Source organism: Strix uralensis, chromosome 6, assembly GCF_047716275.1.
Source record: "Strix uralensis isolate ZFMK-TIS-50842 chromosome 6, bStrUra1, whole genome shotgun sequence".
Lineage (NCBI taxonomy): Eukaryota > Metazoa > Chordata > Aves > Strigiformes > Strigidae > Strix > Strix uralensis.
Window position 1 is genome coordinate 37,051,084 of NC_133977.1, and position 576,716 is coordinate 37,627,799.

The 576,716-nt window shown below is 39.7% G+C and overlaps 3 protein-coding genes across 4 annotated transcripts; 1 reads left to right on the top strand and 2 right to left on the bottom strand.

The window, feature by feature from the left end:
• Window positions 1-1,686: 1,686 nt before the first annotated feature.
• Window positions 1,687-84,359, top strand: GPR39 (G protein-coupled receptor 39). The gene is made up of 2 exons (XM_074873974.1): window positions 1,687-2,689; window positions 83,836-84,359. Exons 1-2 carry the CDS (start codon window positions 1,822-1,824, stop codon window positions 84,357-84,359), a joined length of 1,392 nt encoding a protein of 463 aa, XP_074730075.1. The 5' UTR covers window positions 1,687-1,821.
• Window positions 82,224-105,165, bottom strand: LYPD1 (LY6/PLAUR domain containing 1). Of its 2 annotated transcripts, XR_012629525.1 has the most exons (4): window positions 104,920-105,165; window positions 103,655-103,792; window positions 82,869-84,945; window positions 82,224-82,765 (listed from the first exon to the last, which is right to left on the bottom strand). XR_012629525.1 is itself a non-coding variant. In XM_074873708.1 (3 exons), exons 1-3 carry the CDS (start codon window positions 104,969-104,971, stop codon window positions 84,710-84,712), a joined length of 426 nt encoding a protein of 141 aa, XP_074729809.1. In that variant the 5' UTR covers window positions 104,972-105,165; the 3' UTR covers window positions 82,224-84,709. The 2 variants fall into 2 exon arrangements, 1 of the variants encoding a protein (XP_074729809.1); XM_074873708.1 differs by having other exon boundaries at window positions 82,224-84,945.
• Window positions 105,166-106,468: 1,303 nt separating this feature from the next.
• Window positions 106,469-485,976, bottom strand: NCKAP5 (NCK associated protein 5). The gene is made up of 19 exons (XM_074873715.1): window positions 485,633-485,976; window positions 375,929-376,006; window positions 334,077-334,136; window positions 306,985-307,118; window positions 256,357-256,447; window positions 240,131-240,280; window positions 213,968-214,036; window positions 207,778-207,816; window positions 199,149-199,268; window positions 173,686-173,790; window positions 170,344-170,535; window positions 165,991-169,841; window positions 165,122-165,299; window positions 160,749-160,827; window positions 140,714-141,028; window positions 138,312-138,448; window positions 136,125-136,254; window positions 133,229-133,416; window positions 106,469-108,099 (listed from the first exon to the last, which is right to left on the bottom strand). The coding sequence occupies exons 1-19, from the start codon at window positions 485,699-485,701 to the stop codon at window positions 107,818-107,820; spliced, it is 6,267 nt and encodes a 2,088-aa protein (XP_074729816.1). The 5' UTR covers window positions 485,702-485,976; the 3' UTR covers window positions 106,469-107,817.
• Between the last annotated feature and the right edge of the window lie 90,740 nt (window positions 485,977-576,716).

Here is a 576,716-nt window from a genome sequence, read left to right on the forward strand (position 1 = left end):
AGATAATATTGAAAACTGCAAAATTGTGTTCTGCATTTTATAATTGGTGTGGAAAAAAGGGGGAGATCTAATCCTATTGGGCCTTCTCTCTCGTTTGCTCTCTCTCTCCCTTTTTCCCTTTTGATGGTAAGCAGGAAATTTTAATTAGCTTCATTTCCACAATTCAGTCATGCATATGTAATCTTTGTTCACACTTTTATAAAGTAAAATTAAGTGAAAGAAATTGGGTAATAATAGAAAGCTTGTCTGAGCAGAACAAATGTGAATTATCAAACATAAGGAAAGATGACTGGGACTACAGGGCTTGAAGTTGTGCAAGGTTTGAGGTGATTTTTCTGAAACAGGAATGCATAAATAATGTATAGAAACAGGTGCTTATTATCCTGTTTTGGGCATCTTTTGTTCATTATATACTTGGGCTGCTGAGGTACAGTGATAACCACTGAATGTGAGGAGACTGCCTAATAACAGCTTTCTAATGTTTCTCTTTTATCATGAGCTGAAAGTGTCACATGAGCTTGTCTAGTTAATAAAAATCACTTTGTGAACCCACTGTTCTTAGATTTGGTATTGGAGCAGATCACTGTACCGGGCCTCTCTCCTGATTATAGCTGCAAAAGCTGTTCAGCCATTTTGCATTGTAATTTAAAGGTTTCCTAATCCATATACACACCCTCTAATTAAATGTTTCCAGGGGTTACCTTGGGAGCCTTCAGCGCTATGGTTTGAAACTAAAACTAAAGAGTGCATTAAATTCATTCACCCTGGGGTGAGACACAGGAGGGGGAAGTACATTTTCATCTCCTGCTATTCTGGATTATTTGAAAGCATGAGTATAATTGGGATTACTAACTTCATTATTTTTGTTATGTAACATGAGAATATGGAAATTTAAAGGGAGACAATCGATGTGTCTAAATCTAGAGTTCAGCTTTTTTATAACTTCTGAGAAGACTCTTTAAAGTTTAAACAGTTATTTTAAGAAGCTACCAGTTCATCAGCAGTAACTAAAACCAGAACATCCTGTTGATGTAAATCGGTCCGTGGCTGCACAAGCTGCGTAACAAACACTGCTGCGGCAGATGCCAAGGTCTTCATTAAAGGAAATGTAGTGTAGCATGTTGGCATTAGCGCATATAGAAGGAATGTCTGAAGCCCAGTTAATGTTAAACTCACCAGCAGATATGTTCTCTTCAGCGCCTGTTCACACATACAACCTGACGCCATCAACCTAACAGCTTTAGAGAAACACGTCTTTTTGTTCTGGAGAAGGAGCTCCTATTACAGGAAGTGCATTTCAGACATGGGTGGCTTGCCTTTTTTTTTTTTTTTTTTCCTAAACCTGCTTTGCTGCCAGTGACTAGGGATAGCCAAGATTTAGGTTAATGGTTAACGAGCAGCTATGACCACACAGAAACTCTGACTTCCTCCTGCTGGGGCTGGGACCAAAAGCTGCCTTAGCTTGCAGAGGAAGAGGCAAGCGTTGAAAGGAGAGCAGTTCACTCTGCAAAAGGGCTAGAGAAGGGCTACTTCACTCAGTAGAGAAAGGAGGAGGAAAATCCAAAAGGAGCAAGAGGTATTTGCCATGAAGATAGGTAAGAGCTGAAACATTTTCCTGCTCAGCCTATTGACTCAGTGGCTTTTGCTAACAAAACCCACAGGTGTGGCTAGTTGAGACACGTTCGTTGTACCTAACTGCTCTGACCTGTGCGTCTTGGTGAGAGGGGCAAAGCGAGAAAGTATCTATTTGCTGTGAATTTGAACATCAGAGAGGGCAGGAAGGATCTTCCTCCCTCCTCCTTGTCCCCCCAGGGGCTGCTCATGGCAGGACAGACATCCCCTTCAGACTGTTCTCATCTTATTGACCACAGCCACATCCCTGAGTTTGAGGTGTCTCCTTGGATCAAGATCACTTTGGCCTCAGCATATGTCTTAATCTTTGTCGCGGGCATCTTGGGCAACAGTATCACCATCAAGGCCACCAGGATCCTTCAGAAGAAAGGCTACCTGCAGAAGGAGGTCACAGACCACATGGTGAGCCTGGCCTGCTCCGACCTGCTGGTCATTCTGCTGGGCATGCCCATGGAGTTCTTCAGTGCCATCTGGAGCCCATTCTCCACCCCCAACGGCAACATAGCTTGCAAGCTCTACTACTTCCTCTTTGAAGCCTGCAGTTATGCGACTGTGCTGCATGTTGCCACCCTCAGCTTTGAGAGGTATGTGGCTATCTGCCACCCCTTCAAGTTCAAGGCTCTCTCTGGACCTCGCACAGTGAAGCTGCTCATCGCCTTTGTCTGGGGGACATCTGTGATAGTGGCTCTGCCCCTGCTCTTTGCCATGGGCACAGAATATCCCCTGGAAATCATCGAGGGCTACCAAGGTACAACTGCCTGCGTCAAGCCTACGCCCAGGCACCACCTCCCTGAGCTGAAGCACAATATGACCATCTGTACCAGCCTCTCCTCCAGGTGGTCTGTCTTTCAGGCCAGCATCTTCAGTGCCTTTGCTGTGTACATCATAGTGCTGGGATCTGTCAGCTTCATGTGCCGCAGCATGATGAAAACCCTGATGATTCACAAGGAAGGAACTGTGGCAGTGAAGGGTGGGCTAAGACGCCAGGAGCAATACCTAAGAAAAAGTGAGAGCTCGGAGGGCAAGAGCTCCAGGAGACATATCATTTTATTCCTGGGTAAGAGTCCTGTCCTACTCTGCCTCCTCTTCCCTGCCCCCCTTCCACATGGGAAGGAAGCCCAGAAGCATCCATTTTATCTCACGTAGTTTCCCCAAATGGGGGATGTACGGTTTCAAACTGGTGCAAAATGAGGGAGAGGGATACTTTTGGTTGTGATATTTTAAGAAACCCAATTCCCCTGCATGTTTTTGACTCACTCTTTTTGTTGTTAGAATAGGTGGGAGGGAAGAAGAAGGAAAAATCCATTTACTGTCTGCTCTTTACATTATTTGATTATACTGCATGCCTACATGCAGCAATATGGGTAACAGGGTGTTGCTGCTTGACCTTTGGGGTAGCCATAGGCAACACTGCCTGGATATGAAGTAGCTCTGCTTGCATGTTTTCCCATTAAATTACAAATATGTGCATATTTAATAAGACTCTTGATGGGAGGGAAGACTGTCTTGCAAGATCTGAAGCTTGTCCCACTCTAAAGGCAAGTCCCTGTTAATTCAGGAAGCTCCCTGGAGCGTAGTTATTTAGCCTCAGCAGTTGTGGCTGTGTTGTGTCTGAGCACTAAGAAACTGGGCTGGAGAGTTGATTTGGTCTTGCAAATTGATGTTGCCCTCTGAATTTTTTTTTTCCTGGTTTTATTTGAAGGCCTATAACCTAGGAATTATGTTTGATTCTGATCTCTCTCGCCACATTTGTCAGACAAAAACTAATCAAGCTGTCATTTCACCAACTTGGAATCTTTCCGGGCTGTGATCCATGTAGTCTCCACGTTTGTTGATGCTCTTAGAGACACCCTTAATCATGTCCTGGCTGCATTACTGCTGGTTCTTGTTTTGTTGGGTTGCTTAATATGATACTGGATATAATAAATGAACCATCTAGAGTATGAATGCACAGTAGACCTAGTATTTCTATGTTGCTTTTTGGTGCTCTGCTTGATATTGCAGAGAGGGAATTGAAACTCATGTGTCTGTCCACTTCTACAGCTTTAAGTAGATTAGCTTTTTTATGACTTCTTTTTTTTTTTTCTTTTTCTGAGCATTCTCTGCTTCCTCATCTAGTTGTGCTTTTGCCATGGTCTATAGCTGGGACGTGAAGCTGCAGGGTAAGGAGCCCAGGGTGTACCCAGCTCCTTTCCTGCTGCACCTGTGTTATGAGTTGGGAAGATGGTGAAAACCTGTCATACAGACAAGGCATATGACTTAAAGGTTTGGGGAAAGGGTGGAGCTGCACACTGTACAAGCAGAGAGGGTGACAAAAGCTTCAAATGGGAGATGTGACACTCCAGGCTGTACAGAGCTCTTCCTCACACTCAGAGTGGACATCTAATGGAGAAATCATCTCCTCGCGCAACGTGTCTTAGTCTGGGACAAGAGGCCCCATATCTGGGTGATAAAAGGGCTCTCGGTATCCTTACTCCACTGAAAGTACTGATTTCTGGGGTAGAGACTTAGCAGCTAATGCTAAATACAGCATGTTGCACAAAGCAGAAAAAGAGATAAGGCTCTGCTCTTTAAGTTAAGTGCTACTGAGGGATCCTTAAATGTCTGTGGATCTCTCCCCTTGTAAATTCATCCACTGGTACATTAAATCCCAGTCTAAGATCCAAGTCCTGTAGCAAGTTCTAGTTAGGTTGAGAGGTGAAGGTAAATTGCCGCAGCTTTTCTTCCCTTTCTTGATTATTGTTTCTGCTTGGTGATGGTCTAGCATGGAATAGGGCAGACCTAGTGCTGCTTGCAGAAGTGTTAAAAAAGAAGCTAAATGAAAGCAATTGGCTTGTCCTTTATCTTGCCACCGATATCTAACAATTCCTCTGTGCTCTCAGCTTTCTGGAGCCAGTAGATACTTCCATGAATTCCCCAAAATTACTTCAGTGGCAAGACTCTTAATACAAGTCTTGCTAATTTACTTGGGTTGGGAAATAAATTAATAAACTGAGGAGAAGGAAACTGTGGCCTGCATCCCTGAGAATAATGCAAAGCAATTTAATTTGGAGATTTCATAAGAGTGATGCTTTAGGGAAGTTTTAACCCAGAAGAAATGAACATATAAATTGTTTACAAATCGCTGAATTTAAATATAGTGATTTAGAAGTCCTCTTTGTTTTTCATTTAACAGATGGGTCAAATTAAAACAAATACTTGCGCATTCCCAACATATTTCACTTTTAATGTGAAATGTAAATGACAGTATATAGCATGATGTCTTTGAACATCTAACAGCAATAAAAACAATTTAGCATTTTCTTCTTCTAGTTGTTAAAAGTGATAAGTTCCATAAAATGGAGATTAAATTCATAAATCTCCTGACGATAAGAAAAAGCTAAGTAGAAGAAGACACAAGAAAGAACTGATGCTTTTTTAGTGTCATGTTATTGAGTGACACTCGAGAAAATTCATGAAAATGAATTATAAATGTTGAAAGTGAAAGACTACTTGCCATAGGTAGTATTGATGCTTGCAGGATGGGGTCCACATGGGGTGACATGGGAGGAAGATGACAAGGGGCCAAGCAAGGAGAGCACCACTGTGCTGGGCAGGCTGAGCTCATGCAGGGAAAAACTTTTGTCCAGTGAAGGTGGCTGCAAGGTTCAAATCTTTCATCTTAAAGCCCAGATGGTCTGGTTGGGGATTTGAAGTCCTTCATGTAGAGATGTCAGTTCTTTCTGTTTCTGGCTACCTTGCTACACTCATGGTGGAGAGGAGGGACTGGCCCAACAGCTGCAATAACAACTCTATGCCTGGTATTGGGGAGGGGGTACTTCCAGGGGCTGTTCAGCTCGAATTTTGGTAGATTTGCCCCAGTGGAGGAATGCAAATTTGTACCAGTAATTTGTAGCAAATCAATTCTGTTTTTATAAAGTAGACTGTGCAGTGCTATTTCTTCCAACTTCCTTTCCATTACTGTTGTTGGCTTCAAGAAAAACATGATAGCACATGTAAGTCTCTGCTTAATGCTCCTCCTCCTGTAAGTAGGCATTTTGTACTTTTGGATAGACTGGGGCATACTTCCCGCAATCTCTCTGTGTGTGATTTATTTAATCATCTTCTGAGTCATGTGGTAAAATTCCACTGCCTCCAGTGGGTCAGCCCATCCATATGAGCAGTGTAGATCAGACTGGTTGACACTGTGTTCGTGGTTGTTAAAGCAGCTTTGGTCACGTTGGGACAGCAGATCTTTCTTCTAGTGAAGGTCTACATGGGTCTATTTGAGTGTTGCCTGTCATGAATAGCAGGGAAAATATAGCTGAACTTTAATTTTTTGAGTGGTTCATAGCAGCATTGGTTAAGAAAAGTTTCTCCACCCCCAGCAGCAGAAACTGGATAGTTGTAGTGCTTATGAAAATACTTGGCTGATGGCACTTTGATGAAACACAAGCTTTTAACAGCATTTGAAACCTAATGCTCAACCCATTCTGACAGGGATTTATTCAGTCTTTGTGGCTTCTCAATCTCATCTTTCTCCTGTGGCTGTAAAGGGCAGGGCAGTGATCAGAGGGCTATCTAAATGGTCACGAGGTGCTGCTGGGGACCTCTTGCTGCTCTAACACCTGAGCTGAGGCCCCCTGCCACCATACCAGTGAGCTCTTAAGAAAGGGTGAGTTTGGAGACTTACATGTATTATTATATATAACTGGGTTATAGTAAAGAAAGAAGGAGAATGTAATGGAAGGATCTTGTAAACAAGAGATAGAGCTAGTGCAATAATTATAAATGTTACAAAATAAGGCACTTTCATAGCTGAAACTATGTAAGTTAAAAATTTTTAGAAAATGTTAACGGGTGGCCTGCTCACTGGGAAAGGGGAGCAGTACGGGAGAAGCCTCCACACAAGCTGCTGATGGGGTGGGCCTTGGCACGAGCGGTTCCATGCCAGTAGTGCCTGCTCTCTGGCCATGGCTACATCCTTCTATATATCAATATATATCTATATTGATATATATCTATATATCTATATATATTGATATATATCTAAATATCAATAATATAAAGCCACATTTATACAAAGGCAGGTGTATGGTTTGTCATCAGACTAGATCTGACTGACCTGAACTTGTACTCTACAATGAAGTGAGTTTGGACTATCCCAGATGAAAAACCCATCGCTTCTAAAGCTTCTGTGATATTTCCCTTGGCAGCTTCAGTTTTGTGCTTCTGCTTAAAAGCCTTAATTATTTTGTATAAAACAGCCTCAAGCCTACCACAGTAAATAACGTTGAAATAAAAAAGTCCTTTAGTATTGCTATATTCTCTGCTTTTCTCTGTATACACTTCCAATTTGCCCTTTGGAGCAATACTCCTCTGTTTGCACAGCAGAGGGGTCCCACTGCATGGGGCTGCTAGGCACTGGGGGTGCTGTGCTGTTTGGCAGCCAGCATCTGGGCAGCAGTTTTCTCTCTCCTGACCTTGAAGAAACGTGCATCCATCCCGAGCTCTTCCTTCCAGAAAAGAGAAGTATCAAATTAATCTGAAAGTGTTGAGGTGGATCCATTAAAGTGCTGCTGTAGGTGCAGCAGTTGGCAAGAGCCAAAGCTGCAGCTGGACCAACCTAACTGGAGACCCTGCTGGTACCAGCCTGGCACCACCAGCTCCCCCATGCCAAGCAGGGCAGGTAATTCTGCTGTCTCTTTCCGATCACTACAGAACTGCAGCTTTTCTGCTTTGGGACTCTCTGATGAAAGATAAACTTTGCCTACATGCCTGGACAGCAAATATCTAACAGCTTCTTTAATGAGCAGGGAAGGGAATTGCTTAACATAATCTATGGCTGTGCCTCCATCTGAGAAAGGCAATGTGGTGGTGGGTTTTTTTATTTTTCTTTGGTCTAATGCTTAGGTATGTCAAATACACTGAGTGTCAACCTGAAGACACAGTAGCAGTGGTGGTTTTAATGTGATGTGCTATGGTACAGGTAGCTTCAGGTCTGGTCTGTTTTATAGAGCAATAGCAGCTAGAGGCTTTACTGAGACTCTGGTAAGTGCCACAGAAGGAAAGAGAGTCCCTGTCTCTAAATCCACATAAAATGGGCAAAAGGGTCTGGAAAAGCTAGACAGAAAGAGGTCAGTGACCTGACCAAGGCCACAAATGCTATGGAGAATCATAAATGCATCTGCTGAATCTTGTGCTAGTGCCTTATCTGCTGGGCTGTGTGGCCTCCCTCCTGCCACTTTCTTAGTGACACCTATTAAAACAATGCCACGCTATTTTATAACAATACCACTGTAAGCACCATGAACACAGCTGTACCTCGCCATAAGCTAAAGCTAGATAAAACTTTGAGTCAGAAATTAAAAAGACCTCTAGAACTTAAGATGGAGCACCATTTTTTTCTCCATCCACTAGTGCTGGCAGATTAATGTTTTGCTCAGAATAAAGGTATTGTGTGTAGAAATAGCCTTTCCAAAGATCACTAAGGAAATGTATTTCATAAGGCACTTGGCAAATGGGTTTTCAGGAGGCAGATTACTTCAAGTAGTTGTGAAAAATACGTGGTTGTCATCTAGCGATGACTCAGGCACAGTATAACTTGACAATGGTAGGACTTCTGTTACAGGAAAATTAGATGCTTCTTCATAGGCTGGAAATTGGCTGGGTTTTTTCCATACTGAAAAAGGTAAAGCTTAGGTGTAGAACAAAAATTGAAAGAATAACCTAATTGATTAGATTCCAGAACACAGTTCCAGCCCATGTTCTTTAAACTCAGCTTCACTGACTCCTCTTGGTTAATTTCTTTAATTATTCCACTCAGCTGCCTTTCTTCGGAGACTTTGTTGGAGAGGTGCCTGAAGACAAATACTTCGTAGGCTGGATATGATTTTCACCTCTGTGTTTTATACAGTGTCTCCATCCACATATTTCCCTGAGCAGGTCTTCGAATTACACAAGACAAGGAGGAGACTGAATGCACTGAAATGGGTGGCGGGGGCTGAGCAGGGAACGTGAAACACTTAGGCCAACAGTCTGGGGTCTGGCCATTCAACTGAATGGGACACCCACCCTCTGTCACTAGTAAGATTTGTTTTTTTAGGTGCTGCTCTCTGGAAAAGAGATAAAAGCAAAGGATTTACCTAATGGTGTTCAGTAAAATTTGCTTTCCTCTTCTCTGCAAAAGTATTAACCTGGTGTCAACAGCAAAACCGATCAATGCTACTGAATGCTGGTAGCACAAAACCAAAGCTCAGCTATTCAACAGATGACAATGGAAAGGCTGCGTTCAGGGCTCATGGCTTCTCGGGGCAATTGTGTGCAAACAACCTCATCTGAGGAGCTGTGGGTCTTCTTTTGCTTTTAAAAATATACATAGCCACAGTAAAATAGACTCAAGGCAAACTTCCAAAATCCAGATATCTGTATGTTCAGTTTTCCCACACTGTAATTTAAAGATGAACATAAGCAGAAACCAGCATAATTTTCCTCCCTATTGTACAGAAAGCAATTTATCTACTCCTGCTTTTAACTGGACTCACGTAATAGAAGAGTGTGTTTTTGGCTTAAGTAGACAGTCCTCCTTTCCTCCTACGCCAAGGGATGGCAAAATGGTACAGAGAGAAAAAGAATGGAAGAATAGGGACTAATTGAGGCCAGCACCCCCAGGGTATTTAAGACTTTTGTAGTTTTAATGGAAAAATCAATGTGAGATTACACTTTGCATTAGAGTACTTAAAAATTGCTTCAACATGAAAAGTCTGCAGCTTTAAAAACAACCTAACCCTGCAAGTGCTGTAGTCAGAGAACCAAATTCACCACTAGCCTAATCCACATAATTCTCCATATGTCATATCCTGGCAGATAGGGTTTCTGTGGACATGTGACTACTGTCTTTGCTTCTGTGCATGAGAATCCCATGAGGACAATGAGTCCTTTACTGGTGCTTAGTGAAAATTGCAGCCCTGCTTCTCTTTCACCTGCCTACAAGGAAATTGGTATTTCACTTGGTCTGATAGTGAGCTATAGGTGTGGGTGTACTGCTTCAGCCTAGCTCATCCTGTGGCACATGCAGCACAAGTATCTTTCCACTTCTTTATACTCTACCATCTGTGTTGTCCAGAGACTAAGTGGACAGCTGAGATTTCTGAAGTACTTCTGCCCTATGCTTGCCTCTGCCCAAAGTCTTTAAGCCTCATTAAAGACTGTTACCAGTGCTGGCCTTAAACTTAGTATTATTTATATCTCTCTCTCTTGCAAGTTGTCGGTAATAAACCTATTGTTCCTTGGTTCTTCTGGCAGCCCTAGGCATATGCTAAGAGAAAGAAGGAGGGAAAGTGCAGGCATCATCCCTTGCTGTGGCAGTGTGAGCCAAGAAACAGGCAGGGGGCTGCTGCCTTTGGGGAGCTGAAGTCTGGCTGTGTCATCTCAGCTTCTGAAAAAGGCACTCTGTATCATAATAAACCCTCCCTAGGACATGTTTTTTTACAAGTAGAAGCCTTAGAAGCCGTCTCTTCCTTCAAAGATTTGGATAAGAAAGCTGGAAGATTTATTTCCTTCAAAGCGGAGAAATACAGATGTTGCTCTAGGTATTAAATGAATTGAGGGAGATAACCCTCAGAATACAGCAGTTCTACATTAAATAACCCTGTCCCACCAATTTTGGTCTGCTGCCCTCATTCTTTGGTCAAGAGACTATTGTCTTAAGCATTAATTTTCCAATTTCTCTCTGTTTTCTTGCTATCTCTGCCGAGCCAGACACCATCTCAAATGTAGATTGCTCTTGCAGCTCCTCAGTTTCAGTAGATAGGACTCATTTGTGGCATGTTCACAGATGATTTATTGAAGTCTTCACCTGTGAAAACTAAATGCATTATCTATTCCTCTATTGTTTCATATTCCAATTACACCACATTTCACAAAATTAAATCTTTTGTTTTCCTAGCTGATGTTAAGACCATTATCTTTAAACAATGATGCTAGCCTATGAATTTTAATGGAAGAGCTTTAATATCTGAGCATTTATTAGTAATGTGAAGCTTTCAATTTTATCCTACATAACTTCTTGGTTTCCTAAAGGCAACATTTCTGTTAGAAACCGAGAACCAACCAACAGGTTATTTTCTTCCCTTTCACTGTTGCGAGTTCCTAAATCTACAATTTTACTGGGTAAGTAGTACAGTTGAAAAATTAGTAAGAAGGAATTTTAAAATTATGTTTTCCACGGAAGATAAACAGTTAAGATTTCAACTTACGTTTGACACAATGTGCTGTAGCACTTTTTTAGCCTTTTTGGAGGGCATCATTTGCATGTTTATGCTGCTAGATGCCAGCCCTATACTTAAGTGAGAAAGCAGTTGTCCTTCTGATCTCTGTTGTGGATGCATGAGTAATATCAAGGTCAAAATATTACGCATTAAATGAGTCTGTCAAGAACCTCTTAATAATATAAATAGTGACTTACAAGGAAAGGTGAAACTAAGAGGTCTGGTATTGTTCTGAGTTAACTTTTCCTTGTTTCCCCTTAAGCTCCTTCTAGGCTTCTGGTTGTTGTGTTTTTCTCTCTTAAAAGCACTTACTATGTTTGTTCTTATGAATTTTTAAAAGACGGTATTTAAGTTGAAATGGCAGCTTATGGGGTTATGGTGGGGGAATCTCTCTGACAGCAAGTGTATGCTTGTTACGGAAACACGTAGAGAGAGTTCTGTGAGCACTCAAAAAACACTTGACATCCACCTGCAATCAGATGCACATAGGTAGTAATTTCAGGAAACTAAACTTTACTCATGAGTATAAAGAAACCCAGACAGTGAGGTGCATCAGAGAAGATAACATTGCTTAGCTATCCATCCTTGTCCTCACTCAGTGTAAATGGCTTTCTTTTCTCCTGTTTTATTAGGTAGCATCTGCAAGAAGCTGTTCTGCTCCAATCTCTAGTTCACCCCTGCAGAAGAGCTCAGATACAGCCCCTTTCAGAAGGGCTAAACATTTTGTCCCTGTTCATATATCATTTCTGGAAATCCACCTTGCTTTGCTCCTCCATATAATACTGCCAGTTTGCTTTTTGTTGAATGTAATGATTGTCTTACATAGCTAAAAGAGAGGCCGCCTCACGCTCTTTTGTTTTAGTGGTATATCTAGCGTGGTGCTGCCGAAGGTGATTTTGATTTGAAGAAATATTAAAAGACTGTCCTGATTGCTCCTTCCTAGAAAAATCCCTGGAGTTCAGTATATATGTACCCCTTCTATTAAATTGCAATAGCTACAATTATTCTAGCACTTTTTCCATAAAGTTTAAAATGTAAATTGTGGAACTTACTGTTGTGGAGGCCAAATGTAAAAGTGGGCTCCAAAAGACATTAAATGTAACCTTGAAGGATAGTGCTGTCAAGAACAAGATATAATCTCCACTTTAGAAAGTTCTGATATTGCTGAGTGCCAAGAACTCAGTGTGAATAGTACAGGAAAATCCCTCTATGCTTGTTCCTTCTCCCACAGATGTCTATGTGGGATCATCACAGAGAGAAATGAATGGGCAGGTGAGTCCTAGGTCTATCCCAGTGTGTCTGCTCTTAATCTGAAACTTTCTGTATATGCTGAAATAGGGAAGTAATCAGAGTCTGCCTACAGCCAGCTACAGACATATGAGCTTTTTAAGATGGTAGAACAAAAAGTTTAATGGGACAAGGAGAAAATCAGTTAAAACGCTCTCCCTCAAACTGTGCTTATTTTTTTCCTACTCACGTCTGCCCCCCCAAATATAAACTTTTCAAGAAAGAATTTATTCATTACTGGGTGTGGTTTTTATCTGTGTGTGTGTACCAAAATATGCCTTGTTTGATAAGCTCCAGTATTTGTTGATTTTTAAATTCCTGTGCCTCGCATTCTATCTCTCCAATAAAGACAACTATTGAGGTCCCTGATTTTGAAAATAAAACTGAACTTAAATTTGTCCCTTAAAGGCATTAAGAATGAAGGTCCTCACCAACTGAATCTCTTAGTAATGCTTAAGGATATCTATAGAATAGAGTTCTTGAAACTGATATGACTGAGCCAACAATCAGAAACTTTTAAGGTAACTAAAGATAGCAGTACCTCAGCAATAAGGTACGCACAGACTTTAACACGTCAGGTTTTTAACCATTAGATAAGAACTAACATGGTATGGTGAAGGACAAAAGGAAGTCAAAAGCAAGAGTGCTGGTCAAGTTTGCCCTTGCTCTTCAGACAGTGAAATAGCTAAAAGCCTTCCAACTTTCTGTCACAAATTTATTGAATAGATCTTTCTGATCAGTTGAAAGAAATGCAGGTCTAAAATGGATGGAATGGGTTTGTCACAGGTGTTCAAAAGATGGTATTTAAGTCATGTTTTTGTCTTGAAAGCCAAAATACCTAAATTCTAGTGGTAGTAATGATGACATCAACTCCTGCCAAAATGTGTAAAATCATCTGTTGGTATTTGCAGATGAACACATACATTTGAAAATCTTGGACAATGATTCTAGGGGGGTAACTTAGCTACTGAAGTATAATGGGTTAAAATACATCTTTTTTAAACTTGAACTTTTGAAAAAATGCTATGTCTAACTACCCGTGTTGAGGCTGGAGAAAAGGGCTACTAAGATGACTGGAGAATGGGGAGATAAACCTTTAACAGAAGCTAAACTGAGGATGTATTCTTTAATGTAGCAAAATGAAGAATACGTCTGGCTTTGACTAGTCTACAAGTGCACTGGGGCAGTGAGTACCAAGGAAAGAGGAAGATCTGGTTTGTACCATGGTTTGAAAATCTTGCAAAACTGATTCAGTAACAGCCACATGTAGAGTGACTCCAGGTACAGTCAATCTGATGTCATTCTGCAATGAGTTAAGCTTAGCAGTCTTGTTGTGCATCTTTAGAAACTACCCAGGGAGCCCAGCCTGTTTAAGTCAGGCTTTATGTCAAGGAGTTTGAAATTGCCTTTGTTTCAGTTGTAGCGCCAAGGACCTTCCCTCTAGCATGCACAAATCTTCCTCTTCAGTTTAGAGACTTGAGTCTGAAAGTTGTAGTACCCTTCATTAACTCTGAATCTACAGAGCTTTAAATCTATGCTGAGTATGGGTTTGCCAATCTGGTCTATAAAAAAAAACCAGCAATAGAAGAGCAAAATGAGAGAGTTCTTCTGAAACTGCTGTCTGCTGGTCTGGTGGGTATGGAGGGCCATCACCTCTCAGCTGGAGCCGTCTGAGCAAAGCCAGAGCAAATCTGATCTCTCTGTGCCTGTGGAGTTTTGTGAGTGTATACCTCTTCTCTCTTTCAGTGCTTCTCTTCTGCCCTTTATAAAAGATTTTCCCCACCTAGTGTACTTGGAGGCACCCTTGGGAGTTCACTGTTAAAAGTTAATGTCTGGAGATTGAAACTTTCCATTGTCTTGATTCCCTTCCCTTTTCCTATTCCTTCTCATATTCACGTCTACTGAATTCTAAAAAGCTTTTTGATAGTGACTTGAAATTCAAATGTCCCCTTTCTATTTGTCTTCTGGTCCAAGCCAATATTTAAATGCATTCTTTTCTATTATAAAGAGCATATTGACAATTTAGAAAACGTTGTCCTGCAGTGCAAATGCTCTGATATTACAAAATATTGCCATGTTCTCTGCATTGATCTAAATGATGGCATTGGCACAAGAAGTAATAGGTCTACAGGGGCCATGAATGAGTGCAGACAGAAATGAGAAAATTTCTAATCATGAGAAGGACATGTTCAGGGACAGCCTTCCAAGTGGAGAGCTTGACCAAACTAGTTCAGTTTCTGGAGTAGAGAGTGTGATCATTTCTGCAAGTCCATGATGTGGTTGCCCGTGCTGGGAGTGGAGACATCTCTTGTCATAGAGCCCAGGCCTCCACTGGGTTGGAAGGAAGAGATTATTGCTTCTTGGTGTGGCACTGTGTGACTCTGTATCCTCCTTTGGGAGGGTGCTGAACTTGCAAAGAAGGTCCAGCAAGCTTACGCAAGCTGAACATTTTCTTGGCAAATACCTGTTGCCAAAGGAGACTTTCAGAAAGCTGGCTGGGACCTCAGAGCTTGGTGCACACATGGGTCCCTGCCTGTAAGTGAAGGATCCATTTCCTGCATGTTTTGGTCTCTGAACCAGGGGCAAGATAGCACCTGTGCTGCTCCTCCTCTTGCTGCCGGATATCCATGCTGCCAGCCTGCCTTGACACCCTCCTTCACAACTGACGTGGCCGTCAGTCTCCCTGTGCCCAAGGACTAGCGTTCAAAAGCCTGCCTCTGAGTCTCTATCTCCAAGAGAGAATTGCTTTAACCTTATCAAATGGAAGTGAAATTTAAAGTGACTTAATGTTTCTTTGCTGACAGGCAGGAATGTCCTCTAAATTGACCGTCACAGCTCAAACGCAATGCTGTAGGACCAAATCATAGGCTCTTGTTGGCCTTCAATGAAACAATGTTAAGTTTGGGGAGTGGGAATATTATTTTTGCCTCCCTGGATGTATGGATAGCATTCTCATTTTGAAGTTTTATACAATGAAGTTATATTTGATATTTGCATAATTCAAATAGATGAAATCCTCAAACAGGCACAGAGGACTTGATTTCATTAACTTGGGATGCAGCCATTCCCATCTCTCATGCAAATGGCAAATATCTTTCCTGTAAGTATACTTTAAAGATTCATTTCTTTCTCTAATCAAGTGGTGAAATCCTACCCACGGGAACCAGAATTGATTTCTTTTCCCTTCAGACTGAATATCATAGCCTTATATGGGTTAACTTCAGTCATGAAATGTGAGGTTAACCCTTCGGTGTGCTGCGAATCAGCTAAATGTGTTGCTGTTTGCCGCTCCAACACACTGGAAATGTACATGGTGTAGTTGTCCCACAAATGTAGCCCTCAGCTCAGAGAAGGTCTGCCTATTGTCAATAAGGATCTATTTTCACTGAAACCCTGTCCTTGAGAGCTCATTTTTAAATTTTCTCCTGGGCCTTGAACGCTATAATTGATTCTGGTTGTTTTGGTTTTAGTCTTTAACAATCAAGGTGAAGGATTGCTCCCAAATTTGTTAAGATGGCAGGAGAAAGGCAGCTTCCCCACACCATATGGACAGTGACAAGGAGACACAATGGGCTCTCACAAGCCTTCCATGAAGCACTGATGTTTCTGGTTGGAAATGGAAATCGGACAACAAAGCTCCTCTCTTGGAGCTGGCACCTGTGCCATGCTCTCTACGGGGGACCTCTTGGGGCACGAGAGAGCTACATTAATGCAATTTAACAGGCATCAGTGGAGAATTAAAGGTATCTGATGTTGGGCCAAGTAGTCTTAGAGGATAGTCCCTCACACTAAGTAGTCTGAGCCCATGGCTGGGACTCCTGTCCATAGCAGTGCTTAGATGAATTTCCCCCTCTCCCTACTACTGAATTGTCCACCTATCTTTGTGCATGCTATTTTCTGGTTCATCTTCTTGGTAATAAAGCTCTGCATTTTATTTTCTGTCTTTCAGATATATCACTTTTCACTTCAATTGTCTTATATTAGTTGAAACTGATAGCCTGACCCCTTGGCCACTGTGCTTTTCTCAAACATTTCCCAGTGCTTTCATCAAAAGCAGGATGCTCTGCTACATTATAATGAAGAGCTGCTTTAAAAACCACAACAAAAAAAAAAAAAAAAAAAGAGGAAAAGTATTTTTCTTGGTAATTTGGGATGCTTAGTTTTCTGGTTCTCTTTGTCTTAGAACACAAAGTAGTCATTGGGGAGGGTTTTCTTCTCTGCACTGAAAGTGAATTTATGCTGTGCTCTCTGCCTCTCCTGCCCACTAGCCTGCCCTGTAGAAGAAAGCAGTAGGAGGTCAGTTCCATTGAACAGCTCAAGAAAAGCCAAGATGTCCTGGGTTTTCCTCCTTGTATCAAAGGAGTATTTTACTCTGTAATTGGCACTAATTAGTAAACCCTCCCTTAAGTGTATACACATTGTTGTATTTGATCTCTAAAATGACTGCTGTTGGGATGCACAATGGGTAGCAAGCACTGAGCTTGCTCTGGTTCTTTGGTTCCTACATCAGATGTCAGCTGCCTTTCATAAATGAGTTTAAAAGTTCAGCACTGTGGTTCCCAAGACCTTTTGATCAGTCTGACTTTACTGCTTCATTTAGTTAAACTTTGCACTGCCCCTTCAAACCTCTGAGTTGCCCGCACCGCTGGGGCATGCAAGGCCCAATACCTGATATCAGTTAAACAAAGGAAGCAGTAGACTGAGCGATACCCTGTCGCTGCTTTTCTGGGGGTTCATGTGACACCAAAAAATGTGGCTTTTTGACACCAGGGAATGCTAAAACGGTCTGTATCTATATACACCCACAGACGTGTGTATATATACATACATATATAGGAGTATTGACTAATTAGGAGTAGCCATTCTCACCAAACCATTTGTCATATGTCAGCATCTCAGAGCCTTCTTCGTTGGCAATATGTTGCATTTTACAAGAAAAGGAGCCCAAAATAACAGGACCTGAAACAATTGCTTCCTCTTTGTGTATCTGGAACTTTTGGAGATTTCTTTTCAGATTTGGGGTGGGTTTTTGGTTTGTTGGCTTGTTTGTTTTAGTTTTTACGGAGACTCAGCTCAGGGGGCCCCAGCTCCCATCCTGAGCAGCCACGTTTTGTAAAAAGCCACATTCAGCAAAAGCCCCAAGAGCCTAGGGAGTGAGGCAAATGCCATGCTTGTGGGGCTGCACTGGAGATCGATGCACTGAATTCAGTAGGAGCTAGAAGCATTTCAGACTTCTGGTGACAAACATCTTGTTGACTGAACTCTACTGAACTCTACTTTCAAGTCAGGAATAATTGCCATCTTTACATCACCATTTTCAAATTCTTTATCCCTTGAAGCAACACTGAGAAAGTCAGTGTCCCTAAGGTTCAAAACTTCTTTATTTAGTTTTCCTACTATTTTAATGTATCAATGGTTCTGATAATTTTTGCTCAATATAGTTTTGAGAGAAAATTCTGAGGCGTGAAAAAAATCTGTTTAAAGTGAAACATCATGCTTTTGATCCAAGGACTGATGTTCTATAGGAGGAATAGAAACAAAAACCTCATGATAACCCCTCTGCTTTCCTAAAATAGAAAACCTGCCTAGTTAATGAATATAAATGAATGTACATTCACTTCCTTTTTTTGAGGTTACTAAAGCTGATTAACATTAGGTACCACAATTTATTTAAAGCACTTGAGTAATTATTCTGCTTCCTATCCCGTGAACATGTAACTTATTTATTACTGAGGATTTGGGGTTTTTTTAAAGTGTATCCTTGAAATCACATTGAGGACATACCTTTGTCATCCGAGTTTTAAAATAAGTATTTTACAATAAATAATTCTGGTATGCAAGCAAAGAAGAAAAATTGGGCAATGCTATAGAAATTCAATAAACTGTGATGCATCGTCTTACAGGAAAGGACCTGAAATCCTTAGGAGCGAAATAATGTATTGACAATTTGGAGTTACACAAGTAGAATTCAATATTCAGCATAATTAAATTAGAAATAGATAGCTTCAGCAAAATAAACACTTTTTCATATAAAAAATAAAATGGGTGAAGCTACTTTGCTTTACTGTGACATTGGGTGGATCAAGGTGCTTTGGCTGAGAGCTATTTTCCAGCAGATCATCATAAAGTGACTTGTATGTGTTGGCCTTTCCTGTTATGTTAGTCTAATGAGAATTTATTCTCTGCTTGCTAGTAGAGGCTGCTGTAGCTTCTGCCATGTTGTTAGTTATGCCAAGCAGGTTAAGTTACCCTGTCTAGGTCCATCTTTGCTAAGATTGCATCTTCCCTTCTCTCCAACCATCCATCCTCAGGACCGAGAAAGACAGACTGAGAAGTGAGCAGATACTGGCTGCAGCTGGAGGTGGCCAGGAGCTGTGCAGTTGTGGGGATTTTGAAGGCTTGTTCCTTGCTGTCCCTTTTGTTAATTTTAATAAGCTGGCTGTTGAACACAAATCCCTTTAACCTGATTAAAAGTTGTTCTCTAAGTTTGCATAGTTTGAGATATTATTGGAGGAGTCTTTAGGCTGGGAGCACTTTCACTCCCCATTCTTGGTAATTGTAAGGGCACGTAAACTTGTGTGTGAAGGAAAAGAAACACTGAGATTCTTAAACGCAATATTATTTTAAATGTAATAACACCATTTTATATTAACTACCACTTCAGTATGAAAATTCTATTTCAGGATTAATGACTAAATCATAGGCACCTCTAGCCAAAATAAATGAAACTGTTGACGTGAGCACTGTAACAGAGCAATGTTTCGGTATTAGGTCTGCCTTCCCACAGGAACACATGCATAGCTCTCATTAGTATTTGCAAATTCTGTGTATGTACCCGTAGAGGAACATACACCACTTAAAAGCTGGGGGAAAATAAAAAAGAATCTGCTCTGGATGTTTCCTCGCCAAAGCACTTGAACCTCATCTAAGGTGTATTATGGGACAGAAAAAAGATCTGCAGCTGGTGAACTTTATGGCAAAGTTGCATTTCTTCCTCAGACCAGTTGTAAAAAGACAAGTTAAATAAAATCGTCTACATTCTGCAGATCTGCAGACAATTCATGAATAAAATGTAATTCTGGAAGCAACCTATTATGTCCATTATAACAAATTAAAAAAATTCAAAGCAGCTGGATGCTGCTCATTTAGAATCACCAACTTCTGAAAACAGTGATATCCGGTAGCCTATCCTGACTTAGCAGAAGCAGTACTGATTTATACAAATGTAGGTACTTCAGTGACGTATCTTGTAATTTATCTATTACATGGTAGTATTTTGGAGCCCAGTCTGAGACCAAGGGCCCACTGTATATGCACTACAGACAAAAAGAAAGAATTGTTATGTTGAAACATACACAATCTACAAATTAGAACCAGAAAGGATGGTAAAAAGGAAATTCAATGTATACAGTTGATCTTCTCTAGCTTTTATTAACACGGCTGTTGCATATTAAGTGCATGTATTAAATATTTTGAAACTAGGTAAGAAATGTTTATTTACTAAAGAAAAGTGGCCCAGCTACCTCTGAGAACTACAGGCTATGTGACAACTGTGTAGCACGTTTTAGGTAATTCACATTTGCGTTTCCTGAAAATGCACATGCAAGAATCTTCATTGTGAAAACCATTATTGTTCTTTGAAGAGATCATGGTTAGCAGGAGCTCCAACATGTGTTTCATTTTTTAAGATACTCATCATGGTTTGGTAGATGAAAATGAACTGCAGTCAGCTGTCATGGGGAGATGGATTTGAGTAGCAAGAAATGCTTCTAGGAGACTTTCATTGTCAGCCACCTCTGATGCTGGTGTTGGAAGATGAAAAGGATTATTTGCACCAGCTTGTAGCTGCTCAGAGGAAAAATAACTTCTGTGTATTTGCAGATTAGGCTAGACATAGGTTTTGCTTCTCTGAAGAAAACTCCTTAATAAAACTTGCATTGAGGCTCTGAAATGCAGCCTGTTTGTATTTCTCCCTTGGCAGTGTTAGAAAACCTTATCTCTCCCTCATCTGCATTTGAACAGTCTTCATTTTTATCTCTTTTAGATAAGGGACTTCTTTGCTTTAAACAGTTCTTCTCTTTCTCTCTCATTTGAGCATGGACATGTTGGGAGGGTTTTTTTTTTTCATCTTGAGCCTGTGCAGTAGTCCAGCTATTTGCTTTACAGTGTCTCTGGTTTGTCATTGATGGGCAGTCGTATTTCCAAATGGACAGACTGCAGTTCTCCTGGGTGAGTCTGTTTTGTCTGATTGTGTCTTGGAGTAACACAGGGACAGCCTGCAGGCTTGTTTGTTCATAGTCCTGCACATTCAGACACATTGGTGCATTAAATGCCTGTGCTTTATGCATTTAGGAGGCAGGCTTCCTGTGACACGTAGGGTGTAGGCTTATAATTTCTAATATGCAGTTTCATGTGCAAAAGAATTATATGGAGTGTAGGAAAATTAAGAGAGCAATGAAACTGTAAAGTTTAATTCAGGCACACATCACTCCACCGGAATAGCCATTTGTGTGAGTGATGTGGGTGTCACTTTAATACTTGCTGCACAACCAAATATTTTTGACTTTTGAAAAGACCAGCATCTGATGCTAATTGTGCAGGTTTTCTGAGCCCATGATACCAAGATGTGAAGAAATGAAGCTGACACCTCTCCTTCCTTTCCCCTTCTTCCTCTACATCTTCCTCTAATATGCCAGTTCTAGGTCAATCAACAATGGACAAAAATGCAGGGATCTCTAGATGGGATAAATGCGTAGTTTAGTACTGGCACTTGGTTTGAGACCAAACATGAGTAATTAACCAGTTTTTGGAGATGATCTCCCTTTTTGCCCTACCTGCAATCTCTTTCTTCTCAGCAGCCTGTGAGTAGGTACCTGCAGATAATACAAGAAATTGCTGTGAAGCCTTCTCTCCCTGAGTATCTTCACTGCCTTTAATTTGGTAGTTTATATGTGGAAAATATGATTATATAGGCTGTGATTTGACAGAGAGTGTTTTCCCCTTGAATGCCCATAAGACCAAAAGTGATCGCAAAGTGTCCACCACTTTATGCTTCAAAGACAACTTCCTCTTTGTAGCTTATAAAATCCTATGAGCCTGATGTTCATAAAATCTATGGCTCCCTCTTACATCCTAGCCATAATATTTTTTTTTACGGCCCTTGTGCTCTCCCTCAAGCAGGCAGGACAGTCGCCTGAAAACAAGCACCAAATCTGTTGACCAGAGGTATATGCATGTATATGCATAGTCTGACTGAAGAGGCGCTAATACTGTCTGCTTTCTTGTTTTGGAGCCTAGCCTAAGAGGCCTTTTTAATTCTCTGGTTGGAGAAAGAGGTGGCAGCTTCATAAAGCCGTATTACTTGTTAGCTGTTACAGATGAAGATAATCTGAAACACAGGAACCATTAATAACAGAAAGCACTGGACAGAAGAAGATTTTCTATATGGGAAATTGCCCATCCACAGCATACTAAAGACTTTATTCCTTTCATAAGTCAGGATTCTGACTTCAACTAAAGCTTTTACAACTTCAAATTTTTATCCTACTGTCCAGCTGCCTCTGTTTCTTTTGGAGAACCAGTTAAGACTCATCTTTTTAAAACTTTTCCATGCCACAGGACCATACACCAAAGAATATACATATATTTGTTTACAGTCTGGCCAGAGTTATTTATTATTTAACTTGCTTGCAATTAGGATTTTAAAATGTAAACTAGTTTTACCCCTTCACAGTTATGGAGCAAAAGCATTTTTCTCAGTGCTCAACTGTAGCAAACTCTCTCCCTCGTTCGCCCCTTCTTCCCCCAAATCAAAAGTAAACAGGATTTAATTTCATTCCCTCAGCCCCTACCTTAAGTTGTTCTGTCTCAACGGCACCATCACCATGATTTTATTTAACAAGTTTCATTCTTTGCACCTTTTGAAATAAACATGTTTACTAGCAATAACTGTGCTAAATTTGTAACCTTTACAGGGACTATGCCCTCAGGTCCTCTGTGTTTTTGCTATAGAAAGATTGGACAAGAACTTCAAATGGTGTAGCTGAAAGAAGAAGAACCTTCCTAGTATCTTTTTTTTTTTTCTTTTAAAAAGCAGCAGAAATTATTTCAATGACACACAAAAACATTTGTGTTACAGAACAGCTGGAAAGAGGGTTTGCCGCCATTTGTATTCATGACAGCTTCTACATATCCAGCTATCAAAACCTCTTATGAAGAGCTGTGTTGTAGTGTAGATAGATTTTTATACTTGTCATAATACAGATCTATAGGTAAATTTGTCAATGATATATCCACTGTGATATTGCCACATTTCTTATAGAAAATATTCTTAATGATAACTACCAAGTTAAATATCCTTACTGTGTAAGTCTGAGTTTATTTGATTGCTTGGTTTTAAGAAGAATGTTTTAAATTATCAGGGTTTTTTCAGTTTGGAGGAAATTTAGAAACACAACATTTAAACCAAAAGTAATTTACTGGGTTAGTTATTTTCTACATCCTGTTTTTTAATAAGGTATGCACGGTCCAACAAGCTTCTTTCTATGACTTCCAGTGCTAGTTTTTTCCTTCTTCCCATTTATACGTGACTTGTCCAGCCCATGTTAGTGGCTTATTCTGGAATGAATTTTGAAGGGTTGATGAAAAATTAACCTTCCTTGATTCCCATTTTGAAGCTAGGGTTCGTTTGAGCTCTAGGACTGTCTTTAAAACCTAAAAAAGAAAAATCCCCTATGTGCTTTTGATAGAAAATCTCCCAACTAAAGGAGTAACTTCCTCCATTTCTTCAGTGTTTTAGTTTTCATCCTGTCCTCCCTCCCGTGTTTCTCCATTCCCTGTTATTAGCCGAAATAGGGCTGAGGGTGGGGTGACCATACAGTTATAGGGAGTGAGCAGGAAGGAAGGAAGGTGGGGGGGAAGGGGGGAATGGGTGAAAAAAGGTCACCCATTTGTTTCAGAACTGAATCTCAGGTTTCTTTTTCTCATCAAACTAGAGACACTTAGAACAACAAATTTGTTGTTTAAAAATCTTGGTTTTTCGCACAAAGGTTAAAATAAAAGTTCTTGGTCTCTTTAGCTTAGCATTTAGGAATATGAAGGCCCTAATATATAAAGATAAGCCAAAAGGGATTGATGTGATGGTTTGGTCTGATCTGCAAAATCAACAGTTGAGGGGTACCCTGTTCCTCCCACCCCATAAATAACAAACCATCTGGGGCTGGGAAGAAGGAAGAACTGAGGGCACAGCTTGGTTCTGGGGCTCTCCAGGTTGTGTCACACCCATGGTGACACCTCCTAACACCCACTAATACACACTAATGTCACTTCTCACATGTGCAAGCCCAGAGGCGTACACCTGCTGTGGTACCAGAAGTTACTGCTGTTATCCTTGAGCTCTGACTAATTTCCTGTCCAAACATAAAAATTACATCAACCATTGACTGAAAGACAAACTAGTGTGATGCCAAGAGGAAAAAGAAATCTAAGTTAAAAGATGCACACCCCCGCCCCCCGAGGAATAGTCCAGGAGAGTGCTGGGAGTGCCCCATTACAGGTACCCTGGGAGGTGACAGGGCCCAGTCACACCAGGAAAACACAGGAATGAGACAGCTCAGCCAGCACAAGTCAGTTACTGTGTGTTGTCCTGTCCCGTGGGTGGTTGCGGAGCCGCCCAAAAAGTGCCTCTGTGTGAGGTGTGACACAAAGGACAACTGCTATTCCCCTCACATGGTGCTTTCCCAGAGTCAGGAGACAAACAGTGTGACCTTTCTCTGCAGTGATTTGCAAGGCCTGGTTTTCAAATTTGTCTGCTTGAAACCAAAGCTTATGTATGGGCACTGCACATTACACATACGAACAGCCAGAGGCACCTACGCAATGTGGTTTGGCAGTATTGAGTTGGATCTGCCCACAACTGTAAGCCTGCTGCATGTGAGATTTCTGTTAGATCTCTGCATCTGTTTCTGGGTTCATTCACCTCTCCCAGTCACTTTGCAGGCTCTGTCATAGCTTATAGTTTGTGTTGTAAGCACATGCAAAAACCTGCAAATTAGCTAATTTCTGAGACACAATGCATAGTTTCCCTGCTGAAGGCCTTGCACTCTGAAGAAAAAGGTATAAATCTAGTCAGAGGAGCGTTTCAGACTCTGTTTTACTGGTATTCTTACATGTTTCTTTTCCCAAATTGCCCTGCAGGTTAAACTACTACTCCATGTTCCCTGTTACTCAGTCCGAAGTATAGTACATACTATGGCAACAGTGTTCAGGATGAACCCAAATTAGGTCTGTGTCTGCAAGGGAGACAAAATAAAAAGAGCAAACTAGTTTAATTACTCCCCATTCAGATGTAATTCAGTTGCATTGCACTAAGAAAAATAAATGCTGCTGGGATGTTATGAGACAATTAGTAAGATAATGGAAAATAGTTAATACCCCTCGTGTCTGTGAAAGAATGCTCTCCCATCAGCTTCAGAGTAGTCTTGAAAGGGTTTTCTGAGTTCTATTGCCAAGCAAGAGTATCTTTTCCCTTTGGAAATATAACAAAATCCTGTCACAGTCCAAAATGGTTATTTACAGTTTGGAAATCATACAGTTCAAAGAAATCACCTTGGTCCTGAGCAGCCACAGGGCACAGGTCCAGGCACTGTGAGAATACTCCTCCTTTGGGAACGAGGAGTGATAGGTACACTTTCTCACCTGGCGGTCTTGATTGCACCCTGTGTTTCCTATCCCGCACATCTAAGTGCATCCTCGGGCCTTTCACAGTAGCCATTCTAAACATTTCACAAATATCTCACGCACTCAAAATGTGTCACAAGTATCTTCCTTTATTATGTTAAAGATGGAGGACTTTTTCCTCTTCCACTGTGACAGCAAAGTTAGAACAGCAAATTTTCAGTAACTTCTCAGCTTATCTTCCCAGCACCCGTCAGCTGTAAATGCACTTGCCCCTTGACTATTCTGAGTCTCAGGCTGACCCCAGCTCCTCTATGGTCCTGCTAAGTGACCTTGTTCAAGCTGTACATTCTCCCTGTGCCTTGGACACTTCTGCACTGTAGGGATAATGATTTCTGACTCCTTTGTAAGTGTGTTTTATTGGCTACAGTAGAGTCCAATTATCCTGGCTTTTGCCACTGCATGAATTACCAGCTACCATCACCCATGGGCACAGCAGGGTGAGTTTGAGCACGTGTGGGCATTAATGCAGATTTCCTCACTTCTCTTGTTTAGAAGTTCCTCCCTTGGGGTAAGGAGTTTGGGGATTTTTTTATGTGTGTAAGTCTCCAGCTGTGCAACTCCCATTAAAAGTCAACCTCCCTGTGCAACTTGATCGAAAAAAAAATTCCTGTTTAATGTGAGATTAGTTTAGGCTTTTGTACTTGGTTTCCTTGGGACTCTAATGGCTGTCTGAAAAAGAAAATCACCTCGGAGAACGTCTAGCACTTTGGGTTTCACATAAATGTAATCCAATTACCCCAGTCTAGGCCATGCAGAACTATTTGGTCTGAGGTATACATCAATCTAGGAGAAGTACAATATACTGAACTGAAAAGAAGGCAGATTGGGCATATTTCTTAATAGCATAACACAATGCAATTGCCAAAGGAAAGGCATATGCTTCTGTCCTGCATTACGCAGTGCCTGAACTGAGTAATTGGGGGGGGAAGAGGGAGTGAAGTCCTTGCAGGAAGGGATTTTAGAGGTATCTTCCCTGGAGGCCAGTTTTGTAAAGGCATACCATCTGGTGCATTCAAAATGCAAAAAGATTTGTTCTTCAGAAGTCTGAGCCAGGGATAAAAGTCCATCCCTGCCAGGGATGGCTTAGCAGTATCCAGAGAGAGGGATGAGTTTTATCACAAACAGTGAAATTCTCCTTTTCCTCCGCCCTTAACCTCTAATTCAAACATCAAATAGACTGATCTTACTGTAGCTGCTGGTTTCTGTAATGAAAGTTTCTCATGTCCTTGCTTACTGTGAACTGAGCAATGAACTGTTTCATTACTATTTCTGCTTTGCTTCCAGGCACCTTCATTTTACACAGAGGTCAGAAAGGGGTTAAACACAAATGCTGATATTATCCAAAGCAAAGCCTGTACTGGGACTCAAACTGTCTCCCTCCCATGCCTTCAGCAGCAGTCAGAGGACTACTGTGGTGCAGAAGCTTAGGGCTGCTCTCAGTATCAGCCTCAATACTGGCACCTCTCAAGCCTGAGCTGTAATGATTGAGTCTCTTTGCAGAATTAAGCATTTTTTGCCCCATGCCTTGCAGGGTAGATTTTGAATTGCCTTTTAGAGGAACAGCTGGACATTTAGCTTGCCTTGGAGACACCGCTGGCTCTGGTGATGGAAGCCCTCAGTGCATCACTGTCACAACTGAAGCTCTCTGCAGAGGCTGGAGGCCTGCAGGAGGCAGCTGCTGGCTCCTGCCTTCTCCAAGCACAAGCTATTTGGGGCTTACAGTGTGCTTAATGCTCCTATCAGATGAGCTCAGGCTATTCACAAACTGACCAACAGAATACGCTAAGTAGAAGTTAAGATTTTACCACAAAAGATGGTGTAACCACTGAATAAGAAGACATCATTGCATTGTGCCTGAATACTGAGGAATGTGATCACTACCCTGCGGCTCCTAGCTGGGTCTGGGAGCCATAAAACAGGAATGTTGAAATACTGAGAAATTATGCTAATCTCTAGCTATTAGTGCTGTGTATATCTGTGCCGGCACAAAAGCAGCAAGACAAATGCTGTGGGCTGTGCCTGCTTTAACTCAGCAGAGCATAACGCTCCCGTGGCTCCCCAGGTCTCAGGTATGCTGCGCGCACAGTGATGTGGTCCCCATGGACTATTCTCCCATAACTGGTGTCCTGGCAGCCCTGCTCCTCACTGTTCATGTCCACAGAGCTTCAAACTTGTCTTTATTTTGTTAACTTGAACTTCTCTTTAACATGCAGCAAATCGATGTGCTAATGATATCTGAGTACTGTTGAACCTCTTTCAGATGTGGCTTTTTGGTCTAATCAGATATAAAGAAAAGCTAACCTTAATCCATTACTTTATTTAAAAAAAAATCTTACCCTGGCTTTCCTCATACTAGGAAAAAAAATCCTGTCTGCCAGGTAGAAGCAACCTGTACAACCTCATCTTCCACAGGTACTTTTGCTAGTGAGAAACTCATAGAAAGTAACTTCTGGTCTATTTCTTTTAATTGCTTCTGCTCTTCCTCCAGATTTGTGGATAGAGTTTCCTGTGTCTTTGAATCTTGATAGCTTTAATCTCATTCCAGACTTTCTTCAATTTGGGCACCTAATGTGTAATATCATGGACCTCAGAAGGTAGTAACTCACTGAAAAGTTACTGGGCATCTTCCTGACGCCCTGTAACTAACGGATGCTTTAGCCTTGAGGAAGCAAGCTGGGTCCTTATGGTGATGCTTTGCTTTGTGTTCCCTTTATTTGTTCCTTATTGATCTCTGAAATCCATCTGCTGCAATATTACTGAGCTCTAACAACTCCCACATGAAATCTGTTTTTTTGTCACTAATTTTGTGATGTTTGCTTGGTTAAGTGCTTACCTGGGTACAACTACACCCTTTTAACATTGGCCACAGCTTCTGGCCTGCTCATCTTATTCCTGTCAATTGAAGAAGAGGCAGCACAAGAGCAAAATCTGTTTTCTTATTATGATAACTTATGTGATCAGGCAAATTAATGCAAAACAAATGTGTTATGGAGGAGCAGCGATAACAGAGCCCTTTCATTGTCCTTTGTGTGCCCATGGTAGGGCTGGCTGTTAGGAATAAATCAAATTATTTAAACTGGCACTTTTTCCTCATAAGTTTTCCCTTCCTACATTCTCTGTCTGTCCTTTCTCTTGCTTGGAGGATCTTTGCGGACTTGACAGAGCTTGAGAGCTGAGGAAAGCTTATTCAAGTGTAACTTGTACAGTAGGGTTAAACACTGCTCTTTGCTTTCCCTGTGTAAATGTTCCCCTTCGCACCTACCTCAACTGATAGAGCACCATGTCAGTGAGGCCGAAGGAGCACAGTCACTATCAAACTTGGGAGAATGTACTAAAGCCCTCTGAAAACCTATTAAAGGTCAAGTTAGAAGCAGTGTTATTCTTTACCCGCCTACTCCTTTTAAGCTTTTTTCTAACCATCCATGTTGTAAATATCTCTGACCCAGAAGAGTGTTTCAGGTGGAAGCCAAAGCAAAACAAAAAATGTGGTTTAATTTAAAAGTCTTCCTGGGAAGAAAAAAGTCTTGACTGTTACAGCAAAATGCCAAAGCATCATTAAGTGCTGTAAATAGCCTATTAATAAAACACAGTTATTTAGAGTGGTTAGCCCTAATTTGCCATGCTGTGCAAAGGACATGTGATTTAAAACTTCTTCTCCCTCTGTCATCTTGAGTAAGGAGGACCTTGCGGATTAATGGTAAGATGGTGAAGGGGAGAACTGGTGAGAGAGGCTCTTGCTAGAATAAATTACCCTGAACTTCCCACTTTAAAAGTCAGTACTGCTGCTCTTCACCTTCCTTTTGTGGCACCCTTTCCTCCACAGCAGTAAGAAACCCTCCAGAGGCTCGTTGAGAGCTCAGCCAGAAGGGTAAGGTGCTTTTTGCTTTTTATGTGCTTGGGCTCTTTTTGTGCGATGTGGGGCCTTGAGTCATTTCAGCTGTGAGGGTCAAATTTCCCTTCTGTCTCTGGGGGTATAACACTTCTAGAAGTCACTGAACTATTGTTGGCAATGAGCAGGAAAGGTGTATGATGTTGATGTGAGTAAATGCCAAGGCTATAATGATAGAGCTTTCCTTCTGTCTTGTTCCTCCCTGGAAATGCTCAAGACAGGCAGGACATTTCAAGTGTCTGAAATTGAAGACATTAAGGTTTTACTCAGCTCTGCTTAAATTGGTGGTCTCAGGCATATAGTCCACCGCAATTATATATTGCTCCATGCTTGATTTTATGGTTCTGCTCACATAAACTTCTGCTGGAGCTTTTTCAGGCATAAGTAAATCTGAAATGTACAGATCATTAGAGGAAGTATTGAACCATTTACTTGTAGAATAGACATAGATTAACTGGGAATGGATCAGTGCGCTTTTATCACATAGCATCAATAGTAAGACTGAAAATTTCTTTGGGATAAAAAAAGATAATTGTTTGCAGTTACAAGGAGATGAGGGACAGCTTGAGAGAGCATGGTGTGAGATGCATGGCAGCCTGCATCCTCTAAATGGAAGTAAATATTTGTAAGCAGACTTCAGTCCTAGTTTAAGTGAAATTTCAGAAGTAAAAAAAAAGATACTGAGGGGGTACTCGGGGAAAAAAGACTGGCCCTGGGCCATGCTTTCTCCTGTCACCTGCCCAGGTTCTGGTAGCTTGCTCTCTGTCACTGAGTCTCTAGGCCAGTGTGGTGTGGGGAAGGAGTTGCTCTCCCCTCCCTCCATGCTGCAATGGCAGCAGGGATCAATTCAGAGGCACAGTCCTATGGCCCATGTTTATTGAGCAGGTCAGACTAGGAGATTATAGTGGTTCATTCTGCCCTTCTAATCTAATAACCTGCTTTTATCCAGTTACCCTCTGGACCTTAATTTGAGCTACTATTCAATCAGAGCACAAACAAATGATAGAAACCCTCAATGACAGCATGCCAGAGGAAATGCTACCAAAACAGAATTAATTGAGAATATATATATTCCAAGTCTTAGATATGGACCCTTTTTTTCTAATAGACTTAGACTTGGATATTATTACTGAAATACCGGCAAATTCACACATCAATGTAAATTGTCTTGCTGCATCTGTCAACAGGCACCTAAAGCAGTAATAAAGGCAGAATAGCTCCTCATAAATATCCAATATCCTAATTATCAGAGCTTGACTTAACCAATGGCAGGGTAATAAAAAATGAGCTTTTTTTGATCTTTTGCCATGAAAAATGCATACTTTATTCTTTGAAGACTGACTGCAGTGTCACAACTTTTGTGGCAAACAGAGCATGAAGCATATTGTCAAAAATATGGTTAGGGAATATGAAGCCACTAAATATTTTATCTTCCTGGCAATGTACTAGGAGAAAAGTATAAACCTTAAATCTATCAGGTTCCTCCTCCCACCTCCCAAACTGTTTTAATAATATAGAAATTCAAGTTCCTGAGAGAAAAGAAACACATCCATTTTCCAGTGTGCTTTGATATAGTGAGTATCATGAATTATGTAGTGTTTGCATTGGGGTTTAAAATGTCATCAGTGTATATCTCTAAGAATTGTTTAGCAGTCGCGCATTATGAACGTCCAATTTTCCTTTTTACTGATCAATCAAGATGCGCTGGTTGGATGCACACGTCCTCTGACTGGGTGTCCCGGGGGTGGTGGAAAATGAGGGGACAGGAGGGATCCCAGGGAGGGACAGGCAGTCACATCTGCTGTCAGAAAGTGTTGTCCTTCCTGGCAAGGTGAGGCCTCTGCACACAGCCGCTGCCAGACGCTTTGTCACTGAATCTCCTTTCTGAAAACCTGGCAGGATGTCCTGCCTGCTGGCTGTGGCAGAGCCAGCACTGGCCCAGTGGGACGGATGCCCCAGCTCCACAGCACGCTGGCCTGCAGGGCAGGCAACCCTATATGGTATGACATTGGCTTGCAATGCTCCTCCTGGGTTTTTTGCATGGTGCTTACCTGGGCCCCAAGTTGAATTACAGCCATGAAATGAACTCTATGGCAAGGAAGAAGCCACATTCTTTGTGACCTGCATGTCTCAAAGAGTAAGTGTGGCTAAATTAGCCTTCCCTGTTCCTCATCACTCTGTTATGAAAATCAAAGCTCTACAGTGTATTACTCCTGTTGGCTTTGTGGCATGGTGTGAGACTTTACTCTTAAGAGACCCTGTCTTCACCCTGTCTTTGATTGCCAGCATGGCCTTTGACTTTGCATGAGCAAGGAGATGATCTGCTCTGCCTCATTCCTCATTAATAACCCTGCCTTAACTTGTGCTGACGCCTGATTTTGTCATTGTCCTGGTTTAGCCAGGATAGGGTTAAGTTTCCCCAGCAGTGGGGGGAAGCTCTAGCCGGGTTATTCATATACCATGCTGACATCACGTCTGGGCACCAGAGCGCGGGAAGAATCGGTGATCGCGTGGGTTGGCACAGCCGGTTCTCTCACTGCTGTATTGGTAGGTATCTTGCTCTGTCCATTGTTATTACTGTTACTGTTATTGTTATTGTTGTTGTTTGTTGTGTTGCTGTTGCACTGTTGTATTAAACCTCTCTTTATCTCAGCCCCGGGTCTTTGTATCTCACTCCCTTTGTGGGGGAGGGGCAGCGGCCGCATGGTGTTGGGTCCCGGCAGGGCCTAAACCACCACAGTCATTAATGAGTATTTGTCTCCAGGTGTTACTAGGGAGAGGGTAGGAACCGTGACACTGGTGGAAGCAGTAGTTCCCTGGATGTCTGCTCAAATATTCCTCCAGCAAAACAGCTGGATAAGTAGATTTACACTTTGAAGGGAGATGGATGGAGAGGCTCGAGGAATAACAGGATCCATCCCATTTTTTTCCTCCTGTGGTCATTGCTGTGGTCGGGAACACATGACTTGCTCAGTGACTTGGTGAAAATCAGTACTAAAATTATGAATCTATACTGAGCACCTGGATATATGCTGTAGTTCACATTTTAATTTGTTAAAACAAAGCATCTTTATACAGTGTAATCAGGACATTACCTACGTGGCAAGGATATGTAAGGCCCTTGACTGAAATGCTGACGTTGGCCTTGTGAAAAAGATATGCTGATGAGAAAGTGTCTGGATCATAAAATAGTTTTCTGCTGTTCATTACTATGTAAAGGGAAAAGGGAATGTGTATACAGAGTTGGGTGATGTGAGGGCTCCAGTTACACAGCTAAAACCCCCAGATTTCTGCTTTCCAAGAGACTGGGTTTTCTGTTATACCGGTGATGGGACAAATGATTTCAGGGTGAGAAGTCAATTCCTGCTTTATAAGTAGGAATCTCTAGACTTAAATGCTGCCTCTTCTCTCCTTGATTTCCTTGAAAGAGCCAAATGGAGGTTTCCCACACTTGCCCCACACGTGGCTGTGGTCACAGACTGTATCAGCATGATGGGGAGGAGAGCTGGCCTTCCTCCCAGGGAGGACATGTGGCTCTCACATCCCCCTCGCAGTCTCAGTGAAACCTGGTGTTCGCTCAAAGTGTCAAAATCCTGTGCATCAATTATTTCTTGAGGAGACCTGGAAACAGGAATACATTATATACAGATCTTATTGGTGAACTCTGCTCTTCTGGTGTAGGAATTTAAGTGCTTTCTACAATGGTGCTGGCATAAAAATGCTGCATTTACTACACTCCACATGGTTTGAAATAAATAGGAATTTGAGCATATAGTAATGTTTTGACAACAGTGCTTTTTGGGAGGCTTTAAAACAGGAACTGTTGCTTTTTTGATGACAAAAGCTTACAAATGAATGTGCGTAAAGCAGAGGAGTCCAATTTTTCACAACCCAGGAAAAAAAAGCTTCTTTTCTTAACACATCGCTCATGCTCCAAGTGTGTTCACCTCTCTATTTTAAAGCACGAGAATGTGTAACAGCCGGGACAGCGCTGAGAGTACATCCTTTAGAAAGGATAGTCTATCATCTTGTCTCCGGCTTTATACTCCCTGTTGAACAAATCTGCCAACATGACACTGGATACTGATGAGCAATTTGTATGGTTATAAAAATATTGGCAGAACTCCATTGTTTTGCTATTTAATTCTTAATTTACATTTTTAATGTGCTGTGTCCTCATTCATATTACAGGTTTTACTCTTCTGTGTACATCTATAATAGAATGGTTTTTTTCCTAAAAAATAATTATGAATACTAAAGAGCTGTTACAATTGCACTGTGTTTGAATGAAGGAGGGTGCCTGTCTTTTAAGATATGCTTTCTTAGGAAGGGAATATATTTGCAAGGGACGGGGGAAAATAAAGTAGGTATATGGTACAGAATACATATAGGTTTAAGTGTTCTGCCTAAGCTACAGATTGCCTTCCAGTAATCAAACTGGCAAAAAAAATTAATAAATGATGGAGACTGGAGACCCAACCTCTGAACGGCCTGTCTCAATATATTTATTAGTCTTGCCTCCCTCTCTCCTTCTCAACCCACCATTTTTGATGAGAAGGGTGACATGGTTTTTGCCAGCCCAAGGAAATAAGGGCTTAGCAACAGTACCTGCACTCTTGGTATCCAAGCTGTGTTTTTAAATTGCTGTGTCCAGTAAAACTTTTTTACTGGACTATGATTTGCACTAGAACTAAACTGCTGGTAATTGGTTTGGTTTTCACTTCCAGAACAACTCACCCACAGAAAGCATCCTAATATGAGTGTATTTTTTGTGCTGTATTCACACAACGCTTGAGCTGTGAGGGGGAGGTAGAGAAATACCACGTCCACTGGCTGAAACAGGGGCTGGGCAGCAGGAGCAACCTGCAGCCACCCGGGTCCTGCTCTGTCCTGCCTGCCCATGTGGGAGCTGGGAGTGAGCAGCCCTGCTGCGGGCTCGCTGCAGCCGTGAGCTGCAACAGGTACCACCTGCATGGAAACACCAGAGGTGTAAGCTGCCATAGAGAGAACTGTCTGCGAGCATTTTATTCCATTAAACACACCATCATTCCCAGTGATTAATGACTTATGGAATAGCAATACAGTGAAAACATTGACAGTAGGTTTAAAGCATAGTTTAAGGACTCTGAACCCAGAGAAATAACAGCAAACAATTTTATGTGGCACAGGCTTATAAACTGGCTGCTGTGAGAAGCTAGTACAAAACACAGGAAGAGAAAATGGATGTGTTCCTGAGAGCAGCATACGTGCAGGATACCTTGGTGCTCCCGTACTAGTGCTGTGGTTCCTGTATCCTGCAGATGCACTGGGGAAGCCTTCTTATTTACAATGCTTTGCGCCGGCAGAGAGCTTTAAAGTTGCCATGAAACCTGGCAACTTTAGGGGCCCTTTCATTAGTGGACGCTTTCCCCCAGTGGGGATCATGTGTGTGCCCATGCCGAGAGCAGGCAGCAGCCTGTGAGGGTGCAGCAGAAGCAAGTTTTGCTGTGTCATCACAGAGGGCCTTGCAGGAAGACTGGGAGCAATTCACTGAGAGTAGAAATTAGACTGGAAACAAGTTTTTACATACACATGCCAACCCATGCATTTTTATGAGGACTCATTAAGTCATGGTTGAGAGAAAAGGGCTATGGGGAATGGGAACCAAGTTTTTCAATGGAAGAAATAGGATATTGATTTGATTTGGGGCATATAATGAACAGTGTTGAACCAACCAACTCCTCTTTCGGAGGTGCTCCTGAGAGAGCTTTCTTGTTTTGTTGAGGGAACCCGGAAAATACAGAAATATTTTTAGTGAGGCCTCTCACTGTGCTGCTGAGGAGCTGGAGACCCACAGGGCACAAGCAGAGGAAGGCGAGAGGGTGAGCAGAGCAGGATCATTAGGAGAGAAGCCCACAGCCCTGCAGTCTAGCTCAGCTCTCACTGAATCCCAGGGTTACCTGTTTCCTCTCCTCCCTTTGAAATCTCTTAAAATCTCTCTCTGCAGATCACAGGGTCTGTGGGCCTGTGAGAGCAGTTGGAGCTGGGAGCAGAAGCCCACTGAGGTGTGGGGGGAGCAGAGGCAAACAGGCCCTGGGGTGGGTCTCACTCGCCCATGCCCCAGTGGAAGAAGGATGACACGAAGGGGTGCTTTGGGACAGGATTGAAAGGGGACACAGGTGCCCAACCAGTCCCCAGGGCTTTTGTTGTTGCTATCAAAGTGCAACTCCCAGGGCACACTGAGCACGTGCAAGTACTGGAGACAGAAATGCTCAGTGAAGCTTGGACATCTTGGGAAATAAGACAAATCTGGTTGATCCAGTCCCCTCATTCGGCATTTACACTCCAAAGTTAGATTAAGCCTTGCAGCGTAGGGGAGACGCACAGATGTGTGTTTAAAATGAAATAAAGGCATTCAGGAGAGCTCTATTGTGAACACTGTGACTAATTTGTGCAGTCAACAAAGCACACCTGCACCCAGTACATTAACATATCTCTGATTGAGCTTTCAAGGCAGAAAAATGTCTGCAGAAACTTGTTTGACCCCTGCCTTATTCTGTATTTGAATGTAATATTTTATGGTCACGAAAATCTGTGATTGTTTCATAAGTGGGCTTGTTTCATAAGTCTTCTTTTCAAATATGCTGAAGTTTGGAAGAAAGTGTTACTCTGTTGTTTGGGGGCATTTTGCTGCTACATGTTGCGTATGTGAGAATTGTAAAGCAAAACTCTTGGTAAGTCTATTGTTCTGAAAAAATACTAAAAGCTGAATTATAATTTAGGAGCCCAGGCAACAGGTTTATTTTACTGAAAGATACTGATGCTCAGTGTTTGCAAACTGGAATAATGCTTGCTCTTGCGTGTAGTCCTGCTGGTTGCTTAGTAGGAAGCTCTTTGTGGAGCACTAAACTTTTTCTAGGATGAGTGGCTTACCAAGCAGCTCTTTGAAATGAGACTGCTGTCTTTAGGTCTGTCTCCAAGATACCCACACTGTTTTTAAGCTGATGTGTTTACCTAAGAGACATGTAAAAAAATCAATTAATCTACTTTGCTTTGAATTCTGGGGATCCTGGACAACTTTGCTTGGATCACTGGAGATCTGTGGTTTGTATCTTGGACCCTAAATGCTCCTTGTATGGATTTATATTCCTAATTGTTTAAAGCTTTATTTTCTTTTACAATGAGTAGTCACAATACTGCTAAATTAAATGGGGTGGGGGTGTGTATGTCCAGATTTGGACTTCTCTTGAATCTTCCAGCCTTTCAAAGACATTGGTGGGGAAAGAATTGGGGCATTCTCTAGCTCACAAGTAAGAGGAGTTTGCCATCTCGGTGGCACTTTATTTTTGGGTTTTTGTTTTACGCATATGAGATGTTTATGAAAAGAAAAACCATTATGCAAAAGAAATTACACACACCCCAATGAAAGTGTGTTCTCTCCTATGGGATTCCATATAGTCATACTTTCTTCAGAAACACTGATTGGGAATTTTTAAAAAGTGTCTCTTGCAATGGCATTCCTCTTAAAAGCAGTGTAAGAACGCACGGTAGTGCTTGTGGGAATTGCGAGTGAGACACTGGAGACGAGCTCTGCAGACCTGCTGGTCTGGAGCATCCCCAGCACTGCTGGGGGGGTCCTCGCCTGGAGCGCGGACACGTCCACCCCTGGCGCGTGCCGCGTCTCGCCCTTCTTCCCGGCATGAGAGTTTCTAAAACGTGCGCAGAAAGCACAGCCCCTGCGAGGGACGGTGCGGCTCTGTTCCGCCGGGGGAGGCCCGGCAAGGGCACCAGAGCCCGTGGCCGGACAGGGGCGGGCGGCCGGTGGAGTCCGGCCATGACGGGCAGGAGGAGGCGGCAGCGCTCGGCAGGTGCTCGGTACCGCTCGGCAGGTGCTCGGTACCGCTCGGCAGGTGCTCGGTACCGCTCGGCAGCGCTCGGCACCGCTCGGCAGGTGCTCGGCAGCGCTCGGCACCGCTCGGCAGCGCTCGGCACCGCTCGGCAGCGCGCAGAGGGAGCGGGTGCTCCGCAAGCGGCCGCCTGGAAGGCGTCCAGAGCGGGAGGGGCGTGCACTGGGAAGGGTTTATACCTGCTGCGTGTGTCTTCTCCAAGGAAATATATTGGAAATGCCACCCTCGGCTCCCTGGACAAACGCTCCTTTAGTTCCTCAGAGCCGCATAGGGTGCAATAAACTGTTACTGCAGGGAGTCTACCGAGCGCTTTAGTTTTAATTCAAAAGATGTCTTTAATCTTCCTGTTGCTTTGTGTAAGTTGTAAATTACACAACCCTGCAGAAAATTATATGTAAAGTAGGATTATGATTCTCATTTTTATGATGAAACTGGCTCTGCATGGTAAAAACCGATTCTCACGATCACTTAATTTTTCATTTACTCTCTGATTTGCATTTCACGTATTAAAGTCCTTAAAATCTGGGTGGATTATTGTAATTTGGATATTCCAAATTTATTTATAAGCAAACTAGCTGAACAGATGCTGTAGACATCAGCTATAAACGGCCATAACAGTTGGGGCTGCCATGTACATACAGCAGCCTCAGGGGGCCCGAGGCTGTTCCTGTGCCCGCAGCGAGAGCTGCGGGGCACGAGGGTGCTTGGCCCTACAGCCAGACCACAGCAAGTGGCAACCCCACCGTACCCGCTGCCTAGCTCCTGGGGAGCTGGAACGGGGTTCAAGGAAGGTTAGAAGTCAGGTTTTGAAGCAGCTCTGCAGATTTTTGTGGGAAGGCTGTACTGGGAGTGAAGAGGGCACAGCAACAGAGGGAGCATCTCAGAAACTTGGAAGTGGCTGTAACACCTGCCGGTAGTGACAGTGCTGGGATAGGGCAGTGGCTTGATAACGTTTAGACTTTTTTTGAGTTCTTACTGAGTTCTGCATTTCTCTGCATCCTCAGCAATTACTGCTTTGGGGTTTTCAGTGGCTCTGACAGGGGAAGGAGGGTGCGATGGGTGAACTGAGGGGCAGAGAGCTTTCCTGAGTGGTGGACGTGAGGTGGGAGTGGGAACAGAATATCAAAAGGAGGGGAGGGAAAATTTAAAAACCTGTCAGGACTTTCTGTCCCTGATATTCCAGATCCCTGCAGGCAGCAGCGGGTGGTTTAGGTGTCAGAGACGCTGCACTGGCCAGTAGACACTTCCCTCTGGGAAGTTCAGCCTCTCCCTGCTGTTGCTTTCCAGCTAGCATTGGAGTTATGGCACTTATTTGAATCTCTGGTTTAAAATTAGAGTAAAACACCGCCTCCAGGTACCATGCAGTGCTGTTTGATTGCCTGCTTTGTGGGACTGCTGACCAGGTGCCATGGTGCTGCAAGGGAAGGGGAAGCGCTCGGTGAGGACATAGGGATAACTCCGGGCAGCACAGCGGAGGGTGAGGGATGCTCCTCCCTGTGGGATGCCCTGGGTGAGACCCCACGCTGCACCCACGGCTGCCTGCAGCACTGCCCTGCACCCAGCCCGTGCTGGGGCCGGGCTGCACAGGACTCCCCATCGTTTCTCCCTTGCACAGCGTGCTTTCCCTGCTCCTTTCTGTTCCCTGTCCTATATTGTAACACCCTCTCCTGTGCCCCAAGGCTTACAGCTCCTGCCTCTGAAAAGCACAGAAAGGAAGAACAGGTTTAGGTGATGGAGGAAGTGTAGCTGCAAATCATGAGCAATGGTGAAGTCCTTGGCAGTCTCTGAATCAGAGGGTCCCAAATGGCACCTGCAATATCTGCCAGAGATCATTCTTGTGATGGGATGGTTGAGACTACATCTGCCTCAAGTGGCAGGGGCAGACCTGACTTGTGTATCTGTGTCCCGGGAAAACATAGTTGTATGAATGGCAAGAAGGAACGGGGGAGCTAGAGAGAAGTAAGGAGGTTCAGTAGGACAGGAGAGGAAGTGGGGGAAATGAAGAGCGAATAACTAAATGCAAGAATAGGAGAAGATTTAGTACAGCACTAAGGCACTAGCTCAAGTAATGTGAGGGTCTTCAATGACTTTCTGAGATTTTTATCCTAAAAAAAAGTAATATAAAGTAGTGCATTATTTCACTGCTAATGCTGAGTGCACCTTGATTGTTTCCTGATTGTTAGGGATTTTTTTTTTTTTCCGCATAGGTTGAAGTTTTTGTATCTAGCCTTTACCTTCTTTCCTTTCCGCTTCTTCCTTCTTTTCTTCCTCACCCCTCCTTCATTCCCCTCTCTCTCTCTAATTTAAGCAAAATTGGTTCAGCTGGTTTTGATTTATGCAAGCATGGGGAAAATATGTTTTTCCCATATCTTCAGAATAAAATATGTGCACACTCATAAGTCTAAGCTGGCTGGAACTAGCAATGTCAAATTAGCTTGTTTATAGCCCTCACTGGGGAGTTCCAAGTTTTGGAGAAAATTGGTTCCATGTTTTTAAGTTCTGAATGCGCTAGAAGTCAGCGTTTTCATGTACACACATTAGGTGGGGTTTGTTTGGTTTTTTCTCCTCCCCCTAATGCTTTTAACCTGAATCAGCTTTGAGCATTTAAGGATGCATTGCTAGGAGACTCTTAGATTCTGTTCAAGCTGTCTTGCTAAAGCACTTTGGTCACACATGGGTGCAGAAAGTAGCACACTTTCCTTCCTTCTAAATAAATGTATATGAGAACCGAAATGCAGTGGGGAATCTTGAATAATGCAAGCCTAGTGTTTCTAATGCAATGTTAACCATGGGAAATACTTAGTTTTCAGAATGATTGGATTTGTTTCAAAGACCTCTACCACAACATTTACGGCAGCTGCTGAATGATACGCTCTGTAGCACACGGTATCAAACAGGTGTACAGTAATCTATAAGTGCTTTAAGTGCACCGATGCGTACCACCCTGCTGTGCCTGCATGCTCCTGGGGAAGCCCCATGGGTACCAGCCTCGTACCTCTCTCTGGGGTTGAATTTGTCCCTGCGGTCCCAGCCGTGGCCTCAGCAGCCCGGACAGAGTTCAGACCATGCTACTTACTCTGCTTCAAGACTTGGACTCACTGTTAATACAGATCCTGCTTTAGACAAGTATTGGCTGATGTTACTCTGGGAATAGAGTGCTAAGAGCTGAGGGCTAAAAATAACAAGCGAATTAACCTAACCATAAAGTCCTTACCCAGCCTTTTAGCAGTTCCTGGCCTACTTGCTTGGAAAGAGCTTTGCTGGGTGAAGACCTGGCTTTCTCCCGTGGCCATGCTGCCAGCATGCAAATGCTGCTGCCCCCTCCCAGCCAGCACTGCCTCTCTCCAGCTGGGGGGCTTGGCCTTCAGGACCACAACCTTTTGAATGTTAGCATTTCCTTATTTTTGTCTGTACACTTTATTATTTTCCTCTCCTGTTTAAGCTGATCTCTGTCTGCCTTCAAGTGCAAGCAGGTGGTAGTACAATATTTAACAGGGACCCCTATTTGCACAAAACAATTCGCACCTCAGAGCTGTTTTCACTGGAGAGGAGGAAAGAAAAGGAGGTGGAGGCTCTCTCTCTTCCTCACCTCACTACTCTTCTCTAGCCATTGAGTGGGGCTCCTGATGCCTGCCCCTGACTCTTCCCTCCCTGCTCTCACCCAGGAGAGATGAGGAGAGTGCGGAAGATTGCAGCTGGCACAGGAAAGGAAATGTCAGGCTTGAGGCACCTCATGAAAACCCCTGTAAAAACAAAGACAAATCCTGGGAAGGGGGATGGGGTTCAGGATTTGAGGGGCACAAGAGGGCATGCAGTGAATGCTGGGCAGCACATCATCTCCCCGTCTACACACACTTTGGCGCCTGCTCTCAAGCCCTGGGGAAACACCTTTATGCTGCAGCGTTTAACCCAAGTGACTGCATTTGCGTGTCTGACAGAGTGATCCAATTTTGTGCTGTATTAATATACCACATCTCTAATGTAAAATCTGAGAGTTAAACTGTGGCTTGGAAAGGCAGTTCTTTAAGTCCTGGTGGATGTATTTGACTCTTATACATAACAGCGGTTATTGGTAGCCCTTCAGCATAACCCGCTTATGTGCAAATGTATCCAAAATCCCTCACTATCATCGTTAACATTTATCATTGTTAATGAAATTACTTACTTAATCATCTTAACCTTGATGCTACCCTGGATAAAAGACCTATGATATATCTGTAAAGGAATAACTACATATTTGATACAGTTGAAAAGATAGCACTAATTTATTTTAGTCTGATTTATGATTAGTACTGCACAGCGTGAAGCACTCTGTGCTGCTCTGTACATCACTTAGGGTCCATAGGGTAAATAATTGCTGTACTCCTCATCCCAGAGCTGCACGTGTGGCACTGTGTGTGGTGGCGTGATTTTAATTTCCTAAAAATATGGGTGTGTTTGAGCAATAAAAAGGCAGCTACGTTTGCAGCAACAGATATTTGTGTTATTGCCCCTCCAGTATGTGTGTGCATAATACCTGCCATGGGTATTGGCGTGCTCCCACCGTGGGGAGACGCTGAGCCAAGATTGGTCTGAGAGGGTGTGCAGCAGGGTGGGAGGAGAGACCAAAGGGCTTCTGGTGTGCCAGGTATTAACTCCATCAGAATGACAGAAAAGGCTTAATCAGGACTTTACACGCTTCTTTTAAGAGAAGTCACCTCCACAATCTTTCCCCTTTGGCCAACAGAATGACGTTAAGGGCTCAGATTTCCCCAGTAAAGATGCCCAGATTTAAAAGCTGCCTTTGTAATTGTGCTGGGCAGTCTGACAGTGAAGGAAGATACCCTGTATTATTTTTGGTTCTTAATTTTAATTTAAGATGACTTTTTCAGCCATACCTTAATCACGTAGTGCATCTCCAATCTACAGAGAGGACTGTATCATTAGGATAATTAGAAGCCATTAAGAGTATAGGATAATATCACTATAAAGCTGTACAGATGTTCAGTATTCTTCAGGTCTCTGTCAAAGGAGGAAATTTAACATATGTCAAGTCCTATCGCTGATGTCTACTTTATTCCTGTAGTGTATAGAAAGCTTGGAGGGATTCATCATGCTAGATTCAGAATACTTTTTCCTTCCTTGTTTTCCAGTAAAAAAAAAGTGTTTTCTGCTTAAAATCAGTAAAGATACTTTTCTCTCACTCCATTACCCCCTCCCAGTATTTGGACTCAGCGGTAGAAAACCAGGAGCTCTTGCCAGTTGTTATTTCTCTCTGAATTCCAACCTGCCTTTTTGTCTCTTGCATTTATTCAGCCTGTGATCATCAGTTCTGCATTACATGAACCTGTCTAACCTGTCATATTTTACTCCAGTAAATGGAAGGGATGGCTGTGTGTAACTGTTCCCATCTGTGATAGCTATGGCATTGGGACTGGACCTTGTACAGCCACATGTCCGGACTGAGACAACTGTCCCCACAATATGGTCACACTTTGAATGAGACTTATACCTGGGTGACTGCTGATACATCTGTGAATAAATCTGGGTCTTGGTGATTTTATACACCATTTTAAATTGAATTTATTATTGGTGTTTTTTGTTTGGTTTTTTTTTTTTTTTTAGAGAAACATGGTTGCTTTGTCATGTCACAATACATAATTTTAGACTGCACTGTTTAGATTTTGCCTCCTTCTCTCAAACGTATATTTTAAGGTTGTTGTCATTTTAGATAGCATCTCTGAAATAGATTTCCAGATGATTTGAATGGATACCAAAAGGTATTTTAAGTCTTAATGTTAGATTTGGTTCATATCTTTCACTCACTCTCTCTTGCTTGAAAGATGCTTTCAAAATGCAGAGATCTGGTCCTATATCTGAATGACTGGCACAAAGATTTAATAATCTCTTTTGTCTTTATGGCAGTTCCATTTGTAGCAATTTAAGCATCAGTCTCCGGTGAGCCTGAGTCAAAAACCTTATTTAATATGAGCCAGCTAAATATAATTTCCCATTTCTTTGATCTCTTCTATTTTAATTTGCTTCTTATCAGGTACCTGTAGGGCTAATAGATACAATTGATGGTTTGCTGCTTACAGAAAGATCTCATTTAAGCTGCATGGATTATTGTTGGTGAGATATTGCAGTATTCTTCTCATTATGGATGTGGTAGTATAAGTTAGAGATGTTGTTACTAACAAACACCCTGCAGCTGTTGCGGGTGAGGGTTTTGCTTCTGAATCTCCTTCCAGAAACTTCTGTAAAATATAGGGAAAAGATTTGAGGAGCAGCACCTGAAGTAAGTGCCTGTTGGTTAACACCAGGGTTCCTACCTCAGTCACCTTAATGTGGCCATGGATGGATGATGAGTAACCAGAGCATGCCAAGCTGTCCCAGTGATTAGGAAGATGCGAACAGAAATGTTGTGACATTTGCCTTTTGCCCCACAGCAGCAGTTGGGATCGCTGGGTCAGGATCGGGCCTCTCGGGCTCCCGTGCCCTTTGCTTGTCCCAAGGTGTTGGCGTGTCACTCCATGGTGCAGCTTGATGCCCCCAGTGCTCTGGGGGCATTCATGGTACATAGACTTAGCTGTGAAGTTGCAGAGAGAGAGCACCCTTTCTTGAATAGTGTCAGATTTGGATGTAAGCAAGGCAAGAATGAAAGAAATGCAAAGAAGAACTGAGTGTGACCATTGGGTGTCCCAGCTGCCTGCACTCACCTGCGTTTCTCTTCAGTCAGGGCCACCTTTTGCAAGCAAATTGCATCCTGAAATGCCTTTCGGGAGAAGAGAGGAACATCTAAGCCCCCAATTTTTCTTTTGTTGCATCACTTGTTACTCGGAGCAGCAAGAGGCAAATAGTGCTTCAAAATCCCTGGAGGAAAGCATCTTGGGAACAAGTGTGAAATGCAGGAAGAATGAGCCAGGCTCAACTGATGTTTTGTGCTATTGCCTGCACCCACTGGAGATTTAACCTGCTGTTTACATTTCCCTTTGCCTGAAGATGAGTGTTGAGAATTGGTGAGGGTAGCTCAGTCCCTCTGTCCTCCTCACCTGTGGAGAGCACCTGAGCATGTATTTGTAGAAGAAAAAAGTAGCCAGTCTTTCATGTTGTGGATTTTGTGCTTCTGTTCAGTAGTCTGATAAGGACCTTGGTGCTTGTGAAGTAGAGATCAGGTGTGCGCATGCACGCACAAGTACATTATACTAATTAGAGGCAATTTAAAAACCAAACTCTTCTGCACTATTTAAAACACAATAAACAGCTTTGCTCCTAAGTGTTAATCATCTCCTGCTGTTCACTCTCTGAAGCTAAAACCCTCTATTCACTTCAAAACACTCTCTCAGTAACCAAGTGTGACATCGCAAAAAGGATTTTGAGGACTTCAGTCTGGGAAAAAGCAGATGCGTTTAGGAGAATAAAATCACCAAGGTCTTTGGATCTACAAAGAAACTCCAGGCAAGAGAAGGAGAAGAAATGAAAAAAGCCCTAGTCAGCATAAGTGGAAGCGCTCTAAAATTAGGTTTCTCAAGCCTCCCTGGAAGGTGGTGCAGACGCTGTGTGGGTGCCTGCATGCCCAGGAGTAGTGCAGTGGAGGAAGGAGAGGAGGTGTTGGTCTGTGTGTGCTTCGAGGAGCCCCAGCCATGTGCCACACGCACTTGGGGATGGACTCAGGCAGGGCATGGCTGTCGCTTTTCCTTGATGTCCCAACATCAGAGCGGCACATCATGCTGTAGGTCAATCATGTGAAAGCTGCACACTCATCACTGGGAGGCAGTGAAATATCTGCTGTACGGATGCATGTACCCATCTCAGAGAAGTCATGTAGCTGGGGGTGTGGGGTGCTACCGAGGGCCTTGAACCCGCTGTGGGGTGAGGCTGGCAGGTGGGCTTCTGCCAGGCAGAGGGAGACAGTCCCTCCCAGCCTGGTGCCGTCGTCTCCTGCTTTCTCAACCACTCTGAAGATCAGATCCTGCCACACCATCAGTGCTGTGAGATGGAGTGTGTTATTAAGCTGAACCCAGAAATAAAGAAAGGGTTGAGAAATTGCTACAATCGCTGACCCATGCATTTATTATAATTGAGTCCATTAGCCTTAATTTTATAATTTCGAAATTAACTTTGCACATTTACAAATGGCCTTAATTGCTTCATGGAGGAAGTTAGGCTTTCACAAAGCTAAATGCATAAAAACTGTATCAGTTACATCAGTATCAGTGGGTTCATTTGTAATACAGTGCTGCCAATGTAGATCAAGCAAATTGTTTAGAAAACGCATTGTTGAAGCATCATAGTTACTTTAAGTCATTCTAGCTGGTAAGAAAAAAAACAAACCTCAACTGGATGTTTCCACATGCAGGTTCCTCTCCATGCTGAAGCCTTTGTACATGTTAAGCACCTCTTTTAAGCACTATTTTAGTGCTTACAAAACGTATTAGCATGCAAACATTAAACCTGAAATTACCTCTCTTGACTAACAGTAGCCTCTCTATATCAAAGTCCCCATCCAGAATTTGGGGTCATTCTCTGGAATTTTTATGCCAATCTGTGAAGGAAGTTCAATATTTATATTGCAATCTTCAACAAGGTTTTCTTTTGGACCTGCTGGAAGGACGTTCCTGTTTCTAGTAACACAGCCTGGTGGGGGAAGGACATCTAGATAGAGCTGTTTAATCTACAGATGCATATTATGGGTTTTGGAAACCATGTTCTTAGGGGACAGTGTTGGAGAGTAACCAAATCCCTAATCTTTATTTATTTGTAGCAAATCTAGTGAATAGAAGAAGGTTCTTCCAGTCCATTAAAAGATGTGAAACAACCAATGGTTTCAGAGAGCTTATGGACCCTGCCTTTTGGAGATAGCTGTAAAGAAGTAGATGATAAAAAATCAGTTGCCTTTCAACTTATTGTGTTGCTTTTTTTTTTAATTCACATAAATGCAAAAAACCTCCACCCCTCTTAGAAACCTTACTTTCCTTTTGAGTATGATGCTGAGACTTGAACTCAGTCCAACTGGCACATTACCCCGAACAGCTGTTGCTGGTGTCCATCTCGTGACATGAATCTTTTCAGATTGTTTTCCTTATTATTGAGAAACGCCAGACTCTAATGCTGAAATGCCTTTATTGTCAATGACTGCAAGGTGAATTTTTTTTTCCCTGAAACTTGGATGTTCGGCCTTCTTCATAGGTAGCATTTCCTGAAGGCCCTGTGAAGTGTAACCAACTGTATGAGGGATCAGCTACTATGGCCACAAAACTGCTGCTGTACTTCTTAGAGCAAGATGTTAAGGCTGAAATTTTACTTTTGAATACTTTTATTCAAAGTAAGAAGGGATATGAATTAGAAGTTGTACTCTCATCTTTATTTAGAGGAAGTAAATTGGGGGGGAGTAGAAAAACGAGTGTTGGAAAGTAATTTATTCAAAAGAAAAGAGAATTTTATATATTTGGGGTTATTAATATGCAGCAGTGGCATCTGTGCTTGAGAAGAAAGTGAACATAGAGACTTCAGCAGACAGCTCTGGTACAACATGTGATATTGTAGTATGTTTGATTGTCAGTAGTACTCTTGTGACTGACATCAAATTGGGACAGGCAAGACCAATTTACACATGTTTTTATTTGAAGATGGCAAATGTTTCTTTGCAGATGTGGATGCTTTGATTGAAACTTAGAAACCGAAGACTCTTGATAAAGTAGGCAGCAACAAGAGGTGTAGCTAGATTAAATACCTTTTTCCCTTCCACCTTCCATTTCAAAATATCAGTGCTTTTCACCTCTTCTGCACTAGGATGAACTCCCTCCACCTTTCCTCCCCTTACTCCCTCTAAAGAAAACCTTCTCTACAAGTAATTTGATGACAGGGGTATTGTTGAAGGTAAACAGCAGAGCCAGGGCTATGACCTAGTCTGAACTTCCAGATTACTGGTTATTTTGAGGTTGAGTCTCTGTGGCTATGTCAGAAATTTCCCCTGTGACTGGATGATCTTTTCCTGGGGAAAGTTTTATTTAAAACTGTACATATATTTCTGTAAAAACTTAGGTTTAATACATATTTTTTCCAAGGTCGGGAGTGGAGAAAACAAACCCCACATAGAGAATCCTCTGGAGTTCTGGTCCCAGTGGGACCTAGGTTATTTTCAGAAAATATGGACCTGTTTAATGCAATTTTTATTATCATACTTGAAACAATTTCTTTTGTTGCTTACTCAGTTGGTTATGAATCTGAAATACCTCTGAGAGAAGGTGGAAAATAAAAAAAAAAAAAAACTCAAAGAACCAGTGTATGGGGAACAAGTAATATTTCACATGGTGGTGATTTTAAAGATGTTACCCATGAATTGTAGCATTCAGGTGCAGGTGAGCTCTGGTGCCCTTCACATTTATGGTGCTACATTACTAATAACAGGAGTCAGAGAGGGAGTTGAGGAAATCTTTACAGAAGTAGCTCGTTCTGCTGTCACTGTACCAATTTCCACTGTCTAATCTTTCACCTCCACAGCCTCTACTAGATGCTACAGTCCCCTTAAGTGCAGAATAGCAAATGTTTCCCAGTGTGCAAGGATGTATTCCAAACCCATTAAATCTTTCAGCTCATTTTTTTTGTTGGAGTACCTGGCCTGGAGGTTATAGCATTAATTTTTTGTAAGGTCACTGAAGGCCTCTTCAGTTACAAGTACTGGAAGGAGTCTAAGAGTCCATTTAAACTGTGCATGACTCTTTTGTCTTGATCACTGTCTGACTTAATTTGATTTGGGTTTTCCTTTATTTTTCTTAAAGCTTGCAATGTTAAAGGCTACAAATATTAAAAGTTTAGAGAAAAGGAAAAGTAACAGGATGCAAAGGGTCTTGTTGATGATCTGTAAAATCCAGAAAGGCAGTTTCTTCCTTTTTTTTTTTTTTTTGCTCAGAGGTAAATAAGCAATAAGAGATAAATTAGAAGTTTTATTGTACTCCTCCACTGAGTAAAAAGCATGTGCAGTTTCAGGAATGTGAGCTCTCTGAACAAGACCTATGGAGAGCTGTCGCGTGAAGACGGTGTAGAAACAAATATAGGTGGTACTCATGACCTAACTGAAAAGTACCTTTTTGATTTGGAAGAGGTTGCAGTACAGATGATAATGTTCAGGTTGGAGGCTTTAATGGGATGGTTTGTACTGCATCCTTTGATGTTTGATAACAATCAACATCCTTTTATGTTTAATAATATAGAAACAGCAGCAACAAGCTGTGATTGAATCCTGGTGAGGCCTGAGCCATAGGGCTAAGCCCATCCTCCTCCTCCCTGCAGCTGTCCTGCCCTACTGAATCTCATCTGCCTGATGCCTGGTTCGTGCAGAGGCTTGTTAGCTCAGAAAAGCCCATAGGTGAGTAACTTTTAACAGGTTTGGGGAGGAGTGGCTGGAAAGCTGCCAGTCAGAGAGGTACCTGGGGGTGTTGATTGATAGCTTGCTGAACATGAGCCAGCAGTGTGCCCAGGTGGCCAAGAAGGCCAGTGGTATCCTGGCTTGTATCAGAAATATTGTGGCCAGCAGGGACAGGGAAGTGATCTTACCCTGTACTCGGCACTGGTGAGGCCGCACCTCGATTACTGTGTTCAGTTTTGGGCCCCTCACTACAAAAAGGACATCGAATGACTCGAGCGTGTCCAGAGAAGGGCAACGAAGCTGGTGAAGGGTCTGGAGCACATGTCGTACGAGGAGTGGCTGAGGGAACTGGGGGTGTTTAGTCTGGAGAAGAGGAGGCTGGGGGGAGACCTCATTGCCCTCTACAGCTACCTGAGCGGAGGGTGCAGAGAGCTGGGGATGAGTCTCTTTAACCAAGTAACAAGCGATAGGCCAAGAGGGAATGGCCTCAAGTTACACCAGGGAAGGTTTAGACTGGATATTAGGAAGCATTTCTTTACAGAAAGGGTTGTTAGGCGTTGGAATGGGCTGTCCAGGGCAGTGGTGGAGTCCCCATCCCTGGAGGTGTTTAAGAGTCGGGTTGACATAGCGCTGAGGGATATGGTGTAGTTGAGAATGGTCAGTGTGAGGGTAATGGTTGGACTGGATGATCTTCAAGGTCTTTTCCAACCTGGATGATTCTGTGATTCTGTGAAGTTTGGTCTGCCCATGGCAGTGATGTGAGCTGGAAACCCCACAATTAAATGAGGGAATTTTGTAACCCAGCCAGTCCTAGAACCACTGCACTACCATACAGAGAAGAAATGCCTTTCTCTTCAGTGAGGCATGGAAAAAGCTGGCACTATGTTTTGTGAGGCACCGGAGGTGAGGTGCTCTCTGGAATTCACCTCCTTAGGGGATTTTTGGGGAAAAGGAAAAGCCCCTTCCTGGATCTCCAAGGGACTGAGACCATGGATATGACCCCAGTTAATTTCAGACTGGGGAGTCAAGGTAACCCTTGTGTACTCCCATGCCCGTGATGTCCCACAGTGGCCCACCACACTATGGTTGGGCATCTGAGTTTGGAGGGGCTTTGCAGCTCCCGTGTAACACAGGCATTGAGTGTTCCAGGCTTGAGAGGACTTCATAACTTTCACCTATCCCGGGCCTTTTCAGATAAGAGTCTGCCAACCATAATCTCTGGGGTTTAAAATTTTGGATTTAAATAGAGCACTTGGTTCTCATACTGAGAAAATAGAGGGGTTGACAAGTATGTCTGCTGTAAGCTTGTAGAGGGCAGAACTGCAGATGAGCTACCTACAGCTACACGGGTTTCCTTCAGGCTCCCGAGCAATGAGGAAAACATGATCCAAGAAGAGCGTTCCCTATTATTGGGAAAATGGATACTTTTTGTGACAGTGAGGTTTCCTCTGGAATATGGTGGGGACTTTGGGGGCATTCAAGAAGGGGACTCCAATGCAAATGATGTCAGGATGAACACAGGGATGGTGTGGTTTGGTTGCACGGGGGTTTCAGAATAGCCTCCTTATTTATCCCAGCATAATGAAACTGGAGAGGAGATGTGAATTGCTGTCTATAAATACATCGGAGAAGTAAACACCAGGGAGAGAAAGGAGCTAGTTCAGCTAGAGGACAGTGCTGGCACAAGAACAAATTGGTAATAAACTGGCCGTGAATAAATTTCAGATGGAAATTAGAAGCAGCTTTTTAATCAGTAAAACGGTGAGGTTCTGGAAAAGCCTTTCACTGGGCTTTTGGGGGCAAAAACCTAACTAGTTTGCAGATGGTCTTAATCAGTTTATTAAAGGGATTGTGTGATGTGGTTGTCTCCAATATCAAGGGACTGGGCTCCTTCACCTGTACATCCCTTTAGTGCTATGTTCCTACATATTATATTTAGTAATTCTCTCTGAATTGCCAAAGTGCACTGAGGACAGAGAAATGCTGTATTCTTCTGATGCAGTGTTGTTTTTCAAAAAGCATATCAAACTGTAAATGCACAGGGATAAGGATAGTGCTGGGCTCCTTTTTATTTACCCTACTTTAAAATGAAACCTGGGGACTAAATGGCTTTAGTCACTCAGAGGACATTGGCCATATCTCTCCCCACTCCATAACTAATTTCATTTCTGAAACTTGTGCTTCCAAAAAATATTGACTGCTTAGAACTGGAAGTGTTAGAGGATACATAATATTCAAGGTTACTGTATGATTAAGGACAACAAGCTGCCATCACATACACTAGGTGTTAGCACAGCCTTGTCCACAAAAGGACCAGAAACTAATCATTACTGCTTGCTACTTCCCATAGTGGTAGATGCTTCAAGCAGTAGAGAAAGCAATTTCTTACTTATAAATTGTTTTACCCTTTTTCCTATAAACATCTAGAACCGTCACTCTTAGGTCCCTCCCTTCTGATCGATTGATTGACATTTGCAATGGAAAAAGCAGTTGGCTGCTAAAAAAAGCCCAAACCCCTCTCTCTAGTTTTGTGCTTGGGAATGTGAGTTTTAAAATGAATCCTGTGAGACTAATTGAATGTGATTGGCATCTGCCACTGGTACAGTGAGGAGAGGAAAGACCTCCAATCCCGCCTGGGAGAAAACCGACACCTTGCAAAAGCTATTCTTTTTCCTTCATTCATCATCTCTCAGAGTTCACAACAATAGCTAAATAACAGAAGACAAATTCTAGATTCTGAGTCTGCTTTTTGAAATGCTAAAAAGCAAATCAACAGCCTGGTTCTTCCTAGACTAAGAGGTCTCAGAAATTAAGTCAAACTATGATGAATGTACCATAATGCTGAAATTCCAGCAATGATTACTGTGTAAACATTATAAACAACTAGTCTGAGGGAATAATTTGTTTTGTGTTGAACACAGTGCTCTGGTTGTGACTGTCAGCAGAATCTAATACTGGTCCCAAAACTCATTTTTATTTTAAAAAAGGTGTAATAAGCAGATCAAAGAATGTGGGAGAAGAAAGAAATCTAAATACAACCGCATGTAAGCTCAGAAAATATCTTCTGCATGAAGAATGTGCAATCATGAAATACAATTTGTTTATGTAGGTTTTAAAAGATTTTGTGCATCTTATTGACTGTGGTGTGTAACAAAGCTTTTTGCATTTGAGCACTGAATTCTGCTTTGCACCCTGGTGAGGAGGGAAACACGGTGTAGCACAGGGCTGTTCGTGTTGGCAGGTGTAAAAGTGGAGGGTCTCGTTCATGCAGTTTGGATCTACTTTGTGTCCCCAGTCAGTAACTGCCTCAAGTTTTGACAGAGCTCTGATAGATCAGATTTGCAACATGTCTGCCAATTGCCTCTGCAACGTGTACAGTGCAACTGCACTGCACGGCGGGAAGGGTGCTGCTTTGGGGCTGTGTCTGCAGTAAATGCTTGCTCAGAGCACTATGAATGAGCAGTTCAATTACTAGGAAGAAAATGGTAATCTACTGTCAAAGTACATTGAATCAGTAGGTCTCCTGCAATGACTGGAGATTAGCCCCAGATTTCCATATGTTCTTGTCCCTTCAACTAAGTTATTATTTATTGATGTTGGAGTCTGTTTTTCTTTTAGTCAAGGGGGAAGTGTTAGGAAGGAAAACCCCGATTAAATGGTGTTTTGCAGGACTTGACATTTGGAGTGCTTTTCTATCTGATAGTCTTATTCTCTGAACTGGATGACCAACTTCTCCTTCAAATTTAGTTTGTTGAGCATGATAAGCAAATAAGGAATAAAAGACTTACTTTTTTTAAAATCTCCATTTTTCCAGGGGAAGAAAGGAATTATGGCCTGATGTATGCTCAGGACTCAAACTGGAAAGTAATCTCTCAAACCTTTAACAGTTGTTTATTGTACGTACAACTCATTTCATTACCTACCAGACCAAATTAATGCATTTTGAGCATTTCTGTTTGGTGATGCTAGTAACGCTCTTGGGTCCTTTACTATCTACTCTGTGCCCTTTGCAGCCTGACCATGCAGCAACTGTAAACTGAGCTTGTGTAAGAGCCCAGCTGAGGGATTTTGACACAAGAAGTTATTTCTGAAAAACATGATGTTGGACTAATCTACCATGGAGCAATCTCCTGGTGTAATGGATTTTCCCTGTCCCCTGGCAGAGGCTTGTTAGGAAAAGGGAGTGAGTAGGTTTCAAAGCGTTGCTTTGAGGGTGCTATGGGAGAGGTGCTGCTGCAGGAGGGGATGGAGAAAGGGTAGGTACCACAGGGACCACAGCTCCTACCACATGAGCTGCTCTGCCCCACGTGTGTAAATTCCCAAGTCAGGAGTTCATCCTGGAAAATAGTGAATAACGGTTGAGGCTTTATTGGGCTTTTGATTTTCAGAGTGAGAAGGCACAGAGAGGAGCTGAGATTTCACCTGGGCACAGGCCCCTGGAAATGAATGCTTGAGGATGATCAGCAAATGCTGTGAAGCTCACTGCCCTTGGAGGCATTGTCCTCTGTGTTGCTGTTGCTCTAGTTAAACTCCACTTCCTTAAAGTATATTTATTTTGTTTTCATTTCAATGGTAATGAGTGGCAGTATTACAAACGTGTAGCACTGAAGCTCATAGCAGCCCTGGTCATGTAACCAGGTGCTATGTTGTAGGTACAACAATGAATTTTAAAAAGGAGTGTAAGCAACCAAATACTGCAGAAGTTTCTATAGTGATTTGAAGGGTTTCTGAAGCTGAGTTCAGTTTTGCAGGTGTTCACAGTGTGAGGAGATGCCTGGGACAGAGCATGAATTGCTAATTAAAACCAAGAAGATTTTAAGAAAGCCTGATGCTATGGGCAGAGGAGCTGTGGACCCCAATGTCTTATCTGCTAGCGAGTAGTCAATGTTGAGTAGGAACTATGTTCCAACTGCACATCCCCTCTCTTATTTGGTGTAAGGGAGAAGCAGGAGGGAGAGGGGTGAGGTCTTCATCTCAGCAGCCTGGGAAAAAGGTCTGTTGAGCACTTTGAATGGATGCAAGCAAAGCAGAGCAACGTTTGCTTAGGCTGAAGAAGAAATGAGCACACTGTGTGCTGTATACTGAGAGCTGAGGTCAGTCCTAGGCATTCAGTGAGAATGAAGCACAGGTTGGCCAGCCCTGCTGGAGGCAGGACAGGAGGCTGAGCTGTGGGCCAGGGAGATGGGCAGTGAGGCGGCAGGGTCTGGAAAAGATCAAGAAAAGAGGTGCTGATGAGAGGGGGACCTCAATTTTCACTTTAGCCAAACCGCTCACAAGCTGACAGCTGGACATCCGGGGATACGTCAGGGAGACAGGCTGAGCCTCTGGCTGGGACACATTGAGACAGGTCTGTAATGGAGAGGCAGATCTGAATTGTCAGCATGGAAATGGCAGCTGAAATTGTGCTGGCAGCAGAGGGGGGACCCAGCATCAATCTGTGTGATCCTACAGGAAGAAGAGTGAGGAATTAATTGTTCTGGTGATTAAATGAAGCAGGAAAAAAAAATCAAAAAGGCTGAGGTACTTGGGAGTGTGGAATATTTTCCATTTAGTTCTGTGAGATTGAAAATATTAATTTTGCATCTTAAAAGATTTTTTTGGAAATGCATGCTCCAGATAACCAACAGCCTCACACTCGCTAGAGGACACAGCATCCAAAAGGAGTGTCCTAACCTGAAAATCTACTCTGCAACCAAAGAGCTCTTTCTCATCATCAGCAAAACCAATATGGGACAGCTAGAAGTGCTGTGGACAAAACTTCAAAACGGAACTGCAGAACAAATGTTTTCAACACGCTGATTTGTTGGGACCAGCTCTGATGATCGTGTATCTTCAGCTCACTTGTGCAAGGGTGCCTGCAGCAAGCTTGGTGGGCTGTTTATGCCCTTGCAATAATGAAGATTTTATTTTCATATAGAAGGAGCTAGAAAAGTGGAGAAAAGAAAAATAGTGTGGTTGGTAAAACACCCAGCCATCTCTGTACTGACTACTGTAGTCAAACATCAAAGCCTACAGATGTATTAACGGAGAGGCAAAGATCAAGGAGTACTGGCAGAGCAAATAGCATGGTGGCAGCTGTACGCAAACAGGCAGGCTGCTCCTCTCAAAGCTGTAATGTAAAAATGAGAGAAATGCCTCTGCATTGACACGGGGTATATTGGTCACCATTCAGTGGCGTGACATGGCTTATAGCAGTGGTGTGTTGTGCTGGCAGCTCTTCAAAGTCCCACGCCTTGTATTGCCTTAGGTTATCTCTGCCATGCCCGTACCTGCAGATCCCTGTTATGTTTGGCACGTGGAACGATGGCCAGGAGCTGGTGCGTGCTGAGCTTCTGTATAAGCCAGCTGGGTGCTAAACCCCGAGCTTGACTTCCACAATGGCTGTCAGACTTGTGCACTGTAGAGATCCACGGTGAACCAATGCACACAATAAGGAGAGGGAGTGCTCCGGTGTCTGTGCAAGGTCCTGCCAGTGCACCAAAATTCCCAGATAAAGAGGGCAAATGGGTGGCCAGACACCCTGGGCCGAGCAGGGCTGTGGGTAGGATTCCTTGCTGAGCTGTAGCTTCCTGATGATGTGGGGAAATTTGCTTCATATGTATCATCTTGTACCACTTTGCTTTGGATTTTTTTAAACTTTTTGAGTAACCTATGATGGTATTATTAAAGCCAACTAATGCAGAGGACTTGCTGGCAAGAAGGCAGCATGGTGCTGTCCTTTGGAAGATGCATGAGTCTGGCAGTAGCCCTGGTGAGTTCACTAGCCATGGCCAGGGAGGTATGTGGTGACAGTGACGTAGTAAGAGATTAAATGCGTGCTGCTGCCTCCCTCTTTTTGGCACTAAGAACTGCCTTTGGCTTCAATATCTTGGTGTGCAACAAACCACAGAGGAAGGGATACTGAGCTGAGTGCAACCTGTCCCCCAAACCTGCTGCGTGGGAAACTCCATCAACAGTGGGGCAATGGAGACCAAGAGCAGCCAGAGGCTGCAAATGAGTTTTAAGGCCAAATCCTATGACTTTAGGAGCATCATTATCTTTTCAAAGCTATTTCTTAGAAGAAGGAATTCACAGAAACCCAGATCTTTGCATGCAAATGAGTCTGTCAGAGGAAATCAACAGAAAATAAAAGACTTGTTCAGCATTTTCCCCTCTGACCCTGTTCTCTCCTGGCATGATCGCTTGGAAAGGCTGCGGAGTGCTTAGGTCTCCCTTGCCACAAAACCCAGCACAGCTGCCATATAAGCAAACAGAAGTGCAGCAAAAATGTTGCCAAACTACCTTGTGATCATTTGGTTTACTGGGGAGGGAGCAGAGTAAAACCTGTAAAAAGCAATCACTTCAGCAGTGGCAAGAACTGTGCCTACAGAAAAGGGATGAAACTGTCATTATTAACCTAATGGTTGCATTGCTGCAAGATTGCAGAGTTTTTTTCTGTAGCGATGCCAACTGTTGGTTTTATTTACACTATCTTAATTTTTTTATACCTCTTGTTATGTTCTCTTTTATAAAGACACATATGAGGCTCCCAGCAGCATTAGCTCAGGGACTGTCTTTTTATATTTCCCATATGCAGTTGCAGACTGCCATGGAAACAATTCCTGGTCCAATTGGAAGACTTTTGTTTGTTATTTTTTTTTAAATAACTTTCTCCTGGGTCCTCAGTTATTTTTATTTTTAAATATTTTGATGTGTGGGAGAAATTTTTATAAAAAGTAGCAGCAATTGACTTATGGAATGTAGTTTTAATTAAATTGCAGAAACAATATCTGCTACAGTACTAACAAACTATGTTATTAAAGTAATAAAAGTGAAAGAAACAATTTATTGAGGACAAAATAGAGGAAAGTGCAAGCAGAGAGATAGCTAATGAAAGGCAACTAAGGGTTTGGCAGCCCTCTACAGGGCAGAGCGGAGCTGGCAAAAGTCCAGCTGGAATATGTTTCCTAATTAACTTTAATTCTACACTTTTAAATTCAGACTGGATTGCAATATTGTCATTTCTCTGTCATGTGCGTTTCTCCTGCTGAATTCTTCTCCTGAGCAGGAATTTTTCACTGAATGGCGAGTGAGTAAATAAATAAATAAAATCAATTGCCATGAACCATTTCAGTTTTCAAGACTACAGGATATGCTTTTAATACCCCTCTCGGAGCTCGGCGTTCAACTGCGGGAACTTCATTAACACGCTCATTAGCGCTATCTGATTCACTGCTGCAGCCTCTCACTGGGAGCTGCGAGCAGCAGCTGGGAGAGCGGATCAGCTTGAGCTAATGCATATGTTAATAACACTAATGTAGCATTTGGTGTTGCTGAAAGAGAGAGACAGTAAAATATCTTTGCTGTCTCCTGCCACACTTAAAAAGAAAAAACAGACCAATGCAACATAAAATAAAGCTATCTGCTAGCAATGTTTATAGTCAGTATTTATAGATTAGTGCAGTATGTTGGAAAATCAAACACTACAATGCACACATGAAGACCCATTCAATGAATTATTCAGGAACATCTATTGTAAAGTGCTCCACTGACAAGGAAAGCAAACTAACGTTTCAGCAAGTTGAACTGAATCTGCCACCTCTGACCCAGCAGCCTCATACCATCAATAGACCTCTGCTAGCATAAACTCGGTTGTCCATCTGCTCTCTGGGCATTGCTGGTGGTGGCACAGAGGTGCAGCTGCACCTTGGGGTTCACGCTGGAGGTCCTGCAAGGAGTCAGACAAATTTTCAACTTCTCTGTGGCAGTGGGGAAACGAGCCAGGTTGTGCTGCTCCAAAACACACCTGTGTGGCTCCATATTTGTAGATTTGACAAGGATTTGGTCTAGCCCTGTGTGATTGCTGTGGTGAGTAAAATGACCAAAGTAGGCAGAAAAAGCAACCTGTTCATATTTCAGCAGCGTTGTAGGCTTTCCAGATTTGTGGAGGTCTCTTGGCCCATTTGAATCCAGTTTGCTGTGAATTTCAGTGTTTCCACCATGAAAGGTGAAACTGGGATCCCAAGTGATGGGGTTTTTTTGATTTACACCTGCTAGGCTTCTTTGCTTGTGTCCTTTCCTTATGGTCTTAGGAAGTCGACACGTGGGTCAATGACTGGTGTCTGGTGTCACTCACTAAAATCATATCAATGTTGCATTAACAAATTGTGCCTTTGGACAGTGTGGGAGAGCTCTGTCGACAGTAAATGCTTATGAAGGGGACAGGATTAACCGTGATGAATAGTTCAAAAGTGTGGGTTGACTTTTTAATAAAAAGGTCTTGTACATGCTGCCCTATAAATGTAACTTAATTCTGGTGTAAAAGATTCTGGTGTGAAAGGTGGTCTCAGTGCCTCTGGACACTCACCAGGGCTGAGATACTGTGTAATGTGTGCCTCTCAACTCATAAATAAGTGAAACATTAATTTTGCATGTACTGCTTAAAGCTAAAATAGGTCTTTACCCCTCTTCACCTGATTGCAGTATTGCCACCTGGTTGCTCTTATTCACGTGGGATAAATCTTCACTTCTGGCCTTCAGTGTATGCTTGAACTTGTGGATTTGTCATGCTATTTACTGTGGTTTTGTTTTCCTGCACATAGTCTCTGTTAAATCCTGATACATTTTCAATTATTTTTTAATCTGATAAAGCTTTCAGCTAATTTTATTTGAGCTAATAAGCAATTCACCCTTTCAAACCGTGTTTTCAGATCTTTTATCTGGAATCCCCATCTCCATTGCAAAGGCTGCTTTCTGCTCACCCGCTGAGGCTTTGCACACTGAGATGATGTACAGCACACTTGAGTGACTCCATGACTATAGACTTGAAAAGTATTTGGTCCAGCACTGGGCATTTTTTTCCCCTTCGTATCTCTATATTTCACATTTGAATGGATTGCAGTGCTGTATTGATATTACAGTGATACTGCCTGTGTACCCACAATGTCTTTTATTGCTGTAAACAAAAGATGTCCTTCAAGTTGCGGTGTGGTGACAAAATCTGAGATACTCTGTAGAGCTGCAGTATGTGAGGAGGACTAGAGTGAGAGGGATGTGGAAAGCTTCAGCTCTTTCCTTCTAATAAATTCACAGTTGGTCTGAGCATCATTTTGGTTATAACCTGTCAGGAGAAGGCTTAGCCAGCAGCAGCTCTGATTGAGTCAACAGCAAATTCCCCAGTGACCTGGATACGCTTTTATTGGTACAGGGTGAATGAGTTGTGTTTAATTAAAATTATGGGGACTTTCCTATTTACTTTACAAAGTAAAGTGCTCTGATCTTCCTCATCAGTCTTGCGTGTACGGCTTGCCTTGTGCCATAACTGCAAGCCACATTTGCTCTGCCACATGGGTGAGATCTCTCTCTTACAAACTATTGATATTTTCAATTTTCTTTTCAGTGCTCTGTAATCACCAAGTTAAAATAAAGGCCAGGACCCCCCATTCTGCCCTGGGGCAGTGGGAACATTTATGGCACGAGGGTGTATATTGTGTGCTCTGACCTTTCCTATCGAGAGGACCTGTATGGGAGGTCAGGGTTGCAAAGCCAGGCGCAGCATCTCCCATCCATCAGAAAGTCACTGCAGCGCCTGCTGCGAGCCGTGCGTCCAATCCGCCGAGCTGCCAGTGCTTCTCTGGGGTTTTTGTTATGCCCCATCCTACACATATAGCACTGCTATTAGAGCCAGTGTGGTTGTAGCATGTTATGAATTACCTACTGTTTCTGACACGTATGGGGACCTTGCATACAAAGTATTATCACAGAGCCAATTTTTACTGTTGAATCAAATCCCTTAGAAACTACTTTCTAATGGAAATGATAATGAAACTTTAATTATAACTGTGCTACTTGGTTCCCTGAGCGTACACATCCCATTAGATGGTTTCTGCTAAGATAGTGACATCTTTCAAGCTCATTTCCAAGCATATTAAAAAAAAATAAAAATTATATTTTACCTGCGACATGTTACAACTGTTGGTATTTTTTCTGGGTTCATCAAAATCTCATTAGCATTAATCAGAGATATGACCAGAGAATAATATTGTTCCTTGGGTTATAGACTGAACAGAAATATTTGCATGAGCCAGAAACATATTTTTTTGATGAAGTTTTAGATTTTTTATTTTTAAAGAAATTTTCAGTACAGCAGAAGGGCTTGTACAGATAGTTGTTTGGACAGTGTGCAATACAGGTTTTATTCAGGTTCTTAAGCATATTGTTCCCATGTGATTAGTAAAAGAAAAATATGATGTAGTCTTTCTGTTCCTAACTTATATCTGTATCATCATTCTAGGCAATAATTTTGCAAAAAGGAATATTTAACTTACTTTTAACAAATGAGCCATTCCATTAGCTTTAGTTGCAGGATCTGTGGGTAGGACTAGCCATTATTGCAATTCAGAAATGTGCAGCTGGAACTAGACCACATTAACCTGTTTATTAATGAGATTATTTGTAGAGTAACTACAAAACCCCAGATCTTTCTGCATGAGAAACACCAGGCAGTTTAATGGTTTGTGGATTAAATGCAGATCACCATGTGTCTCTGGTAAGAAATGATCCAGGATTATCCCAGGTGTTAGAATGTGTTGGAATCCAATCCTTCCTGGCATGAACAACTTGTGCGTGGCTGGGGGGTCCCCTCGTGCCACCCTCTCCTTGGTGGCTTGGCATATTAAAGGGCTGTGTGCGTGGAGGCAAGAGCTGGCAAAGATGTAAACAGGTCTTGAAAGGGATTCATCTCTTCAGCCTCAGCACTTTGGGGTGTAGTCAGCTGATGTGATAACCCCAGCAACAATAAGCAGCTTTTAGAAAGGCACCTCTGGCTACTGATGCTGGGAGGCAAACTGGCCAGTTAGCCCAAGGCACTCTCTGCTCTCAGGTGTTATGTGACTTAACTTGTCAGTCCAGGGTGGTGGATGGCTGAGTCCAGGTTTTAGAACCCAAGTCTTTGTTCTCTTCTATGTGGACTCAAAAAAGAAGAAAAAAAGGTGGTGCAATCTCTCTGATACTGCTGGCTAACAGGGACAAGGAGAGGCCTTTGCAGCATTACAGCACTGGAAAGTTAGGAGAGATTTTTCACTGTTGATTTTTGAAAAGGGGCAGAAAAAAGGCAGTCACTCCAGTGCAGGAGAGTGTAAGAAAGGCCAATGTTCTTGTTTAAAATAGCCCCAGAAAGCAATAACCCTTCTTGTGGGAAGTGGAGGATTCCTGGGTACTTCTTAAGCCTGTCCTGCAGGTACAAATGTGCCTTTTAAAGTTTAACCTGCTCTGTGAATCCTGCTGGGAACTCTGTTTTCTCTCCTTGGCTTTGTTACTGTATCTCCAGCTTGTCTGTGCGAGCAATGCCAGAGTGCAGTAAAGAAAAGTTGACATTACAACTTGGAATAAAGCTTTTTTCCCTTTGCGACGCAAGGGGCTTGCTTTTTAGAGATAAGGTTAGCACCTTCGGCTTCAGCAGTACCCTCGAGTTAATGATTATCATATCCCAAACGCAGAACTAGGGGAATGAGGACTGTGTTGGTAAAGGGAAAAATACTGGAGGGACACGCTGCCTTTGACATGACAGCATATATCAGCTGTGAGCTGAGGGCCTGATATGTTACTTAGTGCCTACAGTAACCTCGGTGTTACTCTGAGTGCTTTCCCTCTGCTTTCATTTTAGCTTTGTATTCCATCTATTAATTTATATAAGATGCTGGGATTGGGAGAAGCAAGGGAAGATAATTCAGCCCAAATGCCTCACTATGGTGTCAGGCCTTTGCTCCTTGCTAAGCGAAGTGACAGAGGAGTTAACACATGAGCTGCTGGACAGGGTAGATGCAGTGTTTGCAGGTGTGTATTGACTGTTCTGTGTGTACCAAACCCAGCCAGCAATCAGTCCAATATTTCTGTATTTGAAAAACAGAAAAGAAGAAAAAAGAGAAAGAGAAAGCCCATATATGCCGCTCAGGAGACTATTTTAACATCTGGAATAACCAACCTGTGTAGATCCGGTTCATCATCTTCCTAATAGGCACTTTCCTTAATGAACTAATTGGTTTCAACACGAAGTGGCTATATGAAATTGGTATAGCAGATTGCTGCACAGTGGCTGCATGAACATCACGGCTGTGACAGCTTGAATCTTCTCACTTTGCAGTGGTGCCTCTTCTCGCAGTCTCAGAGCCCCTTGTTCACTCCCTGTCTGTCATCGTGTGTCCCCCCCCAGCTCTATGGGGGCTCCTCTCCCCCAAAAGAGTGCACAGGGCAGCACTGTGTCCTCACTTCTCACTGCTCCAGGTCTGGAAACAGGCAGCTGTCTCCCCTCAGTGCTTCTCGTTTGCACAGGCAAGGTACAAGTCTATGTATTGTCCTTCTAGACAGAAAAAAAAAAATACATCTGTGCCTGACAGTGCATGCACAATGGATTTTATGTCTAAACCATCTCAGAAGCGTGGGTTTTTGTCATCTCTGCTGTTGCTCTGTCACAGGGAGGTCAGCATGCAAAGACCAGGAGTTCAGGGAGAAGGGGCAGCTATGGGTTCACACTGGGGTGCAGGGAAAGGTGGGGAGGTGCAAAGCAGCTTCACGCACACTATGTTCCTTCTTGAATCAGGGTGAATCAGAAAGGAAGAGGTACAAATCCCCGCTGCCTGCACGCTGGGGAGTTGGGTGCAGCACAGCACTGCCCAGCGCGGTGTGCGCCCAGGGCAGCGTGCACCCAGCACTGTGAGCCTGCTGTGCCAGGTGGGGAAGGGGCAGAAGCTGGAGCGCTCCCAGGAGAATCAGCGACCTACTGTGTGAGCTTTCAGGGCCCTTGGTCCTCCCCTGCCACATGTTACTGGGACAGACTTTCACCCATGGCGAGGTGGCACGTTGCAGTGGGGATGTCCCTGTGCAATGCAGTACTCAGTACAAGAGCCTGTCCTCTGCTCCACTGCCACAGAGACTTTCCTCTAGGAATGAAAGTGCTTTGTTATTTTATATATATTGGAGGATTTATAATTTAATAATTTTGTCCTTAACATGGTACTGTTCATCTCTACTTCATGATCTCCCGATTTCAAATGAACACACCCTATGGAGCACCAATTTGCATGGAAATCCTTACAAATCTGGGGGGAAGTGCTCTTTGTGTCTGCAGTTTGACTTTCTACTTCAAACATAAATCTGTACAATTCCAGGAAAAAAAAAATCTATGACACATGAATTTTGTTTTAAATTAGACTCTAAGGCCCAAGCTTTAGAACTGAGTCAGGCCAAGATCTTTAAGGGCTCAGTACCTGATGCAATGAGCCTAAATCCATGTTTACAGATTTACCCCTCCAAACTTCGCCCCCCCTCCCATGCCCCTTCCAGGCACCAGCATCTGAAAAGCCCTGACAGCAGCAGCCTCCCTCCTCTTCAGGGAACAGCTTAGAATACAGAAAATCTCTGCAAAACAAAATACACATTTTATTATACAACCTCTAAATTGGAATTTAGAAAACAAAGTGAAGGCCAGCTTCTTTTCTGGCTCCCTAAAGCTACTGTGAAGAGAGATAATACTTTGTCTTACCAAAACATCTAATCTTATCTTCAGTGTCCCTGTTTTGAATTGCTCTGATAATATGGGAATAACAGAGAAGAATACCAACCTGTAGGTTAGGGATGAATCAGGGCAAACCCACCCAACCTTACAGGGAGGCTCTACAGAGGTTGCAGGAGCTGGTTTCAGAAGTACTGTGAAAATGAAACCTGATGAACTGGAAGGACAACCAGATTACAATGCAGGCAGGACCAAGATTTTGAATTAAAAGAAAAGTGTGTATTGGTGCACAAGCAGGTACAAATAACCAAAGCCTCTTCATTTGAGGACTTGCAGAGGAATATCTTTCTAGGGTACGCTTTTATAAGCACTAAACAGTTTTTGGCACTCGTGTTAATCACAAGGTCCAAAAAACCGAAGGTAGAAAATTGCCTTTTTCTGGGAAAGAGCACTGTTAATATTGAAATCATTAAAGCAGCCAAACTGTGTGAAGGGCATCTTTATTCCCCTTTGGCACATCATGACTACACTTCGATCAATGCAAGCTACGTCTCCACGGTTTTCTTTGTCTAAACCAGCTTTGATCAACTCAATTGCACAAATTTCTTCAGGAGGCTGCCTCTGTAGTAAAGATGTGTGTGCTGGGCTGGTCACTGGTGACCTGTCCTTACTCATATGACCCTTAAGATGAAGAAATAAGATTTAGAAATGAGATTTTTAGATGAAGAAATAACATTTAGATCTCAGCGGATTCAGTGAAAGGACACAATTGTGAAATGCTGCCTGTCACTGGAGCCACTGGGGTTTATTCCAGCCAGCGGCATGGGGTACCTGCTCCTTCGCGTGGCCACTGGCAAAATGTGAAAACTTTGTCCCTTTTCAAGAGGAGAGCCATAAACAAGAGACTGACTGTTAAATGGAAGTGCCTCCTGTGGTGGTGGGCTGAGCAGGCTGGGTGCAGCCAGGTTTGGCAGCTCTGGGTGGGAGGGGAGGTTTCAGGGGCTGCCAGTTTGGTGGGAGCAGGGGGTCCCTGTGGCACCAGGAAAGGGAGTGAGGAGTCTGTAACAGGGTGGGGGAGGAGGATTCAACAGGCAGAAAAAGCACCTGCTTTTAAGGGGTGGGTAGAGAGGAGGTTCAGCTGATAAAATGCTTTTGTTTTTAATCTCCTGCTTGGATTGGTGACCTGTCTTTTCTGTTCCTTGTCACCTTCCCCAGCGGGAACAGGGTGCTTGCAGCTGGGCGGCCTGGCCTTTGCCTCTCACCTGCCCCAGGCAAAGCAGAGAAGCAGCGGGGAAGGACACAGGAGACATACAAAACTCTGGCATGCACGGAGAGTAAATCAGGGTGTTAAACAAAACCTCTGCTCTCAGCTGGCTAATGTTTCAAAGGAAAACATTTCAAACGCTGAGAAAGATTGTGCAGTTAGCCGGTGATGCAATTACATGGCTGTAAGCTGTAGAAACTCTTTCAATGTGGCACATATTAAACCTTTCAGAGGTAGTGCTTTGATTTTTAATTTTACGCTGTTGGCAGGCAATCAGGGTCTTTAATAGTATGGGGGCCAGAGGGAAAATGTTTCAAAACAGCAAGGATCTTATCATAGTGTGCAATTAATGAATAATTATTAAAAACCAGAAATAGCTGGAAGAGCAGGCAAGAGCTGGCAATGCAATTCTCTGGTTTCAGGCCTATAATGAAATCTCAAGAGAGAGAAGTATGATATGCAGCTTCGTGCAATTAAAGCTGGGATTTTTTCCCCCAGTTGAAAGATCAGTGATCTTGAAAAAATATACCTGTCACTTGGTTTTGTTTTGAAGTCATTTAATTGTTGTAGTAAAGCATTTAACATCTAACAAGCATGGAGACATTCTTCAGCAAATTATGGAATTTTGTTGGGTTTTTTTAAAACAGATTTTGATTCTGGTTTTTTTTTAAAAACATGTTTGAAAAGAAGTCTGTCAGCATAGTCTGAACGTGTTAACTATGGGAAAGTGCTGCACTAATGCCTTCCCATTGCTCTGACTGGTAAGTTTGTCCAGGAAGACATGAGAGCTGAGAAGGAAAGGCTTCATGTGGACATCCAGGTCAGTTTGATGCTCTGCCACAGGGTGGTGCTTTCTCTGTGATGTTGGGGAAATTTCTTAACACCTGTGGTATCTTCCTATGTCCAATCTATTAAAAAACGAGCAAGAAAAAATACGCATTATATTCTCTTATGTAGGCCTCTACAGTTTACCTGGGCATTTACCTGTTTCACCTGTTTTCCTGTGTTCAGGCCGGAATTACCTTTCTGCCTTGGGTCTGTATTGTACCTAGCGCAGTACAGCTGTGACCTTACTGAAATAAAGCAGCTTGTTGCCCTTACTGCCACTGCTAGGAAGTTCTAACTGTACATGTTTGGATGTGAGACACTTGTTCATGTGGGGGCAGGTGCAGTTCCCAGCCTGGTGCAATGTCCTGGTCCTGACAACTCAAACTGTGTGTGAGGTAGGAGGCAAGAACCGGTGTCTCAAAGGGCCTTGGTGCTCCACCATGCCAGAGAGTGCTGACGTGCATTGAGCTTAGTTTCAGCATGATGAAGGAGCCCTTTAAACCCCAAACTAGTTTATGTCCTAACCAAAATAAGAAGGAATGTTAAACTCCTCCACCAAAAAAGCCTTTGGACAGAACAACCATGACCTTCAAATTCAAGGCTTTATGTTTTGGGTTTGGTTTTTTTTTTTTTTTTTTTTTTTTTTTTCCTAAAGTGCTGTGTGTTATCACTGGTCTTGTTTCTCTAATCAAAAGTGAGTTTATGGTTTGCATTTTCCCTTGGAGAGAACAGGACCTTCCTGCTTGGAAGTGGCAACAACTGATTTGCTTTTAAAGCTGCATAACAAATCTAACAGTTAAGGTACAACACTTGTGTTTTGTCACTGAAATCCATTAGTCTGTGGCACAGTGAGAGTGGCTCTGGCATACAGGCTTGAAGATGCATTTGCTTGAGCAGCCTCTTCTTGTGAGTGCTGAACCACATTTGCTCGCTGCTGTTTCATTATATATGAACTAAACACAGAAAAAGTTATTTACAACTATCAGGCATTTCTACATGCAATATTAAGAGAGGTTTTCCATTAGCTTCACAATAGAACAGCTTAATTTGTCTGTGTGTGTACGTGTGTGTGTTTCTTGGCTGCTAGTATCTTGCGTTCATGTCCCTGGTGTTAATCCTGTTGTATCAGCGCACTGCAAGCGTGTAAGATGTTGCACCCTTCTGTACCGGTACGTGTGCTCTAGTGCATGACTGCTATTGACAGAACAAACTGTGAACTGCTTGGATCCGCAATGAATGGGGAAAAAACTCTCTTGGTTCCTTGGAAGGCTTTCTGGCTTGAGCACACTTTTGCATATTTATTTAGACACTTTGATTGTCACAAAGCATGGCAGCTCTAAAGAACTTCATGAGCTAGAAAGTGGTTCTTGAAACAATTAGATTTCCCAGACACATTACACTGAAAACAATGGCACGCCATCGGGGAAGATGCCAAATTGGCTGGTGGGGGCAAGCAAAACCCAGAGTGGATCAGCATAAACTAGCTGTGACGTTTTCTTGAAACTGTTTCTAGGAGACAGAAGTCAATCTTCACCACTGCGCCTGGTTTCTTTGTGCCGGTGTTTTATTTTCTGGCCTCAGGGTTTTTTCTGTTTTTCTTTTCTCTCAACTCTGATGCCCCCTCTTTGCTCCAGAGCCCTGGTAATACAGCGTGAATTTTTGCTGGTTTGCAAGAGAGGAGAGAGGCTCCCCAGAGCCCCGCCTGGCTGGGGGACGGGGACTTCCCAAGGAGATGTGGGAGTGGGGATCCTTGCAGAGCTTTGCCAGCCAGCGGTGAGAGGAAGCCGCTCCTTTAAATGGACAGCTGCAGACATTAGAAGATGGGCAGAGATTTTGGCAGAGGTTTTGCTGTCCCTGACCCTATTCCCAGGCAGGGCAAGTGGGTGCAGCAGTGTTCCAGCCGGCGTTGTGTGCCCGTGGGTGCTGTGGTACCAAACGGGAGCTGTGTGTGCTCCTCTCTGCACATCACACTGGTTTTGGGGACAGTCCTCACAGTGTTTGGCTGCTGGTTTGGCCCAGCAGCCTGTCATCTGGGGGAAGTGCTTTGAGCCTTGCCTCCAGTTCTCACCAGGCCATGAGGGTGGAGGCCAGTGCCCTTCTACAGGGATTTGCTTCAAGTCTGAGAGGTACCTGCAGCTGTTGGGCTCACAGGAAGTTTTCTTTACTGCAAGGCATGCTTAGTGCTCATGAAAAGCAGGTTGCTAATGTTCATTTGTTCCTGAAACACCTTCTGAAGGCAGTAGCTTTTTTCATTCTTCTCCCTTAAAAACATCAAGGCAGAGTGTGCACCAATGGAGCTTGTTGCAGTGTTGTAACTGGCTTCAGCTCCTGTCATTAATTGATAATCTTGCCGGATCTGCTATAATGCAGTGCCAGCTCAGCAAGCTCCAAGGAACTCTTGGGTAAAGTGCTCTCCATTTTGGGACCATCGTCGGCAGCTTATCACTTGATTTATCTTCTATTTCCAGGTGTGGAACTAAAAGTAAACTGTCATTGTAAATCACTAATTCAAGCAGAGTGAGAGAACAGCGCACAGTTTGCATATTTCAATACCACTTAATTAGAAGAAAAAAAAAATCCCTTGTTCCATACAAATGTACAATGCAAATCCTTTCTCTTAATGCTTCGGATGGGTAAAATGTCCTTTTGAGTCCCACATGTCTAACGCTGCTGCTCATCTTGTTACAACAGACTTTTAATTTTGCCCCTGGGACCAGATGGGGAAGTAGCTTTCTTTAAAGCCCAACCCAGTATGTGTCTCAATCTGGGAACATGTCCCTGCCTGCTGCTGGCACATACACCAGCATTGACACCTCTTAACCCAGCCTTGACCCTGCTGGCCTTATTTATTTATCTATTATTAAAAAAACCTTTTGTGCTTGCTAATTGTGTAACTGCCATTTTACATCCTAGTAGTCCTAGATGAGGTTGAGCTATGTGCCTTCCCTAAAGGTGTTCTCATCTGAGTCTTGCTCAAAATCAGCCTCCAACTGCAAATTGTGCTTTTGCATGATTAGACCTTCTTCTCTACTAGCCCCTTATTTCGCTGGTGCCACCTCCATGGAAAACAGAATCATTTACTGGATCAGTGGGAATAACATTTTCTTGTGGCATGCTGCTTCAGAAAAATAAGTGATTCTTGATACGATCACTGCCTTCAACCCTTCTCTCTGACCATCCCCCTCTCCCCTTTGTCCATTACCCTTTATGCTCCTGCTGCGCTGCTGGATGACTGCACCTCCAGCATTTGCATCTTGTCCCTCCCCCTGCTCTTCGTCTTGATAGTATAAATTGCTCCAGCAACCTCATAATTTTGATCTGCAATCATTTTGCTCCACTAGTTTATGGCAGTGCACAAACCAAACGCTTTCTTTTAGACCGGGCTGACTACTGATGCACTGATCTCAGAGCAACTTTGGAGCTGAGAGGTTTGTAAGGTGCCAGGTGCACCAAAATGTGGATTAAAAATTAAAGGCAGAAGGGAGAACATCCCTCTTAAGAAAACATCCAACAGTTCAATTCCTGGTTTTTTTCTTTCAGCATTTGCCAGTTGCTATTTAAACACAAACTTATAAACCCACTACAAACTGAAATACCCTGCTTTAGAAAAATGAGCAAACAAACAATAACACCATCCTTTGATTTATTGGTGTGGGGTTTTTTTTTTCAAAGGTGATCTCTAACAGGCTTTTCTGTTGTGGCTAAAAACATTGCATTGTACATAAAATATTCTTGTTCAGATCAATTTGCTAAATTTTCATTCAGTTTCCAAGTGGTTCATTTTGTTGAGGCTTCATTTTGTTCAGACTAGCAACTTGAGAGGTTTCCTGTAGCTTAGAGAGATTGCTTTTGAATTGGTACATTATTCAGTCATGAATTGTTTCTTTAGTATATGAGCAGCTGAGTGGGGTTTTTATTACAAATATGAGTTTGAGTGCAAAACAACTACTATTTTGGCCAAATAAAGAACGTAAAATTAAGCACAAGTCTTCATAGTGTGCTGTGATGCTTTTCTACACTCTGTGCGTTGGGTTTTTTTTTAAGTACTTAGCAAAAACCTCCTGTAGGGCATGGCTTTATGATTGACTGCGCACAGAATTTAAAAAACAATACAGTATATTGTAGAACGATGGCTACACTAGTAAGAACTGAAACCATTTTCCTATTATCAGAAGATACAAGTGAGCAAATTTTGGTCTTTGTGATCAGCTACTAATTAAATAGGTCTTCAGCTGCATTCAGCATCTGATCTTATTGCAATGATCCGAGTGAGTGTAACAGGATTTCTGCAATCACTGAGGTAATGAGGTAGCGTAGGGTAGCAGAACAAGCGCGATCCCGGTGTTATGCACCAGCCTTTTAAAGTACAGTTTTCTGTTGTGTTGTTTCTTGTTGCTTACCAGTGTACATGATTGCTTTTACCTACCTTGAATTAGTTTCCATCTCTGCAGGATTTTTTTGTCCAATAAAGTTAACTTGGGTAAATGGAAAGCAATAGGAGAGAAATGTTTGTTTTCTGAACATGCTGTCTCTGGATTTAGGGAGATTCTGTAGATGGAAGATTCTTGTAGGAAATCAGGTGACATTATTTGCTTAGTGTATGACAGCAAATTAGAGGACCTTGCATGTTCCAGCTGCCTTAGTAAAGAGATCAAGGATCCCATCAGTGCCCCAAAGCAGATCTCCTGCCGTGTCTTGCTGTAATAGGCTTTACTGGTGCAGCCACCAAAAACTCTCTTTCCCTGACTTTGGAGGCGGGAGGCAGGGGTTGTAAGGGCAGCCTCCTGCCCACAGCACAGCTGCCCAGGGTTCACTGTCTCACCAAGTCTCGGCCCTTGGCTCTCTGACTTCAAGGAGATAAGAGTCCATTTTTGCTCTGATATTTTAGGAGAGAGCTGCTTGTCTTTTCTATGTGACTTACTAGTTAAAGATGTTTATTGCCACACGAAAAGATGATTTAGACCTTTTGTTTTAATCTCTTAATCTTGAATATTTTAAGAAAAATTAGTTCTAGTAGCTCTTGGGAGTTAAGAGTTTCACTCATTAGTAGGTGAAAACCTTACAAAGTTAAAGAAGGTATCTAAAACTTTCTCTTCACAAGACATCTTAGTCGATAGGTCTGAATAGAAAAACTTATTTCAAAGTAAGAGGCCATTCTGGAAAGAGGATAAGAATGAAAGTCTAGTGGATATAGCTATGTTAATGGGGGCAGAGCAACTACTTAATTATGTAGCAATGTTGGAAGCAATAGGATTATCTATTTCTGTCATGGTACAGGTCAAACCAAAGACCAGCCGTTGAACTTAAGGTGCTATATAAATGCATAGGAAAGTTCCCAAATGCTTATAATTGCCCTCTCAGTTGCTGTGAATACTGATATTTAGTGATCTTCTTTCTCTCTTTTATATTAATCTATTTATTATATGTGAAAGGGTTATTGTAAAAGTCTTTTCTCCATCACTGTGGTCCTGTGTGCCCAAAGCTGGAGCCAGCTGCATGAGGATGGAAGAAGAAATGTGTTTTGTAATTTATAGCAGGGTAGATTTAGTCTTTGCTAAAATCCCCTGCATCTTCACTGTGGTCCAGAAAACACCGTATTTATCACCAGATTTCAGAATTCACATTAAAAAATGGCATAATTGAATCAAATACAGCATAATTGATTAAAAGCATTGCCACACCTTGATTCCTCTTCTTTGTTTATAGGATTTCCTCTAAAAAGCACTGTCTTGTTCCTGTATTTTCTAGGAGAGAGGAAGAGCAAGCCGTCGGGTAGTTGGAGCTCTGGCTTAATTAGTTTTCTCAGGTCTGCAATAATATCTTATAGTTCTTGTGTTTCTTGGAAAGGTGCTACAAAAGATAGAGTGAGCTGCATGCTCCAATTCCACCTGGAATACTCTCGTTAGCTGTGGATTCACCTCAAGGAAATAAAAGAGAGTTAAAAGGCCAGCAAAAATGTACCCTGTATGGCTTGGATAAAGAAAGGAACATGCACTGTTTTTTTCTGAAGTTAAAAATCATTATAAGGGGGTTTTCTTCAAATAAATTTTATATAACAAAATAAGCTGACATCTTTTACTAATACTGAGAAAAAAGACTGAGATTGCACTTGTGGAGGAGAGGAAGAAACGCTGTCTGACGTTTGCTTTGAGCTATTGCTGCATGCTGGCTAGCTGAGACATTTTGGAAGTCCCCAGCAGCTATCTGAAAACAAAGTGCAAATATCACAGCACAGACACAAGGCTCCCAAACCAAACGGTGCCGCGTGCTCGGCGAATCCATGTTCAGGTGTTTATTTGAATGCCATTTCACAGAGCACATTCGCCTTCTCACCTGATATGGGGAGACTTTGAGTCTCACAGACTTTGAATTAGGCTGCTGCCAAGGTTGTGGCGAGGGGGAGGAATACTCTTTATCTTTTATATACATTCCTTGAAAAGGTTTGAGAAAGGAGGTTTTGACATGTTTGCACTCATTACGATTCTCTGGACAGCTCTGAAATGTAAATATAAGGAGATTCGTGTGTTAGCAGAAAAGAGACTTTGCTGCAATGGAAATACTACTACTCCCCGAATAGCCTTCTCAGAGGGAAGCTGCAAACAAGCAGTGTTTGGCCAGGACATTTTTCTTAGCGCAATTTTGAGTAGCTTCACCACTACCCAAGGCTTTGATCCAAACTATCAAAGCTTAGGCCTAATTTAAAAAATAAAACTGCCTTGTTGTATAATAGTTACTTATGTTTCCCACATTAATGTGATAGCCAGGTCACGCATGCTTCAAGGAGTCAGACTGGAATTTGGTCTTCACCCGTGGTGTTGGAATTGCCACTGTGGCTGCATTGGGGGTGGCTGAATCAGAGATTCCCCCTCTCCCACCCTTTCAAAAAGATAGCCGTCTGCCACCCCGAAATACCTCATTTCATTTCTCACAACACTGTTTCCAGGCAAGAAAGTCTTCCTCGCTCTCCTCCCGATTATGTTCTTCCTTAAACCTTAAAACAAACTGGTTCTGAAGATGTGTGAAACTTCGGCTTTCATTTTGACTGCATTTCTTTATTGTTTTCCCTCCAAAAAGGAGAGGAATCTGTTCAGCGCAGGAAAAGGCTTGCTGTTGTCAGAAAGAGCAGGCTGTCGGTGTGTTTAGAAGTGTGAGAGTCCTTCAGGCAGCCTTTCACCTGCCCATGCCAGATTCGTAATGGGTAAAAAGAAATATTAGGACTGTGTAGGTGCTTTCCTGGATGATTTTACCTGAGGATTAGCTCCTGGGGACTAGCAGCTCCCATGTGCTGGTTTGGGGTGGGACCTGTTTGTACCCACAGTTTGCTGCAACAGCCCCATCCCCCTCACTGCCCTCTTACACCACACTGCACCCCTGCTCTGCAGCATCTACCCGCCTTTCCTTCGGCAGAAACATACCTTCTGATCGAGACAGACAGCCTCACCCACATCAATAAACATATAAAATATATTATGTTATGATAGAAGAGTTGCGAAGACAAGCCCTACACAGTGGAGGTTAGCTCCAGAAACAGTTTGGGTGGTACATGTAACTGTTGTGGCCAGATTGTAAATCAGGGTGGAGGAAGAAACGGGAGTGTTGATCCAATGCAGCACTCTTAACCTTTTCCTCCCATCAAGGGAAACTGAGATACCAGTATCTTACTGGACTGACACAGCTTCCTTCCTCGGGGACAGAGGACAATAAATTGGCCTTCAATCCCAAAGCTCAGTCACGGAGCTGTCAGCCTTCGTGCCACGGGTGCCACATCTGCCTTGGTGCATTTCTGCTCATCCACTCCCTGGATCCTGCTTCCTGTTGTGGGTTTTGGTGTAGAATTTGGATACTGGCATGTAATTTTTATGCCAATTTGCTTTAGTTTCTCTTCTCACTTAGGCTGCCGAACATAAACTCCAATTGCATCTGTTTTTTAAAGCAGTTGGCAAGCATGATCTTGCTACCATTTATGCATCAATAATTCCATTTTCATCTCACTTGCTACGAAACAGCAAATTTTCTTCAGTTGAGGGTTTTTGGTACAAAAATCTGACTTGGAGATGGATAATATCTCTCTCATTTAGGACGAGCTTTGCTGATTCCCCCATGATGATCAGTTCCATATAACATGTAGCTCAAGCTTGTCTTTCCGGCAGAGCTCGTGAGTATCTTATGTATCTGCCGAGCTAATATATTGTCTTTCTGTATTTGTATTCTGCAGTTGATTGTTCAATGATTTCTCCTGCTGAATTGCAATAGATGAGCTGTTTAATGTTGCAACGGCTGATTTTGTAATGTAAAAACAAAAACCCTCTCAATTCCAGATTGTGTTTGCAAGTTAGAACGCAGAATTTAAATGAGATTTATATGGAAGATGTATTTTTCCCATTGTTTCGCCAATGCAGAAAGAAAACAAGTCTTCACTCTTTCTAAAAGAAAATCAAAGAAACCATGGCAAGAATTTGTTTTGCAAGGAAGAAGCATAAATAAAAACTAAACCTGTTCCCTTCTACACATTTGTGTTCATATTAGTATGTTTTAAAAATACTTCCTCAATGCAAAAATAACAATTTCCAATAAGTATGTCTTTTCTGATAGCTGCAATGTTAACAATTCTAAAAACGAGCAGTTTAAAATATATTTATTTTGCCTTGGTATGTCTTCCGGTGCTGAGTCTATGTATATTTCCACAATATTCTTGATCTTCTTTTTGTCAAAGTAGCCCAGATATAAAATTTCTTTTATGTTTTTACTGGGGAATTGTTGTAGTGAATGGAAATGAATGACTCAAAAGTAGATGCTGGATTTTGTAGCTTTTATCGACAAACTGCTTGAGATGGGCACCTGAATGAAACAGTTGACGGTCGCTTCAAATGCCAAGTTGGTATTTACTGTGAGGCATAACGATTTCATGACTCTTTACCCACCTATGTGAGGAAAAGCACCAAAGAGGACAAGGGAATAGATGAAATTCTCCTGTTAGCTTTTGTGTTTCATGGCAGCCTTGGCTGTGCAGTGACCAGCTTGCTTTGTTCACAGAGTTGGGGTCCCCAGAAAAGTGCTGCGGTGTGTTGATGTAGTGACCTGAGAGCCTAACCCGCACACGGGGGGCTCACCACGCTGCGGGGACGCTGCTCCAGCACGCCACTTCAAAAACGAATTATCCAGTTACAGTGTCATAGAGTAAACCATCATTAAAGTTGTGCACATTTAAGACTGAATTATGTCTGATAAGGAGCACTAAGATGAAGTTTGAGATCAGAAGATTAAAGCTGAAGAGCAAGATAAACTCATATTTGAAGTACAATTTTTAACATAATGAACAGAATAAATAAATGACCATTAAAAGTAGGAACTTGGGTGGGGAAGATTTTCAAAGGTGCTATTGTCACTGCATAACAGTGGCTATAAATGTGTTACTGTCTCCATAATAATTTTTAAGTATGTGGTGAGTTGACCCTGGCTGGACGTGAGGTGCCCACCAAAGCTGCTCTATCACTCCCCTCCTCAGCTGGACAGGGGAGAGAGAATATAACAAAAGGCTCGTGGGTCGAGAGGACAGGGAGATCACTCAGCAATTACTGTCGTGAGCCAAACAGACTCGACTTGGGGAAAATGAATTTAATCTATTACCAATCAGAGCAGGATAATGAGAAATAAAAACTAAATCTTAAAACACCTTCCCCCCACCCCTCCCTTCTTCCCAGGCTCAGCTTTGCTCCCAATTTCTCTCCCTCCTCCCCTGCAGGGGGACGGGGAATGGGGGTTGTGGTCAGTTCATCACCCGCTGTCTCTGCCGCTCCTTCCTCCTCAGGGGCAGGACTCCTCACACTCCTCCCCCGCTCAACGCGGGCTTCCCACAGGGTCACAGCCTCCTTCGGGCACATCCCCCTGCTCCGGCGTGGGGTCCTCCCCGGGCTGCAGGTGGGTCTCTGCTCCCCCGTGGGCCTCCCTGGGTGCGGGGCACAGCTGCCTCACCATGGGCTGCCCCACGGCTGCGGGGGAATCTCTGCTCCGGGCCTGGAGCACCTCCTGCCCCTCCTGCTTCACTGCCCCTGGGCTCTGCACAGTTGTTGCTCTCACAGATTCTCACTCCTCTCTCCAGCTGCAGTTGCTGTTGTGCAGCAGCTTTTCCCCTTCTTAAACCCGTTATCCCAGAGGCGCTACCACCGTCACTGATGGGCTCGGCCTTGGCCAGCGGCGGGTCCCTCTTGGAGCCAGCTGGCCTTGGCTCCACCAGACATGGGGGAGCTTCTAGCAGCTTCTCACAGAAGTCACCCCTGTCATCCCCCCCCCAGCTACCAAAACCTTGCTGTGCAAACCCAGTATAAAGTATTAAAACTAACATGATTTCCTCTGGTAATGTATATGCATATATGGCTTTTAAAAGCATATCATGACTTTAATCACTGTTTTGTAAAAAGGCTGCTTATGTTCAGGAATGATGCTTCTGTCATGAAACTTTCTTGAGTATTTTTAGCTTTTTCTAGTGTTTGCACTGTGAAATGGCAGTATTTAAAAATATTTGAGAAGCAAAACTTGACCCTGCTAAGAACTGAAGATAATTGTCAGATATTTTAAATTGCTAAGAAGTAAAACTGTTAACACTTGTGTCCTCACTAATTATATTCTGCATATCTTCATTCCCCTGACAACTTCTGATGCATCCGGTATCACTCTACCTAATGGCTGAGGGCTGTTAAGTGACAGTGCAAAGCAAAAATAGCTTATGCCTCTGAAGAGCTCTGTTTGCCATTGCTTGTGGAGAAGTGTGGGATGGGATCCCTGGAAGCTGTTATGTTTTAATGCTGCAGAGTTAGAAAAGATTTTACTGTAGTGCCCTGTAAATCCCAGCTGGATGGATCAGTGATACACAGATTTGAAACTTGGGTTCAGATCCATGTAAGTCTTTTGTAATCTTCTCCTTGTTTGACGGGAATGTTCATGTTTCTCAACCCGATGTGTTGTTTATCAGTTGTAGAGGACTGAAGTACAATGGAGACTGAGACATCATCACTCTCCAAGAAAAGCGCAGGGTATTCTTATGGGCAGGTTCCTTCAGCATTAATTTCTATTAGAGATCAGGTTGATGGAAACACAAAATTCACCTCGCCCTTTGCCACTGAGTAGCTGGTGTGATACTGCTGTGCTGCATCCAGCCCAGAGCAGCTCTTTGTCGTCAGTCAGGGAGAACAAGGGAGGACCTGAACTGAGCAAACCATTGGGTGATGCAGAGATTGTAACTGGAGAGAGGAGGTGTGGGCACGCTGTTGTTCTGTTGGGTCATCGACCTGACCCAATGGCACAAAGCTGGACCAAAACCTCTGACAAGCCAATTTGGTCTCAATGATCTTGTAGCAGCCTTAAGGGTATTTGTGGCGGGGAGAGAGTAGTCCAGTCCAAGTGAGAAGACATACACTTGAGATTCTGCTAACATCTCCTGGGTCTCAGTGATGATTTACATTAGCATGTAGTCACCTGTGAAATGAAGTATCAAAAGCAGCTGCAGGTGGTTTTCTAATGCCAAGGGTGACAAATACTTGTGTGAAATTCTTCTCAATACGCCTGACAACTCAGGTTATCTATGGCAGCTTTTAATAAGGAAAAAAATCAATTGCCTGTGTTGTCGCTGCCCCACACTTGAAGACATTGCTGTTTACAGGAAGGATGCATGCATCGCTTTAGCATTTATGACTTAGCAAGACCAATAATGGTGTCTTCAGTTGGAAGAAAGATGACTTTATGTGCAACAGAACAGCAACATATTTGTTAAAACCTCGCAGGTTTGGTTAATTTATTGCACCAAGAGGCAGCTTGGTTCTTCTCAGTGCCTTTCATTTATTGCACCGTGCTGTGGGACAGCACTGTCCTATCGCCCGACTGTGCTTGCTAATGAGACGCGGCCTCGTTGTGCGGCTCCCTTGAGGCCAGGAGGAGCATACTGAACACTGGATGGACCCCAGTGCCTCTGAAGGCTACGGGAATCGCTGGGCCATTGCTCTTTTGCTGGAAGCTGTTGATAGGATCAGAGGTGCATGGAGCTGGTTTTCAACTGTTTGTCCTAGGCCTTATGCTTAATCCTTCCAGCGGTATTTATAAAGATAACTAGTTCGTTACTGGCTTCTGTTCAATATAAACCCATTCTGAGAAGGGCTGTGGGGTGTTTGCCAGAGCCCCTCTGTGAGTGCTTGGAGATTTGCCTGCTTGTGCTGGTGACAAAAATGTCATCTTGCTACCTCCTTTGCCCTTGTTATCCCTGCAGTGCCAGCAGAGGCAGGAGCAGGGGCTGGATTTTATTTCAGTTCTGCTTTGCCAGTGGACCCCTGTGTATGTGACCTGTGCGCGTGGCGGCTCCACAGCAAAGGCAGCAAGTCGCTGATGTGCAGCCATGAGGAAACTCCTGTTCTCTGAGGAGGCTGCACACTGAGCAGCCAGCCCAGATCCAGTGTCAGATCCCAAAGCGAGCCTGTGGATCTTCTGGTGGTTAGAAAAACTCTGATGGGGATATCACTGGGAGATACACACTGGCCATATCTTCTCTTCTCCCTGTAGTTACTGAGTAGGGATAGTTTATTTAGTGCTGCCTTCACTTCCAGAGAAGCATTTTTGAAAGGCAAATCTGTGATTCTGAAAGTTGAGGATAAAAGGAACAGAGTTGCTGAATAATTTGAGCTTATACAAAATGTATGTGGCAATGCACGTATTGACTTGTTTCAGTGAATATGAAAATTTATTGTCCCTTGAACTAAATATTGACACAGACAAAGCAGTATCAATATTTATCTCTCAGGTTAATACATTTTTATATTCACCTCAACATACATCAATATGTGCTTATTATTATTATAATGTTTGTCCTTCAGCAGAAGAAACTTGCGTGTGGTTGAGAGGGAAAAGGGAGGTTTATATTAGTATTCTTTTCCCGTTCTAAACTTCATCAGATGCTTTATCCTGCACATGGAGCACACTGCAGCTCTCATTCAAGCAAAACCCTTATTGATGGCTGTGACACTCTATGCACTGAATACAGGATTGAGTGACTGATTTTTGGGGAAATGTGAAGTTAACTGTCACTAGTGGAAGGGGCGGCAAAACCACCACTTCTGGTTTATAGACTAGTTGCTCGGTGGCGCTGCCTGTGGTAACTCTGTAACCAAGAGCTACTCACAGCTCACAGAAATGAGGCGTAGAGCAGTGCAGGGCACAAATTGACAAGACTTTGATTCTGAGATCCGGCTGTGAATCGCTGCCTATGAAATGATGCTGTTAAATGTTGAACAGGGGGACACCCGCAGATCTGTGAGGGACCTTGTGGTAAGCTTATCTCACGCCTGTGTTACGTTTGGCCCTCTGAGTCTGCACACCAGCGGGAACTTTATTTATGGGCATGCTAATGCTGTAGAGAACACTGTGGCCTATTTGGTCCTCCTGCGTTTGTTCCAAGACGCAAGTGTGTGTGGGTAAGAGTGTGGCCACTTCACTGTGCCTGAACAATTGTAATTCTGATCTGTCCCTGTGCCCTTTTATCCTGAGTCTAGATCTTAGAAAAGATGACAGAGGTTTCCTAGCTAGATGATGAGGGCAGGCTGCACAAAAAGGCATGACAGCACTGAATGTCACAAGACTTGCTTGGGATCTACAAAGGCCTTTTAACACATGACTTATGCTATAGGGACCCATTTATGTGGCGATACCAGCTCTGGCAGTTACACAGAAGCATTGTAGGTTCCACAGAAGCACTGAAGAAATGCTGCTGCTCCTCTCTGGATCTTGCTGAAGGGGTAGGTAATAACCAGGCTGGGAGCAGTAGTAAAAGGTGTGTTCCTCTCTCCAACCCTGCGCACCCTTCTGCTCCTCAACAGCTAGTTGCTGTTGTCAGAGAGGGGTCTGAGTCACATGTGGAGCTGGATAGCGGCTGAACACCAGATATTCACCAGAAACTGTTAAGAGCTGAAAGTTTGGATCTGAAATTCTACCCAGCTGCTGATAGACCAGAGAAACTTCTCCAAACTCTCACCTGCCAGAAGAAGCACTGGTAGGAAATCCCTGAGGCCAGAAAGCAGAGAAGACAGTCCCCTCCTTGAGATGCTCCAGTGTTCCTCAGTTTAACACTGCTGAGGAAGCGCAGCCTGCATCGCTCCTGCTGCCGACAGCGGTGCCGAGCCAACAGCCATTCGGTATCATTCCGGCTGGTTTCTTTGCCGCACTTACAAGTCAGGCTCGCAGCAATGAAAGTAACAGCTGTTTGTAAACTGACATTTAAAAGACAATCGTCAGTAGACAATAAGCATATGGTAAGTGACTTCGCCCATGCAGACAACTGCAGCAGCGGAGGCACACAGCAGCTGCAGATGCTGGAAGACAGCACTGCATTGATCTGCAGTTGGGAAGGTCATCTCTGTGATCCAAGACTGTGTTTCGTGGCTTGACGGTTTTCTTAAAAGCTGTCAAGACAATAAACTAAGGACTTATGTCCCCTATTTGAAAAGCAAGATTTTTTTTAGTCCTGGTTAAAATAATAAACATAACACAAATACATGCTAAAACCCCACCTCCTGAAAGTAACCTTCTTAATTAGTACTGGGGGCTTTGCTTTTTTCCTTCTCCTGAATTAATGGTGACTGATATTATGACCATCAAGAACCTGATTAGTGAGAAGGTCGATTTGCTTGTGTTTGCAAAGCCACTGGTGGCAGAATCAAATGGGGACCAAGTGCTTTCCTCATGATTAGTACTGCTGTTTGATGGTAAACTTAATAATGAGGGCTGGTCTCAGTGTTTTCCTCTTTTGGGAGCCAATACCTCTGCTTCATGGTTGGAAGATTTGGTGACTAAGGCATAGGACAATAATGTCACATTATACCTTTGCATATAGTCAGGCCAAATATGCAAATGTGAAATGAGTGCTAAAAAAAGTCTCCCTCTGAACCAACTGCATCGCTGCCTGCACTTGACTCATAACTCAGTAACCATATGCTTATATTCCACTGACAATTGCCATTTAAATGTCAGTTTACAAGCAGATGTTGAGAACATGCCTTTGTGCCATTAATTAAATCGCAGAAAAGCGAAGTTTGAGGTGTGACACTGGTTGGGCTAACTACGATGAGCCGAGTCCTGCAGACTGTGACACACCAGGGTGCTCAGGGTTAAGTGACACGGGCAAAGGAGCACGTATGTGAGGTCACTGCAACAGCCTCGGTTAATGGGCTATGGCAGCCAAATAAAGCATGTTGTTGGCATTTCCTAGCAGCAATTATAATTTTATAGACAATTCCAAGTTTTGTGGACGGCTGGCAGTGGCCAGGATCGAGGGGAAATGTTGGACTATGAAGGGAGACAGATTTAAGTGTTCAGGTGCAGAAAAAAAGACAAAAATCTATTAAATAGAACTAGCAAAATCTGGAAGGGTGGAGAAGGAAGCCCTCCCTACTCTACCAGACATTTGCATGTATTTAAAATCCTTCCCAATAAAGTTCATAATGAATTTAATTCAGTCCCCTATGGCCCAGAGGAATGTTCTGAGTAATAAAAAAGTATTGCTAAGGGACAGATGACTGCCAAACTCCTATTCTGTGCCAGCAATGCATATTTATATTATTAGCACTTAAACACTAGGTTTATTTTACTACATAAATGATTCTTTTTCACATATTAAGAATTAATACTGTAAGATCCACTTTTGAGAAGTTACAATAGCAATTAACAAATTGTTAAATTTGTATGCTTTATTTCTAAAGAGGTTTGGGGTGGGGTTTTCTTTCAGATTTAAACAGTAGTTGAATGTGGCAATTCCTATTTTGGGTAAACTATTTTGTGGCTGGTTTATGGCTTAGCTTTTTACAATGGTTTTAGTCAAGGATCTTTTCATGTCTTTTTTTTGTGTGTGTTACCTTGAAATATCTACATCAATGTTAAATGAATTGTAAGCTGAAACACTTACTTAAAGGTTGAGATGTATTCACTTACACATAGTCAACTAGATAACACAAGGGCTCCTGGCTTCCATTGCCATGGTCTAATGCACTTTTGATGATGAAAGCGAGTGATTCAAACGTGTGTTGGAAATTTCAAGCACCAGTGATGGAGGTCACTGGACCACAGCATTACTTTGTTTATAAACATCGTTATTCCATGGAAGATAAATCTCTGCTCTCATCTAGTGTGTCACTTCAGTGCAGTAGTCAGGAAAATGGAAAAAAAAAAAACCAAACAAACAGAGCTACTAATTTTTTTCACTTTAATGAGTGGAAGGGAAGGTTGGATATGAGATGAAATGTGAAGGAGTCCAATTCCTAGCAGGCAGCAAGCTGAAGGGAAAAATGCATCAGCACTGGTATAAGATGCAGTTTGGTTTGCATTCAAGCTGATTGATACGATGTTGTTTAAGCACCTTCTGCACATCACAGTACAACACAAACTTCTACAGGCTGTGTGCAAGTTTAAATTGATGACAGCAGTGATTCAGTGAAGATATTTTAATATGCTAAGGTCTGAACATAAAGCTTTTCTTCTGATGCACTTCAGTTTACTTCATACCTCCGGTGTGAATGGTTGGAAAAAACCTTGTGAATTTGTCAGCGTGTTTATTTACATGGTGCATCCCCTTTGAATCAACAAGCATTTTTTTCAAGTATAAAAATGAACAATTACTCATCCCTGGAAAACAACAAAGTTTTACAACCGTCTCCTCCCACCCCCCAAAAGACTAACTCACCGCACTGTGCAAGGGCACAAGCAGCTCATTTTTCACTTGCTGTACACACAACGAAATATTCAGTTCCCCAGAACAAAAGTGTCTGAAGAATATAAGGGGGAATCTTAAGCATTTGGCAGTTTGAACTAAAAAGAAAGGTCAACAGCAAAGAATTCAGATACAAGCAAAAATTCAGACATCTCAGAACACTGCATTTGAGCATTAAAACTGAATGCACACATTGTTTGCTCAGTTTTTTTCACAGCAGCATTCATAATTTAGGAAACTATTAATCAGCATGACGAAGTATCCTGTTTCTAACTAAGAACAAAAAAATTACACTATAGAGCTTATTTTCTTTTCCCTTGAAAAAAAATTGTCTGGTAAAAGACAAGAATTCTGCTGACCTGGGTTTGTGGGCTTTGCATTTAAGTCGCACAGGAGAAAAAGCCACAGCGGAGCAGCAGCATCCTTTCGCTCCCTTTTTATAAGACCTGTCACAAGTCACTGCTCAGGGCTTCTTATTTTCTGCTGGTCCGTGCCAGGCCCGCTATCCCTGTATTTGTTATGCTGACAGCAGAGGAAAAAGCACTGAAGGCTAGAAAATTTGCAGGGCTACTACAAAATTCAGATCAGCTTTTGACAGAGACAAAACAGGTACTGAAAAACGAGGCAAGAAGGCAGGGGAAGAGTAGGGCAGCCAAGCAAAGGGGCAGGGGATTGTGTAGGAATGGGAATCAGAATAAAGAGACTGTGGCTGAGGAGAGTTATGGTTGTTAAAGAACAGAAAATGGCAAAGGTAAATGCGTTTATTGCTTGCCTGCTAAGAACAGCCTTCCAGGGCTCTTAATCCAGTGCTTTAAGTTTAAGATACGCTACTCCCCCCTCCAAAATTACTGTGACATTAAGTGATTACAGAAGCGAGTGATCAAAAAGACAACTTTTATTTGGTAGCTCATTCAGTGAGATCATAAATTTGTTAAAGTAATTATAGCTTTCATTAACAAAATTAATTAATTTAAAAAAAAAAAAAAAGACATTTCATACCTTCTCTTTGCTTGGGGGTGGTAAAGAACTTGGACATACCCTGTTTAAGCCCTGGCAGTTTCAAATTTATGAAAAATCTTTCTTCTCTTTTCTGCCTCCTGTCCCCGCTACATTCATGTCTTCCCACTAGTGAAGTATCATTTTCCTGGCTTGAAAAATCAGCGTGCACTATTTCAGAATTGTGTTCCTACAGTGATCTGTTCAATGGGGGCACTCTTAGTCTAGACGGGTAAGAATTAAAAAGCTTCTGTGCTTCTGTCAAGAAAGGAGGCGAGACGTTGGAGATTAACAATATAACAGAAGTCTACTGGGAGGGAAAACTCTGCACCATCAGGATGCTCGCTACTGTTTTGTGCCTCTGCAGCAGGGAAGCCAGCCTGCAACTTCTGCTCCCTCAAAGTGTTCATATAAGGCACGTTTCCTGCAAAGAGAAGAACAAAGTGGGAACAGTGAACTGGTGGCTGTATTGTGTTGCAGAAGTAACGCTTGGTGGGGGGAGCACTGAGAGGAATTGTTTTGTGTACCTGGTATTTCATGCAAGATGCCAGGATTTCCAGTGCTTACATGCACCAGAAGCCGTGGGATGCCAACGAGGACTCGAGGGTCCTTCCCCTGCTCCGGCTCCTGCCTGGGAACAGGGACTGCTCCCCTTCACCCGTTTCTTCAGGGCTGCATCACCGCTGCAACCCTCGTGAACACCCGTCCACAGAGGCAGAGTTTTCAGACATCCAACACTTAAGTCACCCCCTTTTTAATGCCATTAGTGATGCAGCAACATGTATTTATATTTACATATAAATACAAAATGGTCAGATACCACATTTTTAAGCATAATTTATAATCTGAAACTGCTTACACTTTCATGACTAGGCTTGGGTTTTTCTCATTTACATTCATAATTTAATTCCACTGGAATTTGATTTTTAAGAAAGCCCAACATATCTTAATTACCATAAAAAGATCATACATATTTTACTTAAAAATATCTTCTGTAAGAGGAAATTTACCAAAAATAACACGAAATATATTATTATGCATACATTTTCTTTTTTGTAAAGTACAAACAAGAATCTGATCTCTTCTGGGTATTGCCTGATCTAATATGGCTATAGGTTCTATTTATTTTGTTTGTTTTTCAAAGTAAAGGGAAAGACATAAGAAATGTAAGAACACAAACCAAAATAAAAATGCATTCTTTCTGAAGATACAAATATCAGTGAAAGAACACTCTGAGAACTAATAAATGACAATAGGTACAAAGAAACACTATCCAAGCACTATGCAGTCTTTTGTCAGAGCATGTGCTGCAATGACCTTGTACAGTTATTAAAAACAACAAACAAAATATGCTACTGGCAGAAAAAGCTGTCAAGCAAAACTTTGAAATATTGGTACTATTTCCTAACAAGTAAGTGCAGAACTGATACTAAGTATTTCATGGTTTTTTTCCCCCATGTATGCACACCTCTTTCTTCCTCTTTCTGTTCGCAGGACTGATTGTTGCAACTCTGGCAATATGCTGGATGCCAAACCAGGTTAGGAGGATCATGGCTGCTGCTAAACCAAAGCAGGACTGGACTGTCCCCTACTTCAGAGCGTACATCACTCTTCTTCCCATTGCCGACATCTTCTTCTACCTCAGCTCGGTGGTGAACCCCCTCCTGTACAACATCTCTTCTCAGCAGTTCCGCAGTGTGTTTCTGCAGGTCCTCCGCTGCCGCCTGACAATCCAACATGCCAACAAGGAGAAGTTTCTCAGAGCCAACCTGAGCTCCAGAGTGAGGAGCAGCCGGTCTCTACGCCCACTGCTCTTCAGCTCCTCTAGGCGCAGTTCTTCTATACGGGGCAATAAGAAAGTTTTCTTGAGCACTTTTCAGAATGAGACCCAGCCCGACTGCCGTCCCCAGAAACCAGGTCTTGAACCACCAGAGCCCGACTTGGAAGTAGTGCCACTAGAGACTAGCTCAGAGCCCAGTCCAGACGCACAAAACGGCCGTTGTGAACATCAAGCATGACTTCGTAAGGCAAGGTTAGTGATTAGCAATGAACTTAAAACCATGGAAATTAAACTGACTGAGGAATTGACTACATCTGAAAAGGAATAACACAGGTGGATTTGTTTCCAGTTATGCAAAAAGAGCAGGAGTTCTGTATCCTGCTGCTGGGATTTTGAAGTGCACACTGGAAATTCAATCTGCTAACTGAATTCATTAGCTGCCAAAAATATTAGCCCCTCTCTCCCCACAACCACTGAACTTCCCTCGCTGTTGACAAGGATTTGGAAACAAATGGAAAATAATTGCAGTGTCTTGAAGGAAGGAGGAGACAGAACAAACTGTGTCAGGGCAAAAAACTTGCTTGAAGTTTAGCAATACAAAAACAACAGAGCCAATTTAGGGAGCAGGACAGTGGTTATCACATGTGCCCTCGGCACCACGCCAGAATTCCCCCTCTTCTTCGGCCGGGGTCCATTGCAGAGCGGAGTGTTGCAGCAGCTGATACAAACAGAGTTCACCTTCCCCGGAGAACAAAAGGACTGGTACCCAGCGGAGGCTATCAGACACGCTGCCGAAGAGGCGCAGGATTTGCGATACATGATTCCTGTGACACAGAGCAAAGGTTACTTAGTTTCCTGTGAACACGGTTTTGCTTTACAACGCGATTCACGCTTGAAAACTGTGGCAAAACCAGTTTAGGTTTCCAAAGCAATGCTGGGAATCAAGGCAGACCCCTCAGCTGTGACAGGAGTAACAGCTCTGCACTGCAGGAGAAGCACAGTCACTCTGGTTGGGATTTTTCTGTTAGTTGATTTGGGTTGGAACCAAAAATATTACAAACTTGATTTACATAATGTATATCAAATGATGCATTTTATGACCAGAATTCTTCATCTTTTGGAATAAGCTGTTTGAATAGCTGTAACTGAAAGGCAGTTAGTTTGAAAATGACTTTGGTTCCTGTTGCTGAACATGTCTGAGTTGTTTAAGGTGTCTAAGTAACTACAATCTTCTATGCTGTTAATTTGTTTTGAGCATTTTTTCTCCTCTTCTTGTTCCTTTGCCACACAGAGACAAGTAACCAAGAGTAAAAGGAGAATGACAATCAGCAAAACTTTCATTCCACCCCCCACCCCCCCTTTTATTTTTTTAAAGAAAAACTAGAAGCACTTTTCCAGGTAATCTCAGTTCTTGCTGTCTTTGAAGCTTAATATCCTCAACAACAAAAATTTCTATTTGTACAGAAAAGGCTTTTCCAAGTCGTGAGTCTTCCCTTTTAAAATGTAATTTAAAATTAACCTAATTTTAATAATCTAATTAAATTTATAATGTCTCAAATAGTTTTTACCTGAGAAAAAGAACATTCTGATGCACATAGCTGTTATTTTAAAGTGGTTTAGAAAGGCTTTAAAATACATAGTTGCATTTTTCCCTGTCACAGTGGAAAATGGTTGTGGCAGTTCCACCTCTCATTACTCTAAAATTTTCCTGCAAGTGATACAGTAGAAATTGTGTGTTGGAAAAACATATGCATAACCCATAAATAGGTAATGGAGGTTTGCCTTGCGGTTACCTAAAGAGGTAAATATTTCTAAGGCTAATAAAATTATTATTCCTTTTGAATATGGGATTCTCAAAAGATTTTTTTCTTCTGAAGGGCATGGGAACAGGATTCCCTTGGAGAACAGTTCCTCTGCATCCTGCAGCATGGTCCCAGCATGTTTTTAAATACACTGTGATCGAGACTTTTTTTGGAGGGAGTGAAGCAGGAATATGACCTGTAGGTACTGAATTTACAGTACCTGCAGATACTTGTTCAGTCCCCGGGGACTTCGGAAATAAGCACCACAGCACCTACGCAGTCCAGTAGATGCCTCTGCAGCGACTGCCGCTGCGCTGCTAAGTGCTCTGTATGGCAGCAAAACACCGTTTGTTTGGGTTATGCTCAGAAAGAAGGATTTCCTGTCTTCAGAGAATTTTAATTAAAGCAATTCTTTTATACTGTCACAACATTGCTGCCACCCCAACAATGAAGGGGTTTCCCTGTTTTGTGTTCTCCCTCTGCAAATCTAAACTCTGAAACGTGTTTTAAGGCTATCTATCTAGTTAAACTTATGAGGAGAAGCCCTCGAGTCAGTGTTAAATCTTCCTCTGTCTCCAGTGAGCTTCAATCAATCAACACAGCAGGTAGAGCCTTTTCTCAAGAAGGAAGAGGAGCTACAGGCTGTTCTAGCTGTAACAGCAAAGGCACACTGATCAAGAGGAACAATCTTTATTACTATAGTTTGCAAAAAGAAGGGAGCTCTGTCTCTGTTGGCAAAACCACTGCTGTCAAGGAGCCTCAACTGTGCTGCCACCAATTGGCTTACAACACTGAAATCTCAGCTGATGTTTCCCACAAAGACCTGGTGCTTTGTCTGTGTTCCTCCTGCAGTCCTCCAGGAGCAGAGGCAGACATGACCCTTCCCATGGCTACAACGAACTTTTTTTCTTCCCCTTCCCTCTTGAGAAAGAAATCCTCTATTCAATGGAACTAGGCACAGTGATTGTTCTCCATCTCTCATCCCGCATCTCCGCATCACATATTCCTTCCCTGCAGCTACAGCCACCCACCAAACTCAGCCGTTCCTCAGTCTTCCATATGAACAGCAGTGAATCTCGCCTTTCCCCTCAAAGACCAAGCCTCTAAAAAGCTTTTGACATTGGCAGATTTCCTATCCCTGTTGTTTTATAGATCAATCTCTTCCTGCCATTTCCTTTTCACAGGATTCCTGCAAAGCCCTGTTTACAGTTTGAACTAGTAAGTGATTTATTAGTTTAGGTTGCTGAAATATCATATACTTTGCGCTTTTCCCATAGACTAGGAGACTAGAATTGTTCGGTGCTGTGAACAATTAGATAATGCCCTCTGAGGCATGGGTTTCACCAGGCAACTCTAGGAGCCATCTCCTGCAAAAAATCAAAGTCCTGCAGCTTAACTCTCTGTGTTTACAACAGCTCTGTTCTCCAGGATAAATTCCACAGAATAATCCCGAGTCAAAACACAGTATTCCTGCACAGACCAGAATTTCACGACTCAAAAGTTTCACACACAGACAGACCATGTTCATGCCTAAACAGAATAATCTAACTACTAGTAAAATCCCATTGTAACACTTCTCCTGTGGCTTTTCTGTAAGTATGTTTTACAGTAGGAAATTCCACTCCCAAATAATTGTTTATTCCCATTCCCAGCTCTCGTAATCTGAATTGTAACGAGATTCTTTACATAATCAAAGTCAGCACTTCTATCAGGTTTTCAATAGCTACTTGGCTAAAGAGGTGCCCTTCACATCCACCTTTTTTTTTCTTTAACTGCTGATAGATTCTTTTGAGCTCGCAAATCAGCTGCTATCATACATTAACTGTGCTTTTTACAAAGTACCAGGTATGAACTAAACTTGATCAGCATAGAAAGGCTGTGCTTCTTCTCTAATTCTGCAGTATCCTTATAGCAAGATACAATGAAAACAGGCATAGAAGATTGATGGAAAAAAGAGAGAATGTTAGCACTACAGGAGTGACATTTTTAAAACACTTCAGCCATGACTTCACTTTTTTTGTTTTTTTTTTAACCATGAGTGTGAAAAAGCAATGACACTTCAAATAGTGTGAATTAAAGAAAGGCAGGAGAAATACTCTTAAACCTTCTTCCCATCATACTGTGATTCCAGTTTAATTGTGGTAGGGAATAAATTAGTACAGCTGATGTCCATGGTTTGATGCCAGGGACACTACTCTCCTTGCTCCAGCAAACAGGTTAATGTACCCCAGGCACTGTAGTTCACCCAGAGTTCTGACAGGACAGCAGAATCCCTTCTGGATGATCTCTAGAGATTTTCTCTCAGACTCCTCTCTTGCAGTGGTTTATTGTACTGTTGAGCCAGTTCTGAAACTATTTCTGAGATCTTACTGAATCATTTGCCACCAGCAGGCTGAACTGCAGACAGGTCTTCAAAGTGGTTATCTGCCTCATAAGGCTCATACCACAGACATAACTGCTAATTACCGGCTATTCTTGCTTGAGCAATCAGCTCGATACATTCATTAACACGTCACCTAGAAATATAATTGCAAACCTTTCTGGGAGCTTTTCTTCTACCTCAGATTATTCTGAGCTGCTGGCTAGGCAAGGAGACTACATATTTTACACTCTGCTTTTACTGGGATGAGTCATTCCCAGCTACCTACCCTCAACAGTTTACACAAGTGCTCAGTTAAGTTTATTTACTAATCTACAATTAGTATTTTTACTGCCCAGTCTCTTGATGGATGAGTACCTAAATAGTTCATCCTTTTCAGGGATTCAGCAGCCCCCCAACATCAGTGTGGGTTATGCATATGTGTAGGTACTATAATGATGTTTTACTATGAAGTACCTACTACTGACCGATTGATTTTCCTTCAGTTTGGCTTCAAAGTTTGTGGGGTTGGGTGAGGATGTAGTTCAAGTACAAGTACTTTTAAGAAGAAAGAGGCTAGACTATCTGTGTGGTAATGCAGTAGTATTCCACATCCTCTCCCTCCACATACACCTACAACTACTTTCTTATTTTTATCTTTGTTTGGTTTTTTTTTTTTTTTTAAAATAAAAAAAGCTTTGGGCTTAAATCAGTCATTGAAAATTTACTTCTAGACTGAGCAACTTGCCCCTCGTTACACCTCTCTCTCCCCATGTGTGATCATACCTTTAGACAGTGTCAAGGCCTAAACTACTATTTCTGCAGGATTTCCGCCTTATTCCATGCAGTGAAGTGATGGTGTAAATCTCAAGGCTTTTCTATAGTTCCTGCTTGTAACACTGATTTTCTCACCTGGATCCCATGCCCACACATGCCGCCCACAACTGCCAGGCTCACCCCCCCGTCCCCCGTTCAGCTGCAGTCCAGTCCTGTGCATCCGCCCCCCAGCACTGCTTTGGCCACATGCAGATGCATTCAGTCCTGAGAGCAACAAACAGTTCATGCCACAATTTATTCAAATCCCAAAGTGAGAGTTCTTCCACCTACCCTGTCTGCAGAGCCCAGTACATGTTCTCTTGAATAACAGCTTAACTTGTTACTAAGACAACCAAAAAAGGTGACATCACACCTACTTCTTACACTGTGTGTATGCAGAAGGCACCAGAAGATCCAAGCTTTTTCTCCTACTGCTTGAAAAGAATCTTACCAGGCACCTCTGATTCTTCTGTTATAGCAGGTACAGACAAAAAAGAGCAAGTGTAAGCATGACTCTCCAACTTAAGAGCAACCGTAATCCACGCAGTGTGTAACTTTAGTTTGCACCTGTACTCTCAAGACTCTCCTTCAGCAAAATACACAGAGTCTCTGAAGCCAAAATAGGCAACTAGGATATCACCTCCGAGATCAGTGACCTAATTTCTAAAAAAAACAGTCACCTTCCCACTCTATGACCCAACTGCTCTGAAACTGCTTTCTGCAATGGCACACCTCAGCAGGAAATCGCAGCCCTCTGCTTCACCCCAGAACAGTTGGTGGCCTCGACCACAAAACTCTTAGCTGTAAGTTTGATTCCAGTCAAGTAGATGATGTCATTTTGCCCTACACTAGCTTTTCCAAGCCAAACGCTCTATCTCATGGGCTGTGACTGACACGCCTAATTTTTAAAGAAAGCTTTTGCTACAGTGTTTTGTACATAGCCAGTTCCATAGGCATGCATGAAGTCAGATTTGTCTTCCGCAACTCATTCCACAACTACTGCTTTAGCAAAATCTTCTACACAGTATTCTGAGTATACCTCTTGCATCAAATCTTTCAGAACATCATAAAACAGTCTATGCCCAACTAGGGCCCAGGAAGGAGGCATTCTTGAGCAGTCACAAAACCACCTTTTCAAGACTGGACCAGGAGTTGGAGGCATACACAGAGCCATAGCTTCAGGCATGTAGAAAAGTTTTGTATCTTAAGATAAGTAACTCAGAAAGTTATTAGGCAGATCAAGACAAGCTTTGAGGTGTGGGGTTACAATCACCTTTGTAGTATCTCAGGGATAGCCTTGGCTCCAGTGATCACAATATTGTGGAGTTTGGGATCCTGCTGAGCACGCTGAAGGTTAGTACAAAGACAAAGGTTTTAGATTTTAGAAGAGCAAACTTCAGCTCACTCAGAGCTCAGTTGGGAGGGATTCCGTGGGAAGCATCCATGGAGGATAAAGGAGCCAGCAAGTGCTGGGAGTTTTTGAAAAACACTCTCCCGGAAGCACAAAACCAGTTCATCCCCTTTAAAGGTAAGGGAAGTAGGTGGAGCAAGAGCCCCTCTGGCTTAACTGTGAGCTTCTGAGTCTGCTCAAAACCAAAAGAGAAGCATACTAGAGATGGAAAAACAGACGAGTACCCATTAAGAACTACAAGGGTATTGCCAGGGCATGCAGAGATGCCATTATAAAAGCAGAAGCTCAGCTCAAATTGAAATTGGCCAGAGATGTCAAAAACTACAAGAAAGGGTTCTTCAGGTACATAAAAAACAAGCAGAAACAGAAGGAAAATACCGGCCCGCTGTTAAACAGGAGAGGTGAATCAGTCACCAGCAATGCTGAAAAGGCAGAGATTCTCAACACTTTCTTTACCTTTGTCTTTATCAGCACTGTTGGGCCCCCAGCCTGGGGAACAAAAATCCAGGTTGATGCAAACACAGACCCACCAGCAGTGAAGAACGAGTTGGTATGCAAACTATTACAGGAGCTTGAGCCCTACAAATCGATGAGCCCTGACGTTATCCACCCGAGGGTGTTAAAAAAGCTGGCTGGTGTTGTCGAGAGGCTGCACGCCATAATCTTTGAGAAGTCATGGAGATCAGGGACATCCCAGAAGACTGGAAGAAGGCTAATGTCACCCCCATCTACAAGAAGGGCTTAAAGGAGGATCCAGGAAATTATAGACCATCAGTTTTACTTCAATCCCTGGGAAAGTTATGGAACAAAACCTCCTGGGGGCTACCACAAGTCACATGAAGCACGTGACTGGGAAAAGCCAGCATGGATTCACTGAGGGCAAATCGTGCTTGACAAACCTGATGTCTTCTGCACAAAGTAACCTGCTTGGTTGACTCGTGGGGCGAGCGGTGGACACCATCTGCTTGGATTTCTCCAAGGCTTTCAATACAGTTCCCCACAGCTTCCTCCTAGAGAAGCTGATGCGTTACGGTCTAGACGAGGGGTCTGTGCGGTGGGTGGGGAACTGGTGGACAGGCCACACCCAGAGGGTGGTGGGAAATAGCTCCTTTTCCAACCGGCAACCTGTCACACGTGGGGTCCCTCAGGGATTGGTATTGGGCCCAGTGCTGTTTGATATCTTCATAAGTGACCTGGATGATGGGATCACGTGTACCCTGATGAAGTTTGCTGATGATACCAAACTGAGTGGGGAGGTGGACACTGCGGAAGGGAGAGGCACCCTGCAGGAAGACCAGGATAGGCTGGAAGAGGGGGATAACAAGAACCTTATGAAGTTCAACAAGGAGAAGTGTAAGGTCTTGCACCTGGGAAAACATAACCCAGGAACGCAGCACAGGCTGGGATCTACCCGGCTGGGGAGCAGCTCTGTGAAAGGGACCTGGGGGTCCTGGTGAACAACAAGCTCAATATGAGCTGCTGCTGCTGCGGCAAAGAAAGCCAACAGAGTGCTGGGCTGCATCAACAAGGGCATCCCCAGCAGAGATAAAGAAGTCACTGTCCCACTCTACTCAGCGCTTGTCAGGCCACACCTGGAATCCTGTGTTCAGTGTTGGTCCCGCTATACAAGAAAGATGTGGATGGGCTGGAGAGGGCCCAGAGAAGGGCCACAAAGATGATCAAGGGACTGGGCAGCCATGGGAGGAAAGGCTGAGAGAACTGGGTTTGTTCAGCCTTGAGAGGAGAAGGCTTAGGGAGACCTTATCACCGGGTTCCAGTATTTAAAGGGTGGCTACAAAGAAGATGGAGACTCCCTTTGTACAGGGAGTCACATGGAAAAGATGAGGGGTAATGGGTGCAAGTTACTCCTGGGGAGATTCTGACTAGACACAAGAGGGAAATTTTTCACAATGAGAACAATCGGCCACTGGAATAATCTCCCCAGCGAAGTGGTGGATTCCCCAACACCGGACACTTTCCAGATTCAGCTGGACAGGGACTTGGGCCACCTTGTCTAGGCCGTGCTTTTACCAAGGAAGGTTGAACCGGGTGATCCTTGAGGTCCCTTCCAACCTCGTATTCTATGATAACTTTGACAGAATTTCTCCACTCAGCTCTTTTAGGTTTGGTGCTTAATCTTGCCCATCTCCTCCAAGCAGAAGGCAGCAAACTGGCCAAGAATGGACAATTCATATTGTGGCACAGACAACCCACGAGAAGCCCCCAGAAGGTGTCCTAGCTCTAGCGTTAGCATGCTTTCATTATTTGTATGCGATTTGTTTTGGGTGTTCTCTTAATGTTGTTATTCATAAAGACAAGCCTGAGGACCATGTTTATGAACTAATACTCCCTCTTTTAATATCCTGAATAGTTCCAATTATCTTATTTCACTAAAACTTTCCATTTTCTGGTCTTGGTGAATCTGCAAGTTTTCCTTCTTGTGCTTATTGTCTGCCTATCTGTGCTTGCTTTGTGATTTCGATTGTGTATTTCATCCTTTATTTCTTGCCCTAAACTGTCATTTGCTTACCCTCCACTTGAGTGAAATTCAGTACCCAGTAGGAGTTATAAAAGCTCTTTTGTGATGTCTGCTGAAATCTAAAATGAGAACTTATACTAGTGCAAGAACAACATGTAAACATTTAATATCCCTTTCTGAGGAACATAAAATATACATGTGACTATTTCTGGATTTGACTGTATCAGTAATGTTCAATATTGGGTTTAGACTACACACAAGTTTCTAAATTATGTTTTTTAGTTTCCATATTAGGTTTTATGCCCATCTTTTATGGCTTCAGTGGTTTTGCTATGATAATTGTCTATTCCTTAGCTAGTACCTGTTCACATACATCATACAGTGACAGACTGCAAAAGGTCCTATGGTGATTTGCTCTGTTTTCTAGAGAAAGTGATTATAAATATTTTATCGAACAAGGTCCTAAATATCTTAGAAGGTGAATGAATGTTGAAAAGCAATCATTCTTCTGACATTGTGCTTCCCCAAACAGTTGTTTTAGCCGGATCATGTTTTTTTATTGTTTAAAATATGAATTAAGCTTCCTCAACACAAATCCTTTCATCTATAATTGTAAATGCACTGTTAAAAAAAACAGTTTAAGCCAGTGTAAAGTATAACCATATCGAACCATGTCCTCTCTGCTTCATTTTACACTAACTCTTCCTATCCTTGTCTTCTCAACTTTCTCTCTGGAGCTCACGAGTGGTTTAAATAATTTGCACCTTGCCAGAAATTTTATCATGAAATGTACTAATTGCCTTATAAACAGCTAATTAAATACCGTAGGCAACCATGATCAGTGTTTTCCAGATGAAAAAACCGAGGCACTGAAATTAAGTGACTTGAAATCCATTGCAAAGCTATGTCATACACGTCCTGATTTTTAATCCTATGTTTTAGCACTGCAGCTATTTCATCCCAACCCCTTCCTTTAATGCATTCAGTAGACAAGATAAAAGCATGTTCATGCCATTAGGCTCCTATAGAGTATACAATTCTGTAAAAAAAACCCCCAAAACAACCAAAATAAAACACCTCCCCACCAAACCCTACCCGGTTGCATTAGCACATTTTCATAATAATTTTCTATGAAAACTTACTCAATATCATCACAACTCCTCCACACATCAGGCACTTTTCGAAAGTTGCCCTTTTTTGCAGAAACTAATAGGAGACTTTTGACAATGAAAGACTGGCTTCCTCATCCTCCTTCTGACCCTAACTTCTGACCTAACAAGACATGACATCTTGCAGAAATTAAACCATCTCAGAAGAAAACTGGACAATTGTTGACCAACAGAGGACAAGGGTTTGGATTAGCATGATATCTCTAAATCATGCCTTCTAATTCTGGTACTGGAAATATGACTCAAAACTTCATTGTTAATAACATAAATAACCACACAAATAAGTCTGTCACTGCTTGCAGCATCACAAAGCAGAAGCAAGGCATTAAACTGCTTAAAAATGCATAGGCTGAGAAAGTTAAGTACAGCTGCTAACAGTGGTATTATCAAATGTAGTTTTTAAAGCCACAGGAGGCTACAAACCAGAAGTCAAAGCTCAACTTTCACCTGCATAGCTAATTCTTTTGTTTTCTACCGTCCTTATTAATTTTCTACTGTCCTTATTCATTTCTCTGCTCACTAATGTGGATTTACAGTCAAGCACTAAAACATACAATCTTTCCAACAAAGCTGGCTCACAGTTCTTCTATCATCTGTGCTTTCCTGATACAAAGGTATCAAGATCTAAATGGCCTTGGATAGCAAGATCTAAATATATTTGATCCAGCACAAGAGGTGAACTTAGACTTAATTTTCAGAATCCTGTATGAGCATTTTTCTTGACAATCCTTATCCATTGAAATGAACTGGGAAGCCGCAGTCCTTATGCCTTTACAAATGTTAAAATGTCATACCCTTGTAATAAGTCCCATAAATAATTTTACATGTGAATAGTCTTGTTGCATCCTAATTAATGTCCTTACCAATTTCAATGGAATGGCTCACATGTTTACACTTGCATGCAAGTACCTTTGAAATCCATTCAGCTTTTATATCGTTAGCTATTTTCATGCTTACAGTTTTACAGCTTGTTCAAGTTCAGAGTAGGGTTTGCTTGGTTTTTATATTATTTTTTCCGTATTCAAAGACTCAAAGGTTATTTAGCAAAATAGGTTATATCAAGTTTTCCAAAAAAATATCCAAAGGACAAATGTGAATGAAAACAGTTTGGATTAATTAGAACACGCTTGCCAATGTTTTGATAAGGTCAGTGGGAGCTATGACAAGTGATAGAGTCAGGCCCCAAGAAGGTTTTGGAAACACAGACTCATTTGTGTGTGAAATGCAATAGGAAACTCTTAAAGGAGGTCTAAGAGACACCAGGCTGTGGGCACTGTATCATCACAAAATTCATTTGTATACCTTTCATAGAAGTCTGAGAAATAAAATAACATAAAAAGCTATTGTCCATGTCCTGTGAAAAATGAAATTCACTGGACCAGATACCACAAATTCCTTAAAATAATACAGCCCTTCATCACTTCTGCACTTGGATCTTTGATATGACTTTCAAGTCATAAACTGCTTGAACTGTTAACTCCATTGTTGCTTTTCTATATTTAAAGGCAGTCAGAACAGCAATCTACTACATACTGTCTGTAATTTCTCCTTAACTGATGCACTTAGCTCAGTTCATCCCATATGTGGTTGGAAGTTTTCTGAGCAACCCAAAGACTGCAAAGAATTTACTAGTAAGAAAACAGCTTTGGCATCTAAGAAAGTGTTTCTGAATGGTAATATACCCACAGCTCCAAGTTTTCAGCATAAAATACAAATTAACAACATAAATTGTAAGTCTTTTATTCCTTTTATCAAAAAGGAACAGCATGTTTCCAATATTGATTATCATAGAATGGTTTGGGTTGGAAAGGACCTTATAGATCACCTAGTTCCAACCCCCTGCCATGGGCAGGGACACCTTCCACTAGCCCAGGTTGCTCAAAGCCCTGTCCCACCTGGCCTTGAACCCTTCCAGGGAGGGGGCAGCCACAGCTTCTCTGGGAAACCTGTGGCAGTGCCTCACCAACCTCACAGTTGTGTTGGTTTGTGTGTGGAGGGTTTTGGTAGCATGGGAGGGGCTACATGGGTGGCTCCTGTGAGGAGTTGCTCGAAGCTGTCCCGGCTCCAAATCGACCCACTGCTGGCCAAGGCCAAGCCAACTAGCGATGGTGGCTGCGCCTCTGCGATTACGTATTTCAGAAGGGGAACCTGAGAGGAGGAGGAGTGGTAAGGGAAATACCTATGCAAACACCAAGGTCAGCAGAAGAAAGGAGGTGGCAGGGAGGTGCACCAGAGCAGAGACACCCCCCACAGCCCATGGTAAGAGGGCCAGCTGTGCCCCTGCACCCATGGGGGTCACCAGAGGAGCAGATGCCCACCTGCAGCCCATGGGGGACCCCATGCCGGAGCAGGGGGCTGTGCCCAAAGAAGGCCGGGACTCTGTGGGAAACCCGTGCTGGAGCAATTTGTCACTGGAAGGGCTGCACCCCATGGGAGGGACCCACGCTGGAGCAGTTTGCGAAGAGCTGCAGCCCGTGGGAAGGACTCACATTGAAGAAAGGCATGGAGGACTGTCTGCCATGGGAGGGACCCCATGCTGGAGCAAAAGAAGAGTGTGAGGAGTTCCCCCCGAGGAGGAAGGAGCCGCAGAGACAACGGGTGATGAACTGACCACAACCCCCATTCCCTGTCCCCCTGCACTGCTGGCAAGGAGGAGGGAGAGACATCGGGAGTGAACCTGAGCACAGGAAGAATGGAAGGGTGGGGGGAAGGTGTTTTACAATGTGGTTGTATTTCCCATTGACCTACTCTGATTTGATTGATACATTAGTGGTAGCGGTGGTCTCGAAATTAAATTGATGTTCTTTCTTCCCAAACTGAGTCTGTCTTTTGCCCGTGACTGTAATTGGTGAGTCATCCGTCCCTGTCCTTGTCTTGATCCCTTTTGTTTTATTTTCTCCTCTCCATCCCACCGGGGGGGGGGGGGGGGGGGGGGGCGGGGCGGGGGTGAGTGAGAGAGCTCAGCTGCCCTCTGAGCTTAAACCATGACATAAGTAAAGAATTTCTTCCTTATATCTAATCTAAATCTACCCTCTGCCAGTTTAAAACTGTTACCCCTTGTCCTATCCCTATACCCCCGATAAAGAGTCCCTCCCCAGCTTTCCTGTAGCCCTCTTGAAGTACTGGAAGGCCACTCTAAGGTCTAAGGTCTCCCTGGAGCCTTCTCTTCTCCAGGCTGAACACCCCCAACTCTCTCAGCCTGTCCTCACAGGGGAGGTGCTCCAGCCCCCTGAGCATCTTCATGGCCTCCTCTGGACCTGCTCGAGCAGGTCCATGTCCTTCTGATGTTGGTGCCCCCAGAGCTGGACACAGCACTGCAGGTGGGGTCTCACAAGAGCTGAGCAGAGGGGGAGAATCCCCTCCCTCAACCTGCTGGCCACACTTCTCTTGATGCAGCCCAGGACACGGTTGGCTTTCTGGGCTACAAGTGCACATTGCTAGCTCACAGTCAGTTCTCCATCCACTAATACCCCCAAGTCCTTCTCCGCAGGGCTGCTCTCAATCTACTCATCGCCCAGCCTGGATTTGTGCTTGGGATTGCTCTGACCCATGGGCAGGACCTTTCCCTTGGCCTTGTTGAACTCCATGAGGTTTGCACGGTCCCACCTCTCCAGCCTGTCCAGGTCCCTCTGGATGGCACATCCCTTCCCTCCAGCATGTCAACGGCACCACACAGCTCAGTGTCATCAGCAAACTTGCGGAGGGTGCCTCGATCCCACTGTCCATGTCGCCAACAAAGATGTTAAACAGCGCCGGTCTCAACACCAACCCCTGAGGAACGTCACTCGTCACTGCTCTCCACTTGGACATCAAGGTGTCAACCACAACTCCTTGAGTGCGACCATCCAGCCAATTCCTTATCCCCAGTTTAGAGACAAGGATGTCATGTGCAACTGTGTCACATGCTTTGCACAAGTCCAGGTAGATGATGTAGGTTGCTCTTCCCTTATCCACCAGTGCTGTGACCTTGTTGGTTACAGCATTGTTACTTTGTCTTCACTTCTTGTTACTATTTCTTGATTTCATTGGGCACCTGGTAGCACCAGATACCATGTTATAGGTAATAACTGTCACATGCCAAGTTTCTATTTTATTCATTTTCTGTCAGTAAAGAATTATTATATTATGCTTTACTTTGATTTAAAAAAAAAATCAAAAGTTCTTTTATGTTGATATGCTTTGACTAAAAAAAAAGACACCGTAGAAGAAAATAAAAATAAAAAAAATCCACTGCCAGCTCAGTGGATGTTTCTTACTGTTTCTAAATGGACAGTGGGGTTGCAGCTATTACCTATAAAACTTTAATGCCTACAGTGATTCAGAAGACATTAAACTTTGTTTGCTGTTTTAATCATTTTGTCAATAAATGTACACCAGAGTATAATTTCCCCTTGATACAAGTATGCAATTAGTATTAGTACTAATGGATGCTATACGTGAGAGCAGAAGAATGTATGTGCTTCTGTAATCCTTAGAGCCATACACAAAGCAACTTAATCATGGCAGCAACACAATAAGATAAAAAAAAGTAATAATCACAGGTAAAAAATTTACTGTAGGGCAACTCAGACACAACTTAGACACTCTTTTCCTCTGCCTGATAAAATGAATGACTGGGAAACCAATACTGAGAAGAGCTAAATAAATAAATAAAACCGTAATTCAACAGTGAGGTGATGATCTTGTTCATGATGTTCCCACGCACTACTGTTAAGCACACAATTACAGCAATTGCTTTAATTACACTGCAGGATTATATACTATGTAAATACATTAAAAGGACCATTGTAAACCAAACAAATAACAGAAGTTTCTTATTGCAGATTAATAGAAAAAATGAGGTTGCTTTCCAATTCACTTGTAAAGGAAAATTCATAAACAATCTTGTTTTTATATAGAGAGACATTTAACAATATCAGTCTTGCTACTGTGGGTTTTTTTTTCCCTTGCAAAAGTAAGAGTTTGTCAAAGTACGCTCACAACTACGTTAGAGCACAAGGTATATTGTTCAAAACATACACATGGACAGGTTTATTTACAGAGAGTTCTGAGAAATTTAGCCTGGCTACCTTTCTGGGCTGATTGTCTCATCCTTCATGCTTTATTCCTTTCTGATCTATTCACATTTAATGAGGTTTTAGATCAGCCTTTACACTCAGATATCTCTTGCCTTCAGTAAAAGGTAAACTTCATTATCAGTACGTTTTCTATGATCTATGTATAAAAGCATATACAAATTATATTCTCATCTACATATCACCAAGGCGTTTCATCTGATCCCAATATACTATGGGATTTCTTTGTTCCTACATATATTCTAAAACCAAAGGAGCACTGATGTTTTTAAGTTAAAAGTTCAGATTGGAAGGAGAGAGATAAGTGGGAGAGGGGAATCTGCCATGAGTATTTCCAGAAAGTATCTGCAAGTGGAATTATTATAAGCAAGAACTTTGGTCCTTTGTGAAACATTTCATTTACAGAGTTTTCAAACAACGGCTTATCCAGTTGAAGAATGCACTAGAAAGGTATCCTTTACGTTAATTTATGTGGGACAAAAATTGCTTGGTATAGTCTTCAGTGTCACTTCCCATTCTCACCATTCTTCCCTCTAAAGGAAAAAAGCACTGATTTTTTTTAAAGATTAAATTAACAAACTAGTTGGTAAGATTTTGCATTGCAGGCAAAATACTGTCTTGTCCTGTATCTCCCACTGGAACAGAATGTTAACATAACTGTATAAAACTTCTTCTAGCAAAATTTTTAAATACAACTCCACTTCAAGCGAGAAAAATATTTTGTCATTTACTTGACAAAGTCTCCAGTAATTCTGTGCATTGACAGATCCCCAAAGTGCAACTGAAATGTAAACTGCCATAGCAAAGTGCATGTTCACAGGGGAGGCAGAATTATACTATAATCACTTAACCAGACACACGCTTACGTACCGCTCAATTCTCAACTCATTTAAAGTTGTGCAACCGAGCAAATTTTTACCTGATACTACAAACAGCTGAGATAACATGCCTGCTGATCTAATTCAAAATATTAGTGACTATTACCTGCATTCTTAGCTACTCACATCAGAGGCTGTCACAGTAACAGCCACCTTTTAAGCTGTGGGTTAGGAACATGCCTATGCTGCTGTTATTTCTCACCTGAAGCCAAAAAGTACCTCCTAAGATTGGTTCTCCAGAAATTGACATAATGTTTTGAGAGAACACAGTGATATTTAAAGCACTAACCCTAATTTTATAGCAGCTGGAGTGGTTTGTTTAACTATAATCAGGCATAAGTAACCTAAATGAAAAAAACTGCACAGAGTTGTCATTCTCCACTGTGTTGTTTAAAGCAAGTTTAATACAGAAATGAAGCTGAAGCATAGAGCTGTCATCCCCCAACTCAATGCACACTAACAAATATGTAAGAGAAAAGTCTCATGGGCTACATGCTGGGGACTACATTGTAGGCACACCACAGATAGCCAAACGAACACACAGATTAATGCATACTGCAAAGGAAGGGTGACTACATCAATAGGTTACTGATTCAGACCATGAACTTTATCTCAAAATATTGCATTTAACTTTTAAATAAGGTTCGGGAGAACTTGTAACATTTGGCTTACTGACACAGCTATATTTTATTAAGGACAAAAATGGGTTAGTCTACAAAAATTAAATTATACTCCTTTGACTGTATCTAGTCAGGAGTAAAAACTCTAATTATGAGATTGTGCTGTCAAATAAATGCAAATTCACATCTTTCATATTCTGGGTTAAAAATTCTAACTCAAGTCTATTATAAATTAAAATCAATATTTGAAACATTTCAGCTTCCAGTGATAAGCAACAACCAAAAGAATCAAGTTATGAAATATACTGGTAGAAGTAGAATGAATTATTAAATAAAACTTGGGAGAATAAGGCATTTATATTGCACACATTTAAATATCAATTAGGAAAAAAACAATAAAGGATGATGAACTGAATCATCTGTTTTACAACCAATCCTCTCTAGAATTGACTGAGGATAACAGAGAAACTAAGCTTGCAATGTAAATTTCACTCAATTTGAAATAGTTAGGTTAAAAATTTAAATTTATTCACTAGCTGAAATTTACAATCTCTAAGCTTAAAATGAGTAAGAACTGCATTTATGGAAGTAAATTAAATAAAATAGAACAGTGGTACCTGCTATGCACAGCATGCTAGTTACCTCCTAAAGGGAAAATCCAAGGATCTGCTCAGAGACAATATAAAATTGCACACACACACAAAAAAAATCAACTACACAGAAGTTTCTTTTAAGAGCTCCTTATTTGCTATATTGCAAACAATTTCTTCATGGAAGTAAAGACAAGTTACACATCAGTGTATGTCTAAAATCTATTAAACCAGTTCCAATTTGCATTTTCAGTGTGCCACAGTCACCCTGTGACTGTGGTCTTGCCTGGTAGTCTGGGAGGAGATGTGTGACTGACCGTCCCACCCTGCACAGGCAGCACGCAAGCAGCTGTCTCTTGCCAGACCCATGGGAGTGTGTATGCCCATGTGCGAGCCCACTGACCCGGAGGACCTGCACTTTAATCTGTGAGGGGGCTACTTGGCTGAAAACACTTTTCTAACACTCACCTGAAGGGAAGATTACAGACATGTTTCTGGAAGGCTGGTACAGTCTGAGGTTGTAATTGAGATGAAAAAGTGAAGGAACCAGGGAAGATATTTTAAAAAAACAACAACAAATGCCAAACAATTGTTAAGAATTAAATGAGAACTGACTTTTTTTGTCTATGTCTACATACCACGCTTACAGCCCTTCAAATTGCCACAGCATCAACTCAAACCTATTAAAAGTACTATAGCAGCTGTGGTGTGCAGATAGCAAAGCCTTCAAATACTCATTTAGGGATACTTGGACTTTAGAAGTACCTTGCAAGCTCTAACTATCTCCCATCCCAACCACCCGTTCCAAGTAAACTTGAAATAAAATACTCCAATAACATATAGCTTGAAAGAGACTAATCTTCCTTTAAGCACAGAGCTTTTTCTCTATGCTGGAGAGCTTCTAAATATTTTACAGAAATCTAGTCACTGTGGATGGTGTTGCCCAGGATGAAACATAGTACCAGCAGTTCAGCTCCTGTTGATAGGTAACAATTCTTAGTATTTTTCTACGATTCCTAATGTAGTGATCTGAAACTACCAGCACAAGCAGAACTAGTCCATTGACAAGCACTTTGAAAAATGTATAGTTTCCTAATGCAAAGAACCAATGTTACTATTCAGGACAGATGGCTGCACACATTTGCTAGGTAGAGGGATCCTGCTGTTACTGAAGGACTCACTGAGAAAGGACAGACTACACCTTGGTTTGTATTAACAGCATAACAGTCCTTCACACCTGTAAACTCCAAGCTCTGAAGCACCGCCCTCAGTTGCAAGATGGGCAGTCCCAGAGAGCAGCTTCCCCTTAAATCAGGGTTCTGAAGCCCCAACGTGCCCTCTGCTCCTTCAGCCTAGGGCTTGGTACAGAGCTCAGCTCTGCGGTGAGGCACAGCGGGGAGTTCCTGATGGCTGGCCCTTTGCGATGCTTGGTGTCGTAGCCTGGCGCCTTCGCGGCAGCCTGCAGCAAGGGCAGGATGCTGCACGGACTCAACTCCCACAGACACGCTGCCTCGCCACCCCACCCAGCCCTGAAGTCCCTAACAAAGCTGTAGTCTTCTACTCATGGCTACCGAGCAATGTGGTGGTTGGAAAACCAAGAAATCTCAAATGCCCTCAACAATGCTGAATAAAAAACCCAACAATTTATAGCACAGCTCAAAAGACAATAGAGGCGAGACACAGAATCACAGCTAGTTTCCTCTTCAACACACTTATCTCAAAATATACTAACTTAATATTAATTACAGTAAGGGAAAAGTCCCTTTAGACTTAGAAAATGAGTATGGCAAATATATCCATTCGTGCCCTTCTCTCCCCCCTCCAGACTCTCCCAAATGTTCTTTTTATCTCTCTCCCTCTTGCTTAACGTTTTCTTTTATGGATGAAAGCAAAGATGAATACACTTTCCTTCCCTCAAGATGAACCTTCAGAGTATATGAATTGCTAGAGTAAATAAAAGAAAGGAGGGAGTTACTAATTTAATGCTCTTCCATCTCTTGGGGAAAAAGCCCATGTAATTAACTGTAATAAGATTAAACTAACTTGTTGTTATTAATTTCCCAGTGCTGGGAAACTAAATCTGAGACCCATAAGACTGTGTATTAACAGCTTTATCAACATTTCACTTGCATCCCTCAGTTTTCACAAGTTTTAAAGGGAAATGATTAACTTTATTGAGTTGCAAAGTCACTCAGAAGTGTAAGAAATTGAATCTCATCCCTGTAGGTTGGAATGCCAGATTCATCTGTAGCTGGAGACTGTGAATGGGTGGAGCCAAAAGCAACAAATGCTATCCAACACAAATAAACAGAAGAATAATTATTAAATTCTTACCAAAACTTTTTTCCATTACTTCTTTCTGACACATATCTTGAACATTCACTGTACAATTCACGATGAACTCTGGAGCAGAGCAGTCGTTATTTAGCTGGAACTCCTCACACTGGTAGCACTGTATTTGCAAACCCAAACCTGGAACAGATAGAATTTTGCTCAGAATAATAACCATATTTAAAAAGAAACCCAAACAATCAACACGTGCCAGAAATCTCCCTTATCCTTCCCTCCTCGCATTCTGCTGTTCCCAACTACTCTACAGCTCAGCAAAAGTACGTCGTTGACAAAAATAACGTAAAATAAACGTGTCGCCCACTCAGCCGAGGCGACGCCTCAGGTGCTCAGCCCCTGCTGAGGACGCGGGCTCCCTTCCGCGGGGACTCCGTGGCGGGCAGACGGCGGCACCACCGCTCCCGCCCGCCTCCCCGGCGCGGCGCTGGGTACGCTGCTGCCAGCAGGCGGCACCGCACCGGCCCCACCACCGGCACCGGCCCCAACACCGCGGCCCCGCCGCCGCCGCCCCTCGCCCGCCCGGCCCCGGGGCTGCCCCCAGCGCAGCGGGCGAAAAACTATCCGCGCTCCGCAGGGAGCAACCCGGCTAATAGATACGCTTCGGCTCTTATCTGTGCCGACGGGTTTACTTAGCTACTAATTAATTACAAATTATTTAATTACTATTTTGCCATGCACAATTAGAGCTGCGGAGCATCCCTCACCTCCCTCCTTTATCATGCAAACCAGGCGCTCCGCGCGGCTCGCCAGAAGCGGCTCCTCCCGGCCCTCCGCCGGGCCCCGCGCCGCAGCGCGGCGGCTGCCGGACCCCGTCGGGGAGCAGCAAGCGCCTCGTCCCGCAGCGCGGACCCCCAGCCCCCGTCTCCCCTGCGCCGGGACCGAGCCGGCTCTCCGCAGGGGCTGAGCGGCGGCCCCCCGCCCCGCGGAGCTGTGCGCGGCGCGGCGGTCAGCAGGCGGCATCCACCGAGTCCGGTGCCGGGGGCTGCGTGCGGAGCCGCTCCTCGCCCGGCCTCGCCCCGCGGGTGGCCGCCGCCGGGGACACCGGGCCGGGCTGCGCCCCTCGCCGGCGGCGGGGAAGCTCTACGGGCAGGGCGGCGGGCTCCACTGCCCCGTTGCCGCCGAGCGCCCCGGCGCCAGCTCCGTCGAGGGGGCTGCGAGGGGTTGAAGCCTCCCCGCGGCCGCTGCGGGCAGCGCCGGGCAGCCCGGGCTCGCCGGAGGCGCCTCCGGGGCAGCGGCGCGGAGCCCCTTACCTGGAGTCAGGCACAATCCCCAGAAAGTTGCAGCGAGGAGGAAGAGCCGCATCCTCCCGGCGCCGCGGCCGCCGGGCTGGCGAGCAGTCGCGAAGGGGCATCAGAAGGGGAGAGGCAGCGGAGGCGCCGCGCACTTGTGCCTCTTCCCCGCCGCCTCCGCTGCGGAGAGGCACCCCGGGAGCAGGTGGCGGAGCCCGCCCGGCTCCCGCCCTGCCCAGCCCCGCGCCGCGCTCCAGCCTCGCCGGAGTTGAGCGCTGAGACTGGAAGAAACTGTACGAGAAGCGAGAGCTGGGGGGCGGCTCCCCGCTCCCTCCTCCAGCACCATGTGATGCCGGCGGAGCGGGGCGGGGATCCCCGCCAGCCGCCCCGCACCTTGCCTCGCCGGGCGCGCTTCGGAGACGGGGGAAAGTTCAGCGAGGGCGAAGCCGCCCCGCTCCTGCCCCCCGCACGCCGCCGGGAGCGCGGTTCGAGCCGCCAGCTCGGCGGCCGGCTGGCAGGGCGCTGCGGCGGGCTCCCGCTGCCCGCCGGGGCGGCTCGCCCAGCCCAGCCCTCCTCCTCCGCGCCCCGGGGGGCGGCTGCCGGCCGCGGGCACCCGGCTCGCCCTGGCCCCCTCCGTTCCCCGCCCGCCAGGAGCCCACAGGTGGCTGCCGGAGCGCGGCTGTGGGGGAGGTACAGGCCGGGCCCCGCTGCGAGGCGTCGCCGTCCCCCACAGCCGCCCCGCAAAGCCCGGGGGGGGGCTGAGGGGAGGCGCGGCCCCGCGCGTGGCCCCTCACTCTGGCAGCCGCCGTCCCCTCTCCCCTCGGCCCCCTGAGAGGGAATTCAAGCGTAAAAAAAAAAACCCAAAAAACCGGGGGGGGGGGGGGGGAGGGAAGGGGCGCGGTGGCCGCGTACGTGCCGGTGCGGCAATCCCCTGCCTCCCCCGCCACACCCGCCCGGGCTGGGGGTCGGTACCTCGCTGCCGGCGGGCGGACGGCGGCTCCGGAGCGGCCGCGGCAGCCCCCGCCCGGGCCGCCCTGACGCCTGTCCGCCGGCGGCGCGCGCTGAGGCGGCGGGAGCCGTTGGCGGGCCGGGGCTGAGGCGCGAGCGCGAGCGGCGGGGCGGGCGGGAGCCGCTGGCGGGCCGCGGCCGGGGCTGAGGCGGCGGGAGCGCGCGGGAGCCGTCGACGGGCCGGGGAAGCGGCAGCGCCCGCCCGGGCTGAGGAGCGGAGAGGGGCGAGGCGGGCTGGGGGCTGCGGGCCCGGGCGTCCGTGCCGGAACGGTCTTTTTCACCCCCTTTTCCGCCCGGTTTTCACTCAGCCTGAGGGGGTGACTCCTCCCCGCGCCCCCCGGATAACCGCGTATTTCTCCTGGACGGTTTCACAGCCTCACCTGCAAGGGCAGAGTCTGAATTAAGCTTAAATCGCTGTTCAGTCGTCGTGTCGCGAATTCACCCCGCTGACGGAGGCGCATCCCCCGCCTGTGCCGCTCCTTCGGCCGGACTGACGGCGCCCACCCTCACCCCCCGGGTGTTACACCGACCCCTTCCAAAAACCCCTCTTCAGGCACACACGTGCAAGAGATGTTTTATTTACGAAAGAGGTTTCGATGAAAATTTCTTAAAAGTCAAAAAAGACGATGCCAGTTTACGGCGGAAATGACTTAAAATATAACAAATTGCACAAAGTATTAACACTGATCATACAATATTTCAAAGATTAACAGGCATGTGCTAAAGAAACTGTAGAGTCTAGAAATATCCCAAATATATCTAGTTTACAGGTTGCTGTACAAAAAGCAGATATAAATACTTCACATCTAGAAAAAATACACAGAACCTTTGAAATAGACTTTCCCTTACATATAAACAACCTTTGTAGAAAAAACAAAAACGCCCAGTACAGGCCAATCCCCCTGCTCTTAGATATGTTTGAACTAGTACTGGTTAGCACCAACATCTTCTTTAAGTGTGTCACAAACAGGAGTTGAGTTTTGATTTTTAAAAATAATTTTAGCGTTTACAATTTCATTAAGACCACATGGGGACTACAAAAGATAACACAATATGCTACATTCATAATTTGATAGGAAATGAGTACAGACGAGGTGGAAGCACAGGAACTATGCTGCAATCAGAAGTACAGGGCGGTTTGTGTAGTTCTCGTTCATACACGACTCCCGTTTGTGTCAGCAGTGAATTACTTTGACCCTGATCTTTCAAACAGTTATGCGCATGATTGATGAAGTCAATACCAGCAGTATCAGGCCTTTTAATCTATTCATTTTCTTGCCACGTCAAAAGTCAAAACCTTTGCGAAATAAGACACCTGTTGTGAAGCTGTAAGAACTGAAATGCACATTTCCCTAGAACACCTGTATGGAATTGCACTAAAAATTAAAATTAAAATACGTTTTGTAAAAGGGAGTCCAAGGAAGTTTATTACAGACAATTTGGCAGGCTCAGGTTTATGGTAACGCAGTGTTTCTACATACAGTTTTAAGACTAGAACAATTATAAATCTTTTTAAAAAATCTAACTTTTCTTGTTAATATTAACATCAATCTGTTTAAGTTAGTAATCTGCCATTACAGGAGCATAGCACCGATTTAATATTTATTGCTGTCATTTATCCCTACAAATATACTTTCCCAAGATATTTACAACTGTACAAATATTCACAAAAGTGCAAAATTAAGACTTTATTCTGTGTAACCATTCATTGTGTTCAGTGTTGAGTCTCACGCATCACGATGACTGCCGTCTCGCCTTTCTTATTGCTGTGTGGTGAAAAGTCAGAACACCCTGCTGTCAGTACAGCGATTGGGAGTGAGAATTTCCAACAACTGTCTCTTCTCCCCCCTCACTCCTCACTCGCCTTCAGCTCCGTTACGTGCCGCAGTCACAGCCCACTGGAAAGTGTCTCTATACATCGTTTGAGCCTTGGCTGGCGCAAGAGGAGAAGCTATCGTATAGAGAATCGCTCAAGGATTCTAAATTGTCCATGTCGTGCCTGCCCGAGCTATTTAAGGAAGCTGCTTCTTTCTTTCCATTTTCTTCCTTTTGTCCTTCAACCTTGTTCAGACAGTTCTTCTCTTTTTCAAATGAAAGTACGTTATTGCTGTTAAATTTATTGAGAGACTCCAGGGAAATTTTAGATAATCTATTCTGGGAATCTTCTTTTGTTTCTTCAGTTTGCTTCAATTTCTGTAATGAGTGAGAGAAATATTAGAAACATGTTTCTTATGAAAATAAGGTTATCCTACTGTGCACCACTAATTACCGTCTTTCCAAAGTTCACAGGGTTAAAGGAAATAGATTGTTAGATGCTTGAATATCTGTTATAATTAAATAGAACATTAACATTCATTTTAGGATAAATCATAACTTTAGTGATTCTGCTGAGACAAATAGGACTCCATTTACAAAACAGTTAAGTGCTATTAACGTCTTCAGCAGCAGATCCTGGGTATGCATGGGTTCAGCATCTCCAGCATCTTCACAGGAATTTTCATCTTCTCCTTTAAGAATACTTTGGGGGGTATGTTTAAACAGGTATTTGTTTGGAGTCTGCTAAAAAAAGGTGCATAGACATGTTCAGAGAATAAAATAGCATTTTCCATAAATTACAGATGCAAATTAAACTTGCTGGAGAATAACCTCACGTTTTGCATGTGTAAGCCTATTGATTTCCACGGACCCAAACCCTCTCTAATAGACAAGAAAGCAACAAGACAGGAAATTATACTGAACTGGGCCAATCCCCACAGAGCAGAATCAATCAGATATTGGCCAGGGCTACTCGGAGAAGTGTTGTAATTCTGTGGGAACACCGGACGATGTATTAGCACATTATATTAAAAACGCACAGTAGGATTATACAAGAGTGATTTTATCCCTTTGTTAGCTACTGGTATTTTTCAATCAGAGATCTGACCAAGGAATGGTTAGGGAACTGCATAGGGAGCAGTTCAATAAAAATAACCTGCCGTTCATATACAGGGTGTTTCAAAATCTGTGTAACTAACTCCTCTTACAGATAATATTATCACAGAAATATGAGATAACGTTCAACATTTTACATTCAACATTCAACAACCTCTTGGAGAGGTAAGATGCAAGAATTCTGAGATACACTGTCAGAGTGCAAGCCATTCCTCATTTTTGGTATTACCATCAGATAGCGAAGACTGAATCTGTAAATTACTGTCAAGCCAAGACATTAGTATTTTGGTTTCGATAGAAAATGAAATGATATTTTAAGCGCACTGAAAATACAGCATGGCCAGATGTATGGATGATGTGGGTCATTACATACGCAGTTGTAAAGGGTCATTAGAATTTCTTGAAGAATTCAAGTTTCAAGTAAGTCAAATGTTGTGCTGCTTAGCCCTGGAAATCTTTGGCAAGAGGAAGACAAATTGTTACGTAGATTGATTGCTTGTTTTTATGGCTAGTTAGATAAAAATCAAAATGCCAGTCCAATGACTTTATGTTGTGATCTTGTCATATGTCATAAGCTAACAATGCCAGGATTACGTTAGTATTTTCACGAAGTGGTTCAAACAAACTTAAGGAAAGCAACAGGAGATGTGAAAGTCTTAGTAAATGAAAATTTTCTGTTTGGTTCAATAATTAATCTTCAGTCTAAACGGTTTTAGGGGATGTTACACTAGGATCTGATTTTAGATGACAGCTAAAACTAAGGTCTTCAATATCTGCAATTACAATGGTTTCTGAAATAGAGGAATATAACCCTTGGTAACGAGAACAAACACAAATTTAGGAGCCTTCAATAAAAATTCTCCACAACTTCAGCTTAAAGTGTTCTTCCCTTTGCCCTCATTTAAAATATTATACACTATTACTGAAACAGTAGTTTTACTTCTCTGTAGACCAGATGAGAAAATTCTCAGACATGGCATCAATAACGTACATACTAGCACTTTTTGCTCTTTAGAGTACTAAACCTAAAATACTTTATTATATGACAGACTAAATGATTTTTCTTTGTGTATACTTTTCCCACTTCACAGCTTTTCTTTAGATAAATTGAATGTGGCTACTTAGCACAGACTTGGGTCTGCAAGAAGTCAATACTGGTGTTAGGAAGGTCTATGATAAAACTTTTATTGATTCAAATGGAGCCAATTTCAACTTTTGGGCAGGGGGAGCAGAGACACCTAGAGTATTTGCTGCACAGAGCAGTCCAGATGAAGTATCTAAGAGTGGGATCTCCGGCTGGCTGATTTAAACCACATGACAGACTAGAATGTATTCAGTGGTATATTCTGCATATATGTAGCATCAATAATTTATTATACCCTACAAGCACAACCTAGACTAGTCCTGCTTTAATCACACCCTAGTTTCTCATTTAATATAAGGCTAACAGCTTATAAAATGTATTAGAGAAAGTGTAGGGAACAAAATATTCTCTACAAATTTTATGCAAGATCATTGAATCAAATGAAATTGAAGTGAAATGAAGTGAAGCCCATCAGTGAAACCCATTGGCAAAAGATACACAGAGTAGTGAAGACTACCTCTACGATACATCAAGAATTAAAGGGAAAACTATTTCTAAAAGTTGTTGTAGCAAATTTTATTACTAAAATAGAGCCAGAATTCAGAACTAAGTTATGGATTTTTTTTGACATACAGTTGTCCTTTTTGAATGTCTTAATGCCCAGTTACATGCTTTTGTAAAAAAAAAATAAGTATCTTTTCCTTTCTTTAACACGTTACTGCAATAGTATGCAAGTACGCAAAGGTAATGCTCGTGTCATGTGGAAAGTAGTACTTTGTGTTTTCTCATTTGATGTCGGTGTAATCTGTTTGGCTACAACACACTGTTTCAGGCCACCTATTGCTAATTTTATAATCAGGTAAGAATGTGGGGTCATCTGGATGGGACTTTTGGTAGGGAATTAATATTCTAGAACTGTACTCAGATACCAGATGTACAATATGTACAATATGTACAATATGATCTTATCTCAAGGTTTTATTAGAACAGCTGCACTTAAATCTGTTAAATTTTCTGTGAAATCATATATGGAATAAAAATATATTTGTAGTTAGAAAGCTAAAATATGATATTCTAGTCCTTGGCACATAGAAGAAAACTCATTCACAGCCTGAGCTCCATGAGCAAAAATAAAGAAAACTTTAAGCAGATATATTAATGTAAGAATCTGCATAAACAACAAATCCTTTCCTCCCACAGTAACAAAATTATGTACATTCCTAGAGTTGAAAAGTCACTGATAATTTCTTTAAAGTTGGTGTTTCAGAACACATGTTACCCCAAGTTCCATAAGATTTTTTTCTCTAGTTACTATGGATACAATTTGGAAAAATTACCAAAGAGTATTTATTTAGATTCATCCTTAATTAAGTTTCTTATTTTTCATGGCAGTCACAACAGCTGCTAGATGAATCAAAAGGCAAAAACCAAAGCAGCTATTATTAGAATTTGTTTGATAAATTGTGTATGCAGTTAAGTAGTGTCTTTAGTTTTGTTCATGTAGATTTGTTACTAACTTCAGCAGAGTCACAGATGTAACAAACAACAAGTGTTAGCCTGGAGATGTTAGTATTGTGCATTTTAAAGTAATTAGTTCATTAATGCATTTGAGAGTCACGCTAATGTGAATCGGTAGCTCTTCCTGCAGATAGGAACATTTGCCAGCAGATCAGATGTGGTTTGTATCCACGAGAACTGGGTGAGATTTGGTAACAGTGTAGAGAGCACCTAACCTCTAAGTCATGGGTTCCAGTCAAATCTTTTCTTTATTAGGAGTGACTTCCTGCATAGTGAACAGGTGGTTTTATCACCACAGGGAAAAAAAAGGTTTGCTCTCAGACAGGGTTCTTCTCAGAAATAATACTTAAAGCTGTTTCAGCCTGAAGGTGCTGACTTTGCTCCTGACTATCCTGCATCTGTTCTATGAATAACGAAAGTGTCTGCTGCATTCGGAGTGGTCACTATGCATTTTCCTAAGTATTAATTTAAGGGAAAAGATAAAAACATGTAGTCACAGATTTTGGTCTAGGCAAAAAAAAAAAAAAGGCTCAGTGCAGAAAAGGACTGATTTTCACAGTGCCTCTGTAAAAGCATTGGCCCATCATCCTGAAGCAGATCAATGGATAGCTTGTTTTACTTACTCTATATTGTGTATAGAAAATCCGTACCGTTATAGCCTTAGGGTATGGGGAGCATTTGTTGTTCTACTCTGTGTAAGTGGGGAGCTTCCCACCACTGGACTTTCTTCGCTAGTCAGTATGGGGTGCTTTATACCACCTGAGAGCAGTGACTAGTTGTCAGAAGAGGACAAACTCTATCTGACATGATACAGATGTTCTTCACAAGCCACATCACTTTGAAATAAACTCACGAGTCGTGAATCAGAATAACATTTCCTTGTTGGCAACATCCTAAAGGGAATAACTAAAACCTGTTAGTGATATAATAGGATCTGGCACGTCACTTCAAGCACAGCAAATCAGGAAAACAAAACTAGCCTGCAGTTACACTGATACATTATAAATAGGTGTTATTTTTACATTAATACATCAAATTAGGTTTTTTTTAAACTTTAAAAATGAGAGGTTACATTTGGGTCGAATGCATTTTCAGGACCAGTCACAACCGTAGCTGTTCTGAATGGCACAAAGACTCTGCAAGTCTAAGAGGAAGGAGCAGGGAAGGACAGGCTGGTTCATAGGGACAAAGGACCCCACAGTTGGCATGCAGAGAGGAACGCAACAGCAAGTCCGCTTCTTCTATATGGTAACATGCAGAAGCTCCAACTGCCTGGAAGTCAGGCGATGCTTGTAAGGAGTGCCAGAGCCCAGAATTAGCAATGAACCATTCTGCAGGATAAATGTATTTTCCAGCTGTCTAAGTTTAGTTAACCAGCACTTTAAAGGGTTCAGAATCAGTTACACACAAGAATAAAATGAACTTTATTTATGTCTCTCATGCACTGGTCAATTTAGTTTTTAGATTAACACAAAAGCAAGAAGGGCATTGCTTCAAGTGAAGTATAACTGCAAAACACTACTGGGTAAAAACAACTAAATTGCTATGAGAATTAAATATAGATCAACAAAATCAATACTTAATTGTATAACTCAAGGTCTTTCATTTCAGATCTGATCTCTAATCGGAGATACAAAGTATGTTCGCTTTTTATTTTTTTTGTTATTATTTAAAACTTTATTGTGAAGGAAAACAATTTTCTAGATTTTTACCTTTTTAAAAATTGTCACTTTGTCCGCATATGTTCAAGGTAAATTTGATCCCACAATGTTTCTTATTTTAAATTCAGAGTTTTACCAATTTAGATATCCTCTAGCCCTGTAATTGCTCTGTATTTATGACACAATGGGTCTAAGTGGGGTATGTAGTTGCAGCATTACATAGGTTGCTCATATATAACCTGTTTAGTAGGACATTTTGAATATGCTCATAGCTTCTTTTAAAATGGTGTATTGAGATACAGAGCAGTATTCTGATCAGAGATACACTGGTGTAATCGGAAGTAACTTCCCACTGAATTCAGTGGCGTTACATGACCAGTTTGCGGGAGAAAGGTGCAACACGAAAAGGATTGGTTTCGAATTACCAGGTACTAGCTTTCTATCAGCCAGCCAGGACAGAATGCAATGGTAGACTGTGGAAAGTGAACCATCTCCAGATCTCATTTAACATTAGGAGGACAGGTAGCACTCTGCAGTGAAAATAGTTGTACAGTCACATCCAGGAAACTACAAAGGTGAAAGCTGTAACTGCATGACCTGTGCTGTATTACAGCTGAGCTAAAAATGTGATGTTTGAACTTCTTTCTCTTTAAAGCATAACCTTAAATAATAAGATAAGCCTTGCTCTCCCTTGTATATTGTCTGAAGCTTTCATCTATCTTCTGGACTGACAGTAAAATAATTTTTGAAATAATGAATCACTTTTCTTTTTTCTACTTGAGTAAAAATCCCATGATTATTTTTCTGTAGCAGACAATGACATTCTCAAAGACACACCATCAGATTTTCAAGATAAACAATAAGTGCCAGTTTCTTTTCTTGAGGAAAAAAATGCACTGATATGAAGTATTTTTAAGTTCATTAGTCTGTCCAGCAGTTTGTAGGAAAGCCATATATACACAGGTACTTATCATCCACTTACAGCATCATGGGTAATACAACAACAACAACAGAACCAAAACTTGCCTACTGTATTTAAGAGTATAACAGTCTACAAATATATTTTAGTATCACAAGGACAGTATTTCTGATGATCCTGAATTGTAAGTAAATTACCTTAGAGGAAATAAAGCTGATTAGCATGAATTGTGTATGATTCATAACTGCAGATCTGGACAAAACAGCTATCGCTTAATGAATAGGTGACTGAGGAGTTTTGACGTTGTCTAGAGCTTGAATTCTTGCGTGGTTTAGGAGATAAAAGATAGTTTAGTGAATTGAGCCTTACGCTTGCAAAATCATAATTTTCATAACATGATGACTAGGTACATTCAGCATTCTAATGCCAAGAATACCATCCTCATAGTTTACAAAGTATATGATTATTTTGTTGATATGACAAGACTGTTTGACCTCATTAGGTATATACCAACCCTCTTTGAACTTTTGCATTATTTAATAAACCAGGATTTTCACATCCCAGATTCAGGGGCAGGTAAATCTATTTTTTTTACCTTCTGCTCAGTTATAAACTGAATGCCACAAATATGGTTGTTTTCTCGCAGTGCCTCAGAATGGCCACTGGCTGCATCAGCTGTGCATGGACAAAGTTTATTTAAAACGGAATAAGAAAATATAATTCTAAGTGGCAATATCTTGGAAAATGGTCACAATGCAGGTGCTCAGTCAAGTGTGTTGAGGGGATTTATTAAAAAGAAAAGCAATTAAATGCCAGTACTTTCTCCAGAAGGTAAAGCAGGGCCTCACTCTGTTCGCATTGGTGGAATAACCAATTTTGCTTCTCACAGAGGGAGTCTACCCACTAAAAGCAATGCTTACTGCAATCAGAGGCTCAGCACAAGGCATTAAGAAAGAAATAACCATGGTGAGAAAGGAAGCTGATACTCAGTTTTTAGAACCTGATAGGCTGAAAATGAACAATACATGCATAGGATACACTTTATTTTTTAAGAGATCCTTTTAGCTTTACTTATAGAGGGAGTTAAATAACAAAATTGTTCTGATCTTCTAGTGATGGGAAAAAAATCACAGTGAAAAAAAATTCATACTGAAAGATAAGATTGCTGACAAAGTTACTGAACTCGACTTAACCATTTGAAGTTCAATACTATTTCTTTGACAGATTTATGCTGAGGGTTATGTTGCCAGTGCTGACCTACTGAATGGTATTGGAACTATGCAGTCCTAAGTAACGTCACCGTTTCAGTATTCAGCACTGTATTTCACCCCACAGCATTTAAGTATACAGAGGTTTGTCCTACTGAATGAAAGTAGTTGTCCTTACCTTCATGGAAGTATGGCTGTTTGTTTCAGTAAAAGAAGGGACTTTATAAAAAGAGAGGCTACAATTTTATCCCAGATTAGAGGTTTGAAAGTTTTTGTCTTTTTTTTTAAATTGGGATACTTACTCAGAACCGAATCAAGAAGGGGAAAAAGTAGAGTTCAAGAAAGATTTTTTAAATCTAATACAAAATGAGGTTCTTAAAGAGACAGATTCTATCCCACATTTGACTGTAGCAAAAAATTCCTCTCAGACTGAGTAAATGCAGGATCATACTCATACAACATACAATCTCACTGACATTTTCAGTAATCGGGGTCATTTTTCTGTATGGCTGAACTATTCTCAGAGTACCGTTTCTAAGTATTAGCTGTGTTCTTACCTGTCTTCATCTTCCACCTTTGGCTTTTTTGAACAAGACTATTTATTTTGGTAATTACAAAGACACTTATCCTCTCATTCTCTAGTGATGTCTGAATTCCTGGCCTGTAATGTTTGTATGTCAGTCACCTAGCATACTGATGGAAAACGGAATTGCACTTCAAGACTGTACTGCAAATGGTAATTGGTAGTGGGTAATGATTTTTCATGCTAGTAATCCTCTCTTTTGAGTACTGGACTACATTCACTTCAGGTTAGCCTGTGACTATCCAAGGTACATCAGCTGACCTAAGGGCAAAAAGACAGAAGCAGCAGATAGAGAAGAAGCAATGTTACGTGGCAGCATCAAGAGCAAATCAGCAGTATGAAGAAACCGTGTAGAAATAATTCTCCCAGCTATAAAAACTGGCTGCTTGTATGCACTAAGAGGGCTGCGCTGTCTGCAGGGGGGTTCAAAGAGTACGAATCTCTGCTGGAAGACCTACAGCGGAAAGAAAGGGAATGTCCCTTCTTACAAGTTTTAAAGATGATGCATAGAGGTAATTTAAACAAAGGCATGAGCTCCACAGCAAATAGTTTTCTCATTTTTAGCCTCCAAGGAGGACAGTTGGGAAGAGACAAACCATCTTTCTAGACCCGCCTGCGTGGCTGCACATTTAGCCGCTGCGGAGGGAGCCTCCATGTTTGCATACATAGTGCACACACATCAGAACGATACCTCTTCCAAGCTCTCACCAAGCAGAAATACAGAGGTGGTAATTTTCACATTTGGAAGCAGGATCTTCTTTATTGTTAAAAAATTCTGAATTGGCATGCTTAAACTCCATCTCTCCAGAACAGTTTATTTTAGGAGCCTGAAGTTGTAATTTTCCTTTCTACTCCAGATTTTAATCAACTCTATACATATTAGAGGTTTTTTACCTCTAATGAATCTAACTAAAACCCACTGCCCTTTAGGTGTGCCCTCCTCTATAAGGATGTGGATACCACCTTCCCGAAGTAAGGGTTAGGGAATGTGGCCGGGCAATCATGCCACGTGTTGCACCTGGTAAGTGTTCCTGGAGGCAGCAGATGAAGAGGCTGTAGCCCAGGTTGCCTTCCCAGTAAACCTGCTGCAGCCTGAGCTATGTGCAATACTGTTTTCTGACCCTGTGCGATGAGACTACAGAAGTTCCTTTGCAATCAGAGAAAACTAGGACAGATAGATGCAAATAATGATGCTAGTTACATGACTGCACTTGCCACCTCTTCAGCTGACATTACAATCTGCACAATTTTCAGTACTGATTCAAGCAAAGCATGAATTGCAGAATGGAAACCTATGTTTATGTTCATCTGCCATCAAATCCTATATAACAGTACAGTTATTTACACATACTTTCTAAATGTATGCAAACAATTTATCTTTGCTGTAGGGCCGAGTATTCTGAGGGACAGAGGCACAAAAATCTGAGCAAGAGTTTCAGATACAGGCTACAGAACCAAATAAAAGTAGAAGGATAAATCCTCTCTTGCAATTTTTAGTTCATTGCAGCACACCAAGTTGTATCAATAAAGAGCCCATAGTATAAGTCAGCTAGAAAATAAATGCTATGAAGGATGTTCCATTTTATGTTGTTTGAATTTGATTAGTGATTAGTCTTGGCGGTTAAACCACATGGGAACAGTTTCTCTACTGCAGTTCTGTAACAACTGGAAAACAACTGTTGGCTCATGTCCTATACCATGATGGGATATTAACCTAAAATCTAATTAATCTATGAATGAATTATGGTTCTAGAAACATACTATATTATAATCAATTTTAAGTGAGTTCCTAACAGAAGATAAGATGAAGAAAAAGCTGTAAAATTACCAGAGGTTGATAAATTCTGTTTACTATGACTGATGATTTTTATGGAGGATAATTTTACAATCCATCAAACTTTTGTCAGTTCAAGAATCATGCTGCCAAACGTATGCAGTAAATTAATTCTTAAATTTACATATTTATTAAAAATCTTATTGAAAACAGCAGGAAGTAAGCCTTGTTTGAATAATAAAATAACTTGTTATTCTACTGGAAAGAAAACAAAAAAAACCCAATCAACCTTCTATTAAGATGATTTTATAGTAAGGCAATAATTATAAACAGCTACATGAATTAGTTAACCAAACAATGTATTAAATAGCCAACCCAAAATTAATCAAGAATTTAAAAAAAAGTTGGAAGATAATCAAGTAAAAGCTGAGAAATTCATGGCTGTTTCAGATGTGCTTGAGGACATGTTTGTTAACTCGGGCCCATTGGCAGGAGCTCCTGGATTCCCTGTGAAAGCATGGGGAGCTGCAGGTGTCTGCCTGCGTGGCTTCCCCACTCAAGGTGCTGAAGAGGAAAGGATTGTTAGCAATCTTCTCATGCACGTGGCCACAGGAGTGTGCCCAGTGTGATGTGTTGCTGGCTCAGAACATCATTGTGACCCAAGCCTATGTTTATTCTCACAGAACAGAAGAGTTCACTGCAAGAAGGTGTTACAGCTGCACCCTTGGCATGTCCTGCCAAAAGCTGAAAGAGAACCACAGAAGCATCCACTGAACAAGGGGATAAACAGAGATGACAAAGAAGCAAAGACCATGGCACGTGGTAGGATGTGGCATAACCCACAAGGAGAGCAAGAACTACTTCCCTACCATTTATACAAGGAAGGATGAAGAAGTGTGCCAAAATGGTGAAACTGGGAAGCATGGTGATACCATCTGAGCCAAGTAAGGCACCTCAGAGACTAGCGGAGCAAAGTTCTTGGCTGCAAGAACTTGTCTACCTGCAAGGCCTCATTGAACTTGTCTACTTACAAGGCCTCATTTCAGTGTTACCCATCAGTTACGTTACAAAGATTTTCTGCCTTCACCTTTGACGTATTACTCCACTGCTGTGATTCCTGTGCCATCCATATCCCACAGACGTGCTCCTGGTGTCAAAAGAGCATCTGAGCCAGGTCTCATATCCTCTTTGTTCTTTTGCCTGGCCTCACTTCCACAATGGCTGCAGTTTTCTCTGACCACCACTCTCTTAAAACGCCTACTCTGAGTATACAAAATACATAATCCATCCTGCCTGCATCCATCAGAAACAAGACTTGGGTTAAGGAAGCCATTGAGCTTCCTCGCTCAGCCCTCTAACTTGTCTCATGAGAGACTGGGGTCAAGGAACAGGCTTTTTTGTTTGATATATGGATTATGGAGCACCTGGTATATGTTCAAATATTGCACCATGCCCAGTACCTGAGAGAATCCGGATCTGCCACAGCTACCAGGAGAAAGCACTATGCCTGTGCTCGTGGTGACAACACCAAGAACAGAAACAGGCTAAGATTAGATTAATAATTTAGCCAGTAGACTAAAATATATCATGATGGAAAAAATATAGATTGTAACTAATATCATGTTTACCAGACAACTCAAGGATACAGTCCTTGGCGGTGACTCTGTAACCATCTGGGTTAATCCAAAAGGAAATGAGAGACAGGGCTACATGCAGGGAATATGTAATTCATGTCATAAATGCAGACTGTAGATGATTTTCCTCTGTCCACCTCTAAAGGATGATCAAAAAGAAACATTGTGAATTAAGCAGAGTAATGCTGGGCACCAAGATGGCCACTGGTGGAGATGCAGATGGAAGTTCCTACAGCCAGGAGATTTATGAAGCGTTCTACTTGCCTCCTCACAAAATTAAAGCAGTAATACACTGCTTTACACAGTGATACATATTTTGATTAATATACATACCATTTGGCTGTGATCCGAGGGGAATTTTAGTTAATTTATGGGTTTAGATTTGTTTGCTTCATCTTTTAGATACAAGTACATCTGTTTCTGGTCATGAGAACCTCTATCCCACTTTGTGGTTCAGCCAGGCATACAAAATGTCTCTCACTTGGATCTGGTAGGAGGCATTAGTGGGTGTAAACTCTCTGTGAGGGGCACAGCCTCGCAACAGAAAGGAGTCAAGGACAAGTGTGCTGGACAGACCTTTGCCTTCCACCTTTGCCTTCCCTGAGTACCAGCAAGGTTCAGGTTAAGCAGCTAACAGGATCTAAAAGGCTGGTAAACATTTGTGCTGAGTCCATCTGGGCTATAAAAGTCCCCTCTTAGAATGGGAGGTGTTATTTTGACAAGGCTTTGGAGGCTTTTTCAGAGAAAGGAAGCACAGTGGAAATATGTATTGGGAACCCCAGTTCTGTGGGGTCTGACCCCTCTATGTGGCTGTGAGAAAACCTATGTTGGGAATGATCAAAGAAGGAATTTGGTGTGAGGAACCAGGACAGGTTCCTCTTCCCACAGTGGGCTTCCTGCAGTGACAGAATAATGTAGTATTTTTTGTATTGATTTTGCTACAATTTGTGTATAAATAAAGAAATGTGTACGTGAAGTGATAGCCAGCCACATGAATGGATTTGTTGGACAAATGCTTTAGAAGATTTATTGTCCTTAGCAATACAGAAGTGTTACTGCAGCATTAACTCTGCAAACTGCTGTGAGATACTGGTAATAGAACATGTTCCTATGCCTCAAATACAGATTATAATATTGTTAATATAATAGGCCACTAGGAGGACTAAAATACAACTGGAATTCATGCAGACACACTGTAGAGCTAATATGCACTGATTTTTTGAATGACCAAAGATGATACAAACAGGAAATTTGAATAAAAATACAGAATAAAGCAGTTCCCAGGCCCTACTAGTGAACAAATAATTTGAAAAGTGTTGCTGCAAATGAACAAGCATTTGATATTTGTTGGAATACAAAAAAAAGTCTTTAAAGTGTTGATTTCTTTGATATTTTAGATTATTCGGGATTCAAATACTTGTAAGAATGGAATTAAAATTTCCTCCACGCGCAGACATTGTTAGGAGCCCTGTATGGATAGCAGGACTGCTGAAGGCAGTATAGTTCTGCTCCTGCAAAACTCTTTGCAGGATCAGGGTGTGAATTTGCTTCTGACATTCTGAAAATTCCTCAGCAAAGTGGCGATGTGTTTGTGGTTAGCCCTTGTAATGCAAGACCCCACCTTGAGTAAGAATGCTTGATGAGAATATTAAGTGATAATGATTATTAGCTTAGCACCGCTATGGGACATTCAAAGACCTCAAAGCAGCCTGCTAACAGTACAGGATTAAATTCCAAATGCTTCTGGAAGGTATTATTTATATTCTTTATTTAAAAATGGGGAATTTAATAGTGAGAGGTTTAGCAATTGGACAGTCAGCCAGAACATCACCCTGATCTCCACAGTCCTGCACTCTTAACTGCTAAGCTTTTTATCACTATTTGAATATTTTTTTTCTTTGCAGGCAAAAAAGTTTCCATTGAAAGACAGAGGCCTGTATTGTTCTCACTAGAGAGCATCTGAAATGTTCTTCAACATACAGGACCTGGCATTTTATCCAGTGTATGTGGTAGTTAATCAAATGTTTTGCACTGACTTCAGTAGACTTTGGATCAGACTCTTGATGCATTAGAGAGATAAATTATTTAACTTACTGAGTTCCCCTAGAAACAAAATATTGAGCTGCAAACAAAGCTAACAAACACCAAATGGGATACCATCTGCTGCAATGAACAGAACATGACCAGTTTCCCCCATGCTTGAGATTCTTCCAAAATACAATCTGAAATAGGTTTGTTAAACTCCCAACTGTCTCACAAAATTGGCTTAGCACAGGTTAGCAAATGCGAATGCCACCAGCAAACAGCAAGCCAGACTCTGATATATCAATTGGAGTTGTCTATGATTTTATTTTTATTGGAATGCCCTGCGTAAAAGCTCAGGGGTTTTCTACTATCCAGAGGCTATGGAGCCTATAGAGATGTTTCTGTTCCTGCCCTGTGTCCTAGGGCCTATGGACACTGAGCAGTTTCTGCCCCTGAGTGAATGGTAATTATCTATACAAATGGTAATTATCTATATAATGATGCATTCATAAATTTGTATTCTTCTATCCTTTGATATCCAGACTCCATGCCTTACAACCTTCTGGCGGAACAGGGTATGGAGGCAAAAGAAGCTCGTATCTCCCACAGAAATGACAGAAGATACCTGAAATCCCAAGTCCAGAGCATTCCCTACTTGGTATTGAAGTTTTTGGCTGTGGTGGAGAACGTGTGGGTTCCCAAACACTTTCACAGGAACAGAAGGACACTGCTGAGCTAAATGCAGCTCATGTGACACCAGTGGGTGCCATCAACATTGCCCCCCTTGCATTTAGAAAACATACTAATTGAGCAACCAAGCAGTTTTTATGTAATGTGAGGAAAAAACCCAACAGTATTTGTCCTGTAGAACAAGACAAGAAGATAAATGTCTTCATACCTAAATTTTCTACATAGCCAGACACTTCACCTTCCACTATCACCATTGCAAGTGATGGAACTACCATGAGCGAACAGAACCTCCAAAGACTATTCAGTCTTTAGCAGTTAACCAGAGAGGCTACAGCTCTCCACATTATGCAGCACTTTTAGATGGTGACTGCTGTTCTGTGGCTTGCTCTGCTATCTGTTTTCATCACTGTGCTACTAATGATGTCATAATACAGATTCCATGTTTTTACAATGGATTTTATTTATAGAAATGCTGTATTATAAATGTTGAACTCTCTGGTACCCTGGCTTGTTATAGTGGTTCTCAGAAACATGAAAAGAAAGGATGATGTTCCAGTAATAGTAATAATAAAAATATTCTGTGAAATGATACAGATGAGAGTTTTAGAATTTTCCAGTTGCTTATACAGTAACATTATGGAAAATGCAATAAAGAAATGGGTTTAAAAATACAAAGAGTTTCATTATATGATCTTAACTGTAACATTGTAGGACCGGATTAAAAATACACAGTATGTGGCCTTTCTTTTATCTCAGGAGAAAATGTTTGCTGACATTCCATGACGTTGCCCACAGAGCCAATGTACCCAAGTAGGATGCTACAGATCAAAATTCTGTCAGATAGGGAGTATCTAAACCAATTTTTGAGCACCTATATAAACACCATGATTTTCACAGGATCCAAATATGTGAATCTGTCAGAGACATCAGCAAAAGCTGCAGATTTCTATCACCTTTTTGAAAACCGGGCAGCTGAAGTGTCTAAATATGAATTTAGGCACAGTCATTAGGAAATGAAGCTTGAAAAAACTGGCCTGTATTTTTACTGATTAGGGGCCACAAACAAGACTCTCCAGTTAGCTATGCAGGGCAAAACAATTCTTGCAACAGTGATCAGGAAGCATGTACCGGCTGCTTAGCTACTCCATTTCAGGCATTGTCTGAAAAGCTCTTACATTTCAAAGCTGCTTTGCATCTTAGTACATGTTTCCCAACAGGTTTCCCAATCTGGTAACTTTTCTGGGGACACAGTGTCTTGGTGAAGTTTAGACACTCCTGTTATAAGAAATATCACAGACTATTACTGCATGATTAACATTTTAATTTTATAATGCTCAGCAATATAATACATTCATATTTAATTTCTTCATTCCCACCCACTTCTGCTTTACCTTTCATCCACCCAAATCTATCTCAGGTCTTGTTTTACAGTATACTTTACATACCTTCAATAACCCATAGGATATGTGCATATATAATAGGATGTCAGAAAAATCCCTTTTAAATGTTTGACTGGCAATTATTCAGATAATTCTTCAAATAATCACTTGGGGTTTTATTTGCTGAGAATTACACTAGAGTAGCTAAGAGAAGTTCTTAAGGCTACAGCTTTTTATAGTATGTAGAAGTTTTAGTGACCTCTATTAATGATCAGGCAAAGAATGGAGTAATCCAGAGAAGGCGGCACTAATGGGATGTGTCTCAGTCATTGATGGATTGATTGATGGGCAGTTCAGGCTGGGAGGACTCTGACATGTGCTATGAAAACTTATATCACTCAGCCTTTGTGAAAGATAATTAAGACATTTAAATAACATAGGTATATCTTACAAACTTCCCAAATTTCCCTGAGTCACTTATTACTAATACATCTGCTAAATCCCATGCTTGTTTCTCCTGCCAAATACAAATATTTCTTTTCCATTAAAATAATACGGATGCTGCACAAGGCCTGGAATTCATGTACCAAGGCCTAAAATACAATAAGAAATAAAATATTTCACTTTGGGAGTTGCTATAGAGCATTTGCAAAAATTTAACCAATATTTTTCTTAATGATTTAGACAATTTGTGTGTCATATTGCACAAAATCCAGTATAACTTGTCATTTAAATAAAAGGTGAATCACTTCTGGGAGATGAAAACAGCTTGTGGAACAAATTATAAACACCTGCAAATTATTTTAATATGATTTTTGCTGATATTTGACAGAAAATTTGCCTTCTTTTCAGAGTATGTTGATTAGGATATCACTGTCTGTGTACATATGAAAAGAAAAAGCATCCTCTTAAAGAAAGAGTTTCCTAACATATTTTCAGTATAGCAGTTCCTGCTACCGTCAGCTGTGTAACTTACTCCTCATGTATTCTGCTCAGAACGAAACTCTCATGCTAAAAGATCAGTCATTTCCTACCCTTCCCTGCATGATGTTTGAGTGCTTTATGCAAAACATATCACCGTTATAGATGAGGAAGGCAAGTTTCAGCTGGAAAAACAATTCACAAAAATATTACAGCATTATTCATCTCATTTAACTCTGCTAATCAGATGCTCCTCTTGGAGTCAAAATATTTTCCAGCTTCGGAAAACAAACAGCTCACTGAATACCTCTCTGCCCTACTGCTCTTATCTTGATTGAGTCAATCCCATGTTTATTGTATCCAATTTATTTTTTAGCTTTTTCTTTTATTACTAATATAATTTCTACCATTACAACAATTACACTATCTCACAAGCTTACTAATATTTATCATTTGTTGCTGTTAATGTGCCATGAATTCCATTTTGGCCTGGAGTATTATTATAATATTCCAATTCAACACAGAGAGAAATGAAACCTAAAGCTTTATTTCCAAAGATGGAGGACTGAAGAGTGTCTGGTTACAAATGGCAGAAACATTAGTGCACTTTGGGCCATGCCGCAAATCACAGCAGCTCCATCTGTCAAACCTTTGAAAAACAGCTCAGAACATTTTCAACGCAGAAAAATCACTAGCAAATGATACTTTTATTCAATATGTACTTTTGGTTCTTATTAGACCAAAGGATATACCTACTTACACCTAAGAGCCACAGTGTCTATTAAATACTTATGTAATCTTCAGTTATACAGGCAAATAGACTTTACAGCGCTCAGGGAGTATCTGCAAGGCACAGTGTAGTGTGATGCAAAGATACTGGTAAGCAAGCTGGGCATGGGACCAAATGTGGTGGGGTCTTATCAACACCCTGCTTCTTTCAGCTACTCAGCCCTGCTGAGAAATGGCCTGGAGTAGCCAGGCCATAAGGAGCTGTGCTAACACTGTGCCCAAGCAGGCTCACTGTAAATTAGCTCTGTACAGCTCTGCGTTGCTCTGGGCATTCGTACACAAGCAGTTTTGGACCGTTCCTCCAGGGACTCCAGCAAACGAGCTGCAGGACTTTTTGTGACATCTGGGCCACTGTGTAATGTGGTTACACAGCTCCTACATGCTGAAAAGACAAGGTTCTCTCTGTAATTTGAAAATACTTGCTGAGATGGTGGGATATGGGGTTTCTGCTCCGGTGATCAAGTTTTTCAAAAAGGGCAAAGTTCTTCCCTCCTTACAGTGCCAAAGGGGTTATATTAAGTGATCACAGCACTCCAGCTGTGGCCACAGGACAGCTCAGTGTGTTGCCTTAAATCAGCCAAGCCCACACATCTGCACCTGGCACCCGACAAACTGCACAGGCACACTTCACTCGGTGCTGTGAGTTATTTGGGGATTTAGCGTAACATGACACAGTGCCATAGGCACTAGAATTGCACCTACATGCCAGTTATGCTTCAAGTCCTTAACTTTCCTCCTGTAGCTACAGCTTTTCACTTCCTCCGCGTCTTCTCTGAGACTCACATCCAAACTATCCTCCTGCTAGCCTTGCACACCATGTGTTTTAAATGCCACACAGCCTGCTGTACTATGCCAAAGACTTTCTGTCCCTCACCAATATCCAAATACTCTTTTAAAACTCTCTGCTAAAAGATCTTTGAGTTAAAATGTCGCCACCTACCCGTCCCCATAAATACGCTAACCAAACATAAAACAGAGAGAACTTTTACACCAGCTGGAGGGCTAGTCAGAATGGGGTTTGGTGGCACAGTTCTAAAGCTATTGAGTCCATTAGTGCTAGAAGCAGAACTGTATCAGCAGATAACAGCTTCCAGGTTTTTTAGGGTATGTTTTTCCTAAAAATATCCCTTGCATACCATTAAAAAAGTTATTTTCTCTGGCGGACTCTGACTTCCAAATGTTGTTTTGCTTTGCCAAAGCCTTTTAAAAACTTAAAAAAGTTATGGAGAATGTTATCATCCTCCTTGCTGAGCCACTCTCCATTGCATGATTTTTTACTAAAACTCTCAGCAGTGTAAGAAGCCTCAGTTGTTTCACCTAGAAGGCACAGGGAGAGAAATGAGTCTGTGTAACTGCAGCTTTTTATTGTTGCCAAGCTAGTTCCTCAGGCTAACTGTAAGAATGTTCTTCCACACTACACAACATTTCTTTTAAGTGATACACGTCAAGTGAGACTTTGGTCCCAGGAGACTGCCTAGCAGTCTTCAAATTGCTTGTTTTGCTGTCTCTTCACTTTACTTTTTGGAGGCAACTTTGATGGCAAGACACTAGAAACAATAAGACCTGATTAGGAATATAAGGCTCGGTGGAAGATCTTGGAATGTGAACTTGCCCTATGGAGGGGAAAGAAAGATGCAGAGACGTGGGATTTGTTGATGTCTGGAGACATCCTAGCCTATTTCTAATTTCACATTTCCCCACGAGTTGAATCAGACTTGAGGCTAGAAAACATATTTTTAATTCTGTGCTACTCCCATGGGTGGTATGGTAAAATCTGTTTTCTTATCAGATCATGCTCCTGTGGTTTTTGTCACTTATGCTGTCAAATACTCCTATAAAATTCCCCTGACAATAGATCTTACATCAACTTGGGTAATTACTCAGACACTCTCGGCTTTGACGGAACAAGTATTGCATCATTCATATGAGAATCAAAAACCTTTGATTAAATAGAAAGGAAGTCTTGCAGTCCCAAGCCTGGCAGCGGGTAAATTCTATTGAGACAATTTTGACAAATGGAAACAGGCATAGCTTAAAGGCCACCACACATACCATGTTTAGGGAATGCGGTGGGCTGTGGCGCAGAGTGGCCATTTCAGTAGCGCAGGCCGTGCCCAGTAAGGCCTCATGCAAGTGCTCTCAGTGACCTCCCCGTGGCGGCAGCAGACAGATGTGACCTTGCCTGACAGCACCAGCTCTGGAGGCAGAGGCCCAGGGCAGCTCCGAGCAAGCACGCACCAGGCAAGCGAGCTCAGGGGCAGCCAAGCGCCAGCTGGGCTGCTTCAGGGCTGCCATGATTGGACTGCGCGCCGACCCAAGAGGGTACATCTGCGTGGCTTTACACCACCGCGAGACTTCTGGCTTGGGTCCCAGCCAGTTTGAGCACAGTGCTCAGAACACCCTCCCTTTTTTTGGGTGAGGTAGTTCGCTCTCCTTTCAAAACAGAGGTGCTGAGTCCTAGATGGGCATACAAGTCTGCTGGGTAGTTTACCTTCCCTTTGTAACACTGCCCTTTATAAAACTGTTGCTGGATCTTCTATATACACCCTGTGCTAACATGATGCGAATTTTGAAGATCTAATACAAAAGCATAAATACAGTAAACGTTATTTTCAGGTTTTGTGACAGGGAGGATGAAAAGACATCTGATCCTGACTGAATTAGAACTTCTGGTTCTAGGCTGCCACTACCTAATATCTACACTCATAGACCACCTCCCTAAACATACGCAATGATTTGATATACTAATTCGTTGCATGAAAGAAAACCATTATCTTAAAACACAAAAGACAGGTGAATGAGTCTGCAGACTTATTCCCCATCTACAAATTGTACAATGGCAGTATCTTCCTTAACATCTTAGGTTCATCAGGGCTAGGAAAGGAAACATAACTGATTCCCTCCTCACCTCATCATCTTCCTCTCTTAAGCCTGGCAAGAAAACAGCAAAGAGGAGGTGAGGTTTCTGTGCTTGATACACAGTAAACTGAATTATACAGTCAGTACACAGAAATCCATAATCAACTAATCCCTGGATTTGATCCAGCCCATCTAGATACTTTCCTTACTGACAAGGGACTCCTTCTATCTTCTGTTACTTTCTAGTAAAATAATTTGTAAGAGCTGCTTCAAATTCTGTATTTGCAGAAACACATATGTACAAAACAAGCTAAGACCTAGATGCTCATGTCGAGCATTTGCTGTTTTCTTTCTGGTTGTAACACGAGACAGGTATTGCTGTCCCAAATTTACAGACAGTGAAACTGAGAGCCTGAGATCAAGCAACTAGCCAAATATCACCCAGTGCTGCCCCAACTGCAGGAACTCTTGTTATTATGAAAGTGTAAGCAAGGTAATTATTTAGGGTTCACCTGAGGGTGCACTGAGATGCAGTTTTATTCTCTAAAATACAAATGGTAGCTACAATAGCTGCTTTTTAGTAGTTCCTCACTGAGGAAAGCTTGGGGCAACATTCGTCTTGCTAACGTTGGGTTGCTAGTTTGGTACTCAGCATAAGCTAGCTGTGTAGGCTCCCTTTCTCTGGTCAAGGCAAGGGAGCAACTAGTTCCACAGGTCAATACCTCCTTCCCACTTTAAACTCTCAGGATGCAGCTCTTTCCAACTGCTAATTGGACCCAAATCATTATTTCAGTCCTTTTCACATGTGATAAGCAGAATCCCTCCCTAAGCATATCTACTAATGTGCAAAAAATTAGTTCTCACTGAGAGCAGAGTGCACACAGTCTCCCCAGAACTACTTCAGACACTTAAATACAGAGAGTCTCTGTTTAAGAGGGGCTCCGTTTAAGAGCCTAAGAGCTTCTCTCTTTCAGAAAGAATAAGGCACCTTCAGAAAGTTACTCCAAGAACCCAAATTAGGCACATAAACATTCTCCAGAGCTGCCTAAATAGGTGAACAGTGCAAAGTGCCCAATGTGCTGCCAATTCATACCCTAGCTCAAGACTTACTGATCTCTGTAGGAGATGAGATGCAAGCAGAAGCCGCTCCTGCCTTTCTGTTTTCCCCTTACTCTTGTTTAGTATAGCCTGCAGAAGTGTCTACACTGCTTTAACGATTGCTGTAATTCAGGAATGCTGGAACATCCTCTACAGTATCAGCTTAATGCCCTGGGATCCTTGAGGATGGCAAGTGTTGTGCAATTACCAAACTTTCTTATTCTTGTTTCTAATCCTTTTGTGGATATTCCTCTCTGTTAATACGATGTATTAGAAGGCTTGTGAGCACAATGAGTCAATCATATCGCATTAACTCCCAATCAGCTTACTCAGCTGTAAAAAACCTTGAGTTTATCTGGGAATGCCGCCACGTCAGTCCCATTTGTAAATGCAGCCAAAACAGCAGCAAATTCTCTAATTTTTGCTTTGCCTGTATTTCCCAGCAAGCTCTAATATCTACTTGAATTGCAAGATATGATGATTTGAGCATTTGATCTCCCTCATGAATCATCTGTACAACACATACAATCTCTGCTGTGTTGAATAAGACCATAACTTCACATTGTGCATACAAGCCTCCTTCGTTAAGTGAGCCCCCTAGTTAAATTGCTGATGTAGTTAACATTGTAACTGTGCCAGAATGTCAGATTTCTCATGTATGTCATCACAACTGAGGGAAAACAACAGGATTTAGAAACCTGTGATGGGTATCAACCCCTTCCATAAAGGATCTTTTCTTTAAAGTGCTCAAAACATGCCTTGAAATACAAGCAAGCCTTGATGGTGACCCAAATTGAGTAATACATAGGGACAAAAGAAAGCAAGAAGAGCTGTATTACAGAAAAGAAGTATGTGATGGTTGGTTAAGGACAAAGAAGAAAACACATTTTTCATGATGCTTTGGGATCATAAGGATGATTAAGAAATAAAATCTTTGACCAACTCAGTTACTTCTCCAAGGGAACAAAGTCAATAAAAAGTCTTGTGCCAGTTCTCATTTGATCATAAAATAAGTTAATAATTAGTGGGCCCGGGTGAGGGAAATTTATCTTGTTTTCTGAATTCTTGTAAGAAAAAATAAATCACTGAGCCTTTGAAGTCTAAACCAAATGAATTGAAATTTGAAATAATTTTTTCATTGCAAAAATATGGCAGCAATCATGACATCAGCAAACTGCTCAAGGCACTACCAGTTACTGCTACAACGAAGGGTAGCAGCTGTTTAATGCAGGCCTCACTGAAGTTTCCCTGAGTAGGTGTCTCCCATGGGGTGACTGCAGTGGACTTTGGATCAGGTGCTGCATATGTTTTATTAAATCAGAAGAGTTTCTGTTTAATTAAAATTAATTCTACTGATACATATAAAAATTGTTGTTTCTAGTTTTCAAAATCCTACATGAGAAAAATATACTATGGATGTTAATTTAAGTGGAAGTTTTATGTCCATGATTCAATGCATTTTATTCCTTTCTTTGAAATTGTGATTTGTTTTTCTTGTCCAAAATTCTGCAGTGTACAAAAGGATGACATTGCTCCAGAATAGGTTTCCCAGGTCAAAATAAATGTAACATCAAATTGGTCTTAGAGCCAAGAGAATTTAACCAGGATGCTCTTTAAGACTTGGGAGATCAGAAACTGGAACAATAAATATTTCTTCTTTCAAAGTGTAAAAGCTTTTTTTGGTTCCTCAAACTGTCCGTTCAGTGCCCCTTTATCATAATAATTTCCCATTGGTTGTTTCCCTTCTGAAACTCCTTCTGTGCAATACTTTTTTGCTGATAAAAATTGTGTATGTACTTTGGGGGTAATGCTGGTGAGTATATTCAGTGAGAATGAGACAATTCAAATGAAGGTTAACAGAGCTTCCTGCCAGAATGTCTCATTAGAGCACCCAGTCTGAAGCCACTATCGTACTGGTGCTGTACAGTCCAAGTTAATTGGGCTGAGGGACTGATACAGCACGCTGCTCTTACGACAAGCAGTGTAAACTCATTCTGCCCATCATAACACTTGGTTGGGTTTTTTTTTAAAGGCTTCACACACACCATTTGGGAATGAAATTCAAAGCACGTAGCATTTCCTTTTTCAAAATGAGAAATATTCTGCATGAAAGCTGCATTTTTCCCCCCTCAAAATTTATCTGGGGTTTTTTTTAGAGTTTTTGGCCATAAGTGCCTCAGTTTTTGGTGTCCCCCTCTTTTTGTGGGTAATGTTCCAGATCACACAGGTCTAATATAACATATATAATATAACATACTGTGGATCTTCTTGGGTTGGACAAATTACAGCTCAGAAAAATTTGCCATGCTGGTTCAAACAAGGAGTTCAGGGCAACCTGCTTTTCATGGTTACTGCTTCTCATTTGTCATTCTGAAAAGTTTAATACTAATAGGCAAATCTCTAGTGCTTTACTGAGCTTTCACTAAGAGGCAATGCTGTTTGGAGAGCTATTTCAGCCCCCCCAAAAGAATGCATGAAAAGTGCTAGTGCTGAGTTATACCTGTTGAATTCTAGTTTAATGATGGATTTTTACAAGGATGCTGAAGCTATTTCAATGAGTTCTGCTTAAGTTTTGGCACATTGCAGAGATGTCATATACAAGAAATGCATGAGAAGGATGAGTTAAAAGTAGATACAACTCTAAGCCACTTTTCTCTAGTGGAAGCAAATCTAATTGGTCTGTTAATAGCAAAAGACGTGGTCTTCAGAAGGCAGAACTGATTTTTATATATATTTATATATATACACACATACATAAATATATAATTAATCTCATCTGCAGAATTATGCTATGAATTTCTAGACGTTCAAGATGAGGAATTAAGTGATGTTCAAATTATTTTTCTTCATCTATCCTTTTGAATACTCTTCTTACTCTTCTGCTACCTGTTTTTTTTTTTCCCTTTTCTTCTTCTCAACTACAAAGTCAGATTCTTTAAAAGTGTTCTTTCTAATACGAGCCAAATATATTCAAATTGAATCATATTCTGGGTACTGGTGAAATTTGGTTGATTGGGAAATGAGGCAGATACATTTCAGGATTTTTCTTTTGAAGTTTGTGAGTCAATTTAATATTCAGTTAAGCAGGGCTTTCATGCCAGCAGAGTTGAAATAAACAGGGGCATTGCCAGTTTGTTCCACACATTCCTTCTGCACATTTGGCCCAGATTCCTGAAAGCTGTAAGACTCTAACTTTGGTTGGAGTTAATCACCTCTGAAGTTAGAATGCACAGTGATTTTCTGAAGCTGAAAACTGGGGTCTGGGAAGAGATAAAAACTCTTTTCCACTTATGAACTACACCAGTATGCTACAAAACAGCAGCTCATTCATTATTTTCTGCTACCACCTTTGTTTATACTGTAACATACCCAAAATGTGCTGAGTGCTACACACAGAAACAAAAGAGCTTGTATTTTAAAAGAAGAAGAGCTGGGGACAGTGACTGAACACGAAGGCAAAATGATTACAGTGGATCATGGCTGGGTGGCTCTATTTTCAAACAAATAGGCTTGTTAAAGCAAAGGAGAGAAAAAGCGAGAAAGAAGTGTGAGGATGAGAGGAGAAGGCATGAGAAAAGAGGAGGAAAAGAACAGGTTGAGAAGTTGCTTTTTAGGGTTGTTGAGACTGCATGGTGTCAGGCTCAAAGTTTTTAGAGACAGAAATAGCAAGTGGATTCATATGAAGTAAGCGGAGAAAACAAATTTCTTTCAGTTCAGCGTCAAGATCCACCAATCAGATCAGAACTGGTCTTCATCAAAATAATGTTTAAAACCATCAGATCAGGAGCTCCAGAGCTAACACCAAGACTTATTTCAAAAGAGACCAGAAGATAGCTGACTTCCATAGCATATTTTAATTTGAATTTTCAGGAATATTACTCAGATGTTTAAATCATTTACTACATGTTGTGCTATACATATTACCTAACTATATGTGAAGGAGCAGCCTTAAAAGAAAAATCCTGTGTTTTCTTGCTAGCCTTAAATTTCAACTCCTCTCTAATGGTAGACTGCTAGTGCTAGCCTGTCTCTACTTGTCAATTTTGGAAGTCTAATTCTATGACAGGTGAGTATCAGAATGTAACATTCTGTTCTAAAAATCTTTAGATCCTTACCTTCTGCAGGTTCATGCTGTTTTTCTCATGTCTGCCTGGTTTTTGTAATCAATCAACACAGAGGAAAAAACAAAAGGCAAATAAAAATAATCATGAAGAAAATGAGAAGTAATATAAAAATCACAGTAACTCACACTTGGGCTCTCCTTGCCCTTGCTGTCTTTACTGGAAGCTCCACTCAGCTGCTCAATTAAACTGTAATGTGTTAATTGTTCAGGTCCATCATCTCCAAAACGGCCATAGAGACTGTGTTGGTATAAATCCAAGATTGACATAGGGTTCCCAAGAAATGACTTTCTCTGATTTTGTTTTTCCTGCTCAGCTGTAAGAGAAGTTAAAAATAGTATCACTATGGCATATTTAATTGATGAAATGCAGTCTACATACATTGTAATGTAATTTTACAATTTTTAAATGTATTTCAAATGTTTTAAGGTATCTGTAATTCAATGTAATAAAAGCATTAAAACACTAGGTCCTAACTCTCCAATCAATGCATATACAGGGGACTGTTCATACTTACTATTTAAGGTGAAGGAGATGGTATGGGACAGCCAGAATTAATTTCCTTTCTTTTTTAATTATAGATGAGATTGTTAATTTGGGGAATCGTTCTACTTGTTTATTTGCTCTAAGTTTTCATTCTTCTCTCTTAATAGCCTTACATCGCAGATGTGCTAAGTTTCTTTAGCATGTCTTTCAGTTTAACTATATTTGACAATTCTTTCCTTTTCACTACATTTTTAGCTAATGAATACAACAGTATAAAAAATACACTAGTAAGGTAAGAAAAAAGTCCTGCCCATTTGTTATAGATCCTACTGTAATACAAGAACATTAGGAATAAAACCTCAGTTTCCAAAGTCCAAGGCTGCAAAATCATTCAGAAGATCAAAACAAAACCAAACAAATTTTCTGCAGCTTCATGAAAATGCACAGGAGACAGAGGCTTACATTAGCTTCTTTCCTCACACTTCTTGTTACACAAACTTCAACCCTACCTTATAACCTACAGCATTAGAAGAGCCTCTGCTTCCAGTGCCTCCAACAGAATCGCATCAGGATAAAACCTTCATGGAACTGGAATCAAAACATTTTCATGACTGAAATGGAAGAACCTGGAATATTTGGCTTATTCCCTGCTATTCTACTGACTTTCTCTGTAACATTGGGCAATGTACTGGGAGTCTCATCCAAAGCCCACTAGATCAATGAAGGTCTTATCACTGACTTTTAATAGCTTTTGCACTGGGCACTCAAGTCTCTCAGTCTTTCTGTTCCCTGCTCATAAATGGAAAATGAAAATCACTCCAACATTATAACTGTGCAACCAGTGAAAGTTCATTAATGTTTTGGGGACTTATCTAATAAATATAATCATCTATACATATAAATATATTCTCTATGAATTGGTTTGCTGCAGCCCCTGCCTCAGTCTCATGTGGATGTTTTGAGGTTATATCGCTTGTGTGCATAAAGAAGCTAAGATCTTTGAACACAGAATGGAATAAAGTATTGTTAATAAGATGTGAGAACTGCATTTGTAGAGCATGGAACAGAAATCCTGACCATAAGGAATGACCACAGCAGAAATACTTTTGCAGTAATGCTTTATAATTTTCTTTTCTATTTGTCTCAATCACAATTATGAATTTTAGTTCTGTTACTAGTCCAGAAGTTAGGCATATGCACAAAATTAATGATTTTCTATGCAAACCAGTGATTTCAAGCCATGCTTAGGTATCATTAAACTTGGAATCTGCTGCCATTTAATGCAACTGCTTACACACAATAAAATCCTTTTTTTTTTTGCAAATTGTGTTCAATACAGAAAAAAATGCTTATCTATCTCTTTAACAAAACACATCTTTCTTGTATTAGAACATGATTTGTAAAAAGCAAAATCTGTAAAAAAAGTAGTGTTTATGGGACAAGTTAAATGACTTGCAACATTTCATACAGACTAAAAATACAAAGTTACAGGAGTAATGTAAATAAACGGTCCTAGCTTCCTACTCTGCTCACTCTCTGGTGGAATCACAAAAAATGGATTAGCTCTGAAAATGCCAAATGTTTAAGTCCAACTCCCAGCAGACACTGAAGAGCACACTATGTCGACAGTATCTAGCCGTCCATGGCATTTTTAATGCATTCATCAGTGCGGTATCTACTGTAGGTGCTAATCTCTGCTAGGTCAAGCTCACTGCTGTGCAGAGGGTCAGCACAAATACTATGAATCACTGAAGTACTGCTTAAGCTCTCAGGGCTTCAGTGGTGCTGAGACCTTGCACTCGCCTTTGCACTCGCCAGAATTTATCTCCTGCAGGGAAGCCATCGGCTGCATAGGCAAGGATGTGAGCCACACTCTCCTCTCCCTCCCACAGGGCACACATCTGCACTGAGAGGTGGCTTGCAGCACAGCAAGATGGTGGTCAAGACAAGACAGCAATTTCCTGGGTTATTAAACACACAGAAAACTATTATCTCAAGAACTTCACTTAATGTGTTTTTATCTACCGGAATTCAGTAAATTCCAAACTGCCATCAATTCTTGCAAAACGGTTTGATACTTGAAAATGGCAATATATACACAGAGGACAATGAGAGAGACTTTACTACAGCACCATAGCCAACATCACTTTGATACAGAGGCTGGAAAACTATGGCCTTGATCATTGCACTATTTCAACTGGCTAATATAATTAAAAAGAAAAAAAAGGGAAGCTATCTTTATAGTCAACTTTGTAATAATGTAACAGAAGACTTCTTTTTACTTACACTGCAGGGATTTCTGCATAAAAACCTGTAAGTTAAACCACTGCTAGCAAAAACTGTGGAAGAGAGGGAAAAAAGATACACACATAGAATAAAAAGCAAAAAGTAATAAAAAGCTAATGGAAAATTAGACTGAAGTAAGATCTGGAGTTAGAAAGTGAAAACCAGACAGAAAGTTCAATGAAGGACACTATCTGCTGCCAAGTCAGAAGGGAGATGAGGGACATACATTTTAATGTACAAATTTTCAATTACCTTGTTTGTTGTTCTTTGTTAACTCTACAAAAGTCTCCTCTGCAGTTCGAAAATATTTTGTTTCATACTCTGGCTCCAGCTCAGTGTCACTGCTGCTCGCAGAATATGTACACACTCTCAGAGCTCTGTCCTGTACAAATAAGGGTATTGCAATCATTCAGATGATGCATATATATCAAAATAATGCCAAAAATGGTATCAGGAGTGGAACATTTTATATTCATCATGCAGTATAAATGGATAGTTCAACTGGAAAAAAGTCTGCATTACCAGTTTAACTAACCAGTTCTACTTCAAGTAAGTAATCATCAGTCTGACATGGCGGAAATAACACATTCTTGTCCTGGTAAGTCCCCTCAATTAGTCTGGCAGAAACAGTCCAGATTTTACAAATTTTTTCACTGTAATATCGTTTTCAAATGTACCAACATTTTCAGATAATTTCACCCACCAAGTTAAATTTTAAAACTTCTCAAGTATGTTTAATAGTGTATTTGTAACATGCAAAATTATCACACAACAAATGGTTTGCTGCAAGCAATTCTAGAGACAATTAGGATAACCAGTAGACAATACTCATGCTTTCTATACCAGTAAATCCTAAATTCTTCCTAAATTCATGTTGCTTGTCCTGGCATTTACATTACAGTACTGGAGAGCCCTTAATTCCTAGCTGATTCCTACCCCAATTCTCTTCAGGAAGCAACACTAAGGATTTTCTTCTGGGAGTAAAAGGAATGCTAACAGCTCTGGACAGCTTCTAATCATGGAAGGCCTGAAGGCTTAAACGTTTCAGAAGCAGCAGCTCAGTACAATAAAACCCTCAAAACAGGTATGGGGAAGCTAAGGCTGATACTGCTCAGTTAATGGCATCGACAGGTACAAACACCACCTACTATCCTAACCCCAACTGCCTATCAGTGGCTCAAAAGAGCTTTTAATTCTGTTTTTTGAAGAGTGAGATTAATTTCCACATCTTCCCACTCATGTTGTAGTTTTTAACTGATGCAGAAGGACATCCATTTGACAGGACCCACATACTTGCGGAGAGGGGACCAGACCTGAGGATACCTGCATGTAGCCAGGTAGTCCCAATGTCACTCGTAAAATTGGGAGATTGCAAGTCAGCTGTAGTCCCAAAGCCATTTAGACACATTCACATGCCAGCTACACCCACACTGACCTTCTGACTCTTAGGCAGACTAATTATCATTAACAAATGTATCGTGTTAAGATGGTTTTGGGACTGGAGGTGGTCAGTCATGACTGTCTCAGGGTGAACACCACACTGATGTGGTTGTTACTTGGAAGCCAACACTATTGCACTACAGAGGATTCACCACCAGTTTGTCAATGACATACAAGGCAAATAATTTTATCTCTCTGTTTCTGTTCTAAATATCCAGAGCATGGGCCACATAAAAATGCGAGATACCCCAGTCAGTAAATGCACAGATAAAGCAGACATGCAAAAAAGTTACACAACAAAATGTCTTTAGTCTCAGGCTTATTAGCTAGCAGTGTCTGACCATTTCCTTGCATAACGCCCACTTTCTTGATAACGTTTTTTTCTCTCTTTGCTAACCCGCTGACCCTGTACTTCTCGTGGCTTGACAGCCTAGCATTCCTGAATATGAATAACTTGACAACCATCAGCAGTAGCTTTTACACAGGTATATGCATTTTCCTCTTTGTTCTTCCTGCAGTTTTCATTAAAAGATTGAAGGACTGACAGATCATTCCAGGGATTAACCAAAACCATACAGAAACATGCAAGAAGAGCATTTTCCCTTTCACAATACTTTCATAGCACATCTGCTCAAACGATCATGCTACACAGCTATACAGACGAGGAAATCTAGGCCTGGGGAAAAAAAAGATATCCAAATCTCATGGAAAGCAAACAAGTAAGATCAAATTTCTTGAAGAGAAAAACAGGGTAAAATGTCTCCATTTCCTCGTCTATAAAACGCCTGTGAGGATTTTAATTAAAACATGTTTGTAAACCATGAGACAAAGTACCTTTGTGTGCTGTATTATTATTAATGAGATTGAAAACGAAGGGCAAGAAAGTAAACGTAGTGGTTAGATTGCTAGCTACTCTTCCCACTATACTAAAAATATTCACCATTTCTGATTCACCACAATACATATCTCATTTAATAGATGACACTTCTTAACTTATACCTTTGTTTTAATAGTTTTCTTGGTGGTCCACTCTGGAAGAACTTTTCTATTTTCCACAGTTTCTTCAGCATGCTCTAATGAGGCAGAGGTCACAGAACTTGGTACTTGTTCACTTTGCTTTGCAAGGTTAATTATTCCTGAATTAAGAAAGACATTATTTAAATAGACCGTGCTTTTGCCAAGAAAGGTTGGACCAGATGATCCTTGAGGTCCCATCTGACCTGGTATTCTATGATTCTGATTCTATGATAAATTGTAGGTCTCATCAGCATCTTCATGACAGTGTTTCAATTATAATTCAGTAAAAAATGGGGGCAAGTCATGGTACTTTAATTATCTCAAAAAATATCTTACTACTCAAAGGAACAACTTACTAAATTACTGGAATAATTCTAACAACTACAGTGGCAGAATTTGATCCAAAGCCTTTTCCAGTTAACAAGAGAAGAGGAAGGCATGGATTTAAATCCCTCTAATAGTTTTAAAATACATACCTTTTCACATAAGAAACAACATTCAATAACTACTTCTAGGCATTGTAAGATCTGCTTTGCTATTTTATGTTCTCAGAGAGAGAACAGTCTGTTAACATAAATATAATTACCTTTCTAGCAGAAATTCTCAATCAGCTAGCCTTTTTATTTGCTATATTTGCACTATGCAAAATCAGAACATCAAAGAAGATATAAGGTGCATACGAAATAAAGTGATAATTGTAATTTGGATGAGAAAGTGAGGGAGAGAAGAATCAAATGAAAATATTCTAGTAAAGAATGAGTTGACCTCACCATCTGATGTATACTACTTTTTTTAACATCTCTTCATGACAATTTAATTAAGATACAAACCTTACAAGGTTGGTGCAGTGAATATTAGCATTAAGATCAGAACAATCTTACTGCTACTGACTTCTTATGAAGCAATTCAATGCTTGCAGTTTCTGTTCAATTTGTTATAATGACAGTGTTTAATCATGGACTCGACTCTATAGCACACTGCTGAATTGAGGTCACACATGTGGCTATTCAAGCATGTAGCATATAATCTATAACTAAGATTTCTCGTCTGAATCCTTCTTAGCTGTACCATTAATTAACAGTACATTTATTTAAAAAGATACTAAGTATTAAAATATCTTTTATTTAGCTTTGATTTGAAACGAGCAGGGGAATCTGCAATGAAGCATACAATGTGTGTTTGCAGTCTATTATACCATTACAATACTGCACTGGGAATATTGCTAAATCAACTAAGTTCTAAGATGTTTAATTAGAATTTTTCTGTTATGCATCTTATGAACATACAAAAGAGGCTTCTTTTGTCCTAGACTCAATATACATCAGCTCATTAGTAGAACACATATTTGATAGCCTTGAACTAACCTTAAACTTGCTATTGAACCTTACATGCTAATTACATGAGATCTCTTAGTGATACAGATTTATGCAAGTTAAACACAACTTTTATAGGAGCAATAAATATTTACACTGACAAAGTGCTAATAACCATAACCCTAATAAATACATGACATTGCATTTGTCACGATAAAACAATACTCTTCTCCATTAAACCAATTATTTTTACTGTGTTTTGTACTATATCTATCGTGTTGACTATGAAAAATTCCCTGTTATAAATGCTGTATGTAATGATTTCCAATGTTATTGACATACATATCAATAACTCAAAAACCTTCAAAAATGCATATAAATGGTCAGTGTGCATTTATAAAAAATTGCATAGAGTTCAGTGGAACTACTTACTAATACAAAGTTCTTTGTTGGTGATTTGCTGGACTGCTAGTCCTTTTATTCCTTTGTCAGTTTCTGTTTTATAGTTTAAACACACACTTAGCTGATAAGTAAGGTATTTTATGTTCATATATAGAAATGTATTTGTATAATGTAGTAAAGTAATGAGAGTCTTGTTTGAGGTCAAGGCCATATATTCATTGGGACAAGATTTATGCATTGAGGCTAAATGAGTCTTTAGTCCAAATCTGGTTTCAAAAGCAAGTCTTTATGACTGTATCTTTTCTATGTCACAACATGGCTAGGCTTTATACTTTGCTGTAAAGTCTGATACTGAATATTGCTGAACATCCGCATTCTTATTCAAGTCCAATTCCATGGCTGGCATACGTTTTTTCTTCAAGTAATGTTTCTTGAGAAAAGGATTTAAGTACTTAACACATTTTTCTTTCTCAGATAAGCATTATGTGTAGCAAAATTTCCGTATGGCTTAGGTCACCAACTTGTTAACCTTATGCATTCATAAAAAAAATATCTTTTGCTCTGCATTTAACATTTCTGTTATCAATTGTCATTATTATAGGACTTCTGCTAATCAAAACAGACGTCAGGGCAGAAATAATGTAATTTTCAGTGTAATTGACATTTTACCTGAGGAAGCTGGTTTTGGAAGGCGACTTTGAAAAGGTCGTATACCTTTGGCAGTCATGGCTGGATCAGATGTTGAGTGACTAATTATGCTTTCCACAGACTCCTGGCTCTTAGCTGTCAAAGGCACTTCTCGCTCAAGAGTTTTGGCTTTTACTGAAGGAGCTGAAAGAAGAACTTGCTCAGACGATGCAAGGACTTCTGTTTCCAAGGTTGATTCTTGCTTAGAAATGTGTCGCCCTGTAGATCGGTTCCCTGAGTCGGGGAGGGGGAAGGTTCCAATCCCACTGTCCAGCGTCCTCATCTGGCAGCAAGACTCTAAGATACAGGAAAATTGTGTGATGGGGTGGAGCTAAAGGTGTCGCTGGTATTTAAAGACAGTGGAAGGGTCTACGGGAAAAAAGGGCATCTTCAAGGGAAGGTTTCAAGGAAAGAAAAACATTTTGCATTTTGTGAGTATGCTGTTACCTGTCATTTGTATGCTTTTGACACAATACATCTATCTAACTGAATACAATTAAACTAACAGATGTCAAAACATTGAAATTGTCCTGCTTCAGAGTTACAGAGTGATAATGAAAAAGAAGGACATGTCCTAGAAAGTATTACAGCTGGAATTTTTAAATGATTTCATTTGAAGGCCCACAGAAAGTCTGGCGAGTATCAATGTAAGGGATTGAGCAGCATAATGTATTTCTTCCTACATAAACCCACACTCCACAAAAGCTTGGCCTCTCCATACCTCTGCTTCTTAATTGTTTCTCTTACAAGAAGGTGTTAATCAAAATGTATCATTTATTCTTACACAAAATTAAGATGTACAGAATTTCCCAGAGATACCCATCTTTCAGAGCATCCTGAAAAACTTGGATAGCAACAGTTTACCTTGTTACATTTTGTGTAAGTGTACACTTTCCAACACAATGCCAGGCAGGGATAGCTTAAGCGCTAGGTTTGGAAGCAGTGTGGTCTCACACAGCCCTCCAGCTTATTCATCCTACTGGAAAGGTGCACTGCTAAGCATGGGGCAGAGAAAGATGCAAGTGTAGATATGTGCATGTTGCTATTCCTGCAACTAGGATGTAACTGCACCACCCTGTTTGTATAATGAGCAAACAGTATCGAAGGGACTGTGATGGCAAGGTCCTTCTGAGAAGTATAAACACCAAAGAGGGAACTTCAGCACTAATGGCTGGAAAATGAGCATAATTTAGGCTAAATGTCTGGAAACATCCCTTGACAGCGAGATCTTCAGTCTGTGGCAGACATTCCCAAAGGAAGTAGAGGAATTTCCTTTGCTTTGAACAATTTAAGGCTACACTGGATAAAAGATATACTGTAGTGAACAATTGTACTCTAGCAGGAGATGCAGAATATGACCCGATATATCTTTTCCATCTCTATTTTCTGTGTTCCTGAGTATTGATTTTTTTTACGATATGCCCATTTGTTATTTAAGTCTGTTGTCGTTAGCAGTCCTCTGTCAAGTCATTTTCATGATTTTTTCCTCTGTAGTGTTTTTAATACTCTCAGAAATTTGGAAATATTTCTCCTCTACCAGCTTTGCCTATTTGTTTTTGGAATAAGAATTTTAACATGGTCATTTTCTGTTAATATCTTAATCTCAATAGGTCTTATTTGATAAAAAGTAAGAAACTACTCACAGATGAATTAAATGTCTATTTATATTTCCTGGTTCTTGTCAAAAGAGAAGCAGTCTATATTTACATGGTCCTCATTACTTATCCTCATCATTCAGGATCAAAGAAAGATTGAAAGTTATACAGAGCACATTAACCTTACAGGGCCCAGATGAGCTGCTACAGCAAAAAGAACTACGCACTATCTTTTAAAAGGGCAACAAGTGACTCTGATTTCTCTCACACAATTACTGCATCCCAATTAATTCTTTCCATAGGTAAAAGGAGATAAAGTGTGGAAGCCACAACTAGCTGGCAGCTATGTTTTCCATCACATTTTTGAGCTAATGTGTCATAATGATTTTCGAAGTTGCTGAAGGTTATCCAGGAAATGTGAAAAAGAGGAGAATTATATTTGGTTCTGCTGCATCAAAGGGAGGTACCCCAGCCACTGAACCCTCTTACTCTAGTTATCCTTCCCCTAAGATATTTTGTTTTGTTTTTGATAGTAAAATACCTAGCTAGAAGTGGGTGAACTGTTCCTCTCAGGATGTAACAGAGTGCAGAAAAATAAGTTAAAATGCTAGGTGTCTCCCCTTGTCATTTACTCTGCAGATAATCAAGCTGAAGCAGTGTGTTAGCTCATGGACAGGCAATGCTTCAACTAATGACTATCAGTGATAGAGTTAGTAAATAAAGGAAATACAGAACAAGAAAGGACTTCCATTAGTTGCCTCTTGACTAGAAGAAAGACATTTATGCAACACTGGTTGTGTTGGAGAGGCAGAGCTCTTCAGCAGAGACATGGAGCAAACTGGAAGCATCGTAGAAAAGAACATCCTGAAAACAAAAATCTGAACAATCTCCCCTCTGCTGTCCGTATAGTTAATGCTGGACCTAATTTTGCAACCCAGTTCCACAGGGATTCTGAATGATTTTGTAGCGTTGTTTCTTTTTGAACATTCTATAAGAAACAAAAAAGTTATTCTCTCCTAATTATTACAGGACAATTAAGTAGACTCAAAATATATGCCGAACGGTAAAGCTACATCTTTTGCTCAGGGCAAGCTGGAAGAAGAACACTATTTATCTTCTAAGGTCATGTTTCTTAAAATGACATAAGGATTTGTCTTGCCCACTGTTACCTTGTGTCTGTCTAGGAATGGACCATGAAAGCAATGGCATAAAATCAAGAGAAATGAATACCGAGGGCCATACTTCCAAGAAAATACAGTCTCCTGCTGTTGCCAAAATAATTGGGAGAGTGATGGAGGAGCACACCAGCAGTGTCACATTTAATTAAAAGCAAAAATAGTTTTAATCGATTATAGTCTTCCTTCATAGAGACTTTATCCATGATAAAGGAAATACACCAGGTGGAAAACAGATTTTTAAAACAGCTCACTAATTTTTAATTCTGAACAACCACAAAAGAGTCTGGCTTTCAAAGTGCTCAAAGCTCAGCAGCTCCCACTGTGCCACTTAAAGACAGATTTTTTCAAAAGTCCTGTGACTCAACTATGGTGAGCAATCCTCAAAAACCTAGTCCTAAATCCACAGAGTACACCACAAAATTCTTTACGGATGTTAGTTTTTCACTAATAAAAGTAAGTAATTCACCCCTAAAGCTGTATTATACAAATAAAAAAGTATCTCTCAACAATTTGTTTTACTGAATGAATGAATATACATTATCTTGCGCTGTTTTTAAACTTTTATGAAGCAACTGCAAAATCAAAAAATACGTTATACATCTCAGTGACAGCTTTCAAACCGAACCGTTCATGGCCCATCTGATTTCATCAGTTGCACTGACACTTCAAATGACTGTTATCAGCGAGAGCTGCACAAGACTACATAATGAAAATATGTAAAAGTTAAATCTCTGATGCTGCGACAGTACTACTCAATAGATGAAAAATGATTCTGCAAAACATTAAAGTCTGGGAAGAGTTATATATGAGCTTAATTGCTTTTGCTTGTGAATGCTTCCTGGCATACAAGCCAAATTCTTTGCCTGATTCTGGGGTTTTTTCGCCTCTTTTCCTGCCAGGGAAGAAAGAAGCTCACACAGTGGTGTTAGTTTTTATAGTGGACACAGATAGACTCACCATCTGCCATTTCACTGAACAATCAGACTAGAATCAAAAGTCTGAAATATTGAAATATCCCTTTTCCTCTCTCCCATCATGTAGATTTAAGTCTGGGCAGAATACTCCCTGGAAGTCCTACTGGAGAGAAATATTTCTCAAAACTAGAAACAGAAATAAGGAAGAATTTAGAGAAATTTCTTGGAGATCAAGAAACTCCTGACTGCGTGGGCATCTTTTGATGACAGGGTGTTGTAAGAGCTTTGTGGACAATTTGAGGAAGACCTTTAATGTTGAGAAGCTTCTCAGTCACTAAACAAAAGGAATTAACACTGCATAGAAAGTTTTCTGAAAATTTTCTGAACTCCCTACTTCTCAATAATTTTCAGGTTTAGTATTTTCATGGATAAGATGATCATGCTGTTCATGTCCTACATCAGCTGGACACCATGGTAATCTGTACAGATAGACAGGCTTTGGCATATATCAACATCACTGGTGTTTTACCAGAGTTTCCTGGTATCAGTAGACCACCAAGACCTCTTCAACATGGAGTCAGCACCCAGACTACATGGAATAAAAAGGATCTTTGAAAATTGTGCACCATCTTGAGGGTACAGACAAGAGAGAATAGAAAAGGGACATACACTCAGGCTGGTAGGTATCAGGAATTCTAAAAATGAGATCGTCACTGTGGAAAATTACAATAGGAGCTCCTTCTGTGTTTTTTTTTACATCTTCCTCTGAAATGCAAAAATTAGAAAGTTAGAAGTAAACATAGCCCACTGACAAGAACTGACAACCAGAATTCATTAAAGTATTTTAGGGCATCCTCCTGAGCATAGATCATTTAAAAATGCATCTTAAATACCAGCAACAGATCATTAAAGCCTAGTTATTTTTTAACTTTTGTTATTTCTTCTGAAATATTTGCCATAAAGATACCACAAATGCACCACCTCTAGCTCAGAAACTACCCTTTGTACAAATCATTGGAGACTGGGAAAGAATACCCAGGGAAGCTGACCACTGACCTTACTTTTGTGTTCCTTCAGAGGCACTGGTATCGGTCACTGAGAGTGAGAGGAGCTCTGTCTGAGCTGGTGCCACACTGTTTTACATTGTTATATAGCACCCTTCTCTGTTCCTCTTTTGTACAATGCATGTGAAAGGAAAATCAGTTTGGGGGGGAAAAAATAAAACAAAACAGAGAACAGCTACTGTGAAGGGAATTGCTTCCAGCACAACACAAGAAACATGGGTCCAGACTCACTCAGGCTAAGTTCTACACTGATGGTTGCAAAACAGGGTATTACTAAAAATAAGCAATGGAGCAAATTCTGTCCCACTTTTAGATTATGTACATGTCAGTCTTTCTAATGTTGAACCTCTGTAAACCTATGTTGAGTCCTAGCACATACCCAAGAGATTTCATGAATTTCATACAATAGAAAACATAAGGTGATGATATAGCTTTTAAACACAACTTCTGATACACATTTCTTCAATAATGTGAAAAGATACTTTTACTAAGGGGGATATAATGCCACATGTTATTGTAAACAAACTGGAGAGTGTTTCAAAACGTTTCCTCAGGTAAAGTAAAGATTCACATTCTAATAAAGTCTTTTTATGTTGTATCTTAAGAACAGTTTCACAGATGCTTAGTCTATTCACAAATCACATACGAGTCCTTCCTTACATAGGGACTGTTATACTTTCAAGAAGTCTATATATTCACTCATGGTTATTTTGACCATCTAGTTAAAACAATACGTGAGTTTTATTATGATGCTTAGATCATCCATAAAATTTTTTATGGAGATTGCAAGATCCAAAGTTTTACCCAAGGAGCTAAAATAAGGTGTCAATCAGAAATTCTATTAATCAGGTATATTGTCTTATGTGCACACATGTCATTCAAAATGGTCAGGCAATTCACCCACTTTGAATTAAACATAGTAAGAGGAGACATTTCTGGATGCTGGCATACAGGGACGGACTTACAGGTCCTGAGGGGAAATAATTATAGTCCCTACCATGTTGTAAGTAAAGTTTTGCCTCTCTAGCAACTTATGCCATGACTGACAGAAGGCAGCTGTCTCTCAGTGCTGCTTCAGGGGGTCAAAATTTACAGAAGCAGCTCAATAACCTCAGCCATTCCCTGTCAGGTAGAACCATGGTGTTACTAATGAAACATACCGATGGATACCAGATGCAATTACTGCAAACAGACATTATCTCTACTTCAAATGACTGACACAAACTAACAGTTTCTATTTGGAGGTGGTAAAGTTACAGAAGTGTGTATGTTACTTATTTTCGATGGCCAATCTATTTTAAAATTAAAAATAAACAGCAACAGAGGACAACTGTATTTTAGGTCAAAAAGATCACAGGTAGTTCTGCTTACGTCAGGCTTTCTATGTATAATGCTAGTAGCACAGGGACATATTTTCTTTCAAAGAAGCATCCCATCTCATGAAGAATGTGGAATTCTCCCCTGTGCTCACCACTACAGCTGGTTTGAGATCTTCCTCACATAAATTTTCAAGTTTTGGCCTACAAAACTGCACATGATTGACACAAATTTCAGCTGAAACCTTTGAGTAACCACCAGAATTTTCCACAGAAAGCAAACATTTTCAGGGAAAAAGTATCAGTCAAAAATAGCTATGTATCAAGAACAGTTTCACTGGGAAATTTCCAGCAAGCTGTTTTCAGTACAGACTCAAGCCTTGAAAGAAGGTTTTGAGAGATATGTAACACTTCAAGACTTTCTTCAAGGAGTATCTATGACACTAAAAATGAAAGGGTATAATTCCCATCAGTAACAGAATATACAAATTCTAACAAATTACCTTTCTTTGCATTAGAAAGTTCAAGACTTTCTACTAAGCTGACACAGGGACCGGAGAATATGTAGCAGTTTTCTTCTGAAACACAAAGGGAGTATAATTTCTCTAGTATTTTGAAACATGCCAAATTATTAATTAATACTTTTTCTTTTTTTTCAGAATAATATTTCAAATGTAAATAGGTCTCTGAAAAATTGCTTTATCAGTTAATAAACATCTTTAAGCTACATGTGGCATTGGCAGGAAGAACTTAAACTACAGATGGCAAAACAGATCTCTTTATTTGCACATCCTTCTCTTCATCTGCAATGCTAAAGCAACCACAAAAAAATGAATGTATTTCTGCCAAATCAACGTCAATTTTAAGTAGATTATTCCTTCTGGGTTTACACCATAATTTGATCCAATTAGTCAAAGACGAATGCATTATTGGTTTCTATCTAGACCTGAAGTATAACCAGTATGCAAAATTAAAAAACCCTGAAGGCTATCCTAGGTAAAACTAAAAAAGACACAAGTTTTCACAGCCCTGATACTCCCATGGGTACTGCATTGGTAAAATGGAATTATTTTTAATGTATACTAAGAAAGGGTAAATGGGAGGAGGACTGTGCAGTGTATTTTCAAATGATGGATCTACAAGTGAACTTCATTCACGGCTGCTTCAATCTGGGATGACAATGTATGCTTATTTATAATAACAATAATAATAAAAACCACAATAAATACAGACTTTACTGACTTACTCAGTGTTCTTTCTATTGCTGCTTCTTAGTCAAGCTTTTTTTTTGCAAAATCCACCAACTTCAATATGTCACTTGTCCAATAGTTTGACAGTTGTCTTCACAGCTTTCCATGACCACAATCCCATCTTTGAAATGTATTTTCTGACTTGAAACAGATCATTGCTGCCTCATTTTAATTCCAGTCCCACCTTAAAATACAATTCTACCAGTAAGTCAAAAGATTAGTTTTAATTATTAGTGAGTACTGATAATCTTGTACTCCAATCTAGCAGTTATCTCTGGACTTTTTTTTTTTTTTTTCTTCAATAAGTGCTCCCCATCCCTCTCCAGGTATTTAGATCCCTTCTTTGCATGTTTAGAAAGAATTGGTGGCAAGCTACTTGGAACAGGGTTGTTACAGAGAACAAAACTTGAAATGAGTTGGAAAAAAAACCTGTTAAATCTTGGAATTCTCTACTCCACATCTCTCAGTGTCTATTAAAAACAAAGGTTTACATTCAGCTTCCAGTTGGGGAAGTCCCACAACCGATCACATCTGGAATGATCTCTCTGTATTACACTGTTATACTTTCTAAAAATCTACTCACTTTTCTCAGGAGACAGGATATTAGAAATAGATACAGTTTTAGTCCTACCAGAAAAAAAATACTGAGACTTGTAATTCATATGAAGAGCAACTTTAAGCTCTATGTAAAAAGTAATTAAATGCAGTCCAGCTGCAGCCTGGCTGTCAATGAGGCCAGCCTAGAAATACTTTGGGGAGTTATCCCTCTTCTTTTTTGTCTGTATGTACCCCTTTGGTTTTACCTCTGCACTTGCCAATCAGCCTTACAGATTTGCAACTATCTTTAAGAAATCCTTATAGATGAGCAATAGCTGAGAAGAGAGTCTCGCATCTGATGCTAGGTGTGGATCCAAGGTAAGCAACAGGTCTGCCGCAATGCAGAAATGTGGCTTTTCCAGGCTTTTTCACTGAGAATAGCCTTCTGTTTCCCTTATAACCCTGAAATGTAAAGGTTGGGAGCCAACAGTTGCATACTGTCTGAGGAACATCTTTCTGGGCATTGCTCATTCAAGGCATGGATGGATGCTTTCCTTCCTTTGCCATTCTCTAACAGAAAAGACATAACCCAGCTCTCAGAAATTGTACCTGTAAGTAGCAAAGCCCAAGAAAGGACAGTTTACTATTTAACCAGGTGCTAGCTAAGGGCTGCCTCAGCCATGCCTTTTCCATGTAACCACAGGCCTATCTCTTTCTCTCTTTATGCCTCAGTTCTTCATATTAAAACAACAGAGCTAATCACACCTCCCCATTACATTGTGGGGATAAAGAACCAAGGAGTTTGGCAACCAGTACATAACCAACCCGCAATCACTTGAATGAATAATGCTTTTGTAGAAATACCTTTACTCTAGCTTTTTTGATGGCCGTTCAGAAATTAATAGCAAGCTGCAAAACACCTGAAGAGGCATTAAGGTTGCTATTTTTGCTAATATTATTAGAGGCACCTGGCTTAACTTTAGTTTGGGAATAACTGCATTAGACTGCAGCTACAAAAGAGAAGAGGTCACACTTAACGCCTCAGATACACGGGCTGCACACAGTGCCCAAGGGAGCATTTGCTGCTGGTATTTGAATGTTCCACTGAGGGTTTCTGTTCGCTGACGAGTGCATTTAAGGATAATGGGATGGAACCACTGATTTACCTGCTCTTAAACAACTTTCTTATAAATTGGAGTTTGGTTTCACTCACATTGAGATACTCTCTTTGATTTTCTATTTCCAACTAGGACTAGTGATAGTGCTTTAAGCATAAATGCAGTCTCTGGTAAACACAGACCAATTTATAAGTGCATAGGAAGCTCTGGGTTTTACAAATGCACAGGAGAACATACTGTATTTATTTTAGTAATATCACTGCTTTTTGTTTATCAGTACAAAAAAATACTGAAATTAAAGCCACGTGAATATTAAAAGAAGCTTTAAATAATTTAATTTTAGTTCTGCCCTGCAGATGGCTTTACTTAAGGGTACTACTAATAAAGTTACAAATATACATACACACCTGAAACAGACTGATCTTATTTCTTAATTAACAAAGCGAAAACTCATTAACAGAGTGAACACAGAGAGCTTTGAGTAACTTCTAGGTGCACTGTAATCTTTCCATTTTGGTACTCAAGTTCAGCTCCTCCAAACCAGCTGAATCACTATGAAACTAACTGCATGCAAGCAGGAGCTGGTAAGAAACCATCATGATTTATAGCCAGAAGAATAACAGAGATTTTTTTTCAGGAAGTCTATTTTAAAAAAAAAAAAGTATGCAATGTTACATCGTGTTACAAAACCACCATTAGAATGACCACTTTGAAACAACATATTGGACCTCTTTGCCTGTGAAAGACAGGAAGTAGGGAAATTATTCACTATAAATATATTTGTTCATTTATTTTTCTTTTCCTAACAGTGGATTGTCCAAACACAGATATTCTCCAGTTCACCTAGTATTAAAAAGAGTGCACTAATTGTATAGGTATTATTTATCTATTACAGTGATATTTTTGGAAGAGCCTATTTTTCTATGATCTGCTATGATGGCTAATTGCATAATCAAATGTCAACAAGTCAGGTCTCTGACTGAAGACATGAATCAAAACTCCTCAAACTCAATTAAAAATGGCAAAGACAACAACAAAATTAGGAATAGGCATCCTTTCCTCAGAGTGAGAATTTGGAAAGGCATATGCCAATACAGCTCAAATATAATTGGTAAATCAGGTGAAAATGTATTTTTCATAAAAATTCTACTAGATAGCATTATAGAAAAGGAGGACAAAGACCATGTGAGCACAGTTGAAACAAATGTTTAAAATAACACATCCTCATTCAAAATGCTTTTCAGTTTGCTCAGTTGTACTTCAGGTATATGAATTAGAGTTAATAGGAAATGCATGACTGAAGCTCCATACACACATCTACAGATGGTCCTAGCCAGAAGCAAAAAACATGTGAAGTAGAAAAGTTTCAAATAGAAGGGCTCATACTGTTATGGAGAATACTGGCATGTACTATCCTGTAATAAGTATGATAATCAGGCACAGTCCTGATTTGAGTGATAAAAATGAGTATAGGGCCAGACTACAGTGTAAATCAGCATAGCAGCATTAACTTCAGAGCTGAAGAATCCAGTCATCCTGTTTAACTGGCATTTTAAGCCTGAATGAGACCAGCATATTCTCAGTATCTTGAATAATAAATAATTACACTGTATCCTATATATAATGTATAAAGAGCCACACTTCTTGTTCTAGTGATAAAATTTGGTATTTCTGGGTGAATAAACGTAATGACAAAGAAGGAAATTAACAGCAAATCATTGTGGCTAATAAGGAAGTGTTGATCCAAAATATTAATTCTCTCCAGAGAAGGAAGACAAGCTAGACAGTAGGCTGCAGCAATGCTGCAGAAGAATTGGCAATTAGACAAGTGCTATGTGTACTATCTTTTAAAGTACAAAGAAATGATTTGTCTTTGCCAGACTGTGAAGAAGGTAAGCTGACATAAATTAGAAGACACTAATGGATGTTATTTCTTATTCACATTGGCAAGGTTCTCCATCATCTTCATGGAACGTAAGTAACAACTAGAAAAATACACAGAAAGTTTCACTCTATTATCACAGGCTCCTTCAGACCATCATTTCAAAATTAGTATCTGCAGAAATACCCAAATGCCAAACGAGAGTCAAGAACACAGTACAGCAGACACTAATCATCCCACTTCTCATCGCCCAAACCCACATAATACTGTTCCTCTCACAGCTCTCTTCATTCTGCAGAGTAGCCTGTTCACCTTTTCAACCATACAAAAAAACACACGCTGATAAAATTCCACTGAAAAGATACAGAGCAACTCAGTAGAAGGAGAGGATATTCAATCAGCTTTATGCACCAGTGTGAATCGTTCCTCATGAGCAAGTCCTGGGATGGTAAATGCTGAACGTTGCTCCACACTGCCCTGGAAGGCCACTCAACAGCATGACCACATCAAATCTTTAGTAACATGAATATTGCAGCACAAGAACACAGAACTGCTAAATGTTGTGTAAAGCCTCCCAAAGAAATGGCACACTGGCTGTAGACAGATTTAGAACAATGTCCCTGAAGATATTCAAAACTCAGCTGATGAAGTCCCTGAGCAGGACTTCCAACCTATGTGTTTCTAGGGGTATGTTTCTACACACAAGATCATCAGTTCTTGCAATGCCTACTGGTTATTAAACAAGATTTCCCCTCAGTGATGCCTCATTTTAGCTACTCTGATTCAGAAAAGTAAGTAAACCACAGACACAGGTCATTTCAATGGTGCTGAAGGATCAGAAAATGAAGATTTTGCAGTACAAAAGGGGAAAAACAGTGCTTGATAATTGCATTAAAATGTAAATGCTTTGGGGATATTAGATAGAGGCATGAAATTGTATAAACTTTGAGGAACTGACAGAGGTATTTAGGTGAGTGAAAGTACAAATGTAACTGCTTTTTACTCAGCCGAGCTCAGTTCTGTTTGTGCACTTTCACACATGCCTCATGTCTGAAGTATTCTGAGGACAGTGAGACCACAATAGATAAACAGCTTGTAAGGGTCTCTCCCATATCTTCCAGGCCCCTTACAGCACTAGGTTTGGATCCTGATGTTACTAGAGGCAAGCAGCTTATTTTAGTATTTATTAATTCATCATTGTTTGAGCAATTGGGAACCTAGTCCCTTGGATTAACATCCAAGCTGGTTAGATATAGCAAGTGATCATACTGTTAAGCTGCCTGCTACACTGAAGTCCCATTTCAAAGCTTCAGCCCAGGAAACATGCTTACTAAAGCAATACAGTCAGCACCTACAGATTTAACACCTACCTCTCAGCTTCCATATGCACACAGGGCTTTAGAAAATGGCTTTGTTACCGAAGTACTAATAAATGCATGCATAATTGTACCATTGTACCATGAAACATCTAATACCTAATCACAACTTGTAGCAAAACATAACATTTCTGAGCATGCAGATTTAAAATAGGAACCGACGCAGGCTGGAAATGGATTCAGCGAAAACTGGTTTTGTTTGACTGCTTTTACAGACAGCAGTCTCACATGTAGAGACTTCTAGGTATTCTACAGCTTTACTGGATGGTGATGGGGAAGATAAAACAAACATTTTTCCTTTATCTGATCATGTGTAAATGAATGATTCAACTGCTATATCAGTGATAAGATGATCATTAAATAGTTCTTCTCAACTTCTATCAGTGGCCTGGTGAAAGGAATTAACACTGACAGTGATAAGTTGTTTTCTCAGGCATTGAGACTTCATGACAAGAGAGGATTTCTTTTGTGGTCAAAAGACATTTTATCAGTTGAATATTGTTCTTCATTAAATGCATTAGAGGCATCCATGGATTTGCCTGACATTTAAGCAACTTCTGGATTATCCTTTTGCCTCTCCACAGTTATGCAGATCACCTCTCTTTACTGAATGCACAGGCTGTAATACAGATCAATTTGTTCACCATCTTTCCTCTGTCACGTTTTCAGTTACATTTATCTCAGTAATTCATTACAGACCTCACCTAATCTGTCTCCAGGTTTTGAGGGTTCTTTAATGTAAATGTGTTTGCTCAAATATGTCAGGCTTAATGGACATGTTTTAGGATGATGCATGTCAGACTTAATGTATTTACCACATTAATCAGGTTTGTTTCCTTCCCATCTATTTCCATTCCCTGAGAATAAGGAAACATGAATTCAACAGCTGTTTACTTAGTACTCCAGTAAAAACACCCAGAGTTTTAGTAGTTTACATAATGGTGGATAAAACCAAGTATTTTGTTTGGCATATGTGGGTGTCCAGTATTTTTTCTTCCCTTACTGGAAGCTTGGTGCAAGCTTATTAAACAAGCACACGAACAGCTATTGTTTTCACTAAGCTTTGGAATAGGCCACTGAATAACTTATATAATTGAGCACTATCAGTATGTACATTAAATGGCTCATTCAGAAATAAAATTTGAAACATACTCTTTCAGTTCTGGTGTTCATCAGATCTAGATTTCAGAAAGAAAGCAAGAGAAAAAAGGCAGATGCCACTGGAGCAAGGATCTGTTGATTAGAAATGGTATTGGTATGGAAACAAAAAGGGCAGGCTCTGTGTTGTGGTCTAGATTTGTGGGGAGTCAGTTAATGAGCAATACTGGGGCACCACACAAGCAGTAAAGAGCGACCACCAGTTTTAAACAATGCAGGTGAACAAACATAAGGGGAAAGGTGAGACAATAGTGTCTTGGCCGTAAATGGGTATATTTGTGCAAAAACCACACAGAACTAGAAAGAAAAGAAGGGTCAGAGACAAACAAATTTACCCGGGGTACTAGAAAGAATGCAGATCTTTCTCCTCATAGAAAAGTCTGCTTATGAAGTATGTTTTTTAATTATCATATATATAGTTTCATAGTATGGCTACTGGGTGCTGAATAAAACAGTATCAGAATACACAGAAAAGGCTATTATCTTTAGTATTTGAAACCTCAATACAAATAATTATAATGCTGACATTTCATTTAAAGTCAAACTCACTTACATCTAAAATATGTTTTATGTCCTACGTTTGCTATCATTATATCTGTAAAATTGCTCTAAAGTTGATAGCAACTTATCTGTAAAACTTGCTGTGAAGGACATTTCTGGTTTCTATTGAAAATGTAGTTTGATCACTTTTCTTTGCTGCATATAAAGCTTAAAGGGGTAGGCTTTAAAACACAATGCAACATATAAAATAGCAACACCACCTCCTTTCTGGAACATTAGGCATCTAAAGGATTCAACCAAATGTTTTCTAAAGAAGACAAATCTCCAAAAAGTTGCTTAAAAGACAGACCTTCCTTTTTTCTGACCAGATTGCCTTTAAATTAAACTGCAAAACCCTTCCGCAAGGTTGTTCTTGGAAAGTAGAAAAAACGATGATAACACCTGCTATAAGGCAGATGATTATCAAGAACTTTAATGGAATTGAGTGCTGGGCTACAGCAGAGCTACAAAAGAATCCCTTGACCTCAGTGTGTGTTTTTGTTCTAGGACAAAGCAGCAAAGTCTACAATGCACTTTTAATGCTGCTTTGATAGTGTGGAAGCCCAACCCTCTATCCAGCTAGACACTTTCAAACCCCTTTTAAGTATCTGCAGGCATTTTCTCTGTATTATAAAAATGCCAGTATCTACAAGGTTCACATTTAATGTTGGATGAATCGATTTTGAGCAACTGACCTGGACCTCTAATGAAAATTTGACAAAAATTAGACCCAAGTCTTTCTTCAAAGTTTCAAAAATTCTGACTATATTTATCTTCATAATCTTTGTCTGGCTCTGAATTTCACCTGAAATACTCCAAACAAACAATAGGGGTCAATGCCACAGTTAGATAATTTCTTTTCAAGAACTGTGAATCTTTCTACTGTGGATTCTAACCCCAGCCTGCCTCAGGGAATTAATTCCCCATGCAACTTCAGTAGGTAGTATCTTGTGCTTCCAGTGGGGTAGGTAATACCAACAACATAGAGATACATTTTGGCTTGCAATTACCAATTCTTGTGTTCTCAAGTATTTGCTCTCTAGAGTACCCACAATGCTCAAGCAAACTGCAGGTCTATTCAGATTTTTAAAATTTATTTTATTTTTACCAGTGATGTCATTTCAAGGACAAAACCTACCTGCAGTGATGTCCCTGATGTCAAAGCTCAACATGCTTTTATTAATGAATCTTGTCTTTTAGTTCAATCAATGACATATTAAAGATAACATTTCAAAACAAAAACTTTCCAGTTCAATAAAGTAATTCCTTTAGGTGAACTGTCCATGCTTTCATGTACTCCCTAAACTTCAGTGCTTTAGACCAGAAGTGCTTGTTTGACTCATTTAGAAATTGCTAAGGATAGAATGACCACTGGAAATCCACTATGGTGAATAAACATATTTGCACATAGAAATATCTGTGTCAAAACCAAAATCCTTTTTCTTTGTATTGAAACTTGAGTATAAATTTAAGGATAGACTTGAAACCTTCTTAGACACCTCTCAGCAGCCTATTTAGGTGAATATATGCTGAGATTGTGTTTTGTGTGAAGCTTGAGTATATCATTAGCAAAAACCATATTGAATGTTGACTCGTTTCTCTAGTAAATTTGTCACCCATTTGGGGTGACAAAGAGAAAAGGAAACTGGACCCAGAGAAATTATTATCATGCAGCTTTTAAACACAGTGTCTGGTAAATCACCAGTTGATGTCTGAGAAAATGGCATACTTCATCTCTCCTCCTTCAGCTTCAGCATAGGTTTATATCAACACTGAAGGAAGATACGATTAATTACGAGCAACTTTTCTCTTAATTACAGATAGATGTTCCTAAAAGGAAAACAAGGTCAGGAACACTTTATTTTGTGTAGGGACCACTTTTGCTCCTTCAAGGTGCCTGTATTTTAGCCATAACAAATGAATATTAGAATCAAGGAAAGTGTCTTTGGTATGACTGTTACTGTATACCATAGTATTCTCATGTGAAGTTGTGTGCAAGAACGAATTCTTCAGTAATTAGCATTTGTTTGCTTATGCCATGGATTTTTGGCTTTTCCCTTGAAGCTGTTTATCAATGAAAACCCTTAATACATTATAATTAATACAATCACACTTTTCCAGGAGTGGCTGCTAATTTGAAACAGTACTTGAAATATGAAACATTAAACTTTCTCACAAATGCTTTTTTCTTCTCAAGATGTCCAAGTATTAACTTCTCAATGTAAAGGTGTCATTTGTAACTGTCTTGTAATTTTTTGGCCACTGTGACAATGGGCAAATTCAAGACAAACACTGACACTTCTACTCCCTTGGGGGAAACAGAATTCTTTTTCTTTGTAAAATGAAGGCTTTTTTATGTTTACATGGGAGCAATACTGCCAAGAGCTTGACACATCGTCTTTGCATTCAATAAAATAATTTTATTTATAGGAATATTTGGAGACCCCTCTGTACCTGTCTGAGCTGGGGAGTCTCTCATGACATGAGGGGAGAGTCAACCTTTTTATCATGTCCTTCCTCTTACTAAGTACTTTAGCATTTCCCACGTCATCATTCTTTCAAAACCCAACTGCTTTATTGCAAAGGGCTTGAGGAAGGAGGTCTGAAGATGACTGGACCTGAAAAGTGATACCCATGGATTCTTAAGGTCTCCTGTCTGTGGGAAGTGGAAGCACAGATAGCATCGTGCTGCCAGGGCCACATTTGGCATCCTCACTGACAGTACAGCAAAAGCATCCAGGGTATAACATTTTTGTTTTAAAATTTTAAAAAAAGTTTAAAATATATACTTAAGTAAAATATAGCACAATATAAATGACTGCTTCATATGGAAACACAACAATCATGTGTTCCTGAGATACAGGTATACTAGAAGGGAAATTTTATTACTGTGCATTCTTATATTCTTTCAATTTAGCAAACCCAAAGAGTCAGCAAAATACTTAAATTTGTTTAGATCAACAACTGGCAATAAATTAAAAACCTAGCAACTGGCATTTTACACTTTTTTTGTTTAACACACCCAGGAGTATCTCATTATTAGAAAGTGATGAACCAGCATTGTCTTACATGATACCAACCTTGAAGACTGTTCAGTTACATGTATCTTGTTTATTAGCTAACTGGGCAGCTGATGTCAATTTAGGCATTTTACAGCAACATGTGCTTTTCCTATTATGTAAAGAACATCTTTCCTGCTTAATCATAGCCCTTCTACATCTTCTATACATTCAGCTCTATTTTGTTAACAGTTTAGATCAAAACCAGTTGAAAAAACTCATTAAAGTACAGCTACAAAACCACAGTGAACTTTGTATTCTTAAAACAACTGTTTATGATGGTGAAGAATGCAGTAAGAAATTAATTTACAGACTACTGAAAGTTTCAAGATTTCAAAGATGTTCCTGTTCTGGAAGAATCCCCAACACTGTGAAACTGTTCATGAAAACAACAGACCAAAAGCCTCCACCAGAAACATAAACTGCCCTCTTTGATCAGACTAAGGATCTGGCTCACTGTCATGTGCTTGACAGCACCGAGGCACAGCATTTACAGAGCTGTCCTTCACGTATTATTCCCTTCTGATTCTGAAAATCAGAAGCGTAGGAGCTGATAACAAAGAAAGCCAAATTTGGCGCTCTCACATCTCAGGTAATTCTCCATACCAACAAGTTCTTTATAATTTTCAAAAGTTCTTCCTTGTGTATAGTTTTGAATAAAAATCACAAGCTGACGTGGGAAATGTTCCAAACGAGTGTTTCTTAAAGCTGCATAGAGTTTCCTTTGTATCAGAAAAATGTCAGAACCTCTATCAAGGAATTTGGTAAAAGAATGTGAACAAGACCTAGGAAAGCTTGTTATCCACAAAGAGCAACGCAGACATGCAGCAGCAAAAATACCAATGTAAGATAAACCATAGCCTGATGAGAGTGGAATAAAACACAACATGATACTGATTTAGGAGTATTCAGGAAGTGCACTTAGATCCATGCTTCTAATTTCCCAGGCTTGGGCTTGTCCTGCTGAAATAAGTAATGACTGGTACATTCTGCATTAGGACTCACTGTGCTAATGTTAACAAATTTGCTTAGACTTCTATTATTTTTGCTGTGCCAGTACTACCTATTGCATATAATCCCATCATCAAAGTTTCCTGACGTTAACAACTAGGTCCTCAGAGCAAACTCCTTGAGTTATTCTAGATGGTCTGACACAGGTGACTAGGGATAGGTGGCATCCTGGGTTGAGCCTTTAAGAGATAGCACTGTCTAGGGAAAAGAAGATGCTTTTGGCAATTGGTATAATTCGTATGATGGAAAGGTCTTTGTACAAGCTATAGGAAATTCCCAAGGGCAGCACTGCCTGGCATCTCTGTAGCACTACTGTGGACTTGTATAGACCTGGGCCACAGACCTACCTGTCACTTTATTCACGTCATCAGCCCTGAAAAAAGTGAAGAAAAAGGTCTTTGCAAAAAAGGACTTTGGTGCACAGGAGTGCTGGACCCACAGTGATGACCTCTGCCAGCTAACTGAACCCAAGGCACAACTGAAATCTGACTTTGGGGAATGCCAACCAACCTGCTCCATAACCACTATGACCTGTCAGAGACTCAGACTTGGTGCCTGTGGGAGAAACAAAATAGTAACACCCACCTGCATGACATATTACAGGACCTAGTAACAAAATAACGTATCAAAATACATAGCAATTAGGTCCCAGCCACAACCACCAATTACACTGATGAACACCAAGGAAGCACCGGTATCTTTTCAGAAAAAAGGTCTGCAAATAGTTGTTTTCTCTTGTTCACTATCTGGATTAAAAAATTAAACCCAAATATTTCACATCAATTCAAAGTAAAAGTTTTAAGAATTTTGGGGCACAGGCAAAATAATTATTTCAGTTTAAGGAAAAAGAATTCTGAACAATCTTAAGTGAGTTATTCTCTTCTGGGGAATTTCTAGTAACAGAAAGTAAGTCCTTTATTCACAGAGTGAGGAACATGAATTTCTCTTTTCAGGGCTAGTGCCTACCCACTCACAGAATCCTCTGAGTCTTACACTGCATTGTTGAATGTTTTTGTTATTTAGTTGCTGTAAGGAAGCCAAGTTATGGCTGGGATCTTAGAGACAGAAGAGTTTAGGGATCTTTTCTGCAAGTAAGACAGCCAGAGTTTATTTGGCTGAATTTGGGACTGAAAAGGATGTACAAGTCAATAAAGCATGCAAACATTTTCCTACTACCCCAAAGAGAAACGTGTTTTGACACAATACCTCTGTTCAGCCCCACTTGCTCGGTTGACAGTGTTAGTGAAACGAAAGAGCTTCTGGCTAGCAAAATCACTTACAGTGTCCTGAAAACACTGAATCGGATTTTAACTCTTCTTGCAGTCTTTGACTGCAGAGGGAACTTGCTAAAGGAGAATCTTCTACATTCAGAGTCAGTTCCTTATATTGGTAACATACTGATCTAATACAGATCCCCAACAGACTTCTGTTTTGTCCTCCATTGCCTATTAGATATTTCAACATGTACTGCGGTTAAAAATTAGTACATGTCAATCAAGAAGCAGGGTGGATGGTGCTACCCTCCTGAGAAACATAGAGCAAAGGGAACTTTATTTTCAGTAACATCTTTAAGGTCTTCTGAACAGACACCTGGTTCGCTACTCCTGGTTTAGTTTATTACAGTAATTATTCCGCTACTCAGAATTTTATTCTGAATTTTACTAATTCAAGGCCAGATGACAGAGTTACAGTATATCGGTATTATTCCCACTGAACATATCATGCACAACAACCCTCAAGTTAAACCACTATCTGTAACCCACTAGTTTTGGAGACTGAAATGATCTTTTGTAGCCAGATTCCAAAGCCCTTCTGTCAAGCATTGCATTGATCCACAATTGGTAATGGTATGTACTCATCTTTTACATAGTTGGTGAAATCTGGCTATCCAGGAACAGAGCTAAATGAACGCTAAAGCTGACATGAGGTGGGCAAACAAATAAAGGAATGAGAATTAAACACGTTTTTTCCCAAGAACTGAGAAAGCAATAAAATCCAGTGTAAAATATAATTTTGTACCTATCACATGACTCTGACATGTAGTCCTTGTCATGGAGTCCTCCTCTTCTTCTTGCAGATTTTCTGTGACTACTTTAGCCTGTGCATAGTACAACAACAAAAGTGAAGAACATCTGTGACTCTGTTTATGTTGCTTCATGATAACTACAGCATATCTTTTCAGAAATAAACCAGAGTAAAGTTACAGGGCTGCTAGAAGTGGCAGTATATAGCCTGTCTCATTCTATGAATGATACCTGAGGATACCAACTTTAACTTAATGCAAATATGCAGCAGTCAAAAAATACTCTTGGAAGATGCAATTCCAAAAAAGAAGAAGTATTTTTCTGCATTAAAAAAAAAGAAAATTTTGCTCAGTTTTCCTGACCTCTTGTTTGTTTTTCTCTAGAAATACCATGCTTCACATTCTATGCTAGAAACAAAGTGAACTTAAGATGTGATGTGGTATCTCTCTAGTTCAGTTTGCAGACACTGAACTTTGGCATCTTTGTTTCCACCTCTGTTTAAAAGCATTCATCAGCTAACAGAGAGAAAACTTCATTTAAGAATGCAGTGCACACTAAGAGCTTGTATGTGTTATTCAAGTATGTGTTATGCAAATCCCCATGATATTCTATTTTTCTGATGAAAGCATATTTTTGCTCTGTTCTGCATTCCTGTTTTCCAAGTGTATATATAATCTGAGTATCTTCCTAGCATACAGTGAAAACCCCCTCCATTACATGCCATCAGTGGCCATAATTTAGATCCAGGGACATATTTTTCTGCCATGCTATATAAATCAAACAGGAATGAAGATCCTTTCAGGGTGATGAGAGGAGGAAAGCCAGCACTGCAGAAAAAATTACTTTCAATATCTCAGAGATCTTAAATTATTTGTTAATCACTCTCTGCTGTTTTAAACTACTTACAGCACATTCACAATAACATTAAATGTGTTCTGTTATCTAAACCAGTAGAATTTATCATAATTTGCATGACATATCTTTGATCATAGTATATATTCTGCTTGTCTGACTTACACAAGTAGCCCTATTGACCTCTTGTGACTAGCCTCAGTAAGACGTGAAAGACTCACTCTCTATATTTATAAAAGTGCATTTATAATCTCTTAATCCCAGAGATTTGATTACACCTTTTTTTCTTCTGAAATGACGCTCTTCAGGCTAAGGAAAATGAAGAGGAGAGTATGTGATCATTTGGCATCAAATTACGGGTAGCACAATTTCTCACATTTGCAGACTGCATGGCGGTCTGCGGCTTGCTGCTGATGTGACATTTCACAATATTAGGATAGATCTCTGGGTATTCCCCAAACACACAGACTGCAGACAGACAGTGCTATACAAAACTCCTGGTGTCTTGATTTTGGTGCCACACTTCTACCTCACAAAGTGAAGCCCGTGCCTTTTCTAAATTACACTGGGCTGTAATAAAATCACAAAGATGAAATGAAGCAGCGCAGCACAAAAATTATTGTGTCTCACCTTAAGCTCTAGCCAAGGACATGAAAAAGTATTGGAGAATGTGGAATATCCTTGGTGTGGGCTAAAGGATTATGTATTTCTGTTGGCTGGCCTTTAGAGCAAAGTGCTTTTTTGATGAACACTAACGGGAAGCGTATCCCTCTGAAGGTGAATGCACAAGGCTGCCATTGGTGGAACATTGCTTTTTCCATAAATTCAGTGGCAGTCAAGCAATAACGTTCTTTCCATGAACAGAATTCAGAGGTAATTGGTGCATATGTTATGGCATAATAGCGCCCCAAGTCTTTACCTGGCACATCATAAGAGAAGAGACGTAAGCGTCAAAAATTAAATAGGCTTTAAAGGGAAAACTTGCTAGGAAATTAATGTTAAAAAATGTTATGGCCAGGTTTAAAGAAGCAGTTTATATATGATATGCAGTTCTGAAATACAGCAGATTCAGCACTGAACCTGTACGACCGAATGCACTTTCCATTGTTCAACAAAGAAAAGAAATCTTCTCAGTTTAGGGCTTTTCAAAATATTTATGCTGCTTTCTCCAAAAGCATTAAATTTGTCTTTTTATAAGCAAAAAAATGCACAACAGGCCATTCTACTGCATGTGACTGTTTTCAGTCGCAACTATTACCCAGTCTTTTGCAAACTGCTTCAAAGTAAGCAGACACCAAAGAATAACTGGAAATGATGGCAATAAGATGCATGAACTCTGAATTTAAAGACTTTCCATTGTTTTTCTTGTAGAAGTTTGGAGGACAAGATGAAATATCACATACTGTGGAATCTTAAGGTATATCTCTTTCATAAATTAGCATTAAGAACTGTAAGCACGGTTTTAATCTCGTTATTCTAGATGTCCTCAGTCTTTTGGCAGTAGATATTTCTTTCAGGAATTAAGTGCCACAAAAAACCACAACATGAAACTCAAAAAGATGAAGCATATAATGTAATTAATCTTCAAAAGCAATACAAAAAATACCCTGATTCCCAGTGAACAAAAGTGTGTATGTTATAGGACAGGTAATGCCTTTTCCCCATGACTAACATGTCCTTAAAAACTAAATAGCGTAATTGCATTTCTCCATTATTTACGTATATTAAGGATAATCTTTGTAGTTCTCTGATAAAATGAAGTGTGTTTCTTGAAGATATACCTAAAGTCCTAAATGACTATTATTGCTACATTTAGAAAGACTTCACAAAATGACAGACAAAAAGCACAGCAAATTATTGCAGCATTAGAAAATAATAAGTTAGAAAGAAATTGTAGAAGCAATGTGTAGAGTTTTTTGTACTTCTGTACAGTGAAGATATACCCTAAGCTGTCAGGACCATATTAAATGGGGCATAGTTAAACTGAGTGGCTCTGATAAGGGGCTCTGCTTTGCTATCAAAGTTCTAGATCAGTTGGATTGAATTTCCTGCATATTGCACATTTCCAGACTTTCATTCTCTCTGTTTCCTTTCAGTGACACTACAAGGACAGCCTTAGATATGCTTATAATTTGTGGTTTTATAATGCAGGAGACATCTACATTTTCAAAGAAGAGATGATACCACAGGAGTCAGGAAGAAAAAGTTTTCAAACACATTCATTCTGCATATGTTCCCCATAAGTTTTAAAAAATGACCTTGCAGATGTTCTTAGGAAAGACGTCTGCATTGAAGTAGAAAAACATTTGCCTGAAGTTGAAACCATGTGTGGGATACTTTAACCTTAAGCATCCTAAACGTCAGTTGTAAGCTAAGAGTTTTTCCAGTTCCCATTATGAAGCTTTTTGAAATTTGTTTTACCCTTGAAACACATCCCAAAGAATTTGTATTTCAAATTCTCTCAGATGAAGTAGTTGCATGTGCTGTACTTCGATAACTCAGTTTTATCAGAACAACAAAAGTAATAGCCTCAACTCCATGTTCAGTATTATATTTGGCAGAAGTTTTCAGACTATTCTGTGAAAAGTGTGATTACTGTTAATAATCATAATAATATGGTTAAAACAGCTATCAGGAATGAGAAAAGAATGCTCACTGAGTTAAAACATCTCTGTTCTCCTGGTACTTGGACTTTAAAACAACATAGGAAAGGCCCTTGCTAGGCAAGAAATTGCTCACTAAATTCTAAGGTTAATTATTAGAAGCTTCACAAGGAAGTGCACCCACTCAGTCTGACTTCAGGCTACAATCCTAGACTGCGTATGCCTCTCGATGCAGAAAATCTAGCCACTCACATAACCTTTCAAGAACCAGAATCGAGCCGCTAACAGAAAATAAAACGATTTTTCTTCTAAATTGCAACATTCCTACTCTCTGGGTAAATTAAAGTATCAGGTATAGTTAGTACCTCATTGAGGCATAAAACTAACTACAGGGCATTAACAGGGAGATTTTCCATGGTAGAAAGAGAGACATGGGTCAAATGTACGTTTTTGCTTTTGAAAGACTCTCTCTTAAGTGACAAATATTCCCAAATGTGGTCAAATACTTTGCTTTTTCCCCGTCAGCAGTGTACTTCTTAGGCTTAATGATTTCTATAATGTTCAGAGGAATGTTCAACACTGGCATGCAATTTTCAGGGAAAGGGGAAAAAATGAAAAAAAAGAAAATAGTCCTATTATTTCACTCTACTACAGTATGATTATAGCATCGTTGTGCATATATCTCCACTGGAATTGAATTGCCAGCAGAAGCAGTAGGATCTTCATGACTAGCTGTATAATCTGGCCTACAGTCAAGCTGCCAACTTTTGTATTAATTCACAATTCTCTAGCTACACAAAATCTTTCTATCATATATAAACAGTTATTATCCTGTTTGTCTGTACTGGCAATAAGGAACACATCCAGAAGTTAAAAAGAAGGTAATAACGTTTTCATATACTAAAGCACTTACCAGGGTCTGATTCTGCATTTCCATATCAGCTTTTGTGTTGCTGTTTTTCTTGTGGTTTCCTTGAGAGCTGATGGAGTTGCCGTGAAGAGAGGAGCCCTGGGAGCTGCCCTTCGACACACTCCTGTAGGAAACATTATTTGATCCACTTTCTGTCTGCTGAGCTGCTTTCTTATCAACTCTGCAGGTAGAGAGTGATTCCTCTGATAAATTACATTGCCCTTCTTCAATCACTCTACTTTTCCATTCCTTTAATGTTTAAAGTAACCTCTCTGTATCTTTCTGTCTCTAGACCTTTGAGTGATAAATGTTCCTAACTAGCCTTGATCAAATCTGTCACTTGCAATTTCAGGTAGTATATCAATTTAGTCTTTCACATATAATGATTTATATTATATTTGGGACTGCTGTGGGGCAAACGTGAAAACACAGTATAACAATCGGTAAGTTCTTCAGTGGCCAAAGGTTCTGGTAGCTAGGAATGTAATTAATTCTGACTAGTTACCAAATATATGTTTGCTGGCTACAATACATGAAGATGGAGTACATTAAAACACGTACCTAATTATCTTCTATCTTTACACACCATCTGCCTAGATTCTTGATTTCTGGAATGATCTGAATTTCTATCAACTTGGATGTAACTTGCTATTCTTTAATTTCAAAGGCCATTGGTTTGGTTAACAAAGTAACATGAACAAAATTATCACCTCATTATCAATGCTTTTTCCTGTAAAGTCCTGATAGTGTACTCACTGATTGCTACTACGCATTCTTAGTCTAACAGGAACATACATTGAATTTAGCATCTGAGCATTCTGTAAAGCTGCAGTGTAAAACAACACATCCTAAATTGTGTTCCAGAGTTTTACCTGTTTAAAAGCTCTTTCATAAAACTGTCTTTTGGTGAGTATGCAGCTGTGGTGGAACCTTTGACTTGTTCACATTCAATCTCACTAGGCGTGTCTTGTGGCGGTTTCATAATTTTGCTTTCCATGACATCAGCTAAAAAGTCACCGTTGTCTGTTTTCCTGTTAATTTCATTTTCCATTTCACAGTGTTGTTCAGTTTTCTTTTTTTCTTTTCTTCTCTCTAATTTTGCCTGCTTAATTCCAAATCCTGAAACTTTCACATCTTTTTTTTCTACCTTTGTTTTAGGAACATCAGTTTTCCTGTTACTCAGTGCTGGGAGCTTACTCTTTCGAAAGCCAAACCAGCTAGCTATAGAGGGGCCAGTCTTTTGTTTGGTCTCTGCAGTGGGAGATTTGGTTAGTCCCTGACCCTTTTGCACATTTTCTTGGATGCACAACATGACTTTCTCCTCTATTGTAGGTTGTAGAGCTGGTGAACTCAAAACATCGGTAACCTTTTCAGAGGCTTCTGCTAACTTTAAAGACATTTGCTGTCTTCGTGACTTTGTTGCTTCCAATTTATGAGGACACTTTATTCCATCTGAGCTCTGAAATGATGAAATTTGTTTGGAAGATACAGTAGCTGATGCATCTAACTCCAATTCTGCTGGCAGAACACTTTTTTTACTCAGAGCTTCGTGTTTAAAACTTTCAGTGCTTTTCTCACTCTGGACAGATAGACTGCGTGCGTCTTTCTGAGAAAATGGTTTGTTTCCATCACTTTTTGAAGTGTTGTGAAACAAGTCCACTTTTGAAGACGATCTGAAGGGCAGTTTGCTTGGGCTTCCATGCTGGCTATTGCAATTACTTGTATTTCCAAGAGGACCTTGTCTAGAGTAAGAATTTTCTGTGGTTTTAGGAGTATATGAAAGAGTCTCTGGTGTCGCTGCTGACCCAGGAATGGCCTTGATTTGAAGTCCTTCCACGGCTGAGTTCTGCCTTGTTAGAGAATTTCCTCTTTCAGAAGTGTTTGTAATAATCTGAGTCCGTACTTTTCCGAGACCTTCTGTCACAGGGACAGATGGCTTTTCCCCAGTATGAATGCTAAAACTCTGACTACGAGCTTTTGCCCCATTCATGCCCAGAGCTGGCTTCAAGTGCGACTTGTTGCTAGAAGAAACAGATCTCTTCACTAATTTGTTTTCTAATCCATCTACTCTGTCTACCACCAAGTTGCAGTCTTGATGTGAATGAGGTGATGCTGTATCCATACCAAGTCCCCCAGTCAAATTATTTTTCACTTCAGTATCAGACTTAGAGTCTTTTAATTCAACATCTGTTGCACCTCTAGTGGTTACACATACAGATTCATTCTGCTTGTACTTACTTGAACTCACGTTACTTTTGGAAGCTGCATTTATACTGTCTTTTTCCTGCTTCCCTGGTACAGTAGAGCTCTTTCGGAGAAGCTGGGGAGATTTGACAAATAATTTCAGTCCTACAGGGAGACGGGTTTTCATTCCTTTCTCATTACAGTTTTGGGTACCATGTGCAGTGTCACTACCATGAAACAGTGTTGACAACGGGGAATTGTTTACCTGAGATAGTAGAGGCTCACTTGTGCTTGTTGTATGACATTGAGGAGTTGCAGGGAGAATGTTTGGCATCTTTTGTGGCTGATCCACCCCACTGTCACTGGAAATATCTTTTTTGCTGGAATATGTGTCTTGTGACAAAGTTGTTTCCAGTGACGGATAACCTAGAGAAGAGGATCTGGCTGTTTGAAAATCTGTGTTGGAAAATTCACAATTCCTGTGGAGACCCAGCTGATTAGGGTTTTTTGGGCAGACTTGCTTTGTGGAAACTTTGGAAAGTCCTTGGCATGCACTATGGGGTTGCTGAGATATGCACTTATTTTGCATAATTGCTTCTGCATTTTCTTGAAGGTAAGATAATTCAATTTTGGCCCCAGAAGATACATTTTTTGCTTGCATTTCATGACTAGATTGATTATGAAAGCCAGAGTTCACAGTTCCTTTTAATGGTGATGATTTCAGTATATTTTTTGCTGTTTCACTGGGAGCAGCTCCTCCTAACTTTACTGCTACAGGTGGTGAATGAGCATAACTAGGCCGAATCAACAGGGATGTTGACCTGCCTGGAGGAAGGGGTGGGGATGGTGATCGGGCTTCTACAGTTGCTAGATCACAATGAAAGTCTCTGGTTGGAGGTTCTCCATAGTCACTGGGCTCTGTAAGGTGCTGAGGCAACAGTGGTGATGCTGGACTCTGACTCTTTGGATACTTTGACCCATTGCCTCTGCTTGGACGTTTCAAGCTGGGCAGAAGGTGGGCAGGGGACTTTGGGACCTGGAAGTCGACTTTGGAGTCAAAATTACGAGGTGGACTTTGTGCCTTTTTGAATCTTGAAAGCTTTACAGGTGGCAGAGCAGGTGATTTTTCAAGGGTCGCAGGGCCCACTGGTTGAGCTACAGATGTCTCCTCGCTCTCCATCATAGCAGATTTTTGTGGAGAAAATTTACCTCTGCTAGGTATTTTAGTCATTGGCTTTTGATTGATTCCTGCATGCACAGTGGAGCTTGAATTGGCCTTGTATGAGACATCATACACTGGTTTCACTAGTTTTTGTCGTGGAGTATTTTGCAGTGTCACTCTTCCACAGTGTGAAGATTCACTGCAGGTCATGGGGACAACTGTATTTTTATTCCCTGTATTATCTGCAACAGTCTGTTTCTTGGTTTCATCTTCAGGTCTCTCTAAAGCAGTGTAGTTTCTAGCATTGGTTCCTGTCTGCAAATCAGTCATTCCCTGAGGTATAAGTTCAGTATATTCTGTACTGGACCTAGTTTGTGCCTGGTTGATTGAAATTTCATTTCTTGTTACAGTGACAACTCCAGTTTGATGTGAGCTGAATTCAATAGGCTCACCATCCTCAGCATCAAATATTATGGTAATGCACTCTTCAGAGGAGGTCTTTTTTATAACTTTTTGTTGTTTAATGAAATTACATGTCTTTGGCCTAATGTCTGAGTGAGCAGATATTCTTTTTTCCTCTTTATCAGTAGATACAAACTGAGAATTCTCCGTAACTTTGAGCATGTCAGAGGTCTTTGTATACTTCTCAGTAAAAGGAGTTGCTAATAAATCTGATGGACTTTTCTCATCACTGCTTTCTATATGCAATTCATCCAAGACTTCATTGTCATCAGTATCTGAAAGCTGAAAATTAAGGTCCTTCCAGCCTTTATTAGCATGGCTTTGATTTAACTGTAACTCAGGCAGCTTTGCTCTGGTGCACGATTTTACTTCTGCCTGAAATCCACTGACAAAACTAGTCAATTTTTCAGGTCTTTCCTTTGAATTAAAATATGGACTTCTTTCTGGTAAATGTTTCTTATTAGGATCCCAATCAAAGAGACTGTCAGAAATGCTGTGAGTTAATTTGTTACCATAGGTCCTGCAGTCTTTGCTTGGTACTTCCTGCAGCAACAGTAAGGATGAAGAGTCATCATCTGCATCATCATGCGAATCTGAATCATAAGTGAAAGTTTTGTTATGTTCAATGCAAATACTTCCTATTTCCATTGGCTTACAATGAGTCTGTTCATTATGGCTGCCACATTTAACTCCAGGGGAATATATTCCTTCATTGGAATTCATGCAATCTTTGTAACCCCATTTTGATATTACTGAAGGTGATTCAAGTAATATTTTTTGCTTCTGTAATTTCTTCAGCCCTTCTAAGATATGGTTTTCCTTGATACGAGTTGGAGGTAGATCATCTGCAGGACTTGAGAGGTTGCTTGGGAGCGAAGACCCAATGCTTATTCTTGCATCCCAGCTCACAGATGACTGTTAAACAAAATAAAACTCATATATTACTCACAAGTGCTGTTATAAAATGGTTACCATTTTAATAAAGAGATTTAGGAGTTGCATAGGGCATTACATTTCATCTATTACTATTAATAGCAATGTTCTTTTTTAATAAAGGATTTCATAGTGGTGTGAAGGCTGCAGTGAAAGCACCTGAAGGAAGAACAATATGAATGGAAGGATTAAGATAAAGAAGAAGAACAATTTGCATTGTGAAAGACAGAATAAATGTCAGAATAAATGAGGAAACTGTGAGCAAACTGGAGTGATAAAGGAATTGTTAAAAAAAAATTAAAAGAGGAGAGAGTGAGAGGGAGGAAGATGTTGGGGAGAGAAGCCTTACCGAGTTTAGTGACAACTGTTTTAAACATAAAAGAGAGAAGAAAGTGAAAAAAAAAATCTGAGATAGACAGCTTTTCAATTCATCTTGTTTCAGATGAATTTAAGATAATATATGAAGAAAATTAATTTGATTTACCCTTTTGCTGCATGTCTTTCCATCATTCCAAGTGTAGGAGGAACCACTGGAATATTCACTGCAAGCACTTGAGAGGGAGAGTTCACTGCTACTGCAGCTGCTCCGGGGATACAGGCGGCTAGGACCTGTCGTGTTTAATTGACTCTGGCATTTCAAGACAGGTATACTGGATTTCACGTTCTTCTGGCATTCCTAAAATATGAGAAGAAATAGAAATATCTTATGGGTGGAAAAAGAGCATTTAACTTCCCCTTGATTAAGAAGGACAAAGAAAAAGCAAGTAAGCTACTTGCACCTTCCTGTTGTGCCATTAATACCTGGTGAATTTAATACAGAGAACTAAATTAAAAATTGTTAACATTTTCATTTGGCGGTGGAAAAATCCACAATCCTCCATGTTTTCTTCTTTATTCTTGAGCCAGTATTCTGCTCTTCTTTTGCTAAAGATTATTCTGAGTCTATTTGAATTATGCTTTGTACATAGGCAGCGTGCTCCAGTAAGATACAGACAACAAAGTTATAAGAATACAAGTACATCTTGACAACTGCATTATAGCCCTACAATGTAACAGATGAGGCTGTACACCCTGGACAAGGTAAATTAATTTAGTATCCCAACCAGAATGTCCACTGAGAATGGAATCTCTCCATTACAGTCTAATTTTGGTCTCCTATCTAGTTCAAAGCTTTGTCTAAGAAACTCTCTGACGTAGGACAATCCATCTTTGTGTCGCTCGCAGACAGTTGAAGCCTCTTGCTTATGCAATTTATTGACACTTTATGGCTGCCTTTAGTACTTGTGTAGTTATCGCCCCTCTCCAAATGCAATTTCAGCTGACTGTGACTAAGTGCCAGCTTTGAGGAAAAGAGTAATGAAGAGCAGATAGCACTTTAGGTAAAATATTAAACCTCTGTAGGAGTATCTAGGATGCCTTTAATTTGTTTTCAAACTAATACTCTTGTGCCTAACAGTGTTAGAGCTTCTTTAATGTTAAGTGCCTGCACCATTCTGTTATACTATTCTCCAGTTTCCTTACAGCATCAGAGATATTCTTAATTACCAGGAACACCAGACAGAGTGACATGACTCTCTTTCATAAAACTTTGCTTCAGATTTCATTAAGGCAAGCTCAAACAATATTTACTGATTTTTGTATGTAGATATATCCCAAATTAATTTTGCTTAGATGAAAATTTTACCTTTATATTCAGGAAGACACAAGCAATATAAAGTTAATGAATCCACAACACAATTATCAAAACTGTATATGCAGTAGACACAGCTTCTTCATGCAAATCTCTGGAAAAATGCTCAGTTTGTAGGCACTTTTCATACACTAACATGTTTGTTGGCCTTCTGCTAATTTCTTCCACTTATTCCCCCATGTCCTCCCATTTATTACTACTAGGGTTGAACCTTTTTTCAGTTAAATGGGAGAGAGCAGAATTTTTACTGCTGAGGAGCTCATCAGTACAGCTGTTCATTGCTCAACTGACATAATAATGTTCTGGTTTTGACAAACGTAACTACAGGGCAAATCATTATTCTCTGTCACAGGCAAAACCTATGAATGGGAAAATCATTTAGAGGTAGCAAGAGCACATTTCACCTCTGGGAGTTATTGGTACATGTTCTCCTAGGAAGTCAAATGGATGCAGGAGGAATAGCCTTTAAATACACTGGATACCCTGGCTCTGGGAAGAATACATCTTTCAGCATCAGAGGCAGGCTGATGTCTGTGTTTTTGGCTCTGAAACAGACTTTCTCGCTTTGTTGAGACAAATTACTCTTTATTTCTGACATCATGGTTCCCATGGGAGACCCTCTCTCATCAGCTTTCTCAGCTATGACGGTGTCACTCCCTGTAAGGTTGACTGTATAGAGGCCAATGGCAGCATCCGCTTGTTCTGGCTATTTCGTTGCCTTTCTGCTGTGGCATTGGGAAAACATGTCATGTCAAATTTCTGCCCTTTATACTAGGCTACGTCCCAGTCATCATAGTGTTTAAGGGAAGGATGCCTGTAAAATCCTTTCCTATAAAGAGTCTCCTGTAGGAGAAAAGAGGAGATCACAGCATACAGACAATACTGCCTTCCCTCCCTGTCATCTTCAGCTAATCTAAGAGCTTTTCCATCCCCTCACTTCGTTTCCTTTGCACCTAAAGAGAGGAGAGAGGCATTTGGTCCTACGGTTTTAGCAATGGGAGAAATGGAGATATCTAAGCAAAGCAAAAGGACAGTATATTACTGTAATCATCTTTATTGTTTAAGAGATGAGAAAATGTGCAAAAAATATCATGCCATTACAGATTCTGAAGTAGGATATCTACCCCATTTCTAGATTGCATTCAGACCACTAAAGAGAGAGTGGAATTTTCTCCTGCAATTTGCCTTTATTCTCTAAATTATCTGAGAAAGTACTTTGAATAGTATGTTTATGATGCATTAATTAAATATATTTAACTGGCATATGGGTCTATTAACTGACATGGCAAAGTTTTAGTTTTTTGCAATCATGACTCTTAAGTTATTACTTTTAATGAAATTAGAGTAAAAAGGCCCGAATGTAGTATTACAATTGAAATACATAATTTTTGCTAGAAATCACAAAAAGTTGAAAGAATCACACTATTAAAGACATAAAACTCTATATTAGAAAACCCTAACCTGAAGGCTTAATTACATATAATGCAAAGGGTCGTTAGCATTTTTGTGAGCCTTTGAAACAATGCCTTTTCATTAAAGTACGTATTACAAAGGAGATTACATTTTTGTTGACACTACTATACTTCAAGATCAAAGCCACACACAGGTTCAATGTTCTGTTCTTGCCCTCTTTGTTTCCCTCTATCTTTATGTGACTTTTGTTTTTTAAGCTACTTTTCTCTTTGACAATGAAACATGAAAGCCACACTGGCTAACATTTTGCCAAATAAGCACAAAGCTAACGCCATCTAAAAAAAATTGCAGAGCCCATGAATTTTTAAAAGTTCATACATAATATATCATAAAAGTAGGATGAATAATACTGTGTATGGGCTTTAATAAAAAGCTCCTTGACCATTTCTCAGAGACCCTGAGATGTAATCAATACCCAAAAAGGTATACTGGGGACATTGCTAAGATTTACGCTTTTTGGCACAGAGTGACACTATCTGCTTACTATATCAACTGAGGACACAATATTGAATTTCAGAGAACAGAAGGAAGAAGAAGTATTGTTATCTGCCTCAACAGTGTTTCAATTCAGAGATCAGCTTTATGTCTCATCCCTGACATCAGACTTCAGAGGCGAAAAGGAGGGTTCCAAATGAGGGGTACAAGGACGGCACAAAAACTCACGTGAATCTGAACATCAGCAGTTCGAGACTGCATCGGGCTTCTGTTTCGTTCTACTTCTGAAAGTAAATCTCCAGGTGAGAGGTCTAAGATGCGTGAATGGAGTTTCTGGGGGGGCAGAAGGGAATGAGCAAAGCATAAGCATTTGTCAAATATGAAGCAGATCAGCATTTTTAAAATTCCAAACTCTGTTGTTAAATTTCAAGGGAAATGAAGACCCCGAGGTACAAGAGGATTTGTTCTAATTTGAAATGTTGCTCTCTGTGCTTACTTTGTCCAGGACTTCCTGTCTGCAGAACAGATCATTCTTCATCCAAAACAAACTCTACTTTTTCTTCTAGTCACTGTTTTGCAACTTATCATTACTTCACAAGCAACAATGACAAATGAACACAAGCCTCACCATTATCCACAGAGTTTGACAGGTTTCAGGAAAAAAGCATAAAAATGAACTACAAAATTAACATTTATAAATCAATCAACATGTTAATGTTGTTTTATTTACGAGCTGTTACACTTTGAGTGAATGATTGCAAAAGTGACCCTATTTTTCAACAGCATTGATCTGCTGAAGGCCTCCTTTGCACACATTTTAACTCAAAGTCATTAATGTCATCTGTTAGGAACAATTAATGTGAATAGAAAATAATTGCATCAGGGAACTAGGGACTCAGAGGAATTTGTGCATTAATATTCACATGCTGTTCGATTATATATACAGTTCTTTTTTCAGTTTTGCATGGAAGGATGGCTAAGCTTGTGTTTTTTCCTCCATGTTCACCTGTATACTAATTACTAAGGCTTTCAGTGTGCATTAAGCCTGATTTGTTTTAATTGCAGTTTCAATAAAATCCATGATTTATGTGAATGTCTTGGCCGATGACTTCAAAAGAAAAAATATCTGCAGTCTTGTCAGTCATTGGACCAACATATCATGTAACAGGCAGTATGGATCTGACTCACAGTCCATTGAAATCAATGAAAAAGGACTTAAAAAAAAAACCAAAACAAAACAGAAGGACTTTGGATCAGGCTCTTTTTATTTTCCCATTAATTCTCCAGGCTTGCAACCTGAGAGACCACATCTGTCCCCTCCTCAGAACAGGGTGCTCAGCTTAAAGGAACAAATAGTGCAGACGCTGCCAGCACCCTTTGCCAGGGGGACCCTGTGAAGGATGCAAACCATGGAGACTTGACCTGGCTGCATGAGTGGCCCATCACCCTGTCCATCCAAAAAGCCCGGTCAAAGAAGGAAAAAGAATCTGTAGCCACAAAAGCCCTTCCACACTGTGCAGTAATGGCAAGACAGTTCTTTGCAGGGCCCTGAAACATCAGCCACACAGTATCTTATGTCCAGCTACTCCCCAGCCTGCTCTCTTGGTACCCACTTGTCCTGGTTTAACCAGGATAGGGTTAAGTTTCCCCAGCAGTGGGGGGGAGCTCTAGCCGGGTTATTCAGATACCATGCGGACGTCACATCCTGGCAGGTCACATTTTCCTGGCGCGGAGCGCGGTGCACTCGTGGTTTTGTACATCGTGCTTCAAACTGCTGTATTTGGTAGCTATTTTGCTATGTTCACTGCTGTCACTATTACTGTTATTGTTATTGTTGTGGTTTGTTGTGTTGCTATTGCACTGTTGTATTAATCCTTTCCTTATTTCAGTCTTGGGGCTTTGTATTTTTACTCCCTTTGTGGGGGAGGGGCAGCGGCCGTGTGGTCTCAGACCCCGGCAGGGGCTAAACCATCACACCACTGCAGAAATTAATCTGCTAGAGAACAGAGCAGGTGGCCATTCCTACAGCCTCTGTTAATCTGCATCCTGTGCTTCAGGCATCTATTCCAGACAATCTAGCAATTTTTTTAAAAAACTACTAATTATAAATTTGGGAGTAATTTCTGAAGAGTTACAAACTTATCCAGGTTACTATCTGTTGCAGACAGATTATGGAAAATATTTTCAATGATCAATATTGGTATAAACATATTTTGTCCAATATATTGTTGAACAGATTAAAATGCTACAAGCACTCAGTATCCAAGATACTTTACATTATAAAGTACATCCAGGCTATGTGTTTTTTAACATCAGTGATGCCTATCACCTAGTTATTCAGCATGCACCTTTTAAAGTGTTATTACTAGAGTTACTGTCAGGTGTTTGTTCAAGATTTAAGCTCCAGGTAAAATGCCTTCCCAAACTCACAGACTTACTGACCGTACATGTGTTATTCTTGACAATAATTCCAACTGCACTGTTGAACCACCAGAGAATTCCACTGTTTTCAGAACCAGGAGTGACTGATGTTATAGTAGTGTACTTGCTCTTTACAGAGGAATTAATTACTTTCTTCAGTGAAACCAGTCACCTAATTTTTGTTCCAGAGATATTTCAGTGGAAGTTACTATAGCTAGATCTGTGCATTAGAGATGATGACTTGGGATATCTGAGATGGATGAACATTTATACCTGAACATTTATTTTCACAGCAAAAAGTATCCGAGAAATAGTACTACAGGAGTTCTACAGTTGTAAAACTGTCTTCCATTCTTCCAACAAGATCTTTTAAATACTTCATTACATAATGGGAACATATATGCATCTCAATAAGGGAAACTAAATGTACCCCTATAATGTCATTTAACAGAATTTAGTGTGCTGCTCTTATTATCCATATCAGACACAAGACCAGAGATCAGCCCAATTGGAACAGGCAGAAAATAATCAATTTTTTGCCAGTGATAAGATGTAGTCCAGCAGAGCACGCTGTGAATGGCTTAGAGTTATGGGGCTCCCGCCACACTGGCTCAGTGACCAGAAGGGCTGGGCTGCACATGGGTCATGCTGTGTTTGAATCACCTTTGGCAGTGTTGAAGCTTATAGAACTATAATAACAAAGGTGAATCAACAGACAAATGATTAACAAAGAAGGGAAGTGTGTTCTCAAGATGTATAATGTGATTATATTTCTGTATCAAACGAGATCATCATATTGGGAGTATTTCCCCCCACACATATGCAAATAAACTATCAGACACATGGTCAGCACAATGACTAGCATTAACAAACAGCATAACAAAGTTTGAAATCATTAATTAAATATAGCCACACAGCACTGAAGCAAGTCATCCAATTACAAAAGAAAAACGATAAGAAAATTGTTTTCCTTTCATTTATTTTTTTCTTTTTCCTTCTCCATTTTCTAATTAAAAAATGGGAAAAACTCTACTATTGTTAAAAAACCTCATTAATGATCCACTTAAAATCAAGTAACAGATTTCACCAGGTGCATTGGTGAAAAAAGGAAGACTGGGGAAAATGTGGGCCCTCTCCGGAAGGAAATGGGAGACCTGGTTACCCGGGATATGGAGAAGGCTGAGGTACTCAATGACTTTTTTGCCTCAGTCTTCACCAACAAGTGCTCCGGCCCCAGCGCCCAAGACACAAAAGGCAAAGGCAGGGACTGGGAGAATGAAGAACCACCCTCTGTAGGGGAAGATCAGGTTTGAGGACATCTAAGGAACCTGAAGGTGCACAAGTCCATGGGACCTGAGGAGATGCATCCGCGAGTCCAGAGGGAACTGATGAAGTGTCTAAGCCACTATCTATCATATTTGAGAAGTTGTGGCAGTCCGGTGAAGTTCCCACTGGATGGAAAAGGGGAAACAAAGAAGACCCAGGGAACTACAGGCCAGTCAGTCTTACCTCTGTGCCCAGCAAAATCATGGAGCGGATCCTCCTGGAAACTATGCTAGGGCACATGGAAAGAAGGAAGAGATTGGTGACAGCCAACATGGCTTCACTAAGGTCAAATCCTGCCTGGCAAATCTGGTGGCCTTCTACGGCAGGGTTACAGCATTTGTGGGTAAGGAAAGAGCAACTGATGTTATCTGCCTGGACTCGTGCAAAGCATGTGACACTGTTGCACATGACATACTTATCTCTAAAGTGAAGAGACATGGATTTGACAGATGGACCACTCGGTATATAAGGAATTGGCTGGGTGGTCGCACTCAAAGAATTGTGGTCAACGGCTCAATGTCCGAGTGGAGAGCAGTGATGAGTGGCATTCCTCAGGGGTCGGTATTGGGACCGGTGCTGTTTAACATCTTTGTCAGCGACATGGACAGTGGGATTGAGTGCATATAGCAGGTTGAAGGAGGTGATTCTCCCCCTCTACTCCACTCTTGTGAGACCCCACCTGCAGTGCTGGGTCTAGCTTTGGGGCCCCCAACAGAAGAAGGACACAGACCTGCTCAAGTGGGTGCAGAGGAGGCCACGAAGATGCTCAGGGGGCTGGAGCACCTCCCCTGTGAGGACAGGCTGAGAGAGGTGGGGGTGTTCAGCCTGGAGAAGAGAAGGCTCCAGGGAAACCTTAGAGCGGCCTTCCAGTACTTAAGGGGGCCTACAGGAAAGATGGGGAGGGACTCTTTATCAGGGGGTGTAGGGATAGGACAAGGGGTAATGGTTTTAAACTGAAAGAGAGTAGATTCATATTAGACCTAAGGAAGAAATTCTTCACTGTGAGGGTAGTGAGACACTGGCACAGGTTGCCCAGAGAAGCTGTGGCTGCCCCCTCCCTGGAAGGGTTCAAGGCCAGGTTGGACGGGGCTTTGAGCAACCTGGTCTAGTGGAAGGTGCCCCTGTCCATGGCAGGGGGGTTGGAACTAGATGATAAAGGTCCCTTCCAACCCAAACCACTCTATGATTCTATTCTATGATGACTATGCTAACTATGTATTTTGATTCTAATTTCTTCTCAGATACACAAAATGTACTTGCTCCTTTACGGTTATTTTCAGATGACAGCCATGTCATGCAATGCAACAAAAGGTAGACCACAGCACAGAATGACTTCCACAGAGAAGATCACATCGGTTTAAAAGAATACTTAAATATGAAACTGAGGAGTTACAACTATAAATCCATGTCACATGCCCCATTTGTTGGTGCCCTATATAATGATAGGGGGAAACTCGGCAATATTTGTACATGGTGGGGAATGTCTGGGCCCCTTTGAGCACAGGAAACCATCAGGAGTGCAGAAAGAGTGCAGAACAGAAAACCCTTATGGAAGTGAATACAACATTGGCTGGGCCAACTTGCTTGGAAATTACCCTGTACTGAGTACTGCCGGGGCAGGTGCGGACTGAAAAGGCCATAGCGTCTCAGCTAGACTGGACCCATGTCTCTACAGAAAGCAGGTGCTGAGACGTACATAGGCCAGGGCAGAGCAGAAAGGGCCTTTCTGTGGCTGCCTGTGACCAGTAGCAGGGAAGTTCCACCTTCACCTGTGAAGACTGATGCAGAAAAGGCTGTGCCCTTTGTGGCTCAATGTCAAGATTAACTCCCGTAACCCACATAAAAAATAAAAACAAAGTAATTGATAATTTAGGTGGAAACCTATTATATCAAGTGCAATAGGAAATACAATTATCTGGCAGGCAGATAACCAATCCATCAAACAGTAGGCCAGTTCCCCCTCCCCCCAGCAGCATCCTTATTAAGGCTTTCTAGGAAGATAAAAGGCGGCTACTACGTGCTGGCCTGAGGCACTATTACAGAGAGACTCCCCTAACTATTGTGCAGAATATCTATCAGTTTCCATCTCCTTTTTGAAACATCTAATGGCCTGCAGCATTGCCAGAACAATTTTCAATGAATTATGCCAAACTGTACACGGCTCTCCAATACTGGATAAGTTAATTGCTATTAAATCAATTGGCTTTGCTTTTCTCACATGAGCCAAAGTCCATCATTCACAAGAAAGAAATTCTCTCTCTAGGTTCTAAGGAGACATCTTCACCCTGGTGCTCCATGCCAGAGCTGTAAATGTTTGTTTGGTGCCTGTGGCCTTCTCCCATCTTTGCTGTTATCTATCTGGGGCATCACAAACCTGAACAGGCATACTCTGAACTGCTCTCCTATATAACCTGACCATTGTAATTGGACTGGCAGGGAATACCTTTTCTGCAGTCCTCACACTGCTCATTTTTAATAATTCTTTGCACGAAGAAGATTCCCCTCAAGTCCACAGTCAGCAACACCACCGCTCCAATTCTACCCATTGTACTAAATGAGTTAAGTCTTAGTAACTCCACCAAAAACATGCAAAAAAATGTGCAACACAAGAAGACTGCTGATATGGTGATCTCTTTATAGGTGTGATGGAGGGTCATGAAAGACAAGAGCTCTTTCTAGCTGACTTTTTTTCACAATCATCTGACCTGTCTCACTTTCCTGATCCCTTGTTCATCTTTAACTGTCATATCCATCAGAAGCAGAGTGCAGCTATGAATTAATCACATCCAGGATGAGCTTTAGTTTCAAAGGTCTTGCAGAAATCATACTCTATACTATATTTCCATTGCACCATAAAAGATAGCAGACCAAAGAAAGAAAAACATACGATTAGTTATGCCATTTATGCAGTATTAGCTTATGCAGAAATATAATCTTTAATGAAACTAAATCTTGATTTTTTTAGTCCTTAGATACATTGCAGAGGGGATCTTCAGCTGGAGATGAGAGAACATCCTTCACTCATTCCATCAGAAGTTACCTAGATTAAGAACACGCACTACTCAAAGTATGAAGTGTGAACATCACATACACTAAATACTCTGAAATAAAGGAGAAAATTACATATAGTTAAGGTAAAAATAATAAAGCCTCTGAAAGTAGAAACAGATTTTGCCTTTAGACAAATCAGAGTTTGTAATACATATGCTTTTGACATATGGCAATTCTGCTTTCTAAAGAGAGCATAACAAGTGGTTGTCAACAGAAAACAGCCGAATATGAAGCAAAAGTGAAAGCTGCAAAAAGATGCCTCCATTTTATTTAATTCTAATAATCACTAACATAGGAAATGTACTTGCAGCTGTCGACTGTGCACATACAGCAATGCCTGATGTTTTATTATATATAATTGATGCCATGAAAATAAAATTATAATAATTTTTTCAGCTCTTGGAAGTTATATATTTAATAGAAAATTCAGAATTATGTCCTACTTTCCTACTATTCACTTCCTATAAACAGAATTTCATGGCCACCACTGTTTAACTTTGTAGTAAAAGAAAATTATTCTTTCCATTTTCACAGTTTATAATGGCAATACCAATTGTCATACCGAGCACTTTGCACTAGTTAACCAGCTTGGTTAGGAACTTGCCTTCATTCTTTCAGCTGCTTACTGCATGTGAAGAAAGGCAGCTTCCCAGTAGAGTTCTTGTGCGTGGTATATGGCATCTCAGATTCCTTTTTATACCTATCCTTTAGGGTAATTTCAGGGACATTTCACTGTGGAAATAGCTGTGCTTTTTTCCTTCTAATTCTCTAATAATTTGCTTTGCAATCATCATTTATCCAGACAGTGTGAAGTTAGTTCTGACTGTGGCTATTTCTTATAAATATTTTAGACTAACATGAACACCAGCATTATGGTAGTTCAGCTGCAGAAATCAGTGTGTCTTTAAGAAGCATTCCTGTCCTTTTTACCACTTTTCAACAGTGCCTTTACATGAAATAATGTCCCCTATGCAAAATCATATTTTTGTATTTCTGCCCAGAAGTCAACAGTTAATAATGTGATTTTTTTGGTCTCAGTTCCAGGAATAAAACATGTTTTTATCTTATAAGCTACATAGGAACATCCATGTAGGTGTATGTCTCTCTAAATTTTCACAAGTGTGTTAAAAAGAGACCAAGATTTAAAGGATGAGGAAATAAGAAAACAACTGTTATTCCTGGGGGGAGGCAGGGAAGAAGTTCAGTATTTTCAAAGGAAGAAACACTAGGTTCAGTACTAACTTTCTATGCTCTCAGCATTAGGGTAGTGTTCTGAGTCCATGCTCATATTCCCTGGTAGTAACATGACAGCTCAATAATTCTTCTGGATTTAAATCTTTTGTTTATAAAATTTGCTACATGTTTACATGTTTGACTATGTGAGATTATTTTGCAATGAATATTTAGACTTATGTTTTCACTTGTACATATAGCAACCATGACCAAGCAATTGGTACCTGTGCATTTCCTTAAGGACCAAAATTTTGCATCAAGAAGCCAGGGAAAAGAAAATGGCAAATTATCAGCAAAGCATAGGAACAGAGGTTCACCACCACAGCCTTCTTCTGCCCCTGTTCTTCTGCTGCAGAACATCCCCTAAAGAAAGTGAATAAAGCTATGTAATATGGGTAACAGGAGTTAGTGACAGGAGACATCTAGGAGAACACGTGATATGCAGTCAACGTGTCAAGTTGACCTTTCTCCTACTGTTGGGCAATGCTTAACCATGTACAGGATTGGGGCTAATATGTTGCTGCTAGGGTTTTCAACAGCTGTATCGCAGGAGGCTTACCACTATAGCTGGTTGTATTTACTTTTGGAGGGAGGAGGGCATTAATACACAGTAAGTGAACCCCAGGATAACTCTTACAGTGGTACGTCCAAGCAATTGGAGACTGTTATTTACTGGTCTTACCTACAGCTGTGTAAAATACAGGAAACAGAAACATGCAGTATTGCTCAGTGGTAACAGGAGGAAGAGTTATACATAACATAAATATTAAAGGATTAACTGTAAAATACATTTCAGTAAGCTAAATCAGTTCTTAGCACAAAAAAGTAAGTTTTCAGCTATTCCAGAAATTTCAAGTCAAGTGGATTTGAGTTTTCCATTAATCTAATAAAAACACTTCCATGAAAGTTCTAATTTGATATTTTCCATTTGTTTCTGTTGTTCTTCCCTCCTACTAGGCTGACTTTGCTAAAAAACCTAAAAGCCTGATGATACAGAATATGCTAGACTTTAAATTCAAACTCAGTATTAATAGTGGTTTGTCAGTTTTGCTGGCAAATCCTCCAGGCGAGTTTACTGAGACTTAACTGACAACATCCAAGACAGAGTACAAGGGTATGATATTACAAACATTTGTATGGAAGATTAGGGTGCTAAAACTACATCAGAAAATCCTGCTAACAAGGCAAATCCAGCACAAAAATATAAAACAAAGGTTTCATTTGCATCTGCTTCAGATTTTCCAGGCTTGCTGCTCTCTGTTATTATCGAGCCATCCAGAGATGGCAAAAACCAGTGAATTAGATTCCAAAGTAGCTCAGAAGGTTGGAAACTTGTATCTTAGGGTATAAATTGGGAGGTATTAAGCAGACATTTGATGCATAAACATAAATAACATAATCTCTCTGTATTCTTCAGAGAGTTGACACCATTAATGCAAGCCTAAAATTACTCCTGTTCCAAATCCCTTAGTTTTATTAATTTTTATAAACTGCTTTAAGTAAAAGTTACAGTGAAAGACACAAAGTAATCCTCTCTGATCCTAGTTTTCATTTTATAACTCTATCAGTGTTTTCAAGCTCTGAGACTCCAAAGTAGTCTCATTTTAATAGCACTACGGTAGGAGTCTGTAAATATTATAGTAATAATAAAATGAGCTAGTTTAATTTCTTAGGAAAACGCATGTATAAAGTTCCCTGTGGTTTATAATTACTGTAAAGTCAACAGTGTACATCAATGACCCGCTAATCAGCTAGTCAGAATGTAAATAATTAATGAAATAAATGTTTTCAGTGAGCTTCCTCATGGAAAACTCCTTGGAGAATGGTAAAACAGCAGTTTTGTGAGAATAGTATTCTAGAAAAGCCTCTTATTAAGTACATATTTGTATTTAGTTTGTTATTTATTTGGTACAAAACAGTAAATGTTTTTTGTAAATACCTTCCTATTGATCTAATATTAATTAATAAGTTAGTTTCACTTTGCTAAATATCATGTTGGTGCTGTGAATTATGAGAACATCAAAGAGTGAACGGCAGACTCCTGCACATCCTGACACCTTCTCTTGTTACATTTCTCATAAACGAAACCATTTTTTTCTTAACATTTCAACATGGTCAGAATCAGTCTAGGAAGCAACTTTATACTGAACTGTGACAAGGAAGAACTATACCATTAATCTTTTATGGCATGCCCTACACATGCTATCTATGCTTTAGCAGTAAAAAGGTGGGCTGTTTTTTATTATTTCACTGTATTTAAGAAATGCTTTAACAGGAAAACACAGATGAAAAGTACTGGTGTTTCAGTCTCCAATAGGCATTGCATTATCAATCATTATCTGACTAAATGCTACTCACTAATTTCAACACGCTGCTAAATTGCTGATACTATGACAGTCAGTGATACTCCTGGTAGCATAACATAATTTTGGACTTTCTCTTTGTGATTCCTACAGTTTAAAATTCATTTTCACATTCACTTTCTGACTATGCCCCAAAATCATCTAAAGGAATTAGGCAGACCTCAGTACCATCTTGTTATTGACATTTATGTTGATCGATGTTGGCTCTTACAGAATTGGAATCTACAGATCAATTCCCTTATTAGATTCGTTCTCAGTGCTGCCATGATCATTTTATCACTGAAGCTGCTGCCATCAAATGCTGCTTTATCACTTTATAATGGGATAAGCTGAAGCTTTCCTCTAGCACATAGTTGGAAATGAAAACTGCCTGAACTCTGAATATTTCTTTCACAGCTTTTCAAAAATATTGTTATAACTGCATATGTCTATTTTAAAAGCTATTTTAAACTCAATTTACCTAACCAGTAATAATTTTTGCCCACAAGAAAATTCCAGTTCTCATGGTGGTAAAAAAAAAGGCTAATACTGGAGACTGCCCTGGATTTATTAATCACTTTCTTTCTGCTAAGTGTACGAGTCAGATGATAGAAAAAATAAGGCTAAGAATGAAGATATGACAGACAAAACAAAATGGTCTCAGGAATATTAAGTAGCATTATGTGAACACACAAACACACATGCAAACACTCAAAAAGCACACAGAACAACAAATACATACACAAGGTTTGTTGCAAGTATTTTATCTTGTTTTGAACATATGCAGGGCCATGGTATTTTTGTAAGAGTGGTGTTACAGCTCCTGTTGAGAGAGGAGTTCATCACATTAATTTAAATCTCCGATAAAATAAATTAGCTTTTTTATTGCCAGGTTGAACTACGGGGCTATGATTGTTATGTATTGCTACAATCTAAGTCTTAATGGCATTTTAGCCCTGTGGTGGTCAAACAGAAACCATTTCAAACCTTCTAAAGGCTATTAAAACATGTGCAGATGTCTGGAAAATTAATACTATTATCTAACTCTAACCTTTTGCCTGTAGGAGGAAAAGGAGAGAGAAGGCTCAGGGAAGATGTTTTAGATCAATACATGGCAACCGAGGAGTGTAAGCACTGTTTCACATGGAAGTTCATTGGCTGTGAACAGGTGATTCAAGTGAGCAGATTCATCCTTATTTGGATTTCGTTGAAATCATTCATTTACTCAGAAAAATAATTTTGAGAGATGAGCATCATTTTTACAATCCTTCCTCACTGCTGTTTCCCAAGGTCCAGCAAGCTAGACACTGGAAAGGTTCATTCATTTAAATGACAAGAGCACGAATTTGTCAAGGTTAATGTTGAACAAGCCATATTTTCCTTGCCTCAGTATTATGCATTTAAAAGTTTCCTCCATCCCTCCACCCTCTTCTTTCTTTTTTTTTTTTTTTTTTGGTGTAATACTGTTGAAATGTCAGATGGACTGAAAGCAGTTTAAAAGTAGGAGGATTTTAAGACATACTTTTATCATTAGTTTAAGGCTTTTACATACATATTTTCTCTCTAACTCTAATGCATTGTTTTTGGCTCTGACAGAATAATTTCAAATAAGGAGAGAGTTTTTAAGAAGGTTTTCTTGAATACCTGGATACAAGGTACTTTATCCTTTTTCCTCAAAGCACTTACTTGAGCTATAGTTTAGAAAGAGTAAGTGGGCAGATTCCCAGCTATTAAGAATTACTGGCTCCACTTCTTGTATTGAAATTAAAAGAATTTCTGCCAGGTCAGGAGTTGTCCCATAGACTTCCCAAACTTTTGCTGCTTTTCAGAATTAAAGCTTCTAGAAGGTCACAGTGTGCATGTGTATTTCATTCCTGAAAGACTCAAATCTGACCACAAGATCTCCAAATGCAGTTCAAGTTTTGCAACATTTATTCTGATAGACAAAAATCACAGGGCTTGTGTGCAGGACAGAGTACAGTTCTGTAGACCTGATGATCTGAATAAGGATCTCAAATCCTGGCTTCAGACCTCTGTAATTCCACTGACCTGCTCCAGAGCAGTGAGAAAACGTGCAAGGATCTCACAAATCAGCCTGACCATGCAAGTCAAGAAATTTTAGTACGGCTGAAACACAGGTGAGGTGGGAGAGCCAGTGCTGGTACCAACAAGGAGGGTGCACCATACTGGACGATAGAGGATACAGACCTGCAGTGCCCACATTCATCTGCACCTCGCTCCTATTGCTGTAGTCAGGAGGAATACCAGGATATGGAAAATGAGAACTGTCAGTCATTGCTCCTGGGCCAAACTGTGCTCTTGCCAGGGAAGGTACAGTGCCCTCTAAGTACTATTTAGGACCTGGACCAACCTTGGGAGTGCTAGGACCTGGCATACGATGGCACTGAAGAGAGTCCCCTCTCCCGCCCTGCAACCAGTACCAGGGGCAGCCTGACCCCAGGCTCGAAGCAGCTGTGAGCTTTAGCTCTAGCATAGATGGCTGATAGCTGCAAACCCTTTCAGCAGCTGTCTGTGCTCAGGAGAAGTGGTGCCAACATTTGATTAGGAATCTGTGCCCTTGCGAATTGATTGTTTTTTCACTGTAGATAAAAGCACTGCTTAGGAGGTATTATACAGGAATTTCAAGAGGGGTCAGCTCCCTGTTTGGCACCAAGTAAGTAGCCAGATTATTAGAAGTGCTCAGCACAATGCCCGAACACCTGAAAGTCTGGTCCCATGTGCATGAAGAACCTAAAGACCTAAATTAAAGGTTAATTCCATTTGTTATTCCCCCATGAACTGGTGAAGACTGGTAACAGAGCTGAGTACCCATATTTCTAATTATTGTCAAGATCTCCTAAGGACCATTTAGTGGAATAAATTTAAGTGAGGCTCTAAAATACAGTGCTAATCTCTGATTCATGTTCACATTTGCAGTATCAAAAATCCATAATAATTGTGCCTAGACCTGTGCCCGTATCAACTGTACAGGAAAAGTACATAAGGTTTCTTTAGAGAAGAAACCGGAGTTAATAGTAATAGGAAACCTAAAAAAATAAATAAATAGATGTAGCAGTTCTGCTTTTAAAATATGACTGAATATAAAAATTTAGGATCAAAACACTACACAATCAAGTAGTTCATCTCTGAAACTGTATACCAGAAAGATGAACTGAAAAGTATGTGCATATTTGAGATTTTTAAAGCACTGATATTAATTCAAGATGCCATTACTTTGGCAGTCTAGTTTCCATACTCCTAATGCCATAAGATGGAGTTTAATTCATAAGGTTGAAGATGCCCTTGTAATGCACACAGGACGCAGACACATCATTGCTCCTCCCTGCACCCAGACATCAGTTAGTGACTAATGAAAAATGGCTTGCTCACATCCAGAGGAAAATGAGCATGAAAGCAATCTAAAAATGCTAAAAATACAGAAAGACTCAAGTCTGTCAATATCACACTGTTAAAGATTTAATGACAAAGGTAACTTTTCCTTTTAGCTTGTCCTTATCAAGAGAGATACCCAGATGGTAATTTAAGAGTTAAGGCACTAATGGACTCTTCAGTTTCACTGAGCACCGACGTGCTGATTTTATCTTGCAATACAGTATTTCACATTCTCAGCGAAGTCAACAGAGATTTAGTCAATAGTGTCACGGCCTTTGGATGAAAATTTGAATCTTACCAGTATCCAAACCATCATTAAAGAAGATAGGCCATTTGGGAAACAAAGGACAGCATTAGTAAAATTCAATACTAAAAGATGGGGTTGGTTCAGTAGATGTTTTATGATTCATTATGAATAACATTTTATTCTAATTAACACCCCTTTCTTCTATGCACGGTATGCATAAAAGTATACAAAACATATGAAGTATATCACAGGAAAATGAATTTTTTCATAAGAGACGGCAACAGAAAATACCCATTGAGTAATCTTATGTGCCAAAAGCCACATAGCATAATGTTACTTTGATTCATTTGATGGAATGTTGGTTGTTCTCACTAACAAGAAGGGGCTGGTGGGGAATGTGTAGCTCAATGACAACGTGGGCTGCAGTGACCATGAAACGGTGGAGTTCAAGATCCTTAGGGCAGCAAGGAGGGCGCATAGCAAGCTCGCTACCCTGGACTTCAGGAGAGCAGACTTTGGCCTCTTCAGGGATCCACTTAGCAGAGTAGCACGAGATGAATCCCTGGAGGAGCGGCCCAAGAAAGATGGGTGGTACTCAAGGATCACCTCTTCCAAGCGCAGGGGTGATGCATCCTGACAAAGAGAAAGTCAGGTAAGAACACCGGGAGGCCTGCAGGGATGAACAAGAAGCTCCTGGACAATCTCAAACACAAAAAGGGAGCCTAGAGAGGGTGGAAGCAAGGACAGATAGCCTGGGAGGAATATGGAGAAACTGGCTGAGTAGCCAGGGATCAGGTTAGGAAGGCCAAAGCCCTGAGAGAATTCAATCTGGCCAGGGACATCAAGGGCAACAAGAAAAGCTTCTATAGGTACATCAGTGATAAAAGGAATACCAGGGAAAATGTGGGCCCTCTCTGGAAGGAAACGGGAGACCTGGTTACCCGGGATATGGAGAAGGCTGAGGTACTCAATGACTTTTTTGCCTCAGTCTTCACCAACAAGTGCTCCAGCCACTCTGCCCAAGTCGCAGAAGGCAAAGGCAGGGACTGGGAGAATGAAGAACCACCCTCTGTAGGGGAAGATCAGGGTCGAGACCATCTAAGGAACCTGAAGGTGCACAAGTCCATGGGACCTGAGGAGATGCATCTGCAGGTCCTGAGGGAACTGACGGATGAAGTGTCTAAGCAACTATCCATCATATTTGAGAAGTTGTGGCAGTCCGGTGAAGTTCCCGTCAGCTGGAAAAGGGGAAACGTAACCCCCATCTTTAAAAAGGTAAAAAAAGAAGACCTGGGGAACTACAGGCCAGTCAGTCTCACCTCTGTGCCGAGCAAGACCATGGAGTGGATCCCCCTGGAAACAATGATAGGGCATGTGGAAATAAGGAGGTGATTGGTGACAGCCAACATGGCTTCACTAAGGTCAAATCCTGCCTGGCAAATCTGGTGGCCTTCTACGGCAGGGTTACAGCATTTGTGGTTAAGGAAAGAGCAACTGATGTCATGTACCTGGACTTGTGCAAAGCATGTGACACTGTTGCACATGACATCCTTGTCTCTAAATTGAAGAGACGTGGATTTGATGGATGGACCACTCAGGGGAGAAGGAATTGGCTGGGTGGTTGCACTCAAGGAGTTGCGGTCAACGGCTCAATGTCCGAGTGGAGAGCAGTGAGGTGTTCCTCAGGGGTTGGTGTTGAGACCGGCGCTGTATAACATCTTTGTTGGTGACATGGACAGTGGGATCGATTGCACCCTCAGCAAGTTTGCTGATGACACCGAGCTGTGTGGTGCAGTTGACACGCTGGAAGGAAGGGATGTGCCATCCAGAGGGACCTGGACAGGCTGGAGAGGTGGGACCGTGCAAACCTCATGGAGTTCAACAAGGCCAAGGGCAAGGTCCTGCCCATGGGTCAGGGCAATGCCAAGCACAAATACAGGCTGGGCGATGAGTAGATTGAGAGCAGCCCTGCGGAGAAGGACTTGGGGGTATTAGTGGATGGAAAACTGACTATAAGCCAGAAATGTGCACTTGTAGCCCAGAAAGCCAACCGTGTACTGGGCTGCATCAAGAGAAGTGTGGTCAGCAGGTCGAGGGAGGGGATTCTCCCCCTCTATTCTGCTCTCGTGAGACCCCACCTGCAGTGCTGTGTCCAGCTCTGGGGCCCCCAACAGAAGAAGGACACAGACCTGCTCAAGTGGGTGCAGAGGAGGCCACAAGGATGCTCAGGGGGCTGGAGCACCTCCCCTGTGAGGACAAGCTGAGAGAGTTGGGGGTGTTCAGCCTGGAGAAGAGAAGGCTCCAGGGAGACCTTATAGCAGCCTTCCAGTACTTCAAAGGGGGCTACAGGAAAGATGGGGGAAGAACTCTCTATAAGGGAGTGTAGTGATAGGACGAGGGATAACGGTGTTAAATTGAAAGAAGGTAGATTCATGTTACATCTAAGGAGGAAATTCTTCACTGTGAGGGTGGTGAGACACTGGCACAGGTTGCCCAGAGAAGCTGTGGCTGCCCCCTCCCTGGAAGGGTTCAAGGCCAGGTTGGACGGGGCTTTGAGCAACCTGGTCTAGTGGAAGGTGTCCCTGTTCACGGCAGGGGGTTGGAACTAGATGATCTTTAAAAGGTCCCTTCCAACTCAAACCATTCTATGATTCTATAATGTGAAATTTAAAATTACCAGCATATTATCAGCAATTACCTGATATAATCTGAACACCTTCGATGTTTAGTTCATTTTAAGTAAGAGGCATAATTCTGTATTGCTTCATGTCTGCAAAGTGCCACTATATTTAAATAATAGTAACAAAGCCAGTTATTAAATATAATTTAAATGAAGTTTTCTGTTTTGAGTGTAATAACAGATGAAATTAATCCTTTTTCTGCTGTTATTTGTTTCATATACACATACTTTTGCATAGTTATCTTTAAGTTTCAATGTCTTCAGAAAACAAAAATGAACTACGTATTTAGCTCGATTAATGCAATAAGAAGAAAATGATACATCTGTAATAATAATGTTTATATTTCTATACTGCTTTAGAATTTCAATAGATTCCTACTTTACCACAACAAGAAGCCTTCTAAATCTTTGAGTCATTTAATTTTATGCATTCTTTTGGTATTTCATTTGGGAGTTACAAAGTGTGAAATATGCACCTTGATGAGAAAGCAATTACCTAGCACACCTGTTGTTTGTACATACTGTATTTAAGTAGGGCTTGCAGTGCCTATTATTTTATTCCACTGTGAAATCCAAAATGGGGAGGCCTTAAAATTTGACCTGATGACATGAACTTGCACTTTTATATGTAACACATGGCTTGTACTTACCACATCACATGCTATGATAACATTAGAACAAATCCATGCTAATTTTTGCTATCAGAATGTCAGTGAGAAAGATTTTTCCACTTAGAAAGGAAACCTGAATGACTCTTGACTTAAATACACCAAATATATTAAAAAAAAAAATTGTAAACTTCAAAGCTAGAAACATACCAGACAAAAAAATTGATCTGTTGGTCACACTAAACATAAACACATAAGTAATTCATAGAGTTTTCATGAAGTTCACAATCTAGAAAAAAGGCTGCTTCTAACCAGTCTCCATACTTACACATGACCATTTATGAAGGGATTTACATGGTAAGTTGCTAATACATCCTGCTAATATGTTCAGCAAACAGAGCAGGCTGAAATAGCTTCCAACAGGTTAAGCTTTGTTATACATTAAATATAACTGCATGGAATAAAAAAATAATACCTTTTTAATGCTTATTAGAAGTTTTAAGCACAGGGCAAGTTTGGAAAGCAATATAGCAATACCATTTTGTATTGTGGAACTCCTTCCTTTTTTCTTAAAATTACTCCCATACTGAATGTACACAGTAATAGGAAAAACCATGAAAAACATTCTTGTACTTAATGAGTCTGCCCACATACTTGCTTAGGGTTTCAAATACCATATTGGATTCCTGCCATCATGTGTATCATCACTGGTAATAAAAATCTATGCATAAAATAAAGAGAAATCTGTGGTTCACGCAGTGTCAGTTGCATATTTTATTTTGTCTAAAAAATAGGCAGTAAAATCTTACTTTTATTGTTAAGGCCTGTCACATCAGTACAGCCCCACAGTTTTCTTGACAGGTGCTTACTCTGAAAAACTGTCTTTGCTCTTCAGAACAATGCCTATATATTTCTTCAAAACTTAAGAAATATTGCTCTCCTCAGTCAAAATCATTCATAAATACTTCACTAAAGATCACTTGTGGCTTTCCTAAAGATTATTTGCTAATTTGATTTACTGTTTTTGGTATCGCTTTAGCAATTTATTATCATTAAGATAATGGAAAAAGCTCATTTTTAGATCTGATATCTGAAAATTATATATTTAAAACTGTATCACAAAATGTCATGTTTGTGTAGATACGGAAAGCCTTTCAGTCCCTTTCTTTGGAACCTTTCAAGACTAGTTAAAGTACTTGGACATAAGAAATTCTAGCAGTTGGGGGTAAATTTTTCTGAAAAACATTATTATTCTCATCAGAACTACATGCCTAGTGAGCTACTTCATATTTTCTTTTTGTTTGAGAGCAAACTGGTAAGAATTCAAGTGCTGAAATAAGGGACAACAGTCTGACAAGAAGGGAGATCACCAAAACACAAATTACAGATGGAGCAGACCTATTAGGTCAGTTGATTTAACTCCCTCATAATAAATTACTGTTCTCCACTGAACCTCTAGCTGTGCTTTGTTTGCTTTAGTTTTAAGTGTTGTGAAGAATACTGCCCTACCTCTCCTCTCATACATCATGCCACAGTCCAAAACAAAAATATTCTTTTATCAGCCTGAATTAGATTTAGATCCAGTAAATAATTTTGGCAAATGTTTTATTTTAAGAATGGAAGTTTTATAGTTTCTCTATTCAGAAAAGAGCACGTCAGGATTTCACTGTGTTACAGACTGGTCTTCCTGAAGGACAAGAAAAGCCACCTCAGCCATTTCACTGACAGAATCTCACAAAGCTTCTTGGAGGTCTACACACTGTGGCCATGATTTACATATGTACAAGCATAAGTCCCTGTGACTAGAGATGGCCTGTAGAAAGCCACTGCTGCAGATGACATCCAGTGATTCTCAGTGCTCTGCCAAACTTCTGCTTATCTCAAAGCCTCCTTCCAGAGCCTAATTCTTTCAGGTATTATGCTGCTGCTGTTCATTTAAAACTAGAAGTCATATGGCTTAGGGAGATAAGATGGAGTTTCTTCAGAGGGGGAGGTTTCCTTCCCTAATCACTGACTTTGGTCACCCATTCTCTAACCAGTAGGCTCTCATAAATACTTCATTTCTGTAACGTTTCTTCAGCATACATTTGGAGCTGCAAACAGGGCAAGTGAGAAATATGGTTTATAATGTATTATTACATGTTGATGATTTAAGCTGAGATGAAATACAGAGATTCGAAGCTTTGTATTTCTGTCTTCTCTGATGTTACTGGTGAGTGAGGACATGACAGAAATAGAAAGTAGGTACCAGTTTACTGAGATAATTGAAGACTGGAAATAATGACATCAGCATCCTCACATAAGGAAATGTTCCTTTAATTTGTTCTTGAAAGTCTCAAAAAACTTTGAGTGTTCCTTCCTAGATCACTATCTTGATTCTTGATACACAGAAGCATCCTCATAATATCTCACTGCTATAAGACTGGATGCTCTTTCTTGGGACAAGGTCTTTGTGACAGTAATTGTGCACCTTTGGTAGCCCTGATCTGGAGAAAGCACTCCAGCAGGGTTATGGCCTGAAATCTTTGGAGAACTGCAAATGGTGTCAAAACCACCACCTTACTTCTTAGTAGGTGCTCTACTGGCAATGTAATTCTCGGATAAAGTTTAATGTACTAGTTTAAACTTAATATACCTCAAACATACTTTAAATTTATGTGATTACCCTTTTGTCTGTTGATATAGCCCTTGAGATTGTCGTAACTTTTAAGCAGTTTTCCACTACTGCTGAATTAGCAGATTAGCAATTAGCAGATCTGAAATTAATTTCTCCTTCAAGCCACCAGTCCTGATTCCTGTGTAAGTAAATATCACTACAGATACTGTGACACCTGATTTATATTTATATGTTTACTTAGAAGAAAAGGACAGAATTTGTTCTGGAGCTGGAATTTTTCAGAAGATTTGCAGATAAATTCCCTGGCAATCTGAGAGATACAAAGGAGCAAATGTGAAGCAAGAAAATAAGCAGGTCAACTGCAGAAGTTTCAAAACTTCAAACACAATTTGCCGATCTTGGTGTCAAGTCTGCCTGCTTTCTGAAGAGCCTGGAGGCACAAGGCAAGGACTAGTAGCTGGCTTCTGTGAGATCAGAATTATACTGCTGCTCAGCATATAAGGATGCAGTTATTTACATATACTTTGGACTGCTGACAAGCTGTTTTTTAACAGTGTGTGATGATCTTTAGCTTTAATTTCAAACCCTCAAATACCTACTTTCTAAAACACTTAAATATTTCATACATCTGATTGCTGTAAAGCAATGCAACTTCACTTTTAACCTTCTGCATTCAGACATCATCTTGTCTAACGATGTCTGAACCAGAGGTCAGACTCTGAGGGCAGATATTCCATCTCCTTTTGTCAGGTGTTAGGGCAATTAATTGCCCTCTTTTTCTTCTCATATATAATAATGTCGCTGGTGCAATTTACCCCTTCCTGCTAAGTTGTACAACTGTTTCCATCTAAGTATGTACAGCTACACTCTATCTCATATGTCAGGGCACAGTTGTCAGGTTATTAAAAGAGCTAATATCAATGCAGTTATAACAAAGTAGTTATTATTTAAATTGACCTTCTGAGAATTCAGCAGACTCTGCTGTAGCATTCTAGACAAAATTTTAGACATAAAATTAAACAGTGTGGATGGTCCATGAGTAATAAATGAAACTAATTCTAGCCAGAGAAACACAAGGAGAAAATAGATGCTTCAAGAGCCCTTCCTGCTTTGTTCTGGGCTTGATAAAGTAGAATTTTTATGATGGAAATAAAATGGCAATGAAAATATAGTTCAGGATCAGAGATGTTGTAAATCTTATGATTAGAAATATTATTTTATACTTTCCCAAGTATGAAAATTTTATTACTTATTTAATCAAATAAATCAACTCAATAAATGTTGCTACTTGCCCCTTTTTAACAACTTTCCCTGCGTGCTTTATAAAAAAAATGTGACAGCAAATTTCTGGGTGAAAAGTGAAAGGAAGATTTCAATCCACTGGAACAATTCAGCTAACAAACATGGCATTTATGCAAACAGAGATACATAATATAAACTAATTATGGTGATATCTATCAGAAGGCAAACCCTGATCCCTGTTATCCTCAGTAACTTTATACAAGTCATCATTGTTGTAAAAGAAGCATATGTAATATCAGAATCAGGTTCAATGTCATTAGTTACATTTTCAAGTATGAGTGGAAAAAGAGGGCTAACTAGAAGAAAAAGGTATGTGAGAAGATCTGTGTCTCAAGACTGAGCAGTCTATACCAAATAAAGTCCAAACAAGTCTGTGAGACAGCATAGCTAAGAAGTGTAAAAACACTGTAATTTAGTGATTTTAGTACTTTAAAGTTTTTCTGAAGAAAACATTGTGTCATTTAGAAAAAATAAGGCAAAGATAGAAATATAGAGATATTGACATTTACATTTAAAAATATTTCATAGATGCTATACATGGCCATGGGCAAAGCAGAAGTGCTAGTTTCATCTAAGACTTCTTATTCATACTCTTGTATCCTCTTTATATTTGTCTTATCCCTTCAGCAACCTTTTGTATATCACCTCCACAGAATTCGCTCTTCACTTCCAATCAGTTTTGCTCTACTCAATTTTAAATCTTATTCTGTCTATTATTCCCAACTATTTCTCCCACTTGCAGATGAAACACAAGGTGGCTCACTAAAATGGAGTTCCTGGTTTTCTTTCCCAAACCCCTCTTGCTATGACAGGCAGAATTTAATCTCTTTTTAGCAATCACATTAACTGAGGAAAATGAAGGTTGTTTGGGCAGAAGCTAGTCTTCTGTGCTAGGTTTTAACCAAAACTATTGCTCATCCTCAGATGATGCTGAGACAGAAACACTTTTCCAAGGCTTTGTCATTTTAAGAAAGTTGTTTCAGAGAGAAGATTGCCTGAATAAAATATTTTTTTTTTTTTTTAAAAGGTGATCAGGCTCCTCCTTATTTATCTATCCTAATACTGGTTCTGTAAATCACACACTTCAGCTAGAAAGAATGTCCCCAGAAAGATAGGGTAGCTCTTAAAATCGTCTACAATATCAAAGAGGTGACAAAAAAAAAAAAAAGCCTGAGTTATCTCTTTCTCGTCCTTACATTTTGCATCAGAGAGTGCATTACTTAATCTTCTCATGACAGGAGTGACATATCCTCTGTGTCACTCCCTACAAGCAGTAAGCACACAGAAATTTCTAGTAGCAAAGAACTTACATGGAAATATACACAATCACATGTCTCAATAAAACACACACATTTCTTTTAAAATATTATTAGGCCCTTCAATTTCATAAGTACTTACATTTCTCGTAAATGCATGAAAGTATAATACTTTTAATAATACTTTTACAGTGAAGGTTTCTTGAAGCAGTCATGAAAACCTTACCATATGATTTTTTTTTAAATTGGTAGAAATCAGGGTTTTTTTGAACTGTGTGAGAAGCATGAGGAAAAACAACACAGTGCAATCAGTACGGTATACAGGCCATTACTCTGCAGTCAAATTCAAACTACTTGTATCAATCTTTTCACTGAAAAAGATGTGAATGATCTGATTGCTAAGAAGGCACATGAATCACGTATTATTTGCTTGAAATCAAATATACAAAAAACTTAGGGTAATGGTTAATTTTTTAAAAAAATATTCTAAAAGAAATCTATATTTCTGTTGAAATCTGAGATGTCAAGAATGTTTATGGTTTAAAAATAAACTTTCTCTTTAATACAATAGTCTTCTAACACCAATCACAGAATAATTTGATGGTAATATACAACCAAATCACAGAAGCTGATATGCAGAAAGAGTAACTAGTATTATTTATTTTTAGCTTATACCCTCTTCTGCATCATTCTTCAAAATGTATAGTTGTACAGAGTGTGAATACTCCTAGGATGAGATCAGCATTACATAAATGGAACTGTATTGTGTCAGACAGTACAGGAAAGTTGAAACGAACACCATGCGCCCCCTGCCCCTCCCCACTTAGCAGTATTTGCCGAATCACTTTGATTAGGGTGATATTTTAACAGGCATGTCCTTAAACACATATTTAGTACTCTTCTGTAGAGTGACAGATTTAAACAAATATTTAGCTACTGCTCTAAATCTGGGATGTATGTATTTCCAAGAAGACATAATCCAAACTGTGCTTCAATTCTATGCAGGCACAACAGTATTTGCTTAATTTCAGTCCTAAGGAAACAAACAGCCTTCTTCAGATTTTACATGTCAGACTGCAATATCACAGACTACACACTATTTATTCAAGTCTGGAGTACACTTAGAGGATAAATACACTTCTGGATATATATATAAATACACATATTTACTGGGTCTTTTTTGTTGGTAAAAAAAGACATATGAAGTGTTTTAACAGAAGTTCTTCATTTTCTGATGTACACTGCAACTTGTTGTCTGTTTTTTTTCCCCAGGGGTGTAAAATAAATTTGTTGATAGCAAGAGTAGGGACATAACAGCAAATTTTGCTGCTGTCTGGGAGACCTGGACATTGTGAATGTTCCTAATTTTCTTTCTTTCTCAGCCAGTAAAGACCAAGCAAGTGAAAAGGGGGTTGGGGGGGGGGGGGGGGGGGTGGTGGGGTGGGGTGGGAAATCTATACACATTAGTTCCTGCCAAACTGTGCAGGAACAATGATGTGAAATAGTTTGAATCCCTCAGGAAAACGTGACAGATCATTTGGTTCTTTCTTCCACTTGATGCAGGTTCATCTCTTTCAACTTCTTTCACAGCAGTGACACAATCTAGTTTCAAGGAAAGCATTGATTCCACTTTCCAGATGCTATCTAACACTTCTACATTTCCAGAATAACCTGGCTTTATTGTTGCCACACAAGGAATTGGTAAAAAGAGCCATAACTGTAATAAAGAATGTGCAACGTATGACTTCTGTGCAGTCTAACCCAATACTAACATAGAGTCGAGTCAGACACTTTGGAAACAGAAAGAAAGAAAAAGAAAGAAGAAAAGGAAAGAAGGAAGGAAAGGAAGGAGAGGAAGGAGAGGAAGGAAAGGAAGGAAAGAGACCCCAAACCAGGAAAAAGGAGCAGGTGATGTGACTGTCAAAAGCAGGACAAGTGAGCAATAAAGGTCCATGCTGTGGTGGATGTGTCAGAAACTCTGCATGGATAAAGAGAAATCAGTCCTACACAGGAGTCTGTGAAGGATGAACAAACAGGGAAGTAAGCAAGGGGCAAGAGGGAAGAAATCAGAAGAGAGAGGGTCCTTACCTAGCACTACCTAAATCAACACAAAATCAAGAGACAGAACAAGAACCTGAGGATAACGCAAGAATGCAGATCCCTGTGATGGTGACCTGCCACCACTCTGCCTGTGCTTGAGCTTCACAGTAAATAAATACAACTATTTGCCCTCACCATGGGGATTCCCTTGCCTTTAAGCACCAGTTGGTGAGCAGCGCTCCATAAAAACTGAATTTTTCCTCCATAAACAGCCCAAGCTGATGAGAGTTAGCAGCCCTCAGCTGTTCAGCAACAGTGCAAGGGCCAGAGATACAGATGCACAGCATCAGAGGATTTAAATAAGATATTCATTTAATACCACTAACCTAGCTGACATGAACCAAATTTCTCCTCCAAAATGAATAAATCTTTCTCTAATAAGAAATAACATATATTGCTAAAACCAGAATTTGCCCTATTGTTAGAAACCTGTGAAGTTTTAATTAGTCCTCATTTACTGTTCTCCTAGCTCACGGTCAGATTTGTTGGAACTTCTGCAAAGCAATTCTACTTCTACAAAAGCATGACAAAGAGATGGATTCATTCACAATAATGGACTGTGCCAAATGAAAAGGGATACTGAAACATCTCTTATTATTCCAGAACTGTAAAGGAGTAGGAGATGGGTCAGCTGGTTTCTCAGCTATATCCTCCCATAAAACATTGGAAAAAACAATCACTCTAAGCCTGTGAAGATGTACTTAAGTCCTTGTAACACATATGGCAAAAGTTAAATAAATGGGCTGTCTTCTCACAGGAAATTACACTGTTCACCATCAAGCAGAATGTTAAGGAATCCGAGTTTCTCCCCTGCAGAGGGATAATGAACCCATATAATTCCATTTATCATAGTGAAGAAGCACCTAAAAAAGTAAGTTACTCTGCAGGTGTGTTCCTCTCCCCATATTTGCACATAATATGTAGTCATAGCTCATTGGCATACACTTTCAGTTTCAATGGTATCAGACTATAGAGAACAAATATTCTTCTTATACATTAAATCTATCAACTGTCATTTCACACTTACTGACATCACCTCAAAAAGAAGAAAAATATTTTATAATTATAAGAAGTATAAAGCTCATAGCTTGCTTTCTGCAAAGGCCATTTCCTACCTGAAGAAGGAGGTCAGAAGCTGGTTTGACTTTCTGTTGGAAAAGTACACTTAATGTTCGATTTTGTTGTTCCAAATCAAAAACTCTTGTTTTCAGCTTTATACATTCCTCCCTCAGATCCTGAAGCACAAGGGAAAATAGGAAGATTAGAAAGCAGGTAACAGAAGCACTTAAAAAGCTCTAAGTAATGTCAGATACTAAGAAGGAATACATATACAACTTAAAACAGTACAAATAAGAAAAATGTGCTACTTCATTTTCTCTGGTTGTTTGATCATCACAAGATAACATTAAAAAAATCTTGTAATGAGAAAGAGTAGTTACTTGACACATCTTTTTGGAGTTTTCTGTTAGTATAAAAAGTGTCTTTGCTAGTAATGTGTTTCATTCTGCTGCCAACACAAAGCAGAAAGCAGCAATTAAGATATGAATATTGTAATAAGCTAAGGAAGAAGCATAAGCTATACCAAACCAGGAAGAAGTTCAAAGTGGTACTGTGCCTTCAAGGTACTCCTCTGAAGTCTAATACCCTCCTTGCTTTTTCTGGAATAACCAAGTCAGCATTGCAGCATATTGTGGATGGTTTGTATTTTCCCTACTGTAACTTGTCACTGTAGAGCTGGATAGGCCATAGTGAGATGTTGGTGCATCAGACATGTGTGGCAATATGATCCTGCCTGAGATTTCCAACATGAGGTACCAAAAAGCCTTAAAATAGGCCGTTAGAAACAGGTGGAGTGTAAAACCTCTGCATCTTAAGGCACAAGACATTACTGTCAAAACCAAAAGATGCAAGTCTTGTAGCCAAGGCTGAGTCAGGTTCATCATGAACAAACCATTAATGGTTTTCAGATACAGCAAATTATCTATCTATCTATCTATCTATCTATCTATCTATCTATCTATCTATCTATCTATCTATCTTCAATGTAAGACCAGCTTTTCCTGGCCACTTGGAGGAATACAGGTTTCTATCAAAAAGAGGATTTTGGAGAGAGAGCAGAATCTGACACTCAGATTTTCAGCATAATTTGTGCAGTTGTCCATTTTGAGGTGTGAGAGCTTCACAAATCAGGAATAGCAGTCTCCTAATAAAGATTACATAAAAAAATAGTAGCTGCAGCCATATCTATCTTTCTTTCAAAAAAAAAAAGAGATATCTCCAAAATACTTTCCCATATTCCTCTGAAATTAGGACAGTTGCTGCCCTGTGGTATTGCCTAGCTGATACTACTTTTCCCATATGAAGGTGGAGAAACAGGCCTCTGGATTCCTATTTGCTGTCCTGTCAATACCGTTATCAACATGATGACCTGGCTTTATGAGAAAACAACTCAGAGGAGGAAACTGTAGTTAGATGTAGCCTAAATTCTTGCCTACAGTTGATCTAGCCTCTGCTGTAACCGAAACTGAGGTTGTAAGAGGTGAACACATAATAAAATGAGCTCATCTTGAGACTTTCAGAAAATTATAAACATCATTTTATGCATATAGTATGTATTTGATTTTATGATACTACTGGATGAATGCAGCTATTTTCTCTTGAGAGTTTCTTAATATTTGCTTTGTTCACGTAACATTGCTGGAGCCTTCCAACATGACCCCCCCAAAATCTTGAGTTTGATGTTTTGCAAAGCCCCAAAGCTTTGATTTCTGTCACTGAGACCTCTTATCTCTGGTCTTGCATCAGGCAATCTCTATTAGGAAACTGCAAGCATCAAGACCCATCATTATCTGCCTTTCACTAATAATCAGAGAATTTAAAACAGAGCCTTAGCTGTTACAACAGTGTTTAACATGTCCACACTACTAAGTGCACTGAAAAGGAAAAATGATTCACAGAAACTAACAATGTAGAAAAAAATTAAATCTTAGCAATGCCTCTGCTCAAATCCTTCCTGTCTTACAGTTTTAAAACCATAAGATTTACGTTTCAAACTTTAGACTTTCTGTAAAAAGTGAAATATAAGATAGTAGATTACCCACCCAGATGCTATAAACCATGCCAATGGTAATACCACACATAACCCAGAGGAGAAATGAGGCACATAAAGGTAGCAGTATTCTGGTAAAATAAAGTCTGAGTTTAGGAAGTTGAAGTCCTAAAATTACCAATTAATACAACTACCAAATATCTGAAGCATGTAATTCCTCTCCTGTGGGGAAAATGGCCAGCTATTAAGACTGTAATCTCCAAAATTTCTAAGGTATTCCTACGGTCTCACTATAGCAATATCTTAGCATCTCTCTATTCTTACTTTTTCTCTTCAGCATCAGATTCACTCTTCTCCACAATGGGATGCAATGCCCTCATTAGAGGTTCCAGAAATACGCTGCTCTTTCTCTGAAGATGCTTCTTCTGTTTTAACACTTAATTAACTTATTTTTTATTTCATTGACAAAAACAAAGAAGAAATCACTTTCATACAGAACCCAGAATAAAAAAGTATTCTCCTGAATACACTCCTGTGGAGGAGGCTAATATGCGAAGAGCAGATACACAGACAACAAAACAATTTCATTAAGTGGTGTAACTCAAATTTCAAAATGCTGATCCAGATCTATCATGGGAAAAAAAAAGAAAAATTCTAGTTCCCAGCACTCCTATCATCTCATGTGATATGAGAAGTCTTTGGGTGGAAGGAGAAAGAATGGATGCTTACAGTAAGTATCAGAGCATACAGGTTTGTCTCAAATAATTTTGTTGTTTTTCTGACTTCTTAAATTTCCCAGAGGTAAAATTTTCTATTAGCAAGTTGTAGAAAATCCATATAATTTTGCTACATAGAATTGTGAGATTTTGCTGTGTGGCTAATTCAGCACAGATCTCAATTTAATATAGTTTCTCCATAGTCACAGTAAAAAAAAAGCCACTCGTATTAGAGAAATTCTATATGTATTGTAACAAATTATATACTTGAAAAGTGCACATTTAAGACTGTAATTCCATTTCAAGGTTTCAGTGACATTGATAAATCACTCAAGCTTTGCTCACTCAATTTGTGTCACCAGAATCTCTCGGTGGAATCACAGTCTTTTCAACATACTGGCAAGTACACAGTGCTTTATTCGTTACATTACAGCATGTACTTAATTTAAACAAAAATTAGTCCTTGAGGGACAATTTCAAATTCACAGCAAAGCCTACGCAGTGTGCGTTACTGTACAAAATCACTCTTCTCCATTTTCTGAAAGCGCTCAGCTTTTCTTCATGTCTCACTATGCCCCAGAGGTGTGTTATCTCACTGTGGCATGACTGGCTCTGTCTTACTGCTTAGCTGCACGATGGTAGATTTATCTGTTTACTAGTTACTATTTGGATTCCAATATCTACCTATTTGGGACTGGTGTGAGGAGTCCAATTTCCTCTTTATTGTATGCTATTGTGTTTCTGTCTTTTCTTATAAAAGGACTTGTATGAATGGTGTCAGGAGCACTGTAACAGTTAATATTCATTAACATTTAGAAGAGTACCCTCATTCCTCTTTCTATGGATATTAAATTAGCTGTTATTATGCAGTAATAGGTAAGCAGCTGTTAAATCCCATCAATACTAAGTAAATCACTTTATTAAATGTATTCAAATCTGTTTTTATTGTATCCATATGAACTCCTTGGCTCCTATGGGTTTGGGAGGATTCATTATTGAGAAAGTATGCAGTCATCAAAATGTCTGACGCCTTTGCAAAGGGACTCAGGAAGCTCCTCTCTTCATTTGGGAAACAACCATAGTATTCCCAAACTAGAGATTAATATACTGAGATTAAATCTCTGGTAAATATTTAATCACATATGGTATTATATTACAAAATGTGCATGAGTTTTTTGTGTATATTAATATGAGAAAATGCCTCCATTTCCATTTAAGCTGTATTGAAACACAGATTTGGGATTTTTTTAAAAATAGCTGAAGTTATGTTTCTAAAGGGTGTTACAGCAATAGCTCTGCAGATTGCAGTGCTCTGATGAGACACAGACCATACAGCATATGTGTACACAGAGTACAGGAAGAGTAATACAGCACAGATAGCAACAGTGCAAGCTTCCCCATATGTTGTGGTTTGCAAAAATCACCTCCAAGCTACAATACTTCCAATTGCTGTAAGGCAATATCCCTGTTCTAGAGTAAAAGGATTTGCTGTGCATCAAAAAACCAGGATTGAACAATGATTCTTTCAACCCTAACCTGTGGTATCAGCTGTGTGGCTGTTTTGTGGCCACAGCTGTCGGGTGAAGGGATTTAGGGAATGATATTACTTCTGGATTCCTGATGTGAGCTTGGGCCACAGGAATGCGTCATCTATATAACAGGCAACTGCACCCTCCGGAGTCTTGCATCACTCACCTACAGGTCACCTGGACATCTCTGTCTTCAGGGCAGGATACCTAAGAGCAGACTTAATGGGGTCAGAACATCTCCCTGCGCATCTTCTAATCTAACCAGAATGTCATAAAATTGATTCACAAAAAATCTGCTCAGTAAGGAGCCGAGAAGGGTATCCAGACTTCTCCCTGATGTGCAGATGGCCAAACACAACATTCCGCACTTATTTACCACTCACTTAGGCGCAGATGGTTATGGATGCGGATGTTTGTCTACCCTGCTGCCAGGGCACAATCCCCACTTTTAGGAGTTTAGTTGGCAGTGTTCAATGTCATCTTGTTCATGTCTGAGCCACGCAGCAGCCACCTTGCAGCTACGCCTGCACCCAACGTCCTTGATCCTGAGCTGTGTCAGGACCCCCTGGCTTCGCTTGGACCTGCCTCCTCCCCATGGACTTGCCCAGCAAACGCAGGACTGAGGCTGACCCTGATCACTGCCTCCAGACCTGACCCTGACATTTGGTGCTCAGCACCCTGCCTGTCCCCCTTGGTCCCTGCTCACCCCCTTTTTGGGGGGCATTCTGAATGACGTTCTGCTGTTCTGAATGATGTCCATAATAGAGGCTTTGGAGGCAGACCTCAAAATCTATTCCAATACTTCACTATATTTGCATCTAGAAAGCTTTTGGGCATGTGGCAGAGGTTTTTGATTATCTTAACGTGGTGTTTCTTGCTGCACTTTAAGAACATTATTTCTTCTCCTGTCATTCAGTGTAGACAAAACAGTTTATATTCTTTGCACTATCTGCACTAAAAGACTGTATTTATGTCTCTTTCAGACTCCTCTTTTTAAAGCTAAATGATCCAAAGCATTTTAATAATGCCACATTCATCAAGTGGTCTAGACCTCACAAAGGATCATTTCATGAATATTGAAGGGTTCATAGCTTATTATTATAGATTTCTTATTTTTCTTGTCTTTTCCCCCAACATACTCAACAAAATAACATCATGGAGTCATGTTCAACTAAAAGACCACTTTTTTGTAGAAATGGCCTACTAGTTATTCCCTATGTTCTCCGGGCAGCTGATTATTTCATAGAATAACAGAATCATAGAATGGTTTGGGTTGGAAGGAACCTTAAAGATCATCCAGTCCCAACCCCACTGCCATGGGCAGGGACACCTTCCACTAGACCAGGTTGCTCAAAGCCCCGTCCAACCTGGCCTTGAACCCTTCCAGGGAGGGGGCAGCCACAGCTTCTCTGGGCAACCTGCTCCAGTGTCTCACCACCCTCAGTGAAGAACATCTTCCTTAGATCTAATCTAAATGTACCCACTTTCAGTTTAAAAACATTATCTCTCGTCCTATCCCTACACCCTCTGATAAAGAGTTCTTCCCCTATCTTCCCTGTGGCTCCCTTGAAGTACTGGAAGGCCGCTATAAGGTCTCCCTGGAGCCTTCTCTTCTCCAGGCTGAACACCCCCAACTCTCTCAGCCTGTCCTCACAGGGGAGGTGCTCCAGCCCCCTGAGCATCCTTGTGGCCTCCTCTGGACCTGCTCGAGCAGGTCCGTGTCCTTCTTCTGTTGGGGGTTCCAGAGCTGGACCCAGCACTGCAGGGGGGGTCTCACAAGAGTGGAGTAGAGGGGGAGAATCCCCTCTCTCAACCTGCTGACCACACTTCTCCTGATGCAGCTCAGGATATGGTTGGCCTTCTGGGCTACAAGTGCACATTGCTGGCTCACAGTCAGTTCTCCATCCACTAGTAACCCCAAGTCCTTCTCCGCAGGGCTGCTCTCAGTCCACTCATTGCCCACCCTGTATTTGTGCTTGGGATTGCCCTGACCCATGGGCAGGACCTTGCCCTTGGCCTTGTTGAACTCCATGAGGTTTGCACGGTCCCACCTCTCCAGCCTGTCCAGGTCCCTCTGGATGGCACATCCCTTCCTTCCAGCGTGTCAACTGCACCACACAGCTCGGTGTCATCAGCAAACTTGCTGAGGGTGCACTCGATCCCACTGTCCATGTCACCAACAAAGATGTTATACAGCGCCGGTCTCAACACCAACCCCTGAGGAACACCACTCGTCACTGCTCTCCACTCGGACATTGAGCCGTTGACCGCAACTCCTTGAGTGCAACCACCCAGCCAATTCCTTCTCCCCTGAGTGGTCCATCCATCAAATCCACGTCTCTTCAATTTAGAGACAAGGATGTCATGTGCAACAGTGTCACATGCTTTGCACAAGTCCAGGTACATGACATCAGTTGCTCTTTCCTTAACCACAAATGCTGTAACCCTGCCGTAGAAGGCCACCAGATTTGCCAGGCAGGATTTGACCTTAGTGAAGCCATGTTGGCTGTCACCAATCACCTCCTTATTTCCACATGCCCTATCATTGTTTCCAGGAGGATCCACTCCATGGTCTTGCTCGGCACAGAGGTGAGACTGACTGGCCTGTAGTTCCCCAGGTCTTCTTTTTTTACCTTTTTAAAAATGGGGGTTACGTTTCCCCTTTTCCAGCTGACGGGAACTTCACTGGACTGCCACAACTTCTCAAATATGATGGATAGTTGCTTAGACACTTCATCCGTCAGTTCCCTCAGGACCTGCAGATGCATCTCCTCAGGTCCCATGGACTTGTGCACCTTCAGGTTCCTTAGATGGTCTTGACCCTGATCTTCCCCTACAGAGGGTGGTTCTTCATTCTCCCAGTCCCTGCCTTTGCCTTCTGCGACTTGGGCAGAGTGGCTGGAGCACTTGTTGGTGAAGACTGAGGCAAAAAAGTCATTGAGTACCTCAGCCTTCTCCATATCCCGGGTAACCAGGTCTCCCGTTTCCTTCCAGAGAGGGCCCACATTTTCCCTAGTCTTCCTTTTATCACTGATGTACCTATAGAAGCTTTTCTTGTTGCCCTTGACGTCTCTGGGTAGAGGCTTTTAGAAGGCTTTGGCCTTCCTAACCTGATCCCTGGCTACTCAGCCAGTTTCTCCATATTCCTCCCAGGCTATCTGTCCTTGCTTCCACCCTCTCTAGGCTCCCTTTTTGTGTTTGAGATTGTCCAGGGGCTCCTTGTAGGTGCTCCTTGTTCATCCCTGCAGGCCTCATGGCGTTCTTACCTGACTTTCTCTTTGTCAGGATGCATCACCCCTGCGCTTGGAAGAGGTGATCCTTGAGTATCACCCAGCTTTCTTGGGCCGCTCCTCCAGGGATTCATCTCGTGCTACTCTGCTAAGTGGATCCCTGAAGAGGCCAAAGTCTGCTTTCCTGACGTCCAGGGTAGCGAGCTTGCTGTGCACCCTTCTCGCTGCCCTAAGGATCTTGAACTCCACCATTTCATGGTCACTGCAGCCCACGTTGCCATTGAGCTTCACATTCTCCACCAGCCACTCCTTGTTGGTGAGAACAAGGTCCAGCAGAGCACCTCTCCTCGTTGGCTCATTTCTATTTATATGTATTACCTTGCTTTCCTCACTGTTTAATTTCATCTTACTGTTTTTCCAGGTCATTTCTTCATTTCAGCAAAGTAATTTCTAATTTTACTCCTCCCACTAGGTTCTATTTGAAACAACCATACTTCATATCCAACCATTTGGATTGTGAACGGTAATTGCAGACGTGACTTGATCCAGAACAGACCTTTATAGATGCCATAGTGAATCTTTTCATTCTGCCAGGTTTGCCATCACCCTACAAGAATTTTGCCTCTGTAGTACTTCCCTTGCTTACCCAGGAGAATGGAGCAGGAGGGCATCAAAAGAGTTTTTAAGACAAAATACGAATTCTCTACTGTTGGTCCCCAGCCCACAAGCAGAGTAGTTGAATCCCCAGGCTACACACAGAGCCTTCTCTTTTACTCAGGGAAGCACAGGCCCACACCAGGAAGTCTCTCCTTCCACTGACTGTGAATGAGCATGCCAGCTATTGACACACACTGTAATTTATCTGTTTTACGTTCCACAGGAATGGACTGTGGGAGTCACATAACTTGTTATGGATAAGGAGTGGAAATATCACCATCTGGAGGAAGGATTTTCAGATGCTATTTGCTCAATATAGGTAAACAATGAAAACTGGATATGGGTCCAATATGATCAAGCCTTAAAGATGTACAGTCTCCTTGATTTTTATTCACTTGGACTACAAAATACTTGACTTTAGACCTGACATGCAGCAGCCTTGGTAATTAAACGTGTGAATATCATTTAAAAAATGTATACTATGTAAGAATATATATCCCTCAAATGAACAATGAACATCTGCAAGCTGCAAGTTATACCACAATACCAAAACCACAACTTACCTTTTGAGTAAGTAGAGCCTGAACAACCTGATTAGCTACCTGAAATAAATAAATAGAATAGTTTAAGTATGTTATCATGTGTGTTAATGCATAACAATACCTTCTTTTGTGGCTTTACACTCCACTTTCCATCTACAACCACCACCAATTCTAGTATTTTTATTATTTACTAGTATTTTCATCAGATAATAGTAATAAGAATACATGAAATGCAAGTTAACTACTTCTGTGCTAGTCCTCATTATAAACAAATGTGTATTGCATCAATTGCAGTATAACATGATGGACATTTGGTTAAATTCTGTCATCTCTTCTTTGGACTAAACTTTCACAGTAGCCAGTGTGCATCAGCATGGATTGATTGCATTTACTAGCACTGATTTTTACCAGCCAAGGATGGAATCCTGAATGTTTTCATTAAGTTTAATTGTTTCTTGATTCAATATTGACAAAATGGTACATCTATCATGACAAGCAGAAACCATAAAGTGCCACGGAAAATTAAAGTACCTACTGTCATCAGAGTGTGGTTGGAAGGCATTCACACTACACAGCATAATTGACTTGAATGAGATTACACACCATTGATCAGTAGAACTATATATTCAACAGGGAATTTTTGAAGTTATTTATTTTATACATCCTTTCTAATTTATGTTTACCAGCAGGCATAGGGGCAGGGAAGGGGAAGAAGGAGGGACAAAAAAGCAGGACTGTGATAAGATTTTCTGTTGATAATGTCTGACTTCTGTATTACGTTTCTAATGCAATTTAAAACTATATATGCCTATGTTATCACACAATATGTTTGCCTATATTTTTGCTCTTGCATTTAGGCAGAGCAACTAGAGATCTCACTCTGTGCAAAAAGAGACAGTAGTTATGATTTCTGGTTTGGTTTTGGCTTTCAGAAGTTACAGTAAAGCATATGCAAGTATCACCAAATCTTCATTGATTCTTACTCTTGGCAAACCAAAGGGAAAAAACCACACCACTGATGTGAACTGAGCTGCGAGGAAAGAGCTGAAGCTAATTCATTTCTGTAAATAATTCAATTCTGTTAGATCCAAAAGTTACATGTGATTCATACTCTCATAAAATTGCCTAGTATCAATTTTTTTCTCCAAACTGGTCCCTAACTTAGGGCAGCCCATGGAACAATGCTCCTATAAAACAGCTCTATACATGATTTAACAGACGACACAGACTAATATTAGAACAGTAATAACCAACAGAAGTAAATATATTACAGTTTTGAAAAACCATGTGCTTTGCCCTATAGGCTTTCAGGATCTACATCCAACAGTGTTCCTTCTGGCATGTACTTTTAACGTCTGTGTGCTCTACCTGAAAATTGAACAAACCATATCAAATACATTATTTCTTTACTTTCTGACATGGAGTTACTTTACCAAGGAAGAACTAAGAGGTTCTTTGGAGTGTGTACTAGTCACAACACAATAACCTACAAAATTACTCCAATAGCTTTTATGTATTGCACAGAGTGTAAATGGCATAATCTTCCAAATGGGAAAAAAATGAACTTGCCAATGCATATGTGACAAATTTTCTAGCTTTGAGCATATGAAGTTAGGTATCTAAGTGAAAGTACCTGCCAGTGAACCATAGCTCCCATAGATCTTAATAAGAGAGATATGTAACTAGTTTTTCTACAAAATGAGGTTATTTTATTCTAGTATCTAGCAACTTGGCAAACTGTGTTGCTATTACCATTCAAAGATTTTCAGGTCTGTATTCTTGGTTTTCAGCAGGAACAGAGGTGGGAAGCCTTCAGTGAAATGTTCTGCAGTTACTAAAATTAATTTAGCAGTCAATAAGCGGAATCATATCCAAACTTCTACATTTCAAATGAGGTTGCCATTCCACTCCTACAGCAGTGCTATGTCCAGACAGAAATAAACTGCTAAGATAGCAGATCTACTTCATTTTTACTTACAGGTATCAAGAGGCACCATGGATATGAATGAACAACATAAGCCAGCACTACAAAACTGGTAGTCATAATTACCAAAAACCGAGCAAACTGAGACCACTGAAGGCAGAGGGACTGACTTCTGAGATGCAGAATATGTGAAATTCCCACTGATATGAGGCAGAACTGTGGCTCAATCCCAGTAAAAAGCAGTCTGTAAAATGACTTGACCTGTGATTCATGCAGTTAATCAAGGTGAGACATGGAATAGAACAGAGATGGTCGGTTCCTTAGTCTGTTATTATGTAGGAGATGACACTGCCTACCTTCATACTGACTGCCTTGCCTTTGAACTTAGGCAAGATCTTTAGGTGAGGTTTCCTTTTGTGGATTGCAATAAAAGAGATAAAAGCTTCACTTTTTCCTTACACAATTATGTTTACATACACTTTATAAAGTGGTCTTAATAGAAAAGGTAAAAAGAATGAATCAAAGAAAAGAGATCCTAGTGTAATAACTATTATACCTTTTACAAATACTAAGATTTTACACAGCTGCCTTTAATGTATGATTTCATATGCACAAAGACATCTCAAGTGTACTAAAATGAAAGCTCTTATATTTTATGGAAATCTTGAAAATAGAAAGCCTTTTCAACTTTGTATTTTTGATTAGCTAATTCTTAAAACATCAGCAAAAATATAATCTAGCCTAAATTGCATAATTTCCTGTATGTAATTATGGTGAAGCTTGACAGAAATCTCAGCTGGTACAGTGTTGTGAATAAACATGACATTACCAATAAACTGACAGCTGAATTCCAGGATAGGAAATTAGGATTAAGCATGTTAACTTCAAACCCCAAAGGTACAAGAAGACAATCCTGGGTTTTGCACTAAATTTTTCAGAGACAGAAAGATACATTTATGGAGTATGTCTGAAATTAAATGTGCTCTTTTCATATTTATTAAGTACTAGAACATTTCAATGACACCTTCTTCCAAATACTGTTCTAAAGTTGTTTATATGTACACTTCAGAGATGAACAATTACTTTAAAAATCAGTGAATATTTATTAAAAATTCATAAAGGACTCACTTCAGCTTGACCCATATTCTTTTCAGATTTCACCTCTATGAACATTTGAGTTTCACTGAATTTTACCACGAAAATAATTACAGAGCATGCATTTTTAAGTCACAGGTGCAAGCATTCATATAATATTAAATGTGGGACATTATATCAATTAAAAGAACTATGTAAAATAATTGATTAAAAAAAAGAAAAATGAGAGAAGATAATGGCAGGCATAGCTTTAAAAACTCAGCTCTGGTATCTTTTTGTCACACACAAACAGAAGAATCACAGTGGTTATTTTTACTTCCTTCATATGCAGCTAAATGGCCACCAACACCTCAGCAGAAAGCACACTGTGCATAGCAAGTGCCCTTATCACATTGCTGTAGAGGCCTGAGGGAACAAGCAGGGACACTATTGGCAGGGTGGCCAGATTAAATGATGCTTGAGTGCCCTGAGCAGAGTTTGCCTGCGCCCAGGGGAGAGAAGCTGCAGTTTGAGGATGCTCAATGAAGAGTGAAAAATGGCAGCATTCTCCCAATAGTTATCAAACAATGCTCCCAACCTTCATTACCTGAAAGGCCTGTCAAGCATCCCAAACATGTGACTAGCCAAAATGGCTAGGTATTAGCTTTGGAGGTAAGCGTTCCTTGTGCACCAGCCCAGGAGAAGTTCAATACACTCATAACTAATTGGACTGCAGAGGCAAAATTAAAATAATGGTTGTAGCAGGCACTCAGATTTTTTGGTGGCAGGCTTAGCTGTCTCAGATTTGGGTGTGATCACAGCCTTGTGTTCTCAGGAACATTTGTGTTCCTTCCTTTAAACCCATCAGGTCTCCCTGGGGCAAAATGGAGCTGCAGCACAGACAGATACATAGTTGTAGTGGATACATCTGCTCCTAAAAATTGCTGAGGAAGTCCGGAAGCCCAAACTAGGGAAGGTCTGAAGAGATTTTCATCTTCAAGAAGTGGGGATGGTGTAAGATGAGTTATGAACAGAGGAAGCATCAGACTTAAAATCTTAAAGGAATGAAACTTTTTTTTTTCATAAAAATATTTACGGAAAGCGTTTTATTTTCTTAAGAACTCCAGTAAGAATCCCTGTTTGGAAATGACTTTGTCACATACAACACATCCTCAGAAGACTCTGGTTGGAAGTGAAGGTTCTCACAATCATTGATTGGGTTATTCACTATCTACATTTATATCTCATCTCCTATTCTCTTTATTGTTACTATAATGAAGCAGGGCGAGAACGTCCAATTTCTTGTGAAGCTCCACCATGGGAATGTGCTCAGGTAGGGGCTAGCCTGGGACTCCTGCAAAACTTGCAATTATTTAATACGTTTTTGTTGCCTGAGTCACTGGCAACAACTTCTTCACCTCAGTGATCAGAAACGATTAGGTCCAAGTTTGTGTCAGCTAAAACAATGCTGGTTGCGGTGCCACTGCCAAAGTATTGTGGGGGCTGAAAAGGGAAGGAGAAGAAAAAAGTGATACCAAGCCATGGGGAAGGACGAGAGAGGTCACTGGACACAAAACAGAAGACAAAAAAAGGAAGAATATAAGCAAACAAAAAATAAAGCAGGGAAGCAAAAAACCACAGGTGATGAGAAGCACTTTCTCCTGAAAAAGTTGACACAGTGGGAGAAGATTGATACAGCTGTGATAATATGGAAGAACTGAAAACAGCCAACATAATGTTGAAGATAACAAAGTTCAGAGGATAGTTTGATACAATTATTCGCTCTTTAAACTGCAACAGCATGTAAAACCACAACACAGGATCAGAAATCCATCATGTTACTGCAAACACAACAAAAACATATCTTCTGTTCATATAATCTGTCTGAAGTGTTTTGCTGGAACGGACAGTTATGGTGCTTTACTCATTTCCAAAAATAATTATGTAGGCAGATTTTGTCCTAGACAATCAGAAAATAATTTTAAATTAAGCTCTGTAATTTAAACGAAAGTTAGTAACTATATGGTCATTTCACTCTTATCACCAAAATATCCAAATATCATTCAAGTGTGCACTGAATGCAGTGACTCAGGCCAATGCAGACCAAGGCTCTGCTGGCAACCCAGTGCCACAGAACAGGCAGAGCATAACCTAGTGAGAAAGTGTATCTGCAAGTCTTTTACTCCAGCTTCCTGATAAAAATATGCTACAGTGGCAAAAGTGTGGATTTATTGATGAAACTCTGCACTAAACCGGAGGCTTCTTGTACCAGAGCTGGATTGCTCATGCCAGTAACACTTCAGCAAATGCTGATTAAAAATTTAAAATGCTGGTATGAGGACATGAATTGTCATCTGCTACAAGTGGTTTGCACACTCATGCACTCTTTTCTCAAAGGTACAGCTGAGAAGCCAGTGGAGTTCTGTTTTGTTTTGTTTGCATGTTAGCTAACTACTTATGCTGCTATGTATTCTTATTATGGAACAGGTGAATGATTTCTACTAAGCAATTCTTTGAGCTACTAAAAGTCTTAAAACTATTTTAAGCTCTTGTGTATGCTGAAGAGCCTTATTTCAGGATAAACGGGAGGAAGAAATAAGCATCAGTATATACATGGAGAAAGCTGCATGCAATAGGAGATACTAGACCTTTCTGGAACGGTAAGCATGGCTGGAGTGCTCAGAGAGTAACTGATGGGTGAATGGTATTGTAGCTGTAACTGGAAGGTCTGATCAGAAGCTGAGCAGTGTAGCAGAAGTAAGCCAACAGCTAGAAAAAACTCAGCATGAAAAGCTGTATATGTAACCCTAAGGGGAAGCTGAGAGGCTGAATTCCCTGGCTACAGAGTACATTGCATAGGAAAGCTGGGGAACTTCTGATGGAAGAAGCCACTGCCACCTGTGTTCCACTCTACAGAAAAGGAGTACACCACACCTAACAAGTACATTATAATTTTCTCCTTCTAATGAAACAAACCAAATACTGGTCACAGGGATATCAACTTTTTGGTGAAGAGGTGTCGTCAAAACAGGATTTACAGCAGAGGTCATGGAGAAAAATATCTACGACTGCCAGACACATGTTCTTGGAATTAATTAGAATGAGGTAATACTATAAAATTGCAGAACAGTGTCAACCTTCTGAGAGGGAGAGATTCATTTCTATTCATTTAATTATAGTACCAGGTAAGAACAACCTTTTTATCTACCTTACCTCATCAAGACATCTTTCATACTGTTCTCTCTGATTTTCATTTTCCAGAGCCAGTGCTGAATTCTCTGCCTACAGTAAAATAGAATAAATAAATAAATATGTAAATTAATCAAAGCGTATCTTGTACTACATGACAATTCATAAAAATTCTCAAGGTGCTTACTTTGTGTGCTTCTTCAAGATCCAGAATAAAAAGCACCATGCAATTTATTTTGCTACAAGTTGGTATTTTGAGTAAAAACAGAAGTGACATTCATTTATAAGATTATTCACACCATGCATTACAATTTAGAACAATATCAGAGCAGATATTCCAAGTATGTCCACAATCTCATCTTGTCAGGTGCAATAGAGTTGGCAATGAAACATAATGAAAGACATTGGTATATCTTTTCTTCCTCCCCCTTTTCTGTTTCGAGCGAATTTGCTATCTGAGAAAGCCACTTGGAAGCAAGCAGAGGCAGCTACTATCTAAAGGAAACAAAAGGCAATCTTATGTAAACTTTTAACAATGGCAGCTCTTCATAAGTCTCGTTCTGCAGTGGGTAACTCCAGAGGCACTGGTCAGACTACATCTAATTGGTGAATGACACCCTTTAAGTGAACCAGATGAATTTATAGCCTTTACTTAAAAAACAATTCCTATCATTTCAAGAGAGAGGTATTTTACTACATCTAAACGCAATTTTAAAGTCAGAAATCTTTTCTCAAACATATGTCAGTTTAAATATGATAAAGTTTCCTGTATAGTAGTGCCTTTCGTCTATTTTTAATTTCCATTACACTCATATTTTTGCATAGTGCAAACTTCAAAATGGCACAATCTGGTATGTAAATTACATTAAATCAATGCATTTTTGTATATATTATGACTTGACTTTAGGAATTCTTACAGTGTTGGAAAAGGAAAATCTCTAAAGTGTGCTGTACACAGTTGCATCAGAGCAACTTTGAACTAGTCTTCTCTTAAAGACTGAGAAACTAAAATGATATATAAAAATCTATGAGTTAAAACTGGCTCTAGAAACCTCTTTGCCTCCCATGCATAACTTCACATCATGTAACCATAACACCAAAATCAATGCATTCACATAATTACAACTATTATACAATTTACATTACTTGCTTCACTTTAACCTTCTGACAACCTATAAAAGTTAAACAAATGCTGCTTCAAAAGAACTGTGGTTATACAAAACAACAGTCATAAATATAGTTAACATTTGTAATTTTAGAGAAAAATTTAATGTAATGTACTGTATGGAGCGATTCTATGGAAAGATGCAGTTCTCTCTTCCTTGTTCAGAAAAGTCAATGATTCAACAAAATGATTCATTAACAACAATTTCAAAGTCAGCTAAATCCTAAAAATAAGATTAGGAAGAAAAAGTAAACATACATAATTATCCAGCATATTGAAAAAGAGTAAAGAATAAAAGGGTAGGAAGTTACAAGGGCATATAGAGTTTACTTATTTACAAGTCTAAATAAACAACAATAGAATCAGTGCTCTATCTTGAGGGTACAATCAAAGCCAGCAAAGGTGGTAAAATGCAGTGCACCATATTTTCACAATGTCACCTACCAATGGATTCAACATATGGCTATAAAAAGTATATGGGTGATCCTGCAGAGAGCACTGAGAGACGAGACAGCAAAAAGTACAGATGCAGAAGTAAGTAACAAAGTAGAGCAGAAGATGAAAAGCAGCAGTAAGAAATCAGAAGCTGGAGGGTAAATAGTCCTCCATACTGAAGAGGCTATCATATACAGTTATCAGTTTGCTTTTACAGACACATTCTTGCAGATTGATTGACAAAAATAAAGAGATGATTGCTACATAAAAATGTATTTGAGTTAAAGTTTTTCAAATGTTTTCTCTATGAATATCACCCTAAAACGCCATCCAAAAAAAATTCTTCTTACTGTTTTGAAGCAATCATCAAAGGATTAGTCTGCACAGTCTTTAACTCATTCATATTGAGATACCTATGTGGTTTTTTTTTTAATTATCATTTTCACTAACATAAAAATATATTGTATGATTTTATCCTAAATAGTTAGGGCAGACTGCTCCCATATAGAGATGTCTAAAAGAACTACAACACATAGTTGTACTATACAAAATAGCCAGAGAGCTTTCCATATTTCTCTTACTCTTTTTTTTTTTTTTTTTTTTTGAATGCCTTAAGGCTGTAAAATGGAAGCTAAGTCTTCTTGGGTCTGTTAGCTGAATCTCTGATTTCAGTGAGCTATTCCCTTACAAATAGGCTACCAAAATTAGGAAGTCTGAACTTGACAGCATTATAAATAAATGTTACATTTCCCCTCTTATCAAGCCACAGTGGAAACATCTGTATAATAAAACCCTTTTTCACGCCACTGCCTTCGAAAGTGTAGTGAAAGGATGTAATGCACTCAATGTTAGCTTGACTTTTGTGCTTCTTGATTGCTGAGCAAATCATGCCTATTTATTTGGCATTTTTGTAATGAGGACTGGACTAGAAGGGAACACTTGACTGACTTTGCTTAAGATCCTGTGCCAGTTCCCACAACATGGGAAAACCAGTACTTGATATACTAAATCACTCTACATTGCAACTGAATACTTGATAATAATCCTCATTCCCCCAAAAGTATTCATTTGGAAAATTTGTAATAGCACTTGTGGTCTCAAAACCCTGCCTCCTAATCCAAACCTTCATTTATTTAACAGAAACCACTGGGTTTTGGTGTTATTGTAAGTCTGCTCAATTTTTGCTCAGAGGGATCTGCCTACCTCAGTATTGCATATTTTAGGCATCTTTTGCCAGTTAAGCAAAGTAGGTCTCTTTGGAGGAAACCACTATTACATTTTATTTTCATTTTCAGGCCATACTTACACTAGGCTAAGCTGCAATAAGAAGCCCGCACTTCTCACAGCTTGAAAGCTATTGCACACTTGCAAGCACCCAGAGGCAGTGGTAGAGACGTACTGACCCCTAATGCAGCCACTTCTCCTATACATAACCTGGCAGGGGACTACGCAGGAAAAAAACTAGCTTACTGAGAACAGTACTCTCTTAGGTATCAACTGATTTCTATAGCAATTTCTAGTTTCAGGTATAGCTGTCCTCTAGGAATTTATGTATATTTTACGTTACACATAGAAATAAACCATCTCTGCCCCTCAGCCTCATAAACACTGAAGGTGATGCTGCCCAGCAAACTGCTCCAGACAAGGGACATTCAACACCTGCCACCAGCGCCTACAGGCAAGCATGTCTTTTCTTGGGGTGGGGGGGGGGGGGGGGGGAATGTGTCAGCTCTCAAAGCACAGTATCATTCAGTCAGCCAAAAGTAACTGTGGCCTAATTTACCATTAAATAAAACATTATATGTTGCTTTTGGATCATTATAGATTCAAGAATCCTAAAATGTCAAAACAGCTACTTCCTAGTTCCGATTTGGAAGGAAGTATTTTGCACAAGAGTCTCTGCAAACATTGGAAAATGTAAAGATTTCAATCATGGCTTGGCTAATGCTAAACAGCCTTCAACTGCCTAAATTAGAGACAACTTTGTTCTGAATTGTGAGACTGAATTTATAGAAAATCAATTTGAAAGTGAAAACTTCAGACTATTTTATATAAAACAGAGGCTGCCTTGTATTGATACCATTGCTAAGATACAGTCATTACGAGAGACTTTGTCAACTCCGATTTTAATCCCTTTCTCAGGATGGAAAACATAGCCCTAGTAATGATGAAAATTATCTTTAGGTCAGCTAAGAGCTTTCTCTCGCCTTCACAGATGTTGAAGAAGACTCTGTATTTTCTCTTGTGGGGCAGCTGTTTGCACAGTTTCATTCAAGTCTAGTAACAGACTACAGATCTGATGCACTGAGGTCTGGTCCTGTTCCTCCTGAAGTCAGTAAGAACCTGCCATTTATTTCCCATGAATGTAGATATTTCCCAAGAATGTAGACGTGTAATCCACGAAATAAACTGTGTTTGTTTCACAATACACAATGTTTCCTTAAAACTTCTCTGGGTCAAGAGGAAGTTCCTTGGTTCACAATTTGTTGTTCATTATGCTACAGGAGAAACAAGGAGACAGACAGCAGCCTTAGCCTTTTTTATGTTTCTATAAACAGGTTATATACCAGGTCAGTAAAGGCAGACCAACTAATTACAAGTCTTAAAAAAGATTCTAAAATGATCATGATAATTAACTTTCTCATACCCTTAACAACAAAACACAGGAAGCATCCATTCAGGCAGTACAGCCAGCTAAACTTTAAATTCTTGTGAAAATGCATCTTCATCTGAAGTCTAAAATGCATCTCAAATATATCCTTAATGTGGTCATACTTACTTTTTTGGTAATGAACAACAAAAGACACTACAGCTTTTAACATCATAGGAAAAAAACAAATACAAGCACTGCATCCCCCATCCCACAACAGAGAGAAATTTTTTCTCCCAAAAAGTATTCATTATCACTAGGCTCTGAGCCAAAAAGTGCTCTGCTCCTTTCCAGCTCACAATCTTTTTTTCTAGGTTTACATGGTCAAAGCACAAGATCTCCCATCACCCTCACTGTGTCAAATCTGAGATTTTTTGGGGGTTCAGTCCTTACCTACAGTCATAGATCATGGCACCTTTCAGTCGAATAACAGCACCAGACCACAAATAGCTGAAATAAATATGCACATAATATATTCTTACACTGATACAGACATTTAGGATGATTTCTCCATTCTCTCCTCTTTCTTTCTAATGATTTTTGAGAGATTATGACAACAGGTTAAGGATTGTCTACTAACTATACTTCGTTCAACATTTACCGGTGTTTGGTAGAATTGGCAGATGCATACTCATGTCTGAGAATGTCATGAGACATCCATGTCTCCTCTAGATTTGCCTCTCTAAGTGGCACTTGAGAGGACAACTTTCACTTAACATCCTGCAAAAGCCATTCCTGTGTACCTCTTGAAAGAGAGAATTGAAGTGCTTAAATGATGTTTGAAATAAGATTTGGATTTAAGTCCCTGAAGTGTTTTTCAAAAAGTTTAAACTTTACCTTCCTGTGCCTTGATTTTTTAAGTCAAGAGAACAGGAACAACAACCTTTTGTTACCTAGCTAGCCTGTTCCAACGATTCATGATTTAGGACATATTTGGTGCACTGGGGTCTTTAAGCAAAGAACTATTTCATTTACCTATTAGGAAGTCTTCAACAGACAATCCTCTACACTTTTATAACCACAATGAAATGAATTAAACCACTGAATTTTCTATTAGAAGGCATGAATAAAAGAAGCACGTACAAGACAGTTTTGCTTACTCAACCATTATAGAGTTGAGACAAAACAAGAGGATGGGAGGAGGAAGAGAGAAGAAAGCGGAGAGCAGTATGTATTTTGCACTAAAGGAAAAGGAGGTCATAGAATCATAGAATGGTTTGGATCAGAAGGGACCTTTAAAGATCATCCAGTCCACCCCCCCTGCCATGGTCAGGAGATGAAGGTCTAAAGGTTGTACGTCAAGTTAGCAGCTCAACATGCTTTGAAGGAATCATCAACAAAGGTCAAGAGGAACAAAGTTATGACAGTGAACTTTAAAATCCCTGACAGAATGCTACAACACCGGTTACCATGTGAACTCCTTTGTTATTCATACTAAACCATTTGTCCATTTATAGAAAGCTTTATTGATTTACACAGACACTCACGCCCTATGCAGTATATTAACAGCTGTCCAAGCACTTCAAATGTGCTCAATTTTTTCCTGCTTTCAGCCTCTGATTTTGTATATTTTTGTAGTCACAGCTTCACACAGCGCACATGAGAGGTCAAAACCTAGGTCAAAGTCTGCTGTTGGTAAAGTAAGAAGTAATGTTGTTGCAGTCTTTCCTTAAGTCCTTATGGCATCTTTTTGGTAAGCTGCTGTTCTAGGAAGAGTTTACCACTTGAAGAATCTTCACATCTTTGGTCACAGGAAACTCTTTGTATTATTCTGTCCATGTTACACAGAGAATTTGTCCTTTGAAAGACTGACACAATGACTTGTCAGAGAAAAGTTTAACAGCATAGTTATGGTGGTTAGAAGTACTGAAAATTACATCTGTTTTTAAATCAACATAGTAATAGCAACAAAAACCTTAATTTAATTCTAGCACTATGAAAGCATTTCCACTGGCCACTTTCCAGTGCCTTTTATATTGCTATAGACAGCTCTTTGCTAGGAGTAAAATGGGAACTGCACCTCATGACCTGCCTGTCAACATTTGGATGTTTCCACCTTCTGCTTTATGCTTTCCACAATAAAGCAACACTGGAGCGACTATGGAGCATCTCCCTGCTGAACAGCAGCCCATGTGCTACAGCTCTGCTCCCTGGCCTCTATCCCCAGGACAGTAACTGAGACTGGAGAATGGTAGCTACTGACGAAATAAGCAGTGAATTTAGCAGACTAATACTTAAAAAAATATTACTATATGCTTTTTCAAATGTCCTGGTCTTAACTACTTCTTCCAGCTCATGGAGACAGGGGAAATAAAACCCAAACGGGACAAATTAGTGGTATAATGACAGCCAGGCTTCTCACCCTTGCTTCAAAACACATGGGCCCTTAGCTTTCTTAGTTGCATCATTTTGTGATTTTTTTTTAGCATGATAAAATAGCCCATTCTCTTTAGCCACGCTTAAAACATTTGACACATTTTATCTGAAATACTTAGCCACTGTTCAATTCACATTTAGGTAAAACATGGCATGAAAGTAACACATATATGATGTTAAATAATAAAGTACAGAACCATACAAGCATTAATTATAACTCTGTCTATAAAAAGGCCACATTAAACCTTACTGGGCAGTACTGGTAGGGATCATTCTTGCAATTCAAAATTGTAATAATACATTTTTTAATTCTTTACTAACACAAAAACATAGTGTTAGAACAAGCTACCAAGAAATCTCAAAAGCAAATCTCAATAGCAATCTCATAGGCCATGCTATGCTATAGCTGTGCTACCAGTAAAATGGGTTTGTAGCCTCATAGAAAGCAGTGTAACCTTCTTCTAATTACACTAGAAATCAGATGATGTTTATTCAACATCAGAAAGCTAACCACGTAAGATTACATGAAAACTTGGGTTTACATGATCCTAACAAAAAGCAGCCCAAGGTCTGTGCAGCTGCATATGATGTTTTACCAATTACTGATGAGCTGATGCATGTATTTAAACATAAATTTACACCGGAAATTATGTTAACAGCTTTAAAAATTGTATGGATTTCATGCTGCCAGAGATCAGAAAACAGATCTTGCTTGTTTATCTGCAGATCTGCAGCAGATTGCAGGGAGACACTCCCACCCGGGGTCCTGTACAGAGCTCATAACCACGGAGCTCTTTTCCTGTCTGTCAAGTGTTTCCCAGCTCCCACGAGAAGAAACAACGGGTGTTCGACCTAAATGATGAAGCCTTCTTTTTGGAAGAAGGGATTAACTAGAATTTAATCCTTCAAACCTACTTATATTGGATAAACATATGAACTTCAGGAGCTGAATCAAACAAACCAAAACCAAATGAGATTCATACACTGCTGATGAGACCGTCTCCTAAAAATGACTAAAAGTAAACCTTGTATTCCTGGGAATTCTTCTGGGAAATACCTTTACTTTTTTGGGGGCCTGGAAATTTTTAACTGGTTTAAGAATGGTAATATGTGTCTATTTTATTTTGGTTAACTCTAAAGTAGTTGAAAATGACAAGCTTTTAAAACCTTCATTTTACCTTCTGACACCACAGAAATCTCTGGAGTTGACATTTTAAAGAGAAGATTAGGAATAGATCTAGCAATACAGATCTAGTAAAGACTAGTTGAAAACCACTGACTATCTATACATCCAACAATGAAGCTTGATAAAAAACTTTCAGTGCAGCCATTTTCAAAGAATATACTTGCTTTGATTTGAAATGAAACATTTTGCTGAAGATTTTAATCAAATTTAAAAGTGACACTGAAACCATGCAATGTAAGTCCAGGCTTCCAGCAAATAAATATCTAGGCTACTAACAGATATATCAATAATATCTTTGTATGTTTGCCTGCATGCAAATTGTAGAAAACAGCAAATTCTACCATTATTTACAGCAAATATAATGGACTTACAGACAGGCAGCATAAAGCTGTGCATATTTCTGAAGTTAAAGACATACATACTACACATAACAGTCTAGATAATGCATATACACTTGATAAGGCATAGAAGTACAAGCATGGAAAACCAGAAGTCCCAGCAAGACTCCTATTTTTTATCATTTATTCTCTGAATGAAGTGCTGAGCTGTGTGCCCCAGTGCGGTGCATTGCTCTGCACAGAGACCAAGGCATTCCCCTTCCATAAACAATATTCCTAGGCTGCCTGAACAGAAGCACCTGCTATTAATGAGGGGTAAAATGACAGACAAGAGAAAGCCCTCTCACTCACAGTCAGGCAGACCCGTGGAGCTACGTGATGCCAGTCCTGTCATACAGCAACACTGATTTGGGCAGTCAGAATGGAGAAATGCTGAAACTCATTCACCTTTCCCAAAACTGTCACCGGTCTGACAGCACAGGGTGTCTCCCTAGAACCAGGGACAACATTACAGGCCACGATGCCATCACACAAAAGTAAGACGTAAGACTGAATTTCTATGCAAGGAACAGCGTGTATATGTTGTGAAATTTGTTTATTTTGTGATTTTTCAATTTACACTCAATGATCCTTCCTCTTGCTGTTCCCAACTGTGAACCAGAGGCAGTTGTTCCATCTCGTTCCTTTTGTTCCTCTTAAGTGATTTGTTCCGTTATGGAACAGTTCTTCCTTAAGAACTGAGAGCATTTCACTCTGACAGACTTACTGTGCTTCCCCATGTAATATTAACAGGCAGTTATTTCCTCTATCAAAGAACTAAAAATAAAATCCTTGGTCCATGAAAAAAGTATGAGATCCTGAAATTCTAAGTGAAACTAAGATTCTTACAATTAACACAGGCAGATAAAGACAAGCGGTGTGGAGTCCTGATTAATCTTAAAAGGCATTTTGTGTTTAATATCAACACATGTATAAACTTCTTCACATTGAAAACTCTTACATAAATTAATCATATCACATTTGGTCAGTTGCATTTGTTTCAATTTTTCTTGAAAAAAGACCAGACTCTGCAGGCAAAATTCTAATTCTTTGAAATTAGTAAAGACTAGTTGAAAACCACTGACTATCTATACATCCAACAATGAAGCTTGATAAAAAACTTTCAGTGCAGTCATTTTCAAAGAAAACACTTGCTTTGATTTGAAATGAAACATTTTGCCGAAGATTTTAATCAAATTTAAAAGTGACACTGAAACCAGTACAAGTATTTGCAGGGCTCTGGGCCCTTCTGAAATGATGCATAGGGCAACCATTTTTTAAAAAATTCACTTGCCTAATCACAAAACAGAGGGGTTTTTTGTTTTTTAAATTCAGATCTTGAGGAAAACTCATACTTCCAGGGCAGTTTTTCAAGCAATAAGAAAGGCAACTTGAGAATTTACTTTAAATGAGTTATCCTTCAAACCTTTGCAATTTTGATCACGAGGTTACTGACACAGTGACAGTTTTCTACTTTTTGTGATTCCATTATTCACACTTTCCTGAGTAGCAGACTCGACTTCAAGGTTAAACTAATGTAGGGTTTGAAAAGAATAGGGCATTTCAGATCTATGTATGAAAATTAATCTTTGGGCAACTTTATTCCAACAGAACTCATCTGTTATTTTTCCCCACTTGTCTAGTAAGTAGATACATAGTAAATACAGGCAGTACTACTATCGATTCATGGTGCTGGGAAGCAGGTATGGAAAAAGGAGCCCAAGAGACACAGTTTGCCTTTAGAGCACACACCTCAATATCTAATTATAGGAGCAAGACACAAAGGCCTTAAGCTCATTGTCTTCAAAAGTTGAAATTCAAGAATTCAGCCATTCCTTTTAGCAAATTTAATTTATCTTTTCAAATGTTGGCAGGTCACACTAAAATATTCAGTTCAGGAATAGAATGTAATTTTAGAATCTAATTAATTTTAAAAAATTGTAACTTATTTTTCTTTAAAAACTAAGATAAATTAAAAATTATAGTCAATGGAATTAAGTAGAAAACCTTGAAATAAAGTACCAGGAAGCCAAGGATTACACGTATGTATATACAGGATTTTTTTTTTTTAAATTCTAGAAATTCTACCTATCAAGAGCAGCTCTCCTCCTTTAAAGTGGCTTTTACATATTTTTTCTAATATCATTGGAATGAACATGAAATATCATTTCATAGATCAGTGCAAAAAATGGTCCTAATGCCATAACTGGTACTTCTAGGGTGCTCCATGCACCTGAACTGAAGGGCTGTTACTAAATGATAGTAAACAGTTCAAATTTGGAGCTAAATTTGGCAGTATTGTCAAGGAACACCAACCTCCCTCCCATTCACCCACTCTACTCCCTCAGGAAACTAAGCAATTGAGTATGCTTGGAGTTGATGATTGAAAGAGAAGATTCAAAACTTTAATGCATTCCTGCTTTTTCCACCAGTGTATCTTTTAAGGTATAATCAACAATGCTACTAATTGTCTCCCATAACCAGTTATTTTGGCTCTCACTGGAAGGTGAAGCAACAGATGTTTTGCTCTGTCTTCAGAGAAAGCGGATGCTGAATTTTTATCAAGAAATACTTTTTTCCAATTATTTATCCTAAGTTTCTTCATTTAGATCAAACAAAAATAATTAAGAAATAAAGTGATTTAAACTGACAGCCTGGAAAACACTGGCCCCATATGCTTAAATGTCACATTCTCTGGCTGTGTGATGGGAAACTCATATCAGTTCCCTGTTATCCAACGATTAAGTAGGAAAACCTCATTTTTAATTTTTGAAATGCAAAAAAAATATACAACTAGTTTTCCTTTTTAAAAATATCCATTGAGCTTATTTTAATTTTAATTCTGAGAAAAAAAAAAGACTTTTCTTTGCTATACTACGCAATAGATTTGAAGCATGGCGTGATGTTATAATTGATATTGCCACAAAATATATTTAAACAGAATAAAATATAAAATACATTATTTTCCTTCTCCTATGATGAATCATTTTACTATTTTCCTTTAAAGACTTTGAGCTAAAAGGTTTCCACCATAATAAGCTATTAATGTCAACTGTTTCACAATTCATTACATAAATTTAAAACAAGTTTCTCTGTTTTTAACTACATGGGAGCACTGAGTTATTTCTGAAGGCAATGTTTCCTGCAATTTCACTTTCTTCATCAGAAGTCACCCATAAGTCAATGGCCCCAGGTATTTCAAAATGAACTTCTTTTGATGGCTTCAGTTATTTCTCTCCCTTCCAGCTAAGGAGGTGTGAAGCAAAGCGAAGCAGAACAGGTATTGTTGCACTGTATTACAAATAGGATCAAATGCCATATAACATGCAGCAATTGTTTTGTAGCCAATAGCTAACTTCTAATAACTGAATCACAAAATTACTGTTCATTTCTTGCTAACTGAAATAAAACTCTATTTGCAAACATCACCTTGCTTTTCCTGAAAGCTTTGAACATTTTTCTCTTGTTTTTATAGGCACAGTAAGTAGCAAACAATGCCTCTTACTCCACACAGCAATATGAGGTAGGTTGATTTCTGCACTGACATTTGTCAAATTAAAAGTTCTGATTCATTTCATTTTTAATCTTTTAGAGTGGAACAGTGAATTTACAGAGTAATTGTATTTTGCTCAAAAGAACAACAACCCAGACCCCAAATTCTGTCTCTTAAAAGCTTCAACAGTTTGGAGTTGCATCCATTTTTTCTGCCCTGCAGACTGTGCTCACTTGGAGAAGATGGATGTAGAGGGAGGGGATCTCTTAGAAACTGTCTGATGTGGCAGCAGCACCTGAATGTTATTGTAACTAGTCATACTAAACTTCTTCTGTTGTGCTGGCTGACATCAGGTGCATCTACAGTGGCTTTTTGACTTGGATGAGCAGTGAGTGTCCTTCTCAAGTGATTTTTCGGATCATCGTGCTGACCAGGCTACAATTCATACCGCAGTGTGGCCTTGGAGCCAACGGACTGGGTTTCTTTTACATGAAATTGGAAGAGGAACTCCAACCACTGCCCGGCTTCGCTGGAGCTCAGCCAAAGTGAAGTTCTAGAAATGTATACAATGTGGATGTCAGGTCCCCAGCACAAACAGCTTGGCTCTGAGGATCTGCTCCTGTTATGCTGCACTGCTTGCTAAGGTAGACATACAATTGTAACAGGCTATCTTCAGATCCTAAATTTATAGTGATAGGCCTAAGGAAGTCATCTGCCAGGACAAGAATGTATCCCGTAACACCAAAGTAAAAGATAGGCCCGTTGGGAAGGCTTTTTCCTGCATACAACAGAGATGTGCCCGACACTTACTTGGATAATTTTACAGCTTTGTACTTTATGAAAATAGAAAATATTAAAGTGTACAGAAACATATACATTAAAGCCAGCTACATGGAAAGTAAATCCTATTTTAATTATATATTATTAAGTGCAATACTAAATAGTAAATACTTTCCAATTATTTACTTAATCTTGCTCTTCAGCTTATAAAATTTATCTCAGATTTTGTTCTTTGTACCTATATTTGTTGGTAAACTACATCCCTAGGAGGTCCAAGAAAAGCCTTAGACTTCACACTTTGGGAGAATGTAGAAAACTCTAGAAGTTCTTAAAAAAACAAGCTTTGGATGACAATAACAGTCTCATATGGAACACACATTAAGTCAAAGCTGATGGGATTCGGTGGTGCTCTGGTAAGAAGCTCAGGCATGAAAAGCAAATTAGCATCACGTGTAAGTAAGCACAACTCATGTGCAGCCACTGGAACTGCACCTACCTTCACATGTCCAAATTTGATAGCCAAATACACTAACACTAGTATCAAACATAAGGAAATGTGACTGTTATCTTATGCCAAGCTGCCGTTCAAGAGCACTATGTGATTAATCGATTGGCCTGAAGGGAAAATGTGGAGAAAAGAACAAAAATAAATCAATGTATGAAATACTATGCAATGTAATATATACCTAGGATCGATCACATTACTGCTTTGTCAGATTGGCCTGAAATTGGGAAATATTCCTGCCTGGCAGAGGTCACTAGCAGGGCAAATCAGTTGCTTAAAAACATGAGAAGTTCTCATCTTATTTCTATTCAATTTCTCTGTGAAAAATACAGCTTTTTCCCTAACTTTTGCAAGTTCTTTTTTACAGTGAACTAGGAATACCTGTTTTTACCCATCTAATTGGGTAAAATTTTGAATAGTTACTCTAGGGTCACTGTGAAGGACAAAATATTTGATAAAAGGAGTACAAAGAAGACCACCACTGGAATGAAAAAAAAAATATTCTGCCACACCAAGAGGAGCCAAGAGGAAGACACAACCTGTTTCCTTAGCAGTGAAGTTATGTCAACACTACACCAAGCAGCTCTGCGAAGATCCACTAAGGCTGGCTCAGGTTGCTAATGCATTGATCTAGTGGGACTAATACCCTGGTTTTCAAGAAGAATTAATTAGTTCAAATGAAAACTATGCCATGCAGCTACACTGCTTCTGCTACCTGAACTACCTTGCATGACAGGGCACTATATAAAAAGCCTATATTGTTTATAAAGTTTGTAACATGGTCTCTTTCTTTCCTCACTCCTCCTACCTTAATTTAATCAAATTAATGTATGTATGTACGGAACAGCTTTCTCTGCATGGCACTGGGGAGACACTACAATGTCTAACAAAATTGTTTTTGTGATGACACAGATCAAATTTAAGGTTACAGAAAGAACATTCATTGCTTATTTAAGAAAAAGAATATTACAACTGTCATTATTGGTAATAGCAGTTAAAGTATAATGACATCAAATGTAATATAGGACTGAAGAAAATTATCAAGGAGGAGGCAACAGGCTTTTCTCTGGCACATGTCTAAGGTCTAAAGAAGCAAACTCCATAAGGTTTAAAAGAAGAAAAAAAAGGAGCTATTACAAGGCAAGTAAGGAGAAACTTCAGCTGTTTAAGACGTATGACCTCTTCACTGAAAAGCTTGTCTCTGCCCATTTCCAGCTTACCATAAACTGTTAAGAGAAATGCTAAGTATTTCAGCAGAAGAGATGCAATACAATAAATGAAGATTTTAGCTTCTTCTGTCTAAACACACAACAGTCTCACATAATGTGCAACCCTCAGATCCATCTCTTCAGCTAACCTGAAACTGTTGCTGCCATAACTTTACAGAGGACTTTGTCCAGCAAAGTAACCGATTTGTAAGTACTCTTTTTCTTACAGTTTACCAACAAGCTGAACGACAAACCTAGGTCTTACTTCCTTCCTCTTTTTAAAAGAACTTTTTCCTGAAGAACTTCAGCATTAAGACTCAGAGGATTTAAAATCAGGATTATTCTGAAGGAACAGACCATTTGACTGATTGAAGACAGGGAAACCTGCAGGCTTACTAAAGGGAACGAGTTGTAATTACTAACTGAGTGTTTCTCTTCTCCTAAGTAATTTCCAAGCCTTGGCCTTGTATGAGTACATACTAACCAGAAGAGGAATAGGAAAATGCATGAATGAGAAAGATGAATGAGCACTGTCACCAGATGTGATGGAAGGCCAGCAGTTATCACAGGTATTCCTGGGGGAAGGGAGGAATCTCTGCCCTCTAGATGGCATTATGCACCTCCAGATCCCAGATGCAACTGGGGAGCCCTGCCAGGCAATCTGATCATTTTCACCTGCCCAGGAAACATGGGCTCGTCTGTCAAAAAGATCAGATGGCAGTTCTTGCTCTCAATGGGAAGGCCACAGCTGCACACTGCTAAACAGCAGAACAGAGGCTATCCTGGGGCAGAGACCCTGTTTTAGCTGTTTGATGTGGGAAGCAGAGGAAAGGTGCTCGGCCTGAGTCAAAACAGAATGGAGGATCTCCCTGACCCTATATGGGGAAAAGCAACCTACAGCTGGCAGGGATGGGCAATATGTGAAAACACGTAATTAAAAAAAAACAGGAAAAAAATGATCACTATGAAAAACCAAAACTCTCCTACTTGGCATTTAATAGTACTGCAGAGCTTAACCAGACAAAGGTACATTGAAACATGTATGTTTGCATACAGGTATACATGTCCACACATATAAGGTTATATTGTACCTACTGTATATATGTATAGCTGTTTTGATGATACACTGAAATTGAATAATTAGTGAGTGAGTAGGTATCTACAGAAGTATCAGCAAAAATCAGAGTCAAGCATAATGGTCTGAAGTCACACTATTCCACGTTTGATTTATCTATTCTCTTTATATATTTATAACTAATCTTAAAATCTCTGCTTGTCACCATGACGGATGAAGCAGACTTAAAAATAATTGTTTGAGTATTTTCTGCTGTGGACTATTAAAGTGGCTGCATAAAAAAGCGACTGAATATTGAATTTCATGAATATGTTAATCATATAGATTTCGCACGTGTAGTTAAACATATGGCCACCACAGGAGACAAGACTCTTATATTCCAGAAGCCAGCACAGCTCCAGTAATTCTAGCAATATGAGTGCAACTGTACCTGCCCAGAATCCCAGCTATAATCTCTAATTCTGTATTTCTACAAGATGAACAAAAAAGGAATTCACTATCAAATTAAGAAAAAGTGCATCATCATGCAGATCTCATTATTGTTTCATCATTTTCCAAGGCCAGGAAAGAGAAATGAAAAGAGAGAAATTATTTTGCTATGTAAGAGTTGTAAGGGATTCAGCTGTAACAGCTGAGGCAAATTAATTGGGATTTCCTATGCAGCCAGTGGAGAATGTCCACAGAATACTGGGATTTTCTTAATAACGTTAGTTTGACAGAAACTGCAGCTATTTATTTAGTTTATGAACTACACAACTGTCATTACTGTCAGCCAAATTGCATGCATTAGTATGCAAATTAAAAATATAAGGCATGATTCGAAAATCTTGTCACACAGAATCCTCCCTCTGAAAGAAGTGCCACCGTGAGGAATGAGAAGGCTCACCGAAAGTGCTTGTGTAGAATCCGTCCCAGAATGCATACCTGATAGAAACTATTTAAAAAAACTACTGAGTCTCACTCTCTGAAATGATAGATGTGTTGGGATAAACACAGTCACCTAGATCTATAACACAGTGTTGGGAAATCTCATTTCATTCAGGGGAGAGTGAATTTTCAATTGTACCACATGCCTGATTGCTAAAAAAGGTAAGTTACATTATCTACTGATTACATGCAAGAAGGCACTATACATGGAGAGAAGGGCACTGAAAAACTATCATTATTTAAATTATAAAAGTCAGACTGAAATATCAGATTCCTTCACTGCAGCCTAGCAAGGACTCTTTGCAGAACACGGTTAACATTTATTTCAATAGAGAAAATCTGACAGGTTTAATAAAACCGAGACGATTTTCCTTGACTTCTGTGACTTACCTTTTCTTCACTGACTACACCTATTTCTTAGACCTTCTGGCACAGAATCATTATTCTTGTAGCCATATTCGATACTTTGAACTATTTAAAGAGCATTTGTTATGTCAGCCAAAGCAAGTAACACAGAGCTTTCTCTGTGGTATATAGCTGTAAGAAAAGAGCCATTGTACTGGAATTTGAAATATCATAGAAAAAACTGCATTTATAATCTGCTTTTACAATAAATGTATGCAATTACAATTGGTTGTGCTGAAATGAACATTAAATGCTTATCTATGTTCTCATTCTTTGTAAAAATTTCAGAGGTCCTGAGGATCCTATAGTTTACCTATAATGCTCACAACTGCATGCACCATAATTCAGGCAAAAAAAACCCCTCTGTAGGTAAACTAAAGGATCTTCTAAACAGTAACCCGACTAAAATATTAATGTGAATTAAAAATTGCATATAAGAAATGTTTCTTCCATGTGGAGATGTTGGATTCCCTTTCCCTGCCCTGGAAAAGGATATTCTATGTCATTCTATCTTGAGAAGGTACAAATCAGGAACAGTGTAAGTTACTCTGCCTTTCCAATGTTCCTTGTACCTCACTTGGACAGACTGATGTGTGGCATAAGAGCACTGAAATATCTAATGCTAGAAAGCTAATAACATTTATTAAAACCTAAACTGACTGCATGAGCAGGCTAAAGAAGAAAAATTCTGATATGCAGCAAAATTCCCTTTATACAACTAGTTGATGGGGTATGACATGATGTCACACTAAAAACAATTAAATGCAGTTTTAAAATTTAGCAGAATAGGAACATCAGTCAGAGCATATTCTGTTGAGCCCTTCACTGAATTAGCAAATTTCGAGAGATTACTGCTTCATAGGTATCCCACAGTAGAAAGCAGAGAGTTCTGATCTGAAAGTTTTTACCTTTTCAACATGTGCCAAAAACTCAGAAGCTCTGCATGTTGTGACCCAAAACATTTAACTTCTGCATCACTGCTGTGGTGTTTCATAGGAGATGATATTCTTTTTTTTCCCCTAGACTTAGTTAGAAAAGAAAACAATACCATCTGTTACTCAGACTAAAATTCCCAGGAGGCACCATGGTTGATTTTAGAAACTAAGTATTTTAAGCTGTCATTTAACTGAATAGTCAGAAAAATGCAGATATGCATGGCCTCCTCCATGCCTCTTCCACCAGTCATGGAGGCAATGACTTAATGTACAGACTTATTTATATTAAGGCACTCTTCCATTTCAGGAAATGGAACTGTTTGGTGGAACAGTGGATCAGCAGTCTCTCTCTCTAATGATAGCAGCAAATGGTTACAGCAATGAAAAACAGCAAATCTGAACAGCTCTTCCTACATCCAGTGGGCAGAGCTATTTTCAACATCCCTGTGTAAATTCATATCCCTGCTAGATCATCTTGATTTTTGCATGCCAAAAAAGAAATTGCCTTGAATTTTGACTGGCTTAGGAAAAAAACGTGTGAAAGGAGAGAGAAAAAATGAAAGTCCTTTTAGATCCTCAATATTTTACTGTCGGCAAGAAATACTCATCACATACTAACTGAATTTAACTCTCTGCCCACAAAAGGTTTCTATTAGTCTTCATCTTCTATATGAAGATATTATTTCTATTACCATCCCAACTGATAAGGTGCATCAGCCACTGAGAGCTATTCAGTCTCTGTGCCAACTATGGAGAATGAAGCTTCATGCACTCGTAGGCAGCGTGTAGGATGGATGGAAAAGCCACAGTGGAAGATCTGAACAGCAGGAGGGCATGAGCTGGCAGGAGGGAGGGTAAAAACATCTGGGAAGGCAGTGCATTTAAACACTGCAGCAGGAGTGGGTGAGGATAGATGGCAAAGAGGAAAACACCCCAGAGCACAAAGGCAAGGAGAAACAGGTAGCAGCCATGAAATTTGCTTCTCAAAGACTCGGAACAACTGAGCCACTGAAGACCTACAGTAGAAGAGTTCAAGCATCAACAGATTATAGAATACATTCAGCTTGATAGTACTTGCTGGTTTTAATTTAAAATTTACTTAGTTATTGGGAAGCTAAAACAGTTTGCCAATACTATTACCGGCAAAGAGCTGGAATAAACTGGGCTGGTTTTGAAACCAGTGATGCAAGTCAATGCTGATTCATTATCAGCCACTGGGTAAGTTTGGAAATAAGACTTTCCCTGCCTCATTGTCTGATCCCTGGCTTTAAAAAAAAAAAAAAAAAAAAAAAAGATTTCTTAGGCACAGTTCAGAAAACTAATTATAAAAGTCTCCTACTGAAAAGATATAAAAGTAAAATAATCCAATAATTAGGATTAAGTAGGTTGGCCTTTGGTGACTGATCAGCATAATGAATCTTAGCTATGTGGATGGCCAAGGCATTGGGCTAAGGAGAGGCTTCTGGCTGAATCAGATTAAATGCATTGGCTGGAACAAGACTGGTTGCTACAAAATATTGAGAACATTGCTACAAAATATTTAAAAGTTTCATGATTTTTCTATGCATCTAAGTAAAGTGATGCAAATTTCCTATAAACCAAAGTGAAGCAGCTGACTTTCAATAAACAAGTTTTTCCTCAGTTATTTTCAGAAACTCAGGCTCTTTGCCCCTGCATACTGCATGTTTCTTTCCATGAAAAATAATATAATTATTAATTTTCTTACCATTTTACATCATAGTACACGGAAAATGAGAAAAAAACGAGAAGAGAAAATAACGTAAGAGCAGAACAAAAACCACCAGCATCCCACTCAAAATAGTTATCCTCTCAACCCACTCAAAGGAAATATGTATCCTTCTCATATTTCTTTTTTATCTTTTTTATAGTTCATTGATATCATGTCTTTCTTCCTCTGCAGGGTAGTAAAAACATAATATCGGAAATACTTGACATACTTCCTCATTTGTTTAATGGTGATGATACAAGGGAAATTACCCTTCTAATATATTTGAACATTTAGCTTATTATCCTGAGTGAGTTTTCTCCCAAAGCTCAATTTATTAAAACAAAACACATCCTTCTATGATGAACTGCAAAGGGCAAGAGGGCAAAATTCTATAATTAAAATTAGAGTGGTTTCGTGACTCTTGTCTAGCAGATACTGCTTCTACTGCAGCTTAGTTTACTGAAACTTTCATTGAGTCTCATTCACCCGCGAGCAATGAGATTTTCACACATGAATTAGGCTTTTCATTTGATAACTTCAAGGTTACAATTTAATGCTACCCTAGTGGCTTGCTATTTGGTGAAAAAATCAAGATTGTGAGCAGCCTTCAATCATTATTTTTTGAGGTCAGTGGAACTTGTGCCCATTGCAAAACTTCTGGGAGGGAAGGGGGACACTCAGCAAACCAGGGAAACCACTTCCTTCTTGACAATGTTTATTTTAATTTGAATGTAAATACTGTGTTTTTAGCAAGGCATTAGTTGTGTGCCATCACAGGCTAAGGTGGGTAAATCATCTCTTCTGAAGAGTGGACACTGCCCCCACATAACCAAAACCCATGAACTGGCCATAAGAAGGTGATGGTACACTGCTCATCTAATGGAGGGCAGTGGAATGGGACCGTGTGTGGTCAAATGAGGCATGTTCATACAGCCATGAAACAGAATAGGTGCTAGCAAAAACGTGTGTCCTATCCTAAACGCAGGCACTACTCACCCCAGAACAGACAGACACCTTGTCATAAGACAAGCATGATGCACCATATGATGCAGTGTACATGCTGACTTCTGCCATACAGAGCCACTTACAAGCCTCACAGGAGGGAGCACGCCTGCACTCTGCTTACGTGAAAGACTTCTAGTGATTTCTGGGAGAAAGGACTCTGAGCTCTTCAGAAATGCAGAGAAGAAGTCAATCCTGTGCCTACATTCATAGGGGAACCAGCACAGAGAGAGGGTTAGAGTGAGCAGGGTCAATTCACATTCTTTTTCCTGCAGTAATGCATCTAGGATCTATAGTTCAGATGTTCCTTATACGTGGTAACTCAGCATCTCAGAGCTGGACAGACACCTCTAGACTTGAAACCTTAATTCCACCTCTTCTGTAATGTTTTCCTCTTTGTTTCCTGTGTAAAACATGTTATCCTACCAGACTAAACCAGGGCATTATGACCCTCTCCTCTGAAGTGTTTCCAGTTCCAGTATAAGAATACATTCAGATGGAAGAAGCCAGAGGAAAACAGACAGCTTCCCAAGGTATTTGAGTGCATGTCATACTCTAGCTCTTTACCTGCCTACAGATGTGGTACCAAGGCACAAATAGATGAAACAGACTGTACAGAATGCAGGAAAACCGCAACTGAGATGGGAACTAAATCTAGTCTTCTTGAGTCTTCATCCAGTATCTACTCACACTCTATTTCTTTTTGAGGAATTGAGAGGACATGCAGTGTGTGAAAGGATGTAACACCACCAACAAATTTGTGTTTCTTACGGAATCCCCTTTATACTGGCAAAGCAGAGCATCGTCCAAAACGACCTCCATTAAGTACTGTTTGGTCATTTAGTTCGGAGCAATGCCAGTCAGCTTGCTTTCTTCATAACCAACCAAAAGCAAATCCTTTCTAAAAAGTTGCACTACTGCAGTTGCAAAGAAGGAAGTTCGGAAGAGCTGGAGCATTTCATACAGTTAGACATAGTTAATTCATACTGAATTATCTTCACTGTATAAATGTCTGTGCAAATGACAGACTTTAACAAGCCTTCAAAGCTGACACAGTATTTATCACTGATTAAATCTTTAAAATCAAAGTAACTATGGCTTTTACAGACATGTTTAGATTAAGACTGACACTAACTCAGTATATCAGTTTAATTCATTTGCAATTATGCAGGTGCTCAGGCAGCCTGTACTTCAGTCATTTAAGGCTAAACTGGGGCAGAGAGCCCATAGCTCCATACTGGATAATGAAGCTCTGGGACAGTCTTAAGGCCTTTACAGACACTGGTTTTCTAATATTTTCAAAGCTTTCCTCTGTGCACTGTGCCTGTGTAAACTGTTCTTGCTGGAAACAAGAAATAGTATACAGTTTTGCAATGAGAGTCCATATAATACTTAACATACCCAAGAGGGCACATTAAGGTTCTGTGAAAAATTTCCAACTTACATGCATATGACTTTAGAAATATAACATTATTGTTTTAATGTAATTGTGTATATACCTACATATACCTGAAATTGCTATATGAGGGTTAATGCATGTTCAGAATAAATTTTTTTTTTGTACATTTCTGGATACCATTTTATAAAAAATTGCAATTATTCTGGTGATGAAAGCAGATTAAAAAAATGAAATTCCACCAAGGAGTTGATATGTTATTCACCGTACTTCATTAATATTTCATTTTTTTCAGCACTCCAAATACACAGAGAAGTTATCAGAGAATTTTTTTTCTTTGTAAGAGTTAGAAAGCATTTGATCATAACTGCTGAAGTAAATTAAGTGGCATTTCAAGAGCAGCCAACTAAAAATGCTGAAGGCACAAAGGAGTTTTGATATCCGGGAAATCACAATTAATTTCAACTACATAAAACGGGATACAAGATGGTATGAACCATTTGTTATTTGTCATCTGTTTCATTTGATTAGAAACGTATGGTATTTATCAGTCAGTAGAGTGGAAATAGAATTTGCTGTAAATGATAAAGGATGTAAAAAGATTATAGGTAAAAGGAGCAATGGAAGAATATGTATATATATTTCTTATCAAAGTATATGATAGCTTTCACTTGGGCTGACTACAAAGACACTTTATTATACTGATTTGTATTGTTCGGTGAGAAAATTTCTAGGTTAAACAGAAGTTAATAAAATCTAAAAGGTATTACAGAAATTTATTTGGCAATATATTTGACAGCACCCAAGAAAAAAAAAAAAGTTAAATACAATTCCACTGATATGGAAGACATTTAAAAAGAGTTTTCTGTGAAAATGAAACCTCACTCATTTTTTCACACTTAGATTTGATAATTTCCGGGTCCATATCCAACAGTCCAACATGACTACATTTTTCCTCACATCGCCAGAAATTCCTGAAGAGAAACACCACATATCTCATATCTACCATGCCAGTACTTCAGGAAGGGCAGAAACAATTTATTTCATGTATGTGTCCTGGTTTCGGCTTGGATAGAGCTAATTTTTCTTCTTTGTAGCTATAATAGTGCTGTGTTTTGGATTAACTATGGGATTTGGTATAAGAAGAATGTTGGTAAAAACATTGATGTTTTTAGCTAAGAAACCAAGGACTTTTCAACTTCCTATGTCCTGCTAGTGCGCAGCTGCACAAGAAGCTGGGAAAGAGCAGAGCCAGAGCAACGGACCCAAACCAGCCAATCAAATATTCCATATCATGTAATGTCATGCTCAGCATATAGATGAGGGTTGGCCAGGAAGCTCACTCTCTTGCTTCTGGGATTGTGGTTTCAGGATCTTTTCTTCTCTGGGATTGCTACCTGGGAACAGGTGAGCAATCACACTGTGCCTTACTCATTTGTATTTTCTATTATTACTATTATCATAATTCTTGTTTTATTTTAATTATTAAATTGTTTTTTATCTCAACCTTCGTACGAGGAGCAGCTGAGGGAACTCGGGTTGTTTAGTCTGGAGAAGGGGAGGCTGAGGGGAGACCTCATCGCCCTCTACAGCTACCTGAAAGGAGGTTGCAGAGAGATGAGGATGAGTCTCTTTAACCAAGTAACAAGGGATAGGACAAGAGGTAATGGCCTCAAATTGCGCCAGGGAAGGCTTAGACTAGATATTAGGAAGCATTTTTTTACAGAACGGGTCGTTAGGTGTTGGAATGGGCTGCCCAGGGAGGTGGTGGAGTCCCCATCCCTGGAGGTGTTTAAGAGTCGGGTTGACATAGCGCTGAGGGATATGGTGGAGTTGGGAACTGTCAGTGTTAGGCTAATGGTTGGACTAGATGATCTTCAAGGTCTTTTCCAACCTAGATGATTCTGTGATTCTGTGATTCTCCTTACCTTTACCCAACCAATTCTCTCTTGGCTGCCGGCTGGGTTTAAAACACGACAGTCCTTTTTCCTGTTCCCACCTAGCAATCAGGCAGGGCGTGAGAGTCGTAATCTCAGGGTCATGGGTTCCAGCCTCACATTGGGCACCAAACAGGAACTCTTTTCCCATATAGATATTCAAAATAAAAGAAACTGAATAATCTATTATATTGCATATGTACCAGCTAAACTACTCATTTATCCCTGTGCTGGTGGATAGCTTTTCTCTTTTGGTACTTTATTTACTTGAAACTTAGCTCAGACTTACCCAGCGTCTTTTGTTTTAATGTGATCAGTCAAGAGAAGGTATTTACCACAAAAACGTTACCTGCTGAATCTAAACTTTTATATAATAAAAATGTTACACCACTTGATCAAACTTTTTCCTAGATATGCACTGTCATATACATTTTCATACTCATATATAGATACATACATATGGTCCCTCATTTCAAGAGAAGCTCACTCTATCAACAGGATGATGAATACAGGTAGGGAGAAGGATGGAATAATTTTACAATGCTCTAACAGACTGGGCTACATCTTGTCACGAGCTAAATTTGAGTAACAAACAAACAAATACAAAAAGATATTAAAAGATTTCTTTAAAGTGCTATATCAATGAAATTATATTAATAGGCATTAATAGATTAGGTTCCCACATTTTGACTATTACTTTTACTAGGTTCTGTTTATAGGCAGTCTTCAGATTCTACACTGCACAGATGGAGGACCAACTTTAGTAACTACTTTAGCCTTGCTGATTTTATTAATTGTGTATGATACAGTAACATCTAATCATGTAAAGTAAGATTAAAGATTCTGACACCCACAGCACAGGAACCAACAAACAGTAATTTTTTGTTCCTTTCTGTATAGACTAATAAAATATTTAGAATAATTAGTCTGCCAATAGTAAAGGATTAGAACTGCTAATTGCATATAACTTTAAAAAGTATGTCTCTTAATTAATAAACCATTAATAAACCAATTTATATTCTTCAAGAGAAAGATCAAGTGCAAGGATATATAACATTAAACAACACACAATTAACAACACTTTGTTTTAATTATCTTGGGTCACAATTAATGTTGGCCCTGCAGTTCATCTTTTTACTTTGATAGCTCCTTAGGCTATTTATGTAGATTAATTATTGAAGTATTGGCATTCACTAATCCGTGTTTTGAAGAAGCCACTGCACAACACTGACATCAGTGAGATCTATTCACCGACCTTCCAGAACTAGATTCTATCTGTCCATAATGTTACGTTATGTATCTGGGCAATTTGCCACAACTGATAAAGGTTGTGACATTATTGAACAACTTCCTAACAACTGAGGACATAAAGAACTGCAACTGTCATGCAGACCGATTAAGAACAAGGTGAAGCAAACACATATCATGCATATTTGGAAATAAAAGACCACAAGGAACCAACAGTCATTCTTCATCGACAGATAAAGCAAGGCTATAGTAAACTGTACATTTATCAGAGTTTTATGGGTCTTAAAAATTTGGTATCATATGTTTTTTCCCCAGGGCAAAATTAGAGTTAATTAATAGTAAATGTGTTTATTTTACAGACTTTATTTTAAGCTTTTAAAGGAAAGAAAAACTGTAGAGACTGCCTATACTTTTCAGTTTTCAGATTCTGTATTTAGATCCAAACATGATTATAACTATTCATGTTTTACTTTTAACAAAGTCCTCAAGAACAAAGATCCAGAGTATAGGCATAGTGATGAAGTCTTTGTTTACCACTAAGATCTTTCTAAGGCATTCATTTATCCACACACATAACACTACATAAATACCTGAACAGAAGAGAATGGAGGAAACACCTGACAAATTAAAAATATGCCTTTGTACTAGTTCAAAATTATATTAAAATATGCACACTCTTGTTTTTTTATACACATTAAAGCCCATGCTTCTATCGAGGAGCACAAAATAAGTTCACATATATAAGCAGTTACAATCTTACCTGTACCTTGTCCGTGGTTGCTTAACAATACTTCAGAACTTTTCCTCTAGTTAGGAATTACCACAAGGTGCACTACTTTGCACATCCTAATTTTCCAGAAATGCACTCAAAATCTAGAGTGTGCAGTTTTCCATGTGGTCTACAAGGAAATAGATTTTCCACAATCTAGCAATAAAAAGACCTGAGGTCTCCCAAGCAAGCAGTCCAGCAATTAGAAGTTGAACAATAAACTACAATGAAGCAACACTGGTTTTATGACAGTTGTTAAACCACCTATATTAATCTTACAATATTAATAATTTAAACAAAACCAGTAAAAACAATTTCTCTTATTAAATGGTCTCAACTGAATTAAAATACTGTATAAAGTTCTTTTTAAAGGTATCTGATGCTCAACATTAGAGAGGGATCCTTTCAGCAGTTCTAAGATTAAGCTTCTTGTTCATCCTTGGTAAATGCATCATAAAAAAATACCATAACATGAGTACAGGTGATCTGTGAAATACTGGATTTATACTACAAGGTGATTCAGTGCCAATAAATGAATGAGGCAGGGGGTAGGGTGGTCTTTTATGTGTGAAACCATTGTACTTCTTACCTCCAGAGCTTTCAAACGCTCCAATAGCAATTTTGTCTTTTCTTTTTCTTCTTCAGTGCTGCTGCTTTCACTTCTTGCATCTTCATCTGCTGGCACGTGAATTTTTTCCATGCCTTCTTTACATTTCCTACTGTCTTCTGACAGGTTTTCCTGAAATGATTTTTTAAAATGTCATTACTCACAGGTGGAAATGAAGTTAACTATGCAAATAGCTTCAAATCTCCCTTGTATACGAATGAAAAAAAAGCAGAGCAAGTTGCTAGTTACATGATTACAGTACCAAATAAGTGGAGTCATGAAGGGTCTATGAAACATGCTGCTGTGCCAATTCTGCAAAAGTGTATGCACAACTTAACTGCTACACCTACTTAAGATTTTTAAAAAGTGGAACTCATCATCTTTTTAATAAAAAATCTTGCATTTTCTTCTTTTAAAGTTGCAAGGAAAATTAAGCATACCAGCTTTCAATGGAAGCATTTTGCCACTGACATATAAAGCAGTTTATTGAGGAAAAGCTAACATATGTTCATGTCTAATGTATTTCACCTTTCTTCATCTAGAGCTAATATTTGAATTACTAAATAATGGGCTGAGAACCAAGCTCCAACCTGAATACTGATTTAAGATCCACACTAATATGTAACTTTTCAGAAGCACCCCAGTCTATTACAAGTCAGTCAGATTGGGTTATTATTAGCTGCTGCTGCTGAGTGGACTATGGCTGCTGAGTTTTACAGGAGGTCTATAAAAATCATAGGATTGAACAGTGTATCCTACTAACTCTATTAATTATGTGTCCAAGTTCTCTGTTGAGAGAGACAATGAGAGAGAGCAAGTAAAACACTGAGATTACAAGCTGGCAATGTAAAACACTGCCCAAAATGACAAGGCGAGCATAAGAGGAAAAAAGAGAACTACACAGATGTATGGAGTGAATTATCACCCGAGTGCAACACTAAGTGGACAGTCTCTACCTTGTAAACCGTGTTCTCTAACTATAGAAGCAGATGCAGTGTGACAACTAATGGGAAGATTAAGATTGGAAAATGTGATGTAAATCAACATTAAATAATGGGTGTCAACACAAATCTAGAGAAGTCCTTTAATGAGCATTTAGTTTTCTTTGTGTGCCTTTTTGATAATTCTTATATACAAAGGCACGTACTTCCATGATCTTTCGGTTAGTCTATAAGTGAGATGTATTTTCCGTAAACTACTACAGAACATAAACTCTGTCTAAGCATGTATTTTCATGAAGAACAGTTCCAGCTTGAATAACTGTGCAAATATAACTCTTTGAGAGTTAACAGCAAGACATTATCTTAATTAAAACCCATAAACACAACAGAATTAAAAATCAGCACTGTGAATCACATTTCTAACAATGTCTTTTTAAAATATTAACTAGCTTAGAAATTGACTATTACTATGTTAAAAGTTTAATCAACAATCAATTTTATAAATTGCGGGCTTAATCACTGAATACTCTTACAGAAACCATGAGGCACAGATCTCATTCTGAGCCTCAAAACATGAATGTCAAAGAGCCATTCCATCAGATTTTCAGCATTAGTGCTATCCTGATCACAAAGGAACCATAAATACAGTAGTTGTGTTTTTTTTTTTTTTCTTCCTACTACTCACTGGTGCAACAATCAAGCATCTGTAAAAGAGCCATTAAACCATTTACCCTTCAAGTTGTGCTGGTGAGTGCACTGACATAAAAAATTTCTGTGAACTTGGGGAAAAAAAATTGACAAAGGTATCTCTTAGATGTAATTCAAACACAAACAATCATTTTTAGGAGAGAATGTGACATGAATTAGATGTGGCTAGCTATGGAAGAAAATATAAACGTCTGACCAGGGACACCTTTCCTGCTCAAACTAGAGGGCAGCAATTTCAAAGGACAGGTAGAAGAAAGCATAGGTTATGACATTTCATCACATAAAGGGGAGTAATACAACTTCCCAGAGTAAATCCCAGTCACCTAAAGAAATAACCCATTCATCTTCTAATTACAAAATCTGAGGAACTTACCTTGCACACTAGTACATATCCTGTTTTACTATGATATTCACTAGAATACCTCGATACTTACTGCTGTTACGCCTGCTTGAGTGTTTAAGTACACATATATATTAAGTACCCATTTAAGTACACATATATTCAAAATTAGTTTATTACTGAGTAATAATAAATGAGTTGTAGTGTTTCAGGCATGGGCTAAAAAGGTCCCTGATATGTCACCTACCATACCTGGAAAAGCTGCACAGCAGAGGAAAACATTACTAACCTTAGAAATCGTGTTTAGGCATGCAATTTACTGGGGGCGCTGCCCTGTCACTTTAACCAGTTCTATCTGGGTGATATGCAGTAAGGGTAGAGTGAAAAATCCATACTCAAGAAAGCAAAGAAAACAGGTGCTTCTTAAACACCTTTTGTGCTTAAAGTCAAGTCAAGTAAGAGGGAGGATGACAAAGGCTTTTGGAATGACAGAATCCTCTTAAGAGTGAAAAATCTGCTAATATCAAAGGCAGCTGCCTGCTGGGGGGAGGCAGGAAGGGGCAGAGAGAGATCTGCAAGAGGAAATGTCTATCTCCTGCATGACGTTGATCAAATCCTACAGAAGGCTCTGGAGTAAGCATGCTGAAGGCAGCAAATAATGGCGTAGAGTAGCTTATTCCTTTTTTTTCCCCTAGATTCCTATCCTTTTTGTGTTACCTCAAATAAAGACCACCTTTTGAATCTTTTAAACAGTCTCTGTTGTATGCCTGACATTCACACAATTAAAGGTAGGCTGGGTTTTTAAGCTGAATAGCAAAATAGTCTCCAGGTCAGAAGTCCACCAAAGGCAAAGTAAGTGCTATCCTGCTGATCAATGCAGTTTTGTTTCTGTGAAAACGTAACAGATGGGAATGGTGCTCTGGAAGTAAGCTGGACAGGTAAAAAAAAAACAAACAAAAGGTAAAAAAACCAACGACCCAGCTCTTGGTCTCCCCAGACCAGTAAGAGTTTAAGAAATACGCTTGTACCATGAGAGGATGCAAACACAGCAGCCTTCTGAGAATTCTAAAGGCTCATCTACATCTCTAATGCTCTGTGTCAACAAAGAGACAATAAAAATATTAAATATGCAAATCTTACTAAAAGGAAACTATGATTATGCTGCTCATTGTAGACCTGTTCCCATGGAAATTAATGAGAAACTTACAATCAAGTCCCACTTTGCTTAAGCTTCTCAAGCTGCCATTGCTTTTCTGAAACCAACAGTATTTTGCAAATCTTAAATGACATCCTGCCCTGACCATTATTTCTAAGTATTCAGTTTGTTCTATAAATCAAACAAACAGTACACTGATGATGAACCCTTTGAACAAGCACTACAGGCCCTATAGCCAATAGACAACAAGAGATGAAAACAGACCCTGCAGTCTGGAAATGGCAAGCTTTCTAGAATCAATGAGGAGATATAAATCACTGAAGTCACTGATCTATTGAGCTGTACAATGCAGCGACCTGACTGAGACTTACCAGAAAGCTGGTTTTCAGTTAGCTAAAGTAGGAAGGAGCAGTATAATACTCCCTCTTCCCACTAATAAATAAAAGTAAGAACAATAAACTAAGAGAGCAAGAAATCCACCTGAAATTCCAAATGATAATTTACTGGAATTTGTAGAATATAAAGAAACATGTAGAATATAAATCCAATCTTCTCCCTTCCACCTACCTTTCAGAATACTGAACAAAAAAGTGTTCTCACTGTTTATAAACAAAAGGAGTAACTCTAATGATAGAAAAGATCACATGGAAGCTTTCAAAAGAGATGAGACTTAACTGTCTACTTCAGAAATTACCTCCTCCTTCATCCCAAAAAAAACAAAAGGCTGCTGACCCTCTGGACACAACGTTAGTCATTGGGATGCCTTTCCTCTAAGACTCATCACCTTCTCAAGGAACAGACAAGAGTCAAAGGGACACTTAGCCAGCTATTTCTTAACCATTATTATTTCAGAAATTATTATACTCGTAAAGTTTTAATGGTAGCACCATCAGTTGACTGTTCTTTGCCCTTTCTTCTTTCTTAAGATGCTTTCTAGGAATTACATTACATATACACAGAAAAAAGTTGGGAAAAAAATGAGCTCACTTTAAAACATTTCTATTTGTAACTATGAAAGTTCAAACCAAGAAGAGTAAATGTCAGATGGCACAAAGAAAAAAAGGTAGTTAGCAAAAATCTATTCTAGATTTTCTTTTTTACAGTGAAAACCATGATTAGGCACTAATTGGAATACAGGCTCTTTTCTGGTAGTAATGAGAAATACATGATATGAAATGATCATATAGTTCCCCAGGTAACTCCTGTTCCAATTCTTCCTAATTTGAGATTTTACAGTGCAGGAACTACCTACCCAAGAAAGAAGCATTGAAGAAAACAGAAATCATTAACACTGTTAACCAGCAGATGGGCAGAGGAGGCCAACCAGAACCAGCAGCAGCACAGCACCTGCCACAGCTCTCAGCAATGGGAAATGCAAAGTCCTGCCCAGGGGGAGGAACAACCTCGTGCACCCACAGAGGCTGGGAGCTGGCTGCATGGGAGGGTATCTGTTGCAGGGAAGAGAGGAGATGGAGCCAGACCTTTCTTGGAAGTGACATGATGAAAAGACCAGATACAACGGACCCAGCTTGGAACATGAGAAATTGCAATCAGATATTAGGAAAACTTTTTTTTTTCCTCTTGTGAGGGTCACCAGAACAGGTTATCCAGGAAGGTTCCTGAATCACAGAGATATTGCAAAATTCAATGGACAAGTGGCTACAATAATACAAAATAGCATAATGTAATCCTGATATAACTGGATCTGGACTCTACAGTACTGATTATAAGCAGCAACCTTTCACAAGGACGTGTGACAAAATTCTGATTGAACCAAATGAATTAAAACAAGATCAAGATCTTTAAAATGCTGATTTTCCCAATGAGCTCTGGATGACATGAATTGCTTGTCTGGAAACTGATAAGTAATAATTAGAGATGACACCTTTGCTTAAAGAAGCTAAAGATCATTTTCATGTGATGAACACAACTCCTCCAGAGAAGTGAAGTGTTTCAGATGCAATGTGGTAAAAGATCCCTCAGATACAAACAATCTCTATTTCAATTTTGGGTCAGATTGTAATGCCTGAGTAGAGGTTTTTTTTCTGAATTCCTTTTAATTCTTCAGCTTCTGAAATTTATTAGAGAGAATGGTTTTATAATGGTTACAAATTCAAATTCTTCTGAGAGTCATGCCTGCAATTTTCCAAAACCACACGTTAATCACACATTTAACCCAAGAATAAAATACATGTAGGATATATAATTAAATAGTGCTTCTGATAGCTCATAACCACTTATTTGAGAAAAAAACCTCAAAATGATTCACAATGTAGTTATTAACAGATCATATACAGAGGCAATGGTAACAGGCATCCACGAATCCAATCAATTGGAACCCAAGCTAAGTGGCTAACTTGGCATCTCAAAACATTTAGCACCTTCCATGGTGCCTCAGGACCTTCTCCAGGACTTTCTAAATAAGATATTTACTAACTAGTTATCTTAGATTTCAGTAACTGAATTTGGTGACCCAGGTACACTAAATTACACTTCTAACACTCTTTCCTCCTATAATGAAGGCAGACTCTTAACCTCCAAACACAAACTGCGATTTACAGATCCATATACAGAATTGTTTATTTATGCACTGGTTCTGGCTGGGATTGAGTTAATTTTTTTTATACTAGCTAGAACTGGGCTATGTTTTGGATTTGTGCTGGAAACATCTTGATGATTCAGGGATGTTTTGTTACTACCGAGCAGTGCTTACACAGCGTCAAGGCATTTTCTACTTCTCACCCCACCAGCGAGGAGGCTGGGGGTGGACAAAAAGTTTGGAGGGGACACGGACAGCTGACCCCAACTGATCCCAGGATATCCCAGACCATTATGGCGTCATGGTCACTATATAAAGCTGGGAGCAGGTTGGCTGAGGGGCTGCTGCTTGAGAACTGGCTGAGCATCAGTCAGTTGGTGGTGAGCAATTGTTTTCACTTGCATCACTTGTCCTTCTTGGGTTTTATTTCTCTTTCTGTTGTTTCCCTTTTTGTTACAATTTGTTGTTGTTATTGTTAATATTGTTATTATTGTATTTAATTTTATTTCAGTTATTAAACTGTTCTTATCTTAACCCACAAGTTTTCTCACTTTTACCCTTCCAATTCTCCTCCTGCCATCCTGCTGGGGTAGGAGTAAGTGAGCAGCTGTGCGGTGCTTAGTTGCAGGCTGGGGTTAAACCATGGCAATATAATAATAAATTGTGAATGTTTTTTCTTGCAAGGCCATTCTATAGTCTTGATGTATTCTTAGATGATGTACTTTCAGTGTTATTTCCACTGCAGACCTCCTAGTGTTCAGCACTATTCTTCACTGCAAGTGAGTGATATGAAATGGGAATTTTCAGACTGTTGATGTAGATAAAAACTGTAGATGAGGGTTTCTTTGTACTTTCATGGAAAAAACAGCCCCAAGCTATGCACAAGTAGCTCAGTCTGATTGCACAAGTTGAAAAAAGGCAGCAGTTGCTTCAATGATTACTGGCTTAAATTTCCAACAAGGTTAAAATTCTTTTCCAGTGGCACCTTGCTCCCCTTTCTCCCCCCACCATGACCTTTTTCCCTTAATCATAATTAACACTTGTTTACTGTGGCTCAAACCCTCTTAAATATGCCCTTTGAAAATTTGCTATATCTTCTAATATACTTTATAACGTATTTCATTCAGCAAAACCTTAGATGTATAAAAGACACCTGAATGTTAAGTCTGAGCAATGGATGAATTCACAAAGTCTTTCCTACAAGATGCTTGGTACAGGAGTAGTCACTGATATCACTGTGACCTGAACATGTCTGTTCCATTGGCAAATTTTTTTAAAATTTTCTTTATTTGCTAATGGGAATCCCATCAAACACATGACCCAGGTCTGGAAAAAACCCATAACCAAGCACACAAGTTAGAATGTAAAAAATAACTGTGCAACTAGACAGTGCAATCTTAATGATCTCTGAGTCTAAGGCTACAAATATGACTTCTGGTTTTACCTTGCTTAGTTCTATCTATGTACTCAGCTGTTTTCTCTTGCTTTATTTTCTCCCAGTGGAAGGAAAGACTAAAATATAGCTTTGCTTTAGATAGCACATCAGCAAGTGTAATAATATATTTTTGTTTAGCTAACAGCTTTTGTTCAGAACAAGCTAACCAAAATTGAAGGAAAAGAAAGGAATGCACATATATCACAAAATTTTACAGAAACATCCCAAATTGTTCTCAGTTTAACATTAGCATTGTCAGGAAAAAAATATACAATTCTTCTTTTTCATCTCTCGATTTCACTTACAAAGTGAACAGAGTGAGCAGTAACATTCCCTAGATTAAATACATGTGATGGATAAGAGAACAAAGTACTTTCTTTATGTTTCCGATACGAGCCTCCTACCAGTCGCATATCAATCTAAATGTACTACATATTATTCTTCACTCAATACACTCCTCACTAGTACAAGCTATCACCCCTATTGAGCAGTTCTGCAGTAACATTAATAAGTTTCCTGATGATGCTTTTATTGGTTGTTCCATGCATCAGAAATATCTATTTCTTTTGAAAAAGTTTAGATCAAAAAGGACTGCAAAAGGAGAAAACCTTCACAGTGAAGTTCAGTACTAAGTGTACTTATCAGATCAGTACAAGCAGATGGAGTTTCTTGTCTTCAGGTCCCCAGCTGAACATCAGTCCTGGGTGTCAAAGTGAACTAAGCTAACCTTGTGACCAAATATTGCTGTTGACACCATCCTGTCTTTAGTGAATGGATATTCACATTATCAACAGCACCCTCGCCTCTGGCAATTTGTCTCAGAAGTGAAATCAAAGACTGACCAATCTGGAGGTGACTCTTCCAAAGCAGGTTTCAGGCATGGTGGTGGCAGGGCAGTGTGGCAGTAGCTCATTGTGTTTGTTGTTCCTTTTCAAAATGGAAGACTTTAGCTACACTGAACAGCAAAGTTATCAGCAGAAAAAAAAATGTTCTAGAAGGCAAGCTGTTCTTTCTTAATATGTGTATATATGATATTATGAGAAGAACATACAGTGTGATTTTTCATGCAGATATTCTAAATTGGTTCATTATAGTAGCATACTTAAAGTAATCATCTTTCCTACAGGAAACCTATATGCAGCATTTAAACTTTCCTGAAGGAGTAAGTATTAAAGTAACTACACTTGACTAAAGTGACAGTATTAAAATATCTGCCTTTGACTGAAGTACAAACAAGCCAAACTATTTGCTTGCAAACAAGCTAACATCTTTGTCATCAACACGGACAGTGGGATCGATTGCACCCTCAGCAAGTTTGCTGATGACACTGAGCTGTGTGGTGCGGTCGACATGCTGGAGGGAAGGGATGTGCCATCCAGAGGGACCTGGACAGGCTGGAGAGGTGGGACCGTGCAAACCTCATGGAGTTCAACAAGGCCAAGGGCAAGGTCCTGCCCATGGGTTGGGGCAATCCCAAGCACAAATCCAGGCTGTGGATTGAGAGCAGCCCTGCGGAGAAGGACTTGGGGGTATTAGTGGATGGAGAACTGACTGTGAGCCAGCAATGTGCACTTGTAGCCCAGAAAGCCAACCAAGTCCTGGGCTGCATCAAGAGAAGTGTGGCCAGCAGGTCGAGGGAGGGGATTCTCCCCCTCTACTCCACTCTTGTGAGACCCCACCTGCAGTGCTGTGTCCAGCTCTGGAGCCCCCAACAGAAGAAGGACACGGACCTGCTCGAGCAGGTCCAGAGGAGGCCACAAGGATGCTCAGGGGGCTGGAGCACCTTCCCTGTGAGGACAGGCTGAGAGAGTTGGGGGTGTTCAGCCTGGAGAACAGAAGGCTCCGGGGAGACCTTAGAGCGGCCTTCCAGTACCTAAAGAGGGCCTATGGGGAAGACAGCGAGGGACTTTTTACAAGGGCATGTAGTGATAGGACGAAGGGTAATGGCTTTAAACCAAAAGAAGGTAGATTTAGATGAGATATTAGGAAGAAATTCTTCACTGTGAGGGCAGTGAGACACTGGCACAGGTTGCCCAGAAGGGTTCAAGGCCAGGTTGGACGGGGCTTTGAGCAACCTGGGCTAGTGGAAGGTGTCCCTGCCCATGGCAGGGGGGTTGGAACTGGATGATCTTTAAGGTCCCTTCCAACCCAAGCCATCCTATGATACATAATTGTACCATCAAATCAGTCAATCTTCAGCTCTTGTTACTGTAGATATATAGAGGATTCTGAGAAGGAAAGAACAGCTTGTTTTCTGAGAAACAGGCACACAAATGACACATTTCAGTTATGAGACTTTGCTTGTTAAACATAACTCCATTGCTTTGTTACTGTATTACAAAGAATCAGAAAGAGAAAGCTATTTGCACATATGTTCCTTGCAACAAAACTGTAATTTTGAACAGTGTCTGAGGAACACCATCACTCCCCTTTGGGGACAAGAATCCAACCGCAATTTGGTTAAATATGGGAATAGACATTTATCAGAATCTTTGCATAGTGTTGGAAATCTACCAGAAGAAAAGCCATAAGGAATTAGTTGTTACCGAGCTAGCCCTGGATTTCTCTGTATGGAAAAGCAGTCGAACAGCAAATGCTTGTGTCCTTGACAGCCAGGATTACCAGTGGAGCTCCCAAGAGTGTGGGTAGCTCCTCTTCTGTCCTTCTCTGGGAGACACAAAACTGCTAAGTTTTGATTAGCAATATTTTTCCTTAGTAGTTTAGGAGGCTTGGTTGATGCAGTCTTCTGTGAGCACTTCCAGTCCAGAGATGTAAGTTTAATTTTAAGGATATATTTCCTCTTTCTGCCATAGAAGTTAGCATTAAAAATCCCATGTGGATTTCAGCTAGGGAATTCAACTAGTGCCTTTTTTTTAATTCATAGCCATGTCCCATCTATAAAATGTTACATATCAATGGCCTGAACATTAAGCTTGTGTAATTTTGTGTTAAGATAAAATTACATTGCCAATAGATACAGTTTTTCCTCTCATGAAAGAGCTGTTGACACCAACGGCTGTGCAAATTAGAAGTGACAGTCACAACAACTGTTCCATATTTGAGTCTCAGAAAGCATGCAGACAAAAAAATGGGTTGATCTGGGCAACAATGCCACCTGAAATGTGCCTGTATCACTTATGTAGTCACACCTCTCTGACACCTGCTTCGAAAGAACTGGCAAAACGCTCCAGACTTCACGATTGAGAGCTAGAAGTCTTGTAAGACTGGCATTACTCTATCTTTGTATTGAAGCTATCAGTATTGACTCTACAGATAAATCTTCTTTCTTAGTTTTGGATATGACAGGCACATGACATGCATATTTATATTCAGCAAGAGGGCAGGAAATGGAACTTAACTTTCTTATGTTCAAAACCACTCCTCCCATGAAGCTGCAGGGTGAGTTAATGATTACACTGGCGGTGATGCCCTGCAAACGGGACACACGTTCCCCATGGAGCTCTATGCCATTCTTCTCACGGTGCACTCTAAAGCCTGAGAAATTTCTTCTGAAGTCATTACTTCTCAAAATCTCATCACCAGAGCCACAGTCACAGCTCTTACCCAGCAAGAAGAGCACATCGAAATGCTTAGGCTGCAATTGCTCAAACTGTCTGCCACCACTTTGATGTCAGTGTAGTCACATGGGTGCTGAAATGAGCAGTGGAGCAAAAATGAGACGGGACACACACCACTTCCAGAAAGAAGTGGAAGGAATAAAGCTGCTCTTCTCCACTGCACCCAGGGCCAAAGAAACCTGAAAACATGCCCTACTACTAAGGCTACCTGTAATCCCCATTGAGCCTTTGAGCCAGACTCCTCTTGGTGTGGACTCAACAGCACTGGCCTCAGCACAGGGACCGTTCTTGACAAACCTACTACCCTGTTACTCCTGTCTTTCCCCTCTCGCATTTGTATAGTCAATCTCTGAAGACCTGCACTGTCCAGCATGAGGAAAATCCCTTCTGCTAAAAAGTAGTCTAGACTACGTCAGCTGGTGAACAAGCACGGTCAGAGACACTCTGCACTAGCACAGAAGTTGAGGGATGACTGGGCCTGTGACATTAGACGGGGTGGGCTTTGGGCTGTCTACAACCCAGGATTTCAGCTCCTGCTGATCAAAAGAACGTGCCTGGTCCCCACAGCAGTATTTGTTTGTAGTGCAAATCTCAAAGAAGCACAGTGGGGCTCTGAAAAGGTTACAACCCCTGCAGTCATGAGTTTTTATTTCCCTAAGTTTTTCCTGCAAATTCATGTATCAAAATCCTCAAATTACCAACAGCAAAACCTCACTTCCATATTTTTTAATACAGGACAGGATAGCCCTTCTTGAAGACCATTCAAGCTCCGCTTTGAAACTGATACCTTTTCTATTAAAAGTATGCGTATGTTAAACTTCTTAGGGGAAGTAAGCTTTTTTTCCAAGTTTACAAGGAAATATGAAAAGCTTTTTTTGTTTTTCTAATCCCTTCATTATCTGGCTCAGTACTTATAACAGTTCCTGTTACCACAGAAGCAGCGGTCTGTATATATGATGTCATCTTAAATATACTTGAGATTAAACAATATGTTGTTATCCTCTTTTTACAGACACAGGTTAAAGATGGACAGATAAAGTGAATTTGTCCAAGAAAACAGAGAAATTTTTAGCAAATGAAAAAATCAAAATCTAGTCTCTCAAACACGGTGCTTTTAACAGCAGATCATCCTTCCTCTCCGATGCGACTGCACCATGTCTGTCATGAGCTTTAGTGCACATACGGACAATTCCAGAATTATAACAAATTGTGAACTTACAACAAACTCTCTTCTTCATCTATTTCGATCACTGTACACTGACATAAAGTCAAAAGGAGTTAAAAAACCCCTTCAAAGTCTTTGAGTAATCTGTAGTCAGGTAAGACTTTACCTAGATATCCAGTATTGTGATTTAACGGGAAAGAGACTAGGTTTTGGTAACAAAATCACAAGGATAAACAGTAAGGGAAGTCTGTGGTTGTTTTAATGTCTTGGGTTCAAGTACTGCATACGATTATTTCTGGGGATCACTCTCCCTCTTAGATAAAGTTCTTGTGTCTTGAATGAGAATAATATTAATATATGAGGTATTGGTTTGGCCTTTCATGGTCTTACTTTTAGGTGGACAATGCCTCTTGGAAACATCATAAAGCTCTTACATACTAGAGCCTTTTAGCCAAGTGAACTTTTAAGCAAGAAATATGATGGTTCACAACAATTCAAATCACACGTATTCTTGTCTACATTTACATGAGCATTCATGATAAATCTTCCCTCAGTTATGTAAAATGATAACAGAGGAGAATTTTATTTACAATCCTGCTTCTAAATTCATTTACCCTAAAGAAATCACATCATCCATCTGTAAGTTCAGAAAATGAAATTCCCATAGGGAAGCTAGCTCTATGGCAAGGGTTAGAATATTTTGCTTCAAGTAAGAATCCTGGCAAGACCTAACACAATATTGCAATAATACTGCATGCTCTGGGCTTCATCTTATTATTCTTCTTCTAACATGATCACTATGCAACATATAATGTTCATTAGCTAGAATATTTATTCTGGAGTCAGGCATATTGATATTATAATAAGAACTCAATTTCATACATCCCAGAACAATAATTAGATTTGTGAAAAACAAATATGTAGACAATGGTCAATAGATCAAAAGCATTTATTGCACAGAGATATCTTTTATGACTATTCAGATATTAATTTGAACAGGCTTCACACACTAAAACTAACTTACCATGGTGTCAGAGAATATGAGACATAGGTTGGTAAGTCACACTGCAGACTGTCTAGGTCATGTTCTCATTTATTATGAAATACGTGGTTGTGAAACTGCAGTAGAATATGATACTCTATTGCACTGAGTACTGATCATGCTGTTCTGATCATATCATAGTAATCACTGAGAAGAGGTATGATTCAGAGTATGTTCTATAAATTAACTGATGGCTTTCAAAACAATGTTAGTATCTATACATTCAATAATTTTTTGTATGTATATGCAGATATTTATACATATCACTTGGAATTCAGATCACAAAAATCTTTTTTTCACATGTTAGCTCACATCTATATTTCATTTACAAATACAGGATGATAATATGGTTATCATGTTGCCAAAAACCTGAATACATCAGTGTTTTTAAGAGACATTACTAGGTTGTACAGTCAAGTTCTATTCCCATTTGTGAATTACCCTTATAAATATATCAAAAAAACTGTCTGAATTCATTTGGAAAGATACAAATGAAATGCTGCTATTGCAATATTGATGCCTCTTGCAAAACCCGGACACAGTATTTGCAATAAAATTCATTGTATATTTGGATGATATATTTGTCCATAATTTCCACACAGTTGGTTTCAGTAACGTATTAATGATTCATATAATGCTTTATTAACATGCTTTTCAATGTTAAAATACTTTGTAAACGTTTCAGATCACAGATTCTTTGCCAACTATTTGTTTTGAAGAGCCTTTCAGGTATTAGCGTTTATTATTACATGTGGTTGTTGCCTAAAACACACTGCATAGTTTTTACTGTGACTGAATAACAAACACAAATCAAGTGAACCCATCTCTGACCTACATAGCTGGTAGCCATAGGAGGGCAGAAATGCGCTGTTTTGCATGTGAATAGAGCCATTCCTTGAAGTTCCCAAAAACAATTTGTTCAGAAGTTTGTCATAAAAGTGAACAAAAGGGATGTGAGGATGAATGAGTCAGAGTAATTCATAAAAAATACAACGTTCATGGAAATGGTGCATATTTTTGACCTGTTTCACCAATCACAGATTGGTATATGATGCAGTAGCCTAGTTATTCCTTCAGGAAAGGAAAAACCGTTGCTTCTGAGTCATGAATTAGGAAAAGACATTCATAAGCAAAGAAAATTGCATACCAGCAACATGGAAGAAATGATAATTGCTAAAAACCAAGTTGACTTTGATATCATGAGTGAAAATGTTCCTAAGAACAAGAAGAGAACAGGGAAAGAAGGAAGCTGTTACGCAATGTGGAGTACAAGATTTAAAATAATCTTGGAGTAACAGGTATATGGGTGCTTTACCATCCTGGGATGGAGCTAGGCTCAAGTTTGGGGAATCCGCCCTGACTACATCCTAGCAGATTCAAACAAAACCCTATGTCCAGAAAGAACGGAAAAAAAGGGGTTAGACAACAGTTTGCTAGGTGTTTGCTAGGGCTGCTTGCTAGAGCTGAAGGAAAACAAAGAATTGTTCTTGTTATCATTAACTGGGCAGAACTGCCTTGTTCTTTTGTTGGTCAGAAAATAAACCCAAGAGATTTTACACAAAACACACCATGGTACCCATTCTCCTGGCTGGCATGAGACAACAAATGTCTATGTCAGTATGGCCCCAAAGGAGAAAAAGCCAAATCCATAACCAAAATCTCTCTTTTTTTAAAAATTAAAAAACAAATAAAAGATGGAGGAAAAACTACACAGAAATATACAAGCACTGAAATTGAAATGACTAGTTTATCTCCCCTCTAGGAAAGCAGCACACAAAATTTCAAGTGTCAAAAGACCCCATAGTTAATTTTTTTCCAGTTTAGTGCCCCAAAGAAAAATAAAGAACACTCAAACCCTCAGTTTAATGGAAAGAAACTGAAATACTTTTTTACTTTTCTTGTTGAGAGTGCAAAAACAAAACCCAAACAAGCTAGAACCCAATTGCGGTACCACCTTACTGTGGTTTCCACGGTCAGACAGCATGCAGAAAATCAGATAATAAAATCTTTCCAGATGTCTGTTATAAACAGACAGACAAGTAATTCACCTGAAGGAGAGACTGACACCAAGCCCACTTCAGAACACCCACTGTATGATGGCAGGAGCGAGCAGGAAGTATGGATTTAAACTCTGAACCAAGAGGGGGGAACTGAGTTTCATTTTTGCATCCCAGAACAGTAGTGAGTAAAATATAGATGCTTTTATCAGCAGTTTCTAAAAGCACAATGTTCTATTATAACTTCAACAAAAAGTTTAATTTGTTCTGAAATTAAATTTTACAGGCTATCATTTTAACAAGAAAAACTGATTATTTTGGAAGGTTAATCTAAAAGTTTCTTTTCCCTTCAATCCAAGCTTAAAACGAAAATTTAATTACAGTGATAAATACTCTTTAATATACATTTTTGTTTAACTATATTGCTGTATTTTTGATCCATCAGTTGTAAGAATGGACTAATATAACTAGAATTTTTGAAAAGTGTTTTATCTGAAGGATCGTTACCTAGTATAGACTCTAGTATATTATTTCAGCATTTTATATCTTTATAAGGAATGTTTATTCTGTATAAAAAGATACAGGATAGGACTGACCTCATTAAGTGATTTTTTAAAAGAATTCATGTTCAGAATATCTGATTAACTGGGATGTATATCATTCCTGTTTCCAGACACTTAAAAAAGGCCTTCCACCACCTCAGGTTCACTGCTTCCAGAATACAGTAGTGCATTAGGAAAATGCAAAACTCTCCCTTCTTATAAAGAGCATAAACAGACCTGGTTCCCTTTGAAAAACCTCTAAAATCTTTGCTCGCCTAAATTCTGTCCTGAGACATGTTCTCTCTACCCCAAATGAGGCTGATAAAACACACCTGCCACAAGCAGCGATGAGAAACTACGGAGCTTGGTATGAAAGCCTCACCCCCAATACGAATATGAGTGGATAAAATTATCCATCACAATCTGAAGGTCAAGTTGTCAAAAGCATCTGTGTTTTCTACAGATGTCGGAATATATTACTTAAAATATTAAGTGCTTTAATAAAGTCTTCAAAACTAGTTTCTCTGTCCCCTGTTAACTGTGAGGAGCAACAACTGCAGATAACACAGTGATAATAAAAATGAAAAACCTTAAACTCTGCTGAGAGAACACCTGGGAAAATGTAGAGGGTACCAACCACCACTGACAAGTATTCATAACTAATAAATAGAGGAAACAATGCCAGACACATTTATCTCAGTAGTGCGATATTTTGTTCTAAAGAACTTTTCTAAGAAGAAAACAGGTAAAAAGTCATTAATATACCTGATATACCTTCATGATATTAACAGTTCCTTCTCCATGCTGGCCTGGGGATCCTTGGCTCTGTAGCAGATTTCTCACTGTCTCCTCCATTCTAGAGAATGAAAATATTTACAAAACTCAATTGTATGGAAAAAAAATTAAGAGTTGCATTCGGTGGTTTTGTTCTTTACAAGAGCTTAATGCCTCCATGGCTACCGTGAAATGAATATTTAAAGACAATCCTGGCCTTATAATGTTCTCATACTCCATGTTATGAATAACACATTAAGGGCACTCTTTTATCTTTTGAATATGCACAGTAATTAGTTGTATTGTTAGAATCCTACTGGAGCTCAGTTACAACAATTAAAAACAAATGTGTGCAAAAGACATCACCTTGTCAACAGTGTAACCAAACACCATGATAAAATTACTGTCATTTAGGAATAAAATCAGATTAAAAAAACCCCAACCTGCTGCATTTCTAGCCAATTGTCAGGTTTGTGCAATTTCGACAGACTGACAAATACATTACTAGTATTTCCTCCCTATGTTATGGGTGCAGCAGTGTGTGCCAGTGCATTTGTTTATAGAGGCACAGCTGCTGAACACATTCACCCTTCTCTGCCCTTTCAGAGGGATGTAAAAACCAAGTGTAGGCTAAAATCTGGTACTACCATCCCATAAAAACGTAATCAGCTTCAGTTCCATCAGTGAAAGAAGGAAGGTTTGCACTTCCATTTTAGAAGGTGTTAACAGACACCAGCAAAAGTTGTCTTTGATCCACAGTCATTCATCAAGCATGTTAAAGCTGATAATGGCACTAACCCTCCTGAACGGAGGCTGAACAGAATAAAGAGTTCTGCTCCTTTGCACAATAGGACCACTGGGAGTAACAGAAGCCACCTACAAAACACTGGTCCCATTCAAGGTGGATCAGAAATTAAATCCCAGGGGCTTAGGAGATGTCACTGAGGCTGACCACAAATAAAGGGACCAGGACTATAGCTGGTTTCAGCTCTATGAGTATGGGCAAGAGGAGGAAAGGGATCAAAAGCCAGAGAACCAGTGATGAACACAACAAAGACGCTGGGTTTCACAACAAAAAACACTGAGTGTCAATTCCAGCCAAAGGTCCTCATGCTTCTCCCCACTCCCCATCTCCTCACCCAAATTCTCACCCCTGTACAGCTGCTTCTTCAGCTGTGTGGATGCAACAGTTTTTCTCACCCTCCCTTTCATGTTTTCTTTCTTTTCCTTCTAAGCTGTCTCAATCCCTTGACACAGTTGGAAAAAGATCCCAGTTGGAACAGGGGTTGGAAAAGGGAAAACTGCTGTAGCACTGGGGTGTGGGTGATACGAAGGCAGGAGAGGAATACCTTAAGCCATGTTGCCAAATACTGTATATTAAAACTGTGACCTTGAAAAAAGAGCCAGTATTCCTTAGCATATCAGACCAGAAACTGCCTGCTGTTGTTTATTTCTACCGTGTTTAGGGAAACATGACTTTTGTGTACCATCTTTGCAAATGCAATTGAGCAGAATTATTATTCACAGCATATCCTTTTTTTTTATTTATTTCTAAGGTAACAACCCAGCGAGACAGCAAATATTAGCTAACTGCTCTGGCCAAAGGCCAGTAACATTATCTTTTATATAAGCCTCATACTCTTTCTGTTCTTTCAGTCTTACCAGAATGAAAGGCATTGGCTAATTTAGCAATAATATGATGTTTTGCTAGGTTTTCGCCTTTCAAGTCAGCCAGCTACTCTACTTTTTGAGAAGCCAACACTGGCTATACATTCTACTCAGATGAACACTGACATTTTACTTATTCGTATGATGCTTTTTGTCATTGATGTGCAGACTTCTACATTGCCAGAATGCCCACAGAATAGTTGGACCATCTGTTGACCAAATGTGAATAAAAACAAGCCAGCTCTAATCTCTAGTGCAGACAGTGGTGCAGTTTTTCAGTTGCAGATTGGAACCATTTCTGCTCATAGGTTGATCTTAATCAGATGCCTTTTACACAGAAGGACAAATAATTTTGGTTCATAATATAAATTCCTGTGCAGTCCTCACCAAAAGATTTAATCTCTTAACATGTTAATAATTTCATTTTTAAATTAATGATGTAATAGGATTCTTAATTATTGTGTTTATATATGCATATACAGTTCCAAATCTTGTCCTCCATAAAGTTCTTGCAAATTAATAAACAAGCAAAAATGAGAGAAAGAATAAATTCAACTATCACTAAAATCAGAGTTTTTCAATTTAGGCCTAATAGTATTAATGAAAATATGGTCTACTTGTTTATTAGTATCATCAGTTAAACCAGCTCAGAAAAATTATGAAGAATTTAAATTCAATAGGTCATTTCATCTTCAGTCAAATTCATATGATCTATTTTGGACAACAGGCCCATCTTGTTGAACAGCCTTATAGGGACTGGCCAGCACACAGTTTCATGTGGCAATTACAAACACCTCCCATCAGGACTCAGATCTCTATGCAACACAATAATCTTTGCAACATGACGAAGAGCTCAGTTAAACACAGTTGAGACTTTTGTTGTTTTGTCATTTGCAGTTATTACAGAAGTTTGTAAGAGTTGACAGCGATAAAGGTGAACTACAGGCATAACAGAGACACTGTCTGTGTGGTCATGTCACTATAAAAGCAGCACTGAGAGGATCTCACAAGCTTTAGGTACCCATGGAGTATCTGAAAAAGGAAAGAAAACTAGTTTCTGACAACAAGAAGATGAAATATCCTTACAGACAAACTTACTGCAAAGCTCTGATGGGTAGTGCTCTTGCAGTTTGTAAGCTGCCACTTCTTCACTAGCACTCCAGTTGTCTGTTTTTAGGAAGGACTGCTTAACCAAACATGGCACAGGATAATAATTGAGACTTGTTCTCATAAATTAGAATCTTTGAACCATGAATTAATGGCACCTTAATTGAAAAGCGATTGTTATATTATGATCTAAAATACTCTCCACAGTGACAGTACATGCCAGAAGGATTTAGTATAAATTCTTTTGAAGAACGCAAGAATAGTAGAGTCTCTATAAATTTAAATTGAAATCCCATGTTTTTCTCCCTGAACAAGGCTTCCAAAGGACATGTAAATTTTGGAAGTGAAACCAAAGAATCAGGAGCTTTATGAAAGGTTATTTCTACACATTAACCTATATTTTTCCCCCTTCTGGTAACCATGAAAGGTTCTCTTCTCTTCATGATTCTAATATCCTAGATGGACCCACTGCAACATGAAGCACTTGCTGACTACATCTAGAATAGCTATCCCCCACGCGTGTATTCTGCCTGCTTGCTGGACTATGCTAAAAAACCTGTTTTGCCAAGGATTCTGTGCATCTTATGTAACTATCAAGCTGTTACAATCCGCAAAAACAGTCTCTAAAGCTCACCATTCCTGAGTCTACATTCTTCAATCACTATTTAAAAACATTTATTTTCCCCTTTCTTTAGCATACTATTTACTGTCTATTCATCTGAAGCATCTCCCTTAGTACCATTACATTTTTTGTTACATCTATTATTTGAATAGAAAATTGAAGTTTTCTTAAAACTGAAGTGTTCCTCTCAATTTTCCTTTTTTTAAAAAGGTATTTTCTTGAGGGGAAAAATAAATTAAACCCATGTTTGATAGAAGCTTCTTAAGTTTCTTGACAAAATGTCAGTTTAGAGTAGGCAAAGAGTCCTCCACCAGTCCTAACTTAAGGATAAATTTCTCAAAGCATAAAACAGAAGAAATGAAGCACTCTGAAACCAGAATCTGTGCATGGCATATAAGAGTTTAAGGAACATAAAATATTAATGCTACTGTGGAAAGTGCTGTCAAGATTTCATCCGGAATATTATCTGCAATTACAATCACCAGTGTTCAGGAGCAGCTCGTTCAGAGAGGATTCACTGAAGAGACAGCTCTGTGGTTTAGAGGAACTGAGAATCTGTGTCATGAGAAGAGACCAAACAACTTATCTTGCTAAACTTAAGAGACCAAGGGCTTACACAGGTATGACTTCCACAAAAGAAACAGTGAGAAGAAGTAAAATGGGAAAGAAAACTACATCAACCTAAGGTCAATGATTGACAAAACAAGATGGGAATATAGGGGTTACAGATACATTTAAACTGAAATGAGGATGTTTTTAATCCTTGAAAAAGTGAGACTGAACCAGCCTGCCAGGTAGAGTAACAGAATGAGAAACCTAAACAGTTTTAAGCCAGAGTTGAGCATTTATGAAATTAATTACACAGCAGGGTCAAGAGTGGAGGACTTGAATTTATGATCCACAGGTCCTTGCCGCTATTCCTTCTGACACAAAATCAGTCATTACTACATTTAAAAGTAATTTGTCCTGTGCTGTTGAGAGAATACCAGGAAACCAATCCAACTCCAACGTACAGTTATTTATTTTGGCTTTGCTTCTGTGTGTGTTTCTGGGCAAGGGGGCCAGAGGAATCTCTGGAAAGGAGGAAACATTGTTGCCTGCCCAGGGAGCAGCACATAGGGCACAGATGCTCAGGCATCCAAGATGGCAGAAAGAAGCTTCCTCTGTATTTTTGCTGCAACTCAAATCTTGCCTGGAAGCCAGGACCTGCCTGCAAGGACCCACTGAACTGTAGGAGACTTGCTTTTAAAGCTTGATGTTATGTTTCTGACAGCTCTGCTGCCTGCATCTCCTGCCTGGCCCCACTGCTGCAACTTGTGGCATGCCCCAGAGCAGAGTTTCAACCAGGTCAGGCGAGACAGAACCCTGCTAGGCAGTTAATTTCCTGTCTTTCCTCTCAATTTTCTCAGGACTGCCACCTTCATAAATGGGCACCTCCTTCGTGCTGTCCCCCAGCAATGCTGGGACATGGTCAGAAAACCTGCCCACTTTGCGCATCTCCCATTTCTGTCATTTCAAGTGGACCAAAGCCATAGGCTATTATGTTAGGGTCCTCCCCAAGCAAGGATTTTAAGACCATACAGGAATTAATCTTCCCTCAAATACACTAATCCAAGGAGGCACAAGAGTCCTCTCAGCCCTGTAACTCTGCAAAACCTTCCCTGTATATTTCCCACTTCCCAAAAAGGTCTTTCAGCCCCCTTTCAGCTAGGTTTATTGATTCCCTTCCTTGAGAGAGGTGTCTCTCACAGTTTGCCACAGCAATTTCACACATGAATAGGATCTTCTCTGACAACCTCTCCACTGCGTAGGACATGCCTTTATGCCCTGTGTCACTGCAGAGGAAACCCATTCTCCTCCCCTGTTCTTTGCAGCATATCCCTTAGAAGGGCTTGATCTCCCCAGACATAAAATCTGTCCTTTACAGAGCAAGTTTTCCTTGAGAAAAATCCTTCCCATGTATCCTGATCCTTGATTCTCCTTCTACCACAGGGAATGAACACTCTCTATAGCCCATGCTCTGCTCAGCCGCATCGCACACAGTCCTTTTTACGATTCTCCCTCCAAGGGACAGGTGGCATGTTCCAGCTCTAGAAGGTGCATGACAGTTTCAACCCCTTCTCCTTTGACCTACTTCTGTCAAGATTTCCACAGGCTGGCAGCTACCTTTTGCTGGGTGCTATCACCTTCCCTTTTCATCACCCTCAAGCTGAGGTGACAGTACTTCATGCATTGGTTATTTCAAATGCACTTCACAAGAATTCCTTCAACTTGATACTGACTTACTGTCTTACAGAGCATTGTCCAAAGGTCTCTATAGAATCTTACTGCAGCAGTTGAGGTATGTATTTCAGCTTTTTCCTTCTTCTCATGATGTACAGCAGGTGCAGGACTCTTTTTAAAGTCTTAGAGAAAAATATCGGTAACAGTTCTTTCTCCATCTTTAGCTTAACTTACTTCTGTGCAATCAAGATTCTCAGGTGGATATTTTCTTCCAGCTCCTATCTTAAGCAGTCTCCAGCTTAAGTCTCTTGACTTCTATTTTCAGTTGTAGCCTCCCTGGAGATGTGGCCTTGCTTTCAGCTCCTTGCGCAGTCTGACCCGTCCCTTCTGCCTGATCACAGACAAAGGAACAGGTTCCCACGAGGTTTCTCAGTTCTTTCAGCTCTTGGTTCACCTGTGAAGCAGCCGGTATTTGCTCCAGCTGGACTTCAGTTGTCTCTTTGGAGACTGCAATGTGGCTTTGGTGGCAGACTTCTGTGCCTCTGTCCAAGCCTTCCAGCTCTCTCTCTAAACTCACAATCCAATCAAACAAAAAGCCTCTCTCTGACTCAGCTCCCAGATAAATTTGTTTGCTTACTCATACGCAGTTTCAAACTTCAGGTTTGGGTTACCTGTATCTCACTCTCCTCACCACTCCATTCAGAGCTCTGCAATGGATCAGGTTAGACTTTCTCCTTATGGTGAGTTCTTCAAACAGTCAAAAGGTTTCAAAGTAAACACCCCACCCCACTCTGAACAAATAAAAAAATTCAGATTTTAGATTAAGCACCAGATTTTTTTAAACAGGGAAAATATCAAAGTGGCTTTACAAGACATAACAGAAACAAAAAAAGCTCATCAAACAGCAGTTCCTGTTCACTGCACCCTTGCAGGAGTGTCTTTCCTTCTGCCTGGTTTCAATTAAATTAGTGGCGCTCTGAACTGCAGACTCTGCTTACTCCCCTCTGACCCCAAGGATTTCCATTAGATCTAGACATGGCTACCTGCTCCCCTCAGCTCTCCCCCTGATCTGCAGGCTCATCTCCAGACTGTGCAGTGACCTGCCAGCCACACTGACAGCCTTGAGACCCTCTCCTCTCCCCTGTGAGCCATGGTGATCCCCAGGACAAAGTGGCCCCTCGTTCCTGGGGCTGTGTCCAAGCCTGCTGTTCTCCACGAACCTACTGGGGTGATGCTGCAGCATGCTGTTGGGCCATTGCTTTAAGTGGGTAGGTAGCCAGGAGACAGACACAAGCTTCTCTGCAGAATTTAGATATTGAAAAAGGATTAAAAAAAGAAAAGAGAGAAGTGAAAGCAGATACATGATAAACTTAAAAGAAAACTGACAGTTGGAAAACGTTGGGGCTTTAAACCCCAAAGGGTTTTCTCCACATTTTCAGTTCTGCTTACGATATGACACTGGTAGATGCCTTATAGCAGTGTGCTGGCCAAAGCCTACAGAATGCCCAGTATTTTATTTGGAAAATAAACTAGGAATATCCTTTATAACAGCAACAGAAGGACAAACATATAATGTATAATTTATGTTTATTCTTTCTGTTCATCAGTACAGGTGCTTATCAAACCAGAAATACCAAGGCAAATTCTCCTCCTGCAGCATCATCATGGCCCTTTCCCCACCACAGCCTCTGAGCAGCCAGTTCAACCCTGTGGCATTTGCTGGTGGCAAATCCAAGCTGTTCAAGCCATGTTATTTTCACATACTCACGCTAAACCCTCCTTCTAATAACATACTCAGAAGTCTTGCCTGAAGGGCAAGGAGTAGCACATAGAATAAAGTATCTTGTGCATGATGAGGGCAACTATCGCAAGGCTGTTCTGGAATGAAACAGATCTCAAGCTCTATTTACATGATCCTTCTTTTGAGTGGATGACCTAACCAGGTTCTCTGTCTGCTAGACCGTACCATCACTTGAAAATTACACAGAGTTGAAAGATGAGCACAACATTTATTTAGTTGAACCACTGATCATTGAACCCACTGGAAATTTTCAAGGTCTCCTTAAAATAATGTGAGTATATGCCTTGAGCCTCAGATAAGTAGGGTAGGATTCTGAAAGACCTCAGCATTGGTATATCATCGCTCCCACACAAGTCTCAATTCTGTTATCACGCAATGGCAGACCTGACATTTCCCTGAAAATGCTCTAACTACCATCTGAGCCAGGAAATGTTGAAAACGTTTCCATTGTCTCTTTCAGCCATGCAGATTTCACTCATCAATTTATACCTACAGTAAAAAGTTTCTGAACTGCAACAGAAACTAGTGGTAATGTTTATTTCTGTGTTGAGAGGTAGACAAATGCCATATGGACTGTATGGGTGTCTTCCATCACCAGCCCCGTATATGATTTTATAAGTTACAGGCATGGAGAATTAAAAAACAGTCCAAGACTAAGCCTCACAGAAAAGCTTCTCATGGGCAGCTGAAAGGATTTTTCAAATGTAAGGACTGTCCCTCCTACAATTCCCCAGTAACATATTTGGGACCTTAGAACAAGAGATATTTTCATTAACTATAAGTGGATAGAACCAGACATGTACAGAAAGATAATTCTTGTGTCAGCTTAAACATATGCTCCTAAATTCAAACTCTATTCATGCTGGAGACACCAGAACTAGTCACAGTCTTTCAGCATAACTAAAAACATCAGAAAAATTACAGACAACTATACAATCAGACTGCAAATATTTCCATATTCAAATAACGTGGGTTTTTTTCACTTTTTTACTTGTTTTCTACATTTTAAACAAATATTTGTTTCTCCATATTTGCAAATATATAGATAGGTGGATAGATGTATCTACCAGCTCCTCCAAATACACATATATAATTTTGCATGTAAACACCCTGATACAGACAAACCACTATTGCTTTTAGTTACTCATGGGAATGTAAAGTCACTCAAAACTCAAAAGCTCTTGTTTAATTGTGTGTCACAGTTTCAAGGAGGTACCAAGGCCACCCTGACATAGCTACATAAATTTCTAAGTGTTCTCCATGAATAGCAAAGATGCTATGTGGAGAGAGGCAGCTTTTGTGGGGTTGAAGTAGGTACAAGAGAAATGCAAGATGAAATTGAGGTCTGTCATCAACGAGCATTTGCAGAACAATGCAAACAAGCTGTTCTTACGCATTTTCATGCTACACAGCCCATCATGAAGCTTCCAGGCTCAGATTGTGAGTGCTGTGGTAGACACCCACCTGTGCTGTCCAGAGTACAGACAACAGCTGGAAGAAAGCTAGAAAGAGAAGAGACTTTTTTTTCTTCTGCAGAAATTATCATGATTTATTTTCAGCCTCTCTGACTGCCCAGTCAAACACTTATATGCAAAACACTTAAAATATATAATGCTTCTGATTAAGTGGCTAGTGAGCATGCATATTATTGCTGTACAGAAAGATATATAATTCTTTTGATTAAGTGACTACTAAGTATGCATACCATTAAAGTTGTTCAGACAGTTTCATTATATTGAACACCATACAACATGCCCTAACACCTTCAGAGGCAAAGACTGTAAAATCTATCAAATTCTTGCATTCTTTTTCCCTTAAAATGTTATTTGTGACTTTAATGCCTTTAAAAAATTAACTACTAGTGGAGCTAATGGGACTCTAAATAAATAAAAATTCAAGAAACCACTCCTGGTTTGGTTCAATAATCTAAATCTTACATCAAAAATCGAATTCACAAGATAGCACCAGCCCCTTCCTGGCACTGTACAGTCAGCTACGAAGGTCCAAAGGCCAAACTCCTGCAAATGTAACTACATAGGACTTGAGTATGACAGGAAAGTTTCCCACTTTGAACTTGGATCCCCTCAAAATGAGTCACCTCAGATAATCACAAAGAACAGCAAGAATCAACAGAACAGCAAGAAACAATGACTGGTTCCCAAGCATGAGATTCGCTTAAAAGTACTTTTAAAGACAACATGGAGTCTTAATAAATATGGTTTCTTTTGACTTTCTGGACTTCAGCCTTTCTAAATTTCAGCTCATAAAGAATAAACATAAGAACAAACATAACAATAACAAAAATGAGATTTTCATTTCAGCTGTGACTATCTGAAAGCCTCTACATGTAAGATCAGCAAAGATGGATGAAATGTGTAGGAATATTCCAAGTGATGTCAGTGCTACAAATAATGATATGGTAATATTTTAATTCCTAAGGGGGATAATGTGCTGCTGTAGGTATAGCTAGGATTTGTCTTTCCTTTTTTCTTCTCAGCAGAGAGCTTGCTTTGGACATTCAAACAGACATTCACAAACAGAGGTTATGAGACAGTTCTTGGCCCATCAGCTATGATCAAGTGTTTTCTCTGTACCCTTCATGAATATGTGATGCCCTGATGCCCTCTCTGTGTGAGTAAGACCTTCTCACATGACAAACCCTCCACATTAGCCTCCAAATTACCAACTTATGAAACGAAAAATATATAAATAAAATGCCTCCACCATGTGTTTTTCCCCAAAGTAGATTGGGAACAACCAGCAGGATAGTGAATGCCAAGTATCTTCTGAGCCTGAAGAATGCCTCCTTTCGTACGGGTTTCCTGCAGCACTGCCCTGGAACAACACGGTTTCCTATTGTAATGGTGCCCAGCTCAAAAGGAGTTTACTCTTCTGGAGGACAGATTCAGTAACAGCAGTACATATCTACTACCGAAGAAACCTAAGATGTAGAAGTAATTACTCTTCCAGGTTAGAAAACAACCACAAAGCCAAGTCATGTCAGAGACATAAGAATGAAAGCTTACTGATTGTAGATTTCCAAGCCCTAGCCAGCATAGCAAAATGGCCTAAATAAGTAATATATGGTTAGAATAATGGTCTCCAAGGGCTTAATTACCTGTATCATTAAGTAGTGGTAGTCTCTCTAAAATTATATTGACAGATCTTCTACAACCAAGCAGTTGATAATGAGGCAATAAAAATACATGCAATGCACACAGAAGAGTGCTGGAATAGTGTCATATACAGTATCATCAGCTTCGATGCCAAAGCACAAGAAGGGCTGAATTAAACTATTTGTGAACTGATCACAAAAAAATTCAGAAGGACCTAGACATATTTTGTCATTAATAACTTCTGATACTTTCCCTTTCTGTATGTGTGCAATCCTACCAAAAGCAAAAGAAGATAAGAAAAAGAAGGGAAGAAGAAGAATATCAAGGTACAAATGAGATGCAAAAAGATATAACAGCTGCATTTAAAAAACAGAAGAAAAAAGGCAGGGACATTTCCTTGCCTCTATGTGAAGCACCATAAAGCACTCCTCATATCTTTCCAAACACATTACTCTCACAGCCATTATCCATTGTATGAAGCAACAACAGGAAAAAACACCAGAATACACAGGCTCAAAATGCCAAATTAATCGGTACTGAAGTCCATCCCTTTATCCTAGAGACAGACTGAATAAAAGCAGGGGAATGTTTCTGTATGTAGGAATTGCACTGAAATATATAGAAAGAGCACTGGTTCTTTGCTGCATGTATGTGCTTCTGCTACTGCCTGCTCCCATTTTCCCCTTGCTGAAGTCATGCAGAACGTTGCCCCTGTATCAGACGCAGTGTCTGAAATCACCTCGTAGGTTCAGGAGATAAGCTGTATGATGCCAGAAATCCAGTGAGAAGAGGACAGGACACTTTGGAGGGATGGCCAGCTACCAACATGGAAAACAAAAGGAACAGAGAGGAGAGTAAAGGGGTCTGAAAAGGCATATCCCATTACTTTGGCCCACAAAATAGAGCAGCTGGATGAACTAAAGTGGAATTTGGAGAAGTGAGAAGGACATACTCAGAGAAGGAAAGTAGAGGAAAAAAATTTTGAGAAAGCATCTTAAGGAGAGACTGGAGAAGAAGAGAACAGCATAAGACATGAGGACCAGAAACAAAGGCAACAGTGGCATAAAAGATGTAACAGAACTTGAGGAAAAGAAAAAAGGACATGAAAATGTAAGCAAGATGTAAGAAAACAGAAAGAGAATAAAGTGGAACAGCAAGAAAAAAGGTAAACGTAAAGAGAAGAGAAATGAAAGGACATCTAGGCATCTCAAAGGTGCAAATGTTTATGTTAATTATTTATAATGAATTGGTATTTCTTTCGCAGAAACAGAAGAGCTATTAGCTAGGACTTCCAACAGGAGATCATTTAAGAGGGTTTAGAGAAGGATTTTTAGTCTCACTACAGCCCTAAATGGAGAGTCACAACTTCATGCCCTCCTCCCTGTTCAAGCACTCATTCTTTAATCATCTATCTTCAGCACAGCACGGGATACATTTTCAAACTGCTCTGCAGGATTTTAGCCACGCGGCTCCCATTGTGTTTAATGGGAATCCTGTGGACAGAGCTCTGTATGAGACTTTCAAAATGCACTCCAAAAATCTCTAAATAATGCACTACTTGAGCATTACCCTGTTTACTTCTCATAGGACATTACTAAAATGAAACAAAGGTTAGGTCATCTATAAAAGTTTACTGGGAAGACCATCAGTGTTTCCTACATATATGTATAATAATTACATTTAACATAACTATTTAGGACTTACTTTTTCCATAATAACTAAAAGAAAGAACAACATCAACTCAAACCACATTTGCTTCAGAAAAGAAGATGCAGCAGTTAACACATCAACCTAAGATTTGAGAAGCCCATCTTCAAGACTTCACACTGTCATAGGATACCTTTGTGGCTTTGTTTCAAATTTTCCTCTGAAAATTGATTTAACAGTTTCTATTTCATAACAGCTTTATGATGATAATAAATACCAGTGAAGCATTAATCAAAGATTCATCAGATACAGAAAAAATGCTCCAATATTAACTCCCTCTCTCCCTTCAAGAGGAGGGCTGTTTCCGTGATCATGTCTGAGATAACATGAAAGTTTTGAGAATTGTAAATTCTTGCCATCCATCCTCCAGAAAGAAAAGACCTTCATTTCTGTGCTTTCACCTTTCAGAAGCAGCATTCAGAATAAATCCATGAAGATGCAATTTTAATCAGCTTTCATGCACCCAAACAGTAGATCATATTCCATCATCCTTTGGAATATGAACCAAATAGGCTCAGCTACATAAAAAGTTTCAGGGATTTCCACTTCAGGGAAACGGATCCTCAACCTTTTTGACCTGTGCAGAGCAGAACAGCATTACTGCAAAGAAAAGAAGGCTGGTACATTCACTAAGCAAAAGTTTAGCCAAGGAACAGCAAACATAGCATACAGAGCCTACATTTCTAGCTTCAGAAATGAACAGTAGATGTAATATTAATATCACCAGCTTACTATAAACTGTTACCTTATCCATGCAATTTGTGCTATCGTGAAAGTGGAAGATGACCTTAAGAATACATACATTTATGTTAAGATACCTGAAAACTGGACTCGGCAAATAAAATTCTTCAGTTGTGAACTAGTTAAGCACTTTTTTCCTGAACTTACAGGACAGATACTGGACATAAAGGTCTACTATGAAAACCTTGGGAAATACCCATAACATGAGAATTTCAGCATTTTGAAGAGTCTGAGTTTATGTCAGTGGAATGCAGAAAACTTAGATCACTCTAGAAGCTACTGTGACTACCAGCTTTAAACTGTTCCGGCATGAATTACTGCAAAATTGAATAACTTTGGGCAGAAGTCATTCCACTGAATTTAACAGCTCGTTTCATAGAATCAGGGCCTTTGTGACTTAAGTGAACAGACAGCATGTATTTTAGCTAATCTGGTGGAAACAAAGCCTCACAAGCCTGCCTTACTAAGAAATAATTTAGCAGTTCTCCTGAGGGTCTTTTTTCCACTCTAAGCAAGAATCAACACAAAGAAAAAGATCCTTTTGAATCCTTAATTAAATATTATAAAAAGTTGAAAGAAAACAATCATTATCTTATAATACACCATTACAATGCAGGAGACCGATTTCTGAAAAACCAATTTAGATATCTATGTCCAGGAGGGGTAAAGGGCAATAACAACAAACAAAGCCAGAACGATACATGAAAGAGAGGCTGGGTTGGACATGCTGGGAATGCAGGGTAAGCGCTGAACAGCAGCATCTCACAGTACCAAAGCTTTAAATATTCCATTTGTTCTTCAGAAAGGAAGGACAGTTTACATTTCTTGTAAGCAAAAAAGCTACATAGGGCAGGAAATCCTGTGCATGACAGGGGATTCTATTAATGTGAGAAGAAGCTACGTCAGGTCCTTTTATATCCATAGCTGGGCAGGCGGAAAGGCAGGACTCAGCCAGTTATACAAAGGCAGTATAATCTGTGGGTACAAGAGACATCTAAGATTTCTGCTTGCTCGGTTACAAAGTTAAGCTATGTTTTATGATACAATTAAAACAATTCACTCAGGTTTTAATGTCCTTTATTTATAAGGAAAATGGATCATGTTTACACAGATGTGACCCCGAGAAGCCAAGCCAGCACTGTGCCCTCCTGCTGGCAAGACAAGCTGGGCAGAGGCGTGCAGGGTGCATTCTGGCTAACAGACACCAGCACGGGCCAAACCTCCTGCTACGGGGGCTGCAAGGGCGGCAGGTACTTTGGAACACACAGTTCTTGCCAGCCTAGTTAGCTTTAGAGAGATGAGAGGCAATAGGAGGCAGAAGGAAGAATAAAGCAAGAGGGCAAAAGTCCCTGCTAAAAAACCACATCTGGACCAGACACTGTTTTTGCACACCGGTGCAGTGCTTAGAGTAGATCTAGCTGCTGGTTATCTTCACCGCAAAGACAATGCTACTTGACACAAATGCAAGCAATGTCAGCTTGCAGAAAATCTAATGCTGGCATTGACTGTAAAATGAATCTGAAGTGAAACAATTATTTTAGATCACCCATGTTCACTTTATTTTTAAAATAACTGCTATAATAGGAATTTGTAAATTATCCATATTTGCCTGTTTTATTAGTGTCTTCTAAACAGAATTTTTATTTCAAGATTATTAAAAAAAAAGATGCTGACAGGCTTTTTGTTAGCACAGTGCTAGCACAGTATTCTTATACCTTTGTTAAGCTCATTGCTAATGATTCATTTCAAAGTAATTTCAGATTACTAAAAGGAAGTGTAATAGATTTCCTTAATCTTCATCACCTCAAACCCTCCTTCACTGTTCATGCCACTAAGCACATTGTATGTTTTGAGAAATCACTTGGCCTGCAAATGGCATAAACTAAACCTGCTAAAAAAAATACACTTATTGTTTGGTAATGTAAAAATTATAAATCCAACATTATTTGGAATTGCTGAAGGAATATGGTAACTCGTTTTACAATAAAGGCCACATTCTTCTGTAAAACACAGGCTTTTTTGTTTTGATTTACACTGATGCATCTCCAAATGGAAAATAGTCTAGTGGGAGGAAGACAGACGAATCTGTATCTGGGGGGGTGATCACTTCCAACATTTGACTCCTAACACTGTTAGCTAAAGACAAATGTTTTAAAATTTGAGCAAATACATCTTGATTTTATAGATTTTATCCACACTTCTTTGAGCAAGTGAAAAGCTTCTGGATTTTGAGCTCATTTGGGAGCAACTCTTTCAGTCTATCGCTGATTAAAAATTACAGAGAGAGAAAAAAGCTATTGTTAATTTAAAATGTAAGCAGTCATCTACTCATTTTATTATTGAGTATTATTTATTATCAGAGGCTGCTGTTGTTAAGAGAGTTGTTTTAAGGACCTGCTTACAAACAATATAAAGACAAATACAAACTGGAGGAACCCAAGTGTTAGCAAGCATTAAAGGCTGAAAAATGGTTAGTACGCCTAAAAGATTGTATATTATCAGTAGATCTAAAGGAAGAATGTCCCTCTAGTACAAATGTGCCTTGTAATAAAAAGTTTTCAACTGTGAATATAAAAATCACATATTCCTATATTCTGTAGAATACCTGATGATATAAAGATATTCGATATTCCTTTACTCTTATAACTCAATTCACTATTACAATCAGTTAAAAAGCCAATCATAATTTTGAGTTGCTCTAGGCACCAAGAGCTAATGATGGGAATCTGTGCTTGAACAGTATCTTACACTTATACAAACATCCACCCATTACAGAAGTTTTTCAAAACTAGCAAGTGGTAGTCTTTTGTTGTCTTTTCTGAGTCTACTTTAACCAGACATAGGTTTCACAGCAATAAATTTCCACCTTGGGAAGTCAAGGACATTTTAGCAAGCCTAAATCCAAATCATTCAGCACTTCTTACACTCCCTGTTTTGTCCTAAAAGCTTTCACATTTTTGGTAAAAATAAAAGGCACAGGAAAAGTTAGGGAAGTTGCCTAGAGCCAGTCAGTCAGAAGGGTTCAAACTTCCTTTCAGATTTCAGTGACAGAAATACCTGTCTAGGTTAATAATTTAGTCAAGAACAAAACCCAGCAGCCCAGTTTAGTCCTTTATTACCAGACCACACCAAATATACTTTGCGTCCTATTTTATTTAATAATGTAAAGGCATTCTTTTACATCTTAGTCCTTTATGTAGACACAATATGAACTCAATGGTTTGGTTTAATCTTTCCTCTGTAATCCCAATATTTAGAGAGTAATGCGAAGGTGAATTGTAAGATATTTTTGTTTAAGCATTAATTTTTTCTGTGGTTTTCCCTAGCAGATGAACAGCACATGCAGAACAGACACAGAAATAATAAACAAGTAACAGTCAATTATTTGTATTGTCTTAGTACAGCTACAGATACAATCACAGTATGAGAGAAACATACATTAAGAATTACAGGGAAGCCAATTCACAAAAAAAGCACATTTCTTCTAAAGTTCGGAGAATTTTTTTTCGCAATTAAATTTGCAAGTGTGACAATCATAATAAAGTCGGATGCATGCATGACTGTCTATTTACCAAGCTGACTGAGATTTACCTGAGTCAGAGCAACCAGGCAGTCATTACACAGAGGGAGGAAAAGCTACGGAAGGATACGAGCTGCACCAACAGACTGAACTGCTAGAAAATTCACAGACCTATTATATTTGTCATACTCCGCATTTAACATGTATGCCTGAATATCACTCCTGAGAGAGCTTGTTTTCAGTTGAGAAACCACTCAGATTCCATGAAGGACAGCAATATAAAACCAGGACAGGCAGGTAATATCTACCAAAATACTCAGTAAGGGTGTCTAACACTAAGTCAGACAGATAGTATCATTCCTTACATTGAGCTACTCATGGTGTCTAACACAGATACAAATTCAGAGCACTTGAAACTTGTTCACGTCTCTACATTGCTGCTAGATGACTGCAAACCACAGCCCAGGCATCAGCACTGGATATGTAATGTCAGTGGTGTGAGCACCTTCCCTCTGCACTCCCCAGCAATGCCAGATACAATCACCGGTGTGACTGGGCTTTACATGCTCTAGATACAGCTGGTGTCAACCCTACAACTCACGACTGGATTAAGACAGCAGCAGTTGGCATCATAAGTTCAGGCTCATCACCAAACAGAGATTTTTCAAAGGCAGAGTTATTTACAGTAGGTCAAAACCATAAGGCAGGCTCACAGATTGCAGTCAGTGGAGAATAAGACACCCCACTCTACCCAGGGAGGTATGAAAGCCTGTTTCAGAGCTTTAGAAAAAAAAGTCAAAAACTCAAGCTTGTGAGGCTATAATGTGATAGATGGTGTAGATGGCACCTGGTAGCGGAAAAAAAAACTTGAATTCAGTTAAAATTTTACAGGATTACCACATACAAATAGACAATGTGGAAGGCTCTTCTGTTCAAAGAGTCAGAACCAGAGCTCACACATCCCTCTCCAACAGGTACTTAAAGAAGAACAAGGAGAAATCCTGACTTCAAATCTGCTTTGATACTAGCAGGCTGCTCAGATAGGATTTTCATAGAAATTCCAGCAGAATGACAAGTACTTAGTTCCTTAACAGAAATAGACAGTTTAGAGAAGTGATGCAAACTTACTTAGATTAATCACACTTGAAATAGGATTTTGTGGAAACTTCAGAAGTGGAAGGAAAACTGAAACAGCTCTCCTAATACAGATCAGTGAATGCGAGTCTTTTTTCTAGTATTGCTTAAGAGGAAAGTATCATCTGCAGTATCCATATAAGTTAATGTAGGACCACCAACTATAATGATTTGGGGAAAAAAAAAGTATCCTTTTGAACTGGGCTTTGAAAACTTATATTCAGTAAAGATCTAGGATAATAAATATTTTATGACATAATATTGTGCTGAGTTAAAAACACTTTCTTTTTAAATATATGGAGAAAAATGTTTCATTTTTTGACAATTAAAAAAAATATTTACTTTGCCAGTAGAAGCAAACAGGTTACCCTCAGAATCCAAACATATATAAACACTGGGAATCCATATGTAAAACCTGTTTTTTTAAAAAAATTATCCATGCTATATGAATGTGTAGTAATATATAAATGTTACAGTACCGTAAATGTGAAAGGCTGATTTTGAAGAAAAATACTCTTTAAATTGCAGTCTATTCAAGTTATGGAAACTGAACTTAAACTTTGCTAAAGAGCAGCCAGTTCCAACTGCTAATTATTTTTAATGTCTATTTTTTGACTCATGTTTCCTTAGGGATGCAAAATTTTGCTTGAGGTTTTCAAGCCATGTAGACTGCACAGATTATACTGAATTACAACACTCATGCTTTATTAAAACTCACAAGTGTATATATACTAATAAATGGTCACCTCATAGAAAATTTATATATTTCTGCCCACACATTGCATAAAATTAAGACAAAATGCCACATATATAAACGAATGATGGCTAAAGTTTTATGAACTATAAACACAAGGTCAGTAGCGCTTCACTTCTGCAAGATAAATCTGACATTTGGACAGTGTTGTGAATCACGACGAGAAATGCAATGACCAGGGAATATAAGCTGCCTATTAAAAAAATAAACAAAAAATACAGCAAATCACTCTCACATGGACTTCTCAAAATATTGTACCACCAAAAGCTAATGCTTCTTTCAGCTACTGTTGAAACTGTGCCATCCTCCAAAGAATGATGAAATCATCTTCTGAGCCAAGGTCTTTTAATACAATTTTCAATACCACTTGTATACAGACTTTTTATATGATCTAGTAATACAAACAAGCAAGATTTTGCTTTAACCTAGTGGTGCCCATTTTTGTCGCTTTTCTTTTTTTAGGAGGTATCTGGGCTCAACATTGCAAGAAGGCATGCCTTCCTGTGGCCATAGGTAACAATTCTGCCATACATTGTATGTATAAATACTAACAGGAAACTACAGTCATAAAAAATGCTGTATTTTAAATAAAAAGACATGCACATTAGAAGTGGATTTAATTACACTATATATATTTAAGTTTTTGTTTGAGTTTTTTTGATGAGTGTATTTAGGTCTTTGAATTTCATGATGCAACAGGAATGACAGACAGAGGAAGCCACTCATTTATGTTTTTAAAATAATTGTCTAATTCAGGTCATCTTGAACACAAGTCTTAGTAAAGTTCAAATCAGGACCTCAAGTATCTTCAGTGAGAAAAAATTCAAAGCTAGATTTGGACGACTGAATAGCTAGATTCACACAGTGTCTACTGGAAATAAAGAGAAAATTCACCAATGTACAGCATCTGTAATGTTAAAAATCTGCCTAACTCCATACTAGTGAAAGACACAGAGGTGATGCAAGATACTGCATGGTTCAAGTTTTGTAGTTTTGTGGCATTTGAACAGTGTTAGGAAATGCTGGGTCTTTTTTTTAAAAAAAAAAAAAAAAAAAGAATCTTTTAACTCTACCTTTGCTACTTTAGAGTTTCATTGCTACTTTCACTGAATGTTATGTACACCATTACAGGTGCACATTATCCACCTGGTTCCAGGGCTTCCCTCTTGCTCCCTTATTTTTAAATCTCTGTAGAAGCTCAGTCCCTGTGCTAGATTACTATGTCTAGTGCTGAGACTGCTACAGACATGATAGGCAGATTTAATTTACTCAAATCCTGAGTCACCCTGAATTTTCAGATGAACTTAATGCTTAATTAAGGGAAAAAATGGCAAAGAAGAAAGAATTCCCATAAATATAATTTTTAAAATTCTGCTGGACAGTTTTCCTTAAGTATTTGGACTGCTTTTATTCCTACAGTTAAGAAAATGGTATCTCAGAGAATTAGCATTACTTTTACAAGAATTTATGATTGTACTTTCTTTTTATCTAAGAGTTACTGACTGAGTATATCCACCACTATAAAAAGCAAGCTTGGGGATCTTAATGCAATATTTTTCTGACTTCTGAACTAGATAATACATGCATACTTCACTTAGGAACACTTAATAAAAATCTATTCATAAACTTCAATAACACATTCTCCGGGAGATGCTGTGACAGCCTATTCTGCATTATTCTAAAGATTTTCTTTGATTATCACTTTGTTGAGCAATGTATTATTATGGGTCCAGTCCAACAAACAGTGGAGTACAAATTTTCAAAGTTTACACATTCACACCAATTTAACCAACAATTCACACCAGTTTAGCAGCAATTTACAACTTTTTCTTTTTAAATGAGAACCTTCTTTTATTGCTGACTTGTTTGGTTCTATACATTCCATTACGAACAGAAACACTCAGATATTACCAATAAGGAGCACTGCAGAAATGATCACCAATACATAAATGCTCTGGGAGGCTGTTACCTTTTTTCCTATGTTCAGCTTTTGCTTTGTAAAGAAATATTTATTGAATGTTAAGAAAAAAATTACTAAAAATGTTTTAAGAGCTTGAATGCAAGAGGAAAAATCTGCCCCACTTTTGGTCCATCCCCAGTCTGTGGTCACAGAGTGCCATCCAACCTTCCCCAAGCCCACTGCACACAACCATCCTTAGAAAAGTATAAACGGGAGCTGGAATTAAGTGGGTATTGATGAAAACTATGATAGAAGATGACATAAGCGCTCCAGAAATACTTCCAATGTCATTAACTCTTCAAAACTGACAATTAACAGAGACATAACATCTACAAACAGCAAGAAGCTTTAAAATTACTGAAACCTTTTGTGTCTACCCTCCTTGTGGGGAATATAATCAAATAAATTCAGTTGTAATTACATGGGACTCAGATTCAATTTAATTTTAATTATTTGAAATGTGTACACACTCCAGGAAAACCTCATTAAGATGGCTCAGCCAGTTTGGTTTCAAATGGGACTGGTAAGTCAACATTTACGATTATCCATCACAACAGCCATCCATTCACTCTAGATTTATCAGTTATTACAGTCAATTCAGATCAGTAAGTAATAATGAATAAAATTGTTCTCCAGTTGTGTAAGGAAGATCTGCTCTTCCAGACAAGAGAATGACACTACTGGAAATTTTTGTTTCCCTTACTGCCTCCTACTTTTCATTTAGGATAGCGCATTATGTTGCATGGATGCTATCCCCACTGTTTTCCTTAAACAAAATGGACTTTAAGTTCTTTGGATTCCTATCAGAAGCAGAGTATTGCAATAAAGAAGAAAAAGACTGTTTGACCTCAACTTCAACAGCAATGTGATGATTTTAGTATACTGCCTATCTGCAATACATTAAAGAGCAGTGTCTTTCTATTTTGCCCTAAGCAAGAGTACAATCAAATGTTGTTCAGAAAAAAATCCTTCATGCATGGCTGTTACATTTTTCCTTTTCTCCCCATCTTAAACACTCTTTCTCTGAGTAACTCTTGTAGTAAGACAAAACTACTGCAGAATAAACACCATTTGCGACACATCACTGTGATTAAGGGAAATTTTTGAGCAATGAAATAGATTTGTCTTTTAATCTTGGCATCTGAAAAGGCGAAATATGCTTCTTTTCTCACTACCTGGGATATTTTTGTAACATCAAAATCGTTAGCATATTAATTCTGCTGGTTTGATGACAACAAATGTAACAAGACCTCAAGCATGAACAGGAGCCCATTGTACAAAAGCACTTCTGTGAAGCCAGCCAAAGCTAAATCCTGGGGTTCGGCGGTGGGGCAGTACATAGCTCTTTTCAGTCCAAGTAAACAATTGATAAAGAAATCATCAATATCTGAAAACCTTGTTTGAAATCCTTATTTAAAATATACTGTTAGTAAACCCAACCCTTTTTTTCGTGGGTTCCCTCTCTCAGAAGCATCACCAATCATATTGTCCATGTATTATGCTTTCCTATATTAGCCGCCACAGACACTTCCAAAAAGTTACTCAAATATTCATTTTCCTAATTACAATGAAATTTCATTCTAAAAAAGAAAAATCAGTTACTTTACTCTCAGACTAAAATTCACATAGCCTTAAGATGAAACAATCATAGATCACTTCACTCTTACTAGTTGGTCATTAGCTTCTCCAAATCATCAACATCCAAATGCTGTATAACCCAGTTCCTAGATCTTATTTTGGCCAGTTTTTTTCTGGAATCTCTCAGCTCATTTTTCTATCCTCAACTTTCACATTTTATTAATGGAGTCATTGGCTGGGAGCCATTATAAAAGTTCTTTTTTTGCCATTCCCTGCAAAGTGTCAGGGAGGTCATTTAGTTTCTGCAAGAGTAGCTGCCCTGAACGGAAATGATGGTGATAACAGGTGAAGAAACTGTGGAGGGTCTGACTGAGTTCAGTGGAACACAATCAGATTTAGGTTGATGTTTTGGATGATGTAACTTTATTACCAAGGCAAATACCTTGCAATAGCAGTGACTTCTATTTAAAAGAAGAGGAAAGCAATACGAGTTTATGTCTTTTAACTTACAAGACTGAAAAAAGTATTTTAGAAAGGCAAAATAGTTACAGCAATTTTTCCACCGCTTATATGTACAAATTCAAACAGTGCATCTTCGCCAATGACAGGGGGAGTTATAACAAACAAGAACAGACCATAAGTTCAATACACATCTTTATTGCTGCTACACACGAAAATTTTGTAATACTTTTAGAAAGCAACATACTGTAAAGTAGGAACACAATAGCTTTAATTTTGTTCCATAACTAAGTGTGCCCAAGTAATGTTTTTGTGAAGCACTAACATTACCCCACAGTAACAAATTGTTAGAAAATAAATAGATGTTAACCGAGAATTGAACTAAATATACTGTAACATATATAGTTAATAAGGTTCAGTGGTTAAGCAAGAATACTTCTCTCTTCACTGCACCTATCATCTCTTGTTACTATTCATGTCATTACTTAGCCGTAGGTCACTCAAATTCATTTTCCCAGGGTAATATTATAACCTTGCAGGTATCTGAAGCAGGCATAATAAAACAAAAAGGTTAATTGTGCATTCTGTCACAACCATGTGGCATCAGGCCATGACCATCATTTGCCTGGTAAATCTTATCTGCTTTCTTTTCTATTTCAACTCTCCTTAGCTGAATGATAATTTTTCATTGTCTAAGCTGCCTAAAGGGTAGGTTTCAAAATAAAGTTTCAGGTTCTTTTGCTTAGTTTAAATGTATTATGAGTCTAGCCTCTTTAGTACATGGCTGCAAGTGAATGCATACACCAACTCGATAATACATACTTAACAAATTATATTCCTTGCTATCAGCATTCAAGACGCAATGAGGTTTGTGCACAACATAAAGAAGGTTGAAACATTAAGCACTGTAGCAAATTTTGATTCTTTTGGCCAAATTCACCTCATACAGGAGAAAGCCCAGCCATGCCAAGGACAGTTTAGGACTTCAGCACTAAGATCACTGTGAGTTGGATCCAAAAGTGAGCTTGTGCATCTGAGACAGAGAGTTGAGTCTTGAAGAATCAGAATGGACGAGAGCTGCGCTAGAGTCGTTGAAGAGCACCAGATGTGGTGTGTGCACTTGGAGTACAGCTATCGCTTATGCTAAGGACTACAACTGTCTTAAAACATAGACACAATAACCATATTTTGTGGGGAAGAGAAAGGTGATATTGACCTTTTATGTTACAGCTCTGGAGTTAGAACACACATTCAACAGACTACGGCCAGTGTGAAGAACGACATGCAGGGTCACTAAATTAATGGTTGGGACACTCACCTAGGAGACGTGGGCAATTTTTATCCAGTGACTAAATAGTTATACTGATCCATGTAAAATAAACTAATTCCAGAAGGAGCCCAGCTTTAGGGGAAAAGAGGAGAGTATTTCCATAAGGAGTCCAACCATATGACAGTCAGGGGACACCCTCCTGAAAGACAGGATAAAGCAGCTAGACTCAGTCTAAGCAGTGTGTAGATAATACATCTTCCAATTCTGGCTCAAGTGCTGCCTTCATTAAGCAGTCAGAAGAGAGGACCCCCTCCACCATCATTTCTTCTTCCAGCCAGTTTAAAGACAAATTCTGAGTTGTTCGCCTGTAGCACTGGTTTACATGCACAAGCTCTGTGAGGGGATATAGTCTTTCCCTCAGTTCTAGCTGGTTTCTCACTCAGCGTGAAGGCTTTATGAATCACCCTTCAGAAGCACCTTTCTCTGTGCATTATAACAGGAACCTGAGCACCTAATTTTGACTTTTTTATTTCCTCTGCAGGTATGTTTTTATTTCACTTGAAAGTCCTTCACTTTTTCATATTATATTCCAACTATACAACAGACAGATGAAGCCCAGAGAAAGTCGAACTAATTCGTGCCTGTGTTCCTTAAAGACAGCAAATGCTTTCTTACTCCATTTAATACGATACTGTGCATACAGGAGCAGCCAGGCAAGGATTTTAATATTATCGCTCTGTTCCAGTAATTAATAGCAACTCCCCTCATAGCTCTGATAAGCTAGGAAACACATTTCATTTCTTGTCCTTTCCTATTTGTGAAATACTAATGGAAGAGAAATAGGTACAAGACTCTAGCAGTGTCTTTGTATTAGGACTGCAACTCCTTTAACCCAGAATCAGTATGGAGCCATTACGAGTCTCCAGCAGTTAATGTTATGGGACACCCACTAAAAGTTTAGAGAGCATGCAGCAAAATGAGGCATTTCAATTCTGTCACATTATTAATGCCAATTCACATTATTAATGCCAATTCTAGCATGAAAGCTGTTAATGCAAGGTGCCTCGGAGACTAAGCAAAACACCGACCAATCCTGAAGATAAGGTTTGTCTTAGTTACCAGTTTCCCCTCCCAAACACAGATTTCTCTGTTGAAATTTTGCAGTTTTCTTCATTCCCTGTCACTTTTAGAGGTACCTAGAGCTGTAGAAATGGAAAACTAGGTACAAGCTTCCCTCTCCAGAAGAAGAAATAATTAACAAATAGGATAAAGGCTTAACGTAACTATTGTAGCCATATTTTCTGAGATAATTTTCATAAAACTTCCTATTCTCTTTACGAAAGAGTAACACACACACATCCATGTGTAGCTTGGGGAGGGGTGTGGAACAGACAAGACAGACACTGCCTCAGTTAGGTTTCTTCAGTGCTTAGACACTGCTGGCTGGAGAGGTACTAATGCAGTTTCATAAACCAGAAAGACAGTATATGTTTGAGAGCAAGGTATATCTATGACAGTAAAAGACATAAAACTCTCTTTAGACCTTGACAAAGCTTATAGAAACAAATATACTTGTTAAACGCTAGACCTTATGATCCTCAGAAGACAGTACATGAAATTTTAGGGTATTGAAGAAAACTGTCATTGGCCCAATACACATGAAAATCATATAATAAAGTAACAAGCATGTTCAGTAGTAAAAGCAAGTTTAAAAAGAAGCAGAATTTTGTTTTATGCTTCCAGTGGGCTATTACTAAACAAAATCACATGAAATGATGAATTTAAGATTAAAGTTCTCCCAGGAGTGTATTTTTAAGCTCTTTTTTTTGGTTTTGTTTTTGGTTTTTTTTTTTTAAATTAGAAATAAAGGCATACAGATGCAGATCACCAGCATGCAACTTAAAGGAGATGAATTATAAGTCCTTGGAAAAAACCTAAGGATTTTAAAAGAAAAAGCTAAATAAACCTTTTAAGAGAAAAAATAGAATATTACCAAAGAACATGCTGAGTGAGAACACATTTGACTGCCACATGTTCTCTTGGTATTTATTTTACTTGATTTCTGCTGTATGAGAGCCACCACTAGCAAATCAGTCAGATTTCTAAAGGGAAAAAAGTGGCCTCTTCCAATAAAAGCAAATATAATTTCTCATTAAAAAGCAAAACAAGACAATAGGGTTTGATTTTCTCACTATATGTAACTCCCCTACCCAGTGCCTGCCATCCCATGAAACAAGTTTAATGGCACAGGCATTGGCCTGGAGCTACACTGAGCAAATCCAGGTAACTGGAAGAGATCTTACTTGTCATCAATATCTTGGCAATCACAAGGAACATGAGATCAAGAAGCTGCTGAAAACCATTTAAATGCTCAATAAAGTTTGAGTAAAATAATTCTAATTTTAACAGCATCCATGCTACAAGGGTAACTAGCCATGAGGAATAACTTGCACCACAGAAGTATGAAGCTCTGCTGAAATCAGTGAGAGGCTTTTCTCAATAGAATAAAAATTTAGTAAGAATATCAGAAATTTATTAAGGATATCAGGCTCATATGCAAAATCACAAGAAGTATTTGAGATACGATTTTCTTGTACGTGGCAAAGCTTTTCCTTAAGGACTTCTAACAAAGGTGACAGTGGGCAGCAAATTAAATGCTAACCATGTATTAACATAACTTACTCCAACATCAGCTGCCACATTCATCCTCAGCTGGAAGACATTTACTTTCCTCACTTGCAACTTCCTCTCTTTAGCAATAGCCACAGGGATTGTTACAATCTATATTCAGACATATATTTCAGTACAAAGACAGGATTCTGAAGTATTATGAAAAGCTGGTTTATGTGCATCTTAATATATGCCTATAAATTATGTAAGTTGAAGGAGAGCCAAAAAATATATCGTAGAATATCTACTTACCTCTATTCACATAATATCTAACAGAATGGCTTGACAGTAGAAAGGTGACAGCCACAATTCACACATTTTAGGTTTTAACTGCTGTTAAGTAGCTCCATGTCTTTTTGCTTCTACATGCCTGTTGGCAGAAGAGGTCTGTACTCCACTATAGGGGGATTTTCAATCTTAATTAATTACATATCAGATCCATAAGAGTAAAATGCTAAAAAGAAAGCTCCTATGTGAAATGTGAGATAGCAGTATCTGTTCTTTCTGCTTAAGTATCTTGGTTTATTTTTCTCCAGATGGCCACAGTGGTGCTCAATTTCTTTATCAACAAATACCTTCCCTATGTGTTTCTTCTGAACCCACTGAGATAATTTCTCGAAGCTATAACTGAAACAAATTCCACTTTTACTCTTATGTAGTTTTAGTAACAGATGCAGGCATGTATCTGTCTTTCCACAAGTTGAAAATCCTCCACAAAATCTGAGTATGTTAGGACTTTGCTCATCTATACTGCACTAAGCTTCAACTTCACAGCTTAGAATCATTGCTAGAATATTTAACTGCAGAATGTTGCAACAAAGACTTTTTCTTGGTTTTTACTATATTTGTAAGACATCTGATACAATCAACAAACTTTATGGCAGTTACATAAAATATTTTTACTTTTTTCACTTGCAAATGGAAATTGAGAATTATATGAAAAAAAGATGTTGTCATACATTCTCCTTTATTCTCATGCGCATACTTCATCAATTACAAGTTACAGGTGTCATATACCCAGCTATGGAAAAAATATGTGAAATTTTCTTTTGGTTTGTGGGTTTTACCCTTTCAATTAAAATAGTTCTTTAAAAATGTCTCAGCTTGCTATGCCCTTTACAGACATAGAAGCAGATTTCCTGATTAACTGGAAAAGATTTTGTATGACTAATTGGATAAATTTGGATTTCCCCTATATAGTCTCTTCATTTTTGGAGCTGAGCACCATCAATTATGTTTTGAGAGAGGCTTATGGTCAATAAAGTATCTCCTGAGCACAGCACTGCAGTATCGAATGCTTAAACACCAGATTTTATACCAGGTAACTTCCCTGCAAGAACAAAAGATATTCATGATATTTTTAGCACATGAGAATTCATCATTGATAGAATTTGGTTTAACAAATGAGTACCTTTAACTCAGGCTTAAATTATGGTTCAGGAGACACATGAAAACTGAAATGAAAGCTTAAACCACCAAAGAACATAAAATTCATAAAAGAATCTTTAAAGGGTGATATGAAAAACTGTCCTATTTATAATTCTTTGAGTTGTAAACACAGAAAAGTTCTTGTAAGTCTGACATATAAAAGCTTAACACATGAGAGTTCAAGCTGAGGATAACAAGCCTACATAGAGATTCCTGTCAGAAACCATTAACTTCACCTGACAAAAAAGCCACTGTTGTAGCTGAAACAATCCCCCAGAATACAGTTCACCAGTTAGAAAGAAAAGCTGCGCACTTATCACAGAATTCCTCTGCTAGGATTTTGTGCAGTGCTGAGACATACAGAAACGCCTATAGATAAATTTTCCCATTTTACTGCTGCATTACACTAAGAGGGTGGAACATACCCACGTAAGCAGCACCATTAGAGCTGCTACAGGACCAAAATTGCCTTTTGTATTAATGTAACTGTAGAAGTTGAACTTAAAGGGAGTGACGGCGAAGAATATAAACCCTGGAATTGGAACATCTTATTATAAATTTATGTATCAAAAACTGCCCAGCAAAAGGGAAGAAAATCCCAGCTGCAAAGAGCCTTTAGTCTAAACAAACCTCTCACCATCTCACCTCAACTATTTTTACATAGGATAACACCATAGATAAAAGACCTAGACTATTTTTGATATCCCTAGATATTACATATGGCCAAGGTTTTTTTAAAAAATTTTTTATTAATAGAATCTTCTCAGAAAGATGCCTACTCTGACTAGACAAAGAAAGGAATTAAATACTCAAGACCTCTACATCAATCTTGTCCTCCCAGAGTACTGGCAGTAGACTGGAAGGAGGATAAAGAGACAGTGTTTTCCCACAAACATGTGGAAAACAGACTCCTGATGCCATCACCAGGAAACACATACATCTACTGAAAGATAGATAGGTGTCTTCAGCTGGTTGATCTAACCAGAAAGAAATTTCATAGTTCAAGGGTCATTGCAACCAAGCTGATCTATATTAAACAAGCAGTCTATGAACTACTAGATCGGCCTAAAAATTAATTGCACCCAGCAGGAAGAATTTGATTCATCCAGACTAGTTACTAAAATGCCTGCAGGGCTTCATTCTTAGAAATGAAATAAAGATATGATTCCAAGTGTCATGCTTTGAACTACTCCCATTACCAAAATTTCCATAGTGAACTTCCTTAAAATAACATCAGATAGTATAATTTTGTGAGGTATCTGAAAGAAAAGTTGACAAGAGGAAAACCTACTTCTATACATGACAAAGCTATTCAGTTAACTTGGACTGGTATGATTAATTTCATTACAGTATGCACGCATTTTCCAGTGAAATATATGCTATGAAAACACACTAGAACATCAACAGACTTAGCAAGGTTTATCACCTGCAAATAAGAACACTTATACATGATGGACACAATGTTCTACAATAAAAAAATGCCCACAGTAAGTCTTCAAAGATGTTTAAACTACTGCTTTTACAACAAAAATAACAATGCACAACTAATTTGATTATCAAACTGACAAAACACAATACACCACTTTTAATTCTTACATTTTTTTTGAAATTCAGCCAACTCTTGTCATTTTTACGAGGCATCCATCCAAAAGACACTAGAAAAGCCAAATAAGGTAAATGATAATGATGATTTCACTATCTGATCCTGACTATGGTTTCAATTCATCTGGAAATTTAACACTTCCAGTATATTAGCACTGGAAAATTAAGTTGCTCATACTTGGGGAAAAAAGTTACAAACTGACAGATTTTCTGCTTCTTACAAAGACTGCACAGTACTGTCTTCAAGAACTTTTAATTTTGTAACAATCCTTCCATACAAGTTACAAACCTGTGCACTGTCTGTTCCTAGACACCAAGGGTCTTTCTTGATACCAAAGCTTAAAACCTCAGGGACTTAACAGCATAGAAACAATCCTCCATTTTTATTCTACACCTCTGATGACCAAAGTGAGCAACTTCAGACAGTGGAAGCAAGAAATTGAAAAAAAAAAAAAAGCCTATATTGGGTTTATTAGTGTGGGGTTTTAAAACTGTTTCAACTACAGTCTGTCTTTGATCCTATTTCTACTAGTCCTTAAAAGAGCAACATGTAATTGAGCAGCAAAATGTAAAAAATGAAAATGTTAACTGTAAGAGTGAAAAGATCTAAAAAACTATAAATAGGATGGATGTTTAATGACAACTATAAATTTGTCTATAAAGAACGTAATACTTCCAAAGATCCACAGTCAGAGATGCAAATGAGACTGAGCTGTGAAGTCAGTTCTCAGAAGTCGTTGTCACGACAGGTTTTAAATAATAGGAATTTTAAAATTCAAACTAAAAATGGAGAGGGAGGAGAAGACAGAAGATGACTAAAATTTGAAAATTAATTTCTAAGTCAACAATAGCATTATCACAACTCGCAAATGAGATTAAGAAAGCCTTCTGAATGTTTTTGCTGCAATGGAACTAGCCCATGATAAATGTATGAAACTATTGTAACAGAAGTATCTAAACCATGGGTAAATGACACTTAAATTTGTGGCTTGTATAAATCACACATTGCTACACATCAGAGATATATGCTTTCCATGGCATGAAAAATGATGAGATTTCACATAAAACACTGAAAGAAGAAACAGTTCTTCAGATCAACATTTAAAGTGCTGTAAAAGAGGTCTTAAGACCTCTTCAAATTGATTGCACAAAGTGTGAACTCTAACTATTAGTATATAATCAGCTTTATGAATTTCACTGTATCATTCATCTTAAATTCTCTCAGACTTAACACAATCAATAAGAAAAGTTTCTCCAGAAAGATGCAGTACCTGCAAACAGCCTCTCTTAGCATGAAATTAAAGTCAGGCTCCCGTGAATAGGCTCTCCCGGGGACACTCCTCTTGTGCATGTTCCGGGACATTGCCAGTTCCTTTTTCTGACTTGGACAAATGACTTCTCACAAAAGGCTACTCAGGAACTGAGCTGCTTTTTAAAAAAGTACTAACGTGGCCCCACACTGTGCAGTCAGAGACTCTTCTGCATGAAGCTTTCATTACTCATACATTTAAAATCTGTTGCATAGCACACAGGACATCAAAACTAATCTGTCTGGTCCTCTGTTTCAAAGTCCGCAGAGCTAGTTTCCACTTGCTACTGGGGAAAACAAGCTTTTTCTTCACCACATGTTTGCTAGTGTCTGACCTACATCATGAAGAAGAATGAATCTTCCACTAATCCATATCCTAATAGCCAGACTTTCTTAAACCCCAAACAGGAAAGCCAGGCATGTGACCAAGAAGCATTATTCCTGCCCCCACCTTTTATGTAATATACTTGCTCCTCAACTTCTTTTTCATATCCTTTTGTTCTCTTTGCAAAAATATATCAGAGTGAATTAATGACATTTATAATAATCTACTACGTTCATAAATTACAAAGATATGATCTGCCAGTACTCCATTTATCAGAAAGCTAGGTATCTCTGTTGTAGTTTTTAATACAATAAACCTTTTAAATCAGCTTTAACAGAACTCAATTAGAATGTGCTTACAGTAAGTAATATTCTGTGCTGGCCCTGCAACTTGTTTATTGAAATACCATCATCTATGACACATCGAATTTTGATACCCAGAATTATACACTGGATTTTTTTTCTTTCCAAAGATTTTCTTCTTAAGCCGATTTGGGAGCCTACAGACTTAAGAGTACCAGGTAACTGGAGCTTTCCTCTTCTCAATTCATGAGAAGACTGGTGCTGACTGAAAACTTCATTACATTGGACAGGCATCTTTGGAAATGTGTATCAGGCATTTTGCAATTTAGGGTCCCCCCCCCCCCCTTTAGAAAATGTATTTGTAAAAGGTTTCGTATTATCAGTAGCATACTGGTGGTCAGACCATGCAACTTGGAAATTCAATACGAAAACAATTTCCTGACATCCAACAACATTCTTCTCTTCCACCTATATCATCTTTCATGTGCAATTTTGATCTTTTTAGTGTTTTGGTTTGTTTTTTTTTTTTTTCATTAACTCAATGCTGCTTAATAGGCTTGATCAACTATTACCTCACTATGCTTTTCAGGTAAGCATTCAATGCCTGATGAATAACTCGATCCTATTACACACCTTATGAAGTCCATCACAGAGACAAGGCTGGGATTTTTAGTCTCAGGTATGACATTGTTTTACTGAATAAACAAAGATTGACTTTGCAAAACACTATGAAATTTACATGTACGTCTGACAAAACGATTTGCCTTTTTTTTTCATAGTATTTTCTTCTGCTGTCTCTACAGGATACATGAAGATGGGGAGTGAAGTTCCCATCTCAGAGATCTACTGGGTTATTTGGCTCTCGACTCCCACAGCTACACTACCTAAAATAGCTCCAGATGATGCCCCAGGTACACCTGGTGCACTAGAAACCCATGTAAGTGAGGCCCATTGTGAACACTGTAATGAAATAAAGACTCTTCCCTCTCAACCCTTCATTCCACTCCTAAAAAAGGATGACAGAATGAAGCCTTCTGCTTTCCCACCCCTGCCAAAAAAAACTATGCAGACGTTTATCAGATGGCAAGTGTAGCCTGTTTATGAGGTTATTTTCTTACAGGAGAAGAGACCTAGCTGTAAGACCCTTTTCTACCCACATCCCACTGAGGAATTTAATTCTGTTGTTATAAAACTCCTAGGGAAGCTCTTCTGTCCTTGTTCTGAACACCCTAAGTCTTAAAGAACCATCATCAAACCTAACATTTTATCAGAAATGTTTGGCCTTGCTTTGTTTTCAAATATGCTTTTACAAAATTTTATTTAAAATTCTTGACAAGAAGCATTTTGGTATTTGCTTCCTCACAAAGCACAAGTTACCTGAATATACCATTCTTGATTCTGGAAAGGGAAACAAGACATAGAAAATGCCCTCCCCTTTCCTGCTCAGTTCCCTCAGCATTGGCTGCTCTGGATCCTTTTAAAAGGGAGTTACTTGGCTGGATCTGAGCAAAGGCATACATTTTCCATGGTATAATCACTGTCTCTGCCCATAGATCCCATTTCATAACATAACTATGCGATTTTGATTAATCACACCTAGTTCAAGTGGATTGTGCTCTTTGTTTCTAATTCATTAAGAACACAATACCAATAGTGGACTACATATATACAGGGCTCTTTTCACAGGTCCACAAGGCAGATTTTTTATGAGCATACACGTACAAATACTTTGAAAGACATCAGGTCCGATGTCCTGCCACCGAGTATGCGGTTAGAAACAATGGGGTCAGTAGCCACTTGAAACATTTATATGGCTTCCATTAAATGCAATCTGCCTGTGAAAGACTTGACATTCGGTTAGAGTTCATTTGTGTCTTTTCATTTGCACACATATCTCTCTTCACCAGGTAGATGGATCAGATTTGCAGTTACCAAGGCTTTCTTTAAGTGTTTAAATATTTCCCATTCTATTTCTTAATGCTATGTATAATTTCACAGCACTATTAGTTAGTAAATTGTTCAGAATTTCTCTGCTTGCTTAGCTGTAAAACATCGTTATTTTCATTTAGCAGCCAACAGAGGAAACAAATCCTAAGAGATTCTGAATAATTTTCATAATCTTTTTTTAAAGTCAACTGATTTAGATACGAAAAACAAAGAGTGAATCATGTTTACACAAGTGTTTCTTCAGGTCAGAAACAGAAAATTACAACCTAAGTACAGACTGCGTTATTAGGAAGAGATCATATTGTTTATTAGACTTGTATCAGCTTCTGTACCAAAAGACAATACCAATCTTTACAAATCTTCTCTATTTCCATGGACCAGGAAGGCAATGACACTGTTACTACCATGAGATAATACTTCTTCCATTTTTTAAATTAATGTATTTTTCAAATGTAGATTTTAAATTTGTGAAAGTGTGATTATTTCTCCTCTAAAGCGCTGCTTATCTTCCTAACATAATTTGCTGAATGTTATTTCTGCAAGAGATGCATGCTCTTCATCAAAACCACTGCTGCAGCTCAAATAACCAAGCAAACTTTAAATGAGCTGGCTTAGATCCTGACCAACAGCACTGCATTAAGGAGCTCAGTGCAGGGCAGTCAATAGAATATTCATCTGGGGAACAGGCAGGCTTAGAGAATACACTGATAAAGACACTATTTCTGGTGCTGTGTTACTCACTGAATGCTAGCTCAGATACTTCCATGTTAGCTGCCATCACAATTTGGACTTATCTCTAGATATTCTGGTGGGAGGAGGAGTGCTATTTTCCCTTTTAATTTATCTCTGTAGCTTTACAGGCTATTAGTTAACTGTAAAACCAACACTTGTCTTGGAAAATCATAGCAGAGCAGGTAAATCAAGTATGGTCTCAGAACACCTAAAATGTGCTCTTGTGCATTCTTACTAGCTTGAGCAATAGTATGTACACACAACACATAACGGCAGATGCATTTAGAGGTTCTACTGAAATGTGTTAATGCAAAACATTAAGAAATAAAAGATAGAGACTATGATACTCATCTTTTTTTATTTAATCCCAATGAATTTATGAAATTGTCAGCAATATCACTTACAGAAAAATCAGCAATGTTTTGCTTTTGTCTATATAGCAGAAATAAACACTATTAGCACAAGAATTGGCGAGCACTTTTTAAACATTAGATTAATCTCAATACTGCAGACATAAATTCCTGTTAGAATTACGTAAGAATATACAGACACTAAACAAGATGCTTAAAATAAAATGTATTCACATCTACTATATTTATGGGATCACAAAATCACTGGCCCACTTCGATTTAAGCATGATAGAATGAAATCACATCCTCAAAAGAATTAGTTACAGTCCTAATCCTTCATCTTTTAAATCCAGCCCTACCTCTCAGACTTCATATTGTTTAATCTGAAGAGTAAAGAGGACTGTCATTTAGTTCTCTGAACTCCACGATGATTAACCCTTCAAAATGAGAACGTAATGCACAGACTGAAGATTCAAAGTGATTAAGATTCTGCATCTGACTCAGTATTTTTAACTAGAAATGTGCCTAACCATATAAATTTTGCTAGACAACAGCAAATACACAGCAAATATCAGTCTCTCCTGGATGCAAGAATTATAATACTGGCTGTTCAGAAACTCAGCTGGGTGTTTTAAGTGAAAGAGAATCCAGATAAACAGAGACTGAAGGAAGAACAGGCAAGGGAAGATAGACAGGAAAGGGTTCAGGACAGCAAGAGCAGACATAGGACAGATCAGGAAGGAAGACGTGGGGGCACTGTGAATACCAAGGGTGTTGGGAACTTAGCCTGTCCTACCTGTAAGGGTATTGCTAAAGAAAGTCCAGGCATTTACTCTCAAACAAGTCACCTATAGATGCCTACAGGCATCTTGCTGGGTGTCAGCTATATTTCCTGGCAATATTCTCCTCCCATCAATAGTGAGCACCTAAGTTCGATGTGAGGAAAAGCACCTGCTCTAAGAAGATGGCAGTAACAGACATACAATACCTGTGAAATCGGTAAGACCCATCTGAAATACATGTTCAGACCCCTTATCTTCAAGAAAAACTAACTTATATTGCAACAGACACAGGAAAGAGGCTAAAAAAAATGGGCAACTTCAGTCTGGTAAAGCAAAAGTTTGGTGGGGACAGGATTAGTCAATATGTATTTATAAAATGAATCTGATAAAAGAACAAATATGCATAAACAGAGCAGTATTGTATGTACTATAAATAAGAGCAGTTCAGTACAGAACAGGCATGCAACAGCAACAGTTGGACAGAACAATTATTCTACAGTGGGCGTGACCAGATTATGGAAGGATTATGTGCCATGATTGCTTCTGGCAAGGTGGGGGATGAAGCCTCTTGGCCTAATTTTAGACCCTAAAATTTGTGGGCAATAAATACTTGACAAATAAGTAGTGCAAGTCAAGAAAACAGAAAGAGTGAGCTAAATTACCTGATTATAGTAGGAATTACAAATTATTCTCCGCCACATGCATGTTGTTTTGTATTTATAACTAGATTAATATCCACATTAAAATGCCAGATTATTGTAAATAAAGGCTCTGTGTCTTTTAGATTTAAAACATTATTAACTACTTAATAACCTTCATAAATTGGAGGGGGGGGTTCTGAAGAACCTAGACGAAATAATGAAGCAGTGAGTTTTTCTCAGTGCATAGTATTTCATTTCATTAGAACTTCATCAATGCCAATACTGCTCCAGTAGCATATGTCAACCTAATGATAAAAGGTTATTTCACATTTTTATATGCTCCAGATGGCAATGATTCAGAAAGAATCTCAGTCCTTATTCAGCAGGATTAGGAAACCTCTTACAACCACCTCAATTGACATTTCTCATCCTGCCAGAACTACAATGGATCATGATGCATGTGTTTCACATTGCAGTTGCCAGTATAATTGTCCTATTACAAACATGCTGATTGAGAAAATACATATAGTGCAATAAACACTAAATATGTCACAAAATATGCAACAGAGGGCTCACAATGAAATGCAGGCAAGTCTGGAATGGGAAAATACTGCTCATTATTTTGCAATGCTATAAATTTCAGCAATTCAGTACATGAGTACAAGAGCTGAACGAAACCCAGAATATTTAAAGTATTTGTACAACATGAATACTCACTGATGTATGAAACTAGTGAAACCAGTGACCCATTATTCTTCCCTGTATACACTAAAATTGCATTCAACAAGTATTTCAGAAATGGATTCAAATGGCCTCTGTGAAACTCAAATATTTTTTAAAAAACGTAAGTTCTCCTCATTCTTTCTTTATCAGGTTTGACAGCAAATTCACACCAATATAATATACTCTCCCACTATTCACTGTCTTAGACAAAATGAGCTCTTTTCTCTGGGAAGGGCTGAGACTAAAATATAAGAACTGAATTTGATAGACATTTGCCTGTTAAGGAAGACATTGACAGTTGGATTGTCTTTTGGGGTTTTTTTCTCTTCAGTTTGAGAATACAAGCATAGTAGCAGCAGACATACACAGTACTTGAGAAGATTAAGAAATACTTTGTCTTGAACAGCACTCACATTCTGAGATACACTTCCATTTAACAAGCCAAGGGGAGGGATCTCTGCTGTAGACCACTTTTAACACAGATCCACTTTGATATACCATAATTTTAACTGTAACTTTGAAGACAGTCAACTCCCTGGCTTTTTAATCTACTGATTACCTTGCTCTGCCCTACCTGCCTTTCAGAAAATAGTACAGGTGTCAGAATTTTCTGGTTTCTTACTGATTTTTTCCAGTAAAAAGGAATATACACAAAGGCTTACTGTTATTTGCTTATCATCTATACAGGATCTATACACGATTAGCTCTCTCATGGTTAGCAGATACAAGCTGGAAGGAATCTGCCAACTGAAGACAAATGGAGCATAGCAATAAAACCCCAATCAACTCAGTGCTTCTAAACAGGCTTTACAATGAAGGATGAAACCTATAGCTAAAGACAGAAAAAGGTTACCTTCTGATCAGGTGAGACAGTATATCAACCCATGCCACATTCATTCAATTAATAGACTCGGCAGCTTGCAAACACCGATAAGGGCACTACAGCTTAATGATCTAATCTGTATTCCTGGAGAATGAAAACTTAGTTCAAAACACACAGTTTGCTTGGATTTCCAATGCAGGTACAACGTACTGCATGATGTGCTTTCTCTGCTATGTACTGACATAAAAAACTGGACAATTAAATCCCGCAACTACAGAAGAACAAAAAGGAGCATTAAAAATGCTTGTAGAAAAAGGTATGTCAAGTTCTAAAATGCAGCACAACCTCCTATGCCAAAGCAAGAGACTACAGAAATCTCTGTTCCCTTGCAGTGTTAAGCCTCATCTTCTCACATCTCTTCCTAACCACTTTTCTCATGACAAATGCAACTCTTCCTTGGCATGCCACTTCTTCCTTCCTATCTGGAATGGTGGTGAAAACCAAGAAGAGAAAAATCCCTTATCTTGAAGAAAGCAATTGAACTGGGATTCAGTTACCATGAAACAGAATGATGCAAAAGAAAAATCTTCTCCAAGATACAGGTAAACTAAGCATGTGTATCAACAACCTAAAATACTCAGTGTTCTCTATGATGTGACTTGCTCTGAACAGGATTTGTAGTTTCTCTGCATCCTTTTGCACTATATCCTTGGTTATCTGATTGTCACAAGAGGAGCTCATTGTTTCATGCAACACAATATTCTATTGACATCCTTTGGACAATGTTTTCAGAATAACCTATCTGTAGTTATTATACTTCATGCTTAGAAGATAATGGATGCTTTCTGAAATACTTATTTAATTAATGCTATTTAATACACAATTTGTGTGTATTATTTGGGTTGTGCCCAATCCGTAAAATTTGAGAGTATGAGGCAGGCACTACAGATGGAATTAAAACCGTGTTACATTGAAACAATCATTCAAATCAATCTACATTTTCTTACTATATCTGCAAATTGAAGCACACATTATGACCAAGGATAATCACATTAAGATTTTTGGCAATGCTTTACAATAAAAGCTATCTGAAATAGTAGACAGTAATTGTTACTAAATTGTAACAGAATCCCTATGGAGTTAGGAATTATAACCATATTAGTCATATAAATTCAGCATGATTAATGACGCTGCAAAAAATATCAAGATTGGAGGCAATAAACCCCTTACAGGCAACCCCCACACTAATTACTTAGGTCCGTTCCTGCCATAAGTCAGATATAGTCAACTCTCATTGTTGCATTTTTTGTGCAGTCATCTGGCACCTTTCAGGAGCTGGTGAGGATCTGGCCCATCAATTTTCCTTATTTATTTGAATAGTTTGAATCATGTCAGAAGACTTAAAACTGTAGTATTTGTCCTTCAATTCTCTCATCCTTAGCAAGGGAAATGCCCATTCCTATCCAGGGGACATTCCCTCTGCTAGGTCTAGATCCAAACTCAGTGAGAATCCTAAACCTTCCCTTCAAACAGGAGGGAAGAAAGACCTCACAGCTGTCCTTACTGATACTGATGGACTAAAACCAAGCATCTTTTCTTTTTTAAAACCCATTTTTCCTCTAAGCAAGTTCCATTACATATAGTAAGAAAATGCACAAGCAACATCCATGCAGCTGAAACAAACTTCTTATGCCTTCAGGGCATAAATCCCTGAGGATCCACCTGTAGAGTGTCTAGCAAAATGTAGTATCAGAAGATAATTAGAAGAACTAGGTCTATAAGCCTATACAAGAAAAACAAATCCCATCCTGTTCTCTTAATGCTTATCATATACTCCAAGAATCAAAACTCTAAAACAGTTTGCACCTAATATAATAGCTTTTTGGCTTTAAACATACTTGCTGCAACTTTTAATCATCCTATTTTAAATGTGCTTATAGAGGAAAACACACTCAAAACAATTTGATAAAAGAAAAAGATTAAAACTAAATTTTTAAGTTGCCCTGTCCAATTTTGAGCACTGACAAACAAATGAACTGCTGCATGGCCTGTTACATTAGAACAATACTATGAAATAATTACAAGTTCTAAAATAAAATTAAAATTACCATAATAATTCTCCTGTGAAACAATCTAATCTATGCAGACTACAAATTGCTATTAGGTTGAAAAAATATATTACCACCTCAAGTCAGGCAGATAAATTATTCTATTTCCATTAGTTAGTGTAGGTACTTAAGAGGTTATGCAGAGCAGGATGACAAACTGATTATATTTACAGATTATCTATTGGTCACATTTAAAGACCAGCTCTCTACTTGCACACCAGCATTAGAAAGCCAGCTATGCAAACTGTGTGTAAAGATATGATTCTACAACAGTTTCTCACTAATAAGAGCAAAAGTCCCAACCTATAGGGCCCACCTTCAGATACAACAGGCAGTATCCAGTCAGGGATATCTTTGCGGCTGTTTTCCTATACTGTTCCCTGTACCATTTCCTTTAGAGTACTCCCTGCCTCATACACACATGAAAAAAACCACATTGCTTTGAAATCTAGACAGGACAAAAGATACCCCTATTATTCTACTCAGAGAGACTATTATTTTACTCAGAGAGATAACATTCAGGATTTCATGTTCTTATCCTCTGTACCACAAATCTGTACTATTTAAGGTACCAAACTCCTCAAAGGTACCCGAGGCACTGCTTTCCTTCTGCCCTTAATGAGAGCAGAAGACACACCAGTATCTTAAAAAGGCTGAGCACTTTTCCGGATCAGATTTTATCTGCTTGCAATTAGAATGGGAGTGTAGACTCCTCGTTTCAGTTCAATGTAAAATTGTAAAGGTAAAACTTAGACTCAGTCAACCGATGATCCTTTGAAGATTCCAATCATGCTCATAAAAGAGAACTATCACTATCAAGATCATTTGGTTTTATGTCAGCTTTTTAATCATAGTATTCCCTCATGGTTTAATTTGCTCTGTACCTACCACCATCAATCTGAATATACACCACTGTCCATTAATGATACATTTACAGTTTATAACACAAGGTTTATAGTACAGGAACATTATTAATACAAGCCACCTAAAGCATCTGCCAGAAAAACAACCACAAAAATCATGATCATAAACTCATGATTCTTTCTGATCCATCAGTAAGGAGAAACAGTCTATAATCTGCAAATTGCATATCAGATATGGCTTCTAAGGATAGGTTTACAATCACATGACAAAAGGAACCACACGTGTGATGGGATCAGTAAACAAAAATGGGATAAATCCATGTTATCTGGGTGGTGACTTAAATCTAATCATGGTATCAGAGTATTAGTCTTAGTCTTAACTAACATTATACATACTGATTTTAAAAATGTGTGTCTTTCTGACCCACCAAGAGAACTGCTCACTTTGAAGAAATTAGTTTCAAAGTGTGGATAGCACATGTCTGCCCGGCATGAGCATACGTAAGACTGCCAGTTGTGAAAGGCACATGCAATTGAGGTTTCAAAACTTTCCTGTTATTTCCATTTCATATCCTCTCCCTTCCCAAGAAGGCATAATTAATAAAAAGTGCCATTGTACAACACTACAAGGAAAGAGAAGACTTTAAAAAGAGACTGAGTCATTGTGTTGGTGTAGAAAACAACTCTGGTAGACAATCCTGTAGCTCAAACCAGACTGATGCTTTTAAAAAGAATCTTCTAATTTACCACAGTCATCCATAACAGACAGTAAGCTGTTCTTTGCCAGCTTTCTCTTGCCTGTTCTCCTTACCTAGTTTAACGTCTCCAATCATTTTACTGGGACATAATTCCATTTACACAGATCTCTGAATTACTAGGTTCAAAATGTAAATGACAATGCTGTTTCAAAGGTGACTCTCTGTAGTATATTCTTCTGTAAGGATTCAGGATCTTCATCACCACATTGTCCTTCTCTCACAGGTACTTCCTACATTTCCTTTTTAATATTCTTTTGTAATATAGATATTATGAAATTAAGATAATCTTTTTAAAAGACAAATGTACATATACAATCTGAAGTAGAGAATTTTTCCACGTTCAGAAGGATGGATCTGGCTTTTACATGAATAAACTGAACTTTGAAGACTTCTATCCCACCAAAATTAAAAAGAAAACTCTCTCTTATTTGTTTTGGTAGGAAACATGGCAGAAGAATTACTGATATTTTTAAAAGCACTTAGTTATATGAAAGGCCTTTTTTTGAAACAAGGATTTTAAGTTTATGCAGAGCCATTACTATATGCTTCTTCAAAGTATGTCAACATTGGAAAGTCCATTAATGAGGAGAGAGGTATATAGAATTGGCAAAATTAGGTGGTCTTATAAGCCAAGGTGATCTTGCATTCTAATATTTTTGAAGTACACATGAACTTTCAACACATATACAAAAGTGATTTACAGTTTTATGATTGCAATCTAGACTGAAGTTGTCACCATTACATATATTGCTTATTATCATATTTTCTGCAAAACATTGTAAAATTATTCTAATACATTTGGTTGGAAGGAGTTCCTAATGGGTCAAGTAAGGGATTAACTTCACATCTCAGGACATGGTAATATCGCAGTATTTTTCCATCAGGAAAAAGTTTTCCCAAAACAGATCATCTGCAGCTGCCACTAAGGATGTAGCATCTGATTCTAGCCATGTTCTAACCCCAAAAGCACTTCAAGAGAGACACAGTAGAGCATTGTTAATCACAGCAGTTCTTCTCTGAGTATATTAAATTTAACAAAAAAACTCTTCCTGGAAGAGTTTCTCAGGAGCTACTTATTAAAGCACAGGCAACTGAACTGAGCACTGGGACCATAATTGTTTAGTCTTCTTCATGAAGACTATCGTGGAACTGTATCTAAATTTTATTAACAACAAATCGGTCTAATCTTCCGTGCACAATGTCTTAGTTATATATAAGTAAATAGCACTCCTTTGGGACTTCACTCATTCTTCACCTGCCTACACATATAATTGTCAGTGGTTGGTTGACTACAGTTAGTGCCTGTGAGAATGATGAAGAAAACCTGGCTGAATCTGCTTAATTCTTTAACTGGTTACCTTTCACATTCTATCTTGTGATCTCAGATCTTCCTTGTCAGTCTTTATTGGTATATGTATGCTATTATTTTCCTTTAGGGAAGACTGAGACAGAACAGCTGTTAAGCATTCCTGCTTTCTCATCTATTATATGCCCTTCTATCCTCCTACCTTCCACATGATTTTCTGCTTAAAACAACTTTTCATCCTTCTATAATATTTTTAAAAATGCCTTAGTTGCATATAAATATATACATATCAGACCTCCAAATAAAAAGGTGACCTAAGTATGAAGCAGTTTGGTCTTTCATATAAGGGGGAAATCATGGCAAGCTATGAAGAAAAAGTTGTGACAATCTTCCAGTGTAATCAGGGCAGGTTTTTTCCCAAAAAATGGCTCAGAATTAAAAACATAATGTTAAAATAAAACATCTAAAAATATGTTCTTTCAGACCACAGCTAATTAATATCAAACAGCTTGACTTAAGGGAAAAAATAAAGGAAAACAAATTACTTTCTGTTGATCTTTGCAGATCTTTTTCTGGCAGCTCTGCTGATCCTTCTGCTGGTCCTTGGAATTAAGGTATCTATCATGTCTAGCAAAGGAATCTTTTTATTAAATATGTGAAGGAATGTGTTGGTTTTCAATAGTCTCTTTACCTTATATGGCGTCAAGGAATTACAGAATAGCATGTGACACAGCTGTGACTCTCCTGATTTCAAAAGAAACCAAACTATGGCAAGTTCCATGGGAAAGTAACAGTCAGTATTTTATCTTTGCATGTTCCAATGCAATTTTTAAAATACATCTGTAAGAACAGCAAACCAGCAACAAGAAATAGAAGTCCACCTGACAACCACAGGTCCTGCCTACCTTGGAAATGTCTTACCATACATGACTGCACAGCTCTTAGGCAACAACATTACTCAGTAATAGAACATAGCTCCTATATCAGCACTGTCCTTTCATAAATCTAGGCATGTTTTACAATGGAGAATTATCTGTAGCTAGAAATACCTGCAAAAATATACCTATTATTGTGCAAAATAAAATGCACAGAGCTGTGAACTTCAACAAGTACAGGATTTCACAGTACATAAACATCAAACACAAACTTCAATCTCTTTAAACAGCAGTAGCAAGGGAGTCTGCAATCTCACCAAAATGAGGTTTTCACTGTCCTCCAACATAAAAGGGTCTGTAAACCCAACCACTACATCTGCACAGGAATCCCTGCTCTTACTCTCAAGTACAATATTATTTGGTACATGCTTCCAGAACTTCCTTCAACATTAGTGGGGATCTCTCATCTTGGGAATGAAACAGCCATGTAACAAGAGAGATGATGGATACATACCACACACTACCTAATATAGATAGGTTCTGCTTGGTCAGGACCATGGTATGGGAGTGCAGGGAATATTCAAACCACCCTTCTATTACAAAAATCAACGCATGGAGGGGATTATATGCTATGTGTGGACCTGTATATGGGCATTGGTAACCTACTGTTAGGTTGTAGTGGAACTGTTGATATATTGTTTTTATGTTAGGCTCTGTCTTGTATGTTTGAAAAAACAGGGTAAACCAAAGGTTTAAACCGTAACCTAGTACTACTTTGGTGCTAATCTATTACATTATGCAAAGGAAAAAAACCACTATATCCTAGTAAATTGTAGTGCTAGCTAGAACAGAGGAAGCAGAGTATTATTTCATGCTCTGATAAATCAGTAAAAGGCAATAGATGCAACCTTCCAGAAATACAAGGATGACGCACACTGTCAGCATATAAATAAATACAAACCAAACCCAGGATTTTTTGAGCACACAGATAGACATGTTTTTGTCTGTGGAAGACAAAAATTACCTATTTCCCTGGACTCCTTGAAAGAAGCTTTCAGCAAATAAGAGCTGCCATGAAACACCACCACATGATTTACTAGTGCATCAGGGTACTGAAATAGGGCTGCCTCTTAATGTAGCTTCAGCGCCTGAAGAGTCCACAAAAGATCAGGAACTGCATGTACCTCTACGTGCATCTTTAATAATGCCTGAAGCAAAGCAATCCACTGCTCTCTAAAAGTGTTACATAAGTCAATACACGTCATGCAATATTGTCTGCTATAACTTCTGGTCCTTGCATGACTTCTGTGTTTTGAGTTTACACTGGTTCTTCCGTTCTCTGCAGTCACTCTGACCTCACTGCTTTTGTTCTTTCTCAATGTCTGAATGAAAATATGTATTTCAACCTGATGGTTTGTAACATGAGAATGAGAATGAATTGTATTTTTTGAAGAAAACTGAGGTAACACATTCATTGAAGATAGTTCTCATGTGTATGTACTTTCAAAACCACCGTATTCATACACAGACCAGTCAAAAAAATGAAGCCTGGTGTAAAAAACTATAAAATTCCTTCCTTGCATCTTGTTGGTCAAACAAAAGGAAACCTGTATATTTAGTTCAAAGTAGCCTGTGAACTGAGTGGGGTCAAACTCCATATACAACTTGGGGCAACCTTCTCTTTGGGCTTAATTTCATGGGTTTAGTAAAACCATTCCTTTATTTAGTGCAAGATGAAAACTATTCACACAAGAGCTCCTTGATCTTACTTAAAATAGTGCTTGACACTTCTGAGCAACGGTTACAGATGAAATATGTACCTAAGTGTCGTACATGCACATAAATAAAAATACTAATATACTCACCCCATCAGTGTTAAACTAAGAGAAACTTCATCCTTTTACTCTGTCAATTCTAATCAAAAGACAAGATCGATATCATAAGCATTAGGTCAAAGCCCTAGTAAAACAGCATTCACACCACGTCTTCAGGCTCAGCAAGTCTAGCCCAGAACTAAGCCGTCCTCCAGTGAAAGGAGTCTGCCCAGCGCACCGAGAGCAGCAGCTCCAGAACTGGTGCCTGTGAAGCAGACGGCAGCCCCACCTCCCCTAGAGCACACCCAGGAGAGGCCCCCTCGGCAATCTAAGACCCCAGTGAGAGGGCCCCCAATGCTGGAGCAGGGGAAGAGTGTGAGGAGGAAGGAGCAGAGACAAAGTGTTTTGAACTGATTGCAGCAGCTCCCCTCCTAGCCTGCCGCCCACTATGTTGCTCTGGGGAGGAGACAGAAGAGTTGGGAATGAAGGAATGAAGTTAAGCCTGGGAAGAAGGGAGGGGTGGGAGAAGATATTATTAATTTTGTCTTTGTTTCTCACTATCCTACACTATTTTTAATTGGCAATAAATTAAATCCATCTTCCCCGAGTCTGCTTTCCTCTTGATGGTAACTGGTGAGCAATTTCCCTGTCTTATCTTGACCCATGAGGATTCTTTTCTTCATATTTTCTTCCCCTGTCCTGTCAAGGAGGTGGAGTGAGAGAGCGGCTGGGTGAGCACCTGGCAGGCAGCCAAGGTCAACCCACCACAACATGTTTGAAGATGGGCATCTTATAGTCAGCAACAAGGCAGACAGCACGTGTACAAGTGACATACACACCAGACACGGAGCACTTTCAAGTTGTGTTTCATACTTATTCACTAGTTCTCTTTGTAACATTTCACACAGCCACATCTAATAAAATCTGGTGGTATCTAAAAACACAGGGCAGGACGACAAGGTCAGAGATATAAACACTACCCTTGTGACAATCTGCCTCCCCCCATAACCCCACATACAGGCCACTCAGGGAGGACGATAAGAGATTACTGCAGAACCACACAAAAGAGAAGAGGAAAACTGTAGACAGCTCCTCCTGTAATCTTCTTCTGAGACAAGGAGTGATTCCCACATAGTATTTTATTCATCCCTGCTATGACAAAAGCAAAGGAATATCATCAACGGCTGCCAGGAGAGCATTTTAATCTCCTCAGAAACTAGATTAAAATGTTATTAATGGTTTAAATTGGCATTCAGTGGGCATTAGACAAACTGACTGACCACAGGGGCTACAGAGGCATCTTACTGGTTTATACTTTTCGGGCACGGTCTCTATTGTATGTGGATTACCAGTCATGGCAGTAAGGCCACCAAAGTGCAAGCAGGTGGTGACCTCTAGATCAAGCAGATGTGATAGTGTTAGAAATGACAATGTGTGATGAGGCAACATCAACATGCTGATGCAATGCAAAAAATCTCTTTATCATAGCTGCTAGGAAAACAGATATCATTTCCACTCAGCTGCTGACAAGGCAGAACAGAGCAAGGGCAATTAACAATAATTGGAGAAAACCACGTAGGATGTGCTTAAACCAACAGCCACATAGTCCTTTTATGCGAAGTGTTATCAGATTTGCAGTAGTCATTTTTCCCCTTGTCAGAAGTGACAGGCTTAACCCTACGGTCAATATTAATGTGAGGGGAACACTGAAATACAATCTAATGAGAATTGCACTCATCCTATTCACAGGACCCTGGCAGATCAAACGAGGACCATTTCCTACTTTTCCAATAACATCCATTCTTAAAAGCCTGAGGCAATTTTCCAGTCACAGACATTGATACCTATAAACAACATCATCTTAACTGAAAGGATTTTTGAAATTTACCCAAAGGGGATTTTAAGATTTGATACTAGCCTCTTCAATTACTGTTTACAGATATACTTTACAATAGTGTGTTTATTGAACTTGTTTCGTTTAGACCAAAATAGTAATGAAAATAACTTAAGTAAAGCTACCTCTTTTACTGCTTTAACATTTAATCCCAGTTTGGAGTCACATGTACTGTACGCACTCAACTGACAACAATTTCTATTGCTTACTGATGTACAGCAGAGAATGCAATCAATTTATATTGTGTGTATTACTGTGCTTTTTAGAGTGATACTATAAATCACACCTACTGCTTTGGCCTGCGTTGTCGCATTTCTGTTCCTACTGTTGCAGGAAGATGCTGAAAGTAGGAAAAGCACAGCTGAAACCAAGAACAAGGAGGTACATGAGACACAGTGTATTTTCTTCTCTAATGTCCAAGTTATAAGAAGTTCAAGGAGGAACTAACGTTAAACTGTAAGCAATAAAAAAACCACCTCAAAACGAACAAACAGAAAACAAACAAAAAAGAATTAACCTCATTTCTTCCAAAGCTGGATAAAGAGGCAGCAGGCATGATGCTAACCTAAATGGTGACCTGCCTGTATATACATGACAGTTGCCAGCAACCAAATTGGGAAAGTCAGACTGTAGGACACTGTCTTGGAAGAAATTGGGCTGACAGGTATTTATAGGGTTAGTCTCCGTGCATTTGAGCAACATTCACCTATACGTTGTTATGCCCAAAAGGGCCTTAGAGAATTTAACAGAACAGCTGCAGCAAAGCAACAGATCTCAATGGTTTTGAGATAGAAAACATCAAGGATTTCACCTCAAGGTGAGATTATACTAAGGCAATGCAAAAATAACTGCATCCAACTACAGTGTAAAATTCTAGCTTTAGCATTAAATGGTTTTCCTCCAGGATCTTTCCATATATATTCACCTCCAATAAAATTAGGAAACAAATTAAAAACTACATGGATACACCACAGTACAATTCTGGAAAAGAAATTCGGTTTTAAAAGCTCTGTCTCCTTCTACAGCAACTGTCATATATTTATCAAGCTAACCACTGTGTCATTTTAAGGCTCTGGCAGATTTATACAGATGTTAAGAAAGAGAACTTCGATTTATTTCAGACTCCTAGCCTGGAATATTGCTTACTTGGTAAGAACAGAAACGTCAGTCAATAAAAAAATTCCTTGCCTTCTGAACTCCTCAATCTCAAACTATATGCTTATATGCTTATATGACAGATTAAAGTTTTCATACAATTTCAGATAGGAATAGGCAGCTTTCCTCCCCTGATTACAAAGGTCAGCTTACAGCTTTCCACAAACTATCACGTTTCATTCTTTCAAAGATGCAGAGAAAATATTTTGAGATGCAAAGAAACATCCTCCAAATCACAGTTTAACCTACTGCACTGCATGTATATGTAGGAATGTCTACGTAAATCCATTCGGTTCAGGAATTACACAGATTTAAATGAATTATGCTACAATATATGTTCTTACTTCAGTCTATCTGCATCTTAAAGCCAGAACATTTGGGCCCAAATGTTCTAGCCATTTTCGTCCAAAGTATCTCCAATTTGCCTGATTTTAACATCTGCTCCCATCATCACCTGTCTCGGCCCAACTAACTGTCTGAAATTGAGAAAAAAGTCTCAAAGCCTTCAAACAGTACAGAATGTCTAAGCAGCACAAGATTATCCAGTTGCCAGTTTCATTATTTGTTCAAGCAGGGTAAGAAAAAAATACACTCATTTAGGGAGAAAGTCTGTTTGTGTAAGCAAATACCTTAATATTCTACTAAACATAAGAAAAAATAACCTCTAATATTCATCATAACAAACATAATGTTTTAAAAGCAAATGAAGTATTTAAGTGATGCATTCTCTTCCTAGCATCTGGTCTACTCTAAAATAAAATTATAGCCCAATGAAGCCAATGGCAGTTTTCATCATTGGCAGTAACAGGGCCAACCAAGGCGCCATTAATGAAAAGTGATATTTAAGTTTGCCTTCAAACAGTATAGCTAACGTGCAGACAGCCTTAAAAAGAACATAATACTGATTTAGATGGCATTCACCTTTATCTAAATCAGAGGTTCAAAAATAGAGACAAACAACTTCAATCCAAAGAACTTGCATCTCTCTGCTTCTTGATAGATCAGAGCAAGCTTGACTGCAAATAGTAATGGAAGAAAAAGAATGCATTAATTTGAAGATAGTGGACTTCAGGGAGCCTAACTAATAAAACAGTTATTCTTTTCAGAAACAGTGTAGAAGTGAATCAGACTACTGCACTTTCACAGGAATAATGAAGGGTTATCCTGAAAAGATCTGAACATGCAACAGTTAAAATTTTACCAAGTTACTGGGTGCATTACTCTGGAGACTGGCTTCCCCTCACCCCTTCTTTTCTTAAACATGGCTCCATTATCTTCAAAGTTTATTTCAAAGGCTTCTAGTTATTGTAACAGTAATACTGTTCTAAAATCAGGACCTCAGGAAATGCTTCCATAAACAAAGATTAATATGTAATAGAGCAAAATATTCTAAATAAGAATACTCATAGGGTAGATTTATTCCATATATATTACTCAGGAAGTCTCATCAGAATAAGTAAAAATTGAAACCAAAGGTCATAGAAAAAGAACAACAGAAAACTAAGAAAGAAATATCCTTAGCATTTTTAGCAAAAGAATTTCAAACTTATCTGAACACTTTGAAAGTTTTTTAAAATCTGAAAAACATTAATGGAGATTTTCCAAAACCAAAATAACAGATCAGAACAAATTTTATTATTACTATTAACGGCTTTTGCAGCGTTGCCTAGAAACCCAATTTCAGATCAGAGGAGCAGCATGGCAGACACTGAGGAAAAAAACCCACAAAAAATGCCCAACACAGAAAATCCTAAAAACCCAAACAAAAATACTGAAAGAAAATGCACCCCCAGCTTGTTTTCACCATATTAAACTGAACTTGAACTTTTCAATGATTCAGGGGCCTGAGGGAATGAGTTACTATTCAGTCTTGATAAAAAATATACAACATAAAATTCCATTGTCTTTTTTGATTTGCTTTTGATTGTTTTGTTTCTGTTCATGTGACAAAAACAATAAAAAATTCTCTTTGATGTACAAAATCTCATCATGCATCATGAAAACAACAAATAACTCAAATCCCTACCGTCGTCATATAGATGAATAATTTGTCTTAAATCCCAGTTCTAAAATGGTTCCCTTGTAAGTGGAGCTCTGTTCTAGCACAAAGCTCTGGTCCAGTCAATGCAGGAAGAGATTCAAAGCATGTCCAAGTGGGATGATTACCCAGATAGTAAAAGGCATCAATTTTTTTTTCCTTTATTCAGATTGATCAAACACATTCTTGTTGGTTAACAGAAACAAACAAACAAATATTGATTTATCAATGACATACACTTTTTGAGAAGTGAAGACCTATACTTAGAAAATTACTGGGAATTCTAACACATGCAAATCTCTAGAAATGAAAATTTTCACCATTCCATAGAATGATGGCATGACCTTTATCAGTTTTACAGTATGCTAACAATCATTTAGCCAAAAGCCCCTTATGTGTGGAGAATTTCAGCAGGAGAGCAGCTTTTGCCTTAGATTCCATCTATTCAAGTTATCAACAGGTTTGCACCAAAGTATGTTTTTCCCGTATTTTGAAGTTTATTTACGCAACATACCTGGAAAACTGTTCTTGCAGCCCACGCATCTGAGCTCTGCTACGCTCTGACTCCAGTGTCACCTCCCGTAATCTTTTTTCACTCTCAAGTCTTAAATGTCTTTCTTCCTCCAACTCATGTATCAGCTTCTCACGCTGAAAGACCATAGAAAGTTATTAATTGTACATATAAAACATACTTGTAGCAAAAACTTAAGATTTAATTTGGGAAAAATCATCAAACAATCAAAATAATTACCCTAACTATCCAGTGCCATCATTTTCTGTATCGCAATGTTACACAGAATATCAAACTAGAGGTGGAAAGCCCTTCGGAATATCCCCATCACATTGAGCTACTCTTACTCGGCCCAGACTCACTGAAGTCAGCATATTTAAAAACAAACACCCACCCTCTCCTTCAAAACTCTTTTCCTTCAACTCCGCTCAAAATAACTGTAAAACATTGTATTTGAGACCTGTGATCTATCTTGCTTGAATGCAGACACAGGAAACATGAAACAAGTCAAGAGGACAACTTGTCACCCATCCCTTAATGTTTCAATCTCATGAGCAGAGAAGGAGCTGATTCTGCAGCCACTGGTTTTCTTGTTTTGGCTGACAGGAGGATCCCTATCACTAGGACAGAGTCTATTTGAATCTATTTACTGAAACACTATTGCAAAGAATATGTTTTTAAAAACTGAGTATCAATCAAACAAATATGAAAGCAACAAAAATGTAATTAATTTTACTAATAGTTCTCAAAGGCAAATAGCTTATGGTTGTTGCTAATTCTTAAAACATAGGGCCAAAAAACCCAACCCAAAACATACTGCGCCACCTGGATAAATCTACATGTCGTGGCCTAATTTTTTTTTTTTTTTTTTTTAAAGGAAGAACATCATATAAGAGGTTACTGAATTATTTCAAAACTCTATTTTAAAAGTAGCTAAACACTATTTAGGAGGAGCAGGAGAAGGAACTGAAAAGTTATAAAAAATGGTATTGGAATTAAAAAAAGTATACACAGCCTTTTCCATGTGACCCTGTTAAATGGAAATGAAATGAAATGAAATTTTCCCTTGTGCATTTAAATGAGGTAATAAATCAATAAAAAAACCCAAGCAATTTACGTGGTACTACATTATACTCCCTCAGCAAAGGGGTTCCGATGTCAGTTGTCTAAGGAAAGGTTAAGTCACTGTAAAGCTACAGTGCACCCCCTGTACGCTTTGAAAAATCTTTGTGCCCATGGTGCAGTGCGATTTGTAGCCTGTCAGACAGTCTGACGTAGTTCCATTGCTGACCTAAATTTTCATGACATACCTGCAAAAATTTATCTAGAAATTATACATACAGTTTCATTAGAAAATAACAAAGGTATCTTAGCGTTAAGCCGTTAAATGGGAGAGACATTATTTGTACAAGTCTCACTGCTATAAATCTTACTGGATAATAATTTACAATAGCAGTAACCAAGGGACCAAAAATATTAACATTACCAAGTGTCTTAAAGACAGTGATAAATAAGCAGATGCCACAAAGGGAGGCTGCAAAGGATTAAATGAAATATCTATACATTTGTGAAAAAACGGGGGGAATTATTCAGAAAACAGAGGGCTTCTGTCTAGTTGGTCATATGTAATATCTGGAAAGTGGAAAACTGCAAAACAAGAAACAAATTACTGTAAAATAAATACACTGTTTTAACTAAATTATTTAATTATTGTTCTTACTGTTACGTAACCACATTCTGCCAGGTGCTGAGGAATCCTTGGTTTCTGCCAAACTAAGAGCAGAGAGTGCTCAGCACCAGGCAGAAAATATACAGCAGCCATCCAGAGTACGGCTCATGAAGGATAACTCAGGCTAATGATACGGGAAGAACATTCAAAGCAGCGAGTACTTCTCCAGCTTAGATCCCATCAACACTAGCTTCAAAATTATACTGTTCCAGAGTGCCTTGCTGAATACTGTTAGCATCTTCTCTTATAGAAGCATTTCACTGCTGCTAATGAGACATCTAGAGCTTCCAGAGTGTCAGAGAGTAACAAAGAAAATGACATAAAAGAAATACATAGTTACCACCCAGGGCTTAAGACAAGCTTTCAGAAGATACTGGTGTCTACAGAATTTTGGCTTAAAACCAAATATGTGACTGTCCCTACAGTAACTGATAAGCCACCTTGGAGGAAAATCAGGTGCTGCTATGAAACCCTGAGTGCCCAAGTTGACTCAAAGCAACAGGCTGTGCCTGAGCCACCTGGTGCATTAACAGCTTAACTGTGATAATGGACTGAAGTCCAGAAATTCAGCCATGCCTTTAACACTCATTCAGTGTCATTACTGCCACAGTGATCTTACTCTGATACAGCAACTACCTCTGCATGTCTGCTACGCTGACCATCTTCCAGTCCTCACATAAACCTTTCCACATTAAGTACAAAGCCAGATCTCCATGGGGGGGAAGAGACAAAACGTGACACTTCACAAAGCAGATGAGTATCCTCTTCTTCATCTCAATTCCAGGATGTTTTGCAGGTTGCATAGAGCTCCTCTGACTATCCTGCAGAATGAGTGTGCTTATCTACGTGCATGGCTGTGCTGCTGCTAATCACAAACGCACATTTTCTAGTACAGCATTGAATATACAGTAGGGATTCACAAATCCAAACTTTCCCCTACAGGTCAAAGAGATGTGTAAGTTATTTCTAGGTTTCATTTACCTCTCACTGATAGGTCAGAGAATGTTGTTGTTACCATTTACTCCTTCTATTCATGTGAAGTCTGTATTATCATCCTACACAAAAAGATCAGCACACCCATATGGGTTTTGGTTCTTTTTTTTTAAGAAGGATGGACCTAGGAATTATCTTAAGAAAAGTACCTATGAACCAACAAGAAATTCACATTACAAGAACAATGTTACAGGAATGAAACGTCTACACACTAGGAACTTCTGGAATGCATTAAATGTCCAGTTCCAATTCAACCACCTCATGGGCAAGCATTACGGCACAGTATTAGTTATATGACCACATACTGTTGCTGTACAAAACATATGCTCTTTTCAGAGTAAGGGATGAACAATGAACAAGTCACAAGGTTACAAGACCAGAAACAAAAGCATTAACCTATGGCCTTGAAATTCTGGGTTCTCTTCCCAGCTACCAAAACTTTCTTGTGTGAATGGGGGGAGAAGACTGCCCACAGAATAGCTGTACAGCAGCAACACTATCAGCCTTCATTTTTGTGCTTTTTCACAAGAATTTATTGGCAACCTTGAGGCACTTCTGCCATTTCTTGCAGGGAGAAAGCAGATCTGCTTTCAGCCAGATCACAGACATTAAATACTGTAGAGGTGGAGGGAAAAAAGGAGTAAGAGACCACCCACACTTGGAAAGTTTTCAGTCTCCAGGACACAAAAGACTCATGTATACTACACACAGAAAGTAGCTCCCAGCAGTAGTGATCTTATCTACAAGAAAAGAGAACTACATTTTTATTCAAACCCAGAAAAACCCCAATAGAGAGAAGTGAGCCTAATATACAGAAAGGCCAGGATTAAACAGATTTCTTTTTTGTCTCGTGGAAGCCCATAACATATCCCTGAATTCTCCAGCAATTTTGCATTGTCATAACCCCCTTTACAAGCTCCTCTGTGCTAACCCCACTTTATTCCTGTGCAAAATAAAGGTGTGTGAAAGGAAATGAACTAGCCAGAGATAGTTCAAGGTTTTATAGTGAATATAAGCTTACTGGAAAGGGATACAATTAGCATGTCACGTGAAGAAAAGGTTAAATAAAAGAAGAAAGTATCATGTGAAATGCATCAGTATGTTTTAACACCAGGAAAATCACTGCCATCTTCCAATCAAGTTATATGTGTTCCCATTTGTCAATTCCTCTTTAATTGCAGTTTCCTCTCCCCATAAGCTCTGCTCAAACTATTTTTCACTGCTTCCTTTTCTTGCCTTCTACAGCACAGCTATAACCTTCTCCTCTTAGAAGTGTAACCCTTACTTCACTCTTGCTTCCCTTTTTCAGTCTCTCCAGATAGCCTGACTTTCATCACATCACCCTGCCAAATTTCTGATAACTTTCCAAATATGCAAAAATTTTATGTGAACAAAGTAGAGTGAAAGACAGGGTTAGCAAACTCCACCAATACTTTCATGCAAGTACTGGAATATTTTAACACTTGAACAAATACTGTTTGCAATTATTTTTTCATGAACATTTCAGCAATCCAGTTTCACTAGCTGCTCGTTATGCTCGTGAGCCAGCGTTTGCACTTCGAGTTCCTTTTTGTGTAGCTGTAGAAATGTTCGTGTCAAAATGTTTCATTCCTCATCCAGTCAGGGACATGTACCACACATTAACTTGTCTTCTCAAAGTTAAGGAAGAAATCCAATTTGAGATACTCATGATCAAAACAAAACGCATGAAAACTATTTATGGCTAGACTGAAAATAGCACATGTACTTGACAGAAAAATTCAAATCGCTCCTCAGCACTCCATGAAGAGACCAAAAGACAATGCTTGTTTTCAGAGTTACTGGTTAATAGCCGTGCTTTTGGTCTAAGGAATGACCCAGTGCAGGCATGTGACAAGTGTCTCCTAAGGGTCCTCAACCATTTGTCTCCTTTAATTCCCTTGGGATGTGTCACAAACGTCAGCACCTGGTTCCTTCACGTTCTACCAAACTGCAAATGTCTCCTCTCTTGAGTGACGCCTGACACTGCGACAGCCAGCAGAAAAAACACAGAAGTGACAAAACATGAAAGCGGATGTGGCAGGTGGCAGCCATGGGAGACAGATGGTGGTGGATGGTGCTGCGGGGCCAGGAGCCACACAACAAGACCTACACTCTGGCCAGAGTTTGACGCCTAGCACGCACAGTGAACAGGTAGCACCCTAAGGTTTTGTACACAAAGGCTGGCTTCTTACCTCTTTTTCTTTTCTGGGCTATTTCTCTGTCAACTTTATATTTAGACATGGACGACACTCAAGCCTTCCAAGTCAGGGACTTGCAGTTTCACTCCTTTACCTGTCATTGCAAATAAAATCAGCAGATGTCTTGTTTGAATGACAGGACCAACTCCATGACAATACCTTCTTAGAGAAATACTCAGGCACTTCTCTCCACAAGAGTCAAGCATTTGACTAACTCAGGCAGATTTCTTATTCCAAAACCCTCTAGCCTCATCCCACCTTTTTTGCTGGACCTGCTTCTCTCCCCTCTTCAGTGCTGATGATTTTGTGCCCTCCATGTTAAAACTGCTTAGTTGACAGCTCATTCCTCCACCTAAAAACATTTTCCCCTGCCCCTCCATAATGTGCCACCCTAATAATCTTACTTTTTCTTAAGGTAAGTGGATCAGATGTACTGTGTGTCTGTGGCCAGGTGCTGGCAGAGGAAGGCTGTGGGGGCTCCTCTGTGAGGAGAGGCCAGGGCTGCTCCATGCCGGACACAGCCGGTTCCAGCCGGCTCTGCCACGGCCTCACTGCAGGGCACAGCTGAGCCCATATTTACAAAAGGGCAAAACGCTGCAGAAGTGGTGAGGAGTGAGGAAAAAAGTGTGAGAAACAGCCCAGTGAATGACCAGGCCTGGGGAGGAGGAGCGGGAGGAGGCGCATCCAGTGCTGGGGCAGGTGTTTCCCTGAAGTCCTGAAGCGGACCATGGCGGACGACTCCTGGAGGACTGCAGCCTGTGGAGAGCCCACGCTGCAGCTGGGGAAACTTGTGAGGAGGAAGGTCCAGCGGAGAGGGACTGTCATGGACTGACTTCAACCCACATCCCCATCCCCCTTCATGGCTCTGCGGGGGAAGCTGGGGAACCAAATTCCCCAAACTGCACTTTGTAAACTGTTGTTTTAAATTTGCGTTTGTTTTACATTATCCAAACCTATTTTAATTGGCAATAAATAACATTAATCTTCCCCAAGCTGAGTTTGTTTCATCTTTATCTTGACCCATGAGATTTTCATCTTATTTTTTTCCCCCTGTCCTGTTGAGGAGGGGGAGTGAGAGAGCAGCTGGGTGGGCACCTGGCAGCCAGCCAAAGTCAACGCACCACACCAGAGTACTTTATTTTTAACTTTTTATCTGGCAGATAAAAATCATACTACTCCTTTGATCAATAATATTATCTATATGTTAAGCAAAAATGTAGCTGTTCATCAAGATTTCCAACTATAGATAATAGCAAGTGAAAACTTAAAGGGATTCAGTATACACACGCCATGCACACTGTACAGGGTGTTGCTATTCATAAGGGAGCCTGCCCATCTGCATACGAACTGGTCCCTCCTTCTTCTGTTTAGCTTGAGTCTTATGAAAAGCAACTCTTAAGAACAGCTAGGTATAGTTGGACTGATTAGTTCAAATATCAAAAAAGTCTTAAAAGGGGCACAAATACAATATCATCTTTAAGGTTACCTTATAAGTAGTAAAAAGGGCTTCTGTTTAAATAGAAATAAGATTCTTCTGAATTCTTGAATTTGTTCTTTGTTTCCCCAGTGCATCATAAGAAGGTTTTACTGTGGTACTACTGATTATGCTAACATGGGAGCACTATTTTGTCAAAAAAAGCCTACATGAGAATATTTAACACAGGCTTAATGTTGCTCAAAATCAGGCTAATAACCTTCACATTAATTTTTTAACAAGTATTTTAAAGCATTTGCTAAAGAGGGTCACAATTTCTGTGTAATTAATATTGATTTCAAACAGATACTTTGCAATGAATTTAAATGAGGGGGGAAAAAAGAATAAAATTTTTTTTGTTTACAGTTTGAAGTACCATTAAGTCATTGCTAACCTAAACTGAGTATTTATGTATGTTCTAATACATTTTCTGATGCTATGCATCTGATACCTCAGCATAAAAGTCCTAATTCAATAGAATCATAGTCTGGTCTGTAACACAACATCCTACTAGCGAAAGAGAATCAACTGGCCATAAAAGTAGACAACAACACCACCACCACAAAAGTAGCAACAATGACAGAATTAAGTTAATAAATAGCAACTACCAGAAGCACATTAAAATCAGTTTTTCTAGCAAATCAATGCCCAATACTGTTATGAATAAATATGCATATTCAAAGTTCTCAAAAACTATTTTATCACTCTTGTACGTCACTTTTGAAAGACTGCTGTAGGCAGGAGCCATGGAACAGCCTGGGATAAGGGATGAGAGAGAGGGTGAAACAGTTCCATTTTTCAATAATTAATTATGAAATATTAATTGAAATAGAAACTTGAATTTGCAGCTTGGTCTCCCAGTTGGTTACTTTAATAAAGTAACTCATTTTTTCCAATGCAATGAACATTTAATTCCCTCAACATAATGCATGATGATCAAATGGTATTTGTTCAAGTGCCGCAGAGTGTACCTGAGCCCCAGCTGCCCACGGCCCAAGCTGTTGGTTAAAGGGAAGTACCAAGTGTTCTCTACATTACAGATATTTTGTGAGAGCTTGTGTTTGGGTCCTGCAAAAAAAAACAGAACAGGTTAAGGTGTCTGACGTGGTTCACCCTCACCTGTCTTACACAAAAGGAGGGTGAAATCTCTTTGGTGTGGTCACCTCCAGAGGCAGAGGGGTCTACCTGCTTGTCACCCTCCTGCAAAGCCTGGGGCTGCCATGTGAGGCAGAAATCCTCCCTCCAAACCCTCCTTGTGCAACCTGATCCCAAACCCAGCACAGAGGAGACTACAGTCCGCTGTCTGTCTAAAATTATTTCACTCACAGATGACAGGAAAGAAATGTGATTACAAGAACAGAGAGCAGATACCATTTTTTATTTCACCATAAATTGCACCAGGTACTGTATTTTCATTCAAATTAAAATGAGTCAAACTTCAGAGTGTCCTTTGTTTGCTCCTCATTGATCGCTGTTAAACCAAATGTTTCTCATTCTGTAATCAATACTTCTCTGCAAAAATAAACCGAGGCACTGACAAACAACTTTGCAGCACATTGCAGCATTCCTTGTAGTGGACTTTGACAGCTTGAAAAAACACTACCCCAAAGAGTGGGGGAAAAAAGTGCATTGCTTATTGTGCTTATTACAGTTTTTACAGGCTGCTTACAGTTGAATCATTTTACTGTAACAAGACTTTATTAAATTAGCCAGCTATTGAAACCAGAGCTTTCCGACAGTGGCAGTTAATATGCCTTTGTCCCTTGTTACTGTTTCCAGCTATACTGGGAATACTGACAAATACCCTCAAACACTCAAAGCTTTCCCAGGCATGAAGTTATAGGTGTATTTAAAGCACAGTGAAGCATTAAGGTATAAACAGTAATAACTTAAGCACTTGGAGGGTTCATGGAGGGAGAGGTAGCTTTATTTCCACATCTCTTTAAAATAAGAAAGTTAAGGGTGAAGTTGTGTGGCTGCTTTGTAATCAAAATGAATTACCCTTTCACTTGATACAGATTTGTACTACAGAGACGAAAGAAAACTCCTTGATTTATATTAGACCTCTACTTTTTTCCCCAATTATATGATGTAATCATTTTTCCTAAACTTATTCCCGCTAAAGCTCTCCAACAGCAAGATATAAATAGTGTAAAAAGCCGTATCTTAATTTTAGGCTGGTATCTTCTAGCTTTTTCATTCCAATAAGAAAAAATGATGGTTCTTTAAAACAAGATTCTGCTCCCAAAATGACAGGCTGCCCAAATAAACCATGAAAATATAATTGACACTAAACAACTTGTATGAGCATTTTCTAAAACTGCCTTGAAAACAGTTAAAGTAAATAATTTGAAGCAAATAATTTATTTTCCACTATGAAATTTTAATATGCTAATACATCTCTCTCTTTGGCCCCATATCAGACTAGCATGTGTATCATGACTACCAGATGTAAACTTCAAGCTCTGCGTGGCTCTAAGATGAATAGCAAGATAGGAAAGGTTTATTATTATTAGTGATATTTTAGTGACAGTAGTTTACACACTTTATATTCTTGGGTGATAACATTGCTCCAGACAATTCAAGTAAATTAGAAACTCTTTCTTGGTGGTGTTACTCCTTCCAAATAAAATAAGATGCTAGCTTTCATTGTGCACTAGCTCAAAATTGCCACCATGTGGCAGGACAGCAACCTAATTTAGAATTATTTATACTGCACTGATATGGTTTTAATTGCATCTGTACGACAGAATAACTGCTGTGCTGAAGCTCCTTTATCATTGCAAGCCTACGATTAATCTGAATTAGGCAGGCTATTACACGAGCAGTACTGTATATATAGTTGGAGTTGTGACAACATTTATTTTACAGAAAAAAAAATTAAATAATTCATAAAACCTTTCCGCGCAGAGCTAGACGGCTAGCAGAGCTGTCTGCCCATCGCTTTCAAGAGCTATCGTATATGGCCAGCCCTCTGAAAGGGAGCTCTTACTGCCCAGCAGTTCTTCATTTCTGTGAAACACACAATGACAGGCCACACAAAATTGGAGTCACTTTTAAAAAAAAAATTAAATACCAAAAAATCCCACTCACAGTCTTCCAGAAACTAATAAACTGAAGCCAACTATGTGGACCTCTTTTACCGCCTTTCCTGGAGACTCACTTATAGACGCAGTGGTTATACACAATCCGTGACAGCAATATATGCACGGGCATGCTCTATGCAGGTGAAACACCTGCATCCCCAGTACCTATCATTCCCTCAACTTCTTAAAGGTCATCTCTGTATCATATTTTCAATGTTGAATGAAGGCAAACAATACATATTTTGATAATCCTAATAAAACAATTGCTATTCATTCAAATTCACAATTGATAGCCCAATTTCAAAGACTTGTATTGATCCTCAGTTTTAGCATAATTGTTTTTTCCATTTTAGACATTATTTCCTTATAGGGGGAGGGGCGTAGAGAGAATACTCTTAGTGAACCTGAAAGTCCCACATAGTCAGATCACGGATTTTTTTTTTAATTATTCATCTTAAAATGATAACACTTTAAAAAAATGAATTTGCAAATGTAACTGAGCTTCTAATAGCTTCTACAGACAGTAATTAAAGAAATCTCATTTCTCTAAATTAAACATAATTAAATGTTTTCCAAGATCAAATAGAAACTTGTAAACAATATTAAGACAGACATAATTCGTATGAATACCTAGTATTCAGAAGTGTGAGGAAAAAACCTCTGTCAATACCAAAATGAAAAACAGTGGCATTAATAAGTAATATAATGTAAAAATTTTTTTCCCTGATACATTTTAGATTATAACGGCTAATTATAATTCCAAGTCTTTGCTACATGGAGATTTTTTTTGTAAGGTGACTTGCATTATATTAAGATGTCTAACCAAGCATAAAGGTGTGTGTTTGTTTTTTATACTGGGTATATATCATATTTTCTTATTAGAAACAAAGTTTTATAACCAATGTAACTTGTTTACAATAAGCCTTTATTAATTCAGTTGCAAACAAGCAAAAATCCTGAGTCTGTGCCAGTTCATGTTTCCCACTTGCTTGATTCAAGAAAATTTATAATAATGATATTTGAACCATAAAACAGCACAAAAGAGTGTGTGTAAACAACAACTTGCAAGATCCAACTCATCTGGGCCAGCAAAGTGTCAACTGTTTGATTCACCCACAATTTTCTATCAGATCTGCAATTCCTGAACCCTTCCTAATGGGATATCAATGTAGCAATGTATGAAACACAGAAGGTTAGGCTGTCTGGCAAAACAAAGGCTCCCAGTCACAGATATATAACTGAGGCTTTGCAATTTGAGTTTTTCATCAGAGCAACACTGCATCTTTGAATAAATAGAAGTGACAACAAAACATTAAGCAGTAACACAGCTACAGCCTGCATTTATACATCTAAAGACTTCACAGACTTGAGGAGCTACATCTGTAGAGCTGAATGCTCGACTGATGACTGACTGCAAATCTCTGTCACTCTCTGGTAGATTTATTTAAATAAATGGGCCATAGGACTGAACTCCCCACTCACAGAACTAAGATTAGAAATAAATGAACCCAGGTGATTTAGAAAAGGATCCAGGTTCAAGAAAGTGCCTTACTCCATAGGATATTGGCTATACTTGGTGATCAGAAACTCCACCTTGGATGAGAAGTCTTGCAGTGAGGGCCAGAAGATTGACCTGAAGTTCTCTCAAGTGCATTACATGTTCTTTGGACCTTCTGTGACCTACAGTAACGCTTTCAAAACAACTGTACACTGTATAGGTGCATGGGAGGAGCTCTAGGCCATATGATTTAGGGTGGTTTCCACATTTGCACTTGCTGAGATTACATTTATTTTTTGATATGGCATGGTTTTGTTTTAGAGTTAAGTAATAGATATTTGCTGTCCGTTTGGATGAAATTCCATAGACTTGAAGAGGAAAGAGGGAAGAGATTCCTTGAGCTCTGTAAACCAGTGTAGTCCCACAGCTGATACTCTTTCAAAATTTAAGAAAGATTTTCAACGGGGTGTTTAAAAGGCAGGCAGTTTCCAGATCTTGTCTGCATTGCTCAGAGTGTCTGTACAAGATAATCCCATGAACTATGGCAGCCAGTGGTCAGTTCGGACTCAGAAAATTTATTAAAGTTCCCTTTAAACCAGTAACAATATTTTGATAAGCCCCCATGTAAACACTACCGCAAAACAGTATTTTTGGCATACTTGCAAATGGCTATAAAGTCTAGACAGTGGGGAGAAAGAAGCCATGAATTTGTAGTCATGCTGTACTCTGACTTCTGAAACACCGATGCCTATCTATTTAAGGGGACTCACTACAGTGGAATAGTGCCCTGCCAGAAATAAAGCACAGTCTGTAGAAAGGGTAGAAGACAAGGAGCAGGGAAAAAGACAATGAAAGGTGACACGTCACTCAAGCTACACTGTATACACAATACCTGGTATTGATTTTAACCTATGGAATTCATATGAAGAAATACAGTATCTGCAGTATTTATTCCTACGCTTTCTAAAGTGTTCAGTGAAGGGACACAGTCCCAGACCACGAGTAACAAGGAGGACACAGCCACCAGGTTTCTTCCAGATCCAGCTGGAATGGTAGAAGAGGTCACTGTCCCACTCTGATCACTCCTGACCATTAGCTGGAGGTCACCAGTCTTTCAAGTCAGCAGGGAATTGCCTGAGGCTCAGGATGGGGTACAAGGCAGGCGGTTTAACTGAACCCGCTACCAGATGTGCTTTGAAGTAACCTGGCAGGCTGTGCAATGAAGCAGAAGATGCAGCGGCAGGATAATCCCCACCCACTCCACTGGGGTGACAGCACCCCCCGCAGGCAGACAGTAACATTCTAAAGGACTTTTGCTTACCTGCAATGCCTGTGTGCCTGCATGCAAAGCAAATGGGTTTTCTCCTCTCCAACTGACCAACATGTTCTTTAGATGATATAAATGGTTTCCTTTCTAAGGGACAGAATGCTCACAGAACAAATGGGCATGTGGCTGAATCAAGCGTTTCCCACTTGGATCTGTATTAGTGAGATAGGAGTTAGGCAGCAGGATACACATAGAATAAGCATTAGAAAAAACCCACACTTCTAAGAGTTTCATTTGGCTTTAATGGATCGGCCAGTGGAACTCGGTTTTGTTGCTCCAGGGAGCTCTGGGATTTACTCACAAGCTAGGAGTACCATGTGTTTCTTGCCCTGATGCTGGGGAGAGTTAAGGCTTCTTCACTTTCTGAGCTTTTCATGAATGTATGTGTATTTCCTGCTAATAAATAGGATATCAAGAAGTTAACTGAAAGAGATGTAAGGCTAAAGAAAAATTGGGAGGATGAGAGAAGTAGAACTTAACCATGCCAGTTGTGAGAAGTGGCTCAGAATGGTTTGCAGTGCCACCAGATCCCCATGGATCTGGGATACGCCAATATTTTAAGTTTTCATACACACACTTGTATTTGCCTTTCTCAGCTGACACAGCCAACACCTCCAGCATCACTACTTTGCTGCTAGCTACCTTTCTGTACAGCATTTCTTTTTCCCAGGCTCTTTACAGCATTGCTCATGAACATGTCAGATCTTATCACAATTTTGCTATGTACAGTTGTATACTCCATTTATGGTTGGTAAGTAACTGCAAAAAAAGATACCTTATTTACTCAGCTGTTCCTTGCATGTATTCCAGAGTCCTATCGCTTTAGATTTCTGACAAACGTACCTCTTTTTCACAGTCACTACTTTAGCACTGCAGGCACTGCTATAGGCAATAGGGAAATGCAGTGGTTTTTCTGTTGGCTGGCGCATCTTCAATGGTATTTTTAACAAGAGCTGCCACTGCAAAATCTTTATTAGTGCTGACAATGCACACATGCAGAAGAACTGACTCGACTTTCAGGGGCCAGACTGAGTTTGTAAGTCTGGTACCTGGGAGAACTTGAAAAAATAAAACAAGTTTGCATGCTGTTTTTAATTCATTCACTGGTTAAACTGGAGTAATTAAAAGACTCTGTCTCCACCTGATATCATTTTGCAGCATCACTTTTCAGTAACATGAACATGTCTGTTCATGTTTCCAGAGTCCAAATTCAGCTCAACTCTAAGTGCCAGACAGACTCTCCTCCTTTAGACACCTTTTCTTACTAGAATACATAGGCTAGATACCCTTCTACAGCAGAAGATCAAAAACAGATATAAAAACTCTGACATTAAGTCCTCTGGTCTTCATTTCCATGTTTATCATTCTACATGAGATGTAACTGGTTTATTGTACCTAACCATAGTTTATTCTAATCTATTAATTGCACGTGGTCATGTACACATCTCTCATTTAAGACACAACTAAAAAAAATCTGCTGGGTTTTTTTTCAACTTAAAACCAAGTGTTGACAATTACAATTATTAGTTTGATTTTCTTGAAGAGAAAAAAGAAAATATACTTCGTTTTCTACAGAAAATAGCAACTACTAAAACCAAAGAGTGCAGCTCAAGGACAGCCGGGGCTGCAGTGACCATGAAATGATGTAGTTCAAGATCCTTAGGGGAGCGAGGAGGGCACACAACAAGCTCGCTACCCCAGATTCAGGAGAGCAGACTTTGGCCTCTTCAGGGATCTTCTTGGTGGAGTACCATGGAACAAAGACCTGAAGGGAGGAGGGGCCCAAGAAAGCTGGTTAGTATTCAAGGATCATCTCTCCAAGCTCATGAGTGATGCATCCTGACAAAGAGGATGTCAGGTAAAAATGCCAGGAGGCCTGCAGGGATGAACAAGCAGCTCCTGGACAAACTCAAACACAAAAAGGAGCTACAGAGGGTGGAAGCAAGGACAGGTAGTCTGGGAGGAATACAGAGAAACTGTCTGAGCAGCCAGGGCTCGGGTTAGGAAGGCCAAAGCCCTGAGAGAATTCAATATGGCTAGGGATGTCTAGGGCAACAAGAAAAGTTTCTATAGGTACATTGGTGAAAAAAGGAAGACTAGGGAAAATGTGGGCCCTCTCTGGAAGGAAATGGGAGACCTGGTTACCCGGGATATGGAGAAGGCTGAGGTATTCAATGACTTTTTTGCCTCAGTCTTCACCAAGTGCTCCAGCCACACCACCCAAGTCGCAGAAGGCCAAGGCAGGGACTGGGAGAATGAAGAACCACCCTCTGTAGGGGAAGATCAGGGTCGAGACCATCTAAGGAACCTGAAGGTGCACAAGTTCATGGGATCTGAGGATTTGCATCCGTGGGTCCTGAGGGAAGTGGCGATTGAAGTGTCTAAGCCACTATCCATCATATTTGAGAAGTCGTGGCAGTCCGGTGACGCTCCCACCGGCTAGAAAAGGGGAAATATAAACCCCATTTTTAAAAAGGGAAAAAAGGGAAACTACAGGCCAGTCAGACTCACCTCTGTGCCCAGAAAGATCATGGAGCAGATCCTCCTGTAAACTATGCTAGCAGACATGGAAAATAAGGAGGAGATTGGTGACAATAGGGTTACAGCATTGGTGGATAAGGAAAGAGCAACGGACCCATCTACCTTGACTTGTACAAAGCATGTGAGACTGTCACACATGACATCCCTGTCTCTAGATTGAAGAGACATGGATTTGATGGGTGAACCACTCAGGGAATAAGGAATTGGCTGGGTGGTGGCAGTCAAAGAGTTGTGGTCAACAACTCAATGTCCAAGTGGAGAGCAGTGACAAGTGACGTTCCTCAGGGGTCGGTGTTGGGAGCAGTGCTGTTTGACATCTTTGTTGGTGACATGGACAGTGGGATCGAGTGCACCCTCAGCAAGTTTGCTGATGACACCGAGCTGTGTTGGTGCGGTCGACATGCTGGAGGGAAGGGATGTGCCATCCAGAGGGACCTGGACAGGCTGGAGAGGTGGGACCGTGCAAACCTCATGGAGTTCAACAAGGCCAAGGGCAAGGTCCTGCCCATGGGTCGGGGCAATCCCAAGCACAAATACAGGCTGAGGGGTTGTGAGTGGATTGAGAACAGCCCTGCAGAGAAGGACTTGGGGTTACTAGTGGATGGAGAACTGACCGTGAGCCAGTGATGTGCACTTGTAGCCCAGAAAGCCAACCGTGTCCTGGGCTGCATCAAGAGAAGTGTGGCCAGCAGGTCGAGGGAGGGGATTCTCCCCCTCTGCTCAGCTCTTGTGAGACCCCACCTGCAGTGCTGTGTCCAGCTCTGGGGCCCCCAACAGAAGAAGGACATGGACCTGCTCGAGCAGGTCCAGAGGAGGCCACAAGGATGCTCAGGGGGCTGGAGCACCTCCCCTGTGAGGACAGGCTGAGAGAGTTGGGGGTGTTCAGCCCAGAGAAGAGAAGGCTCCAGGGATACCTTATAGCGGCCTCCCAGTACTTAAAGGGGCTACAAGAAAGATTTATTAGGGAGTATAGGGATAGGACAAAGGGTAACAGTTTTAAACTGGAAGAGGGTAGATTTAGATGAGATATAAGGAAGAAGTTCTTTCCTGTGAGGGTGGTGAGACACTGGCACAGGTTGTCCAGAGAAGCTGTGGCTGCCCCCTCCCTGGAAGGGTTCAAGGCCAGGTTGGACGGGGCTTTGAGCAACCTGGGCTAGTGGAAGGTGTCCCTGTCCACGGCAGGGGGTTGGGACTAGGTGATCTTTAAGGTCCCTTCCAACCCAAACTATTCTAGGATTCTATGATTCTGTAAGTACCACTGGTCCTGCTCCTGCCCAAGCATCTATATGTAGGTCAGTAGCTACGTGAAAAGAACAAAACTAAGAAAAGTTTCTCCTTCCTGTCTCTATTAGATTAAACACATTCCCAGAAGTTGATATTCTTGTTTCCTGGGGGTTCACAAGGATATTTCTGCTAACCTGTTTATGTTCCTTCCAAAGATCTTCCTTTTGAAATGCATTAGATCGCACACATTCTTCACACCCCGACTTCCACTCACCTCCTCCTACATTTTACAGTTTGTGAACAGGTTTCCCTTATCAACTGACAGAAGATACAACCACTGGAAACTTGCCTTTAGACTATCACAGCTGACAACTCTCTAAGTCTAGTTTTAGTATGAAATTACTCTTCAGCTTCTCATTTAATGCAAGTATTTCCTACAATATCTCTGACATCAAAAGTTTTCCCTTCTGGCATGGTTTATTATCAATGACATAGGGAAATCGTACATGATGGAAGATTTACAACAACAACCTGGGAATTCTGACCCACTCCTCTAGTGATGTCCATGGAAAAAGTTTCTTAAATGGAAAACTGTGCCAGTCACTGTTGCAGGGCACTTTTTAATAGATACTACCAGGAACAGGATGTTCCCAAGAGATAATAATTCTTTCCTGACACTCAGAAATCATTCTAAATAAGCATTGTCACCATGGATGCTGATCACGAATGTGCAGTGTAAAGATGTAATTACAAAATGACAGTCGTGTGGACGGCGCACACAGAGCCAAATCCCCTCTCAGTATTCATCCCAAGTCGCTGGGCTGTGATTATTCATGGCACATCAGCACCCCAGGCACCAAGCAGCAATCAGCACTATTTAGACGCCCGGTAAGACCCTGTCTCTTCCCTGAAGAGTTCACTATCTACACAGTAAAGCAGAGGAACAGCGGAAGAGTCAGAATAAACCCTGTTTCACAAACGAGCAATTTAGATCAGAAATTAAATATTTTCCAAGATAATAAAGGATTCGGGTGGCAAAGGTAGTAACAGGCCTTGTACAGCACCAAAGTTAAAGAACACAGCCCTTAATGAATATAGCGAAGAGCAGTTTTAAGCACCTCGTTATTTAAAGTCACACCAGGGTACTGTGCAGAAAGCACAACTTCTCAGTACAATTTAGAGAATGAAGGAAAGCCACTTCACAGCCAGGTAAGGTCCTGTACCAGGCCTGGTACTTTCATTAGTTTTCAAGAATAACTACAGAGTGCATCATGCCAAGCGATATGGAAATAACACAATCCAAACATCACAGTCATTCCCACAGTCTAGACAGTCTCCTCTTGCAGGACATGCAAGCAAGTCTGATCACCAGTTCCAGACTTGGAAAACTATGTAATGAGATCTTCATTATGAAAGATCCTGTAGAGTATCAAAAGAGTATCAAAAGATGCCTTATCACAATGCAAGAGACACAGAGCCAAAACAAACAGAAAGTATGTAAAAGCAAATTCCTGACAAAGCAAAAACTGAATTAAAGCTGATGAGATTGGAGTAGGAAGGGAAAGAAAGGAAGAATCACAGTTGCTAGTTCAAGCTATATGAATCTATACAAAGCTGTGTAAGTTTAGTATAGAAAAACATTATATCCTTACTATGTTTTAGAATTTAAATCTTGAAGAGAAGTTGCAGAGAGAGGTGATTATGCTCTGCCAAGAGAAAAAAACAACAAAACTAATGGGGCTTAATGGCACAAAGAATACACATACCATACACAAAGAATACATGTACAAGAATGGCACAATGAGCTACAACTAGTTTTCATGTCTACCTGCGAAGTGTTCAGTGGTCAGAAACGGGGCAACAGTTTTTCCCGGTTTCTGCTGTCTCTCTTTTATTCACTTCCAACAGCCTACCTTCTGCATGTGTGTGTATATATATATATATAATGTTTGTCTCTGCCCAGAGGGAACTGGACAAGACAACAGTACCCTACCATGCTATCTTGGTGATGTGGAACAATTATGGAACAGGGCTCCATTGCGCTAGATGCTGCACAAAGACTTGCTGCAGTAAAGAGTTTTTACTCTAACATGAGGCAATCTAAAGCACTGCTTGAGCTGACTCGTTCCAAGGGTCAGGACCGACTTTATGGAGAGCACTGCATTTGTTTAAATAAATGGGCTTTTAATGGAAGCAGCACAACTGAGCAATACTCTTGGTACATAAATTTTGTCCTTCCTTATACAGAAACTTTCTCTCCCTCCCAATAATCTTTTCTGTCCTATTTGGGGAAAAAAGGTCATTTTTCTGGACTCAGACAAAAAACCCTTTAGTTTGTGCAGGGACTAGTGCCACATATCACAAAAAATACAAATCACTAGAGTGATACTTAAGTTCACCTTTAGATGACAACAACAATGAAGAAATTAGATGGTACTCCCTGTCCCTATCCTGACTGGCTTGATTAGACTGAGGAGAATTTGGGGAATTGGTATTTCTGTACCATCTCATCCTCTCTGCCTTGCTTTCACTATACTTTACAAGAGAAATGAGTAACGAGCCCAAATCACCATGAGGGTGACTGTAATGCACCCCATAGAACCCCTGGAAGAGCTGATACAAATATGGAAACAACAGGAAAAGGCTGGAATTGTTGCAGTGGATATTGTGACCAGATTTGAATCAACTGACTCAAACCAGTAAGACAAAGAGTTTTTATTTGCTCTTACAAGTGGGCCTACAAGATCTAAGAACAAAACCTAAAAATATTAGAAAAGAGGTGTATTTTTAAAAAACATGTATGAACAAAGTCTGAAGATGATAAATTAATGGATTTTTCTCTGTTTCCAGAACTAACACTGCAAACAGACTTTTAGATGGAAGCTACAGTTGCTGGCAAGTATTACATATTCTACACTACCAGTTTAACTACTGGACACAAAACCAAAAACAACTGAAAAACTACTGATTTTTTTTTTACTTGTAATATGCGAATTTCCCCAGCTACTTCAAGAAAAAAGTTGCAACGCCAAGTATATCACAGCAGCTTCACTACTATTAATCTGTATAAATTTACCTTCCTAGTTTGCACAAAATTCAAATTGTTGGCCCTGTGTATACATTCACTTTTCCTCTTCAGATGTTATGACTAATTCTGTCCTAGCCAAGATCCCTTTCTCACACTAGCTAAAACCCAACTGTAAATGTTCTGCCTCTTCAGCCTGCAGATCGGTGGCTCTATTCAGGTCACCCTTGCAAAAATATTAATCCAGTGAGCATGTGGCTTCCTCGAGTCAACTCCTGCCATTGCCTGGAGGAGCTCAGGATTGCAGAGCTTAACCTTTGATATGAAAATGGCTGCAATTCACTGTTATTAGTGCATGGCCACATCACTCCTATTAGGCGGTGAGGTATTGCCTAGAGCGGGATACATCTGTTTCGAGTCATAAAGTGGGATTTGCTTCATGCTGAAGCCAACTGCCACTACGATATTACACACGCCCATAGACACTATGAGACTGCAAGCACCCTTTCTGCATTTCAACATCCCCTGCCTTTGTTATCTAATGTATAAATGGCAACTTCTACTTGAGGGCAATTTAGCTGATATGACATACTTTCTACAGATTGCCTCTGTTTTACTTTCAGACCTTATATAAATGCATTTTTATGCATTTTTTTTTCTGTGTTCAGTGATTCTTATATAATTCTATTTGACTCTTTTATGTCGACTAAATACTTGCAGAAACTCCTTGAAGAGACAGAGCACTTTGGTGAGTTCCAGCTGAGGGGCAAAACTTATTTCTGCTTCTTTGGATAAAGTAATGGTCTTTACAGTGCCAGTGACTACAACATCCTTAGCAAACAGAGCAAGAAAACACCAAAATTGAGGATAGAGTATTGCTGCCCTTGCAACGGCAAGTACCAAGAGCCCCTTCAAAGTCCTGTGTATTTTACAATACTACAGCCAATACCTTCCAGCTCCACAAAACCTAAATCCTAGTGAAGCCAGAAAGGACTGCACTTCCAGCACGCCGCATGTGAATTTTTCACCAGGGCTGGGGAGGTGGGTGTCGTTTCCAATGGCTGCAGCTCCCTCTCCTGGTGGAAAGCCAGAGCCAGGGAGGCCACCAGCCAGGGGAGCGTCCAGCATCTTCCAGACACCCTCACACAATTTCCGTTACACTTTAAATAACACTGGAATGAAAGTAAATTGATCTTAACAAGTTATTGTAGAATCTGGAGAATAAACCGGACCCTGAAATTAACTAACCTGGAAGGAGTAACACAGGCTTTTAAAGGCAGATGATTCTGAGCAGAGGCAATCGGGCTCTCAAGTAGTTCTGTTTCGGGAAGAGGGAGAAACCCAGTTGATTTTTTTCACTGGAAAATGACTGTTGAAGGGTCTCAGCAATTTTAAGTCATAAAGAATCCTTCGATTCATAAAAGTGTTAAACCTGAAAATATCTACATATTTGCAAATTTGAAGCAAACAACAAAAAATACTCAGGACACAAGAAGAACTAAAAAAAATATTTTATTTTAAAACTACTGAATATAAAACTGCAAAGTTGTGAATGAGGACATTTGGCCTAATGGAGTATGAACAATTAATGAGCATTAAACTAGGCTTGTAAAGAATTTCAATAATCATTACTGATCTTAACTACTACTAATGTCAGCGAGTTTCTGTGAGGGCTGTATGATGAAATTTCTAAGAATAAGGAGGTAGACAGCATGGCTAGCTGTGTATAAAGACATAGTTTCGCAGAGAAGCCAGCACAAGGGTCAGATTGCTTCTTTCCAGTTTAGGATATTTAATATTCAAAGAGACGTTTTAAAACAGCGACTTTGCCCCTCTCTCTGCTACTTTCTAATTAAAGCACAGATAGATGTTTTCATAGACGTAAGGACCCTGGAGTTGGGAAAGACAATTTAGCCTTTTGTATCTCATTTTTAACACTTCATTTATTACTAAATATCATCTATTTTTGAATGACCCGGGTGCTTCTGCAACAACAGCCTTCCCAGCTGCTGGAGGCGATTGCAGAGATTCATCACGCTGGTGACAGAAAGCGCCTCCGCGCTAGTGGCAATACATTGTGCTGCCATCTGTAAGACCCCAGCTCAAGAGCAACCTCAGGATTCCCCCTCCTCCATAAAAACCAGATACGTAGTGCAGATGTTAGGAGCTAGGCCTCTGAACATGCTGACCATGCTCCTTTTCAGAGTGCTCCCTGCCAGCTGATTAATGGGGCAGCATTAATATCAGTTGTGGTGCTGACCACAGAGCCAGGATGGTGGCCTGAGACTGAGTGCCCTGGCAGCGCTGAGAGCCAGGAGAGGAAAATGCAGCTCCCTGGAGAAGTGTGGAAAAAGCACAATTTCCTACAATCATGGGCTGCCACTATAACTGTACATTTTCAGCTTCCTACAAAAAAAGATGGAGATTTGGCTTTCTATTTTCAACTTCATTTCACTCAGCTGAACAAAGCATCGTCAAGCCGGAGTGTGATCTCCTCTTTCTTCTTGCCAAAAACTAGCACCCACATTAAAAGTCTAAATTTGAGTGAAAGAGCAAACAACTAAAATTACATACAAAACATGCTGGAGTTTGGAAAAGCGGAGAGTATGGTCAGACTTTCTACTGATTTTAATACTATTTCAATCAAGACCTTTTCTGCACTTCAACACATCCATCTCCATGTGAACACTCCAGTTCGGCAGCATGTGATGAGAAGAGGCAGAGATCTTTTCAAAGCTGATTACTTTAGAAGTTTGGTTTCAATCTGGGAAAAAGACTGGTTTGCACTTTCCCGTGGTTTTGTAAGAGGCTGTTACATATATCTAAACACATTACATTTAAGAAAGTTGTAACAACCAGAAGCGACTCAGTTCCTAGCAATAATGGGATATCTTACTGACGCTGCGATTTTTTTTCTGCCTTTCCTTTTACTTCTTCCACTCTTTATTTAAAAACTTGCAGTCTCTACTGTTTTATAGCAAAAACTGTTTGTAAAGCAAGAATTGTGCTGATCGCATCAAAACTCATTAATATAACTTGTTTTTCCATTATTAGCACCATCTGAGCCTGTTGAAAGCCTTAACCAGGGCTTTAATTTTTCCACAGAGAGCTTTAAATTAATTAGTGGTTTACATGCTAACAAAGAATCTGATACATTCATAAATCAATCTAATGCAGAAGGATTACCAGAGGGTGGAAACCTATTCAGTGGGGACCTCACATTCACTTAACATGGTGGGTTTTTAACAAAAGGGTGCAGGTGCGGAATAGACGGGTACCGGGAAGAGCCCATGATAATCACTTTGCATCACTTAAAGACACAGCAGGACACATGGTAAATCAGAGCCTAGGGCCCACCCTAAGTGAAACCCATGTAGATATAAAAGGCAGTATCATCCCACTTTAACCTTCACAGATAAATTGTCAGAGTGGTACAATTCTTTTTGTGTAGGTTACAGGCCACTGAACTAATGGAAAATAGAGTAGAATTAAAGTACTGGGATGCAGAAGTACAAACTGACCAAACTGTGTAACATATATGTAAATAAAGAAATCGAATAAATAAAACCCCAATGTTTTTCTGCGTAATTATTAAATGAAACCAAGTTATTGATGTAATGTGTATACTTTTGGTTCATTCTAGGTTTTTAATCTAGGTTTCTGCTAACACAACACTAACTCTACTGTATAACCGTGGCAGCATTTTTCTCCTATTTTTTCTAACCTGGCACTGTTCACTGTTAATAACATTTCACAAAAACGAACACTTTACCTGGTCTTGTTCTGTGTCCTAAAGGTCCAAAGTCATGTACTTAAAAGTTTAAAAGAAAAAAAGACTACTTTGATGACTAAAGCAGTTTTTACTCTGTTTTGAAACAAACTTGTGATCTGTTTTGAAAGCTGCTCATTTTAATAATGAAATCTCTGTCACCACAGACACCTGCACAGTCTCCATCAAATGCAGTAAGAACTGTATGTACACATATGAAGTGATCATCATCTTTTCCTTCACAAAAAGGTAAAATATTCTTGATGAGTCAGAAGAAACATGACTAAGAAAATTGTGAACATGCACATTAAGAAATTAAAGGCCATAAGTGACAGGAAGAGACAAATAGCAATCTAGCTCAGTGCTCCTGAAAGTTTCAGTAGATGGATTGGCAGTAAGTAACTGTGAATTTTGATAATGAATAATCAATATTTACCAATGGTGATTCATGAAATAAGAAACCTGAGCAGTTGTCAGGTATTCACAGTCTGAATTTATTCAGTTCTAATTTAGTAATTTATGAATACATACTCAATCCTATATATGAGGTATCAAATTTCCCATACAAATGTATGGAAAAAAACATATTACAGGTTATATGTGTATTTTTGGTGATAAACATTCATCTTGAAATGAAGTATCTTCATTTAATCTTCTATGCTACCTTCCACTAATTAGCTACTTCCAATAATAAATCAGTCATGAAAAATGTAACTCTGGGACATACGAAAAACCACATTTCTTACAGAGAGCGCTGCGGGGCAGACACACTGGTATCGCACACAGTATATTACTACCTGATCTTCAACCTCAGCTGAAGTCTCCTTGGAAAAATGTCTCCTCATAAACATGCATTTCATCATCACTCACCATATGTTATTTATACAGATGTACAAACCCATTTTTTGAGCAAAGATACCACAGTGTAAGTAGTTTCTACAGCACATGCTTCATATTTATTTGTTGTTACTGATTTTATCTACGTGTCCACCTCATTGCAGTGGTTCCTGTGAGACACTGGGTGAACCTGAGCACCAGGAGCCTTTCCCACCCATCTCTTCCAAGGACCACATGCAAAAAGGCAACAGCTGGTTCCAGGTTACAACAAATGCTAACTGATGACCCCCCCATGCAGGGAACCAAACCCTGAATAGCATATTCTCCCCTTAATTTGTGCTGGGAAGGCACTAGGGAAGTGTATCCACAGCTTTCTCACACTGTGATCAAATAGGTGCCAAATGGGAAGCAGGAAGGACAGGGCAAACCCACCGCACCATGTGTCCTTCCAGCACGCTGGTGGCACGGCAGCACACATGGGGACAGGACACACACTCCCTGCCCACTGACTCGCCTCACCCTAAAAATGAGTGGGGGCTGACATAACATGGTCACCTCTTACCCTCATGACCTATCTGTGACTGCAAAACCCGAATAAAATTTATTTTTTTAAAAGAAGCAAGTAACACTAGCAGGTATTTAACGAGGTGCCATCCTGCAAAAGGCTTGAGTGATGCCTTGCTTCCGGGACACAGGGCAGCAGCGTGGCACCACGGTTCCTCGAGCTCTCTGCCCTGCTTCACTCCTGGTATAAGAAATGCTCTCCCCAAGACTGAGCGAGGCATTGGAAGTGGCATTAACGGTGGCATGTGCTGTCACCTGTGCTCTTCCCAAATGAAGGGGTTAGTTCACTGACAACCTTTATGCCAATCTAACTAGCACAACAAACAAAAAAGAAAATGGGAGTAAGTAAAGGCAATTAGCTAATTAGTGATTAAATAAAGCTGTGGCCTGTCACTGGCAGGGGGGCTGCAGGGAGTGCCAGCCCTTTTATCCAGAGTCACAGCCGGTGACAGGAGAGCAAAACCCCTTGGGTGCCCTGCGGCTGGCTGGTACCACCGCCCGGCATCCTCGCCACCTGCCCCAGAGGAGGCCGTGCCGTCTCCGGGGGGATGTCCATCATACCAAAAAGAGCAGCACATGGGATTTGGTACCCTGTTGGCACATTACTGGCTGCCAGCGCTTCTCTGGAGGAAGCCTCACCATTTGCCAAAAGCTTGCTTGCTCAGAATCCCTCAGCAAAATTTCACTGTGAATCTTTCTAAAGTATTTGCCCCCAAACTGGTACGTGCTGCAGGCTCCTTGCTGCATGCCCTGAGAATGCAGTCTACAGAAGTTACTTCATCCCTGGTCTCCCCTGTGTTCAAATACTCCATTTCCTGGACCCTTACTGCTCCCAGCCAAGCAAGTTCATTAATGTTAATTAATGACTGCTGTGTTTCATATTAAAGTCACTGGTTCTAAGCTCTGAGACACAAAGAAGTTTCCATACATCAACAGCTTCCAACGTAATTGTCTCTACAGGCACAATCGTCCTTGGCTGTAGTTGCAGGATAATTGTGGAAATTACCCCTTGGGGAAGAGGGGAAAAGCTACCTAGTATTTACCTTGGGGGAAGATTGCTTCCCCAGAGAGCTACCTATCAGCTCCTAATGGGTTACAACACTCGGCCTCTCAACAAATTATACAAAATTACACTCTGGTTAGCAGGGCTATGTGATTAATCCCACAAGCCCATAGTAAAAGGCAAAAGAAGCGTCTGACCCTCATGGATGAGACCATAAAGTGGGTGCATACACCAAAAGCCTTACCAGCTCTAGAAGGTTAATCAATATTGCTCATTTTATAAAGTCCTGGATTATCCCACTAAGTATATTTTACGCTCAATATATTGTATTATTTCTATGCCTCCAAGGGAAAGCTAGTTTCAAAAAATTAAAGGAAACATTTCAAATAGAGTAAACAGCTCTTCCCAGATTTTGAAATTTGTTTACACTGAAGACTAAAATGCAATTGCAAATCCAGTGCCTGATCTTTGCCATACTTCCTTAGGCAAAATTCCTCCTGGAGGCAGCAGGAGTTTTATCTCAGTCACACACTCTTGGATTGAGGCTTAACCTGATAAAAGTTTGCTTCTCAATTCCTCCAGGACTTCTGCCCCAATACACACAAAACATTACTCAGCGGCCAGTCTCCCCAACTGCTTAAACCCTGTCTCAAAGTCTGCTGGTTGCCAACCCAGCAGGTGTGTCAGGGGTGGTGTTGGGATGGGAGAGGGCAGCAGCTCGCACGGCCAAGCTGGGCACACAGCCGGCGCTCGGCAATACCTGACTGAGCAAACCCTACTCATCTCCTTCCCTTCTCCACAAAGCATTCAGAGTCCAGAAGCCCCTGTCCCAGCACAGCCCCCACATGCAGCCACGGTGAGAGCTGTAGATTCATGGCAGGTTTCTCCTACCTGTCACTTAGGTCCCTCCAAATCTCATTTCACTGTATTAATTGCTAATCATGACTCATAAAATGCACTTACTGGAGGGAGGTGGAATTTCAAGGACCCTGCATCACAGAGCTAACGCAGCACGTGTTCCCCAGAGACCCTCTACAGCTTCTCCCCACTAAGTTAAACAAACTTTGGACCAAATTCTTTCACAGTCAACTATGCAACTCACTCAAATCAGTGGCAGTTTCCTGAGTATGTTCAAGGGGACTGGTATGGGTTTCAAGGTTTTTGAACGTGCTTTATCCCATGGAAGTCTAAGACATTTTATCTGAAGACAGGGACAAACAAACTCCTTAACAGATGGGAAGAGTTCCTTAGATATTAAGTAATTAAGCACACTCAGCACATGTTGGCTCCTAAAGAAAATTGTTTTGAAGAGATAAGGCACTCTATAAATTGAGATATGCGGTTAACCAAAAATCTGCCATTTCAACTTCTGCTCACAAGCCTAATCTCATAAATTGCTACATGAAAAATGAAGATATAAGAAGCATTACATGATTTATAAAATTATCAGATTGAGGGTTTTTTTAAGCTGCCATGCTTGTATTCTTCCATTTTTCTGCAGCTGGCTAAGATTTAACAGGCAAGTAAATCTACTGCATTTTGATCTGAAATTGCCTTTCTGTGCTTGCCGTGCTTCCAATTCCAGTAAGCACCATCAGACGGGAAAAGGAAACAGCTTTTCTTTACCACAGCTTTTCCAAGGAAGCCTTGAGTTTCCTCAGATTTTTATGAATACATCGTTGGCAACCCATCATTATGTCCAAGACAGCCTTAATGCTCCGGTGACCACCTTCAGCACGACAAAACGCACCTAAGGCCTGAAGTAGTAAGACAAGAATTGCAAAGCAGCGAGTTGCCGCAGCTTACCATTGCTCCTTCACTCTTACTTTGTGCAACTTCTCGCTGCAGCCGAGCCACAGACAGCTTCTCCCTATGGAAAGAAAAGTGTGTGAATAGCAGTTCATTTTTCACTGGAGGAGAGAACGCACCACTTCCCCATTGGGGTGGCATTCCTGCACATCGCTCAGGTAAACCCTTCCAGCAGATCCTGCTCTCCCCATCATGCTTCTCTGCAATATTTAGCAGCTGCGCTGTTGTTTCACTTTGTGGCACTCTGACAGAATTGTCAATAAATCAAATGAACCTAAACATCATTTGCTTCATTCAAACAACAAAGTATCTCATCACGCTGGTGATATGGAAACAGACTGTGCAAATCAAATTGTGTTATTTATTTTCCTACGGCCTTGCACATCAGCTTTATCCTGCACTATATTAACACAAGCTAGAAAGCTGTTAGATCATCAATAAATGTATGCATAAAAATGAAATTTAAAAAATCCATTCTATTCCTAAATATATTGTGCTGCATTTTGCAACTACTGAATTATTACTTTTTGTAATCAGCCTTTTTTTATATAAGGCCCTTACCCAAATGTTTGGCTCAATTCAATAACAATTAATTTGCTTAATTATGGATTTAGCAATCATAACACACTTTCACCTGAAAAGTTCTAAGAAAGGAATGAAAGTAAGGGTTTAGTATACCTAGAAAACGAAAGAGATTTTCAGAGTGTATGGACTGGGAAAATGTATCATGTACCAAGTATGTGAACTGCAAAACCTAGACAGTGGAAGGTGGTGCAGGAACTGACCACTGTAGGAGGGGTATGGGAAGAGAGGAATTTGCTCTGGAAGCTCAGCAAAGCAGAAAATACTTTACAGAACAAGTGGGACTTAAGCAACCTACTATAATTTTAAAAGGATTACAGAAAAACAAAGACACTTTCTCAAGTAGGCTATTTTTAAAGAATAATATGTATTTTTGAAAGAAAAGCACCCTCAGAAACATCAGAGAAATTTATCAGCACATGAAGACTTCATCAGTACACAATGAAACATAAAATTTGCAGATAAGTAAATTATTTACAAAAGATGATCAGCTTTGGAAACTTCCAGCAGAAGGATTTTTAAATCAAAGTATATTCATTATCAAGTTTGGAATTTTCCATTTACTTGTGTTTTGCCCAGAAATTCTGCTTGGTGTAATCAGAAGGAAAGACCTGAACCATCCCAGTGCAGCATCCTGGCACTTACCTGGCATATTTAAAATCTCTGCCCCAGGGACTGCTCAGTATAATGTAACTGTAGGAGTGCCAATGGCTCGGGCCTGCTGGGACATGGCAGTGGGCGCGCAGCTGCGCTGTTTGAGGGCTGGCAGGACCGGCCTCACGCCACCTGCGAAAGGCTCCAGCCACAAGTCCACCAGCCATGCCACCTGGTTTTCTTAAGACATTCTGAGGTCAGGAACCTGCTGTGCACTGCAGTGAAGTATACAAAGCCTTGAAAATGCAGAGACGCATCTCTCAGCTCTCTCGTCGCAGAGAAGAGCAGGGGCTGGAAACTCCCATCCCCTCAAAAACCTGCAAAGGTGCCCAGCCAGGGGTGAGGGAGGACCTGGTGGCCAGTGATCTCCCCAGGCTCTGCAGCCGCTCCTGTCACTGACTGGGTCACTCTCATCCAGCATGAAAAACTAAATGGAACTAAATGGTCTATGATATTTTATTCCTGATCTTGCAATAAAGTAGCCCTTAAACCATTTCTCAGGAACCCTTTCTGCCGAGGAAGGAATATCTGCGTGTACCTGTGTAATTACTGCAGGCATGACAGCACTTGGGTCACTCAGCCATAGCTCAACACATGCTTGGGTCACTAAACCAGTCCCCCTTCTCCATTTCAGCAGAAGATGTGGTATTTAAGTTAAGTCTCCCTGTCACCTGCCCCCACGTGCTTGCTGCACCCCCATAACACTCCCCACACAGCCAGCTGGTATCACTCTACAAGCATGGTTATCAGATTAATACAAGGCATTGCTAATACTGTGATTTGTAAAAGTATATGATATTGAAACCACTAAATACTGGCAAAACCTAAAGACAATTCAGCCACAGCTCAGTGGAAATTGCATTTGTGTTACTCCAGCATGATAACAAGATCCTCTTTTGCGCATCTGAAAAATTACTGACAATTGAGAAGTGGCATTAGTACATCACTGATAGCCTTAACACAAGTATCCTTAAAACAGTTTCTAAAAGACATGTACTGCCCTCCCTCTTCCTTGCTCATACTATCACAGGCGAATTACAAAATTGGTTAATCCTATTTTAAGATTTAGTTCATCTGCTGGAAATAGCCCATTGCATTTTTGCATGCGCTTCAGTGCCCTAATATGTTTTAGTGGAAAAAGCAAGTATACCCTTTGAGGAGGTTTTGACTTTTTAATTGCAAAACAAGTGCCTAAAGATATTTTATGAGAAAAGATGCAGGGGGAAAAAAATAAACAAACATAAAACCCCACAAACCACTCCTCCATATACTTCCTGTCAGTGGTCTGCAGGGATTTATTTAGCTATTCCTCCCACATGAGGAACACTCCTACTTTTCTCTCTGTGTGTAACCTCCAACATGGAATCAGTTCCACATTTCTGGCATTCTGGAATTTTACCAGAGTAAATTCCATTTGAGCTCCATCCACAAAGATCCACTCCATCCTCCTAACAAGGCCTGGTCTTCCCTCTCTGGGTAAGCAAGGCTCAGGAAGGGCTTCCTTAATGATTTTCCCAGCGACAAAGAGCATAGGCTGGCATTCTTGTACTGTGTTTATAATATTCCTGCCACTTTAGAATATCAGAAAACAAAAAAGAAACCCAATTATAATGTATGAGAAAAAACTGCAACAGGGGATATAGAAGAGCCATCTGTTCCAACAGTGTCTAAATACAAGTCAACTCTGAGGCAAGCAAAGTGTGTTCCACTTCAAACAGGCCCCAGAGCATCTTCTCCCTCCCAACTGCATTCCCTGGGTGAAGGAGCCGTGCACTCACAGCCAGACCTCCACAGATGGTTACCTTCATCCAGGCAGGACGCACAGCAGAGGCTCAGCGTGCCTCTGGACCACAGTCATCCCTGAGATCATTCCAGGGAGCTTCATCTGTGATGCACTTGGCCCATTGCCCGCAGTGAGCTATTTCCCACCACCTCTGTACAGACGTATGCCGGAGTAATGGGTGAGAAATGTCATCAAAATCCTGTTATGAGCCAACAGCATTTAACACCAATTTGCAGTGTTGGAAGTTTTCATGTAAGATACATGAAAAGAGAGAACAAGGACCTTCATGTCTAAGCACAACTAAATAAACCTGTTGGTTACTACCCACCATCTCAGGCAGTTTTGATTAAGATAGCACCTTCAGCGACTATTTTCAGCACCCATTTTTTAACACAGTGTTACAACTGGATAAGCATTTTACTATGACTGAGCTGCAAAAATAATAAGCTTTTAGCTGCTTTAGCCTTTCAGATGTTTCAAATACAAAGAACATTTGACATGCAGCTTCAAAGTTAATCTTGTTTTTTTAATCTTTGCTTTTAAATAGGAAAAATCAGTAGCATTACTTTGTTGCTATACGGTTTTCTTTATTTTTAATCAAGCATGTTTCATCCCTATAGCATGATTAATTAACAAAGTTAATTAGCAACTACAGCCAACCTGCAAGAAAACAAATCTTCTCTGAGGATTAAAAAAATTAAAACATGTTCATTGAGAAGTTCTCATGTTCACTTTTGAAAAACCACCAAATGATAAAAGGTCTACAAAAACGCTCTTTGAAAGCACAGTTTATGCTCTTAAGTTCGAATATTTGCATTGTAAGTGGCAAAATTCCCAGCCAAGGACTTTGCAGAAAGATAATTAAAGGAGCCAAACAAGGATTCAATTATATCCTTTCCAGATGGAACCAAGCACACAAGTAGTCACTGTGTGGATGGAAGAAAGATACATTTCAAGTCTCAATATCGCTAGTAGATATTGCAGTAGCTTGTTCTAAAAAACAACAGTTTGAGGAAAGCCCATTTAGTCCAAGAAAAACATAAATGTGCTAAATAATCCTGCAAATTCTGAACTCTCCTTAAACTAAAATTTCTCCTTCACTCTCCCTTCCCATCAGTTCGATTCATTCAACTACCAGTCAAAAAACCCCTGTATCATATGACAGCACCAAGAAGTTGATGAAATCTCAAGCCCCCACGTATCACATAAGTTTGAACAAATGCCGATACTGTTCCTGATACGGTAACAGATATCCTTAGATCAAACAACACAATAAAAGCTACACTGGATGCATGAAAGACTCCCTTTCTCTTAGTTCTCCTTCTTTATATTACTATTTTACATCAATACAACAAAACAAAAACTCTAGCAGGGAACTTCAGCTTCCCAAATTTTGAAATTCTTCATTTTTATTCTGAAACCTTAGATTCAGACATTCTTAGACACAGGGCTTTGCTTTTCTATCTAACACAGAAAGGAATTACTTAAAATAGCTTCTGGATAAAATTATGAAATAAAGATTCCCTAAAAATGTGCTGAACTATACCCATTTGCCAAGATCTCAGCCATACAGAATCAGGATATATTTTCAGTGGTAAATAATAATTTTACAGCTTTAATGAAGAAAAATATTTTTACAGTTTTAATGAAGAACACTATCAAAACTCCAAAAGAATGGAAAATGTCTTACTAACATTGTCTGAAACTTAAGTTAATGCTTCAGTGAACCTTAATGCCCATGATCCACCCAGAAGACAAGGGCTCTATCAAACCCTGACATTGTCCTTTCCTGTCTTGATCACACACAGCAGCCCCACAACCCGCCAGTCTTGCATCTTCAACATTGACACGGGAAGATTTCAAATTTTTCCTAGTTCCTTTCTCCTAATTATTACTTTCCCGCACAAGGAATGAATGCGGACAAAATTTAATAGGTATGACAGCTCCCAAGTTACTCATCTGTTTCTCTACTCACCTTTTTTTTCATGAACAAGAAAGTGTTTTCTTCACGTTTCATCCTTTCTTGGAAACCTTCACTCCGAAGCGATTTCATTTAGAAGTGGTCAGTTCTGCACCATAAAATGAATCCCAGCTTTTCCTTTCATTTTATAACTAACACTATTTGTAAAGCCAGAAAATCACCACTTGACCCACTGAAAAGTCAAGCTTTGAGAATACACTTTTAACATTTGTTTTATTTTTGATGACTGTGACCAACCAGGGTGGCCAAGCTATATGCCAGTGAGTCCTTCTGTGCCTTCTGCAGGCTATTCTGGAGTAGAGAAATTCAAACCAAGTTTCCCACTCTATGCTATTGCTGTGAGATTCAGAAGGTGAATAAATACTTTGTTCACACAGGGAAAAAGCAAACAGAAAAATGACAAGAGACTCAGAATCTGAATTTGCAAGGTGTCCCTAACCACTGTGCCTTGGAACCACTCCTTATTCATCACCTACCAAAATTATTTCTCTTTAACTTTTCCCCCCCCTATATCATCACTTGTAGCCACAGCATTGTTTTTCAAATGAACCAGGAAAAAACACCACTAAAATCCATAAAACATGGATTAAACATAGCATGGTGCTAACAACTGACCTAGGGGCAGGGCGCTAGTCTGTGTGGAGAGACACAAGCCCAGCTTCCTTCAGCTCCTGGTTTTCCAGGGCGGTTTCCCATCCGAGTGCTGACCCAACACGACCCCGTCGAGTCTATGAGATCTGACAAGGGAACAGCCGAGGGTGGAACGGCTGCAGCAAACTAATGCGCCTCTTTCAGCTCCTATTGCGATCGCAGCAGTTAGCGATGCTGCAACCCTCCTTCCTGCTGAAGATCACATACAACAAAGGCATTTGGGGCTTTATAAATATCAGCATCGTGTGCATTTTGAAACTGGTCTTTTAGAGTCGCAACGGTTTAACTAGATCAGGCAATAAAAGAGTCAGCTTGCAAAGAAATATTCATTGCAAATTTAAAGCTGAGCAAATTATGAGCTTTATTTAATTATTTTTACAATAATTGCAAAGACTGGAGATACAAAAACAGAAGTACTAATGCTGTCAAGCAGAAGCAGAATAGATAGGATGAGCCACCAGCAAAGCACAGGCTCCTGTTTATTGCTAATTTATTTGTAATAAAAGATAAGCATACAGAAAACATAATTTACATTAAACTTCTCTTCTACAAGACATGATACTGCCAAATCCAGACAAGCAAAACAGGCAGTAACTTATTTAAACTGTATTTTCTTTGGGTGACACTAACAGTAAAGGGAAAAAAACATAGAATTATAATCTAAAATAGCTATCAGCAATCCCTAGGGACTCTTCACTAATTTCCAGTGGATTTTAATGTATATGAAATCTGAAGCAGAAGTTCAAAGAAGACCATCTAGTTACTTTCCAGAAGCATTCAAACAAGACACCAAATACAAAAGAAATACGATGGAAGAAATCACAGGGGAACACGGGGCTGAGTCACACACTCTGGTCAGAAAGGAGGAGGCAAAGAGAGGAACATAGTAGGGGCAGAGCCTTCATTAGAAAAGCAAAAAGGTTGCCTTTGGCTAAGAAAGAGGGCAGAGCTATGGCAAAGAAATTAAAAAAGGAAAGGTTATCAGGAGTCCATGGCAGATTATCACAGGATTGTTTTCATGACAAATTGCTCTCTCGGCACCAGCACGGCAGCCGAGGTCGGCTGGGCACTTGAGCACGGTAATTCTCACGTCCTGAGCATGTGCATGGGGACGGACGGCGATGCATTTTCAACAGAAGCATCCTCTCTCACATTGTCAATCTTTATTACTTCATTGACATTTACTGTTTCAACACTGAAATTATGGGTGCAAGACTGCACACTTTCAGATTCACTGGTATTTCAGACAACTTTTCAAATACATCTATTTTTTAATGTTGGGGCGTCTCCTTCTACTATTAGTGCTGACTCCACAACACAGTCCGTCTCTCAAATTCTGTATATATTTGGGTCAACAGTACCAGACACAGTTAGGGAGATCTAGAACCAAAGTTTAAAATGTTGGGGTTTTTTCCTCTTGAACTTTGAGATGGTTTTTAACCTTGGTAATGTAGAAAAGTGTAGCAAGTGAAGAGCAAAAGCTTTTTAAATTGAGAGCTTTAAATAACATTCATTAGTAACTACTACATAATTAGAATGACAATAAATAGAGCCACCAACCTCCCTTTGAGTTCCTTGACAAGACATGGAACCAACCATCACAATCAATGCAGTTTCTTGACTAAGAAAAAAGAAGGCAAAAATGGTGATTCCTTTCCCATGATGCACACATTCAGTTGTAGGATAAAAGATTAATGTCTATATGACACAATGCCAAATCACCAGGATAATTATGAATTATACCAAGCAATCATTTTACAAATCTCCTGGAACATCTCACTTATGACCATTATTCACGAGATAATGCATTAGGTTGCAATTTTTTTGTTTTCAGATAGATTCCTCTGAAGCCTTTCTTTTGGGCTAAGATTCCAGGCGGAATAAGAAAATGGGTGGGGAAAAAAAATCTGAATTTTTTTTATGAAACACAAAAATGGAGGGGAAAAAATAAGATCTTCCTAATAATTTTTAAAGTGTGCAGACACCAGTGAGAGATACTTACAGATTTATTTTTAAAATCAGCCCAAACACAAAATAGTAAACTGCAGCAGGCAAGGGAATTACACCTGGCTATCAACTTTAATTCAACATCAAGTACAAAACACCAAACACCAAGTGCCAAGAAACGCTGAGTAAACAGCACTACAGTATTGAACTCTGAAATGTATCTAAAGTACAGGTTTTCACATTATAAATTAAATAGTCCATGCATTATATAAACCTTTCATTTATCGAAAAGCACAGTTAAGGTTTTAGCAGGGCCAAATTCTGTACAGATTTGCTCCCTGTTTAAACCTTTTGATTCAATATATCCCATAAACTACAAAAATGCACTACTACAAATAAATGAGCACAGGATCTGTCCCACAAAATTTCTTATTATTAAAAGTGGTACATTAACCATAAAGCTTATTGGGTCTGTTCTGCAATCCACACCATAAAATACCTAGCAAAAGCAATTTGACAAATTCACACTGTTGTAGTTTGGAATTTCTTGACATAAGTGACTGATTTATTAATTTTAATGTTACATTGACAGTAATATTTGTATTTAATGCTGTATTATTTCTGCCAATAAGTTGCAATCCAGGAAACATACAGTGGGAATTTGTATGATCAGGCAAAATGCCATGTTCTCCAAGACTGATCATCGTGGAAAACTTCAGTGTTCAAACAGGAAAAAAAGGAAAAAAGGAATAATAGAAGGCAGTTTGGAATATTAATTCAGCAAAAGAAACTTTAAATTATAATATAGGCAGCTGTTGCACACAGATCCCCATCCTTTACTACAAGAAAGACTGCTTGCTCTTAAAATGCTACTTTAAAATATCTTACACAAATGAAAGCATCTGTTTAATGAAAGTCCTAAAATACTCTAAAATGGTACCAAAATTCTCTCACAGTACAAGGCCTACAGTTTTCACTTCTCTAATTAAAGCAAAATAGCAGTGTTTATCTTGTTTCTGACAGCATTCCCAGAGTCACTGCATCATTCTTATGACCTTCTCCAGTACAGGTCAGTGTGGAAAGCAAATTTTACACTACCACCTTTCCCTTCTGGTACACTACTAATTCACCTGATCCTCCCGTAGTAGTGGTCCAGGAGCTCTACTTCTTTAAATGGGACAATAAGACAGTAAGACAATTGCTAAAAACCTTCCAGTTTTGCTTGATAGTGCACAGCTGGGTTCGAAGTGGATAATGAAAGAGGCACAGGGTCATTGCTACACGACAGTTTGGCCCATGGGAGAAAGAACAGTTTAAGGCACCACCTTTCACCCCCTCTTATTTCCAACACACACAACTGCCACTCTTCATTTCACATGCTCACAAGATGCTTTTTTTTGGTCCTCATCCCCAAACACAGCTGCTCTGATTGCTGGAAGTACCGAAGCTGTGACATCTGGCTGTCCAGCAGAGCTGACACGGGCCTGGCAATTCATCAGTCACCAACACAAGGAAGATGCTGCTAAAGCTGGTGCCACTTTCAAAAGAGTTAGATTTTGATTTCTGTGACTTGGTGAAATTGAAAGCAACAGCAGACACATGAATACAGCTGCTCTCTCTACATAGCCATCGGCAGATTATTTTTTTAATGCACATTCATGAAAGAAGAGATAGAGCAATAACTAGAAAGAAACCACTATGTGTAAGGGTACTTTTCACATCTTGCCTTTCTTCAGCACGTCATTCAGCAGTCCTACTCTATTCTAGACTGAAAACCAGGCTACTGTTGTAGGTTGTGCACTGCATTGCCACAAGGGAAAGTATAGCTGTTTCTCCTCAGTTTAATTGCTCCTAGCAGTGTCTTTCAGCTTGTGAGGGTGTAAGTTCTGACATGGTGTTTTGCTGTTCATTTCTAAGCCAGGTCAAGATGTTCTCTAGACTAGATGGACTCCCAGTCCTTGTGTTTCTGATTGGGATATTCTGTATGGTTTGAAGTACTAGATCCTTAGAGCATACAGACTTAATACTATTTTTATTGCATTATTTGTTATTTAAAAAAAAAAAAAATATTTGGAATCCAGAAGATATCTCCTGATAGATGAGGAATTCTCTGGATTGTGACCCTAACAGAATTAGCTGTGAATCCTGAACTCCTTCAGCCATTTCTAGCAAAAGTGAAATTTTTTTTTTTCACTAAGCCTGGACTTAAGAAGACCTTGAAAAATGAAAAACAAAAGGAAGAGACAAGCAAACAAGGCTTTCCTTTTGCAAAGGACTTGGAAGTTGAGCTAACAAATCCCCCAGTCACTGGTTGCTCACATATATATTTTCTCTGGAGATTTGTCACATGGAGATGATGTACTGTGGAAATTCTTTTGAAAGGATATGTATTTCCCTAAAGGATTTTTAATGAGAATTTATTGCTCATGAAAAATTCAGGATTGGCAGCACTTCAGTCTTCAGTTAACGATCTTTGTTTATTAACATAAAATGCATCACGCTTAACAGGAGTGTAACTTTCCCAACCAACGCATCAAAGCATGAAAGAATTCTCGCTCCTTCCGTCTTATCCCCTGAGGCTGTCTGAGAGGGTGCTAGCTGAAATTTATATGGTTGTCCTCTATGAAAATGAAGTCAGAACCCTTGTTTCACATAAGGCTGAATATCATGGAAACAATTTTTCATAACCAAAATTACTCAGACATAAACTAACAGCAAGAAATGGCAGCAGACTGCTATTACTTCTCATAGCATCTATTCCTTCCACACAAACCTCTTACCAGTATTGGAATGTCTTTGCTTAGACCTAATCCTAATTGGTCTTAAATTCCGTAGGTAACATCCATGCAAAGTGCTGATTCTGCAACCTGTTAGTAAATCACCACCTTTTGAAACTCAAAGAATTTTAGAGTGTGATGAAGGCTATAGGCAACTTGGTCTGTAAACCAGAGATCCCAGAAACAGACCACCAAGCCACCTCTTGACTTTTTATAGAAATAAAAAGGCAGAAGTGGATTTCTTCAGGAAAAAAAAGGAGCAAGTGCACAACTGAAGAAAAGTGAGGTGTAAGGCACAAAACCCAAATACATTGTTTTGGACACTAAGCGCAACCAAACTCTTAGATCCCACTGCTGTCTTCATAACCAGCTTTCCTTCTGCTCTGCCTGAGTAATACATCCAGCTCTCATTTGTTTGTGAGAATGTTTAGAAAGATTTTTCTCCCTGTTCTCTACAAAGCTTTTCAGTTTTACTCTTATAATTCAAAGAACATATTTGATTTTGCTTCATTACTGGTTGACCTCTTACCTCTGTTTTCCACTCCTTTGCTCCCAGATCATCACAACACATTCCTGGTATTCTTTGTAACCTCTTTTTTTGGGGGGTGTTACACAGTGTGATGTGTTTTTTTATCCATCCAGAAAGCCCACAGCACGAGGACTTCTGTTTTTCCTAACAGGCTGCACTTACTATATCTTTTCTCTCTCAGAGCTACATTTATTGTACGCTCTGTAATCTTCCAGTTGTCACTCATGTCCTGTTCTAATTGAACTTTAAAATACCTTGGAAAAATCATCCTTTTTTTTTGTGGACAAGGAACAAAAATCAAGCAATTTTATTCTGTTTCACTCACTGAACTTCTCTCTCTCGACATTTTTTCTTCACGCAATTGTCCAATACTTAAGTATTCCAGCACAAATTGCTAGCAAATCTGCAATGACCTTCCACTCAAAGAGAAAATACAGAAGAGAATCAAAGTTGTTCCGAAAGAGTCCTTTTCGTTACTGCTTAAATTGCTTTTTTTGTTGTTTCTTGTAATTTCATTTTGTACTCTCAAGAATAAGAATACTATTCTATTAAGACCCAGAAGTACTGCTCAGTCAGGTGGACATGTTTCTGCTGGGGACTATCTCCATTCTAAGACCGGAGGTAGCTGAAACTCGGATCAAGCCCCCAGAGTAGCGTTTTCTGCTGCAACCCATCTTTGCTTTGCTCTATCAACTCACCTGAGAGATGAGAGAATTTCTTCTCTCATCATTTTATGGAAAGTCAAATAAACTGAACAGTGAGACACCATATACACCTTTGGGTACAGCAGAAGAACAGCAGTACCGACTTCCATGGGTATTACTTGCACACCTCTAGACGGAGCACTGGGCACTAGGATTACAGAGCAGTAACACAGAGTACTTTGTACTCAGAAAATCATGAGAATGGATCAAAGCATATGCCAAAACCAGTCTATCATACATATAAATATAGATGCTCTCTATACAAGGGAAAATATCCACATGTAAACCACATAGTTCCTATATTTGTACTTCTAAATTTCCTCTCTGTGGTACAATGTGTAGAACCACACACAGGAGGCTGTGGATGCCCAACAAGAAAATGTAGCAAAGGGTGTGGAGTTAAAAATTAAATGAATGCAGATGAGACAATTTATTTCTTTAAAAATACACTTTCAGCAACAACCAATGCAGGGGAAAAAAGGCTACTAAAATGATTAAAATATGGTTTGCAGCATACAATTTAATAATTGACCAATACTGAGCATATATGTTAAAATACATGCTATATTTGCAACATCGCTGTGAAATCAGCTATTCGGTTTTACATGTGTATATCCATGATCTCTATTATTAAAAGCATTAGTGCATCTATTCAATCATTTGAATTTATACTGTATTATTGAAAAAATATTAAACCAATTATGAAAATAATTTCAGATATCCATCCATTTTTTGTAATTCTGAAAGTAATAAGCATGTTTCATAGTTAAAGGACATTTGAGATAAACTCTGCCTAGATCACCTTCTGTAATCCACTTTTTGTAAAAATGTAAAATGGATGACTTGTACTTTAAGAGCAACAGGTCATTTAATGATGTGCAACAGTTGGTTCTTGGGCCACCTGCAAAAACAGCCACTGTCAGGAACATGTCACTCATGACACGTGATTAGCATCAATACACACCCCGGAGGTGCCTTCCAACAGGAATTCTAGCGAATGACAGATAAAATAAATGAAATAATTATTTCCTGAGAGCATTTCTCAAATGTCTACATAAAATATATTTTGGACGTACCAACAGGCAGTAATTGCCACTTAGTTTTCAGATTCAGGAATACAAACCTGTTTATTGATTACAAAGATTTGGAGAGCAAAGGTAGTTCAGACTTTTTTTATAAATCTCTGTGAACTTCAGTAAACCTTCCAGTTTTGTGAAGGGAAAAAAAAAAAAAAAAGAGGAAAACTAGTAACAGTGAATTTTTATTTTTTTATATATTTAAGGTGATACCATAACAAATTTCCTTGGAAAAAGTTATAAACTGCTGGGCTTCCCTCAGTCCTCCCCCAGGCTAGGCAACATGCTTCAGTATGCCTTAAACAAAATAATGTTCTCTAAACTGTGTCTCACTATGCCAGAAAGAAAAAACCCAGCATGTTGAAAATCACTTTGAAGTATCCTTCGTAACCCAACACACGAATTCATATTCATGCAGCCTTACAGCAATAAAATCAGTTCAATGTTAATGATACAATTGTTTCTTCTATCACTCTGTCTGTAAAAGAAGACTAGATAAAGTCAAAGGCAATGGCCTCTGGCTGATTTTGTGTTTTGACAAATTAGATGATTAACTGGAACCTCAAACTCAAGATTTGTTGGCTCAGCAGACCTAAAAGAGGAGATGAAAAGACTTGCTTTTAAAAGGACACAGATCTGCAGGGACCCCAGCCCAGACTGAGAGCTACTCAAAGAGCATTATTTGTACTGAACCAAACAGCAGCTGGCATACACACAGTCTAATTTTAATATAGAAATTATAGTTGTCACTTTAAATAATAGATGTAGCGTATGGTAATATATGCAAAACACTCTGCAACATGTTCAAGTAGACATGGAGAAACTAAGTTATCAATGACAGTTTTACCATATAATATACTAGTCTAATACTTAATAACACTGAAAATGAAATCCAGAGCACATCAGACATTAGTGGAGCAATGACAGTATTTCTGTGTGTATTTATGAAGACATTTAAATTCACATATAGTCAAATCACAACCTCAGTGGTTGCCTAAGAATGAAACTGAGAAGACTGAATAGCAACAGGCACATGATCCACCTGTGCTGCTCAAGATGTTTTACTGAGCTTGGTTAAAAAAACCCTCACATTTGGTGACCTGAACTTGCTTCAGTACAGCATCTTTAAAGCCTGCTCTCCGAATATTAAATGAAAAAACGTCAGATGAAACGTGGGTATTGTCTAACCTTTCAGCTAGCACAGCTCAACAAAGTCAGGCCAGAACTGTTACTTAAAACCCTTCCAATTATTCGTGATGTGACTGAAAATCCTATTATGAAAAAGTGTATTGCCATCATTCTACAAGTAAGCACAATCTAAAAACAATAGCTTTCTGTTTAAAACCTGATTCAGGGAAGGAAACACCCTCAAGAAAACCCAAACTAAACCCTCTTGGGGCATTTTAAATTATTTTCCCCAAAGACATCAGCCAGATCTGCTTCACCAACGAGGCCAGCTTCCCAAAGCTCAAATAGCATCAACTTCAATGGAAGTTCAGTTTTAGCAAACAAAAGAAGTAATTTAAAAGATATCGGTGAATCAGGATTAAGATGTGCTAATGTTCAGGCATTTCCACACATATTAAATGTATATTAAGAAATACTTAAAATATTAACTACCTGAAGTATTAAAAGGGAAAGATTTTCAGCAGTTCAAATGTCAACCAGATACTTAGGCAAATTTGCATTTCCCCAGTTTCCACAACAAATAGCATGTTTTGAAACCAATTTGATGTTTGAATAAAGCTCCTTGCCATTTTTCACAACAGAAAGATTCCACTGAATGAACTGTGTTCTGAAATGACTTACTATAGTCATCACCACCGCCAGCTGCATCACTTTGATAGGAAGCAAAATAAAAATCACACACAGTGCTCACACAGCATCACCACAAGTATTTACAGAATCATTCACAGAATCAGGAAAAAGTCCGTTTCAAATCAGCGTATTGATTATTTCAAAATTTAATTCCCCAGTCAAAAGCTATAATAAGAAAATAAATCCAGTAAAGGGCATTTGCCAATTAAGTAAGTGAACCTAATCTTGATTTTAAGTTACTTTGATATCAGAGATCATAAAACTAGAACCACACTTTAAGTATCCATGTTAATAGAGTAGGAAGAAAAACAGCCATATATAAAATTGGTGATAAACTCTGTAGATAAATCTCCTGTGACATTACATGGCCATGCCTTTAGTTTATATGATATCAAAACAGCTGACAGAAAATACATACATGGGCATTTTGAATTTTTGCTGCTTAAAATTAAGGTACACATTTACCTTAAATTTAAAGGCTAAGAATGAGGCTGCAATAAGCGCCTACTTTAACATCCACTACCAATAATTAGCAATTTTCTTTGAGAAAGGCAACAGAAGCAATCTCCTCAATACCTGGGGTTCATTAGCAAAATTCTAACAGTGGCTCTTAACAGTGTTTTACAAGAGTGCAAAAAGAACTGAAAGTAATTTTATATACAGAATATATGTTATTAATGGTCTAAATTGCTACACAGGTGTTCAGAGCTTTTCCGAACTCAGGGGATCAATATCTAAGAGATGTTTGCATTCACTTCCCTTTCTGAAAGTCCCCAAAGCAGAACAGAATAGCTTCTCCTTTTTCATCATGCTGCAAGAACAAGCATATTTTGATATGCTAAGATACTTCCATGTTGACATATTTTTCTTAACAAGATATTGTCTTAATTAGTTTCATCTATCATTTGGAGGTTATCTAGAAGACACGTTAAAGGATTTTAGTGAAGCAGACAAAACCCATATGTTTTTAGATTGCGTATCATTTCTTACTATAAAACCAGTACCTGCTCATTACTGCACATCCCATAGAAAGTTTCCATAGTTGACACTGAAAGCTGTTATCATCTAATTTCACTTGGAAATGAAATGCTAGGATTTTAGTCTGCATGAAATACCCACATATTCATCCCTTCACTGAACACTGTCAGTGAAAACACATGACCAAGTCACAAAAGGTCTTGCTTTGTTCTGGCCATGAAGGTAAGGTTTTGCACTGGCAGCTCTTCTGCTGGCCTCCATCTACACACTCGGCATCAATACAATGTCCCAAGGTGTTAGAAGATTATACAGCTACTTGCTAAATGCAAAGTTATTTTAGTCACCACATTCATGCTTTTTTTGCAATCTCAGATGTAGGAAAAGATAAACTCTCAAGGTACATGAGGTCTATCAAGAGGTACTTTCCTCCAGTACTGTCTTGTGAAAACACTATGAAAAACTTTACCTATTTATAGACAGTATTTCTGTATGCACCTATAAAAAACTATAGCTTTACTGAAAAATTCAAAGCTTCCAGTCTCCCAGAATTGCAAGTGACAAATAGAGAAAATTATTTATTTTCTAGATAGGTACTGAATAATTTCCATTTCCCCCTATATACAGGTCATGGTCTACAAGGTTTCCCAAAGACATATTTTCTTTAAAAACTGTGATATCTTTTAGAGCATTCCCTGTAACAACATCAATCAACTTTCCTTTTACTTAGAAACATTTTTCCTATACATGCACACAAGTGCCTCATAGTGTCAAAGGTATTAGTGAAGAAAAGTATTTAAAAATGCTAGAAAATTATGTCCATCATACCAAGCAGCAATTTAATACTTAAAACAGGGAGCCAGATGGCTGGTTTCAGTCAGCCATTTCCACTGACGTGCATCTAATCAGCTGAGTTACCCCAGATAAATAATTAGCCTGGATTTTTAAGAGAAAGACTGATAGAGCGGGATAGCTAGAGATGGAGATCAGCAGGGTTTAGAAATTACTTAAGGCTGGGGTTCTCCAGCCCTTGGCAGGCCAGAGACAGCAGGGCTCAGCCCCGCTCCCTGGGCCAGCAGGATGATTTGGGCACCTGCTGGAAGGGCCAGCAGCCTGGCAGGACCTGCAGGACATTCCTGCGGCCTCGGCCGCAATCCTCCAGCTGGGCTCTTAATGACCTCCCCAATGCCCCGCTGCCTCCTGAAAGCCTGCAATCCCTGCAGCTAGAGTGCCAGTGGCCTCAGACATATAAAACCTCTTTTGCTAGTGCCTAGCTGGCCAGCCACAAATCAGACAGGTAGAGTATTACTACAGATGAAGGGGAAGAAAATATTCTCTCTGCCACAAAGCAAAATGCCCCTCTGACCCTTCAGACTTTTAACTTATTTATATCCTCTTCCGTAGAGTCCTTCAGCCACCATCACACTCTGGCTGGAGTTTTTAATTTTTAGGTTATAAATCTGTTCCCTCCTCAATGGTCAGAGGATTTTCCCAGGAATTCACTGGCCAACCATCAAATGGCCACACTGAAGGGCAGAGCCATGCTTTCACCTACTTAACTGTACCCCCTAACACCCACGTGTCTATGCCTATATTTTATTTCCTCCACATCCTCTCTTTCTCTAGTTCTCCAAAGCACACTGCTTTTTCACTAGTATTTTTACACTGCTGAAGCCAAGAGTTTTCACCAATTCCAATACATGTGTTTTGGTGACAGTTCTCCCAAGCAAACTTCGTTTGATCCCAAAGTCAGTGACTATGGTCAAAGCCATGTAGTAATGTCTGCGTATTGTCTCTTGACATCACAGAAAAGGACAAACCTGGGGAGTGAGAGCTGACCTTAAAATCTCTGAAGAGGTTAGAGCGCAGGGGCTGTCGGGGGAACATGGTAACAGCAGCTGGATCCGTAACTACAGAGAGGAGACAGAGCTCCTTCCGTTATATAAATAGAGAGAATGAGAAAAGGTGTCATAAATTTACAGAAGTTGCTCAAATATTACAATCTGAGTACTCAAATACTCATTTCTGCTTCAGCGATCTATGGGAAATGTGCAGTTTGAGCTGGTAATACAACCACATGTTAATGACTCCCTGAACGAGCCCCAACTTTGAAACGGTGTGCCCTGAAGCCTCATTGCATAGTGAAATGAAGACATTACCCATGCTAACCTCAAAAAATAATCTCATGCTCAATGCTTGTTTTTACACAACATACTGCCATAGTATTTACTGCCCTTTTTATGCTCTTCTATACACAAGAGGCACAAAAAATTGTTTTTATTTTAAGCCAGTGAAAGTTTGAGAGCCTTTCTGACAGGGATTTTTTTTCATTTAATTTTTAAAAGGAATTAAAAATTTAGATCACAATATCCAACAAGAAGAAACAGTGAAAGTCAGTGCCAGGCTTGCTTATTCTCAGAAATAAAGTTGAGCAGTTTCAGGACCTTGTCTTTTGAGCATAGATTGCATTCTAGCATATCAGATGCTGCAGTAATGGGATTTTGTAAATCTGAAACACATTCATATTATGTACATAAAGAAATCTCTTGATGTTTTACTTAGTTTAATGGTCTTTTTCATCATACGTACCCACCCATGCCCCCCTGCTTTCAACAGCTAATAACCAATACATCTGATGAAAATTAATTGTCTTGACAGCTTGCATAAAAACTATAAACGTCCAAAGGAAAAATGCTGTGGCAGCATTTTCTTTCTCTGTAGGACAGTAGCTATGGAAACTATCTTTAGAGGCCAACTGGCCTTCATCCCAGTACAACACAAAAAAAATCAAAATGCTACTTTCACTGGGTTAGTCAGTGGCACCAGTCTTAATTATCAACCCCTACAACATTGCCACATGTTAGCTAGAGCAAAACATTCATTGATTTAGTTGGGAGCAAAGCTCGTATGACATTATAGTACTATTACAGACTTAGATAATACAGAGCCTTATGAACTGTGCTCAGATTGATAATTATTATGATAACCTGTTACAAAGAACATATAAAACTAGACAGATATCTAAAATATCAATGTGCAAATTATCCATTTTCTTAATAGAAAGTATTTTGATATTTATTATGATAGAAATAATTTAGTCATCCTCAGGTAAATACTTGTAGTCAGAGGAAATCTCTAATCTTATTTAACTGTCACATTTCACTAACTGAAATTCCTACCCTTTTGGAAGGGTTTTATCTCATATACCTAGCCTGCACAAAAGCTGTGAGTTCTAACACAGTCTGACAAAATCATCGTTTTTCACGAATGCTGAGAGATTATGAAGGGTTTTTCCCTCAAAAGGTAAGACACAAATGAGCCAGAGGTTGAGTATTGCAAATGCATGTGGCAACTTCCATCACCAACCACAGAAGAGTTCCTAGAACAGCAATCACAGGTCACTAATGAGGCTCTCAAACTTTTGAAGAAATATGTCTTACACCCAGAATGGTATTCAAAAAGTAGTTAAAGATTCCAGTCATTAAGAAACCTACCTATAAGGAAGCAAGCCAGAGTATAGCTGTACCTCAAGTATACATACATTTCCATTTGCAGAGGTTGGTATTTCACTCAACCATACGATTTGGCAACACTGTGGTACTCCAATACCTTTCTTCAGTTTTTCTGGGAAACTTTTTCTGCCCACACCAGCAATTTTTATTTAAATGGCTTATGGGGACTACCCAGGCAGAATAGAATTATACAGATCAGGTTTATGTTCCATCAGGAGCCAAACTCTCCCCAGTGTCACATGACACTAGCTGAGCGTGGGTCTACTGGGATCTATGGAAATGCAACAACTTGAAGGATCTGGCTTGAAACATTGGTACTTTGAAGCGCACTACAAAAAACAAACATGAGGGTATGACTTGGAGGCTAACGTACCAAAAGAGGCACTGGCCTGGCTGTTAGCCAGTTATCCTGGTAACCACTGAGCATCCACAAATCAACGCTGGTTGCATTCAAAGAAGTCTATGTCTATTGGCAGAAGATAACTAAAAAGCAGGGCACGTGCCCAAAATACAGGCTAGCTATGAAACTTCAAAAGTTCGTTTAGCTCACGGACTACAATCACTGTTATTCATGGATGTCTAGATCTCCATCCTGCTGCTTCCAAAGAGAAGTTATGTTTCATCTCCTTGCTTCAAGAGGATCTGCTTGTAAGACCTTAGACACAGGCAGGCTGCATCCACAGCAGGCCTGTGTTGGTGTAGCTCCGTTTTGCCTGGTGCAGATACACTTCTCTAAACCAACTACTACACTGGCCAACTCATTTTAAATTGAAGCCAAGCATGCTATTTTCAGGCCATTAAACCAATACAGATTATTATAAATATCAAGCAGGTCAAGACCACATTCTCTGCTGCCTTTTCTCTCACTCACAAGTAATGATGAAATTGTGACCCCTGCAGGTCCCTCGTCAGGGTGGTACAGCCATCCTTTCAGGGTGGATGAGGAGAGGTGCCACAGCTTCCCTGGACAGCCCCAGGGAAAGCCCACACAGTATCTTCTGGCCACCCCACTCTGTTTCCTTGTAACTTTATCCATGACCTTCACCAACTTTTCAGGTGCTACATGATTTTCAACAGATGAAAGCTTCTTTCTCTTACTAGAAGAAAGAAGATCTTTGAGCTGTATTTATTAAAGTCTAGCAATTAATATCCGTTCCCTCTTTTTAATAAATTAGCACCGTATTGAACAGCTTTCTCTATAAAGCAGTGGATGCAGTCTCTCAGAAATATGTATTCAGTTGCACCGCATATGAGGTAGTCAAAGAAATAAATTAAGACCTTCAATGCAGTCTTAATTCAAATTGTTTCACTGGTTGACTGCTCATCTCACCATATGGGAAGGGAGCTTTAACATTTCCTACCCAGGCCTCACTGATGGGATATTTTGTAATATCACTGTAAAAAAAAACCAAAAAGAGGCAAGTTATCTGAAGGCAGAGAGAAATTCACTACTGATCCAAATGGGAAGAGGGCACAGACACCCAGCTGCAGAGCTATGATTTCATCCTGTCATCTAGCAGCTCTGCATCTGAAATATTGGTTGGGGGGACTGGAGGGGGACTTAGATCCCCTCGATGCCATCAATAAATCCATGCCTGGCAGGAACTATGGATTATATTTTAGATCTAACTATAGTTCTCGTTAATTTACCTGTTACCTTTACATAGATTTATCAGCGTAAGATTGCAGCAAAACACACCAGAACTATTTATTACATGCCTCACACTGAGGTTTGATCCAGCTGTTACTAAACAAGCCAGGTTATGTTTCAACTAACTTGGATGTGACTCAAAAATATGGGGTCCATGCTGCCGTCATAAAGAAAGATAGGATTAACAGAACTGAAAGGACAGACAATAGGGCTTATGTGCCAAAAATCCAACTTCTTTTCCCGTGTTAATCTCGTAAGAGATACCCATGACTGAAAACCTTGTCTTGCCTTAAGACTATCACAGCTACACCACTGTCGAGTGAAGATGTTAAGGAGATTAATCCAAACTCTAATAATTTTTATCTAAGTATTGCTATAAATATCTTTCTTAGAAAAGCCTTTACATGACAAGAGAGAGATAAACTCACATATTGATAAATCCCAACCCAGCCAACCTTCACCCTAGCACAAAACCCAAAATCAGCCAACAAAATGCATGATAAATACCCAAGCATGTTTTCATTACTCTATGAAGTAAATCCATCAGGGACCACTGCTATAATTTGCTTTATGTTAAGTGCATACTACACCAATGGGTTACAGCATTAGCTTTTATCAAAACTATTTTTAACTAGCTATGAAAAATTTGGTCCTTTCTCTGATGCAAGTATCTCCACCTCAGAAAACGAGTCCCAGTAAAAGAAAAGATTTCTAACACCTGTTAATACACTTTCTCTCCTCCAGATTTACAACTTGGTTTCCTCCCTCACGACATGCTGTTGCAGATCCCAATATCTTTCTCCACTCCTGCTTTCACACTTTGTAACATCTGTACCATGAATCTCGAGACCTGACAGCCTGTTTTATTCCTTTAGTTCCGACACTTTCCTAACGCAGCTTTTCAAACTTAATAGAATATCCCTTTGCAGATAAGTAATTTTTACCTTCGATCAATTCCTGCAAATGTGCAGTTCTCTTCCTGAACACAACTTCACTGTTTCCTTCCAAGAGGAGGTAAATCAAAATCCCACAAAGCCATTTTCTTCCTTCTCACTTGCCAAGATGGTGTTGATCTCCCAGTCCCTCCTCTCACCCATTCACATTGCCTGCCTTACTCTTCCTTGGGTTCTGCTGGCCCTGGTTCCTGTTCCTTGCCATACAGGTCTATTACAGTCTTTCTGGCTTAAAAAACCAGTAGAGTCATCCTTGGTCCTACTTCATCCTATGGGATCACTGAACACGGTCTAGACTGTAACTCATCCTCACCCATTGTCATCCATGTCTTTCCTAGCAAAATACCAGAACCAGTGTTCAACCCTCTATGAGGCTGGACTCCTCAGGAACCAACTCCCAGCTCCTCATCAGGGAACCATGAAGCCCCACAAACCCTAGCTCAAACCAGGAACTCCTTTACATGGAGTCTGGAGTTGGAAACCTTGGGATGTTTTGGGACTTTCTGGTTTTCAGATATGGAGTTTGGACAGGGGCAGTCCATGTTTACAAGTTAGGAGACACCAGCACTTGTAGTCTCCTGTTAGCTAGTAGTCAGATATGGACCTGTAAGACACAATGCCAGCCATGGACAGCCTTAGCAGTTTTGAAGTAACTCAAGATATCTGATCTTGTGAGAATGTCAGACTTTGAGAACAAATAGAAGTCCTGATTTCCAAAGAAATCTACTCCTGCTCTCCGACCAATGCTTCCTCATTTTTCCTTGTACTCTGTAGTCTACTTCTCTGATCATCTGCTGACCTCTGTTTCACATATACATTGTAAGGTTTTGGGGCCAGACATTCTTTCTGATCATAATTTAATTCACTAGGTGCATTTTCACTGGTAATTTAAAGTGCTGAGGGGCACTTTTTAGGTGAAAACTTGTCTTGTGTCGACATTTAAGGTCTTGAGCACATCACTCATGATCTTGTAGATTCCCTCCTGCAGTTGTGCACCAGCGTACCTCAGATAGAACGTAGATGCAAAGTCCCCAGCAGTTGACCAAGGTGCATGCCCAGGACCAGCAGCTGGTGCAACCTCTTAGGCCAACTGGGAGACAAAGGGGAGGTGTGGTCCTGGACCCACAAAGGAACACAGCAAGTTCTTTTCTTATTTGTGCCATGTCAGTTGATAATACCAATGCACCTGTTGATTCCTTGGCTAGGTCTCTACTACAGTGCCAATACAAATGTAAATATACTTGTTTTAACAAGAGCAAGTGTTAAAAAAAATAAAAATCAAACCATAGCAGCATACTACAATACTGTAATTATTCATTTACATTAGGTAACTCTGAAAACAATGACTGGATACTGATACTAATTAACTCATCTACAAGATACAAGCTCTAGCAGTAGCAGTAAAGCCAATGTGACATGGGAGAGAACCCTGCAGTAAAACATACTGCTAATTGTTCCTACTTCATAAACTACTAATACCTATCTAGAGCTTAGATACCAGAGGCATTCCCAGGAATCCCCTGTATTACCACATGTGATATTCACATGAAAAAATATTTTTATATGCTTGAAAGTTGGCATGTCAGATTCCCACTAACACCAACAGGAATGATTATGACTCAATCTCATTTTCAGTAGCCACCAGGAATCACTTTACTGCAGATGTCAAGAAGGCCAAGACATACCACATGTTGAATACGGCTCCACTGGTAGCTTTGGGCTTCTCCCAAACTCAACAGAAAGATGCGTTTATTGCACTGGGTTTGGCTTACATTCTTCTCTCACCACATTTTACACAGCTATGTTCTTATTCAGGACACAGCTACCCTTCAAGTTGCAGTAAGTCATCGGAGTCATCACTGTACAAACTGCAAGTTGGCTTTTATACCTGAGAGTAGGAACATACGACAGAACGCAGACATACACAGTGGGCATGGAGAAGAGGTACACAGGCAACTAGTTCAAAGAAGGAGAAAGGGAAAGAAATAGAAGAGTTCTGTAAAGGCCAACATCTGTTGCCACACAAATTACTGCATTTATGTCAATGAAACCTGAAATTATCACTCTAAAGGCTTAAAGCATACAACTCATCTTCAGAATAAAAGAACCACTCAGAATAAGGAAGTGGTATACTCGGTCACAAGCAACTTTATTATCATCAAATATACAACGGAATAAGGATTTCAGCTTCCTGTAGTGGCTTAGAGCAACAACATGGGCAAAATCTTGGCACAGAGAAGAACTGAAAAGTGCAAAGAATTCAAGTGAACATAAAGAGAGCAGCTGCATTGTCTATTTAGAACAACACAGGCCACCAGGAGCCAAGAGTCTATTTAAGGGCGTTTATACACAATGCAAGGAAAGTTATCAGAAGATGGAACAAAGATATGCATGGAAAGCAACTGGTAAATGTTTGGCTCAGATACTCAGAACCACATGGATTTAAGAGAAATCCTAAGAAGAGAGATGGGGGAAAGAAGAATGCTTCTTTTTGTTCTTTTACAGCATACAGCAGTGTTGAAAAATTTGTTTCTGCGATATATCAAACTTCTTTTTCTACCTCTTGGTTTTTCCATCCTGATCTTAGTTGCATCCTGATTATTCTGAGGAATAATTTATGTTTCAGATGTGAACTGTCTGTGCACACACCACAGCAAAAAGAGGTAGAAGTACTTGACTCTCCTTTATGAGCCATTAATTTCTGTATTTTAAAGATTCTCCCTTCCTGAAAAAACCTTCCCATTTTCATTTCAAGGCATAAGTATAGAAGAAAAATAAATTCTCAAAGCACTAGAGAACTCCAGGGTCTCCGACTTTTAGAACAATTTTGCATAGTCTTGCTGGCAGAACAGCCAGTCTCTTAATGTTTAAATCATTTGAATATATTTTTAAACAAAAAAAAAGATTTTTTTAAAATTCCATCCACATCAGCTTGGGACTGTACCCATCACCTAATATCCTAATACTATCAATTCTTTGGTCATTCCTAGAAGTTTCCATTACACAATGTAAATGAGATCTAAACATCAAAGAGTTAGAAACAATAAACAGAATTTTGCTGTAGTAATCCCTCCAGACCTTCAAAATGGAAGCATAAATGCAAAACCTACCAGGGTTCAGGTTGATGTTTTTACAGGAATATTATTAAAATTGCCTTTTCATCATCTGATTTCTGAGCAGTAGCAATTCTGCATTAGCGTTCTGACAACCTCAAGTTCACCTCAGTGCAGTTTCAGGTGGAAAAAGAGGCCTCAAACTTCCAGGGAAACATAGGCCAAAAGCAGGAACACAATTCCCATGGCTTAAATACCAGTCCCAAGCCTGTTAGATCACACTATGTGATCACATTTTAACTAAATAATCAAACTGATAGCAGCTACCTACCCTGAGAATAGGAGCAAAGCAAAAGGGGTTTGGGTTAGTTTGGGTGTTTTTGTACAGCACCTCCTTGCAAGCTTTAATCCTGTGAACAGCTACACACATGCTTAACTTTACATGCAGAGTAGCCGATCTATTTCAGTGCTGTAACTCTAAGGTTAAGCAGGTGTACAACTGGTTGCAAAATCAGGGTCTTAAATGGAAAATTAATCAGTGTAAGAAGTGTATTTATGCACAACACCTGGCTGCTGCTGCTGAGTTTATATGCGTAGGGATTTATCTGGCCCAGTCAAGCAGTGGTGTAGCAGTTAACACTCTACAACAGTTGTAACTAACCCTACATAGCAAAGAAGTGGAGAAGTTAACCATTAATAATTATTACAGAAAAGGAGGTTCTTTGCTTAAGAAAAAAGGTGACACCAAGTACCTACAAAGCATACATTTATACTTCGCTCCAGCAAGAAAAACTTGTCAATAAGTGTGTGCTACGTGCAACTAACAGCAAAAATGCAGATGAAAAAAAGCTGAAGCGGGAATAACGTCCTTAGGAAACTCTCTAAAAACACCAAGGTACAAAGAGACCAGATTGAAAAAGCCAAAAAGTACAACATATAATACTTCTGAGCTGAAGGATATAATGTTCCTGTCCACAATTTCAGTGAAAGAGGAAACTACACGAGAGATGCCGAAACCATCCTGAAGTTCTGATCTTTTTCATTTTTCCATCAGAGCATCAGAGCTCTGCACTGAACTTCCAAGCCATCCTTAATGATTAGCACACCACCGTGCTGGGGGGGGGGGGGGGGGGGGGCAGGGACGCACCATATGGCTCACTTTAACCACGTAAATTGTACGCTGTGACATGAATGGAACTGCTCCATGTACGCAGTCAATCACCAGTTTCAAGGATTTGGCGGAATGGGGATTACACCGCGCTGCAGCCACCCCAGGAACAAGCGGGCCTTCAGATGGGGCAGCACAAAATCAGGCTCAAGCTTCTGTTCCGCACGTCTGAAATCCACTGGGTCACGACAAGTTCTGGAGCACTTTAACCTGGATGACTCAAAATTTTATTAGATTATTTTTAACGCAACAGCAATCTAGTAATGTACTTTTTCATACTGCTTCCCTGCACAGCACAGCAAATTTTAAGTTTTAAAGGAAACCTGTAAATCCACAGCAGCAGAGACCTGATGACGTTTCTATTCTTGCAACTGGCCAATCTCATCTAATGCCAGTGGCATTAATCCCAGTGTTCACTAGCAAAAGGAACTAAGTCTTGGTAAATTCAACTCAGGGTTTTGGTCGTTTTAATCCTCAAAGGGAATATTGTACTTAGCTTGTATGATTTGTTTCCTCTTTTAATGAGAAAAGGAAAAACATTTGTGGTATTCAAGGAAAAAAAAAAAAAAAAGAAAAAGTACTTTTGGTTCATCACCAATGACCAGCATCAAAATTCACCGAAAAAAAATTTCTCAGCATTCTGATTACTGCCAGGTTATTCCCCAACCACATTTAAAAATCTCGCCTGCCCTTTCCAGTATTTCAATGCAATTTTTATTGACCTACTAACCTGTAACTCGGGGAAGCCTGGAGCTAAGAATGCAATAATGGCTAGCAAATACAAGTCTCCAAACAGAGTGTAATAACCTTAAGTAAACTACTGCCAAGCAAAAGTCCTGCAGATCAAACAGTTCCCACGAAGCCTTATGCTATTAACTAGCAAAGAGTCCCATGATATCTCCATAACCATGCTCAATAACAGAGCACTGCGCTTCTGTTTACTTACATAGCTTATCTGCAATCCAGTAATGTATACAGTCAATCCCTCAGATGTAAATCACTTGTCTATTTAATGTTACTTCACTTGTTAAAAACTTTGCTAGCTTTCCACTGATAAACAAGGGTTCATCTGAAATATCAGTTTTTAAGGGATGTACAGTGGCCATTTGTAAACCATTTCAATTAGGGAGTCAGTTTGATATCGTTACACGGAAAAAAAAGAACTGCAAACGTATAGTTAGCAACAACACAGTATTTATGTGGCTCTGCTTTTTCCCTACAGGAAACTGCAAGGCCCACTCACACTTATTCTACCTTTTTTCAGTGATTTCCTGGGTAAAGCCACCTCAGAAGATGGACAGTGGATCTAACACCCTACTAAAGCCAACAGAATCAACAACTAAAAGTCTCATGGGACAGCAGTGGGTCCCTTCGCACTCTGCATTTATTTTACACCCAATTCCTTTGCATACTTTGATTTGAACTCATTTCGGAAAGATCTCTTTTCTGCCTGAGGCACTTCTTCCATCAGTACAATCTCCTTCCAGTGATTCGGGCAATGTGGGGGAGGCAATCTTTAAGCAAACAGGAAGAGAAATGAAAAAGCAATAAAGCTCGCTAGGATGCTCCTGCCAGAGTCACAGCACAAGGCGAAAATCTGCTGTCCCCGAAGCAACAGGGCTCAAACGCCGCCACCGCCGGTTTCCCTCCCTGAGGCTCAACGAAGAGAAAAGCAGCACCCGCCCCGCGCCCTGCACTCTGCCCCCGGCTGAAGCGGGGCAGGGCCGGGGGCTGGAACGGGCACGGTTGCGGGGCGGGGGCCGCTCTCCGCGGCCTTCCGCGGGGTCGCGCGGCTCCTCGGCCGGCGGCCGCAGGCAACCCAGGCTCCGCTCGGCGCTGCGGCGGGCGCGGCCGCCCCGGGCTGCGTGGCCGGCGGGGCGGGGAGGAGGCCGGGCCGGCGGCGGGGACCGGCGGCAGGTGCCTCCCCCCCGCCCCGCTCCACGGGCCGCGCCCGGCTTCACGCAGCCCCGCGCCCCCCGGGCGGGGGAGCGGTGGGCGCCGCCGGGGCCGGCGAGGGGGAGCCGGGGAAGGGGAGGAGACCGGGCCGGCGGCGGGGCGGGCAGGAGGCGGCCGAGGCGCGGCGGGCAGGTGAGGGAGGGGAGGCGCGGCCGGCTCCTTACCTGCTGGGCGGTGGGGCATGCTGCGGCGGGCGGGGGCAGCGCGTTCCGGCGGGCCGGGGAGACCCTCCCCTCCGCCGCCGCTGCTGCCCCCCGCCTCGGCAGAGCGGCTGCCGCCCCCCGGGCCAGCCGCCCCGCGCCGCCGCTCGCCTCTTCCGCTTTGTTCCGCCGCGGCGGCTTCTCCTCCCGCTCCCGCCGCAGCCGCGGGACGCGTAACATGTGCCTGGGGAAGGAGGGCGGGCGGGGGGGGGGCGCCCGGGGTGGCACTTTCGGCGGGGCGGGGAGCGCGGCGGCCGGGCCCCTCCGCCCCCGGCCCCGCGGAGGAGCGGGGCTGTCAGATCCAGCCCATCTGCCGCGATCGCAATCGGTCGCAAGTGAATGGCTCCGGCAAATCTGCGCCGGCAGCAGGGGCTCGCCGCGGCGGGGAGGAGGAGGAGGAGGGGGGGGGGTGGAGAGCCGGGCGGGGGCGGCCATTGTCTGCGGCGGCGGGGCCGGGGCCGCCGGGCTCCCCCGGGCTGGAGCTGCCCCGGGGACGGGGTGTCCGGCCGGGCGCGGCGGCATCGGGGTGGCCGCCCCTCAGGCCGCCCCTGGCCTGCGCAGCGCGGGGAGAGCCCTGACTCTGCCTGCCCCGGGGTGAAACGCCGAGCTGGAGCCCGTCCCGCTCCCCCCCGGCCGGCCTCGGCAAGCGGGGGGCGCCGGCCCCGGGCCCGGCCGGCTCGGGGAAGCGCCCGGGGCCCGGCGTGAAGAGGCTTCAGGTGAAGGGAGGTTGGCAGGCTGCACGGCACGCTTCTAAACCCTCGTGGAGAACCGATTCTGAATAATCACTGAAAGCTTTGTCATCTGGTAGTCAAAAAACGGCAAGTAAAAAATTTTGCCCGGTTACAATAGATCACACCGGTGCATGATCCGGTTATCTGTAGGGACAATACATGGAAGAGAACTCAAGTGTAGGGCAAGCAAGAGCTCAGGCAGGATTTTCTGGTTTAATTAGAGAAAGTGTGAGAGAGGTCTTGGAAAGAAAGTGAGAAAACCTGAGATGCTACAAAGGAGAGATGGCTGGGTATGCTGGATGACCCAGCGGAGTCCAAGAGACCAGGAATCACAGGGTGCAAAGTGATTCATTATGCTGAGACAAGAATTAAAGGGCAGAGCTGTATCTGAGGATCAGAGACAACAAGAAGTACTGGAGAAATAAAGCTTCAAAAATGAAGGTGGCAGGGGTTTTTCTGGATTTTTAATTTGAAGGTTTCCGAGCAGAGGAACGATACACTCTCAAGAATGAATAAATAATTGGAATTAAATATACTACCAGAAATAATGCTCAGATTTTACTTAACAGATTGGCTGTAGCTGAAGACAGTGCATTTCACAGAAGGAACCTCTCCCTGTGGCAGTACGGAGAACAGTCTTTGCAGCCAAATATATGACTGCGGTGTCTTAAATAAACTGGTTGCCAGGTCTGTTAATGCAGATTTTCTTCCAGGTTGGGAATTCCTTTTTCCAGTGTAGAAGGGGAACCTCCAAGAGTACTTCAATCTGTCAAACTTAAAATGTCCTTTTCGGGATAGCAGCTCACACAGGCACCTTGGTCTGTCCTGATGAGACACAATGGTTCAATTTCCTGAGGGCCAATCTAGAGTCCTGGGCTACTCACGGTCCTTGGGTTTAATTCAGGGTAACTGGGTGAAGTGTGAAGCCTATACTACTCTGCGAATCACAGTAGATGATCTAGTGATGTTCTTAAATACTACAAAACTCTGAAAGAAAGCTGCAAAGAAGCATGAGAAGGGAACTAAGCGGAATGGCAGCTAAAAGGTCAGAGTCTCCAAATCCAGTAGAATTTGGGGTCTCCAAATTTATTCCCCATTTGAACATCGTTTCATCGTTTAAACCATGATCCTGTAGCAGTCACATAGCACTGAAGTAATGTCTACTGACGTGTTTAATTGCTTTGTTGTGCGGGGAAACACCTTGAGCAACTCTCCTAAGAGCTAATTTTAATTACTGAGTTTAAAATATGTTAATTTTCTGTTTAAATAGAAATAATAATATGCCAATAAAATGTAATGACATTATAATGTCTTTTGCTTGCAGAGACAACCTAAATCGCCAATCCAGATTCCTTCATAATTAGTGATTGAAACTGCAAAGGCTAAATGGTTTTTGAGACTTGGGTAAACATATGAGTGGCTGCACTGGATCTGCCCAAAAGGTCTGTGTAGTTCAGTATCATTTCTCTTCGGTAGCAAAACCCAGTTATCCAGCGAAAGATACAACACTTCCAGTCTCCAGCCGCCTGGCAGCTTGGGGACAGCCTGAGCCAATCTTGCCCTCTCTGTTTTTAGCACATCTCACTGGATTTCTTCCATGACTTTGTCCAGTCTCCAACTGAACCCATGCACACTTTTAAAATCTGTGATTCCCTGTTGCAGATGCTCTGAACCTTGCTTACATGAAGTATCTCTTGCTTTCATTTGTTTCTTTCAATGGGCCACCTGTTAGTTTCATCCCGTGCCCTGTTTCTTGCACTGAAAGAAGCAGTGGACAATCTGCTCCTCTCCTTGCCACTCATGTTTTTAGCTCTGTTATTCCCCTGCTTAAGTTACTGCTTTTTCAGACTCAAGTCCAAGTTGTTCCATAAATGAAAACCATCTCGTGCTTCTGATTACCCTTTTCCGCCCTCCTCTGAACTTTTCTGTTGCACCTTTTCTGAAGTGGGGGACCAGAACTGCAACTAGTATTCAAGATGCAGTAAAATCCCCAGCATAATTACGATGTCTTCCTAGGTGTGGTAGTGTAAATCTTAAAATACAGTTCTAGTCTAGTCAACAAATCTATCGGTCTGTAAATTATTGCATAGAAAGCTTTTATTTAAAGACCACATCTATCTTTCCACAATTCTCTTTCCCAAATTCCTAGTGAAATCATTGAATGATATCACTGGATATGCTAGATTAACCAGGACTACAGGAATGAAAAAAAATTATTACCAGTTTAATTATTTTCAGGCCTGAGCTTACATCCACTGGAATCAAGAGCAATGGAATTGGTCTCCTACTCTGTAACTAGAAGGGATTTAGGATTAAAAAGAACCAGTACTTATCTACAATTTAAAGCTATAATTACAACTTGAAACTATTTTTTGTGGACATCGAGCTGTACTGTTCCTGACAGCTGAGATACTGTTCTATGTCTCTTTAAGATTAATAGTATCTCAGTTTCATACACAGCAATAAGTACATGTTCCAAATCATTATTTCTTGTCCCTAGGCTTGTGCAGTTTTATCTAGCATAGACATTTACAAGATAATACATTAGTCTTCAAACAAAATTCATGACTTTGCTTACCATTGCTTTGAAGTGATACTAAAAATGCAATGCTCATACTCCAAAACACTAAAATGAAGAAGATGATCAATACATTAATGGTAGCCATAGTTTTAAATATAGAAACCTAACAGTTGGCACTAACAAATGCAGTAATTGACCAGTATAGGAATTCTGTCATTTTCTTATAGACATCAAGCTACTGTTGAAGGGACAGATGCTTCTTAAACTGACTTCTGATTCTCGACTGGCATAATGTGCATGTGGAGGTGATTTACCTCTACTCACTGTTGCATTCTGCAGCTCCTCCAAATGGGAGATACTTGGGAAAGAACAGGTACATTGACAGGTCGGAAGTGACCAATTTGCACAGTAATCAATAACACCAAAATAACTGTGTAATTTTCAAGAGGGTCTGTGCTTCATGGAGAAACTTCATACTTAAAAATCGTGGGGGAAAAAACCTCCAGAAATGTCGTTATTAACTCACTTCCTGTCCTTTTAAAAACAGTGATTTATTTACTTACATAGGACTGAAGCTGTGCATAGGTGATGTAATGCTAGATTTTCAGATATTTTACCAAAAGGTTACTAGCACTTAACACTAGCACTGCTCCAAAACTCTGTTAAACATGAGTAGGGTAGAAATCACATGTACTGACGTCATTTATAGAAACAGTTGCTCTTTCAGCCTGACACAGGACACTGTTCAGTGAGACCTGAGGCAGCGCTGCCCTTTTGGGGATTTCAATTCAAATATCAGGACAATTGCCTGCACATCTGGGAAAACTGCCAGGCCAGGCTATTACACAAAAATCTGTGCAATAGTAGCTGATGGGGACACTCACTGAGCACCCTGTGCTGGCAGAAAAAAATCACAGATCAGTCGCTCAAGGAGAGGTTCCAGAACAAACTGGTCCCCAATAACCATGCTGGTATTTCCCAGTACAGACTGATAAGCAGGACTACAGGAAGACTCGCAGTCTGGCTGCTGCCTTGTGCTGACATCTGTTACCATCAGCTCCTGGTGCTGATGGTTACGTTCAGCCTAAAAAAGGATTCTATAAAAGTTTTCTCTTGATGTCAGTGGAAATCTAGAATTTAGATCCTTCATGGGAATTCTGAGTATCTTTTGAATTGGCTGAAGAAAGGGTCAAGTGCTGCCATTTGCACATTTCCACATTGCAGAACAGAAGTGAAAAGAAATCCTGACGCTACTGTCACTGGGAGAGGGACAGCATTTGGCCATTTTTTCAAGCATTTATAACAGTGTTATTAGAGAAAAGGAGAAGAAGGATTGCGAGTGAGCACTTAGACAACTTTTGATCTGTGTTTCTGGACTGATCTCTACCAGGGCTCTGCAGGAAGATAAGTACTTCCTTTGCATTTGATCTCTCTTCCCCAACCGGGAAGAGTGAAAGATCATAAAAATACAGGAAGCCTTACAGGAACCATGCCATACGTACTTGTTGCTCTCGAAAGGGCTTAAGAGGCTTTTGACTTGCCTGGTAGAGGACTAAGAATCTGCTGAATGAAAAACAATATTGGATTTATTATGGCATTATCAGGAACTGAACCGGGAAGAATTTGAGAGGTAGCATCAGACTAGCATCAAACCTCCTCAAGTACTGGGCAGTACAAGCTTGTGCTGATTCTGGCAGCGCGTGGAAGCAGACAGGCTTATCCCTCTGCCATCTGTAAAGGTGCTACATAAATTACAGCACTCTAAATATCCTGCAAAAGCTGGTATCTCCTTACTGCTAAGCATTTGCTAGAGATTAATCTAGGTTTTCTATTTTTTGCTTATTTACACTTATTACACTTTCTAGACTCTGCTTAGGTAATCAAGGGGTAATAGAAGTAAGAGGTCTGTATTTTGCAAGCTTTTACTCATTTTTTAAATTCTCAGGGGAATATCTGCATAAGCAAGAGTTTGCAGATTCTGAGCTATGCTGATTTAAATAGGAAAAAAATATGCTCAGGTCTTTAATATCTGATGAATGCTGCCTTATATTTGAAACCTTGTCCCTAGTGGAACCCATTACAATAATGTTTATACAGGTTTATGCTATAAATGCATTATATTTTCCCTACAGCAGAGTATGTTGGAATTTACTCCTGATTAAAAAAAAAAAAAGTGTGAATGGGCCATATCCCACAATATGGGTTGCTATAGACATATTTATGCCCTTTTATTAACAAATAAAGAAATGGAAAATGTAATTTTTAAAGATAAATAGAACAGGCAGAATTGCTAGGAAGCGCACCCTGGATCTCCTGCAACATGTGTAAACAGGAAGCCAGCCAAATCCTACAGAACTAAACAAAACTTCAAGAAAGCTGTGAAGTACCTCCCCAAGCTCTTCCAGCCTGATTACAGTCAGCATTAGAGCTAAACAGATCAGGTGAGCCTCCTGGATAAGGCTAGCTACAGATCTAAGCTCCACTTCTGCAAATACACTCCAGTCCATCTGGATCTTTAGCTGTCAGGTGCACACAAAGCCTGGAGAGAGGTGCTGGCTGTCACAGTAGAGAGCAGGAAGATAACAGTGATAGATCAGCTCATGCTTAACATGAAATAGCAGGAAGAGGTGATGTCACAGCAATATTTTGGCTGTACAGGTGTCGTGCTTTCAAGTCAAGCAGTATTTGTCCTGTCATAGGCCCAGCCAGATGACATAAATACCTACATCCATCGTTTTCTCTATATTAAAACCCATTGCACCAGCACAGCAACACCAATATACTTTAAAATAAACTGCCTCAAGAGAACAGCATAGAGCTCCTCTCTCCCTCTGCCCTTGCCATCCCCCAACAGAGGAGATTTTATACTGTGGAGTGGCATGGGACAAGGACAGGAGTTGGAAAGGACACTTCCAAAGACAGGTCTTCTCTTCCTATGAACTGTAGACACAAGAAAATGCTCTCCTGTCATGGAGTATGGTAAGATTGTCACCAAGTTTGCTTTAAGCCATAAAACCTATGAAAGATTCAAGCAGTGATATGGGGGAACTTCATCCCCCGGTTTGGAGTGAACAGGCTGACAACGCACAGTGCTGTGACATGAGAAATACAACCTTATTATTGATACACTGAACTGGAACACAGAAAAACTCCAGTTTAGACAGATCTTTTGTACAAGCTCCATTACTTAGTATATTCACAACTGTTTTTCTCTGTAAAAAGGGAATTATGTTATTTCTTGTTTCATCCTGGGGCTGAGGAGATGAAAACCATTTCTCACTTTGTGTGGAACAATGAGGCCCTGTTCTCACTTGGGGTCTTAAAGTCTTGCTTTAATGTAATTTAGAAAAAATAAAAATGGTTGAGCATTACAGAATGAAATAGAAATGCTAAACTTGATTATTTAACTTCTCTTTCATGAGTGAAACTGATTTACAGGGAAAGGTGCTAACCTGACTTGCATGACTTCATATACATTTTCTCACTGGCCTCTTCTACATCTGCCATCAGCACCGCCCTGTTTGTACACTTTTTTAGTGAAACAGATCAGTGACGTACCATTCCTTTAAAAATAACAAATTCATAATTCTCCATTTCTCCTTTAAACCCACCACCCCATCTAAAACCTCATCTCACAGCCTGTGTCTGTGCACTACTCATTTCTATAATACATTTCGACATCCTGTTTTTATAAGAGCCCAAATTCTCATTTGTTGCCTTGATGTAAATCCATGGGTTTTCCTCTGCCAAATAGGAAACAGAGGCTCCATGTAAAGATACGGTTGTTCAGTGTTAGAGAAGACTTCGGGGCAATGTCACTGTTACTCATAGGAATTATTCTTTGCTCTGTGAATAATTCCAGTAAAATAATTGGAATTATCTGAGGAGTGAAATATGATTCAACATGAATAAGCGTGGCTGTGCTTAGACATTAGTGGGAGACTAAATTCAACACCAAATAATTAAAAGAGACTACAGACAGTTTCCATTTGGAAATGTTTGATTTTTTGAAAAGGACTGGATAATCTCTGAGCACTGACAACAGAACTGCATATTTATTTCTTGTAGATTGTTATGTTGATCTGTTATTTGCTTTTGTATCTGGAAACTGGGGTACCGTTTCAGGTGAGGAGGTGATCTGACATTTCCCCACACGGCCGGTCCTTTCTGTGTTTCCTCCACGCAGCGATGCGGCAGTTGTGCAGTGCCTCTGCGGTGTGCCCAGCGCCTGCTACCTCAACCAAAGTCTGCACTTCAGGAGACACAGTCAAAAAACCTGCCACTTACACTTAGCTTCAGATAAAATCAGCTCAAAGCATTTTTTTTTTCCTAACCCTAAATAGCCACTACAGTAATATGTATATCTGCATACACAAAAGAGTTCTTATAAAAAAATCGAAAACAAACGGAGAACCATGCCAAGATTATACATTTCATTTCCCAGCATACAAATGAGGATCTAATTTACTCTGAGCTGTTCATGCATTTAGCTTTTAACAAACATCCATATGTCAAATAGACCTTCCACATACTTCCCTGCTGGAGTTTTTTTCCTTTCAACTTGGTAGGGAACATTTGTGATCCTTATTCTACCAAATATATCTAAAGAATATATTTTGCTCAAGGCCTTCTATTTTTTCATTTAGGAGAAACAAATCAATTCATGGCTCTGGCACTCTCACTATTATGACAAGCATACATCTGTGCAAAAATACCCCAATCCCTAATTAATTACAGAATGTTATTAACATTTTTAAATTTAACATTGGTTAATTAATTTTATAAACATGACCATATGAAGTTACTTTTTAAAGAACACTTTTCCCTCTTTTGCCTGCAGTTTTAAAATCTGAGTAGTTTAGCATAGATACAGAGATATTTGCTTGTGTCAAAATTATTTTCTATTCAGATGGTTCCAAATCCTTTATGTAATGACTTCAATAACTGAGGCTTGACACTTCACTCCTGACTCATGCAGCACCGATGGGCAGTGTTAATGGGAGTTCTCTCTGATTAAAGGAAATAGGCTGAGTCATATTCTTTAAAATTAATACTTGTTATGAATGTATAATGCAAAATCAATCCAGGTCCTATTTCTTATATACCATAGCACATCAAGTTGAGCTTAATTTTAAGTCAGTTTGGTAAATACTCCACAAAAATATGCCCTATCAGAGTTAAAATGACTCACTGTTGAAGGAGATTTACTTATTGATCAGGTAAAGAGTTGCACATAAAATGACTATCAACTTTAATCAGTTGAGGACAATTATTTTGTATGATTAATTAGTGGAACTGATAAAAATTGAACAGGTGTAAACTTCTGTAAGGTAGTGATCAATCTTGATTTGAACACTGAGGTAAATTATACTCACTTAAATATGCACTGCTATTGCTTCAACTGCAACAAGCGTTCGAGCAGCTATCCAGTCTTTTCTCTTGGTTACAAGTTTAGTATTTATAGTGGACTTATGTAGTCCATAAGGTTCATTTGTAAGCTTTAACCTATTCTCTCTTATTTTTCTGTGATCCTATTGAAAATATGATTTATAAGGCAAACAGTAAAACACTTGCTTTTCTATATACTCATTATTCACATTACTCTCACCCAGTTCAGTCATGAAAAAGTATCTTAACTGTGGTGTGAGATAGTCATTGTACTGGGGAGTCAAAGGAAGTGAGCGGTTTTCATTCACAGATAATACAATGGCAGTGCTTTTTGTGGCCTGTAACTACATCTGCACTGCTCACTGAACCATCCAAATTTACACTCAAATAAAGAAAAGCGCATTTGGACAAAAATCAGATATATTTTTAATTGGTATCCTAATGCACATATTCAAATATTAATTCTTGGTAGAAATGCATATCTGAAGCAGTATTGTGAACTCTGTTATACAACTTGGTAGCCTTATATGGTTTTTATCTAAATTTTTGTGTGAATTTTTTCACACACAAAGCCACAAACCAGAAGCTTCAGCTTTAGAGAGACATATATGATGTTACAATGTTAGTGGGAAACATCTAAGTACCTGTGGTGACTGAGCGACTCCTAATTGCCAGACTCAGTTCTGCTTTGCCCTGGCCAGCCTCACCTCCAAACAGTAAGGAAACTGAAAGGAATACATCAGTGTTTTCATGGATTTTACAATTTTATCATAGATATCCACTGCTATATCCTGCAGTGTTGTAGAGATGTAGCAAAAAAACAAAAAAAACCCCACCACCCCCAAGAAACCCCAGCAAAGCAAAACACAGAAAGAGATGAGAGGCAGGTGTTAGTGACTAACAGCACAAAACACCTTTTTCCTGGCTTTATCCATTGCCAAGATGGTGTAACAAGACACATGGATCAAGAAGCAAAGGAGAAGGAAGCTTCATACTCTTACAAACCAAACCAAACCAAATCAAACCAAACCAAACCACACCAAACCAAACCAAACCAAACCAAACCACACCAAACCAAACCAGAACAAACCAAAGCACACCAACACAATATCTGCCTGCTGCTCATATGCTACAACAATAATTCTGGAAGATTCCAAATTTCAAGTACATTCCAAATACAGTCTATAACTCATGTTAGCATTATAGACCAGAGACAACTTTTGTTATCAGAAACTTACAGAAAGGGTTAAAAGGGGGTTTCAGGCCCAAGACCTGGCTGCTTTGACCTTAACTCCCCTCAGTCAAAGCCCCTGAGAAGAAAAAGATACTTGTGCAGAGCATGACCCTATTTAGCTGGTGTAGCATTTGAGTTTTTTCATAGACTTCATTACTGTGATATCATACATAGGGTTTTTAATTTGTTTGCCGTGCAACTTATTCCCCTAAGATTAGTCCTTTTCTAGTCAAGCAGTTTAAAGCTAATCGCAGTTGTTATTTTAATCTGTGCTTACCATTAAGAATTCTTGCAGAGCTATTTTGCTTGTTAGCAATTATGGTCTCCCAATGGAAGTTCATGATTACAGCAAAAGCAACCTGTTTAATACTTGGCACCTCTTTAGTATACAGGCGTTAAACCCAGGAGCATAGAAGCATGCTAATGCTGGTGATGAAAGTATAGTAAATCTATTTAACAAACTCTGTTTTTAAAATACAGCGTTGGAGAAATGCCACACAGTCCTCATTCACATTTGTGGTCCTCCCCCTCTGTGTTTTTCATTACTGTTGTAATAAGGTAATAAGGTTGATCTTTCATTCAGTTGTTGTGAGATGGTCATGTCTGAAATGCAGCATATCCTCCCGCTTTCACCAAGTCATACTAAAGGTTTGGTGCTGGTTCCAGTAGCACTAATAATAAAATGCCCTTGAAAAGTCTTAAGAACAGGGTCTGATCCTTGCATATTTAGGCAAGCATCCTATACTGAAATATTGTTTCTTTCTCCTGTTAATTGCTGTCACTGATCTATGTGTCAAGACTTAAAAATTATGATCTACTGTCAAGGTCAATTAGCAAAGATGGCAGGAGCAAATTTCTGCTTCCCATGTTGATTGTCCATGTGATTCCGCCATAAGAATTATACATAGTAATACACATTAGCTGAACTGGATAGAGCATTAAATGGCTATGTGAGAAACAACACTGCATGGGGATCCTCCACCCCTGACCCAGTTCTGTCCTATTTAAAGTTATTTCCAGACAGGATAGGGCAGAGAAGTCTAAAATAATCCAGTGTTCTGGTTCTAGCTGATACGCTGAGATCACTATTGTGCATAATCTCCAGTGATAAATGTTGGTGATTTACATCAACAGGGGTCAAATTTGTCTCACGTTGAATAAATTTATTTTGTTCAAACTTGAGAAATGGGGAGCCACTGACAAGTCAAATATGCTATCATTTTCATCATTCTTCATGTGAAAATAATTATTGTAAAATGTTCATATAAGAAAAACTATGTTAAAAAATTCTGCATCTCCACCTACTAGTGAGGTACCTTCACTTGTTGTAAAGGTTTTAAAGAACAAAACATCTGAGACTGGGCTAGAGGTCTATTTTAGTAGAAAGCTATAAAACATGACCTAACCATAGTCAGTTCTCCTGGGACAGCAATTACAGCAATAAATGTTCCACAGCAGATGCTAATGCTGTGTATAAACAGTTGTCCTCTAAAATGAAAAGAAATTTTTGCCCCCACATGTCTTTTAGGTTCCCATTGTACGTGTGGAAATGTAAAGGAAATGTAAAATTGATATGCGCACCATGACATCGGCTTTAGTCTCCTCTGTCTTAGCCCAGGCACTATAAATCTGTCCTGGCTGTAAGTAACGCTGAAAGAGCTAAATGGTCAGAATTTGTGTCTGTCTTTTTTATTAGCTCGCCTAGAGTAAAGTAGGGGTTATCGGTCAATGTCAGGTTCAGGGCCCAGTGACCCACTGGGTTAAAATCATGGTAGTCACAAATCAAGAGCATAATGAAGTCTGAGAAGAGGGCTATGCTGATTTATTAGGACATCTGTCTGGCTACAGACAGCCTAGTACTGCCCCTGTGTAGTGTGAGCTATTAGCATAATCCTCATCATGAAACATCTTAAGAGATTTAAAAGAGAGAAATAAAGTGTCAAAGAAGACTGGCAAAACCAGAAGGGTTTAGCTTGTAGGGCTCATTCTAAGTCTTAACTTTTTATGCCAATACCCCATAAAAATAATATTAAAAATAAATTAATATTAAAAATAAATTAATGTCTTCAGTTTTCCAAAACCACTGAATTTTCAGAACACATCTGAATGGCTGTTCATAATAAAGTCACTATCCCTGCTACTTTTCAAAGACTTTTTCATCTTTTAATTTTTTATTATTCATTTATATTTAACCACAGTAGTGTCATCCACATATAATGTTATCACCTTCATGCTTACAAAAATAATCTCCTGAATTCTGTAATCTTAAATGTAAACTTCAATTTTTTTGCCAATTATTTTGACTACTTTTAAAAGAAAGCAGGAATTAAACACAAACTTTCTGAGTTTTGCCTATAAATAAGACTACGTCCATATCATAAATGCTGTATGCTGTAATAGTACTTTACATCCTATAGGTCAAGAAGTTTGTGAGATGAATACCAACTAGTACTGCCATGTGCAAAGCTACATTTTTTGGTACATGAGAGGCATTCAACTGAAAAATCATACAGATTGTTATTTCCTCCTTGATCAGAACTAAGGTGAAATAGGTTTCAATCTATGAAGATTAAATTATTCCCTGTAGATTACTTTATATTTGACTATGTATTAATAAAGATTGTCACTGCTCATATGCCTTCAGACAAAAAAAGTTAAATACTGCATTTAAAAAAATATATAGCTGTGAATTTTGAATGAGTTTCATCTTTGGTATTATTCCATTTCCTCTGTATTAAATGTTATCCCAGATAGGAATTTAGCTGGTAACTATAAAAATATGAAATAGCGAGTAGTTAATAAATAGATACTGAATACTTCAAATATACAAAGTACCAGCAAATACTGCAAAGTGCTGTCATGCAGCTCTTTTAAAACCAGCTGTGATAATAACAATTCTATACAAATGAAAAGTCTGGAAGAATTAATTTAAAGATGATCAAGAGATAATTAACTCATTAAGGGTGTGAGACTTCCGAGTCTTCTGAAGAATCGGTAATTTCTTGATGATCTTTACCATTTTGTATCAGAACAGCCCTGAAACAACAGCTAGAGAACAGTACTGCTGAAATAGAATAAAGAATCTATAATATTTTTGCCATCATATCATGGTTATGAATGATGTTTGATAAATTTTGGAAAGATACAAACAATGCAGAACCTCTCATCCTACCTAATGAAGGCATCAACAGTAACAGCAGCAAAACCACTGAAGTATGATATGTAATAAAATTGCTGTTGTAAAGAGGAAACTATGTCTGGAATGAGGTGAGCACCTTTTTGCGAGAGCTGACAACCTCCACGCATGTGCAGATGACATTTACTAGACCAGACGAATCCATGGAAGTTTGCAAGGTCCTGCAGCCATCTTACCAGAGGGATGCAGAGTTTGGGGAGATCTTCAGAAGTGCTCGTGCAGATACTACATTTGCTGCACAGCAGAGTAGAAATGCCCACTACCTGCACAGTAGCATGTGGAAATCACTGCTTTGCTTAAACCAGGGTTAAGTCTGGGAAGCCTGCACTGAGCAACATGAACAGGGAAATAGAAAGAAATAGAAAATCTGGACTATCAACAGCACTGCAAAATTTTACAAATGTGTTTATTTTCATTTCAAAACTCTCAATTTCTCATGCTGCTATGCTGTTTGTTTGGCTATAGTTTGTGTGCCATTCAGTGAAAACACTTCCATGCAAGAATGTAAGATCATTTCTTAAATTCAGTCCCATTAAAAGAATCTGAAGTAGAGTTAGCATTCAGTGCTTAGAAAACTGAACATGAGGAAACCTGTGCATGTGTGTAACTGCCCTGATTAGCAATGGCAAGATTCAACTCGCGTGTGATGCCCTACTTATTTCACTTAGGTAGGATTTGCTAGTCCTCAAAGAATTAAAAAGTGGAGAAACTGAATACACAATCATTTATTTGAACTCAAGAATGAAAACTATGGAGTGCGGTATTTTTTCCAAAATAGCAACATAAACAAGTATGTGTGTGCATAGTACTTGCCTCCATAAATTCCAGCGTTGTTCTTCCAGCTGAGTCACTAAATGCTCTATGTATTTGTTTGAGTCCATATATTCCTAAATGAAAAATGATTAGAAGGTTAGTTTCTCAGTGTTCAAAGCATATGTAAAATTATGAGTAAAAGGCAGTCAGAGTCAGTTTGTGGAGTCCACTTTCATTTTGCACCCAAGGTTATCCCATGTATGCAGAAATCACAATGATGTAACAATCTAGATCAAAGCCAAATTTGGAAACATACCAAGTGAACAAGGCAGTAGCCCAGTACACTTTTCAGAGATTATTTGAAGGGAAGACAAAAGGCGGTGACGTTATGCAAGCAGCACAAATAAATTAGAGTACATAAAAATACATATCCATATTCTGAGCACAGAATTATCTTCTCTGGATCCAGACTGAAAAATAACTTCCCAACAGTGCAGTCACTGTTTTGGTGCACATTTTGTTTACTTTAGGTATAAATCAAAGTGAACTGAATATTCGACTCAAATATTTATTTCATGGATGGTATGAAAAATATTATAGCAGGCACCCTATTTGAAAATGAAACTATAACTCGGCTCCTATATCATTTTCCAGTTCAATCTTTGCAGATGCTATAACTTGCAATATCAGCTATATGAAAGCTACTGTATTTGTGTCTAGACAGAATTTCTGATAAATAATCATGATCAGATGAACAATTTGGATTTTTTCTTATTGAAGCCTATTCTTTAAACTCAATGCAAAGAGATGATGTTTATTCTCAGCAGAGAAATACGTTAGTAATAGAAATATACCACTTCATTTCCAGGAGGAAGGCAACTTCGGTGTTATTTATATAAAATATTTCAGAATGAACCCACAGAATAACGTGATATAATATGATATATTTGTATGACAGCAGTACCAACACAGCCACATTACTATTATTCTGAAAGCCTATCAGTAATAATATAACTCTCTTGAAATATCTCACCAAAGCAAAAATATGTTTCAAACCTCATACTTCAGGAAATAACAAGTATAGGAGTACTATATGGAAAAGAATCCATCTTCACTTTCTGGAGACAAAAGCTCCATTTTTATAGCTCCACTGTTTTAGCTTTGGACCCATCACAAAACCATTCTGTGGGGTTTTTCTTTGTATTATGAGTTGTTTCTTTACTATTATTATTTATTTTGTGTACAAATGTGGATTTTTGTTGCAAAATAGTTGGTTCTTCTGAGCCATTTATCTTCATGACCAGGAATATGAGATAGCTACCTCAGGGACAGTATATCACCATGTCTTCTCAAGGTGAAGATAAATGTTAGCTGATTTTAATGATCATGATTTATATATAAATGTACATTTTTATTTTTCAGGACTGGAGTTGTTCTAAGTAATTCGGTGTTTCTGCCCACAGTAATTATTTTCTTGTTCTGATTGAGAGAGAGAGTGGTTCCTCAAAGGCTATTGTGACACAAAGAAATGGTTCCTGGCACAGACTGGAAGAAAGAGTAAGACGCTGCTCCCGAGGAGCCTGTGCAAATGCATCTCAGCCACATCCTGTTCAAACTGCCTTGCTTAAAAACCTTTGGGTATTGTGAAACTTTCCATTAAACTCTGTGGTTGCCCCAAGCTTAAATTTTAATCTAACTGCTGTAGATAGATGTATCTTGTAGATGTTACTTTCAGAAAACATCAAATAATGCAAATCCTGAGAAACACCATGAACTTCACTGGCATTAGTATAGCTTTTATATCAGTGTTGTTTAGATTAGACACTGGTGTCAGCATCGGCTCTAACTCTCCCTGTTACTTGACTGAATTGAATTTTTCTTGGAGTACACCACGCCAATTAAGCAGCAAGCTTCTTCTAATCCGAGTGAAGTCATTCTGTAATACACGTATATTACAGTTCAGAAAAAAATATACTGTACAAATGTATAATGATGATTAGTTGCAGTACCGAGTTCTTTAAAACAAGCTGCCTTTTTTTCTTAATATTTTTTACTACGATGAAACTGGTACAAATTAGTATTAACACCTTTACATCTTTTTAATGTAATATTAAACAATATTCCTGATTTATTCATCAGTGCACTTTGGCCTACAGGCAAGGATAGGATCAGCAGTTTTATTCTGCATAATTCTACCGTGATAATATAAAAAACTCATACTGAAGCAATTTTCTCAAAAATATTGTCTAGAAATAAAGACAATGGGGAAAAAGAAAGCAATGTGATTATCCCGTATGACTGCTGCTTTAATGTTAAGTTTTTCCTGTGGCAAATCAGAAATATTATTCTATTTCTCTTTGAAGACCTGCAACTCAGAAGTATGTCATCTGTCAGTGTGCAAAAGTCATGTAAAAAAATTAACCATGATTTGATAGAAATATCATGATTAGAAGTACCTCCTTTCCTCTGTGCTGGTATGGCACATTCATGTGCCAGCCGTGTCCAAAGCAAGCCATCTGCTTCAGACAAGGTCTCTGTTCCCAAGCCCAGGTTTCTGCTCTTTTCTGTTATCAGCTATCCCAATAAGCCAAATTCTGCAAACCCTGGATCAGAACCCGGTATTATAATTTTGTCAACACGAAGCAAACAGTAAACAGTCATTTGAGATTTAGAGCAACTTCGTGATTTAGAATAACTCGGCACATTCAGTGAAAGCATAAAATGTGAGAAAACCCCACAGTAATCACACTTGTTTACAGTTGGACTCGATGATCTTAAAGGTCTTTTCCAACCTAAATGATTCTATGATTTTATGTTCACAAAAACTATATATACAATTCAGTAAAGTACCGACATTTCTCAGTATCCAGTAGATCACATTGAGAGGAGTAATACAAATATTTTGTAGCTTCCTTGGAGCTCTGTCTTACAAATGCTTGCACCACGTAGGCTTTGAGTAGCACAGCTAACTGTCGAGTCTGAAAAATTACAGAGAGCTTCATTTTCTGATGCGAACACATGACTTCAGGGGTTTGCATTACTGGAAGGAGGATCCAAGTGACCCACACATACATAAGAAAAATACCTTTTCCTTATGAAAACAGAGACAAGATCCAATAACTGAGTAACAATAAGAATCATTTAGGTAGACACAACTGGTACTTATACTAGATACTAATAAGACAAATTAATCAAATAGGAGAGAAAGGCTGTGAAAGTAGTGGCCACAGGGTTTCAGAAGCGGCTCACAATTCTGCCTGTTCTCTCTCCCCTACCAGAAGACTAAAGTGTAGAAAGGCTGAACACTGAGCACCTGCAAAGCAAGAGGGGCTAAGGCTGTGTAAGGCCAAGTCAACACTTTCGAAATTATGAAGCATTTTGAATCTGAAGTTGGACATTCCAAATTAGTGTATTTTTATAAATCTGATGATATTACATAGCAATTCTGGACCAGATCTCGGCAGCCTGAGCTTCACTGGCCCTGCTTTGAGCCCTACTTGGAGCTCCAGTGATTCCTCTCAACCTGCAGGATTACCAAGGAGTCCATGATTTATAAAAAAAGTGATTTTTAAAAATCCTTTTAAGAATAATGGGTGAAACCTATCCCCTTTCTTCTCAATTAGTTAGCTTCCAGCCAGGAGGATTTCACTCCATCTATCCTCCTGTGATGGCATATAACTGCACTGTTTTAAGGGAAAAACCTTCTGTAATATGTTTAAATGCAGTAGAAAATCTTTCTAACAGCTGTGTAGATTCTGGCATCCAGGAGGAGTTGGTATGGAAATGTCACATACCAGCTCATCTAATTTAAAGAGCATTAGGGAATTGCTTTACCAAAATTGTCGCTGTTTTTGAGTTGAAGCACAAACGTACAAATATACCTAAGTATGTTTTTTGACAGAACTAAATATCTAGCTTTTCAATGCTTAATTGTTTTGCTAGTTGTTTTTTCTTTTTTCTTCTTCTCTTCTTTGTTAGCTGGACGGCTGTCAGGAAAAAAGGGGAAGAGAAAGGAAATGAAGTGCCTCCACTGAGGTCCGGGATCCACTGCTCGGTATTTTGGTTGGTTATGTGGGTATTTGTTCTGGCGTATCCATGTTGTTGTGCTGGGCAGGGTATCAAAAATTACACAGCACGCAGAACATTTTCCCATCCGTTGTTACAGAGCAAACCCTTAGGGCAACCTTAGGCTTATAACACAGGAGTCCCTCGCTGGAAGCTGGAGGTGATAAATTTAAGCTAACGAAATAGCACGTAGTCTCTGCCTCTCTTAAGGAACTTGCACAGCTTGGTATGAAAGAGAGTTTAATGAGCTTAGCAATATGTGAAAAGGATTAAGGATACAGTCGTTGATCCAGCAAATCACTTGATTACGTACTTAATTCAATAGGGCTACTCATGTGCTAAAAGTTAAGCATGTGCTTTGGTGCTTTTACTGGGCAGCGGGCACTGGGCACTGGGCAGCGCTGTGGTGGGACTGGGCCGTCCCGCAGCAGTGACACCTCAGCTCTCCTAAACCCACACACCTCAACTGGGCATGCGGGGACACGGCAGATGCCCTGCCTGCCGCTGCTTCCCCTGTCCTGAACAAGCTCCCAGCGTAGGACCTGGGTGCACAGGGAAACTGGGATAGAGACTAGGCCAGCACTCACCTTCCTGCAGACCAGCTTTGAAGCAGGGCTGGGAGGTGCAAGTCATTTCCAGCCCTGCAGAGCCCCAAGTGTCCCATTCTCCCCCAGCACATCTAACTGCTCCTGGTTCATGTTGGGATGGACACTGAGCAGACGGCCCTAACGCAGTCCTCTGCCACACTACCCCTCGCCTCTGCTAATATTTGTATTTGAAACCAGACAGGAAAGCATCAGCATGGATTCAGGCTCTTGAGCTTCACAGAGGAGGATGTTTGTAGCTGGGGAGTAGAGAAAAACACCAAATGAATAACCTGATAAATGCACTGAGAAGTTCCTGTGAGTCTCTGGAGCCACCCAGCCCTGGAGACAGGGAACTATATAGAGAGCCCACAGTCATCTGTTACAATGCAGAAAGTCGGATTTTCACAGGGAAAGGTTATTAGGAAGCAAACAACAACAAAGCTGTCTGCAGCCAAACAGCAGACTGTTGCAATTAGGAAATGATGTTAGCAAAGCAATGATGGGGGCCATCTAAGACACTGAGTGTGGAGACAGAAGTCATCTTTGAAGGACCTTGGAAGGGCGCCCTGAGGTAAAGCTTTAGATCTAGGGAGAGTGCCTTCAGTGAATATTATAACTTTTTGTAAAATATTTATTTTTATTATCATCCTGCTGCATAAACCTGTGATAGAAAATAGGCTTTTTTCCAGCAGCCTAAGAGGACATATATGTATATATATGTAGTCTTGTCTGGACTATGCTTTTCACATGTCTGAAAGCATTATAACTGAGGATTTGAGTGAGCTGTCTGTTATACAACATTGCTCAGCTGCACACTAAAAATAATTCAGGTATAAAAAAAAATAAAACCTCTTTGGATTAGATATTTTTGTTACTCCTTTCAATACCACACCTGACTAGACTGCTTGCCTTTGATGCTAAATAGCAATAAAAGCTAAACTGTGCAGCTTAAGAAAAGAAGATCTTTTAAAACTGCCATTATTGCTGATTTATTCTTTTCCTACCTGATTTCAACATGTTATTTTAAATGTTAGTTTTATTAACAACTGGCATGAAAGCGTACATTTAGAGCTTCTGCAATGGAGCAGAAGTCTGGCAAGAGCCCTCATGCACATACTGTGGAATTACACCATTATGGTAAAAACAGGAATGATTATTTCAATAAATATGTTGAGCAAATTTCTTAATTGTTCAAAATCACTTAAGCCTCACTGAACAGTTCATATTACATCTCAGCTGCAGTGATTAAAACTGATTTACCAACTCATCTGAAGCCAGTTGTTTCTATAAAAAGTCAGCTGGGTTTTCCTCCTGCTGCTGCTTGGCTTCCGCTTTGCACCCTGTTCCATGGCACTATCCACAGCCGACAGCAGAGTTTAATAAAGCCTGAAATAGCACGAGCTTGTTAGCTAACGGACAGATTCTGCACCCTGTGCACTCTGAATACAGGGATGCAGAGATAATTCGCAGAGGAACACTATCCAGATTTGCAGCTGGCGTACGGAGACCCGCCGCATTTGAATTTTTGCCAGTTTGTCCCCAAAGAAGTACAAGCTCTGGGATAACGACGTGGGTACTCTGCTGCTCAATGACACCTGATGTTCATGTTCTGCCCACAGAGAATGCTGTAGTTTTACGTTATCTTCCACCAGCTTATAAAACCTTCCGTTTTCCAGTAAGACATTTTCTACAAGCATAGCTACAGCTCTGGCAGGCATGTGCAGCAGAGATGTATGGACCAGTATTCTGCGAGGGCTCTTCCCTGGCTTAGCAGACAATAGCTGGAAGGAGAAGAACAGATTTGGCAAGAACCACCATCACCATTCAGATTTCCAGATGCTTGGCTGGTTTGGATTGCCCACCCTTTAAGGGTTACAGTGGTTTTACATGTGAGTTACACAGCCTACATGGGCCCTGACATAACCAAATCATCGCAGGTAGGAGGATAGCAATGATTCTGGTCTTAAATTCTGGAAGAGGAAGAGCTAAAAAGTTTACTTAATTGAGGTTAATTACATTAAAGTAGATTTGCAGTAAATCAATGAAGTATCTCAGTACTGGGAATGAAGGAAAGAATCCCAGAGCTTCCCAGCTGCTACCCCACGATGCTAAGGAGTGAAACTAAGACAAACATCTACGTTTCAGCTTTCCAAAGGGAAGTCTGATGACAGATTCAGGCAGAAGAATAGCAGAGCAGTTTTCAGCTGGACTGAATCTGTTGAATTCTGCCTTTTTTGATACAAGTGAGTGCTGTAATCTCATAGGACGCTGAAAAATTCATAGTAATACAATATTGTATCTCCCTTGTAAAACTTTCCTTCCAAGGACTGCCTGCTGTCCTCTAGCAGGAACACAGAGTTTCAGTTCAAAGGTATGTGATTTCTCAGTGTCCTGATTCCTCACCAAAACCAGATGACTAAGCAGAGGCCACAGCAATCCTTGTAATGTCAGGAGCATATCTGTAACCCAAGCCATTAGGATCAAGGTAAAAATAATGGAGAAGCTTCAGCAGATGCCCATGTTTTCCATAGCCCTAGAAAATCTCTGGCAGTGGTAAAACCGCTGTGCTGGATCTCATGTCAGTTTAATGCTCCAGTCCCTAACTTTCAAAGCAGTTAATGGTTTAAGCAACAGATGGGTTAAAGGACAAATGTCAATTTATAGAACAGTATGACAGCTGTCCTCTTTCAGGGCAATGAAACAGAGCCCAAGATAAAGTAGGTGAGTGTTAGGATAAATTCCTAAGATCAAACAGATAGATGAAAAATTTACAGAAAAGATGCACTTGGACAGACAATTTCAAACTGGGATCCATTAAAAAAATATGTGTTTATTTGACAGACAGGAATATTTTTCAAAATAAGATAGGATATAAAGTAAGATAGTGGGGCGTAAAGTCAGAAACCAAGAAGATGGAAGACATACAAGAGGAAGACATAACTGAAACCAGAAAGGACAGCAGAAGTAAGTACATTGAACATGTATAGAACTTGAGAGATTTTTTTGTACAAATACTTTTTACTCCAAAAATTTAGCATTCCTTGGGCCTAAAAGTCTCTGTGCAAATAACAGGCTATGGAAGTTTTGTCATTTCTACTAAATACAGAGCAAATTATTCTGTTTGGCTGTATAAGACATTTTGTCCAACAGGCAAATCCTTGCTATATTTAGCTGATTTTCCTTCCCTGAAGGAAGAATAAATCAGTAAAAGCAAATACAAAGTATTACCTGGAATTTACTAGAACTATCTTGAAATAGAAAAGGATGATATCATACCAGAAAAGTCTGAATTTATTAGACAACCTCTAAGTAAGTCATGGAACTCTTAACACCAGTTAACTTCTTCATTGCACAATACATCAGAGGCACACACTGTTACTGCAGGAAGAAGTGTGTCCTACAGCATCAACAGGTGAATGCCCTTGATTTGTGTTTGGGGTCAAATCAGGAGATCCTCTTGGTAACCAGTCTGTATAAAGGCTGAGAGTCCATGGACACCAATCCATCCTGAGTGTAGCTCACTGTGAATGAAGTTCAAGCAGGCTGGTTAGGGCCTGATCCTGAGTGCAGCAGAAACTGCAGCAGATGTAGATGATGGGCTGCGCTCACTCGTGCTAATCCCAGAGGAAGGAAAGCACCAAGAACTCTCGGAGCTTCTAAACTACCAAAAAAATCAACAAGGCCATTGCAGCAGCCAAGGATTTCAGCAGGAAATGGGAAAAACCTGCCTTTTTTGCCAGGAAGAGGAACGGATATGGACAAGCAGGTTGCACCACAGTGACCTGACCACGTCTCCTGGGCAGATTTGAGGCTGCTCTTCCAGTTACCTCAGCATATGGAAAGTTCTTGTCCTCAGTCAGTATAAAACCTCTATATAGTGAAATACAAACCAAACATATGAAGTGAAGCTTAGCATAGTGGTATATGTGACAGTTTCTGGTTGTTCGAAGTTATTGATGACTATGTGTAAGTTAAGGAGGTGTCAGAGTGACAGAAATGTTTATATCCCAGCAATTCCACAAATGAAAAGTTGTCAGTGTTATTTAGGGCAATAGGAATTTGCTATATAGCTAAAACAGACATTCAGAATTAAAAAGAGTGCAAGAAGATGTGCAGATTTTATGAGTTTGCTGCTACACAGTCTGTATATTTACATGAAATAATTAGCTGTAGTCTTGTTTATGTCAAATCCAATTTACATTAATAAACTTCACCCAGCAAAGACACTGATGTTGTAAGAAAATGCCCAGAAATGTTAGCAGCCATAAAGAAGCAGAGTAAACACTGGAGCATTTAATTAATCAATTTCTGACATTACCAGGTAATTACAATTTCTGAATCATTTCATGGATGTTTTTTATGAATATAAATCAACCACAACACAGAGAAGAACTCCTGGTTGGAGGCATTTGACTTTCGCAGACATATGGCACTTCCGTGTGACTCACACTGACTAAAGACAAGGAATTATAACAAGAATAGAAAAACATGCATGGGATCTATCGCAGAGTTGGGGAAATTGAATTCTAAGGTTATTACAGACATTTGGGATTCACAGATAAAGACGCTTCATTCTCGGAAGGTATCAGACTTGTTAACGCACCTGGAATAACCACTATCATCCATCCTAACAAATACCTCAGGACCTGAAGTCTTTTACCATTTTCTTTAACTGCTTCATTATCACTTGTCCTCACATTTATTCTGGCAACTTCTGACAAGGAACAAGGTACACACACACAAATCAAGAGTATCTTCATATGGTTTATTTCTGCTTAAACCCAAATTAAATAAATAAAGCAGTAGATGCTCATTAGTTCAATCATTCTCTTATTAAAAGTCCATAGTACATAATATAAAATATATATGTACATATATAAAATATATGAATGTAAGGTAAAATCCAACACAATGCTATAGGCATATCAGTGTGATGATCCCAAAATGACTCCAAGCATCAGTGGGCAAAACAAGAGGAGAAAAAGTTCTGAGGATTTCCAAATTCCATCTCCTGCCCTAAATACAAGGGTAACCTGGGGTTTAGCAAAACCCAAATTATTGACCCTTTAGGGTTTGTATGGATGGAAAACAGAGAAACTGGAGATGAGCAGAGAGAAGGCGATGCGCAGTGCCAGAGGCTGAGACCTCCTTTCCAGAAAGGTCTCGCTTGCTTTCTCCTGCCATCTGCTTTTTGCCTGCCTGCCACCATGCTCTGCTCTAGCCACAAACTTTTTCAAACAAAGGAGAGAACTTGTTATAGTACATTTTGAAAATTAATCTCCGTGTCCATGGCTCTGCTTGCAATGCTTCGCACATGCATATCTATAGTCAAGAAAAATTTATCTCAGCGTTAAAAATGTAGCAATGCTCAGGAAATCTCAGAAGCTGCTTCCAGCACTCTCCCTCTTATTGGTATGCTGAATTCAGTGGAACTACTCTGACTTACATCCATCCATCTCATCTATATGATACACAAACATATACACACAGAAAAATGACGGAATATGCAAATAAATATGCTCCTGAACACCCCCTGTTCATTGGTTTACTTTTCTGTGTTTGTATAGAGAAAAAAGAAATGAATCAGAAGCTAACACACAAATATACCTATGCATTTTTATAGTTCTATTATAAACAAACCAGCAGCTGTGCTTGCAGGGAGCACTGTCAGCCCATGTTCTACCTGACGCACATTTATTGTCAGCTGTCATTACCAGGGCTTGCAGCTGGTTCAACTTAGGGTATTGACTGATTGCAGGACACAACAGAGTCTAAGACATGAATCAGTTGTAAACTGTTGCCCAAATCACACTCTTTCTTCAACCGAAATTCCAACTGATTTCCATGAGATATTCAAGAAGATAAAAACATTCATAAATGCAATGGGATTGGCCCTGCTTGTAGTTATTTGTGCAAATGAAAAAAAATTTCTAAAACTTCCAATATATTTTGTCTTTAACAGTTCAATTCAATGCGTGTGAGGAAGCTAACCTTCCCTGACGGTTTTGCAAAGCAGGTTTTCCATAAGGAGCTTTGATCCCAACTGCTGCGGCTCTCTGACAGCCACCGACTGTCGCTGCTGGTAAGATGAGCTCGCAGTCCCAGTGCAGGACAGGCAAGCGCACTATGGAACCTGACTTTCTGGGGTCGGGGGATTAATCATAAGAAGTTTGGCATTTCCTAAGTGGTGTATAGGCTAGACAGCATCATGTGATACTGGTTGGAGATAAACTTTAAGTATATCAGGGATTTAGTGAAAGTGGATTTAGTGGAAGGAAAATGATTCACTTCAATGGTAAGCTATAAGCAAAAAGTTCAGTAAAGTCCCAGAAAGATAATAAGAACTGGAACATTTATGTCAGCAAACAGCATACAGGCACGCATTTTTGTTGTGTAGGCCTGTTAAATACTTAAGCCAAACCAGTGCCTTTAGTTATATCCACTAATTCTCAGTAAATTCTGGGTGGAACAGAAAGCACAAAAGCACAATTTCTTGCTGGGCTGCAGCTCCAACCCTGTCATCCCTACCGATGCTATGAACACTTACAGACATACATATCAGTCTGGGACAGTAATGGCAATTAGATGCATTGGCAAGATTAGAGCATACGTGGACTAAATGGGATGCAAAATGCCCCAATAGAGTGCTGCTTGGGTGCGGTTCCCTTGGGCGTGGATTTTTATATAAGCGCAATGCTCCAGCTTTCGGCTGGCCACAGGGACAGGCATGCCGCGAGCAGCCATGCAGCAGCCTCTGTGTCTTTCTGAAAGCCAGAGCAAGCTGTGCACCAGCCAAGGAAGGAGAGTATAAAAGGTTGCTTTGCTGGAGAGCTGAGAGCTAGAGCCACGCTCCCAGAGCGGCTGCAACGCATGGAGAGGGGATCAGGGGGGAGGCCTTTATTGACCTGTAGTCAGAAGTGGAGCAGGGAGATGATGCATTTGGGTGAATATGGATGCAAATTGTTGAGCTTAATGTGTAGGAGTAACTGAGCCTAACATAAAGGTTTTCATAAAACAGAAATTGGTAGGTTTTCCTCCTCTCTTATGTTCCAAACAAAGCAAAGAACTCCCCCTTCAAGTCCTGCATGTAACATTTGTATTAATAATCATTATTATCTTGAGTTTCTGAAAGAGCTCTAACACATTATTAATGTTTTGTCTTCTGAACACTTGTAACTTCAGTATGCCATGTACACTAGATGCTAAACAAATATAATGATGCTACTCAATTTAAAGAGAATCTATTTTCATAAAAATTACAGTGAACCTTTAATTTCATTCAGCATTTTAGAATTCACAGGTACAACGCGGTGCCAGTGAAATCAAAGCTGTAATTTAGCTCCTGGTTAATGCTAATAATTTTTCTGCAATTGAATATTGCTACACCGAATTGCAGATCCATCTCAAATGTTATGTGCCTAGAGATATTTGTTATCGTTATTGCAAAACATTTTGTTTATTCAAATAAGACTGAAACAAACACAAACTGCAGCATGAAAGGCTTGAAAATACTTGTTTAGATAAATATTCATTGTCGGCTGCTACACAGGATATATAGTGATAATTCAGACTACATGATAGCTTTTTGTTTTATACACTATCATCTTGCCAGTTAGCATTCAAAAATGTAACTTTAAAAATGCCCTTAATTTTATGTGTGAAATAGCAAGTGATATACTTAGCTGTCCATGTTTCCTAAACATGAATTTTTCAATCCACTGGGAACTTAATGTGAATTAACAGTGAGAACATAAACATAAATCTTTATAGTTCTGCTAATCTAATTTTTGTCACTAACTGCGGCTTACTGAAAAAGTTCTTTACAATATGTAACTGAATTACATTTTAAAGATCTTTATCATCATCAGCTGGAAAATCTGTGGGAACAAGTGATGAGTCATGTTAGTGTACCTGCTGCTCTATTGCCGACTTTGTGATGTTTAGATACTGCGTGTTCTCTCTTGGGAAGCTGAGACATATACACAATTTCCTGCAGAAGCCTTGGTTCTCACTGGTCTGAGACACAGGGCAAATTAAAACAAAATACGTATAAATCCTGTACCTAAAAGCATTTTTTTTCACACAGAGGTGACATCCCATTTCCTGTGTGTAAGGGTGTTATGGGTCAGCTTCAGCTGGAATCGTGCCGACCTTGACAGAATTGACTGAGGGCATGTCAGTCCAAAACGAGGACAGACAAGAGATGCACAAAGTAATCAGTTTTTGCTCTCTACTGTTAATGGGTGATTTTTAGAATAGTTGAACAAGATTTTTAAACTGTTTTAAAAAAAAAAGTCATTTGGGGATACTAATTATTTTACATAAACACTCTGATACATACTGACCTCTTGCTGTCATTTAGCATTTATTAAGCATCTCCTGTTTCTGAGTATTCAAAACTAGTGGCAATAATTTATATACAACAGAAGGATTGAAATACTGCATCTGAACTCTGTAGGTGCTCCATGCATGAATCACAGACAATTTATTGTATGATCCTCGCAAGGGCTAATGATTTAGATTAATTTCCATAAGCCTTCAGATGTTTGCGTGCATACTCTAGATAGGAAATATTAAGCTTATATTAAATCACAGGAGGAAAAAAAAAAAAACAACTTTAAGAAACGTTGTAAGAGAGATTCCAGCCCAGACAGTGCTAAAGAGTAAGGTATGTGTTTCTTTCAAATCTTGATCATCTACACTAATATGCATTTCATACGGATTATTATGGAAAAGGTTGATTAGTCTTGAAGGCTCTGCTGTGTCTCACAGCTTAGGCAGTGGCAGAGCCCCTCGCAGACAATATGTACAGTGGCGGTGGAGCAGGTCTCACTGGTGTCCAGATCCTACGGGAAGTCTGCAGAAATGGTAGGAACTTCTCAGAGCTCACTTCTCACATAAAGAGAATCCTACCACCTAAGTATGGTTTTAAGATGTCACAGTAGTCATAAAACTGAACCATTGTACCCACTCAGCCGTACTCATGTAATCTTGCGTGGCTGCACTGTGAAAAGTGCTGAGCATCTGAAAGTCTCATTGATACTGCAGAATTAAACTTATTCAGGGGAGGAAAAGCAATTTTCAAACTTTAGATACAGTCCTTAATCATTCATTTAAAAAGCATTTCCATAGCCATCAACTTGACAGTATTTAAATGAAAAGACTGAAAATCTCTTGTTTTTCAACAGGAAATGTTTTCAGGGATTGGCATTTCACACGTGTGGAGAAATTTACAGTAATCATATCCTGATGACAAGTCTAGGAGAGGTTTTACATCTAATGGGAACGATCTAATTTATCTTTCATACAGTAATACCCAGTGGCTATTGTGAACATTTCATTATCAAGGAAATTAAAGACAACACAAGAAAATTAATGTTTTAAGAGAAAGTTCTATGGTCCATTTAACTCTTCTTTTGACTGTCCACATAATGTAATAAGATAATTTGCTTCTTTTCTTATGCCCGAGTAATAGAAATAACACTTTTAATAAATCATCTACAAAAGCTTTACGAACAAAAGCAAGCTAGCCAGTATAAAGCTTTCAAATTACTTCTATATAAATGCATATCATGTATACTTCAGCAATCTCCCTCTCAAAGAAAAAGCCCTTATACTGAATAATAACCTTTCTCCTCCTTTCTGACTGTTTCTGTTTGGATATCAAACATCCTCACTGCTCAACAGTACTATTCTCTTGTTGTATGGGTCTCAATGGAAATTTTGTCACAAATTCAAGTGTCACAAACTCACTATGTGGACGGGGCATTCTATGAAACCATGGCAAACACTCCTAGCAGGAAGATGCCTCAACGCTTTATGGTTGGAGACTTGCAGGGAAGAACTCAAAAAGTTTTGCTGGTGAGCATAGCCGTTTCTCTTGTCTCACCTCCCTTTCTTCCAAGCACCCTTTATAATTCTAAGTCTTGTAAAACAAAATTGTTCAACCAAAAGGCTTTTGCAGAAGCACTGAAGGAACAGGACTTTAAAAGAGAATGCCTCTTTCATGCACCTGGGGTGTGGCTAAAACTGCCTCCCTGCAGAAAAGGCCCTAGATCTGGCATCCCAACGAGTCCTCCTGCGGTCATCTCTCCTGACGAGGATGCTCAGGGTAGGATTTCAGACTATGCCCAACCCTTCACTGCTTACTTAAACGAGTGTATCTCAGAGGTCAGTATGGCCTGGGTCTATCACTCCAGTCACTCTTGCCTGTGTCACTCCAGTTATTGAAGGGAGAAGCACAAATCACAAAGGAATCAAAACAGCACAGGGTTAGATAGGGCATTTAAACATCTAAAGATGCAGATAGGCACCTAACAAGATTTTAATGAGAACGTGCTCATTCTGCTCCCTTGAAGACTTCTGAAATTACTCTAGACTTTTGTTAAATTTTCAAATCTGTCTCCCCCTTCCTTCCTATGTATCCAACAGCTTTGCTTACCTCTTTCTGAGAGGGGGAGGGGAAGGAAGCCCAGCATATAAATTCCTTTCCTTTGATACTTGCAGTCATACCACATAAGGTAAAAAAACCCTCCTCTGTACATATTTGAAAGACACAATCATTTATGTGGATAGCTGAATTCCCCCTTATATTGCTTTGCATTCACGCATCAGGTGCCTGGGGCCAGAAGGACATGCTGAATATGAGAGTAACTGTCTAGCCACAAAGTAAATATGGTGCAAGGGAGGATTAAGACAAGCCAAATGAGTCTGCCATTTCAGAGTGCAAACATTTGCAGGCTCCTCTGCCATGCCAAAAGAGTGAAGAATTTCACAGAGATGATTGGACTGATCTCCATGCTGGGGGAAACTGAGTCAGTGAACAAGTCCCATTCTCTGAGTCATCCTGGCAAGACTGTGGCTGAAAGCAAGACATCCTCATTCCTTCCAGTCCTTTAGTCTGATTACATCCATGTCCCTAACCTGGTATCAGAAACATGCCAGGTATGTATGTGCATTGTACACACTCACACGCACATGTACAAAAACCAAGCTAATTCTAAAAGTGTGTATTTAGTTAGGAACCAGTGACTTAATCTTATGGCCTTGCAAATTGGAGAGGCCCTTTTCAAAAAAGAGTTATGTAGTCAGCTCTAGTGAGGTCTCGGGGACAAGTGATTTTTTGCTGCTTTGACAGATTGTACTGCCTATGCTAATATGCATCAGCTGATCTCAAGCCATATTGAATTGATTTATCATTTAAATTTTGATGAAAAAGACATTCAGATTATTTGTCTCTTAAAATTCTCCTGATTAGAGTTGCTTCTTTCAAATCTAATACTGTTATTAATCAAGGCAGAGTTTTCTGCTTTCCACAAATCAGTAATTATTCATTTAGCTATGATTAGTGCTACATGGGGGAAACCTTTGTTTTAAAAAAGGCAGCATTCAACTCTTAACAGATACAGTACATAATAATAATGTACATCATAATAATAGTAATAATAATAATGTGGAGATGTACTATTCTCTTGGGAGAGCTGAGGATCTCCTCCTCATCTAATTTTAATTTATAGCACTGATATGCTATAACTGCTTTATCTGAAAATGGTTACGCACCCCAAAGATATGAGACAGCTACTAATATCCACCAAGAGGAAATTCTTGAACATGATTGCAAACTCCAGTACTTACTAATTTATAATCTATATGAGAACACTAATTAGTTCCACAATGATTATTTGCATCTCCTCAAAGCTTTAGGAAAGTTTGCAAAACAGACTTCTTTCCAGTGGATAGCACTGCAATTCCAGTGACACAGGAGTACAAATATTAGGCTAGATTTCACCATTTCTACCACCAATTTACATCATTATTTTCATCAGCATGTACTAGCTCCCAGAGAGACAGTCAGATGTGGAGCCCAGCTATACTGCTGTACAAAGGCACCGTTCCTGCCTTGGCCACACCAAGGTCGGAGGAAAACCTCAGTCTAATCGGGTTTGAAGATAGGACTGAGTTTTGAAATGAACTCCAGGTTCAGGGTCCATGTGAACAATGACAGCGAAAGGGATGCAGTCAGATATCGACATCAGATATTTAGTAAGAGTGGTAAAATGCTACTGCTATCAATTAAGATGACAGAACAGTATGTGTCTGCATTGCTAAATGTGAAGAGTGGCATCAAAGACCTTTCTGTGCTCATCCTCTCTCTGGACCAGCCCATGGAGCTGCTGCTGCTCAGTCAAGGTGTGCTACCCAGGGCAAAAACAGCAAGGAAAATGAACAATAAAGAGTTCACACCATTCTCTGAACTTCGAAAATTTCAGTTAACTTGAGGACTTGCAGCTCATAGACAATAAACTTAGACTTGTCAATTCATGTTTTAATTTTGTGCACTTAGAGGCTCGTTTATGCGCACAAATGACTTTTCCAAGACACAACTGGTGACATATCCCACTTCCTCATCTATTTTTCTCCTGTTGCTCCTGTTATGACTAAAAGCAGCAGGATTATATTTTTCTCAGTGGGAAATGTGTCACCTGCTGTTGAAAGGAAAGCAATTATTGTGTCCTCGCTAAATCTTGGGCCTATTTGTGTAGAGCTTTAGAGCTTAAAAATATAAACATCTCGCTCCGTGCCAGTGTAAGTGGTTAGGTACTTGGGAACCCCAGCTGGGATCCCCCTGGATGTCACCTTCAGTGCCTATTAAGCACAGGGAAAGATGCCAAACCCAAGTGCCTTTCCCGTAACTGTGTCTAATCAATGGAAAGTAAAAGTGAATGATGTGCTCTTAGTTCCTGCACAGGACACCTCAAAACATTACATTCTCCCCCCCCCCCCCCCCCCCCCCCTTATTCCAGGAGTCAGATTATACTTTTCAGCTTTACTCAAACAAGATTTATGTCAGCCCTGCATTTGCACAGTTGTTTTCACTCCTTTTGTGTGTTTTTATGTGACTGTAAACCTGTCTGACAAAGGGACAGGTATTTTATTTGCACACTGTCAGATGCTATTTCTCTGTGCAATCTCCTGTTATCAAACAGAAAAAGTCTTATAATCAAAACAGGAAATAAAGCAACTGGGCATTTACATTTGCAGCTGGCCAAAAGCAATACAAGAACCAAACTCACAAAATGTGTATTTATATATATATGTATACACACACACATGAAAGGATGTATAGATGCATTCTAAGAGATGGTAGCTTTTAATACCAAAGTTTGTTTCTCACGAGTCTGCTATTTAGATGTCATTTGTTTCCATAGAAATTAAGAAAAAGCATATAAATACTTGAAAGGGAAAGAGCGCAAGTATGATTACATTTAAGAAAAAAATAATCTTATACTAATTATGAAAGGAAGTTTCTAACACTACTGATCACTGTCCTAGGATCTAGGGAAGCAGATCTAGCACCATTTTTAGGAAAGGGATCCGCAGCCTCAGTATCAAGCATCATTTCAGATAATAAAAGTGTTCTCAATTTTTACTGCCATATGATCGCAGCCAATAATAATAATGGTCATAATATATTTTCCCTAACATATATTAAACAGTTACTTAGTACTGAAAATAAGGATCATCTACAAACACATTTAGGAGGTACTCTCTATGTAACTAACTGTGGTATTTTGGAAGAAAATATGTTATACTTTACACATATTCTCATTTCTAACAAACCATACAAATGCAAGCTGGAAAGCCATTTTTTCATATAAAGTATTACATGTATTTATTTATAGAAAACTGTCTATTTATAGGCATTTTTAAAATATCTGTCTTATGTTAATCATTTTGTACAGGCCGCAAAGGTCTAGTATCTGTTTACTCAGATAATAATTATACTGATACTTTTGCTACCTTCTGTATCTTATCTTCTATATCTCTATATCTGAGATTTACTGAATCCCATTTGTCTACTCCATTGGTCCTGTCTCTGATAATGGCTAGGCCCAGCTATTTCAGAGAAAGTTATATGAGGGGAGGGGAGGGGAGGGGAGGGGAGGGGAAGGGAAGGGGAAGGGGAAGGGGAAGGGGAAGGGGAAGGGGAAGGGGAAGGGGAAGGGGAAGGGGAAGGGGAAGGGGAAGGGGAAGGGGAAGGGGAAGGGGAAGGGAGAAGAATTTAGGTTGAAAAGGACCTCTGAGTTATCTGGTGGAACCCATACACACAAAGCAGGGTCAACTCCACAGTTAGATCCTGTTAAAGAAGGCCATATCCAGCCAAGTTTTGAAAGTCTCCAAGAGTCCACAGCCTCTCTGGGCAACCTGTTTCAGTGTTCGATCACCCTGATGGTAAAAATTTTCTCCTAATATCAAACCAGAATTTCCCTTCAAGCAACTTTTGTCCATTGCTCATTCTTTCACTGCACACCTCCAAGAAGAAACTAGCTCCATCTTTCCCATTACCCTTCCCTTAGATAGACGTAGACAACCATGAAATCTTGCCTCAGTTTTCTCCTCATACTCCTGGACAAACCAGTTCTCTCACCCTCTCCATCTGCTGTCCCGGGCCCATCTTGGTGGGCAGCTCTGGATCAGCTCCAGCATGTCCAGAGCGGACCAGTAAGGAACCACTGTGCAAGATGGACTCTGGTTTCCCATCAGCTAGGCAGCTCCTGCTCTGAAGCACACAGCTCCCTATTTATTCTTCAAAATGCTTATTTTATGTTAAGTAGCTGTGGATATACTTAGAGACATATGAATCCTAAATCTACATAGCTTCTGAAATCTGTGGTAAGTAATGTCACAGATGAATTATGTATTAAAATCTATAGTGTTTACAATGTATTTTCTATCACATTTCTATAAATCTTGGATAGAGCCAGTTGACATCAAAACACACACACACAAACTTTCAATGAATACACATTAGGGAAATTTTACCCCTATGCAAGCTAGTGCTGAATATAGAGATTCAAACAAAAGTATTCACATAATAAATTAAACATCTTCCCCAGTCAGATACAGTATGCAGGCTGCTCCTTCAACAGCAACTGAGAACTGGTCACCTATTAACTTTGCTGTTGAAATGCTATTAGCTGTGGAAATAAAAACACTGTTTACTTGCTGATAGTGTTTGGCAGGATTCAGAAAGGACCTGAAGTGCTACAATCCTACTCCAATCCTGAAGGCTGCAGGTGACATGTATTACCCACTGCACAGTGTACAGCATACATAGTATGCTGCAACTTGGCATTTAAATTTAAATATGTAACATTAAAACATGCAACATTAAAATAGGCAAGGAAAACTGTATGAAGAACACTAGATTTGTGTAGTTTGTTTTAAAAAAATTTCCCAAATTCTCTTTGCAGTGTTTTGTATTGCTGACAGCCTTTTCTCTGATTTGTTTTACCACTCATGTACATGGTTCTCCATATACATTCAACTTTCCCAAAGACACCAATTCTTGCAGGTCAAGAATTAAGTTGAGGTGAAGAAAGACATTGTATAATAGAGTATATACAATATTGACCCAGCTTTTCCCTTTCTGTACCACAAAACACTTTTCTAAGACAATTATTTTATCACAAAACTAATTATTGTGCTTTAATATAGTTTGTTACTAGGAAAGACAGAGGAAAATTGCCATGCTGAAGAGCAACTTTCTGTTCATGTAACTTTGATGGTCCTCATCTGTTTTATTATAGAATTTCTGGTCAGAAGCCCAGAAACAAATCAGTAAAAAACAGAGGGTACACATCACAGATCATGTTTTCCTTCACATGATCTGCTAGAAACAAGGGCTTTTAGCATCTGGCCAAATTCAAACACTCTGACATATGCATAGGTAACTGTTCAAAATTGCAGCCCATGAACTAAAATGGTATTTAACAGCTTGACCTATAAAATCTTTCCTAAGCTGTGACTTTGAAAATAAATACAGCATATGGTCTTTGCTGAGACATACCAAAAGATTCAGTGATAATATAAACACAACAAGGCTGGATGATTCCTTTCCAAGTCATTTTGAATATGAGTTGCCAAAATCTATAGCATATGGATGTATTTTATTTTATTTTATTGTATTTTATTTTATTTTATTTTTTTTAAATTAATTTCATTTTGTTTCATCATTTAATTTCATTTAATTTCTCTTCTGTTTCTCTTTTCTTAAAACACTCCAGAAAACCTGACTTTTAGTTCCAGATTCATTATTACACCTGCTTTGATCAGGGAATCATAGCCATCTCAGTATGCCCTGTAAAAGTTCATGAGGTTCACTATAGCTCTTGAAATAGAACTTTGTATCCTCTGCTTTCTAACTTCATATGGTCCTCTAATATTGAGTCACAACTAGTATCACAGTCATATCTACAACAGATTTGTACTGGGGACTACTGAAGAGAAATACTATATTTCTCTTCTTTTCTCAGATGTGGATAAAAATGGTACCAGACCACTAATCCTTTCTATATGGGCAGATGGCCGTTTGATGTATGTACTCATCTACAAACAAAATTCAGAAATTCATGTGGCTTTATCTCCATTCATTACGTATTATTGGTCTCTCTTCATCTAACATCAAAAGTGCAAGTAAGAGGACTGCCATTCTTTATTTAAATTGTTCAGCTGATTACTCATGATAGTAACACTTAGCATTTATATAGTTCTTTACATTTCTAAATTACTTTATAAATCTTGGTTCATCAAAAAGTCTTAGACTTCTTACCAGAACTTAACTTGTCTAACTGAAAGGAAAAAACCCAGTGTCACAGTGTTATTTGTTAAACATTTAGTGGTTTGAGGTACCAGAGCAACTGAGTGCATGAGCTTTGACAAGGTTTTGCATTTCACTCTCATGTCATAAATACTCTTCTGTGTACATGGAAACAAGCAGGCTACAGAGGGGATAAGAAATGAGAAACAGTAGGGAAGCATTATGCCACCGAAGATTAATTTTGAAGGCTTTTATACCACACCTACTGTTACCTGACTGCTCAGTACAGGTCAAATATCAGAACAAACGTCACCTGCATGGTGGTCCTATCTAAGGCTAACTTCACCCACCCTTTTTGAGGGTGAAGACTAGTCATGGATAAATTGCATCTCTGTGGCTCTCCATACTGCATACTGCTTGCTAAGAACCTGCTGCTAGTGTTTGGCAGATTTTTGTTAACAGATTCAGGGTAATAATCTTCCAAATCAATGCCCCCCTGCCACTCCAACTTATAGAGCTTCTTGCACCATTTTTATTTTTGTATATGGCTGCTAAATTGCCCAACATAATGGCCGTAAGTAATGAGACCAGGGACTCAAATGAGTACACTCACAAAGTTATAGATGTCAACAGAATGTCCTTGTAATAAGAAGGGAAAAAAATTAAGCAGAACGCTGAAGTAATGTAACTCAGTGGCCACGTAGTTCAGCACAAGTGTTCCCTGCTGTGTACAGGCACACAGCTGGCAGCCCGGGTGCGGGTTATGCCTGAGACAAGCTGCCAAGAACTTTACCTCTGCATTATTTCAAGTAAATGAAAAAGTTTATATCACCTCAGTGTATTTTGTAGGAAGTTTTAAGCATGGAGTTTATCCAAGGTGCTGCAAAACCAACTTTCTACCTAAAGCAACCTATTCTCCTCTAGGCAGAGCAAAATAAATACAGGTTGTGTGTCTAAATGGAAGACAGTTTATATATATATTTGTATGAGAATAAATTTTGCTGAAAAAAATAGGACTATCCCAGAAGTGGTCACTATGTCGCAGAGCACTGCATGGAAATATGTTCATGAAAGAATCCTAGTCCTTTCTGTAGGGAATTAAACACACTTTCATGACAAGAACAGATGCACAAACAGGCAAATAAAGGGGCCAATGCCTTTTTTGGTTGCTGGCCCACCACAATTGCTAGGGCTGCCTTGTGTATATGTTGCTGGATCTGTGTGTTGTGACACATCAGGACCAGCTGTGTTCCTGCCAGCTCACACTAAATACTAGATGACTCTGCAGCTATTTGCTACTTCTGCGTTGCATAAGAAAACTAACTATTAAAATTTGTCTTCCATGGGACAGCTCACCTGAATGTCACTTATTGTTCAAGCATTTGCCAGGCTGAAAACTCAAGACGTGTAAAAAAGAAGTAATTTCTTGATATTAGCTGTACAACCAATGTTTTAACAATCGTAAAAACAATTGCAGGCTTCCAAATGTGCTGCTTAAGTGAGGCAATTAAAAGCAATGGTCCAGTGTCAATGATAGCTTCCAGGGGTTGAATGAAATAAATAAACCTATTAAAATAAGTGGATGCTTAACCTCAAATCATCACATGATGTTGGGTATTATTTGGAACATTTCTGCTAGTTTGTAAATGACAACATTATTGCAGTATAATTTTTGTCACTAACTGTCCAGAAATCAAGAAGACTCCAGTGATGTAAGGCAAAATGCAGCCTCATACCTGTAAGAGTAGTTAGCCCAGGCTGCAGTTACATTATTTTATAGAACCTTTCAAGCCAGTGAATCTAGTTAGAATTTTAATGCAATGCAGATGCCACATTGTCATCATACCACAAATTTCACACAGTGACAAGCACAGGTATGGTATGTTATTATTAAGAGTTAAAAGCAAACCGGAGGAGCAAGAATAAAGACACTTCCTTACCTAACCTTCTTCCATATTCCTTTTTTGTTTGCTTAGGACCAGCTTGGTAGGAAACCTGTTGCAAACTGCTACAGCAAACCACCAGCCCCCAACAAACAGCAGTATGTCCTTGGGGAACAGCTGTGAGATCACTTACATTATTCAAATATTTAATACAAACCAATGGCTAGTTGGGTTTTTTTTCACTTGGGCAACACATTTGCCAGTGTATCCAACTACTTTCAGAAATTGTTACATTACAATAAGTAATTTTGCTATGTTCTGATGCAGGTGAGTATGTGCAAATACATGAATTTGTGTATAGCTGTAGAAGAATTTGCTCGTACCAACTTATAATTTTACAGCACCCCCCAAAACCATGCAGGAAAAAGCCACCAACTGAATTTTGCATAAGCATCAAGCAATACTGAAGTTTTCAGTCTGGGAATGGCAACTGGGAACACTTTAAATGAATCTGACTTTATGTTTCCCCTATATGTTACGGAAGTCACAGCTCACAAAGGCATCTCCAGTCAGATACTTAAACTTTGGAAATATGGAATGGTCACTTCCTTAAGATTAAAACCCGATTATTTCATGGCAGTGATTGCACAAGGAGGAAGGAGTTAGGGGACCACAGCAATTGGGAGATGCCTGCAACTTCAGGGCCATTTTTAGTCTGTGCAGGCAGATTCTTGCCCAATGTTGGTAGAAAACTGCAAAAACAGAACAAGTATGTGCAATCATTCGTAAGGTCAGGACTCAATACAGTTTTCTAAAGGAACATTTGACTTCCTAAAACTTTAAGTTTTTCAGTTTGGGATAGATTTCTGATCTTCTTTATTTTAAGCAGCTTTTATTGCCGCAGAAGTTAGAGATGTAAGTCTTCTGTGAGGTTCTGAAGCACATCAGCCAAAAGCTGAGTACTGTGAATGTTTCATTTCATCCTGATGGCTGTTAGTGTTAGGTTAAATATTAATATGCAATAAACCCCTGTGTTTAAAACAAATAATAATGATTTAATCGACAAGAAAGAATTCAAGTGTCTAATTTCTGTTTTGCTTGACAGAAAATTTGGTCATTGACTTCACTAACAGTAAAATGGTTGAAACAGCAAGAACAGTAGGAGTAATCATGCAATCCATCTGGTCCATAAACACTTCAAAAAATCTACTTTACCAAAAATGTTTTGATTAAATAAAAGTGGTTTCCTTTTTTAAATAACTATGCATTTCATCCTTATTATAGTTAAACTGAATGTATTAGATCCTTGACAACACAAGAAAGGATATAAATGAATTAACAGCCCATTTTAGCCATTTTGACATGATTAGTTTGTAGCCTAAATTGTGCAACATACTGATTGCATTATGACTTGACGGAGAGTCTTGTACACTACAAAAATGACAGACATTTAAGCTCCTGTTCATTTTTTACTTTCATTTTTAAACTGGTCTGATGGGCTTTTGCTTAATAAAAACCAACCTTGCTCTTGTTGTAAGTCATAAATAAGCCTGGGCTTTGGTCAGGGCTAGCAGAGGGATCCTGGACTCCAGAGGCAATGAAGAAATGCCAACAACATCTGACATCCTGCAATTTTTGTGCATGACTTCATGGGGATGGGCAGGTGGGTTGGTGTGATTGCAAACAGTTGAACAAATTTCACTGGGAGCCCTGGGATCTTCATAGGAGGTAATAAAGTGCAGGCATTCAGAAAGAAACACTGAAGGCAGATCATTAAGATCTCAGGAGGAACTTTAAATTACTCAAGAGAAGCCCATTACTAGTGAGCACACCCTTGAAAACTGACCTCTTCTGAAAGGCTTTTAACCTCAGGCTGTCCCCAGACTTCCAAGCAGAATAACCTGACAGCTTTCCACCTTCCTATATTCCCTAAATATTATGTGCCAGATGATGTCTTCCCATTTCTTTGAACTAAAATGCATAAAAGATCATAATGAAGAGAGGACAGAGCTGGAGAACTCTGGGTCCTGTGTTTTCAATAGTACTGACTACCCATCTTTCAGAAGAACAGGTAAATTTGAGTGCAGGAGTTAGGGAAGTCCCTAAGCCCCTGAAACAGCCATTCAGTTCCTTGCAGGGCTTGTGACAATTAAAAGGTAGCACTGAACCCAGCTGAATTTTACCTTTTATCCAAGCATGTAAAAAATTTCTGTTCATTTTATGTCACCAATATATAGTGCACTACTCTCTCCTTCCACCAGAACAAGAACAGAGTGGACAGTAATACATGTACTAGGGCTACAGCAACCAGATCCTGCTTCTTTCCCACAATCCGCCTATGCTGTTGTCATCAAGGGAACTTGGGCTGGCAAAGAGTAGGTGGCTCATTCCTATAAACTCCCATTTCTATAAGCTCTGTTGCTGGCAATAGTGTGGGCTAGGTTTACACTTTAGGTGGGAGGTGTCAGCACTCTGGGCACTGGGTCATGCATCCCTTTCACCGAAGGCTCAAGATTTCAAGAAGCTCAAAAAGGCCTCAGGTTTCAGGAAAGAAATATGACCTTTCATAAAACAGGGGGGAAAAATGCGGGGACCAGTGTTTGCCTGAGGATTACCTCAATCCCCTGCTGTCAGTTCCAGAAGCAAAGTCTATTATTACACCTCTGCTGCTGCCTTGAACAAGTTTCTACAGCGTAAATGAAACGATTCTTATTATCTGCCCACAATGGTGATTGAGAATTTTGCACTTTACAGGAACAGCTCACTGCTCTCAATTGCCTCATCATTGATTTTCTCTAGGCCATGCCTCCCTGTCATACCGCAGACAGAAAGCCTTCCGCAAGGTTAGTCCAGATGCAATGAATTTTACTGCTGCTGAAACTCACTTTATCCCAGTGGAAATTTGCAGAGATGGAGCTAACGGAAAATCCCGTTACTTTCCTCTTGCCAGCTCTGCCATTTGCTTCCTGCAATCCACCCCACTGTGTTCCCACTGAGGGCTTGATTCTTCATCAGGAAGGTAAAAACCCACCTCAGAGGACAGAGCAGAGAGAGGATGAGACAGCGTGAGTTCCTCCACTGACAGGAGATTGGCGATATCGTAACTGCACACCTGCTCAGTAAGGTGCTGCATCTTACAAGATAGGTGTATGGGTGTCAGTAGAAAATTAAGAGAATCTGAAGAGCTCACAGGATAAATGTGATTACATTTTTTAAAGCTGCTAAAACTCAAAAGCCTGAACCATATATATATATATATAAAGTAAAACGTTTCACTCCATGCCACTTAGGCTCAAAATTTCTTTCTCACTGATATGCCAAAATTAGAAACACATTTTCAGAGAAGGCCTAAGTCCCAAATAGATGTGTGGCCTTCAGAAAGGCAGCTCTATCCCTACAGCCTTCTCATTTTCCTCTGAGAAGCCATCTGTTTGGCCAACTAGATGTCTTGACTATTAAAAATCCAATCACAAGGAAAATGGTATGATTCATACAGAGTGGCTATACGTTTTCTCTTTCTCTCACAGAGCGAAAGGCACATGCTAACACAAATCCATCTGCCTTACAACACAGACATACAGCCATCAGTCCCTCTGTCTATCAAGCTCCAACCGAACTCTACTTCCTTTTGAGTTGAAGCACAGTGATAATAAGAGCATGACAAATTGATCTTCTGCTGTGGTGAGTCCTTTGACACTGCTCTAAGAGCAGTTTGAATTTGTTGGGAACATGAGATTAAAGCAAATCTGAAGTTTAAAGATCAGATTGAATCGCTTGCTGCATCTGCAGTAACTGAGTGGTTCCTGACTGGTACATGTGAGCCATTGTTTTCTTCACCTACGTCCACAAAATATCTAAAATATATAATAAAGATGATAAACTCACATAGTTAGTTATGGCTAACCAACATGTGAAAGGTTTACATTGTACTGTGATCAGTAATTACCAGTTATTTTAGATTCACTCCTGTGATGGCTACTTGTCTGTGACTTATCTATGTGTGGTAAGTCAATTTATCATAGGGTAATAACGAGCCCTCAGAAGTGGCTCAGAGTCCATCCACCTTCTGGGCTTAAACATTATCTGTTGGCCCATTTGTGCCTAAGTAAATAAAATGAATATCTAATATTTTTTTTAAAGTAAAACTTCTTTTTTTTCACAAGTCTCCATACACAACTTGCATTGGCATCAAAGGGAACTGAGTGCATAGAGTTGAGCCCGTTCCACAGCAATATAGTGGTTTAAGGAAATGCTTTCTTGACTGTGGACTTCTGTGACTACTTAGCATTATTTTACTCTTTGAAAATTTATTTTATTTTTAATATTATGTCAAAATAGGTACACATGTAAACTCAGGTAGCTTTGACTGCCTCCCCCATGTTTTCTCATACACCCTCTGCCTATTTGCCTATTTATCACCCCCTGTTACCAAGCTGTGTACTCCTTGGCACAGGGTATTGCCTCTTGGGGAGTGAATAGCCCACATTTTGGTAGCTTCACAGAATCACAGAATCCCAGAATCGTCCAGGCTGCAAAAGACCCCGAAGATCATGCAGTCCAACTGAACTGAAGGGTTTTTCTGTAAAATTCTCAAAGATCATGCATAGTGAGTGGCAGCAGACTGTACTGAACTTTGGGAGACCTCCTTGCAAAAGCACGTGGTTTGGGCCCTTGTTCTCATGTCTGCTAGAAACTAAAAGCAGAAGAGAGGATGTGCTTAGCCTGCAAAGAGAGAGAGAGCTGTCTTCCAGTTCAGAGAGCGAGTGCACTGGGTGAACTACAGATATTCTGACCCTTCCTCCTGGAATATGAATTAGTTTATGACTATAAACTATGGGGCTGGAGTTACAGAAATGGGCCAGAAGGTTTAAATCAGATGTCAGTGCAAAACACTGCTCTCCAGAGCAAATGCGGTAACTGGAGTATGGGAAGAATTAAACAGATTTGGATCTCATTTATGCCCATACAAATCTGGCTCTTTGTGTTGATTCCCTCTGTACGTAATTTGCAATCAATATGAACCCTCCATGCAGCTTAATCTAATACCCTTGGTGAAGAAGACAGAACATCCTGCAAGGTGGTACTGCAAGGGGGTAGAATACTGCAGAAGACCAGAGTGTTCACTTACATACTGTCCAATTCCCTCCTCTCTTCCTCCTCTTCAATCTACATAACTTTCAAAAACTACAGAAATAGCTAAAGTTTATACAACTGTGTCAAAACCCCCAAGACAAAGTAGCAAGAAAAGGTATTTGGAAAATGCCCTCTCTTTTGGCAAACCTGCTGAAAACCTTTTATCATAATTAGAACTGCTAGGTAGCTTTATAACTGGTTTCCATATAAGGTGGTCATAATACTTGAAAATTAGCAAAATTCCTGCATGCTTTTTGAGCTCTGACATAAAATGACGGGAAACACAATACATGTATCATTTAAGCACACTATGGAACAGAATGCAGCATCAACACAAAGCTAAACATAATAAATATAGAGGAATTTTTTGTTGAGATAATTCTCAAAATGCTGCGTAAGACAAACATAAACATTTCCTTGGAATAAAATGGCAACATTTTGTCTATCTTCAGCTTTGCCAGCTCATTCTGAAGTATTTTAGTAATGTACATGAATGATTATGAAGGTTGTCTTAGATGGTTGCCCATTGCCCTGAAGAAAATGTTTATGACCTGAATAGATTAATTATATTCCCCTCTTAAATATCATTCCTTCAGGACTAGTTATTGTTGAGTGTAAATGTGCCACTTTATATGCAAATAAAATGGACTGAGAGTGGAATAAAAAGTTCGGCATATATCTCCTGACAAATCATCTTATTATGTTTTATATTAGCAGACAGAACATCTTGTGGTATGAAATGTTAATAGAGTTCAACAGGATGCGGTACTTGCTTCCTTGTTTCTAGAAAATCTTAGTCAAACTTTCAATTATTTTCTGTTAGTCACCTTTGCTTCATTTGGAAAGGATTTTACCCGAATAGTAAGAAAGAGTGATACACTGAATGCAAAAAAAAATCTAAAACTCATTAATACTTAATAGTAGTAAACCTATTTAATAGAAGTGACATAAATTAAAAATAGAAGCTAATGTATTCTTGAATGCTCTATAAAAGATGATTCAAAAACAATTAATTTATATTGGTGCAAGTCAATAGAATAAAACCCCAGAGAATCCTGAGATAAACCTTGCTTATAGTTAGCATAGCTCATTGTTAGACAGACAAGGCTATTCCACTTTAGCACTAGATACTTCAGTCATGAGAATGCTTAGATATTCATGAGAAGAAGGAATCTCAAGACATAAATTTTAAATTTTGTCCTTAGTCTTCATTGTATGTCTGAGTACTGACCACCATCTGGCTACAAGGCAACAGACAACTGGTGATAATTTTCAGATATTTTAAACTAAAAAAGGAAGTTGCTTGCACCCGCATTCACAATTCACTAGTACTCCAAGCAACTCTTTTATTACTACCTGCCTGTAATATTTAACTTGTTACTCATTTTTATAGAAAACGATGCTTTGGAGTTTGCCATACCGTGATATTTGTTTCCAAGGTGCCCACTACCCACAGCCCACTGCCTGCCATCAGCCATTAGGAAAATAAAGATATTTACTTGCTCTTGGATGACAAGACCTTTGTTTTTTAAATAAAGGAAAGATCCAGGAGACCTGAAGAGGAAAAGATGATGTGTCTAGAACACTTGAAAGTTTAAGGGCAGAGAAATGTCTTGGTTTGATTCTCACTTGGGAGTTTCACATAGGATTATAAAGTATTCAAACTAAAAAATATTAATTGCTCAGGGACAAGAAAAACATGGATTAGGAATCATGATCAGTTCTTGGTCTAACTTTTCTCATCTATGAACAAAACTTAGTCTTCAATAAAGCAAATTACTAAACCCACCTCTGCTGTCCCTGTGATCTTCTATTTGAGGAAGACAAGCTTGGAATGAAGTTGCGTTGTTGCATAAAATATTAAAGGTAAGAAGTTATTCATTCCTATGGCTTAAACTTGTTCTGGATTGAAATAAATCTTTGAACTTAAATAAAGCACATAACATTAGTTGAATGGAAATAGTTGAATGAAATTTTATGGATCATTTTTGTAGATCTTATTCTCTCATATTTTTAGCCAAAATTTTAATTAATGTGATTATACCATTTTTTATACGGCATTAGTCAAAGTCAGCTGAAGTAAATGTCAAAGTACCTGACTGAGTTCAGAAGAGCCAGGTTAGATGTAGAGCTCCGGATCAGGCCATGATAATTAAAAGAAAATCACCATCAGAATGATTTAATCATAGATGTGTCTTGACACAGGATTATTGCCCTTGAAGCGTGAACTTAATTATTGAATCTGCTGCTGGGAATCCTCAAATACTATTGAAGCTGAAAGTACTTAGGGCCTCTGAGATGCCCCCACTTCTGAGAGGGACCCGCTCCAACAATGGGATGATTGGGTTCATCAGCACAGGAATACATAAGCAGAATATATAATCTATGTGTTGCATTTACACTGCTAATGTGTTCGCTAATGATACAGAATGATTACATTCACAAGTGGGTTGGCTGTTAATTTAGGATGCCGTGCAAAGTACTATGAGTGTAGTAAGAAAGAAAAAACACTGCAGAAGGCATAAAAGAATAATTTCCTCTTCTCTCATCCTCTCCCTAAGTCCATGTGCAGTTTTGAAAACAAAACCTATGAAAAGGCCCTTCTTTCACTAGCAATCTGCTCATGTGGAAGGTATCGACAATCTTTGAATTCCAAAGAACAGACAGATAAATAAATACATAGGTAGATAGATAGATAGATAGATAGATATGCTAAATAAATAAGGATGATGACAAAGCTCTTCATAATATTTTTAAACTCCTGTTAATCAATCTTTCCAAACAGACTGAAACAAAACTTGACAAAAAATCCCCAACCAAACCCTGCTGCATTTAGATCTTTCATGCCAAGTTACAACTCAGAGATCATTTTTATAGCTGTTTTAATCCTATGAAAGTGAGGTAAAACTGCTGCTGGCATTCCTCAAACTGTTGTGGCACTATCAGGAACCTCTGTATTATGAGGAGATATTTGAGCCCATCATCTCCAATTTCCAGATAATGTACTGACTTAATCACCACTCTCCACAATACAAAGCAGGCAATCTTTCTGTCTTTTGTTCATTTTTTACATCTTAGAACGGTTGTGTTTCAGTCTTCTATACACCATCTACTCCCACATCTGTCTCACACTATATAGCTATTCTTTACAATTCCTGCCATGCTTATTTTTGTTGCTACATTGAAATCTTGTGCATAATTATGTGAGGTTGCTATGGAGATTATATGTGATTTGTCATGAGGAAAATCTATTGTGTTTGAGATAATTCTGCACACTAATGACCGCCAAATCTTTCTTCTCCTCCGCCCCAGGGATTAGGAGAAACTACCTGCCTGGATGTACACAGCTACAAACCAAACAGATTTTATAAACACAGAAGTTTGTGTTTTGCACAGAGGACAAGAATTTTCCCATTTTTAGGCAGATGGATATGAACTGGTACAAGGTGACACTTTCACAAAATGTTGATGTCCATGTTTTTGAAGAAAGAATCAGAGGTAGTTTTAAAGTGTGTATAAAGTTAATATTTTACTTTGGTGAAAATGTCAATGCTCATGATTTCCCATGAAGAAGATATGGTGCAGTATAAATTCAAACTAAATACAACTGGGTGGACAGAACTTTGAAAATTATGTAGACAACAGTATTTTGAAATGCTAACTTCTCCATCCCTAGCTCTGTATCCTTTTCAGAGCTAGGAAAGCTTACAGTGTGATTGATTACTACACATCAGTCACAAGCAATTCAGACCATCCAGCTTGTGCTGAACAATAGCTAGAGGCTTACACACAGCTTTCAACCAAGGTCATGGGTTAGTCCTTCCTCACTGCAGCTAGCAACATCCCTCCTTCCTCAGGCTGGGACTAGCTCAGAAAGCATACGTATTTGCATAGCAAGTGGACAGAAAAACACAGAAACATGTCAAATGTTTCCACCATGGAAGATCCAACTAAAGAAATCACAGGGATTAGGTAGGAAAATCCCTCCCATTTCAGGCAGAAGAGGTAGAGCAAAAGACAGCAAGTTTCTGGAAATGAAGAAATGTACTCATAGAAACAGGCCTTTCATAAGGAAAGTGCAATTCAAGGAGCTGTTTTTAAAAACCTGTTTATGTGATGACTCTAAATTAAAATCTAAAGCCTCGGACAGTCACAGACTGTAGTTCGGGTCATCATTGTGTGCTTGCCATTACGTTTGAAGGTGTGATATCCTTTACTAACCTGGTAACATTGGATGGAAGGGAAGGGGCAAAAAGTAGAGATGCAGAAAAATAATGAGATCTTTAAAAACTTCAAAACATTCATCATCTTCTGACATTCTTTCATTCCTCATAAGTGACCCTCATCATTTTTACTGCCCTCCTACAGATCACCTTGTAATTTTTACTTTTATGCAATTAGTGATGAATGTTTGCTGGCCTAAGCGTTTTTCAAATCACCAGTAACAGAAAAGAACATTAAGATGCATCTTGTAACAGAAGGACAAACACACCCTGAGGTGTATGTATCTTTATACAGAGCAACTTCTGTCTTCCCCACATAATTTTATATTAACCTACTGCTCAGGACTGCTGACTATGAGCACAGGAATGCATCTGAAATAGAGAGACTCCTTAATTAAAACCTGACTTTTGATAAAAAATATAACTACTACAGCCAAGTCTTTGGAAAAAAAAAAAAATCCATATGACATCCTTTCAATCAGTGGTTTAGACTTCAGAAGCAACAGGACTTTGACTATTTCTTTTGTATCCTCCATCCCCTACATTGCACGCTTACCATACAGCCTGGCTGATGTTTGCAATACTTTGATTGCCGCCCTACCATGCTCTGAAGGGGTAATCTGCTTCAAAAGCTGCATAAATTGATTGGCCTGACTTTGGTGACACTAAAAAAAATTGGAGTTTGCTCTGGTGGTTCATAATGTTGCCAGAACCCTCGAAGGAATTTACAACCTCATTATGCACAAATGGGAATGCATTATTCTATATATTGCTAATGTTACAATAGCGTTCAATAATAGAGCTTTTAAGTATTTGAAAAGGTCTTCTACAGCACCTTTTGAAGGTGGTTGATAAAATGCGGTCAGGTAAAGCCAATTATTGACTTTAACAAAGCTGTTATACAACTCTATGCATTTTTAAGCACATTTTTCTTGCAGTTAGAATTAACACAGATGTCTGAAAGAGTTCTTTTAAAATAAGAATGAGAGAAAAGGGAGGAATGGTGGTTAAACACTCAGCTGTGTGCCTTCCTTATACAGCTCAGGCATACAGGTTTTGAAATGCTGCATACAAGAAAATTGTGCAATTCATTGCCTCCCAGATATACACCAAAGATGTTCTCCAAAAGAAAGGGTGAGTAGAGGTGATCTTGAAAGGGCTTTTAATCTGTGTGATAAATTGCCAAATGCCATTACATTTAATGAGTGCCATCAAGGCAGTGCTGGAATTGCAGAAATAAATAAATAAACATATAAAGCCCTATCAAAAAACCATATAAACAATTTCATGAATTAATAATAAGAATCCTATTAATGCCTGCATAATTTAGAGAAGTTAATTAAGCCAATTTTAAGTTTCAGTAATGTAATTTGGTGCTTTGAGGTCTAATTTTCTAAAGAGGTCTTAACGCTCCTTTTCCCTATTTATTCCTCCCACCCACTCCCCATTTAAGGAATGGGAAATCCTCTGGAAAAAAGTACAAAATTTAATGGAAAATTGTATTTTCTGCAGGATTTTAGAACTGTATTGTGAATTTTTCTTTTCTGTAGAATACCCAGTGGCTTAAATCAACAAACCTATGAGAAGCACAGAGCCATCACTTACATCTGTAACAATTAAGAAAAATGTCCATATGACCTTTGGAAGCCCAGTAGAAGAATCTATTGTTTCCAGGATTCAGATCCTATTACTGTCATTTTATTGAAATAAAAATCCCTCGAGGAAAAAGCTTCATATTTGGCCAAATGTTAAAGAAATATTCAAAGGGGAACCATCATGTATATACATATTTTCAGGAGAAGATTTTTACACCTTAACACCTTCATATAGGAAAACTGACCCAACTTGACCTGCAATGAAGAAATGAGGTTATGACTTAAAATTTTCCTACACTTCCTTCTAAGCAGCAGATATATTTGTGCATTTCCAAGAAATAATTCCTGGTCACTTGATGGTTGAAAATTTAAGAGTAAATTGTGAGCAGAAAATCAGAGTCATGAACAAGAGGCATTTACACATCATTAGAAATAATGAAACCCAAGTCATAGGTAGTTCTACAGTAGAGAAATGAAAAAAATGTGTTATTTGGCATCAACATTTGTTTGTAGAAAGTATTTGTTGAAGTTTTCAGGTACTGGCTGTGGCAAATCCACTTTTGTCCCAGCTCCAGCAATGACTTCTGTAGTCAGCAACTGTGAATGGCTGGGAGTTAACGTACTGATCAGCATCTGGGATGAAATCTTGATCCCTGCATAGATCAATGTCTAAAGCTTGCATTGGCCTCAGCAAGGTCATGATGTTGTACCCTATCCTTGCCTCCCACAAAGAGGGTTTATTTGGCTGATCATAACTCTCCCTGTAAAATTCATTTAGTGAAGTAGTTTCCAGATGACAGTGAAAGGGACAGTCTCACCTTCTGCTTTAGCTAGCTAAACTGAGATCCAGGCTCCTAAGTTTGTTCCACATCTAGTGAGGACAGAAAGGCAGATAGCTCCAGGCTAAAACAGAAATCTGCAGGTAGGTAATGTGCAGTTAGGTAATGTGAGGACCTTGCAGATACCATTTGCTCTGTGGCTCTGTGAAGTGTTTACCCACTGTCTATAAATAATTCTTTTTAAATGGTTGTTTACAGCTGACACCCAGCCTGTCAGAAACTGGAGGTTTGACTTCAGCTCCAGTAGCAAGTGGGCTTTTTATTAAGGGTCTGCATTGAGGCAGTGTTGAGTCAGTCTGGGAAATGTTCCTGCACATCACCTTTAATCATCCTGGTATTTACAGTATATTTATAACCTCAGTTTTTTACCTCACCTCTGAATAGATGGATTCAGGTTTTTTGGGCCGTCCTGTTGGCACATCTCACCAGGCAGCACATTTGCAGGTCACTTTTGTTTTGCCCAATTAATTTGGGGCATTTTTACCTGAGAAAATTCTTGCATATGGCACAAGATTCTTTTATTTACCTTTTCTTAAGTAAACTATGGTCTGACAATTAATTGAATTTGAACTGCCAAAGATTTACAGTAGCTACACTGGAAGAGTGCCAGAGACAAATGAAGAGGGCAACATGTTACCCTGTAAGGCACAGGGCTTCGTGATATGACTCTGCAGAAATAAAATGACATTTCAAAGCTCCTGGTGATGTCTGTCTGAAGTTGCAGTGCAACTGACAGTGATGTTACCAGCTGACATTAATCACAGACCTACACTTTAACAAGGAAAGAATTCACATATATGTATTCTCTTAAAAGCACAGAGCAGCGATATTGTTTGACACTCTTTTCTCCTCCTCAAGTGGTATACTCAGTTATGCTTTGAAATTCTTGTCTTCCATTCATAAGCATATTCGATCCCTTCCATTTTGCTGTGCAGCAAATGGTAATTATTTATCTGTTATGAGAAGGTATAAGAAAATATAAGATATGAAAAATAGATGATGAGCATTCCATCTATGGCAAGGGCTGTACACTTACATCTACATTTACACTTCAAGCTAAACTAATAAAAATAAGTAAATAAAAGTAAGGTAGAACATGTTTTATGTGCTCAATACATTGAACACAACAATGCTCAAACTCACCTAAAAAGCTATGCATCATGTTCAGTCCAATCACACATGAGAGAGTAAACATTTTAGGTTTAAGTGATTTTTTATCCAAGACAGTAAATACTGCAGAGAAATATCTGAGAAATATTTCAGTGAAACTTGTTTTTAAATAAGCATTTCAACATTCTGTCCTGTGAGGCCAATGGAGAGAAAGCCCGACCAATGAAAGCTGCTGTAAGAGAGTAGCAAGCAGCAGGTGCCTTAAGAAGTTGACTTTGCAGATGGATACTGGTCAACCCTTTGTATTTCTGGCTGGAGTCAGAAAATTAAAGTCTATCTTCCAGTGTCCAGCATCTCCAATTAGCTATGTTTGTGGAGGTGTTCAGCCAGTAGAGAAGAATTTATGTTGCACTTACGGCTCTATACTTATCTCAGTCTGAGCCAGGGTACAGCACTCTTATATTGTTTCAAGTCTCAAAAAACTAGTCCTGATCACCTCTATTCAAGCCTAGCTCCCTAAAAACTGAGTAAGTCTTTCCAAGAGTCACAACAGTATTTACCTTGTTCAACCACCAATCAGATACTAGAGCTCTACATATCCTCTAAGGTATGAAATTTATTTCAAAAGGATTCAGACTCATCCCAGCTCTCCTCCTTCATTTCAGCAATATTTTTCTCACTCAGTTGCTTGTGAAAGCATAAGCTCATTACGTGCTGTCCAACACTCATCAGAAGATTATCATGTATTAATTTTCAAACCTAATATTGCATTTCTTCCTTGTGATAAAGTTTCTCAGAACAGAGAGCCAGATATTACTTCAGAGTGGCAATTTGTAAAGAAGATTAGTCTGGCAAAGTGGATCTGAAGAGTTTGTTTCTAATTATTTCCATAAATGAGCTTTACAGGAAATTCTAATAGGAAGTTCCAATAATCAAGCAATTTATGCCAAACTAAGCTCTAGTATTCTCCACCTTCAGATACTGCATTTATTCCATTAAGATCTATAGACACTTGTGAATAACATTAGAGTCCTAAAGTAACAATGAACATTTATTTTATTATCCAATTTATAAAATACACACATTGTGTGCTTGCGTTCGGATTCTATATAATTGTGTCTTATACCAAAAGGAGTTTTATCACATTATGTGGACTGTGTTATGCATCTGTGATCAATTCCAAGCATTATTTCACAGCTCAGTGCTTTGAGCACAATAAGGAGAAGCTAAAGGCTTTGGCTATCATTTTGCATATGCATTAAAGTTGACATGGAAAAGAGTGCAGCCTTTAATAATGTCTTGCAACTTTTAGGTTGCTCATGACAGAACGAACAATCATTCTGGGATGTATCATCTTCCCTCAGTATCAGCATTCCAAACCTCAGAATTACAAGATCAAAGTGACAGCAAAGAAAACTTTGCACATGTCACACAGGCTCAGCCAGCACCCTGAACCACACACGGGCTCTACTTAAAATGTACAGGCATTCACTACCTCCATTTGGATCTGAATGAAGCAAAGCTCTAACACAGCAAACCAAAAACGAACATTTGAACCCCACTGAACCTATCACATGCCTCATATGTGGGCACCAACATTGGTTTTTGAGACCATCCTTTTGTGTTCCTACCTTATATAGCTATATATATACACCAAATAGAAAGATCTCTGTGAACAGACACCCTGCCAGTCTTTGACTAGCCCTTATCTCAAAGCTCTAAGACTGACATTTCCGAAGCAAGGTTCATGTTGAAATGCCAGCTGCAATGTGGCATGAAGCACCTGGTGATAGGTAATGCTGGAGGTGACAGCCCTGCTGATTCCTGACTGCTGTTCCCAGACCTGAGGATCTGAGGGGACTGATCGCATTGAGGATAGCGCATTAAATATTTTCTAACTAAACATGAGATTTTTTGCCACTCAGGACTGTAGTCATATTCTTAGATCATTGTCACTAGGCGGGAAAGTATTTCCACAGTTCAGTCTTTTGGGTTAATTAAGAAAAATTAATAGATAACATGTACTAACAGCTTGCAAGGCTTAATATTTTTGTCTTCAGTGATGCAGCTCAGATAGCTTCAAACAAAGAAAGCATGAAAGAACAAAAGAAAGAACGAAAGAAGTGCTGAGAGTTGTTAGTATCCCCTATTCACACCCCAGACATGCACATATGCCCACTGACAGGTAGGAGTTGGAAATCACGGAAAACCACCCAACTGCGGGTCTTTTGGGCATATTTCATACATCTTCCCTAAGCTGCAATCTACATGGTCCCCTCCACCAGCTTATCCGAGAAACTCAGGACATCTAAGTGGAGAAATAATAAATGATCCATTTTATCTTTCCCTTCTCATTCTGCAGGAGAAATAGCCTAATTTACTGTGTCCATTTGTGTACTCAACTGAGGCAGCTGAGTAGGTTATATGTGGGATGAAATTACTGATATAAATTTAAAACTGAAGAAACAAATTTGACCTTTAATTCTGAGAGGAGTTGATATTATCTTTATTCTACATGGCTTCTGGAAAAATTTCTATTTCCTACAGTCTCAAACTTCGCACAGTAAAAAGTAGCTTCTCTGCTCTTTGGGATGCAGCTGTTTGGAAGATGTTAGATGTTAGGAGAAGTGATCCTGAAGGTAGCAAGACCCAGTCAATAGATGGCTTTCAAAGATGAGGTGTTGAGACCTTGGACTGATCTGTCTACTCAACAGAGAGTCAGCATAGGGAACAGAGAACCATGGTGACGGCCATATGACATATATTGCTACACGGACTGGCACTCGCAAATTTTTCAGGCTATTCAGCTTCATTCCTATATATAATGCTCTGTAATAATCAGTATTATGAGTCATGAATGTGTTCATTGGGCTGGCCAGGTGTATGTCCAATAGCTTGGGTTGCAAATATTGGCTGGTTGCAGATGAAGCTTAAAAATTAGCTGCCAGAGAGCACTTCCCACAAGTACACAAAGCAGCTCCACTCAGTGGAGTGCAATTAAAAGAAGAGGCTGTCATGCTGTTGTAGAAAGCGTCAATTGTGCATTCATCAGTCCTCCAGCAGAGTCCCTTCATTCCTGTCAAGGCTCCCTCTGTGCCTCTCTGTCTGCTTGGATTGCTGCGCAGGAATGTAAGTCGGCTAACAAATAACAAATTTAAGGGCTAACGAGTAGTGCTTTGTTGAATGCTCCTTTTGATATAGGTTCAGCCATGGTTAAATTTGCTCAAAAACAAAGCTGAAGGGCTAGTAAACACACTGGAGAGAAGAAAGTTGTAGTGATCTATAGCATCAGGAGACATCTAAACCTGCAATTATCTCGTGCTTTGGAGTGAATTAACAGAGAAAATTTGTGTAAAATGGTACCTAGGAAATTTTGACAGATTACACAGAAGTCTGATGATATTGTTCTGATACTTCACACAAGTGTGATGCCAGGAAGTGTTGTCATTGCCAGGAAGTGCTTTGTGGGATTTTAGAACAAAATAACCCACACAAAACTTATGGAAAAAGGAGTAAGAATTTCTGTAGGACACCTCAACTTCTGTCATTTGTAGACTGACACCTGGTCTTTGAGATGTTACTTTATGTTAGTGTCATATGGCAACCACCACCACAACTGGTAGGTGCAATACATAATCCAAGCATCTTTTAAAAACCTGAAAGGAGCTGAAATACAGAACATTGCCCAGTGCTTCCTGAAGGTAGGCAAGAACTTTATAAACTGAGGAACTGAAAATCTCAATTTTCTGTAGTTCAGAGAAAAGTTTTGGGTTTTTTTTATCATGGAGTTCTCTTGTAATAAATTCAACCTTACACTGCTGAAAGGGTGTTAAATCTTGTTTTTCAGCATGAATTCAAGAACCAGCTACTGCCCGCTTGTTTTATTTATTTAACCTTCATAGGAAGACATGTAGGGCTGAAGCCATTGCAGCTATGCCTACAAAGGTACATCATTCATGAGCTTTCTGTATCTGACACTAGTACAAAGTGCACGGAGTATCATGGATGTTAGAGACAGTGAGAAAAGGACTGAGCTGATTTTAAAATTATTTATCTCCATTTCATCATGGAGACAGAGTAATCATTTTCTTTCCCTTTCACATACTGAAAATAAGTTTTCATAAGAGTTTTTAGCAGCTAATCCACATTTGATTACTCTCTTCACTGACTCTGAGGAAATATGTAGCTTATTTTAGTGAAAATTCACTGTAGATTATGGTAGCTTGAAAGGTACGTGATGAAACCCAAACCAGACTCAGTGCTGGAAATTTTCCACTTCATTTCAAATGAAAGGTGTGCCAAGCTCACAAATATGTCTATGAAGGCAGCCAAGCAAGTGCAGGACAATACAGCATCTGAGTTTTGGTTGTCACAAGTAACTAAAACCTCAAGCCAAGCAAACTTTTGTTCCCATAAAAATCCAAACAGCAGTTAGAAAGATGCTCACAAAACCTCTGTAACACTTCTGATTTGACTACCTGCTTTCCCAGAGCATCTTTCAGGGTACAAAGAACAGTAATGTACCTCTTCTGTCCTGCAGTGAAATGAGTTGGACAAAATGCGTGCGCATCATTTTAAAAATAATTAAATGCATAGTCAGTGTAACTGCACACTTGGTCACATTAATTCAGATTAAATAAGAAATATGTAAAGTAAGTAAAGCTACTGTGCTCTGGAGATCACATCTTTTGTGCAGACTGCAACATGCTTCAGGAGATACTCGTAGCTTCTGCTTAAGACTGGCCCCACTATGACAATTCATCTGCAGAGCAGCATAATCTAATTTATTTACTCTAGAAAATAATCTACCAAATCTGACCCAGTAATACAGATTACAGCCATTTACCTATGTTTGAAATACTGTTTAGAAGGTAAAGACATAACTTAGTGAGTCTCTCTATAGCATGTAATCTGTAGAGTATGTATGATATAGATACTCTGCAGGTACTCTGCTGATACTCATAATCGCTAGTATGAGAAGAGGCAATCCATTCATCATGGAGTAGACTATTAGTTATATAAAACAGTCTAATTCTGTAACTTCTCGTTATCCAGGTTAGAATAGATCAGTGAACCGATGAACATGGCTGGGGAATCCAGATGTGTCTTTCTTTACCAGAGCAAAGCCTTCCCGCTCTGCACCCTCACATATACAGTTAAGTCCCCTCTTGAATAAAGACAAGCTCAATAGATGTAGGGAAGCTACTGTCCATGTGTTAGGGCCTTTGATAGTATTTAAGGGTGCAGACTTTTAAAGTTAAGATTGATACATTCCTGCCTATAATAAAAAAGATGTTATAATGAATTAATATAGTAAACATGTAAATCCACATTCCAAAACAGTACAAAAAAGTTCCTTTATCATTACCTAACTATTTTAACAAATGAGGTTTTTATACTTAATCTGAACCTCCTGTTATGTATTATTCATTATTATGGTCACATACTACTTGATATTTAATTCCTTCACTGTGTGACTGAAGCACTGTCAGTGTCAGGGATGCATGGAGGATCTATGGCTGTTCATCCAAAGCAACACATTGTACTGGTGAGACAATTTAAATACATGACAGTAGGTACTTGCGCATTCAAATACTCTGGTCTAACCAATCTGTAGCTGCCAGCAGTACTGAAATAAAGGGCAGAAATCCAGGTGGGAGACCCTGTCTCCAGGAGACAGACAGGACACTTCCTCATTAGGTAACTTCTGAGTTATCGCTCGTCTTACTTTTGTTCTTCATACTGAAAAATTGCAACTTACTTCAGGCTAAGAAAACATCCAAGCACTGCAAAATACTTGAGAAGTGTAATACAAGCTATGAAGGGAAATCAGACAAGTGCTAATTGTTTTTCTGTGTGGCATTTCTTTTATTTCTGAGGACATGCTCACATCATGGCACGCTACCACAATTTTGTTAGTTAAGACAAAGGAGATGGCCATATTGCACCTTATTTTGTATTTGCAAACAAAGCACACACAGGTCCTTACAGTGAGGTCCTTGACCTCAGCTAAGGAAAAACCACTCTGTAACCTGCAAGAGGCTGATGACTGCAAACCAAGGAACAGCATGCTGAAAACAGAAACAATTTTTAAGTTGTCATTTTAGTCTGGTGTCCTTTGTGACCTTGATACCACTTAGCGTTTCATTTCACAGGTTTTAAAAATATAAGGGTTCTCTTGGTAAAAAAAAAAAGTTTCCCTAAAGCATGCCCGGATGCAGACTTCCAGGACTGGTCCATATGCAGAGCTTCTCACTGGGATGGGCAGGGAAGAAGGGTAGGACTTAGGACTCCCACCCCACCCTCACCCTTCTCCTCATGGGAACTCGTGTCCACTGACACGTTGCACTCATCTGCGCCCTCTCCATCTCTGTCCTCTTTCAATGCTCTTTATAAATACTGTCATTTCCTGGTAACTTGCTGTGCTATTTGTGCTGTTTTTACTATTTTGTTTACATTTAAACTTCCTCTTCTTTATAATTCCATGGACATATTTACATTCACATCGAAGAGTAACCCCCCTGGGTGCAGAGCAGCACACTGAGAAGCTCTGGAGGGGTTCCTGACTAGGGGCTAGCAGCTTGTTGCCATTCTATTTTAAACTCAGTGTTTGTTAGTTATCTCCAAGATAACATCAGATGCTGACTTACATGGATCAAGGAGAAAAATCCAGTTCTTCTTCATTAAAAGTGTTTGCCCTATTCTGCCTGAAGCCAATATACAGTAGACATACATTTCAGAGGTAATGAATGGTATCTCAAGGAGCTGAGCTTTAGCAGGGAGCATTACTAGGGTTCTGTCATGAAAGTAATTTCTGTCCTTGCTGAATCCTGGATAAACAGAAGTTTTAAATGTTGGAACAGAGTCAAGGGTTTTATAAAGCTGCCACCATTTATTTACTCATGCAGCAGAGTTTGAAAGACTCTAAAAGAGCGTATGCTTGTAAATTACTCTGCAGAGTGGGGGTCCAGAAGATGTGTGACTGTTTTGTATAAGATGGAACCAAGGAAACTATTAAAACATGAGACCTGTGTTATTAATACCCCATGTTATTTCTGGTGTTAAACAGGCAGTATCTTCAGCTCCACAGATCCATTTGTGGCCTTAGCTCTGCTCACCAGAGATACCTCTGAGCAGATCACACGGCTTCATGCACAGCACAGAAAGAGTAACCAGTCCATCTGTTTGCCAGAACGAATTCTGATTTTTAAACATGGTTCATCGCATTTAATTCCAAGTTGGGAGCACAAAAAGTAACTGAAAACTGATAATCGGCGTGTAAAGAAAGCACAGATTACTGTCAGGCAAGAACAGAAAAACCCTAGTGATGCTCGCCAGATTTTCTATTCCTGGTCTGTCTTTGTACAATATATAACTGACTACATAAGATGTCTAAAACACAGAGCTTTGGCAAATAAAAGACTTTCCACTTACAATTTTCCCACTCTCCCTTCTCCTTGTAGTTATATATCCTATAAAAGGAAGATTTATTGAGGCATGTTCCAATAAATGCTGTGCATTAGCTATAGCTATATATATCCTTAACATGTCAATCCCTGAAGTTCTGTACTTCACACAAATTTTTATTACAGGAGCCAAACTCCACAGTTCTTACACTAATTGTTCCCTCACTACAATCCATGAAGCATTTGCCACGATTAAAACTAACAGGTAAAACCACAAACTATCAATCTCTGTGGGAGCTTCAGTCAGACAATAGACAGAAAGTTTGCTATGCAACATGGTCCTCTTGGCAGGACCCTAGCTAGAGGATACCCTGCTACAAAGGATGAGCCAGAGTCTTTGCTTTAGATAACCACTGAATTAAAAAAAAACCTCTAAAGCAGAACTAGAATGTACCTATCTATTATGTACTGGCAGTGATTAGTAAATATTTTGCCAAACATGTTTGTTTGATTATTATTGTAGGGGGAATAGCTGTCCAGAGACAGCTCTGGACTCTTGATTGTAAGTGTCTGGATGGTGCTTGCCTGCAGCCTCTGAATCGGGCACCCGACACACAGTGAATAGAGCAAGGCACCTCCGCACTCAGGCTGCTGGCTACCACACAGCCCCCTTTGAGGCACCTCCCGTCCTTATTCTGTGAAAGCTCCAAATGCACCAGAAATGCAGCACCCCACACCTCGTGCCGGGCTCTGTGCTGCATAGCCATGGAGGTCAGACATTGCAACACCCTAGACTTTTATGGGCCTCAGTCTTAAATGTCCTCTTGGAGAACAAAGCAGAGTTCACCCAACAGAGTTTTCCCCTTCCCTCACAAAGCTCAGTGTGAGCTGATCCTTGTGGTTGCAGTCTTGGCACAGACAGCAATAGGAGCTGAACAAGGTCTTTCCCTACCTAAGACGTGAGCCTTTACTGAGCCTTTCTTGAGGGTCAGGTTTTGAGCCCAGCTGCTCATACAGAGGAACCGATAGAGCATCCATACATCAGTCCTGGGCTGGTCACAGAAAGGTGACACAAAGTGCTGAGAGCCACCTTGAAGGTACAGCTCTAGCTCAGCCTTTGATTTATCCTGGCCCAGCAGAAGCACTGGGGAGCACTGCACAGCACAGCAACATACTTATCTTAACTTTTGTCACAGGCTGGTGAGTTCAGAGAACTTAGAGGAAAAAAACAGCTACCTGATAGATTTTCCTCAGGATTATATAATTCTAATTAAGATTGTCAATAAAGTTATTAAAAGTGTAAGCTGAAGTCCCTGTCACCAAACATGACAGAGTATTAAAACATTACACAATGAAGCATAAACAACAACGTGCTTCATTTGTCCATTTACTTTACAGTCAGCTGAAAGAGTATTTAGGTCATTACATCTAAAATGCCATTGCATTAACCCATCTCTCAAACAACACAATGTCCAGATGTTAGCAGATCTGCTAGGTTTCCTAATGCCTCCCTGGAAAGATAAAGAAGTTCTGATTACTATTACAAAATATTTCATAGAAAAGTTGTTCATAAATATTTTGGTGGCTTCTAAATAAATGTCTTAAGTCAAACCACAGTTGATCTCTGTGCAATGTAGAGAATTGATGTAAATTGATATGAGTTAAGGAAGAAGTGGACCAACGCTGGGAGCACAGCTGTCTGTGCTGGTGACTGATAGTGAGGATAGTGATGAGGGGCAAAGAGGTTTGGCTGATGTCAGAAATGTGATTTCAGGATGTCAAATTTGAAAAATGATCCCACAGGAAACCCAGCCAAGACCTGGAATAGGAGAGGGAAGATTACAGAAGAACACAAGAGATAAAAGATAACAAATGCCAAGCATGAAAGAGAGGTGCCTGCACAGAGCCTCCCCAGCACGAGCTGGAAGTGCAGTGCAGTGCCAGGAGCGACACCCAGGAACCCAATGGTGTGTATGTACAGCTGTTAGCATTGACAGTGCTCTGCAATTTAGACTGCGAGGGAAAAAAACACATGAAAATAATGTAGTTCTTAAAAACACATTTTATAAACCAGAGACAAATCTAGGATTTAGATGTATGTCAGGAGTGGAGAGGAAAATAATTCAGAAGAGATTTCCCTGTCTGTATTATGCTTGTCTAATTTTGAGTATCGCTCCATAAAACATGCCAGCAAAAGCTCTTACTCCTAGTTCAAAAATGTTTTAAACTGGGGAATTTCTTTGCCCAGATCAGGTCTCTCTACCTGACCTGTTTCCTCAGGACTTCTAAGTTTCTGCAGAACAGACTTGTATCTCGCACTACTGAAGTTTACAACATACACCATTGCTACTGGTAAATGGAGTGAGAATATTAATAATATCAGTACTGACTTCCATGAATATACTTGTACATCTAGCACGTGAAGCAAAAGTGCAATTTTGAGACAAAAGATGTAACATGAATAAATAGAGGTAAAGTACACAGGGCATGGAGCACCACTGCCTTCGAGGTCACAGGCACCTGCTGTGTCATACAGCCCAGTCCACCAGCAGTCCAGCAAAGCCCTTAAGTTAATGTAGCAGTTACAGGGAATATCCACTGTTTAGCAGTTCCATCCACTGAGTGTCTTTTTTGTCCTGTTTTTCCTTTACTTCCTTCAGTCAGTGTTTTCTCTATGTGCCTTATTAGGTACTGGCATTGACTAGTAAATATTTTGCCAAACAGATGTTTGTTTGATTAAAATTATGGGGAACTAGATTGATTTCTGTGCCTGTGACTGTATACTGTAAATAACTTCTCTCTTTTGAATAACTACGAATTAAAAATAGATGTAAAGTAATAAGTCAAAAAGGCTAGAAATGTCTGCAGTGACTCACCTGACAATCAGCACGCTCAAGTGTGATATGGAGGAAAACAAACCATTTGAGCCAACCGGACCTTACTGCAGAATATCTGAAGGCTTTAGCTGGCCTGTCATCGTATGTGCAATCCAAGCTTTTCTTTTCCCATATGTCTGGCAGTCTGCAGATAGACCATATGGAATCACAGCAAACTGCGGTACCAGAGGCACCATCACTACCTAGGATGATATGCTGAAGGGTCAGACAGGCTTTGCCCACTACATTTTGACAACAGTTTTACCTGTAAGGTGCTAATTGATTGTTTTCCATAAAACAGACAATAATTCACAAAGCCATGCTTTACTCTCATCTAAAACATAAAGAGTCCTTAGTTGAAGTTAAGATATATTTACAAAGAAATAAATAAAATCTTCCATCCTTTTAATTTTTAGAAGTACATTTCTTTTACTATACACTGCTGACACTGCATTTCTATTCTTGCTTCTAAAAACACATAGCTATCTCCAGAGTTTATTTTCCTATTAAGCTTTGAAGATATTCAACATATTCCATATAATACATCTTCTAAAATATCACATTGTATCATATTTTGGAGCCTGAAAAATGGATTACATAGGAGAAATGAACCCAGTAGATGAAGAAGTTTGAGTAGGATTCAGGCCATCTTTCAAAACTAAAATCCCCAAATTGGATTTCAAAGCCCCAATCTCAGGGAGGAGCTGCCATGCAATTTTATTTCTGTCCTAGGCAGGGCCAAGGATCAGAACACAATCCAAAGAAAATATAAGTTGCAAAGAGTCTTTCCTCAAAACTCAGCCTGAGTTGAAGCTATATCCTACGCAGAGGTACTATGATTAGGGAGAACTACACAATCAAGAAAGTGCAGCAACTGGATCAGTGTTATATTACTGCCACAGAACCAGAGATGTCCCTGTTTATTTACAGGAAGGTGGCTGTTTCTGCATTAATGGACAAATCCATGTTTCTTTCCAGGATAAAATTCCTTTTGATGCTAAAGGGAACTTTAACAGAAACATAAAATGTAACTAAAGAAAACTGTTTTCTGTAGCATTTGCAGGGAGAGCCTGCTGAAACCCCTTGTGTCTTTCTTACCCAAATGTGATTACATTATATTGCCTGCTTGTGTTGAGTGGTTATTAATCACTTTTAAAGCCAATTTGTAAACTTGGCTTAGAAATTGTTCTTACAACATCTTTGCTGTTCTCTTTGGCTTTGTTGAAATTGATAAAAAATACAATGAAAAACATTACCAAAACAGATGTTGTATTCTTTTTCAAACTAGCATGAAAACTCAAAATATCTTGCTTCATATAGGAAACTTTACATGGAATTTTATTTTCACCCATTTAATCACAAAGTAAAATTTTGTTCCTCTCAAGCTTCTGTTTCCATAGTTAAATAAAACCAGACACCAAAAGGAGCATCTTCTAATTTTTAAAATCCCCATTCTCCTGCCAAACATTTGGTTTAGCTCAGTCACACAGAATAGCTCCAGGGTTTTCACTGCATAAATAGGAGTATGATATTAAGTGACAACTGACTAAAAAAGAATCCGTTAAGTCTGATCATTCAAAGTTAAGTTTTCCCCAAACTACAATACTTTCTTACAAGTTTCTGAGATGCAGATTAAAAGTACTGTTGGATTTGTTCAAAATATTTCATATGTTTCCATAAGCAAAAACATTTTCTCTGACTACAGTGAAACAAGCAGGAGAATCAAATCAACTTCATTATATTTATATTTCATAACCTCTGGGCCAGATTCAATAAAAGCTCTATCTGATTTTAGTCTGTGTGACAGAACATTAAAAAGACATGGTATTTATTTAATTTAGCACTCACTACTTTTTGAGCAAGAAATGATAACTTCCTGCTGACTCTTGTTTACTATGACTTATTCATGGGAATTGTGCTTTAAATAGCTAAAGTCCATAGGACGTCAAAATCTGGAGTTTGGACTGGAATGCACACAGACCTTATTAATTAACGAGGCCTGGGAAAAAAAATGGGATAGAGAAAATATATTTGGGCTCTGGATTCAGCATGAGAACGGCATCAGCATTCAGATTCAAAGCCAAATCAGAGCTAACATTCAAGTATGCATGGAATGAGGTCCCTAGCAGTGGTTATTGTAAGAGTCCTACTCTAACCAACAGAAATCTCCTGATATTTTCTTCATTTCTAGCCAACTCAGAGCAACTTTCCTGATTCCTTTGTCTCTTTATTCACCTGGTTTTAGACCCAGGGATTGATATCCCAGTCCTGCAAAGCTGAACCATTCACCTAAGATGATCAGGGTCTCTTGGGGAAGAATGTTACCAAGGAGAAGAGGTGCTATTGCAAGTTGTCTGCACATCTCTTAAGTGCTGTGCTTCTTTTGGAGCCAGGCACAAAGCAAGGAGCTTGTCTCATGACAAGCAGCTCTCTGCTACTTGAGCTTTTATTTTCAGACAAGAGGTAAAGCTGATCACACTTTGTCCACTTGCAGCAATGAAAAATGAGAAAGCCTTGAATCTTACCCCAACTTCATCTTAAACTACATTTTGTTCACCTGCATATGTACTTCCTCCTGGTTAATGCTTATTGCAACATTTTGCAAGAACTGCCAAATGAATGAATAGATGCTATCTCACACTCACGATACAACTGGGCTTTGTTTGCATAAGAAATTATTCTTTCTTCAATAAAAGCCAAAAGAAAATGTAACTGTTCATTGTACTGACTGTCCCACATGGCCTTAATGACTCTTCCCTGGAGAATGGGCTGATAATCTCTGTTTTTTCTAATCAGATTTCCAAAGTATTTGCACAGCTTTGATGCATGGGAACATATGTGGGAGCTCTGTGCATCACTCCCAGCAGACCTCTGTCCACACTTGTCCCAGTAATTTACCTTTCTGTGTTTTAGCTTGTGGTCTGGCAAAGAACATGCCTGACAACACACATTTCTACTTCAACCTCTGTCTACAGGTTTTCTTTCTTAGTTTCTCCCATACCCAAAATTTGGGGGATATTTTTTTTCTTTGCTCTTCTACATTAAGTTTTTGTTTAAAGAAAATCGCTGTCCTTTTGAAAGCTTGAGGGCACGTGAAAGCAGTCTCTCTATATTAAGAATCCCCAGTGGGAAATCCATAGTTGCATTCCCTTTTGCATCAGCACCAGGAAAGCAGGAACATGAGGTCACCACCAGCAGCACAGAGCATATACAACCTACAGTTAGACACTTGCCCCAAGGGGGGCAAATTCAACCCAGGCAATTGCAACAAACACTGTGAATGCAAAAGTTATATGAAGATTTGTAAAGTATCTCGGAGTATTTTCCTTAAATCATGTCTGCCCTTCCCAATACCCATATATATTTTTGCATCTTTTGTTTTTAGTATTCTTTTATATTCTCAATCATTCTTTGAAGTGGGTTGTTTCAACTGTATCACTAAATTCTTTGTAGAAAAGATGCCATTCCATTATTTGCTATATATAATAATGTCAGTTCCTTATACTGGATTGGATTCCTAGCCCCATTTTTCCTTTCTGAAAAACTATATTCAGTTTGGAAGCCTTTCCATGTGCAGAATTCCCTCCTGGATTAACAAGGCTGATGTCACCACTGTGCAATTCTGAGTTAAGCCGCAGTAACTCCCCTGATCTCAATAAAGCTGCAATGGCAGAAAACTCCAGTAACACAACAGTGAGTCACACCCAGGCAGCTCTACATGTGGAAGGGTTCTGGATGTGTCCAAAGAGTAATCAACAAATGCTTTTCATTTTTTACCAAATGCTGGCTGCATTACCCTGTGAAACATGGATTCAACATGCCATTGTACACTTAGAAAATTTACACAAAACAAAAAACCAAAGCTGATTTTGATGTTAGTGATCTATACACATCAGTGACCTGAATCTACCTGAGATACCAAAGGTTATCATGTTATAAGGCAGCAAAATTGATTAAGTTTTCCTAATGAGATGAAGTCACAGCATATTAATCCTTAATCAAATAGTGTCACATATGGCTTTCTTCTCTGTTTGGTACCTTGGCTATAGGACCATGGGACAGGCTCCAAGTTTTTTATCAAGAACGTGCTTGTGATTTCAGCCTAAGAACAAAACAGGAATTCAGTGTTGCGCCCAGTGTTTGCAGAACCAGGCCATGTCAATTGTACATCAGTTTGCAGATATACGTTACCTTCCTCTTTCCACAACCCTCTTCTTTTCCCATAACAATTCATACTGAGCGACTGCTAACAAAAAAGAGTGCAGGGCATTTCCCAGCTTTAGAAGCAACAAACATCAAATTTAATGTGCCCAGCATTGTTCTATTTAAAGCACTGGTAAATGAGCCAACAAACTACTGTCCATAAGCATTACATCACAAGTTGCCATGTTTCTCTGAGGCTGTATAAGGCTGTAATATGTTCACTAATGAATTGCATGGTATGTTCAGGCCATATGGCACACTGGAATTGTACAGTACAATGCTCTACTTATGGGGGTACATAACAATCAATATCTGACATCTATATCATCACATGTTTATGAAACGTCTCCCAAGGAGTCTACATGTTAATATAAACAGTGAATATTTTATTGCTTGCTCTCTTGTGTGCTTCTTACAGTTTTGTTTATGCATTATTTGTTTTAAAATCATTTGTGCTAATAACCCAAAATGCCAACATATTTTTTATTTTCCTCTATGTCCTAATTTCACTGCTGCTGTGGGAATAGAGAGAAGGTGATTGGCTCCTGTTATTTTGTTTCAAAAGTTCCAGCTGCTGACTAATTACCCTGTTGGAAAAGCAAACACGGCTGTTTCCCATATCTATACTGCATTTTCTTATTTCCAAATATGAAACTCCAGGAATCCAAGGCAGTTAATATGTCAGGTTTTATTTACATAGCTCTTCAGTTATCATGTGGAGCAGCATCTCTGTCTAACCTTTTGGATTATAAAAGGATTTTGTTAAAAGATAAAATGCTAGGGAATGGGTTAAAGTATGTAAATAAATTTAAACAAACACATAAACAAAAAGCAGAACACTTGGACTATCTCTGTGCATTATGGTAAATGAAGCTGTAATCTCCTAATACCCCTGACAATGAGGTCTCTCCATTAGCTAATAGCTGGTTTTAAACACAGTCTTACAATAATTCTACCAACTAAATAAACATTTAAAAATCAACATACACACACACATGTGCATAATCATTCCGATTTACAAGGCAGAAAATGTACCACATTATGTTCCACTGCCTATTTTTCATTCATTAAATTTTGAACAGTAGAAGCCTGCATGCAACTGTGCGACACGATAAAAATACCCCCTTGAAGTTAAACCAGCTTTGAGTTATCCACCCAGCTTCCTCACAAGGCGCTGCACCTACGGGAGCTGCCTTTCTGGGAGAGCAGACCTACCTTCAACAACTGAAGAAATGATAAGCCACACAAGTCATTATACTGGCCTGGATCACTTGGGTTCCTGCAGCCATTCATTCTGGGTACGAAAATCCTGGATGTGCTCAATCAGAAAAGCAAGAGCTTGCTTTTCTCTTCAGCCTGAGCGCTGCTGCTCTTCCGCTTCTTGTCAATATTTAACTAGTTTGTCAAGTTGGATTATATCGCCTGTCCTAAATCCTACTCCTTTAATTCCAACTAAGTGGGTGTGCTTCCAATGCAGCCTCTTAGTCAAATATTGATAGTTTATCAAAGTCATTTGTTTGACCTGAAAGGTTTCTTCCTGAGTGCATTATCATATATAGGTGATACAGTTGCCAAACTAATGCACCAGAGAAACCAGCATGGTAAAAAAACAGCCATGATTTCTGTGTTCCATAGCAAGACGTCCAGAAAACAAGGACTTTGTTGGATTTTCAGCATTTCTTGATGATTATTTGCCACAGAATGAAGATTATATAAAAATATCATTCACAGCAATAGGAGGAATTCCAATATAGACATACTTTTCAACAGACAGTATAAAATAACATGTTTTTTCAGACTATTTTTTAAGGGAGGCTGAAAGAAGTGCTTCCACAGGGCTGACCCACCCATCAAAGCACTCAGAGGTGGCCTGCAGCTGCCCTCTCCCTGCAACTACCCCACCAGGACCAGAGCTATTTCTGCTGACTGCAAACAAGCCATTTCTGTTTGACTCGCTGAAGATGCAGCTACACATTACTATGAACAGGCTTGTATGAATTCATTTTTTGTTCCACTTATGTACATTTATTTGCAGGCTCAGTGTGTCTCTCAGGCACAGGCAATTTACCAACACCGTCCTCAATGGAACAAAAGTTTGCACTCCAAATTTAAAGGCACTAATAATATCAAGCAGCAAAAACAATGATGCAAAGCCCATAAACTGTTTCAAGCTACAGTAGTTAACATTGAAAAGTCAATTATTACCAGCCCACTGCAATATTTTGTCTCAGGAGATAGAATTTTTAAAATAAATGTTACAATGTCTTAGTTGGGGGGGGAAATGCTGACTTTTAACAACAAACTTTGCTTATTCCAAAAAGGGATAGGATGCAAATAAGCTACGGGATTCAGAATAATATATAAAAACATTCCTCACAGATCTCTTCTTCCTTGTCCTCCCTCTACACATTTTCACAAAAAAGGGGTGTTTTGAGCCAAAGAGCTTTGTTCAACCAAATCATGGGAGAAATGAGATTCACACTGCTTGCAAGGAGCAGTGAAGGTACAAGAAGGTGCAGTCTACCTAGTCGTATTCCCCAGCTAAACTTCTGGAAGTTTGTGGCTGCTGGGCAATTTCCCATGTCTTTGATAAAACATAATGTCTACATCCCTGTGAAGTTATTTAAAGTTCTCTAGTCATTATTAATAACTAAGTCATGTATGAAAATGTCTATCTATGCATGGATGTACGTGTTGAGTTCTCATAAGAAGTTATCAGGTCAAGATCATTATAACTGTACCTGACCCAAAGGCCGCTGCAGCAACTGGAAGTGTTCCTGCTCATTCTCCGGGCTTTGGGCTGGGCCAGGATTCACCTGCACACCTACACTGGAGGCACTCCGGGTTGCTGAGGGTTCCAATACCTCTGGCTCCAAAAGAACAAACTTTCCGTGTCCAGAAAATCACAAGATGGTTCAGGGTTAATGTATAGGATCTTCTCCAGCATGACATGATTTCAGATCACCAAAAACTGGTAGAAGCTCATTTGCCATTGAGATAGATGGCCACTAACCTTCAGGTTACAGTTACCAGCCAGTGAAATTGTATATGCAATACAAATAGTTATTCTAGATATAAAGGGATACTTAACCTATACACAATCTCTTGAGCAACTCAATTCCCCACCCCCTTCCCCAGTGCTTCTCTGAAACCCACAGCCTGTACTGAAATAGATGCTGAGCTGCAGTCAAAAGCGATTTTGTAGTTCTAAATCCAAACCATGCACAATTGGTCTCTGAAACTAGTGGAACAAATGCTACTCTCTTGCAGCAAGATATTTTTGTCTTTGATAAATACTAACTGACATGCAATAGTCATAGCCAAAGCAGCTGACCCATATTTCATAACTAGTGGAGCTCTGCAATGGGGAAGTTTTCTTCGACGCTATCATTAGAAGCACTCAGCAGCTGGGGGCTGTGAGCCAGATCCCAGTGCAAAACTCCTTCTCAGATGACTGAGTACAAAATCACCACACATGGCCCCAACAGGAGGAAATGCACTGGAGTTCACTTGATGGAAGATTTTAATGTGGTTCTTTACATCTTTTTAATTGGTTAAAAAAGGAAAAAGTGGAGATATTCCAATTATGTCTTATTAAATGTTATTTGTCACTGGAGAAACTCTGTGGACTCATCACTATCAGCACATACAACCACAGGAAGAAGCAGATATTGGGGGGGAGGAGTTTTGTCACAACAATATTGTGAGGTAGAAGCTCACCTAGCTGCTGGGATTACAAGATAATGTACACCAATTTGTCATGAGGTCATATTCAGTGTAATTGAATTGCTATTTTCAAAAAACTATCACTGAATGTAACTATAGTGAAAATTATTTAATACCTGAAATCTGCAGATCTGAACAAGAATGCCAGACATCAAAAAATCTTTAGAAAAGGCTACATTCTTGAGTGGAGAATGGTTTTTTTATTATGAAGCTGAAACACTGCTCATGTTTTCAGGGTTGTGTTTTTGTTTGGGTGTTTTCTGCTAATAAATAATTAGATTAAAAGTTCACAAACAAAAACAGGATCGCAGAAAACCTGAAAATAGTAAAATTCTGCCTAATATTTTAAGTAATACAAAATAGCATGAACCTCAGAAGAAAATACTACAAATCTGGAAAATCTTTGTTTACTTAATGCAATTCTGACTCCTTATTATTTATTTATCTATTTATTTATCTAAGTATTACACAAACTTCCCCAGCCAAGCTGTTCGGGTTGCCAACATGAATAGCCTTCCACATCTGCTGCCAACTGATGTCTCCCCTGATGGTATACGGAGCTGAAGACCAAAAATTTCACATAAAGCAGAATTAGCTCTTTAAGAAATGTGTCTGTGGAGCAGTTCAGCCTAGTATAAAGCAGCTGTTTCAGCAGTCATATGGCTTCTGGCAATTGCCTCCTAAACTTGCCTTTGCCACAGCATCCACCTCAAGGAGTTACCTGGTGCTTCCATCACAAGTTCCCATCTTTGCATTCTTAAAAAATATTTTAAGTGGAATGGGGACCTTGAAGGCTATATTTATGTTGCTCAACATTCTGTGTTGTTTGGAGAATGAGAGTAAATTCTGACCTTTAGATCTCACTGAAGGTTTTTCATCCTTTTCTGGAAACCCATTTACGCATGTTAACGATTTTGCATGTGTATAGATGCAACACGTCCTGGTACACACTGCAACAAATGCAACTCACAGATTCACTTATGCATCTTGGACATATCCATTGAGGTTTTACCATCTTACAGTGACTGCTGAGCTAATTCTATCAAACTCCCACTGCCCCCACTGGAAATTTGTCTAAAATGAAATGAAAAAAAACTGGACCATGCTCTGTGTTTGGGAGAAAAAATGAACTGTCTTGGTAGCTGCCACATTTGTGTGCCAGAAATTGTTGTGTGGGATTTTGAAAGGTGCTTACTTTTGGCCTCTGTTCCCAGTGAAATCAGTCAGTGATTAAACTTCCATTGACCTCAGCAGGAACAGATTTAAACTCACATTAAGCATTTTAAAATCCAAATATGCAGGTTTTACATATTGGACAACATACCTTTCCGAGCACTATTAGAAACCTTTTTCTCCCATCAAATCTATTGGCAATGCATCTTTTGCAGCAGATGTTGAAAGAGACTGAATAAGTGCAACTGTTTTTCAATGTCACTTAAATAAATTGCATATAGTGCCACAGGCTGAATAAGAAGAGACAATTTTTGATAAGCTCATAATGTTTTTCGCTGTCTTAGAATGTGCTCATTAAACTTTGAACAGTGTACACCGTGCAGCGTCCGATAACTGCCGTTCTAACACTGCCATGTCTGCCCCATCACACAACAAACCGAACATGACTTTTTCATGAGAAACAATAAAAAATGTTCATCAATTATTAAAGTTTTCTTTTCAGTATGTACGGTTGAAAAATCATATAAATGAAAATAAAATTATCTCTTCCTACATGTCACTTACGCACACACTAAATACTTCGGTTTTCTTATAGTAGGCCCAGTCACCCCAATACCTTTAGAGAATTGTCTGACATCTATAGTTCACTTTTTAAGCATGAAGGAATTCAAGACTCTCACTGCTGTCCTATACACAGCTATGGCCTTGGGCTAAAAAATAAATACCTGCCTTTCACAGAATGAAGAAGGCATTTAGCATTTCCAGAAAAAAAATAATACTTTCTCCATATCCCTATTTTGATTTTTTCAGAAAGAATCAATTAGGCAAAAAATCTCTGAAACATTAAATATTTTTGAATGCGGCAATGTCAATAAAACTGATGGCACACACAGTGTGGAGAAGGTAATTAGTCCTGCAGTCCTGCATTCCTTTGCACGAGCGGGAACACTCTGTGCAGCTTTCAGTGACCTGAATGTCATTCTTCTGTATAAGGACATTTGCTAGAAGGAGGTCACTAAGCTTTTTTTAAACGAACAGAGAAAACAAGGAAACTGCTTTCCTCCTCTGCCAACTTCTCTGCAGAGCATCACCACATCCCTTCCAAACTTCTGCTGCCTTCTGCCCCATACTGTAACCTGAGCAGTGGACACTTCTTTTATTCTTTGCCCTTCATTGCCTTTCATCAAAAAAGCATCTTAACTTTCTTAAGGAGGGAAAGACCCTCCTTTGACCCCATTCTTCTCAGTTTTTCTGTATTCATGGATACCAAGGGAGAATGATGCGAAAACTGATTGTTTCCTTCCCCCCACCCCCATTCCCACTCACGTCTCCCTGTTTTGCAAGAGTGGTCACAGTAGTGCTTGTAAAAGCTTATCTCCTCGGTGCCTCCTGTACATCCTGTACTTCCCCTCATCCAAGAGATAGCACCTCAGCTAGTACAGTGACTATTAGCTCATTCTGGAGTTCTGTAGTGGATCTGAGGTGAGTGTGTCACCCAAGAGCTACAACACCATTTCCCATGGTATCCATATATTGAAAGGCTGGAGAATCTAACATCCAAATATTGGCCAGCCAAACTTGGCTTAATGCAAGATTGAGAGAGATCACAGCCCAGGGAAGGATGGCTGCAGGCCATAAATGCAAATAGCTGTCTGATTAACAACATGTTATACCCATAAAATTTAAATCAAGTGTTGGTCAGCTGAAGGTCATTAAAGAAAGAAAGTCCCTTAGTTCTCTTTTATTCTGCTCTGAAAGGCTGATACTCACCAGTGGGAGGTACAACAGACTAAGAGGAAAACCACACAGATTTAAAAAGATTTTATTTCAAAAAAAGGAAATGGATTTGCTAAATATTATGGTCAGCCTAATCTGTGCAAGGAAAGCAGTAATAAACTATAAATTACCAGGGACAACAAAAAAAATCCTTGTTCATTTGAGTGACTATTGTCAATACATATCACTTACCTAGCACCCGGAGAGAGCACTGGCAGCACAAACATAGAAAGGCCAAACTTTCTTGAGTGCTCTGGATACTTTGCCAGCTTTTGTAAGAGAGTTCAAGAAATGTGAAACTACTTACTGTCATATGGCTGCCTGCTGACTCTGAATAGTCACCTTTTACAAGAGCTAGAGGGGATTTGAATGTTGTTTCTACAAGACCTTAACTCAAGAGCTCCTCAAAGCAGCGGAGGAAGCTTTGCATACAGAAACGCAGGTACCATCAGCTGTGCAACACATCAGGTCACTGTTGTATAAAATAACTTCTGAATAAACAGGACCAGCTTAATCTGACCACTGTCTCCTGTATGAATCAAACAATGTTTGCTGGAAGTACAATTGCGAGCCTTTTTTTCATCTCCACTGCTGGACTGAGTAGAAATTTGCTGGATTTAAACCAAATGGAGAAAAAAGAATTGTAATCCTTGATGAAAATGCCTATGACCAACATATGTCTTCTGTATCTACAGTAAGATAAAAGATTATAAACATTTAACTAGTAAGTTCATTTAAGAATTACAAGCTAGAGAAACAAACTCAGGGAATTTGAACCTTTTGGTCAGAGTTGCACATCACCATGATAGCTACAGAAAATTAAATGCTGATGTGCACTTGAATAGCTGGAGGAAAAATTAGTTTCTTTGGAAGGTGTCTGAGCTTGTGACTCTTTCAAACTTTATCAAGGAATTAATTTCTCTTAGCAGCTACCAAATAATAGGAAAAATCAGTAAAGGTCCAAAACTGGCCAACTGAGAAGCATCTATTACACCTGAACCAGGGTATGATGGCAGAATGTGTGAAAAAGTCTGAAGAGCAATGAGCCTCCACACGGAAATTACCAAAATCAGTACATTCACACAAACACTGATTTAAGTATGTTTTCTGCGGTTTATATTTATGAACATATTAGTATTGCATTAGCTTCCTTGGCTTCTTGTAAAGTTAAAAGGGAAACAAAATCATTCTGGTCCTCGTCCGGGAAGTTCTTCTGATCCTGACTTTATTTATTTGTTTATTGCCAAGTAGAAGCCTTAAGGATGTGTAAAGTATCTGTTGTGACACACAGCACTTTCTTACTAGATCAAATCTAGGTCTCCATAGACAGCAGATAATAGCACAAAAGGGGAAGTGTGAGATGAACTCACACTAGAATTAGAAAAAGAAAGGATTTAAAGCTGAAGGATTTGAGGGAAAACATCCATTATGATACACTTCACATTCACCATTAGGCTGCCCTTGGGAGGGAAAGAATCAAGAAGCTGTAAAACAGGGTTTAAAATGGGCTTCCCGGGACTTGAGGAACCAGCAGACCTCCATTAGACAGAATTTTGACAGGTCTCTAAGTTAGGATATCGTATATATAAAAATAAATACAGCTCTAGCTGACAGACTATTGTTTCTACGGCAGTGTAGATCAAGACCAGTCAGAACTCTTTGAAGACTTTGAAACCAAACTATTTTCTAAAACCACAGTAAGCACACAGTCCAGATATGGCATTATTCATAGCTTGGAGTTGGTTAGTGACAGCTGCCTTCTTTCTTAATGCCAGTGCTCCTAGGGCCAGGCAGGATGCACGGGCTGTTCTCTGTTTGCTTTCCTGGGGAGGCATGTGAGTATCTGGGACTCAGAGTACTCAGCAAACGTGAAACTATCCACGCACAAACCAAAAGGTCTGAGCCAACAAGGCAAACATAACAGATCTCAAATACATATTTTCATTCTCCTGTTCTGCAAATCAATTTTATCATTTTTGGCATGGTAATGTTAATTGTTTCTTTTCCTCATTCTGACCATGCAGATACAGAGTAGAAAACTGATGAATCCATTCAATTCTGCTAAATTTGAACCCTGTTTTGTCAGTTACTTCAGCTTCTATCATTCTCTTCCCTTTGGGGAAGACTCTGCTCTGATTTTTCACAAATCTCTGGAGAACATTTGCAGCAGGACACCTTCCACCATGTAAATAAATGGGTGTTGGAATATTGCTCTGTAATGCAAAGGAAAGGGCTGATTTCAAAGTGATTAAAGACTGATAGCTAGAGAAGCTTTGAGGATGGAATATATTGTTTTACACAAAAAGTTCCTTGTTCAGGCTTTCTTGTTGCTTTACCAGATTACAAAGGCTTTTACCGATGGGAAACAAAAGCAGAAGGGGTGAGTTGAGCCCAGGGCAGTAGTTTTAAATGAGACTGTATTCTCTTAATCTCTTGTTTCTAGAAGAAGATCCAGCAGAAGAGAGATAAATACATGACAATGAAAATATATGCATTATAACAGTATCAGTAAAGTATATATTTATTTTGGAATGCCCTTGGCAAGCTTAATATGAACTGACTGAATTTAATAAAGGAAATATTTGCTTTCTTGTTGATCATTCATGTATGGATCTGCATCCTTTGCTTTCCACATTTCAGCCTCAGAAACTAAGCAGAAACACTGACTTCTCCTCTGCATGTTTTTTAAACAGAAGGTTCTTTGCAACACCCAAGTCAAACAGCAGAACACAGCCAAGTAAGGCAAAGCTGGATAATGCATCATCTTCCCCAGTGGGTCCAACCAGTAACTAATAAATATAAAAGAGCAACACCTTAGCTCAGAAGCAAACGGTTGATTCTTGCAGCACCTAGTTCTCTGGCAGGTAGTCCACAGAACCGCATGGAGCAAACACCTACTTTTACTATAGGTTGCTGGACACCTACAAGGTGGAAGGGAGTTGTGTGAGGGAATGGCAATTGAGTAGAACATTTCAAGGGCAGTGAGAAGCAGGGATTCAGTTAACTGGCTGCCTCCTGGACTGTGAGTCATACAAATCTTAGCTTCAGGAGCATCCTCTGAGATCAGCAAAAACATTTCAGTGCATTCACAATTTGTCAGGATGGCAACACAGGGATCAAATAGGGAGATTTGTTTGTATGTAAATTCTTCTCTCACTACTACAGCTGTGTCAAGGCTTATGCCAACTGGCACTTGAAGCTGTTCTACTGCCAAAATTTGCTGTCTCCAAAGCAAATGGGAATGAGCCAACGTCCTGTGGATCTCAACTGTAAGTAGCCATCTAAGATAGAATATAAAATGAGCTTGCAGAAGAGACTGGTGATCTCCATGGGAACAACCAACTCAGAGACAGAGTGAGAAAGAGAGAGGGAGGTTATGTATATTGGATAAACAGAGTTCATTTTTGTCTCCTGACTAATATTTAGGATCAGATTCTCCACTGGGATAAATTAGAGAATCTTTAGCCCTATGTTTGCAAAAATCTTGACATCATTGTATAAACCATATTATTTGAGATGATAAATCTGGAGTCTGTTTTCTTTGCCTTATAGTTTAAGGGCCTCTAGGCTATTGTTTTCAAGGCTCTTTCCAACATCAGACTGGCAAGACACTTAGTCACACTTCATCTTCATGCAAATGGAGACTGCATGTAGTTCCCCAAGTCTGGGTTTCAGGGAATGAAAGAAAAACCTGGAACCAAACACCACAAGGCAAGTAACAAAACCATGAGAGCTAGTGGCTGCAAAAATCTGTCCAGCTCACATCAGTGGAAGTATGTGATTTTGTGCCAGCTGAGGACCCAGCCCTTAGTCTAAATATTGACTCAGTGTTTGGTCTCATGGACTAAACAAGAAGTTTCATGAGGCATTTCCCAACCCAGTTGAGTTTGGAGAGCCTGAAAGCCTCCACTTCAGCCTTTATGTGATCAAAGTTGAGAGCTCTATTTGAGTTTGCTGTCAAATACAGTCAAAAGATTTTTCAGCTGCTTTAAGATTTGTTTTTTACATATGCTTGCTGCATCACCTACAATCTAGTAAGTATTCTCCACAAATACAAGAAAAAAAAATTCCCACCCCTGTAGTCATAGCTGGACAAAATTTTTAAGAATTATTTTCCCCTCAAAAAACAAATGATTTATCTGATACCGGAAAAGGATATCAATCTTTACTGCTATGCCTGAAGTGAAAATTATCTTCCACCCTACTGAGAGCTTTGTGTTTTACTTGGCCAACTATGTATGTTCTATAGGAACTCAGGAAAAAAGGCACGTTACAAGCATTTCAACATTTATCAAATTCTTTCAAAAATATGGCAATATTTGCAAGATTTATATTTTTTAAGCATGAAAATGGTAAAAGGATTTTTCTGTAACCAAGGGGAAGGCATCAAATATCAACTCCTGCATTAGATGTGTAAGATCAATCTCACGGCAGGACGATGAGCACAGTAGAGTACATATCTTCACTTAAGAATTTAATTTTTTCAATCCATTTTCATCTCTACAGTCACTAGAAATCTAAATTTTCTTCAACGCTTGTTCTCTCTTGAGCCTGATCCTCCATTCTCAGCATACCGACTGTACTGCAAATTTTGGAAAAGGAATGAATCCTTATCCTGAGCAATTGCCTGTATTTCTCTGATACTAAGTTTGATGGCTCTGAATTTCTATAAACTACTTTTCTAGATTGGACTCTGCTCTTTTACAGGCTCTGTTAGTGATATGCTGCCACACACACTGAAGTAGATCTCATCGATGTACCATCCTCTGCTCTCATCATGTTTTGGTAACTGCCATAATCAAAGTAAAAGGTCTTAGTTGATTATTTGCTTCCTTAAAGGGTTACTGGAAGATTATAGAAAGAAGACAGGTACATTATTGTTAGCTATAATACCACTACCTCACTCAAAGGCCATCAAAACTTCTCTCAGATCAAAGTTCCTCACTGAGAATTTACACTGTGCCATACCCTAATGAGTATAGACAGGGATCACACGTCCTGAGGGAAATCACCTCTTTTTATCTGTAACCTTTTATTGTTGCTGTTTTCCTTGACTACTTAACTCTGGCCTTAAGTGCTCTTGTGCACAAGATTCCAGCTTTCATTTACAAAGGAGTTACCCCACCAAAGGGACAAAAGCTACATAACCCCCAGCTTTGAGAGCAGCCACATACACTGGGAATTTTTTCCAAGAGAAAATATAAATGCTTTTTGCTTCTCACATTTTCAATTTGCCACATCTGCCAAAGATAGGATCTTTTCTGTACAGCTAGCAATGACAACAGTGAAAGTAAGTGCATGTCTGTCCCCCATTCACTGCCCGGCTTCCTGACACAGCGTAATGGACATCGCCGGTAGGGACGCACTCGGGTGAGTGCCATCTGTGCTGAGGGAAATTGCCTACATACAAATGGATGGGGCAAAATGCGCATCATGAAGAGGAGAAGAAAATTTTATCTGTTTTGAAAGGCTATCAAGGATTTCAATAAAGGGCAATAGATGCATTGCCTTTGATTAGCTCATAAACCCCTGTATTACCATTCTGGGGAAACAAAGCTCTGCTTAACAGTCTCTGCTCCTTCTCATAGAGATGGGTGGAATTTATCTCTGATGGCTCTTCACTGAAAACAAGTCATCATTTATATCCCAAGAAATACTAGGATAATGAAAACTGCCTTACACAGTGCAGATACGTCCCCCAATTTCTTTTTGGAAGCTTATTAATTATCAAGACTTTCTGACAGGTTTGTAAATCAGGACAGAATCTGCTTAAATAATATATGAATGTGTGATAATGCTCATTATTTTCAGAGTTTGGAAAGACAAGTCCGTTCCTACCCAAAAGCCCTGTAAATCAGACAATCCCATCACCACAGCAGCACTCTTGTTCAGCCTCATGAGCGTGTGAAGATCCCTAGTCTGTAAATAACGAGATACCCTTTCTGTATTTTCTATTAGATACAAAGCAGCAGTAATTGTTTACCATGGATTCAGATAAAGGTCTTTATTTTATACTATCTATGTCCTTTAAGACACTTGTTTGCATTTGTCTTAGGAGATGTGCTACCTTCTAAGAAAAACACACAATGGCAACTGGTGCCTGGAGAAGACCCACATCACAAGAAAATGCTTAGGAAAAGGGATCAGACTGGCACACCTTTAAAATAAACAGAAAAAATCTGCAGTCTGTGCCTGATCCCCTGCCTTCCCGCAGCTCCTCCTGCCTGTGAGCCCGTGCTCAGTCACCACAGGGGAAGAAGTAGCTTTACAGGACCGTTGCCACCTTTCCCTCTCCACCTGAATCCAGCTGGGGACACAAGATACTCCACACACAGGTGCACAAGAGATGTAATTCATAGACTTGTGAACCAGTTTGAAAGAATACAGTCCAATAATTTCACAGGGAGTTTGGTTGGAGGAGGCCCAGGGAGCTAATTCACTTGGGGGGGGTGGTGAAGAGCAGGACTGACTTCTGCAATGCAAGTATTTACACAGGCAGATCACAAATCCAGTGGTTTTAGCTGATCAGTCAAGGGGAATGACTTGGTAAGGCCAGAACAAAAAACAACACTTGGAAAGAGTTTAATTTCATTGTCTGAAGGTTTCTCCACTGAGTTTAACCAGCCCTGCCCTCCGCTTGTTTAGGCAGCTTTTCTTAGTAACAAAAGACTTTCACACTCCAGCATACATGAGAGATACAATTTTCAGATGCACTGACGTGACGCAGGCTTGGCACTGGCCTCGCTTTGCGCAGACTGAATGTAATTAGGTTCTGGTCACTGGTCTGTAGGCAAACACCAGCTTCCAGTCCACTGATTAATTCATCTTTAGCCAGCACAGTAACATCCAAAATTGACACACTTCACACTGGGAAAGGGGGATATTTGGAGGTTAGAAAATTATATTTTATGATTTTTAGAAAATCCTGTGGTACAATATTGGATGCCACAAACACCCAGAATATGTATCCCAAACCGAGGTCCCCCAGAAAAGCACAATGCTCCTTTTAGTACAGTACCAACAAGTGTACAGAGAGTAACTCACCCTATTTTTAGGTTTGTCAGACATTCATCTCTCACTTCCCTCTATCCCTATCTCTGCTGGCACCACTTCCTGAGCTTTGCTAATTAGTGCATTGAGCCACACACATGGATATATAAATATAGATTAGATATAAAGACCTTGTGTTTCTAAGTTTTAAGAATACCCCTAAAAATAGATGGTAATTGTGTCTAATACGGAGCACTGTTCTTCATATTTCCTTCCTTGCTTCCATTTTGTGAGTACAGTATAAACAATGATTTTACCATCATAAATTATTCAAGTAATTCTACAAGATATCAGTAATGTCAATTAGACATATTTCTTCCCACCAATGAGAATTTCCTGTTTTCTACTATGCTTTGGGAAAAACACTCTTAGCCTTGATGCATAAGGAATTGAAAAAATGTCTTTTGTTTCTTATTCACGACATTCAGAGTTCACCTTGTACACAATGAGCCCTGATTCACAGGTTTGTGCTTCCTGAAGTTTGTATCTTCATTTCAAAGTGCCGTCGTGCAATTCACGCAGGGCTGGAAAGCACCATAAAGCAAGTTTATTGGGCCCATAAATGACATATGTCCCCACATTACCAGCCCTGAAAAATATGTAATACAGATTAAATAAAACAATGAGCCATTTTCAGTAATATTTGCTCAGTTTTAAAAGGTCATTGGAAGGTGAGCAAAGGTTGAGGGAGAACTTTATGCAATGGATAAGAACAACACAGCACAGATGTAACGTTTCTGGTGGATGATCCACCAGGTCTTTACAAATGTTAATTAAGCCTCACATTTTCCATATGAGATAGGTAAACACTGTCACTCCCTTGCTCTCAGATCTATAAAACAAGGCTGGTAAAAGACTTGTGACTCATAAGACATCAGAAGAGCCAAGAGCAAAATTAAAAAAGACTTAGCACCAGCCCACATTCTAGCAATTTGAATTAATTCAGTCAGTGATGGGATCCTGTGCTCTACTCATGCAGGGTCAGGTCCCGTTTCCCTTGTCAATGACAGCAGATTTCTGGCTGTATTTGACTTCCAGTTTTGCATAACTATAAATAATCTGCTACATCTCATTCTTCCGGAGTCCAGTCATCTATAATTTCTAACACGACTTCTTTCCTCCTCCTCCTCTACTCCACCGCTTTGATACTTAACCCCTCAGTTCTTTTCTCTGTGGCATGGTATTATGAGAAACCTCTGTAGAAAGGGAAGCTGTGAACCAAATGATGAACACGTAGAGTCCACAGCTGTGAGAAATTCATTGTTAACAAAAGCCAGCAGGAAAGTGTTTAAATTCTCCCTTCTGTCCTCAGACCTGAATATCAGCAGGGTGTAAGTGGTTCACGGACATTGTACCTCTCATCTTCGCCATGGGATGAATTTCACTTAAACACCACAGTCATATCTCACAGCTTTGGTCTCCATTCCTACCTATTTTTGTTCTGAGATATATCCAACAGAAACTATATCTAATAATAAATAATAAAGCACACTTGCACTAACTTGCAAACACAGCTGAGTACCTGTAAATCCTAAGTGCTGCACCAGGAATGTGGAATCAGAGATGCCACAAGACCAAAGATGAATACATAAGCAAAAGAAGCAAGTTCATATACTGCTACTCCAAATTTTCTACACTTCTGGGCTTTATATATTATATAAAATAGATAACCAAATTTTCTCTTTCTGTAGTTGATCGAAGATGTTCAAAACTCTGTCCCCAGGAGGACTTTTGAAATGAATGCACTAGCAATTTGCTTAGGACAGAAGTTTCAGCTAAGAAGTGCAGGTTCATAATCAAAATTACTGTAAGGGTAATTGTATATCTAATTATTTAATATGAGGTCACCTAAGTTATTGAGAAAAACATATTTTATTATTTTTAACTCTTTGAGCCAACAATCCTGCAAGCAAAAACTCTGTTCTCTTTCAAGCACTAACAAAACAATTGTTGGAAAATTTTTAACTGTAGCATTTGTCCCTGATGCAAACACATATATATTTGTCAGCACTGAAATTAGATTCATTGTGCTGGTAGTCAAAAGAATCAAAATCATGGTGGAAAATGGTGATGAAATAGATATGAATCCTTTACCTGAGTATGAGGGCATGATGAGCTCTAGAAGCACCACTGTCTTATTTTCACAACAAGACACATTAAAATTAGCAGTATTTATGTCATTTTTTGAAATATTGTATTAATATCTAGCATGGGGTTCCTATTTGATTTGATTCTACATGAATTCAGTGTGCACTGCTGAGGGCCAAAGAGGGTCAAGTCACCTTTTGACCTGTGCATGAAAGCCCTGCATCATTAATGAGATGAAAAAGGAAAGTCCACATTTAGACAGGTTATCCAGCAGAATAAGTCTCTTGAGCTGGAACCACATAGTTAATTCCATTGCATCAATATTTCAAATGCCTCAGGTTCAGAGGAAAATAAACTTGCCACAAACAACAACAGTTTGGCCTAAAATCAAAACCTGCAACCTGTAATGTATTAAGTGCCAATGTTCTTGAAATGCTTCCTGTTTTTATGAATACGACCTGCAATTCAAGTGCTATCATGTAACCAGGATAAGAAGACATTTAAAAAAATAAAGGTATAAAATGCAGCATACCAGAGGGATTGTGGTTTAAGAACATACATAAATACAGAGTCAAGCCACTGATCATAAAGTATCGTTTCAATAATCTGTGTGAATGACCTAGACAAAGAGATGGCTTGTATGTGGTGGTAAATATGCTGCTATTTTAAAAACTCACAGGCTCCTTTAAGACTGTCAGCATTGGAAATCCTGAGCTATACCATGCCAAACAGCATTCAGTTTATTCAGATGTTCTGGGATCTGAAGAGGTGTGTTCAGTCTTTTAGTACAGTGTTGACCAAGCCTAACTTGCTTTTCCAGTTGAATATTCACTGAATATTACATTTTATTCAGGTTCTTGTACTGGTGTGACAGTGCATCGCAGACGCCTACCACTGTCAGCATCTCATTCCTCTGGACAATGAGGCCAGAAATTCATTTCAACACCCTGTGAAAAAATAATAGAAAGCATAAGACCTGGAATGCTGCAGACATCTCATGCTTGGGACCAAAGTGTGGTTTGGACAAAAATGATGAACTGAGGAGATGCCACTGGAACTGATCATTTCAGTACGCCTGAGATAAGTGATTCTTGAAAGGGTCTCTCCCTCCCTTTGTCTTCAAGCTTCTCCACTTTGCACGGAATACTTAATTAGCCAGAAAGATTTTCTTGTTCTGTAGTGGGAGATTTACATTCCTATTCCTGTACCAGTGGACAGTCAATTATTTATACAAAGTAGAAGAGAGTCAACAGAAGGGACTGTGAATGCCCCGTGCAACATAATGACCTATCGCTTGGAGGCTATGATGTTCTCAGGGCAGAAGAGAGAACTGAACCTTATAAAAGCAGGACAAAATCATCTCCTCCCTGGATAACAGAGCTCTTTTGCTGTTTTGCTTTTTTTTTTTTTCTGAAATGAGAAGGAAAATTTGACCCAAATTCATAGGCAGTTTCCAGGCAACTGAACTTTGCCAGAATATGCAATGAAGCTCTGAAATGCTATTTGCCATCCTGCTGTAAAAACTTAATGGACTACAGTCGTACCACGAGGGAAACTAACGACAGCCAGCTACTTCTGAAAGTAGGGAGGAGAATTTTCTGTCATTGAGGAAGCTCTAAATACTTACCAACAGGATGCATTTTCATCTCCAAAGAATAATGATCCAGATCTTGAAAGTGATGGGAATCTTGTTTCAATTTCTGCTGTATGAAATTACTATTAATTCCTTATGCTATTTTAAGAGCTAGAAGACTCACTTATTATCCAGAACCGTCACTGTTTTGATGCTGTGTAAACTGTGGATTTTGGGCAACAGCATAAGCAGGGATTTCAGAATAGCAGCCACCTTAACAATTTTTTTCAATATATGGGGCAGTATAGATGTGTTTTAAAGGCTTCTAGAAGAAGGACAGCAGTGAAATACCTTTTGGGTATTGATGGAGCATTTTTCTGAAGCGTGAGGAAGACCTGGGAAGTAGTATGAATGCCTTTCAACAATTCTCCAAGCAGAGTGGGGAGCTGAGCTTTACACTAATGGTGAGTCAGAGAGCCAAGTCAACTCTTCACAAGTGACCTCAAGGGGTAAATTTCCTTAAAATGCATATAGGGAAAGGTGAGCTAATGAAGAACCACAAAGAGAGAGACGATCTGACTGAGTGAAGCAGATAGGAGAATGAGTGTCTCCCTTTGACAGACTTAAAATAGTGGTTTCTACCTCTAACCTGGCTAACAGATTCTATGATTCTATGATTAGATTACTGAAGAAAAACCAGATTGACCTCTGTTGCACTCTCTGACCAGCTTAGAGAAAACTGTGTTCTAGTAAACACATTTCACTTTCTCACATTGGGTGACCATCATCATATATGCCAATAGCCTGCTGCGATGGCTCATCCTCGCATACTGATGAAGATCCTCAGGACTTCCCGTGAGACTGCTCCTGTTGGAAGGCAGACTCTCAGATTGCTGACAAGTTAATGCTGAGATTGTCTTCTGGAGACAAGCCATGAAGTTTTAGGACAAGGTTGAATGTCACAGCAGAAAGTAGAAGCCTGAAATCTTTCAATATCTTAAAATTTAACCAATTTATTTAGTAACAGACTTCTATCCTTTTCTAATTCTAGATAAAGCCACGTTAATTAGCCCTTCAGTTAAATGATATGCCAAGTACTACCAGCTGTCTCTTCCCTATTCTTCCTAGATATATATGTATGAAGACAGAGATACTTAAGAGGATAATTGTGCCCCAGCTCTTTGTTCACAGAAGAAATCCCCTGTTTGAGCTTGTGCTTCCTTCTTACATTGAGAAACCGCAAAGGGCAGCTCACTGCAGAACGGGGTAGGAGCATAAATAATCTGTACAATTTATTTTGTTTGCCTCATTGTGTTTTTAATTATTGCTAGTCCCTAAACTGTATTTGTCTTGGAGAACCATACATTTAGAGAGATGCACTAATCAGTAGTTATCTACTCTGCAACTGTGCACATGATATTTTAATGACTCAGGTAACCTATCATACTATTTCAATCATAAATCATATCAAGGGAGAAAAACCTGAAGAAATGTATATGCTGATCAAAGCCAGGCAAAAGAATGATACTTTCTCTCACAATTTGGCCAATAAATACAGATTATATTGTTCAGTAAAATATATTTTTAAAAAAATGATATACTGTTTTGGATAAAAACATTTCAGAACAAAATATTTCCTCCAACTGTTTTTTACTTTGTGGTTTGAATGATTGTATTCCACATTAATATAATTTTACACCCATTTTCATTTTAGTTATGCTACTGCACTGGTAAAGTGCATCACTGTTACGATGAATACCATCTAACACTATGGGACTTTTGTACTTTTATTGCCTCCTGCTATTCAGCATGGAGGGCACAGGAGAGGAGGAGAACTTCTTTCTTCAGTTAAATATATGGCTATTTATTTCTTCTGCAGTCAGTATTTTCTTTATGGTCTCTCAGATGACGATGTGGGAAACAGTCTGCGTCCAGATTTGCAAGGCAAAACAAAACACAGTATGACTACTGCCGAGTATTACATTCTTCTGTATGTCACAGTGAGTGAACTTAATTACGGTTCATTAATCCCAAATCCAGTTTCTCATTCATGTACCAAACAGTGTGGTATCAAGTCATCTCTCATAACTTCAGCATGATGTTCTTAAATCAATGTGGACTTTTTTTACATCAACATACCCTACGACCCTTGCATTTTTCATTATATTTATAAATGAAAAGACAGCACATTATGATTAATGATTTCAGAAGCTAGTTTTAAAGAGAAATAAACTGGGATTATCAAATCTCTTCCCTGAGGACAGGGACAGTCTGATTAAGTGCTTCAAAAAGTTCCTTTTAGATATCTTTTGCAGAAAATGCCCCTGCTGTGTCTGCCCTCTGGTTATTAGTTTCACCTGTAAACAGTTCACTGGCACTGCTGACTCCACTAAACATCTTCTTTGTACTTCAATCTGCATTTTATGTGAACTCTGGAGCTATTAGCCACTAATATCAACAGCATTGCACAGTCTAGGAACATTTATTGCTCCCCTGCTTAGTTTAATGTTTCTGCCTTAGTACCGTAATATTATTAATAGTCACAAAGTACAATAAAAGAAAATTAAGTGTTTATTTTGTTTAGGCTTTCGCCACTTTACCTGCAGCCTTTTTCCATTACATTTGCACATAAATGAGCATACACTACATTTTTTAGTGCATCTAAAAATCAGGGTTTAACTCCCCTAATCATACTGTTCTATTTTCAGTCATCTTCCAAGCCACTTTATTTGTTATTGCAAATGCAAGTATACTATGGTAAATTTATACATATATATTTTATATAAATGCATAGCATGCATTTGGTAGCTATTTGCCTTGCTAATAAACTTCATTTGTATATTTTTTCTTCTTTTAAAACAAATATTTAGTAAAAAGACGGTCTTCAGTAGAGGCATGACATAGTTTGCAGAACATGCTCACATCACATGCAGGCCAAAATAGCCTGTTTGCTCCTTGTGGTGTTGCTTTATTCTTCCCCTCAGTTTCATAGATATAAAAACAAAATTAAGGTTTTAATGCCTATTAAGATAGGCATTGATTCAGACATATTTCTGAATGTGCATGAGATCTGGAGACAGTTGCCTTCAAATAGACAATGAGATTCTGAAGTGTCCGCTTTCTTGAGAAACATTGGCCTCCACAGACATGTGCTGATAAAAAGCGAGCCAAGTCATATCTGGCCACCAGAATATAAACTAAAGTGTTTCCCATGGATATACACAATTATGCATAAAAATAGCATTAACTGCATTCTTTCCAAAGACCAGCTCAAGTACATACTCCTATTAAAGAAACTAGAGGGTGGATAAAATTAAAGATTACATGGTTAATGAGTATGTAAAACTGCAGCTGCAAAAAGCCTCTTTCTGTATGGCGTAGGCTTTGTGTGGCACTGTGGTGGGCACAGCCCAGGCTGCTCCTCTCCCACTGAGTGGCAGAGGCTGCCAATGTCTAAACAGCCAGTCCAGGAGGTACCTGTAGGGATATAAAATAACACTTTCTGGGGCTTGCATACTAACACAGTTAAAATTTAACAAGGCCCATAATCTCTTTAGTAGAGAGAAGTTAGTAATTTTCCCTGTCTAGATAATTTAGCTACTCAAGTGTCCCAGCCAGTTCTGCAGAACTTGCACAAGCTTGTACAACAGCAGCATAAATTACCTAAACCACATGCAATTTTGGTTATGATAGTGCAGATCCTGGAAAGTCTGATGGGCCCTGATTTCCCAAATGGTCCTCAGAGTGGCCTCCTGCCAGCCTGGCACAAGTGTCCAGTATTATTGGACTCTGCATCTCAGATTCAACTCTCCATGGTTAAAGCTTCACACTTCTAAGCAGCTTAATGAAAGACAGTAGGTGGCTTACATTTTTTCTGAACTGTCTCTAATTTGACAGTATTTTTCCAGTATTCAGGGGCTTAGATTATATGCCAGGAGTCCTGGCACCACAGGAAAAGTATTAGGTTCTATATTCTTTCACTATGAATCTTAATAGCTCCAAATTCCTGCTCCCAGTGGACAGAAAAGAGATGCTTTGAAACGTATGCATTTGTTGGCTTATATTCGTTTGTACACATAACTAATTATAAAGTAATTAGTATTATCTCAATACATCTAAACAGGCAAGCAAGGGAAGACAGAACCACTTATTAAAGTGACAAAGGGAATCAGGATTTTCTTATCATAAAAATCCAAGTTATCTTGTTTTCTTGTATGTCGGCATAATTAATCACTGTATTTAGCATTCATAGATGATAATAACACCCAGTATCTGCTTTGATGAGATACAAACAAGCATATTATGAATCACTTCACATCCAGACCATCTTAATTGCTAAAATTACTGTCTTCATGTCTGCCACTTCTGTAACAGCAGTTAACTCAATGAAACGCCTGAAACACCCGCATGCTTTGGCAACCAGTTTAGCTACCAAACTAATATGGCATTTGTCATTCTTATTATGAAGCCATATTCTTCCTTCATTTACAACTGCATCAAGCCAGAGAAGTCCATGGGGTGGTGCAGGGCATAAACAAGGGCATAATCAGACTTCCTATAGTGGATGACTGAGGGAGTGAAAAACACTGTCAAATTCACTACTTCACTAAACCCATCTAAATAAACCTCTTAACTGGATGGAACACAAAGTGAAATCTTACTTTTATATTTAACTGAGTAATAAAATAAAATTAAAAAATAAAAGAACCCTTATCAGTTAATTGAGATTGTCTTCAATTATATAAATACGACTGACTAACCTTTAGGGCTTTTCATTAACCAAGGTTCATCAATTCTAATCATCTGACACTCAAATACTCTAATGGCCATGCCAATGTAATTAAAGTTGCCAATTCTGCTGACAAAGTTCTTGGGTTACAAGCACAGTTATCAATGTAGGATAAGTAATCTTGTACCACACTGATTTCACAGATACTGTCCTGTCCCATTAATGTCTTAACTGGTGACAGATTTTATTAATGAAATTAATCTTCAAATATGTACTCAGTCGTTACTTTCTGTTCAGAACCGGAAGTAGCCACTGGTTGCTAATCCTGCATGGTATTTTATCACAGTTAATAAACACAATAGGAGTCCTGGCAGGATTAATCATCATATTTAATCAAAATAATTAAGGTTTTAATCTTCAAAGGGTAATTTGTTTGACCCCATCCTACCAAACACATTCTCAAACATCCTGCTCTATGGGTTGTGACTGTGGGTAGAAGGAGAGTCAGGGTGGAAGAAATCAATTCAGCAGCTGCTTTAGAGTTTTGTATTGTACTAATATCCACATGCAAAGTATAAAGATTTCTCATCGCTACAAGATGACTTTCCAGTTAAATCACCACAAAATGTGCATAAAATCATTTAAACACCAGATAATACTATGTATTAGAATAATTGAAAAGCATCCTACAAGCTACTGTGAAGCTGTAGACATCCAAGCAATGGCCAGACATTACACACTGGAAATGTTTAACTGACTTCCATTAGGCTGATCACAAGAGTAGAATTACCTTCTAGTTCAGATGTGTTTTTCCTCTTCCACAATTGCTACAGGATATTTAGGAGTAAGTTTTCAACAGGAGGTAGCCCCTTTCCTCCTTACATTCAGCATTGTTTATCTTTTTTTTAATAGATCAAGAAGAAAAGAATCGGAGGAAATCTTACACTATATGATAAAAACACCTTATAGCAATGTGATTTATGACAAAACACAGTCTGAGTTTCAAGTATCAGAAAAGGAAAGGACAGCCAAACTGGGTCAGTTTGATCAAGGGTTCTGAAAGTGGCCAGCAAAAGATGGCAAAGGGAGAATGTAAGAGGATGGCAAGCATATCATTGTACATTCACGGGATGCTCAGACAGTTCTGGTCTCAATTTCTTCTCTAATAATTCCTAAATTCAATTTTCCTTCTTGACTGCTACTGAATATTGAGTTGACATTTTCATTAAACTATCTATAGTAACTATAATGCCTCATTCGTGAACAGCAGTACTTAATTCCCATCTGAGTAGTACTTAGTTCCCATCCGAATATATTGAATATATTGAATATATGGAATATATGGAATATATTGAATACTTTAATCACCAATCCCCATAGCAATTGTAATTTAAAATAATTAAAATACAGTTGTGGAATATACCTGAGCAATAAATACATCCAATGATTTCTTAGTTGCTTTTAGACATTCAAAAGGAGAAAGAAAGCTATGTTCTAAGAATTTTGAGGGTTTAGTTTTCGTTTCTTGAGTTGTTGCTTTTTTCCACCAAAATCACAGAGTGGGCATTAGAATTATTAACTCACAGTTATGTCCTAGCTTTCTGACTGTGTATCTTAAAGTTATAAGATAATCAAAAGGAAAGTGAAAAAAAAAAAAATTAACACACAACTTGCTACGTATTGTTGCTCATTGAAAGTTACAGGTCATTGTCTCCCTGCTCTGCTTGTGGAATTTCTTCTGACAGAATTGCAGCATTGTTCCCATATTAAAAGGAAGAATAATAATACTAATTTACTTATACATTATAAGAGTTGCTAAGCAAACTCATACAGAAAATTTGCATCAGCACTTGAGCTAGCCAAGAATAAACGTAAAGCTGAAAGCAGGCAAGGGTTTGGTTTTGGTTTGGGGTTTGGTTTTTTTTATTTTCACAAATAAATTACTTCAGTAACTACATAGGCATCTACCTACACTAGCTTGGGGCTGCATCAGCTTAGGTCTTAGCTTACAATGAACGACTTTGTGTATTCTTTGACCTAGAGCCAATCCTGTTCAGACCATTATCTGTATAACTATGCCGGAGTCAGTAAAACCTTGAACTTGCAGACTGAAGCACATGCTTTTTTCTAAACTGTAAATAGGCTGGCTGATGTCAATGAGAAAAGGCACAATGAGTAAGAAGTGAAACATATATAAGAGCTTGTAGGAGGAGAGCCTACAGAAACAGCATTCAACTCACAGATTTTTTGTATTTGCTATAAATGTACATTCCCACATGCATTTCAAGAACATCTGACACTTTGTGAACCACATTGTTCAGAAAGAAAGTGTAAAAGCTACACTGACAGCTTAGCACAAGTTCATGGTACAACTGCATCACTTTATTAGTTACATGCAACTGTCCTCATACACCATGTATGGTTTTAAGCCATAAACTCACACAAGGGTATACAAAAGAGCTGTCTCTATTCAGTCTGAACAGTGGGACAAGAGGTAGCAGGGAAGTGCAGTGTTGTCTCTGAGAAGTGACTAAGGGGATCAGCAAGCTACCTGAAGAAGTACATGGCAAATTCAAGAATGCAAGCCTGTTCTCAAAATACAGCCTCACTTTTTTTCCACATGACCACCAAGTTGATGCACATGTCAAACACAGCAAAAAAACCCTAGAAAGTCATATTATTTCCTTGATGTTCCATCATTCTCAGGTGGGCTGTCAGAAAATGCATGGCAGCAAAGCTAGGCACTGAATTTGTCAGCAGTGGAAAGAAAATCAGAGGCAAATAGAGAGCAATATTGGTTAAAAGTATCTCAATTCTTAGAACCATTTCTTTCCACAAACCATATTTAAGGACAAATTCTGGAAACTCTATTCTTATTCAGCTTAACAGGCACTCACCCTCTGAAGTGCCTGGGAATTGTTTTTGAAAGGGGGCTGAACAACAATGTCAACTTTTGGCCCAAAGTCAGCTGGAAACAAGCCACAACCTAGACACAGTTGGCCCCCAGGATATGATTCCAAAGACCTTGACAAACTTAAAATTAAATTTTAATTATCCCTGTTGAGCTTGATTTATAATAATTGTCAATATCTGTGGTTTGAAATAACACATTTTACAACATGATCAGTTAGAGAAAATATTTTCCTAATGACTAAAGGGAGGAAGAGTCTGCAGTGTGTCCAAGAATTATATTATCAATCTTATTTATTTTTTTTTAAACCATAACATAGAAACATTTAGGAGACAAATTGGAAATTTAGGAAATTGGGGTGAAAGGCTGAAGCATACTGTGTTTTCCTGGGTTTGCAGCAGTCAGATTTAGGAGTCTAATCCTGCAGACACGAGACCAGCTGAGGTCCTAGGAGTTCACAGAGATAATTAATGGCATTTGGAATGCTCACAAATTTTGAAGATTCCATAGAACCATAAAAATTTTACTTGCCAATTAGTTTTTTAAGTAATAATAATGTGCCAAGAGTTGATAATTTATTCATTTGGACAAAGATTCCTGTGATGTTCTGCACAGCAAGTAAACCCACAACCATTTTGTACCCCCAACAAGTTCCATTAAAATATTCAGTTCTTTTTGTTCCTATAGAGTTGCAGGGGAAAGGTCACTTTTAACACTGGACTTTCAAGCTTACCAGCTTCTGGGCAATATTTCTGAAATAAACTGTCACGACTTAAAGAATACCAGGCAGAACCACAAACAAACTTTTTCTCAACTGGTGTCAGTGTTTCTCGCCTTCGAGCAATCGCCACTCGCAGAACCCCAGGCTCAAGCTGTGGTTGTGCCAGGAATTTTGTAAATCAATACTTCAAGTTGCTCAGAAATCATCTGCTTTCCTGCTTTGAATCTATTTACGAATAAATTATTGCATATGGTTTTAAACAAGAGGAGTAAAAGAGTAGATTAAAAATATAAGAGCAACTCAATTCATGTGAAATAAGAACTGCTAAACTACAGTGAAAAATAGATCCCAATAATGTCAGCAGAGGAGCATTCAGAGGTCATAAACCAGAAATATTGCAGTAACTGTCCCTGCTCCGAGTAAATGGCTCACCAGAAACAAATCCCATCATTTGCAACTATTGTATTGGCAGGTCAGTGTTACAGATGATGTACATATTCTGAGTGATTTTTTTTTTCCTGTATAAAATGGATAAAACTAATATACGTTTCCGTTCTCATTTTTTTCCAACTTGATTCTGAAATTGCTTCTGCCATGGGTCTGTGAATTCCTGGCCATTGCTTGATTCATTCTTACCAGCAGTCACTTCAGCCAAAAAGATATTACAAGCTTTTGCAATTTTGTTTTCTTTTTAAAGGTAGCCTCCTGTAACAACTTCTTCCTAATAAGCTATTTGTTTTTCATAATACCAATTAAAAGAAACATTTTGCTTCATGCCTCAAATCCTGCCTCATTTACAACATTCATCCATTTGGACTACAAATAAAATTATCATCACCTTTCTTTTAAATAGCTAATGTGGGTAAAACTTGCCGATCCTGAACCTCATGTACAATATAGAAAAAGAGGACTTTCCAGCTTTTCTGCATTTTACCCCTCAAACATACAATTCCTAAACCAACAGGCTTCCTCACACAAGTTCTTTGCTTATTTACAAACGCAAGCCCAGAAACTCCACATATCATCTGGAAGACTGTGTATTAAACCTACTGATTATCTCAAACCCTGCCCTAAAGCAAAATTTCTCCTTTAAGAATTACAGCACATTATTCTATAACAATATTTTTCCTCTCCTCTCACCCAGGCAGCAGAAACATGAGAAGGTGATGAAAACCTCAGTGGGAGTTCAGTGTAAGCCACAGGAGGGTAAAGTCTACAGCTCAGCTCAGCTCCAGACTTCTAGCTAAAGTCTGATTTTGCACCTCTGAGAGTAATACAGCTTTAAAATGTTTTTTTGACAGCCTCTTCCCAAGTTAGAACATCAGTTACCGTCCATGTATATGTAATACCAACAGCTGCGATGGGCTGCACAGAGGCCTCAAGTAATTCTGCACAGAACCTGTCCTCCTGGATAGCAGGAAGAAATTATGCCCAAGATTTCTAATTTTGAGAACAGACTCTTCTACAGCCTCACAAACCATTAAAATCCTCCTGGTTTCTAGGCTGCTAGCCAAATCAATGTTTAGGAGGATGAGCAGGCAAGACTTAAACAGCAGTTGAAGGAAACAGAAACAACTGTTGCTCCAGAGGAAGAAGCCTTGAATAGCAAAAGTATAAAAATTTTAGGCATTTTGGGAGAAGGGATCGGTGGGGCCTTAGAGGACTGTAGGCAGGGGAAGACACACTCAGTTTGCGTTCCCTAGCCTGTGTGATCATAGGCTAGGATAGGAAGGCAGGGTCCTACCCCTGAATAAACTCTTCCTGTGCTGGAGGTCACAGTATTTGCCTCTTCGGTCACCTGGAGGAAAAGCCTCTTCATTGCCTCTTCCAGAAATGACAGATTTCACCCCTGCCAGAGCTCTGGCTTGGTGCAGTGCTGGGGTGTAGGAGGAAAAGGAAAAGCACAACCTTTCTGTGGTGAAGCAGGCACACAGCTAGCATCCCCCAGTTTTGGGGACAAGGTCATCTGTGCAGGTCTGGATTACCAGGTCTGCAAACCTGGCAATGCAGATAACACAATACCATGGTAGTGTTAAAAACTAATAATTTTTCTAACATTTGATACTGCATATTTCTAGAACTGGGATAATACCATGAAACCTGCATATCACCCATTATTATAGGAAAGTTTTGTGACAATTACTTTTAAAGTATGAGGTTTCTGTAGATTGTATCTTTATGTTCTCGCAGTCCAAGGTTCATTAATTCAACAGTCAATTTATTCTTTTGTAAAAATGATACTCCAGAAGCTACTATTTGAATAGAAATAACATTTCATAAGAAGCAAACTCCATAGGAAAGAGAGTAACTAGCAGATAGTTTGTATTCATTTGATAAAATTATGAAATTGTAGGCTTGATTGAAAAGAAAATTAAGAGATAAAAATCTGTTTGGAAAATGCATTTTGCCTTCTTGTAGCTGTTTATCAACAGCAACAAGACAGCTATACAATATATAAATCTTTAACTGCTTAACATCTTCCAAGCAAAGATGGTGGTGTAACAGAGCAATGATCTCAGAATCTGTATCCAGAGTTGAGAACAAATTATAAAAAACAGAGGGTTTTTCAACTACAAGTTGAAAGTTTTTAAACTACAAATTAAAAGCATCTTTCCAACCAAATCATCATCCCTCTTCCATGGACAATAAGGATTTTTTTCCAAAATAATTTCCTAATGAAACAGTAGGAGGTAGATTTACTGCATTTATCTTTCAATTCTCTACCAGAAAACAAAAAATGATAAAACTTCCATCAGATACAGAAAAGTCCACAGCACAGCTGCCTTCTTCAGGGACATGGGAAGGATCTTCAGTGAAGAACCTGAACCAAAGCTAGGAGTGGCATCCCCTGACACAGTATTCACACTAATTGTTTCGCGTCAAAAAGAGAGGAACAACTTTGGATCATCTGAACAATGAAGGTGAGCTGTGTCTTGGGGAAGTCAATGTGATGTCTGCTATGCTGACACCATATTTATTAATACAGAGCATAAATGCCACAGGAGCTGGGGTTCCAGGGACAGATTCACAGAATCACAGAATCACAGAATTGTCTAGGTTGGAAAAGACCTTGAAGATCATCTAGTCCAACCATCAACCCAACATTAACAGTTCCCAACTACACCATATCCCTCAGCGCTATGTCGACCCGACTCTTAAACACCTCCAGGGATGGGGACTCCACCACCTCCCTGGGCAGCCCATTCCAACGCCTAACAACCCATTCTGTAAAGAAATGCTTCCTAATATCCAGTCTAAACCTTCCCTGGTGCAACTTGAGGCCATTACCTCTTGTTCTATCGCTTATTACTTGGTTGAAGAGACTCATCCCCAGCTCTCTGCAACCTCCTTTCAGGTAGTTGTAGAGGGCGATAAGGTCTCCCCTCAGCCTCCTCTTCTCCAGAGCTTCACCCTAACATCCAGCATCCTTACTCCATTCATTTCCTTCTCATCAAGGGAGTACCCCACTATGGGATATTTAACTACAGAGAAGAAACTAAGAGTTCTGATACACCCCATTGTAAAGCATTCAATCCCATGTAAGGGCTCCTGTGCGGTTTTTTGCAGTCTGAATTTATCAGTCAAAGAGCAAGTCAACATCGTGACTCCTACCCTGAGCATGTGAATCACTCAGACAACTTCTCAGCACAGCGAAAGGCAGCATGCCATTGCGACAGCAGGTGCATAACATACACATGCATGAACACACACATGCATCTTTTGGCCTTGAAGTATCTAGTCCAGATTTAAACTCCCAGGCTATTGGCTTGGCATCATGCTGTCAGTTGTACAGCCTCAGATGGTAGCCTACATTTTTCTGCTTACTCAGTGCCTTCTGTTCCCAAGAAATGGACACTGGATCTTTATGGGAGTTACAAATTATTGGATGCATGTCAGGAAGCTTTTTAAAGGACCTTCAGGAGACAGGTGGGAGGTTATCATAAAGGATAAAAAAAAAATTTGATTTAAGTTTGTTTCAAAAATCATCTCTCTCCATTAGACTTTTTGCCATTTTCAAGGGATTTACATCCTATAAATACATCAAATGCAACTGCAGACATTTTCAGCACAAACGTGAAGTGATATAAGTAATGTTAAATTAGTTTTTAAAATTGTGTTAAATAAATTGGACAGGTCAAGATAAACACATAAGATTCCACACTCCCTTCAAGTGCCACAGTAAGAACTTTCCATTACACTTAAATGTGCTTTGCTCCTCTCTCTCACAAAGCTACATTGATAAGTTCCACAGGTGTCTGGAGCAAACAGCATAACTGTGAGAGAGAAGCATGAAAGAAGCAGCATCCAAGTCCCTGGCATTCCTTCCTGTGAGCTGAATCCCACTTGAGAAAACAGGATTACTTAATGCCAAGTGGCTTTTCTGAGTCCCAGCAGCTCTTGATTCACTGTTCTAGCCTGCACGAATATAAAAGGAAGCACACCCAAATACAGATGGGGTGCTGTACTCTATACTGGGACTGTAACTAACACAGGATGATGACAGCTGAAGCTATCCAGTCCCAGAGAGACCAAGATTTCCCTTAATTTGCTTGCCTTTTCCCCATCCTGTATCCTTTCCGTCCTTGCAGCTGAAAGTGGGAAACCCACAGGGATGTGGGGAACCCAGCATCCACACTGATACATCCTCATGGTCTTGGGATGCCACCCCTACAGGTGCACAGAGATTGCAGAATGCAAGAGGATTTTCCAGTCTGTCTAAGACCTTTTACCACCCACTGTAACGCATGGTGCATGAAGGATACCAGAAATGACACTGCGGCGTATTTTCCTCAGTATGTGGAGAATCACACTTGGAACACACACAGGAACAGATCCGTAGAGTGGCTCCACATACCACACTTTCATTTGATTTTCATTTCACCCTTAGATATTCAATATTTAAGCATTACCAGTCTAACACATAAGCTTTTTGAGTGATGGTATCTCTTCAAATGAGACAATGTCAAGGATTTGCTGCCAAAACTACTATTTTTGCCAGTAAAATTAAGTCCTTTTCCACTTTCATGCATACCTTGTATGTATACAAGACCTTTAACCAAAATATATGCCTCTTCTTTTGCAGAGGGATTTCTTCTTTTGTCAACAGTACATGCACTGACTGCTGAGTGGAGGATAATCTAAAAATTTTAACTTCAGCTTTCAGTTTTCCTAACCTTACACAATCACTACAGTCATGTCTCACTTGATATCAGTTGACTACAAATGTTTTTGCTTACCTAGAGGGCAAAAAAAAATAGAAATAGAAGACAGAATATAGCATTTCAAATGAAATATTATAACCGTTAGTTCCACAGACACACTGTACCTAACTCAGAACCAAATTCTGCCCTCAAAAAATTATTTGTCATTTATAATTATGTGTATATATGTACATAAAGAAAGTGAAGGGGACAGACAGAATATGAGAGGACAATCTAGCCCCTGAATTTTACAAAGAAATGTCTGCCTCAGGTGTCTGAATGTTGTGGAGATCTATTATATCGTTATCTTTGTTTAACAAGACTTAGAGTGTATTGCAAATGGAGTTCATCAACAAAACGAATTAATTATTTTACAGAAAAAGGGTTTATTTTTGCACTGACTTTTAATTTTAATTTCAAATGCTTCTACCAGCTCTAGCTGTCAACATTGGTTAAAATGAAACAGGCAAACAGGAGATCTGTACCAATTTTAGCATACTTTATATGATAAAAAATGTATAACTTCAAAATAGCTAATAGAAATCTGGCACAATATTCACACATTGCAATTTCATTTGAATATGATTCACAAATCCTTGTGGGTTAAGTATTACTATTTCTGTGATATGGAAAGACTAGCTAGAAAGTCAGTGTCAGAATAAGCTCCTAGCTTGTGGTTCTGTGCTCACCCCACTCATGTCCTATAGCTCCTCTTTGAAGAAATCTCCCATTTCAGCATATGGTCACACCATTTATGCCAGTTCTCCTAGGAAAAGGTAATTTTCGTGTGATGTTGTCAGTTGCACAACCTAAGATATCCCATGCAAATACTGCAAATAGAGTTTGTCAAGATATGTCTCAGCACACAACATCTTTAGAATTTTCCTATGCTGAACTGTGAAATGACAGAGACCTTTATAAATAAAAATCTGACACATTTCAGCAAGGAATTTCATAATTTTTAAACTGGCATTTTTACAACAGAAAGAAAAAAAGGAATTATATTCCTTTTATTCTACTGGATGCAAAACAAAGTGATAAAGGCATCCATCTTAGACTCATCACATGCTCTGCACTGTTTGGGACAGTCCTCAAAAACAGTTGCCCAGGTCTTCTTTGGAATGCTTCTCTGTCTTGGAAAATCCACAGTTAAAAATCAAACTGTGGCTTTTCCTCATCTTCCCCTCTTTAGTTTTGGCCTTAATGGGAAGAACAGGATTCAACAAGCTAGCATGTTTCAAACATCCCACTTCTCTACTTCCTTTTTCCTCTTTAGTTTTATTCGTACCAGATCACCTTGGCCTTTGATAGATCAGTTTGAAAACTCCATTAGGATTCTAAAAGCAAAAGCGAAAGCAAAGCACATGCAACACATGGCAAAGATAAAACAAATAGCTCTAAAAATTGCTGGAGGATCAACACAGTGCTGATAGAGTAGTGAATCAAAAGACACACATTCTTTAAGGTTTCATTGTGACAGTCCTGCACTGAAGGCATGAGAAAACTCAGATGAGTTACACAGTGTTATAACATTTATCATAAACCAATGCTATTAATGCAAACAGACAAGACAAGTCACAATCTGGTGCGTTAGTCCAGAGAGAACAGGAACAGATAGATTTTTTGCAAACCAGCTTAACACAAAATAAATATAAAAGCATCTTTGTTCTTTGAAACGGCCCTCTCATTGGTGAAAAAAATTCGCCCACTATTCATACTTTTTGGTTTTTTTAGAAATTCTTGGTTTTAAATTAATGTTTTGAGCACAACATTTTCCTCCGGCCAAAAGGTCATAGGAATTTTAAAGCTGGCACATTTCTATTAAAAGTACAGCGGCTCTTCCCTCTGTCCCCAAAGTCAGGGAAAGGAGAGGAGCTCAAGGCAATCAGCTGCTGCATTAGATGGTGAAAAAATTCTGCCTTGGTTCTTCCCTTAACTACACTTGCTTCCCTTCACACAACTTCCCTTGTTACTTTTCATACACTGCTTCCAGCTACTCTTCACGGGCTGCTTCCACTGGGGATGATGAAAGTTTGTCCATGTGTCAAATTATTAGTAGCCACTTCTACCCATAAAATAAAAGTGACATACTGTAATGATACCCTGTCCTCCAGAGCACTCTCACAAGATTGCAAAGCACTTCAGAAAAGGTATAAACCATCAGCCTGAAGTTACTGGGGATGAAACTGAGACACAGCATTAGCCACAGTAAAAGGACAGCCATTACTGGAAGCAGCCACTAATCACTGGTTTCTCTTTTTCACCACCATTTTGCCCCTCATCTTTGAAAAGTTATGCCAGATCTTGCTTTCCCTGGTTGTTTGCTTACAAAGAATAAACCACTGCAAATCTCTTTTCCCTCTGACAATCACACTAGTGATATTGTGGCTTCACAGCATTACAGAGCTGAATAACAAGGAGAGGTAATACCAGGGCATGACACCAAAATCCAGTTCCTGATCCTTAACCCTCTAGAACTGCAAAAGTACTAGATTTCACAGGCAGCAGGACCATCATTATCTTCAAGTCTGACCTCCTGCATAATGAAGGCCATAGAATTTAATTCAGTAATTCAGTCAGTGGAGGGAACTAATAAGGGATGCTTGATTCTGCCTGCTAAAGCAGCTCTCAAGACTACTGAGGTAGTAGTAAGGTTAAAAGGAGGGTAAGGTTATCTGTTGGGTGCTCCATTCCAGACAGTAAAAGCTAGGTTAACTCTGTACTGTCCAAATATAAAAATTGGCAGACTTTGTTTATAAGCCTTTATCCTCATTAATCTGCTCATTTGTCAACTCTTCCAGGCTGTATCTACAAGGATAGAGCCATTACCCTGAAACCCTGAGCTACCGGCCACCTATACAGCAGGTTTGCTTAAACCTAACCACAGTCCAGCCCAATCCTGGAGCCTTCACCAAGGAGATGAGCCAACCTCTTTCACCATCTCCCTTCTATATACACTTTTCTACAGTCTATTTTATATTTGTTTGCACAAACATATGTCATGAGCTCAGAACATCTGTCAGCAATTCACTGATGACCACAATCATATAAGCAGCTTTGATAGGGCTATGAGGTCTGACTGGAGATGTCAAGCATCTCTAATATGACTTGAAGCATCTTAGTTTGGTAATGTTGAATCAGTGTTAGCCTTGTGCAGAGACAAAGGCCAGCGGCCCTACAAATTTAGCTTTATATTCTAAATTACTTTAACTCCTGACATTGTTTGGTAATTTGCGACTGACAGAATATGTAAAAATGGTGCCTGAAAGTTGCATTTGAATTTAATGTTGTTGCCATGTCTCATAAAAAATGCAATTTAAAGGGAAGCATTTATCAAAGAGAGTTCTGAGACTAGACCCAACGCCTGTCTGTTTTCCAGAGTAGCACGTTGCCTATTTGTCACGAACAAAAAATAAACTGTGTATTCACAGTTACAGAAAGAGCAAAAGATTGAAACATTGCTTGGGATACACCACACACTGCCTTTTCTTACTGCAGTTTTCCAGTTCTGTACTGCCTAGAAACCTCAGTAGGGAAGAGAAAGAAAATGGAGGAAAAGAGTCTTTGAAAAGAAGTTTGGCAAGGCTTTTGTTTCTCGAATACTAGAAAAACATGATACTAGAAAACCGTTGTATAAACCTTGCTTCGAGGATTACTTTTATTTTTATTTTATAGGGATAAAACAATGGCGAATGAGCAGAATGAAAACCAAGAAAACTAATAGCATCAAATTTACAGGAGAGAAATCACAGTGAAAAACACAGCAGTATCTCCTTCCTTCAAGCAAGTACATAGACAGAAGTGTCCGTGCTAAACAGTCCAGAACATGGGCCAATTTATCAAATAAGAAGATTCACCATGAGCTGAAAGTTGTCTGCATTTTAAGCAAATGAAGAGTAGTCCATTGCAACAGATGCTACCCCTATTATGCGAGCTCTCTTGCAAGAGCTTTCCTAATTCCCACTTGGGGAGCTTCTCCAGAATCACTTCACCGTGGCCAGGCTGGGGACATGAGCAGGAGGATCACTTCCCCACACACCCGGTGTATCCCAAAGCTGCAGTGAGGACATCCACAAGAAGACAAGTCCCTCACAGAGCTCTGACCTTTCCTTTTCTGACATGGCAGCAAAATCCCCCAAAACCCATGCCTGTACCTGCACCAAGGCATCCCACAACCACCATCTTCCTGCATTAGCCTATGATGATAGTGCTGGTTCCTCTGACAGCCCTACTTTTTCAGGGGGCTCCTGTGAATACCTAATTTCACTTATTTTCAGAGAGGCCTTGATGATAACTGGTCATGCCCCAGGCCTCCTAATTTGACCAAATGTTACATTCTACCATATCAAATGTACCTCCCGTGTAACTCACAGGCTTGTACTGTTCCGTAAAATTGTAACTTAATGACATTTAAAATACTGCAGTTACTTCCTTCTTCATATGTATGGAAATGCTGCAACTTTACAGAGGCAGCTTTCCTCTCTCTGGACTGTGATATGTTGGATGCACTCTGCGTAGGCCCATTTGGCAGGAATTGGTTTGGGTCAATGGTTTATTAGCCATTTGTTTGCTGTTTGAAAGCCCTCACACAGATGCTGGATGTTTTATTTTCTTTTCCTGATTGCTTTCACACATGAAGCTGTAAGGACATGTCGATTGATCAAATGAAACTATTGCACACTAAAACTCACATTGAGCATGCCAGTTGAGAAGTCTATGTAATTGCCTGCCTTGGTCAGTGGCACTTGTGGCAACCTGTCATCTCTCTGGCTTCCTCCACTTGCAGAATAGTTCAAGTGTTCAAAAGCTCCAGTCCCATCCCATTTGTGCACTCTAGAGCAAAGCCAACCCTGCAAATAAACCCCCTTTAATTTATATTTTGTAAACATTTAAGAAGAGAGGCAAATTTTGCAATACAGAAAGTCTTCTCTCATGAAACGGCAGTGGAATTATTGGCAAATAAGCATCATTGTCTCCACTGGATGGATTCAGACCCAATTTCAACCATTTTGCCATTCAGTGAATCTTATTGACAACATGGCAAAAGTTTCCTTTAACCTCATCAGTTCTGGTTTAATTACAGGCACTTTGAATCCAAAGACTAATTTCCATCAAGCATTCCACTGTTTCAGTTATAACACATTAATATGTTAAATGAATACATTAAATAAAATAGTTTCCAATTTTTCAACTATGCTCCTTATTTATTTTATCATTAGAGAAAAATTATTCTAAAGTATTGTATTTGTTACATACATTTTGTCAAAACATTACGTTTAAAATACAAGTGCTTATAAAATCATATTCTGAGTACAATTTCTCTTCCTGCGGTTTCATCTTTTGTGAAGCTGAAGATACAGCTTTTGTAGCAAGGATAGTCATTATATTTTTGAACAAACAGAATTCATTCCGTGACAGGTTTATTGCTTGTTTATCTCAGAAATATTTGCTACAATGGACATCATAGAAAATTGCAAGAAACCGAAATATTGAATGTGTTTTGAATTGCATTATATGGAATTCTACAGCTAGAGTGGTATTTGATAAAACAATGTTCTCAACTCGCATCATCACATCCAAGAAGGATGCTTGGGTTCACAAGAAAAAGATGCTTGGGTTCACTAGAAAAAGCTGGATCTTATTTGTTTTCTGTCAATATTTTCGGTTGACTAAAGCAAGGCTTGAATCTTCTTGACATCATAATTTCATTGTATCCCAGGATCTGCACAGAACTGAATAACTCTGCTTGCTTGAACTGCCAATGTTATTGCTTTAAAAGTTTACAGAAGCAAGGAGTGAACTGTAAATTTGACAATGCTGTAGGATACAGAAATGTCGCATTTAAAAATATCCCTCAAAATGCTTTTTCAAAATGGCAGGATTAGGGACAAAGGTCACATTTTTGACATTATTTACAGTCAAGATGCTCAGATTACTTATGGAAAAAGCAGCCATGAGACTTATTATACCCACAACCACCCATCATTTTGATATATGTTATGGTGAAAAGATAAGACCAGCTCCAGCGGGGGGAATGACTGAGATGAGAAATGCTAGGTACTACATGTGGCAGCATTTCAACCTGCAAACTCCCCAAACATCAAGAGTTAAGAGTCAATCTAAGGTCTCTCCCTAAATACTGTATTCTCCTTCCCACAGCAGGCAAAGGACTGCTGCTTGCAGGAGCACTAAATCAAGGAAGAGACAACACAAAATTTCAATGAACAAGAGATTTCAAGAGGTCTTAGAGAAGTTAATTCTGTTTCCCACTAGAAAATGAAATTTCTTACCTGACTGGAATATGAAAAAGCAAACCCTTAATGGTCTGTCCTTGTACTTTAACTGAGTATAATTCACCTTATAATTTCTCTGGCATTCCTTAAAACTGATTTCAACGGGTGCCTAAGCAGCACAAGCTACACAAGCTCTTGAGAAGTATCAACAAAGCATGCTAATGCAACACTACACTAACCACAGTAAATGTCAAAGCTTTTGGCTCAAATTTAAATATACTTTCCCTGCCCTGGATCCTTCCTTACCTCTCCCCTCCATCAAAGATGAGCATCGGTAAATGAACGTGGTATGTGAGTTCCTTATACAATGACCTGCATTTAAAAGTTATATATGAGCAAATCCACTCCCCCATCCACTCTGCAGTGTTTTGAAAACCTGAACTTCCACGGCAGCTAGTCACCCCCAGGAAAGAGCCACACATTCAAAAGCAGCAGAGGGTACCTATCAGCAGCAACATGTTTGAAGGAAGAGCTGAAGGCAATGCTTAAATAGAAAAAAAGCAGAGGCTGAGCTAGGGCTGTTTAGGTAGGGTGCGTCAAACTTCATTCAAAGTCGCAGAATAACAAATTCTAACAGTATCTGACTTGAAAGGAGTTTTTTTTACATTATTTTGTTCTGGAACTTGTAATAACCTGACATTTCTTAAAATATAAAAATTGAAGTACAAAGAGTCCAATTAAGTAATCCTGAGACTATGAAACAAACCAGGTGCGGCAAGAAAATTCAAATTAACACTCATCTCAAGCTTCAAATCAAGTGTCAGTTTGTTCCTTTTTATTTTAATTTATTGTAGTCAACATTAGTTAAAGCTGGAGACATTTGTTCTCTTGCTAATGATATACACATAACTCCCACTTACATCCCCTTGCTCCTTCCAATTAAGAACTTCTTCTGAACATTTCAGCTCGAAGGCTTATCTGGCACAGATTATTCACTGTATCATATGGATTCAGGTTCTTATGTCTGCAAGCTCTTTAGAGCAGCAATTTGTTCTTTGTTTAGCATATTTTGCAGTGTACAGTGCTAAATAAGCTTAGGGAGTGCTATTCACTGAGGCATGTTTGTGCTCAGTGGATTCAGAGTTGCCTTGTGCTTTGTTGTTTCAGTCTGTGCAAAACCCCTCTCCAATGCAATGTATAACATCCAGGCTGACTGTAAATCAATCTGTTTCTTAAGGAAATCTTCAGACTAAACACACAAAAATTAGTGGGTCTGAGAAGCACTGTAGGTGGAAATGTAGCACATATTGTATTACCTTGCTATTCCCTAAGTATACAAAACAAGCACCAGCTCACTGCTTATCTTCTCTGCACAATTAATTGCCTTCCTTACCACATGGTTCTGACAGATCTTGTATGCACACTGGCAATATTTAACACCAACTGAGCAACAAAACACCACCAGTGCCTTGACTTGTTCAATTCAACACAGTTTGTCCAAGTTAACCACGTCATTGTTGCATTATTTCTTTACTTTTCAGTCTTATTGAAATAAACTTTGGAAAGTATAAAGACAGGGTATTATTCCTCTGAGAACCACAGAACAGGCTCCCCCCATCAACGCAGAACATGTGATACTTTATGAAAGCATCAAATCTGTTTGGCTCCCAGCTCTGTCCTGTGAACTCTCAGGCTCTCTGGACAAGCGAAACAGATACAGGGTAGATGCTGCCTGCTGCTGTGGAGTCTGTGGGATGGGAGAAAGCTACAGAGCTGCCTCCTTTCCCCTTCAGGAGTCTGTGAAGGCCTTACTAACAAACCGCATGTGAACAGGGCTTTGTCAGGTCAAGCTTATGGTCAAATAAAACAGCACCATCCAACACAGTACGTGTCCTTCCAACACAGACAAATATCAGGTAGCAACTTAGCAAATACCATTACACTTAGCACCATTAATCTTGACAGCTTTTACTTTCTCCCACGTCAAGCTAGCAAGTAGCACCTTGGCTCCGGACTGGATGGGGCACAGACACTGAGGGATGGCCAAGCCCAGTGGCCACAACACACGGTCTTGGCATTCACTTCCTATGAAGAGTAGCAAAAATTTTATTCTTTGAAAATTGTATGTCCTCCATGAGAAAGAAATGCTTTCCTCCAAGAAAATATAGGGAATCTCTTCAGTTTTATTTAAATAAAGCTTTCTAATCATTACTGTTGTTAAGGGAATTGGAAATGGGTAATTAGCAATTTTCGCTCTTTATAGGTTTTCCCTGAAGGAAAGGGATATTTAACGTAACACATTTTATATCTTGTGTGACAATCGCCCTCCCGACTCATACATCAGAGACTGAGCAAGGGATGTTTAGATAAGACACCATAAGTTGTTACAAGGACTGTGTAGCCAAGGGGTGAAAATATTCATGCTCTCAGTTGACTGATACAGGAGAGGACTTGTAATACCTACAGGTCAGAAGACATTTGAACCCAGACTGAATCCCTAGGATGACTGGAAGGATACTTTCATGGAGCACTTGATTTCTCAAGTTGCTATACAAGCCAAGCAATCTGTTCAAACACCGAAAAAGGCTTAAGTGCTTAGGACATCGACACTTCGTTCTCTGACAGGGATCCATAAAAGCCAGAGACAAGAGTATGCTGAGGAGATTTCCACTGAAGGAACAAAGCAATTTCACAGAGCTACAGGGCCAGGCTCCTGCCTTCATTCAGACCAGTATCTGTCTGTAGAAACTTCACCAGCCTGCCCTTCATGGAACAGCTTCAAACCTGTCCTTAAACAGCTTTAGCAGAAGGAAATATTTCAGGTTTCAGGTCTGTTGACCTGATTTCAGTCACACTTACTTGACTGTTAAGCTCTTAATTGCAACTGATTCCAACTTAGTATAAACTGAAATAGAATGATTATCATCAGTGCCAAATTATAACACATAAGAGTTTGGTCCATCGACTTTCTTAAAATTAGCCTTGATTTACTCTGAAGCTTGTGGGGGTGAAATCAGGCCTTCTTTCTTCATTACATTGAAGCTTCAAGGTGCAAGCCTAATTCTGAAAGGGAGGTTGACAAAAAAGTTCTTCTGTAATACATAGACTAGTGAGGCAGAAAGTGTGCCAGTTAGCATTAAACTTAACTGTCCTTGCTTCCTTCTGCCTGTCTTAACCTACCATATCATTTAACCTGCTCTTTAAATAAACAAGAACTGGTTCAGGTTGCATATTTTCTCTCACAATTGCTTCTGGTGCTCCAAGATCACATTAAAAGTGATCTTAAATATATATATTGTATATAGAATCACAGAATCATTTAGTTGGAAAAGACCTTTGAGATCACCGAGTCCAACCATTAAGCCAGTGCTGCCGAGTCCACCACTAAACCATGTCCCTAAGTGTCATGTCTACATGTCTTTTAAATACCTCCATGGATGGTGACTCTACCACTTCCGTGGGCAGACTGTTCCAGTGCTTGACAACCCTTTCAGTGAAGAAAGTTTTCCTAATATCCAATTTAAACCTTCCCTGGCAGAACTTGAGGACATTTCCTCTTGTCCTATCTCTTGTTACTTGGAAAAAGAGACCAACATCCACCTCACTACAACCTCCTTTCATGTAGTTGTAGAGGTCCCCCCTGAGCCTCCTTTTCTCCAGGCTAAACACCCCCAGTTCCCTCAGCTGCTCTTCATAAGACTTGTGCTCTAGACCCTTCAACAGCCTCGTTGCCCTTCTTTGGACACACTCCAGCACCTCAGTGTTTTTCTTGTAGTGAGGGGCCCAAACCTGAACACAGTAATCGAGGTGCAGCCTCACCAGTGCCGAGTACAGGGGTAAGCTCACTTCCCTGTCCCTGCTGGCCACGCTATTTCTGATACAAGCCAGGATGCTGTTGGCCTTCTTGGCCACCTGGGCACACTGCTGGCTCATATTCAGCCAGCTGTCAATCAACACCCCCAGGTCCTTTTCCGCCAGGCAGCTTTCCAGCCACTCTTCCCCAAGCCTGTAGCGTTGCATGGGGCTGTTGTGACCCAGGTGCAGGACCCAGCACGGAGCCTTGTTGAACCTTGTACAATTGGCCTCGGCCCATCAATCCAGCCTGTCCAGATCCTTCTGTAGAGCCTTCCTATCCTCACACAGATCAACACTTCTGCTGGTAAGTTGAAGTCCCCTACGAGAACAAGGGCTAGCAACTGTGAGACTTCTCCCAGCTGCTTATAAAATATTTCATCTGCCTTTTCATTCTGGCTGGGTGGTCTATAACAGACTCCCACCATGATATCTGCCTTGTTGGCCTGCCCCTGATTCCTACCGATAAATACTCAACCCTATCCGCAACATCATTAAGCTGTAGGCATTCAAGCCACTTCCTAACATACAGGGCTACCTCACCACCTCTCCTTCCTTGCCTATCCCTTCTGAAGAGTTTATTGCCATCCATTGCAGCACTCCAGTTGTGTGAGTCATCCCACCATGTTTCCATCATGGCAACTATGTCACAGTTTTCCTGCTGCACAATGGCTTCCAGCTCCTCCTGTTTGTTGCCCATGATGTGGGCACTGGTGTAGATGCACTTCAGTTGGGCTATTGATCCCACCACCTTTCTGGGGGGAGAAGCCCCCATTCTTACATGACCATTCTCCGGCACTTCCATGGTTTCTAACACATCAATAACCCTTGTATCTTTGCTGCTGCATGGATTTCCACCCTCTACCTCCACTGAGATGGTACACTGAAGGACCTCGCTAGCACACCATCCCTCAAACATTGGTGTGCCACCCCCAGGCTTGCCTCTAAACATATGTTTATGTGTTCCTTGTCTTGCCTGTAGGGATTGATACTTTCCTAAAATTTTACGTATGATTGTATATGAATGAAAATAAGAGCAAGTTCAAAGCCCGAGTAGTGTGCTTAGGACTTTGTATTTTAATAAGCACAACAGGCAATGATAAAAATACCTATCAGTCTCCAGTCCTAAAGGGAAGAAAAGGACTGAAATTACAAACTCAGACAGTCAAAACAAGGTAAAAAAGAGTTAGAAGGTTCCCCTTATTTATTTGCAAAAAAAAAAAAGAATTTTTTCCTGCTACTTTCAAATATGGCACATCTCTATTTTGAAATTGGAAAACTGTATCTCCAAACCTCTATGTATTAAGACATCTCCCAAAATATATCCTAAGCTTAACCTTAATGTGAGAAAAAGGAACTTAATATTGGTTGTAGTATTAAACTTGGTTCTATTTCATACATATTAAAACACTGAACTCTATCTCTCGAATGTTTATCTTTTAATCCTATAGGAACACACATGACAAAACACAGATCAAATCAGCTGCCTACTGAGTCAGCTACCTGCAGTACTGAGATCTTAGTGAAAGGTAAGTGCCAGGAAAGGACAGACTCTCTCCTGACTTTACAGGAGACCATATTATACCCTGCAGGTACAGATCCAATTACAGTTACCATCATTAGCCAAGCTCAGAAAATTATTGAATACTATTAAAAGTTCATCCACAGTATTTACCCCAGCAACCTCCAGCAATCTTGAATTCCACTGGGGGACAATATATTGGCTTAGCTATTGCCTTTTATTTGAGATGGGCCCTAAGCTAAACATATTAAGAAATGTTTGGATCCAAGGATTTGGGTCAACACAGTTTTAATTCGCAGTAGTTCTTTCATTTCAGAGTCTTATTTCCTTCTCTCGGGCATCTGTTTGAGCACATGTAAAGCACAATGAGCACACTTGACTAAAAGCCCACCAAACAGTATCATTTACCTTGGCTGATTACACTTACCACCTTGGGACTGCAGACCATCACGGAAATAAATACTGGAGGCTAGCTTTACAAAAGGGTTGGACACATTTATGATTGCTAATAATACACATATCTCTGCAAGGTAAGTTGAGGCTTAAAGGTAAGAGTTTCAAATGCACCTCACTGAGTTAAGGGCAACAAGCACATTCAAATCAGTACGTCGACCCAGCACCAGCTTATAAGGCACCCCATCTCCATACCTCCTGCGAAGCCTGCGGCGACAGCTTTCCATGTGAGGGTGGACCTGACAGCATGTCTGCACAGAGCCACAGAACTATACTAACTACACTGTCAGTGCAAAAGGCCTAAAACTAGAGTTGACACAATCAGCAGAAGGCTACAGGCAGAAGTGCTGCAAGGATATTTTAATTATTTTGAAAAGCATTACAAATTTAGAGTCAAAGATTTAAGGAGATATATGTATGCTAGGGTATAAAACTCAGAGGCACAGAGGTTAGCTCTGGTAATGAAAAGCATTTGGCATATAACTGTGATCAGCAATAGTGCTGTCTATAGCTCTGTATTTGGTTATTTTAATTTCTGAAATTTTTTTTCCTAGCTGCATTGGATTATCAAAGTACAGGGTATTATGCTTGCTTCAAGACTACCTTAAATTCAGGCTCAAAGTCATAAAACTCTTTTTGACAGAAGCCCACATCTATGAGTGCCACTGGGGACATGGTGGGTACTGCAGGCTGTGTTGCACTTCTCTTTACATGGCCTAAAATTGGTCCTGATGAGCAGTATGGAGTTGTGAGGGACACTGTCCTTGGCCCAAACATCAGCAACACCTATAGACAATAACAGGCAGACAAGTCAGTCACAGCATCCTTCCTAGAAAGGCCTGATGTTGTTGCATATGAGATGGGCCAACATGATACCCATTGATACTCAGTCTGCCCTTAAACCACTGTGAGTTCTAGGAGTGCTGGAATTGACCTTCTGCCTTGCCCATCCTCTGCAGGTAGTGAGGACTGTGCATGGATAAACAGGAGCATCTTTCCAGTTTTGTCCCATCCCAATAGGATGTAACTGTTATTCTGAATAGTGCATTTGTCAAGAAAGCACCTCTGTTCTCTGCTTTATGCAAATGGAAGAACGTGGAGTATGCATTTACTGTTTGGAAAGAAGAATAATATTGCTGATGAGTCTCTGCTGAAGAAGAAACTTTAAGCTATGAACAGTGTGAAAAAATTTTAAATGTATTTACTGTAAGCCTGACTTTTTTTTAAAGTTTAAAGAGTTGGTACTATTCCTCTATTAATATAATTTTTTTAATTATCTCACAGTACTGAAATACTTAAAGGATTTATTTTTTAATTAATCTTAATGTATAAATGAAGTAACTAACATAATTGCTTATTTCATAAAGTTAATTCTGTACTCAAAAGAGTAGATGCTGTAATTTTGGTGCCACATAAACTATTCTTTATAGATAATAAAGTAGTTTTAATTGTCAAATCCGCATTAGTAAAGTTTTGGCAGATGAAGAATACTTTGATGTGTGCATAATTACAAATCTTTACCTTGGAATGGTAGGTAAGGCTTGCATTTCTGCAGTTAGCAACTCCCTGTCAAACACGTCTTTGTAAATGTAATTTCTGGAGAGGTGAAGGCTTACTGGTTAAGACTTTCAAAGGAACTGGTGACTTAAGGTGTCTTGAAAGTTTCCAGTGTCCCACTTAATGGCATCTGTGTTTCAAGATTTCCAACATTTCTGTAAATAAAGTACCCCAAGTTGAACGCCCAAAGCAATACACCTGCACTCACTAGTCAATTGACAATCAGCAGAACTAAGCAATTGTAAATCAAAAAGCTTAATTTAGTTGCTAAACAGTAGTCATAAAACTGGTGAATGCAAAAAAACTTAATATCTTTGAAACACATAGCCTCCATCGAAGGAGATTCCCAGGTCACTTAGGACTGACTCTGAAACAGTTTCTGCACCAGAGGGAAACAGCAACACAACACCAGCAGTGTCCTACTCCCTCAAGGACAGTAAGTGAGCGAAGATTATGAGACAACTCTCTTCAATGATGTATGTTATGCTCATAAAATTAATTCATACGTCATACAAACACTAGGATAGTCACAGGCATGTGGGGAGAGAAACGTATTTAAAACTATCTAGGTTTAAACAATGCTATGTTCAAAAATAATTCAGTGCCTCATATAGGTGTGGCATGCTGATTTCTGGACATGTTCAACTGCACGTCCTTCAGCACATACAGTGAATTTTCCACAAACTTCAGAATACCATGTAGAAGCCAATCTGGGAGGCTGTGAGCCAGCCACTGCAATAATTCAACTTGTGCTGTTATCCAGACATAAATCAAACCCTCTGTGTCCTGCTGAGACAGCAAGACCTGAGCTTTTGCTGAATTCCTACACAGATAAAAAAAAAAAAAAAGCGCGCCTTGACAATGTAGTTGATGTGGTACTCAAAGGAAAGCTTGAAGTCGCAGATGAAACTGAGATTACAAGGTGGTTGGAAAGTAAATAACAATCCCATCAAACAGAACCACACATGGAAGAGGGTTAGGAGGAACCTGCTGCTTAGCCAGTGACAACCAGAGTGATTCAGTATCACAAGACGATCCAATTTACAAAGGCACAACATGAGAGAAAACTCCTATTCAACCCTCAGTAACAGCAGGAGAAACAGGCATGAGATACTAGTTGATAACTAAAAAATGTTTGAATGAAAATAGCTGTAGAATAAACCAAGGATGTTAGCTTGATTCTTGTCTAACTTCAACAAATGTGCATAAGAAAAAGTCCATTGAGATTCCTGGAGTTTAAGGGATGTAAAGGACACAAATGAAATACGATGCAAACACCCACCATGTCAGATTCTGTCACCTTAACCTATATGGAGCACGCACTTTTCTGTCTGAGATACCTACCTGATCAGTGCCACTAAAGTTTCTACTTAGTGTAACAAGGCAATAGATAGATTGGCTAGAGGTAAAAGCAGCATCTTATATAGCTTTAGTACAGCTGTTCAGGCATTTTCTATTGACTACTCTACAGGAGACTGCAGTTTCCACAAGAAAAATGTGAATTTTTGAAGGAAGATGCCAATATAATTCTTAAAAACCAGATTTCCTTTAGGATAATAGAAAATGTTTAATTTCGGGGGACAATTTACACTAATTTAATGCACACACATGCACCCACACACCCCTTCTTACTACGAGTCAGAAGGTTTTTGTTTGCACACTGAAGCACGGTGTGTTTAAGGTCACAAAGAGCACTGTAGTTCGTCTACTGAGTACCCCACCTCCTCCATCTCGTGTACCAGGTAGAGTCTGGGGTTGCTTCCCCTCCAGAGACAGCACTTCAGAGGGTGACAGCTGTGTAACCTGCTGCTCCACACATGCCGTAGGGTACCTGGGCAGCAGGGGAATGTAAGGCATATAAATGACGACTCTCTGAAGGCATTGCATCAAAGATGGGAAGATTCGGTTTAAGAGGAGATATTTTCAACATTTCTAAGTAAAACAATAGTTTTAGTTGAAAACAAAATGCCAAAATAATGAATGAATTTCCCAGGATGGAAATACCCACTCTGTCCCAGTCTAATGCTTAAATCTGAGAGGAATTCTGCATTACACCTCACAGAGTCACTTGATTCAAGCACTTGTCTTTCAGGGAGGCTCTTTAGTAAATAGGTATATTTGAACCTACTTACAAAGCAATACAAACAAAAGAATTTTCATTTAGAGTCAAATCCTGCTCTTTTGACTAGGACTAGAACTTATGTCGTAAAAACTTTGAAAGAAGTTGGGAAGTAAACGGTACTTCAAAAAAACTGTTTCAATATACTATGTAGTGAATAATACACTGGGGGCGAAAACAGATTGGCAGGATTTTGGAGAGCCATGTCCCATGTATGTACATCACCAAAGACACATAGGAGCCTTCTGAACAGTTACACGTTGGTTTGGGATTCAGTGCAAGAAACCACTACTCTGAAACACGATCATATCGTGAGTTATCTTTGCCAAAACTCATAAATTCAAGCAAAGGGAAAACATATTGGGTGTCTGGAAACCGTGGAGGTAATTTTTCCCTTCAGACCTGCTAGAGATTTTCACTATAATGAAAAACTATAAGGTATTATTATAGAAATAAGTTGGAAAAGTGTTTCCCAGCCAAAATTACTTGGATTCACTTTATACGCTAGAAAAATACCCATTGAAATCATAAAAACTCTGGATTTACACTGTTAGCTTCCCATAAAGCCAGCTGTTGATACCCAATTATTTTAAATGCTTTGCGATGATCCCAGCTCACTTCCTATCTGGGTCAAATGAGGCCCTAAAAGCAAAAGCAGACAGGCAAGCTCAGAGGCGCAAGAACAGAAGTAAGTAGAAACAAACTGCTAGCAGAGCCATTCACAGCAATTAGAGCTCGACAAGCACTTACAGACTCCCTAGAAAAGAAAAATGTCTGGTATCAGAGTATCTACCCTTGAATGTCCCTGCCCCCAGGGGTGCCGAGCAAAAGACATATTTATACTGCAGAGTTTTGCGTAGCTCTGTTGACAGCATGAAGCAGAATATTTTCCATGCAAAAGATTTAGCCAGTTCTTTGGCAGCCTGTTTTTAACCAGAAAACACTTATACCATAAAGGCTAAACATACAGTAATTTAACCAAAATTTTCAGTTAGACATACTTTAGATTCTAAAGATCAAAATTGTAAACTCATGGAGCAAAATAGCATACATTATCTCTTTTAGTGTACATCACCTATTAATGCTACAAAATTAAATTAGCAAGAGAGCCAAAAGTAGATATATTTTTTAGAACAAAACGAGGATTTTCTGGCTGGGACTAAACCAAATATCAAAACCTCAGAATTTTTAACACAGGCTGAAAATTCTGGTTTGCAGATAGTTCAAAGCTATAGCTTTGATTTGAGGCTATCCCACATTCAGTGTAAGTGGGCAAAATAAGCAAAACTCAAGAATGCCATGGAAAGTTTACCATAGTTAATTGTAATATAAATCTATATGGATATGCCTACATACCTTTTTCCAAAGATATTCTTTCCCTTTGTACATTTACATGCACACAAGTCCATGAGAGAAATGTCAGTTCTTCTAGGGATGCAACAATATTCAAAATAGGACATTTGAGAGGATGCCATGACTGAACTAGCAGGAGGTAGATTAACTATTCATTCTTGGTCTCACAGGGTAGGGAATTATATCAACAGCATAAAACAACATAGGACATAATTCCTTTCTCTCTTCTCCCCAGGACTGTATTCAAGTGGAATCAGGCAACTGTGAGAGACAGAGGAGACCTGTCCTTCTCAGGGTGTGTGTTATGTTTAATTGCTGAAGGCATGAAGCATTTTAAAAGGTTTGTCAATAAAATCCCTATTTAGTTAACCCCAATCTCCTCAGATCTCTTGTTACGGGCAGCCTTCTGCTCTTAACATCTGGGCAGGCAAAGCCTCCAATTACACTGCTGCATTTGGTAGCTTAATAGACCTAGATAAGGGTCCCTGGTACATCCATTTCCCTTGGTAACTGCTTATCTCTGGCTAGTCCGATGATACGCAGCCTTTATGTCACAGTGAGGCACATAATCATGTGGCAGGCCACGCAGCGTGTGTGCATATTCACATGAAATCCAAAGCTTTCCTTGACCTTTCCTCTTCTGTGGCTGGACTTACATCTGCCACAGCGACACTTCGTAATTGATGGGGAAGGGGCAGGGGGAAAGGGAGAGAGCAGCCCAAGATCGTGGCCAGGAGCAGGCTTGCACCACTTGAGCTCTTCTCCCCTGCATGCAGCCTGCTCCTTGCTGGCATCTTTAGGGAAGAGGGCAGGAGCAGGCAGAGGCTGCTGAGCTGGCTGTGGACCAGATGGCCGGCACCCGCCAGCTACTCCCAGAGGCCCTGGGGAACAGAGCCTGGCATGCACACTGCAAATCGTCAAAACTCCTCCAAATCACGGCGTGAGGCTCCATCCAAAATAAAGATCTACTATCACTCAAATAGCTCCATTGCAAGATTTCTCCTTAATGTGTCCCTAACTGGATGATATTGAAGAAAACCTGTAAAACTCAGCTCTCAGCACACAGTTGTTTCCTCTGCACCGAGATGAATCTATGACTGTTTTCTTCCAAGCCTTGCTATCTGCAACTGTAAATTACCACACAGTTCTTGTAGTTTAGTCTCTGGAGTTTGTCAACTTGAATATTTGACACCCATTTCATTTGTTGCACCCAGATTTTGTATTGTACCATGCTTGGGTTTCCTTCCTGAATAACTCTCAAAATATGTGCAGACATTTGTCTTGCTTTTTCCTTCATTTCATTTTTAGTTTCCCCTTTGCAGCCAAATCAGTGTCTTTAAAAGCTTTTTAGAAATTGTTTAGGATTTAATATTTTCATGTTGAATGTCTGACAGGGAATTTGCTCAGATTCTGTAGCAACATGGACTGATTTTCCTGCTTTTTTTAAAGGCCACAGAGTATCATTGCCCTCTATTTTGCAGGCACTAGTAAAATCATCTTTTCTGTTCTCTGTATGTCTTAGTTTTCCTCTGCTTTTGCATCAAATTCTGTAACAATGAACAAGGGCAGATCAGCCACAGAAATTTCTCTTAAAGCTTTTATTTTAACCTTCAAGTCTCATGTTTGTCACTTTATGAGCCAAAGACACGAGAAAGCAAAAGCCAGTAGTTTGTCAAAGCATGCTCTCTAGGGATCTGGGTTCTGTTTCAGCTGTCACCGTGTCGCCATATATACCTATTGATGTAACTTCTGATGTGCAGCAACAAATGGTAAATAATTCCTCTCAGAGCACACTTCTGCCTGTGTTGGTGTCAGTGCTTTTAATCAATAAACCGTTGAGGCATCTTCCAGCAGGAATATTGTTCCAACTGTTGCTCAGGAACAACACACTCCATGAACTATTTCCTTGTTTTCAATGCTATATATGAGCTTTTTACTTTTATTCTCTCTTCAAGCAATATCCTCTCTAGCTTGCTATGCAGCTACTGCTCACTGTTTATCCACATCTCCAGTTCTTGAAAAGGCTCACTGGTTTCTGTTCATATAAACTAGTTTTAATCAAAGTAATAGGTCACTATCTGTATCACTCCAAGCAAGGATTTCAGTTCTTTCCAAGGCACTGGTGCCTAATAGAGCCATTTCTTCACATTAGGCCTGACACTTACTTCTTCTAATGTAATTCCCTGAGTTCACTGAGTCCTTTTGAACTTGCAGCCCCTGTATTATTTAGTTATGATGCTGGGTTTTGCAAGGCTGCTCCAGAGTTTAAGAACAGCACTTACAGTAACTGACTGCTGACAGGACATCCAGATATTTACACACTTCTTCAGTTTCAGATCTCTCTTCTGCAAACGAAATCCAAACCAGACATCACCGCTGCTACGCAGAAGTGTCATCGTCCGTCTTGGTGAAAGTAGTGACTTTACGCTGCCTTTATGCAAGCTGATATAGATTCTACTTCCATTATCCTAGATGTACTGCTGTGCTGATAAATGATGTCCTTAAATCCATGCAGACCACAGTGTTTCCACAGTGTTATTAGCATTAGTGATATGCTAATATCAGTAAAGCCTTAGCACTGCTGTCCCACACCAGTGGTTTCTCTTTTCTTCTCACCTCTCCCCAGCTTCTGCTGTGAACTGACCCTTGTGTGTTTTCTTGTGCCTGATGTACCAGAGCTCTTGTTCTGATTTCCACTTTATTAAAAATGCAAATGCAGACGAGTATGTGCTATTGGCAATACATTTATAGATAGCTCCATTTTTGCAAAGTGCTGGTGTTTAAAGGCGCTAGGTATGCACAACAGAATCTGTTCTTCTTCTGTTTAGATGGTTTTTACACACTTTACCCACACTGGGATTTTCTTTTTTGACAAAGTTTCAAGCATATTTCAGGGCTGTCTATTATATAGACAGCTGATAGCCCTTCAGTTACCCAGTCTGTGGAATAGATGTCCTTACTGTCAGATTTGCAGAATAGTGCAAGCAATGCCAATGTTTCTGTAAGGAACAGACTTTTCTAATACTGCCTTAGTAATTAAGTTTACTAAGTCCTTATGTAAATTATATATTTCAGGGTTTTCCCTATAAATGTACGAGCATTAACCTATTAGTAACACTACATGTACTTCATTGCTGTTCTCTCCTGTATTCTGCCTTCTACCTCAAAACACCACACCTGTCACCTCTATTAAACCGTTCTTGACTTTGGCTCCTGCCACATTTACTGAATGTGATGGATGCTTTAGCTTGCCTCTGCAACACACTGCGAAAACCGTTTGAGGCTCACATTCTGCGTGTCTTTTCCAGTGCTGCACCATGCTCCTGCAGTGCCTGATTACATCCTTGGCACGTGCTTTTCTTCTGATGGTGTATCCAGCTTCTAAATTATAAATTCACACACAAATAAAAATCCATTTTGAGACAACTGAAAATATTTGCAGATTCATAAGGAATTTGGCAGAAGTTTTAGGTGGAAAAAAATAATTGGGCTACAAACCTTAGAACATTAGCCAACATCTGACTAGGCAATATTTTTAATGCCACCTTTCATTTCAAAACGCTGGGTTATGTTATGTTACACAGTGATGTTAGACACATTGTGAATGTCACAGTCAACTAGCAAAATGTCAGGGCTATTCCCTTCACTGAATTTAATTCCCACATATGAAGAGTTCCCCTCACGCCTTGCTGGCACAGCACTCTTCACAGCTTTGCTATAACGTCGCTTTCTCTGTGGCACCTTTCATCTGAAGATATCAAAGCAAACTAGAGACACATGCTAATAACAGACCATTCCTAGAATACTTATGAGGTAAGAAATTATTATAACATCCAATTTATCAATGAGAAAACTGAATTAGATATTTATTAAACTGAGTTAGAAATTGATTAGAGGTCACAGATGTTGGCCTTAACCCCCAAACACCTGGCTCCCAGCCCCGTGCATTACTCGTGCATAACCCAGGCACACTTCTCAACAAAGCTCTCCGATTCAACTTAGTGTTTTTGCACATGATGCCAATACAACTGCAGGTAGACTAGATGAAGGTATTACTCCCACGCCCCAGTACAATTCATTATATTACACTGCTACCCTTATTACAACAAAGTGGTGTCATTAAAGCTAATCCTACAGAGCCCCACAGGAGCGCGTGACCAGAATGAAAGCAGCAGGGCACGGTTCATGAGCCACCAGAGAAGCACTTTACCGCAGCTTGCTTTCAGAAGCAAAAGCCTCATTTAAAATAAAACAAAAACTTTTACTTTGATAAATGCTGGCTGCTTCAAAAAGATACTCTGTTCTCAAAACTCCCCAGCTAAATGCCACCACAGCTGTAAGGACCAACCACGTGTGTAGTCAGGCTGGGAATTATCCACACAAATAAAGAGCACAGCTTGAAACATTGACTTTTTCCTGATCAAAAGGGCCTGGGAGACAAGTGGACAGTTCGGATCAGGCAAAGGATAGGGCTTTTATTATTTTCAAAGAGCACCCCAGTGAATAGAGTAGCCAATGTGGCCCTGGTGGCAGTGATACGTTCTAACGCTCTCCTCATCCCACACAAGTTACTTAAAAGCTTGGCTTTGGGTCTGTTTAGGGTTTGTTTTTTTCCATTTTTCTTTTTGTTGAAGAATTTCTGTAGGGAAAACCTGAAATATAATCAATCCTTTCATTAGTGTTTTTCCATGGCATTCCCTGTCTAAGCTGCCTCCCCCACATACCAAATAATAAATTGTAAATATTACCAAAGAAACCTTGTCACACCAAAAATGTCATTATACCTGTATTAATATAAGCTTTAATTTTAAAGTACAATTTTTATTTTTCTATGTGTTTTCATATTAATTTTCTTCACATATTTCAGTCTAAAGTGAAAAAAGAATACAGAAAAATCCCTTTCACATCCTGTTTTTACCTAGTTTCATTCACTAGTTATTTTCAACCACATATGCTGAAATGAAAAATTTAACATGAAAAAATTATTCATGAAAAAATTTAAAATCATGAAATATTCACACTATTTCACTTTGTAAAGATGTTCTTTTTAACAAAACGTAAAGCATTTAAGGATTTAAGCCACATGATATGGCAAAATGTTCTTCAGAAAGATCTGTCTCTTTTAATAGTCATATATTCCAGTCTAAACAGAAACCAATCTGACATAGAGGTACGTGACAGATAAGCAATGTGTTCCAAATAAATATATTCCATCAGCATTATAAATTTTGCAGTTTAATTCTAAACAGAAGTACTGCAGCAATAACATCAATGGCTTTAGTCTCTATTTCTTACACAACAACCCAGAAGGACATAGAGTTCTACCTTGTTCTCCAACTGTTGTCTACCTTATCATCTTATAACCACACATACAATAAAATGTCTTTACTAATGTCATTACAACATGAGGGGACAGACATGTGTTATTTAGAACCAAAAAAAGAATCAGAGACCTTCTTTAGTCCTTCTACATCAAACCAGTTTGATTTTCAGAGTTGTGGTGTTTCGACTGTAATCAGTTTGTAGGAGAAAACTATAAAACCAAAACAGAGTAGCATCACTTGCACAACAGATGAAACAATAAGGTAGCATAAAATTATATTGAAACTGTAAAAAGTATATCCTTCGTGGGTGGTAAGTTTTGGTTTTTAAATATCAGACACAAATTACAAAGATACTATTTTAACTGATCTCATAGGGTTACCTGTAAGAATTTTTGTGAAGTTAATATTTTGTAATTGTTTCACCAGAATATAAAGCTATAAAACATCATTGTCACTGCAGGCTTACCTGCTTTATCTGCAAATGTGAATGAGCGTCTGCATGTTTAAAAACAACCTCCAAACTCTTGCCAATATTGGAAACCCACAGAGCAATAACAGCCATTGGCTATACTAGAGATTTCTGGAATAATACCTGTGATATTGATGCAGCCTCTATCCTGGGCTGCATCAAGAGCAGTGTAGCCAGCAGGTCAAGGGAGGGGATTTTCCCCCTCTACTCTGCTCTCGTGAGACCCCCCCCTGCAGTGCTGTGTCCAGCTCCAGGGGCACCAACAGAAGGACACGGACCTGCTCAAGTGGGTCCAGAGGAGGCCACGAAGATGCTTGGGGGGCTGGAGCACCTCCCCTGTGAGGACAGGCTGAGATTGTTGGGGGTGTTCAGCCTGGAGAAGAGAAGGTTCTGGGGACAACTTATAGCAGCTTTCCTGTACTTCAAGGGGGCTACAAGAAAGCTGTGGAGGGACTCTTTATCAGGGGGTGTAGGGATAGGACGAAGGGTAATAATTTTAAAATGAAAGAGGGTAGATTTAGATGAGGTCTAAGGAAAAAATTCTTCACTGTGAGGGTGGTGAGACACTGGCACAGGTTTCCCAGAGAAGCTGTGCCTGCCCCCTCCCTGGAAGGGTTCAAGGCCAGGTTGGACGGGGCTTCAGGCAACCTGGTCTAGTGGAAGGTGTCCCTGTCCATGGCAGGGAGTTGGAACTAAATGATCTTTAAGGTTCCTTCCAACCCAAACCATTCTACAATTCTATGATGAGTAAAAGCTGATAAGGATCTAATTTCATTGAAGCAAAGAGCAAGACCCTGCTTTAACCTCGGCAGCAGTTGTTATCAATTCCTCTGTTGCATTATCTGGCATTTCTTAACAGTGGTAGGATTCTGAATCTTGTTAAAATACATGGCTTCACTCCCAACTTCTAGCAAAGCATTAATTCAAATATTCATGAGGCCTATAATCACTCACTAAAAATATCCTATGAAGCACATTCTATGAATGTATTTGTGTATTTATATTTTTTAATGTTAAAAAGGCTTATTTGCCCTCATTGTAAAGCTTATTTGCCCAAGACATCAGCTGGAAAGGGGCATAGTAGCATACGAAACAACACTGAACTCTTCTCCTTTTTCCAAGGTGATCAAAAAGTAGTTACTGTTCCTGTGGTGTAAGGAAGAATGTTTTAATGACTGAAATTTCTCAGTGGCATGTTGTTTGAAGGATGCTTCTGAAACGGATCCTCCTCATGTGAACTGATAACTCTCATTGTCTGATGGGATAGGCCTGAATACAAAACACACTGATGAAATTTATGTTCATGTTTTGAAGGCCCAGATCCATATTCTAAGGAGTCTGAAATAATGTCTTTTTTTCAGAAACCACTCTTTCCTTTTCTTGCTCTTCCATCAAATACCATGGTAGCCCATATATTCAGAGTCTAAGAGACGAGGAAGGAAGAGGGATTGTTTTTGTTTTAAACATCACTGTGCAGTACTTGTAGATTAAATCACGGAAAAAACATTCCAGAACATTACAATATGATGCAGATGGGAAAAGCAGCATAGCCAGGCAGGATGAGGAATGTTATCAGAAACGCCTATTTGTATGTCATGGTCCAGAGTACAAAAGTAGAAACATGTTTCCTTTAAACACACAGAAATCAGAATTCTTTCTGAGATGCGATAATGTTGGAAGACTCCATGAAACAAGGAGAAGCTGTTTTTGAGCAAATCAAGGCCAGATTTTTCCAAGTAGAGTGTCCAGCCCTGAATGCCTGAGAAGTTAAACACAAAACCTTTGGGAAGAGATATGAGAAGAGAGACGTAAGGACACGTACAGGCAGGGGACTGGACTAAAACACAGGGCTCAGAATTTGGTAACAGAGTGGATACAAGGGTAATGAAGACAGACATATGATATGAAGGCAACAATTAGGAGGAGGTAAGATAGAATAGGAATTTGGGGAAAACGAGAGGAACACAAAGTGCTTTGTTTTGCCTGGTTGAATTTCATGGAGTCACAAGGCAGTCGGTGTGATTTACTAACAGGCTGCTGAAGGCACTTGAATCTCAAAATGTCTCTCCCAATTTGTTACGAAATAAGAGCTGGCAGTAAACAATGAACGGTGCTCACATGTTTGTAATTAAATGTATTGATGACACTCTCTAGAGTTATACATATTCTACTCAATATAAAGCTTCAATAGACACTGACCTTAATATACAAGTACTTAAAATGGATGTATGCACTGAGAAACTCTGCAGGCAAGCATAACCTGTAAATGCTACGCGTAGCAGAAGACACTATTTTAAAACTGGGTGTGTCAGCCTGATGGCATGATAGGTTTATATGTTTAAAATATTGAAATATTGCAATGTTTCTTTCCCTCACATGTCTCCTTCAACAGTTTCGCACCAATGTGGGCTAATCAGGCACAGATCTTCAGCTGCCACATATTGGCATAAATTCATTGACCTCAAGCCAGTGTCCGAAGACTGTTTTTCAGCTGTGTACAATCTCCCACCCCACTTAGCACTTGCTGAAGAGCAGGGAGAAAGCATCACCTTCTCATACAGTCAGTCTCTGTTTCTCCTCCAATGAAGTCCTTATGGGCATTTTAATATGCAGGTAACATTGATTATTACACAAAGCACTTCTGATGGTCTTATACACACAATATTGCCTATGACATTGGTAAACGTCTGTCTCTGCTCCCCCCCTTACTAAGAGGAAAGGGTAAGAATTAAGCATAGTGCACTGTCTTGGCTACAAATTAAGTCCAAACTAACAGTGGATGGGACTAGAAGCCAGTAATACCTAGTTCCTTGTTCCCATCCACACAACAGACCATGTTCAGAGAAAAGAAAATTTTGATCTTAATGCGTTAAGTAAAGGCTACATCTAGTCCATTACATCAGTGAAAACATTAGGCAAAAACAGAACTGATTTGCCATACTAAGCAATATCTTTGTGCAAAATTCACAATTGCTAGCATTTCCCTTAGCTTCCAGTACCCCATCTCTATGAGTGTTCTTTTCTCCAGATAAATATTGATAGTTCATGGCCAATTGTTTGGATTGCAGCAGTACATTTTAGCTGCAGGATTTAGGCTGGAGTCTGTTTGGGGGGTATGCACGCCTAGAACTAATAATCCCATGCCTAGAGGTTGGCCCTGGGAATAAACACGCTTCTGAGCATAAAAAACCTGCCAGATTTTGTTTGACCCGGAGTGCATTAGATAAAATTGTGAGTTCATACTAAACCTACCTTCTTTGACCACAAGCCAGAAGACAACTGAAATAGTTTTAATAGCTCTGGGAGCATGACGTGGCCTGCTGAGTGCATGCAAGCTGAGAAGGCAGGTTTTGTTGCACGCTGAACAAACTGAAAATGGCCACCTCTCACCATCAGAGCACTGAGCTGCAAGGCCGGAACAGGAGAGGGAGCTTAGACAGCTTCTTATCAGGCTCCTGAGATCAGCTCAGAGTCTGGGGGAGGACTCACTACACTTCACTACATTTATTTCTAACTATTTTTATTTTTCAAATTAAAGGATGTAATTCATCATCATAAGAAACAGTGCCATTTCAAAGCCAAGGAAAAGGACAGACCCCTTTTGAAACATGCTCTGAGTATTTCTTCATTGGCCAACTGACACTACCTGAGAAGTGCAGACCTTCTACCTAAGGTCTAAGGGAGAAGAGCGGAGTTCTAGAAGGCCTGCAGAGCACCAGAAACCTGGCAGGGCGGGAAGGACTGCTCTGCTGACCCCTGCTAAAGAGCACAGCAGATGAATGAAAGGCATCAGTGGATAGCCTGAAACCTGCTTAGTCCATATTTACTGCTTTTAGCATGCCAGTGGGCTTTTTACTTAAAAAAAAAAAACCAAACAAAAAAAACCACCCCAACCCCAAAACACAAGTATTAGCATGAGATGAAGGAAATTAAATAGTTGTAATAATGTGTAAAATTCAAGGTAGATTAATCATCTTAAATTTGCCTGAGACAAATGGTCACCACAAATTAGGCCAACACATTACAGCATGGGGGTACAGAAGTCAGACCAGAGATGGCACAGAAGAGTTTCTATTTTCTGTGAGGTTTCTGGTGGAGAAAATCTCAACAGCAAGCCACAGTGCGGGTGAGACAGGAGTGGCTGGCCAGAGTGGGCTGTGGGCAGCTCAGGTAATGGGGTTGGCACAGGCGTGGATGAGGCCTGGCTACCCAGCGTAGTAGACAACAGGGCTCTGGGGTCCCACAGTCACTACTTGTGTGTAAGGAGAGACATTACAGGAGATGAGAAATATCTGCTCAAGACGTCATCAGAGATGAGGACTTCAAATTACTATTGGCACATTCTGAGAAGGGAGTGCTTGCTTATTCTCTAGTGTCCTGTTACCTTGCTGCTGTCCTTTTCTCCTTCTAATCAAGCACTGCTTCACCAATCATTTGACTTGTTATTTATAAGTGGCACTGGGCAAAGTTTAATATTTTGTGGCTTTCATGTGAGGAGCCAAACCAGCGTTCGTTAGTGACCCCCAGAACCTGAACTCAGCCCTTGCAGCTACCAATGCCAAATCCACCTGCTTCCAGCACCTCCCAGCATCAGTCCCAGACATACGAGTATTCAAAAAGAGATAGCTCTATTATCAACACCCAGGAATAAACCTCTTCCTCAGAAGACAACCTCTATGAATGCCAAAGAGATGGCATGGGTTTCCCTGGCCCTCTCAGCTTTGCTGTTTTCAGTGTTTGTTAGACAGGCACGCTAAGTACTTGACATTGGCATGTTTATCCTCTTACACAGCTGTTCAACATCTATGAGCATTTTCCAGTCATGTATCCATAATGCAACTATAAAAACTCCTTATTAATCTCAGATGTCCTTTGAAAACGTTAACTAAAAATAAATCTAGAATACAATCTCAATGAATTCAAATCCCATGTATAGCAAACCCAATTATTTTACAGAATGTGACATTTACGTTTCTCTTTCAGGTGATATTAGTTTATACATTCACTATGGTGAACAAATTTTTCCTACTAGCCTCAATAGTAAAACAAGTATTTCCGATTAGATGACCTCAGCTACCTACAGCTCTCATACGCTAAGTATAATGCAATACAGAGTGATCCCACAGAGGCTGAGTAGGATTTTAATTACAAGTTATTTGTCTGGATACCTTTCTTGTGTAAATCAAATGAATTCAGGGACATGCTTCTATATGATGACAAGTTCCTATCTAGGATGCTGTAAAATTCCTCCAGCACTTTTGCTCTGGAGAATCTTAAAGATCACAAAAGGTTCTGATATTGTGTGAATAAACATCTTTAAAATGTGTATCATTATGAGTATTGCTTCTTAACAATTATGTTTTTATGACAGAAGACATATTCAGTAAATTCAGTAAATATTCGTTCTTACCACAAGACTGCTGTCCAGAGAAAGTCTTTTCCCAAATTCCCTTTTCTGTAGCTGTCTTTTTCTCTCCATAGCTGAGGTTATTTGTTTTCCTTTTGATCAACTAGAAATGTCAGACTGTTTCCAGCATCACTGCAAAAAAAAAAAAAAAAAAAAAAAAAATTAAACATACATTTCAATATCCTACTTAACAGTTTCTGTCTTTCATCATTAACTTTGTAATAACCCAGCAGCTAATGACTTTGTGTCTGTAGTAGGCTGTGTTCCAGGAACAAATTTTCTGTGCCAAAAAAGCTAAACTCTCCAGACAGAAATATTACCAATATGCTTGGGTCACTTCTCAAAGAAAAAAAATAAATCTGCTACTACCGTCTTTAGCAATACACCCCATGTTTTCATAGTCTCTTTTGGACTGGGCTGGGAGCAGGATTTGCAGAGCCAATGAACTACCTGGGGCCAGGGAGGCGGGGAGGGAAACAGTTCGTTTCACATTAATTGCACTCCTCAGTAAGCCCTGCTTGTTGGCACATCTGTGCTGCTACTATGATGTACAAATTTTGGACCTAATCCTGAAGAGTTCTAAAAGCTTTCAACTCCCATTATCCTTAATGAGAGACGAATGCCTTCAGCACTTTCCTTATGTTTTTAAGGTCAAAGATTCTGCTGTGATAATCACACAGCCCCACTGCCTGTACAGAATGGCCAGGGAACCTCATCACATAAAGCTAGCACAGAGGGAATTAATCTTTCCAGTTTTGTAGGGTTTGGTTATTCCTGGTTGGTGGTTTCTACTAAAACCAAGCCACAGCTTACAAGTAACAACTACCAGCTCGCTCTTTCCCTAGATGTTCCTGATGATATACATATTTTAAAGTTTTATCTAGTATTTTAAGGTAATATGTATGGTGTGTGATTCAGGAACATGGGAAAAGGTAATGAATTTATTCATGATTTACAGAAAATAGTAGAATAATAACAGAAATCAGAATCTAGCCTAAATTAAGGCAGGTAGATATGCTCAAATATAGACCCAAATACAGGCATTTTCTCTTGCATCTCATAGTGATTGCATTTACTATATCTCTTAATCTGGTCTAGCTCCCATTAAGGACAAAGAGCTTTCATGACAAGAAATTGTCCACATTTTTTAGTCAAGATTTGATGTGGAAGCCTATTTAAAACATAATTCTAGTAAGACTGAGATATTCATACAGCACTACTTAATGCTAAACCTAGAGAAATTTGTTGCATTTGACAGAAAGACAAGACTAAGCAAGAGACAAATCTGTGTTTCTGATCCTTTTAACTTATTGTGAACAGCACCTTCAGCCACAAACAGCCAGGTGATGCATGAATACCACTGGGCTTGGCTGTAGGGTAATCCAGGCGGCATTCCCAAAAGAAGCCTTGCATGTGCCCTCCAGATATATTTTCATGCCTATGGATAGATTTGACTTCTCATGCACCTGTGAACCATCCCATCTGTCGCTGTGGCGATATCAAGCAGATAAAACAACTGCAACTCCTTCCTCAAGTTGTCCCCAGATGCTCTGCCATGAGGGCACACAGGAGACTGAATGTGGGCCAAGCACAGGCTGCCTGTAAGGAGAGCAGGATGCCCCAGGCTAAGCCTCTGCAGCCAGCTGGAATTCTGAGGGTTCCCAGAGGCTCTCAAACTAGAATCATCAGGTACAATGTGGGCATCACAACTGGGCCTGCTCTTGTAAAAACACTTCCCATCGGGAAACCATAATCGGTCCAGCTACCAAGCCATGCAGTGGTAAATTCAGCCTTCTACTAAGCAGCATCTGGTGTCTCCTACACTCGTTTTGTACTTCCGGTTTACACTTACGCAAGACCAGAATACAGGCCATTTTCTCCAAAATGGATAAAAATTAGCCTCTATAAACATTCATCTAAAGAACACATGCAATGAGAACATGTACACACTATGGTAGGAAAATCTCACTGTGATCATTCCCACCTTGTGCTTTTTTCCCAGGTTTACCTGTAAGCCCTTGCTTCCTTTTTGTAGTACCAAGCCTAAAGCTACACACACTGTTTCATTCCCCTAATAAGGATTCTCGATGGTGTGCTATCACATAATTACCATTGTTTCCTGATTAGCTATTATGTCTCAAAAGAAATACCACAACAGATCTGAACAAACACAGAGGCAATGTATTACACTGTTCTTGTGATTATGCCAGAAATTAGCAAAAGAAAGACCTTATGTAATCTTTATATCATTCTTCTGTGCATTCATCATGCCTAGAGAGCTTGACTTTCACCAAGGGAGTCTTTGTTGATCAGTGAGCACAGAAACGCTTAGGACAGAGCTAGTGAGAGCTACAGTTGGAGTCAATTATCCCCGTAGAAGGTCTTGTATTTGATATGAATAAGTGCCTGAAGTTTGTCTGCAGGTATTTGGTGGAACCACCCCAAATTCTAGTTTATAAGTAAAAGGAGAAAGGATTATTATTAATTATTCCTATATCTTATATGCTATGCTGCCTTGGGCACTTCAAGGAGTGGATTTACTGCAGCCCTACCTAGCACAGCACATGGACCTACTCATGTACTGGTGAAGCAGCCTCAGACCTACAGACTCCACTTCTTTCCACACACACACCATGGAAGCTCAAATCTCTGGGCATGTTACCATTAGCAGGCTCTCACGGATCTTTCCTGAAGAGTTAACAACCTAAGTCTGAACCCACTTAAGGTTTTGAATCAAAGGTAATTATCAGACAAGATAATACAACACATTGCCTGTACCAACATATGCTGGTACCTCAAAGTACTCAACTCAGGAGGCCTTTAAAGAAAACTGATCATCAGAATGAAGGACTTAAAACTCAGAACAAGTTTCCATCTTGGAATGGTCATTTTTGTGCATCATACTGCTTGTCACGGAGAAAAAAAATGACCCTCCCAGGTAAATCTTTCTTTCTCTGGGACCAACCAACAATTCAAAATGGAGCTAACACATCTGCCAGGAAGCTCAGCAGAGGAGAATGATAGTCCACATGGAACAGTCTTGAAATGTAAAAGCACTGAGAATCAGTTTGCCCAATCATCAGAAATACTATTTTTGTGTTACCAAGAGAACAGACTGTAGAAATTTATCCTCCTTCCCTGACCAACTTGCTTGTCGATATCTTTACAGCAGAGACCCCAGTGATCACCGTTCAGACCTTGACTGTCCCATTTAGCTCTGCTGAACTGAGAACTATTGCAAAGTCACTCCTGATTTATGGTGTCTTTGCTGATACTGCACTGACATATGTATGTTGCCAAATCTTTGGGGGCACATCGTACAGTTCTTTGTGCTGAAGGTAATTTTCCTGCTGTAGGACTCTTCTCTAAGGGACTATAGAATTCATCTATGCTGAGCATATTGGGGAAGGCACTGAAGTTAGAGGCACTCGGCGATTAAACCTGTATCCTCAAGAAGCATATGGGGATCAGTCCAAGAGAAGGGAGGTCCCAGATGTTTGTCTACCATCTTCTCAGTTTTGCATTGAGTTCAGGGAAGAAGTTTTTATATGGACACAGAAAAACCTCTTGGGGGAAGACCTAACTGGGATCTTGTTTCAATACTGCATACCCTCACTGTTCATAAAGCCAGCAAGCCAGAGGCATCAGCTTGATTATATATCCTGAAGTGCAGTATTTTTAGTACTAAATACAAGAATGTTCATTACTTCAGGAGATGGCTCTAAAACTATGCCCTGGAGAAATGGTGTGATTAACATAGAAAAGCACTCACTAAAATCTATGCAAGAAATTTCTTAGGATTATAATACCTTCTTCATTTCTAGTAGTAACAAAAGATGATTGATGTATATTGCTTTAGCTGATGAAAACGTGTAACATTATATTCCTTAGATAAGCATCCAAGATATTTTCAGACAGTTTGAAACTGCAGTTACATTTCAACAGAGCTATGCCAACATATGCCAGATGGGAACCAGCACACAGTATATCTCTTTGGTAACTGGAAATGGATTGTATTTATTTTTCTGTCTCTTACAAATTAGTATAAATTTAGCAGTTATGACGCAGGACAAAAATGACAGCTCTGCAAACTAGCATCCTTTTGTTTAAATTCAGGATAGATATAATGCAGCCTCCACAGCATCTGCTTTGCACACCTTAATGCTGCCAGAAGGCAAAACACCCGTAGGGCAGCAAGGTATTCCCTCTCAGCAGTCTGCTTGTCTTTCTGAGGGGTTAACGAAAGGACAGGTTTTGTGACATGGACATCAAACTGCTGGGTAACGAAATGAGGCCAAAGTTATACAGTGATCACCTCTTAGCACTTTTTTCTACTCTGATAGTGCTGCTTGTTTGACAGCCATACTTTAAGACTGAAAGGGAAGCAGAACTGGTATTATCCCTCAGCAATGAAAGGAGAAAGAAAGTAATATCACTAGCACAGGTCAGGAAACAGCTATGAGAAAGTAAAGATTGTCATCAATGCAAATGTTAGTTAGAATGAACAGGTGACCTAAAGGTGAAAGATTTTATATCTCATTACCAATCTCTGGAGTGATTCAGTTTCCTAAGAACCTAATTGAATTGAATTGAATCTGTCACTGTCCAGCTGTGTTTCTTTTGCCAGCTCTGGTACTAACACAAACATGTGTATGCTTGCTTTTGTTGTGGTCTTTGTAGGAAAAGGGGTAAATAAGTACGGTACAATTTGTCTGGGCCTTTTCAGAACTGGAAGAAAAAAATATTCCAGAATTAAGGAGTTGATGTGTATTCAACCTATCAAAGATTGTTCAGTTCTATAAAATCACTACATTTATCTTCCCAGACACAGGCCAGTCAAAAATACTGGGTTTATACTAAGCTTTTTGAGTATTTCCCTTGTTTGTTTGTTGGTTGGGTTTTTTTAATAGCAGAGTGCTTAAACCATCAGAGCAGTAACAGCAGAAAACCCCACCTTCACAGACGATGAGAAAATTCTGCCTAGTGATTAAAAAAGTGAGCCATGAAAATGGTTTCACTACCACACCTCTATCTCTCCCCATCATGGTATTTATCCTGGTCATGACTTGAAGTGATAAATTGGAAAAATAATTCCAAAATTCTCCTTTGAGCTGATGTTTCAAACTTCAGCACTTGGGAAATAAAAAACTACAGTGACACCGGCATTTCTGCAACCTGAAACTTAGCTAAATGTTTTTTGTTTTGCCCACAGTGTATTTCATAGCAATGCTGTAAGCAGTGCCTGCCTGCCTAATGCCCAATACTCCCAGGTATTTGCTTAGGCTGGTCAGCAGTTTGTTAGCACTAATGTATACATTGTACATTCACACCCACTGGATTAGGTTGCTATTTAGATAAGCAAGCTGCATTTTTGCAGAGAGGGAAGGAGAATGTGCCATGTGCCAGCATTAATGAGTTAATTAAATTAGAAAAATTCCAATGCAGGAACCTAAAATGCTTAGATAAGTAGAATACTATGGGAATTACAAGGCAGCAAACACAGCACTGCTGTACCATTCTGCCTACATATCTAGATATTATGACTGGCTTCGGAAAATTGTATTAAAAAAAGTCAAGTCGGTCAGAAAATATCTAGAGAGAAAAAGATTCTTTTCTAGTTCTCCTTTGTTTTCCTAGGGGATAACTAATTTTGATACACTCCAAATTTCTTACAATCTCTAAAGCTGTTCCAAAGGATACTGGAACTGTACAAGCAATGCACGGAGCCAGCCGTGCCCTGCAAGTTATTTTGTGATCCAAACCACTCCCTAATCCAGTGGTCCTCTAGTTCTGGTTGAAAACTGTCCAGTGGTCATCCACAAGGCCATGACAAAGTAGCCCCAAGGAAGTGTGGGAAAGGCTATAGCTAGACAAGGAACCTTCTCAGCTTTGTTGTGATTTTAATTAAGGACAATGACACTGACAAATGGCAGTCTATAAAGAAACTGAGGGTTGACTAATTTGAGAGCCAAATGCTGTGGATCTCTCCTGCCCTTACCCCATCCTTGAAAGGGAATCAGAAGAGCACGTAGGACGGTCTCATGCTATTTTTGACTGGTGATCATATGTCAGCAAAGAACAGACTCTTAGTACAATGTTCTAGAAACACAGCATTTAAAATAAAGCATCTCAGCTACTAAATTCCACTCTGTTTCAACCACAGTTTTCAAAATACATTTATGCTTTCTTCATGCAAGATAATCTTCCATTTATTCAGTAAACTAAACAACCAGTAAAGCTTTCTATAGCATTGCTTCTAGGATTTAAACAAGTTAAGATTAAGGGCTTAAATCTAACAAACCTATCAGTGTGCTCAAAATAATACCAGGAATTTTAATAAATCAGAAAATAAAGAATATGGCATTAAAGATGTTATTACTATGACAGCTGTCAAGATGAATTGCATGAGAAGCATTTAAAAGATTTATATCTCAGTATCTCACCAGGTTAATTAAATGGATGCATGCATTCATTTAAGAAGATAAGGTGGGCTGCAGTGACATAAAATGAGAGGGCACAAGATTACGTTCTTTCAGCATTAACAAGAACGGGTTGAACCGATATCATTTCCGTATTCTGTAATAAGCATGATTCATCCATTGCCATTTTCAGCTCTCATTTTCTTTCTGGCAGAAAAAAAAAAAAAAAAGACGACTATGAACATTTATAGACTAACATAATCAAAGCTTAAACCTTTTCAGTGTTTTCTGTTTGGATTGGCTGTCCATTTTTATCATGGGGTTCCAGGGCCATGCCGCAGGGAGAAGAATCGCCAGTAAATTACACCAAAGAATGCTGGAAAGGTCAAAGGATTACCCTCCCCTGTTTGCTTTTATGGGACATATGAAGCATTCATATCATGCAATAAAATTATTGAGACAAAAAATGATGAAAGATAAGCAGACAGAAAGCATGAATCTGTTGTCAGGACAGCATGGAAGAAAAGGATATATTACAGTGTTGTCATCAATAAAAAACACATTATGACAATGGTGTTTGTGTATCCTTAGGTCCTGCACTGAAATCAAATCCATCTGAACGTTGCAAGACCTGTATCCAAGAAAGAGATACCCAAGCAACACTGAGGCTATTCAGGCTGAAGAAAACATTAGAACCAAAGCTCCCATTTCTTAGGCGAGTTTCTAACCACTCATTATTCTATATTATTTATTACTAGATACTATTATAAATTATGCGATATAGGTTATCATATGGTAAAGATGGATTCCGTTAGCCATTGAGCCTCTTTCAGCAATGTTTTGCAATCTAGACTGTTAATCTGCAAAAGGCATGTTCTGAACACAAAACCAGCATCAGCTGCCTCTGGGGGCTTCAACACACACGTGTCTCCCTTGGGAGCCACAGCTGAGCTTAGGTCAGGAACTGGCAGTTCCAAGCACCTGGAGAAGCTGAACTCTAGGACCTGAGCAAACTTCAGTGTTACTAGTGACAGACCTAAAGGGTTATGTGGAGATTCTGAGGTTCACAAACAAATGTCCCATTTTACCTATTCCAATAAAGACACCTCTGGTGTCAACTGGATGCAACTTCTGTAATCTAGTACATCATTATTAGAGCTAGGTGTTTCTCATGGTAAAAAGGCTGGCTGGCAGCAGAGACCCAAACAAGAGTCTCATTAGGTTTCAAACACTGAATTATGAATCTTCATCAGAGGCAATGGCATCCAGTTTAGGAGGCCAGTAAAGATAACAGACCAAATTCATATGCATTTATCTAATATATTGCAATGTTCAGAAAAATGCATGCAATTAAATCCAACATCTGAATCGGTCTGACAGATAACTAACTGGAGGGAAGAATTTAAAATATACAGTCAAATTTCCTATGTTTTGTTCAGTTTGATTTCTGTTTTCTTCTCATTTTTCTTTCATTGGCGTAAATCAAGGCACCACTCAAGAAAGTCCAAGTACTTCAAACCTACATGTAAGACCTGCATAAGGGCCTCTGTTGTAAGCAATGGTGGGTTGCCAACTCAATTGCTGAAACTAGAACTAGAAGCATGTGAAATGTGCCTAAAGATCCCTTCTTCTCTGAGACAGATGCATTTCAGGCAGCATCGCTTCTGCCTGCCCATCTGTCCTAATCATAATCCAGAGGGACCACTAAAAATCACCAGTTCTTTGTGCACGCTCTGCCCCTTTCACCAGCACTGCTAAAAGGGATGATGGCTGCAACGGTCACAGGATGGGTCCGTGACCTGAACGCAAGCTCGTCAGACACCAGAGACTGGATAAACTTAGGAGCCTTTTGTCACTATCACCTCTCTTGTTTCTCATTCACTCATTTTGCAGTCTGTGCACAATAAAGTATTTTGCTACAAACATTTTCTAACGGTACTTTTTTGTGAATGAATGCAGTTTTGTGAGATGAAGTGTCCCAAATGAATGCTACTTGGTTTGGTCCTCCCTGGCAGCAGAGATTAAAGGAATGAAAGATCATTTATTTACTGATGTATTCGAGCTCACGGATATGAGGAATTATTAAAATCACCTTAATTTAGGGATAGTGTTCAGACATCTGTTTTCACTCCACAGAGCAATGGGTAACACTTCAAAATGTTCACATAGCTCAAAGGAAAACTCCCAATGTAAGTATTGTAAAAATACTTCCTCACTTACTAGTAACATCTTCAGCACCCACCTCTGCACATCCTCCTTAGATAACCAAAGTCATCTGCATCAGAGGGAATATTTCAATGTCTACACTGCAGAATTTATTTCTAATGAATCTGGGGCTTTGTGGATTGTAACATCATGTCTCACATTTCACCTTGCTGTACAGACACTCCCAGTGGGCCAGAGCCTATCCTTACAGTACAGGCGCTTTATAATGAAGGTATTAGTTTAATAACAGTCCAGAAAAGAAGCTGAATCAAGCTTGTAATCCCTTCCTGTCCTATGAAAAATAAGGGAAGGGAAGGTACAGTGAAGCATATGCCATCCCTCCACAACCTGGGAAGAGAGTAACTGAGAAAAGCCTCAACTCATCTATCTGCATAATCTGAAAATAGCTCCTCCAGCCCACCGTGACTGACCAAGTCCACCCTGGGGAAGAACCAGAGGTGAAAGGCAGCGCTGATCTCCTCCAGTATCAGCCAAACCAGAATTGAGCCCCCGGATTGAAAGAATAGCCTGTAGCATGGGAACAAAGTCAGAACATGCGGCCTCATTATGCTGAGCAGCTCCAGGTGCTTCCCACACAGGACACTGTGCATATTCGTATCAGAAGAAAATCTTCATATATTATTCATTTTGCTGTGCAAATACCTTCACTGAGTCCTGTAAATCTGTACAGTTAGGCCAGCTATAACTACAGCTGCAGTTCCTTGGACTCTGCAGTCAGCTCTGTTCACTGCTACAGACAAGACACATAAAAGAGATGCGGTACCAGAGCTGAATTTGGAGGTGCTAGAACTAATTTAGGTCCTGAAAGGGTGAGCACCAAGATCCTTCAGCTGGCTTCCCAGCTGCTCAGCCTTTGCAGAAGTTAGAAGTCTACTCTCATTTCAGCCGACCTAACATCATCCAAGGATCTGACCCAAAGGAATTCAGCTCCAGCATTCCCAAACACACCTCAGTGACATCTCTCCTTCATGCTCACGCTCACAGCAGAAAGGCGACAGGGTACAACCCAGCTCTACCACCTTCAGTTTTGTTGTGGGATGTATTCCCTATACATCAATGACTATACATAAAGAAAAACTCCAGGGAGATTTCCCCAGCCAATTCAAATTCACTTTGTTCTTACACACAGAGCATGTAGGACTGTGGGATATCAAGACCATAAAATTAAAAGGAACAAATACACATTGATTAAACTCCATCTTCAGCTTATGGCCAAGAAAACTATTATGAAAACGTTAAAAATGAAAGATGTTCTGTCCTCATCCACATTTCCTTAGACGGTGACAGAACACCGAACAGTGTCGGCATACCGAACAGCTCTTCACCTCTTTTTTCTCTGCAATTCTACAGCAATCTCATCTCAGACACTGAATTCAGTTCTGGGTCTTTGACCAGGATAGAGATAAACTTGATGGAATTCAGACAAGAGCAACAAAGACAATTAAAGTATTGACTTGGTGGGAAACGATTAACAAGTCCCTTCATACTAGTTTCAAACAATGACAAAGAGGAGACTAATATGGGAAGGAATTACCATCTACGCAAGTTGAGGGACTTATACTAACATTAGAGACAGTGAGGAATTGATTAGGTTATTGACAATAGGCTGAAAAGAAATAAAGAAGGGGAAATGATGCTGAGTATCTGAAGAAATTACCTAAAGTGAAATCCAATACAGATTGATTCCCAGAGATTCAAAGGAACACTTGTCATATAAAAAGTAAGGCAGGATGAAGTACAATAAAAGACACTGAAAGTGAGAATGCTGCCAGGAATTAGTTGTCTGAAGACCCTGATGGGGAAGAAAAGAACCCTCTCTCCCTTTCTTCTCAAAGTTTCCCTTTATACATTACAGTGGTTGATCCACATCAGAGACAATTAGAGTGAAAGGCTTTTGCTTTGGGGGAGGGGGGGGGAGAGCCACTCCATTCTTCACCCCATGCAGTCAGCTTCTGGCAGTGCTTACTCCAGTTTCTCAGTGTGAGGACTGGCTGTCACACACTGATTTCTAATTTTTCCATCTGCCAGAAACTTAATAAAAATGTAAATTAAAAAACATTCATGAATTTCCTACTTAAAAGGTTCATAACTCTCCTATGTTTTATGTCATTCTACCAGTCTTTAACTCATCTGCACTCAGTTCTACCAAGTGAAATGGGAGAGGACATACAGTCTGCCATCACAGATAATAATCCAACACATTGGGATTGTGGACACAGTAATATCCAGAAAATATTAGAAAGAAAGGAGGCATACTATTAAAATGCTCTTCTCTCTCTCTCAAGCATCTGTCCGTTTAGAATGCAAAGCAAAATCATTAAACTACCAAAAGTGGCACAAAAGAAAAAAAACAAACTACTGACATTTCAGAAGTTTGTCATTCACTAAAATCTGAAAGATATTTATGCCTGCAGTAGCAACAGTTGGGTTGGCACAGGATTATTTTTCCACTTTTTTAATATAGAATTAATGCTAATGCCTCAAATGTTTGTGGGTTTTTTTTTTTTCCCCCTAGATTATTTCTTGGAAGTAATGTTGTGCGGGTTTAGATAAAGCTTTTAAGATTATAGTTTATGCATCTCCAGTGTTGGAATAACTGAAGTTATTCAATATCACTGTTCAGTTTGAATTTCAGCTGAAATTTAGTGGGGAAGAGGAAAGCATTAATACACTTACATGTTCTAAATGATCCACTTTGGGTTTACAAGTGCATTTTGAGACTATAACCTTTTTAAGTATTTTGCTCTGTGTAAGGTTTATTAATTGGGGGGGGTGGGGTGGGGGTGGGGTGTGTGGCAGGGACGGGACAGTTTTGAACATAAGTAAGGAAGAAAGTAAGTGTGCTTGGTTCATTTCAGGTAAGCCCTAAGTGATGGCCCATATTTTGAGTTGGATCCCTGCTCTTGAGTGGGTGGTTTAGGTTGATTCACTAACTTCTGCTGTCTCAGTTTCTCTGCTATACTCTGAAGGTAATAATATATAGTATATAAGTGCCATTTACAGAATAATTCCTCTTTGTCAAACACTTTAATAGTGAAACTTTCTATTAGCGCTTCTGCTCTGTGTCATTACTTTTCTCTACCAGAAGTGTATATCACTATGCACCCAAACAGGGGAATGATTCTTTCTCCAAATGCTTGCTGCACAACACAGCGGAAGACACTCAGTTCTTATTCAGCTCTTGGCTATTCTGTCAAAATGAATCTGATTGTAGAAATGCAACTGGAACAGAATTAAACCCAACAAAAAGGCAGAGAAGAGTTTGCCACCAACCAACTGAAAGCAGCTATGCAGGCAACAAGCCAGATGTCCTCAACTCCCTCCACAGATTTAAACCCCGCTCCCCTGCAGGGCAAACCAGGAAGTATTAAAGCAGCATTTTTTTTAAAAAAAAAAAGTTTAGAACGGGTCCCTTTTTTTATGTAACAGTTGGAAGTCGTAAGCAGGATGCTGCAGCCTTTAGTGCTGTTCACCTTTGGTTTTTCCCCTGTTGGCTCACAGTGATGTTACCTGGAGCTACCAGAGAGAAGAGAACCCCTGAATGGGACTCCAGGAAGGGGAATAGGAAAGAAAGGAGAAAGCCAGGTGAGGTCTTCATGGGACTTCTTGCCCAAGGGTGTGTCCTAAACCCACGAGAAGGTGTCATATCCTTCCTGACTTCTTGGGTGAGGATCCTCTGAGTTAAATCTTAACCTCTGCTTTGCCTCACGCCTTGGTGAACCACCCCATCTCAGCTGAGTATGATAGGAGCTTAGGGGATCTAGCCTCCTACTGCTGCTCGTTAAGTCAGATACCTCAGGGCAGGGGGGGTCTCAAATATGGTCCCCAGAGTTATAAGCTCTTGAGCTATGCACCCAAGCTCAGAATTCCCCTTAATGCACAGGATCCAAACCTGGAGTTCATGCAGAGAGGAATAAGTAAAACAAGTAAAGAATAACTTGCTTCCACAACAGACAATAGCCAGTGGGTGAAAGTGAGGCTTTAGTGATTTACTAGGGAGACTGAAAGATTATTTCCCTGCCAAGAGCAAGGAAAACATTGCCTAGGGTTGTGGTATATGCCTGCCTCTGCGTTGTCATGCTGCCCATGGCTGTGTACCTTATGAACCATTCCTTTCTCAGGGCTGTGCTGAAAACTATCATCTAGTCGATAAATTCTTATCAATGTCTGTTTAAAGCTTTTTCTTGTGACAGGAGATTTTTGTGGTAATCGAGAAGAAAAGCAATTCACTTGATTAAAGATTGGTAAATATAAATGACAGAAATGGTTTCCTATGAACATCGTGATGTATTCCCAATCAATAACACCATGACAGAATTGCAGCTTAAGGGAAGGAAGTTATTAGTTTTAGGAAGGGCACATAATTAAATACAAGACAAGTCTACAGATTCTCAAGCAGAGAGACAAGGAGAACGGCCAGCCTGAGACTGTAGAATGTGCTAGTGTTGTCTCTCCTTTTCAGTTCATTTGGTGCTGTCTTTCATTTACTTGTGCAACCTTATAATAAAGATGAAGATCTTAGTCTCAAATGTTAGGGCTAACACCCAGTGACATAACAGGGAACTGTTTATTAAAATGTTAGACCAGGTTTCACTTTAATACTTTCCTTCAGTAGCAGCTACTAACGGATGTTAAAAATCCCTAATGATTTAGCTGAACTTTTAGTAATTTCTAAATGCTTCTCATGTGTAACTGAAAAGAGCACCTAGGCCTTTTACCACCAGCATAATATGGGAATTGGATAGATCTGATTATTAGTAATTGGGATTTTAGCCTTTCACCTCTGGATCAGTGTTTCAAACTCAGACCAGGTTGGTATTGAATAAAAGTAATTTCCATCAGCTGGCTGTTCAGTGACCTCTATGAAATATTACAAGTTAGTAGTGGACAGGTGTCTATATAATTAAAATACACTTCGCAAGCACAGTTGGCACCCTGGAATTTTCTTATTACAAATCTATAATCTGCTCCCCCAGCTCATAAATGGAAAGTATTCAGGAGCACTGAGATGTCATTTTAAAACAAGGAGGATACAGTGTTCTTTGTTAATCCCACAAACAAAGTACCTCTGTTTCTAGAGCAGTTTTGAATCCCTGGACAAATGCTTTTGTGCACTGCAAAGATTATTATTCAGGCTAATGAAATGCATGAATTGTAAGTAAAAGATCAACTTTAAAAACTGATAAAAACCTAGAGCCCTGTAGGTTATATTGCAAAAACTCACAGCCAGCGCTATGTATGGTGTTCACTGTAAAAAGAATGTATTTCCACACAGTATCAACAAAGCAGAATCACACAGGATGTCCCGCACATCCATGAATCTGCATTGACTCAATATTCCCAGACATCCACACAGAACTCGAGTATTTTTGGTAGCCAAAAATACAAAAAGGGTTTTGATAGCAGAAGGTATGCCCAATCTCAACATGAGGTGGCTTCTCTGACTAGAAATCAAGGCAACAGTTTATGTTTGAGTAGGATTTGGGGGATGGACAGGGGGAACAGCACAATATTTTATGGCTTTTGAATAACCAAGCCCTTAATTCAAGCCTCAAGCCTTTAATCTGTTTCTCTTCTTTAACACATTCAGAGGTTTCCTCAGAGAATGTGTGAGAAAATGCTCTCCATTGACTTTGCTTTTTTCTTATACCAATTCTGAACTCAGCAAAGCAGAGCACTTCAGGCTGAGCCCTATTATGGATGCAGTTTCTATCATGGAAACTATCATGCAAGTCTTTGTGGACTTACCAATGACTCACATCTGTGCCAGTGAAAGATGTATGGAAAACATTATATGGAATCCAAACAACAGGGAAGGACATTTAAGTACAAGTAAATCCCCAGTAGTGAAAATACATGTGCAAGATGTTTCACCTCTCTGAAAAGAAACACTGTGATAGTCTGACCTAGTTCAAGATGCTAAAAGACTTACAAGAACATAAATCAACAGTTGCTAAACTTGGCACTGTTGTGCTGTAGCAGAAGGACTATGGATCCACCTGAGAAAAAAAGCCCTCATTTCAATGTGGGGACACAACAGAGAAGAAATTAGTTAGCTCAAGAATCGAGTAACCTTACTTTTGTGAGAAGGTGAATAGAGAAAGAACCACACAAAAAACCCCAAGAAAACTTAAAGTTTTCTAATGGTCCTACTAGGGACCTACTAGGTCCTACTAGGAAAGTTCCAATAGAAATTTTCTCCTACTAAGAATTTTCTTCTTAAACTGGTTTCTTCAGCCACTAATTTCCTCTGCAAGTGGCAACTGAAATATAGGGACAAAAGTACTGCTAAGCAGTTCTCAGCATTTACCCCTCCAGTCTCCAATTGATATGCATTAAAATTAGTCCGCTTCTTACATACATTTCAGATAGAAAGGTTAAAAGTAAGAGGAAAACAGGAATGCGTGGAATCAAAGCAAGTATTCATGCACCCATTTTTAGCACGTTTCTGTCACGTTGTCCAGAAGAACATCTACAACCTTCTCAGACTGAACTACAAACCCAAAAAGTTAAAAACTGAAGACAGCCACCGTTAACAAATTGCAGATGTATGAGACTCATCCAGAAAGACCTCACAAATCAGCAATGAGGGGAAGAGAGAGCAAATCATGCAGAAACTATTTAATCAATGAGTAAAGACAATTATAACATCTGTTAATCTTTTGTGTAGGTTATAATTAGATGCTGCGGAGGAGTAGCCTTTAAGGGGGGAGGCAGGGAATCCTTTAACATCTGCTAGAAGGGCAAACACTGTGCAATAAATGACTTCAAATGCAATCAGCAAAATGAGAGCTGTGCAGAGTTCACAAAAGGCCTGTATAAAAGATTGAGGATAACAAAATATTTTGCCAAAGGTCAACTCCTGCAGCACTAGAGCCTGAATAATGACTGCTAGTTTAGAGGCCACATCAAAACCGAACGTGATTGTACCTCTGAAAAACAATTCTTTTTTCATTTGTGTCATTATAGCAAAAGCACATGCTGCTGCTGTATATCACGTCAGCTTAATGACTTATTAGGGCTGTATCTATCAACCTTGAACAGTTTAGAATAAACAGGTAGGTATGATGTATTTTAAAGACCAGAATTCAGTCTAATTAGACTGACACAGAACTGTGTTGTACTGTAAAAGTGATGTGATTATGATTTTAAATAATTAATCATTCAGTAGCTTCTAAAAAATCCAATTATTTACTCATTTTGCCCTTGAAAACAACCATATGCTTTAAGCTGTTGCTCACTGAAAATGTAAGACCAAGAGGGAATTATTTTATCCAGTTTAACAAGGCCCTCTACTGGCAAAATAACCCCCTACTATGAACCATTTTGTCAGATCATTTCAGAGCAGCTGAAAAGATCCTTCATTTTACAACAAAGTCACACCAAATCTTAGAAGACAGCAGCGTAGATCAGGGCTTTAGGAATTTGCATAAATTAAGCCATTGCTTAATCTCTCTAGAGCTCCAGCACCAAGAGCACTACTTCCTTTCACCCAGCAGATGCAGCTTTGGACATCACCAGAGCACTGAAGAAAAAAGCCAAGTGCTCATATCTAGTGGAGTGAGTCATTTTCAAAGCCAATGCAATCCTTCTACTCATGTCAAGTTGTGCTGTATTCCTCAAGGAGTGCCACTGATTCCCAACAGGATCAATGCACACACGTGATTTCAGTTTGCACAATTAGGTAATACTTAGTATAGGCAAAGCAAGCACGATATAGTCCAGCTGCAAAAAGAATACTATTCAAAATACAAATGCTAACTATCACCAAAAAGCAACTTCACTGCAAAAGAATTCTTGTTTCCTTCTTTCCTCCACCATTACAGAAAATCCACAGTGGTGATTCCATACAGCTTCAAAGTGAAGCAGACAATGAAATTTGCCTCTGTTGTTGCATGCAGTAATTAACTCTTCCTATCTGTATTATGTCGGAGGAACAAAGAAACAAAAGGATATGGTAAACTGTTGAATTTAACAATTTAGATAATGATGAATTATAATTATCAATTAGCACTGTCAAAGAAAATAATTTGTGACATGCATTTGATTCTGCACAGACCTATTGTGTGCACACACTGTGCAAGGCTAGTTTGGCTCTGGAAAACAAATAGTGTTGTCCTGTGGAAAGCTTATCAAACACGCAGTTTAACCATAGCATTTGTTCTTGCTGTGTGTCAATATTAATAGACCATTTTTCAGCAATATAATTTTTATCCACTGCTTTATAATCCAACCTGCTTTTCAGGGTCTGCATCATTCATAGCCCATAGACAACATTACTGCCAGTTTCCAGAAGCCACTGCTGCTGTACAAACCACGTTTATGTGATTCACCTGAATGCCAGTCAATGGAATCATAAAAGATTTCAAAGTATTTTTCACATAATAGCTACCTAACTTTTCATCCCCAAAACATCATGACTAATTTATGTAACCATCAGGGAATACCTAATGTAATTCAGGTTTCGGCATGCTACGTGAGCGGTATCATTAGACAGTGCAGAATAGAGTATTACAAGTGTTAATGGTTCATGTTCTATTTACATTGTACATTTATCCTGTTTTAGTAATAAAACTGCATATTAGATGTTATACCTTCTGAAGGTGTTCTGGCAGTTTTGGCATGCATTCTTCTTAAGCGTAACATCAGTCCTGCCAGGAGCTGAACACGTGCAGAACCACACAGGAGCTGCAGAGCATCGTGCCGCATTTGGCCCTGGCTGCACTGTGCTAAGCTCCTCAGCCAACTGTGCTTCCCTTTGGCACCTTTGTTCTGTGGCTTTTATCCCAACCTCAGTCCCACTTGTCAGATGATGACAGGCTGGAGTCTGCACTTATTCCGTTTCTTTTCAGATGGCAAGAAAGCCCAAAGAATTTACATTCTGTTGGCAATTGTCCCCTTTAATGCCATCCCAGAATGTTATCAGATTATACGCAGTATCCTTGGGCAGATTTCTCAGACACAGGGAAAATCCAGCCAGGGGATCCCTCTGCTGAAAAGTGAACTCACTATATATCCTAATTTGCTACACTGAAATACAAGAAAGAAAATGTAAATGTGAGAAGGGAAATGTAAGAGACGAAAATGAAAATCAAATGCCCGTGGGCTCATCAGGTTTTGAGAGTCTGCTTCTGCACTTAAGGTAATTAGCTAAAGATTTGCTCTTGACTGAAGTGGAAGTGGAATTGTACCCTACCACTTTACATTTACTGGGGCAGAATTTCTACTTGTTTAAAGCTAAGCCTCTAAACACTTATACACAACTCATGGCCAAGAACAACAGCAGAGAAGTCCATGACGTTTTCTTTAAAAGCAGTAAAATTCACATTTGTAAGACTAAGACTTGCACTTAAAATTAATTTAAGTGAGAAAGTGGGACCTGAGCATTTTTTTAATCTCACTTTAATTATTTTGAAGATTTTGTAGGCATTTGCCAACATGATACCTGAATACTTTGCAAGTGTAAATACCCTTATCACTTCACAGATCATAATTATTGGCCACAAGGCGAGAGAGGGAAGGAAAGACTGGCCCACAGGAGTCAGTGTGGTAGGGATCAAACCACCTAGCCTCAAACCCATTTCTTCTCCCCAGGGAAAGGCTCTGTCATGATTCTGTTCTTCAGTTTTGCATTCAGTGGAATTTCTGAGCTACAAAAAGGTCTTTTAAAGAACATATAAACTTTTTGTTTATACTCTTTCTGAAGAAGGAGGAGGAACACCTAAATAAAAGCACAGACTTTTATTCCTTAGGTGTGTATTTAAAACCCCAGAAGCCTTTGCCATTCACAAGGTTTCAATGCAGAGCTAAATTTAGGGCTTTCCCCCCCCAGGAGAATATGCTTCAATTACAAAGGCAGAACAACAGCTCCTAAGTTGCACAATATCTTTACATGCCAAACCACATTATATATCAAAAGAAGAGACAGACAGGTTTTGATCTGCTCTAGAAACAGGGTCACTTGAGAGGGGCATCTGCAGTTGTAGCCACCCAAACCTTAATCAGAAGCCCCAAAAATCTGTTGCTGTGTAGAACTGAGAGGCCTTGTCAACAAAGTCAGTAGCAAGAAAAGCAAAACAAAATCAATAGTGCTAATAATTCAGGAGGAATCCTCCAATTCCTATTTGATTGATTTGTACTGACTTACCTTCATATGCTTACCAGTCACAGTTTTCTGATTTCATTCTTCAGAAATGCACTTTGTCTCCACAAAGACAGATCATTAAATAGAGGTAAACACTAATAAAAGAGTTCCTCATTCACAGTACTGTGATCGGGTTACTCCCTGGAAAAGCCACTACAACTGAAATTGCAGTAATTTAGAATGGGCTTCTGGTGAAGGATTGAAATGAGAAGCAGGAGACCTGGGGCTTGTTACCAGCTTTTGAAGTAGGTAAACTAAGTTTTACTAAGTCACATCTATGGGCCAGCTTCCCCCTCTGTAGAATAGGAATAATTCCATAATAATCACAGTCAGTTGTCCTGAAATCAGTGGTCAGAAACATAGTTCTGTCCCACAAACAGCAGACAGTATAGAAACAGTTTTTTCACAGCACTTACCAGTGTGCTAGTGTTTCTGCTCTGGTTTCAGGATTTGTTGGATTTCTAACACTCAAAGCAAATGAAAAAATTACTGTTTCTCAGTTTATCTAAAAGGTGTCAGATTTCAAGCACTGTATGAATTCTTTCTTTGAAATTTCTATACCTCCAGAACCTTAACAGGGGCTAAAAGTAAAAATAGTCAAGTTTTGCTTTAAATCAATACCTGTATAAGGAGCAAAACCATTTTTAAGGAAAACTGTACTAAAAACTAGACAGAAATTATATTTTAAAAATCAAATTCATTTTAAGTATTGAAATAAATACCATGAAATGATAAAAGAACAATCTTAAGACAGACTAGATTTTGTTCAGTTAATGACACTACTCAGGAGATTTTAAGAATCTTAGCGTTTCATCACTTAAATTAAGAGAGAGCCACTTCAGTGTAATCTCATGCAAACAAAAGCCAGAATCAAGTTTTCATTTGTCCTTTACTCTGTTGCTGAACCACACTCAGATGCATGGTTGTAATTACTCCTAACAACTACATACTTGCCACTCTTTTAATTAAAGCAAAACTACAAATAGCAATGCTGACACACTCCTAGAGAAAATAAGCTTTACAGAGATGATAAAAACACCAAAACAGCAAAAGTCTTACTTGCAGCAGTTCAGTCAAAACATGCCAGCCCTGGAGAACTCAGAACCGTAAGAAGTCTTTGCAGTCCAGAAATTCTCTTGAGTTTATCCAGTGTTTATTTACTAAGCTTTAAAAGTCTGTGGTTAGAAGAACAGAGTTAGCTTTCTACACCATCCACAGTGCTACTCAAGTCCTCCAGCAACAGCAGACATGAAGTTTGCTGATAGTTGGGTTTGCTGCTGCTATGTAGTTGCTCAGTACTTGTAAATACAAGCTCTGTGGACAAAGTCCCAAATGACATCACAGGCAGCTGCTTATTGTTGAGTCTTTATTAACCAACTGTCAAAAAAGAAAAGCAAAGAGGAAAGAAAAGCACAAAGTATCTTCCCTGCAGCACAATTTGCATCTTAGTAGGAGTTGCAGTGCTACACATATAAATACTTCTGTTTACTCAACTGATGTTTTCTTAGAATGAATAAACAGTGTTTGCAGGGAAAGCAGAACAGCTTCAACATGGAAAGAGTGCAGGGAGAAAAAGAAAAATTAAAAATGCCAGCAGTGCCTTTTTCAGAATTTACTCCTGAATTCTCCTAATTATGTTGTTTATTTAAAAATAATGTAACTAGAGGTGCAAATCTGCATGGATTTTAAAGCACAGAGCAGAGGACTTCAGTAAGTCAAAATGAAAGTTTCAAGTCATTCCTAATTGTAAAAGTTACAGACTTTTACAAACTACGATCTTTGCAAGATTTAAGACAGTTTAACTGCAGTTACAATGTGTTTTGAAGAAAACTCTCTTATTTTCCAATAATGAAAAATAAGAAAGCAAGAAACAGCATCAAACACAGTTATTCACTAGGTGCTAAGAGCATAAATACTGACCTTTCCTTCTCAGAGGTGGAGGTCCAAGACTAAGTAGCGCTTTGGAGCTGGAACACACGTTCAGTTCCCAGCGAGGCATGGGGTACTCACTTGAGAACTAGTTCAGCTACTAATCTGAATCTATCCTCTGTCATTGAGAGTTCGTGCTGAAAGAGAAGGGCTGGGACTCTGGGCCTTGATTTCTCAGAAGTCAGGCCTTTCAAGTCAGAACTTCAAACGCTGGAAGGGCACCACCAAAGGTTGTGACAGACTGAGCTCTGTTATCTGTGCACGCTTCCACACGAAGAGCTTCAGTATTGGGAAACACCTGGCCACTTGCATCCAAACACCCTAGACTGCACGTTCCACAAACAATAAAACAACCGAAACTTGAGCTCAGTGATGAGCTGAAGCCAAGTTTTTACTACATTTTTAATTGCTATACATAAGAGCATCAACCCAAATTCTGCCTGTATTTACAGAGAGCAAATCAGTCTTGGGTCAGATCCTCAGCTGATGTAAATCAAGCTAGATGCAATAACACACCTGAACAAGAGCAGTCAGCACTAGCTGAAGATCTTGCTTTTACCTGCAAGAGTGTCATTAAAAAAGATTGTGTGGCCTTAATGACAGAGTGACTGATTTTCTTGGTGCTTGCCTTGAGCAGCAGCAATACCCTGCTGACATAGAGCCACTGAGCTCACTGGAACTGCTCACACAGGCAGTCGCTACCTCTGCCACTTGCTGCCTCTAAAACATAAGTTTGTGCTTTTGAAGGAGATGTTATAAATCCCCCTTCATTTATTCCTGTGGCTAATCAGTCTGTAACACACAAGAAACACCACACTATGTAACTATGAGTTATATTTACCACCCTGACTCAAACATATGGGGTTGCGTTCCTCTTCCATTGCAGTCAGGAAGGTTTTATATCTTGCTCATTATGAGCTTGCTAGTTTGATCCAGGAAGTCTTCAAAATACTTTGAAGATGAAGTATGCTATGGGAGTAGTAAGTACTGACATATAATATTAAATAACATGAATTTCAAAACATACAGCTTTAGTCCCAGCTTCCCAAGTGCTGTACTGCAGCTACTTGATTTAAGCAAATGTGAGCGAGGCCATGTGCTCACATATACAGCTCCATAAGGCTTCAGCTCATTCCAGCAGGAACAAGCCCATCCACAAGATCAGCAGAAGAGTTAGATTTTGCTTAAACCTGATGCTGATTTACAGTGTGCTTTCTCAGACCAAGGATAAGTTTCATTTTTTTCACCAGCCATTAGAAGTATTTATAAACTTCAAAACACAGGTTACACTCCAGCTCTTTTGATAAGAAAACTGGCTTGTCCCGTGACACTAATGCAGACACACACATGTAGGAGAAAGAAAGAGTGTATAGATTCATAAAATAAGGAAACCACTGATTTAATCAAAAAAGCCAAATTTTTAATGAAATAAAAAAGGACAAGCCTTAAGAAAAACTGCAGCTTGTTCCCAGGAAGACTTTGTATTATCTATCAAAACTTAGTACTTATTAAACTTTCTAGAGAATGTTAATGTATTTCCAGGCTAAGCACACCCAGGTGAGCAGGATCAGGACAGCAGACACACTGTTTACATCTCCCTCTCTGGTCAGGCAGCACTGCAGAGACAGTGACTTCAATTACCTGAAAGCAATTTTTTGGAGACTTCCATCTAAGTAACTTCTATCTCAGTCCTTTTCAGAACTGGTGGATATTGGAAAAATAAATGTGCAAAGAAACAAGTACTGAGATTTGTGGCTCTAACCAGCAAGTTATTCTTCCCAAGAGGAGAATTCTCATGCGGGTGGACAAACAGATTCTGCATTCTTCAAATTACAGCCCTTATTAAGGGAGTGGCCATTAGCTCACCCTGTCAGTGCATTTATCCATCTAATTTCTATTCTAAGTCATCATAATATATAGCTGCTGGCTGTGCAGATACATCTTATTTTTGGCAGGAATGCCATGGCTTTTGTTAGAACAAAATTCACAAAGAATTCAGTCCTTGGCTAGCTTCAGGTTGAGTGGAAAGATAAAGAAGTTTAAGTCATGAGCTGCAGTAGTTGCTCCTCGACTGATGCGCAGTAGCCTGAACTGATTAATGCATCTAAGGAAATAATTCAGCTTCATACGGCCTCATTTTTGATGGGCAAACAGGTAAGATGAGACATAACAAACTGATTGAAGTACACATAGATAATAGTAAAGCTTGTCAATCAACCTATCGCAGGATAGCCAGGATCTGTTAAAGACCCCATGTCTCATATTAACACAAAATCCGTACCATCTTCAGGTTCACTGTCCACATTTGATTTTTCTTTATTATTAACTTAGAAAGTTCCTCCTCACGGAAGAAGCCAAAACAGGGGTCTGATCTTCTCAGAAGACACAGTAAGTGCATGGGATCGAGTCACCTAAACTGCACCACCTTTTCCCTGAAGCACTGCAGAAGTCCCTGCAGTCACATGTGCCCCATGTGCACGTTTGCTTCGTACCAGCACAAGAGCAGAAAATGGCTCAGACCCAGGTGCCTCCAGGTCCACTCTCTCATTACAGACACATAAAGCTGTGTCAGGAGGTGATCATCCTCACAGCCCGACAAGTTAAAAGGGAGGTGGTAAGAGCTAAGCGTATTTCCCCTGAGGGATGTCTAACTGTGCTGTGAGTCCTGTGTGGTTCAGTACAGCTTCAGATGGTGAGCCTGTGGGCCACGTAAAAGCCTTGTTCTACACTCTGATACTACTCCTGGGGCAAGGACAGACAAGCTGACTGACTAAAGAGCAGTTTAGTCTAGAAGGACTAAATTGCAGGACATTAAAATCCCAACAGATTGTAATATAATATAATATAGTATAATATAATGTAATCCTAAACTGTTATATTTTTATCCCACAATAAATACTCAGATCACTGGAGGGCAAGTTTAAAAAATAGTAAAATAAATCGCAGGCTGCAGAATTCGCCTGCCTCAGAGTTGCACATGGTTAGAAGTCTTGAGCTGGTTCCTAAAATACCACAGAAATTTCTCCCAAATGACACCAGGGTACTGAAGAGCAAAATGCTCTCTGAAAATTACTATTATTCTCACTTTTACCAACACAGCTAAATATGTCTCACAAAATAAATACCTACAGGCATGTGGGATAGTCACAAGTTAGCACAGTAAACACTTTTCTGAGCCTGGGGTAGCTAGCAGAGAGGATAAACAACTGAACCAAGTAAAAATATGTGGAGAGAATAAAAGGAAGCATGTGGGGGTGGTGTATGAATCTCCTCAGATACTCACTGTCAAAAAAAGGGCCTTCAGTTGAAGCTGTTTGATCAGGCTGGTAAGCTTTTGATCATGAAGATGGTTTGGTTTTTAACCTTACTAGGTGATTTTTCAAAGCTTTTTACCTCCCCTGCCTGTCAAGAATAGGGGAAAGGTCTTTAGCAAAGGCAGGTTTTACCACTGAAACAAACAGTAGCTCTCTCCTCTGTCACATTTATGAATTTAAGCTTCAGAGAAAGCAGCAAAAAACATATAACAACAATAACTGCCATCCAATCGGCCATTCTACTACATACGAGGTCATAGGATATTATCAGTCTGGTTTGTCCTTTTCAGTTGTGCTTAATGCCCAGCACTGCTGTGCTCCCCCCTCCAAGAGCTCCCGGACAGCTTTCTGTAATGACCTGTGTGCTCCCCAGTACCTGTCACTCCAGCAGCTAAAAAGATTTTATTCTACCTCCTGAAAGAGGACATTTATATAGAAACATTTACTCTAACTTGCATCCTACACTATGGGAAATCCTGTCCTTAAGTGTCAGGACACCCTATTCTCACACATAAGAAAAAGAATGGCTAAAATGAAATGTTTTATCTAAACTTTTCAGATGAGCTGAGAAATAAAACGAGCATATATGATTTTTCCAGCCACAGCAGTGATTTGCAATCAATTTCTAAATCTTTTTCAGTTCCATAATTTTTGAATCAGTAGAACTCGTATGAAAAGCATTCATTGGAGAAAATTGATGGGATGTCTTTAAAGGACATTGGTTTTCACTATAAATTGCCTGATTGTGAAATACGATGTTAAGCAAATCATATAAAGTCTCTTTTGAGTGTTGCCACTTAAAACTGGAAGAGGTAGGCAGAAGCTGGCTTTCTGACTTACAAGAGAACTCAGAAGCATTTTAAATGTGATTACTAAATATAAGTACATAGGCCTAGCTCTCATTAATTCCATGGGTTAAGCCATTATCCCTTCTTTGCCTTTCCTGTTGTTTCTGGAATCAAGCAATTGATTCAGCCACCAGTGACCTTATCCAGAGTTAATTGAAATCAATGGCATTAGTGGATTCTGGAGCAGGCCCAAAACCAATGTGCATTCAAGGGCTTTTGTATATCCTTAATCACATGGGTAAGCCTCCACAAATTTAGATTCCAATGGATCCAATCATTAAATCAGTTATGCAGTGTTTAACTTCACATATGGACAGTGGTCCCCCACTGGTTATTGGAAGTGGTCTCTATTAAGAGGAGGTTATTTCTGACAGATTTCTATAGGTGTCAGTGTTCCAGCAAGGTTGGCACCTAATGGGAAGGCTAATTTGCACTCTCCTCCTGCCTTTTTGGACATGTCGCTGTGTGTCAGAAAGCAGAGGTATCGGCTTGTGAAACACACATTCCTCTGATGCAAGCATCTGGCTTCTTGGCAGCCAAGTCGTGACAGGTTCTGCAGCAGCTGTGATGGCTCCATGCTCTTTCAGATGGTTAAATAGTCTTGTTTTTTAGCCTAGCTGTTTGTTTTCTGCTGCACTCCTGGATGAAAGCCCATTTGCCCTTTTAATCAATGAACTGACCATTGGATTGGAATAATCAGTTACATTTTTGTACATGTCAGAGCAGAGATTCTTGCCCAGAGAGTGCCAGCTATATAGCCCTGTGCTCTCACCTCGATGCTTAACCTTGTCCTGCTCTGTCCTGACAACTTTACACACCAACGGAAAGGTCATCTTCCCAAAGTGAGAGCAAGCACTAGAAGAGCTCTCTTCATCCCTCAGTCACAGGATTTCATAGTCCCTGCTTCATTACAGGAGATGGTAATCAGATCAAACAGAGCAAATAAGGAATACAATTTATTTATTTCAGATGGCTTTATAAACTGTCCTCCCATGTGCACACACCAGATGGAGATAAGAATCTGGCTGGAAGCTTTAGCCTTACGCTGTGCGGCACAGAGGTAACAGCACATCAACTTACTAAGAGAAAAAAATCTTCAGAGAAGATTACATAAATTGGAATTAAATTTTATTTAAATTGCCTTTGAACATATTATGCAAATCCACAGTATAACAAGCAGTTCCAAGTAGTTCCCTCAAACAAATGAGCACATGGCACTCCTAACACCAAATGTGATAACACAATATTAAAAAGGAGTTCTCACAGGGATACCACAAAGGTGAAAAGCTGCCATCTACCTTTCAGCCATTTGTAAACCCATCTCCACCTTTTCACTCCAGTGATAATCCGTGTCTCTCTGTGACAGATATTCTTCCTCCTCTTTCCCCATGTATTGCTGCTTGTGTAGGAAAAATGACTCGGACAGGCTGCATTCTCCCTTGCCTGGCTTTTACTCTTTGTTCTTCTTGTGCTTGCCATATGAAGCTCTTTTTGTGGGGTGCAACTACTGTTATTTCCACCTTCGCTAGAATAGGGAAACTGCACAAACAGGCCAATTCCTGCTCCTGCCTCAGAGACATCTTAAGGGGGGAACAAACCTTCCGTGCTATCTACCTTCGCATGTTTCATCGATCCCTTGGTGAGGACGTAGTAATAACCTGATCAGTCGTATCATCCACTCTATTTGCCCAAGCACACACACATGCAGTTAATCAGTACCCACAAGTACCTCTGGGTCACTGGCCAGAACGATGCCTGTGAAAACGATACATCAGTGTCACCATGGGTCCCAGCCACACCAGGCCATGCATAGCCAAACACTGTGACCAAAATCAGCACTCAGCACCATCCTTCCCAAAGGCTGTAAGAAAACAACAATCCTAAAAATGTCAGGTACATTAGTGTCATTTCAAATTATCTTTGGGTCTTTCAATTCCATCTTCAAAGCAGAACAGGGAGGAACCACTACCAGCATATGACCTATTAAAGAAGAACTGCAACAACATGCCTCATTTTAATACCATATAATTCCATATTGTGACATACGAGTTGATAAAAGCATCCCATTTTACTGAATGACTGTTATCAACAAGAATCAATCTAAAATGCATTGCCAGTACTCTGGTTTCTTAACACCCCTGAGGTCCACAGAAAGTTGATCTATGTCACAGGTAAAATACTTAGGGGGTAAGCTGCTTGCTTAAAGCCCAAGGAGCCACCAACAAATTAAAGTCTAGGAATTCCTGCTCCCAATACTGTCAACAGAGCTCTGGACAATACCATGAAGTCTTACCCGAAAGTACCTCAGTGCAAGTCCTCAGGCCTCTGTCTGCTGTCCTCTCGAAAAATCCTGGGTTGTTGTAGAAGGCAGTAATAAACTGTACACACACTAGGATTTCGACAATATGCTATGATTACTTTAAATCTGTGAAATATAACAACTCATAACAGCTAGCTAGACACTTTCCAGGGAAGGAGACCAAAGTGTGTCTTTGCAAAAAGGATGATGAAACAGCCCAAAATGATTTTTGTGAGAAGAAATGTTTCTTAGTCTTCCTGCAAGAAAAAAACCCTCCATTCTGTTTGTCTGGATAGAAAAGGGCAGGTATATCAAACGAAGGCTGTTCTGGTTTATCACACTGCCTCTCTACTACAGTACTGAAGATTTTATTACATGCTATAAAGAGAGGAAAAACTCATCTTGTAATCATATAAACACAGTGAACAACACAGAATAAGTATCAATTACTTTTGCAAGTTTCAGTGATAGCCTCAACCCCTGAGGATAATTTCAAATGGTAATGATAAAGACTTCAGTTAGATTAAAAGCATCAAAAGCAAACTAGCATTCAAAACCAAACAATTCTGTCTCTGCTATGTAAGTTACAATAAATTTTCTGAACTGGCAGATTTCCCTCCTAGCTGTTCAGCTGTTCCTTCCCCACAGGTAAAACAAGTCAATCTGTTTGAGAAGACAATTTGCCACCCAGCTTACTTAATGCCACACATTAAAATAAAATGACTGAATAATTTTGATGTCAAAGAGCTGCTTTAATGGGAATCCATGGTTAAAAGAAACAACCGCAATAGAGAAATGCAATCCAATGCTGCTGACTTCCATGTGAATTAGATCTAAATAAAGTAACTGTCCAACTTTTGGTCTCGTATTTTACATGGAACTTTTCTGAAATCCTTCAGCAGGTCTCTGCATATATATTATTCACTGTTTAATTCTACCATCCAAAATTTTCTCAGTAGTATAAACACAAACATGACTAACAGAGAACAGTAGTTCTGTGATAAATTTTTATTCATCTGGAATTAAACAAGATAAAGACCTTTAGCATACTAGCAAGTCAATATAGCTGCATTTTCCATTCTCTTTGTGCCAACATATGTGACTATGGAAAGTGCACGGAAGTGCAGAAGACTGGTGCTAGGTGATACTCACACAGTGCAGTGCAATGACTTGTAGAGATGTATGAAGTAGCTTTGAGTAAGTTACTTGAGTTCTGGGAAGCAACTTGGCCACATTAGCTCCCCTGCACAAAACACAACGCAGGAATACCCTCAGCAGAGCCCTATGCGAGCATGTTACAGTCCTGCCCCAGCCCAGTGAGCAGGTTCAGAGCCAGCTCAGTTATCTCTGCATGACACTGCTGTATGACCACTACAAGTATCAGAAGTGTCCATTTTGCTTTCATAAAGAGAAAGCAGGAAAATGCTTTATCTTCACAGTGTAAATCACAACCTGAAAAGGCTTTCCTAGTCATGGTGTGAGCTCATTTGATTCATCCTAAAACACCATTCTTAGCTGAAAGAATAAAAGCAGCTCTGAGGTCGAGCACCAACTTTGAAATGGCCTATGATAACATGAAGCAAGACTCACCCTTGCTTTTTGATCAGATGAAGGGCTAGGGCTCAGGCCAGTTAACTATCTTATTATACCTGCTAAAGATCAAGAAACTTAAGTGCATGTTGACTAGCACTGCTAGTGCCTGCTCCATGTTCCCTTGATTTCAAACAGTCTTAGCAATTCAGATGAGCAACTCCAACTTGCCTTCAAAGGTTGAGTGCTGTACACTTAGCTTTCATACACTCATGGATATATGTATTAATGAAAGGGATTAGCTGTCACTAGCCAGAACCACTTACTTAGTGTATTTGGTACATACTGATAATATGAAGCCTTTACAGTTTTAACCCAGATATTCTTGCTCTATGTTATGAACTAGGTTGCTTTGCTGAAGGACTTGGATCAAGTCTTGCGAGTTGACCAACCATTGCAGACACCTGAAACAGCTTATCTGACATCTCCCCTGCCCTGTTGCTGCTTCCTTACCCCTCCAACATTACAGATACAGCAGTTCCCAGCATGCAGAAGTGTATCTTATTCTGTATGAGTGGGTATTATCAGTTAGAATTGTTTATATGATGCCACAGGTAAATGGACAATGTCTAAGAATTTTAAGGCCCATTCTGCTCATTGTCCACAGTATCAACAACTTCCCTTCAGAGCTCTTCCAAACATCCCAGAAGCTTGGACATGAATAATTTCTACAGTGCTCTAACTTTGGCACATGTCTTTAAACAGATGGAAATTATTGTTATGCAGCCTTAGGACATATCAAAATCTCTTTTTGTTTCTGTAATGAGGCCCAATTAATACCTAGGACTTTCTGCCACGCAAAGGATTTCAAAATATCAGGATTTCAGCCAGAACTGTAATGCTAATGTGTGCTTTCATGATATAATCTAACTATAATTACCTAAACCAATATCAACATAAGTAATGATAGTCATTCTTATTCTATAGGAAATGTAGGTATTCCACTATATTAAAAAAATGCCTACTATAAAAAATTTTTCTTTTTCCCACTGCAGGGTCAGCATTACACCTTAGTGTGCTTTCAAATTAGAGTAATTTTACTGAGCTAGACAGTCTTTGGGTTAGTCTCCATGAAAGTTTTGCTGCAAAATAAGACGGGACAGTACAGTTGTCACTGTGCAATCTTACCATGTAGAGGGCATTAGAAATATCTGCCCAGAGAATTGGTGTAGAATAGCTATTTTGTAGTGATTTACTGCTAATTTTGCAGTAACTTCTCCATGTAGACAAAGCCCTAAAACTAGGTTTCTATTTTTAAGTCTTAAGCATTTCAGAAGATTTACATAAAATGATACCAATGAAAAACAGTATTTCACAGAATCACAGAATCAACTAGGTTGGAAAGGACCTTGAAGATCATCCAGTCCAACCATTAACCTAACACTGACAGTTCCCATCTACACCATATCTCTCAGCGCTATGTCGACCCTACCCTTAAACACCTCCAGGGATGGGGACCCCACCACCTCCCTGGGCAATCCATTCCACTGCCTAATAACCCGTTCTGTAAAGAAATAGTTCCTGACATCTAGTCTAAACCTTCCCTGGTGCAACTTGAGGCCATTCCCTCTTGGCCTATTGCTTGTTACTTGGTTAAAGAGACTCATCCCCAGCTCTCTGAAACCTCCTTTCAGGTAGTTGTAGAGGGCGATGAGGTCTCCCCTCAGCCTCCTCTTCTCCAGACTAAACACCCCCAGTTCCCTCAGCCGCTCCTCGTACGACATGTGCTCCAGACCCTTCACCAGCTTCGTTGCCCTTCTCTGGACACGCTCGAGTAATTCAATGTCCTTTTTGTAGTGAGGGGCCCAAAACTGAACACAGTAATCGAGGTGCGGCCTCACCAGTGCCGAGTACAGGGGTAAGATCCCTTCCCTGTCCCTGCTGGCCACGCTATTTCTGATACAGGCCAGGATGCCATTGGCCTTCTTGGCCACCTGGGCACACTGCTGGCTCATGTTCAACCGGCTGTCAATCAACACCCCCAGGTCCCTCTCTGACTGGCAGCTCTCCAGCCACTCCTCCCCAAGCCTGTAGCGCTGCTGGGGGTTGTTGTGGCCCAAGTGCAGCACCCGGCATTTGGCCTTATTGAACCTCATACAGTTGGCCTTAGCCCATCGCTCCAGCCTGTTTATAAAACATCACAGATTAATAACTTAATTATAGCTTATTCACCTTTGTTTTGTTCATGAGAAGTTTGCTCTGATTATTTACCAATTCTGGGCAAATGATAAGATAACACTTAACTTTACAGTTCGCCTTTTATTTTTTTCTCCACCTGCAGCACTAGGAACCCCCTGAATTAAATCTCAGCAGCCTTGCTGGATCCAATAGGACTGTTCACTGACTGTGGTTTCCAGCTGCTACCTAACATACCTGAAAATTTCCAGCAAACTCAGAATCCTGGCCATCATATTCCAAACAGACTGAGATTGGATTAGAATACCCAGATGCATTACAAAACAGAAATTTACAAACAGGACTAAGCTTAACCAACGTTATTAAAATATAGTGGAAATGAATGCAAGCAAGCTTGGTATCTTCTTTCCTCTCCTCCCCTCCTCTCCTCAGAAAGATTCAATGACCAGATAGTTGGCAAGATAAATAGTAAATGCCACTATAACTTAATGGGGAATACGTACCAGAAATGGTAAATATAATGACAGGACATTGTTTAATATTACATGTTATGATTTTAAAAAATATATTTAATTACTACTGTCAGAAACTGTGATAAAAATAGGTTACTGAGTTGCATTTTTTCTAAATGACAGATTAACTGTAGGAATGCAGCATTCACAAGGAACTGTTTGTACTAGGCACTGTATTTCCTCTCCACCCAGCAGAACTTCCAGAAGAACATCATATGAATTTTGCAAATATATCAAGGAGAGAATAGACACCACAGGCTGTAAAGACTAGATCATAGACATGCAAGTATATGCAGGTGCTATAAGCAAACTACATTTTCTTCCTGCCAAAAAGGCCTCTCTAATCAAGTTAGTGAGAATGTCCTCATTGCACCAATATTTTCCCTGCAGCCACAACAGTTTTTTAAATACATAAGCAGCCATTTGATTTTATCACCTAGAATGACAAACTTAGAAAGTGACAGTGTCCATCAAGTCCCTTGAAGGTTACATACATTTTATATACATCTTGCAAATTAGTCTATATATTCAGGGTCTCTGTACAGTTATTAAAATACTATCATCAGTTTTCAAGAAAGAGAAGGAAGAATTTTAATGTTTACTATTCCTATAGCCCTTACTCAGGCATAATTCTCCCTAAATTGAGTGGAGAGTCAAACCTTATGGGGAGCTTAAATGACTTCAGCTCACTGCTCCACTAGATCATCCCTACAGAGCTGGTTTTGTTCAGAAATATTGGGTGTCAGGAGCTGAAACAACAATTGCTCATTATCCAAGCAGCTGCTCTTTATCCAAGCAGATGAGATGCTCCGTGCTGCACGAGGCTGTGGGTAAGGCAGGGCAGTGTGCTGGAGCAGGGCTGTCTGACACCAGGCACTTGTGACCCCAGACCTGTCTCTCAAGTCACGCAAGCAAGCACAACTTCAATTTACTCAAAATAAGGGTATGGTCATGCCTTATATACTTACAGGAATGCCCCTGCTTCCACTGGGAATAACAGTGTTGTCTGGTGCTATAAACTAGAAAACCAGTTGCCCCAAACAATCAGACTCGATGATCTTAAAGGTCTTTTCCAGCCAAAATGATTCTGTGATTCTAAATGATGCCAAAACAGAGGACAAACAGTGCAGCTCCCATGTTGCCCCTCCTGTGGCTACCTGTTACTCAACAGCTCCTGGGCTGGCTGGGCAACAGGTAGTGCCTGGGTTCTCCAGAAAATGCCAAGAAGCCACCTCGAAAAGATTAATACCACATCTTCCAACTGTAAAGTATTCATTTTGTACGAATACCTATGGAAAACAGTTACCCCCAAGATGGCATATTCTGGAAATATTTTTGAGGAAAACCAACATGGGTGCTGGGAGAAAGGCAGCAGCAGAAACAATTCTCAGAGACAGATGTTCACTTGGAATATCTTCCATCTGAGTATGTGTGAGTGCTTGAGCCATTTAATCCACCACCTCAACTGCATACTAACTTTACGGCAATCTTTTCTTTCTGCCTGGGAATTACACAATGACCAAGTGTCTGCACATTACCACAACACTTACCCTTGCTCCAGAATTTAATCTTTAATTAAAAGTTTCTACACCTTATGCCTGGAAGGAAGATTTATCAAAACACAAGTAGAATATAAACCTTCAACCTATATAAAGCCTGAGACAACAGCTTGGAAATTCTGTTATTCTTCTTAGCACAATGCTGAAATGAAATAACTTCCCAAAGTGGCCTAACAGATTTGCCTTCAGCCCTCCTGCTTCCCCCTTAACAATTCCAAATGGAAACCTATACTTTTTTCCTATCTAAAACATACTTAAAAACAAGATAGTAACAGACTACAATAAATTGAATTGAACAGTATAATGGATTTATTTAGTTGAGTTTCCCTAAAGGCATGTATTTACACATTTGCTTAGGTGAAAGCTCCTTCCTTTCAAAAAAACTTGAGCTGTAACCGAGAGTTTCAGAAAATGCTGGGAGATGTCACGGCTGGGCAAGGCCCCTCCATGGGGGGTACAGAGCTTGCTTCTTCAGCATCTGTGTGACAGCTGTTCAGAAACTGCCTCTTGTCCATATATTTAACACCCTGATTAAAAGCGTGATCCAAAGCCCATTGATGTCAATGGGAATCCGTTACCTTCCACGGGATTTGGGTAAGTGTACCGCGAGCTGCACCACGCCAAGTGCCGCCAAAAGGAAGAGTACTCCACAAAGAGCATTCCCAAACAAGACCCAAAACCACAGGGGCAAGTCACACCCAGTTTGTGGCTGATCCCTATCGTGCAGTCCCGTCTCAGACAGCAAATCTCCCAGCCTCCAGGGAACGGCAGACAAACACTTTAGTCATGGCACGCTGCGGAGGGGATACAAACCCAGTTTTGTTTCAGGACAAAACCGCAGAAACAATGAGGCACGGCAGTGGTTTCACAAATCCACAGTCACTCATGTCGCAGTTTCACATTACGCTGAGGCCAGTGCTGCACAAGGAGCTGCCAGAAGTCGCAGTCCCTCTCCCCACGCCAGGAATGCCCTCCTGCCTCCTCTCCTGTGCCTAATCACACAGTTGAAGGGTGACTCAGCTCACCTCCCAGGTGGGAAATCATCCCTGCTGCTCACGCACACAAAATCTATCTGTCCGTAGAGATACACACCCACTTAGGCGGAGAGGAATCACCCCGTGGCCACGCAATCACGGGACACTGTGAAAAGAAAGGGAGGAAGAGAAACCCATGGGGAATGGTGGGGCAGGGCTGGCCTGACACGCACAGTCACAGCTCTCCTAGATTAAAATGAAGTTACATTCAGGTGGGTTTCCAGGAAAAAGGCTGCTCTGTGGATCTTCCGTTGCACATCATTCAGCACAGTGAGGTGTGCCGTGCTTGCACAAAATATCCTCCAATTCTTGCATATGGGTTTTATTCCCTACTGTAATGAAAGAGATAAAGCTATTAAACTTTCCCCATACAAAAATTAAATTTATGATCTACACTGACCCAAGTGTATGGACATTGCAACCCCACCAATATCAACTGAAGAGGGTTATAGTAGGCAATTCTTTTGCACTGATTGGCTTTAAAGTCTCAGACATCTGTGCACTGTCAGAAATCTATCCAGTATTTACAGCTTTCAGTCACTTACCTAATTACTATACAAGTGCCTTCATGGGATTATATGGGGGGAAAAAGGAAAACAAAGAGGAGCACAATGTATCATCCTCTCTTCTACCTTAACTGAATGCCAGAAATTGCCCTCTGTTCACATTTTTCTTTCTTCATTCCTGCTCAAGTATGAACGATAGCACCCACTGGACATACTCCTGGGAAGAATGGAACTACCTTCACCATAGAAATGCTGTTCTTTTAAAATGCTTCAAGCTTCTAAGTGTCCTTAAAACACACAGGCTCAAGGGATACGTCCTCTGCCTCCATAGCACTCAGCAACGACACTGGTGCTAGAAAGATGAATTAAGCTCTACCTACACACTATGCCAGGGGAAAAAAAAAAAAAAAAAAAAAAAAAAGACCAAAAAAGCCACTGGTCCTCACTCCTTTTAGTGTAGATACATTTCCTAATCTCAGATTCCCAATCACAGATTCATAGGCTGGTTGTATGCAGGGTCTGATAAATACTGAGACAGTTCAAGATTAACATACATTGCTAAAAGATCAGTCTACAGAAGTGAAAGCGTTGGACAAGTGGGAACAACTTCAGTTTGTTCTTAGGGCAGTGCTTTGTTGCACCATACAGACGTGAACAGCTCTGGGAACAAGGCTGGTACAAAGATGGGAATTCAGCTGAAACATGAGGAAGCTCTTCCCATTGCTACTGGCACTTACTCATGTAGCTGCAATCAAAGAATGCCTCTCACCTGAATTTTGTCAGGACGCAAAAATAAATTACCGTATGAGTCATGATTTCTAAGTTTCTTAACCAGAGCACAAAAATTCTACAAACCACTTTGTGCAACACAGTTTCCAGTGCGTTGCCAAAGACCCAAATTCTAAAAAACCCACAGGTCAGGGCGACACTGCATGGCAGGGAAATGTTTGTGTTTTGAGCTCTACCAGTTCTATTTGCCAAGATATACTGCTGTAACCACTGAGCACCTCGGGGGATTAAAGAGTTAATAAAAACATAAGAACACAATTACATAAAATACAATCTGTCAATCAGATATTGGAAATGGACTATGAAGATGCCAGTATAAGTGCATGTACTTATACCCAGAGAACACTTTAAACAGTCAGCCATGATTTATACATGCTGCAGCTGTCACACAGACTATTTCTGACATTCAAGAGCCTATGCATACTGTCAGTTGAAGAAATTTCTAGTTATTTGCTATTTTGTAGATCTGTAAATCACATAAATGCTCATATTATTACCATGTGCTCTGACAGTTTGCATCAACAGACCATCTCAAAAGAACTACAGTGATGAATTATTGATAGTATCTCACATTGCTGGCAAACATTTATTTGAAATGCTGTGATACAGAACCTGTCTCTTCCCAGGCTAGAGATCGACCCTAATGTAAACTATCGCATACAACAGATCAAAAAATGTATAGCCTAGCTCTCAATTCATGATCTCGTTTTTATCATTCGATGGTTCCCATAAAGATTGTTTATTATTGATGTGAAATGCTGGAACCAAAATATCCTGTAGCTGGAAACTGGAAGTCTCAGTAACTGAGTCAATGTGACTCTTTTGGCCTCCTCTCAATATGCTTTATTTCTTCTATTGAATAAACAAACAGTCCCATTCTGTAATGACAAAGCAAGCCAGGATTTTCCCATATTGTTTTGACAGATGTTGTCAGGGACTGATTACAAAAACCTGTATACCTAGTAGATATTTACTGCTGCAATTTTCCATAATGTAGCTGAACTACACGCAGAATAAACTAATGTCATAGGAAGCTGTGCTAATGAAAAGCCTCTGACTATGGAAATTAAACTGCTAAGTAACTTTTCCAACTGCAGCAAAATCTATTTTTAAAGGCACTGGAGGAGAAAAAGATGTTATTTGTTAAATTGTACTAACAGGGCACAGAAGACTATGATGGAGATGAAAGGACCGATTAACAAAACACCTGAATGTCAGGTTCAGGCACCTTGCAGGAGAAGATCAGATCTTTTTCCAAAGGTCTCATTACTCAAAAGCTCTCAGTGAGACTGAGCCAGACCAACCTTCAGCTGACTGCTACTTAGCTCAGCACATGCAGTCAGCATTTAGTCTATTAATAATGGCTTTGTGCTCTGTTTTTACACGTAGTTGGAAAATGCATCAAAGTTGGTGGGGTTCAATTACAAAAAAATTATTTTAAAGGGTTTTCTGGGTTTTGTGTTGCAGGAGGGTTGGGAGAAGATGCTGTTTAACTGGCACATCCATGCATTATTTTAAAAAGCAATAAATAAAAGTAGACTGATGCCCCATCACAATTACATGCTGAACTGTGAAACAGAATGATTTTCTATTATCAGGTGTTAATGTGGCCTTTGTAACTGCTAAAAGGAAGACACTAGACACTGCAACATCACAGGGCTTCCTTTTGAATATTATTTTTCAGGTCTGTAGCCCCCGCTGGCTCTGACATTTACTTGTTAGATAGGAAATCTCAAGTGAGTACCAAGAGGACAATATTCTTCTGAAGATAAGGGAAAATGAGACCTACAGGATAGGGGGCATCACAGCAACGGTATTTTCATCACAGTATTTGGACCAGGAGGTTTACACAGCCAACTAATGTTTTTGCAAGCCCTGGTGACTAATAATTCTGGAAATTAAAAACCTGTAGCTCTGTGTGACTGACAAAGAGATATTTCATTACATAATTTTGTCTGTGCAGCATGAAGCACTACACAATTCATATGTAAAAGTGTATTTCCCCAGTATTTCTGTAGATTCTGCACAGCCACAGAAATAGATCTACATGTATGTATCCATACACACTACAGGTAATAAATATAAATAAAAGGAATAAATATAAATAAAAGGATATCAACAATGCATGGCATATTTACAGCTGAATCCTTCTGTGGTTGGTTGGAGTAAGATCCTAACAAGATATGAGCCAAAAAGTCTAAAAAGTTTCAGTGATCAGAAGTTTTCACTACTCTCTCTAATAAAATACTTCCTTCAGTGGAAAAAAGAGAGTTTTTGATTATCTGTGGAAATATATCACTTGATGGCTTTTCTTATGTTGTTTGTCTTCAGGTGTGTTAAAGAAGCCAAACCTTAGAATTTTGCAATTTTTCAATTTAGAAGTAACTTTAAATGAAACCTACAACCAAAAAAAAGGCTTAATTCTTCACCAGTGTGAATGAAAGTTGAAATATATTCATGCAATTCAGTGCAGTTATCATCCAGGAGGTAAGATATTTAGGTGGGAATTAGGATACCTTAGTCTTTCCAAGGATATGGGCCTAAGTGACTTAGGCTTTCCTGGACATCAAGGATAAGATCCAAAGCCCATTTTAAAGTCTATAAAATTTTCAAATTATTTACATTACCATTAGACTACAGACCTGATTTGATAGAAATCTCACAAAAGTGGAAACAGCCTTCTTAGTTATCGTGTCTCTTTTCTTAAAAACCTTGACTTTCTTCATACTAAATATATATAAAAAGCATTTGTTTGCTAAACACAGTACCACCAAGTTGAAGGCAAACCAGCTGCCTGTTCAAGCCTGACTCATGTCTGTTGCCATACTCTGGGAAGGATTATAAACTGCCTATCATCTCTCTGTGCCATAAGTACAGTCAATATGTCATTCTTTCCATGCAGAATATTATGTAAGAAATTACAGAGGGGCCCTATTTAGATGACATTCCTTTTTATTTCATATTCTAATTGCCCAGGAATGGCAAGGTAAAAAGAACACGTCCCAGCGGAAATTTTAGGAATAGCACTGAGTGAGATGTGCATACTGTAACACTTTACACATGCACTCTGACCTCTCCTGACACTACAGATTCTTTTCCAATTTCGAAAAGTTTCCAAAAGGATGTGAAGGGAGTCATCTCTGTCTATCTGATGTCTCGGTGACATTTCACTGAGATGATAGTTCACTGGGATTTGCACATCTAAAACCCACTCCAGGGAAGCTTGTGAAAAATATCAGTCTAACCTACTTTCAGGACTCAGTGAAGTAATTCTGTTTCAAGTGCCAACGGCTGCTGATGTCAATGGGAAGATACGAGAAAGTGCAAAGGGACCTGGTCCTGCTCAGCCCCGTAGGGCCTGGTAAGGCCTAAAAGTCACTCATAGAAAAGAAACATCCCCATGAAGTTATTTAAAATTGAGATCAAATTTACACAAAAAACCAAATTCTTCGGGGGACAATATTATTGAACTAACAAAAAAACAAAAGCTATGGCAAATAGGTCTACAGAAGAGAATCAAGCAAAACCTCTATTAAAGAAAAATAACCAAACTTGAAATAACACATTCATCCTCCAATAACTTTGAAATCAGTTATGCTTCCAGCTAAAAAAAAGTGTCATTGTGAGAGATATGTAATGACACTTACAATATTTCTTGCTATAGGTTGCATTAGATATTTGGAAAACCAGAGTCAGGCTAAACCTACCTTGCTCTTCATTTCCTGAATTCCAGATCTGAAGCAGTTGTGGCAGAGCAGAGGGCTCTCCTGACACATTCACACACTCCCACACTAAACTCTTTAATGATGCCCCCACAGACAGCACAAGTTGTGGGTGTTTTCTCCTCCCTTTTTTCCTTGTCTCACACCAAAGAGTCCCCAGAAATGTCTAATATACTACTTTTTAAAGTCATCATCTTCATCGTGCCTTCAGAACCCAATTTAACCTTTAAACTTTATTTGAAGGGGGATGATAGTACCTCTGTGAAAAAAATGAAGACTGTTAAATCTATCAGCAAGCCATTTATCTTTCAGATGAAATGAGCACCACCAGAAAATAGTGGAATACAACAGACTCCAAAAAACAAAACAGACAGGCATCATCTTTAATTTAAATACCATCATTTACACTGTTCTAGCCACTTCAGCGATTATTACTTACTGCATGCAATAAGAGCAATGTAAACCACAACTAGTATGTGAAGAGAAGATGCCAAGGAAACAAAGTAAATTGAAAAGGAAGGAGAATTTCAGCTAGAGTAACATGCAGAAGCACTTTTGTTGAGTGATACATGACTAGAGTTAGAGACAGGATAAGATCTGATTGATTTCATAGAATCCTAGAATGGTTTGGGTTGGAAGGGACCTTAAAGATCATCCAGTCCCAACCCCCCTGCCATGGACAGGGACACCTTCCACTAGCCCAGGTTGCTCAAAGCCCCGTCCAACCTGGCCTTGAACCCTTCCAGGGAGGGGGCAGCCACAGCTTCTCTATTCAACCTGCTCCAGTGTCTCACCACCCTCAGTGAAGAACATCTTCCTTAGATCTAATCTAAATCTACCCTCTCTCAGTTTAAAAGTGTTACCCCTTGTCCTATCCCTACACCCCCTGATAAAGAGTCCCTCCCCATCTTTCCTGTAGCCCCCTTTAAGTACTGGAAGGCTGCTGTAAGTATTTGTGCTTGGGATTGCCTCAACCCATGGGCAGGACCTTGCCCTTGGCCTTGTTGAACTCCATGAGGTTTGCACGGTCCCACCTCTCCAGCCTGTCCAGGTCCCTCTGGATGGCACATCCCTTCCCTCCAACGTGTTGACAGCACCACACAGCTCGGTGTCATCAGCAAACTTGCTGAGGGTGCACTCGATCCCACTGTCCATGTCGCCAACAAAGATGTTAAACCGCACCGGTCCCAACATCGTCCCCTGAGGAATGCCACTCGTCACTGCTCTCCACTTGAACATTGAGGTGTTGTCCACAAGTCCTTGAGTGTGACCATCCAGCCAATTCCTTATGCCCTGAGTGGTCCATCTGTCAAATCCATGCCTCTCCAGTTTAGAGACAAGGATGTCGTGTGGGACAGTGTCACATGCTTTGCACAAGTCCAGGTAGATGACATCAGTTGCTCTTCCCTTATCCCCAGCACTGTAACCCCCTTGTAGAAGGCCACCAAATTCATCAGGCATGATTTGCCCTTAGTGAAGCCATGTTGGCTGTCACCAATCACCTCCTTATTTCCATGTGCCCTAGCATAGTTTCCAGGAGGATCCACTCCATGATCTTGCTGGGCACAGAGGTGAGTGACTGGAAATTTCCTTTCAATTATATGAGTAAAGACAAGAGGGCATAGCATTACTTGTTATACCACCATCTTCCCAGTGGGTTATATACAAATGGGGACTAGCAAAGCAAAGTTGAATTATCCTTGTAAACAGCAATTACAGCAGATACACACAGACTGGATCACATGTGCTTCACCCAAAGGTTGGCTGTGTAAGTGCCGATTCCAACTCAAAAAATATCAGACTTGCTAATATCAGACACTTCAGCTTTATGTTACCCAGCGCAATATATTTTACACAGTAAGCCAAGTTGCATCTCTCTCTCTCTTTCCCACACTTCCCAAACCATATGAGAGGAACAGTCCCCTCAAATTCACTTCCATTACAGCTTAACTAATAGGGCTGACCACGGGACTACAGGAAAATGCCATTTCCCTCCTGCTCTGGGAGCTCCTACACCCAGCACTGCCCACCAAGCTATGCCTGGTATGCAGCTGAGGCATTGCAGAGAAGCCATGCTCATAGATAACCACAAGTTACAACACCAAAAGATGTGCAAGTCCATGCATAAAGAGGAAGACTTCACACAGCTGCTGTTCTTATGATCTCCCTAGATAAGCGTAAGGCAGCATGCCCTGCTGCTTCTTCTTGGCTGGTAAATTAAGGTGTGGGCTTTGCCTCACAGCAGTCTAAGAAGACTTTTCAGAAATTTGAATCCTCATTCTGTGGGAAGAAAAACTCTTGAGGCACTACAAATATAAAGCAAAAAAGTGCTGTTGGCCACAACTACTGCAATCTAATTGATCCAAATAAGAAATACTTGTAACTATCCAAGGCTGTCAATAGTTCTAGAAAAGGTTTTGTTTAGTTGAATCTCCACAGCTGATGTCTCTTCTGTTAAAATTTCCTGTGCTTCATACACAGAGCTCTACAGATTTATTTCGTATCCATGTTATGTTAGTCATATAAATTTGTCATTTGAAATTATTTTAGGTATAATATTTACAAAATTAATTCAGTAAGAAAGCTTATTGCAGAGTGATTCCAGTTCTGACTGCTGAAACCACTTGGTCCAATCATTTATGGTTGTAAATAAATATTATGAAACTTCATGGAGAAACTATTATCCAAATTACTGAACAACAACAGAAAAGCCTTTATTATGTTCCAGGAATGCACTTCTGGCAGAGAAAATAACATTCATATACAATGTCTTTTTATAGATTAGTCAGGGGGAAAAATGACTGCATTGATGTACTGCAAACTGTAGGGATTTTTTTCTTTCTTGAGGAATTACAAGTGACATCAGTTTTCATAATATCTGAGAAGAGAATATACTTTGTTGAAAGAATTCCAGCTTTTTTATTCTGTTAAGTTGTGTTACTGAGACAAACTTTCCCATTGTTTATTGTTTGCCAAGTTGTGGCTCTGGTGTACATAAAGAAAAAGTGTTTCAAGCTCTCAAATGTTTTTCCTGAATAATTATTTTATTGTTTTCTCTCAAGCAAAGCAGCAAAATGACTCTAATGAGATCTGTGACAGCATTTGCCAGGGGCTTGGAGCCTCCACCTCCAGTGCATAAAATAAAATTGTCTGTGTGGTCTGAGCAGACTGTTCTCAGGGTAGTTACTCCTGGATCATGTTGGTTCAAGCAATGCTCTTCAATGGTCAAAAATGTTGTTCAAAAAACTAAGCAGTAAGTACTGGTGTTCTGCAGAGGAAAACAGTTTACGAGATTTTCCCCAAGGTGGCAAGCAAAATACAAAGTGTAGAGGGAAAAAAAAAAAAGAGACAAGACGGTGAGATTTTATGTCCACTTGTTCTCCCCTTCATCGCTATACAACAGGCAGAGCTTTGGGCCAAGCTAATGAAGCTCTCTGATCTGTCAAACAAATCTTTTCTCTGAAATAAACCTGAAGATCGTCAGACACACGGGATGTGTTGTCTATCCCAGAATAAGACTCTCTATTTTTTCCCACATAGAAATGAGGATGAACTTCCACTCCACAAGTCAGACTTTTCATATAAACGATTCATTACACCATATTTCTGTTAACAAGGGAATCAACAGGTTGACTATGCTATTGACTCAAACTTCAGCAGTTCAAGAATTCTTTTGGCCATTTCAATAGGAAAAGGATAAAAATCATGTGTGTGGCATTGGTGAGCTACTGCAAATTGCCACGTTGCCACCAGTTGCTACCATCACCCACATCTGCATCACAAAACCTTTCTTAATACAAATAGACTCATCTGAAGAATGGACAGTTTTTCCAGTCCTGTACGCCTACCACTCGCTCTGCACAAAGGAAGTTACATTTTTTAGATAAGGAATTCCCAATATTTTTAATACATAGTTCTATGACAGGCCAAGAAAAACATTTGATAATTGCAGATGCAAAGGAAGAGTTTCTTAGCATACATACTTCACTGTGAAAAAAATAGCTTTATTTTTAAACCATATCTATTAAATATGTTTATTTGTCTTCAGCATGTGCTTTTTACAAAACAAAACCACAAATATAGAGGTGCCAGCTCCTTTGTGGTCTAAATTGGCTCCCCTGACACAAGTGGACTGCAAAAGTTTATGCCAGTATAATTTGCCTTCTATTTCTTAACTGCATCCAGATATTTCATTTAAGAGTATTTCCCCTTTTTTGTTTTCCACTGATAATACCTTACATTTTGTTTTTGCAAAATTAATTTTGGCATGGCATACCTTCCCTCATAATGAGTGACTCCAAAAGATTTGTTGTGTTAATTATTTGTAGTCCCAGCATGTCCTAGCATCTCTGTTTTGCAAGAGACATATGTAGTGTGTGCAATGACTATCCTGTACGTCAAAAGCAGGAGCTCTTGCACTGGTCTTGGTTCAGGGCTAGGGGCAGAAATTGGGCAAAGCATGTGGACTCATCTGGTTTTGTGCAGCCATCCTTTCAATTGCTGTCGGACTTTTACATAGAGTGGAATCCTGATCTCACAAAAGTCAGCAGAAATATTTCTCCCCTTATCCTGGACATCTTTACGGTCATCATCTAAAATCAAACCCTCTAAAACCTTTGACAAACTTAGTCCCACTGCAGAGGGTCATTTTTAGGCCTTTACAACCAAATGCATAACCTAAGTACTCACTGTGGAGTATCAGCAGGATTTCACAGCAGAATGTGTTATGCAGCTGTCTGCCTAGAGAGCAATGTCACATAAAATGACTTTTTATTCCCTTTTCTTTATTAAGAGGAACACTTGACAAAAGACAAACTATGTTGTTGACTCAAACTACAGCAGGTGTTCCACAAGGCGCTGCTCTACGGGAGGCACAGAGCAGCAGCTCCATACAATCAGCATTCATTTCTCCAAGTTCTTTTGCAAAGCCAAGATTATAATAGTTCAAAGAAAATAACCTGTGTGACTGTCAAAAGGCAAGACCATACTCATCTTTTGAAGAAGATCTGTGACAAGGACTGTCACTGTGATGAACAAAATTAGTTAAGAGCTTCACAATCAGAGGAAGGGAGATGTTGTGGTTGTTAAAGCACAAGTCCTTAAGATTATTTGGGTCTGCTTTTTTTTTTTTTCAACTTTGCCATTGTCACCTGTGTGACTTTTGGCCAACCACTCCTCTGCACTTCTGCCCCACTCTGTATCTCTCTCATTTGAAATAGCCTTTTTTCCAACTTTGTTGATTCTGTCAAATTCTTGGTGCAGGGAGCATCAGCAGCAGCAGTGAGGCTGGGATGAATGAAATGTCCTGGGGATTAAGACGTTAACCAAGCACCTGGAGTACCAGGGCAGGAGTCCTTGCGCTGTCCAGCACCTGCTACATGAAGCTACATCCTCTCAGTATTACAAAGTCCAAATGAAGCTGCAGCTAGATTCTGATGTCTTAAATCATACTGAAGAATATATTACTCTCTAAAGCCACCTCAGTCTGTCAATAATGCATATTCTTGGATGACAGCAATTGTCACAGCTGCACTGAGGCTCAGCAAGAAAGTTCAATATAGCAGGGACAATAAATCCCATCTTAGGATCTATTCCAATGATAAAAAATAAAGCATTCCCTCATGTTTGCTCTGCTCTCTTCTCCCCTTTCCTCCCTCTCCCTTATTTTTTTTCTTCTGTATGAAGGAAATAGCTCTGTAGGGGAAAAAAATTCCTCCAATTAAATGTCCTGGCACATAGATCAGCGTGCTGCCTTGCAGAAAGATCAACAGTTTTACCATTAAAGAAAATGTGTCTTTGCTCACAGTACAACCTGTGTGAAACTCTTAGTAATCAATGAAACACCTCATTAACAGATCCTCCATGGTGGAGGAGAGGTTAGCTCAGAAGAAGAGATGGAAGGCAATCTCAAAGATCTAATACAAACTTCAGGGTTATAAATTGGGTTCTGGAGAAAATGTAGTGCATGCCTCATGCTGCTAGGAAGATCTTGTTAGAAGTACCCACACCTTGATTCAAATACAGTCTTTGTGTTGCACAACAAAGCCATGACATTCCCCAGAGAAGCCTCCATACTCTTCCCTCTATCTCCTTGAAATGAACAAAGAATCTATTTACAGATATTTAGTTTCAAAATTACTCAGTTTTGGCACTCCATCACAGTCTCCTGAGGGGACCAACAGCAGTACAGGGGACTTGCTTTCTGTTCTCATAAAGCTCTGTCATTGAGAGTTAGTCAATAAAATATTCTTTCAGTTTTTAGTGTCAATAGTGATACATCAAGTTTGCATCACGCACATCAAGCCAGGCAATCACAAAGCACTTTACAATACCTTATTTCACAGAACAGCTGTAAATGCATATCCCACCCCACAAAGATAACCCTGCAGCACTGAGTTAGAGTGGGGCATGTGCTGTCTGTTACCTGCACAGCCCAAATAATCCTTCAAACCTCCCAGTCCAGTACTTACCCAGCCCAACTGGATTTCGATTGCAAAAGAAAGCAGGATTACATTATTCTCTGCAGGATCTTGTAAACCATTAAATTTTACACTTAAATATTCCTCATAACGTGTATTCCTATATTACAAGAATATTACAACAAAAATGACAAAGGAAAAAAAAATCAGCTCTGTGTTTCTCCACAAGGAGCATCAAGGAGGTATAAAATAATTTTAAAAAATTAACCTGCACTAACAAGCATAGCAATAGTAGCTCCTTGCATGTTGCAATGTCAGAGAGTGTTGCCAAAGTTAAAAGTGTTGCTTTGAATGTGAACATGGTTCCAGGAATGCATTTTGTCCCCCATACAATCATTTGCAGTGGGTCAGTTTCTGTTTTAGCTGTACACAGCCTTTCTAGACTGAAAAAAAGAGGAAGACTATAAATACAGGTATTATTTTGATAGTGTGTCTGCATATATCCCCTACGAGCATAAAGGGGATGGAGCGAAAAGACTAGGAACTGCACAGCTACTGTTATTTTCTCTGGAAGGGTGATTTGGAAAGAATAAAGAGTTGGCTTTTCCTTTAGGACCAACCACAAAACTGAGCCAGTGTGGATGAGAGGCTGGAAAATAGAAATAAATTACTTTTCTTCCAACAAATGAAGGAAATAAAGGCAGTTCCTTCCTTGGAGCAATCACATTTATACAAATTGGTATCTAGAGACACAGCCTAAGCCTACAGAAACAAAAGTAACAGTAATGAGTCCGGCTGCCTATCCAGCAAAGTTCTCCTGGGTTGAAGTGACAAGACAACATTCATGTGGGCTACCACAGAAGAAGTCATATAAAAATTATCCTGAATTGCTGCTTAGTGGTTCCTACCACAGATGACAGGAAGGGGACAACTCCTTGACTTTGGACATGAAAATTACTTTGGTCCTGTAGGTAGGGTGTATGTCTGAAACAATATTTTCATTAAGGCCCAGGATCCCTTTTGTGAACCACAGATACCCGCACTGATCACCAAGGCCTTAAAATCTCATTTAAGTGCGATGTCCTCATTTATCAACTCTAGTTACTATAACAAGATTAAGGTTCCGGACTACTGCCCTGAACTGTCCAACTCTGGATAACTAAAATACTGTTTTCATTAGAATTTCTTTCTAGAGAGGAAAGGATCATCAGCAACTTCACTGTATGCATGATGATTTTATTGCTTAGGTGAGAGGCTGGGAGTTGCCTGTTCTGCCACCAACAAAATGCATAAGCAACGTTGAGGTGCTTAATCTTCTCAGACAGACAGTGTGAGATTTGAAACGATCACTTTAAAGACTATAGATTAAGAGAGAGATTAACCACTGTGGTGACATTATGCAGAGAGAGGGCTACCAGAACCCTTACAGCTTCCAGAGTTTGAAGGACAACCTGAACCAGTACTGCCAGTCCCATAATTTGGGTAATTAAAGGATAGCTCTAAGTTTATGCCTTGTCATTGAATATTGATCATTTGTCATTAACTAGTCAATGGCTATTGATCACCCCCCTTATCATTATGACATAAAACTGTAACATGAAGGATAAAGAAGTTTACCAAAGAACTAGCTCCACAAATACTAACAAGTGCTCACACAGCCCTGCCAGTAAGAGATCTCCTGCAATACATTCTGATTTGCCCTACTTACCTTGTACTATTTCCTACTGGAAATCATTCCTACCAAAATTATACTCCTTGTGATATACACATCTGGTATACATTACTCTTTCATCTAGGTTTTCCACTAAACATGTTAGAGGGTGTAACCATTTATATTACTTCAGTATTTCTTGTCTTTCTCAATGCATTACACAATTTCTATGTTTGGTAATAATTATCTCTCCTCCCAACAACTTGTCCCCCATCTTTCCTACATGTGATCCATAGAAAATATGAACCAAATCAATGACTGACCAAATAAAATGGAAAATTATTTTTAAAAATCCCACAAAACCAAAAATCCCAGAACTGAATCCCCAATGGGCTTTATTTTGTAATAGCAAACACGCTCAAAGTGCAACAGTGATCCATGGCGTGGCTTTACGATACCACCAGCAAGGGACATGGAATGTCCTTTTGCTGTCCTTTTCAAGGAAATTACTAGTAAGAGAAGAATGAGGAAGGAATTGGTCACCTCACTGAAGTGACCAAACTTACTGTTTGATGAAGCTGAGGAAACATGAGTACTGTTCTAGCTTCTTCCAGCAATCTCTCTATAAATACACAGTGCAGCAGTTGCACTTGCTTTCAGTTCACAGTGACAAAGTCTACTTTGTAATCAACATTTATGATTTTCACTTTTAATCTGGAAAACAACCACTATCTTTTTGGCTTATTTTAAGATATTTTGTTCCAAGTTGTTCATGCTCTGAACATCACTCTCGACTCCCTCGTAACTCTCAAGTCTCAAAAGATGTCTCCACCACCATGTTGCACATTTGCTGCAGTGATATTTATCTGGCTAGCACTTATCAATGGAAGACTCCTAACAATACAAGGTTTTGCATGGAACCTCACCTAAGCCAGCCCATGCAGAGCTATGCAATTACCTTTCAAGATTCTTTAGAGACTATCAGCCCACCAGATCCTACCAGAGATTTCCAGGACCCTGAAATGGTCATGGAAATTCAATGTTCACCACGCTTATAAGAAAAGGCTGTCATCATGTTTACCTACTACTCTGAAATTATCAGAATCTGAGCGTGGTAAGACTAAGGGTAAAATGAAGAATTCATTTGCAAAATTTGAAATACAGGCCACATAATTCTAGTTAACAGAAATAAACACAAAAGTCAAGCATTTGGCTGCTTATTTCTTTCATTTTTCTGACCCTACATAATCCACCTAATGGCCTGCTAGACATTCACAGCTGAAGATCCACTTTTTACAGAAACATTTGTGTTCTTACACTACATTCATAGAAAATGATCACTTCCCTTTACTCTCTGCGACTCTTTGAAAGAGCCACAACCACATTTGCAGCCTCTCCTCTCCTGCTTCCCTCAAGATGTCCTCATCCTTACCTCACTTGGGAATAGGGTTTGATCCTTCCCAAGGACCAGTTCTGTCATCAGCACGGCCAGGTGTGATTATCACTTGGTCAGAGAGCAGTGTCAATTCAGGAGTGTTCCAGTGTTTGGCAAATCCCTATAAAGACCACTGGACCATTACCCACTGAGAGGCAAAATGCTGCCATTCAAATCCCAGGTTAATGTGAGCAGTACACTACTGCCTCACATTTGAGCACAGACCAAGTGTGCTGCAGCGATAATGGGTTTAGGAAGGAACTGTGAAAGATACACCAAATGTACTCCAAGCTAACACACTCCTCCCACAGTCTCCCATTGTATACAGCTTCTTTCTGTCCCTCTGTCCCTGTGCCAGAAGGACTGTGGACCTCAGGACCAGCTCCAGTGACCATGGTGGAAGATAGAGCAGAGGTAAGGAAGCACGGGTCATGCAGCTCCTGTCACAGAAACCAGTGCCAAAGATCAAAGTTGTCAGGGCTGACACAGGGCAACAGCTCCCTTAGGCCAATACCTTCACTTGTACCTGAACGTGAGTCATTATCAAGGATTTGAATGCAGCACAACATAAAAAGCAGAGGCTCCAACCTCAGAGCTACTGGAGAATACCACACACTTAGGAAGAATCCCCATTTTGCTGAGGTAGAAGGAGTTTTGCTGCTAGCTAGGCTTCAGGTTGTGTGAAAGTTTCATGTTCATCTGCTAATTAACTTGACATCCCTCTGCTGCTGTACCACCTTAATTATGGGGCCAGCTTCTGTTCTCCAGAGTTCTATAGAGCACCAGCAAAATTATAAGAGAAGGAATAGTAAATCCTACCTAAAGTTAATAGGTGTTTTAATGTAGAAATGAAGAGCACTTTGCTTTTCAGGAAACCAGCAGAATAGCCATTCTCTAGTCCTATGGGCAGTATAAGCATTACAAACTCCATGCGAGGTTTTAATAAAGGAGGGTATATGTTCAGATACCCAAAGATTTCAGACTTCGACCTGCCAAAGACATGAAGTAGTAGTGGCTTTTACTGAAGCAGAATCACTGAGTAATACCACCCAAGGGAAAACTACAGGAAAGTTCTCATCTGTTTGCCATTATAAATTATGCTGACCCTTCAGTTGGACTTATGTAATTTTCCCTATGGAGACACACCAAAGTTGTACAACTTTTCAGCAAGTCATTCTGGGGAAAATCCCAATAGAAACCTGCCCATATTTTGGCAGAATTTAAGGGCTAATATCCAAGGAAACAGTCCAGAAAGCCAGCTTTCCAAAGGCTATTTAACCTTGGGGACACCTAAAAATTTTTAAGTGTTCCCAAACTGTTTCCTCAACACCTGTGCAGAAGTGCAGTGCAGTTTGGAAAGTTTCATATGTAGCTCCACTCAAGCTCCACCAAGCTCCAGAGACCAGGCAGCAGCATGCCTACAGGTCAGGGAGTTCCCTGAAGAGACACTTGCTCACTGTTTAATTGTGCAGCAAAGGAGGCTCTGATTTGCAACAGCTAAACCCCAGCCAAATGCTGGTACAATGAGATCAAGAAATCCAGAAGTGCTAATACATCCTCTTCACCTGTTTGTATACTTTCTATGCACCTCCCTTGCTTTCCTTAAGGTAACTGGTATATCAGATGTATCACTGGACCTAGGGGATGCATCCATCATTGCACATATGCATAAAGGAAAAGTAAATGACATGAAAAATGCTATTATGCAGTAGGACCTAGATTCATATTTTGATTTATACTGAGTGAGTCAAGCCTGTTTAAGACAGAGGCCTAGTTTGAAAGAAGTTTTGTCATTGTTAGCCCTGAGGTTCCATGAAAAAAAAGACAACAGCCCACTTTTTGGTAAGCCTACACTCACAAGCTTCCACATTTACCAACTTTAGAAAGGGATTATTTGGTGTTTTGTAATAAAAAAATACTTATATTGCACTGTTCATCTGTAGATCTCAAAAATACCCTAGGCAGTTTATTAAAAGTCAGATAGCATACAAAAGTAATTTCTATTAGATTAGCAAACTATCGCAGTCAGCTTAGTGGGTCTATGCCGCTTCCTTATAATCAGCTAACTATTCTTTGCACTCTTCTGTACTCCTACTGTCTTTGAGCTTGTATCAAATCTTTAATGCTGTAAGAGACCAGGTGCTGCTAAAACTTACATACATTCTTTTTTAGTATTTTATGTATACTATGTATTTCATAAACATAGAGACATATCTATTTCCATAATACTTACTGCAATTAAAGACACATTAACCCTAATTTTGTAACAGTGGCTAGTGATGAGTAGGACTTACCCAAACAAAGTAGTTTCAATCTATTCAATAGCTTGCCCTCTGTGAATAATTGCCAATCAATAAGGGTATTTGAAAAAGAAAACCAACCAATTTAGAGATTTCTTGTGTTGATTCTCTTGAATTTTCTTGGTTTTAACTGCATTACAGTTATTTTCATAGTATATGTGTACTCATGTTTATGTTTCTTGACAAATGCCTTTAAAACTTGATTTTATAATTTAATTGACATTTATTTTGGCAATAAGCTTATTTCTTATGAGCCTCCCTTTGGCACATGCTCTGTGCTACTTACACATTAACAATTAACAAGGCACTTATAACTGAACCCCTACTGCTGCAATATGATCTGTCGCTATGAAATTTGCAGGAGTCTTTACTCACAGTTAACAAAACTGAAGCCAAAACAGACTAACTGACCATGATATGCTGGAATAGGAAGCAGTCATGAATTTCAAATGATTTCATATGAATTTCACATGCTAAGATATAACAACAGGTAGAAACCAATACTTGTTCATTCTGGAAGACATTTTTCTGATTTATTACTTCCTGATATAATTAAGAAAAACCTGAGATAACATAGGAAACACTTTTCATTCACCTAATTTAAACTGCTTGTTTAATACCAAATGGGTGAAGACAGTATTCTCAGATAAAATATTATATAGAAAAACAATGCTCTGAATTGTCTATAAAAATCTTTGTTTCCATTTCTAAAATCAGAACAATGTTCTACTAAACAGATTAACATTAAATTTTACAAAGGCATATTAAAAGCAGAAAAATTTGAAACGTCACTTTTAGGCAGATGCAGGCATGAACGTAACATGTCTGGAAAGTACCAACAGTCAAATATAGTTGTTTATTAAAAAGTCTGTAAAGGTTTGTGCATCTATCAGACACAGTATCCACAGTGACTGCACACAGCTACTTCCTGGGTAATGTCTTTCACCTATTTACATGGTCTGTTATATCAGCTGAGCTTTCTCCCAAAACATGAGGTTAAATCAAAAGTGTTAATGGCATCTTTCAGTGCTACTAACTGTAAACCTCTTTTATAATAACATTTAAAGCATTAAACAAAAAATCTGTCCTTACTTACAAGGCAAAGCAGAAAAGGAAGGTCATTCATTACACCCCATTCACTATTTTCTGTTTCATTCTGTAAATATTATAGTGCTACTGAGAAAAAAAAATAATGTCTGAGGTTCTCAGATCTTCCTTCAGAGTTTTCATCATTCGCTTCCCAAGAAGGGGTTTAACAAATACCACACTGTTCTGTCAATATTTGTATGCAGCACCACATAGGGCAAGCTGCCAAACTTGCATGGTTTAAAGAGCCAAGGGTAGAAAACTGACACCCTAACAAACACACTCCCGCTTTGTCTTTTTTAAGGTGGTGGTAAAAGTGTCATCTTTGCTTCTGACTGCAGTTTTCGGAAGGCTCTTTGTTTGATTGCTTTACTTCTCCAGAAATGCAGTATTTAATAATCGCCGTTCACCAAACTTCAGGGATTTGTTTCATGCCCAAACGTTTCTTACGCAATTATAAGCCTTTTGCTCTCCACCAGCTGCACTTTAAATGTATTTTAATTGGCTGGAATTTAGAAGGAATCCATTTGGCAGTCATTTACATTTGAAGCACGCCCCTAGCAGCTGAAACAGACCCCAGAAGCAGCCCGATTACTTCATCAAAAGAAACTGCTTGAATACCGTTGACTCCTACATAACTACAGTGAACTCTCTTTTATAGGTGTGGTGATGTAATTAATAATTCTCTGCTGCATTTTTGCTTACCTGGGAGCAGAGTGCTACATTTACAGAGTAAAAGTACAGAGTGATACATTTACAGAGCAGTCTGCAGATTTACAGCACTCAGCATTAGTTTTCAAACATGATTGCGTTTCCAGAGAGAGGCCTTTCTTCTGCTTTTTCTCTATCTGATCTAAACAACGATGTGGCCCTAACACTGGTATTATTGTTTCTATACTTGCAGCGCATCAAGAATGTTAGCAGCTGGATTTTTGTATATAATATTATTTTAAAAGCTTCTAACGTGCTAGTTATTCAAGGATCAAAGTATAAACTAAGTTTAGTACATTACATTAGGAATGGCTCAGTTTTCCATTTCTCTTTATTTTTCGGTTCCTAATGTGTATTGTAAGCCAGCTTTGCAGAGCTTTAATTTAATGTACTAATTTCACCCTACTCTGCAGTTTGTAATGCAGAGGTTTAAGAGTTGACAGCAGTAGGGAGAGCTACCAACAGCTGCTCAGAAAAAAAGAATGAGAAGACATTAAGGAGAGAACCACAAGAATTCACACTGTAAAATGCAGTATTTAGGATGAATGTAGCGACATTAACAAGTCAGATTTAAAAACAGAGAGACATTCCAAGTGATGCTGATTGAACGTATGGTATCTGAAAAACCCAGAGCTCTGCAATCCATGAAAGCTCCTGTGAAACTGTAGCTGCTTGAGAGTTCACTTATCATCAGTGTACCACGGAGGATGAAGGAGCGAAAGAAAAGGGATTATTCTCTAGCTGAAGTACAATGAGAACTGTTTTCTACATTTAAAAGGTGAATAGTTCTTGAAGTGAAGTTATGACAATACTTGCCGCCTACAGAGAAAAGCAGCGTTTCAAGTGCATTGTATGAAAAGGAGAAGGATTAATGCCACAGAGAGAGACCATTATACTATAGAAGAGCTGCATATTTTAATAATGTGACTCCATCCAACTCTGGAAATGTCCAGAGTTAACCGGCTTACACTCCTAAGAAGTGGAAACCCTCAGTGTACTGAGGTCTTAAGGGAACTTACTTGATGTACCACAAAAAACAAACAAAACCACACAGAAATGGCCAAAGCAGATGTTAAATTATGAGAAGCCCAATTGTTTGTTACCTTTTAAATGATGAGAAGCCCAATTTTTTGTTACCTTTTAACTACCTTATGATACTTCACCGAGAGAGGGCCAAGCAGCTGGTCCACACTCTGTCTGCGTTATTATGGTAACCCAGTGTATCACACTGACTTACTGTATTTCATCTTCAAATATATTCATGACAACAGAAATACTCTTGCCTTCCTCCTTTTGAAGGCACAATGTCTACAATCAAGCTGGGACATGAACCCAGCTCCCCAATACCTTCCTTCCTCCATTAGGTCAGGCAATTATAGTTGTCCCACGTAGAGACACAACTCAGATCAGAGCTGACTCAGGTTAACAGTTGAAAAACACAAGGAAGCATCTTTGAAAGCCAAAGGAAACAGAAGTGGAGGCTTAAATCCAGGCTTCTTTCACCCTCATCCAAGCAGAAACGGGAAATTAGAAAGCTGCTCACCTTTATCTCATCTGTAGCCTACCAAAATAGATGACAAAATTCCCATCAAGTTCAAAAGGTGATACAGATGGGAGAAGAGGAGTTGCAGAACTATTTGTGACCTCAGCTATACATGAAAAGAAAATCCTAGATCATTATAAGCAACCAAAATACATCATATTTGAATCCTTACTTATGCATCACTGAAAACTTTACACTTTTGCCTACATAACTTTATGTGTTTTAAAATATCTTCCTGATAGAAGTGCTACAGTGTAAATATCCAAGGAAGTATCAATATGAACTGTGTGGTGGATGAAGAGGAGTTCTAGACAGGAGGGTAAACGGCAGCCTGCATAACAGCCTGCTCCTGTCCTCCTGCCTCTGCCAAGTGGCAAGCAGCAAACTCTGGAAAGAGAAAGGTCAGTGCTCTATTCATGCTGTCACTCTGGGAATCCCCTGCGTTGTCATGGGCTGCGTGATGACAGCCATGAAGTCTTGATGTGCCATTGATTCTTATAGGACATTGAAGACAATTGGCCATTATTTAGCTTCAATATCTATCTTCACAATTATTTAAATGTGAGACACTGGCAAATGTTTCCAAAGAAACGGTATCGGTGTGATTTTCAAAAGAGGGGGACTGATTTACTTTCAAGCCTCATGTGAGATTCGAGTCACAGCCACAATAAGCCTCAGAAAAGCTGTACACTAAACTGATTTTCTGGTAGCAGTTCCGCAAGAAAACCCTTGCATTGACAAAACTTAAGCATATGAAACATTTACTATTAAGACAGTTAATAGCCCTAAGCACAGTGAAAAGGAAAAGCATTACTTTGAAATTTCAGAAACTATTAAAAAAAGAAGGCAGAGAGAGAAATATGGGTGCTATCAAAGGAAAGATAATCAATCCTTCAAAAGCAGAGACATCAAGCAGTAAAGAATACTTCCACCATGCCTAATGGCAATTCTTTGCTGCCTTCCTTCCCTAACTGCTGTTGGCATTCAGCTGGACGAGAGAAGAAGAAAAAAAAAAAATACAGTAGTACACACAAGCAAAAATGAACTATGGCAAAGGAGAATCTCCACAGTGAATGAAAAGCTGGTTTTCTCTTATGCAAATGCTATGCATCAATGAACCAGTTTCCAGTCTAACGGAACCATCTTCAGGAGATATATAAGGCTATTAGTGTAACTGATACCTGGTTAAAAATGAAGGAGGTGAGAGGGATGAGAATGCAAGCATGTAGGATTTATTAAAACAGCAGCCCAGCAGAGTCCTAGCGAAACATATGACAAAAGACAAGAAGAATGATGTCTCTGAAGAGGACACTAGAAAGAATACGTCATCTAGCCACTATGCCAGAAACCAGGAAGTGGAAATATTAAAATAAGGCTTATTGCAGGCTTTTAAAAACTACGTGAGAATACTGAACACTCTACTATTTTTCTTTAATCCAGAGATTGTCCACATGAAACACTGTGAAGGCAAGTAACTGGATGATCAGACTTTCCCTGGTCCTAACTGAGGTGGGCAGGCAGAAGGAGAGAGGACAAATTGCAGCCTTTGTGCCTACAAAGTAGGATTACCTCTGTACATTTTACATCACTTTCTGCCTCCCCATCTTCCTTCTGTACATTTCAAAATTTCCAGATCTGGGCAGGCAAGTGTAGGATAACAGCAGAATTAAGCTCTACTGGCCTATAATATTTTCCTAAGCATCACCCAAGAGGTGTCATAGCACACGCACAACTCCACCATGCTGTGGTGTATGGGAAAGGATGTATATTTATGAAAATACATTTCCTTCTCTGACCTTCTTTTGAAATCTGGTTCTGTATCCCTTGCTCTCTCCCCTGAAGGAACTACATCCAATTCAGCCCTACATACATACAGAATATCTTCTTGAAGACTATAAACCTGAAATTCACAGCATGGATGCCAGGTCCTTGGCACAATTCCACTCCACTCCACCACTGCTGCTGCATTGCACTGCTTACTCATGTTGACACATCCCCAGTGGAAACAGGGCTTAATAATGCCCAGTTATTAATGTGTCTTCTGCTTCTGAATAGCAAAGTCAAGGCCTGGTAAACAAAAGAATGTATACCAAAGATATCTGATTTTTTTTTTGGATTGTGGTGACTTGATTACAAGACCTTGATACTATGGAGTAGCGGAATGGGTGAGGAAGACAATCACCTTCCTTGTGCATTAAGACCTCACCTTCTTGAGAGCAACAGCAAGGGATTTGGGGATATTAGAAACCAATCCCCTCCTTCGCAGTAAGCAGCACTCTGAAAAATTTTTCCATGTCGTCAGTCTACTGAGAGTTCAAATGTCATCTGTCTGTACCTCCTTTGAAGGAAGAAAATCTCTGATACTGGAACTGGAACACAGGGCATGTTACGGAAATACCAAGAGCTGAGATGATAGACACCCTTTGACAGATCAGTTCCCTAAAGCTGATGCGTGCATTGTTGGTCTATTATCTGCTACACACAGTCCTGCGACAAGGTATTTGCAGCAGTATTACAGTCTTCTAAGTCGGCCCCAAACATGGAATGTCTAAATATGGAAAAGATTTTTCAAAAAATAACAACTAGTTTGTGTCCAAGGCCAAATTCATACCCTCAGAAAACCTGGCCAGGCACGAAGTCATATTACTCAGCATTAACATCAATTTGGAAGCTTATCAGTGTCCATGGACTTCTTACCACCACTTCGCAATTTTCCCCCACAAAATATTGTCACTTTCTTGTTGACTCACATCACTTCAAAAGGGAAAAGATATTTTAAATATGAGTTTGTATTCAGAATTGCTGGAATCATCTGCTTTGCAAATCACTGCTGTCAGAAAAGGTAGTAATCTGCTCATGAAGAAGAGAATAAGACCAAATGTGGTTGATATAAAAAACTTCAGACCATTCCTTTGCAAGGGCATGGTCTGAGAGTTCAAGTTTTCAAGGCAGAAGACAGGCGTGTGCAGAAGACACCAACAACTGTGGGATAATGCAACTGACTACAAACAGGTCTGGACAACATAACTGACTGGAGGGCAAAAGTAAACAGGGGTGGAGCAAAAACAATCCAAATTATGCATCCTGCATGGATGCACATTCACCTTCAGGGGAGTCAGTCTGCTGCCCTGGAGAGATGCGTCACCTTCAAGTGAAAAATATTTACTTTGATGCATTAAGACAAATGTCATTTGCAGTTGCTGCATGCTGGTTTACCTTATAATCAAGCAGATTCACATGTCAAGCTGTGACAACTTGAAAATGAATATAAAAGAATATAGAAAAACCTATATAGAGAGAAAAAGTATAATGTGTCCCTCTTCCCTCATAGATAACATATAACACCCCATTGTAGATACTTAAAAATATTCAAAACATCTACCGCTATTCTAGGACTTCTCACTGAGGATTGAGTTACAGAAGTTGGGGGAGACACAGAAAAGTCCATGGCTGCTCATTCCTATTACCTTTATCAGCTTAAATTACTATTAAGTGAACAGTTACGTTGAGGAAGACTAATGGATAGTCAGCATAAGAGATTAAGGACCTCTAGAAAAACTGAATGTTTTGTTTATGTACATCCTTATCAATCTCTTGGTCCTAAGCACTCATAGCTTGTAATAAAGTAATGTCTGAAAGTTCATCTCAAGGACATTATTTTCAATAAATATTAGAAACTATGACATTCTTATTAGCTTAATTAAGATAAGACAACCTGCAAAGATTGGGTTTTTTTAATTAAACCATGCATTGGAACAGCACAGAATGGTAATGCACCGTGTTACCAATGAGACTGGTAGAATTTTTGTGAAAGAAGGCTCTGATCCAGGACACCAGCCATACCAGCAGATCATCAGGGCCACTAGTGTTGGGGAATTTCTGTACGAACACAGAATTACATTCTTTCAGAAGAAAGTTCCAGATCATACTTTAATTATTCAGGTTTTCACCACTACTTAGCAATTATTATAACAATGCATATATTAAGAGTCTTGTTTCACATAGTCTTTTAATAATAGCACTTGGAACTTTATACAGCATTAGAGGATTCAGCATCTAAACCTTCCCAGAAGGCAGGCAAATAGCAAATGTCATACTCTCATAATGCATTTAGGTTCTGTATAGATGGGACATAATTAAAGTAAGACTTAATTAAAGCTTTTCTTCTCCAGAGACGGACAGGTAAAACACAACTTACTGTATTCTCAAGTACAAAGGAGTCTAAAATTGTCTCAACGATTACACAACTGTAGAGTCTCAGTACAGCAAAGGAGAAATACAGTAACAGTTGGGAGTAAGTTTTGCTTCCACCTGTTCCTATTTCAGTCTGAACTAATTTCTAATCCCTTGAAAAAAAGCAATCAGGATATATTCTGCTTAGTATAGAAAACTTGACTTTTGTAGCACACTGCTAAAAGACTGTATAGGTGATCCCCTCTGCTTATGCTAAACTGTACTGCTTTCAGTGGTGCACCACAAAAATCCACTGGGGTGGAACCAGCCACTTCAAAGTGTGTCCTTGGGCAAGTTACTTCACTTTCTTGGTTAACAATGGGGTTTCTTTATGGCAGTATTCACCACTTACTATCTGTAGGTATAGAAAGCACATCCAAAAAGGGAGCGTCAGCCACCACATTACTGAACACTATATAAACTTAGTGTTGGTTGCTTTATGTTTGGAGTGAGATCTCCAAGATGATGGCTGGCCTCAGTGCCCAGTATGATGCATGGAGAGAGACTGAAACAGAAAAAAACCCCAAAATGTGCTGAAGTCAGGCTTTAACATGAAGTCACACATTAAACCTCAGTCCCTCTTATACCTGAAGCACTGATTGAAAGTTGTATAGAAGTCTTTCTGCCTACTTCTATTCTAGTATTTGGCAGTAACAGTTCTCTGAAAAGCTTTACCCATAAAGCTATCAGGGGAAGCAACCTACTGCTCTGTGTTTTCCAAAAAGCACCTAAAGGTAAAGTGCATTAAGGAAAGGTGCCATCAGTCAGTATTTTATTGTGAGCAACAAGCCAGCAACAGACACCTACCCCAACAGCATGGTTCCTACAGCAGAGACCCTCACAGCTGGCTCTGATGAACAGGATGTCTGTGCTTCAGGCACAAGTCCCTCTTAAAAGTTAAATTTCCAGGTAGGTGCCAAGACAGAGCCCTGTGAGGGGTGAACAGAGACCCTCTTCCTCAGACCTCCCCCTCCACTGCAGGTGGGCAAGGGAAGGGCAGTCTGCCTGCTCAGTGCCCTTGCCAGGTAAAACTGTCGACCAGCAATGGGTTTTGCCAAGGGAATATAAGCAAGAAGACTGGGCTGCATTAATACTGATTATTTTACATCCACTTTAGGGCTGCTGTAGAATTATTCCCTTGGACTAAAGAAGGGCCTAAAACAAAGTAGAAAAACTTTTGAAAGCTAGCCTGTCTGTGTTAAAATATGAAATTAAATAGTGAAGTTGTGGGTGGCCTTAGGCTTGGCTGCACAGGTCTGAATGGCTGTAATGGGTGTTGCATGAATGTGGGTGACTGGACCTCTGTGCAGAGGACTAGTGCTCTCAGCAGCCACTGGCGTGGTTATTGGTTTGTGTTTCAGGGTGATGCAGAGGCAAAACCCAACTTGGAAAGGCAGAGCTGGGCCAGGAATCACAGCCATGAGGTGGAAATGAGAGAACTGGCATCTGCCAGTCAGCCACAGATTTACTGTCATTGTTCTTTCAGTTCCTCGCTCTGCAGAATGGGGATAACCTTTTCCTCAAATGACTTTGGTGGCAAGAGGCAAGGAATTTATCTAGGAAATCCTCTGCTGGAAGCAGTTACAGGAGCTGAACATTGTATAATTACATGAGAAATATCATTCTTTAAAAAATCTGTTCTAGTCTATTCCTGAGCATAGGTGGTATTTTAGCAGAATTTTCTTTGTTTATAGAGGCATGGGAAAGAGAGTGGGAAAAAGAGTTACAGCACAACTAGTAAACAAGTCCAAATTTTCTACGGTCATAAAAATAAAGCAGGACACAGAGCTGTCTATATTAGCTGTAAGATCTTCCAGTTGCTTCACCTTTTCTCCAAAAGCCAATGAAGCTTTCTGAACACAGCAGAGAATGATATGGTCAGTCCTCCCACACCAATTATGTGGTTGAATTCTGAGCAAATGGAGCACTGTAGGATACTGGTATTTACAGTTACTCAAATTAGTGGACATGAGCATATACAAACACTTCAGCCAGAAGGAGAGCATTTTGGTCAATGAACCAGCAAACGACAGAAAGAAAAAGGCAAAAGAGTTAACAAAAAAGGATGAGAATAAAACAGCCACAGTCTGGGAACAAGCAGCAAGTTCAGCATTTCAATTTGTCAGACCTGAAATTCAGGTTTAAGGAATTTTTTCCATCTCTACATCACTCCTGGATTTTCTGAGGCCCTTAGGTGCTATAGTATGGGCAGCTGAATTTTCTGTTCTGTTTGTTTCCAAGATGACAATAAGCATTCCCCAGATCAAATGAGATTTGTGCCAGGACAGTTTTTGCCCAGTGCCTTCTTGACCACACAGCCCACATACAACTTTTCGCAGATGGGTTTTATCTAAGTTCAAAATAATATAACGGATTACTTAAAGCATCTCCTGATGACAAAGCACTTTCAAGCATATTCATAGTGCAGGACTGAGAAAGGACAGCTGGATGTCTGCAGGAACAAATGTGGGGTTTGTTTATAGTTGGGAGTTTCCAGAGCCTCAGCAGTGATGCTCTGAGTCAATGCATCCTCTAGCTACCCAGGTCAGTACCATGTATGTTGAGGTCACATTAACCCTTCTCCACTTGCAACAGAGATTCAAACACACTCTGATCCTGCAAATGATTGCTTACACCAGCTTTCTACTCCAGCAATCCCATTCAAGGGTCTTGTGCTGATATACACTGACAGTGAATCAGGCCCTGAGTATTTTGACAATAGAACAGTGCTTAACTTTTAAATATACTGCCCAGCTGTGGACTTACTAAATCTAAATAAACTGCACATCTAAGGCAATTTTCTTGCTTGCATGACAAACCTAGATTGCTTTTATTCTGATCCCTAAATAGACCTCTCCCATTTGTATTTAGCAAATATTTTGCTGTAAAACTTTAACAAGGGGAATGATGATTCACCTGAATTATAGCTATACATCTGCAGTAACTGTTTGCAAGGATGCTTGGATGCTCAACACACCCATGGGATGGCTTGCAAAATAATCCACAGGAATGTACGCTAGAAAAGACAGCCATAAACATACCAAGATGAAGGTTTGACTGGGATTTAGTCAGTTAAAACAAATACTTTTGCATTGAGCAATTAGAATCACAATTAAAAGGTGTTCTCTTCACTATGTGCTACATGCATATGGTTCACATAAAAGAAATTGTTAGCTCTAAGGTCAGTAAGTGCATTCTTAACAATTGCAAGCAGAAGGGTCAGATAAAGAGTCCGAGACCAGGTTGGCCTTGTATCACGCATGAAGATTGATTGAGCCAGAGCAATTGCAATAACAAGCATTTCAATCATGCCCTAGGCCTCACTAGAAAAGCGCTTTTAAAAGGCAACAATAGAGACACTGCTGCTGATACAGGAAAACTACAGTGTGTATCATCTGGATCTCCCAGATGCTAGGCTGTGCGCTCATGATGGATTGACTTGTCTATACCATGGGAGCACGTGGGGAGCATTTCATTGTTCTGTTCTTCTGCCACTATTCTTTGGACTTAGTCCCCATAGTAATTGGGCACTGGGCTGCATGGGGCCTCAATGGCATCACATTACTTCTTTCCTGAACTATCAATGCTATGTTCTGGTTATTACTTTTCTGAAAAAAAAAATAATTGTACAAGTTCTGCTTTTCATCGCACAGAAAGCAGTTGAAAATGAAGACCCAGATGATGAGCCTTAACAACCCTAGCAGATATAACATATTTGATATCCTATTTTTATTCTCCTGTCATGTTGTAATTAAAAGGAAAGATTTGCCACCTCCTTCTTCCCAATTAAAAATCTCCAGATGGAAGTTGACTGGGCATGCCAGATAGCACTCAAAAAAAAGACATCTCTAATGAAATGTAGAAGGAATTTATTTTGGTATTGTCAACAAGTCAAGTTGTAGGGGAATAAGGAGTTACATTCATCCAGGAAAAGAGCATGACTGTTTGTCTACAGCACCAAAGCAGTAGCCTGCAGCTGCACAATGGGAATTTACAGCGATTCAGCAACCTTTTTATATGGAAAAGGTACACACTAGATGGAAAATATAATAGAAGGAGGATACATTCATTTAGTCAATGATCAGAGAAATCCCAGGACTACAAATCACTGTACAAACAATGCCACAGCTTTGCAGCACAGGAGCTGTATTGGTCTTTGAGGATCTCCAGGTTGTCTGTTTTCCATTCTGTGTTGTGATTCTGTCTGCCATAATCCCTATTTATTCTGACTGTACAAGAAGAAAACACTGAACTTTTGTGGGGCTATGTGTCATTTCATAGAAGAAAAAAGATGCAGAAAAGCTGACCAAGCCATAAAATAGTAACATTGATCTGGGAGGGGAGAGAGGAGAAAAAGCAGTGTTTTCTAGAAAAGGATCTTGGAGCACTGGAAGCGTGCTGTAGCAAAAAACAATGACCTGAGTGGAAACTAGACCTCTGACAGATGAAGAGGGATGATGGGCTCCTCAGAGCTGCATGATAAAGAGTTCTGCTCCTTCTGCTCCATCACCTACTCGTGTCATCTCTTAGTGCAGAAAGTAGAGTCTCAGGGTCGCTGCTGATTTAAAGATAGATCTGCTAAACCGTGGTTTAATAATTATAAGCAAAGAGTGTACAGTTTGTTAAGTTTCAGGCCAAGTTTAGTCATATTTCCCCAGCACAGCAAATCCACCTACCCCTCTGGCAAGAAAATGAAAGATGTAAGAATCAAGAACAAACATGTACTACTGGAGGACGCGCATTGCATATTTAAGCTCAGACGCTTAGAAGCTTTCACTATAAAGCAGTTAATAATGGCCAAAACCCCAGAGGTTTTTTATTCTCCTTCACCAGCTGTCAGCTTCAGCTGCAGATAAAACAGGATCCTGATATAAGCTTCGAAGATAAATCCAGCAACACATGCAAAGTTTAGATCATCCCCACAAACACTGGTAAATACCTTACACACAAGACCATGGTGCTTCTCAGTGTGCCTTTGTCTTCTGTTTTACAAATAGCAAACCCAGCAAATTTATATTTTTGTGTCTGGGAAATTCAGTTGTCTCTGTAAACTTGTGAACTTGGCCCAAGAGTCAAAGTCTTTAAAGCAGTTGTGGCAACCTGAGACAAGAGTTAAGTGTTGCACTGCATGTCTGAGGGATGTAAAGCAGCCCCAAGTACACAGAGAGGTGCCACTAGGGATCTTTCCAGTAAGTGGACTGGTATTGTTCCCTTCTATTGACTTCATTACCCGCTTGATTTCAAACAACATGCTGTAATACAGCTCTGTAAGCAAAATGCTTGTATTCAGATTGACAGAGCCTGTGAAATCTGTGGAAACAGTGATTTTTGCTAAAAAGCAGAAGTAAGAAAACAAAATTCCTGACTTCCTCAAATCATGAAGTTTGCACCAAAAGCAAGATGATAAAATTAATCTGCAGTTATTTTATGGGTCTCTACATACGATCTGATTGCTGATTTACTGATCAGCACTGAGGGAACACAGAGAAGAAAATCACTTCACAGAAATAAGAACATGAAGAGTTTCAGACAATGAAAAGTGTATTAATCATACATTTCTCTGAAGTAAGTGTCGTTCATCTTAATATACCCTCCTGTCCTCTTGCTTCATTTGAGTTGGAAAAGAACCTGATAAAACTTGGTATATTTTTGATATAAACTAAGCAGTGAAAGAATTATTTGATGTATTACTTAAGCCTGAATATGTAGTCATTTCTAAAAAATGTGGATTAGGATGAAGACCTTTTTTTTCATTTTGCACATTCCAGATCTATAAAGGAAATATAACATATTTTTAGACGTCCAGTGAAACCACAGTGGACTTTTTTAAATCTACATCTACATGAACGCTAGTGTTCTTCATATTTGAAAAAGAAACATTACCAAAAAAAAAAAAAAAGACAGGATATTAAGTGATTTAAATCACAGTAGAGCCTATAGAACTGACTCAACAACCAGCTGTGAAAAGAACCAGATTCTAGATGAAATGGACTGTAACATATTTACAAAAGAAAGTAAGGAACATAACCTTCAACTTTCCCTTAGGCCTCATAAAAGAGATTCAGCTGTGATTTAAGAGACCTGAGGCAGGAAGGTATCACAGAGCATAACAGACTCACTGGATGAAAAAAACCCAAAACAAAACAAATTTAGTTACTTAAAATGTTATTGACAAGACTATTTGCAATTAATTATATATCTTTCAGCCTCTCTCTTCTCCCATTCCAAAGACTGTAAAAATCTATTACTACATTGATGTGATTCCATGCAAAGTATTCTTAAGGAAGAAAAAAAATAAAAATTTAGAAGTACTCTTTGCAGCACAGTGAGACCAAACAGCAGCTAAACAGGAGGAAGTCCTGCTCTAGCCCTCTGTCAGTGAAATGAAGTTCAGACCTGCACCAAAACCCTAACCTTTCCCACAAGTTTCTCAGTACAGTCTGAAAAACTGAAGGGGAAACTAGAGGGGAATTCAGAATTTATTTAATGATTATTTAACTACTTCATTTTACCACAGTATTCATCACCTTCCTAGTGCCTTACATGTATGCAGAAAGCCATTGACCCAAGGCACTAGCAGCTGAGACCACGCTCCACAAAGTACTAAAATGGGCAGCCTTCAATCAGGTTTCCCTGAAGACAAGCCTTGTAGCCTTTCCTTTACAGTAAGGAAGGCGCTGCTTGTCTTCCCATCTCACCACACAGTTTCATTTCACGTGGAGCTTTTGTAGCTCAGTTTCAGTTTATGTTAGCCTAATGTCACCCGCTCCATTTCTCCTCCACTTGTACAACATTTGAGCAAACACGCTACACAAGGAATCCTCCCACGTGCTTCCAGTTTATCAGACACCAACACAAGTCTTCTGATAAACCTGTGGTATAGTATCAGTCATATCCGTAATTAGAGGAAATATGCCCCATAAGACATTTTCATATTTAGTGAAGAGGAAAAAAGGAATTGAGTCGCAAAAAAAATCAGTCAGGTGCTCTATGAATCATGATGTGGTTTGAAGTCTGAATTCCTTAATAATAATGTTTTTGCTGACACATGTTGTTTGTATTTGCCTTCAGAACTGTCTGTGTTAATAATGAGTAATTCCACTTGGAAAATATTTACATAAAAGTATTTATTCTTATGTCACAGGAATAGATAGTGTCTTCTTTAAAGGGAAAGAGCAGCCAGGAAATGACTAATACTGCAGCCAATTTTAATGTGCTGCCCTGGGATATCCCACCATAAATCTGTACACACACAAGGGCTATGACTCCAACCTCAGTTACCACCACTTGGAAGAAGCAAGGCTGCACTGGCCCTCAGGTTTTGGACACTACGCTGCATTCTGCCAGTCAGGCACAAACTTCAGAAGTTCCCACCACTGTGATGGTTTTCAAAGCCACTCCAGTATGGCCTGCAACCACAATTTAGATACAGGCATATAACATTTACAGGATTAATTCATATGTTAGGTAGAGAACTATTTCTGATATTTCTCTCATACCACACCATTTGCCTGTACTAATCCTAAATTCAGTCTACAAAGACATTTTCATTTGGAGATAGGGGGAATGCAATGCACTGTAAAGTGGGTGGAAGGGATTAATGCTCTCTTCTGGAAAGACTGTGGAGAACAAAAAGAATAATTCAGGGCTATGCTGATAGAGTTTACATGTCAGGCAGTAAGGACCACAGTGACTCAGAACTCAGAACTACAAAGACAGTAAAGCTTGGGAAAAAGCTAAACTGGACATCAGCCATTACTAATTCAACCATCATCCTCCTCCAGGAACAGTTAAGTTTGGAATCCAAAATCAAGTTTTCAGACTAACTTTTACACCCAGTAGGAAAACCATCTGAGAGAGCAAGACAATGAAGATAAACAAGAAGGATCCTTACAGAATGCTATTCCTACTAATTATAGTCTGTAATTACCACTAAACAATTAATATCTAATCACGTTTTTTAAACAACAGTTTGCATTTGCACTGAAGAGTTTGTAAATTATGTAGTAAGGATAAGATTAGAAAGATGTTTACTGATGCTTTTGTTTTTCCAAGCATCAGAGATGCTTTTGCTTTTACTTTGCATAATTTTTAAAGATACTCAGTTGTAGGTAAAAAATATAACAGCTTGTGTTTGTGTTAGGTTTAACAGTTAAAATTTAAATGGTTTACCATGGTTTCAAAGCTGCCAATTGCATTTGAATATATCCTTCTGAAAACAAAGATGTTGCCTCTGTAAAAAATCTTGCCCGTAAATATTTCTTCACTTGGTGTTTGCTGTAAAAAGGCTGCCCAGTTCAGGCAGAAACAAGCTCTTCTGAGAAGCTGGGAAATCGTAGTTAAATAACAGAAAAAGTGGACTGGAAGAGAACTTCCCTTTGATGAAAACAGGGAGTAAAGACAATGTAAAGTGCTGCTGAGCACCAAAATCAAAAGGTTTCCCAAAGTTATCAAAGTAGACTGTAGGTAAACCACCCCACCAGACTGAGATGCAGAATGTGGCTGTGCCTATAATATTCATTTGAAACTAAGGACAGAGAAATAAAACTAAAAGGAATACAATAAAACGTTACCCACATCATGTGTTTTTCTTCACAGCCGTATCCAAAGCTGAACATCCCAGGAATTCTGCATATGTCTCCCTTAAATTCCTAGGAGAAGATAAAACATCTGCTGCGGCTGAAACAGAACCAAGTGGATAAATATCTCAGGTTGAAAATACCCAAAGGACTTTGCATGTCTTCAATATCTTTTTGGACTCTTTGACTGGGGGAGACAGCGGTGAAGTACAGTGTGAAGCAAAGCCATTTAACAGACCCACAATTAAGATATGCCCTAGTCTCTAAAAAGTCTAGTTTCCAAACTCAGCAGGTTCTCTGTTTGCTTTATATGACTGAAGGAGAAAATCCAAACATGATACATTACTTTCCCTTTTGAACTTGCACTTTTAAACATTTCCAACAGCCTGTGCAGGAGGCAATCAAGAAGCTAATGAGATCACTACATATGGCCTTTGGATGTTGCAGCCATTGTAAGCCCCACAAGCCACACGGCCTGCTGTATATCATTCGTTAATGACATCTGTCTCTTCGGAGGACAATCCACCCCAGAAGCACCTATACATGGGAGAGCCAGTTGTCTCTGTTGTGGCTGGGGACAAAAGGCTGACGCAGGCACTATTCATGCAACGCAGTGACAGATTGTGTGACACAGCATGGCTCCTTGCACTGTCTTCTGCTCAAAGTATCATACTGAATGGAGTGGGTCATAAGCAAAGTATTTTCCAAAAAGCTATTCTCATTTCTAAATTATGAATGGATAAGCGGTGCAAAAGGCTTGCAAACATTTTGTGGGTGTTCCTACCCACAAGCCATCCTAAGTTTTCCAGATTGCTTTGCAGATACAGAGCCAGCTGGCGACTGTGCGTAACCTGTACAATGGACTGTCTAATACCTTGGTTGTCTGGCAGGTTGTATATTTGATGACTGATCCATGGTTACAAATCATACCATTATATTGTACTACTTCCATAAATGTTTCTAGGCCTGCTTTTAAAAAATGGCCATGATTTCCAAAAGTGAGCAGTCCACAGTCCTCTCAGGTGAACCAGAGCTAACAAAAGTACAGCTCTGGTTCTCTAAATCTCTGACAGTTTGCTCAAGAGATAGATGAATTTAGCAAAGCTGGAAAGCATTGCTTCCAAGAAAGGTGACACGAGACAGACGCTAGTCATATTCCCTTATTTTTTTCCCTGAGACACAGAAATATGAGATGAAATTTACCTCTGCCATGAAATAATATGCAAACTCTTGTTTCTCTGTCTTGAAAGAAAAAAAAGCTATTTATTTTTTCCAGGGCAAAATATACAAAGGCATGCCTGAATATTGCCACGGGCATCTTTAATGAAGTTTTAAAAGACATTTCAAATGAAAACCTTGGCAAACTTCCCTTCCTCCCCAAAAAATCAACTGCCAACAGCAAATATTTCTGCTGGCAAACATTTTTCTGCTCTATAAAATTCTTCCCCATTAGGAACCTCCTTCCCCAAAGGCTTGGTAAAAGGGTTTGAGAGCGCTCCATGAATATTGTCAAGTGGAGGCTGCGCTTTGCCTTAGGGCCAGAAGGGACCATTAGATCATCTCATCTAACACCTGCATTTAAAAAAAAAATCAAAACCAGACAACAAAACAACAAAAAACACCCCAGAATTTCACCCACTCACATCTGTATACAGTCAGCAAAAACTGTTTAGTTAGCAAATATCTTCCAGAAAGTCATTCCTCCACTCTTGATCATCAAGAAATGGAGAGTCCATTCAGCAGTTCTCATATTTTTATCTCTATAGAAAAATGACATTATATATCTCAATAAATACTTCCTTGTAAAGAACTACCCCTGTTCTGGTACTAGTATCTTTGTCTGTATTTCTCAAATGCCTCTCTATGAAGGCAGATTCTGCATCTCACTGGGGTGTATTTGAACGTTAGTTGAATGCTATTGTGCAATATTGAACTATTGAATATTAAATTAGTTATTTAGGAGCAAACTTGTTATGAAGTTTACAGTATGGCCATCAGGAACTGTACCTTGCTGAACGTGTAAGAAGCACATATGTTCTAGTGGTATTGAGCCCAAGAGTGAATGTGGAGGCAAATCTTGACTGACACTGAACTACGTTGATTTACCCTCACCTGTAAAGTAAAAGGACTCCACCTGTTAGAGCTTCTAGGTATGGTTTCTATGCTAGCCAGTTAATTTACCTGCCTATGCAGAAATCTTGTATTTTTAATTACACAAAAAAAGTCTTAAAGACAAATCCAGAGAAAAAAGTTATAAAATATTTTAAATTTCTAATCAATTTATATCTTACTGTATCCATATTAAAAATCATGGCACTGGCATATAACTTTCAAAGAAAATTTATGTTTATATCTTATGTATTGAACTTTATAGCACATTACTGAACAGTTTGCTAGCATTTCACATTTGTAATTCATTACATGATTTTTGCCTACCCTCACTTGCTGGAACATTTCCCATTTGGGGGAAAAAAATCCAGATTGGAGTTATTTGTCCATGAGGTAGTTTAGGTTTCTATTTATCAGCATATGATTATTTTGGCTCTGGGTTTGTATAACTATGCTGGCTTCCTGAGTATAAAGAAGAGAAGACATTTCTGCCTTTTTGAGAGAAAGTGTAATGATGACTCAAAATGACATCCATTGTCCTCATAAAAAGATAAAAGATAATGAAGTAGAGAATAAAAGGAGAAGCAGAAGCTTAACCAGGAATAAATCCAACAGAAATGGAGGAATGTGAGCCTTTGAAATGGTGGGTATTGTGCCATATATTTCAAAGTCAGCACAATTAAAGCTTGTGTTTGAGTATACATGCCACATAGTACTGCATCATTGTCCAGCCAGAGTTACTGGGAAGCATTGTGCTCAACAGCAACTGCAGGATTGGCCTTCACATGGTCAGATCTGACACCTAGTAAACAGCTTTAATACGCAAAATCTGTTTTGTCTTCTGTGAGTGGTTTTGCCAAGAGAACTAAATGATGACATCATCTGAAAAAAATCTTCTCAAATTACATTCTTACCTGAACGAGAGGCCCACTCACTGTTTTATGTTGTTTGCGTACAATAGCTGTGAGTAAATATTTCAAAGGAATCGTTGCCAGTACTCTTAAATTTGCATCCTTGCCCATCCAAAGATAATGAACTGCTTTGCAAACACAGGCTCTTAATCATTTGGGGAAATACATTCATCCTCAAACACCACCCTTCTGAGGCACGTATGGGAAATTGCTTTCTCCAACACTGATGCACGTAGGCTTTCTTAAGGAGAAATACAGAAGTAGTTTTATACCACACAGCCCTCTTATCTCTGCATAGCATCATTATAAACTTTCTCCTGTGTCAAAAAATATGCTAACCATCTGCAATAGGCAGATGTTTTTTCTCTGGGATTAAAAACATGGGAAAAAAAAGATTTACAGTTTTACTATAATTTATGGAAGAAACTTCATCGTTATAGAAGAGACTTCATCTTTCACAGCTAGAAAAAAAGCATCATGGTCAGTTTTCAGATGCCTCCACTGGGAGGCATCCCTCAAATGCTAGATAACACTGGCAGATGTAAGACTGGAACTCCGGTCTCCTCCAGGAGTGGAAGTGGAATTGAAGCTCAGACTTTAGGATATATAAAGTTGCTTGAGGAGAGCAACTGCAATTACAAGGCATATATTTTAAACAAATCTTAGAATTTGTGAAAATCTGCAAGACTGAGGCACTTAGCTAAGGCTAAATATACGCTCAAGTACTTTATTAGTTTAGGACCACAGGTGGGAGGGAAGAATTTCTCATGAGAGTCAGCTCAGGCTTCCAAACATCTGTCAATGGGGAAATTAGAAAGCAGATACCCATTTGCCCCCATTAAGTTTCTATGTTAAATAACCTGCACTGACTTGAGGTTTACACCAAATCTTGATCAAAATCATGTGTTAGCTGAGGAAAGAAAGAAGTCACTAGTGACAGATCATTTCTGTAACTCCTATGTAAGAACTCTGTATAGATAGTTCAGTGCTTTACACACAGCATAATAATAATTCCCCACAAACAGCTACAAGATGAAATAGATCACACTAACTCATTTACATGCACAGCAGTTTAACTCTCAATAGATATCAAAGCATTTAATAAATTACAGCCTGTGATAAGCAGACAGAATAGATAGTGAACTGTGTTGTAGGTTCCTGGACACCACAGAAAATCTCCCACAGCCTCTTCAAGGAAGATAAAATAGCAGGTAGGTGGTTAGAGTTATTTCCCTGTAGTACAATATCAACTACTTATTAATGAATAATAATGTTAATTTCAGCCCTGTTGCAAACATACATACATGGATCATCAATATGAAGTTGTTTCCAGGTTGCAGAATAGTAATCGATTATCTGATATTGTATAAAAGCAGAATAATGTCTCCTTAGCTACATAACTTTTTCTCCTCTGGCTGGAAGTTTGTGCATTATATGAGGTTATATTTCCTCTGAGATATAGCCACACAAGGAAGAATTTTGTTATTGTTGAGGACACAAACACAAATGAGCAGGTTTTAGGATCCCAACATAGGTGGGAAAAGTGGTCTGTTCTGAAGTTCAAGTAATTACAAAAAGCCCCTATCCATGAAGGGCTGTATTCAGCTAAAGAATTAAGATCATATTGTCTTCATTCTGTCTTAAGTTGTTACATTTACTTATACTGTCCTCTTAGAAATATTATAGTTCAAGTGAAGTGATCAGAGCCCACTGAGCACAGATCAGCTGTGGATTAAAGATGAATGGAAGTCTTAATTTAATTAAAGGCTAATTAAAGACTGCTCATAAAGGAACCTCCAGACCAAGTGTCTGTCATCTTACCTGAGCATGACTATTAAAATCATTTCTACAGCTGTACTTGCAAATATTTATACATAACATCAATGCTGCAATTCCTCTTCAAGTCTTTTCAAAGTGCCAATCTGCTGTCTCATTCTTACTGCTTTCCTGCATTTCCAGATTTGTCAGATATGATTTATTCCTTACGAATGAGAAATAGCTAGCTTTTATCAGCTGATATTTCTCCAGATGTTTTGTGATCTCACATCTTATTAATGTCTCCAGGATATTGCCTGCCAGTAAGGTTAGGCACATAAACCTCTAATTGTTTGTCTCTTGCCCTTCCAAATGGCTCCCATGCTGACTAACAGGTCTCGTCAGCAAGGTCAGCCAGAGAAAGCATGCATATAGCTGTTCACAAGTCACACGCAGTGCATTTTCCATTCATTCGGTGACCACAGTATTTTCAATTGTGTATATCTAAAATATATATCTACTGGCACAAAGCCTGCTAATCCAATGATGAAACAGGAATGAAAGTTATAAATAAAAAGAGAAAAAAGAAAGAGTGGAGATCTTTCCCACACCTATCATTTGAAATCTCATCATTGAAAGAAAACCTCTCTCTGTCTTACAAATACTCTTTTGTGTCTGGTGTTTCAAGTTGCTACTAGTCTTCAGGTTATGGCCTGAAAAGAGCCGAAACAGTAGAAAGAGCAAGATGTGACAAGAAACCTGGCAGGAATCCAGAAGACATCATTTGCACAGTATAGATTTGAGACAGCCTTAATATTGGGGATCACCTACTGGGAGCTTTGAGGTTGAAATCTTAGACATTCAAATTCTATTTATGCTATGATCTAACAAATATTTCTGTAAGGGTAGTGTCATTGCATCTTTACAATTGGCTTAGACCAGGTAATGGTGAAACAACAATAATAACTACACAAAATTTGTTAATCCTTGTGACCTTTGAACTAAAAGACCTCAAGTACTTTTAGAGACATCATGGATGTAGCAGAAAGTTAAGTATGAATGATCACCTCATAAAAACATTGCTGGCACTAGACAGCTATACAAAATCTAGCTGCTTCTGCTGCTATTCCAAATTCAAGTTTGCCTCTGTGTCATTAAATAGTCTTCTTTCAAAATCCAAGACTGCATAGTTTTAGAGTACAAAACAGCATGTCTGTGCTTGTGCAGACACTTCCTTCCTCTACTTTTCTGAATGTTTGAAAACTCCAGACACAGATATTTCCCTATTTACACATTGATTAAACATCCTTGTTACTGGCCACGCAATTTCATCTGTAAATTCATTCAGTATACTACAATGAAGATTATTTAGATTATCCTAAAGGATGTCATCAACATTTTTGAAAACTATCTCAAATGGTCATTCAGAATTGAACTTGACATAGATTGCCCTTGAGCTTCTGTACACAACAGGCTCTCTTAGCTCTTTTGATTATATATCTGTACTGAGATTCTCTGTGCGGGATCCAGTTCAACCAGGTTTTCAGGCCTTCTCCTTTCTTTGCATATTCCTAATGTCCAGTTTTAAGTTCTCACTCGCTGAGAGATACTTGCCCCATTCCACAATTCTTCCTTTTTGTCTGCCTGGATTTAAAGCTTCAGACTGTGTCTGTAATTTTTAGTAGGAATTAATTCCAGGCCATTCCTGGATTGCTATCTTTGTGCTCCTTAGTTTTGTAAACACCACTAAAACCATAAGCATCACAGCCCTCAACCTCAGGTTTATGCCTACATTTTCTGTCTTAAAACTGAACAAAACTCATTTGTGATGATTCAGTCCAAGTTGATGTCAATGGCCAGCGAAAATTTGTACTTCTTGTTGGTTCACTAACTGTTCAATGTTAAGACCCAATTCCCATCAAGTCCAGGAGTATCTCAGCTCTGTCTTTTAGTTGTCTAATCTATTTCTCAGAAATTAAATTCTTCCATTATTGTGCAGCTAGTAATTTTACTTATTTTCCTTGTAATCTAATAGATTACTGTACTACCTGACACCACATCCAACTCCACCATCATCTCTAGTATATCTCACAGATACTTTCTTTCAGAAGTTCCCTCATTCCTTCCTCTTGTTTTGTCAGACGGGCTGGCTGTTCCTTGCTGTTAGTCCATCACCTACTACTGGTAGCCTTTACCCCTTGCAGTCTATTTAGCTCTGTTTTCCTGCACTAGCTGATCTCTCCATCATCCTTCCTCACATTCACACTCTTCCATTTAGTAACCTCTTCACAAAAGGGTCTGCTATTTAGATTCTCTTGGGCATTAGCTATCTGGAACTTCCAGGCTTATGACCAGGCTCATCCCCCTCAACAGTCTCTCAAAATTAATTTGGAAATCCCAGGACTTCCTTTGATTGTTTTTGCACTCAACAGATTTTTCTGTCCACGAGGTGTATTAAGTGCTCTTTTATACCAGCTGCACAGTTCCATAAATCCTGTACCCTGTAGGCTTGTTTGCCTATGTCATGTTTTCATATTCGATATTTCCTAAAGCTGTCATTTCAATCTTCCTTATCCTAACAGAAAAAGAGGGGGAGATGCCCCCTCTTTACTTATATAGGCACTAAAAAGCTCATATAAACACTCACATACAAAAATTTGCTGGCTTGTACTACTTGCTGGACTTCCAGTGAACACAGTTTGTTGTGCTTTCAAAGCTCTCTCCCTCAGACAGCTCCCAAAGAAATATAATCTGTGACCACAGGCAGAAAAGACGTGCCAAGCCTGTCAGCAAAAAAGCCTCCTGTAATGTACCCCAGAGAAGGACTCCACAGACAACCAACTGCTACAGGTTGATGGCACCATACAACATAAAAAATCTGCTCTACAGACAGCGTTTGTGCAAACTCTCCTTCCTAATGCTCTGCTCCCTGTTTTCCACTGGTCAGTTGGACTGAAACATCTTTCTGATCATCCTATTACAATGTGCTTAGGAAGGATCATGATCCAAGGTGAAATCTTGGCATGAGGCAAGCCAACTGTCCATTAACATCAAAGGAGGCAAGACCTTGCCCAAAGGTTCCAGTGCCCAGAAGTTCCCAAAGGAACCAGCACAGTCATCCTGTCAAGTTTCTGCATGTAGAGCTGGATTAATTCTGTAGATTAAGGCACTCTATCATTTTTTGAGTATTTACACTTTATTTCATCTAATACCAAGTATGAATTTTGTAACTAGCTATTGCATATTAGGCTGCTTCATTTTCATTATTTATGTTGCTAGTCTCTTGGCATCCACCTTAGAATATAAATCAAGCCACATATAAAAATCTTTGCCAAAAAGAAATAAGATTTATGCACAACTCACAGTGGTCATGCAGCATCTCTAACTGTAAAAGATGTTCTCTAATCAATTTAAGATACATCATCTTTCTTATCTCAGAGCTTTTAAAGTATACATTATATCGAAAACCTATTCACAGTACTCCTCAAAGGCTGCACTTTAAACCTCAGTCAGTTTCTGCAGCCAAATAATGCAGAAATGCACCTTACAGAATTACATCATATAAATACAGTCAAATGCAAACTCGAGGCTCCTAGTATTAAGAGTAGAACCACTTTTGTCCTAATTTTTAGCTAAGTATTATTACTAATGAAATTCAGTGTTCTTGAGGCACAAATGAAAGGTAACACCTAATGATAACTATTTCCATCATTCCTTAAGTGATTCAGAATGTTTTTCTCTGTTGCTATTGTTGTCATGTGAATGCAATTACTTTTAGAATTACAGTTGTTAGTAAAGCCTGTAAAGACAAAGTAAGCCATATCTATCATAGAGATTATTACAAAAAAGTCAGAGCTGCTGCTCTCTAAAATTTTTCACAGCAGAGTTGCTTATCATAAAGGTAAACTTAACTTCACTATGAGTTTTGAAGTGTGAAAACATTATTTTTTACATTTCCAAAACAGGTAATTACATTTTAAAATTCTTGACAAGCTTTTTTCTCTAGTTTTTCTTTTAAAGCTTCTTTAAAAGTGTTCTGAAACCAAATAAAATTCCATGTAAAATCTGTAAAAAAATTACAGCCCTATAAGTTACACTCATTATATTTGTGGAAATATAAAAAAGCACATTTTCATGTTCAGAAATTAGGATGAAGTCACAGATATACAAGATCAACAGTTTTCAGCAAAATCATCCTGTTGTAAGAAAAAAATTATTTCCCACTAAAGAAATATAGCTTCAAATATTTTTGTCAGTCCTGTCAACTAATACGTGGATGGAAACTCACTGCACGCCTCCTCAAAATACTTCAGTGCTATTAAAAATGCAATTCAAGAAGCATAAAACCCCAATGAAAATGATCAAGACAGACCTCCTATTTATCATAATCATTAATTAAAATAAAAATAATTGCATTTTTATAGATCTTTAGCTACTGGATGAAAGATACAGCTGCTTTGACACAATCTGCACCCAAATCATTTAGAGCCATTTAACAGTCAGTGTGAGGTTAATGGTTGGACTAGATGATTTTTGAGGTCTTTTCCAACCTAGATGATTCTGTGAATCTGTGAGCCCTCTTCCAGGGTGGGAGAATGGATGATAGCCATCCCCTCTGCATAACAGTTTCTCAATTTAATAGAATGCTAGTCCACATAATTACAGATCTCTTAGGGGATTCTGTCTGCATTGTTTTCAGTTCACAAACCCTTTCCTATCCTAGATCAAATTATCAGAGATCTATTGTCCTTGGTCTTGACTGGTCTGCCTGGACCCAAAACCAGAGGGCGAGCAGCACTTTCTCCGTAGACAGAGACCAGGACAAAGCTGCACCCCGAGAACCACAGAGCCCCATTTGGATAATAACTCCAGCCCCTGAGAGCTCTAACACAGCAATAACCCCAACAGCACCAAGCCCAGACTGCCTACTTGGAAAAGTCAAGGAAACCCCAGTCCCTGAGTTCAGAGAGTTAATATGCCTTCACCTACATGAACTGACCTCTCCCTCACACAGGGTAGTTTAATGGCATGGGTTTCACTCTAACCTAGGCACCTTAAAAGCCCAGCTGCCCAGTTTAGCCCAAATACCTTGCAAGTCTGTGCGTGGTTCCCCATATATTTGTGCGGCTCACTGAAGGCCTGCAGGGTTGAGGACTGGATAGGCTCTCTCCAGCTGATTTCTAGCTCTCGTTCCTAAGAAAATGTCTGGTGGTTTTAAAAATAAGACACTCATGTTTTATGGCCCTGACCAGGCATTTGATTTTCACAAGGGAAATAATACAGAAATGATGATAAATTGTCCAATAATTCCTCCAGTAGGAATCCAGAGAGAGAAGACTTTGAAGAATTTAAAACTGAAAGTAGGAGATGCAATTTAACAGCACAATGGTTTTGTTTTGGAACAGTGAGTGTGAAATGTTACTGTTGACTGTTTTTTTTAACTAGGTTACTTCTGCTGAGAATATTTGTTCAAAGTGGCCATGACAAGTGAAACTCATTCTGTGAACATTGCTGTAGTTTTCTGTAGCTCAGTGTGGCATGCCCCTGAAAGCAAGGATTACAGTCTCGCAGTGCAAGCAAGGATTACAATCTTACAGAGCAACTGCAGAAATAAACATTTGCTTATTTAGGATGTCCTTTAATCACCATGTGAATCTCAGCAGTCTGCTGCAATATTGCCAAGAGTCGTACTCTGACGACTCATCATGCAAGTGATGGTAGAAGAAGGAAAAAGGTGCACACTCTTCTATTTTCTCATTCAGGGTACAAGAATTATCCTAGCTCCTGGCGACCTCATTAACTATTTACACAGATGGTAATGCTGTCTGTGTGCATGCATACAGCACCGTATATTCATGTCTTTCCTTGTAAAGAAAGAGAATAGGTAACCCTCACAGCTGAAACATTATCATCCTTGATTTGAAAATCGTACTACTAAACTCTAGTAGAACTGAACTTTCTTTCCTGAGATCTGGCTGTGTCTCATGACATTTAAGTGTAATGAGAGAAGGACAGTCATAAAACACCATGTGAAAATCTTGGGTATACTGACGTCAATGCCAAACCTCCCATTTAACTTCAGAAAGGCCAGAATTTTAACTTGAACCTCACTGAGATGCTGACACAAAGCCGGGGTCAACCCCCAACAAAATCACAGATAACTAAAAGTAGTTGATTTACGGCATTAAAAATTAATATGATCAATGCCCTCTAGATGAAAGCAGAATGAATCATACCAAAATACCCAATCCAGACAAGACACAGATGTCAGGAAAGCTTCCGAAAAGTTTAGCAATGATTTTTGCTGCACTCCTTTTCATTCCTGTGACTTTGTAATTGTAAAACACATTTCAATTCATTCATTCATAGCCAGCTTGAAACACATTCCAATAACAGCTCTTTGCCATGGTTCTGAATAATTCTGGGAAAAGGGAACTAATTAAAATAAATACTGTAAATGGCTTCACTTACTTAGACAATATGGGCATTAATTTCACTCCATGGTATACATGCACCCAACAAAGCAAAACCAAATAAAACTCAAATAAAAAGGAAATCAGAGACATTATTTGTCTGCAAGACAAGATCTATTTCAGGATACAGGGAGTAAGGTACTGTGGCATTAGGAGAAAGACTGCTCATCCTTTTCAGTCACCCAAACTTTTAATTCCTTACATTCTCATCCACAGTGGGCACAGAACAGATGCAGATGACACTTCCACAAATTCTCCCTCTTTGAATGTTGAACGCTCCCTCACTGAAATACTGTTTTGTTTTAAACCTGTTTTTGTGTCTTCATGTAAGGCAATGGGGCTGGGGCACTTGCATCCCATTGTAGTTGAAGAGAAATGTGAGCACCCTTTGTGAGCCTTTTGTCAAAAACTCCCTCTGGTCTTTTATATTTTTATGTTGATGCAAATTCTCTAGAAATACCGTAAATTGTAACTCATCCTTAATGTCGTCATGCAATTCAGCACCAAATATACCTCCATTATGCATTCAGAGCCCATTGTTCATTACTGAATGTTATTTACCTCAGAAATAAAGACACTAGAAAGACTTATTAACTGGTGTGAGCTTTTCTCCAAAGTACTTATCTATGTGCATGTAAGCAAGCAGACATTTTTCAGTGTCCCTTACCTATATCACTGACACTGAATAGTCTATTTATTTTGCAGGTGGAGGGCTATGCCTCTGTGACAGGTTTCATGTGCATATTATAAGAGTAACCACTACAGTGATGTCAGGATGACAGGTATAATAATCTATTACTGACTTCTTAACTCTTGCTTTTGTCTTGGGTTGAAGAGAAAGCACTCATAGTAACAGTCCTTACATTTCATATTTACAGTTTAAAGTGGTGAATCAGGTTTTCCGTATTCTGTCATTAACATACCGTATCTTTTGATTATAAATTACATGTCTAAAAGACACCAAAATGAAGCCACTGCTAGAAATACCTATTAAATGATAGATGTTCTTGCTCGTTTTTCAGGTCCATTGTATGATGTTTTGGTGCACCACAGCAATATAATTTCTGACTCAAAAGCTCTGTGCAGGGGATTTAGGAAGATAGGATAGACTGTAAATGGTCTACAAAACCCTGAGAAATTTGGGACAACTTCATTGTGAACAAACTTCTATTCATCCACTGAGTGTAATACAGTGAGTGACAGCTTATACAGAACTTGGCAGGCTTCACAAAAAAGAAATAGAAGAAAACTTTTAGCCTGTGATAAGCTTTATGACAGGACAGTAAAATCTTAATTGAGATACGGTGAACCACACAAAGAAGTTTGTATAACACAACACAGGTTTAAATGAATAGACATAGTCAGAAGAAGATGAAAGAAACCTTCTTTAATGATAGATGCTCTGATTTTTTTAGAGTATTAATTTTCATAATTCTCCCATTTTCTCATTTTCTTACCTATTCTTGTCATTTATATAATGTATAAGCAGATAAATTCTCATATTTCCTATCACTATTGTAATAATTTTGACAAGTGTTAATTGCACTAGTCATTTTTAATTCCCCTTTTTATAGGAATACATAGCATGGCCTCAAAATTTTTATCATCTTGCCTTAAAAATTGTGTTACCCCAAACACAATTCTAAACCTGCTGAAATCCAACAGTTGTTTAGTTCATTACTACGTATGGAGTGTGGGAATAGCTTTTACCACAGTTCTATTTCAATGCACTCTCACTACAGGATTTGGTATGGCAGGATGATTTTTATAGAAATTAAGTCAGCTGTAACTATAGAACTGGAGATATTCAAGCTGAAATCAATAGACTTCAGCACAGCTCAGATGTTCATGCAGACATACCACCTGAAATGGTCACGTTGCAATTAAAGGATTCATAAAGGAAATGAAAATAAATACTTGATGGCAGAGATTTATTTTATATCCTCTTTTGAAACATCATGACAAGGCAGCTGTGAGGACACAAATGATCTGTTGAACTTTAGTCCCTCTCAAAAAGCGTCACATGATTTGGTCTGCATGAAATAATGCCCACATAAAAGGCTGCATGAGATTTTTGACTCAGACTAGCAGCCTTTCTGAATCTAGTAACAACCCTAGCTCCAATCCCAAACCCAGCCCAAGCTTTGCCTTTATCTATCCCAGTAATTCTTTCTAATCCAGACCTAAACCTGTGGTCTACACGGACAAACAACAGCCCTAAAATAAGACCAGATGCCCATCCGTGACCTCCAGCAACACATGCCACAACCCAAGAACCCTAGAAATCCTAGATCCATTTTAGAACCATTAATAAATTTATTTCATCAGACTCTGACAGTTCATATTCTGTCCTTAATGCTATCCCAATGCTAACTGGTAATTCTTGAAGGCATCTGCCCTGTATCTATCCCCAAAACCCCTAGTTCATCAGCCCTTTTGACCTTCAGCTCTGCCCCCAACTCTTAATTTAGATTTTTTCTATGCATACTCTAGATCATGTTCTGTACTCTGAAACCGTATTTGTATCAACCACTCATCTTTAAACGTGCTAGAAAATTATTCCTGAAATAAGAGGAAATTCAGTCAAGGTTGGTTGTGGTGTCTCCACTTTCTGTTAAACCATGTAGTAGCTGCCCAGAGTACTATTTTGGAATCATGCTGATACAGTACCTGGCTGCTATTAGATAAATCTGAAACAAACAGGGAAACCACTATATTCCAAAAACTAACTACCATGCCACCACTGCCTGAGCAGAAAACAGGAGGCAAAAATATCAGTCCTCCTGAGACTGGGTACAGACTGAACTAATGGCTGTCATTTTCTGTTTGGTTACCTTGACTACGGTTCCTTTCTGTCAAATAGTCCTTAAAGTTAGGTGTTCACTTTGCAAACATATAATCTTAACCATTTATGGGGTATCGCTGAGCCTCTTTCATCAGGTGCTGATAAAAGTTCCCATTCAAGATAAAGGATCAGATGAATACAGGCTTTCTTGATTCTTCCATTTTAGCTCCAATTTCCCTATTGAAATCTGAGCTTTAAGGATGAGAGAAGACACTTCCCCTTCAATATGTTTTGCTTTGTATGATTGTTTTGATGTCTACAAATTATAAACCCATGTTTCTGACACATTTTTCAATTTAGTAAGTGACTTTTATACATGGTTGCCATGTGGAGTGCATACACGTATGCCAGTAGTTAAATGCTATCCAAGTGGAACATCTTCTTTTTGAAGACTTCATTGAAAACTATTCAAAATTTAAAATCATTAGCATTTTCTGTCAGTTATGTTTGCATAAACCATTGCCATTACCAAGGAACAGCAATAGGATGAAGAAAATGTACCTACCACAGTTGAAAAGAGCCCATTCATCACTTGAAAAACTTCTACTTTACAAATACCTGGCTTTGACCTCAAAGAAGTTTTATATTTAATTTTGGAGCAAAAGAGGAGAGGAAGGGTTGAAAATCCAGGGACAGAACCTCACCTTGTCATTTGACACTGCTTCACTGATTTCAACAAATTTATTCACTCAATGTCAGCTGGTGAGGTAACTCTCGGTATTTAATTATTAGGGTTTCACTTCCATTTTAGCATGGCCACAGTTTTAAAGAGACAGATACTGTCTGAGAGAAACAGACTGAAAAGGAAGAAGAGTGTAAAACTGTTTCCATAGCAACTCTTGAGATAACAGTAACAGCTTACCTAGCCTAGAGGGATAGGTAAATGAGACTAAAATATGTATGTAAGAGAAATACTTTCAAGGTCCTTTTTCAGTTTAAATATATAAATTTGAATTTAGGTACTGCCTGAAAACCTTAGATATTATGAATCCTGTATGTTCAATATAAACAGTAAAAGAACATCTGTTTTACACTGTACAGAATGATTTAGGTGAAAAAATGTTTTCTGAGAAAAGCCTAGGCTCTTTCTGTGGGAAAAAAATCAATGACTATATCTTCCTTAGGTAAGTTGCACAGGCTTCATGTCACTTGAAAGTCCCACCAAAGTGGCAATGAAATGGACCTCCATACTATCTTGCATTTTGTTTCAGCATGTAAGTGGTCTAAACAATTATTTTGTCATCATTAGTGAGAAAAGAGTTTCTGGGTTCCCACACCAACACCCTTTGCACTAGCACCATGAGCAAGCACTGTGGTTGAAAGAATTTCAGCAGCAAGGAAAGGCCAGTGGCATGGCTGGCCAGACCAGAGCAAGCAAAAAAGCTTGAAAAATATGGAGGAAAGAAAAGTATTGGTGAAGACAGTCAGATGACATTAGATGAGTATTAAAAAAATAGAGAACACTTGGAGAAAAAAAGCTCAGATCATGGATAACACTGAGATAATCCCACTGCCATTCCCAATAGGAATGTGCTCAGTGTCTCATGCTCAGAGGTGGGAACTGTGGTGGTGAGGCCAGTCAAGGCGATTGCCTCAGCCACACTGCAGCACAGCTTGGGAAGCAGACTCTAGACTGCAGAAACTTTAGCCCAGTATATTTAGACAAACTAACACCAACCACAGTTTTCTCAAAAGCATGTTGGAAGTTACCCCATGAGGGGTTTGCTGTTCTGCAGTGAGGCTGTGGCTACACCTCCACCACCTCACCTCTGCCTAAAAACACCTCTCTTCTCAGACAGCAATTAGAAATCCAATTAGAAACCTCAAATCCTGTGCAAATCTTTGCTGCAACTTAAGTGATTCCTTTTTTCTTTGAGAAGGAAGAAATAATCATCATTTATCTCCAATCTCATGCCTTCTAAACCACCTGCTGTTCTCATTACTCTCAGCTCCTTCTAACTCTTTTCTGGAAGTGTGGTGCCCACAGCTGAAGGCAGAATTCCAGCTGAGCATTCACCAGCACTGAGGTGAGCAGAGTAATTACATCTGACACTCCTTCTATGACATCCTGGAATGATATTTGCCTTTTTACAACTGCATCATGTAGTTGACACACAGTTGACACACGGAGTAGCTGAAGCCTTGTAGTATGTATGTATTTGATTTCCAAAATTAGAACTTCACTTTATTTCCAGGATAGCCTCAGTTCTGATGTCATCCTTCAGAGTGTTTCATTCCCCTCCTCTTCTTCATTTTGAGTCATAACAAATGTTGTAACTGCATCTGCTGCTTCATTATCTAAGTTGTTAAAGGAAAATGCTGACCAGAACTGAGTATACAACAGATCTGGTCTGCCCCAACTCCAGAAGCCCTCCTAGTTCCATAGTAAGCCACTGCTCACCACTCAAGACAGGTGAACAATTGGCTTTAAAACATTTTTAAAAAGCTATTGTGTTATGGCAATAACCTCTACAGCAGCTTACCTAGCTGGCTTATGAGAAATGGCATTTGGGACTGTCAAAAAAATCTTTACCTAAAAAGTACTTAAAAACTCTCAGATATATCAAAGATACTGCTTCGACCCTGTTGGTAGTTCAGTTATTCTACCACAATTACATTATTTGTCAAGATAAAAGTCTTGATTGTCTTAGCTCAGAATCCGTAAGGAATCGAAATTTGACTGACTGCTCTAGTATCCACTAGATCTTCCACATTTTTTCACTATAAAGGTAATTGCTATGCTCATTTTTCTCTTCTCCCTTGGGATATAATACATGAAATCTTACAGATAGCCACTAATAGTTGAGAAATCACTCCAGCAAACTCCTTGGGTACTCCAGACCAAGCCTGAGGTTCATTGAGCCCTCTAACTAGAAAACAGAACTTGTTCTTTCCTCGTATTGGCCTACACACCTATCCCCTTATTAAAATTAATTTCATTAAGCATCTGATCACAATTAACTATTTGGTGAAGACCAAAAAAAAGAAGGCATTGACTACTCCAGTCCTGTCTTCTTCACCCTTTATTTCCTCTCTTCTTTGTTTTTTTTTTTCTTTTTTCCTTATTCCTAATATATTCATTGAACCCACTGGTTATCTTTTATACCCTTTTCAAGCAAAACATTCAGAACTCATCTCACTAAATAAGACTGACATGACTGAGACTCAGGTAACTGGGTAGTTCTCATTTTAATCCATAAACCCTTTTTTGAGACATGTCCCAAATGAATGCTCAGTCACTTTTGTGTTACTGATAAATATCAGCTGTGGATCAGCTCGATTCAAGTAGATTCCAGAGGAAGAGCAGTTCATCAGCTACCAAATATAATTCCCCTCATACAGAACCCACTGCAGAAAGCTTGAAAGAGACATTTGCGCTGTGCATCAAGTGTCACTCTAACTTGCACCTTGTTGTTAGAAAGTCGAATCTCAGACTTAACCATTCCCTTCTTCGCACTTCAAAGCATGCCATGTTCTCTAGAATCAGTGTGATGAGTAATTTCTACCACAGACCTGTAGGGAGTGTAAAGTATTTCAACTGCTATTTCAGGGTTAGTCTTTTTTAAGTCCTTGCCTTCTAGAACCATTATGAACTTCCTTCATTTTTTTCCAATACTCAATTACTATCATAGGGCTTCTCACTTGTACCCAGCTGCCTCTTCATAAATTGCCAGGTAACTGCTTAAACAGTTTGTAAAAAATCATAAATTCTCTGCAAAGTTTTAAATTATTTATCATTGCCAGGTATCTGGAAATTAGCCTGCATATGTCCCTCCAAGAGATAGAGAGACATAACATTTTACTGACTGCTAGGGAAAGGCTGGCAGTACTAAAGAGGGAGCTGACAATAGTAATACAGGGAAAGAAGAAAAAAAAAAAATCTGCTCTTTTCTTCCTTCCTTCCTCCCCTTACTCCTCTGGTGACTTTAGTATGATTTGCTAGCAGCCCATCTTCTCCAAGCCAGTTGCAAATTCATTGCCCTTTTGAACCCAGCCAACAATCTTACTTGAAGCACCTACAGCACCAAGCGTGACAAAGTAGCAGAACACTAACAGCATTTATCAAGTACTTACAACTCCCTCTGTAAACTTCTGTAATCGATATTCTACATTCTGTGTCTGTTCAAATAGAGAACCCAAAACGGTAATGCTATTCCTCATAGAAAATGCTCGTACCAGCAGATCCTGCAGACAAGGTTAAAAAGTTATGAATTGGGTCTCATTTGAAATATGAATGTACTCAAAGATTACTCCTCTATTCTTCACTCTTGAGGTAGGTTTTAAAAGGGAAAATAAGAAAACCCCAAAACACTACTAGGTAAGAATACATAAATTCATACGGTTTTGATAGGTTTTATCATACTAACGTATACTTAGAAATTCTTTAGCAATTAAGTATTGTGCAGGCAAGAATACAAGCACTGAAGTTTCTTCAGGAGGCCTCATTTTGCCTGGATTTGTGCCTCACTTTCTCCTGACTCTGCCATTCTTAACAAGCAGTAATTACTATACTACAGAAGAACTACATTTGAAAGCTTTATTCTAGTAACATGAAGTCTGATTTAGCATTCCAGAACGAGAAACCAACCTCAAAATGAACAAAAAAGTAGGTAGGATATTAAATTTCTGCACCGGTAAATAGTAAATGAATGCAAAGCGTTATGAGAAGTCTTAAGAGAAAGTCCTGTGCAATGAAATGCAGCGTTATATTGGGTTACATTATATCAGTGTATATACCTGTACTGCCTCTAAATCATCTCACACAAGCCCAAGTTGGCAGCATAGCTATGTCAGCACGATGCCCTGCCTATGCTATTTATCCCAACCCAAACCATCATACCCAATGGCAGTTAAGGCAGCTATATTGCTTCTGGGACCAAGCTAGCTCAAAAACTACATTGTGACATGTAGACGTACACAGAGCAGTGGCAAAAGTGCAGTTTGAATGGATAAACTGTGCCATTTTTCAATTAAGTGACTTAATGGATGCAGCACTTCAAATCTGTTCCCATGGCAATGTAGAAACAGCAATGGAAATACAGGCAGTTTCCTCTTATACTCACAGTACAAGGAGGAGAACAAAAACCTTTTCTCCATTTGAATGAACAAAAGCAGAAGCATTTTCCAGTGCAAACATGTAAAGCCAAAATCTTTCCCATGTCCTGACCACAGTAAAATTCATGAATAAACAGAAAAGACTTGCCAACAAGGTCAAAAAGCTTGGGTATTGCTTTGTCAGACCAACAGGGGTTAGGACTGATTCACAGAGAACATCCTGCTCCCATTCCTCCTGAGCTAGAAATCAAAGCACTGTTGGAAGAAGAGTCCCAGATGTTCTTTCAAGAGGGTGAATAAAGGGAGAGACAGCCTTTAAGGTAGCCTCAGCTTCACTGGTTAGTCATCATTTTCCGTTGTGTTTGGAAACAGACAGCTAGCGCAGTAGCGGAAGCAAAGAGGTGCACCACACAAAAAGTGATCGCCCAGAGTATCTTCAATCCTGAGGTCAAACAAAACACAGTAAACTATCACATGGTCTGCATCAAAAAACCCAGCAAATTCCAAGACAAACAAAATTCAAACCAATTATTTTAGTTGTCTCTGCTGCCTTAGGAGTCTGCTCCCTCCCATCATTCCCAAAAAGAAAATACCTCTTAAGCTGCTAACCTCATTAACCGAGGGGATTTCCTCTGGAAGAAGGTATCCCTTTCACCACATTATCCTACTGTCTTGCATCATCTCAATCTAGTCTAACTTAATCTTTGGAGAAGCTTGCTTTTAGGCAGGCCCCTAAATCAGGTGCTGAGAAAGCAGCAAGACTGCATCATTGCGCTGTGACTGAAGTGACTGCTATGGATCAGTGTACTCAGCCATCCAGATACGTATCTCACTGGCTATTGTAGCAGCCTGCTATTAATATTTGCATTTCAGTTGTACCTAAAAACACCAGTCAGCAGCAAGAACTCTATTCTGCCAGGCTTGTTTTTACATCTGCCTACAACAGTCTGATGCACACATAGCGCACGCACTAAAGGAGTACAACAGGCTGTCCTGCGTACCAAGGAACTAAATGAGAAGGTAATCCTTTTGCTCACTTTCTAGCTCAAACACCTGAAAAACTAATGCAAAGATAACCTTACTAAAATACTTGTAGCAGTAGTGGTAAGTTAGTAGGAAGATTCCTTAACTGCTCCAAATGAAACCGCAGATCCTGAATTTAATCAGAAACCTGACCAAAGAACACAGACATTTTATGGCATTTTCCTTAAGGAAATACAACGATTCAAAAGGAAATGGATGAAGTCTCAGAATAAGCATCCTGACTTTTAATGCTATGTAAAACATTGCTATCGTGCCACATGCCACCCATCACCTATTGTCTATCTTCAGAGGCCTAGGCCAAGTTCCCCTGTTTCTCTTGTAGAATCCAGGTAACCAGTTTCCTTTTTTTTTTTTTTTTCCTAATGGATTTGTCATTAAGAGCTTAATTTAGGCCTTGCTGCAGCCATTATTTCAGATCTAGAGCTCGCAATAAATCTGGATCAAGGCATAGCCTAAGTCTAGAAAAGGAAAGAGAGAGCAGAGGTTTTTGAAAGTGGCCCCCCAGTACAAATACCATCCTGATTACATTGTCTGTCCACCTATCGAAAAGTCCTTTGTCTGCCGTTTTTATTTTCTTCTCCTGAGCATTAGTCATGAAGCAATAAGATGCAATAAAATGCATCCTTTCAATGAACACACAGTAGTGTCACCGTGCCCTGAAATCCAGGACACTGGTTGGGCAGCTGCTTTCCACCTCATACTGCATGACACAAAGCTAAGCACTAAAAAATGAAGGGCTCCAACAGAGGAGATGCAGGTCTCCCGCTACCCTGCCTTTTAATTAAATAATAAACAGGATTAAATGGAACTTAATTTAATTCCATGGGAAACTCACACCCACTCCATGGGAGTGCATCACTTGCTAGCCGTCAGCACTGTATGGACGTCTCTTTTTATTAATAAATGCTTCTCCATCCCAGACGCTGTGTTTGTGTGTCTGTCTCCTTGTCACTCTCGACATGCGGCTTTTCTAATCTCTTGCCTATAAACCCTCAAAAATCCATCATCGGGGTATTCTGAAAGAATTAGTACTGGATGTCTTTGCACATGTAAGCTGCAATATATTCAAACATTCACAATACATTTTTTAATTTAACCTGATGAATGTGGCTGGGTATTTTTTGTTAATATTAATGAGACAATTATTTTCTTTATAAAGGACACAGAGGCAACTTCTCTTTGCTGACTGTACTGTGACAGCTCATACTCCTCAGCTGCAAGGAACAGCCTTTACACCCACCGTGAACCCTGAGCGATGAGAATTTGGGACGTTCACTTTCGCAATGGTTTTCTAATGGTATGAGATGAATGTGGTTTGGAGACCCATTGTATTTGGTTTCTCACAGAAAGCACCAATACCTTATGCCATTTCATCCCTGGCGTAACGTTAGCTGAGTCAGTGGAACTTAGATGGCCCAGATATGATTTATATATATGCTGTACAGACTACAGCAGTAATTTCAGAACCAGAATATCACAGTGACCTTGACATGCCTTCTGTTCTCTGTTGGTTTTAGCAGTTTTAATGAATACATCTTTCTTGAGCAAAGGATCAAGACGTGGTCCCTTAGATTACCCACGCAGATGATGGCTTCTAAATTAATTTTAAAATCGCAGCGAACAGATTCAAGAGTTATTATGAACAATTCAGAGATGGTGCCTGCCGAAAGCCTGATTATGCTCCCAGCCATCATTTTTCAGACATGGGGAAATCTGTTAAAGTAAATCTCCAATTAGGATGCTTGTGTTCTTTTAAATTAATGTTTCATTTCAATTCTGTTTCCTAGTTCCTCCTGTCATTTTCAGAGGAATACATGTGCTGAAATCATTCCTTTGATGAGTCGCAGACAAGAAGCTTAGTGTGCTTTGATGTGGAAAAGGAAAATGGGCCCTCTTTGTTTCTATGGAACCAGCTTGCAAATCAAGGAATGATCACGATCGCTGTAGTTAATGCAGTGGTAAGCCCAAATTTTCTTTCAGCCAATAAAGAAGGCTGGAAGAAGCAGCTTATTCAAAGAGTTATGAGCAACCAAGTAAGGATGAGACTTTCCATAATTATCCGATCTTCCGTTCTCCTTTTTCTTCAAAGCATCGTGAAGCAGTGGACTGGGAAACCAAACTATGTCTGGATGGAGAACTCCTCAGGACAAAGCCATGCCAGCTAGACATCAAAGAGCTACAAACCTCTAGCATATCACCCCATACATGTGCAACCTTTACATCTCTTAACCAGTAAGTAGCAGGACTGAGTCACAGTGAGAAGTCCATCTTTGGCTGTATTTGTTATTCTCACTTCCCTGTACACCCCAAAGACAGGAGAAAATGAACAAGGACATCAGAGCACTCGTACTTGACCTGTCCCAGCTATGCAGACAGAGGGAGCAGACTCTGACTACATAAATACAATTACATAAGGCTGAAAATGTGCTTTGGTGTGTGACCAGAAGAGGTCCAACTGTACAATCACAATCTTGCCCTATAAATACACGTCCCTTGATTTAATCTTTTAGAAAAATCAGAGGCAAGGCTCAAAATTGCCCCAGCAAAGTCAAGAACAAAAGTATTTTTGATGTCAGTATAAGAAAGGTCAAGTCTACTCTCTACTGATGGGGAAGACACCCTGCCATTGCAAACTGGAAATGTGAATATTCAAAATGACATTAACATGTTGAAAATTGTGAAACAACTTTGTCTGTCTTGCTAACTTCTATAGCTGTCAATCTAGAGTCAAAGAAAGTAGCTGCTATAACACTTGGCACCTTCTGACCTCGCTGCATCTAGAAACTTTAGCAATAACATCATATTGCTGTATCTGTTTTTCATATACAGCATGACGCTTCAAAGTGAAAGTCACATTAAAAATGGATTAGGTTAGATGTGCTAAGTGCCTACTGCCAAGTGCAGCATGCCTTCAACTCCCATGGACTTCTGTGAGAACTGAAAGTACAAAGCACTGTGCAAGAGTTGGTCATTTGTGACAGGCATGCCTCCTCTTACTGTTTCAGCACTTTCCCATATGCATTCTCTATCAGTTAAAAGGGATAACTTCTCCTGTAGTTATTACGAGCTAGATCACATATAACACATAAAATGTTTATTCCTCACATACCTTGTTCAGTAAAAATCACACTGTTAATTTTAGAATTAGAAATACCCAGTTCTGCTAAGTTTTACGGTTTCTTTGTACTGATTGCACACTGCAGAGAGAAAGCTGCAGCTTCACTTTATGCTACCAGGGAATTTTTGATGCTTTTTTGAGTAAGTTTCTTCCAGGTCAGTTCCATGAACAAAGTAGGCTGAGAATTAACAATGTTAATAAAAATGCGCATTAATCAACTGATTCATTTTTAAAAGACACTCTTAGTCAGCCAAAGGTGTCATAATGAATGATATATTGTCACCCTGATTCCACAAGCCACCTGCAGCTCATCATGAAGCTATAAAGTAAACTCTTCAAAGAGAAACTAACAATCTTCAGATCCAAAAATACAGAAAGAATGAAAGGAAAAAACACATTCCCTCCATTGTGAGTCAGCTCCCCTGCAAAAAGAGAAACCTGGAACAGTTACATTTGGGGAGCTGTCATGTTCCTACTTCTGTATTCTTTTCCATTTCTTTGATCTAAAAAATCTCAGCCACTGGGGGCTAAACCAATCCAGGAGATTTACATGGCTTCTCTGTTCACTCTTGGGTACTTATCACATTCTCTACTGCAGGCACTTTTTAACAAATCATTTTAATTTCAGTCTGGAAAACACAGATGCTGTTGTGGAACAGACATTAGAAGGGAAGACTGCCCTTCTTAAACCCCCTCTGACCTCTGGATTAAGAAACTGAGATTCTGTTCCTGGCTGTGTCACAGATCCAAGCAAATTACCTCAGTGCTGGGTTCCTCACTCTTACACAAGTGC

Excerpts from the sequence above, each read along its gene's own strand:
- GPR39 (XM_074873974.1), top strand. The coding sequence starts at position 1,822 with ATGGCAGGACAGACATCCCCTTCAGACTGTTCTCATCTTATTGACCAC. Across the intron at positions 2,690-83,835 it reads ACATATCATTTTATTCCTGG|GACTGATTGTTGCAACTCTG; the intron begins GTAAGAGTCCTG and ends TTCTGTTCGCAG.
- LYPD1 (XM_074873708.1), bottom strand. The coding sequence starts at position 104,971 with ATGCGGCTCTTCCTCCTCGCTGCAACTTTCTGGGGATTGTGCCTGACT. Across the intron at positions 103,793-104,919 it reads GGGATTGTGCCTGACTCCAG|GTTTGGGTTTGCAAATACAG; the intron begins GTAAGGGGCTCC and ends TATCTGTTCCAG. Across the intron at positions 84,946-103,654 it reads AGTAATGGAAAAAAGTTTTG|GAATCATGTATCGCAAATCC; the intron begins GTAAGAATTTAA and ends TCTGTGTCACAG.
- NCKAP5 (XM_074873715.1), bottom strand. The coding sequence starts at position 485,701 with ATGGAGAGAAAAAGACAGCTACAGAAAAGGGAATTTGGGAAAAGACTT. Across the intron at positions 214,037-240,130 it reads AGCGTTTGAAAGCTCTGGAG|GCAGAGAATTCAGCACTGGC; the intron begins GTAAGAAGTACA and ends ATTTTACTGTAG. Across the intron at positions 108,100-133,228 it reads AGGGCAAGGAGAGCCCAAGT|AAATTGAAGCAAACTGAAGA; the intron begins GTGAGTTACTGT and ends CACTCATTACAG.